Here is a 523,642-nt window from a genome sequence, read left to right as displayed (position 1 = left end):
ATACATACAGCAGCATACTCGTTATTGCACATCCCTCTACACATACAGGAGCAGCACACTTGTTATTGCACATCCCTCTAGACATACAAAAGCGTGCTCATTATTGCACATCCCTCCATTCATATAGCAGCACACGTTATTGCACATCCCTCGATACATACAACAGCACACGTTATTGCACATTCCGCCTTTCCCACACACACACACACACACACACACACACACACACACACACACACACACACACACACAGCTCATTTCCTGTTATTGAGTAACTTAATTGATGATGGAATAAATGAGAATTTATATCTATTGAGCTTACAGCTTGGCAACCTATACCTTCTGCCTGAAGGCATCAACTCATATTCCCTGTGCAGGATGTGATTTGGGTCTGAGATGATTTTTTGACCTTCCTTCATAAGGGTTTGTTCAAATATCTCCTGCAGGGATGATGGAGGCAGTATACCAATTATTTTCCCTGCATTTTTGATCAGATTTTGGAGTTGTACTTTACATTTAATGGTCAGGTCAGGAGGAAAGAAACAGGACAGAACCACAAGGAGCAAGAGAAAGACAAGACCAGATATGTGTGTGTGTATGCGTGGGGGGTGGGGTCGTATGGGATGTTTTAAATTGTACTTTTGATTGTTATTTTATCTCTGTATGTAAAGCACCATGAGTTGCACTTACACTGCATGAGTTGGTGCTATATAAATAAATAAAGTTTAAGTTTAAGTTTAAGATATACACAAGGGGGTAACGAGACACAGGTGTGAACAATCAGGGCAGATGGAAGACAGGTGGGGCAAAACAGAAACACAAACTGGGGGAAATGTCAACCACTGACAGTGACACACACACACACCATGTATATAATCTGAAGTTTGTGTTTTATGTTTAGTTAGTTGTTTGCCTATGTGCAGTTTAGGTATCAGAACTTTGTCCCAAGTGTTATTTCACTATCTTTTAACACTTGTGTAAATAAATTATAATTAATTTGAACGAAAGACGTTCTTTGTGTTTATTTTGCACATATTTGTTACATTTGCTGGTTGCAGAGGCCTGTGCACTCTTTCCTTCACTGTTATTCTGTAACGCCACCCCTGGCAACAGGCTGGCATGCATAGAATAACTACTTTAAGACTGATTGTGCTGTTTAGTTATTATTTCCTGATAATTCAGGTGCTGCCCCATTTGGATTTATTAATTTTGATGATTAATTTTGATACGTAATCTTCATTATTAATTATTAATAACTGTCATAAGCAGTGATGGGCAGAAACGCGTTAGAAGTAACGCATTACTGTAATCCGATTACTTTTTTCAAGTAACAAGTAAAGTAAGGGATTACAATTGCAAAAACAGTAATTAGATTACCTTTACTTTTCTGAAAGAAGGCTGTGTTACTGCGTTACTAAATGCAGTATTTGTTTTGTGAAAATATCTCATGACTTTGCGCCGCTCATACTGACGTATGGCGCAAAGTCAGTGGTAAACCAGAGACGACATGGAGTGCGAGAGAGAGCAGGAGCATGCAGCGTTTAACGCCTGGAATTACAGACATTATTTTGAGTTTGACTCGGTCAAAAGTGATAAAAACATTCTCGTCCGCTGTAAAGTCTGTGTGGGAGGAAAGGAAACCCCCGGATTCCTCCTCCCCCACTGGTGCTGCAGCGCCGGCTGCCTCATCAGACTCCAGCGGGAGAACTGCCGGTGGCCCCTCTGCTGCTAAACAGGTGAAACTAGATGTAAGACCAACAAGACTTAGTGCAGCTGAATTGAAGAAGCTTGTCGCAGGTTATATTGTAGTTCAAGTCAGAGAGAGCTGTATTTTGCCCGACGCAATGTGCATAAATTTAAGACTGAAAATAATAAAAACAAGTTTAAAAATAGACTGTTTCATTTACTTATTGTCATTTAATTTTATATGGTGGAATATGCACAAAGAATAGAATTAAACTGAAAGTTCTATTGTTTTATATTGTTCCAGTAAAGTGTATTCAGGTTGTGCATCATGTTTTTGAAAAGTAACTAAGTAAAGTAACTAGTAATGTAACCAATTACTTTTGAAAATAAGTAATCAGTAAAGTAACAGATTACTTTTTTGGTTCAGTAATCAGTAATCAGTAACTAATTACTTTTTCAAAGTAACTTGACCAACACTGGTCATAAGACAATTATTAACACTCCAATAACTGAACCAGCACTCCCTTTGTTGCACAACACTGATCAGCTGCCATCTTGGACCCTCACGTTATGTCAGCACCAACAGGGTTGATCGCTATCTTGTTCCACCCCCTTTTTAATGTATCTTCTACACACAAATACACACACATGGACCGACAGCTGATCTTCAGACTGGTTGTGCTGTTTTATTAATGAATATATGCCCTTTTCCCAAGATGAATGTGTATTGTGTGCTTACTGTCTCGAACGTGTTTCTCTTCATTTGTTATCTCATAACAATCCCTGGTTTAATGTCTTTGTGTGCATCTATTTCCTGACTTCTCATCACACAAACTGTTTGTGGCAGGGTGCGTGCCACGGGGGCCCGCCCGAAGGATGGAGAGACACGGAGTTCAGTGCAGACCCTCTTTTATTTATCAAACACCCAGACCACCCACACACAGTGCATAAGCACCTCCGACTGACAGCAGCTCCTCCGACCCTTTTCTGCTCTCCAGCTCTGCGTTATAAAGGCAGGCCGGGTGGAGGCGTGGCAGCCACTCAGGTGGATGGGACACAGGTGCGTGTCCCGTCAACCTCTCCACCCGGCCACACTGTTCTTCCTGAACCTGATTCTTTTTGAATTGTCTTTATTTTTACAAATCTGTTTTTGTAATTCTTCTGTTGTCTACCCATGCATGCATGGGGCTTAAATCAAAGTGAAGATTTGATGCAACCAGATGGCTTATTATGAGTTGGTCTTTCATGAGTGCGCTTTTTATGAAGAAATATGTAAGAAACTGTACTGAACTGAAGGAAATGCATTTTGTGAAACCACATCTGTCCCACGTGTGCATTTCACACATCATATTCTTAGTTTTTTGTACTCGATTGTGGGTTTGAGCTTAGCAAGATGCATGGCACGAGCCATTCAGGGTTGAAATTTTCCACTGTGTCCCAGTCACCCTGAAACCATGTTGCTGAGAGCTTTTTGTTCTTTTTAATGTTGTTCTCTGTCAAAATGTTCTTGTTTCAGGTGTGGAAGAAATCTTTCGCATCACAAACAACACAGTACTGTGTAAAAATGTGCAGGCACTTCCATTCTTGTTGTTTTATTGAAGTTTAAATTACCATCCAAGTTTAGATTTTTTTCAGCCACTTTAAAAAAAAGAAACAGTACATACAGGGAAATTATAAAAAAGGTACACTGATCAATAATTTTTAAAGGTGAAATTATGACAAATTGAGATTTTCAGCCACTTTTGCAAAGGAAAAGAAGAAAAGAAGATTGTGAGAAAACGTGCATTCTGGATGACATAATATGATATGTACACTAAAGAAAATGATGTTCAGCACAAAATGAATCCACAAGCAAAAATAAGTTTTTAATGGCACAGATTTAAGGCTTGACAGAAGAAAGATAAAAAATATCTGTAATTTCTTCTTTTTTACATGGAAACACATTACAAATCAACAAAGTCCGTCTCTGCTACTGCTTTTACGCTGGAGTACACGCAGTCATTCCTGGTGTCTTTCTGCTGTCTTGATCTGCTGACCTTCATCTTGCTTAAAGCAGCGTAATGGACATTGTCTGCATCCTGGGTACCCAAAATAAGGAATAAATATGAACATATAATGTTTCATTTCCATTTAAACCATGTTTCTCACAATCCTGCCCACTCTCCTAACACTTTCCAGTTACCTCTTCTCTGCTCGTATTTAGATTTCCTGTTGCTCTCTGTCCGCGCCGCTCCCTGCCAGGTAATTGCCCTGATCAGACGCTGACCCTGGCCTGCTGTTCCTGGATCTGTTTTCTGTTTCACACTAGCTGAACTAGAAACCTTCCTAGTCTCTGGACTGTTACCTCAACCCTGTGTCCTTTCATCAGCTTTCCTCGCCTGTTTAACTATTCATAGTTGTGCTAATATTTCATTTACTACCCCTTGCATCTGGTCAGATGTCATTTAGCCCATTCCATTCAAACCTTTAAAATGTTGCAATAGTGCATTTAAAAGTCATTTAAAACACTCACCGCTACATTTAGCTCCGAGGCACTCCTGGATCTCTCTGGAGGTTCTGTTGGTGTAAAACATGCATCATGACCTTTAGAATGACCAGTTCTGCAGGTGCAGTGGTTGTTTAAACCTAGCTTAATTATTTACATTTAAAGGAACAAACCAATTATCTTAATATTCAAATGTGATTAACACAGAGCTGAAGATGGTGCAGAAATGTTGGTGAACGAATGTTGACATCCAACACTGATTTGTGTGTAATTCACAAGTAAAGTAAGGAAGATTATCAACATATAATTGTATTCAGTGTTACTGATCATGCTTGAGAATAAAAAGTAAAAGTTCCATTTGCACATTATGTGTTTGGTAAGTACAAATGACCGCCCTGAACCTACATAGCATGACTGGCTGATGGTCACTCCTTTTGTTCTTCGCTGTCCTTCTGTGACGCAAGTTTAATATGAACTAGGGTATCCAAATAAAGATAATTAACACACCTTTGCAGCTATTAGCCTTGTGCAGTGTATAAACTTTGTAACTCAGGAAAACCACCAGGATGATACTGAATGCCAAAGATCCAATCAAGACATACAGCTGAACAGGAACATCCACCTTATCTGCAGAACCACACATTGTGAGAGATTACTGAGGTTGTGATATTTAAAACTATATTTTCATAACACATGGTGCACTATATATTAGAATATTCTTACCCCTAAAGTCCAGCTCTGTCCCATTTCCAAACAATATTTGTCCACATGAGGCAACAGCACAGTAGTAGGTCCCAGAATGAGATGCATTAACACTCTGCATTAGCAGGTTGTACACGCAGGTGTGTGATTGTGAGTTGGGTTTCCTCTCACACTGATCATTCCTGCCTCCGTGGATGGAAATAAGTCCTGCATGAGATTCTTCAGAGCCTTTGAACCAGTAGACGCTGTGTTCTTCATTACAGATTAAACTATGTACTGTACAGTTGAGGGTCACTGAGCGTCCAGGCTGGGCGCTCAAAGAAGACGACTGATCCACTGAGGCTTGGATGTCATAAGTCGAGTCTCTCACATGGAGACTAACGCCCTCCAAATACTTGTGTATGTATGAATTACCACTAATACAGTAGTATATAGCTGAGTCTGATACGTCAACATTTGAGATCTTCAGGTGGTTTTTGCTGCTGCTAGTTTCCAGTTCAAACCGTGCATCATTCTGAAATTCATTTGTAAAAGAGCCATTTCTCTTGAACTTAAAAAGTGTAGACATTAACTTTGGTTTCCGTCCAAAAGGTTGTTTATACCAGAAAAAGACAGCTGCATCACTCTCTTCATGGAAACATCTCAAAATTACATCCTGACCAATGTTTACTGATTCAAAATGTAAAGATGATGATGGATGTTGAGCTGTTGAATGAACTGAGGAGAAAACTGAAAAGAAAACATAGACAAATAACACCATGACTAGAACATCACTGAAACCAACATAATGTAACGTAAATATGTTAAAATTAGACAAAATATACAACTTACCAACTGTTCCCAAGAGTACATGTGTCACATAGCCTGCAAACTTTGCAAGACTCATTTTTTTGTTGTGGTTCACTGAGAGAATCTCTTAAGGGCTCCACTTTTCATAGTCGCCACTGGGTGTGACTGGCCAATCAGATGTGATTAAATGATCACATGTCTACTCCCTGCCTGAGTATTGAAAAAGTTTGGACGGGAACACACTAAAGTCACAGTGGAAGAGATTTTTTTTTATTATTCTGGTAAAAGAATTCAGAGGATTTAGTGAAGAAAGTGGACACAAAGTTGGGACGTTATTGGACGTGAAACTGAAAAACTCGAATGAGTTATTCTGGCACAAAGCTATTGATTAATTTATTGTATAAATAAAGGCTAAATGTCACACTCTGCCCTGCTGGCTCATGCTGTGGTGAGTGAGTTCACTCACCTCCCTGCCACACCTTATCTGCTTCATGAACCTCTGTACAACTGCGGATCACGTCTTCTTGTCTCTGCCCAAAGCGTCTACCTGTCCACGACAATCCTCTTGTCTGCTCCTTCTGGACTTTGTTTTTCCCCGCTGATGGTCTTGCCTGGTTTTGATACTGCTTCTGCCTTTGTCTTTTAACCCTTTTCTTTAAAAGGAACCCTGGCTATTAAGACATGTAGGTCTTAAAATATAAATGTTGGTATCAATTATAACAATGTGATATAAAAAACCTTGTTGATGTCTTCGTTTTTATAAAATTTGAAAATATAATTTAACATGTAGGTCGCCATTGTTGTTTACATTCTGGGTAGTGACGTCAGACGGTGGCTCCTGCTAACCCCCGTACACTGTTTTGACACCCAGAAACAGATGAAAACACAGCTAAACAGGTGACGGCGCACCAGAAACACAGATCAAAACACAGCTAAACATTAAGGTGACGGAGCACCTACAAATAAGTAAAAAAAAAAAAAAAAAAAAGTGCAGCACCATACAGCATGAACTATAAAAACACCATAAAACTCAGACAGACTAACCGACCACACGTTTCAACTAGCAGATAGCCGATGCTACAATAAAAACCCCAGCCAGATCTGGCGTCATTAAATAAAATAAAGATGTTCTTGCCTATTTGACGCGAAGTCTGCGCCTCCCGTTTCGTCAAAGTCCCGGGCCAGTCCCCTCAGCCTCTGGTCTGTCATCACCCAGCACCGAAGCCGGTTTTAGGGGGGGCAGGGGTGGGCTATGCCCACCCAAACGTGCATCTTGCCCACCGGCGTCTCCATCCCGGCCAGAGCGGAGAGCGGATGGCGGAGCGCTGCGGGCTCTAGAGCCACGGCTACGCAGGCTACGGCGTAGGCTACGCCGTAGCCTGCGTAGCCTACGGCGTCAACGGCGTAGCCTACGCCGTCTACGCCATAGCCTAATGCACTGGTAAGATGCGCACGACATTGATCATCTTTGCAGATCTCCCGTGCATCACAGAACTTTGATCCAGTTTGCCTGAACCGAGACGTCTTGTTGGTGCCATTTTCTGTTCAATAATTATGATCATATTTAGTTATTATTTTCGGATATATTTAGTATTTCTTTATTATAGAATATCTATGATTGCATTATAATTGCATTGTTATTTCCTTTTAGTTTTATCTGCATTCAGTTTACTGCTTGGAATTTGTTAAAATGAATAGCCAATAGGAACTGAGGCTGAGCAAGAAAAACGACTGTGTGTTTGTCTAATTGAGAGATCTTTATTAAAAGATGGGGCGAACACAATGTTTTCTACCGTCATTAAAACTTTAACACGTGTAGACTCGTTCATTCCGTCTGACTGAGTGGTTATTTGCATGGATCTCAGGGAAGAAATGGTAAAGAATCAAAATACGACATTTAGCCACTACATTAAGTAGAAAACAGTCGCCGAGGGCGAGAAAAAAGACCGAGAAAAAAGACAGAGAAGCCGCTGCGGGAGAAAGGAAAAAAGTCTGCTGCGCAACGGAGGAAAAAAGGCTCGGCGCACATGGTCGGACCTCCAGACGACTTCAAACGATGATGGATGAGTACAAAAATCTCATATTATGAATGAACAATTAAGCAATGCTTCGGACTTGCAAGTAATGAAGAAAATGGATGATTGTTCACTGTAATTGCCGACGTCAAGTAACGTGGCTGAGTTTTGGAAAAAAAAAAAAAAAAAGTTTCAAGCGTGCTGCGCAGCCACAATAAGAAGCCATACAAGACGGTTTATGAAACGTGCTATTTTTAGCAAGTCATATCAGCTCAGAAGAAACTCAAGTCTGCCTCTGGAAATAAAGCCTTGAATCTTACTTTGGAAAACTACATGTTTTAAGATTAAAGGACAGCTAAGTAGGATTTCTGAAGCGTGCTAGAGTTTGCTGAGACTTGTCTAATATAAATAGCCATTCAAAATGTCTAAGGATGGAAACAAGATGGAGGGCAACGTCGCGCTAGACACTAAAAGAAGGATCAAGTTAACTTCAAAGGCATTGGAAGAGAAGCTTGATAAGCAAATGACTGTAAGAAAACGTGTTTTAGCACGCCTTGTCTCCAAAGCAGAGGAAATTGAAAGGCTCATGACAAATGATTCCAATGCATTTGTAGTCGAAAAGGATTATCTTCGAGAATACTCAAAATTGTTGAATGAGTTTATTGAAGTGAACGAAACAGTAAGTGAACTGTTGTCAGAAGAGGAAAGAAAAGCTGACCAGCAGTACTGGAGTGAGCCTAATCTCACCAAGTATGAGAACTTTTTGACCACATTGGAGCAGTGGATAATAGATGCAAAGCAGCAATTCAAAGAAACTCATGAACAGGCTGCAACTGAATCTGAGGCTTCAGAGGATGGTGTAACAACACAGCAGAGTGAGCCTGCTGCCAAAGAGCCAGTTGCTGAAGAAGTGCATCCAGATGACAGTATGTCCATGGTGCAACAGAAGCATGCTTCAATCCCAGCGCGAAGTGTATGCAGTAGACGCTCAAGGGTATCCAATGTTTCATCTCATGCTTCAAGGGTATCCAATGTGTCATCTCATGCTTCATCTTTGCGAAAGAAAGAGGAAGCTCACCGAGCAGCTTTACTGGCGCGTGCAGCCGCACTTGACAAAAAAGAAGCACTGCAGTTGCAAGAGGCTCAAATGGAAGCACAGCTAGCTGCACAGCTGAAGTTTCAGAAAATTCAGATGAAGACTCAAATGGAGAAACTAGATTTCGAGACTGCTCTCGCAGAGTCCTCAGCAAAGCTACAGGTTCTGGAAGAATATGAGAACATGGAAGATGGGATGAATTCATACCTGAACAAAAACATGCATGTAGCTACAACCATCCCACGTCACGGTCCAGATGTTAGACCAAAATCGACTAGCTATCCACGAGCTATCCCAGATAACAGTGCATCTCATGTTCCAGCTAGGCAAACGCCTCATGTGCAAGTGAAGAAAGAAAATGACTATGTTGCAGGCACACGTCCTGGTGCTAGGCAAGTTGAACTCGATGAAGTGATATTGAAACAGAAGGATATCACTGAAATGTTAGTCACACAACAAAGACTAGCCAACTTACCTCAACGAAAAGTCCCTGAATTCGGTGGCGATCCTCTTGAGTTCCTGCCATTCCTGAGGGCTTTTGAGCACATCATTCACAGTCGGACAGACAACGATGCAGATCGTTTGTACTATTTAGAGCAATTCACCACAGGCGAGCCAAGAGAATTGGTGAGAAGTTGCCAATACATGAGTGCACAACAAGGTTACACGGAGGCAAGAAAGCTCTTGACTTATCACTATGGCAATGAACAGAGAATAGCTGTGGCTTACGTTGATAAGGCTGTCAAATGGCCTCAAATCAAAGCAGAAGATTCTAAGTCCCTTCACAGCTTCTCCATCTTTCTTACTGGGTGCAACAATGTTATAAATGACTTGGAGTACCTAGAGGAAATGAACAGCCCGAGCAACCTTAGAACCATTGTCAACAAGTTGCCCTTCAGGCTTCGTGAAAGATGGAGAGTCATAGCTTTCGACATCCAAGAGAAAGAAAGAAGAAGAGCAGGCTTCGCTGATCTTGTACGGTACATCAACAGACAAGCTAAGATAGCTTCTGACCCACTTTTCGGTGATGTCAAAGACCCTGCTGATGCCAAAGAAAGGAGTAAGTTCAGCGCTAAACCTGCAATGGGTCGACTGAAAAGAACCACCGGCCTGGCAACAAGTGTAACGCCAGCAAATGATTCCTCTGAATCAAGAAGGTTTATGCAGACTAGCAACGCATTTCAAGAGCCATGTCTGTACTGCAACAAGGGACACGCTCTGAGTGCATGCAACAAAATCAGAGGTCTGCCAAATAAAGAAAGAATCGAGTTCCTTAAAGGGAAAGGTCTTTGTTTCGGGTGTCTGACTCAAGGGCACATGGGAAAAGATTGCAAAAAGAAAGCAACATGTGAAATTTGCAGCAAGAAACACCCTACTCTGCTCCACATGAAGAGAGAGGAAGATGACTTTGGCAACCAAGCAACTGCCAAGTCTGAGAAGTCAAGCGGAGGCTCCACCGGTGAACGCTCAACTCCACGAGAGCAAGTGGCATCGAAGAGTGAACTCTCAGCAGTCACCGGGGCCGGAGGCAGCGACTGTATCTTGTCCATTGTGCCAGTGCGCATCAAATCCAAGAAGAGCAATAACACCATAGAAACGTATGCGTTCATGGACTCAGGAAGTTCAGCAACGTTTTGCTCCGAACGATTGATGAGACGACTTGGTGTTAATGGAAAGAGGACTCAAGTGCTACTACGCACCATGGGCCAAGAGAAGCCTGTGTCCTGCTTCGTCCTCTCTGACCTAGAGGTGTGCGGTCTGACAGAGCGCAAGTACATCAGCCTGCCAGATGTTTACACCCACACGGACATACCTGTAACAAAGGAGAATGTTCCGGTCGAGAAAGACCTGGAAAGATGGCCGTATCTGCGGAAAGAAGTGCGACTACCACAGATTGATGCAGATGTGGAGATGCTCATCGGTATGAATGCTTACTCTGCAATGGAGCCGTGGAAGATAATCCACAGTCAAAATGACGGGCCTTATGCCATAAAGACAACCCTTGGCTGGGTAGTAAATGGCCCTCTGAAGAAAGACAATGACCACAAGCCAAGTCACTTCAGTCCTGGTGCTTCAGTCAACAGAGTGTCGGTCAGCAGTGTGGACAGCATGCTGTTGTGGCAGTACAATCACGACTTTCCAGAGCAAGCTTGCGAAGAGAAGTCAGAAATGTCACGAGAAGACATCCAATTCATGCAGCGTGTGGCTGAAAAAACCAAGAAAATTGATGGACACTACTGCGTTGGATTACCTCTGAGAAACAAAGATGTTGTGATGCCGAACAACAAGTGTGTTGCTGAACAACGAGCATCAAGCCTGAAAAGGAAACTCGCTAAGAACTCCAGCTTCCATGACGACTACACAGCCTTCATGTCAGACCTGCTCAGCAAAGGCTATGCAGTGGAAGTCCCTGCTAACGAGAGCAACCATAACGATGGCCGAGTATGGTATATTCCCCATCATGGTGTGATCCATCCGCAGAAGATGAAGTTGCGGGTTGTTTTTGATTGCGCCTCTTCGTTCCAAGGGAAGTCGCTGAACGAGGAGTTGTTACAGGGGCCAGACCTCACAAATAGTCTGGTTGGAGTCCTGACAAGATTTCGCCATGACTACATTGCACTCATCTCAGACATTGAGGCGATGTACCACCAGGTGAGAGTTCCTGATGAAGATTCCGATTTTTTACGATTCCTCTGGTGGCCAGAGGGAGATCTGAACCAGCCTCTGCGTGAGTACAAGATGGTCGTGCACCTGTTCGGGGCCAAGTCCAGCCCTAGCTGTGCCAACTATGCATTGCGGCGGACTGCAGAGGATGGGAAAGATAGGTCTTCACCTGAGGCAGTAACCACAGTTCTTGAGCACTTCTATGTAGACGACTGTCTTGTCTCAGCGTCTGACGAGAAGAGGGCTACTTCCTTGACCAAAGACCTTATTGCACTCTGTGCGAGTGGAGGATTCCATTTGGCTAAATGGTCTAGCAATAGCCGTGAAGTACTGTCATCACTTCCCGAACATGAGCGTGCGAAGGAGATCAAGAATCTAGATCAGGACAGGGATGAGTTACCCATGGAGAGGGCACTCGGAGTGGACTGGTGCATAGAATCGGATTCCTTCAAGTTCCGCATCCGTGTGAAGAACATGCCTGTCACCAGAAGGGGTATCCTTTCAGTTGTAAGCTCAATTTACGACCCCCTTGGCTTCCTGTCGCCGTTCATTCTTCTCGCCAAGACCATTCTGCAAAATCTCTGTCAAATAAAACTTGCGTGGGACGATGAGATTCCTGAAGACATTGCAAACAGATGGTTTGCCTGGCTGTCTGACTTGAGCAGGTTTGCCAGCTTTTCTGTAAAAAGGTGCATCAAACCTGATGGATTTGGTCCAGTAGCGTCAGCACAGCTGCACCATTTCTCTGACGCCAGCGAGAAGGGCTACGGTGTTGTCAGCTACATACGGATCAAGAACAGCCACGGTCAAGTCCATTGCTCGTTTCTTCATGGAAAATCGAGAGTGACACCGCTCAAGCCAGTCACTGTGCCACGTCTCGAGTTGACAGCGGCTACCTTAGCAGTGAAAATGGACAAGCTCATGAAGCGAGAACTTCGGATGGACCTCAAAGACTCTGTGCTATGGACAGATAGCACCACTGTCCTCCGATACATCGACAATGACGGCGCTCGCTTTAAAACTTTTGTAGCAAATAGAGTGTCGACTATCAGAGAGAACACAAGGCCAGCACAGTGGAGATATGTCAGCACGTCTTTAAATCCAGCTGACCACGCATCACGAGGAATGAAGGCAGAGCACTTCATGAAGTGTCAGAGTTGGATTGAAGGGCCTGACTTCCTGGCCAAGGATGGGTCTCACTGGCCAGTTCTCTCAGAGTTCTCCAGAGAGATAAGTGATGAGGATGCTGAGGTGAAGCGCAAGATCACCGTGAACATCATCAATGCTGTAAACTCAAGCACAGATCCTCTATTGAAGCTGATACATCATTAATCCAACTGGCACAGTCTGAGGAAGGCCATTGCCTGGATGTTGAGGCTGAAGGAGCTGCTTAAAAATCTATGCGAAAGAAGGAAGATCTTTGAGTCTCAAACACAGTCTCTACACAGTCAAAATGTGAAACCCAAGATCGTTGAAGACCACATGCAGAAGTGGAAATCCGACATGAAAGGAACCGATCTTACAGTCAAGGATATCAGGAGAGCAGAAACTGCTATCATTCAGTTCGTCCAAAGGCAAACCTTCCATGAGGAGCTTTGTGCGCTGCAGAAGGGTGACAAGATCAGAAGAAGCAGTTTCATTGTGAGATTGGATCCTTTCCTCCAAGATAATGTCCTTCGGGTTGGTGGAAGACTGCACCAGGCAGCCTTGCCGGAACACACAAAGCATCCTGCTATTCTAGCCAAGAACCACCATGTCACAACTCTCATCATAAGGAATGCACATGAGGAGACCGGACATGGAGGGAGGAACCACACCCTCGCTCGCCTGAGACAAAGAGTCTGGATATGCAAAGGGAATGCAGCGGTGAGAAGTGTACTTTCAAAGTGTGTGAAATGCCGAAGGCGTCAAGCTGCTGTTGGTGAACAGAAGATGGCGAATCTACCACCAGATCGTCTTCAGCCAAACCACCCACCGTTCACCAATGTCGGCGTGGACTATTTCGGGCCTTTTGAAGCCAAGCGTGGACGAGCGCGAGTCAAGCGCTATGGAGTCTTGTTTACTTGCCTTACAGTCAGAGCCGTCCACATTGAAGTTGCACACTCACTGGACACAGACTCTTGTGTAAACGCATTGAGACGTTTCATCGCAAGACGAGGACAAGTGAAAGTTATGAGATCCGACAATGGTACGAACCTGGTAGCTGCAGAACACGAGCTCCGCAAGGCATTGAAGGAATGGAATCAGTCCCAGATCTCTGAAGCTCTGCTGCAAAGAGGAGTTACCTGGATCTTCAACCCGCCTGCTGGGTCGCACCATGGCGGGATCTGGGAGCGCCAAATAAGAACAGTGCACAAAGTACTTACCAGTGTTCTGAAGCTCCAGTCCCTCGACGACAAATGTCTACACACTGTGATGTGTGAAGTGGAAGCAGTGATCAACAGCAGACCCCTTACCAAGTCATCGGATGATGTTGACGACCTCGAGCCACTGACGCCAAATCATCTTCTTCTGCTCAAGGGGAAGCCAGCGCTGCCTCCGGGCGTGTTTCAGAAAGAAGATCTGTTCTGCAAACGAAGATGGAGGCAGGTGCAGTATATCTCCGACATCTTTTGGAAACGCTGGTCAAAAGAATACTTACCCCTCCTACAAGAACGGCAGAAGTGGCTGGAAAAGAAGAGGAACGTGAAAGAGGGGGACGTCGTACTCATCGTGGATGAAAGGGCTCCAAGAGGATCCTGGTTGATGGGAAAAGTGGAGAAGACCATTCCCGACGCCCAAGGATTTGTTCGTCGGGTCCTCGTGAAAACGAAGACCAACACCATTGAGAGACCCATTGACAAGTTGTGTCTCTTGCTGGAGATGGAAGAATCTCATGGACAATGAAAGACATTTTTATTCAGTTACTGAATACTCAGTTTGCTAACTAGTGTGATTTAAGTTAGTGTTATGTTAAGTAGACCTTAGTGCACTATGTAATGGGGATTTGAGTATAGAAAATGACTCTTCAGGTTATTTAGTTTAGTGTAATTGTCATCCCCATGATGAGCAATTAGGGGCCGGAAATGTTGGTGCCATTTTCTGTTCAATAATTATGATCATATTTAGTTATTATTTTCGGATATATTTAGTATTTCTTTATTATAGAATATCTATGATTGCATTATAATTGCATTGTTATTTCCTTTTAGTTTTATCTGCATTCAGTTTACTGCTTGGAATTTGTTAAAATGAATAGCCAATAGGAACTGAGGCTGAGCAAGAAAAACGACTGTGTGTTTGTCTAATTGAGAGATCTTTATTAAAAGATGGGGCGAACACACTGTTTTCTACCGTCGTTAAAACTTTAACACGTGTAGACTCGTTCATTCCGTCTGACTGAGTGGTTATTTGCATGGATCTCAGGGAAGAAATGGTAAAGAATCAAAATACGACATTTAGCCACTACACGTCTTATGGGCTCCCTCGTCAGCCTCCACGGCCGGGAGATGCTGCTCATCTATGTTTTAGATACCTGTCCCAGTTAAACTAACGCGGCTTATCTTCCCAGAGCCACCGCTGTACGTCATCGCCCCCAAAATGCATTGCGCAGGTAAAACATGGCGCCTCCCGCAGATCAAAATATGTGATAAACATTGTAGATTTTTAAAGCAATTAGATTATTTTATGTGTTTCTAACAACATATTTTAGTATAAGAGAACAATTGTGGCTAATTAGGGACTACAAGTCTTAATAAACAGGGTTCCTTTTAAAGCATCTGAAACATGTCCTTTTATGTCTTAGCTTTTAGCACTTAAGCACTTTCTGTGAAGCACTTTGGTTGCGGCTCAGTCGTTTGTATATGTGCTATATAAATAAAATTTGACTTGACTTGATCACAATTCCAGCTAGCCCGAAGTCGTTGCCAATTCCGAACTGTTCCAGAGCTAGCCTGGCAGCACTGTTTTCTGTTGGTTCCAAGGACTCTTACCTGCTTCTAGCTCAAAACTCTTGCTGTAGACATTGCAGCCAAAGACTTTTCTAATCTATCTGTTGTTATTTGTCTGGAAGGTTGTCGTAGGGCCCAGATGCAGGAGAGCAGGAGGCAGGAGTTCTCAAAAAACTGATTTATTTATTCAAAAACACAAAACCCTGCTGAGCAAACTAGAACTTGAACATGATCAAAAGTGCAAAAACCTGACGGGGAAAACATGGAGGGAGGAAACAGTACGGACCAGCAGGGAGCAGGGGAAAGACAAGACTAGATATACACAAAGGTTAACGAGACACAGGTGCAGACGATCTGGGCAGATGGGAAACAGGAAGGTCAAACCAGAACTCAAACACAAAGACATGGGCTTCAAAATAAAACGGGAAATGTCAAACCCTGACATTACCCCCCCCCCCCCCCCCCCCCCCAAGGGACAGATCCCAGATGTTGCAAAAAAAAAAAAAAAAACTAAACCAGGGTGGGCAGAGGGGTTCCGGAGGAGGGCCCAAGCCAACGCATAGTCAGAGCTCAGGGGGCTGTCCACGAGGTCGGGCAGACCGGCGAGACTGTTCGGGAGGCCACCCTCAGGACCTTGGCTCAGACTGTGGCTGGGACCTTGGCTTGGGCTGTGCATTTGCATTATCCATAAACATACTAGACAAAATCAGAACTATTATAGATGGACTCTGTTAAAGCTGTGTTGAACTTGCTTTCCCTGGTGTCTAGTCTTATGTATTTGATTTGTTGTTTGTTATAAAAGAGGCATATGCAAGGGACAGCCCAAAAGATCAGGCACATCCACCCACCAGTGTTGCCCCAATGCTCAAATATAAGTCGTAAGTAGTAATCACTACTAACCATGTCCCAGCAGTGTCCAGGAGACTGAGTACAGATAACTGGCTTTATGGCAGGTTGTGGCAATAATCACCTAATTTTCTACTCATAGTTCCTAGAGTAACCAAATGTAGGTTAAGGAGGCTGACACCACCTCCACCTTTAAAACCAAACTTAAAACCTTTCTGTTTAGTAAAGCCTCTAGTAAGTGTTTAGTAAACATCTAGTTAGTGTCAACGCTAGTGTGTTAGGGCCAGTAGTCATAGCTGCAAATACAGGACAAGACTAAAACAGTTCGTCTTAAACAGGGCTTCATCGTAGATATGCTGCTATAGACCTAGTCTGCAGGGGGACACCAACATGATCCACTAAAGGCTGGATTATGGTTCTGCGTTAAATCGTCGTCGAGCATGCGCCGCAGGTTGTGCCGCAATGAGCACCCCACGGCGCACGCCACACCGTGCCTGATGCGCACCTCTCAAAAATTGTAACTACGCGTCGAGGCGACGCAGACCCAACACAGATCGAGAGGGCTGTGATTGGTTTGCTTGGTAGCAACGCATTTCCGGTTCCGGTTCGTGAAGCAGTCGTGAACTTTCAGCGCTCTTTTATTCGTGTGTGTGATTTGGACCAGTTTTTTGTTTTGTTTTTTTGCACAATAGTTGTCCTTATCTCTTTGATTCACTGTGACCGGAAAAGTCGGATAAACCATTCAGGAAAAGAACGCACCCCCCTAGCGCTTGCAGGGGGTATTGCACCGCAGCGAAACAGAGTGACGGAGAAGTCCAAAGGGTTCACGACGGCGTCACGGCAGCGGCGTGTGCTCTGCGTTGGTGTTACGCAGAACCATAATCCAGGCTTAAGCGGTGCCTCTCCACCCTTTTGCTCTCCTCTCCTTCTCTTTATTCAGTTCAACCCTCAGGTATTAACCAGAAGTATCTCATTAGCATAATTAGCATAACATAGCTTCATTGTTCTTGTTCTTTGTTGCGCTGGTTTGCCCCCTCCTTTTCTATTGTATGCATGTTTGCAGGCCAGAGCTTCAGGAGCCGCAGGCTGCCCTGCAGTCCCCCCCTCTGACCACCTCAGTAACATGTTGCCATTACATTCCACTTGGTTCATTCCAGTCGTACCATATAGTTCATTAATCTATAGCAGGCAAAGAAAAGTGAAAAGGTAGGTGTGGCAGGGTGGAGGTGCAGCCACTCAGGAGATTGGGTACAGGTGTGTCCAATCAACCTCTCCACCCTGCCTGCCTTCATAAGGAGCAGCTGCACTCCAGAGAGGGGATGCTGCTGGGAGAAGGTTCTGCTGGTGCACGTGTGGGATTGAATAAAGAGTTCCTGCACTAAAACCCCGTGTCCTCTGTCCTGTCGGTCGTCCCCAGTGGCAACGAGCTTGCTACAGTAGGTGTATAAGGAGGAAATTGAGGTTTGATCATCACCACCAATATCTTGATATAGGTATAATCTGTGGGGAGTGATAGAGTCAGAGCCTAGATACGCCTAGACAAGCCCTGCAAGCCCGACGTGCAAGTATTCTCAACTCAACTTTATTTATAAAGCGCTTCAAAACAACCACAGCTGAAACCAAGTGCTGTACATAAAAGGACAAACAATCAACAGCAAAAGACAATAAAAAACAATCAAATAAACAAATAAAATTACATAAAACCACTAAAAACAGAGCGAGGTCTCATACTGGGTTAAAAGCCAATGAGTAAAAGTGGGTTTTGAGGTGGGTTTTAAAAACAGACAGTGAGGAGGCCTGTCTGATGTGCAGAGGTAAAACGTTCCACAACTTGGGGGCAGCAACAGAGAAGGCTCGGTCCCCTCTGAGCGTTCGTTTTGACCTCACTACAAAGCCTGTGATTTGTCTGCTGTACTGCATCATTCCCGGCACGTCGCTTTTCCACTTTGTCCCTTCGCCTGGACTTGGAACAAGTCCGGCCGTCCAGATTTTTAGTTTTCAGAAACTCAACCCCCCTCCAGCGTTTTGGTAGTGAATTGCTTTGCGACACTTTGGGATGCATACAACCTCAACGTAGAAATTTGAAAGTTCCACTAAATCTGTAAGTTCCAGCAGCCTGCCACAGCGGTGGGGGTCTGCTGCTTTTTGCACTTAAATCTTTGTACTTCATGCAGTCATTTCTTAGACTAACAGAAATGTTATTATTTATAAATTCCATAATATCATTTGGTTTTCCTATCCATAATGGGCCTCCATTTTAAATACTACTCTGAAAAAGGTCCTGGCACATAAACTGGCCATTTCTTTATGATGACTACATACAAGTCCTCTCAGCTTGGCCTGAAGGTAACTTAAACTGTTACAAATGACACAACAGAAGTGACTTAAGAAAAAAAAATGTTTAACTGAATCCTATGCTATTTAAAGGTATCCATCCTTTATTTTATCTTGCTGCCCATTGTATTCAAGTTAATTGTGTGTACTTCTTTCTATGTGCACGCACCAAGTCCTCTGGAACTGATTTTGCTCAGGTAAAAGTTGTTGTGGCCTGGAGACTTGAGAACCTCTTCCTGTCCTGCAGCTCTGCTACGACTTGTTTAATTTTCCACCAGTGGAAACTTCTGCTGTGTAGTTCACACCATCTTCACCACAACAGTGGAAGGTAAACAGTGAGAGACCACTACAGGATGAAAGGTGTAGCTTTCGCATATGAAGGTATTCATTATTCGTGGGGGATTTTGATGCTGCTTCTTTTCTCTATACCGCCACCTGCAAATGTTGGTATCCAACAAGGTATAGACTAGAAGCATTACACAAAACTTACGTGATCATGAGCATTGACCAAGACTGAGAGAGAATCTCAGTTTGTAGATATTGTAGATTCCAAGATCCAGGTGGTGTAGTGCGAGTGAGTTATTCTGTCAAATGCGTATAAACACTTTTCATGATCTGTTGAGAAAATTGATGTATAGATTCATTTGTCGACTGAATGACACACATAACTCTGTTTTAATGCTGTTGACCAATCCTGGACTGAGTGCTGTGAGATATCAATCAGCAATGTGGAAACACTGGCATGACTGTCTTTTTTTAAATTTGTATGTGTGTTTGTCTTTTTTAAATGGACCCTGAGTCTATTAATAAAGTATATCTATCTATCTTCTGCTGGTTTGGTGTGGATGATAGGAGTTATTAATCTGTTGCATCTACCTACAAATCGCTGATTGAACATTTGTCCTATTCTGTCTTCATTTTTTTTTATGCATTGATCGAACTGCATCAATAAAGGTCATGCAGTTAAGGCCAATTAAATCTGCATATTAGCTGTCATCAACTGTAACTGGACCTGGTTAGCACAAAAGGTTGATGCGCTCTGTTGCATAATAAGTCATAGCATTGATGTCTTTTCTGATGTGGCTCACAGATTGCATCTAAGTCTGTGTCAAGGCAAACCTTAGATGTTATTCAGCTTCCTGTGATGGTCTCTTCACACTCATTATGGTCAGAAGTTGCTGCTTAACTCTGAACTTGTATCTTTCTGTTTATGTGTGGGAGAAGAAAGTGCAGGATCTGTGGTTTCAGACTTGAAGTGGGTATGCTCTGTGTACATGCTAGGCTTGCGTTGTATCCTTTGGGGATACAATTAAAGCTCATTTAAAATATATGTGCAGTTTTTCATGCATCTCCTATCAGTCGTAACAATGGGTTTTATGAAACGAATACCTTTTCAAGGAGTGCCCTAACATTTCAGTCACCACTTCCTTTCAATCTTGAACGCCCCTCTGAAAAAGTCATCTTACCACACGACTCAAAATGGCTTTTGGACACGTGGTAAATGTGTCGAAGACATCTGTTACTTGTATTCTCTTTGCTTTACTTATTTTTACGTATAGATCTGAACCTTAAAAATCAAAATAAAGGGCATTTATGAAACGTATATTAGTCATAAGAATATATAAGCATAAAAAAGGTTAATTAGCTAATATAGAGTGAATTATTATTCGTATGAGAAGCAAGTATTTTTATTTAAATATTATTCAAAACTGTTATCTGCTATTTCTATTCATAAAATTCATAAAGGTTTTCTTCCACACTTTTCTATCCTCCTGATTGTAACTGAAGTCACCAATCGGCTCTGGAAATCGGTGAAATGAAGTGCAGATCTGTTCGTGTACGAGGTTTGAAACATAAATGCTCCAAATCTCCAAGATCTTTGCTGGCAGAGTTAAGGACAAAGTAACAGTCAGATGCATGCAAGCGGTTCAGGAAGTTACCTCTGCTTAGCTGCGAGCTTGACCACACCCGGGTTTTATATGTGCGAGACCAAAGCAAACCACAAAGTTTGGATTGAGAACACGTCTGAATATGTGAATCTAAATAGCTGCACAATTTTGATATTTGAACCTTTTTCATTGAATAAATGAAGAAAATACTGAATTTTGCTTTAAAATTATTGGCCCTATTATTGTGGGAAGTTAGACTGATTTTGTTAAATTTAGAAAATTAAGACACAAGTGAGAAAAGGATGCAAATATGTTCCTCTTAAAACATATGATGTCAATAAATACCTTCTGGGACTAATCATTTTTCACATCTACTTGCCATAAATAAATATGCCATAAATTTCATTTGTGTAACAGTTGCACTGTAGAGCCAAGTACAATCTAACAAGAAAACAGAATTCACCTAACTTCAAGTGGACCTTTTGTTAAATACTTTTTTTTAAATTACAAATTTGCAAATGTACTTAATAGCAAACTTCTCAAATGTACATTAATTCAATAGAACTGCTTTGCCTTCAGCCACATTGGTGATGCTTCTGTGTGAGAGCAAAACTGACTTGGTGAGCAGCTGTTTTTAGCTTTATACTAATTCAGTTAAATTCAGCTTTATTTATGTAGTGACCACGACAAATGCAGTTCAGCTTGTTCCAAAGTAGTCCAATTAATACTAAACCAATAAAATAATGATACTAATTATTGATTTGCTAAGGAAGTCTGCATCAAAACCTTTCTTCAATACAATGGGCCTGATAACTGAAGGGTCCACCTCCCATTCTACTTATAGAAACTCCAGGAACCACAAGTAAACCTGCTGTTTGAGAGCAGCTGGAGGATATTTAGTGAACTTTAAGAAAACCCAATAATAATTAATTACAATAGTCCAATCTTAAAGTAACAAATGCATGGATCTGTTTTTCTGTGTCATTCTAAGACAGAATGTTCCTAATTTTAGCAATGTCACGAAGGTGACAAAAGGCGGCCAGAGAAAACTGTTTGTTAAACGTCACATTGTTTAATGTAAATCTAAGCGTGGGAGGGACAAGTAAAAGGGCAGAGATGTTGTTGAAAATCAACGTGAACAAACATATTCAATCAGAAATACAACCACATAGACATCCTGTCAGGACGGAGGAGAGGCGGAGCTGACAAAACCACAGGGGCTTGAGTCGATGTGACATTGACCAGAGCGGGAACTCAGCACCTGAAACTTTGTTTGAGTCTTATCTCACAATTGGAGGTTAAAGGTTTAAAACACACTCTCGCTCTTAAACAAAAATAGTACCAAAGTTAAAGCAAACAGCTAAGCTTTATAGCTCCGTGCTTGGTTTTTATATTTCAATGAAGCACATCCTTAATTCAAAAGAAATGTTTATTTAATAAATACAACATATTTACAGGGCCGCTGGCTACGACAGAACAAATAGAGAGGCGTTTATGTGACTCACAAGACACTGGTGTCACGATGCCGCACGATGAGTTTCAGCAGACTTGAACCAAAGGGAGGGATTTTTTATGTTACACAAGAATGTATGAACATTTAACTGCGTGGCAGGATGGTTATGTCTGAAGAACAAACGGGAAACAACTCACTTACTCACTTCTGTATTTGAAATGTTTGGATACGCCTCTCCTCTCTGTGTTGAGTTCATGTTTGCACTTCAGATCCTGTCAAAACCACATCTAAATGTTTTCAGATCACTTCAGCATCCCCTTGATTTTAGGATTTTCGTCTAATTTTTAAAGTTTGGCGTTATGAACGTTTGTGACATGCACGCATACTGCTGCCCCCTGGTGGTCAAAGCACAACGGTGCCTGACAGCTAAACATTTCAAGCCAATATTAAAGGGGACCTATTATGGCATTTAATGTATATTTTAAACAGGCCTTGAATGTCTTAAAAACAATCTAAAGCTTGTTTTTTTTCTACATAAAACAGAAATTCAGCCTGTGGGCCATGTCTCTAGTTTTACCGCTTCTACCCTCCTTCTCTATGATGGATTCTGAGAGGCGGGGAGGCTATGATAATGAGGCTCTGCGCTGATTGGCTGCCTGAATGACATGTAGCAGGGGAGGGAACAAAGCCTCGCTCCGGGCAGAAGAGCAGCGGCTCCGTACACAAAGCGTGTCCCATGCAAGCAAGCTTCTGAGACAAAATCAATTCCATTGCTTTATTTTTGTTTGTATTGGACTGTCCTAACTGGCCGCGAGTTTAACGGTTTCAGTGTGGACAGAGAGCGTCCGATGTCACGCAGCTTGACGCGATAGTCGGACGCTCGCATGCAGTTATGACACGGTGTAAACAGATCTTAAAGCCTGATTTACGGTTCTGAGTTAAATCGACGCGTAACCTATGCTGTAGGCTCTGCGTTGGTGTAATGCGGAACCATAAATCAGCCTTTAGTTCCCTGAAGAGGGATCCGGGTCACCTCGTCTTCACGCAGGAAGATTTAATTGAATTCTAAACAGGGACACCACAATTCTTTACTCAGATTCCTCATCATTTCATTTCTTACGTTACAAGACAAATGAATCATGTTAACTGTAAAGAAATCACAACACTGAATTTTCAAAAATGACAACTTTATTGTTAAAAAAAATAAAAGAACATAAGTTGTATATGAATAACATGTATGCACTATTGCTGGCTCAAGACCGTGCATCTTCTGAAGGTGTCGTTGAACAGCTTCAGGTGCTTGGAAGATCTGAAACCATAAACAGAAGAAAAATGTATTACTAATAGAGCTCTGGTGTTACCTAACGGGTGAGTGGCTCCGTTAGGGAACACTGGAGCCGCCGGAGCAGCTCACCGGTCCGGTACGGTGAGTGGCCCCAGGGCTCCGGAGCTGAGCTAAATACTTAGCCCATGCAAAGATCATACTTGTAAACAAATATAAATAACATAAAAAAATGTACGTCACTTACCGTTGACTCGTGTGCAGTTGCCGGGTCCGTACTGTTGGTACTGATCCTTTTATGAGGGTAAGTGTTGATGCAAAACCTAATTTTTACTGTCCCATCGCTGTGGAAACAGCCACCGCTTCTAAACAATGGCGGACGCTCCAGCCGGCGGAGTTGGTTGTGGGCGTGGTTTCAGCAGCGGAGGCCGGCCTATGGAAATCTGCGCCTAATGGAAATCTGCGCCCAACGACAGGCGCAGATTCTGAACGGCTCGTAGAAGTCACATGACACTGGAAGGATCCTCCGGGCGGGGTGAACAGACCCTGCAGAATTCGGTTGCTTTTCATCTTCTTTGTGTTGGCAGGTTGAGGGGAGACCACTTTATATATGTTAAAACAAGAAAAAACGTGTTTTTCATAATAGGTCCTCTTTAAGTTAATACGTAGTATAATTACCCAAAATTGTCATATTTCAATCTCTCTCTATAATAATGACCTTTTAAAAAGGTAAACTTAATCAATAAAAACATTTACAGCTCGATGATCGATCAAACAATGAAACGATGATCAAATATTTATAAAGGGCGAAATGTTATGTTATTACAAATAGTGATGATAATTAAATTTTCTGGCTCCAGACGGACAGAAGTGTGGTCGTTGATCCGATTAAAAAGTTTGCAAGTGTGCAAGTGTGCAAGTGTGCGGTTCTAACTCCAGAGTAAATCATCTCTTCTTTAGTGGTGTTCTGTCTGCAGCTGGTGTCTGTTCTGCGCTTGAAGTCTAGAGCTGCATACTGTACAGAGGCGGACGCCTCATTCTGCAAGAACAGAAACGCATTATGGGTATTGTCTTCATACACACTTCATGTCGTGTTGAGAGGATGTGTGAACCGTCCTGACTGTCAGCGGTGTATTCCGGCTGGTTATGGGACCCTTTAAATAAAGTTTTTGTTGTCATTAAAACTGGTTATCTTAAAAGAAAACATTTTATCATCCCTTAACCAAAACTATCTAGAATTAAAATAAGCACAGAGACAAACATAAGTATGTGAACCCCATGAAATTAGCTCAGGGGTTTGTTGTTGTTGTTTTTTTTTTTTTGCATTCATTTGCTATAAAACATGATTCAAGGTAATCTAATGATATAATATCTCATGTCTTTACTGAACACACCCATTCAGCATTCAACGACACATTCAAGGTCGGTGGGAAAACAAAGGTTGGCCTAGAATAGTATTACCCTGGCCTCTAGTACAGAAAGGAACCTAGGTGTTATTTTTGACCAGAATCTGTTTTTTGATCCACATATTATACTGGTTTCTTGGACCGCCTCTTTCACCTTTGTAATATTAAAAGAAATAGGTCAGATTACTTCAAGATATAACTATTATAATTCTGTAGTATTGGGTTGTCCTCTTAAAATGTTCCAGCTCATCCAAAATGCTGCAGCCAGGGTTCTACCTAGAACTATAGTAAGGATAATATTTACCCAGTTGTAGCTTCTCTTCATTTGCTGATTATAAAATCCAGAATAGAATTTGAAATTATTTTCCTCATATATAAAGTTCTTATGTCCAAGCTCCATCATATCTGAAAGAGTTCATAGCTCCATATTTTCCAAGCAGAGCACTTGGTCCTCAGACAGCAAGTTTACTTGTGGTTCCTAGAGTTTCAAAAGTAGAACGGGAAGCAGAGACTTCAGTTATCAGGTTCCTCTCCTCTGGAACCGGCTGCCAATTTGTGTTCGGGAATGAGATACCCTCTCTACCTTCAAGATTAAACCTTCCTTTTGGATAAAGCTTATATTTAGTGATGGCTCATATGCCCTGAAACATCCCTCTATAAGCCTAGACTGGTGGGGGACCTCCCATGATGCACCTCTCCTCACGCTCTTTTCTTCTACTCCAACTTTTTCCCAGCAGGTGCTTTTGATCTGTTGTGCCTGTTATCTCCTCTTTCTTGATACAATCTGTTGGTTTCCTTAATAAAGTAGTAAACTGTTATTTTATGAGCTTTTTATTAATTTGACTAATGAGTTGAACTGTATTGTTGAAGTGCCTTGAGATGGCATTTGTCATGATTTGACACTATATAAATAAAGTTTAATTTAATTAATCATCAAGTGATTCTTGCCTCTCTGTGTATGAAGTGTGGATCTTTTTTAATTAATTAATTCATTTTTTACTTCAGTACCAGTCAGAACAAATTATATCTACAGCTACAGACGATAAGGTTAACTAGATTCTATGACAACTATGATGCAATCAGCTTCTCAGATGAGGAGGTGCAAGTTGCTGAACACTCACGAGCAAAACTCAAAAACCTCCAGGTTGTAACAATGTTTTATTATTTTCAGATACATGAAGTCACATACATGTAAAGGGTTGAGGATAAAATACAAACAATAATGACTTTATATGCAAAAAAAAATCTGATTTCATAATTAACACATTCAGTTGCAGTGGAAGTGAGCACAATGAAAAGAGAGAAAAATTAGGATTTGACCTTCTTCTGTGGGTCATGTCATATATTGTATTGTATATATTGTGTGTATATATATATATATATATATATATATATATATATATATATATATATATATATATATATATATATATATATATATATATATACAGGAAAAACAGTTAAAACTAAAATGTGGCTGATTTATTTATATCTAATTATACATTTAGCCTCTTAAGACGCTAGTTCTACGGTTTTACAGTGTAGTACACACATTCACTCCAGGTGGGATCCCTCTGTGTTCTTGATCTGTTGGTCAGGTTGGCACTCAAAGTAGGACAATAGATGTTTTCTGCACGTAGGTAACCCTGGAAACAAAGTGTTTAGTAGCAGTTTTAAGAGCGACATGAAGTGAATTGTTTGTTGTTACTATTACATATCTAGTGCAACTGATCACTTCAGTTATATTATTAATACTCACCTTTGCATCTGTGGTGAGATGTGGTAATCTTGTTTTAGACCCAACTTGTGAAAAAGAAAATGTTTCATATAAACACTTAATCCATTGAAAACATAGGGTGTGAGAATAATTATTATTTTATTTTATTTCTTTTTTTAAAAGCTACCTGAAGATTCATAGTTGCTTTTGTTGTTCATCAAACACACCGAGAAAGCAAGTAAAACACACAGGATGGAGGTAAACGCAAGAGCTCCACACCAGAAATAAGATACAAAATTGACCTCATCTGCAGGGAGAGAATCTCAATAAATATTTTATTTAGAGTGTAATTCTGTATTATTTTTGAAGCTCAGTTATAATGTTACTCACATGTCAAATCCAGCCTAGTTTTGTTTCCAAACAATATTTGTCCACATGAAGCAACAGCACAGTAGTAGGTCCCAGCATGAGACACATTCAGGTCCTTCATCAGCATGTTGTAGAAATATGTGTGTGATTCTGAGTCCGGATTCCTCTCACACTGATCATTCCTGGCTCCATGGGTGTAAATGAGTCCTGGATGAGATTCTTCTGACTCTTTGAACCAGTAAACGCGACGTTCTCCATTACGGCTCCAAGTCTGTACTGTACATTTCAGAGACACAGAGTCTCCTGGCTGGATGGTCTCAGATGACGACTGATGGATCAACGCCTGGATGTTTGAATCTGAATCCTTCACAGTGACTGTTTTACCCTCCGCAAAATCCCAAATGATTACATTTCGAGCTGCACAGTAGTATGTGGCTGAGTCTGAAAGGTTCAGATCTGAAATTGTTAAGTGGTGATTACGTTTTTTTATGTCCAGAGTGAAGCGTGAATTGTTCTTGGAAATTTCATTAAAAGTGACTGTCATGCCTTTTATGTAAAAAGTTGAGATGCACTTAGGTTTTTCTCCCAGAGGTTGCATGTACCAGTAAAGCCACGTTGGATTATTATTATAGTTACATTTCAAAGTCACATGGTCTCCAACATGAGCTGATATAAAACCAGTTTCTTGTTGAACCTTTGAAGATGATGTCAGATGGATCTTCTGAGCTGAAGGGAAATCAGTAAAATTAATGAAAAAAAAAACATACAGTCAATATGTTTTACCGAATCAGCATAACCATTATATAAAAGGAAAACATTACATTTGTATTAAAAAAAGTCAAAACTCACCCATCTTCCCTAGAAATAAATACGTCAAACAGAAGACAAAGTGTGCAGATGTCATCGTGCGAGATTCACACATTGTATGATAAGAAGGCTGAACCTGTCTTCACTCTTAAGCGACAAGACTGCGTTTGATTGGCTGACCAGAAGTGACACATTGGTGTTGTAGAGCTGCATGGCCCTGGGAACAAAAGAGTTCCTCAACCTGTTTGATGAGCATGCCAGTGACAGGAGTCTGTCACTGAATATGTTTCGCTGTTTATTCAGCTGTTTATTCAGTCAACCACTGTGCAGTGGCTGGTGTTCATTCTCCATGATATTCAGCAGCCTGCTCAGGTTCCTGCTGAGACACTAATGGCGCTTTTCCACTAGTACCTACTCAGCCTGACTCGACTCGCCTCGCCTCGGTTTTGCACTTTTCCACTAGGGGTCGTGGCGTGCCGAGTAGATACTTTTCTGTAACTACTCTGCTGAGGTTCTGAGTCGGGCTGTATCTGACGTCATCACACTACAGGCCACCGATTGGTCAGGGGGTTGGGAGTCAGACATCTGAGTCCGAATGTGACATCAGCGAAAGAGCAACTCGCGGCTTCTTGTTCATTTTATTCGAAAGGCAATAGCAGCGCAAAAGTCTGTTTGATGATCCAACTCTGAGGTGCAGATGTTCATAAACCTGGTGGCTGAGGAGAGAATTAAAAAGGGATCTAGGGCGATAAAGAACAACCACATCTACCAGGAGCTCTGTCACTTCATAGCTGCTCGCGGCTACCAACGGACAGCAGCGCCGAGACAAACTAAAAAAAATTAAAAAGCGTCACCGCTTGAAGCTTCTCTCACTCTCATTTTTTAACTTGATATCGAACATAAGCCACAGACCCAGCAGCACATATATCATCTCCTCCATGTTCTACATCTTTAGTGTTGTTGTCTTTTTCGTTTAAATCACACAATCAAATACGTTACAGCAGCTTCGCTCCAACTCGCCCACTTCTGATTTGGGTATTGAAAAGAAACGAGGCCAAGGCGAGTCAAGTCGAGTCGGGCTGAGTAGGTACTAGTGTAAAAGCGCCATATGTACGTTTATATGCACTAACAGAAAGTTGAATTATTGCGTAAATCAATAACTAATTTTTAACAAACTAAGGTGTATACACCTTGGGCTGTAGTTAGTGCTGGGCGGTATACCGGTTCATACCGAATACCGGTGTTTATTTTTCTTATGATAGGAATTTTTCATATACCGTAATACCGGTGAGTATGTACAGTAGCGTACACAACGTTGGGAACGCCGCGCAGCGCTACGTTCCGCGGTGCGGACACTGTTTGTGAGGGGACGGTTTAGCAGTAGTGATGCACCGATTGTTCGGTAACCGAAATTGTTCGGCCGAAAATGGCAAAAAAACACTTTCGGTGTTCGGTGGAATAAGTGGGAAAAAAACGAACAATTAATAACGGCGTTGTAATATAAGGAAATAGACTGGCCGCTCCCGTAACAGTTGCGCACCACAAACATAAATCGTTGGCCAACCAAAAAGTAACCACATAAGAATTTTACCTAACATTCACCAGGAGGTGGAACCAAAACAACATAATGCTGGAAATTAAAAAATATTCAGTTTTTTATGTTCAATAAATATTTTCTACCTTGTAATTTTGTAAAAGATCAGTCAGACAACACTTAAAGGGCACATATTATGGCATTTAATGTATATTTTAAAAAGGCCTTGAATGTCTTAAAAACAAGCTAAAGCTTGTTTTTTCTACATAAATCAGAAATTCAGCCTGTGGGCCATGTCTCTAGTTTTACCGCTTCTAAAGCCTTTTTCTGTGCTTCATTCTGAGGTGAGGGGGGGCTATGATAATGAGGCCCTGCGCTGATTGGCTGCTTGAATGACGTGTAGCAGGGGAGGAGACAAAGCGTCGCTCCGGGGAGAAGAGCAGCGGCTGCGTACACATAGCGTGTTCCACGGTTCTGCGTTAAATCGACGCGTACCCTACGCCGTAGGCTCTGCATTGGTGTAACGCGGAACCATAAATCAGCCTTTAGTCACCTCGTCTTCACACGGGAAGATTTAATGTAATTCTAAACAGTTACACCACAGTTATTTACTCCGATTCCTCATTTAATTTTTGTTACAAGACAAATGAATCATGTTAACTGTAAAGAAATCACAACATTATTGTTAAAAAAATAAAACAACATAAGTTGTATATAAATAACATTTATGCACTATTGCTGGCTCAAGGAAGGACCGCGCGTCTTCTGAAGGTGTCGTTGAACAGCTTCAGGTGCTTGAAAGATCTGAAACCACAGAAGAAAAATGTATTACGGTACTAATACTGCCGCCGGCGCCCGGAGCCCCTGGGTTCGGAGCTCCGGGTTCGGAGCTCCGAACCCGGGGCTCCTCGACGGTCCGGTCCGTGAGCAGCTCCGGCAGCTCCGTATGCGGCCCCGGTGCTCCGGAGCTAAGCTAAATACTTAGTCCATGCAAAGATCATACAAATATAAATAACGTAACTTACCGCTGACTTGTGTGCAGTTGCCGGGTCCGTACTGTGAGCACTGATCCTTTTATGAGGGTAAATGTCGATGCGAAACCTCATTTTAACTCTCCCTCGCTGTGGAAACCGGTGGAAAACAGTCACCGCTTCTAAACAATGGCTGAAGCTCCAGCCGGCGGAGAGAGCTGGTTGTGGGCGTGGTTTCAGCAGCGGAGGCTGACCTATGGAAATGAGCGCCTATGGTGACGTCACCATAGGCGCAGATTCAGAACGGGCCGTAGAGATGTCACATGACACTGGAAGATTCTGCAGGGCGGGGGTACAGACCTTGCAGATTTTGATGGGATTTTATCTTTCCTGTGTTGGCAGGGTGAGGGGAGACCACTTTATGTTAAAACAAGAAAAAACGTGTTTTTCATAATAGGTCCCCTTTAAAGTCTTTAAGTGTTGTCTGACTGATTTTCTCACTTCATTAGAATCATAAGTGCCGCCACCTCATTGTAAACGGCATCTTTTTGTGAGGCCATGCAAACCTGTATTTATACTAGTGTGGACATTAATGTTTTTCTACAATATTTCTTCCTCATGACAGTAAAATAGGCCATTCTAAGCCAATTTACTGCTGCAATTCCTTTCCAAATCATTAGAAAATGTGGTTAACACCCAGTTGTGCATGAAAAAAAAATACCGTGATATACCGTGAAACCGATATAATTTTGAAAAATACAGTGATATACATTTTTGGTCATATCGCCCAGCACTAGCTGTAGTCAAACCAAACTGAAGCTATTGAGATCGAGCTTTTAGTGCCAGATAATGGAATTCCTATTTGGAGTTATTTTGGCATTGTAACGAGGCGTATTTTGTTACTTGTATATTTTTCACATGTGGCAACTTTATTTATTTGCACAACAACGTAGGTGATAGTAATAATCTCACATTGTACTTGAGTCACAATAGCCCTTTATTTGCCATGATTTGCTCAATAGATTTATCAAATTGCTTAGTTGCACATTTTTTAACTTTATTTATTGAATGTGTGTGCAGGCTTTTGGGAAAGCTTGTGACCGCGGTTGATTGGGTGCCGTCGGGCAGGTGCGGGACTGCGCATTCGGCTTCTGCTGCAAGAGGAGAAGAAAGTTAAAGGAGCTTTATGCAAGAGCAATAATAAAACGAATCATAAAATGACCCCGATATGTCAACAGACATTTAAAAATCATGTTCATTTCAAATACTTATGTCACTGACAACAGCACTCAAGCCAGGATATTCCTGTTTAAAAAGAGGAGTTGCAGCCCTCAACTGATGTTGATGTTGTAATTTTTTGTTTTGGCGTGAAGCTCCACCCTCCACCTATCTCCCAATCACGAAGTCAGTAGTGTTTCGGCATCCGGGTTGCCAGCTCGGCTCTAATTATCGCAGCAGCCGCTACGAACGTGTTGGATGAAAAAATGTCTAGCTTTCCAAAACCTAAAAGACCTCGTTATGAATCCGAGTTACGTCGTGACAAGGTCCGAAATAAAACAAGGATTTGTATAGGAGATGCTTTTGATAGATGGAGACGGCTGAAAGCGGAGAAGAATTTGAAGACAGACGCCAACGTTGCGGATTTTCTCCTGGACAGGTAAGATTCATACCTAAATGTTTGGGGTGTCGTCAAAAAATTACCTATCTGACATTTCATACATAAATACCGTATTTTCGCGACCATACGGGCGCCGTGTGGAAAGGCGCACCCTCAGTTTTGTGTAATTTCTGTATTTAAAACACACACACGGCGCACCGAACCTAAAGGCGCCGTCTACACACACGCACGCGCCGCAGAACACACACACACAAGCACACAAGTGTGTGTATTTAAAAATAGAGCAGGAGCAAAACTTTGTTTGATTGTAGGCTACTTTATTTCAGTTTTTACATTAATCAAACCCATCGAAATCCTCATCCTCTGTTTCTGCATTAAAGAAATCAGCTGTGCCAGTCCCAATTTCCTCGCTGTCAGAGTCACTTTCCGTGCCGTGCGGCGCCTCGGACTTGCCGACTTTTGCAAAAGCTCGCAAAATAGTCCCAGCAGACACGTTAGCCCACGCATCAACAATACATCTGCAAACTGTGGCATAACTTGCCCGGCGCTGCTTTCCATTCTTGGTGAAACTGTGTTCTCCCTCAGACATCCAACTCTCCCACGCCGCTGCAGCCTTAAAGGGGACCTATTATGAAAAACTTGTTTTTTCTTGTTTTAACATATATAAAGTGGTCTCCCCTCACCCTGCCAGCAGAGGGGAGATGAAATCCCATGAAAATCTGCAAGGTCTGTTCCCCCCCGCCCGACTGAATCCCCCAGTGTCATGTGACTTTCTTGAGCCGTTTAGAATCTGCTCCCGTCGTGACTCACGACGGGAGCAGATTTCCATAGGTCGGCCTCCGCTGTTGAAACCACGCCCACAACCAGCTCTCTCCGCCGGCTGGAGCTTCAGCCATTGTTCAGCAGCGGTGACTGTTTTCCACCGGTTTCAACAGCGAGGGACAATTAAAATTAGGTTTTGCATCGACATTTACCCTCATAAAAGGATCAGTTCCAACAGCACGGACCCGGCAACTGCACACGAGTCAGCGTCAGGGCGTCTCGGTGAGTCTGTGTGAGGAGCTGTGGGATGAGACTGCAGGCCTATCGGGACATCAAGGGACAAAAGTGGAGAGAAATCTCCCAGAATTTGGACATACCTGTTGTGTTTAAAAGTGGTAGAAATGTGATATTCTTTTGCTCTTTTAACAATAAAATGTTCATTTAAAATAAAATATAGCATTTCCATGCCTCATATCAGGATCAATTGAATCATTTATCAATATGTGGTTATGGAACTTTTTTTCGGTCGCCAAGCAACTTGCAACAAATATGTTCAGGGGTCTCCAACCCTGGTCCTGGATCCACCTATCCAGCATGTTTTAGGTGTCTCCCTGCATGAACACACCTGATTCTAATCGAGGGTCGTCATTAACTTGTCATCAAGGTCTGGACAGTTCTGTTGCTGACACAGTTCCTTGTATCATGGTGTGCTGAAGCAGGGAAAGATCTAAAACATGCAGGACCAGAGTTGGAGACCCAGGCGCGCCCTGCTTTGCTCCGAGTCTGCGCCCACTCGCCGCCGACTCTGCTCCACCTGCGCGGACTCTGCGCCGAGTCTGCGCCACCCCGTTCTATGTGAAAAAGGCTTAATTCAGAGGGGGAACACTGAGTCTTTTTTTAGACATTTTGTTCACATTTTCACTGTCAACTGCGGATTCTGGTGTTTTCCTCTTTGCAGCAAGTTTAAACAAATCCTCCTCCATTACACTATCCTCCTCTCCATCCAACACAGACTCAGCCATCCCGGTGGCAGTCTGTCCAGTCAGACCCTGCAACAGAGCCTGACTTCCAGACTCTGCCATCTAGCTCTGTACACCGGTCGCTTCGCTCTGCACAAAAACCTGCGCCCCACTTTGCGCTTCGCCCGGCGCCCCGCCCAGCGCAGCAGAGCCGGCTGTCAGCTCTGACAGCCGGCTCTGCTGCCTGCCGTTCCCCCGCTCTGTCGGGGCATGAACGGATCAACTTGATATATTGAAAACATGTATGTGACCTCGTTGTGTGTTACTCGTAAAACGTTTTCAGTCAAAGTAAAATGTGCGCTTCCTTGCATTATTTACATCTAAGTGATTTTATTTCTCCACATGTTTTAGACAGATTATTAATAGGAAAGCAGTGAGAATGCACTTTTTTCCTTAAAATGCTCTCCTACAGGACTGATTTTGTGCCCACCCTAATAAGCCTCGTGCCCCCTCTGAATATTTTGCTCTGGCGCCGACCCTGGTTTCAGATCTTTCAAGCACCTGGAGTTGTTCAACGACACATTCAGAAGACGCGCGGTCCTTCCTTGAGCCAGCAATAGTGCATACATTTTATTTATATATTTTAACAATAAAGTTGCCATTTGTGAAAATTCAGTGTTGTGATTTTCTTTACAGTTAACATGATTAATTTGTCTTGTAACATAAGAAGTGAAATGATGAGGAATTGGAGTAAATAACCGTGGTGTACCTGTTTAGAATTAAATTCAATCTTCCTGTGTGAAGACGAGGTGACTAAAGGCTGATTTATGGTTCCGCGTTACACCAACGCAGAGCCTACGGCGTAGGGTACGCGTCGATTGAACCGTGGACACGCTTTGCTACGCAGCCGCTGCTCTTCTCCCCGGAGCGACGCTTTGTCTCCTCCCCTGCTACACGTCATTCAAGCAGCCAATCAGCGCAGAGCCTCATTATCATAGCCTCGCCTCCCCTCAGAATGAAGCACAGAAAAAGGCTTTAGAAGCAGTAAAACTAAAGACATGGCCCACAGGCTGAATTTCTGATTTATGTAGAAAAAACAAGCTTTAGATTGTTTGTAAGGCATTCAAGGCCTGTTTAAAATATACATTAAATGCCATAATATGTCCCCTTTAAGGCTGATTTATGGTTCCGCGTTACACCAACGCAGAGCCTACGCCGTAGGGTACGCGGCGACGCGCGTGTCTGGTTGCCTGGAAATGGCAACCACAGTCTGCAGTGCTGCAACGAGTGACCCGCGAACGCTTCGAGCCCCAGATGAGCCGAACGAAGGACCCTGGCATGCCCTGACGACCTGAACGCCTTTGGACCCACCTGGAGATGAAGGAGGCCCAGCTGCTGTGCCCATGCTGCATCCCCTCATCCACACGGAGATGAGGAGAGCAGGAAAAGAGCTGCTTTTAACCTGGATCACCTGTGGAGCGCAACCATCCAGCTGTTCACCAAGAAACACTGGTCTGTCATGGACAGAACCACCTTTTTCTTCACTTCCAAAGATGTACGTAAGAGGCTGTTTTGTGTCTGGGCAGAGAAACATAGTTAACACATTGAACAAGTTTAGTTCTACATTGTGAGCCAGACTGATGATCCCGTCACAACCAGTGTTGGGATGTTACAGTAACGCCGTTAGTTTTGCGGTAACTAATACTCTAACGCATTACTTTTTAAATTCAGTAACGCAGTTACCGTTACGTTATTTCTGGCTACAGTGAAGCTTTTTTTCCCCACACGCATAGACCGTAGGAAATGTAGTGTGTCTGTGTGTGCTTTCAAAAACATGACGGTCATGAGCCAAGAGAAGGCGAGTTTCGCAACGTGGAGATATTGTCATTACAGTAATCCCTTGTTTTTCGCAGGGATTACGTTCCAAAAGAACCCGTGATAAGTGAAATTCTTTTTACAATTATTATAGAAGGCTTCAAATTGCGGAGATCCGCACCGCCTCCCATGTATTCCACTGCTCTTCTGAGCCGCTGCATCCCGACTCGCGCTGTAGCGTCTTTTTCTCCTAAAGCCCAGCAGGTGTGTATTTTCGAGAGAAGAAAATAGTTATGGGTCGTTTTGTCTCTCTTTTTTCTTCTGGGCAAGAAGATTCTTATAAACCGACATGCCACCATTGGTTATATTTGAAAACTGTAATGAACGATTCATCAAAGAGTCCCGTTCCTGAGCTGCTGGCTGAAGCTCATTGGCCGTTCTCAGCATCGTTGCTAAGCGACCAACGTTATTGATACAGGAAGTGAAGGAGCGGGGAGACTGTCTAGCCAATCAGAATGCAGAACACAAGGCACAATGCAAATCCATACAGTACCTGCTGAAATGAAGGCTAGAGTGGCATTAATGGGAGCATTTGAAAAAATGTTTTTATTTAAAGTAACTAAATAGTTACTTTTCATAGTAACACATTACTTTTTGGTCTAAGTAACTGAGTTACTAACTGAGTTACTTTTTTAATGAAGTAACTAGTAACGGTAACTAGTTACTATTTTTCAGTAACTAGCACAACACTGGTCACAACTTGGTTTATTGGCTTAGTGTCTTTGTTTATTTTATCGTTTGTCTACTGCTGCTACCACGTTACTGGATCTTGTTGACGTGTTCTTTCACAACAGAAAACAAAGCCCTTCCTCATTTCCCAGTTGAATGACCAGAGAGCACAGGTGAAGTTAGTTTCACATTGGTGCGTCTCTGTGTGGGAAAAATCAGAAGAGCTGGATTTTCTGGTGGTGAGAAGTTATTCTCATGTCTTGGGTTTTACTTTTCTCCTCTCATCCTCTCCTACTAAACCCCGGACACACGCAGACTCTTATCTGGGCCATAAAGCCGATGAGTTCTTTTGTTCTCACTGAAGGAGATGAAATCTCGTCCACCATTTTGAATCAGGTGAAATTCAATCACCATGTGACTTGGTCAGCCATCTTTTCTTTAGCCACACCATGTGTATGAACAGCCATCGTGACTGTCGGCGGGGCAAAACAGAAACACAAACTGGGGGGAAATGTCAACCACTGACATAACCCCCCCCTCAAGGGACAGATCCCAGATGACGTTCTTTGTGTTTATTTTGCACATATTTGTTGCATTTGCTGGTTGCAGAGGCCTGTGCACTGACTCCTTCCTTCACTGTTATTCTGTAACGCCAACCCTAGCAACATGCTGGCATGCATAGAATAACAGCTACTTTAAGACTGATTGTGCTGTTTAGTTATTATTTCCTGATAATTCAGGTGGTGCCCCATTTTGATTTATTAATTTTGATGATTCATTTTGATACGTAATCTTCATTATTAATACTGTCATAAGACAATTATTAACACTCTAATAACTGAACCAGCACTCCCTTTGTTGCACAACACTGATCAGCTGCCATCTTGGACCCTCACGTTATGTCAGCACCAACAGGGTTGATCGCTATCTTGTTCCACCCCCTTTTTAATTTATCTTCTACACACAAATACACGCACATGGGCCGACAGCTGATCTTCGGACTGGTTGTGTTGTTTTATTAATTAATATATGCCTTTTTCCCAACATTATTGTGTATAATGTGCTTACTGTCTCGAACGTGTTGCTCTTCATTTGTTATCTCATAACAATCCCTGGTTTAATGTCTTTGTGTGCATCTATTTCCTGACTTCTCATCCTACAAACTGTTCTTCCTGAACCTGATTCTTTTTGAATTGTCTTAATTTTTACAAATCCGTTTTTGTAATTCTTCTGTTGTCTATGGAATCTTAAAAATCAAAATAAAGGGCATTTCTGAAACGTATTAGTCATAAGAATAAAAAAAGGTAAAAAAGGTTAATAAACTAATATAGAATGAAGTATTATTCCTATGAGAAGCAAGTATTAAGTTATTCCTTAAATAACACGTTTTTTCTTGTTTTAACATATATAAAGTGGTCTCCCCTCACCCTGCCAACACAGAGAAGGAAGAAAGCAACCAAATTCTGTACACCCCGCCCGGAGGATCCTTCCAGTGTCATATGGCTTCTACGAGCCGTTCAGAATCTGCGCCTGTCGACAGGCGCAGATTTCCATAGGTCTGCCTCCGCTGCTGAAACCACGCCCAGAACCATGAATAAATGATGAAAATACTGAATTTTGCTTTAATTGTTGGCTTTATTATTTTGGGAAGGTAGTCTGATTTTGTTAGATTTAGAAAATTGAGACAAAAGTGAGAAAAGGATGCAAATATATTCCTCTTAAAACGTGTGATGTCAATAAATACCTTCTGGGACTTTCATAATTTTCACATCTACTTGCCATAAATTTCATTTGTGTAACAGTTGCACTGTAGAGCCAAGTACAATCCAACAAGAAAACAGAATTCACCTAACTTCAAGTGGACCTTTTGTTTAATACTTTTTTTTAAATGACGAATTTGCAGATTTACTTATTAGCAAACTTCTCAAATGTACATTAATTCAATAGAACTGCTTTGCCTTCAGCCACATTGGTGATGCTTATGTGTGAGGGCAAAACTGACTTGGTGAGCAGCTGTTTTTAGCTTTATACTAATTCAGTTCAATTCAGCTTTGTTTATGTAGTGATCACGACAAATGCAGTTCAGCTTGTTCCAAAGTAGTCCAATTAATACTAAACCAATAAAATAATGATACTAATTATTGCTTTGCTAAGGAAGTCAGCATCAAAACCTTTCTTCAATACAATGGGCCTGATAACTGAAGGGTCAACCTCCCATTTCACTTATAGAAACTCCAGGAACCACAAGTAAACCTGCTGTCTGAGAGCAGCTGGAGGATATTTAATGAACTTTAGGAAAACCCAATAATAATTAAAGCTGCAAGCAGCGATGAACGGGCCCTCGCACTCACGGCCACCGCCCCCCATAAGCATATCAGAAAGGACACCACCCACGACTTCCTATGTCAAACCATTCAAAAGTTATAGCAGAAAAAAGGGACAACCAATCAGAAGAAGGGGCGGGGCTAATTCAGGCCAATGAAGGTCAAGGACTCCATAAAGAATCTGATGACACCACCCACGACTCCCTATGTCAAACCATGTGTCGCAGGATGTAGACGCACATTTTGATGTATAACACACCTGGGTGCACGTTACGGTTTGGGCTGAATTAACTGCCGAAGGAATGGCATAAATTGCGCCAAAGTGACACAATTTATTCAAAATGGCCGACATCCTGTTTGGTTTCGGCCATGGCTCCAAGAGACTTTTCTTTAAGTTGTGTACTTATACAGGTGTGTAGCGATTTTCGTGCATGTACGTCAAACCGTATTGTGGGGCTTGAGCCACAAAGTTTTCTAGGAGGCGCTGTTGAGCCATTTTGCCACGCCCATTAATGTAAACCATTAAATATCAAATTTTTCACCAGGCCTGACTTGCATGCAAAATTTGGTGACTTTTTGGGCACGTTTAGGGGGGCAAAAAGGCCCTCCTTTCGTCAGAAGAAAAAGAAAAAAAAAAATTCCTACAGATACAATAGGGCCTTCGCACTGAAGGTGCTAATTAATTACAATAGTCCAATCTTAAAGTAACAAATGCATGGATCTGTTTTTCTGTGTCAGTCTAAGACAGAATGTTCCTAATTTTAGCAATGTTACGAAGGTGACAAAAGGTGGCCAGAGAAAACTGTTTGTTAAACGTCACATCGGTTAATGTAAATCTAAGCGTGGGAGGGACAAGTAAAAGGGCAGAGATGTTGTTGAAAACCAACGTGAACAAACATATTCAATCATAAATACAACCACATAGACATCCTGTCAGGACGGAGGAGAGGCGGAGCTGACAAAACCACAGGGGCTTGAGTCGATGCAACATTGACCAGAGCGGGAACTCAGCACTGGAAACTTTGTTTGAGTCTTATCTCACAATTGGAGGTTTAAGGTTTAAAACACACTCTCGCTCTTGAACAAAAATAGTACCAAAGTTAAACCAAACAGCTAAGCTATAGCTCCGTGCTTGGTTTTTATATTTCAGTGAAGCACATCCATATTCAAAAGAAATGTTTATTTAAAAGGTACAACATATTTACAGGGCCGCTGGCTACGACAGAACAAATAGAGACGCATTTATGTGACGTCACAAGACACTGGTGTCACGATGCAGCACGATGAGTTTCAGCAGACTTGAACCAAAGGGAGGGATTTTTTATGCTACTCAAGCATGTATGAACACTTAACTGCGTGGCAGGATGGTTATGTCTGAAGAACAAACTGGAAACAACTCACTTACTCACTTCTGTATTTGAAATGTTTGGATAGGCCTCTCGTTATGAGAGTTTGTGACATGCACGCATACTGCTGCCCCCTGGTGGTCAAAGCACAACGGTGCCTGACAGCTAAACATTTCAAGCCAATAATTAATACGATGTATAAATACTCAAAAATGCTAATATTTCAATATCTCTCTATAATAATGACCTATTAAAAAGGTAAACTTAATCTTAAAAAACATTTACAGCTCGATGATTGATCAAACAATGAAATGATGATCAAATATTTTTAAAGGGGGAGATGTTATGTTATTACAAATAATGATGATAATTTAATTTTCCGGCTCCAGACAGACAGAAGTGTGGTCGTTGATCCGAATAAAAAGTCACTGCAAGTGTGCGGTTCTAACTCCAGAGTAAATCATCTCTTCTTTTGTGGTGTTCTGTCTGCAGCTGGTGTCTGTCCTGCGCTTGAAGTCTAGAGCTGCATACTGTACAGAGGCGGACGCCTCATTCTGCAAGAACAGAAACGCATTATGGGTTTAGTCTTCATACACACTTCTGAGTCGTGTTGAGAGGATGTGTGAACCGACCTGACTGTCAGCGGTGTATTCTGGCTGGTTATGGGACCCTTTAAATAAAGTTTTTGTTGTTATTAAAACTGGTTATCTTAAAAGAAAACATTTTGAGAGGCCTCAACAAAAACTATCTGGAATTAAAATAAGTACAGAGACAAGAACAAGTATGTGAACCCCTTGAAATTAGCTGAGGGGGTTGTTGTTGTTTGTTCTTTTGCATTAATTTGCTATAAAACATGAGTCAAAGTAATATAATGATATAATATCTCATCTCTTTACTGAACACACCCATTCAGCATTCAATATAACATTCAAGGTTGGTGGGAAAACGAAGTGGGCCTATAGACTACGGTAATAAAGAGATGGTTCTATGTTTTGACCCAGGGGGACACACGGCTTTAGTTAATTTAAGTTGTCAGAAGGCCATTGTTTACCTGCTACTTTCATCGTACAGTCTTGCTTCATAAGGTTATAGTACAGCTTTGGACTGCTTTGTAAAAATGTTGCTCTAAACATTAAGTTGGAAGAGATTTTCATGGTTTTTTTCTCTCATTTTCACCTCGTGAAAGATTCGTCTGTACTACAGTTAGCATGCTTGGTCAAAACATAGCAACTGCCTTGATACCTTTCATGAAGGTAGAAAAGATTAAAAGTTTCTGTCATTATTGTATGAAATTTGAAGGTCTGATCCGAGTTGAGCTGGGATAGGTTCCAGCAGACCCCTGTGATCCTGGACAGGATTAAAGGAATATAGAAATTGAATAGCTGGATGATCCAAGCTGGTGCAGGGGCCACATCCGGCCCTGGGCCTTATTTTGCCTGTATGTGGACTAATCACTTCAACAAATTCTAATCTGAGTTAGTATTTTGTGCACTTGGAGTCCAATTAGTGAAATGAGTTTGGAGATTCGGCTTAAAGCTGCATTGATAGATAAAAAACATTGGTACCAGCAGTTCCTTATGAACACACTCTGGAGGCACGTGATGAAGGTGAGATGATCTCCACAAGGCTGGGAAGGCATGCAATGTAAACCCAAAGTGTGTAGACAGTTTAGTACGGTGGCTGTTCTCATCTATGTTCGTGAGTCTACCAAACACAAGTCGTATGAGGCAGTGGGACAATAACCGCTGGGGAAAAAAGTAAAAATCCACAACAGAATACATCAAGAAAAAGATTTGTGAGACTGGCCAAGTTACGAATGAAAAGGCTGCACTCACTTTTTCCGCTGCAAATGTGAATATTTAATTATTGTATTCAACAAACTCAGTAAGTAGGTAGTTTGCATATTTTCATCTTAACGCTGTTATTGGGTCTTAGATGATGATCCGTTCATATTTAATGCAGAATTCCACAGAGTTCACATACTATTTCTTGTTTGCTCTCATCCTCATCAGGAACTTGTTTAAAAAAGGAAATAGAAAAAAATAAAAACTTTCTACCTTCGGAGTGGAGACCTTTTCTTCTGGATTTTTGGCAGGAGATGCAACACAAGATGATGTTGAAGATACCAGACACAAGCAGCGCTGCAGCTCCACAATACACCAACACAGAGGGAGCGTTGCTCTGCTGCCCTGTGAAGCCAAGCAACACTGTCTCAACCAACTACGAGAAAAAAACCAATGACACCTGTTACTCACCTCCAGCACGCAGTCCTTTCCCAGTCCCGAAGAGAATCTCTCCGCACAAAGCCACCTCACACTGATGCGTCCTAGTATCTGACTCTGTCTGTGTGGCGTCAGAGTCTGGATGCTGGAGGAGACGAGCCCTGCAACTTGAATCTGAACAACAGACATTTCATAAATAATTTGGAATCAGAGATCTGATGGAAAAATACAATCAGATTTTATATCAAAATATAAATCATTAGAACGCTACCTTTCAAGATCAAAAACGTTGCAGTCTCAAATTCAGTGACTGTAACAGTCATATGTCCACAGTAGTACATGGCTGAATCCCAGTCTTGGACGTTAGAAATGTTCAGATTGTAGAAACCTTTTCCTACATGAACCGAAAATCGTTCGTTGCTTTCAAACTCCAAAAAGAATTTGTTGGAGTTGGATGAGGATTCGTAGAAATAGGACACAATCTGGGGTTGCTGCCCTGCCACCTGCTTATACCAGCTCAGATGTTTGGAACTGGCCGTGTAGAAACAAGACAAGGTGACATTGTCTCCAGGGTGAGCATAGAGCACGTCTCCATCTGAAACACACATGAGATCACTTGATTTCCACTGAGCGCAAACATCGTGTTAAAAAGTTCTTTCTTTAGCTTTTAGAAATCACTTTCAGCATTAATAGGAAAAGTATGTGCAGGGACTTACAGGCACCACAGAGAGGAACCAAGAGCACGTAAAACCCAAGCATCCTTCACTCTCCGTTGTTTGTTCTTCCAGTGTGACGGCAGTTGGAGCAAAGGGGTCGAAGACCAGAAAAAACCCATTCAGCGGAAAATCTCTACACGTAGTGCCACAGATTTGTGGGTGTCACTGCCTCTACAACAGGAAGTGAAAGCTCCAATTATCTAAATACAGTATATAAAAGTGATCCAAATTTACCTTTTTGCAGAAGATTTGAGTTTCTGTTAGGTTAATATGTGCTTTTACGTAATATGTGTAAAGAACTTGTGTCTGCAAGCATGCAAATGTCTGTGCATGGCAGTGTCCTCGTATGTTTCTTCATGTGATAGTATGTGGTGAGATCATAGATGTGCCAATATTATATAGAACGTTTGAATGACTGATTCGCCCGCAGGCAGAACATCATTACTTACATGTCCATGAGGCCAAATCGTGTTTCCTGGGGAGAATCATTTGTGCTTTATTCCTCTACTGCAGCACACCTCATGCTACAGGGCCATGTCTGCTCAAACTTACTGCATTTTGTAAGCTATGCACTCTGATTTAGGGCTACAGGTTCTCCATGTATGTTGTATTGCACTGCATGACATGTTCTTCCATTCTTCCGTTGACCCTTTTCCTCCTCTTCCAAGGTAGGCGGTATCTGAAGAAGCTTTTGTTGCAGCTTTTCCAAAAGAATGCATTGTGGGAGAGATAGCGTTTCTATATACGCAGCTTAATGAGAAATATATGGAAATATTTAAACGCAGATCGGCATACATCTCCATGGTTGGGCTGATGATGCGCGGCTCTATTTGTCTATGAAGCCAGATGAAATTGAACCGTTAGCTAAACTTCAGGCATATCTTAGGGACATCAAGGACTGGATGTCCACTAATTATTAGCTTCAGATAAAACAGATTGGTGCCAAGCATCTTAGAAAGGGATTAAATGGTGTTGTCATGGCCTCCAGTACAACTGTGCAAAACTTCTGTGTTATTTTGATCAAGATTTGTCGTTTAATTTTAATCAGGCTTGTAAAACACTGTTTTTCCATCTCTGTGATCACAAAGATTAGGAACATCCTCTCCCAGAGTGATGCGGAAAAAATAATTGACGCAACATCTTCTAGACTAGACCGCTCCAGTGTTAGCCTCCCTCCATTGACTCCCCGTAAAACTCAATTGGCTCCAATTCAAAACCTTATTACTTGCGTATAAAGTCCAAAAAGACCTGATAGTACCATATGTTCCTAACAGAGCTCTCCGTTCTCAGAGGGCAGGTTTACTCGTAGTTCCTAGAGGATCCAAATGTAGATTTGGAGGACGGCCTTCTGCTATCAGGAACCATTAGAATGGAACCAACTTCCAACCTGGGTTCAGGAGGCTGACACCACCTCCACCTTTAAAACCAAACGTAAAACCTTTCTGTTTAGTAAAGCCTCTAGTTAGTGTAAACTCCAGTGTGTTAGGGCCAGTAGTCGTAGCTGCATCTGCAGGACCAGACTAGAGCAGCTGGTCTGAAACATCAAAACCGGTCACACCCCTTCCTGCAGCCTCCTCTCCTCTGACGCCAACCTCCTCTCCCCTCCAGTCAGAACCAAGCACCGGACCTGGGGGGACAGAGCCTTCTCCATCGCTGCTCCCACCCTCTGGATCTCCCTCCCCAAACATATCCGTGACTGTACAGACCTCCCAATATTCAAATCCCATCTCAAAACACACCTTCACAGAACTGCTTTTAATGTGTGATTAATGTGCCGTGTCATGTAGTGTCCTCATGTACTGTCCCGTGTCATGTAATTGTCCTATGTGTACTGCTTTTATGATTTTTATACTATTGTAAAGTGTCTTTAGTGTCTTTGAGTGTACTGCTTTTATGATTTTTTCTAATGTAAAGCGTCTTTTGAGTACCTAGAAAAGCGCTTTACAAATAAAATGTATTATTATTATTATTATTATTATTAACATAGCTTCATCCTAGATATGCTGCTATAGAGCTACGCTGCAGGGGGACTCCAACATGATCCACTGAGCGGTGCCCATCACCCCTCCTTCTCTTTCCTTTCGCAGTTATTAATTATAAGTATCTCATAACCATCATTATTCTCCATTGTTCTTGTAGTTTGTTGTGCTGATCTGCCCCCCCACCCCCCTTTTCTCTTGTGTGCATTTTTGCAGGCCAGAGCTTCAAGAGCTACATGCTGACCTGCAGCCTCTCGGGGGTTTTGTTCTGGGTCTCTGGAAAGCACCTAGAGACAACTTCTGTTGTAATACACCTATATTAATAAAATTGAATTCAACTGAATTGGACTGAATAAAACTGAATTGAAACCGCATGGAGAAAAGCACACAAGAAAAACAAAACAGCCAAAACACATACTGTACACCAGGACAGTCTCTATGAAACACATAGCACACCTCTCAAGCTTGTCAAGTATTTGGGTTCTTGCTGTGGGCAGTAAAGGTTTGGATTCATAATGAGGAAGCAGAATTTAAGCATTTCTAAGTTTTACAAACAGGCACACAAAAACGTGTTGCATAACCAGGTAGGATTGGTTTGTTTCTTTGTTTCTTTGTGGGCATTGGCCTGTTGGTTACCTGCCTGACCAAGGTGCTTAGTGCCGTCACATAGTATCATGGAAGTGTTTAGTTGGTTTCAGACTAATCTTGTATTCCAAACATTGAGGTTACATTACATTTACAGTCAAAAATGTTGCAGAAGGTATTTTCCTTCATGCACCCATCCCCTGGAGGTCAGTATCTCAACCTAACGCCATCAACTTTTCAGAGAGATTTGTGCTTCATGAGCTTTTAGATGCATGCCTTTTACGGTAGATGTAACGCCACTGAAGGAGGAAGATTGCAGCGGCGTGCAAAAGCAAGGGCCTTCATCAAGAGTCCAAAAGCACTTTCTCATTTCCATCTAACACACTTACTTTAGACATATAGTTATTGAAAATAGAAGATGAAAGGTTTCCTTGTGGCAGCTGATTAAAAGCTTGTTGATGGATAGATGTGCAGTAAACTAACTGTCATCAATTTCATCTGGTTCTATGCTTTAAACAGCGTTTTTCATGTATGCTTGGGAGTTGAGAAACCTTTACCAGCCTCTGACACACATTGTTGTTTCTGTGGCCTGATTGTGCAGGTTTAACATGGCAGTGGAAAGAAGTCTGTGGTTTTTGAATCATTACAAACGAAGCTTCACTGACCAACAGTCTTCACACCTAAAGCCATACTTCCTGAGTTGTGCAAAGAGACAATAAGTGTTTGCTGTTTCTCAGAATGAGTATAACCTGAAATGGAAAAGTCACACTGCTATTTTTGCTTTGGATGGTTGAGTTAGATCATGAAGCAGTGACGCCTGTAACAAGCATTTGTACTGTGAGAAAAAACAATCAAAAGAATTGTTTACTGCGGTTTTCTAATGTGGAATGCTTTGCTGCTTTACCTCTGTTCTGGAGTTCAAATCCACTGCTGATAAGGTTTGTCTGCAACACTTATACAATATTTTAAAGGCCATAAAAATATAAGGTTTTTATTTACAGTTTACAGTTCCGTTTTAGCTTTCAAAGTTTTCTCATCTGGCTTTAATTAAAATGTAAATAAAATGTATGTTTCTTAATCAATGCACAATTCTTCACAACATCAAATAAACACATGCTTGCTGCAATTAAATAAAATAATGCAGCTTTTAAATGATGAGCTGGGATCACAGGTCTCTCATGCAAAGCTTGTGGTGAGCAATAAACGCTTGTTTTTCTATCTGTCGGCCACAAGTAGCTGTACATGCCGTGTTCTTAGGTGGTGTGCTATAAATGCTGCAGAAATGTTAAGTGTTACATGGCACAACCGTGCCGGGAGGTCAGCCTCTCAACTAAATGCCCTGGCTTGTTAACCACACAAACCATCAATTGTGACATCTCGCTCAGACATATGTGTAAGTTCTTGTTTCTTTCCATTAGACGTCAGGCCTTGGTCGACTCCAGTAAGGTTTTGAGGGGCATTTCAAAGAGCACTGAAAGAGAAGAGCGTAGCAGTCATTTCCAGCTCATCACATAACCGACGATTGGCCGGGAGTGTACAGTGTACAGCGTGGTGTTTTACAGCCGCGTGTAAAGGCTGACGCAAACCACAGGAAATGTAACTCAATAATGTGTCCTTTTCAAACATAGCATATGGATAAGAAATTGAAGTGATATACAGACGTAAACACTTGATCCAAGTCTTGAGACTGTTTTTCACTTATTTTATTATTGGTTGAATGCTGAATCACCATTCAACTGTCACGGTTGAAGATGTCTTTTTTTCCCTCCTTCCCCAGTGTCATCTTTTCTCAGCTAATGATACGCCCACCATGGCTGCAGCCTCAGTTACCTGTCTACCCATGTCCTAAGTTGTCGTTTGTTTTGGGGGGGTTTTGTTCTCTTGGATGGGCTGTACTGCAATGAAATGTCATTGTGTCGGGACGCTGACTCAATGACAAATAAAAGGAATCTGAATCTGAACATGACTTGTTGATTGACGGTGAAATCAACAACTACTGTCGCGTTTAGCCGATGGATGAGGAAGTGATCATGGCCAGTCATTGGCTGAGCCAACTGTCAATCAATCATCTTAGAACTAAAGTTACTGCTTCATATAAACTCTCTCCTGACGTGGTACAAAAAAAAAGCTTAGTTAAGAACGTTTAAGAACGTTTTTTAGCACAGTATTTAAATTTCAAATTATAGCACAGTTTTTTTAAACACTTCATGGGTTTCAATAGAAAATGTGATGAAGACCAGGAGCAAACAGTGATGCAAATAACAACCCTGTTGCTGCAGTTTAACATCCAGTCGTCCTCTTAGCTTACGTCTGTCTCGTGCCTGGTCAGGCGACTTGATGGACTGATTTCTAGCTTGTTCATATAAATGTAAAGCGTTGCAAGAGAAGAAATAAAAAGGCAAGTGTACTATTGTGAAGTGGCTGGAACAGGAAAATTGCATTACAAATGCAACTACAAAGACATCCAGTCAGGTCAGACCAGATGTGACAAAACCCCAGAGGCCTAAGTCAGTGTGAGGAAGTGTCCACAGTGACAACAAAAGTGAAAATCATTTTTTTTTTGAGTATGCATGGTTGTTTGTCTGTATATGTGGCCCTGCAATAGACTGGCGACCTGTCCAGGGTGTAACCCCTGCCTCTCGCCTGTAATGAGCTGGGACAGACTCCAGCAGACCCCTGTGACCCTGCAAAGGATAAAGCAGGTATAGATAATGGATGGATGTTAAATGTTAAATGTGGTATTCTGGCCTCTCTTTGTGAGGCCAGAATACCACGGGCAATCAGTCTGGTTGACATTAACAAAACAGCACTAGTGGATCACACTCATTACAGAATACTGAGAGCTAAAAAGCTCAGATGTTTGGTTCAAATGTGCTATGTTGCCTCACAAAGAGAGGCAAGAATCTGAGGGTGGATGTCAGGTGAACAGGTCTCACCTCACAAGCCTCTATAACTGAAATATTTTTCTGCACCCCTTGTCCTTGTGTCCTTATTTACTATTCACGTCTAACTGGGGTGGGCTCACTTCAGCAAACATGTCGATTTTTCAGAAGACTTTCATCACTGTGCACCTGCGCACTTACGTGATTTGGCGGTCTGTGCTGCCCCCTGCTGACCCCAAACTTAACTGCACACAGCTCCTGAATACTTCATTAAAACTTAAAAACACATAAAAAAGTGATTTTTTTTTTAGTGTTTGCTATCTAAAGACCTCCATGAAAAATTCCTATTGTTTGAGTTTCCTGAGGCCAGTTTATATGTTCAGATTCATACAAATGCATGAAATACATTTCCTTTTTCTAGCTTTGGTGAAGGATGATGGCATCATTTTCCAAAACCATGATGATTATGGCAGCCTCCTGCTCATCTGCATATGGCCATCTCTTGATGGGGGCCTTAACAGAATACACCTTACTGTATAGTTATGTAAATAAGTGGAGGGTGCAAAGTAACAGATCACAGTATACACAAGCTCTTTAGATGTCCACAGAAACCAGATATGTACAGTATGGTATTATGAAATAACAGTCTCTCCTCCATTGCTAACCTAATCTCCTCTGTAAAGGCCCAGATATCAGAAGCCAGATGCAGATCAAATTGGGTTACGCCATTATTGATTAACATGGTCGATTAATGTTTCACATGTTTCATGTGAAATTATTGTTTGCCTTCCACTTCCTCCTCAATGCCCTTTAAGGCCTCATCTCGTTCCTCCTCCGTTTACGTTTATGAACATGTATTTATCCCTTGAGAACTCTCATAATCTCTGACATGACTGAAGTGCTCTAGCATGCCAATTTAGTTTTCAGACTGAACTCCAATATGAGCAGTCAAAGCTGTCTGCCCGGTCCTGATTTGTATACGCAGTTCATTTCTTCATAGTTTTCCCCACAGGCTATGTCTGTTTATCTTTTGTCTGGAAGCAGAAATATCATAGTGGCCCAAATATGTACTAAGTGCATATCAAAATGCAAACTTTGGAATTGCATAGCATTTTTCAGGTTGGAAGACATGGGGAACGAAAGATTCATTCAACAAACTGAAGGCACAAGACATGAGAATGAAGGCCTTCGAAGTTACAGCGGATCCCATGGTTGAAGACAAAGCGTTAAGTACAAAGTGAAGAAATAGCAATGACTAAGAAGGCCTACATGAAAGACATGCCAAGCATCCAATCATTCCAAATGAGACAAAGAAAAGCTGGCATTAGATGCTGAAAATCAGTAGAAGGAACATACAGCAAATGAGGCTTTCAGATTGGAAAAAAACAACATGGGAGAAAAAAGCGAGTCCTTCACCGAAGAACTGAAAGCACCACAGCACAAGAGTAAAGACTTTGAAGAAGACAATTATGAAATGACTGAAGACAGATAATCCCTCCCTATAGGAAGTCCTGAGACAACAACAATGAATGAAGCCTACATTCAAGAAAAAGGCAGGTGGATGAGGATGTATGAGGGTAGATGCTTGTTTTCTTATCGTTTCGGTTAAAGGTTTTTCTCCCGCTATGGGGGTTTTTTAACTTGCCATTAGGTGTGTTTACATGGGAAGTTTAATTCCTCTTTAATTCAGAATTAAAATTAAATCCGATTTAAAATGATTAAAAATTACCATGTAAACCCCTAATTCCGAATGAAAATGGACATTCCGAATTAAACATAATTCCGAAGTAAGTGGCTGGTTTATTCTGATTTTAAATCCGAATTGAATAATTCCGCGATCATGTATTCGCTCTTTTTTTTTTTTTTTATTGAAAAGTCTTGAATGTACAAACAAACAAGGCACATCAAAGCTGCCATGTAGCAAGCACATTAGAAAAGGCCTATACTGAGTGGACAAATTAATAAAAAAGGAAATAAAAATTAAGAAACTAAAAAAAACTTAAATTAAATTGAATAAATACATTTTCTATACATCATCATAAATATTATGACAAAATAATGACAAATAAAATAAATAAATGTAGCTTAAATTAAAATAAAATGAGAATAAAATAAGTTTTGCAGTTATAATTTCCTTAGGGTTATATATTTCAATCAGAATCTATTAATGTATAACACTGAATGTAATTCAGCAGTTTGTTCACAGATTTGAAGTTCATATACTTCATCAGGAATAATCTAACAACTGAGGCTGCAAAATTATACATCAACGCTATGATTCTCTCGCACATGAACTACTGTTTTACCAGCTGGTCGCAGACAGGTAGGACCGTGTTACAGTCAGTGGAAAAACTCTATAAGCAGGCTTTGAAAACATTGGACAAAAAGTCTAATTTATATCATCATTGTAATATTTTAACTAAATATGTTTTTTTAAACTGGGGAAATATGGTTAAGTTTGCAGACATTTTACTTGTTTATAAAATTCTTCATGGTCTGGCCCCCCCTCCACTCAATGAGTTTATTAAACAAATTCAAAACTCATCTACCAGAGCTGCCACCAGAGGAGATTGTAAAACTGCACATATAAGTGCCTTTGGGCAGTCAGCCTTTTCCTATCGAGCAGCTTGTACCTGGAACACGTACAACTAAGAAACATCACATCTCTTCATTTATTCTCTAAAAACATAAAACAGTGGTTACTAGACAATCAAACATGCTGTCATGCATGTCTGGTATAGGGCTCAGTTTATTGTTTTTATACCTGTTTGTGTTTATGTGCTTTTATGTGAGCTAATGTGTTTGTGTGCTATAATTCTTTTATGTTGTCTGTCATTATTCGGAGTGTCATGGTTTTACTAATTGTTTGTACTCTGTGTTTTAAGGTTTTAGTGTGTGTTTTTACATATGCCATCAACCTGCCAGGGACTGCAGATGTAAATTAGCCTGTATGGCTAAATCTGGCACATTTACATGATGAACTCATGTCAATCAATGTGCGTTGTCCCTTTTAAATAAATAAATAAATAAAATTAATAAATAGTGTTTATATTATGAAGCTCAAGAATCATATTTAGATAGAAACAACCTTTCATTAACTGTATTTGGCCTTCAATCAATTTTTGGCAGGTGGTAAAAAGACCCATTTTCACTTTTTGGCACGACACTGGTCTTTCTGCGCATGCTCGTTCCCTCGCCCGTCCGTCGCGATGACGTTTACATCCGGCGCTTGTTTCCCAAACACAGTTCCAAGATGGCAGCACGTGGTAGACGGTGGTCAAGAGAAGAGACGATTTGTTTAATAAAAAGCTTGGAGGACCAGGAAATAATTAAAAGAACAGATGGCAGGAAACATAACAATCGTGGGCTTTACAAAGCTGTAGCGGCTAAGCTGAAAGAAGGAGGTTTTGCAGATAGAGACGCCCCCCAGGCAAAGAATAAGTGGAAGCTCTTGAAGCAAGAGTACAACAAGGCGAAGGCGCACAACCAGAGGAGCGGGGCGGACTGCTCCAGTTTTCCATTCTACGAGGAGGTGGACAGGGTCCTCGGTGGGGGGTCGGTGGAGAATGATGAGGAATATGGAATCGAGGTGGAACTGAATGAATCCAGCGCATCGGAGATGAACGAGTCCAGCATTTCAGGTTAGATAACCCTTTTACCACCACTACTATTAATACTACTATAATACTAACACCACTACAAATACTAGTATTAATATCATTCAAGATTCAAGACAACTTTATTAATCACTTGAAGGGCAATTTGATTTGGCAGCTTGCGCCCAAACACACACATAATAAACACTGTAAACACATAACACATTCAATAGAAACACAGAGAGAAAGTTGGCAGCTGTGTGCAAAAATCTGCAATTTGTTGCATTAAAAAAAGTGCTGATACCAATAAATTAATTAAAAAGCAGTCTATACAAACACTGTATACACATTCTGTATACACACACTTCACACATTCTGTGTGAAGTGATTGTGCACTTTATGTGTCTGTTCTTTGTCGTCTATTCTCTATTATCTATTTTTTATTACTATTTTATTGATCATTTTAGTATGTTAGTGATTTTATTGTTTCTACACTGTGTACTGTGTTTTTCTTTTGGTATTGTTTTATTTTCTTGTATGCTGTACAGCACTTTGGTCGACCTCGGTCGTTTTTAAATGTGCTTTATAAATAACATTGACATTGACATTGACATTCCTAGAAGGTACACAGTACCTAAATACACATTCCAAACAAATTCATAAGGATACATTTAAATTTAATAGCCGAACAGCAGAGGGGATAAAAGACTTGGAAAAGCGATTGCCCTTACACACAGGTTGGGCATAACGACGTCCTGAAGGCAGCAGTGAAAATTATTTTCCCAGAAGTTCCCAGAATACTCTGAGTCTTCCTCAAAACCTGTTGTTCCCATAGGGAGCCCAGGTCTCTCTGCTTGAGTCCAATAATCTTGGAACAGATTTTCACCACACTGTTAAGACTGTTTCTGTCCCTGAGTGACAGGTTGTTGAACCAACAAATAAAAGAATACGTTAAAAGGCTTTCAATAAAGGACTGATAAAAACGACAGAGAATCACTGGACTCATAGAAAAAGAATTCAACATACGAAGGAGATGAATCCTCTGCTGTCCACGTTTGACCAGTGCTTCAGTGTTAAAATCTAATCAAATTTTAGCTGGTTGTCACAGATATTTGTAGGAGCTGACAATTTCAATCTTCTCTCCATCTATGACACTCTCAGTGAAGGCCTGCTTGTTGCGTCTAAAATCATCCCAGTGTTTTTAGTTGCTACAAGTACTGCTACTGCTACTGCTGCTTCTACTATTACTACAGCTACTGTGTGTGTAAGCATACAAGTGCGTGCCTTAACCAGTGTATCCAAGATGAATGTTGATCTTTAGATTTTTGAGAGAAGATGAGCGAGAGCCCTGGTATAAAAGTATCAATTATTCCTTGTGTTTCAGATGAAGATGATGATGATTCTACACTTGAGGAGCAACCTAGTGTGGCAAGTTGTTCATCCACTCCTCCCAATGGCCAGGTTGGTGGTGATAGACCTGTTTTTTGATACAAATCTTTTTATTTATGCATACATATTGTTGATGACACCCATGATAGACCTGTTTATTCCCTCGCCAGGCTGATGGTAATGCACCTGGTACATCCCTGGCTGGTGATGACGATGTTGGTGGTGGTGAGTGTCAGCTCACAGGAACGGAGGATACTGCCGGTGCTCAGCCCAGACGAAAAAAAAGTAAGTGTTATACTTATAGAATATATTACTACTACAACAGGTTGTGTGTGTGTGTTTTTGAGAGAGAGAATCACGGCTGCTTGGGGTGTACTGATAATTCTCTAAACAAATGTTTTGTATAGGAAGGAAGATGCCCACGGGTAACTCGGGGTGTGAGTGGGCTCTGCGATCCTGGTCAGAGGAGCAGGCGAAGATGCTCCAGGAAATGCAGGACAGAGAACATCGGTGGATTGAAGAGCAAGAGGAGCGCCGACAGCAGAGGGAAAGGATCCTCCAACAGCAAGAGGAGAACATGCTGAGCAGACTCATCGAGCAGAATTCAAGGTGTACTGAGAGACTTGTTGGTATTATGTTTGAGGGTCTCAGGTCGCTCCTACCTCAACTCCGTTTCCCCACACAGAATGAAAACCCAGAAGCTGAGTCTGAGTATAAGTTAATTACAATAGACTAGATACATAGGAAATAAGACACACACGACACACACGCACAACCTGTTGTATAAAACATACTTTTTATTCCTCTGAGCTGAACAAGTGCACCACCTTTTGGTTGTAAATGCCAAAGTGGGTACCTTGCTACCATCTCGTTGTTTATTTGTGATTTATTACTTTTATAGTGGTATGTTTAAGTATAACAAGTATTTTTTTGTTCCTCTGAGTATCTTATTGTTTGAAGTTGTTTATTTTTGTGATTTATGACCTCAATACTTGAAGGTCAGAGGTCAGAGATCTAGGGAGTGGCTACTTGGGCTCAAGCCTCGGATCTGAAAAAACAAAACAAAAACGTCTGGTCTAAATGTTCAATTCCTCGAGCTCGGCGGCGAGCAAGACGGCGCCTGCCGCGGCGTTGCGCCGTGCCTGCCTGCGCCCGAATTGAACATTTTTTAATTTCACCGTGCTGCGCTATGACGATATCTCGGCGCCTCCAATAGGAGAGAAGGTGGTGGAGGGTGAAAAAAAACCTTGCGATTGTAGATCAGAGACGATCAAGATGGAAGAAAAAATTATCTTGGCTGTGAGTCTGCGTGAGGAGCTGTGGGATACGAGACTGCAGGCCTATCGTGACCTCAACAAGAAAAAGTGGAGAGAAATCTCCCACAATTTGGACATACCAGGTGTGTTTAAAAGCGGTACAAAAAACTTTTGGTAGTGGTAGAGAGCTTTTGCAAAATGAGCTGTCGGCTACTGTACGTCCAAACGAGTGGGGAAAGGGCGGCAGACCGGGAAAAACTTTTTTACTTTTTCTGACGAAAGAAACCAGTTCAAGCAGCTGCTGACTATTGTAACATTTCTATAGTAAAAAGATCTGAATTTATAAGTTGTCCTGTTATTCAGTGCTTTTTGTTCACATTTTCACCACCTGAGCACCAGCGCCTGGTCCATACATAAGCCCCGCAAATGCAAAAAACGCAAAGAACAGATCTGTGTCCTTTCAAAGTTACGATGCCTCTGTGTCTGGTTGGTGTGGAAGATTGTTTCTTTGATATTAGCTTGGGGGATGCATGTTCTGGGTCTCTGAAAACCACGTACAGTTCCATTTGCATTGTAATGTAAATAAAATTAGCAGGATGTCCACATTTCTAGTCTATGGGAGCATAATTTAAAAACTGCCTTTTGTATTCACTCAGGTGATCTTTGTCTTATATTAAAATATGATCTGAAACAAATCAAGTAACATGGTAATAGTACTTTTACAACCCAAATTAAGGAGAAAAAAAAAGTTAACTATATCCATAAGAGACAGTAAACATCTAGCACTTCATGTTGCATTTCCTTCCTACAACAGATCAGCTCTCTGGCCAGAGAGCCTTGTAGGATTCAAGGACCTTGATTTGTAATGTTGAACTTGTTTTTCTTTTTTCAAGAACTAAAATACCGCATAAAAGGGAAACAGAGAAGCTAAATGGAGAAGTTTTAGAAAAGGCTTTTTGGGAAAAAGGATTTGAACACAATTGGGAAAAGAAAATGGAACTAGAATAAAGAATACTCTTTTGAAATATCTGAATTGGAAATTAATTTCTAAATTAATTTCTAATTCAGTTATTTTTTCAAAATGCTTTCCAAAAATATTTTAAAATGACGATTATATTTACTTTTTTAAAACACAAAATATTCAATAAGAAAACACTTTGTAAATTAAAATGTGTATTAGTTTGCAATCCAATTTATTTTTTATTTCCCAATGATGAAAACGCATTATCACCATGTGTGATAATGCTCTCCAAATTGTTTACGCATGTGAAATTATATTCTAGTAATTTAATTCTTCTATTTAATTCAGCTAATTATTTTTATGAAGTCATTGGAATATTTTTTGATGGTCTACCCGTTTCCCAGCAAGCACAGCATTCAGCCTCTAATTTCATGAAGTGAAATTCACTGAAGTTTGAACATTTAAGTCTGAAAATAATGGATGCCTTGAAAAAGGTCTATGACTGAAACGTTGGCCCAATAAACACGAGTACAGTGAGGTGGTGTGTGGGAGTTTTCTTTTTAAATAGTCTGAAAATAAACCATCATTCTTCTTGGTGGATGCACTCCGAGCATTTATTGAAACTTTTCCTATATTGCAATGCTGGTCATCCTTTTGAGAAACGTGTCTTCCGTGCATCATTGTTTCCTTCCCTTCAATTCAAGCTTGGAAACACATGGCAGTAAACTTTCAACAACTGCACCTGGGAAACAAGATCCTCATCAACTAATGTTAATAAATGAACACGAACTCCACTGTATTATTTCAAATATTTTATTCATGCATTCAGAATCCAAAATTGGCACCACAATGCAAAGTATGTGTAAATGTCTAACGTCCATTAAATAGGCATCAACTATTGAGCCATTTCACTGTACTATTAAAAAATGTCCTGTTTACAGGGTTTAATAAAATTGTATTTCATGTGTGAATTATTGTTTTCTCCAGGTCTGTTCAGTCAAAACAGCTTTACCAATACCAGCTTCACGGAATATTCTTTCATTTCCTTCAACCTTTCCAAAAGATTTCAACCTTGCTCTTCCTTGTTAGATTTGAGTGCTACTGATGGGACTTCATTGAAAGGCAATTCCTTATTTTTTCTTTTTCCAAATGGGGGGAAGCATTTCTGTGATAGACTGGTAAATACAGGTTTACAGCTGGACCTGTAAGTAATCCAACTACATTTCTACTTTCTCTATCCTGCTGAATGGCTGGTCATTCAAACATATAAAACAGAGCTGGTGTTTGACCTGCCCTCCACATCAATACTTAAGGCCCTTAACTTACCTTTTATTGTGAGGATCTTCATCAGTCTGAGGTCTTCCCTCCCCCCAGAACAAAGTGGTCTAGTCTCAACTATTTCATTTTCTCTTCAATGAGTTCTGATCTAATTTTTTATTTATTTTGTTTTTCAAAGAGGACAAGTGTCGGGGCTCGCTGATGAATGAAAAAAGCGGTAACGTCTTAAGACAATAGTGGGATGATTTTGACTAAGTTGTAAGTCACTATTTTACTTAAACCCAATGAAAGAAAGATCCAAGCACAATAATTGAGTCATTTCAAACGATTACAGAGCGCTGGTGAAGATCATGTATTTGTGAATATTTTCTTCAGAAATACGATTTATTAACAACTAAAGTTTGACAACACTGGAAACGCTTCTATTGACAATAGTAGCTCCAATTTTGACGACTTTGACGTTTGTATTTTGATATAAAACTTAGACATAATGGAGCCAACGTGCAGATTACTGTTCAAACAATTTTGCTCAACTGAATGAAAATAAGGTTCGCCTGGAAACTGCTGCTGAGACACCTTTCTACAGATCACACAGATCAGAATTATTCAAACGAAATAGTAAAAAAAAAAAGAAGAAACGCCTAACTCAGACGTCAACCAGTAAAAGTACTTCAGTTACTAAAACAACAAGGAGAAAAAAATGCGAGTAAAAACTGTTCCAAGTAATGAACACAAAGAGACATCGACGTCATCAATTAGGTTCCTCCTGTGAGCGTCGCAGGGAAACGTTAACGCGCTCAGCCGCAGACAGGAAGAGGACAGATTCACGAGCATCAGGAGCCGGCATGCGGCGACGCAGTCGGACAACGATCCTGAAAAAGAGCAAATGACACAGGTGAACTACCGGCGACCGTGATTACACAGCACGTTGTTCCAGTTTGATAATTTTCATAGCTGGCCTTAACTTTCGAGGTCTTCAACTCAAAACCTCGACCTGAGAGCTGCGCGGCAGAACAGTTCATTTTGGACAGACAACGCACCACATTTAAAACTGATACTAGTTAAAAGGTAAAAATAATGCAGCGACTTGTACTGACTTCACAACCAGGACGTTTTTTTTTTTTAACTGTTTTGAAAGCCAGTCATGCGAGGGAAAATTCCCCAGCTGCCTCTATCTTTAGAGGGACGAAGGACACTTTGAGAAAAATTATGAACACTAATTTATCGCAGACCTATTCTCACCTTCATATACCGAGGTCTTTCTAATAAGCGTAGCGTGTAGGCGGTGGCGGAGGCAGTCGCTGTGCGTAGGGGTCCCTTGCACCTGGAACTCCATATGCAGGGACCCGGGAAACTGGAGAGAGTCGAGAACGCTCGTAGGAGTAGCCATTATTGGCCGGCGGTAATGGTGCGGGAGGCGCCCTCCTGATGGGGCTGCGATCACGTGCGTAGTACGAGGATGGAGGCGGTGGCGGCAGGGGCCGACGCTCATACGGGTCAAGCGGTGAGCTCATAAGACGACCTCGGACGACGCCTGAGGGTGGTGGAGGGGGAGGGGGAGGAGGCGGAGCGCCAGGACGTTGATCCTGGTACGGTGGGATGCCATACGGACGGGCTCGGTACTTCTCATAGTAATCTACGACGCTGTATCTCTCCCTGTCAGTGTCGTAGGCACGGTCGGGATAAACAGCTCGTCTGGGAGGAGGGGGAGGCAGGGGAGGAGCGGGGTAACCTGGGGGCATCATGCGGCCCCTCATGTAGCTGGGTGGAGGAGGCTCATGGCCCTCTCCTGGATAGTGCGGAGGCCAGTAGCCCCCACCGTCTGGGGGAGGAGGCGGGTATTCCTCGCATTCATCATATCTGGGACGACTCTTGGAAACCTGGACATGGATGCGTTTGTCTGGGGAGGAAAAGGAGAATATATCATTGAGGAGAATTTGCAAGGATCTTTAGTTTTTCCACATAGTAGCCCTCTCTTACCTTGAAATTCACTGTTATCGAGTCCCGTGATGGCATCCATGGCTTCGTCATGGTTGGGCATGTGTATGAAAGCAAAATTCTTCACAACCGCGCATTCTGTGACACTGCCGTACTCTTCAAAGAGAGCGCGCAGCTCTTCGTCGCATCCTTTCTCCACGTTTGCCACATGGAGTTTGACGGGACCCTGGTTCTTCCCGTGACTGGCCTCCACGTTGATCGCCGTGCCGTGAAGCTTGTGGAGGTGCAGGGTCTTGATGGCTTTGGTGGCGGCTTTGCGGTCATCCATGTGGACGAAGGCAAAGTTCTTGATGATGGAGCACTCGGTGACGGTGCCATGCTCGGTGAAGAGAGCCTTGATCTCCTCCACCTCGGCCTCCCGGGGCAGATTCCCCACGAAAATCTTCACCATTCTCAAAGATCTGTAAAATAAAGGAGCACCATGTAATAGTAAGAGAAATGGTGTGTATTTACAGAGAAAATCTTTTATTTTGCACAGAGTAGGTTTAGATACGCCAGGGATCGATTACTTGGGTCTGGCGAGCACGGGTTTTCTCATAACTAAAAGCTCTGGTTTGAGGAAACGCCTTATCACTGGTATGATCATTTATCCTTATTTTCCAGGTATGTGTTAAATGAGTTTAACTGTGGAACGGTACTCAATAATTTCATATGTTTTAGCTTTGAGGAGAATATTTTTGTTTTAAGTTAAAAAGTACGTTTTCTTGGTATACAAGAGTAAGCAGATGCGTGTGCCGCCATCTTGTGGAATTACTCAATTCTGACATGCGTTGTGCATGAGTGAATGTATTTTATTATATTTTGTTAAGGCAAAGACCACATTTGTTCACGTTAAATGTTTAGTTAGTGTGTATGTATGTAGCAGCTTTTGTATTAAAAAGGTGAATTTTCCTGAGCTAAAGTTGATTTTCACAAGACTTATTGATGAGCTAATAAGAAATTGTGTTGCTTGTGGGCTATATTATTTTATGTTGCTTTATTAAGATTTTGGTTCAAATGTATTTTACCATTTATGTACTGCAGATTAAACTTAAAAGTAACTCAAGTGTGCAGTTTACAGATATGTTACAGTGAACTACGGTACGCGAGATGTAAATCTATACTGGTGTAGTTTGTCTATAAATTCTGTTTCCATGAATGCATTGTTGTAAAATGTGATTTAAACTTAAAAGTTTGCACTGAAGTGTTGATGTAAAATGTGATTTAAAAAGTTATAACTAAAAGCTCTGGTTTGAGGAAACACCGTATCACTGGCGTGATCATTTATCCTTATTTTCCAGTGCAACAACCACACCTGTAGTTTAATCAAAGTACGCATTTAATCCTTTTCCTCTGAAGGAATCAAAAGGTTTGATGGCAAAACAGTAGAGGTCAGTTTTACTTCCATTAAAATAATAATAAGCGTTAAATTCTGATAAAAAGGTTGATTGTTTTTGAAATTCTGATTCTTACTGGAGGTTTTCTGCGCTGAACAAACACATGTTAAACTCAGCTACGCCGTTAGCCACAGTTAGCTCGCCCGCGGAACACCACAGGCAGGTAAACATAGAGACCCCCCGCACCTGATAAAACATCAGTAATGCATATAATACCTTAACGGACTGGAAATATAAAGTTCTGTGCTCGAGTTTTACCTTCTTATCAGGGAGATCTACGAAGAAAAGCTGGTCCTTTTGGTGAGAACTTCTGCCGCCTTCCGCTTAGTGTTTTAGCACCGGAGCTAGAGGCTGGTTTCCGCTGCGCGGCGTGTTGGTGTTCCTCCGGAGACACAGCGCCGCCCCGCGGCCGGGGGCGGAACTACACCCAAACTCCCAAAACGTTAGGGCGCTGTATTACAGGACTCTCAGAAAATTAGAATATTGTGATAAAGTTCTTTATTTTCTGTAATGCAATTAAAAAAACAAAAATGTCATACATTCTGGATTCATTACACATCAACTGAAATATTGCAAGCCTTTTATTATTTTAATATTGCTGATTATGGTTTACAGTTTAAGATTAAGATTCCCAGAATATTATAATTTTTTGAGATAGGATATTTGAGTTTTCTTAAGCTGTAAGTCATGATCAGCAATATTAAAATAATAAAAGGCTTGCAATATTTCAGGTGATTTGTAATGAATCCAGAATGTATGACATTTTTGTTTTTGTAATTGCATTACAGAAAATCACAATATTCTAATTTTCTGAGACCGTCCTGTATATATGGAAATAAAACCAGAATGCAGTGATCAAACCCGGATTAACTCGGTGTGGTGCCCCAGGGTGAGCACACTTGAAGTGCCCACATATTACGGTAAAAAAAGGGACATTACTATGGTTATAAAGACCATCAATTTACATGAACGTATTGCTAAATGTAAGACAAGCAACCAACCAAGAGTAACACCACAGATAGACATGAGTCCACAAACGCTATCCTACACTGATGCTCCAATCAGAATGCAACTCACATGCCAATGTAACACCACATGTTAACTATTATCATTTCCATCATATATGGCCTGTCTGAGGACTACATGCAAAACTATTACAGCAGCTGATGTGAAGGTAGGGAACAGCACATTAATAAAATAGCAATGTGTAGGCTGTTAGATTTAAGGTTGTTAAGTTGTTAAGGCTCTCACTCAAACGCAATTCTTTTTATTTTATTATTATTATTTTCATGTATTTTTATTATATCATTGGTTACTGCTGTGCCTGTTTGCTCTTCCAGCAAATATATAGAGAAAATAACAAAATATGACATATATGGTCCAGTTAGTCATTGGATTTGGTGCCCCCTCATTGGCTTATTATGGATAATCCGGCCTAGGCAGTGATTCGTGTTATGTTTCCAATACAACATAAATAACACGTAAACTGTTGAAATTGAGACATTTTCCTGTTTCTTGAGCTAATTTTTTATTTAACTGCAGTAACACATCTCAGGAAAGTTGGGATAGAGCAATATTTATCCAGTCATGTTACTGGCATGTTGCTGTTTAATTTAATAACTTCTCATATGCTGCTCCAGTATTTGATTTCTACCAATTCGTTTTCCAGTCTTTTGTTGTCCCTGTTCCAAGTTTTTTGAGATGTGTTGTTCTGGTCAGATTTAAAATGAGCTATATCCATGAAATGTCAAAATATCTTAGTTTCAGCATCTGAAATTTTAGTGATTTTCTACTGTGAGCAAATGATTGGGTTTTGTGCAATTTGCAAATCATTGCATTCAATTTAGTTTTTTTAATGTTTTTTTAATCTTACATGATGTCCCAGCTTTTTTGGTACTAGGATTGTTTGATTTGTAAATTTGCTCCACCCTGACAACTCTAAAATTAATGCAAGGGCTTCATATTTTGCTTGGATTCCCCAAAATTCCCATGGAAAACGTGCTTTACGATTTAATTTTATACTTATCATTAAGAATTATGAAAATGCACTTTCCTGGTTTACTTAGTAAGAGTATTATTCTCTTACTAACAACACAAATCTTGGATGCAAAATTCTTCCCTCGTTGGAACGTTAAAGTTCAAACTTATTTAACTTATTAAAAATGATATGTCCAGACTGGCACTTGAAAGCAGCATGGTCACAACCGCATCTTGTCAGAGAATGACGACGCCACACTTCATCGGAGAAAACAGCCCACTGAGTCTTCCTGTTTTCCACTGCCTGTTGCAGCACCGTTAGAGCTCTTTCTCAGTGTGCTTTTTCTTTTTGATTTGCCAACGTTTGATTTTCTTCCTTGTTTGCTTAAAGAGAAAGTCTTTCCGTGTCGTTGTTTTAAGATTCAACATTCAGGTAAAACACGTGTAACTACTTCTGTTGATATATAAACAGTAAGCAGCTCCGCTCACTTTATCTGTAATAGTTTGTTTCCCTTCTGTCCACACAGCATTTATTTCTTCTCATGTGATTTTCTCAGGAAATTTCTTCACGATGAATGTGTCCCAGACAATGGAGACAGAGGAGGACCTCCTGACTTGTGTCCACATCAAGATTTACCACCCGCAGCAGAGTTTTAAAGGGCTTTATAACTGTCTCCCCCTGGGAACCAGGAGCAGACACTCTGCTGATGATCCTCTGAGGCTGGGCCGCGACGCCCAGGCCTGCAGCTACGGCCTGGTCGACCCCCGGGTTTCCCGTAAACAGCTGGCCCTCCACGCCTACCGCTCACCCCAGAGTCCAGACCTGCTGTTCTCCATCCAGAACCTGAGCCAGAGGGGGCGGCTGTCGGTGAACAGCTCGGAGCTGGGCTACCTGGAGAGGATGGACCTCCCACACAAGGCTCTGATCCGGTTCGGCGAGTATGAGATTCTGATCACCCGTGAGTCCGGAGAGGCCAAGGCCAGCTTTGAGGTGGATTTTGAGGTCCTCTCTGTACCTCCATCCAGAGAGACCTGCACATGTGAGCCTGGCGTGACAGCTGTGATGGACACGGGCTTGATGGACAGTTTCAACGCTCAGTTCAGAGCACTCGAGCCCCAGGAGATTGATGAAAGTCTCTCTTATAAATGATGAAATGTTTGAAAACTTTGTAATACTCTATACTCTGCACTTTTTGCATTAGATTCCCTTTCAAATGTGAAATCATATTATTCTCATTGCATTATGCAATGTGACAAACATATAATCCATCAAATACAGTTATGCCTTTAAGTCATTTGTTTCTAAAATTCCAATAAATGTTTCCCAGCAACATTGTTTTACGCTCATTTTAAAATATTGTTATTCACACAAGGAAGGAGGAAACCTTCAGGTTAAAGATTCATTTTAAAAAAAAGGTTACAAGACTGCAGTCTGCTAAGCTGAGTTGGTTACTCGAGGCTACCAAGTGGCCAAAGTATCCCCATAAAGCAGATATTGATTAGGAAAGCCTGTCAAAATGACGTCAAAAGACAACGCCATACCGCCATGTGACCAATGCCAGGAATGTGTTTGTGAATGTGCTGCAGAGCATTACGGAGGAGGTATCACACTCATACTTCTGGCCCCGAGACCATGCAAAGGCAATTATGTGAGTTGTGGATTTAAAAATTAAATGTCCCCAAAATAACAAAACAAAACTTATAAAGAGGAAAAATAATTTACAAAAATGAGTTTCCGCCAAATGGAAACAACCAGTGGCCTGAGGGCAGACTTGTCTGTCAAGTCTCAGCTACATCAATAGTAATGAATCTGTATCTATTATTAATAGCCAAAGGCAGAGATAGTTATGTAAAATTGTGTTTTTTTTAAAGTAGGAATATTGATTTGACCCACGTCACTGATGTGGCCTGTGATATTAAATGAGTCTGACACAGCTGAGCTCTGTCATATGGGGGGGTAACGCAGCTCATTTCAGGGTGTCATCTTGTCCTTTGCTTTGGACAGACGAAACAAAACTGGAAGACAAAGCCTGACAATAGTATGCACCGGCCGTAAGAAACTGGCCAAAGGCTTCGTTCCTCTTGGACTCAGCAGTTGGTTTCAGTTTCAGTTCCAGACCACGAGCCAGAGGATTTCCAAACTGACCCAACACTGCTTTTTGTTGAGCGCTACTTCAACATTCTGTCACTCAGAATCACATGTGGATTCATTATTTCAAAATGACGACGGTCCTGAATGGTTATGCATTTGTGACCCTTATGTGGACGGTACCGTCACATAGAACATAAACCGAGACCCCCAAAGGCCTTAAACACCCAAAACAAAGATGAGGCCCGTGGGAATAAGATAAGCTGTTTCCAGGGAGGATTTCTAAACATCGCCGTGGCAACAATGTCTGCAATGTAACTTTATCGTGATCCAACACAGCTGGGCCTCACAGGAATTCTTTGCTGAGAGAAAAGCACCGACACGCTTCTTTACAGTTCTGTAGCTGACCAGTTTAGTAACGTCAATGAAGCACATCTACTCATGTCTTTGTTTAGGAAGCACATCAAGTTTGAATACAAATAACTTGACCCAGAATTTTTTTTTTCTTCAGTTTTATTCACCTAAATCTGTTGCCGTCTGCAGATGTACTCAGATGGATGAGTCCTGGTCTTCATTATTTGGTCAAGTCTACATAAATATTCACAATGACTCAAAACACACAGAAGTTAATGTTAAGGAGGACCAGGAGGGGCCATGGAAATGGTGATAAGGCAGTTTCATAATCATGTATTAGTTGTGAAATAAAAATATATACTTCTAAATTGTATTGCAAATTAATAAAAACAATATATAGATAGCATCATCTCTTAAGTGTTTTCATATTCAATATTTGAATGAGATTTTCATAAAATTAATTATGTAATTAATAATAAATCGATTATTAAATCATAATAATTGTTATTGTTGAATATTAACTTTGAAAATGCATTTTCAAACAGTAAGATAAATAACTGAATTTGAAAATTCATTTAGGAATAACATTTGTATTCAAGCTCCATTTTCGAATCCAGCAGGGCTTGTGGGCAATGCTGAAGTTAGCGTGTGATTCATCACCTCATTTCAGAGTAAGAGCCTGTGGCTGAATCCCAATCTCCACCCTAAACCCTCCAGCCCACTTAGTAACTATAGGCCAATATCAAATCTGCCATTTTTGGGGAAAATCATTGAAAAGGTTGTTTTCAAGCAAATTCATGCTTTTATGACAAAACAATCTTAACACATTTCAGTCTGGATTTCAGCCACACCACAGCACTGAGACTGTACTCAAAGTCTTAAATGATATTCATCTGAATAATGATGCAGGCAAATCCTCTGTTCTGGTATTACTGGATCTCAGTGCTGCATTCGACACAGTTGATCATAACATTCTTCTCAGCAGACTGGAAAAGTGGGTGGGACTTACCGGCACTGTGCTTCAATGGTTCAAATCCTACTTGCAAGATAGGGCCTTTTTTGTGTCAATAGGAAACCATGAGTCTGAGAGAACCAAGATCATGTGGGGTTCCTCAAGGGTCCATTCTCAGACCGCTTCTATATGTTACCCCTAGCTCAGATTATGGAACATCACATTTCATACCATACTTATGCCGATGACACACATCTCTATATTTCAGTGTCACCACATGACTACAGTCCCACTCAAATCAATGAGTGGATGTGCCAGAATTTTCTCCAGCTAAATACAGAAAAGACAGAGGTGATAATTTTTGGTCCTAAAAATGAAAGGGAAAAGATCAGCGCGCACCTTGGCTCCATGTCATTGACAGCTGCAAATCAAGCCAGAAATCTGGGTGTAATTATTGACTCAGACCTGAACTTCAACAGCCATCTAAAGTTTATCACAAAATCTGCATATTACCACCTGAAAATCCACCTGTAATTCCAAAATTGTAAATGCCAAACTTCTGTGAAACCTTTAAAAGGTTAAAGTCTGCACATTGATCACATTCTGCTTGATTAGAAATCCACTGCGGTGGATTATGAGAGCGAAATCCTATCAACTCTGTGGAAGTGGATCTGTGGATACTGGGTGATGTCACCTCTAGAACCAGAGTAGGAGGTCTGGTATTATGACCACTGATTAACTGATTAGTTTTCCAGTTAAAACTCTTTCCAAGCTCAAGACATTTTTAAAAGAAAATTGGATTTAGCCTTCTTTTCTCAGGTCCTAGGGAACATTTGTATTTTTCGTTATAAACTGTATGAAATGTAATGTAGCTGAAAAGGATGTGGAAAACATGACTTCATTAACCAAATTATTTTTCTTAAACACAGTATAGTTTAAAATATTTTATTCATGCACACTGGAATTCAGATACATCAACACAAGTCATACTGAAAATTTCTGATGAACATCTGCAAATTCTAAAAATCTAACTATGCACAGAATTCATGTTTACAAACAATCTTTTTCAGTTAAATTTGATAATACTGTATTAATTCATAATAATAAGTTATACAGATTTGGACAAATGTGTTGGTACCTTCACTACTCATTCAGACGATGCTTCATTCCCCCAGGAAGGAGATACAAGTCAAACCTTTTGTGATAGACTAAAATAAAGAATTATCTTACAAGGATATCCTCAGTTATCCCGTCCAGATTTGTTAGTACATCTAAAAATGATCACAAGTTTATTCAGTAGGATTATCATTTAAAGAAAATGCTCTACAGTCTTCACTCTACACAGAACGTGAACACGAGTAAAGAAAGGACAGTTTTCCAAGGAGCTTATGAATAAAATCAATGATACGCACGGTAAAGGCTACAAGTTCATCTCCAAGCAACTTCAGTGTTCTCTGGTAACAGCTGCAAATATCATAGTCCACAGGACTGAAGCCAACATCCAAACGCAACCCCGAGAAGTATCAGTATCAGGTTGTAGAAAAGAGCCAAGACGAACATCCAGACGTTGGAGCTCCAGGGTCACGGTGCATCACTGTCTGATTAAATCATCCATCCCCTCAACAATGGGCTTCACTGAAGAAGACAGAGGACTTCACTACCAAAACAAAAGGATCAAGACTCAAATCCACTAAAAAACGCATGCTGTCCAACGTCCTTGGAATTGATGAGACAAAACTCAAGCACCTTGGGAACAACATATGAGCTCTGAAGCTGCCAAAGGATAAAATAAAAACACCTACCAGCTTTGAAACAAAGTTTGATTGTTTAGCACAGAGACCTTGAATCTCCAAGCAAAGCTTCCTAGAGCAAAGTACGGTCATGTGACCTCCAAACAGCACAAACCCAAAAACGGATATTTTATTCCTCATAGTGAACACACAAGGTACCAACACATTTTCCATGTCTGTAGTGTTGCAGTAAAAAGTCAGTCATGTCTTTCCAGTTCAAATACTCTGCAGCTCAACCAAACCCTGATGTCCTGCATCAAAGGCTTTCTCACATCACTTTCAACATTATTCTGATCAAAATAAACGAGGTGTGGAAGCTGCTGACCCCCCGTTTACTGGCTTAAAGACGTCACTTTACAGACGGGTGAACTGGGTGAAAATTTAGGATGGAATATCCAACAAAATCACATTCAAAAGGAAGGAGACTGATTGGAGCGTATCTGCTGGGGGAGAAAACATTCTTCTAAAAACATACTTCTGCATGTCGTTTTTGATGTGCTAATGGTATTAAGTGCTAAGACCATGTATTTGACTTTTAGGCGTATCCAAGCGGTGTCCGTGCCCATGCCGACGCTCACTAATCCACGCGGTTGCTATGGGAGCTGACACACACAGACAGTTCAAAATTGAAGGTGCGTCAGCTCTGCAGCTGTCACAATGGCATTATGAGGCCACGGGGCAATTATTTTGAGTTACCAGAAAGCCCCAGAGAGGAGCCTACTTGGTACCTGGTAACACTTTATTGCTACATTTACTTTGAGATCCTATTCTGGACATCCAGACCATTCAAACTGAAATCCACCAGTAAAACCACCTGTGTATGTGGCTAGATTAAATCTGAATATGTTGAAAATCTTATTTCAATTGCAAACACTTCTTAAAAGGGTTCAGATTCTGTAACGGCAAATATGATGCACTTCATTCTTAGCAAGCAAAATAACTTTTTTTTTTTCGATTAGATATGTTTTCCTCTCTCCATCAGACTACTGCTACCAGTGCTGAAGATTCAGGAAAAAAAATGTATGACTTAAAACTGATATGTAAGAAGTCCTTTGAAAATGAAGTCGACGGTGATCCTAACCGTCGTAGAGACTCATACTTCCTCCCCTCGTCATAAACCAAGTTCTCAAAAACATCAACCGCTTCCACGCCAAGACTAGTGCTCATTTACATCAGATGTTCATTCACCCGGCACATTCTTGGTTTGCACTCCCACATCCCATTAGATATCTGAACACAGCCTGATCCTGTCCACATCGTCAATCATCAGACGGATGGATCTCCTTCTCTTAACACATCTCGCATGGACAGTCTTAATGAACACGACTGGATACAACTTCCATTAAACCGGTGGTGCATATACCGGAATAAACAGCGCCAGGATTTGATCATGTCTACTAATTTATTCATTCTGTTCACCCATCTGTATAGAGTCACAGCCAGTACACACTGATAACAGGAACAGCAGCAACAGCCACATGATATGGTGTGATACCAAAATACAAAGACACACATTTCTATCTTTTCTAAACTAATACATAATACTTATTAAAAAGTAGCTGTCGAGACATAATGTTTTCTCCAATCCCTAAACTTACCTTTTCAGTTTGAAGGTCTCCATCAGTGTTTGTCATCCCACCCGAAGGTCAAAGTACACTAGTGTCAGTCTTAGTCAGGTGCGGATGGAAAGATTACTTTTTGTTTTCTATTCTAAGGAGCTTCGATACGAAAACATTCAAGGTTTTGAGGCGGTCCGCTGTTGAATAAAAAAAGCTGTGGATCTCACACAAGACCAGACAGGAGAGGTTCTTTAATCAACGTGTCGATTTTAACAACCTTGTTGTCCGTTTTCTTTACCATTAACAAATGAATTTAAAAAGTCCAAGCACAGTACTGGTATAATTTCCAACGATTACAGTGAAGAGATATTTTAGCGCTTATGTTAATCACATCTGTGTACACTTGCTACACAAAACGGTTTTATTAGAAAAAGAAAAGAGAAAAAATGACTACGTTTTGACAGTTAATATTCCAAACGCATTACCTGCTTACTTAACAAGTTATTTTACATTTTGACAGCAGCGCATTAGATGTTGGATTTTTGACGGAAAAATTTCGACATGATGGAACAAACGTGCAGATTAGATTGCATAACAAAACAAATTCCGCCTTTAAAAATCGCTGCTGAAAAGATTTTTAGCTTTCTAAGATCATACAGAACATAACTACTTCTACGAAATGTTGGAAAGAAAAAAAAAAAAGCTGCCCAATTCAGACGTCAACCAATAAAAAAAATAATTCTACAGCACAATTACACACTAAAACAGAGAGAAAATGTAAAAATATTTTCAAAATAATAATTAAAAAAAAAACAAGACGTCGGCAATTTGATTCCTTTCGTGAGTGTCGCCGAGGAACGCAACGCGCTCAGCCGCAGACGGGAAGAGGACAGAGTCACATACATCAGGAGGCGGCGGACGCCGACGCAGTTGGACGACAATCCTGAAAAAGAGCAAATAACATAAGTGAACTACCTGCAACTGTAAAGACACACGTTGTTCCATCGTACAGTCGCCCTGAGGTTTTTAGCGAGGTCTGCCCGCTGGTCACATTCCAGACTGAGCAGTTTATTTTTGTTGGTCCGTCCAAGTTAATGCATCGACGTTCATGACAAAGCGTTCACATATAAGAACTTGGACGCAGATCTGTTTTTTTAAACCTCATTTACCCCACAAGTACACTAAAGTACTACATGTTGGAAAATTCCAAGTTGCCTCTGCCTTTAGAGGGACGAAGGACACGTTTAGGAAAATTATCAACACCTATTTATTTTCAGGCCTATTTCTCACCTTTACATGCCGAAGTGTCGCCTAATACGGGTAGCGTGCAGGCGGTGGCGGAGGCAACCTGTCTGCGTAGGGGTCCCTTGCACGTGGAACTCCATAAACAGAACGATCATACGTGTAGCCATTATTGGCTGGCGGTACCGGTGCGGCAGGCGCCCTCCGGATGGGGCTGCGATCTCGGGCGTAGTACGAAGACGGAGGAGGTGGTGGCGGTGGCGGCAGGGGCCGACGCTCGTACGGGTCGAGCGACGAGTTCATAATGCGGTCTCGCACGACGGCTGAGGGTGGAGGAGGGGGAGGCGGAGCGCCAGCACGTTGGTCCTCGTACGGTGGGATGCCATACGGACGGGCTCGGTACTTCTCATAGTAATCTACGACGCTGTATCTCTCCCTGTCAGTGTCGTAGGGACGGTCGGGATAAACAGCTCGTCTGGGAGGAGGGGGAGGCAGGGGAGGAGCGGGGTAACCTGGGGGCATCATGCGGCCCCTCATGTAGCTGGGTGGAGGAGGCTCATGGCCCTCTCCTGGATAGTGCGGAGGCCAGTAGCCCCCACCGTCTGGGGGAGGAGGCGGGTATTCCTCGCATTCATCATATCTGGGACGACTCTTGGAAACCTGGACATGGATGCGTTTGTCTGGGGAGGAAAAGGAGAGTATATCGTAACCATTGATGCAATACTGATAAAAATAAATTAAAATCGGACAATAACATGTGCAAGATCTTTAGTTTTTCCACATAGTAGCCCTCTTACCTTGAAACTCGCTGTTATCCAGTCCCTTGATGGCATCCATGGCCTCGTCATAGTTGGGCATGTGTATGAAAGCAAAATTCTTCACAACCGCGCACTCTGTGACTGTGCCGTACTCTTCAAAGAGAGCGCGCAGCTCGTCGTCGCATCCCTTCTCCACGTTTGCCACATGGAGTTTGACGGGACCCTGGTTCTTCCCGTGACTGGCCTCCACGTTGATCGCCGTGCCATGAAGCTTGTGGAGGTGCAGGGTCTTGATGGCTTTGGTGGCAGCTTTGCGGTCATCCATGTGGACGAACGCGAAGTTCTTAATGATGGAGCACTCGGTGACGGTGCCATGCTCGGTGAAGAGAGCCTTGATCTCTTCCTCGTCTGCCTCTCGGGGCAGATTCCCCACGAAAATCTTCACCATTCTCAAAGATCTGTAAAATAAAAAGGAGCACAACACATGTAGTTAGTGATGCACAGATTGTTCGGTAATCGAAATTGTTCGGCTGAAAATGGCAAAAAAAACACTTTCGGTGTTCGGTGGAATAAGTGGGGGAAAAACGAACAATTAATAACGGTGTTGTAATATAAGGAAATAGACTGGCCGCTCCGTAACTGTTGCGCACCACAAAATATAAATCGTTGGTCAACCAAAAGGTAACCACATAAGAATTTTACATAACATTCACCAGGAGGTGGAACCAAAACAACATAAATCAATCTATTTTTATGTTCAATAAATATTTTCTACCTTGTAATTTTGTAAAAGATGTTTTTCTTTGAAAAGCATGCCTAAATAAAATGTATTTGATTCATGCAATGGTGTAAAAATTGGCAATATAAATGAAAAACTGCGAAAAACTGAGAAGAACCATGTTCGGTATTCGGCAAAGTGTTTATTATTATTTTCGGTTTCGGCCACAAATTTTAATTTCGGTGCATCACTACCTGTAGTTTAATCCAAATTTCCAAATCCAAATTTAATCCCTTTCCTCTGAAGGGATCAAAGGTTTGATTGCAAAACGGTAGGTCAGTTTTACTCTTCCATTCAAATAATAAACGTTAACTTCTGATAAAAAAAAAGGTCGATTGTTTCTGAAATTGTGATTATTATTGGGGATTTTCGCCTCGATATTTCTGGGCTGAACAAACAAATGTATTTTTAAACTTGTCGAAGATCAAAGATCTGCTTGAACGATAAAAACAAAAGGGAAAAAAATATAGGACATTAAAACACAATTATAAGGATGAATAAAGGCGCATCGTGGAATACTTTGTTCTGACCATGTAAACTAAACATAGGCGCAAAATGATTTTTTTTTTTGTTCATTTTAAAAATGCTGGCTGTCTAATAAATATATTTGCATTTGTTTCAATATTCTTTACAGGAACAGCCTAACTGTACTTCAAAATGTGTGAGCATGATCTCATTGTGAGCCCAGGCCTGGCCGGGCCGCGCTAACACAATACACTTAAATGCAAACAAGCTGAACAAACGCTCGATCGGGAGGACTACATTCAATCAAATGTAAAACATATATGTAAAAATAAATGAAATACTATTACATATTTTGGTTACCTACTTGCGCTCGTTCGGTTTTAAAAGACAAACAAGCCGGTTTTCCGGAGGTTTCCTTCAGCACGACGACAAGCCCGGAGCAGACGGTTCTTCTTCCCCCTTTTCTGGTGGAGTCATTAACCGGCGGCGGCCGTCTGGCTCAGCGCTGCTCTAGCGCCACCTGCCGGACTGGAGGCGTCAGAGCTCGGCCGTGATTGGCTCGGAGCTGCCACTGCTTGGATGGACGTGTAGAAAGTAAAGCAGTGGAGTGAGCGTACTTTGATTTTTTTTGTATGTTTTATTTAAATGTTATTATTATTTATGTATTTTTTTTATGTATTTATTTCGTTATTTATTTATTTATATCTGTATAAATAAATTAAAAAAATAATATATATATATATATATATATATATATATATATATATATATATATATATATATATATATATATATATATATATATATATATATATATATATATATATATATATATATATATATGTATATATATATAGGGATAACTTCTTTAACTTTTTTTTTTTTTTTATTGGCTTTGTCTCGAACACAACAAAACCCAATCAAATTAAAAGCATCAAAATATTTAAAAAAAGCAAAACAATTTAACAGTCTCATTCAAAAATAAAATGCACAGCAAAACAATGTGTTCGAGAGGGAACAGGAGGAAGCAGAATGCTTATTTAGTCCTGTCCCTTCCTCACAATATCATATCATATATAACCTATAAAAATTAAATAAAATTAAAAGAAAAGAAAAGAAAAGAAAAGAAAAGAAAAGAAAAGAAAAGAAAAGAAAAGAAAAGAAAAGAAAGGAAAAAGACAAAATAACAAAAAATAAATAAGTACAACACAAACAACCACTAAGCAATATCAGTAATTATAATTGAACCGGTCTCCTACAATATCCTAAATTCAAGAGTCCAATCTCCCAGTCACCTCTACAATGATCCACGAACAGCCTTGAATGCCGGCAGTTATATTTGTATCGAATATAATCCATCCACAATAAACAAAATAATAATCAAAGAAATACATACCGGTATGTAAAGTAAATTACTTTCTTTAGAGGTCCCCATTTTTATACTTGTCAAGAATTGCTTTCTTGTATGTGTTTTTAAACTGTATAGAGTTAGCGCTATGTTTGATTTCATCATCCAGACCATTCCACAAAGTTACCCCACAGACTGATATGCACATGGTTTTAAGAGTAGTACGAACTCCTCCTGAACTCAGTCACACACACACTCACACACTCACCTCTGCCACAACTGGACAAAATTTTTGTTTGCACTTTATATGCTATTTTTAAACCTTATATTTCATGTTGATTTTAATATTAATGTGTTTTTATTGTCTGAGTGGAAGTGTGGTTGTTTTTTATGTTTTGATGAGCTACTGGACAGTTGAATTTCCCTTCGGGGATGAATAAAGTTCTATCTATCAATCTATCTATCTATAATAATAATACATTTTATTTATAGAGCACTTTTAAAAGATCTCAAAGATGCAGAAACAAAGATAAAACATAAAGATCAAGAAAATTAAAATTAAAAACTACAGGATAAAAAAGATAAGAGATAAAAGATAAGATAAAGGATAAGAAACAAATCACGCAACAAGCAACGTCATTGCTTTATATACTTTCTTGGGGTTATATTTGCATAAAATGCTAAAAACCAAATTCTCAAAAATTAAAAACCTAAAAACACAGCAAATGGAAAAAATAAAAACGGATTGTGGGAAAAATTTAAACCGATTTCATACGGCCTCTGTTTGCTGCCCTGGATCTGTTTGATAATTCTGCCCCACACGATGTTTCTGAAAGCAGTTCTATCAGCATTCTGGGAGGTGATTGGTCCTTACAGCATCATTAGCTGCCAATATTTGCTGTTGAATCTCTGTATAATACTAGTATTAATATGTTGCATAACTACACAGTCATATAATTCATGCAACAGCTCAAAAAACTGGTTTAATAACACTAACCCAAATCAATATCAGATCAAATCGAATCAAATCTTGATAATCGATTCTGAATCTTAAGAATCGGAATCAAATCGATTCTTGACATTTGAATTGAAACCCAGCCCTCATTGTGTGTGACTCTGCGTGCTGTGTACAGAGCGTGTTTTAAAAGCTAGTGGAGCTAGCCTGAGGTGTAGTGGGCTCTCACTGTGTGGGGCGGGCGGGGCGGCGGGTGGATCAGGTCCAACCAGACACTGAAAGCTCAGGTTAACGTCAAAGTTGTGAAGTCGACCAGAGTTCCTATGTGCTACATGGAATCAAACATGGCATGATGCGACTTCAGGTCCACTCACATTCACGCGCTTGACGTTTGAAGAAAAGAAGGGATCAGCGCTCGCAGTTACAGAGCTCTAGAGGGATTCAGAAGGATATATATATACTTTATACTATGTTGTGTATTTGCTTTGTTGTTATATTTCTTTCATAAAAAAAGTTGTTTGTGTATTTGATTTTTATGGGCATAAATAAAAAGGTTCCAAAAAAGAACAAAAACCTTTGCGTCCCCTTATACGTTTTTTCTTTTCACAGTTCAATCACAATCACAATCACAAACAATCACAGCCCAAATAGAGTAAATGATGAGCATGATTTAACAAAAAGTGTATCTGCCTGTTTTCATTATTATTATAACTAAGTATATTATAAGACCATTAATATAGCCAGAGTCTGCCTGTTTCTCTCTCTTGCCAGCACAGAGGTGCTAATGCATGCTTTTATTTCTAGGTTAATGCCCTGCTTTCTGGTCTTCTGAAAAAGAGTATCTCAATGGCCATGGCCCTTCTTATCTCTCAGACCTGCTTTTATCATATCTGCCCTCGCGGATCCTGAGATCCTCCGGTACAGGTCTTTTATCTGTTCCCAAAGTTAGAACCAAAACCTTTGGTGAAGCTTCATTTCACTTTTCTGGCCCAGGCCTTTGGAACAGCCTGCCGGAGCCTCAGGGCTGCAGAGTCTGTCTAAGCTTTTAAAGGCCGGCTCAAGACTCCTTTTTTAATTAGCTTTTAACTGAGTCTCCTTTTACTTGTTTAGCACTACTTATTTATTGATTCTTTTATGTCCTTTTATTGTTTTCTTAATTTCCTCTTAAAACTTTCATTATTTATTTATTTATTTTCTTACTTATTTACTTTTTTTTAAATCTTGCTTTTACTGCCTTACTGTCCATATTTTATCTTTTATCTTTTATATTAACATTCATTTATGTTGTTTTTAGTATGTTTTACATACTTTCATTTTAGTTCTGTTCATATCTTGTTTATTGTCTCTTAGTTCTCAGCTCCCGTGTTCTCCTCATGGTGGCCCTCCACGCCGGGAGCTTGGTCTGCCTGCGGGGGGCTGTCCTGGATAGTTGGGGGTCCTGCTGTCTTGGCCTGGATAGTTGGGGGTCCTGCTCCAGGGCCTGGATAGTTGGGGGTCCTGCTCCAGGTCTGGATAGTTGGGGGTCCTGCTCCAGGGCTTTATAGCCGTGGTGTGGGCCCCTCTCTGTCTGGGTCGGCGGGGTTTCTGCGGCGGTGTCCCCTGTAGTCGTGGGCTTGGACGGCTCTGGGTGTGGATGCTTCCCATAGGATGGTGTTTCCTCACTTGGTCTATCAGTGCTCAGCCATACTCCATTTTTATCACAAGAGTGGGTGGGTGCCGGGTGGGTCTGCATCTGAATAGTATGCTGTGTGTATGTGTGTGTGTGTGTATGTGTGTGTGTGTGTGTGTGTGTGTTGTATGAATGAGGGTACGGGGAGTGGGGGGGTCAAGGGAGATTGTTTCTTTTCTCTTTTTAATGTAAAGCACTTTGTGTTGCATTTTATCTTCATGAAAGTTGCTATATAAATAAATAAAGTTTAAGTTTAATAGAATAGAAAAAGTTTTATTGGCCAAGTCTGAACATGCCAGACAGGGAATGTGATTTTGGGTTCTTGTTTTTTCGCTCACTGAACCCATATTTAAATAGTTACAAACAGTAATAGACAAATGGCTTTCAATTTAAAAGTGAAAGGTGCAGCAGTATGAGGTAGTCATTGTTATTATTAATGTTTATCTTCACCACAATGGCTCCTCCTTTACAGAACAACACCTTGTTTATTTTTCAGTCATTATTCAATCAGTAGCTCACGAGTGAACTGGGAACTCAAGGATGCAGTCTTTCAATGTCCCTGGTTAATATGTGGCACATTTTTGTGTTTTCTTTTAACCAGTTGTAGCTTGGCGTTGTGGTTATTGATACTGATACCATCGAAAGCGAAACCACGTGGTGACTCTCTCTCTCCCTGTCTGAAGTTGCATCACCGGGGAAATTTCTCTACTACGATGCTGAGTTCACGGGCTTATCTTAAAATCGGAGATTCGACTTTTATTAGCAGTTATTACCGTATTATTTTTATTTTTGAGAGAACAACCTAAACATGGGTGTTCACGCTCCACAATAACTGCTCATTTTTTAAAAAACGTTACAGATCTAGTCTGTCATTAGTTTTGTTTTTACAGAGAAGTCTTCTTAAATCCGCACTTCCAGCCTGCAGGGAAAGCAGCATGATTCCGACTAGGAATTCCCAGAGAATGACGACACCTCGCCGTCTGCAACAAAACAGCTTGGCTTGCAGTCAGGAGTGTCAGTTTGGTGTCGACACGACAGAGTCCACATCTGATTGTTTTCATGTAGTTACATCTTTGCTGAGTGAAAGCACCTTCATTTCAAAGAGTTCAACATTCAGGTAAGACACAAATATGTGTTGTTTTAGTCAACATAGGCATTTTTATGTGCATCTTATACTTTTATTGACTAGAAAACCAGCTTTTGCAGCTCTAACAGTGTGTTTCCCTTCTGTCATTACAGCATTTCATCAATTATTTCATTTCATTTATTTATTTATTCAAACAGGTTAAAACAAAAACAAAATAATCAGAATGCATAAAATGTATATACCGAAAAAAAACAAAAAAACAAAGAACAAAGAAAACCATAAGCAAAACAAAGCAAATTAAAGGGACAAATCTATATGTAAATAAATATTTCCTGTTTGAAAGGGTGTAGGATGAAGTTTCAAAAAACTTTTCTAGTCCTACCCCTTCTATTATTGACTGATTTTATCAGGATTTTTTCTTTTATATATATATATATATATATATATATATATATATATATATATATATATATATATATATATATATATATATATATTGCAAGCACTGTAAGAATTTACAGGATGCATGGTACATGTCAGAAAAATAAGATACAAATTCAGTTCATTGAACATACAAAACTTAAATATTCTACAGTACACTTCCTGATAGTTTGCATCATATCCAGTGCTATTTTCTCCACCTTACCACCCCCCACCCACAACCTCTCCCCACCCACACGAATACATGTACATCCATATACAAAAAACAGCACAGTAACAAAACGCATCAAGACAACAAATAACACAAACTTGTGCAGCTTTAACAGTGTGTTTCCCTTCTGTCATTACAGCATTTCATCACTTATTGACTGATTTGATCAGGATTTTTTCTTCATGATGAACGTGTCCCAGACAGTGGAGACAGAGGAGGACCTCCTGACTTGTGTCCACATGAAGATCTACCACCCGCAGCAGAGTTTTAAAGGGCTTTATAACTGTCTCCCCCTGGGAACCAGGAGCAGACACTCTGCTGATGATCCTCTGAGGCTGGGCCGCGACGCCCAGGCCTGCAGCTACAGCCTGGTCGACCCCCGGGTTTCCCGTAAACAGCTGGGCCTCCACGCCTACCGCTCACCCCAGAGTCCAGACCTGCTGTTCTCCATCCAGAACCTGAGCCAGAGGGGGCGGCTGTCGGTGAACAGCTCGGAGCTGGGCTACCTGGAGAGGATGGACCTCCCAGACAAGGCTCTGATCCGGTTCGGCGAGTATGAGATGCTGATCACCCGTGAGTCCGGAGAGGCCAAGGCCAGCTTCGAGGTGGAGTTTGAGGTCCTCTCTGTACCGCCGTCCAGAGAGACCTGCACATGTGAGCCTGGCGTGACAGCTGTGATGGACACGGGCTTGATGGACAGTTTCAACGCTCAGTTCAGAGCACTCGAGCCCCAGGAGATTGATGAACAATCAATACACAAACTTCAAAACTTGTCACTTTAGGCTGCACGTTTGGATAAGATCCCTCTATGGAAGCTGTGATTTTATTATTTTGAACCTTGTGTCAATTATGATGTACTATTTTTACTTTTAAAATGTAAATACTTGTGTTTAAACTTGATAAAATAAACTGTTTTTCTGCAACATTTTGTCCTTGTCACAACAATCACACAACCCACCAAATGAAAACATGACAATCTAGAGAAAAACTTTGTGGAATCTGCTTCAGATAAAATAGCAGTCAGTCTTGAGATCATATCAAGTCTCATGACAAGTGTATCAGTTACTCCAAGTAGCGGGAGTATTTACAAACACCCCAACTTACTCTACGTTAAGCAAACTCAACAGCAACGAGACTCAGTCCTCGCACCGCTCACATCCTCAGACAGGCATTTATGACGTCAGAACAAAGTCCAGCCTTATCAGAGATTCCTAATCTTACTAAAAACGATAGTGATCGTTGTGACTGCAGGTTTCAGGACAGATAATAAAAGCCACAGGTGCATATTTACTGGCACACTGAGACGCGAGAAGGGAGTGTCCTTAAGGAAATGTTTAAGTGATACATCTCCACACTTCCAAAAAAGGAACAGACATGGAACTTCTCAGTCTGTGGTGAAAATAAAGTACTCAATTCTCTATAAAGCCTGAATTTCTTATTCTCAAAGATTTAAACCTAACTTTTGTGCAGCTTAGTGTCCGATATGAACATATTAAAACATTACAGCCTTAAGTCCTCTTTTCTTAAACTCTTTTCTCAACTCATTACTGAACAGTGCAGCTAAAACTTGTATTTCTCAAGGGGACAGAGAACTTTAGACCCTTACTTGGATGGTTTGTCTCCACTCAGCATCGGAAGATTAAAGTCAGATACTCTTCTTATTTCTAAAACCACAAATTAATCCGAATATCAGCGTGGCTAGACAGCAAAGACGTGTTTTTATGTAGAAACACTTTGAATCTCAGAATAGTTTCCTGAAGGAGGAACAGTAAGAAGACAGGACATCTGATGTGAAGTTCAAATTCTTTATTTTCTAGTTCTTAAAAATGAAAGACGATTTCAAAAGTACATGAATACAAGTCCTAAAAAATATAATATAGCTATAAAGAATAACCACCGGAAAGGCCATGCAGTATATAATATACAGCAAACTGTTTGAGGTTTAAAATGTTAGATATGGAGATTTGATATAGATATTTTAGGGATATGAAACAGGTGAGAATTAGAGGTGAATTACAGCACCAACAGACCAGAGTAGGACCCCACATCCTGTAAAACATGGCACAGCCTTCATTAATCATTCACAAATACACTTGTTTTGTGGGGAAGATGCCAGCTCGCTGTTTACCTCCCTGCAGCCGTCTGATGACATTCTTCCCAGCCCGTATCTGAACTCCCCCCGTCGCCATCAGCAACGCTGCACACAAGTCACAAATCACATGGTTAAACATTAAATGAGTGAATTGTATCACTAAAGGCCTTTTTTACACGGCTGTTTTTTTACACAGCATCCCACCCCCTTTACCACAATTTGTCGCATCAAGACAACAAGCTGCAGATGCGGTTACTATTAACGTAACTGCCTTCTTACCAAAGTTTGATCAAATAAACTAACAAGACAATTAATCTTTTAAACACTGCTGAATTGTTTGCTGTGAAATTACAATAAATCATTGGATACGTTTTGCATAACTTTACCAGTAAGGATTACAGCAATATAAACAAGTTCCCAGCAATTCACTTTCATTTCATATTTGTGAAATTACAAGACATAGTTAGTTGTAAAAGCACAACTGTATATTTTAACTTTACAGCTTCCATGACAAAGTGATATTACAGTACATTACTGTGGAATCACAGGCTTTTGCTGTACAGCAATTTACAATGTATATAGTGTAAGTCATGTTAAAATTGACCATTCATTTACTGTGTAAGTTATGCAAATTAATCTTACATTTACTTTAAAATACAAAAAAAAGGTTTCCCAGTTTCTAGATTTCTAAAACAATATTTTGAAATAAATGTGTGGTTGGTGCAGACGCATCAAAGACTCTTTAATCAACCATTAATAATGCCAAAGCTTTATATAAACAGGTACCTCGCTCCTTGAGGATGCTGGACACAGGTCTGCTGCCGACGCCTTAGGATCCAGTATCTCCTGTATATAGTCTAACAACCTATAAAGAGCACAGATACTAAGAAAAACAAGCCAGAAATACATTTTTTGGGAACATTTACACATGATGACAGACAGTGATGGAAAATCAAGTGTGAACCAAATGAAATTAAGAACGCACTTTCAAAGTCCCAACAGCGCAGGTCCCGACTGGTGCACAGTTTCTCTCAAACATCACGCAAACGTACAGTGTTGCCGGCGGGTTCAGCTTCTGGATCCAAACACCAGCTGCACGGACGCGAGGAACTGCAACATCTGGATCTCACCAGGATGGTTTAGATACCTGCATGTATGACGTTTTACTCATTTTGGTTAATATTAATAATTTGTCAGACTCTCTGAGGACAGTAAATGTTGACACCATTACATTCCTGAATCAACTGCACAAAAAGAAAGATGCTGGACGTCACATGTCTTTTTAAAAATTAAATATTAGCTTTTATTTTTATTTTTGGGGGCTGAAGCCTCAGCAAAATGTTCAGCCACCTTTTAAATCAGCTAAATACACAGATATAAAATGAAACATTTGACCTCTGCAGAGAAACTGCTTCACCTCAACCTTTCTTTAATAATCTATGCTCACCTGCTCCTGCTGGTTAGACACTTTTCTCATGAAACAGGACCTAAAGGTTAAAATTCATTAAAGAAAATTATGTTTTTCACTACCAACTATATGCCAAAAGTCTAAAAGCATTTCTTTATCATTAAATGCCATCTGGGTGTATTTAGGCTAATTAACAATTAAGCATCCAACATGAGAAGCTGCTCAAAAACCTGATTTCTCAAGTGTCAAATAAGATTTATTAAAAGCGCAAATGGAGCTTTCACTGCCAGTGAATTTCTGTCTTCTATTTTAAAGCAGAGGTAAAAACCATCACCTACCACATTTAAACTTACGTAATATCTACGGTGTAAAGCAGGAAACTGGGGGCACGATAAAACCCCGACATAGTTTTTGTTGAAAGCGGCCGCCTGCTGCTGAACTAACGCCAAGTGCAGAGAGGAATGACGTCACAGTTAAAAGGTTTTTTTGATTTAATTTATTAAAATGCCTTCAAATAAGAACACATATATATACACACATATATATACATATATATATGTGTGTACACATTAAAAAAAATACAGGACGGGGGAGTATAGGTCCTAATTTCGCAAGAAAACAACGTAAAAAAAAAAGAAATAAAAAATAATAATAATCACACTGACTTTTAAAGCATGCTTACTTGCGTAGCAAATCTTAAAGATTGTATAACATCCCACACCAAGCATTAAGAGAAACAATTCGAAAGTAGTTTTTTCCTGAGATTATAATTTTTTTGTGATGATAAACTTCGCTTTAAGAGGAAAAAAAAAAAAAAAAAAAGGATCAGCTGACAGCGCCGACATGTTTTTATCTAAATACATTCCCTTGCTATGGAAATCTTATTTTTGGAGGCTAATTTAGAAAAATTGAACAGAGTCCTCTTGTTTTTCTGCCAGCAAGTTGAAACCTGTTCTTCACAACATCATAAAAATATGAACATCCAAACAAGTACGGGGTCAGAAAAGGCATGAACAGCTCCGAAGAAGCCTTTGATCGGGTGTTTTTGCGGTAAGTACGGGGCCGTCCGCGATATCTTCCAGTAGGCTACGCCAGGCGAACGCGACGCAATCCGCCGTGGGCGTGGCGCGGGGGCTGGGCATAGCGCCGCGTGCATCAGCAGACGACGACCGTGTCATATTCTAGAAGAGAGCACACCACACAGGTCAGGGAGCGCATCTGAACACGCGCAAGACTGTTTGATATCAGAGCAGCAACGTTGGAGCGGGTTTGTCCTGATCTGACGGCTGGAGCAGCTCTGCAGGAAATACAAGTTTACCTTCCTGTTAGGGATTCAGTTGCAGTTTATTTGGACACATTTTGTCTTGTTTTATAAACCTCATCTTTCTGTTTAGGATGTTTCCTTTCTTGATTCATGACATGTCAAAACTATTGTATAACAACGTTAACTCTAGTATGAATCTATGCATCTACATACAAACAGATAAATATATACACACATATTTTGAACATATAGAATCCCTTGGAAATTACTTTATATAAATAAATTAATCTATTTTAACTGAATGTACACAAAATAAATAAATCTATACCCAATGTTCACACACCTATCTGTATACATGCACAACAATACACACAAATCATGTTTGACATGTCTGGAAAGGGGTAGGAAGAAGTAAAAGTTATTTAATTTTACCCCTTATCCAATATTCCATAATTACACTGATATCCATCTGGTTTTCTGAGTCTTTTTTTTATTAAAAAAAAAAACAAAAAAAAAAACAAACAAACTTATTTTATGCATATAAAGTAATGCAGAAAGTAATCTGATATTAGCTTAATGCTAAATGTCAACGTTGTAAATTGACATTCACATCCAACGACACGCTGATACTCCAATAAACATTCACACCCACATGCACAACCCAACTCCGAACATCGCCACCAAGGGCCTGAACACCCGTGCAAGCCCCCCCAAAGTCCACAAGGACCCCCACAACCTTGTCCCACTGCCATGGGGCACCAAATGTGGAAATGTGGACCACTGCTGGAACCCAAACAACTATGGAACCAGACCACAACACAGAGGGACCAGGAGAAGCGAAGGATTTATCCACAAACACACCCAGAAATATACAGTCACACTCATATGTACAATCCTATTTAAAGCGTTAGAGACACCCAATCAACTTCCTCAGATCTTCCTCCCTGTACTTGTTGAAAAGCATCAGTCTGCAGTAGCCTAGTCTTGATTCAGTTTTAGAGACCTGAAATGGTTGCTGTTTGTATCTCTGCCTGTTCTCGTTTCTGTTCGTTTGTTTTCTCTCTTGCAGATTCTAAAGGCTTGTGCCCGTCGTGTGTTTTCCTGAGATTAAGAAGATTAAAATGCATATACAGGACTGTCTCAGAAAATTTTAATATTGTGATAAAGGTCTTTATTTTCTGTAATGCAAATTAAAAAAACAAAAATGTCATACATTCTGGATTCATTACAAATCAACTGAAATAGTGCAAGCCTTTTATTATTTTAATATTGCTGATTATGGCTTACAGTTTAAGATTAAGATTCCCAGAATATTCTAATTTTTTGAGATAGGATATTTGAGTTTTCTTAAGCTGTAAGCCATGATCAGCAATATTAAAATAATAAAAGGCTTGCAATATTTCAGTTGATTTGTAATGAATCCAGAATGTATGACATTTTTGCATTACAGAAAATAAAGGACTTTATCACAATATTCTAATTTTCTGAGACAGTCCTGTATATGCTTGAAGTTTTACCAAATTTGATATTAACCATTAATATATATGCAGAAAAAAACGCATCAGCCTGAGCCTTTTCTTAAACAAAAGATGTGATGTGATTCATAAAGGGGTAGAAATATTCAACTGTTCTCTCTCACCTGCTGTTACAGCCCTCTAATAGCCCGAGTAGCGGGGTGGTGGTGGTGGAGGGGGCGGCACTCGATCCGGATAGGAGTAACTGGAACGGGCCCCCGGGTACATGGGGGCCCTGGACATGGGTGGGAGCCGAGACCGCTCATAGGAATAGCCGTTGCCAGGTGTCGGCGCCGGGGGGAGGGGGATTCTTCTGATAGGGCTCCGGTCCCTGGGTGCGTACGGTGAAGGAGGCGGGAGCGGGTGGCGTTCATACGGGGAGGGGGCCCCAATCCCCAGACGCTCCCTTACCAGAGCCGAGGGGGGAGGCGGCGGAGGGATGGCACGCCTGTCATCGTAGCCCGCAGCACGTGCTCGATATTTCTCATAGATATCCACTGCCCCGTGGCGCCCATAGCTCCCGTAGCCCGCGTGGCTCCCGTGGCTCCCGTAGCCCCCTCGGCCGGCGTAGGCATACGCTGGCCGCTCAGGATACGATGCTCCTCTTGGGGGGGGAGGTGGTGGCGGGTAGGGAGACATGTGGCCCCCGTAGGGAGGCTCCGGCCTGTGCCCTGGGAAGCGTGGAGGGTAAGGGGCCGGGCCCCCCCTGGCCGGCGGAGGGGGGTAGTCCTCCTCCTCCTCGTTGTACCCTCTTGGTCTGCTCTTCGAGACCTGAACATGAATGCGCTTTCCTGGGAGAGAGAGAAAAACATTGTCCCTCAAATCTAAAAAGCTCAGGAGCTTTCAAACGCATACCTGTCAAGTCTCCCGTTTTGGCTGGGAAACTACCATATTTTAACTCTCTTTCCCGCCGTCGTCCCGTATTAGTATTTTTCTGTAAATTTCCAGTTTCATAATATAATAATTTTTAAACTGCAAACTGAATTGTCACTAGCCTCACGAGAACTGCCCCCTGCTGTAGCCTGGGTGGCAGTTCTCTCGAGGTTAGCGGCAACAACGGGAGCAAACTCGGAAAAACAAATCAGAGATGGATGGATGTAACGAGAGACATTTCTGCCAAAAAAGCTAAGAATTTGTGTAAATGTATCTAAAAATGCAAAACCAAATTTACTTTCCTGAAGAGGAGGTACAGAAACATGCGTCTGTATCAGTCAGTGAATGCCAGAGAGCCACATGAGTGAAAATGACAAATTAAAAGAAAATGTAAATGTTTCACTTGAAAACAATCAATATGTATATAAACTGAAAAAATTTTAAATAAATACGTGTGCTTTAATTCACTTTTGTGTTTTCATTGAGGCTCTATTATAGGAATTACACACATAGGAATGTCCACAGCATTTCAGTGTCAACAAGGGTAGTCCAAGCAGATTCTGAGCACATAATTGTAGTTTGTAAGTGGTTGACAGGTAGTTATTTAGAATTTCAGTATCTTAAAATGTAAGATACTGGACCTCGGTTGGGCTGGCGGGACAGCGGCGGATAATTTCCTGTATTTTTAAATCCAAAACTTGACAGCTATGCAAACGGCAACCGTACGACTTACCCTGAAACTCTATGTTGTCCAGGAACTGCATGGCGTCCATGGCCTCGTCACAGTTGGACATGTGCACGAAGGCAAAGTCCTTGACAATGGCACACTCAGTGACCGTGCCGTACTCCTCGAACAGCTCCTGCAGCTCCTTCTCAAAGCCCCTCTCCACGTTGGCTATGTGGAGCTTCAGGGGGCCCTTGTTCTTCCCCCTGCTGGGCTCCACGTTGATGGGCCGGCCGTCCAGTTTGTGCTGGTTGAGCTCCCGGATGGCCTTGGTGGCGCTCTTCCGGTCGTCCATGTGCACGAAGGCGAAGTTGGTGTACTTGGCACACTCGGTCACGGTGCCGTACGCGGCGAAGAGCTTCTCGATCGCATCTCTCTCGGTGTCCTGGGACAGGTTCCCGATGAAGATCTTCACCATTGTGGCTCCTGAGTAGGCCTGTGTTTGGGGGAAATTTAAAAAAAAAAAAAATCAATTTTCCAATTCTAAATCGATTTTCATATTAATTCCTAAAAATCGAAAAAAAAAAAATCATCATTACATTACAACTTTTTTTGTTTATGCCCAAAAAGGAATGTTTTGTTGGACACAATAATAACTGGTGCCATGTTTTTTGCCTTTAAATATTTTTAAAAGGTATGAAAACATTAAAGTTTTCAGTTATAATTGCATAAATTGTCTATATTTCATTACTTTATATACTGTCTTGGCGTTACATTTGCATAAAATGCTAAAAACCAAATTCTCAAAAATTAAAAACAGAAAAAGACTGAAAATGGACAAAATAAAAACGGAGGGTGGGTAAAAACCGATTTCATACGGCCTCTGTTTGCTGCCCTGAATCTGTTTGGTAATTCTGCCTCACGCGATGTTTCTGAAAGCAGTTCTATCAGCATTCTGGGAGGTGATTGGTCCTTACAGCATCATTAGTAGAGATGCACTGATCGATCGGCAACCGATCGGTATCGGCCTATAATGTTTTTGACCAATAATCGGTTTTGATCGGAGATCGGAAAATAATAGCTCAAAGCAGCTGATCAGATGACGTTTACAACAACAAACCGCCGCCAGCGCTGCGTTCCCACACCTCAGACCCAGGTGTCCCAAGTCGGTATGGGAGTTTTACAATGTCCGAATAAGACAACAAATTTGCAGTATGCAAGGCTGCCGCATCGTAAATATTTCACTAAAGAATGTCCGCCGGAGTTATACCAGACTATATACATCCAAAGCCTTATGCAGGACGACAGTCGTGTCAGTCGCTTCACAAGTGACATTTAGATGTTATAGTGTGAAGAGTTTTGCTTCACTCACAAGAGTTTCCTCACAAGCGGCGGATGCTATCCCTAAAGCTTTCACAAAGCTTAATAATTCATAATTAATTTTTTTTCAAAGATTTAATTCCTCTTTCCACAGGAATACTAAGGTTTATAGTTAACAACTTTTATCAACTCTAAGAGAGTTAAATATCTGCTGCTTTCTGTGTTGGTGCACATGTTGCACCAACACCCGATATCGAAAAAAATGACGATAAAAAAAATACCAATTCAACTCCACCTTTTTAAATATAAATCTATCACCACATTCAGTCTTTGGAGCCCCCAAAACACTGCCCTAAAAGAATACTAAATGCTACTAAACGTCATCAATGGGAATTTATCGTTTTTTCTATCTTTGTGGCTTATTTCTTTCTTTCTTTCTTTCAGGCTCATTTTTCTTTCTTTCTTTCTTTCTTTTTTCAGGCTCATATCTTTCTTTCTTTCAGGCTCCTTCCTTCCCGTACGTTGTGCGTCGATTTAACGCAGAACCATAAATCCGGCTTTGCATAAAAACGTCATCAACAGGAATTTATCGTTTTTACCGCGAGATGACAAATTTTTTGACGGTATATCGTAAACGGTAAAATATCGCCCATTCCTACTAATAATACAATGTCAGTGTCATGTACATGAGACAACAATATTGACGAATTTATGGATTTCATGCTGTGATCGGCAATATCGGGATCGGCAGATACTGATTTTGATGATCAGTTATCTGTGATCGGCCCTCAAAATCCTGATCGGTGCATCTCTAATCATTAGCTGCCAATACTCGCTGTTAGGAATGGGCGATATTTTACCGTTCACGATATACCGTCAAAAAAATTCCCCACGGTAAGAATTTGTCAACTAGCGGGAAAAACGATAAATTCCCGTTGATGATGTTTTTGTGTAAAGCTGATTTATGGAAGGAAATGAGCGAGCGAGAGAGAGAGAGAGAGAGAGAGAGAGAGAGAGAGAGAAAGAAAGATTCTCATTAATGACATTTGGTAGCATTTAGTATACTTTTAGAGCAGTGTTTCGGGGGCTCCAAAGACTGAAAGTGGTGATAGATTTATAGTTACAAAGGTGGAGTTGAATTGGTATTTTTTTTTTATCGTGATCGGAATAAATGCCAGAAATGATCGTGATACATTTTTTGGTCCATACCGCCCATCCCTACTTGCTGTTGAATCTCAATATAATACTAGTATTAATACGTTGTATAACTACACAGTCATATAATTCATGCAACAGCTCAAAAAACAGTTTTAATAACACTAACCCAAATCAATATCGGAATCGAATCAAATCTTGATAATCGATTCTGAATCTTAAGAATCAGAATCGAATTCTTGATTCAATTCTTGACATTTGAATCGACCCCAGCCCTGCATGGCGTGGAAGAGCAGCTGCAGCAGGCCTACTAGTATTCATATGTTGCATAACTACAGTCATATAATTCAGGCAACAGCTCAAAAAACATTTTTAATAACGCTAACCCACACCAATATCGGATCGAATCAAATCCTGATAATCGATTGATTCTGAATCTTAAGAATCGAATCGATTCTTGACATTTGAATCGATACCCAGCCTATAGTACTATATAATACTAATACTAATATATACTACTATAGGGGGGGGCAGGGTCAGAGGTGACGACCACAGCGCATCATCAGGAAATAGAAAGTTTGTAATCGATCCTGCTTAGTTTATTCAAAAAAAGGCTTACTTTCTGAAGAGTAAAGTCAAATAAGTTCCCGCGTTTGCGCTTCCTGGCCACCACAGTGCTAGCAGAGGTTGCTAAAAGCAAGAGGAAATCGATTGAAATAACCTAACATTTCGACCATTTTAACACTCCCACTGTTTTCAAAGTTACATTGAATTAACCGTGTATTTACGCCTGTAAATATCTATGAAGTACAAGTAAGTACAAGAGGTAAAGACGGTTTACTCACGTGTAGATCGCGGAGTCAAAAGAAACTGTGATCATGAGAGGAAACAGACGTTGGGTGACGTGTTCTCGGGTAAGGATTTGATTGGAGGACAGCCCTGTCAATCAAAATATATGGCCCCTGATTGGCTGGCCAACCACAGGAAACCCTTCACCAGGGGAAGGGGGTGCACTTCCGTTGCACAAGCGGCTTCAATAATATTACGTCACAAAAAGTTTAATTTCACAAGTCCAGTGTTAAAGCAACATGAAACACAAAGAAAAATTATTAATTGTAACACAAACAGTAATGTACATATGTTTTTTTTTCTTTATGTGGTGGAATGCCCACCTGTATTTGTTTCTCTTATCTTTTTTTCTTGTTTTTTTTATATACATGTTCGAAATAAATAAAAACGAAACGAAACGAATACATGAAAAGGTATCGATTACAGTTAAACCATTATTTTAGCCAATTGCCAATTAAACTTAAAAAAACTCATAATGTATGTTATTTATCCAACATAATATCCATGCATTGCTGAAGATTCATTTTCAAAATACTTTAATTTCCAAAGGAAAATGAATTATTGCAGTAGTCATTGAAGTCAATTGAGTGAGTGAGAGGTTTATTGCTGTAGGTAGGGAGCATCTCCTGTAGCAGTCTGTGTTGCAGGGATCTGGTGAAGCCTGTGACTGAAGACACTCTGTTGCTGAATAACTTTGTTGTGAAGAGGATGCTCAGTGTTGTCAGGGCTGTTCTTCATTTTATGAAGTATCCTCCTTTGCACAATCAGCTCCAGAGTCCCCAGAACAGAGCCAGCCTTGTTTGTTCAGTTTCCTTAAGTCACTGGTTCTCATGCTGCTCCCCAACAGATGACTGCAGATGTGATTGCACCCTCCACAACAGACTTATAGAGGATATTCAAGTTCAACATCTTGCTGCAAACGCTGAAGGACCTAAGTTTCCTTAAGAAGTAAAGTCTGCTGGTCAGTATTGTATTTCCAATCCAGTCTGTTGTCCAGGTGAACACTGATCTAGTTGTACTTCTCCACCACCTCCACTTCTATGATGGAAAAACTATTTGACCCAAAATACGATATATGACATGCATTATATGTGTCAATCTCAAAAGTTATATTTAATCAGAAAATAAAATTCAATAGACATGGAAGTGTATGTTTTATGTATGATCTGGGCTTTCTGTTCTTTAAAACACTTGATGGCATGTTGTCAAAAGAAATGAGCTGTTCAAGGATCCCCATTATTCATTCCCTTTGTAATGTTGGCTTCAGAGCAATGGTGAGGAAAATGACAGATATCTCCCTGAGCACACATAAAACAACTCAAACAACATTTCCCTCTTTTTTCCAGCCAGTTATTAGTCACATTTTACAGTTATCAGAGAAAATAGTTGCTAAAAACTATTTCTACAAATTGTTTTAAAAATTCTTTTCTGCTTGTTCCATTATCTGCTTTTGAGAAAAACAAGAGCAACTAAGCAGAGTTGTCATATAAATGTTGTTACATAGAAAAGGTGTCTTTTTGAAAGAGGTAGACAGTGAACGTAGCATGAAATATAAATATAAAAATATACATTCAGATTTTTACTTCAGTCCTCCGACTCCAGAACATTTGAAAACTACAACTGTTACATGCCTCTGCTCTTGCAAATGTCCGACAAGGTTTGGCTCAAGATCCTGCTGCAAACCTCCATAAATAAAAAAAAAAATGTTTCGTTTACATGTAAATACAGAATTAAAACAATAAAAAAGCCTCTTATCCACAAAATGAAAAAGGATGAGGATTACTCTTGGAGGCGTTCACTGAAACCAGGATTCACCAATTCATCCTGCATCATGTAACAACCCTGATGAATTAGCTTAGTAACATTTTATCAAAAATAAAATGTCAGCCAATAAAAAAAAAAAAAAGGTACAATTCCTATCACAACATATGACAAGCTGTTGAAAACTGATTGTTGAACATAAGCCTTCATAGAAATTTCACAATAATTGAATGAAGTTGAATTTTCGATGAGGTATTGTACTACTAGACGTCAAAGATCCACTTTGCTGCTGCTGCTCCACATTCAATATGATCGCTTCATTATGTATTCCCTTTTTTAACTCTGAAAGTCACTCAGTTGAGGTCCATGTGAAATTATTAAGCATCTCAGTTTTGTTCTGCACAAAGCTCAAACACACCGTGGTTAGTTTTATGCCAAATGTGGACTGTGACATTTGTTGCCACAACAAAACAAAAAAAAGGTATACCAAACAATGAAAAGTCCTTTATTGCCATCAGAACATGAGCGAGAAAACCAGAGACAAAGTCTGACAGTGAGGAGTCAACTATACAGCCACCATCCACCCACACACACACACACACAGTCACACACCCAGCACTCTCAACACGACATGAGGGATACAGATACATAAAGGGATACAGTAACTCACACAATGAGGTATATAGGCAAACAAGCATACCAGGTAGGGCTTCATTCTCCACTCATACACATGCAACTGAACCAAGGTACAAATACCCAAGTGCTTGTTCATTCTCTAAAAACACAACATACAGGTGAGCAGAAACGTACAACAGCAGCATCTGGGTCATCTCGACTGAACCGCACTCATTCATCTGTCTCTCAAAACCTTTGGTCATATGGACGCTTGCTTGTTATGCACAATGTTGCCCTTGGATTTTTAACACTTTGTGAGACTTCAAAAGGAATGAGCCGCTTCCTGACTCATATCTGCTGACAAAGTGGGACGTTCAGGTCAGATGAGCGAGGGGGTGGGGTGGGGGAGGTAAAAACAAAAATAAAAAGTTGATTCAGTCACAAATGAAGTTGTTTCTCTTACCAAGGCAAAGGTTCTGTGTTAGTTGGACATTCAGTGTGTACATTAGCAGCAATTCAAATGAATGAAACAATGGCTTTGTAAGTCAGATTAATAACACCCTTTCCTCATGCACGGGACAGGCACCATCTACCACTCGGTAACTAAATGTCATGCAAGTTAGAAAAATAGACTGCAAACCCACAAGACAGAGAAATCAATGTTCGTCTCCACAGAAGAGGTTGATTTCACTTCAATGTTTTATTTCATATTTTCTAAAGATGTGGAAATGGCAACAAAAAAAATATTGAGAGCGGTAACCAAGACAACAGTAACAACATGAGCAGAGAGCCACTGAGGTCTCCAGTCCGTCTCGTACTCCATTACACCAACCCCATCTGCCAGGTACAAGACAGACACCTCGTTTGTTTAGAGTTTTCTTTTTCGGGTCCTCTGCTTTGCGCTACGCGGGAGACCGTGTCAACGTGCGTTTGCCTTCTGGAGTGTACCTGTAAATGTGGGCCCTGTGTGTCCTATTGCTCTCATTTGATTTGAAGCTGTCCCAATCTCACAGTCTGCAGTCTCCGGGACCCCCACCCCCCCCTCCCTGCTAACAGCGCCCGCCGCGGACGGGGTCGTGGCCTCCGCGGGCGTGGTCTCCGCGGGCGTCCGGAGCTGCGCGCTGCAGTGGTTTCACCAAGACACGGGTTGTGGCTTGAACGCGAGCACCGCCACCCCCTCTGACGAAGAGAAAGAGGCACGGCATAGTCCTTTCGGTTGGATTTTTTTTATTTTATATTAAGTCTGTAGTTCCAATCTGCCTGGCCCGGGCCTGTCCCGGTTACAGGTACAGCCCGGGACCCTTGAAAGAACCAAGGTCAGACTAGAGGGGGAAGAAGCGCCCTCGAGGCCAGTTGTTAGACACCCCCGGGCCTCGTCGTGTGCTGTTAAGTCACCCCTCCTAGGTTAATTTTGTGGTTGCACAATGTGTCAAATGAACATATCCGCAAACCACACTGACCACTCAACATGGAATGAGGACAAGCGCCTTGAATTTTGTATTTGGCACCAGACTTCGCCTTCGTCACGTCGGCCGCCTAATCCTCCCGTTTCTGGATCCTCTATTCACTCATCAGTCCCTCACAGGTCTGTTCCCTCCATTCAAACTAAAGAAAAACAAAAACTAATAAGAGTACTTCTCCCTCTTTTTCTGTCTTCCACTAAAGAAAAAGAACCTTAATGGAGAAGAAGGAAAAAAAAAAAAAAAAAAACTCAAGTTTTTTTATTTTATTATTTTCAAATTCAAGGCACAATGTCTGTCAGTATTCCAATCTGTCCATATTCACTCTCAGGTTCAGTGTGTGAACATTGTTAAGCTATTGGACTATCTGCTCGCACGCCAATGGCTCACATCTCTCGACAGTATTTCAGACGCATCCGTTTTGTGTGAGAGAGCAACCGCCGAGTCCAAACCAGTGATAAACAATGAACAAAATTAAAAACAAAAAGAACAAAGACAACCATTTGGAAAAGAAAAGAAAAAAAAAATATAAACAACAAAAAAAGTCTTGTCCTGTTTTCGTATTTCAGTATTTTTAGAAATCAAGTCATATACACCAGCTCTTTTTTGGCAAGCTAGTTGTGTTTTTAAATAAGCACTAAGTACTGATAGATAGGATAGCATACACCGTTAACGTGTTTTTAAGTAGATGCGTTTGTCGTTTTTTTTTGTACTTTTTCACTCTCATAGTATGATTTCAGGTATTTTGTCAGGTACTTTTCACTCATCTGTTTAAGGTTTAAGTTAATGCAAGCAGGGACAGAGTTTGCCATGGAGTCTTGCTCTAGACTTGTGTTTGCTAGGGGGGGGGGTTCACGTCTTTATGAGACCCCGTTGACCAAAGTCAGGTTCTCGCTGGCTGAGGTCATGCCTTTGCTGGGGGAACGCTTGGAAGGCGTTCGGTCGTCCTTCTTGGCACTGGTGCCGTTCTCCTGCGGGTGGAAAAGAAGGAAGGGGGATACAGTATGAATCAGCGGCCAATAGTTTCATTCATGCCAGTCAAGCCGAGTTCGGCGCGTGCGTCTCGGTGTTTACCTTGGGCTCGTTAGCATCGTGGTTCTCCTTCTGGGGTAGATTCTGTCTGCTCTGTGACTCCGGACGGGATATGTAGTCGGCGACAGTCACTGGAACATTGAAATCTGTTAGCGAGAGCAAGCCTTGGGTTCGGCATTCACAGCCAGAGAAGAATAAACAAATCCAAGCTACTCAAGCACTGAGACGCACCATTTTCCCCTGGCTGTCTGTCGCGGCTGGCCGAACCTCCCTCTGGGCGACCGCCACGGTTACGGCGGCGGCGGCTTCGGTTGCGGCGCTGAGGTCGGGCCTCTTCATCTAATTGTTCAATTAGAGAAATCTGAATTACTGTCTGTGATTTTCAACCTTAAAACTCCACTTTTTTTGTGGTATTGTGTTCAGAGGAGTAGCTCAGGCTCTCACCTAACCCATTCTCACTGGGGGCCGCCTGGCTGTCCGACTCTGTGGCGGCATCCATCACGCTGGGCTCCTGGTCGTTGCGGCGGCGCCTGGATCGTCTGCGGCGCTCTCCCCCCGTGCCCTCGCTCACGTCCGTGTCTGCCAGCTCTCCCTCTCCCTCCAGCAGAGAGTATGGGTTACTGTCCGGGTCCCTCAGCACTGGAGACGTCACAAAGAAATATCACCACTGGACTTGCCTACTCTAATTTATTTGCCGTTTTAAAACACACGCAACGTTTTTATTAGTGTGTACTGGGCATATTTTTGCTGCTACAGGGTCGTAGCTCTCAGACAGAGCACTGACGCTGCTGTTAATGTACAGCTGATAATGAATTTGATGACACTGGTGCAACGCTTACTTGTGAAAGATCTCAAAGTGTGGGGGTGCATTAAGGATGGGAATCGAGAACCGGTTCTTGTTCGGAACCGGTTCGCAGTGTTTCAATTCCTTGGAATCGTTTGCAAATTTGTGTGAAGTGGGAGCGAATGATGTCATTACAGATGTTGCATAAGCAAATAGTAAACATGGCACCCAAGCAATACAAACGCTCAATAGTCTGGTTACATTTCAGTAAAAAAAAGAGGCAACAGGGCAACTTGAAATACTTGCTAAGTGAAGGAAAGGAAGGAAATACTACCAACATGCAAAAACATTTGTGTACACAGCAGCAATAACAATCAATGAATGTCGCGTTTTCGATCCGCTCTGGACTAATGTCAGTAATTCTCAGCCCAGCAGCAGCAACATTAGCTAGTCCTTAGCTAATAATATTGCTGGTAACTAATGAACTAAAGAACGCTGCCTATCATATTGACGCCATTTGCCTCATTGTTGTCCTTTTTTCCCCAAATGAGAATCGATAAAGAACTGAATCGTTAAGCAGAATCGAAAATGGAATTGGAATCGTAAAAATCGTATCAATTCCCATCCCTAGGGTGCGTGCTGTACCTGAACTGATGGAGTTGGAAGTCTTGGATCCAGGGCCCCCGCGGCCGCGCCCCGAGTTGGAGCCGCGGCCCCTGCCACCCCTTCGGGAGCCTCTTTCGTCACTGCCGATGCCGCGGGGCCTCTGGTCTCGCTCATTTACGTCCTCCGACTCGGAGGCGTTGGAAAGTTCAGAGTTTGTGCCTGCATCAGGGAGTTACAGATGTCACGAAGACTGCACAGCCCTGGGGAGGTGCGTTTCAACTTAACTGGCTTCTGTTGTGTTGTTAAAGTTTGAAAACACACTCTCACCATATCCAGAGTACTGGCTGTTGGAGGCTCTCCGCCCCCTGCCGCGGCCTCCGTAGGTACGCGAGGTGTGGAGCGAGTTGTTGCTCTCGTCAGTTAGGTATCCTTTTTCCCGCTCGCCACCAGGGCCCCCGGTTCGATTAGGGGGCGCGCGGTACCCGACACCGATTTGACGGAGCTGCTCGTCGATCTGGAGCCGCTCAAGGCGCAGCTGCTCCACCTCCTGTGTTCAGCAAAACAGATGAAGATGTCAGATTAAGGGTGCACTAAAAACTTTTGGGTGAAACCCAATTGGTCAAATCCTTTCCCATTTTAATCAGCTGATCATGAGCTATTTAATATTTTCAGTACTGATCAGAGATCTTCTGCACCATCTGACTTTAGAAAAGATCCAATATGTTACAAAAGGCTGTGCCCTCAACTTCTATTCTATATGGAAACCAGTTCTAGATCAGGTTGAAAAGATAGATGACTCAGACATTTCCAATGTACTGTATAGATGTAACCCCTCCTTCTTTCCTTTCCCTTTTTTTCTTCTTATTTTTGTTTGTTTTGTTAACTTAATTTGTGTTTTGTTTGTTTGTTTAAGAAAAAAAAAAAATCTAATATCACATTTACTGCTGAACCTGTGATGTAATGTCGACGTGTGGTGGTGAAATGGGGTGGGGTTGTCTGTGGGGTGGGATTGTGTTGAAATGTATGTCAAATTGTATATTCAATTTTAAAGATAATATACATTATAATATAATGAATATATAATAATTCCCTCTGCTTTTATCCCCACTAGTTAGTACACGTAGCTAGGCATGGGGCGATATACGATATTATCGTATATCGCGATAAAAAACGGCTGCGATAACGTTATCGTGGGGTACTGTAATTATCGCCAATTTTTTTTTTTTTTTTGGTCACACAAGGCTACCAGCCAGGTAGAAGCCAGTGTTATTTTTTCATGTATTTTATTAATATTATTTATTATTATTATTTATTTAATATTTTTTCAGAGAGTAGTACAATCCGTGTGCATTTGACTACTGTGGCACTTTATTTTCACTCAATCTTTGTGTTGGCCATGCAGCTTTTGTTTTGTATACTACAGAGCAGTGCCTTTATTTTATTATTTTTCCAGAGAGCCGTACTAAGTAGCAGGCAGCCAGCCACTGTTAAAGTTTCAGAGATTAATACAATCAGTGTGCATTTGGTTCTACTTTGTCACTTTATTTCTATTTGTCACTTATTTCTTTCGACTCTCAGGGAAGTATTTTCTTACAAAAAAAGAAAGTTCAAATAAGTACCGGTACTATAGTTTACACTTTGTAATGCATAACATTTACAGTACACTATTTGTTCTCTACCTCAAGTGTCACTGTGTTGAGAATGATTTGAGAATAAATGTTCTGAAGGAACCAGTGGATCCACGGTTAGTGTTTTTCCTTGCATTTTAAGAATTTTATAAGCGACACGCTAATATCGTGATAATATCGTGATATTTTTGTCCACTAATATCGTGATATTAAATTTTCATATCGTCCCATGCCTACACGTAGCATGTTTAGGAGATATATGTGCTAAAAGTAGTCAGATTATGGGTGAATTAATTTTTTTTGGGTGAAACTAAATTACATCATGTAATCTCATGATTTCACCCACACGTTCAGAAAAGGATTAAATGTGTCATTGTCTTTTTTTTTTTTAATTGGTCAAATCATTTCCCATATTTAATCAGCTGATCATGAGGCATTAAATATTTTCAGTACCGACACCCCCCCCCCCTTGAAGGATGAAGAAAAAAAAAGAAGAAAAGCTGCATTGGCCTAGCTGTAATACTGAATCTGTGTAATACTCTGGAGCTGGACTGGTTTGTGTTCAGGCCTGATGGCTGGCCACTAGGTGGCAGTGTTGCATCTCTGGCTGTGAACCACCAGCCTTTTAAACAGTTGGTGACCTGCTCACTGGGTTAAGTTCTGAAGCAGTCGAGCAGCTGCACCTGTCAACGCGGCCATTCCTACACTGCTGGCATAAGATATTTCACATTTCTGAAGTCGCTGCTGAATTTAAGGTGAAAACTGGACTGAGGAGTAACTTTGTGTGTAGCAGTGTTTAAATCTTACGGGACGAAACTACTACCGCTCCGAGTCGGTCTTTTAAGAACAGCTAAAGGAGCCACACAGTCCCGTTTACTGGCTCAGATGTCATCCCACCCCTTTGAGTCACAGATCTCAAAATGTTTTAGATAGGATTACCCATGTGCCCATGTGCTGAATCCATCATATTGCTGAGGATTACCTATGACTAATATAGTCTGTAATTGAACCAACTTGCTACAAGTAATAAATACATTACAATGTTTCAGTTTATCTAGCCTCTTATAACACAATATGCTTATTTGAAAAGATCACAATTCAAACGTGCCACCGTGATGGCTGAGACTAGCGAGCAACGGTGTTTTAATGGCAGCAGTGGCCTGACAGCAGCTTCTTGGAGGAGAGTGTGACAGCTGACTCCACCAATGACAGCTGAAGCTCAAAGGAGGTGTGAAGGAGGAGAGGCAGGGCAGGGGGCTTGGGGCTATTTTTGAGAGTTGAGGGTCCAGATAGCTGGTAATCTATACTCTGGTGTTCCCCCTCACCCCAGCCCACTGAGAGAGCCTATTTATAAAAGCACATGAGGTAAGGACAAAATGAGGTGCACTCAGCAGCTTGAGACATGTGGTACGAGATAGGTGGGAGACAGGTGACCAATATGTGACAACCCTACACTCACGTCCATCTAAAAGACCTGTGGTTCAGAGAAATGCATTTCCCATCCTGGTAAATATACACATTCACATATTTAAAAGAAGCAAAACCGGGACAGAAATGGTAAAGCCACACACATCTTTTAAGAGAAACAGACTCAGACTGACTGGTGTCGCCCTCTATTGGTGAAAACGGGAGCTCAACCAACCTGAAGATAGGACACATGGTACTCCAACAGAGCTTGGGCATTGCTGATGTTCTCCTTAGTTCCAACAAACACAAAGGGAACCATGCCCTAGCAGAGGAGAGAAGAAAAAGGAGTCAGGACTCCAGCGTCGCACCCTTTCAAGAAAGCCATATCCAGCATATTCAACAGAAACACAGCAACCATCAAGATAGTTGAGAGCTAAATGCTCACACGCTTAACATAACGGACATAATGTGCATGAGCGCGTGTGCTGAAAGCAACAAAAAGCATAAGTGACGGAGAAGACGGAACGGACAAAAGCAGCTACATGGAACTGCGTCAAAGCAGACGAGGCACGCGAGGCGTCTGCACCCGGCAGTGAGGGGGTGAGCTGGTGTGTCGGGGGACGGGGTCAGCGGTCGAACGGTCCATTCACCTCTTTGCTGCCGGCAGTGTCGTCTCTGCCAGCGCCCTGCCTGCCTACCTCCTCCCGGGGAAGTTTTTTGTCGTTGTCTCCTTCGATCCTGACGCGGACCACACCTGACTTGTCCACTATTTCCTGGATGACTTTGCCGTTCTTGCCAATAACTTTGCCTTTAGGAGGAAAAGTGAACAGGGACACGAGATAAAAAGAAAGGAAAAGTGTAAAAGAATGTCATAATAATGAAATATGCATGTGTAAGTAGAAGATATGTGAGGTTTCAAACAACTAAATGAACAACTGTGAAGACGCTCACTTACCTACAAGGTTCCTGGGTACCTGAAAGTAGTCTTCTTTAAACTCGAGATACTCTCTCGCCTGTTTCACTGCCTCGGGGGTCTGCAACACGGCGCAAACAAGAACGGAAACGTCAATCAAGGAACCGGAGCTAGCACAGGGGTGAGAGTGCATGCGGTCGAAAGGACTTGCCTCTCCGTAGATCCTGAATGTGCAGCTTTCCTCCTCCAGCTCGATGGCCGTGACGCCGGGAACCTTCCTCGCTTGTTGGATGTTGGCACCATGGGAACCAATGGCGAGGCCCATCAGGTCCTCTCTGACTCTGACCTCCTCTTGGTAAGCCGACGCTAACTGCTTACTTGTCTAAGAAAAGGTAACGCAGATATAGATATCACATGCTTGCTTCATTGTACTGATATTTAGCATGAAGAAAGCAGTTCTGACATCAGATTATTAAAGAGCCCCATGCGATGACCTAAAACAGTCAGTTTAGGGGAGACACGGGAACCCGATAGCCCGGTGGGTATTATGGTTTACTGCAGTAATTATGGATGTCTTAAAATGCATTTACCTCCAAATGTTTAGTGGCCTCTTCGTTGCGCGACATTAGAATAAGCTTGGTACGGATGCTGCGGAAATGCATGTCACTCAGAAGAGTTGCACGCTTCACCGTCGTCTCATTTGTAGACTGGTAAAAAAAGCAAAGAGAGGTGATGTTTTGATTAAAACCTACTTCAGAGCACAACCGTTGAGCTTTTGATGAGCACAGAAAGTAGAAAATAAAGACAAAACACTTTAAAAAATGACACCCATGGGGGGAAAAAAGCCCCAAAAAAGGTGGGAGAACACGTCGGAACAAGCCGTGATCTTCGGTTGCATTTAGAAATTTAAAAAAAGAAGTCCACACTGAACAAAATACAAAAATAAATTCCTCTGACATGAAGGCTCAGGTTTTTAATTAATGGAGCTATGAACTCGGTGCTGAGCTGACGTGTACTAACCAGCACGATGAGTTCATGTGTTTGGGCACTGAAGAAGATGCAGTTGGCTCCGATAGCTTTCCTGAAGTCTTTGTGGATGTTGTCATTTGCACAACTGTCAAAAAGAAAACGTCAACGTTAATCTCATTGTCAATTAGGACCAGGGTAACAATCTCACTGCTGACGTCACATCTAAAACGTCGAACTTTTAAGTTCATGCAAACTAAAATCGGCGTGCAATGTGATTAACAACATGCGACTTGACACCATCAGACTCACATCTCCCTCAGGTCTTCGGGGACGGCGATGGGGACCTTGTGGAAAGTGTTTCGAGAGGAAGGACTGTTGGGGTTGAGTGGCCTGATGCGCTCTGCTGTGACGATCTCATTGTATGTGGCGTCGCATGCCGCATATTCAATTACATAGAACTGAAAGCAACAGATGGGATAGATATATATATAACAACAACAGGACCAGAAATATAAGAGCTGCTTGTGTCTGAACTAGCTGTCAACAAAAAGAAAACTAACGAGGCCCGCAGTTCGCTTTCAGCTAGCAGAAATAGTCAAAATATGAGAATTAATGTAATCAAACCCAGAAGTATCAGCTAAAACAAAGCCAAGAAGGTGCAACCAGAATAAGATGCAGACAGAACATAAATAAAGAACCATGTCAATGTGCAGCAGTGAGATGAACGCTGCCCTCCACGCTCAAAGGACTGAATTAAAGCCATCAGTCAATGCTCGACATTCCTGTAGGCTCTTATCAGACTGCTCCAAATAACAGCACTACACCGGCAGCAGCTCCCCGGGCTCGGCCGCATCACAAATCAGAGCTTCCCACAGCCCACTCACAAGCCCGCAGCGTGTGCTGCTAGCCGAGACCGTGTATAGGGTCACATTTTAAATTTAAAAGAAAACAAACATAATACATCAACACAAGTTGGGGCTTAACACGAGTTGAAGACAAAAGCACGGGCGTGTGCAGTCAGACCCGGTGGGGTCAGGACGTCCCTCACTGCTCCACATAAACCCCCGTCTTATCCAGAGCTCAACAAACCGTTAGCAGCAACACAACAGGACTCGGCGTTGACGCGACGGCGTCGACCCATCGCCATGATACATACCGAGGTTTAGAGTAAACAAACGATCGTACAGCCTAACCTGACCTTTTCAGCTAAGTTTGTCCCTTTCAAGGAAGCAACTCCAGGAAATTTAAAAGTTAATTTTAGGAGCTAGTTATTCAATAATTTCTAATGCATGTAAAATACCCAAGCTATGGTCCAGTTTAGGCCAATTAGACCCAAACGGGAGAAAAAAACAACATCTAAATAGTCCGTTTATTAGTTATGGTAGTTTAAATTTCCTCATGCACATTAAAAAGATAAAGCAGGATAAATCTGCAGCAACGCAGTTCAGAGTTATCACAATTGCATCTGAATTAATCGAGACACGCAGACGTGAAATAATTATCTATAAAATCTAAAGTAAAGAGGATATTGTCAGCAATTTGTTTTTATGGTGACTCATTCTGTTAATTAGGCACTAAAAAAAGGGAGTTGTTTTTTTTCTTCCCTTTTTTAAACCTTAACCCCTTTATCTCCCTTCTCATAAGATTAGCTCTCATCAGCCACTTACCTCTCCCTTCATCATTCGGACCCGTGCCAGCCACCACCCGCATGGCTCCTGTTCATTGGCCCTGGAGTAGACCTGCAGGGAGAGACACCGGGAGTCAAACGCTGAACAAGCCATACAATCGTACCAGCGCTCCATCATTCAGGAAAGCAGACAAGAGGCATTCCAGGTAGCTATGTGCTGGTTAACAATATCCAGATGCATTTTTCACGATTTCATACTTAAAAATAACAAAAATCTATAGAAACGCTGACTTGTGATTAGAAAATTACTTTAAAATGTTACTGTATGCTCAACTTCCCCCAACGAAATGGTCAACGCACTTGACTTATCAGGGGAATCAAGACAAGATAATTAGTCAGTTAGGGATCAATGACGCCATGATCGAGTCCAGACTCTCAACTGCCGAACAGAAGCACGGCGGCGGGCCTCACCTCCACCTCATCGCCTTCACCGATGTCCTTGTTGTAGTCAGTTGGAGGAGGCAACCGCACGTCGCTGAAAGGTAACTGTCTCTCTGGCTGCCAACTATAGCAAGATGGACAAAATTAAACAATTATTTATCAGCATTAATCACAGCTCAAACTCAATACTTTTGCAGAAATCATGTTTAGCTCATTGGGAACAGATGCCCATGCATTTCTTCACTATATGCGGGAACATTAAAAAAAAAATTGGAAAAAGAAAAATAAATAAGCGAGGATGTTTAAAAAATTTAACTGATTGTGATCAATGTATAGTTCCTCTGTCATTGGATAACTTAAAAAAAGCTCGACACAGTATCATAAACATTAATACTACACTAGACTCCCAGCCAGATCTGTTTACTGGGGCCTTTTCTAGTCGTAGGACAACGAGTGGGTTATAACTCCTTCATTCATTTACAACCAGTTGGACCTACATGTGCCAAGAGAACGTAAAATTTGAAGAAGGGGGAGCGAACCGCTGCATACTACCATCCCTCCCACATCACATACCTTGAATGACTATTTTTAGCAGGGCCCCGATCTACACTCTGAGCCATGTAGATATAAAGAGACCAGAGGGATGGGTGGTAGTAAGGGACAAAATGTGGGTCTAAAAGTAAAGGAAGTCATGCCACAAGTCTGGCAGTGTCAGGGAGGAGCAGCAGAGGAGGATTAAAAAACTACAAATGAATAAAAACTGTTTAAGACACGTAAGGACAGCTGTGTCCCAAGCACAGGTTGCTGAAGAGGAGACTTTTAAACGCCTCAGGCACAATCCTGGGCCAGTCGTATTTCCTCCTACTCAAGGTTACTCTGAGTTATGTAAACACTATTGACCACAAGATGTTGAGAGGTAAACAGGAAGAGAAAACTTACTTGTTTTCAAATACAATTGTGAGTGAGTCTTCGTGGACATCTTTGATAAAACCCTGGGAAAAAAAAAAAAAGAAATAATTTAGTTCCCATGAATGAAGAGCAGCAACACAGAGACGAGAGGGGGGGGACTGGGGGTGTTTGACCTTACAGAAACAACACTGACGACTGGCTCGTGAGCCATGCTGTACCAAATACCGTGACCATTGCTATAGGAAAAAAAAACCGACAACAAAAGGAGCATCTAGGCCTTTTTTTTGGGAAGCCAAGGCATCACTTGTGTCTGTGACACAATTTTCTGGCTGTGAATCTTGTGCCAGATAAAGTGCCGAGGAACACTGACTCCTCGTGACAGCACAAGCAGCCTGGAAATCTCCCCGTCTCGAACACACATCAACACAATACCAGCAGGATTGAAACGATAAGCCAATTCCTTGTGTGTAAACGTGACGACAATTGTTTGGCACGAGGAATATTTATAAAGACGCATGGAAAAGGAAGACCAGCCCTCATTTTGCTCAGCCTATATGGAGAGATGCTAGGATCTCACACGGGCAGCTATTACGAGAGAGTTCATGTCATTTGATCATCGTGGCCATTCACAAATCTGTCACATCATTCCATGAAGTTAAGCAACACCCCCCCCAGTGCTGAGCAAAAACAGGACTGGCACTAACTGGTGGGCGTGACGCGATGCATAGACACGCTGCCATATATGGGACAGAGGGATTAGGTAGTAGCTGCAGTTGCAAGCGTGCTCTGGGTGCTGGAAATGCTGGTGTGGTTTCACCTGCTGGCTCCGTGCTACCTCCGTTTTAGCTAGGGATTGGGTCTAAATCAAGAATAATCATCATGTAGACATTTCTGGATTCTTCATACTAAGTGGTTGACAACAGTAATCACTACTGTCTTTTGTTCAACTCAAAGACCAAACAAACATTGGATGCCGTGGTGATACGTACACAAGCATCTGCAGTTTAAAAACTAGTTTTTATCCATAAACTCTCCTAAGAACATGTAGCTCATTAGTTGGTGCTTTAAAATTAAAAAAAAAATCCTTAACAAGTGCTTTTTTTTTGTTAAATATACAATATGTCAGATTATGGCCGTCAGAGGTCTTACCGAAATGGGCCGAGTTAAATACAAGTATAGCATCTCGGGAAAAACAGGCCCCACTTCAGAGTGTGAAAAAACAACATTAAAACATGACAGTCCTTTTAGTTTTATTCAGCTGTGAATGGCAATTATGATTATTATTGTTCTTACAAAATGATCAACTCAAATATTTGATTATACATTAATCTCTTGCTGTAAATCAAGGTTATAGCTGGTTAAGGTAATCCTGCCATCAACACGACCTCAAACAAACAAGCCCCTTTGGAAAGGGCTGTTCACGGTGGGACTGGTGCACATTTGTTGCAACAGGAGTGTCTATGTGCAAGGAGTTTGAAGTGGGGTGTCTCGTAGCTGTTGGGCCACTGATACTCTTCTGAGCCAGCAAATCAAGTAGTCACAAAGGGGAAGTCGTGTGCATGTGTGTTTAAGGAGGCATGGAATAGTTTGATCCCACATTTGAGTCTGTTTAGCCTTTACCATAATTGCAACAGTCAAATGAAAAACTGTTTTGTTTTTTTTTTGTTAAAGCTACACAGGAGTCTCTTCATGTTATATCGGCTATAATTTGAATTGCCGTAATATCTTTGTATTTTTGGAGTACTGTCCAGCTCTTGCGGTCTACCGCCCCTACAAACGCCAAAAATTACTCCCATCCCAGTGGTTTCTTGTGATGACTGTATTGCTCTGTGTTGCTATATCATACATGAATAGTAATGACATTGGATCACAAAGATACAATAGCCATTGTGGCAGAGGTGACAGAGCAGCTAAAAACTGCAAAAAATTACTTTAAAAGCACAGATGTGTCACCACTGTTCTGTGAAAACAGCAAGTGAGACCACAGACTTGCCAGGAATATACTGTATATAGCGGAGCTAATAAACCAAATTAATGAACCACAGGACGTGCTGCCGACTATTACCGAGAATACAGGTTTGAGACTTCTCAGTACTGGGTTTGTTTTTTCATTTTTTCATACAGTTTAATCTTTGTCAAGGATCTACCGTGTCAAAAGTCAAGCAAGTCCTCATTTTAGGACTTTCTATTACACAACTGATGGAAAGACGGTTGTTCAGGAGAAGCTTTATGATGAAATCACTTCGTCATCAAGATGAGGCCACGTGTAGGTCCACATGGTGACAAATACCATATGACCAGAGGTAGTGGCTCTGTAACGGCTCTCACACAAATAAATGAGATGGAGGAACACGTTTTCTAAATACGAAGCTGAAGTGTTGATGCTGCAGAGAACAACTCCAAACACGAGAGGCTAAACAGGACAAACTATTATTTTTCTTACAGACGCTGTATTTCACTAGGTTTTGTGAAGCTACATCATCACCATCATTCATAAGGAAAAAGCAGTCTATTCAAAGACTTGTGTGGATGGCTTACTAAGGATCCTAACTGACAATGATCCAGGAGTATCCGAGCGACAATCATAAGAGCTGGTCGAACTCTGTATTCTGCAGCAGTCGTCCTTACAAATTCTTCCTAGAATCTCTCTTCCACCTCAAAATGTTTTCCAACTGGGTCAAGAAATGGATACGCTATCGGGGGTATTTTTGTGCTTCAGTCACAACAGGGGGGGTAAAAATGTGGCAAAGCTTTTGTTCCCTCTCCTTACAAGTACAAAATATAACCTGGAAAATGACATTTAAAAATGTCAGAGACTGCCATGTGTCCGTGTCCTGGACAAAACGAGAGCTGTGAGATAACAGGCGTAACAGAGTTAAATGGAAAATGTTCATTCACGCCAGAGTCAAACTGTCACCCAGTAAAAATGAACAACAGGTGAAGCAGCATGGGAGTAAATATAGGATCACCACTAAACTGTGGCGTGGTTGAATGTCCAGCTGAAAGGTTGAAGACATAAAAGACATAGCACTAAGCAAATAAGTATGCTTAATCAAAAGTAATAAAAAGAAACCCCCGTGTCTGTCATACCCTACATTTCTTAAGGAGACCCGGGTGTGTGCTTAAAACGTGCATGGCCTTTACTCGTACTCTCTATAGATAAAAATGTTAGTGTCACCATTCATTTAAGCTGTTTAGTAATTTACATAGCTGTAACTAACGTTCATGGAAACTATGTGGTTAACTGATTACATTATTTTGTTGTTTTTCTCCTAGTTTCACTCTCTTCATCTCTCTTTATCATCCAAATGAGGATTCAGTACAATGTGAAGAGTGAAAATAAATCTACAAAAATAATTCCCGTTATTCTTAGAAAGTTTAGCTGACCGTATTAGTTGGAGTTAACACACCTCAGCGAGGACAGTACAGACATGCAACACTCATTATGGAGTCCCCCAAGTTTCACTTTCAGTGTTCACTCTCTTCCAAACAAAGAGCTGAAGTGAACATCAGAGCGTAGTTTCTCCTGACAATCAAGCTGAACTGAAACAGAAAGTGTTCACGTGCAGCTCTGCTATCAAATGTTGATTGGGGGCTTAATTGTGAGGTGTGTGTGATCTCTGATGGAGCAATCACATCAGCTGTGTGATCAGCAGTTCACTGGTTGCATGTGTTGTTGGACAGCCAGAGGTGTCAAGTAACGAAGTACAAATACTTTGTTACCTTACTTAAGTAGAAATTTTGGTTATCTATACTTCACTGGAGTCATTTTTCAGACGACTTTTTACTTTTACTCCTTACATTTCGTCTCGTTACTCATTTTGTTTCATTTTGGCCTTAAAAAAAACAACTATCCAGTTAAATTGCTCCATCCGGATAGAGTGAATTTGGTTTGTCCAGTTTTGTTCTTACATCCTTTGCCCTCAGATTCCTGCAACTAAACTTGGATGTACATTCCAATAAAGGTTAGGATAAATGATAACATGCCTCTGAAGTTTGACTTTTTGAACCATTACAATACTTATAGGCAACTAGTCATCATATCTTCTGCTCTCTGAAACACATGTTAATGCTCAATAGTACACATATATGGTTCTTTAATATATTTGAATTATACTAAGATGCATTCATTTTCAATGGCTTTTGTCCTTAATGGCTTTTTTCCCCCTTACATTACTTTTATACTTTAAGTAGTTTTGAAACCAGTACTTTTATACTTTTACTCGAGTAAAACACTTGAGATGATACTTCAAATTCTACAGGAGTATTTTTAAACTCTAGTATCTATACTTCTACCTGAGTGATGAATGTGAATACTTTTGACACCTCTGGTTGTTGGACAAGCAGTAAAACTGCTCGCCCTGGCTCGTCCGACACCACATGCAACCAGCGAGCCTGCGTTCAAAAACCATCACCATAATGGACCAATGCAGGCCAGACGTGGTGATGACAAGTGTGTGCAGCTTTCCCTGCTAGCCCCAGCTAGCCGTGGCCATCCTCCTGAAGCCCAGACCCATGTCTGCTCCAGCCCTGATCCAGCCCTGCTGCTCCTGCAGGCCCCGGTCTGGGTCTGGATCTGGGGGTGTGGGGGGTGTGGGGGGGCAGGAGCCGGGTATTTACCCAACTAATAACCCTCATAGTCCGGTTACCTTGTAGAAGGCCCCGTTGGAGCCGCGCACCTCCACGGCCAGCCCGTCCATCCCCGCCGCCGACTCCGCGGTCGCCGCCGGCATCGACACTGGCACCGGCGCGGGCATCGGCACGGCGGCGGCTCCTCCCTGCGGCTCCGGGGAGCCTGGAACCAGCCCCAGCTTGGCCGGCGCCTCGCCGCTGCCCGGCCGCTTGTGGATGTCCAGTGTTCCGGGTGGAGGGGAAGGGAAGGGGGCAGAGGTGATGGGGGGTTAAGGGGGGGTGGGGGGTGGGGGTTAAAACTCGGGTTTTAGGGGTTTAGACGTCGACGGGGGAGCTGGAGGAGGCGCTGCCCGGGGATGGAGGGGGTTTTCTCCGCCGCCGTGGTCCTCGCCTTGCTAGCGGGCTAAGTCTCTACTACACCGTGTGGCGCAGTCTCCGCGGTGAAATAACGGCCGAGCAAAGTCGTCGTTCGCCGGGCGTCGTCTCGTCAAGTCTGCGGCGGTAATTGTCGGTTCTTCTCCACCCCCGAAAAACTGCGTTTAAAAATGCCCTGCTCCTGCCCGGCGACTCCTCGCGGATGCAGCCAGCCGTCCCTCAAACACACGCCGACGGAGTGAATCACAGGGACTGAATGACCTCGGATACCCCACCCCTCCAAGGCTAAGACCCGCCCCCCTGGGGGAATCCGGGATTCTGATTGGATGAATGCCACGTCAATCAACTCACGCTGGCGTTGATTGGCTAGGCAAATAAGGGTTGGTCCACCGGTGCGGCCAGTGAGATACAGAACGTCGCACCTACACGTTATCTATTGGTTTTTTTCGGTGTCAATTATAATTGTACTCGAACTGACTGGCTGCCGAGGTAAATTTTGCCCACTCATTGATGAGCGAGGAGGACCACCAGCTATTGTGTAAACAGCACTACAGCTTAGTTACTATAAAATACTATACATCAAGCAAAAGTTACATCACTTAGCAGAAATGACAGGAGAGGGAAACACTGCTTTGGTTTTGGATATCTAATTTTATTAAGTGAATGAAACACCAGAGATTAAGGGACCCTGACCACCAACTAATAGTTTGCAACGACTTTATAATTTATAATATACCTATACCACTATTTATAGTAGTATAAATATACTATATATGATAATATTCCTATACATTATAATATACTTATACTACTATACTATATATACACTCATAGCCTACAGTAATTTAGAATATATTTACTATTACATTTATAATATACTTACAATTTGCAAAATAATCTGCAAAATAATGTGTAAATCCTCTGTCAGCGATCCAGATTAAAAAGTGAACTGTTCCTATGTTTCCCCATGCAGTCCTCGCATCTTTCCCCCTCTTTAAACAGCACTACAGCTTAGTTACTATAAAATACTATACATCAAGCAAAAGTTACATCACTTAGCAGAAATGACAGGAGAGGGAAACACTGCTTTGGTTTTGTATATATCTAATTTTATTAAGTGAATAAAACACCAGAGATCAAAGGGACCCTGACCACCAACTAGTCAGCGGACGGAGCCAGAGTACAGCAGTGTAAAACAGGGCTGGAAAAGTTGGGTTATGGTCACTAAACATTCATAAACAGAAAAAGAAACGCTGAACCAAGAAATGTAGATATGGACAAGGACAGCTGTGACAGGCAGAAATGAGGGGACGGGGGTCAAGGGGGCAAACCACAGTATATGAATAGTCATAATTATGGAGCCTACAATATGGAACGAACACAGGCAGCTAATTATTGTATTTAAAAACACTCATACAAGTCTTTACTAAGCAGTTAAAAACTCACAAAATGATATTTGGGTTATCCATGAATTGAAGCCATAGTTTGGAGAGTGATTGAGGCATGGCTGGTGCAGCGGTTGTGTGCGGCGTACCGCCTCTCAAATTGGTGATGTTTTGTGGGAAGTAAAGTTTCTAAATCTGTGATTATGAGATGAGATAGTTGTCTTTGGAAAGATGGAAATCATTTAGAAAATGATCTTTGTAATAAAAGCAAAACCAAATGCAGAAGCAACCACGGTAACATTCTTTAGGTTGACCTTTCAACCGTGTTTAAAATGAAGGCTTATGCAAAAATACAGATAAATAAAGTGAAAAAAACTATTCAAAATAATTTTTTCTTGAAAAATAATAGTAATAATAATAATTATTATTTTTATTTTTTTAAGTATTATTTCTACTTTTTGACAAATTGTTTGATTTCTATCAAATTATTGTTAAATCTTTTGACTTTTCTATTAAATATTCCCATCCTACCACCCCCAAAACAATAAAAACATTTAAAAATCAAATAAAAAAGATGCTGCCTGTGACATTATTACCACCGTTGTTGCCAGCTGACAAATGCAGTGCCTACTTCCCTACAGTTTCTCATCTCATGTTTATTTTAATGGACACTGTATTAATATAATTCCCATTTGGTGATAATTAAAATATTATTCAGTTCAAATCACTTCCATTTAATCGTATTAGGAAAGATGTATTTGTATTATTGTTTGTAAGGCAGGAGAAAGACAGCGTCCCCCTGATAACCATTGAGATGAATCTGCCTATGTTTACATAGGTTGTAATATGAGTTGTAATATGAGTGAGCTGAGTTCTAGCAAACCACAAGTAGGCTACTTACAGAGTGCAGGAACCCCACTATTAACATCAAGGCATTAACAACAACAAGCCAATGCATCCATAAAGTGTATACTACCACTGGGATTTTGTCTGGATAACCGATCAAAGTGAAAAGCTGAAAAACATCACAACTACACCATTCACAATTTAAATTCAATAGTTGGTTCATTGCAAACATTTTTCCCCAAACCAATTATGTAGATATAAAGTAATCAGAGGTGGGTAGTAACGAGTTACATTTACTTGAGTACGTTTTGGGAAATTTTGTACTTTTAGGAGTAGTTTTGAATCACTATACTTTTTACTTTTACTTGAGTAGATTTTTGAAGAAGAAACTGTTACTCTTACTCCGCTACATTAGGCTATGTTGAGCTGTTACTTTTCTTTTATCCCTTTTATCCGCGTACCATCAATCTCATGACATCACTGGGTGATTCTTTGGGAAAAATGTTTGTTTTTGCATGTTTTGTCACATTTACACAGACTCAAACACGCACACAGAGTTTATATGAGTTCAGTTCAAAAGAAAAGTACAAAGGCTTGAAATTTTGTGCTACTTGTGCTTAATTTATTTTTTTATTCTGTTATTATTTTATTTATTTTATTATTTATTAAAGTACTTGAATTTACTTTAAGATTATTTTAATGTAAGCTATTTTGTATTCATTTTAATTTATTTTATTGATTTAATTTGCCTGAAGATGATTATTTTGTACTTTTGTCTGTTTGAATGGTTGTGTCAAAAAAATAAATCAGACGTTACTCAACAGTTACTCAGTACTTGAGTAGTTTTTTCACCAAGTACTTTTTTACTTTTACTCAAGTAATTATTTGGATGACTACTTTTTACTTCTACTTTACTTCTACTTCTACTTGAGTCATATTATTCTGAAGTAACAGTACTTTTACTTAAGTACAATTTTTGGCTACTACCCACCTCTGAAAGTAATCAATCTGCGTAAGATTTCAGCATGTTTATTTAGATTACAGTTTGTAAGAGGAATAATGATGCTTGTACAAACCAGTTCAACTGAACAGAAGCGTTAATAAACGTTAAACATGTTCTTTATTGTAACGTTTCTTGGATCATGGAACTGTGGGCGTGCGCGCTCCCGCGACAGCGACGAAGCCCTTGCGCGCGCGCCCCATTCAAGAGTTCTCGTGGTCACGTGGGTAGCCTCGACCAATCAGACGGGCTCCTTCCAGGGCGCGCAGCTTGATTCAGGAAGTGTCCTGTCTGCTCCATGGTCTGCTCTCATATTGGTCTCGTAAAAGGAAATTTTCAGGGATTTAACATATCTGAAGCTGCAAAGCTGCTCATTAAAGCCCCAAAATGTCCGGTGGTCCCGAAACACACGTGTTGCTCGGAAAGAGTGACAGTATCCATCAACAGGGTAAGAAAGAAACACGTTTACGGACTTTGTTTACACTCTGCCGTTCATGATAGGAACGATCAACAGCACACTGCCTGACTAGGATTACTTAAAAGATAGAAACTATATTTAATTAAGATTTGGTGACACTTTAGGAGATGTAAATTAAAGTCGATAACATATTACAAAGAGCAGAGCTGGGTAGAGTAGCCAAAAATTGTACTCTAGTAAAAGTACTGTTACTTCAGAATAATGTGACTTAAGTAGAAGTAAAAAGTAGTCATCCAAATAATTACTTGAGTAAAAGTAAAAAAGTACTTGGTGAAAAAACTACTCAAGTAGTCAGTAACTGTTGAGTAACGTCTGAAGTACAAAATAATCATCTTCAGGCAAATTAAATCAATAAAATAAATAAAGAATAGCTAATTTAAATAAAGAATAGCTAAATTAAATTAAATTAAATTAATCTTAAAGTAAATTCAAGTACTTTAATAAATAATAAAATAATAACAGAATCAAAAAAATAAATTAAGCACCAGTAGCACAAAATTTCAAGCCTTTGTACTTTTCTTTTTTAACCAGAACTAGAACAAGCCCATGAACTCATAGAAACTCTGTGTGTGTTTGAGTCTGTGTAAATTTGAAACAAAACATGCAAAAACAAACATTTTTCCCAAAGAATCACTCAGTGATGTCATTAGATTGACGCGTAAGTGGATAAAAGGGATAAAAGAAAAGTAACAGCTCAACGTAGCCTAATGTAGCGGAGTAAGAGTAACAGTTTCTTCTTCACAAATCTACTCAAGTAAAAGTAAAAAGTATAGTGATTCAAAACTACTCCTAAAAGTACAACATTTCCCAAAACGTACTCAAGTAAATGTAACGGAGTACATGTAAGTCGTTACTACCCACCTCTGACAAAGTAAAGTAAAGTAATTGTTAAATGAGACGTAGTGTAGAAGGAGCTATGACATCAGTTACATGCACATTAACCTACTTGTGTAAATCTTCTGTCAGCGATCCAGATTAAAAAGTGAACTGTTCCTATGTTTCCCCATGCAGTCCTCGCATCTTTCCCCCTGTGCGACTTGACGGAGGGAGACCTGACCCAGAACCCTCAGTTTTGTAAACTCCTGGTTTCACTGACACAACACGTGGACAAAACTGGGCTGAGTGTCCAACTAAAAACAGAGCTGGACAAGGTATCTGCTGTTGCTTTCTTCCTTTTCCCATGTATTGCACACAACAATCAAATAAACTCTACTTGAACTAACAAGCTTGTATAATGGTTGGATTTACAGAAGTCTAGACCCAGACATTATAAGACCATTCCATGCAGCAAGGCTGTATTCCAGTCAGGTTTTCTAATTAGATCTAGATCCAATGTTAGTAGGTCTTATGAGTGTCTGAGTCTCAGTTTTAATGCCTCAAAATTGGAAAACACACTTCAAAATTCTTCACCATACCTGTGATCCTAGTCTGACATATGGCATAAAAATAAAGAGACGAGCAAAGTTTCTTCACAAGCCTCTTATCTGAACACTTTGACCTACCTTTGTATTTACACTCAAATTTAAAGAATCAATCTTGTTATTATTTTATGTCTAGTAATCAAGGACTATTTTTTAAGTGTCCTACATAATTTCAGTGCTTATAGCACTTGTTAATGTTGCATCTCTGAAGTAATCAGTCACAGCTGGGTGGCTTCTGGGTATAAATCACGGCTGTGTGCTTTAAGGGCCCTTACACACGAATCCAAAGACCCAGAAACAGCAAAGGACGCTCTTCTGCATCTCCTCATGTTGCCTGGGTCTGGGCAAATAAACACCACACTTTATGTCTGATTGCACCTGTCTCAAGGGGACACAACTTTGTAGTGCACGCAGATGCACCAGACTGCATGTTATATAATGACGTTCAAAATGCAAACAAAAAACAACAAAGCAAAGTCTGTATAGAGGCAGACCCGTATCAGTTCAGTTTGTAGTATCCACCTTTCTTTCTTTTGTTAGGAATTCTTCTTGTTTTGAAAATACAGTTGTCGTAAAATGAATCTATATAATCATGCAGGAAAAGTCAGTCCATCTTTACTGACAGGCTTTGTACTTCAGACTTTAAGGCTACTATGATTAATCTTCTAAAGCAAAACTGATAAATGCATCTGACATCTTTTTTTTTCTGGCTACAAATTCTCCAATAAAACTGTTGCAACTCAATCTTGTGACCATTTGGACAAAAATGGTCTATTTGATGAGTTTCAGTCAGTATTTAGATCAGACCGTAGTACAGAAATAGCACTGTTCAAAGTTACCAAATGTTTCTTCTTTGCCTTAGACAATGCGATGTTCTGTCTACTCGCCCTTGTAGATTTCTCAGCAGATTTTGATATGACTGGTTGCAAATTTTTATTACAAATCCTATGACAAAGTTTTGGGGCCAAAGGTAGAGCGCTGATGTGATGTTTACCTGATAGTGGTAATCGTTTTGTCCTGGTTTCTGTGCGCCTTTCAATTTCGTTTCAATAAGATAAAAGGCAGCACATCAGAAATCAAGCCTGCTGTGCAGAATACTTGTCCTCGAAGGCAAAATAAATTAGTCAGTTAATTAGATTACATGCATGTCCGAAGGAGATTAACAAGCCAAGATGATTGTTTAATACATTTAGACAAAACTTAGATTCTTGATTTTAGTGTCGCAGAAGCTTAAAAGAAACTTGAAGCTTGAAAAACGTATCCATGCATCTGTAACTTACAGACTGGACTATTGATATTAATTATTACAGCCCCAAACTTGTAGAAGCAGCCTTAAACTGATCCAGAATCCTGCTGGACAAATTCTGAAGAGACTTCCTTTTGTTGCCTTTGTTAAATCCAGATCAGTACTTAAAGTTCTCTTCTCTTGTTGACCAAACTTCATTATCGGTCCATATTTTCTCAGCAGAGTGCTTAGCTCTCGGACTACAGGCCTGCTTGTGTTTCCTAGAGTTTCCAAACGTAGAATGGGAGGCAGATCCTTCAGATGTCTGTCCTCTCTCAGGTCCTCTCCAGGAGGCAGACGTGGTCTCTACCTGTTAAGATTAGGCTCAAACCTTTTCATTTATTAATGTTTTTCCATTTGGCATTAGTTAGTGCTGGCTATGGTGAGACTAAGCCAATTCTTTTAGTTACACTGCGGAGCAAGTAAGTTGTGATGCACTACTGACCAGGCAGGTGTCCAGATTAAAATTTTATATAATTTTTTTAAAACTTTTTTTTGAGCGTGGCAAATTAACTTCAATTTGATTACAATTAGATTAATATTAGTTAATAGTAGTAGTACTGAATTCGATTTCAATTAAATGTCCTACTTTTTCTGAGGTGACCCCCCCCCCCACTTTTTTTTTTTTAAACAAAAACTGATCTGAATTAGTTTAGCGACCTCTACTGGTACGCGGAGAGAGCTGCAGAGACGTGAACTGGACTTGTCTCTGCTTGCAAAAGTCTGAGTTGATAAGATGCTTACATTTGTGGATACTTACATCTGCTTCTCTTGTAGGCTGAGCAGAAGCTGCAGAGCCAGAGACGTCAATGGCTTCGCTGCGAGAGCCTCAGCAGAGGACTCCAGGAGATGATCCAAGACCACTGTGTCAGGAAGCACCATGGCACCGTCCCCCCTGATCAGAACATGGTACCTTTCAAATCTGTTTGCACAGTTCACAAAAACACAAATGGGGTTCTATAAGTCATTGACATTGATTCTCAGTCATGCAGATCAGAGTAATCCTGAAAATCTTTCTTAGATCAAACTTACTGGTTCCAGGCTTGTAAGTTGTTGTTGGTCTGCTCATTCTTCCGAGTCAGTCAAGCCCCAAGTGAGATACTTTGTTCACATGAATGAAGAGACTTCCTCACACAGCCCTTTCGTTCCGCCTGTTTGGCACCTATTTTCTGCTCGAGGTGGCGTGACGTTTTGACCTGCGACTGTCCCGCCCTGGGAGGCAGTGACAGGGCGGTGATGGGATCGAAACGAGTGCTGCGTGAAATGACGATGAAGAAAGATAAAACTGGGCGAAGACTGAGGAAGGCAGCCAGTGATCAGAGACGTTAGGGACTTGATGTTGGTCGCAGAGTGGAGGAAAGGGACTCCCTGAGTAAAAGAGATCAAATTAAGTGGTTTCTGTAGCCTACAAACTTCTGCGACATCCTCTCATACTCTTATGTATTTCAAAAGGTGTTATTACCAAAATGAGAATTAAATAAGGCTGGTAGACTTGTATTAAAGCTTTTTTTAGTGTCTGCACAGGGAAGAAATGGCAGCTAAACTCTCAATTTTAAACCCACACCATCCAAATTGCTGTGTGTTATATTGGAGAATTGTTCATTGTTTTGTTTTGGCCTTTGATCATAATTTTATATATATATATATATATATATATATTAAAAGATGGTGTGCTTTACTTGTAGTTCTATGAAACGATGGAGAAGTGTCTGCTGGTGGCTCAGTGCGTCAGACAGCTGGATCCCAGTAACACGACCAACCAGGACCAGCCCTCGGTGTTGGGCCTGACACCCCAACACGTGATGGAGCTCATGCCGTCAGAGAAGGCAAGTTAGAGAAATGTCAATGTGTTAAACTATTGTTTTTCATGATTTATTGTTGTACAATCTAAATGATTCATAGAAGACAGACATTAATCCATGTATCGCCTACACCGGCGTTGTGCTTGCCTTTGTCAGAATGTGCAAAGAATGAAACAGGGTGTCCCGAGACAGCTGGAGACGCATCTGAGGGAAAAGTGTCTGAGTCTCCTGTCGTACTATCAGCCTGAATGGGGTACAGTAGCTGAAATCCCAGGAAACGTGGCTCTACTTGTGTCTTATATTCATTTGGACTTCTGTACCTTGTAGATCCGTTATATTTCTGCACTGAAAATATGTTGTCGTGTTTTCTCTTCTAGAGAATGAGAGCGAGGGTCTCAAGACCATCAAGTTTTCTCATTTGTCAGCGCTGCTGGGCGAGGAAAAGAAGAAAGCAGAAAGTTTGAAGGAGATCTGTCGGGAAAACGCCGTTCTCTTGCAAAGGCAGACCCAGCTCTACCTCCTGGTACGATACGGCTAGAGAGGACAGGAACAGTTAATGAAATAACATAAAACACATTAGCTCATTAGTCCATTATTACGCATCTGTGAGCAGCAGAAGTATCTGCACTTTTTGGGTCTCAACTGACTCCTTTTATACAACAATAACTAATGTGTTAATAATCAGTCTTCCGTAGCTCCGGCTTTGAAAATTACATGTAATGACACAATTTCCTGAGATTCTAAGAAAATCTCTGAGGTGCAGTTAAAAGAGAGAAGCGTGCGGGTGACCCCACATGACTCTACTCCAGCCTGTCTTCTGGAGGGAGTGTCTCTCTTGAAATCTGTGCCACAGCTTTGCTGGGACCGCTTCAGAGAAGTGAAGTTGGGTGGAGATAAAGATGGGGGGCGGGGGCTTTGTGATGATTAGCAAACCGCAGATAAACAGTTCATAGACTTCATGAAATGAACAGGGAACGGATGCCACTTGCTTATTTTGTGTTTGTTGCTTAACTGGGTTCTTGTTTAATTTAAACTTGTTTAATTCGAGGATTTCGTGTGAAATTCAGATTATTTTAGTTTGCAAAAATAACTGGCAAGCTTTCAAAGCCCATTCTGCTCGAAGGAAACCTTTACATGTGCTGTACTTGGGTTGTCATAACAATAGTTTCTGTGATTCCTCTTTTTTCCTTTCACTGGCCAGGAGCTGATTAAGTGCATTCAGCTTCTCCAGACGTTTATCTTGGACCACCGGCTGAAGATCCAGACGGACTTGGAGGGGAAGAAATTAGATTACTTTGAAGGCAAATGTGAACTAGTCTTACAGAAGATTAAGTAAGTATTTTTCAGTGCTTTACCTGCTTCTTTTTTTTATGGAGTGCAGGAATTAAATGATTGGAAACATGGACTGAAATGCTGTTTGATTGATACTGTTTTAATAAGAAAACATGTTATGTTGTGAACTTTTGACAGTTCCATCAAATATTGTGATTGTGTAAATCTGAAAGAAAACAACTATAAAATGTTTAAAGGACTACCGGGTCCAACTCACACAAGTTATTGTCATCCATTAGTATTTATTTTATGTTTAGCATATACATTTTTTTCTTATGACTCTCCTGAATAAATTAAATGGAAAAAAATTATGCAAATTTAACTACTTACACACTTTGTTGCACAACCTTTAGCAGCAGTTCCTTCCAATAAGTCATCTCTGTAGCTCTAAGTGAGACTTTTGCATCTGCAAACAGGTGCATCTGTACTAGTTTTCCTGAGCCAGATGCTTCACTTGTCTCAGGTTTGCATGGTACCGTCACCATGGTGCATTTTTGATCTTCCCATAGATATTCAATACAATTAAGATTTGGGCTCATATCTGGTCGAGAATAGTCTACAAGTATCAGGACAATGACTGAAAACTCACTGGTACAATCACCTAAGAGTGCTGCACTGTTAGGTGATTGTAGCAAGGAGTTTTGGGTGGAGTTTACAGGGACCAGCTGATATACTTCCCTCCATGATGCTTTGATGGTCAAGGTGATTGAGCAGTCATTTTCTCTGCATAGTTTCAGGGGTCTGTATGCCAGACACAGCAAAGAGCAGCAGCATCTATGGTTCACATGGTCCAAGGCATCATCTAAGAGCTCAGTGGAGCTCTTAGATGTTTTTCTTGCCTCTCTGCCATCTAAAATTTCCTTCTGATCACTTCATATCAAAAGAAAACTATATGAAAACTATATTAATTAAACCATAACGACATCCCTGCTCTTCTTTCAAAGGACTGAGATGGTGGAAGTTCAACTGGACACGTACACGTCTGATGCAATACGTGTTCACCGAAAAATAAGGCAAGAATATCATTGTCTTTTCTCTCCTTTCAAGAGAATGCACACTATATTTACACGATTGTAGTCATTTTATGGTCGTGGTTGTGATGCCTTTGTGCAAATCTCATTTCCCCCTGTCTCATATCTTTTGCAGGGACACGCTGGAGGCTGAACTGAAGGCCTCGAAAGAAGAGAAACAAGCTGTTGAGCTCAAATTGTCATCTTTTGAGCTCTTGGGCAAAGAGTTTGAAGCCCTGGCTGATATGTACTGCCGACTGCGGCAGGAGATAGAAACCAAAAACTGGGCTCTGAAGGAACTAACCCAGTACAACGAGAAGTAAAGATCCCGTCTGATGCTGAGCAACCAGCCAGCATCCCCCTTTTGATAATAGATAAAGTAACGAGTAGCTGAAGAAAATGACTGGTGGGCGTGACACGTGTTTTACAATTCATCACTAAAATACACAGTACTGACTGGGTTTATTGGAGACTTGCAGTGGAGCTCCCTACTTAAGATTGTTTAATAAATGTTTTCTTAAAGGATGTTGACTTCTTGACCCTCACTATCTGCATTACTGCTATCGGTGTGTCTGCTCAAATACAATTGTTCCACTTAGCCACTAATATATTAGATATTGCTATATCGTCATCCTTGGCTCAGTCACTGTCTTTATACAAACAATGCAAAGTAGCTGCTGTTTCTTGGGGTCTGAATTAAAAGGGATCCGTCTGAGGTGATCTAACTTTAATATAGAAGTGTGTGTTTTTAAAATTGGATTCCTTCAATGAACGTACAGCAAATTAAACATTAAAAGTCAAACGTACCTTCTGTCTTTCGATCGCTCTCCAGTTACTAAAGTTAGGGCTGCCTGGGAAGATGAACTGGATCTAAACTTGGATGACTGGTGGGACACTGCTCTTAAAAACATTTTACACAAGTTCATCCTGCGCTCGTCTTACACTTATACAGTTTAAAGTACTGTTTAGAGTCTACTTTTCTAAAGCCCAACTCTCACAAATCTATCCCATTATCACTGACAAATGTGACAAATGTCATGCCTCATCCTGCAATTTAACCCATATGTTCTACTCTTGCCCACTACTTTCTCGCTTTTGGTTGAATTATTTTGACACCATGTCAAAAATACTTTCAGTGAATATAAAAGTCTCCCCCCATGTTGCCATATTCGGGCTCCCAGAGGACCATAGCCGGTTTACTTCAACTCAACTACACATTTTAGCTTTCACTTCCTTACTGGCAAGACCTTCTTCTACATTGGAAATCGACTAAGGCTCCTCTAGTTCTCAGTGGCTCAACGATACCATGTCTTTTCTGAAACTGGAAAAGATCAGATATTCAGTGAAAGCTCTAACAAATGTTATAATAAGTGGCTTCCCTTTCTTACATTCTTCCACTCCCCCCCATCCCTCTCTTCTCTCTTTTCTCTCGTTCTTCCTTTTTATTTATTTGTTTACTTTTCTTTCTAATTTATAATGTGTAGCTTTAATACTTAATTCTTACTTAAAATAATTTTCAGTTGTTTATCATTATTTTCGTTGAATTGTGTAATGTTCTGTTCTTATCTCAAGACAATATCAAAAGTTTTTTATTTGTTAAAAAAGTTTGAAATATCCAATACATTTCGTTCCACTTCAAAATAAAAACATCCCAGGAGGTAGACTGTATATCTTTTTCTCATTTCATCGAGATGCACAGTATTTTTATGGTGTCAGGTATGCTATATATTGTAGATTGCCATACAGAAATAATATGATACTCAATGTAAATGTATAATTGATCCCAGTTCTACTGTGCCTTACCCCCTTTTATAAAAAAAAAAAAAATAAAGTCAAACTATGTCGCTGCTATGATTTAATATTAGAAAGCCCTAAATTAAGGGGGGTTAGGGGGTTATTGCCTCAAGCGTTCTGGTCTCTTCTCTGAGAGAGTCTGTATTTCAACAAATCTCTTTTAGTTATTGAGGAATCTCATCTGTCGTGTAACAATTAAGCTGGAGAAGGAAGTTCATATTAAGACAAGAAGCAATTTTTGCTCATTAAACGTGTTCAACAAAGTCTACAATTCATTGGATAAGACTTGGTGCACTTTTCCTGACGTTTGCTGCGTAATCCACAAGATGGGGCTGTGCCATCAAGTGTGACAGATTACTATATAACTACTTTGCACAAAAATATATAATTGATGTAATAAGGCAACACATTTGTAAACAGTCCTGACAGTAACCCGTCACTGAAGCTGTCAATGAGGGGGATTCCTGTCATTTGACTCATGAGATGATAAGGCTGTCCAGACCCGGATTAACCCTGTGTGGTTCCCCAGGGTGACCACACTTGAAGTGCCCTCCTCCTCCTGCATTTTACGGTAAAAAAGGCAAATTCACTATGGTTATAAAGACCACAGATTTACATCAACGTATTGCTGAAGTACATGCTCAACACTCATACTACAAATAAATGTAAGACAAGATACCAACTAACACAGATAGTTATAACACAGATGTCTATCTGTAACACCACAGATAGACAAGAGTCTACAAACGCCACCTTACACTGATGCTCCAATCAGAATGCAACTCACATGCCAATGTAACACCACATGTTAACTATCATCATTTCCATCATATATGGCCTGTCTGAGGATTACATGCAAAACTATTACAGCATATGACTAAACAATCAGACAGGCCTACTGAATGAGCTGATGTGAAGGAAGGGAACAGCACACTAATCACTCAAATGCAGTTATTTTTAATTTATAGAATAGAATAGAAAGCCTTTATTGTCATTATAATAATATAATGAGATTAATATATATATATATATATATATATATATATATATATATATATATATATATATATATATATATATATATATATATATATATATATATACTGTGAAAATGAATGAATGAAAGAATATTGCACAGCATGAGGTAGCTTATGAGTTCAGAAGAATATTGCACATTATTCTTTTTTTCATGTATTTTTATTATATCATTGGTTACTGCTGTACCTGTTTGCTCCTCTTCCATCAAATATATAGAGAAAATAACAAAATATGACATATATGGTCCTGTTAGTCATTTGATTTGGTGCCCGCTCATTGGCTAGGCCAGGGGTCTATGGGCTCAAATTAAAGTCATAAATATTTTGTATCTGTAAATAAACTTTGTACTTGTAGAAATATTTTGTGCGTGTGCAAAAAATATTTGTACTTGTAGAAATATTTTGTGTGTGTGCACAAAATATTTGTACTTGTAGAAATATTTTGTGCATGTCTAAAACATTTTTGTAGCTGTGGAATTAATTCGTCTGTGTGCAACATTGGATATACAAAGCTATACTTATTTTCATAAAGCGCCTTTCTACAAAGAAATTTACGTTTTACGTCTCATTTATTCATTCTCACACGCACTAATATACTTGGGAAACAGTTAAGCACCAAATATAATATATTTAACTTTCTCAGACGGCAAAAATAAGAACTTTATTGATCCCACATAGGAGTATGGTTGCGGACCCCTGGGCTAGGCTGTCTGGTAAACACTCTTCTCGTCAATTGACGATCTTTGATAACACTCTTCCCCACCGGAAGTGAGCGAGAGTGAAGCATCTCTCTTCAGAGACCCATCTCTGGTCCCGCCCTCATCACCATCGCCACCGTCATCACCATCACCATCAGCAGCAGTAACGGCGCTGCAGCCCCGCCCCCCTCCGTCCCTCCCTCCTCCTCCCTCCGTGCCCGCGCAGCGCGCTCCCACATCTGGCCGGCTGTCACCGCAGCGAGGGAGGCAGCAGCAGCGCCGCGGCATGTTTCTGTCCGCACACCGGCCTTTCACACTGTTTGGGAGGATTTTATCGAGGACGACGCGATGTCTGAGGTGCGGAAATTCACCAAGAGGTTGAGCAAGCCGGGCACGGCGGCGGAGGTGCGGCAGAGCGTGTCGGAGGCTGTGAGGAGCAGCGCAGACCCCGTGGTAAGAAACCTCAACCTGTCGTCCTGGTAACAAGAAATACCGCCTTTATTATTATATTATACCCTCATTCACCCTGACCTCTCTGTGTCTCAACCACGGCTGTTAAACCTGGTCCTTGTGGAGAAATTACTATCTCAGTGTTTCATTTACATATATATAAATATATATTTACATATAAATATATATTTTTTTCTATATTTCATTTCCAAAGTCTGTTCTTTTTCCCATTTAGTCCTGGTATAGCTGCAGCGGCCATGTGTGCTGCAACTACACTGTCCGCCGCCACATGCGCTTCCCCGTCTCCTTTTGTGCTGTGGCGGATGCGGCTCCTGCCTCCAGCTCTGCTGAAAACTGCCACATGGTTGGGGAAAAAAGGTCTGGGAAGAGCCGGGGGAGGGAGGGCTAGTGGCCGCTGCGGTGAGGGAAGGATGAGGCGCAGATTCAGCTGATGCAGCATTTGTCTGTGGCATGAGTTAGTTTTCCAATTTTTTTATTTGAGTGTGAGATTTGTCTTGAAACATTTGTCAGGGAGCACACGAATGCTCTTGTAGTGATTTGTTCTTTTGTGTCCTTACAAACACCAGGAAACTGGACCATATTACACCGGTCATGAAATCACTACACTGGCTTCCAGTGAGTCAAAGGATAGAGTTTAAAATCTTTACTGCTGGTCTACAAAGCACTGAATGGTCTTGGACCAAAACACACAAACCAAAATGCTCAGACCTGAACTTCAACAGCCATCTAAAGTTTATCACTAAATCTGCCTATTACCACCTGAAAAACATTGCTAGAATTAAGGAGTTTCTGTTTGAGTTTGAGTTTGAGTTTGAGTTTTGAGTTTATTCACAATACCAGAATAATAATTATAATAATACAATTGAATTAAACGGGTAGAGTGAATGGGTCCCCCAAGGAGGCTAGGAAAGCTTATAGGTGGGGGCCCATAGTTCATATAAGGGTGAGGGTACAGTCAATGGTGTAAGCAGTTACCATCCGTAAAGAGAAGGTGATGGATAACTGCATACAAAGTACACCAAAAAAACACTTAACATACATACTTAACATTACATACACATACAGTCACACACATACGTCCCAGCAGTCCATGAAGAAGCATTTTAAATTATATATAGGTTAGTAAAAGATTATTTTTTAGTTGTCTTTTAAACTTGGAAATAGAACGCAACACCTTGAGGCCATCATCAATCCTGTTCCAAATCTACGGCCCCTTGCAAACAACACTCATACTGGCGCGCACATGTCGGCGACATTTCCCTAATATGAGTGGTTTGATTCTTGTTTGGTACGTGTGCTGAGGACTGGAGGAGGACTGGTCTGTCTAAACAAGACATGGAAAAACTTATTCATGCATTCATTTTCAGTAGGTTGGATTATTGCAATGGCGTCTTTACAGGCCTTAACAAGAAATCAATCAGGCAGCTGCAGCTGATCCAGAACACTGCCCCCAGAGTCCTTACAAACACCAGGAAACTGGACCACATTACACCGGTCATGAAATCACTACACTGGCTTCCAGTGAGTCTAAGGATAGAGTTTAAACTCTTACTGCTGGTCTACAAAGACCTGAATGGTCTTGGACCAAAATCCATGCTGGATCTGTTAGTTCTCTATGAAGCTCCCAGACCCCTGAGGTTCATCTGGATCTGGTTTGTTGTGGTTCCCAAGAACCAGAACCAAGCAAGGTGAGGCAGCGTTCAGTTATTCTGCTCCTCACCGGTGGAGCAAACTTCCTGTAGACCTGAGGTCTGCTCCAACTGTCAGCTCCTTTAAATCAGGATAAAAACATTACTGTTTACTGAAGCGTACTCTTAAATTAAATACTTACCTGCTGTACTCTACTGCCCTTACCTTTTAATAACTTGTGCTTTTTATTGTTTTACCTCTTTTCTTATCATTTTATTTGTTATTTACTGTTTAATTGTGCCTTGCCGCTTTTAATGTTGATGTAAAGCACTTTGAATTACCTTGTGTTGAAAAATAAACTTGCCTTGTTGTTGTACCCAAAGCCATCTGCCAACTCCTCCACTTTTCCACCCCGTGACAGCTGTGACCAACTCCACGCAGCTCTCAGGCATATTAGGGTTGAGCTGGATAAGTTTGGCCCAGAGATAAACTCTTGTTATGCCGGGATTAGTCTTATGATGATCGTCTTGAGCAGTTTGAGGCAGTTTCCCAGCAGATTCATCTTGTGATAAGGCTCAGATTTTTTTTTTTCTCCAACAGAGGTGGGAGTGTTGGGTGTCTGTTTTGCAGCCGTTTGTTACGTGTGTGTGTTTTCTGCTCTAGAAAAAGTGGGGTTTGAACCCTCACTTTCCCGGCCATCAGAGAACAAATGCTGTTTTGTGGAGGCTGGAGGGCCACTGCTCCTCTCACATGGGGATTCCCTCAGGCATGCTGTGACCACACACTTCCTCTGTGACTTTGTTTTGGTGCATTCCTGACTTCTTCATTATTTTCCAAAGTCTGTTCTGTTGGAACCTGATTGCACTGAAAATCTGAGCAGACATTGATTCAGAGAGTTCACCTAGTCTCGTTGAAAGGAACAACAAGAAAGGAAAGGACTATTCATCTTATTCCCTTTTTATTGTGTTCATTTTCGAGGCATTCTTCAAAAGTGTCACGTACTGTAATATAATCTACTTTTTTGTGGCTTTTATTGGGAAAGTAGGTAGACAGGAAGCAGGTAGAGAGAGGGGGGAAGACATGCAGTAATGAGAGACAGGCCGGGACTCAACCCGCTGAGCTATCCAGCGCCCGGCGAGTCATGTGATAACAAGAAAAAAAAATTGCTGGAAGCAAGTCTGAGTAATATGATTACTTACTACCAGGTCGCTAGCACAATTGGACATATGGAGGACTTCGTCCAACCACAACTATCTGATATCAAAGGCGATTACAGCATCGGTTGTGCGTTTAATTGCCCACGATTTGCAACCCTACAGCCTGACTGCTCCTGTAACAGGTAACACATGTGGAGTCGTAGTTAAAGACACCAACCACACTTTTAACCCACAACCGGGATTTGAATGTCAAATTAAAGATGAAGCAACACAAGAATGTTACAGAACATGACTGAACTAAATACTTGTGATTTCCTGGTCTTATATATGATATATATATATATATATATATATATATATATATATATATTTCTGAACTGTCTTGTAGTATATAAGACACATTTGTATTTATATTTCCATCATAATATACAAACGAAGTTTATTCCATTTTATGAAATATCATGTGGCGCGACCATTAAAAAAACAAAAATTTTTGTATAATACTGAAAACTTGTAAAAAAAAAAGATGTCAAGATGTTAAGGAAATTAATTTATTTTTATAAGAATCATGGTTGCACCACATGACTTTTTTCAAGGCTAGTGCCAATTCATCTTGACAAAAAACTCTGAAATAACTTAATTTAAAATTTTTATATGAATTTATGTGTACACAACATTCTTAATGTTTGAACTACGGCAATAGATATTTTTTTATTATTTTAAAATTGACTTGTTGAAAATCCTTATTCGTCATTGACCCATATATATATATATATATATATATATATAAATATATATATATATAAAATCTATCCGTGAGAAGATGGTTAACCAATGCCACTTTTATTATTGCAAATTGCGTTGCACCAAAGTGAATTTCCCTGAATTATTTAATATAAAAATGTAACAGTTTTGCATCAGTTTCACAACTGACCTTGAACGACTTTGTACATATTTTACGTTCATTCAAAGCATCCCATCGCCCGCCTTTCAAAAACCAGCATCGGGACACTGATTTATTATGAATGCAACATAACCTGCCAGCTGAAGAAGCTTCCTTTTTCAGGGAATACCTTGCTTATTCCAGCAGGGCGATGCCAAACTACTTTCTGAAATGATTACGGCAGCCTGGCTGCGGTCAGAGTCCGGCTGCTGAACTGGCAGTATTAGGAAAGGATTAAAGGGAGGCCCCGAACTGCTGAGAGGCTGAAATCAGACATCGGGCATCCGGCCTCCTCCGATCCCAAACGCTTACAGAGAGTTCTTTAAAAGAGGAGTTGGTGCAGCAGCTCAGCGTCGCATCCAGAATGACAGATGTATTCCTCTTCAGGGTCACGGGGAAGCTGGAACCTGTCACAGCTGTCTTCAGGCGAGAGTCCATCGCTGGGCTTTTGTTTTTTTTAAAAAGCTGAACAGAAATGCAGACACAGCCTGTGAGAAACTAAGGAAACATTCCTAAGTTGATAGGTTGTACGACCACGTTTAGCAGCAACATCTAGGAGTAGCTGTTGTGTATGAGGTATGAGTCTCTCACATCACCGTGGAGGAGTCCTGACCTACTTCTCTTCACTGGTTCTCTTTATTCTCTGCGGCCTGTTGTTCAGATCCCACCACAGCTCGGAGAACAGGTTGAGGTCTGGACTTCGCCTGGGCCATCGCAGCATCTCCATTATTATTATTATTAGGTTCATTCTCAGCTGCCCAGTTGTAGATCTGCTGGTGTGAACGGGATCACCGTCCTGTTGTATGACCCGACGTCAGGACAGCTTCAGCTGTCGGAGAGATTGGCTCGCGTTTGCCTCTGAAAATGTAAAGTTATGAATTTCAGTGGAGGATATCATGCTCAAACTCATGGAGATCTTTTGGCTGGAAGTGTCTCACTAGATATTTCATTACACCTGCTCAGCATGGCCACCATACAGGATCTTCTAGCTGTTGGAGGTTGTGTAGTTCTCAGGAAGCAAATCACTATCATTTGTTCTGGGCTTGTCCAAAAATAAATATATTCTGGCGCAAGGTATATTCAGAACTAGTAATTGTATTTGGAACTGACATTACATTTAAATGGGACGAACTTCTTTTTGGGCTGGTTCACTCAGCTAATGCAAATGTGAAAAATAGATATATATTGGGAATACTGAGTCTAGCAGCAAGGAAAGCAATTACAAAGAAGTGGCTCAAGCCAGACGCCCCATCTATAGATGAATGGTATGATATTATCTATGATCTGTATGTAATGGAAATAATCACTTTTTCAATGAGGCTCCAGCAATCAAAATTCAACGACATCTGGAAGCAATGGAAAATGTACATCTCTCTGAAACGTCCTTATTTTGTTTAAGTTTCTTTTGTACTTGATTGGTTAATTACTTTGCTGTAAATTGTGACAGAAAACACCCCATGTTCATGTTGTTATTTTATAAAAATGCTTTGTAAAAGGAAAAACAATAAATATAAAAAAAAAAAAGAAAATGTAAAGTTCACGGTCGAAGATGTCCGAGTCATGGTACAGGATGTTGGAGCAGATATGCTGTTTGGTTTTAACCCAATCTAAGGCTGTGCATTATTTACCCTCCCCCACCCCAACAAAGTCTTGTGGTCTGTACAGATTCAACTTTGTAAAAACTTTTTTCTGAAATCTCTTACTGTTCATAAAGTGTCCTCCCCTTACCGTGTGATCAGTACATGGACTGTTATACTGAATGCACATTTATTACATTATATTGTTATTACTATGCAATGTTTTTGAAATATGGACCAAGCATTTACGAGTACCAAATGTTTCTAAAAACCGTGAGACTTGCAGCATCCACTGCGAGCAGTGCTGTGGAATAACAGTGAAATAGTTGACAGCAGCTGGTTTTTGGGGTTGGAGGGGAGTCAGCTGGCGTCCTCCGGCCCTAAAACTGGCTGCTAACTTCAGCGAGGATGCTCACTGTTTTTTTTTGCTTTAGTCTTTAAAGTCACCGTTAAAGCCAAGGCTCCCTGAACCTTTCATCTCTGTGTCTTTATGAAGCAGCTTTGGTGGACCTTTAGGCTCAGTCGTCTGTCACAAACTATGAGAGTACAAAATGTTTTAAAGGTGTTGAAAGGCTTTTTTTCTCTCCCTTTCACTTTTTGTTTCCGTTTTCCCCCCCCAGACCGTAGGTTTGGTGTTGTGCTGCAATTTCCACTGATCAGCAGCAGCTAAACTTGTTCAACTTTCTCAAACTCTGGGTAATGTCAGATGATGGGAGCCAAGATTCTTGTGGTGTTCCTGAAGTCCTTGACTTAGATTATTTTTGCAAACCTTTCATATACGATGAGTAATGTCTTCGTCCTTTCCCAGAATACCAGAGAATGCGTGCGATGCTCGTCCCCCGTGACAACGGCCCCATGGCGACTGACTGAAAGCTAGTTTCTGAACCGCCTCCAGTTGACTCTCGCAGCCCCTAACTCGCATCCCTCTGCTACCTGCTCAGCATAAACATCCTCGGTGCAGAAGCTGCCAAGTGACATGTGGAAAGTCCACTTTGCCACCTGGAAAGGTTTCGGGAAACATGCAGGGATTCATCGCTGACATCTGAAGTGTAGAGGCGCCCTTGGGAGGGATATAAGTATGAAAGAGGCTTGTTGGCCTCTTTTTTTTTGAACTTCAAATGAGCTTCATGTGTGTGGAAGTCATTTCCCCTGATTAGGGCTCTTAGTGGGGTCGGCTGTGGGTCAGTGGGGCTCCGTGTGACAAAGTGAAGTTGATCAAGTTCACTTTGTTGTGTTGGAGTTGGAAGTGTGTCACGTCTGCAGAGCCGTAATGGGATACAGACGGGATCGCCGTCCCCTGGAGGGGTACGGGTTTGTTCTCTGGTGTGTGAGCGCTCCCCATCCAGGTGACGGCTGAAAGAAGAGAGTTTGATGTATGACGGGAGCTGCCGACAAGATGGCAACATGGCCTCGATTGCTCTCGGCCTCTCGTCACACCCAAGTGTTGGGTCACGTTGTACAACTGTTACAGCATCTCTGGTCGTCTGTTTCACAATCCGTGAAGCAGCTTCACATCTCGATATTTCTATGAAAGCAGAACTTGCTCTCTGCTTTTCCTTCTCTCTTTGCTTGCTTCCTCTCTCTCAGTTTGTCTCTGTAGCGTTGCGCGGCGTGCTGCACAGTCACCTCCGACTTGCGGCTCGGCTCGTTGCACATGACAGGAAGCGGAGCCGCTGTGTTGGGTGCAGGGGCGGCAACATCTGGGTGGAATGGCTTTCACAGACTCGGAGGTGTTGCGTGTAGCCACTGGCTCACTGTGGCTCCGCGTTTAAACATAGCTGTGATTCTGCACTTTACAGAGAAACGGGAAAATACTCTCACTCACTTTTCCTAAGACTAAGAGATTCCTTTCTTATGTTGGTGGTTTCAGGTTTATGTAGAGGATAGAAAGAAGTCTGTCTGGTGGAAAAATCTGCTGAGAACATGTTCATGTAACCATCTGATTTCACAGGCCAAATTATGGGTTAGACAACTGTGGGATATTTTTTTTTTGTTGTTTTGTTTTTGTACCCGCTACTGGCTTGTGCGCAGATATCTGCACATTTAAGGAGATTGAACCCCATGGAAATAAGTGATCTCATCTTGTACGGCTAAAAATAGCTCATATTAACAAAGCTTAGTTTTAAATTCACCAAGAGAGGTTCAAAGGAGCTTTAACCAAGCGGTAATGGTGAATATTGAATAACTGAATAAAGATTTCCTCAGTTTTTTCCCCCTCCAGCATTGGAGGGATTACGGTATGAAGGCTTTTAGTATCTGCCCATACTAAATATTGATCTGAGCAGTTTCAGAGATATATTATCAGCTCCTGAGTTCAAGTACACAGTGAAATCCAATATTTACAACGTTCTTTGGGCATCTAGGATCTAGGTTTTCTCCGTCTGCGCTCTGGGTCTCTCATTTCTGAAAAACATGCTCCAGAATTTGCTGTTTGTTCCTCTTTCTTTCATAAACTCATGCTCTTTTACACCTGATGGCTCCTCCGCTTATTGTGGTAGCTAGGGATATTTTTAGCAACAGTCGTGTCACCTCTGCAAACGGCAACCTTGCAGGATGAGCCTGGCGTAGTTTTCCTGGTGAGATGTTTAGCCGGGCTTTATTGCAACGAGGAAACATTGGGATTCCTTTTATAATAATTAAATGGTATTGGATGGTTCTTGTGCACTTCAGATTCACTTAATAGTTACAGATTGTTCTTTTTGTGGGTTTCTTCCAGCCATTGCAACAATACCGTCATAGTATTGGTGGGAATACCCCCAACAACACCTCCAGCACTCTTACATTTTTTAATACAGCGGGGAGATGTGCTGCTATAATAGAGAAGAGTTTATTCAGTGTTTCCGCGGGGTTTTAAAAAGTATTAAAAAGTGATAAATGAAAATTGCCAAATTTAAGGCCATTAAAAGTGTTAAATTCACTGTCAGAGGTATTCTTTTTTTTTAAATTGGTATTATTTTTTACCTTTTATATTTTAAGCAGTCTATTTTATTGTCATTCACAAAGTGAAATAAATGTGAAACATCTGGTCAACATCAATGAGTCTATAAATCTGTTCTGTATAGTGTTCTATAGTTCAAAATCTGTTGTTAAAATGTTAAAAGGTCTGTGATTAACACTTAATGTTGTGACAGTTTTTAAAAAAAATCTGAAGGTAGTGAAAAAGGTATTAAATTGGTATTAAATTTAACATAAGGATTGCTGTATAAACCCTATTATTGCCATGCAACTAAATTAGTTCATTAGACATCAAGACCAAATACATTTTATCATCTTTGCAGTTGTCAACAGTGATATTGTGTTTTTTTTCTAGTATCGTGCAGCTCTAGTCTGAATTTTTTATACGTCGTGGAAAAAAACTGACAATATTCCACCATCTGTTTGTGATTGCTAATAAAACAGTTTTTTTTTCACTTTTAATGATTGTCAAAGCCCATAACTTTTATGGAAAATTAGTCAATATTTTCAGCCGAGGGCTGCAGAAATAAACATCCATGGTAGTAGTTTTCAGGAGGACGGGAATGTTATTAACCAAACTTCCCTCCCACTCCAGCCGTGCTGCCAGAACGAGGCCTGCCTCCCAGCGGCGTGCTGCCAGCCTCTCACCTGGAGTTATGACAGAAGTGGAACATTTCTGTCATCTTCTCTCCCAGCTGTGCAGCATGACGAGCTCTGTGTTGTGTTTGCAGGCAAGCACCTCGCCTGCCGCGCACGTATCGGACCGTGGCCTCGTTTTGGGGCAGAGAAACCGATCAAATCTGTAGTGGGATAACTTCTGCTCGGCTGAGGCTTATTGGTTAAGAGACTCGTCACCATTTCCTCCGCTGGGCTCGAGCTTAGAGTGACACTTTCTTGGAATTAACTTTGAATCTCTCCAAGTGGTTTAGGTTTGTACTTGTGATCAGATCTTGGCCCAGTTGAGCTCCAGCTGGATTTAAGGGTTGGCGGCCTCTTTAAGACCCAGCGCTCATTTCATATCATGCACTTCTCTATGAAACTGAAAACAGGAAGTGTTCATATTTAGCTGGGGCATGTGATAGGGCCCTTTGTTTACATGACTACAAATGCACACATTTTTCAAGTTTTCTCACTGTTTCTGACTTCTGCTTTCGTTTTCTCACTGTTCTTAACCTTTGGGTGTCATTCCCCTCCCTTCCCCTCATCTGTCTTTTCTGGTTTATTGACATTTCATTGGACAACTGTTCTCCTGTACGGTGACAGCTCTCTGGTCTCTCGTGGCTTTGCAGTAAAAAAGCTGCAGGCGGTGAACAGCTCTGTGGCTGAAAACCTGCAAGTTGTTTTCAAACAGCAGATGTTCACAGATCTCAGCCACGGTGATGGCAAAACTATCTGATGTAAGAGTGAAAGAAATCACTGGTGGAGTTGAGCTGGCATGTGTTGATGTGTTTTCCTGCTCTCTCTTTCTCTCAGGAGCAGCCAAAGATCATTGAGCCGCTGGACTACGAGGCCGTGGTGTTTCAGAGAAAGGCTCAGATCCACAGTGACCCCCACAGAGACCTGCTGCTCTGCCCCGTCGATGACCTCTCGGTGAGTTCCCGCTCCTCTTCCCGGGACAGGATTTAGATCAATTTGTCGACATCACATCACAGACGGACCGACGGAGTGTTTTAGCTGTTTTTAGCTGCTTAAGGCGTTTTTTTGTGTCATTTTATATGGCAGGGAAGCAAGTTTTTTTTGTTTCTACAGAGTATGGTGTGTAAATAAGAACGTAATAGGGTTGTCCCGATCAGGATTTTTCAGCTCCTGATCCGATCCCGATCACTTGAGTTTGAGTATGTGCCGATCCCGATTTTTCCCAATCCGATCACTTTTTTTGGCTCCTGATACAATTCCGATAATTTTTCCCGATCAGATACATTTTGGCAATGAATTAAGTAAAAAAAAAGAAAAGAAAAGTGGACTAAAACTCAAATTGTCCCAAGTTTCTTTTATTGTCCATTCTCTCCAACATGGACATAGCCTATATTATTTTTTTTCACTGACTGCATCATTGGATCAAAACAAAGTTTATCAGCACCGGTGCCACAAAATGGAGAAACATGAAATTGTAAACTATAACAAAAGTGAAGAATAGTGCAATAACAATAAATACATTTCACTTCAAAAGGAGGTAGTTTACCTACTAGGTTCAAAGTTGAATGACATCCAACCAAATTCACAATCAATAAGAAAATTAAAATACATTTTGGCTTAACCTTAATGCAGAATTCTCAACAGCATGAAATGAATAGCAGCAGATATTCATCGCGGCTGTTATAGTTTTGGCCCTGTCTGTCACGATGTTGTAATATTGTCACGCAGAGCGTAGGAACCGTGTGGTTGTTCAGAGACGGACCTTTTACTCCGTAATGCCGGTCCCGCAAAATAGCAGTCCGTTATCCCTGTATTGTGTTGTCATTGAGTCAATAAAGTGGACCAAAAGATGATTAACGAGTAACAGATAATCATTTACATAACACTACAGTCACCTTTCTCCGACAGCTTTTCTTTGTTTTTAAAACTTTCAGACCATTTATCTGAGCGTAGGCTGGCTTTTGTTAGCTTTCTGTTGGCCACGCTTCTTTCCCTCCAGCACAAACGTCTCTTCCAGCCGCCGGCGCCGCCCGAAAGCAATATCTTATAATAAACACACATCAACTGTCTGTATTGTTAAATACAATTATAAAACGATTTAATAATTAATATATATTAAAAACATTAATAACTAGGTATGTATTATGGATTTCTTTTCTGAATCTAAGCGCATGACACCAGACAGGGTTAAACTTTGGCCAAAAACACGGCGTAGTTTAATTTGTAAAAAACTAAAAACTTCCACAGGGAATCCACAGAGAGATGTACAAAAAACTCCTTAGCCTACTCACAGGGAACTCCAAAATCATAAGGCACAGAGCAACAAGCAAAAAAACAAGACAAACTGGCCTCGAGCTGCTGGAGCCGCACTGAGCTGCAGCTCAGATCGCGAGCTTCGCCCGGCTCTTCTGGCCGCTGCGGCGACTCTGCGCTTCCAGCGCTACCGAGGTCACGGAGTCGGAGATCAACTGGCCGAGCCATAACAGTATGTCCCGATACTTTTTTGGCCGATACCGATGTTTTGAAAATGACGTGATCGGGCCTGATCGATCGGGACAACACTACAACGTATACATTAATTTCTTGGTTCTTTTGAGTATAAATGATTTTATTAAGTCTTCTATCAATGCAAATACACCTGTTTTCAGGAGCAATGATGATAATACGTCAGCTTTGTGTTGGAACGGTCTCATCACTGCTTGAAGATGTTCATATTCCCGAAACTCTGGTGAAATCTCCAGAGTAAACACTATAAGTCAAACTGTGTCGTAGCTGTGATATATAAGCTTGTAAACAAGTGTTTCCCAACATTTCCCCAACACTCACAGCTCAGGTATTTACATGTCAGTCCAGGTCCCTGACTCGACAAGTCCAGTCCAGTCAGGAACTGTTTTCAGAACCAAATGTCTTTTAACAAACATCATTTTGTTTACTGGTACTTTAATCTCAGGTAAGTTTGACTATATTCCAACTTGAAAACTTTCCATGGGAGTTATTTGGAGTTATTTGTGTATGGGGGAACTAACTGGATTTTATTTGAATTCAGTTGACATTTGTGGTCATTTATCCTTTTCAAACATGAATAAAACTTGTGTGACGATTGTCGGACAGAGATGGAAAGTCAATTCATTGATTCATCGAGATGCAGCTTTTCTCGTGGAGGTAGAAATAGTGTGGGCTGTTGATTTCTGGTCCAGCGTGTGTCCCGCAGCAGGTAGTGTGGAGCAGAAGGAACAGCATCGCAGTGAAACCTCTTCATTTACCCTTTAGATCAGTTTACAGAACAGTTTGTTAGTTAAACTTTGATGCTCTAGATCAGGGGTCACCAATCCTGGTCCTCGAGGGCCGGTGTCCTGCATGTTTTACATGTTTCGCTGTCATTAAGAGAATTGTGCAGACCTCAATGACAAGCTGATGACGATGATTAATTAGAATCAGGTGTGTTAAAGCAGAGAAAACTCTAAAACATGCAGGACACTGGCCCTCGAGGACCAGGATTGGTGATCCCTGCTCTAGATCAACGTTATTGACCTGAGTGAAACCATCAGAACCAGCTTGACAAGAGGATTCAGACGTTTACTCTGCGTGCCGATGCTTGTAACGGTCTGTGGGTGGATGATGGAGGAGTTCACAAGAGGAAAATAGTCAAAATTTGCGCTAAATCTGATTGTTTTAACTAAGATTATGCTACAAGTTGTTGTTTTTTTTCCCCCCTGTTATAGGTTATCCTGGAAATGTTCACATTTCCAGTTTGTTCCCACGAGTCCTCATGTGTTCTTGTTATATCCCATGAACAGTTTCCAACTAAAGCTCCAGAACTGTGTAATAACTATGTTGTTAAATACTTGCAGGAGTCCCAGATCTCCCGGCAGAGGAGGACCGTCGTTCCTTCAGTTCCCCAGAATGCCGACCGGGAGGCCAGGAGTCTGTTTGCCAAAGAGGTACTGAAGCGTGACTGATCAGACCGGTTACATATGGTCGGCCATAAGATACAAAAAACATTTGACATTAGAAACGAAAGTAAACGATTGATATTTGATAGCGAAGCTGCTCAGCGCCCTGAATTTGACTTTGTTTTATTAATTATAATGAAGAACAGAAAACGGTTTCTTTATTCATCTCTCAACAAAGTGAAATATGATTTCTTAATCTTCCCGTTAGTCTCTTTTGAGGGTTTAAGATCACACAGAAAGACAGTTTCTCTCTGTAGTCGGTAACAAACACGCCGCAGTGATGAAACGCTACGTCGGTAACACAAACGAGACGCTTCTGGCACGATGCGGCCTCCCTCCGCCGCTCTGCCAGGGTCGACATCTGCGTTCACCCCAGAGCTTGAATGATTGTGATATAGCATGGAAACAACTGTTAAAGCAGAGCCACGCTTACTCAGCATTTATCCAACAAAGACCTATTCATTCAGCTTCACTCTGGATTCCCTGCAGTGGCACGTTAAATAAAAAGTCATGCCTACTGTGAAAATCATCTTGGGTGATGCCAGAGTGCATGAAGGGGTAAAATCTTCTGCTGCTGCTTCTCAGAGTGAGTCTGGGTTCATAAAGAAATGATGTAACGCTGGAGTCGTCTCCCCAAAAACAGTGCAGTCAGTGTCCATGAAAGGGGGAGGACCGTGTTTCCTGGCTTGCTTTGCTTCTGTTCCAGCGTATCTCCTGCTAATCCAGCTCTCCCTGTTGACCCCTTTCACAGTGCATCAAGATGTACAACACCGACTGGCACGTTATCAACTACAAATACGAGGCTTACTCGGCCGATTTCCGCATGTTGCCAAGGTAAAGGAAAACATGGATTATGTGTTTTAAGGTCTTGAATTTAACACATGTCTGGTGGTTCTTTACTGCCAAACATTTAATATGTGCAAGAGATTTGCTCCGGTCACGTGGATCTGATTTGCTTTGGCCCATAAGCAGTCACAGTATATTAACGCAGCTCTGAAGCTGCTGCTGGATGCTGCAAATATGGGTCTCAGATTAAAGTGATGGCAGACCTCCGTTACATTTTCCTGCACCAAACAGGAGCTGCCCGAATATTTAGCATTTTCACGTGGATAAAACATCTCATCCAGCCATTATTCACTATTTACACAATAATGATAATTATAAATAATCCACATTTAAAATCAATATTCAGATCTTCTCAGAAGCGTGGACTTGTGGGAGAAACACGACTATTTACTGGCCACGTTTCTCTGTTTTCTTCTTCCAGCAAAGGCCTGAAGACTGACAAGCTGCCAGCTCACACGTTTGAGATCGATGAAGATGCCAAAGACGAGGTGAGTGCAAGAGCCCCAGCGTCATTAGGTCACGGGTATTGATCGCTGCGCTGAGGATCAGTCGTCTGCCATTGACGAAGCCGTTTATGGACACAGATTGCTGTGTGCTTTTAGTGTTGTTCTGTAAATCTTGCTCAGAAATTAGATTTCCTTATTAGCTCATATTTGTAGAGGTCCAGCAGTGCTCAAGTTTGGTTCATTGGGTTCAGCAGACGAGATTGTTGCTTGCTCGCTCGCTGTCCGCCTGCACAAACGGCGACATGAAAGCTGTGCTGTGGTGATCCTGGGTGACTTATGGTCTGTCAGTCCTCTGGTGCACCTGGCCCTTTCCCCCCTCCGGAGGGAGCTTCTGAGCGCGGGCTGCGGGCAGTGCAACCAGAAGCCCTGCGTGCTATAAATAGCTCTCACGGACCCTCCTCCCCCTCAGGCTGAGTGGAGATAAACTTAATTGAAGGAAAATAAATGCTGCAAGGATGGGGAGGGCAGGAACAGGGCAGGAATAGTCCAAACTTGTCTTCAGTCATTTCTGCATCAGCAGTTGTTGATGCGTCATGTCTGGTCGCTCCTTCATGCTGCATAAACCACTTTCACATGTCCTGTATGGAAACATTTACAGGGCAGTACCAGTTAGGCCTGTGTTGAAAAAATCGATTTTCTGATTCCAAATCGATTTTAATATTAATTCTTAAAAAATCGATTTGTATGTCTAAAGATCTTCTTTTTTTTTCAGCATTACATTACACATTTTGGTATTATTTTGTTTATGCCCAAAAAAGGAATGTTTTGTTGGACACAAGAATAATTGGTGCCATGTTTTTGCCTTTAAATATGTTTAAAGGTATGAAAACATTAAAGTTTTCAGTTATAATTGCATAAATTGTCTGTATTTCATTACTTTATATACTGTCTTGGGGTTACATTTGCATAAAATGCTAAAAACCAAATTCTCAAAAATTAAAAACCGAAATAGACAAAAGAAATTGGAAAAAATTGAAAAAAAATTAAAACGGAATGTGGGAAAAAATAAAAACGATTTCATACGGCCTCTGTTTGCTGCCCTGGATCTGTTTGGTAATTCTGACCCACACAATGTTTCTGAAAGCAGTTCTATCAGCATTCTGGGAGCTGATTGGTCCTTACAGCATCATTAGCTGCAATACTTGCTGATGAATCTCAATATAATACTAGTATTAATATGTTGCATAACTACACAGTCATATCATTCATGCAACAGCTCAAAAAACAGTTTTAATAACACTAACCCAAATCAATATCGGAATCGAATCGAATCTTGATAATCGATTCTGAATCTCAGGAATCGGAATCGAATCGATTTTTGACAATTTAATCGATCCCCGGCCCTGGTACCAGTCAGTACTGCTGTGGTCAACTGTGAATGTTTAGTACAAAACAAACACAGTGTGTGTGGGTGTTTATTCCCCGTGGCTGAAGATGAGAGGGAGAGGGACGGATGTGAGAACCCGCCGGGGCGCCAGCAGGCAGCCAATCAGATTATAGGACAATGCAGACCTGCAGAGGACAAAACAGCATCTCATAGATGATGTAATAATTATTACTGTGACTGCATACAACAAACAAATCTGCACACCTCTACCTTTCTAGTGTTACGGTACGTGTTGCATTAACTTTACAGTCCTAGAAAAGGCTGGATTCCCCCCTGGATGTGTGAATGTCAGCATGTATCTGATCATGGGTAAGACTTTCTTGAGATAAGGTTGTTTTTTAAGGTTTTTGTGGCACTAGTGGTCTTTATTCAGAAAGTAGGTAGACAGGAAATGGGTAGAGAGAGGGTGGGGGGGGCATTGCAGTATAGAGACGGGCCGGGACTCGAACCTGCGCTGCCTGCACGAGGACCACCCGACCCACTGAGCTCTCCAGGACCCGGATGACATTTGTTTTTTAAGTGAGATGTATTGATGCTGCAATGACCGGACCTCCCTCATGGGAAACCACGCAAATAAGGGAAAGTGATTCGTCTGGATGGACGGTGTCGGTAGTGCAGTCAGAGTCGGGGGTCGTTTTAAGGTCACAGAATATTTAAGGAGACAAAACCTCTTAGAAGCAGACGAAAACACAAGAAAAGAGACGTCTGCAGTAAAGTACAGAGTCTGTGCACATTTAATGCTGTTAGATAAGCAGGAAGCGTTGGTTTGAATGAACCGGCATGATGACGGCTGTTCTGACTGATTGTGCTCATGTTTGTCAGGACACCGCGTCGCTGTGCTCTCAGAGGGGAGGCATCATGAAGCAGGGCTGGCTTCAGAAGGCCAACATCAACAGCAGCCTGTCTGTCTCCATGCGGGTGAGTCACCACCAGGCCTCCCGCCCGCCAGTCCGGCGCAACAGCGGTAGAGGAAAGGAAGGAATCACACGTCAGCCCTCTGCTGCGTTCAGCTTCATCTTACGGCACATTTACATCCAAGATGTTTCTGCAGCTCAAACATTTACACCATTTCTAATGTTGTGTTTTCCTGCAATTCAGCAAACGAAACAAAACTTAAGGTAGTAGTGAACACTGTGATGAAAGAGTGTTAGAAATAGATAAAAAGCTGTCTCTTTATTCAGGAATTTAAGGGGACTTCTTCCACACCAGCAGCCCCCTATACTGTTCTCCTTTTGCATCTTTTGCAACTTCGGTGCATGAAAACACACAATCACAGCTGGGATTACATTTTCAAAATGACTTTTCTCGGTCACAGCGATAAGTCCAAGCGGATATAAAGAATCAGCGGGGTGACAGCTAATCTCTGTAGCGTCACCATGTAATAAAACAAGCTCTGGTATATCTGACAACTCAGCATCTTCTTTGATATTCTGAGTGTATTTTTCGGAAACGCTGCGAGTTTACGAACTTCTGAAGGGATTTGGACCCTCAAATGAGCTAAGATGTGAAGCCCCCTGAATCATACACATACAATCTTACATAAGGGTTATTACAAAGTGATATATATGAATTTCACTGACTTTTACCATGAACTGCAGGTGTTCAAAAGGAGGTACTTCTACCTGTCTCAGCTCCCTGACGGCTCCTACATCCTCAACTCCTACAAAGATGAGAAGAACTGCAAGGACACCAAAGGCTCCATTTACCTGGACTCCTGTATCGATGTCGTTCAGGTACGCCTGCAGCCGACGGCTGGCAAATGCACGGATGAGAATTAAGCAGCAGCTTTTTGGCAGTCTCGTCCACTGCACCACTTTCAGTTTGTTTAATTAAACTCAGTGTGAGTTTTAGTTCTTGGCAGGAGTTGACACCCTCGTGAAATTCGCTGTGTTTCCCAGTCAGGGGCTTTTAGCTGCTTTTATAGGGTAGATTTACTGCATTCCTGCGATGGGGCAGAGAAGACTGGCTGTGGCAGCTTATGCGGGGGCTCCTGCGGTCGGCTCATGGTACGGGATGGTACTGCATTCAGGTCTGACCCGACTGACGAGGCTGCCAGGGGGCTTTCATTGTAATGAGAACCTGAGCAGATGAATGAAGGGGGGGTGCGCGGTCTGATTGATGTTGGAGGCTGTGTTTTAGATGCAAACAAGCTTTTATGCCTGTGAGCCCGGGATGAATCACGCTGGGCTGGTATCCAGTTTAACGCTCCCATTTGAATCTCAGAGTTTTTATCTCTATAAGATTTTCCAACATTTTTCTGACCTTTTTAAAAAAAAAAAAAAAAAAAATATGGTCTAATAATTTGATTTACTGTTGTGTGTTTTGCATTCTTGCTGACTTTCTTGTGTTGTAGTTTCTGTGCAGCTGTGAATCACATGTCGGTAGTAAAAGAAGCCACAGAAACTTACTGAAAAGATGGAAACGTTTGTTTTATTGATTTAATGAAGCACCAGTGGCCACAAAAACATCCTTTTGTTACTTCCTCAGAGCCCGAAAATGCGGCGCAATGGCTTCGAGCTAAAGATGCAGGATCGCTACAGCCACTTCCTGGCTGCAGACAGTGAAGCAGAGATGGAGGAGTGGGTTTCCACCATCAAACTGGCCCTGCAGAGCAGCAGCGAGGCCGGCCAGGATAAGAGGAACGGAGCAGAGTCTCTGGACTCCGCCACAGGTGAGCTGTAATCCATCATCTTTAAAGACTGTGGATACACACACACACACACACACACACACACGTCAGTTAACCAAATACTTAGATTCTGAGTGGAAACCCTCTACCATCACAGTCTATGAGTTAGTATGTTTGCAGGTAACCTTTTAGCTTGAGGTGAAAGTAATCCGCGTTACTACAGAAGAGTATTAGGGCCATGCAGGAGAAAAAATATTTGAGAGGGGAAGATTTTTTTTTTATTGTGCACTTCGAGAAAAAGTCTGAAATGTCGAGAAAAAAGTCGAAATGTCAAGATTAATATTGAAATACAATTTCGAGAAAAAAGTCGAAATGTCGAGAATAATATTGAAATACAATTTCGAGAAAAAAAGTCGAAATTTGGTGATTAATGTTTAAATACAATTTCAAGAATAAAGTCGAAATTTCTGGAATAAAGTCAAAATTTTGAGAATAAAGTCGAATTGTCTCCTCTGGCCCATCAAATCCAGTTAGGAGAGCGACTGACATGTGTAATATGTGTTTCAAATCGACTTTTTTCTCAAAATTGTACTTCAACATTAATCTTGACATTTTGACTTTTTTCTCCATATTTCGACTTTTTTCTCAACATTTTGACTTTTTTCTCGAAATTGTACTTCAACATTAATCTTGACATTTCGACTTTTTTCTCGAAGTGCATAATGAAAAAAAAATCTTCCTTCTCTAAAATATTATTTTTATTTTTCTCCTGCCTGGCCCTAATACTCTTCCGTAGGTTACAGTGATCCTTGGAAGTGAATATAAAGTGTCATAGTGACACATACAGAAACATATAGGGTCAAGGTTTCAAATGTTATTTTCCGCTTCTGAAGATATATCTGCTTTAAAACAACCAATTCTGCTGAACTGTTGATAAAGATTCTCTGCAGCATGTAGGGCCTGACTGGTCAGGCGTCTCCCAGCTGATGAGGGACTGGGATGCCCTACAGAGAGATGAGAGAGCAGTTATGTTCCCCGGCTGTCAGCTGGGAGGCAGCAGAATAGTGCAGCGTCCCGTGTTTGTATACGTTAGTGTCCATAAGAAGAGACACCACGGGCCTCTGGGGGAAACGCGGAGCGAGCAGAGCTTCCTGGGGGCGGACCTGCAACAGAGCCGTTATTTCTTTTTCTCGACAGCTTCGTGAACCTTCTTATTTCATTTGCTGATGTTTGATGTGTGTCCTGTCCAATCAGATGACGACACCGTCAGCCAAGGCAAAGCGGAGAGCCCGCAGGAGATCCAGGGGCGGAGCTTACACACCGAGCTCATGAAGGTATGACTGATGAAGCCCTCAGGTAAACGGCCTGAAGATCGATATAAAGGCTCATTTAAACTCATAACTGCTTATAACTGCTTCAGTTTCATCTCAAGAATTCGTCTGGGCTCTTTTGAGAACATGAGAAACATTTTTAATCTGACCTCAGAGGGCTCGTACAAGAGCAGCGCTGTTGTTTACGCTACTGTAGGAGCCGGTTTGGAAGAAGCACATTTTATGAGCCCATGCAGACACCGTGCTGCTTTAATAAGTCTACAAGCCCAGAGGTAAATGCTGTCGACCCAGCCGTCTGTGCTGTCTCCGTCTGTGCGCTCGGGGCCCTCTCCAGCACCGCTCTGCTGTTTCCACGCAAGCGACCGCTCGGGTCAGTCTGGATGCCGTCTGCGGCGATAAAGCAGAAGGATCAGGGCTCCCGTCATGACCTGAGGGTTGCACTTGTTTGTCTGCCTACGTGAGTCTGATGACTGCACGTCTGCCTGTGTCTGTCCTCTACCGGGACTGAAAATACTAACAATCAACTCAGTGGACAGGCTGCACATTAGAGTGAGCTGCTACTTTGAAATTAAGATAAGGTTTTATTTTCCTCTCACTTTAAAACAGTCAAACAGTCCAGATGAGACGACTGAGGAGTAAAAATGAAAAAGAAGCTGGAAGGCTGCGTTACTAGAGCTTACGGCATACAATAAAAAGAATAAGAAAATATCTTACATCTCCCTTTATTTATAAATGTAATATCTTTGTCTGCAGTATGCAAGGGAGACGGATCAGCTCAATAAGATCAACAGGAATGAAGGCAGACAAAAGCTTTTCTCCCTGGATCCTGAAACGCAGGTAAAGACATTCTCTTTTCAACACTTTCTTTTGTTCCAGTGGATTCGTTTCCCCGCTGATCCAGTCTCTTTGATCTAACCTCCTCCCTCCCGCTTCATCCACGGTTTCTCGCCCCTGGTTACTCTCCTACGCTCCGTTCCACCGGGGTTTATTTCCTCTCCTCTTCTCCCTCCTGTGTGATATCCAGAGGCTGGACTTCTCGGGCATCGAGCCAGACGTGAAGCCGTTTGAAGAGCGCTTCGGCCGCCGCATCATGGTCAGCTGCCACGACCTCACCTTCAGCCTGCAGGGCTGCGTTAACGAGAAGGCCGACGGCGTGCTCACCAATGTAAGCTGTTACCAAACTGCATGAGTCTGAATCCCCCCATCAGTGTCTGTACCTCCACCTTTCCTACTACAGTATATAAAGAGGAAAAAAAACAACCTTTTTTTTTTCAAATTCTGTTTATTGATTTTCTCTCAAATAACCAACTTACAAAACATCAGTGGTGGAGTAAATTTACTTGAGTACTGTACTTAAGTACATATCCAGAGGATTTGTACATTACTTGAGTATTAGATTTCTTTGGTACTTATTACTCTTACTTGAATACATTTCCAAGACAAATATTTTTACTTTTACTCGAGTACATTTCTAGGAAGGCTGAAAAGTACTCGTTACTTTCAGGTCTGCTCTTTTTTCTTCTTCCCTAAAATCCTATTGGACACAAGCTGTTTTTGTCAAAGGAGGAGACCTATCACAGTGCACGCTCTCCACTGGGATGTACGTAAAGCGGAAATACGTCAAGCCTCCTCGAAACGATACCGCCAAAGTTGCCTGCGTTTGTCAAGACAGAGCCGCAACAATTAATTTAGAAAAAATATAGTAATTTACTGATGTGGAAAATAAGAAATTTACTCTTACTCTTACGTTTACTTAAAGTAAATTTAAAAGCATTTACTTTTGCATACTTAAGTACCTTTAAAAGCAAGTACTTTTCTACTCTTACTCAAGTAATATTTTGACTGAGCTACTTTTACTTGTAACGGAGTAAATTTTGACCAGTAATATTTGTACTCTTACTCAAGTACTGGGGTCGAGTACTCTGTCCACCTCTGCAAAACATTCATAACAACAAGCCCAAAATCACCCCCCACAAAAGGTCCTCAGCAAAAGTACTTGACAGAAAATATGTGAATACATAAAATAAATAGTAATAATAATCAAAAGTAAAGAATAAAAGAAAATAAAAGAACTTAACTCAAGGGGGGAAAAAAGATGCAGGTATAAATATATATATACATACAATACAATACATTTGTCAATTGCAATTAGCTCATTCCCTGAATAATAACAGCAAAGTCACAAGAAAAGGGGCATCGAAAATAAACAGCAAGTAACTGTCATTTAATCTCTGTTCATTAGAATCATTGGGCAGATTGTCCATAAAATGTAAAAAGGGTGACCAAATGTCATTAAATTCTTCAACTTTACCTCTTAGAATGTACGTTAGTTTTTCTAATACTAGGTGTGAAGACATCTCTTTTGACCACTGAGTGGAATTAGGACTTTGAACATCCGGAAAAAAACAAACAACCTTTAGCATATTTTATTGATGGTTAATGCCACTCTTAAAAGTTTAACAGGATGCACAAACACATTGAAATCGACCAGCATTCTTTCATTCATTCTTTCTTTCTTTTATACCAGTCCATTAGAGCGTCATTGAGCTGTGTTGAACCACAGCACACAGCTTTTCTTTTCCCACCACCGATTCTCCTCCTCTGCCAGCCTCTAAAGTGCTGCCCCAGATAACAGACCTTCATAATTCATGTCTGTCTGGCTGGAGGAAATGAAAGTAACCAGGGCCGAGTCACAGGACTCCTTGTACTCCCCTAGTCGTCCACACTGCTAATGTCAAAGATGTGAGAAATGGTTTCCCCCAGCGCGTCTGTTCATAATCGTCTCTTATTCATTTCTTTAATTCATGTATTGCATAATTTCTCTGAATACATAATAACAGGCTTATATAAGAAGTCAGGATGTGCACTATGTAGATGTGTGATGAATGGAGACGCCTCTATAACATGAACCAGCAGTTTCCAGCGTGAGTGAGCGCCGCCTTTGGTTGTTTCTGTCGTCATAAAAGGCTGAGTTAGATGTCCTCCTCTTCCTCCTCCTCCTCCTCCTCCTCCTCCTCCTCCTCCTCCTCCTCCTCCTCCTCCTCCTCCTCCTCCTCCTCCTCCTCCTTCCTCCACATTAGAGGCTGGCAGAATAAATGATCAGGCTCATATTTGTGGTTTGGACGCCACACACACTATTCCTCTTTCCTCCCTTTTCTTTTCCATCCACGGGTTCGTTGGCTCACCTCGGCTGAAGGAACGGCTAATCAAGAATGAGTCAGCTCTATTTGTGGAGGAAATGTTTCCTATCAGTCTGCGTATCACGTACTTGATTTAAAACTTCAACTATACAAATATGTCATGTATATTCTAGTGAGTCATAAGTCAGCGTAAACTGCCATTGCGTGTTTGCAAATAAAACAGAGTGAAACCCTCCAATAAATGAATTCAGTTATATTTGATATATTTTCCTCTCTTTATACACATGTTAAAGGCCAAGTTCAAATGTTAGGCTAATGTTTGTGAATCTGCATGAATGTAGGTGTCTTTAAACACTGCAAATCGTTCCTATGCTCGTCCTGACAAAAACACGGAGCTGAAGACTCAATATGTTGCGCTAAATGTTAAAATAGAAACGTAAAAGAAGCAGCTCCAGGAAAATTTTTTATTTTTATGTTTTTATTTTTGTCAACAGTCCAGAATCAGATTTTCAGGCTTCTGCATGATTCTATCAATTTATTTGGTTAAATGAAAAAAGCAAATTTAAGTGTTTATCCTGTAATTCTGGTCTTTTTATTTTTCGTGAGTAATACAAATAGTTTGCAGTAGGGCTGGGCGATATGGACCAAAAGTCATATCTCGATATTTTCTAGCTAAATGGCGATACTCGATATATATCTCGATATTTTTTCTGTGCCTTAATTGGGGTTTCCCCCGAAGCATTATAGCATAGCATCTTTGTTAGCTTCATTTTTTTCTGAGGCAAACCCTTAAAAAAACAGTTTTAATACAAAGCCTCGTGCCAAATGTCACACAGGAACCTTTATTAACAAAGGTCTGCACAATATCAAAATGTATGAAACAAATGAAATAAAAATAAACTGCCTGCATATATAGAATAAAAATGCTTCTTGAATAAAATAAAACAAATATCCCTTTCCTGCATAACAATTAAATTCAAATACACTGTGCAATTAATACAATGTAGACAGTAACAGGCAGACTTTTCCACTGAGGTTGACAGTTGTGCAAATAACAAAACATTTGTGCAAATCTCAAATAAAACATTCAAGTCAATTTGTCACAAAATAAGCTATATCAAAATCATTTAAAAAAAATGTAAATTTTTTTTTTTTTTTTTTTTTTTTTTTAAATCGATATAAACGATATTGTCTCGTACCATATCGTGTTTGAAAATATATCGATATATATTAAAATCTCGATATATCGCCCAGCCCTAGTTTGGCCACCGTTTGGCTCATTAATTTATTCATCAGTTGAATCACTTGATGAGACTCTGAGATATTGTGTAAACATTTCTAAAATAAATATTTGGGGCATGATGTGTGTATATATGAGGTGTGATAATAATTAAGTTCAGGTTAATTATTAATTTCTGTCCATCGATGTTTTCCCTGAATCCCAGGTGGAGCCATTCTTCATCAGCCTCGCTCTCTTCGACGTTTCCAAGAACTGTAAGATATCGGCCGACTTCCACGTTGACCTGAACCCGCCGTGTGTCCGGGAGATGCTGAGCGACGCCTCGGGCCAAGCCTCCCCTTCGTCGGACTCTGAGGGGGGAGTCGGAGTCAGGGCGGGGGTCATGGTGAACGGAGACTCAGGGAAGGGGAACGGTCTGCCTGCCCTGCAGAGGGTGCCGGAGGCTCTGCTGCGCTTCCCCACGCAGGTACCAACTCCATCACATCTGCTCAGCTCACTGTTGGATCAGTCAGGAAAATGTGGGTGTGCCGTAGGGCTGGGCGATATGGACCAAAAGTCATATCTCGATATTTTCTAGCTAAATGGCGATACTTGATATATATCTCGATATTTTTTCTGTGCCTTAATTGGGGTTTCCGCCAAAGCATTATAGCATAGCATCTCTGTTAGCTTCATTTATTCTGAGGCAAACCCTTAAAAAAACAGTCAATTTTAATACAAAGCCTCGTGCCAAATGTCACACAGGTTCCTTTATTAACAGAGGTCTGCACAATATCAAAATGTATAAAACAATGAATAAAAATAAACTGCCTGCATATATAGAATAAAAATGCTTCTTGAATAAAATAAAACAAATATCCCTTTCCTGCATAACAATTAAATTAAAATACACTGTGCAATTAATACAATGTAGACAGTAACAGGCAGACTTTTCCACTGAGGTTGACAGCAAATAACAAAACATTTGTGCAAATCTCAAATAAAACATTCAAGTCAATTTGTCACAAAATAAGCTATATCAAAATCATTAAAAAAAAAAATGTAAAAAAAAAAAAAATATATAAATTTTTTTTTTTTTTTTTTTAAATCGATATAAACGATATTGTCTCGTACCATATCGTGTTTGAAAATATATCGATATATATTAAAATCTCGATATATCGTCCAGCCCTAGTGTGCCGTAACCAACGATACGTGTCGGGATGTGAATAAGTGGTGACCCAGATAATCTGTCCCATTAAAAGAGAGAGGTGTACAACAAAAAGGACTAAAAAGACTAAACAGCAGTTTCGCTGAAATAAATAAAACGGCTCAAATTGGAAATAACCTCCGTCACAGAATGCTCAAGTATCAGCTCTCCTCCTGCACAGGTAGGCAGCTGCAGGATTACATTCAGACTGAAAGCCTGATATTATACATATTATACTAAAAAACAATTGTTTTTTATTGTTGAGTCTTCAACCACGTTTTAGTTTCTGAAATGCCAAAACTCTATCGCTTAGTTTGGGCAGCATCAGCGGGAAAATTGATTGTCATTTAGTGCTTTTGGATCTGCAGGGTAACTCTGGATGGACACATCCATATTGCTCATCTTTAGCTCCAACCATGTTTACATCATGCAGCATCTTCTGATCTTCTATAGTTAATCACTCAAAGCTGTGACAGTACTTTAGAGTACTTTCTATTTTTGTATTACAGGGATTGCTTTGTTTAGATTTCTGATAACACAAGCTGAAGTCAGGCAGATTGGAGTGATCCAGTTGGCCTGTCATCCTGTTGGGCTAAAGAGTTGTTGAGATGACTTTAACTGAAGTGAAACAGGTTAAAAGGCTAATTGTTTTTTTCTTTATATTTTGATCCCTTGATTTTTTTTTTTCCCCATTTTTAACCCCAGTGCTCCTACCTAAGTCAATCACTGAGCTCAGGTCTCCTCCTTAACCTGAGGAGTGAGCAGCTTCTTTTCACCAGACAGAGTGGGGCTTCTCCAGCTGGACGTAGCGCGTGGAAGGATCACGTTATTCTGGCCGGATCCTCCCCACCCCATCTGGAGTCCCGGCTGGCCAGAGGGGGCATGTATAACCCAGGACTGCTGCATGTTTTTGTGAGGGTAGCTCACATTAGCTACCCAAGGGAACACGGGGAGAACATGCAAACTCCACACAGAAAGTTCCTTTCTCCAACCCCACGTGAAGAATGCACCTACGCTGAACAAGAGGTTTTTGTTTTAGGTTTAGAGGTCACAGGCTTGAGAGACTTCAGATGTCACAGACACACAACAGCCAGTAATAGTCCCAGTGAGCCCCAGCAGCTGCCACAGATAAATGCACGAGGGGAAACATTTCCTGTAACAGGACGGTGCACGTTAATGATAGCACTCATTTGATGACGGCTGATGACGAACCGGATTTTCATTGCTCTCTCCCTCCTTTCCGGATGATGCGTGCATTAGGAATGGGTGATATTTTACCGTTCACGATATACCGTCAAAAAAATTCCCCACGGTAAGAATTTGTCATCTTGCGGTAAAAACGATAAATTCCCGTTGATGATGTTTTTGTGTAAAGCTGATTAATGGTTCTGTTATAACATACGTGTGCGTGAAGGAAGGAAGGAAGGAAGGAAGGAAGGAAGGAAGGAAGGAAGGAAGGAAGGAAGGAAGGAAGGAAGGAAGGAAGGAAGGAAGGAAGGAAGGAAGGAAGGAAGGAAGGAAGGAAGGAAGGAAGGAAGGAAGGAAGGAAGGAAGGAAGGAAGGAAGGAAGGAAGGAAGGAAGGAAGGAAGGAAGGAAGGAAGGAAGGAAGGAAGGAGAGAGATGAAGAAAGAAAGAAGCCTGAAAGAAAGGAGTCTGAAAGAAAGAAAGGAGCCTGAAAGAAAGAAATGAGCCTGAAAGAAAGAAAGAAAGAAAGAAATGAGCCTGAAAGAAAGAAAGAAAGAAAGAAATGAGCCTGAAAGAAAGAAAGAAAGAAAGAAATGAGCCTGAATGAAAGAAAGAAAGAAAGAAAGAAATGAGCCTGAAAGAAAGAAATGAGCCTGAAGAAAGAAAGAAAGAAAGAAAGAAAGAAAGAAAGAAAGAAAGAAAGAAAGAAAGAAAGAAAGAAAGAAAGAAAGAAAGAAAGAAAGATTCCCATTGGTGTAGTTTAGTAGCATTTAGTATCTTTTAGAGCAGTGTTTTGGGGGCTCCAAAGACTGAATGTGGTGATAGATTTATAGTTACAAAACGTGGAGTTGAATTGGTATTTTTTTTATCGTCATTTTAATCATTATCGGGATAAATGCCAGAAATTATCGTGATAATTTTTTTAGTCCATACCGCCCATTCCTAGCGTGCATCTCCCAAAAGAATCCACAGATGTCTGTTCGGCTCATTCAGCTGATGTTTGCTCTGCCAGCTTCCTGGTGTTACCAGCATCCCCTGACGTTTCAGCTTTTTGTCTTTCCTCCTCTTTCTGCCCTGCGTTTGAGCCTGGAGTTTACATATGAGGGACTGAGGCCGGTGACGGTGTCACTCTTGGTCTGAGCCTTGTGCAGGTGCAGTGAGCTGGTCTGTGCTTCAGCTCTGCCTGCAAGACCATGTCGGGCAAGGAAGTCCCCCAGCAAGCGTTGCTTTAAATTAGCAGCTAGTAGGCCACGGAGCTTACTCACGTACCCACTTTCAGTTTCTATGAGCAGAGATGAGGTTGGAAAGCAAAAGGTGAGACTTGGATCTGTAATAGCATGAAAAAACCAGCAGGAGAACCTGGTGTGACGTTGTACACGGTTTAAAAGCTGCTGACACCAACTAAACAAGTTTACTTCATTGAGCAAACGCTAGCCAGCCAACATCTGTGAAAGCATAGCTAGGAGACGCACACACACGACTACATGGGACGCAGGTCGCGTCTCTGTGATTAGGGATCCGTTATAGCTCAGCGACCACAGCTTAAGTGCACTGGGTGCGGTCCAAGGACATCCTCCGCCTCCTCCATCTCTCCAGCACCAACTTATTACATCATTTACTAATCTTTGAGTGCAAGTGTTCAGGTGTTTTGGTCATTATTTTAGAAGGAAAGAAAAGGCTTCCCAGGCTTTTGTAGGAACTTTGATGGCAAAACGTTGCTTTTAGCTTTTCCTGCATAGCTTTAGTTATCTTCTTAAACCCCATCATGCAAATGTTTTACAGCTAGTTAAGGATGGATAGACTCACTTTGGAGAGTAAACATTGCTTGTATGTTTAAGATGTGCGTTATGAACATGCTGTTTATATGTTGATGGTGCAGTTGCTCCTGTGGTTGATGATAGCACAACCATCATCAGATTAAACTCCTATTATTTGCCGTGTGTACTCTTACTTTCTCCGTGTGGATTTCTGTTCCTGGAAATCACATCAGCACAAGCAGCTTGACCTTGCCCGAGGGTAATGTTTTTGCCCCCTTGAAGCTGTATCTTTGAACTGACACTTAAAGCTAAAAGCTGCATCACACGAGAACAAAAATAAACGTAGCCCCATGTGGTTTTCCTGTACAGCTTGAGCTTTACAGCCACATCCCCTGCACTGCTTCTCAGTGAAACAGGGCATGAATGTCAGACTAAAAGGTATGTCCATATTGAATTTCTGACGGCTTCCCGTTTGGTCTTCATGTGTACATAAAACGATTACGGTAACTCCTCTGCTGACACCCCCATAAAAAACTGCAAAAGGAAGCTTTGCAGTTTTCAATTCCAACAATAGTCACTGGGACTGAATAACTTCATTAAATGTCTCCCTTCTTTTTTCTTTTTTACTTTACAGGGTATCTTTTCAGTGACCAACCCCCATGCAGATATCTTCGTGGTGGCTCGTATAGAGAAGGTGTTGCAGAATGGCATCACCCACTGTGCTGAGCCGTACACCAAGACCTCCGACACCAACAAGGTCTTCTGTTTTTCACCTTTACAGCATTTACAGATACACAGATAATGAAGGCGACATGCTCCTGTGGTTGTCCTTTTTTTTTTTTCTTGTCGACTCACTTTTGCTCCCTACTCGTGTCTTTTCTCCTCAGATGGCTCAGAAAGTGCTCAAAGCTGCCAAACAGACATGCCAACGCTTGGGTCAATACAGGATGCCATTTGCTTGGGCTGCCAAGTAAGACGAAAATAATTCATGAGACAACATATAGCGCTGCAGTGAATCTGTGTGAAGTCACGTCTGCAGTGGTCGCATGCAAACGTGTAGATTGAAACCAGCATGACACCTTTTCAACTTCTTTTTTTCTAGTTCAGTTGTTTTAATATAAATATACGGTAAATACTGACTATAACAGAATAGATCAGCATCTAAAAAAGATCTTGTTGATTAGGGGTGGACAAAAGTATCGATATGGCAATATACAGTGGGGAGAACAAGTATTTGATACACTGCTGATTTTGCAGGTTTTCCCACTTGAAAAGCATGTAGAAGTCTGTAATTTTTATCATAGGTACTCTTCAACTGTGAGTGATGGAATCTAAAAAAAAAAAAATCCAGAAAATCACATTGTATGATTTTTAAGTAATTAATTTGCATTTTATTGCATGACATAAGTATTTGATACATCAGAAAAACAGAACTTAATATTTGGTACAGAAACCTTTGTTTGCAATTACAGAGATCAGACGTTTCCTGTAGTTCTTGACCAGGTTTGCACACACTGCAGCAGGGATTTTGGCCCACTCCTCCATACAGATCTTCTCCAGAATCTTCAGGTTTCTGGGCTGTCGCTGGGCAATACAGACTTTCAGCTCCCTCCAAAGATTTTCTATTGGGTTCAGGTCTGGAGACTGGCTAGGCCACTCCAGGACCTTGAAATGCTTCTTACGGAGCCACTCCTTAGTTGCCCTGGGTGTGTGTTTCGGGTCGTTGTCATGCTGGAAGACCCAGCCACGACCCATCTTCAATGCTCTTACTGAGGGAAGGAGGTTGTTGGCCAAGATCTTGCGATACATGGCCCCATCCATCCTCCCCTCAATACGGTGCAGTCGTCCTGTCCCCTTTGCAGAAAAGCATCCCCAAAGAATGATGTTTCCACCTCCATGCTTCACGGTTGGGATGGTGTTCTTGGGGTTGTACTCATCCTTCTTCTTCCTCCAAACACGGCGAATGGAGTTTAGACCAAAAAGCTCTATTTTAGTCTCATCAGACCACATGACCTTCTCCCATTCCTCCTCTGGATCATCCAGATGGTCATTGGCAAACTTCAGACAGGCCTTGACATGCACTGGCTTGAGCAGGGGGACCTTGCGTGCGCTGCAGTATTTTAATCCATGACGGCGTAGTGTGTTACTAATGGTTTTCTTTGAGACTGTGGTCCCAGCTCTCTTCAGGTCATTGACCAGGTCCTGCCGTGTAGTTCTTCTGGGCTGATCCCTCACCTTCCTCATGATCATTGATGCCCCACCAGGTGAGATTTTGCATGGAGCCCCAGACCGAGGGAGATTGACCGTCATCTTGAACTTCTTCCATTTTCTAATAATTGCGCCAACAGTTGTTGCCTTCTCACCAAGCTGCTTGCCTATTGTCCTGTAGCCCATCCCAGCCTTGTGCAGGTCTACAATTTTATCCCTGATGTCCTTACACAGCTCTCTGGTCTTGGCCATTGTGGAGAGGTTGGAGTTTGTTTGATTGAGTGTGTGGACAGGTGTCTTTTATACAGGTAACAAGTTCAAACAGGTGCAGTTAATACAGGTAATGAGTGGAGAACAGGAGGGCTTCTTAAAGAAGAACTAACAGGTCTGTGAGAGCCGGAAGTCTTACTGGTTGACAGGTGATCAAATACTTATGTCATGCAATAAAATGCAAATGAATTACTTAAAAATCATACAATGTGATTTTCTGGATTTTTTTTTTAGATTCCATCACTCACAGTTGAAGAGTACCTATGATAAAAATTACAGACTTCTACATGCTTTGCAAGTGGGAAAACCTGCAAAATCGGCAGTGTATCAAATACTTGTTCTCCCCACTGTATTGTGATACCAAATAATAAATCATGTTTCAAGTTGTAAATCCAGTACGACTTTAGTGTATACATGGGCTTAAATAGTATTGTTAATCTTAATTACATATGTAAATAGTATGAAAAACATATAAAAATATGCAGTAATAATAAAACGGCATGGATAATTGTTTTGCCTCAGTTTGTCCCATGAATTATTATTATTATAATCTGATATTTGTGCAACTCGGATTTTAAGATGCATAATGCCTTTCACAGTTTTCAGCGAATTATGTATAACATCGCAATATATTGCAAAATTGGGATATCGCAATATCGTATCGTGCCTCAAGTATCGTGATGTGTATTGTATCGTGAGGTCCTTGGCAATACCCCCCCTAATGTTAATATCTAAATGAAAACGCCAGCATTGCTGCAGGACTGAGACTGTATGATCTGATCCAGGCAGGTGTTCAAAGATGCTCAGGGCAGCCTGGACATGGATGGGAAGTTTTCTCCTCTCTATCGTCAGGACAGCAGCAGAGTCTCCACCGATGACCTCATCAAGCTGCTGGCGGACATCAGGAAGTGAGTCAGGTTTACAAATCACATTTTTAATCACGCATGTTTCCACTAGAAATAGTTAGACTCCTGTGATTTGGTGAGCTGCTGTTCTAATATATTTACGGTCATTTCTTTCCCTGTCAGACCTGAGAAGAGCAAGCTTCAGACCATCCCTGGTCAGCTGAATGTCACCATTGAGTGTGTTCCACCTGATTTTTCAAGTACGTTTGTTTTTATTACCATATATTTCCAGTATTTTACGATCCATTTCCTTCATTCTGTTCAGATGTGACACGTGATGACTGTTACTGTGATTACACTATGAATCACTGTGTGTTTCATTAGGAATAACGAGGTGGTCGTTCATTCTTCCTTTTTATTGCAGAAAAGACATTTGTTAATGATAAATTATATAAAGCAACACTGACTCATCCAAGAAAATATATCACTTTAAGACTCTTTTTTTTTTTTATTCTCTTTTTATTATGGTTTTTGTGCTTCACATGTGCCTCATCCTGACAATTCACAATTGTCATTCATTCATCTCAAAAAATACAGTTCTTATAATCTTAGATTATACAAATAATACCAAGATGAAAAAGCCCTTCCACCATATTATAAGAAATAAAAACTAAATAAGAACTAAACTCCTTAGAACAGGGATGCTGGGGTGCACCTTTATGCTACTACAAAACCTTTACAAGAGGTAAAAAGAGAAAGCAAAACAAAAGGAGAGAGAGGGATCGTAAAACCAAGCTTTAGCATTAGATAAAAGAATAAAAGACTCTTTTATTGTTTATATTTGATATGAGTATAATAAGTGGAACAGATTACTTTCACAAAGGTAAAAACAGATTTTGCAGAGATTTGGATAATCTTTTCTCTGTCTTACCATTTGCTAAGTATATAAAAGTCTTGCCAGGACATACATAAATAGCCTTGATCAGTTTAGCTGCATCATCTCAGCTCCTTCTCAGTCTGTAGTAAAGTATGTGAATTTGCAGAGAGGCTCTTTGAATGTTGACTGTTTGTGATGAGAGTTTGGAGATGAGATGAGATGCGGCATTAGAGGTTTGGATCTTTAATCTGACCTGTGTCCTCTGCCCCAGATACTGTGACCTCCTCTTACATTCCTGTCAAGCCCTTCGAGGATGGTTGTGAACGTGTCTCTGTGGAAATCGAGGAGTTCCTCCCAGTGGAAGCCAAGTACAACTATCCATTCACTACCTACAAGAACCAGCTCTACGTCTTCCCCCTGCAGCTCAAATACGATAACCAGAAGACCTTCACTAAGGCGAGTGACTCAGGATGAGGCCGAATAACCATGTGATTAGTGATAACAACAGCCTGTGAAAACCGTTCCCTGTGGACCGGATCTGTGCACTGACTCATGGTGTTTCCTCCACATCAGGCTCGAAACATCGCAGTCTGCATTCAGTTCAGGGATTCAGATGAAGAAGGCGCGGCCCCTTTAAAGGTGAGTCATTGCATGATAAATGATAGATGAAACTTTTACTACACCGATGAATTCATGCGTAACAGCAGTTGGAGATCAGACAGAGCTTTTGCAAGACGTTAAATTATCCATGAATGTCAAGCTTTTTCAGTTTTCTAGCAAAACTCAAACTTTTTCTTGTTTTAATGAAATTGTAATCTTCAAAAGGGAGTTTGGGGGAAGGTTCAGGGTTTGGAGCCGCCGGATGAGGCCTTGCAGATACTGCTGATGGTTACTTGAGCACATTTCTTCTTTATGCAAAGAAATGCAGCCTATTTTAACTGGAAATTGACATCTCCAGTTAAAGGTTTGTGTGGGTTTTGTTGAATCCTTTGCTAAAATAAAGTTGCAAGAAAATAAATAAAGAGAGAGAGAGAGAAAAGAGGTTGATGCTGCAAGTTTGCACTTTATTCCCAACCAAGTGGCCGAGTGCAAGTGCAGGGAAAAGTTGTGCGATGTCCTTAAAGACATGCAATCATTGACAGAGGCCTCAAACATTACAAACTTTATTTTTCCTATCAAAGTGAAAGTCAGAGTGCAGCCAAGATGCCAGAATAAGAGAATGTCGACTCTTACAGAAACTGCTTATTATGGCTGGCAAGACTGGATAATAAATGGTCACACTTTTTCTCCCTTTTTCTTGGGTCTGACCGCACATGTCAGATATTTGTGGTTGGAAATAGTCATGGAAGCACCACGGAGAGCATTTTTATTTTCACTTTTCCAGAAGGGAACGATCAACACGGAAATTCTTCGACGTACGCCGCCAAAACATTCATGCTTGATGCCCTCGATTAGCAGGATTCAGACACATCAGACAGCAGTCACGTGTCCCGTGTTGCAGCTACAGCGCAGACATGATCGGGCAGCACTTAAGGCCCCGCCAGGCGGGAGGTTGTGTAGCCAGCAGCACACCTCACAGGAGATTTAATCAGAGGCAGCGGAAGCTCCCGCCGGTGCTGAGTTTTATGAGGGACTGAGGGGAAACTCATGAGAAGCTGTTCAGATTCCTGCTCCAAATCTGTGAGATTCCTGCTGCAAAATGTGCCAGATGTTGTGAGCGAGAGCTACAGACGCTTAAATTCCTCCAGCGTTTTATCCTATTCATACATTTCTTGTTTGCCAATTAAAGCCACAATAAAGTTTGGCTGGAGAAGCACTTTTAATTGCTGAAAGATGACTTCCTGCATCAGTTTGCAGCAGTGGAAAATCTTTGCTTCTGTGTTCTGTGTGGAGCAGTACATGCATGAACTTCTGTGGGTGATAAGATCTGAGGCAGCTCCTCCGACCCTCATCCTGAGTCAGGTAATCGTGGTTCCCATCGGCCTCCTCGCTTCTGCATGCAGGGCCTCCCACCTGCAGCTCTGAACGTCGCGAGCAGCAAGAAAGGCCTTTTTTGACGTTTATGCATTCTTCTCCCTCCTGTTTCCCTTCACCTCTAGCTTGGTGGAGCTTGAACTCCCGCGGAGGCTCTTTCCCTCTCCAGTCTGTTCCTCCAGTCTCCCATCAGCCTCAGTAATGATCACTTGGCTCCACAGCTCTGCCCTTCCTCTGACCAGCACCGCTCATTACTGTTCATCACAGATGACTACAATTGTTAGCATCCTAATTACTGTGACGTACAAAGCCATCGGAGCAGGATGGAATTCCTCTTTGTCGCTCCTCATTAGAAACATCCTGACCGGTCCAACGTGATCCCGCTCTCAACGCCAGAATTTCCTTTTAATTGTGGCTTCTGGCCTGAAACAGAACAGATTTTTAAGAAGTTTGAGGCTAAGCTCAGTTACATCTGGCTCAAACCCCGTAGCAGGAAAACAGAGAAGGATTGAGCGGCTCCTTTTGGAGTTAAAAAGTTGCCATAAAAAAGGAGCACTCTGCTGCTTTGTTCACCTAGTTCAGGGGTCGGCAACCCGCGGCTCTAGAGCCGCATGCGGCTCTTTAGCGCCGCCCTGGTGGCTCCTGGAGCTTTTTCAAAAATGTTTGACCTTTTTTTCCCCTTTTTTCTTCTTTTTTTCCTCTTTTTTTTCCTTTTTTCTCTTTTTTTTCTTCTTTTTTTCCTTTTTTTCTCTTTTTTTCTTTTTTCTTCTTTTTTTCCCCTTTTTCTTTTTTTTTTTTTCCTCTTTTTTTCTCTTTTTTCTCTTTTTTTCTTCTTTTTTCTTTTTTTTCCCTTTTTTTTCTTTTTTTCTTCCTTTTTCCTTTACTTTTCAATCTCGACATTTCAACTTTTTTTTTTGCCATTTCGACTTTTTTCTCAACATTTCGACTTTTTTCTCGAGATTGTACTTCAAAATTAATCTCGACATTTCGACTTTTTTCTCGAAATTTCAACTTTTCTTGACATTTCGACTTTTTTCTTCGAAGTGCATAATGAAAATAAAAATCTTCCCTCAGTTATAACTAATACAGATACAGTACATGCAGCATGTGTTGTCTTCATTCTAAGGCTTATACAAGACTTAATTTTTTGCGGCTCCAGACATATTTGTTTTTTGTGTTTTTGGTCCAATATGGCTCTTTCAACATTTTGGGTTGCCAACCCCTGACCTAGTTGATCGTGCTTGGGAAACTAAGCGTTTGCTTCAGTGGCTTCCGTCCGGTAGAAACCTGGTTATGTTTTAGGCTTGTTGGGTGATGTTGGACCCAGACCCGTCTCCTGATCCTTCCACACCAGAGTTGCGTGATTAATGATGTATCGTCATTAACTTTTATTGTGAATGCATATGCCATGTTATGTGTGCTATATTGTTTTTCTTTTTTTGTGATTATTATTATTGTTGTTATGATTTTTGCTGATTACATCTGGCAGGGGGACTACCGATGTAAATCCGCCTATGGCTGCAATCTGGGTGTATCTACATTTTATTTTTTTATTAAAAGAAAATGTTGATTGATGTACACTGTCCCTACCAAAATAAATAAATTGAAATAAATTGAATGTGTTTGCGTACCTTTCAGTGCATCTACGGCAAGCCGGGAGACTCTCTCTTCACCAGCAGTGCCTACGCAGCCGTCTTGCACCACAACCAGAGCCCGGAGTTCTATGATGAGGTGAGACGACGTCTGGCTTCAGCAGTTTTACAGGAATGCAACAGTTAACTCCTGTAAATAAATGAGGTTAATTACACTGACAGATCTGGGTCGGCAACTGAGAAACCTTGATTGTTATTTTCACCTTTTTCTAAATTGGCGGCCTCTGTGGTCTTTACAGAAATGCCCTGAGAGGCACTGAGATAACTCCATAAATCTGTCTCAGGACAGAGCCGTGATCTCATGTCCATCCACACACGAGGTCGGGGGAAGCATGTTGACAATGTTGTAGATGTAGAGGGTCCATATGGCCCAGGCTCCGAACGGATTAGGATCTTAAGCACCCTCACATACGCCCTCATGCAGGCATGGACATACAGAGATGCACGTATCAGTTTTTATCTCAAACGGCCTCAGCTTGCAGTCACTGCACTGCTGAGACTTTTAGTCAGATTTTTTAATAAGATATAAGATTTATCTTATAAAACAGGGTCAGGACTTCTCTTCATGACATTCATAAAAACTTTGTCTGGTCCTAAATCTGCCTCCATTCTAACTTGCTGTTCAGTGAAGGGTTCGTCATTTCCCGAAAATCCATCTCCGAGCTCATGCTGCCCTCTAGTGCACGAACAAGCACCAAAAAGAGAGACAACTTCAAAAAGAGAGACAACTTCTGTTGTAATAGAAACTTTGCGCCCTGGGCGAACTGTCCATCAAACGCATCATCATACAAAATCTGTTGTGCTGTTATGATTGATGCTGATGATGGCAAGTCCAGAGAGACGCTCCTGTAACATAGTGGACCTAGAGTATGTTTTAATAAGCTTCAGCTTGGAAAAACTCCTTTCTGCTTCCGCTACTGTCACTGGAAGGGTCGGACCGATTCTGAGTGCAGTCCACAGATTGGGGTAGATTTTTTGCGAGCTCTTTCTCATGGAGGAAAGTAAGCAGCTCACGCAGAGTCATGGACTTTGATGGGAGGTCAGGGAAGTTCTTCTACATCCACTACAACGTAGTGGGTGCACTCTCCGTTTTTGTTTTTTGTTTTTTTTATTTGTGTAAATTTTTCAAATAACCCAATTCATTACATGTGGGTAGATATTATTATTTTTATGAATGAAATACAATTGATCTGGAAGCAGTTGTGTGTGGCCTTGGAATCATCCCTCGCCTCCCTCCCTTTGCTTTTCCTCTCTGACCTGCCGCCCCCCGCCTCTCTCTCGCCTGGAGGGGGGGGGGGTGTCAAGTGATAACGAGACCTTTGTCTTCAGTTAACTTGATTTTAATAAGCAACTCAACAGAGCATTACAGAGACGTGTGAGTTCACTTAGACCAAGTTCCGTATCGCGCAGCGTCAAAACCCCGGCCTCCTCACGCAGATTACGCATGAAGAGATGTCTCACTCTCACATACTTCCTTGACAGGGGGGGAGAGGAGAAGGGTGCTCTTATGACACACACACACACACACACACACACACACACACACACACACACACACACACACACACACACACACACACACGACTCTCAGCAGCAGCAGTGAATTGAATTGAATTGAATTGAAAAATCGTCTACTTGGATGTTTATTACGTTCGAATGTCCTTACCATCTAAAAATAAGTGGATAAATAGATGGTCTCAAAACTATTTAAAGGGCAGCATGTGAAATTTTTAAGAAATATAAACAAATTATGTGCGTGTTGTGTAATCTTTTAAAGGAGCATGAGGCAGGATTGAGGCAGGATTTATGAAAAAAAATCGTATACGTTTTAAGTTTTCTAGTAATAATGTCAGATGAAGCGTTCCAAACCAAAAAGAATGAGCCCTCTAGTGCAGGGGTGACCAATCCTGGTCCTCGAGAGCCCCTATCCAGCTTGTTTTAGATGTTTCCCTGCTTCCTCACACCTGATTCTAATTACTCGTCATCATTAGCTTGTCATAAAGGTCTGGACAGTTCTGTTGTTGAAACAGCTACTTTTATCACGGTGTGCTGAAGCAGGGAAACATCTAAAACATGCTGGATAGGGGCTCTCGAGGACCAGGATTGGGCACCCCTGCTCTAGTGTATCTCTCCGTTGCCTTGAACAGGCTGTGTGCTGCAAAATGTGCTGCAATTCGGGGGCCGAATTTCCTGCGCTGTCCTGCGGATGTGACGTCACATGCCGCTGCATGTGCGTTCTCCCCGTGTTGGCTGCAGTACCCCCGACGGCCGTCGTGGCGAAGGGTGGCGCTAGAGAGTCTCATTTCTTAAAAGGAGCCTCATAGTCCTTTGAGATAAGGATGCCAGAGGATGCCAGAAGTATCCTGGGATGTTGTGTCTGAGTGTTATTAGGTGGGGGCTCTGATTCAAAAAGCTTGATCTACATTGTCACAAACTGTGATCCGGGGATGGTTGGAAAGCACCATGGATTCCAGTGGTCCGGCCGAGAATAATGAATAATAAATAAACTTGAACCTGTTTCAATGCTCAGGTCAGGATCGAGCTGCCGGTCCACGTGCACGAGAAACACCACGTCCTCTTCACCTTTTACCACATTAGCTGTGAGTCCAGCAGCAAGGCCAGTAGCAAGAAGAGAGACGGGGTCGAGTCGCTGGGTGAGTTTTTTGTTTTTTTACAAGCCAAGATAATACAGTACAGTGTTAGTTTTATCTTTTTGAAGCTTTCAGGACTTTATTGGTTGTAGGACTGTAGTATGTTGCTTATTTAAATGCTCTATTTCCATGTTCTGCCCCACTCATGTCTCAGTTGGCTACTCGTGGATACCTATGCTAAAAGATGGGAGGATGCAATCGTCAGAGCTTCCGTTACCCGTAGCCGCTACGCTGCCTGCTGGATATCTTTGTCAGGACAGCAAAAAGGTAGATCCACCTACCAGAACACCGACACAGACACAGACACAGACACACACCGTGAAAGCAGCGGGTGCAGCTTTGAATGGGCCTCATGTCACGTCCACAGTGGGCCCATGCAGATCACACGGAAATGTGAATCCTGAGAAATCCAGTCACAAGTCACCTGGCATCAGAGTTAGAATACCTTAAGTTACTTTAACAATCAGTAAACTGGTTTTAGTTTTTACAAAGTTTTAGGTTACTTTGAGGTATCGACTTACAGATATTGATAAAACATGTAAGATGTAAGAATAGTTTCCACAATGCCATATAGTACAAGAATCCAACACTATTTATATTAGAAAAATGAAGAATCAAAAGTAAAAAAATAAAAATAATAGATGTCTGATAAAGTTAATTTAACCTGCAATTCTGTTTGGTTTCAGTTAGTTTTGGATTAAAAATTCAACTTTTGTTTTAGTTTTGATTTTTAATGTTAGTTAATGGGATTATTTTTTCACTGTTTGAGTTTTAGTCTTAGTTTTTGTTAACTATAATAACGCTACCTGGGATTGTGATGTGGATCTGACCTTCTGTCCTTATGTATAACAGCCATGAACATCATTTCTGCTCGCAAGACGAATATGATCCACCACGACCCCCCCACCCCCCACCCCCAAACTTTTTTTAAAGGAGCCGTCTGTAAGAAATGTCCAAAACTGGTACTGCAGTCACTTTCAAAATATTGTTGAGCGGCGTGTACCCTCCCCCTCCTCCCCCCGACCAGAGGTTGCCAGGTGGGCTGCAGAATGCAGCAGGAACGTAGGCTGCCATGGCTGCGATAATTAGAGCCGAGCTGGCAACCCGGATGCCGAAACAATACTGACTTCGTGATTGGGAGATAGGTGGAGGGTGGAGCTTCAGAAACAATACTGACTTGGTGATTGGGAGATAGGTGGAGGGTGGAGCTTCAGAAACAATACTGACTTGGTGATTGGGAGATAGGTGGAGGGTGGAGCTTCAGAAACAATACTGACTTGGTGATTGGGAGATAGGTGGAGGGTGGAGCTTCAGAAACAATACTGACTTGGTGATTGGGAGATAGGTGGAGGGTGGAGCTTCAGAAACAATACTGACTTGGTGATTGGGAGATAGGTGGAGGGTGGAGCTTCAGAAACAATACTGACTTGGTGATTGGGAGATAGGTGGAGGGTGGAGCTTCAGAAACAATACTGACTTGGTGATTGGGAGACAGGTGGAGGGTGGAGCTTCAGAAACAATACTGACTTGGTGATTGGGAGATAGGTGGAGGGTGGAGCTTCAGAAACAATACTGACTTGGTGATTGGGAGACAGGTGGAGGGTGGAGCTTCAGAAACAATACTGACTTGGTGATTGGGAGATAGGTGGAGGGTGGAGCTTCAGGCCAAAACAAAAAATGAAAACATAAACATCAGTTGAGGGCTGCAACTCCTCTTTTTAAACTGGAATATCCTGGCTTGAGTGCTGTTGTCAGTGACATAAGTATTTGAAATGAACATGATTTTTAAATGTCTGTTGACATATCGGGGTCATTTTATGATTCGTTTTATTATTGCTCTTACATACAGCTCCTTTAACAAAGCGTTTGTACAGTATAAATAAGGGGATACACGACGCCCGAAAAGTCGTTCACACAAAATCAAATTGGTCATTGCTTAAGTTAGTTAGTTTACTAGACCTTCGTTTATTAACTAGTCCCTGAATCCACACCAGGAGGCTTTTGTGTTCAGACTACACAGAGAATGTGCACACAAGGTGTCCCAAACCATCAAATACATTGAGTGTTCAGATTGGAATCTGTCTTGAAACGTGTTCAGAGTTTACGTTGATTTTGACCCCTTGTGAGTGGATTCCCTCACACATTTGAATGTAAAGAATCTACAGGTCAGAATTTTAGAATGTGAAAGAGTGTGCACATTCACATTCATTAGGACGTATTCTGGCCGTATCCATCATCGATCCGTGCCGCCATCAAAAGTCAGAATAGCTTTGGAATCGTTGTGCACAAGTGTGCAGCTACGTCACACATCAGCACCAACTAGACCCGCTCACACAGAGGTGACTGAGTAAATACTGAAGAGAAAACGAGCCAACAGAAGTCATCTTCAGTGTCATAGCTGCAACTTAACCACCAGACCTGTAGGGGGGCCCAAAGAGCTAAGAATTAGCAAATGTTTCTCTGTGCTGATTGAAGGATGTGGATCAAAGTCTTTTAAAGTCTTGTTTATGTTACGTAACTCGAGCTAAGATGCTCAATATAAAAGTGTGACAATGCTATTGTAACTTTCTTTTAATGTCTTCTTTGACCAGTCTCAACCGGACATCAAGTGGGTGGAAAATGGCAAGACGCTGTTCAAAATGAGAATCCATGTAGCATCAACTATATACCCTCAGGTAAACCTCAGTCCACCTGTCCTTCATGTGTTCACAATGCAGCGTGTTGTTGAAAACCAACGCTCTGGTTTTTAAATGTTTCTTTGAAACCTTTGAACCAGGACCTCCATCTACACAAGTTCTTCCAGCACTGCCAGCTGATGAGGACGACGCCAGAGGCCAACCCTGCAGAACTTATCAAGTACCTGAAGGTGAGCCGTCAGTCAGTTAGGGCAGGGTAGGAGGAGAGCAAAGAGACCCCCAAACAGAAAGAGAAAATTGCTATAAGACAACAAAGATGACCAGAAGGTTGATGGATATCCCCATACCAGTATAGGGTTTCCTTCTGAGACGCGATGTTCTTCCTCTTAACAATACAGTAATCCCTCGCTATAACGCGCTTCACCTTTCATGTCTCGCTGCTTCACGATTTTGCATTGTGCATCGTGTTCTGCATTCTGATTGGCTAAACAGTCTCCCCACTTCTTCACTTCCTGTGTGTCAATAACGTTACGGTTTAATATGTAATGTACATGTACATGTACGTAAAACAGGTTGCAAAATTTAAGTTTGCAAATATTCTCCAAAACCCACAATGTCGACAAAACGTTCTGCACCGATTCTCCCGTTCAAATCCCATTAATTGGGTCGCGTTGGGGCGGTGCTGATCTCTGCAATTTGAAGCCGTGTATAATACAGTAATCCCTCGTTTTTCGCGGGGGTTACGTTCCAAAAAGAACCCGTGATATTATACAAGGCTTCAAATTGCGGAGATCAGCCCCGCCCCACCGCGACCCGAGTAATTGGATTTGAACGGGAGAAAATAAAAAATGATTATGAAAAAAAAACCAATAAGTACAGTAGGACTAAATTGTGACTGGCACGTATTTCCCTGCTCTTCTGACTGCTGCTGCATCCTGACTCGCTCTGTAGCGTCTTTTTCTTCTAAAACCCGTGGTGCAGGTGTGTTTTTTCGAGAGAAGAACATAGTTATGGGTCGTTGTTGTCGCTCTTTTTTCTTCTGGGCAAAAAGATTGTTATGAACTGACATGCCACCATGGATTATATCTGAGAACTGTATTGAACAGGGTTCTGTTCCTGAGCTGCTGCTGAAGTTCATTGGCCGTTCTTAGCATCGTTGCTAAGTGACCATCGTTATTGACACAGGAAGTGAAGAAGCGGGGAGACTGTTTAGCCAATCAGAATGCAGAACACGATGCATAATGCAAATCCGTGAAGCAGCAAGACGTGAAAGGTGAACCGCGTTATAGCGAGGGATTACTGTAATTATAAACAAAATATAGGTTACTACTTCACGTATTTCACCTATCACGGGTCCTTTTTGGAACATAACTCCACGAAAAACGAGGGATTACTGTATTACAAAGACAAAAGATGAAGGAAGAAAATATTAACAGAGAAGTAAAAGTCATCCAGGTGTTTGTGTGTTAAGATGTGATGATACCCTAATCTCTGAGCTTAATGATGATGTTTACCATGATATGAGAAGAAACTGATGAAAAAATTATTTTGAATTCTTCCTGCTGACTTTTCCGTCCCGTGGCGTGTTCCCCTGCAGTGCCTGCATGCCGTGGAGACGCACGTCATCATCACCTTCTTGCCAACGGTGCTGATGCAGCTGTTCGAGGTGCTCGCAGCAGCCACCAAAGAAGCCCACGAGATCGCCGTCAACTCTCTACGGTCAGTCGCTCACTTCGCCTCTGTGATTCCGGACAAAATGCAGATCAGACTGTTTACGTGATGACATTTTCTACACTTTTCACTTTCAGTGTGATCATACATATAGTCTCCCGCTGTCAAGAGGAAGGACTGGAACAATACCTGCGCTCTTTCGTTAAGGTAACATCAGTGGAAACACAGTTCAGAACTATTCCTCACTCAGTTCAAGTTTGAAACACTTTTGTGTCATTTCTCCTTCAAGTACGTGTTTGTGACGAGCCCACGAGCGTCAGGGAGCTCGTCGACCACTCACGAGGTGCTAGCTACTGCTGTGACGGCCGTCCTCAAGCAAACTGCTGATTTCCACACCAGCAATAAACTGCTGAAGGTGTGTTTTCTCTCCCCTCTCAGTGCACACACGAGCTGCAATACCAGTGTTGAACTTTAGGAGGCATAGTTGTCGATGAAATGACCACATTGATCTGTCGAAACTCTCCAACGTGTAACTGCTTGCTCTATATGTCTCATAATTTCCTAATCTTAACTTTTTCTGCTGTTATTTCCTAGTGGAGTTTTCCTGGGAAAACTGCACGTAAGGAAACATCCAGAAAGGTCTATTTATATCTCTTCTCCTGTTTCAACAGTACTCCTGGTTCTTCTTTGAAAGTATGGCAAAATCCATGGCCCAGTATCTGCAGGAGGAGAACCGCATGAAGGTTAGTGTCAAGTTGCCCTTTGCACATTGATGATGGAGCAAGTTGGGGACCGTGGAGAGCATACCTGTCAAGTTTTGGATTTAAAAATGTCCCACCAGCCCAACCGAGGTCCAGTATCTTACATTTAAAGACAGATTTATGAGAAATTCAAAATAACCACCTGTCAACCACTTACAAACTAAAATTATGTGCTCAGAATCTGACAGGCCGACCTTTGTTGACACTGAAATACTGTGGACATTCCTATGTGACCTGTAATAGAGCCTAAATGAAAAATGGAATTAAAGCACACTTATTTATTTTAAATATTTTCAGTTTATATACACATTAATTTGTCATTTTCACTCACGTGGCCTTCTGGCATTCACTGACTGATGACACAGACGCATGTTTCTGTGTCTCTAGCTGAAATAACTTTCAGAAGGCGTAACTTTGCCCCAGTCTCCTATTTTTAGAGATATTTACACAAAGTCTTTGCTTTTTTTTGGCAGAAGTGTCTTCTCTCTTGTTACATCCATCCATCTCTGATTTGTTTTTCCGAGTTTGCTCCCGTTGTTGCCACTAACCTCGCGAGAACTGCCCCCCAGGCTGCAGCAGGGGGCAGTTCTAGCGAGGCTGGTGACAATTCAGTTTGATGTTTAAAAATTATTATAATTATAAAACAGGAAATTTACGAGAGAATACTAATATGGGAGGATGGCAGGAAAGAGGGGGGAAATACGGTAGTTTCCCAGCCAAAACGGGAGACTTGACAGGTATGGTGGAGAGCTCAGTGGACAGAGCAGGTTCTGTTCACAGATGTTGCAGCGCCGGTTCAAGTCCCAGCCTGTTGGTGTTTGCTGCCCCCCCTCCCCCCCCTACCTGCTTCCTGACTGCATACTCTCAATAAAATGCCCATAGTGCCACAAAATCTTAAAATAAAAAGAAGTGGGAGCAAGTTTTCATCCGAAGCAGCTTAACACTAAGGTCAGATGAGCGTATCTGGTGTGAGTCTTAAATTTTATACCGTGCAGAGTGCGATCTTTTAAGATATGTAAACACATTTAAACAAACCTCTCACACTATAAAGAATCAGTGACTCACTGGGTGATGGATCTGTGGATACTTTGCTTTCTCATGCGATGGGTCTGGATTTCATCTGGGTCCCAGCCGGCAGCGCAAGGACACTCAGCAGTAAGCCGAGCTACGTCTGCAGCTGCTGTTAGGATGAGGGTTACTTCTTATCTGCTGGAGGTTTATCGCCATATTGGTGATCCGTCTCCATAATGTCTTGGCTGCTTTCACATTTGAATGTTTGTTGTGATGTGCCATCCGTCTCTGTAGATGCCACGGGCCCAGCGCTTCCCTGACAGTTTCCACCAGGCGCTCCAATCCCTGGTGCTGTCCATCATGCCACACATCACCATCCGCCACATGGAGATCCCCGAGGAAGCCCGATGCATCAACCTGAGCCTGGCCAACTTCATCAAGGTCAGAGGCCAATTTACGTCTTTCTCTTTTGATTTGTGACACTCTTGTTTATACACCTCTTTCTGCTTTTATTGCCAACTTGTTTGTGTGTTGAAGCACGGTTTTGCTCGTTAAATCAGCGTGTCAAATCCATTATTCCTTCAGTTAAAACTGTTGAAATTTCTTGAATTAGCGGACCACAGAATTCTGCAAATTATTTGGAAAGCTCATAAGAAAATTTTGCCAATCAATATACAGAAAAAATTTGAAAAAAGAGAAAATAAGTATAACTTAAAAGGAACATAGATTTAAAAAAAAAAAAAAAAATTCAGGACAAAATTAATGGAACGTTGTGTTTCTGTAAAAGGTGATCAGTTTATGGAACAATCTGGATACAGAAGCCAAAGAATGCAAATCAAACATAACATTTAAAAGAATAATTAAAGCCAGTTTGATGAAGAAATATCATGATAATTGTTAAGTTAGGTGGTTTTTCTTTTTTCTCTCTCTCTTTTTAGCACCATTGTCATCTTTTTTTTTCTTTGAATCAAAAAAGAATACGACTCTCTGTTTGACGACAGCTATTTTGTGTTATTTTATAACTTTGTTGTAGTTTTGGTTTAATTTTTTTTTTTTTTTTTTAATTACGTTTATTGGAAAGTGTTTTTTTTTAATTGTGTAACTTGTTTTTGTTTTCTTTATTATTACATTAATTGAAATTTGATTTCTTAGGAAAAAGGGACAAATAAAATAAGCTTAGTCTTCTTTCTGTTCCCTTTCATTCAAGGAAAGAGATTGTGGTAATTATATTGAACTGTTTTTTTTTTTAATGAATGAAATAAAGAATAAAAATGAAAAAAAAAAAATGAAATGAAGTGCCTGCTAACTATGCTTCCTTTCCTCAGCGGTGCCTGACCTTCATGAACAGGGGATTTGCCTTCGGCCTGGTCAACCACTACATGTGTCATTTCAACCTCAAAGATCCAAGGGTAGGCGCCTGATGGAGAGAACCACCGGGAAGGTTCCCAACAGTTGATGAAGCAGATCCCCCGAAGCCGATAAGAGACTTCTGTTCCTAATTTGACTCAAATGGTTTACTCTTTATTCGTAAAGTTCCTTAAACAGATTAAGTTATTAGCATTTGACAGTTATCCAAATTGTTTTGATGGCTGCAGGTGTCACTCTGTTTGATAACAGTTTAGCCAGATTATGTGCTTTTATATCTTCGTGAAGAACAAATAACTTTATTTCCCGTTGGGGATTTTTTTCTTCCCTCTAAAAACCATCTTGTATTTAATTTGCTAGCAAACTCCGCTCTCTTTTACTGCCCACATCAGCAGCGTATTTGACTAACAAATGAAGAAGACCCGTGCACACACAGACCCCCTGGTTCTATCTACAGATTATTTTTTATTCAGTCAGACATTTGCATGCGTGCATGTGGCTCATGCGTACCTGTCCCCTTGTGTCTGTTTCAGGTGCTGAGTGAAATGAAGTTTGAATTCCTGATGACGGTGTGCAACCACGAGCACTTCATCCCTCTCAACCTGCCCATGGCTTTTGGGCGCACCAAGCTGCAGCGGGTCCAAGGTGATTTTTCCAGATATCATACCAGTCATGGTGATGCGTCTAACCAAACACAGTTCATGGCCCTGATCTTAACCTGCACTGAAGCTTTCTTTTAACCTGTCTGATTTATTTAGTAAGTGCATACAGAGCTGACAGCTGAAGTTTTTTTGTTTTTTTTTGCAAAACCATGACATAAAATCAAACCGTGTGCCAAGGAAATGCTGCATGGATTGTTTTCCCTTAAGTTCTTTATTTTTACTCCCCTTTTTGTGTCTGTGTGTGTGTGTGTGTGTGTATATGTATGTGTTTTGCTTTGTGATCAGATTTAATATCGTATGCGACGGAGCTTTTTGGCCCTGTAGGTAGGTGATGTTCACCACACCATTATATACACCACGTTTGCTGCTCATGACTGCTCCTGTTCTGACCGACGTTAACCACTCACCCGCTCGCCGCCGGCCCCCTATCCTCATGGGGCGCTCATTTCCTCCCACTCACCCTGAACGATGCTCGTGCTGGGCTACCGCTTCATGTGTCTGCAGGGGTCTGGGCCACTTTGTTGTAGAGGAGAGGAGCTTGGCTGTTAGAGGACTCAATTGACTGTCTTTCCTTAATGCGTAATTGACTTGATGCTGATAAACCGTAGAGAAATACATCTCTAATGAATCTGTGGTTTTTCTCTCTTGCTGTTGGTGTCTCTTCTTCCTGCTGCCTCTCACTCTCTCCTCTCTGCCTCTGTCATTAGAGAACATAATTGCCGATGGTTACTTAGTTACCAGGCTTCGCCTGTTTCAGCATTAACACGGTGTCATTTTGAAACTGAGTCTTTATGTTTCTGTCTGAACAGACAGCTTCTCTTTTCTAGTCTGTATCCCATATTTTAATAATTCATTGGTGTTTTCTGAACGTGTGGAAGAAACATTTCCCCGTGCAAGCTGTGTCTAATGAATTATTTGAATTCCTCTCATTTTTCATGTTTTGAAAGCAGTGTCTGAATAAATGTGGTTGATGGTTTTGTTGATTCTGTTGCATATTGGCTTGCAATGTTGCACTTGGAATGATTGATTTTGTCTCATTTGACCTCTCTGATTACGCTGTACCAGTTAGATTTGATTTAGTTTCCTAAGCTGACTTATGTTGTCAGCCGTTGGATGCTTTTAAGCACTTTTGATTTGAAAGGTACGCCTTAAATAAATCTTCACCTTGGAGCTTTATTTCCTGAATGATCCAATCAGTTATTAGTGATTTAGAAAAAACTTTTCTAAACAGTCTTTGTGATTTTATTCCTATCTGCCATCTCACAAGGCTAATGATCGCAACTCACTATTGAGAACTTTTTTTACCAAACTGTGTGTTTCTATTGGTACGAGCATCACTTTTAGAGGATACTAATGTTCCAGTGCTTCCTGTCTGGCCCGACCACAGAGCAGAGTCTGGAGTTCAGCCTGACAGAGGAATACTGCCGTAACCACTTCCTGGTGGGTCTGCTGCTGAGAGAGGTGGCCGAGGCCTTGCAGCAGGGGCCGGAAGTCAGACAAGTAGCGGTGAGCGTTCTCAAGAACCTGCTCATCAAACACGCCATGGACGACCGCTACGCTGCATACAAGGTGAGCAGGGAGGGGAGGATGACAGGCACAAGCAAACAGGCTGAAAGAATATATCTGGAGGATAATGAGTAGTAACAAGAATAAGATTAAGTTTTAAGATTTTTATGATTTGAAGTTTATTTTGAACATGTATGTTAAAAAAAAAAAAAAGAATCCAAAAAAGTAAGACTAAATAAATAAATAAATAAAGTACAAATCCATCCACCAACCAACATGTTCGAAACGGAGTAAGATTGAGGTAACCACTTATCGAGTCCTACCCCTGAATCTTACATACATTCTTACATATAACAAAGCAATCAAAGCAAACAAAATAAAACAAAACAAACGCCCAGCATTTAGTTGTGCTACTATGTATGTATGTAATAATAGAAGTAAATATAATGTATAGTATTATATTATATTATCATTACTTTACAATAATACTACAATATAATAGAGAACAATAGACAGCAATGATATAACAATATACTTAATTAACTATATAAGGGTAGATATGCTATTTATACTGGTTCATATATTTACTCCCAATTATACACATAAAAATAACTATAAATCTATATATCAACATATCTACATATAACTATAAATCAATATATATTAATAGAGACATAGATATACAAATACTGTACATATAATATAGCTCAATATATCTATATACATACCTACATATCTATATCAATAATATAAATCTATATCTACATATATTAATAAATGTACATATCTATATGTTTATTCGCATCTGTATTTTGAAAAAAAAGTTTCTTTGTATCTTTTTTTAAATTGTGATGTTTTGTATTTGTTTTAGCAAACTGAATAACTGAACATTATCATGAAAAAAAAATACATTTAAAGGAAAATATTACTAGTCCTATAACACTGCTAGCCTTTTTATAAACAGGCGCTTGTTTGTTAATGTTAATGTCAATGTTTGATATAGCAGGAGCCTGTAACTGTAGCCATTAACAATCTGCTCCCTCCTTCACTCAAGATATCAGTGTCTCTTATGTAAACAAGCCAGTGTTGAGGCTGCAGGCAGCACTGTTGGCAACTGACTGGCGTTTATGTGCATTTATTTCAAATGCCTGCAGAGGGGTCGTCCCCCCGGGGCAAGTGCAGTCATCCTGTCTGCCTCAGTAGCCTCGGCACCTTGGTGCTTGTTCATCCATCCATCTGTACCAGTTTAATCCCGGGCAGGGTCTCGGGGGTGGGGGGGGCAGGTGGACAGGTGGCCAGTCTATCGCAGGGCCACATATTCATATGTTCTTGTTTTGGGTAATAACCTGTACCCTGTACTCTCTCTCAGAACCAGCAGGCCAGGATCTGCTTGCTGTACCTGCCGCTGTTCGAGCTGCTGTACCAGAACCTGAAGCAGCTTTCTGCTCAGCCGCGCTCCTCCAGCCCCGGGCTCGGCTTCAACGTGAGTCCCCCATCATTCACACAATTTACACCGTGTTGTAGGAATGGGCGATATTTTACCGTTCACGATATACCGTCAAAAAAATTCCCCACGGTAAGAATTTGTCATCTCACGGTAAAAACGATAAATTCCCGTTGATGATGTTTTTGTGTAAAGCTGATTTATGGTTCTGTGTTAAATCCACGCACATACGTGTGGAGGAAGGAAGGAAGGAAGGAAGGAAGGAAGGAAGGAAGGAAGGAAGGAAGGAAGGAAGGAAGGAAGGAAGGAAGGAAGGAAGGAAGGAAGGAAGGAAGGAAGGAAGGAAGGAAGGAAGGAAGGAAGGAAGGAAGGAAGGAAGGAAGGAAGGAAGGGAGAAAACAAGGAAGGGAGGAAGGAAGGAAGAAAACAAGGAAGGGAGGAAGGAAGGGAGAAAACAAGGAAGGGAGGAAGGAAGGGAGAAAGGAAGGAAGGGAGGAAGGAAGGGAGAAAGGAAGGAAGGGAGGAAGGAAGGGAGAAAACAAGGAAGGGAGGAAGGAAGGGAGAAAACAAGGAAGGGAGGAAGGAAGGAAGGAAGGAAGGGAGGAAGGAAGGGAGAAAACAAGGAAGGGAGGAAGGAAGGGAGAAAACAAGGAAGGGAGGAAGGAAGGGAGAAAACAAGGAAGGGAGGAAGGAAGGGAGAAAACAAGGAAGGGAGGAAGGAAGGGAGAAAACAAGGGGAAGGGAAGAAGGAAGGGAGAAAACAAGGGGAAGGGAAGAAGGAAGGGAGAAAACAAGGGGAAGGGAAGAAGGAAGGAAATTAGCCAGAAAGAAAGAAAGAAAGAAAGAAAGAAAGAAAGAAAGAAAGAAAGAAAGAAAGAAAGAAAGAAAGAAAGAAAGAAAGAAAGAAAGAAAGAAAGAAAGAAAGAAAGAAAGGATAAATTCCCGTTGATGACGTTTTTGTGTAACAAACATGGCGGATCTGAGAGCGAGATAGATTTATAGTTACAAAGGTGGAGTTGAATTGGTATTTTTTTTATCGTCATTCTTATCGTTATCGGGATAAATGCCAGAAATTATTGTGATACATTTTTTAGTCCATACCGCCCATCCCTACCGTGTTGTTTCACAAAACTCCATTAATTTTAATAAAACCTTAACCTGCCTTGTTATCAGTAGGTTTGTGTGAAATGCCTTTAAGGAAAGTCTATTTTTTAAGTCCAGATGAGCCATTTATTTAGAGGGAACTTGATATCAGACTGTTCAGGTTGAACAGTGAGAATGTTTTTTTATTTTGTGAAATTTGAGCTCATCCACATAGTTTCTTTAATTAAAGTCAGCTAAAACTGGAAGTAGGCTTATCATGTATCAGTTCCCTCATAGACAGTCACACCGCTTCCACGGTTTTTGTCTTGTGATTGGCCAGGGCTCCAGAGATGACCTAATATCAACCACTTCCATAGACAGCAGGAGAGTCAGCACCACTATTGACAAAGACCACGGTGAGTTTACAACCACAGATATTGAGATACAGCATTTGCTATCTGACCTCTTCCTGTTTACAGATTCTGTACTGACATCAGGCCCTGAGCGCCACAGCTACGCACCAATATTTAGATAAGACAAAAGTTAATCCATTTGCAGCACTTTGTCAACAGCTGTGTTACAGACACATGTTAAATCATTAAATAGGAACTTTGATGCATTTCACGTTCGCTGCTGACATCATCTCTTTATGGACATCTGTGCAATGACACCAAAGTCTCTCCTCTTCTGTGTAATGGTGCTTATGTTTTCAGAGTACCGAGTGGTTTGTAAAGAATACATTTGGGTCATTGACTCCGCTTCTGTTTCCCTCAAATAGACTGCACTTGGCGTCTCATGCGAGTATTAATACTCGTAGGGTTGTTATTATTTGAGACAGTATCCAGTGTTTGAATTTGCTTGACAGTTATGTTTTGCTCCAGGTCTCCCAGCTCAGAACGGCCATGTTGTGAGGAGAGAGGACTCCAGAAGCTCTCTGTTTATGGACCCTGGAACTCCCGACAGCATCGAGGTGAGAACTCTACACATGAACTGGTGAAGTGGGTGCAGTCTGGGGACCAGTACTCACTCAAGAACAGCTGTGCAGTTGCAGGAACAGCTGTCGTTGTCTTTTTTCTGACAATGTTTTCTTTCCTACTGAGCCACAGGATTAACACTGGCTGTTGTTGACGACCGTAATGTCCCTTAACGTGGTCAAAAAAGCTTAAAAAAGAAAAAAAAAGTAGAGCCAAGGAAGGTGCTGAGAGTGCACGGCCATTTCTACATGCAAAGCATCATTTAAGAGAGACGAGATCAGATATTTACTATCCTTTATCCTTTACTAACCTGCAACGGGGAAAATTCACATTGTCACGTCAGCTGTAAATTACGACGGAGTATTAGGGCCAAACTAACACAAAAAAAAATTGGAAATTACGAGAATAAAGTCATAATATAATGAGAATAAAGTCGTAAAATTACGAGAATAAAGTCGTAATGCTGTGAGAATAAGGTCGTAATAGAATAAAGTCGTAATATTACGAGAATAAAGTCATAATATTATGAGAATAAAGTCGTAATATTACGAGAATAAACTCGTAAAATTCCGAGAATAAAGTTGTGACATTACGAGAATAAAGTCGTAATGAATAAAGTGGTAATTCATGAGAATAAAGTCATAATATTATGAAAATAAAGTGGTAATTTATGAGAACTCTAACAGGAAGAGCAGTCTTCTCCCTGTGTTAAAATGAAGAATATTGAGCATCTTGTGAAGTTATATTCATATATTTATAATATATTACAACTTTATTCTCGTAATATTACGACTTTATTCTCATAATTTTACGACTTTATTCTCATTACATTATGACTTTATTCTCGTAATTTCCTTTTTTTGTTTTTTTTTGTTTGGCCCTAATACTCCGTCGTAGTAAATGGTATGAAAAATACAAAATATTATTAAAATATGAGAAAAATTACACACTTAAATGTTTACAGTTCCAGGTACACACTACCTAAAACTACAATACCACCGAGGTGGGGAATGGTATTGTAGCCCAGAGACGTTTCACAGATGGGTATTAATGCACATAATATTTCCAGTTGGAAAGAGTAAATTGAACATATTGCAGAGTCCACTGCACATTGGAGTGGAGCGTGAGTGGAGCGTGAGTGTCTGGGGTGCAGCTGATGTCATACAGTCTGACAGCAACAGGACGGAAGGACCTGCGGTATCTCTGTCCCACCGCGGGTGCAGCAGCCGGCCAATGAAGCTGCTGCACAGCGGTGTCAGAGTCCTGCGTGAAGTGTCATGAGTTCTCCAGCATGGAGGGTATTCAATCACCACCTCCACTCACCTCCACTCAGGCCAAAGGTTGTCCCAGGACAGAGCCGGCCTGCATCACCACCTAGTCCAGTCTCTTAAATGTCTTTGTGTGATCGGACCAGTCCAGTTTATTGTTCAGGTCAATTGTACATCCATTCCCTGGCAGAAGTGATCTTTATTCTTCAAAAAAGAGCGGTAAGGATTATCACAAAATCAAATTATAGAGAACCATCAAATGAATTATTTATTAAATTAAGGGCATTTAAATTCATGGATTTAGTGGAATACAAAATAGCATTGATAATGGACAAAATGTTCAAAAGATTGTTACCTAGTAAAATTGTAAGCATGTTTAAAATAAGGGTAAGTAGATATGAGCTTCAAGGGAAACATATGATTGAAAAACCAAAGTCTAGGACTAAAATTAAAGATCAATGTATTACTGTAAGGGGTGTAAATATATGGAATGCACTTGATGAAAAATTGAAGATGTGCCAGTCGATTCATGCATTCAACCGTTTGTTTGAGTTTAATGTGTTTGAAAAATATGAGGGATCCAGTAGATGATACTATTACGGAATTATGTTCGGGATTGCGTAAACAATATGATTTTTTTATATGATGTTTTGTATGTTGCGATCTGAATAAGTTGATCATGTGAGAAGGGTAGGCATAAATAAGCAATAGCTTCAGCCTATTCCTTTTCGGTAAGGTCTCTTTATTATGTGAACTAATGCTTTCTATTGGTGTCCAAATTCTGAATGACCTGGCCGAATGAAATATATTTTCATTCATTCATTCAAGAGAACTGCCCTATAGAAGTCCCCCCAGCTCCTTACATGGTGAGCTAGAGGTGGTTACACTAACATCAGTCCACAAAGTCCCCAATCAGTTCTCTGCTCCCCGTCGTCTGTCTGGGATGAGTCCAATGACAGTCGAGTCATCTGAGAACTTGGCACCGGTACCATGGGGGTTGTTTTCCACAGCAGCAGTACCCAGTTTTGGGTCAGGAAACACCTAAGCACCTAAGCAACTGTGAGCTGATGCTGTCTGCACCCACCGCCTTCTGTATCGGGGTCCTCTTGAACTGGCCTCTTCCCTTGGAGTTGGTACAGAGCAGGATAGAAGAGTTAGGGGGTTAGTGGCTGGGAGGAGTATTGTCCAAGGGAAACAGAAAAGCTGAGAAGAGGAGCGGGATGGGTAGATGATAGAGCAGCGTGGAGGGGTTGGGCAGTGGCAGATGGCTGGCATTTGCCCACTGCTGGTCAGGTTCCCTCCCGAATGCTGGTGAAAGTGAAATGTTATTGCATTGTCAGTTTGCTAAAATATTGCAGAAAATGATGTATGTATGTGGGTCAATGACGAATAAGGATTTTCAACAGGTCAATTTTAAAATAATAAAAAAAAAAAAAAGAATATCTATTGCAGTAGTTCAAACATTAAGAATGGGTGTACACATAAATTCATATTAAACATTTAAATTAAGTGATTTCAGAGTTTTTTTGTCAAGATTAATTGGCACTAGCCTTAAAAAAGGTCATGTGGTGCAACCATGATTTATGTTAAAATTTATTAATTTCCTTAACATCTTTAGTTTACTAGTTTTCAGTATTATACAATTTTTTTTATTTTTTTTTAATGGTCGCGCCACATGATATTTCATAAAATGGACATCAGTCAAACTTTGTTTGTATTTTATGATGGAAATATAAATACAAATGTGTTGCAATCTTACACACTACAAGATAGTTCTGAAATCATGCCAGATAGGGCAGAAGATTGATTTAAAAACATTTAGAGTGATTACAAAATAAGAGTCCTGGTCGGACGGTCGCACCACATGACATTTAGGCGCTTAAAACAACAACAAAATCCCAAATAACTAGTATTTTTGTCAAATTCAACTGAGTCCATATGTGGGACAGGAAGGCCATATATATCTGGTATTTTTTGATCCATTTAAACCTTTTTTGAATTGAAAAAAAATCTGTTATTCAGAAAATATAGGCGTCACGTCATTGACCCATGTACATGTAAATATACATGTAATCATAAGTGTGTCCTCTTCATTTGGTAATGTTCCACCTAACTGATGCTGTTTGTGGCGTGAAGGCTCCACCACATTCATCTGACCCAACTATGGGATGTACCCCTAAGTCCATGTTGGATCTCAATAGGCTTCTGCAGAAGCCGGGTAACACATTCTGGGTTGTAAAGGTGCACACAAACAACTGTAGTGAAGGGAAGACTTCAAGTTGCAGCTGCACTTCTTTTAGAAACGGCATCGCTTGCAGAGAGTGATGCAAACAACTTAGAGAGAAGGGGCCAGGGGCCGGGTGAGAACGTGCTTGTGTCGCCTCGCTTTTCAGTTCTTCTATTCAGGCCAGTTGTCATGACAGCACTGACCGCTGTCATGTGGCCTGCAGTGCGGAGTATGGGCAGGAGCGAAAGCAACATTTGCGAACATGAACCAGTCTAACTGAAACCGTACACTAACGTATGGGAACCTGACTTTATGTTTACTTCAGGTATGTTGTTGCAGGGTTTTTTATCTGATAACATCTTTGTTTGGGATTTCAAACGTGTTGAATGTACACCTTCCCTAAAGTTTTGCATAACACCATTGCCTCATTGCAACAACCGTCAAATTGTGTTCAACGTAATTTAAACAGTCCTTTTTTTTATTTTTCTCCTGATAAATAATGGTGCAATCGGCAGCAAGCTGCAGGCACCTTGCTTTCTGGAAGGGATACGCTCATAAATGAATTTGCACCATGGGCCAAGCACAATTACCATTGGCTTTTTCTTCTAAATAGATATTTTATATTTTTGAGTTTGCATCAAGCACAAACTTGTAAATATATATGTAAATAGATGTAATATAGGAAAAGGAAAAGACAGGAAAAGATCGCGAATTAGCGGACCCCCCGCGACCGCTAATTCGCAATCTTTTCCTGAATGTTTTATCCGACTTTTTCCAGTCACAGTGAATCAAAGAGATAAGGACAACTATTGTGCAAAAAACCAAAACAAAAAAAATCACACACACACACACGAAGAAAAGAGCACTGAAAGTTCACGACTGCTTCAAACCGGAAACCGGAAATGCGTTGCTCCCAACGAACAAATCACAGCCCTCTCGGTCTGCGTGTGGTCTGCGTCGCCTCGACGCCTAGTTACAATTTTCGGGAGTTGCACGTCAGTGACGGCGTCAGTGACGGCGTCAGTGACGGCGTCAGTGACGGTGTCACTGACGCCGTCACTGACGGCGTGTGCTCTGCGTCGACGCGTAGCGCACGCCGTAGGCACGGCGTCGTTTTGACGCAGAACCATAACTCAAGCTTTAAGACTTGAGTTGGTGCTACCTTGGAACCGCTTTTTCTGGCCCGGAACCTGTTCTTTGTCACTGGGAACAGAAAGCTCGGTTCCAGGCTCAGCACTGGCTCAGAACCTGGAGCCTGGAACCAGTTTGGTGGAAAAGGGGTATATATGGAGTAGATGCTGCTCCAGAACCTCTGGGTACTGGCAATAAAGCAACCCCACACCATCGAGGAGGCAGGCTCTCCAACTAAGCGCTGACATCCAGCTGGATGGTCCCTCTGCTCTGTCGGCTGCAAGACACGGCCCCCATGCTTTCAAATTGTGATTAATCTGACCACAGAACCGTTTTCTATTTTGCCTAAGACTTGTTTAAATGAGCTCTGACCCAGAGAAGACAGATTCTTATTTGCATGATAGAGCATTTGTGTTCACCGCAGCGATTTCTGAGTTCCTGAGAAGTGATTCCCAGGAGAGAATCATGGCTGTTTGTAAAGCATTGCCACCTGAGGGCCTGAAAGTCACCAACATCAAGGTTTGGGCTTAGAATAGAATAGAATAGAATAGAAAAGAATAGAATAGAATAGAATAGAATAGAATAGAATAGAATAGAATAAACTAAACTTTATTAATCCCCCAGAGAAGATTTTCTTGTGCAGCAGCAAACATACACACTCTCAACAATTTTACAAAATACACACAAAGTATGAAAAGGTATGGAAAAAAGTATATCCTAAAAAAAAAACAATAAATAGCTAAATAATTAAAAGAAGAGCAATATAAAAAATGAGCAATGTACAAAAGAAATACTAAACCCAAAAAACGAATAATATATACATGTGCAAAAATACCAGTGAGGTATTTAGAGGGAGAAGGTTATTGCACTTTCAGAAAAACAGGTTATTGCACACTTGGGGCGTGTCCCGTTCACACAGAGCTTCCTCCTGATTCTCTGATATTAAAGACTGCAGGAGGTGGGCTCCTTAAATTCTGAAGTTTTTATTTTGTGGAACTTTTTCTGACATATTTTGTCTCGTTGGTGAATCTCTGCTTGCCTTTACATCCGAGAAGCTCTGCCTCTCTGAAACGCTCCAGTCATGTTGCTGATTAAGGTGATCAGTTGTCAAATGCTCCTCCAGTTGTTTTCATCATCCATACTGCTTTTCCAGTCTTTTGCTGGCCTTGTTCCATCTTTTTGGAGGTGTGTTACTGGCATACACCTCACATTCACACCTGTGCAGCCGTGCTACATAACAAACTGCTGATATCAGTTTTGTGGCTGCAAAGAATCAACACGGCTCTCACAGCGGTTTTATAAAAGCATCGCCGTAGTAAAACATCAACAACAAGTTGTAATGAGACATGCTGGATTGTAAAACCACACTAAAATCCCCCATGGAGTTAGTGAATGCCAGAGAAAACATTAGCATGATCCCATTATCCACTCCAGCACACATATGGTGTACTGAGTTTGTTTACAAAGATTAGTATTTGTTGGCTGTCGGCTAAAGGGACTCTTTCTCGTAGGCTTATGACCATGATGTCTGAGCTGCTGAATTGTGCATCAAAAACCGTTGTTTATTTTAAAATGAATTACAAGACTTCTTTTCACCTTGTAGAAAATAGCAATGGTCTGCAATGCTGTGTTGATGGAGCTGCACGCAATAAATTCCCTCCCCATGTATTGTCTCTGCATCCCAACAACCCCATCCCCTCTGACCACCTCAGTGTCTGCTGTCTACTAGGAATGGGTGATATTTTACCGTTCACGATAAACCGTCAAAAAAATTCCCCACGGTAAGAATTTGTCATCTCGCAGTAAAAATGATAAATTCCCGTTGATGACGTTTTTATGTAAAGCTGATTTATAGTTCTGCGTTAAATCCACGCACAACGTACGGGAAGGAAGGAAGGAAGGAAGGAAGGAAGGAAGGAAGGAAGGAAGGAAGGAAGGAAGGAAGGAAGGAAGGAAGGAAGGAAGGAAGGAAGGAAGGAAGGAAGGAAGGAAGGAAGGAAGGAAGGAAGGAAGGAAGGAAGGAAGGAAGGAAGGAAGGAAGGAAGGAAGGAAGGAAGGAAGGAAGGAAATGAGCAAGAAAGAAAGAAAGAAAGAAAGAAAGAAAGAAAGAAAGAAAGAAAGAAAGAAAGAAAGAAAGAAAGAAAGAAAGAAAGAAAGAAAGAAAGAAAGAAAGAAAGAAAGAAAGAAAGAAAGAAGACTCATTTAATTGGTTTTCATTAATTCAGTTTAATTGGTGTAGTTTAGTAGTATTTAGTATTCTTTTAGAGCAGTGATTTGGCTCCAAAGACTGAATGTGGTGATAGATTTATAGTTAAAAAGGTGGAGTTGAATTGGTATTTTTTTTTTATCGTAATTTTTATCGTTATCGGGATAAATGCCAGAAATTATCGTGATACATTTTTTAGTCCATACCGCCCATCCCTAGTCTGCTGTCTACATCTGTTTATATAGTCATCCCTGTAGTGAACCAGTTAGCCATTGTGTCTATGTCTCTCCTTTCTCTGTTCTTCATTCTCTCTGTTTGTTCTCTCTTTTCCTGCTCTGCCCAGCTGGTCTTCAACAGGAGGGCCCCCCCTTATGATCCAGGTCCTGAACAAGGTTTCTTCCCTCCTAAAGGGGAGTTTTTTCTTGCCACTGTTTGGTTAAAGGTTTTTCTTCCATTAGGGGAGTTTTTACCTGCCATTGTTTATGTTATGTTTATGTAATAATTGCCCGGGGGTCATTTTCTGGGTCTCTGGAAAGATCGTAGAGACAACTTCGGTTGTAATAGACGCTATATAAATAAAACATTTAATTGAATTGAATTGAAGATGGATGTCGTCCTTCTTCATGAGTCAGTCAGGGTGGTGGTTTGAATCCCAGCTTCTCCTGCTGCACATGTTGCAGTTATTCTCCATGACTTCCATCTTTCAGCATCAGCTCATACTTTTAGTATGAGACATGTCAGACGTACTGTATTCTTACCAATCCATGCTGTGAACATCTCAGGATTAAGTTAATTTGTTATTACACAAAACGATACTAGATGATTATTTTGTCACTTATATCACGAAAAAAAGGTTTTTTTGTCTCCTGAGTGATCAGAAAATACCACCAGGCTGCTTTGAAAAGTGACTGCGTATGACATCATACAGTTGTTTTGGTACTCTGTTTATTTGCATCTAGAGAAATAAAAAACAAATTCACTGGTGACATTTCCAGTCCGGGGGGGGGCAGAGGGTCATCAACAACTTACCCACAGATAACAAAACAGATAGTGCCTCATTTGTTTATCGGGTTGCCGTGGAGCCAAGTCTGCGCACATATGTGGACTCCAGTTTCCGATTTCCCGGTGATATGTCTCCCACGTTTGAAATGTCACAAAGTAAGCTTTTGTGTGTTTGTGCGTGGTTCCAGCTGCAGCGGCGCGCCTCCACCATGAGCAGCAGCCCCATGCCGCCCATCGGCAGACTGGGACGGTATGAAATCAAGGGCCTCCTGCTCTGCTTCCTGCACATTGTCAAGACCTTGTCAGAGGGTCAGTAATGATCTCATTAAATGACACAAATACCCATCCAGCTGTTTTGCTGCAGAATCTGAAAAGAATGTGGTTTGGATTTGACACTTTACATGATTGTTGTTTCGGTCTGCCCGTAGACACTCTGACGGCTTACTGGAATAAAATCAGCCCTCAAGACATCATGAACTTCCTCAGCTTACTGGAGTGAGTAGCATGTAACCACTAGACCTACATGTGTGGTAAACCAGACATATTGTGTCATGCATGTCTATACTGGCATATTTCCCGCTACCTACAGTTTAACAGTTATTGCTACTTGCAATAGATATTATGGTATAAGTGACTTTTTTTTTTGTCACATCTTACAGGGTCTGTCTTGTTCAGTTTCGTTACATTGGAAAGAGGAATATTGGCAGGTAAAGCTTGGAGACAACTGACATTTGTCCTACACAATTTCACAAGAATAGAAGTTCAGTTTAGTTCACTCTGTAGCAGTATGTGCTTATTATTGATGCAAGTAATTGTATATCTACATTTGTCCTTTGTCCTTTTTCCCCCCCGCATAAATACATTCTTCCCTTCCCTTCGTATATTATTCACATAGGAGCCAAGACGTGTGCGTGTCGAAACTCTTCTCCTCAGACAGGAAGTCTCAGACGATGCCGGCCATCCGCTGCAACCGAGCCAGCCTCCTGCAGACCAAGATACTGCAGTTCAGCACCATGGAAACCTCCCTCACCCTCAATATGGGTAGCTGCACCCACCGGTTCATATGCAAAACCTCAGGACACTTTATCTCAGGCCTTACTTCCCTAAGCATCTCTAACAAAATAGCTGAAATGTTAACTGTAATGTGAAATGCAGGCACATGTGCAAGTTGAACTATGGTGAAAAAAAACCTGAATATTTACTTAGTAAACCGTACACCATAGCAGTAAAGCTCAGACGACGGTTCCAACTGTCAACGTTTAAATTTATGTTTTGCTATTTTCTCTAAAAGCGGTACTTGGAGGTTAAAGTGTTGTTGAGAAATAACATACCACAGTACATTGTTGAGTCACCTGTTGTTTGCATTGGCTGGTGTTGAGAAACTACTATACTGGATGCTCTCCTCCATCACAGTCATGCAAGAATGTAGATTTTTTATATTTTGTCCCATAGAAAGTTTCTAGAAACCTTTTTATATATGTTTCACCCCCTATGCAGTCTAGATAACAGTACATTGCTCATATTTACGTTATCAAATCTAGTAAAGAATGATTTCCTCTATGTATTGTTATCACCTACAGGTATGCAGATCGTTAATCCGTTATTGGTTATTTTTTATCAACGTGACGTGGCAATAGTCCTGTTTCTGGGGTTGCATTCATCTTTCCTGCTCTCTCTGTGTGTGGAAGGGACGGGGCCGTCAGAGGCAGAAATCCACCATCAGGCTCTGCTAGAGGGAAACATCTGCACGGAGGTGTGCCTCAGTGTCTTGGACGTTCTTTCTCTTTTCACTCAGTATTTTAAGGTAAACACACACATACACACACAGAAGTTAGTACCCCATCTTTTCATCCTTATGTTTCAAGCCATAAAAAAAAAACAACTGATTGTAGTGACTACTATTATTAGGTCTCAACATATCATTCCCTTTGTCGTTTCATTATTTGTTTAACAAAAATGTAACCAAAAGTCAAGTTTCCACTGGAGTTGAGAAGGTACGCTGCAGCTCGACGCTGCTGATCAAGCCTGATCAGGATGAATTGAGTGCACATGTTGCTGGTGGAGAGTATTTAGGTGTGTATTATTATAAAAGCATAACCAGCTGCCCTAAAGAAGCGATTGCAACTGCAAATCAGCCTGGAAAGAGTTATTATGGAATAAAGGGAGCAACAGTGAGATTATTCAAAAGACCTGCAGCCTCATGAATGACTGATAATCAGCACCTGGCGGAAATAACCGTCTTACCTCCTACGGAAGCTGGAGGAGGGTCCTTTGTAACGCCCAAATGATTTTGGCTTTTCTTTTATTCATTTTTGTCAAATAGAATTTACTACATTAATTACTACTGTACAGTGTTTACTGAAGCGTACTTAAATTAAATACTTACCTGCTGTACTCTACTGCCCTTACCTTTTAGCAACTTGTGCTTTTTGTTATTTTACCTCTTTTTTTATCATTTTATTTCATTTTATTTGTTATTTACTGTTTGATTGTGTCTTGTCGCTTTTAATGTTGATGTAAAGCACTTTGAATTACCTTGTGTGCAATGGGCCTGATTTACTAAGATCCTAAATAAAGAGTACTAAATTGCGTGTGCACTGAAAAGGTTTGCACGTGCTGTTGTTGTGTGTTTTGCGGGTGATCAACTAAGAATGCTTGCGCAATTGATAACAGGTGCAAACCGCTGTATTTAAATGAGGTGTTGCGCGTCTTACAGTTTGCACCATGGAGAGTCTGGATGGAAAGCAGGATAGTCGCAAGCGCAAAATTAAATTTGACGAGTTGAGTTAGAGATATTAGTGGAAGAGGCAAATAAACACATTCATGAACTACAGCAAAGAAATTTAAACATTACCAAAAGAAACGCAATATGGGAGAAAATCTGCGATAGAATAAATGCAGTTGGTAACACAAAAAGAACGGCAGATGAGGTTAAAAGAAGGTGGCAAGATATAAGGCGAAGAACTAAAGAAAAAGTGGCCTTTAATAAAACTTGTGCAACCATTTTTAAAATAGCATGCAGCAGAATAAAGACTCTCTCTCTGCGTATTCTTTGATTTTGGATGTCGCCTCCTTGCCACAATAACAGCAGCAGCAGATTAGCACCTTCCTTTCGAACGTATTAAATACAGACGCAATCACAATCCCCGCAATAACTTTCAGGCTTGGTAAATCTCATTGCGTGTGGTAAATGAACCTATTTGCATTTTCCCCTCCCAGTATTTAGCGCTTTCTGGCGGTTACGCCCCATATTGATTATTCATCAGGGCAAAAGTACTAAATGAACAGCGTGTGCTATTTTGCTCATTTGAGAGGCGCAGTCCTCTTTGCACGCTGTTAGTAGATCAGCTGGCACATTGGTTTGCGGGTGATGTCAAGTTTGCACACGTTTTTACGCACGCAAACCTTTAGTAAATCAGGCCCTATGTGTACTATACAAATAAACTTGCCTTGCCTTTGTGAACAGTTAGATGATGTTGGTTACGCTTTACTCCAAAAACAATCAGCATATACTTTCAGAAGTGTATCTGATTATCAGCATGCTAGAACCGCTGACAGACGAGGCTGCTTGTGTTCCAGTGCCGTCATCAGCTGGAAGACGCTGGGTTTTGATGTCCATGTGACGAGTGATTACTCTTTCTGTTTGCCTTACGACTCAGACCCAGATGCTGGACAGCGAAGGTCACAATCCCCTGATGAAGAAGGTGTTTGACATTTACCTGACCTTCCTTAAAGTCAGCCAATCAGAGGCTGCATTCAGACACGTCTTTGCTGCGCTGCGGGCTTTCATCAACAAGGTTCGTGTGCACACTTAAGACGTGAGAATCAGAGTGCGTCAGATGGAGAGTGAAGAAGATAAGTTGCTGTGTTTTTGATGTTGATGTCTGATATGTTTTTATGGTTTGGACGGAGCCTCACACAATTTTCCACCACTGGAAAATAAACAGAAGTTATGTTTGTTCACTCTTTCCCCCAAGACACAGTGCAAAGGCCCGCTGCTCTGTTTAAACTAGCTGACCCATCAGATAAGCAGATTGAACTAAGTTTTATTTTTATTTATTGTGTTTGTTTGGGGGAGGCGCTGATGTCTGGCTCCACTATTCTTCCTCTGCTTATGTTCTCTTAACTTTGTGTCACTTTTTCGGTATCTTATTTACACGAGTCAATCAGAATAATCAGAGCAGAAAGGGACTCGGGGCAGTTCCCAGAAGACGGGTCCACCCACTTCCAAGGAGTATCCTGTGATAGTATCAGAGCAGCCTGAGTGATGAACCAGAAGAGACTCTGTTCTGGCATGTTTTCTTCTTACAGTCATGTTCTACACAGTGGCAGAAAGGATATTCCTCCCCATGTCTTTCAAACTAAACAACTAAAATAATATGAAGTTCCAGTTTTAATTCAAGTTCATCATGACTCTGAGCGATAAAGCAAAACGCGTATAGACTATGAAGGTTGAAAAGGCGAATGAAAGGGCTTTAAAAAGGGAACAGGTTGAAATGTAATCACGATGAGGAAGCAGGGTGGAAAAGCTGTACAATACTGAAACGGGGCGTCACTCCTGGGTGTCATGTTGTTGTTTTTTTTACAGTGCATCTCTTCAAATCAAACTGGTTTGCAGTACTTACACCAGGGGCCTGTACTACGAAGCAAGTTCAACATACCCAGGATATCTTTTCCTTATCCAGATTCACTAACCCGGACAATTGCAATCACGCTAAGCGGTCACACGACGGTGGTTATCAACTCGGTATATCAACCCAGGTTTCTCCAATCTGGATATGAGCGCGTGCACATAAAAGGGGCGGTGTTTTCAGTGCATGACCAATTGCAAGCATGGAGAAGTCCGCTGTCAGAGCCGCTTATTTCAGTAGCGAAGAGCAAACAATAATTTTACGGAAATATGATGAGTATAGGCATATAATACAGGCAAAAAGCAACACAGTTGCAGCTGCAAAATGCAGGAAAGACAGCTGGCAAAAGATCGCTGACTGTATAAATGCGTAAGTTCATAGGGATATAAACATCACTGCCCCATCATTAGGGCATAAGTAGATCTGACTATAATTACAGTTGTCTATTCTGTTAAATGCATGTGTTGCTTAGATGTATTCGTATGGCGTGTATGACAATTGTAGCCTCATTACTTCAGCTGCAACCCCAGCAGAGGGAAACGCACATGAGAGCAAATAAAAAATAAATATAAAAACATAATTCAAAGCGGTAAGTAGGCTCACTTTCATATCTTAGAAGTACAACAAGTACAAGGCTTTAGTGTTTCTATCACTCTCTGTTTTAGGATGATATCAGTATACAAAAGCACAATGAAATAGCATTGACATTACTTGCAGCAAACAGAAAAAAAAATGACAAGAAGAAGATCGGAGGGATCCTCTCACGATCCGCGCACCGAGCTCCACTGGATTCTCTTCGAAAGTGCATGCCATTTTCCAAGAGAGCTGATTGGTCAGTGGGCGGTGCTTTTATACCCGGCGATCTGTATCTCGAACATAACCTGCTCCGGAGCAGGTTAGCGGTTCAGCATAAGTTACCATGGCGATGTACCCCGGTAAGAAGTGAACCACCGTCGTAGTCCTGAAAACCCAGGGTTAAACCTGAAGTTACCTCGCTAACCCCAAATCCCGCTTCGTAGTACAGGCCCCAGGTTTCATGTTGCCACTATCAAGTCTGTGATCTCTTAAAGACTAGTGTCGGTAAAAGTGGCTTTCACTTGTTTGCAATATCAGGAAACCGGAAGTTTAACGATTGTAAACTCACGCAGGTTATACGATTCTGTCATTATTCCACCCCCTCCAGCTCACACGTTCCTGACATTGTCTTTAAATATATTTCTCCCCATATTTCCCGATGCTAACCCTTAACCAGAGTCTGCTTTTAACCCACTAACACGCTGTCCCGCCAGTTCCCGTCGGGGCTCTTTAAAGGACGCGTGACGCTGTGCGAGGCGCTCTGCTGCGAGGTGCTCAAGTGCTGCGTCTCCAAGCTGGGCTCTCTGAGGGCCGAGGCGTCGGCGCTGCTCTACATGCTCATGAGGAACAACTACGAGTACACCAAGAGGAAGACCTTCCTCCGCATGCACCTGCAGGTAACGTGAAGCGCGGGATGATCTAGTCTAGAAGGTCTAGCCTCTGTCCTCACCTCTCTGCTGCTCGATTTCAACGTGTAATGCGTGGAATTTTTCCCAAAGGATCTTCAATACTGACCTTTAAGCTGGGCATACACTGTGCAACATTTTAAATCGTTTAAATCGAGTTCAAAAGTTCACAGCCCACGATTTATGGTCTGTAACAACTCATAATGTAATAACGGCTCATAATGTAATAAGTTAAATGTAATAAAAGTTCATAATGTAATAATCGGCTCATAATGTAATAAAATCATGAGCGCATAATGTAATAACGGCTTTGCGCATAATGTAATAATGTAATAACTTATTACATTATGAGCCTTACTGGCATCGCTCATAATGTAATAACAGCTCATAATGTACTAACATATTGTGAGAAAACAGCTGCATTATCATAATTATTACCTCTTAAATGTGCAAATAAAGCAAACAGCGTGGGTTTCAGCGCATTAGTAAACTAAATAAGTGAAACCAAGTATTATTTAATAGTAATTTCATTCTCACATTTTATTATGTATAAAGTATAAAGTTGACCCATGTTAGTTATTTTGGGCCTTTGCGAATGCCATGCTAACTTCCACTGTCTGATTGTTGCAGGGAAGCAGTGCTATTTGTGAACTCCAAAGTTCGATTAATATCTTTGTTAAACCAAGCCATCCACCTTATGTTTTGTTCTTTGGAGAAAAAAAGAAAAGTAGCCCAGTCCCCAGTAAACCACACAAAAAATGAATGTTGATTTAATTCTTTATAGTGTTTTCCACTGAGCAAACACCTTATCATCAAGTTTCCTCTGCTCTATGTTTTTAATTGATCATTGGGGCTCTATCAACCAGCAACAGGTAGATTCATCAAGGACTTGTATCATACTGTATAGGTGCATAACACGCTAAAATATAAGCAGATATCCTATTTGTTGAAAATAAATCAATATTTACATTAATCTAGTGATTCTAAAAATTAAAAAAAGGAATCAATGAATTTTGTTTCATTCAAAGAAAAAGAACAAATGAGACTGGACATAACAATTTTGGTTCTGTTCACACTGGCCCTTTGGGTTAGTAACGTTCAAGGCCATGGAAATCGAATGATGGATGATGAGACATATGATGTTATTGTTAAAGCACTGAGAGGAGAATTTCACATTCCTGTAAAAGAAAGAACAAGGTCCAATAAGGTCCAATAGGTGCCGTTCGGGACGAATTGGTCAATCTGCCTGAATGTCAGTGATTGGACAATCCTCACTACTTCCTGCCTCCCATTTCTGAATTTGAAAGTACGGCTGGCTCCCGTGCCGGAGGGGGTGTGTCGGAGGTGGGAGCTTCATGAGAGCCAGAGCACAGGGGGGGGGGGGGGGGGGGCCTTTTAAAAAAAAAAAAAAAAAAAAAAAAAAAAAAAAAAAAAAAAAAAATAACCTGAATATCGTAGACCCTAGCTTTAAAGCTAGGGTCTTAGGCTTAAAAGGTTTAAGCTAAGGCTTTAAAGCTTTTAAGGCCTAAATTGGCGGTAACATTTTGCCTGGAAGGACCTCATCATGTTGTATGGAAGGAAATAGTGTTCACTTACTTATTTGAAAAGACCACATTTAAATGTGTTTTGATTGTAGAAGTTATTGTGTCCTGCATTTATTGTAGCAATAGTAAACAAAGAAAATGCTCTTTTAAACTACATGAACTACAGCCCCCCTCCTTCTTCCCTAATCCACCCTCTTGTCCTGCCAGCTTTTGAGTTGGTTACTGTAGCGCCACCTATGTACAAATCATAGTCAAACACAAACACAGACTTCTGCCCATTAGTCCATTCTTGTTGTCAGTGTGTGCTATATTGTGACCTTTATACCATGCACTTGACCTATAGGGGATGTTGCGTTAAACAATTAGGCTTCTCTTCCTGTTAATGTGGTCCGTATTAGGGGCGGAGTTATATGGCATCTAAGTTGACCAATGCGCCACCACGTGTCGCAGAAATTGTGTGAACCTGCTGACACAGACAGAGACACACAGAGGTGAAAGCATTTCCTTCCAGCCCTGCAGGAATGGCTGAGGTATAAATGATGATAATGCAAAATTTTTCTCAAAATATGAGCCATTATTACATTATGAGCTGTTGTTACATAATGAGCGGTGCCAGTAAGGCTCATAATGTAATAAGTTATTACATTATTACATTATGCACAAAGCCTTTATTACGTTATGCGCTCGTGATTTTATTACATTATGAGCCGATTATTACATTATTAACTTTTATTACATTTACAGGTAAGTTATTAAATTATGAGCTGTTATTACATTATGAGTTGCTACATGGTCTCACACTGTACGTCCCGATGCTCGGATGCGACCCGTCTGCTCACACTGAGAGTGAAAAAAACATTCGCCTCAATTTCTCTGATCATTTCTTTCATCACCATTTCAGAGGTTATTTGTATGAACTCGTTTTGGATGTCATGTCTTGTGAGAGACGCTGATTTCTGCTGCATCATGACGCATCTCGTTTTCCAAAAAATTCCCACGGTTACTTGAGCCTTCAGTCTCATCGTGTCCTCTAAAAGCAAGCCCTTGTTTTGCCAGAAACAGGACGATTTCAGCGATGGATGTTGCATATTCTCGGTTTTCTTTTACAGTTTTCGTGTGAGCTGTGCTCATTTGCGCAATGACAGAGCCGCTTTGTTTGGACTGCTGATAACTGTGCCCCTTTTCCACACTTTGCTCTTGTTGAGCTGATGCCGTGTGTTTAATCATTTTTTTCTTAATATTTCTTGATTTTTTTTTTTTTGTGTGTGTGTGTGTGACAAGTTTGGGGAAGCTAAGCTTCTCCTAGCCTATTAATAGCACCGCCTATGGTGGCGATAAATGAAAAAAGATTAGACAATGCCGTGATTGGACAAGGAATTGGCTGGGCAGACGTGGGAAATGCGGTCTTTTTTTCTGCTATTAAAACATGATTTGTAATGTGAATTTGCAACACTTTAAACTACAAATAATAGTTTTTGACATGACATCAGAGATTGCGCATGCTCTCTGCGAAAGGATGAGGCCAATCGGGTCGTAGCTGCTTCAACTGTGTGATTCCTTCACGAGGAGCGACCAGAATGTCAAACACGTTTGATTTTCTTGCGAGCACACGATTCGTGATCGGGAGCTCGTCGTGAGGAGTTAATCTCTCGTCGTTACCCCACGTATACTGCACGAGGCACGACCAACGATTGGGTCGAAATCCGGCCCGATCCAAAAAATAGTCACACAACTGGAAAATCGGCTCAAATCGAGCCGATAATCGCACAGTGTATGTCCGGCTTTAGCCTTTTGAGACGTATTCTTTTTTTTTTTTTGCAACTTTCTCTTTTTTGGTGATTTCAAGTTTTTTCCAACAACAAAGGAAGTAAAAAAAATAAAATAAAAATAAAATGAGAGAACAAACAGGTCGACTTAGGGCATACATTAATAAAAATAAAGAAAACCCCCGCAAAAAATTTATTTTACATTCACACAGTCAATGAGTTACATTCCACAGAATATAAAGTCCACCTTTCCCAGTATTTTATATACTGCTCAGCCTGTAATCTTAAGGAGAAGGTCAGTTTTTCCATGCGACCTATATCCTCAACTGTTGTGGTCCAGTCGTCCTTTGATGGCAGATTTTTCTGCAGCCATTTCCGTGTAACGGCCTTCTTGCTCGCAGCCAAGAGCACTTTATAGAGATAGTTGTCCTGGGGCATAAGTCCATCTGGGATTTTACCCAGATAAAATGCAATAAAGGAAATCTCAAGTTTTAGTCTGAAAATTGTCTGTAATTCTTCAGTAAATTCTTGCCAATATGGTTGAATAATAACCATGAAAGTGGTCTGCCGTTGCCTGTCCACTCTGCCTCCAGCATTTATCCTGACCCTGGAAAGTGCTCACGTAGCTTTTGAAGGGGATATGAAGAAAGCAGAGAGAGTTTAAAGCTACCACAGAACCAGAAAAGCCCTCCAGCTTTTTAACAACGTTCCCTGGTCTCTGGTAGTTCATGCACCATTTGAAAGACTTCTTTTGTCTTTTGTTTCCTCTCCCTCAGATCATCATCGCCGTCAGCCAGCTGATCTCCGACGTGGCGCTGACGGGCAGCTCACGCTTCCAAGAGTCCCTCTCCATCATCAACAACTTTGCAAACAGCGACAAGGCCATGAAGGTATGACAGAACAGTCCAATGTGAGTTAACTGAGAAAGCATAGTCTGTCCATCCATACGGATCTGCTGGAGTCTGTCCTTGTTTCTGGTCACCAGTTCATCACAGGGGGACAAATAAAAACCAAACTTGTGTTTCAAGTCACACGTTACTGAACGGGAGATTTGCTATCGAAGGTGAAGAAGATTCACCTTCAAAACTTTACATCTGTGTTCATTCCCCCTTTAGACAGGCTACCAAATCCAATCTCTGATACAATCAGATCCACAAGTGAGATCAACTTTAAATGACTGTAACTTGTGTGTTCTGTTGAGACAGGGTCCAGTCGACAGCTGATGCTCCTGGCAGCATTTAGACCTGCGGGGGTTTTTACAACCGTTTTGCATAGTGGTGTGAAACTTGATGTTTGCAGAGGCCTCACACATTTACGCCCATTGTTAACTGTGTTTGACTTCATTTACGGTTATATGCACTCGTTCAACATCGATACGTGTGCTGAACAACTGTGGATCAAGTTGTAACATGCAAACAAGCAGATAACAGCACAGAAACCTGTCAAATGAGATTTTCTTGCGTGTTCAGCCAGTTGTCCAAGGGTGCAGTGGGTTAAGCAAGCAGCTCATACAGGCCTGTCTCAGTAAATTAGAATATTGTGATAAAGTTCTTTTTTTTCTGTAATGCAATTAAAAAAAACTAAAATGTCATACATTCTGGATTCATTACAAATCAACTGAAATATTGCAAGCCTTTTATTATTTTAATATTGCTGATTATGGCTTACAGTTTAAGATTAAGATTCCCAGAATATTCTAATTTTTTGAGATAGGATATTTGAGTTTTCTTAAGCTGTAAATCATGAATCCAGAATGTATGACATTTTTGTTTTTGTAATTGCATTACAAAAAATCACAATATTCTAATTTTCTGAGACAGTCCTGTATACTGAGGCTACAGTCCTCCTGCAGTGGTCGCAGGTTCGAATCCTGGCCTGCGGCCCTTTGCTGCATATCATCCCCATTCTCTCTCTCCACCCTCTTCCTGTCTGCAACTTGAATAAAGGGCCACTAGATCCCAAAAAAAAAATTAAAAAAAGATTTGTCATCCATTAGAGCAAATCTAATAAGGGACACGGCACCCTGTATGTATCTATGGATGGATTGATCTGTTCTGATTATGAGCCTGTGTGTGTTTGTCTGCTCTCTCCAGTCCACAGCGTTTCCTTCGGAAGTGAAAGGCCTGACCAAGCGGATCCGGACCGTTCTGATGGCCACGGCCCAGATGAGGGAGCATGAGAGAGACCCGGAGATGCTGCTGGACCTCCAGTACAGCCTGGCACGCTCCTACGCCAGCACTCCTGAACTCAGGAGGACCTGGCTGGACAGCATGGCCAGAGCGCACCTCAAGAACGGGGATCTGTCTGAGGTATCTCCAGGAAGACTTTAAGGAATTGGTGTCATTTATCCCCCCTATGTCCTGTGTGTATGTGTGTGTATTGTCCTGTGGATATAAATGGGATGGGTGCTTCCTGGTATTTGAATTATTTATGCATGAAATCTTACGATGCCCCACTTTCTGGAGTGAGCTGAGTGATCAGTGAGAGCTGAGAGGGGTTTTATATTTTATACTGTGAGATCACCAAACTAAGAGCTCCTTATTTATTTATTTAGTATTTACTTGAAATTGATTTTCATCTTCTAATCTTTTCAACTTATCTTTCTATTTATTTTTATAAAGTTACTATTTTGTTAGTTATTAAATGTAGTGAATGTTTTTTTAGTAGTTTAACTTATTTTATGTTTGCAAAATTTTCTTAGTTTTTTGTCTTTATAGTATTTTTAATTTGTGTATAATTTCTACTGTGTCATTATTTTTCTGTTTAAAGGAGACATATTAAGAAAAAGGGTTTATTTATTTCCTTGAAAGCAGATATGTGGGTGTTTGAAGTGGCTAGGAAATGAAAACGGCATCTTTTCACTTTCTTTTTTTCAGCCTGAGTCTGAAAAAAAGAAAAGAAAATGGGTCATCGGTTCAGAGCTGCGGGATACGTGATATCACAGACCCACACCTGTCCAACTTCTCTTTTTCTCTCAAAATGAGTCAGTTTCCAAACATGCAAGTGTGCGGCGGTGAGGAGGGGGAGCTCAGTGGCGATATTATCTCTCCCTGGTATTTAGACCAGCATGCAGGATGCTGTCACAAAATACATTTTGTGATATGCTTTCATGTTTTGACTCATGGTCATAGTAAGGCTCCGTAATAGCGATGCTGCTTGATGTGAAGTGCAGTGAATGATGAGGAGCTTGAGGGAAAACTATCTTCTCTTATAATGCTGCCCTGATCTTGGTCTGTGATGTCACAGTACCCGGCGTGTCTGGACTGCTCACCGAACGGCACATTGTGAGAACGAGCCGCGTCTTGTACATCGTTTTGTAGTTAGTGATTGTTAGACACCCAAATATGTGCTGTCAAGCAAAGAATTGTTTTTATGTGGACCTATAATGGACCCATTCCATTATAGGTCCCATTCTCAAGTTAATATCTATTAATAATACATGAATCGTCAAAATTGTAAAACTATTAAATTGAAGGCAATTTTGTTGTAGCAAACTTAGAAGGATTCATGAAGCTACTCATAAATAATTGGTCAGCTTTTGGACTCAGTTCATCAAACAGAAAACCAGTGACGTTTCAGTGTAAAGTAAACACCTTCCTACGCCGCAGCGGAAGATGAGCCATGACCTTTCATGTCTAAAGGGCCTCCCATAAAAGCTAAATGCATCCATCATTATCACATTGTAATGCAATTAGTTGTGGAGGCATCACCACAGTTATGCCAACAATGATGAAAGCAGACAACTTTGACAGAGGGTGAATGATTAAAGCAATAAATAAAAGTAAAACCAGACGGATATGGAGGATTTTTTGTGCCAAAATTAAATAAATAAATCATTAATTAATTAAAATGGGAATTAAATATATCATTAATTAATTAAATGTGTCATTAATTAGTTAAAATTAGAATGAAATATGTCATTAATTAATTAAAATACAATTCATTTTAAGTAAAAATATATATTTATTATTTCAGCATTTAATTAATTAATGACACATTTAATTAAGGATTTCGTGTTGCGTGTGAATCATGAAATGTAAAACTGCATTTAATTAATTAATGACACATTTAATTAATGATTTTGTGTTACTGAGTTTGATGAGTGAAACTGACAGTTTTACATTTACATTTCATGATTCAGCAACACGAAATCATTAATTAAATGTGTCATTAATTAATTAAATGCAGTTTTACATTTCATGATTCACTCGCAACACGAAATCATGTCATTAATTAATTAAATGCTGAAATAATAAATATATATTTTTACTTAAAATGAATTGTATTTTAATTAATTAATGACATATTTAATTCTAATTTTAATTAATTAATGACACATTTAATTAATCAATGATATATTTCATTCCCATTTTAATTAATTAATGATGTATTTATTTATTTAATTTTGGCACAAAAAATCCTCCATAGACGGATAGCTCTGATGTTGCTCTCTATTTTCTGGTATATTTTTTTTTTATTGTTGTTTTGAAGTTTCACTCTGGCTAACTTTGCTGTCTGTTGCCGTGTCGACAGGCTGCCATGTGTTACGTTCACATAGCCGCGCTGGTGGCAGAATACCTGTACAGAAAAAGTAAGTTCCTCCTCCGAACACGCACATCCACTCAGTGTGTGTGGGATCAACCCCTCAGAAACATCCCTACGACCCATTTATTTGAAAAAGCAATTGTTTCCATATTCAGTATTACATTCACTCCTTGTATCTTTTCAACGTCTTTCTCCAAAGTTCAACCACCTGTTCCCAATGAAATCGGGAAAGGTGGATCAAAAAAAAAAAAAAACGAAAAAAACAAAAGTCCAAGTGTCTTTGATCATGATGCTTTTCCAAGATTTTAAATACGTTTGTGTAACATGAACAGCAGAACTGGAGGAGCTCTTTTCTCGTTATCGTCACAGTTTTGCAAGATGAAAAAGAAATCAAGTACAGTATTAGAGTGGTATCAGGTGCAGAGAGCAGGTCATCACAAAAATCACAGATTCAAATGAAGTCAGATCTTACAGGCTTCATGTACTCAGTCCATTTAGACCAAATCCGATAGAACTTTTCTTTTTGTATTCTGAGGGAAAATGACAACTTTGATGTACATTTCGCAGACAGTATCAATCCATTCTTCAATAGTGGGCGGTTCTACTTTTAACCATCTTCTTGTGACAGATTTCTAACTCGCTGCCAACAGTATACAGAGCAATTTTTTATCATCTGTATTCCAGTTATCAACCTGTATATCACCCAAATACATCGCTTCCTATTTGAAGGGAATATTTACTCGCCAGGATTTTAATCACACTTACACGATAAGGGAAAGACTTAAGACAACCACACGTCTCCATTTAACCTTCATCAGTGAGCATGAATGCTCTTTCCAGAGGTCTGTGTTCCTCCAGGAAAATCCACCGCAGGCTGCAACGCTGCAGCGCTGCAAAGCTCGCGTGCAAAGTTGGCATTTATCAAAGATAAAGTGTCATAGATGATTTAAATCTCATGCAAATAAACCCCCTAAACAAATGTGTGGAATGCTAACAGACAAAAATAATTTGCATGCATTCACAGTTAGTTGTCATCAGTGGCAGCGATCTTGTATCTCTAAAACAGCACGAGACGGAAGGCATATCTCGTACACAAAGTCTGCTTTCCGTATGTTGTTTACCAACAGCTAGCCACAACACCGATTTGCAGGGCTGGGGATCGATTCAAATGTCAAAAATCCATCCGATTCTGATTCTTAAGATTCAGAATCGATTATCAAGATTTGATTCGATTCCGATATTGATTTGGGTTAGTGTTATTAAAACTGTTTCTTGAGCTGTTGCATGAATTATATGACTGTGTAGTTATACAAGATATTAATATTAGCATTATATTGAGATTCAACAGCAAGTATTGGCAGCTAATGATGCTGTAAAGACCAATCGCCTTCCCAGTATACTGATATAACTGCTTTCAGAAACATTGTGTGGGTCAGAATTACCAAACAGACCGTATTAAATTGCTTTTAGTTTTTCTCACATTCCTTTTTTATTTGTTCCATTTTCTGTCTTTTTCAGTTTTTAATTTTTGAGAATTTGGTTTTTAGCATTTTAAGCAAATGTAACCCCAAGGCAGTATATAAAGTAATGAAATATAAACAATCTATGCAATTATAACTGAAAACATTAATGTTTTCATACCTTTAAACATATTTAAAGGCAAAAACATGGTACCAGTTATTTTCGTGTCCAACAAAACATTCCTTTTTTGGGCATAAACAAAAAAATGCCAAAAGTTGTAATGTAATGATGAAAAAAAATCGATCTCTAGACATATGAATCGACTTTTAGAAATTAATATGAGAATCGATTTAGAACTGGGAACACAGGCTTACCGATTTGTATGTATTATCGTAGTTGAAATCATCTGAGCATAATCATCTGGTGTCTTTTTAAACTCAAGTAGTGGATTTACTTTATTTTGGATGGCGTTTCCTAAACGTATTCTATGCTCATCATTTGCCAGAGTTGTTCCCGAGTGGTCTTGCAGCTTTTAAGAAGATCACCTTCAACATCGACGAAGAAGCCGCGATGAAAGAAGACACCGGAATGCAGGACGTCTACTACTCCGAGGTGGGACTGTCTGTACTTTTTTTCCTGCATTAAAAATAGTGATTGGGTTTGCAAACAACAAACAGACTCTGCCCCTTCTCAGGAAGTCCTGGTTGAACACCTGGAGGTCTGCATCGAGGCTTTGTGGAAAGCCGAACGCTATGAAGTCATCACACATATCGCTAAACTCATCGTCCCCATCTACGAGAAGCGCCACGAGTACGAGGTACCGGAGCTCTCACTCTCTCCCAGCGCTGCTCGCTTGCTCTGCTTCCCCTGTGAGTCAGTTGTTTTGATAGAGGAAACTTCATTCCTGTCCTGTCAACTGTTGCCTTTACTCGCTCGACCTGTTCTGAGTCATGAAAGGAAAATGTAGCTCTGAAATGAGTGTTGGGTGGAGGAGGAAAAGACATCTTTTAGAGCTTCAAGTGACCTCGAGAAAAGCGTTACTTAGTGAGATTTACATTAAAGATCTTCTGGTTTTGATTGTCTCTTTTACACCAGTCGCTGAGCAGACTGGTGCACGCTGGTGAGCACTGCCTGCTTTAAGTTTTAGATCCTCGCTGGGAGCTTTTTCTTTCTGTCTCTCACTGTCCAATAAGACCTTCTTTCAAGGCAATTTCTGGACTCCTAGTTAGACCTAGTATTGTTTTTTTCAGGCTGTTTCAATTTTAGCTTTAGTCTAGTCTTTGAGTCAAGCTATTATTTTAGTTTTTATTAGTTTTAGTCACGTTCATACTCCTTTTAGTTTTATTTTAGTCAGAATTGTCCAGGACCATTTTAGTCTAGTTTTAGTCAAAGATTGTATTTAGCTAAACCCATTTTACAATTCAAACAACGTTATCTTAATATTATATTTTTACCTTATAGACTCAAGAATACTTTCATTCCAAATACAGAAGACTCTAATTTGAGTTTATAACATATTTATTTTTCCACATTTCTCCCCATCTTTTTCTTTTTCAACGACACATTCAGTTTTCTTTTCCACGTCTATGTAGGAAAGTGTATCCAAAGATGGTTTCTTCTTCTTCTCCAGCCCCAGAGAAGATCCCAGCGTTTCTCTATGTAACTTTGTTTTTAATTGACGTTAACTAGAGCTCTGCGTTAACGGCATCAGCCTCTAACTCTGCAGCTGCATCTTCTGGATCTGATTCCCCGCTGCAGCGACTGGGATTGAGGACTAAAGTCACCCAGCAGAACTAAACCAGAGGAAACTACTGAAAACATGGAAATTAAGGATCTTTGTTAGAACATTTGGTCTCGTTTTGGTCAACGAAAATGAAGACACATTTGAGCGTAGTTTTTATTTTGTAATCTACATTTTAGTCCTGTTTTTATTCGTCAACGATATTGCATTATATATTTAATTATCATTAAATGTTTTTCTTTCCAGAGACTCAGCCGGCTGTACGACACGCTGCACAGAGCCTACAACAAGATAATGGAGGTGACACAATCGGGCCGCAGGCTCCTAGGAACCTACTTCAGGGTGGCTTTTTATGGACAGGTGAGAGCTCTCTTCTTCAAGGTGCACGTGTCGGTCACAAAAGAGGGGCATTTCAGATGCAACAGATAATGATCAGTCAAATATTGTCTTTAAAATGTTCCATTTGGAAAAATACTATCATGAAAGGTATAGTAGTATACTTAGAGACATATATTCTCTAAAGAAGAAAGAATAATGCAGACGTACGTTTCCTGCTCAGTAATAAAACGGCAAGAGGCCGGTTCTTATTTTTGAAGTAAATACTTACTGGTCCCAGAAAGTAAACACCCACTTCATTAGTTACACCCGTTTAACGTCTCGCTGATGCAAACAGCACATCAGCCAATCAGCTACAGCTACAACAGATAAAGGCAAGTTGGAACCAACTGTCAGATATGAGAGATAAACGTGATTCAAGTGATTTTGGTTGAGTAGTTTAGAAAAATATTCAGCAAGCAGCAGTTGCTGATGTCAGAGGTCAGTGTTAATGAATCGCTTACTGCAACAAAACAGAAGAGGATCTCTGAACACACAACAGTGGAAGGCCTTACCAACTTCTGTCAGCGGAAAATTGGAAATTGATGCTTCAGTTTGTCAAAATTGGACAATCGAAGGGTTCAAAAACTCTTCCTGGTCCAATGAGCTCTGATTTCTGCGGTGATGTTCAGCTGGAAGGCTAAACATTTGAATCAGGGCCTTAGTGGCCTCAGACACGGCATACTCTTAAGTCTTCAGTCTTTTCAGACCACTACCTTCCTGCCCACAGCAGTTAACCTCTCCAACCAATATGTGGAGAGACTTAAATCATAACTACTGCAATTATTATTATTGCATTCGGGAATTAATAAGGCATGTTTGAGTTAGATTTTGAATTGGTGACTACATTTGAAGCTTTTGATGGTGGTGTCAAGGTGCCAGGAATATTTTTTTATCAGGATTATCTGCAAAGGACTTTCTAAAAACATGTTATGCAGGTTTCCACTTGCATAAACATGTCATGTCAGGAAGCTCACATCTTCTCAGTGGCTTTCTCAACATAGCAGTAAGGCCATCGGGCTCAAATGGGCTCCACAGTAGGGCTGTTCGATTTTGCCCAAAAATAAAATCTCGATTTTTTTCTCTCAAAATCCGATTTTCGATTACGATTACGATTATTTTCTGAATTGACAAAAGGCAAAGAAATGATTTCAAATATGCTGTTTTTTTATTGAACATTTGCCCCATTGGGCTTTAAGTGCAAACTTTGCTCTTATTAAACCAAAAATGAATGAATAAAGTGCAAAACTCTGTAAAATAAGTTGAAAAAAAGTTTTAAAAAATATAATAAAATATAAAGTTTTATCTCTGGAAAAAAAATCAGCAAATCAGCACTTGCAAACATACAGTAAGTTATATTTCCAATTAAATAAAACAAGACATTTTCTAATTAAACTAAACTGGGTCTTTGCATGCTAAATAATAATGCAACCCATGAAGGAGGTAGAGGTGTGTAATGTCAGTCATTACATTTGCAAGTTTTTTGCAAGGAACACGAGCCGGTCTACCGCATCTGGCTTGAGGGATGCCCGGTGGCATGTTACAACGCCCCCTCCTACACTAAAGAGCCTCTCCGATGGGGCACTTGTCGCAGGTATTGAGAGGTATTTCCATCAATCATTAATATGGTATCAATCATTAATATGTGTGCAGACAAGGTAAAAAAATAAAAATTAAAAAAAAAAGTGAAAAATCGATTTTACGATTTTCACGTTTTAACATCGTTCTAATTACAATATCGCGATTACGGATTTAAAATCGATTAATCGAACAGCCCTACTCCACAGTCACCAATTTCTCCATGGATGACCGAGCTACAGATCCGCGGTAAACCGTGGGAGACCACCACGTCGGCATGGACCAAGATTTCTGAGGAATGATTCCATCATCCTTGTTGAATCTCTGGCGCAAAGAAAACGAAAGGGGATCCCACCCAGTTGTAGCATTGTGTACCTAATAAAGTGGCCGGTGAACACAAACAAGCTGCCTGAAGGGTTTATTATAAGGACTATTGAACAAACACAAAAGATTAGGCTAGGTCTCGGTATTTAAAGGTTTCCTGCAGCACACTAAGTATGAATCGTGTGGTTTGAACAGGGCTTCTTCGAGGAAGAGGATGGGAAGGAATATATTTACAAAGAGCCCAAACTCACCGGGCTGTCAGAAATCTCCCAGCGGCTGCTGACCCTCTACGGGGACAAGTTTGGTCAAGAAAGCGTCAAGATAATTCAGGACTCCAATAAGGTACAGTAAATAACCGGAGGAACGAGTTGAAAGACTTTTAGAGTAAAATAACATGTCGTTTCCAATAATAGATGGTCATTCATTAATTGAATGACTTATTTGGCCATGTTTGGCAGCTCTGTGTTTAAGTAAATAATGTTTGTATGAAACAGCGTGGGAAACGTCCAGTTTCTACCCCATGGAGTCAACATGGGGTCTTGGCCTGCAGATTGAGAAGTTATTTTCATGACTGTTCTCACTGAATTGTGCTCAGACGCTTTGATCCTCCAAAGTTTCATTTTTGGAGGATCAAAGAGGAGTGCCTAATACACAAGCCAAGTGTTTAAACTTACTGTTTCCCCCACGGAGATGGCCGCTGCTTCTCTCCAACTCCCTCTGCTTAAGGTTCATGTTCAGAAATGACCCCGAGGTTCTCACCGATCTCCCCGATATTCTGATTGCTGCTTTGCTCCCAGGTCAACCCCAAGGAGCTGGATCTCAAGTTCGCCCACATCCAGGTGACGTTCGTCAAACCGCACTTCGAGGAGAAGGAGGCGCCGGAGAAGAAGACGGATTTTGAGAAGTGCCACAACATCAACCGCTTCGTGTTCGAGACGCCATACACGCTGTCGGGGAAGAAACACGGCGGCGTGGAGGAGCAGTGCAAGAGGAGGATCGTCCTCACAAGTATGTGAAACACGCAGCGTCGGGCTGCCATGTTTGACGGCTGCAGATAACGGCCAGTTGTTTTTCTCCCACAGCCCGAGGCCACCGTTATGAGACATACTGTAAAAGTTGTTTTTGCATGTCCTTTATTGAACATCCGTCGGGCGTGCCGGACGTTAATGCAACACATGAATAATACATTTCTCTCTGTTGTTGTGACGCCAAATGTTTAAGTGGCATGAAAGCAAAAGCAGAAATGGTGATCTTATCCAGCGTGAGGTCCTACCTGCCAAGTTCAAAAACAAACAACCTGTCCTTGCAAAGCAGCTGCGCTTATTTTGGGTTCTTTTCTACACGTTGGCTGGAGACACAAGCATGTGTGCGTTGCACATGAACACAAACGTCGTTAATGGAGCAGCGGACTGGAGATCCCTCCGTCTGCAGTAGGAATGGGTGATATTTTACCGTTCACGATAAACCGTCAAAAAAATTCCCCACGATAAGAATTTCTCATCTCGCGGTAAAAACGATAAATTCACATTGATGACGTTTTTGTGTAAAGCTGATTAACGGCTCTGCGTTAAATCGACGCGGAAGGAAGGAAGGAAGGAAGGAAGGAAGGAAGGAAGGAAGGAAGGAAGGAAGGAAGGAAGGAAGGAAGGAAGGAAGGAAGGAAGGAAGGAAGGAAGGAAGGAAGGAAGGAAGGAAGGAGCCAAAAAGAAAGAAAGAAAGAAAGAAAGGAGCCAAAAAGAAAGAAATGAGCCAGAAATAAGGAAATGAGCAAGAAAGAAAGAAAGAGAAAGAAAGAAAGAAAGAGAAAGAAAGAAAGAAAGAAATTAGCCAAAAAGAAAGAAAGAAATGAACCAAAAAGAAAGAAAGACAGAAGAAATGAGCCAGAAAGAAAGAAAGAAAGAAAGAAATGAGCCAGAAATAAGGAAATGAGCAAGAAAGAAAGAAAGAAAGAAAGAAAGAAAGAAAGAAAGAAAGAAATGAACCAAAAAGAAAGAAAGAAATGAACCAAAAAGAAAGAAAGACAGAAGAAATGAGCCAGAAAGAAAGAAAGAAAGAAAGAAAGAAAGAAAGAAAGAAAGAAAGAAAGAAAGAAATAAGGAAATGAGCCAGAAAGAAAGAAAGAAATGAGCCAGAAAGAAAGAAAGAAATGAGCCAGAAAGAAAGAAAGAAATGAGCCAAAAAGAAAGAAAGAAATTAGCCAGAAAGAAAGAAATTAGCCAAAAAGAAAGAAAGAAAGAAGGATAAATTCCCATTGATGACATTTTTGTGTAACAAACATGGCGGATCTGAGAGCGAGATAGATTTATAGTTGAAAAGGTGGAGTTGAATTGGTATTTTTTTTTATCGTCATCTTTATCGTTATCGGGATAAATGCCAGAAATTATCGTGATACATTTTTTAGTCCATACCACCCATCCCTAGTCTGCAGCCTTCTCAAGTTGTCAGGTTATCTCATGTCACTGAGCATATTTTTGTCGGGAAATTAAAAGGAAACAAAAGTTGTTTTTTTTGTGGACAAGTTGACTCAACTTACTCCTTCAAGTTGGATGGTTTGCGGTTGTGAACAGCAATCTTTAAGTCTGACCACAGATGTTCTGTTGGATTGAGGTCTGGGCTTTGACGAGGTCGTTCCAACACATTTACATGTTTCCCCTGAAACCAGTCAAGTGTTGCTTCAGCAGTTTGTTTGGGGTCACTGTCCTGCTGGAAGGTGAACCTCCGTCCCCGCCTGTGTTTAGCACTTAAGTTGCTTTCGTCAATAAAAATTATGACGGGGCCTGCCGGGCCTTTGCATATTGCCAAAACGGCTTCAACCCCCCGGAGGAACACACTCCGTCGCCTCTCAGGATGGTGCAGATTGTTGACTTTTCCAAAGTGGCCTGTCAAGGTTTGAGAGCCAAATTTGATTTTAAAAAGATGTTGTTCATGTTAGACAAACAACTGATGTTTTATCTTGTGTTTTATTTAGGTCTAACTAAAGTTGCTTTCGTCAACGGAAATTATGACTAAATATCGTCGTCAACGAACCTTTATCACCTGAGGAAGACGAGACGCAACAAAAATGCTGGTCATGTGACGATAACGATAATTAAATATATAATGCGATATCATAGAGGAATAAAAACAAGACTAAAAAGACTTAATTTTCGTCGACCAAAACGAGACGAGATGTTCCAACAAAGATCCTTAATGTCCATGTTTTCAGTAGTTTCCTCTGGTTTAGTTCTGCTGGGTGACGTTAGTCCTCAATCCCAGTCGCTGCAGCGGGGAATCAGATCCAGAAGATGCAGCTGCAGAGTTAGAGGTTGATGCTGTTAACGCAGAGCTCTAGGTTCACGTCCATTAAAAACAAAGTTACATAGAGAAACGCTGGGATCTGCTCTGGGGCTGGAGAAGAAGAAGAAGATCCATCTTTGGATACACTTTCCTACATAGACGTGGAAAAGAAAACCCAATGTGTTGTTGAAAAAGAAAAAGATGGGGAGAAATGTGGAAAAATAAATATGTTGTAAACTCAAATTAGAGTCTTCTGTATCTGGAATGAATGTATTCTTGAATGTATAAGGTAACAATAATAATAATAATAATAATAATAATAATAATAATAATAATAATAATAATAATAATAATAATAAGATAATCTTGTTTGAGTTGTAAAATGGGTTTGGCTAAATACAATTTTTGACTAAAACTAGACTAAAATGTAATCAGTTTTCGTCACCTAAAACTAGACTAAAATGGTCCTGGTCAATTCTGAGTAAAATAAGACTAAAATGATCAGACTTTTAGTCGACTGAAACTTGACACAACTAAAAGGAGATATAGTGTTTTCCTTGATGGCTGAAAAGTTCAGTTTTAGTCCCATCAGACCAGAGCACCTTCCTCTAATAACCCAACCCTAACTTGTACCTGTGGAGCCTTTCACACATCATGGTCAAATAATATGTAAAAAGCAAAGGGGGGTGAATAAAGGATAAAGGATACTGTAAATACATGACTCATTGATGGGATGAACTCGTCCTTAAAACGCAACACCTCAGAAAACACTGCTGAAGTTAGCTTATCATTCAGTCTGCGATCGGTAAACTCATCCCCATAACTTCTCAAGTCCTCGTCACATTTAGGCTCGGTGATCCCAGGACTTCACCGTGACTCCAGGTGGAAATCTGGATTTTCAACTTCATATTCTAACAAAAGAAATGTTAAAAAAAAAGTTTTTTTTGGTCACTATTTGCCTTTATTCAAAGTAGGTGGACAGGAAACGGGTATATAGAGAGGGGGGTGGGGGGGCATGCAGAAAAGAGCAACAGGCCAGGATTCAAACCTGCGCTACCTGCACGGGAGTAAAAGCCTCTGTAACTGGCACCCGCTCAACCCACTGAGCTGCCCAGTAACTTACTTAACTCTAACAGGGTTCATTTAAACATCCCGGTGTATTTAGAGGGATTCTGTAAATGTATTTACCACCGCAAAGAGTAAAACTTTATCTCCGTTGCGATTAAACTTGATTGTTTTAAACAAGATGATGTAAAAAAAATGCATTGAAGTCCCCTGTTACGTGCAGTTTACAGATATTTAGTGTAGTTTCATATTATCCCTTTCATTCACAATGAAAATTCTCCACTTTTGTAACCCTCAAAGTTTTTCTTCAGTCCGTATGTCTGAGCTCCCAAGTTCCGTTTTCATCTGAGCGACTCAGGAGTTTAATGTTCCCACTCCCCAGCTTTTTTTCTTTCTCAAATACAGAAAAAACAAAGAATGTCTCCTTTCATTCAACCCATGAACACTTTCGTTTTGCTGCTCCCTTAAATCTTCATGTTATTAAACCTGTCACAGGTAAGGGCGTCAATTCAGTATGGCAAGGTACAGCAGCCGCCACACCTCGGCTTCAAGGGAAAATGTAAATGTTTGTTTTTTAAATACATTTATGGAATTACTCTGTGTCCATTTGTATTGATTATTCTATTACTTAATACATATAGAATAACTACAAATGCAAATCAGAACAACATGATCGATTTCACTAGTTATTATACACTGCAAAAACTCTAAATCTTACCAGGAATATTTGTCTTATTTCTAGTTAAAATGTCTAATTTTTAGTCAAAAAATCTCATTACACTTAAAACAAGATTCATCACCAGAAAAATAACTTATTTGACCATTTTCACCTGTTTCAAGTAAATTTTCACTTGAAATAAGTAGAAAAATCTGCCAGTGGAACAAGATTTATCTTCTCATTACAAGCAAAAAAATGTTGTTCCACTGGCAGATTTTTCTACTTATTTTAAGTGAAAATCTATTTGAAACAGGTGAAAATGGTTGTTTTTGAGTCTTGCAGTTTTTGCAGTGAGCGAGACTGCATTTGAAAAAATTCCAATTTTCTTGACCACACAGATAAGCTACATAGCAGACTTATGTGATTAATATTTGCTGGACGTGTTGATTGATACTCTAGTTAAGTTCTCTGACTCGTAACCTTGCCATACCTTAGCTTCGACTGAATTGACGCCACTGGTCACAGGCGACACAAAGTAAACTTAGATAAGACCTGAACTTGACCTGTCAAACAAGTGTGTATCACGTTAGATGACTTGCATTTTTGCTACATTTGGATGCATGATTGGACCCAAACAGTTGTCATGCTCTTTCTCTCTGTCTCTGCAGCTGCCAACACTTTCCCGTATGTGAAGAAGCGTGTGGAGGTGGTGGGGGAGAAACAGGTGGAGCTGAAGCCGGTCGACGTGGCCATCGACGAGATGAAGGCTCGGACGGCGGAGCTGATCAAACTCTGCTCCACCCAGGAGGTGGACATGATCCAGCTGCAGCTCAAACTGCAGGGTTGTGTCTCCGTGCAGGTAACAGTCTCACACACCCTCTGCCCTTTGACCGACTAGTATTTCCCCATCACGTGCCAACCATTAAGACAGTTGTGATGCTATCTCTGGGCTCTTATTTACCGGCCGTCTTCAGCCTTCAGTGCAGGAAAGTTTCTGGAACAAGGACAAATGGCATGCAAATAGTTTAGAGCTTGTTGAACGTGTTTCCTTCTGCTGCCTCCGAGAAGCTGTTTTTCCAATCTCCACAGTTTATGCATGTACTTGACCGCGTTGAATATCTCACGTTTGTATAAAAAAGCCTGAGGAATCACTGTTAATATGGAAAGATTGGGGCGTAGTCCTCAGCTGACTGATGCTCTCTGCCACCGGGGATCACTGTAGGGACGTTTGATCTGAGGCCCGTCTCTCTGCAGGTTAATGCAGGTCCCATGGCTTACGCAAGAGCATTCCTGGACGAGGGGAAATCAAACCAGGCTGCTAGCAAGAAAGTGAAAGAGCTCAAAGACATTTTCAGGTACATTTGTTTTTTTTTTTTTCATCAAACCACATCGTTGCTAATTGGCTCTGATCTAATCTGATCTGATAGCTGTAATTGTATTTTTTTAAACTGCTGCAGGCGCTTCGTCGAGGCTTGCAGCATGGCCCTGGACATAAACGAGCGTATCATCAAAGAGGACCAGTTTGAGTACCACGAAGGTCTGAAGTCCAACTTTAAAGAAATGGTAAAGGAGCTGTCAGACATCATCCACGAACAGGTAAAACAACTTTCCTGCGTCCTTCTCGGTTCATGACTTTGTCCAGATCTAATCTAAATTCTTTACTGTGGTAATGCAGTAGGTTTCCGTCTTTAAAGGAAAGTGTTGGCCGATTGGCATTTTCACACGAGAAGTTGTGTCGTTTGCACTCAAAGCTCTGGCCTCACGCTCAAGTCCCTGCTAGCCGACCCGTTCTTCTCCACTGCAGCGGACTCACCTGCGTGTTCACGTCCTCGTCTGAACTTTTCTTGTGGAAATGTCCAACTCTTTGAAACATCTTTACTTTGGCCTCAGATTGTGAAAAGAAGCCTCCTGCCAATGCTGCAGGTGTAACGTTAACAGGTAGAGGGTAATGGGTTCATTTGTTTGATTAAAAAGGAATAGACTTGAGCTAGAAGACCTGATTGTCCCTCTCCGTGTTAGCTAGTTGACATGTTCCACGTTGGCTTTACTGGACAGCTCGCGGTTGTGTAAACACATTTCATATTTGTTAAACTTTATAAAGTTTAGATCAAATATATCACAAATTCCTAATTGACTTGACTCAAACTGGGTTGATTTAAACCTCCTGGTGTATTGAGAAGGATTCTGTAAATGTAACTGCGTATGTGACGAAGAAACAACGCAAAGAGTAGAACTTTATCTCCATTGCAATTAAACAAGATGATGTTAAAAAAATGCTTGAAGTCCCCTGTTACAGGATGTGCAGTTTTATGAAAAGCATGAATTTAAAACCTAACAAATGCAATATATCAGATACTGAAAGCTCATGTCATGAAAATGATGCCAATAGTGCAATTTACCAGAAATGAATCTGAACAACAAGAGGAAAATTACAGTATGGAGACCTATTTAATTAAGTCTTAACGAAGGTATACTGAACAATAAAGAATTAGTTGAAGAATTAAAAGGGGAAGTAATTGGATACAGGAAGGAAAATGATAATGGGGAAGTAGATCCAACAATTTTATGGGATGCCCTTAAAGCTGTAATAAGGAAGCTGATTTCGTACACAACTTTCACTAAAAAAGCCAGATTAGAAATGTACCAGAAACATATTGAAGATTTGAAAGAATTGGAATACCAACATAAACAGACAAAAGATCCAGCAATACTTAACCTGGTTAAAGAAGTTAGGAAAAAAGTAGATGATATCCTGCTGGAGGAGGTGGAAAGGAAAGCTAGGTTTATAAAACAAACTTACTATGAGGGAGGATCTAAAGCCACTAAAAGTATTGACGTATAAAGAAACAGCAAGCATTAAATAATATACATAAAATAAAAGACCCTGCAACTAATAAAATCCTATATGAACCAGAAGAAATAGAAAAAAATATTTGGGGAATATTACGGTAAATTATATACACAACCTACCTCAGCGGGTGAAGAGGACTAAAGGGAATTTTTGGACAAATTAGATTTGCCAACAATAGGTACAATACAGAATGCTGTGATGACCTCAAACTGAAACTGAAAATGATGCCAATGACACGTCTAAAGAGATTGAACAAGGGCAAGAAAATATACAAGAAGTCGCCCAACGCTTAGAACAACACTATTGGACTATAAGGAAAGCAAAGACAGCCAGGTTATCTTCAGGTGATCGATTTGGCAAAAACTGACGAGATAACTGGAATTTGTATCACAACACCGGTTATCAGTTCAGTCAACCCTGGTGTTTTGGCTCTGGTGGTGTAAAAAAAAAAGGGTGGAATCGACTCCAAAGCACCAATCATAAGCACGGATCTGGATCTGGATCTGGAGCTGGAGCTGGAGCTGGAGCTTATAACAGAGATAAAATGATCATTATACATTTTTATGACTATGTTAATACGACTGAAGGCAAGGCACGTTTATTTATATAGCTCAATCCAACAACGGGGTGGTTCTCACTTTGCTGTGAATGCTGCAACCCAAACAGGAACTGAAGCTTGAGGTGAAAAAACAATACTCACATGAATGCATGAATTAAAAAAACAATCATTTGCAGACAGGCAGTAGAATGATAAATAAGTAATAAGTAGCTGTCTAGTAGGGCTGGGCGATATGGACCAAAAGTCATATCTCGATATTTTCTAGCTAAATGGCGATACTCGATATATATCTCGATATTTTTTCTGTGCCTTAATTGGGGTTTCCCCCAAAGCATTATAGCATAGCATCTCTGTTAGTTTCATTTTTTTCGGAGGCAAACCCTTAAAAAAACAGTCAGTTTTAATACAAAGCCTCGTGCCAAATGTCACACAGGTACATTTATTAACAGAGGTCTGCACAATATCAAAATGTATAAAACAAATGAAATAAAAATAAACTGCCTGCATATATAGAATAAAAATGCTTCTTGAATAAAATAAAACAAATATCCCTTTCCTGCATAACAATTAAATTAAAATACACTGTGCAATTAATACAATGTAGACAGTAACAGGCAGACTTTTCCACTGAGGTTGACAGTTGTGCAAATAACAAAAGATTTGTGCAAATCTCAAATAAAACATTCAAGTCAATTTGTCAGAAAATAAGCTATATCAAAATCATTAAAAAAAAAATGTAAAAAAAAAAAAGTTTTTTTTTTTTTTTTTTTTTTTAATCGATATAAACGATATTGTCTCGTACCATATCGTGTTTGAAAATATATCGATATATATTAAAATCTCGATATATCGCCCAGCCCTACTGTCTAGGCATATTGATGAGTTCAATATAGTATTAAAAAGATAGATCCGAGTTTAAATGGAAAGACAGAATTTGATGCAACATGGTGAGCATGACACGCTGCAGTGGAAGCCTGTTTATAGTTCAGCGGTTTAATTAAGACAAATATATATTTAGAGTCTGACTCTTAAGTGAGAAGGAAACGAGGAGATGCTCTTGATGGCTTTGAATGTTTTCCTTGTGGAGGGGAACTCGTTGTTCAGGAGGATTCACTCTGACATGTCTCGATCTCTTATCCCCTTAATGATGATGCATCTGACTGCACGGGATCGCTGTGGAAACGGTTGATCCTGCTTTTATCCCACACTGTGGGTTGTCCCTTACTGAGCCCTTAGTTGTGAATGCAGGTCCATAAAATAAGCCCAAATCAAATATGGATTGCTAGATTGTGTTGTGTAATCTGGCAAGGCGAAGACCCCACCTTCTAGTGTGGAGATGTTTGACCGCCCAAAGCCAGCTGAAGCATCCGACGTGTATCTGTGATCCGGGAGTTACTGAGACGAACGGCCGAGCCCTGAGGCCTCGGGAGGAATCGGTGAAAGCACCATTAGCGCTGAGTACATGCAGGTTGTAGCTTCTTTCAGGGAGGCTGCAGATCCCATCGCTACCACTAACGGCCTCGGTGCACATTAAGGCTGAACTAATCATGATTATAAAAGATTCTGGTGTGTTGTCTTTGTTTACCACTAACTACTACAATGTAGGGCTGTTCGATTTTGCCCAAAAATAAAATCTCGATTTTTTTCTCTCAAAATCCGATTTTCGATTCCGATTCCGATTATTTTGTGAATTGACAAAAGGCAAAGAAATGATTTCAAATATGCTGGTTTTTTTTTGAAAATTTGCCCCATTGGGCTTTAAGTGCAAACTTTGCTCTTATTAAACAAAAAAATTATGAATAAAGTGCAAAACTCTGTAAAATAAGTTGAAAAAAAAGTTTTAAAAAATATAATAAAATATAAAGTTTTATCTCTGAAAAAAAAAATCAGCAAATCAGCACTTGCAAACATACAGTAAGTTATATTTCCAATTAAATAAAACAAGACATTTTCTAATTAAACTAAACTGGGTCTTTGCATGCTAAATAATAATGCAACCCATGAAGGAGGTAGAGGTGTGTAATGTCAGTCATTACATTTGCTATTCACATTTGCAAGTTTTTTGCAAGGAACACGAGCCGGTCTACCCGGTGGCATGTTAGTATATCACCATGGTTACAATGCCCCCTCCTACACTAAAGAGCCTCTCCCATGGGGCACTTGTCGCAGGTATTGGGAGGTATTTCTTTCAATCATTAATATGGTATCAATCTTTAATATGTGTGCAGAAAAATTCGATTTTACGATTTTCACGTTTTAACATCGTTCTAATTACATAATCGCGATTACGATTTTAAATCGATTAATCGAACAGCCCTACTACAATGACTAATTCATTAGAATCAAATAAATACTAATTCTACAATTTCCCAGCTTGGGATAAATGAAGTATATCTATCTTATTATCTATACACACACATCCCATTACGCACGAGCAAGTTAATTAAGTACCATGTGTGCTGTTTTATTGCTTACTTTGAAAGCCATCAAATTATTTATATTGCTTCTTGAGCTATAAAAGTAGGAATAAAAAAATAAAAAGGTCTCCTGGCCTATTTTTACAAGACCCAGATGTGTCCTGCTCTTTGAGCCTCTTGACAGCACTAAGCAGCCTCCATCAAGTAGTTTGGCTTAATGTTTAACGCTGCTGTGAGTCATAATGCCTTGCAACGGGAAACGGTCTATTCATCGTTGAGGAATCATTAAAAACTGGATTTTCTCATTTCCTGGCCCAACGAATCCCTCCGTCACAGCAGATCGCTCCACACTTACCGTCTTTGGCTCGTGCGCAGCATGTGAACGAGGTTAAACACGCGCTCCCAGGGATGTGATGAAAGCAGGTTCGGGCTGACATGGCCAGATGTGGACTGTATCAAACGTGGTTGAGAAATTCATGTCATATACAGTATATGCTGCAATATCATTCTTTTGAAATCATTTCCCAAAACAGGGCGATGTGCACATCATTGATCGTCATCGAAGGTGGAATCTATCACATTTGTATTGCAGCACAGAAGTGTGTCCGTGTGTGTGTGTCCCTTAATTAATGTAAAGGTTGAACTTGAGTTGCATTGATTTTTGCCGCGCTAACCAGTCTTTTTTATTTTTTTTTTCTTCTCCAATATGCTGGCCTTTAGCTTTGAGGACAACCAGGTAATGGTGATACAAGTCAATCAGTGCATAAAAGCACAGGTTTGCACATTTAACCGTGGCATATTATGGTTAAATGCAAACCACACACAAGCAATGTGAATTTGAGAAGTGAGCATACCTTGTTTTTTTACTGAGGCGTGGAAAAGAAAGTGATGAAGGGGAATGCAGCTATTGAAATGGAGTTCTTTCATTTGGAAATAATTTTAGCCAAGCATTCAGCCTGTACTTTTTCCTGGATGTAGTGAAGAGAGACAAACCGGTCGGACTGCTCCTAGACACGGATGGGCTCGATCCTGGCTGACAGCGGCGCTACTCACCGCACTGATAACCATGTAAATGAGAGGTGTCCTTAACCAAATTATATTTGCATCCACCATTTCCTGGTTAAGGTTTGGACATTTTGCATACCCATATATTCAAATGAATCATCCTGTTGAGGAATCTGTCGGCTATCTTTGAGTTACTAGACAAACCAGGGTCATACCTGTCAAGTTTTGGATTTAAAAATAAGGAACATCTTCCTCCAGCAGCCCAACCGAGGTCCAGTATCTTACATTTTAAGACGGATTTGCGGGAAATCTAAAATAACTACCTGTCAGACTACAAATATTTGCTCAGAATCTGATAGTTCTGCCTTTGTTGACACAGAAACCCTGTGGACACTCCTATGTGTGTAATTCCTATAATAGAGTCTAAATGAAAACATAAAAGTGGATTAAAGCACATGTATTTTTTTTATATTTTCAGTTTATATACACATTAATTGTCTTCAAGTGAAACATTTACATTTTCTTTTAATTTGCCATTTTCACTCATGTGGCTCTCTGCCATTCATGACTGATGACAGAGACGCATGTTTCTGTATCTCCTCTTTAGGAAAGTAAATTTGGTTTCCCATTTTTAGAGATATTTACAATAAGTCTTCTCTTTTTGGGCAGAAATGCCTCCTCTCTTGTTACATCCATCCATCTATGATTTGTTGTTCTGAGTTTGCTCCCGTTGTCGCCACTAACCTCGCGAGAACTGCTACCCAGGCTTCAGTAGGTGGCAGTTCTCGCGAGGCTAGCGACAATTCAGTTATATTATAAAAAGGGAAATTTACGGGAAAATACTAATACGAGAGGAGGGCGGCAAAGAGGGGTGAAATACGGTAGTTTCCCGGCCAAAACGGGAGAGTTGACAGGTATGACCGGGGAACTCGTTCACACAGTTTTCCTCCACCAATCACCGCCCGGGGCCCAGGCGACGGGTTTGGAGCAGATAAACTCGTCCCCTCCAGATGTCAGAACATGTGATACTACATTAAGCCCAAGCACACAGTCTGGGCTTCAGCGGTCCGTCGTGTTTGAGCGCAGCGCGGTCTGGACAGACTGTGTGCAGCTGGTCAGCCCCTGGTCTGGACCAGGATCCTCCGCTGTCAATAATGCAGGATGAAGACAGAAATACAGAAATAGTAAATAAAGATGCTGCCAGCTGGTAGTGTTGCAGCTGGATCATGTTAGATTCACTTGACTCATGTAAATTATAACTCTAAACTCCTCTTTTCAGCATGCTCTCTGGTCCCTTGCACAGAATGTTTTTTTTTCTTTCTCATTTTTACTCGTAACTCAATGTTTGTAATGTGGACAGTGCATGAATGAATGTTTACTGGCTAAAAACGGAGGTCTTTATGTTGCTGCCATTTGTGTGTGACTTGCCGTACTCATCACATTCTTACGTGGGTGTTTCTTCACAAGTTTGCAGCAGAATGTCACTTACTTTCAAGACAGATTACGAGAAGGCCTGACACAAGGTTTATTGTGATGCTGGTGCTTTTCGGAGTCTGGTCTTAAACCAGGAGATCCTTGCTTCTTCTTAGTTGCTCCTTAAACCTGACGAGCCCCAGTTACAAACAGCTAATGAAGTGAGATCTGTCTTTGAAGGGACTTTAATGTTAGTGGAACACCTTGTTACCGTGTTCATGGCAACGTGCCTTGGCAATCGTGCAAACCTTTTGAGAAGCGGTTTTAAAGTATGTTTGCTCTACCCAGATCACATAATTTCCCCAGGGCATCCAGGGAATCGAAAGGGTTCTCATAGTTTCAGCGTAATCTGAAAACACCCCGTCTCTTCCTCTAAAAAAGTGTTTAAAACCATTTTCCACTTTCATGTGCGGCCAGTTTTCATTTAGTTTCCGCTGCTGCAGCAGCTATTTGCTTAGTATAAATACAACTGTTCGGCAGCCAGTGTAAACATGTTCAACCAGAAGAACATTGTTTTAGAGTCCTGCTTTACTTCTGATGTTGCTGAGTTGTTCCGCGAGTCAAATTAGAAATGAAAGCATAATCAGGCCGAGCGTACAGAGAACCTGCCCCATGGAAACACACGTCGCTTTTTTCTCATGCAGTTTGCATTGATTTTGCCTGCCTGTGTTCACCGACCTCCCATGTTGTGCCACAATCCATCCGCTCAGTGTGCATGAAAGCAGCGAACAGAGATGTGAGTGTGATATGAGCGGGTGTGTCTGTGCGTCCGCTGCCACTAATGCAGTTGTTTTTGGTTTGACCGCAGATCTACCAGGAGGGCATGATGCGCTCCCTCATACAGAACTCCCTCCATGTGTTTCGAGCCATCAGCGGGACGTCCAGTGACCTGGGCTGACCCGGGCTGACCCGGGCTGAGCCATCAATCTCCCCGAGCTCCCTCCTCGCCAAGCCTGCTGCCATTATGAATATCCTTCCACTTCCCCCTTGAGGACCTGAATCTGGTGATAAGAAGGCAGCCGCTTGGCTGTCTTCAGCATCTGTGCTTGAATGTGAAGTGGAAGGGTGGGGGTGAACAATGGCAGGACAGAGAGATCACCGTGACGCCACAGGAGCAGTATTTTTTTGAGAATGTTTTACGGCGACACCGACTCAATGTGTGCATGTCTGGTTTCGGTGTTCGGCTGAGTTATTCGAGGTTGAAATGCACTTTTTTCTTCTGTCTTGGCAACAAAATTGCAGGAGTGACTTTTCGTTCTGGACTAAACAATTCCCTGCCACTTCTCTGCCAACGTTGCCCCGAAAATCTATGCAGGAGACCATTTCAAGACATTAGCATCATCTGTTCTACCGCAGTGATGTCGACCTGCAGGCTGGGACAAATGTACCAACTATATATGCATCCAAATGAAAAAGAGTTGAGCTAATCTGTCATGTCAAGGGTCGTTATACGCCAGCCGTGCATTCCAGCAATTTTAAGAGATAAGTCGCCTCTAAAAGGAAGGAGCTGAATGTGAACGCGGCAACAGGGCAGTATCCTGTTTATGGCGGGCCTTTTCTGGCTGCACTTCAGCTGCAAATGCAGTTAAGAAGGAAAGGTTTGGGTTTGTTTTAAAAGAATTAAGAGTTCACATTGCTAATAATGTCTGAAAATCAGCAGCAATTGGAAAATTAAGACAGCTACTGACAGCTGGGTGATGATATTTATTTCAGACCAGGGAGAGTCAAGAGCTCCTCTTCAGCCTGATTTTTGATCCTGTGCCTTTGCGCTCTGCCTTCTGTAAAGACTTCCTCAATCTCAAGTAGTGGAAAAAAGGTCACATCCTGGTTATTATTAATAGTATTTCACAAGTGCTACACTGAAATGAGCAGATAGATGAATAATATTTAAGCAGATGTATATAATTTGTCATCAGGCTGTAAATTGAATTCTGTATCCATGTTGGTGTGTATGATGTTATGTAAGTATGTATGATATTTAGTAGTTTTTGGACTTTTATTCAGTCTGAAATCTGTTTTAGCAGTTGTTTTTTCTCCCCTCCATTTATATTTCCTTGTTTACCAAGGTGCAGCTGCTTGTCCAACTTGCTTTGTATAGCCTTTTTCAATAAAACATGGGGGGAAAAAAAGTTTGATTTACGTGTCATTCTTCAATTCAAAGACTCTTGACAGGATATCTCCACTGGCTCTGTCTGGTCGGGACTATAGAGCTTCAGAGAAACCTCCTGCGGATGTTTTCAAGTTGTTTCCAACATCACTCAACTATACACTCAACGTTTACAAGAACTCCTCAAAATGCCCAGAGCTCAGCTCTATTCCTGTAACAACTTGACCATCTGCAGATCAGCAACGTGTTTAGTCAAACGCTTTGCAACAGCTACAAAAAGGGACCTTGTGGTTGAGATGAGCACGTTTTTTAAATATCTCATATGCAGGCCAACCTTTGGACGTTACAAATCCAGCCTTTTGAAACCTGTTTACAGGGATGTGCGTGTTCCCATCTGGGCTCAACGGCACTTGTGAAACCACACGCCGTTGGCGAGTTTCATTTCACCTTGTTGGAGATGTCGGTTGGGGTTGAGGGAAGACTATGCCAGCTTATCTTTACTAAAGTGGGAACAAAACGCCTTTGTGGAAGAGGATTTGTGCATTTCTCAAAATATTCTTAAGCAATAAAGGCTGGAGGCTTAAAGTTGTTTCTCTTTTTTTCCTTTAAGAGCGTGCATCTTGACTTTGGGCTCTGATTGCCTGGGGAAGTCTCAGGGTTGTTACAAGGATTATTTGCCTTCTGAGTGTCAATACAACCTGCTATTTTAAGGTTGAAGGTTCTTGTACAAGTAAGTGATGCCGTTGAACAGTTTTAACAGACTATCTGATCTCATAATCTGGGTACATTGAGCAAAATAACTGTAGTCAAACAAGTCTGGCATGTTCAAACTTGACCAATAAAGCTGATTCTGATTATCCGTTATTATGCACCGATTCAACGCATAAAAAAGTAGAAAACAAATCAATTAAAACTGTCTTTTTCTTGCCTTTCATTGGTTTTGTACGGTCACACTCTGTATAGTTTGTTGTTTATGTTTGTTGTTCCATAAATCCATTACACTACACGTAATCAGTTTAATGATTCACAGACTCATTGCCGACTTCCTGGAGGGATGGATGGACACTTGCGGTTCATGATGTCGCACTTACGATCATGCGCATGCGCTAAAAACCACTGAAAACAGATCGAGTAACTTGAGAACCTGTTTTTTTGTTTTTGTTTCCTCGTGTTGCAACACGGCGCTCTGTGTAAGTCGGGTGCTTGGTTTTATCCATACCTGTCAAGTCTCAGTGGGTGGTGGAAAATGTCCCCTATTTTTAAATCCAAAACTTGACAGGTATGATTTTGTCACAGCAGAACTCTGCTGCCAGAATCACCAAAATGCACTGACCACATCACCCCCATCCTCATCCAGCTCCACTGGATACCTGTCCACCACCGCATCCAATATAAAGTTCTTCTCCTCACATTTAAAGCTCTCCATAACCTGGTCCCTCAATACCTGTCAGACCTTCTCCACCCCCACCTGTGCTCTACGCTCCTCCTCCAGACACAAGGACAGTTTCTTCCCCCAAGCTGTTGCTCTGATGAACTCTCACATCACCGTGCAATGACAATAACAATAATAACAGTAATTTAATGGCACTATCACGTGCTGTAACAATGCACCAACAATGATCATGTCTGCCTCATTTTGCGGCACCTGCTGCACCTTTCACTTTAAAAAAAATGTACATATGTTATTTAGAGCCTACCTCATACTGCTGCACCTTTCAGTTTTTTAATTGTTATATGTTAATAAGTGCCACATTTATTTTATTAGTGTTTGCTATTTTTTAAATCTGGGTACAGTGAGCGAAATTACCGGAGTCAAATTCCTTGGTGGGAATAACATCTTAAAATCCATCTGTTCAGACTTGCCTATCCAGTTTAATTTTCTGTATTTTATTTTATTTCCTGTTGTATTATTTGTATTTTATTTACTTTTTAATGTAGTATTATTCATATTTTCAGTTTTTTACTGTAAGGTGTCCTTGGATGCTCAGAAAGGCACTACAACTAATAAAATCTATTATTATTATTATTATTATTATTATTATTATTATTATTATTAGTACTAGTAGTACAGCGTTTGGGAATTTATTTAATTGGTGATTTGATTTGATGTTTTAAGGATGAAGGTAACATGTAGACTGCACCTTTATTTTTAATTTTTTTTTTTATTTCTTGAGGAATTTTTATTATCCCCATGGAGGCAATTTGTTTTACTGGCAGTCTTTTCTCTTATATCTTGCTTTTATTTCATTACTTTAATTAATCTTTTTGAGGGTAGGGAAATAATAAGCTTTGCTTCAGCCTACACCTGTCTCTTTATAAGTGCAATAACCAGTAAATACCTCAAATACCTAAAGTATTTTTGAAAATATTTGTAAATTTTTTGTAAATATTATCCATTTTTTTTGGTGTTTACTATTTTTTTCTCTCTTGTACATACTCTTTTTCTACTTTTTATATTGCTCTTTTTATTATTTTAACAACTTATTGGTTATTTCTATTTTACATTTTTTGTATAAAGTGTGTATGTGTTTTGGCTGCTGCACGACTGAATTTCTCCTCTGGGGGATAAATAAAGTCTTCTATTCTATTCTATTCTATTCTATTCTATTCTATTCTATTCTATTCTATTTCGGTCTAGATGTTATTTGTATATTGGAAACTTTTTTGTAATGTTTTTCTTTGAACAGTGTATTCGTTTTCTTGTTGTCATTTTTATTCTTTTTTTTTTTTTTGTGATGTCATGACCGAAATAAACTAAACAAAAAAAACCCCGCTGCAGCATTCCTGCATGCTAACTGTTGGCCCCGCCCAGGCACCATAACCACGCCCACATACCATAACCACGCCCACTCACCATAACCACGCCCCCCGCGGTTCCCGACACCTCAGCCACATCAGAGGTGACTCGGGCGGCTGCTCACTTCCACCATTCGCCTTTTCACTCTTCCTCTGTCCCAGTTTTGTTTTTATTTGGGTTTCTCCTCACCTGGCCGGACCTGTCACTCGTGCTTTTCACTTCTGCTAAGTGGCTGCGACATTTGTGATTTCTTTTTCCACCTGGACTTCAGGAGCCCCCGCGGAGACTGGCGCACGTCAGAAGACACTGACGCCTTAAAGGACGACATGACAATTATTCGGGACCTTTTCGCCCTTTTGGGGACCGCCATAATAATGGTGTGCCAATGTGGAGCAGGTAAAGACTTTTTTAATACCATACACAGTATTACTGTCCCGGTTTGTCATTTTTAATGTGAAAAGCTGAACTCGACAGGGCTCCTCCTCAATTAGTCTGTGGTTTTCCAATTAGGAATTTCCTCTATTGATCCTACGGTTTTATGTTCTTTTCTTATTCTCTTGAATATTATTACTATTATTTTATTTGTTTGGTTTTGTCTTCTTTGAGCGCACCTTGTCTGCCCCGCTGCCCTCCCACACTTGCTCCCTCAGGTTTCTTCCTTCCCTTCCTTTTCTTTTTCTTTTTTTTTTGTCCTCCTGTTTACGAGGAAATGTGTCATGCCTCATCTGAAGAAAAAAAAAACAACCCAAGTTGGAATTTGTCATGTCAGGTTGCCAAATCGTGGTCTTTTTTTCTCTTAAACTCATCCTCTGCAGACTAATCCAGGCTTCTCAGTTCATGTTTCTTGTGTTATTTCCAGTATTTTCGTTGACTTTATTGGCCAAACCTAACTTTTCTCAAATTCTTTCTGCTAAATTATGACATTCAAAGGGATAAGTTTATATAAATAATTATTAAAAACTTTTCTAAGAGCTGAGAGAGCCTGTAATTGTATAACCAACGCCCGTATGTGTAGCCTATGTATATATGTATATATGTATATATATATATATATATATATATATATATATATATATATATATATATATATATATATACATGTATGTATATGTATATGTATGTGTGTGTGTGTGTATGCCGGTTCAAAGCTCATTTGCTCACAGTTTCCTGTAATATCCAACTACTTCCTGGACTTTCGAGGTGACTCATGTTGAATTAGGACGCAGTAGATTCATAAATCTTCTATGGCCAAATATATTGGCGGCGGCGCGTCTCGGTCTTTCCGAGTATCAATGACTGTCATCGCGGAAAAGGCGCTCAACCCGCATCTCCTGGCCGTTAATCAGACTCGGATCTCTGCTTCCATCTGTCAAGTGGTTTTCTCGCTGGTTGTCGTGCTGCGTTTGTGTGTATTTAATGATCTTCGCATTTCATCCACATGCGTTCATAGTCTCAGTCAGTATAAACACCATGGATGGAAGCTGATCGGGGACCTGACGCGTTACCACGGCAACCAGCTGGACTCAAGTCATTAGTAAATCAGAAGTTATGTTCAGTGAGGGTCAAATGTCCTGTTTAATGAGCCCAAGTTCATATAATCTTTCCTCATTAGTGTCATTCTTATCTGTTGGTACTGAGCCATGGCTGTTTCACCAAACAAACAAGACTGCATTCCTCGGTTGGGGCAAACGTCACAGGAGTTGGCCAAAACACATATTTTTTTCATAACATCATAACAATCTTCATCGCTGAACAACTTCCTAGACATTTATATAAATATATATATATATATGTATAATCAGGGGTGCACACAAGCAGGTGTTGTGCCGTATTCAGCACCCCTGCCGTGAAAAGCCCCCCCTCGTCGTACACACAATGACAAAAATTATATTCTCATTCCACACACTCGCATGAACACATACTTAAGAGTTTATATTATATATATTTACAAATATTATGGAAGACAACACAGTAAGCAGGCTATTAATTAATGACATCAATAACCATTTACCCGATTTTTGTTATCTGTGACTGTGATTGTGGGAAAGTATGACTATTGTGGAATCCATGAGCGCATTTAAACATGAATCATTAACACAAAACTGGACGCTAAACAGTGTGTACGACGAGGGGGTGCTTTTCACGGCAGGGGTGCTGAATCCGGCACAACACCGGTACTCGAGAACCAGTCTACTGCACGTTTTAGATGTTTCCCTGCCTCAACACAACCCTGATAGACAAGGCTGTGTCACCAACAGGGTTGTGTAAAACTTTATGACATGTTGATGACGACCAGTGATTAGAATCAATGTGTGTTGAAGACAGGGAAACATCTAAAACATGCAGTAGACTAGCCCTCGAGTACCGGCTTGTGTGCACCCCTGCCCTGTGTATAATATATATTATATAAATATATATGTGAGAGGGTCATGGGAGAGGGTAAATACTGAGAGAGGGTAAATATATAGAAGGTCATGGGAGAGGGTCAAGGAGGGCGTTCCTCCGGCCAAATAATTACAACATAGTTAGGATACAATACTATTTAATTTAGCAGTTGTAATTTTATATTTTGGGACATTTTTAAAAGTAAATAATTAAATGACGCGCACTGCAATTCTCGTGATGTATTTCAGTCGGAGAGAGATTTTTCATGAGAGTTTGTGTTGTTTATTGTCCTGCCATTTTTTGCTGCTTTGCCAAAAAATGCTAATGGTTTTCTACCTTATTTTACTGTGTTTTACTCCCTAGTTCCTTTACCACTTCCTTTTCTCCCAAGTGGTCCTTGTCTCTTGCCAGGCCGTCGTTGTAAATAAGAATGTTCTTAATGACCTGCTTGGTTAAATAAAGGCCAATGACTGAATGAATATCAAATACAGCGATAGACTTGTTTTTTTTTCTCTTTATCGTATAATGTTCACAAAGTGTAATGCAATTCATGTCATGGGTAGTGTATTTTAAAGGATCAAATACTCAACATCCCATATTATCAATTTAGCGTGGCAATCAAACTTTGAAAATCGACTGTGTGCATGCGCAGAACCATAAAGGCTACGAGGGTTGCAGAAATTGGCAGAACACCGGCACAGGTGCACCGATGCTGCAACGTCATGTCATGTAACTCAAATATATCGGTATTTATACCTTATTGATTCCAAGCTGGAAAATGATGGGGTTTTTTTTCCTTTTTTGGGGGATTTTATGGAAACACTAGTTGACCTACTGGTGTCCTGTTTGATATTTAGCTGGCTGTGCAACATAGACCTGGTATATAAATAATTATTATCACCAGTGACCAGATCGTCCACGATGCATGATATCACCAGGTACGAGGAGCCTCCAAGTTAAACCTTGAATTAATCAAAAGTAGAATATGATGCTGTCATCGAGGCATAATGTGAAGTGCAGGAAGAGGTCAAAAGAATCAGAAAAGGGGAAGGAAGAACCAAACGGCTGAGAAGTCAGGAGAGGATGTGATCAAGTCCAGGTTCTTGGCCTGGAAGATATTGAAAAGCCGTTCTTGAGAAGCAATTAAAGGGAGATGTGAATGAGGGCAACGCTGTGAAAATTTGTCACATTATGCACAAAACGATGCAATAAATGTCGGGGGGATGTTTCCGTTAAGACCAATAGCTTTGGGGTGGGTTCATCAACAGACTGGACAGGTGGGATATTAACTCCCTGAGAGCTGAAATCAGACGGTATAAAAATGTTTTGAAAGCTGTTTAAGTTATTTGACTGGAGGTTTTCATGAATGAAACCTCAATCAAAAAACCATTGACCTTTATTTCGTGAAAAAAAACCCATAATTTTCCAGCTTGGAATTAATAATGTACACATACCGATATATTTACATGACACGACGTTGCAGCATCGGTGCATCTGTGCCGGCTCAGGTTACACCACCTGAGAGAGCAGTTGTACATAGTGATAATGACAATAAAGATCTATCTATCTATATATCTGAAACTTTTAAACTCTCCGCTGTTTTTATTCGGAGCAGGTAAGAAAAAAGTTTAAAACATAAACAACACAAACTCTCATGAAAAATCTCTCTCCGACTGAAATACATCACGAGAATTGCAGTGCGCGTCATTTAATTATTTACTTTTAAAAATGTCCCAAAATGTAAAATTACAGCTGCTAAATTAAATAGTATTTTATCCTAACTATGATTGTATTTATTTGGCCGGAGGAACCCCCTTCTTGACCCTCTCCCATGACCCTCTTCCTGTATATATTTATGCTCTCTCAGTATATATTTACCCTCTCTCAGTATATATTTATATAATATACATGTATATATATTTATATTTCTATAAATGTCTAGGAAGTTGTTGAGCGATGAAGATTGTTATGATGTTAAGAAAAAACTATGTGTTTTTGGCCAACTCCTGTGACGTTTGCCCCACCCGTCTTTATCAAACCGAGGAATGCAGTCTTGGTTGTTTGGTGAAACAGCCACGGCTCAGTACCAACAGATAGGAATCACACTAATGAGGAAAGATTATATGAACTTGGGCTCATTACATTTTTGCATAAATTAGGTATGACATAAGCTGCAGACTCATCTAATCACTCCTATCCCATAACCTTCAATGTATCCCACCTGTAGGGTGGACATGCTGTTGTGAGCAGTGACTTAAATGTTTGTAACTCTTGTTTGTGTTGTTTTCGTTCCACAGATCGTCCCCTCCCCGAGGTGACAGGCGTGTCGTACGAATGGATCGATCCGTTTGTTCTGAAGTTGCACTGGTCCTGGATGAGGCCTGAAGCTCTGCCCAAGAGCTGCCAGGTCCAGTTCAGCGTAAAGGGCGAGAATAAAGATAGAGCAACAACAGAGGTAAGACTTGCTGTATTGATTTAGTATATCAGCTGGAGATCATCCAGATGATCGATTACCGCTATAAAACCAGTTTGACACGTTTCCTCAGTTTCATTTTGAATCTGAAACCTGAACAAAGTGTAACCTTCTAATTGTGAGTTCTGACTTTGAGCGCTGATGGAGCGATTCAGATGATGCTGCTGCTCACGCATGCAGGCCTTTTTCTTTCAGCGCTTAGGGGATAAGAGAACACAAAAATAGAAATCAGGGCTGAGCACATGCAGAATAAAGGGGGACGCTGGCAAAAAGGTTTTCCCTCGTAAAGCGGCTACAAATAATTATATTTATTTTGAATTTCATTGTAAGAAAATGTCAATGATTTTCAGTTTTTTGTGTTTTTTTTGGAGATCCCTCGCTTACTGTATCTTTGTTCCTCAAACAGTCCTTCATTGACTCAAATCATCATCACATTCACCCGTTTGAAATAAATGTGCCTGTGCCAAAGAAACAAAAAGTCTCTCACATATATTTCTTCTGACTGCCTATAACTTTGATCTCAGTAAGAATTTGCTGTGGCATCATTCAGATGAGCTTCTGCAGGTTTTTTTGCAGTGATGATGAGAGAGTCGGACTGCAGCTTTTTCTCCAGCACATCTAACAGATTCTCATGTGGTCTGGACTCTGTGGTGGCCAGCCCATGTGTGAAAATGATGTCTTATGCTCCCGGAACCGCAGCCTGGTGCATCCTGGCGTTGTCACTAGGGATGGGCGATATTTTACCGTTCACGATATACCGTCAAAAAAATTCCCCACGGTAAGAATTTGTCATCTCGCGGTAAAAACGATAAATTCCCGTTGATGATTTTTTTGTATAAAGCTGATTTATGGTTCTGCGTTAAATCCACGCACAACGTACGTGAAGGAAGGAAGGAAGGAAGGAAGGAAGGAAGGAAGGAAGGAAGGAAGGAAGGAAGGAAGGAAGGAAGGAAGGAAGGAAGGAAGGAAGGAAGGAAGGGAGAAAAGAGGAAGGGAAGAAGGAAGGAGAGAGCAGAAGGAAGGAAGGAAGGAAGGGAGGAAGGAAGGAAGGAAGGAAGGAAGGAAGGAAGGAAGGAAGGAAGGAAGGAAGGAAGGAAGGAAGGAAGGAAGGAAGGAAGGAAGGAAGGAAGGAAGGAAGGAAGGAAGGAAGGAAGGAAAGAAGGGAGAAAAGAGGAAGGGAAGAAGGAAGGAGAGAGCAGGAGGACAGAAGGAAGGAAGGAAGGAAATGAGCCTGAAAGAAAGAAAGAAAGAAAGAAAGAAAGAAAGAAAGAAAGAAAGAAAGAAAGAAAGAAAGAAAGAAAGAAAGAAAGAAAGAAAGAAAGAAAGAAAGAAAGAAAGAAAGAAAGAAAGAAAGAAAGAAAGAAGGATAAATTCCCGTTGATGTTGATGACGTTTTTATGTAACAAACATGGCGGATCTGAGAGCGAGATAGATTTATAGTTGAAAAAGTGGAGTTGAATTGGTATTTTTTTTATCGTCATTTTTATCGTTATCGGGATAAATGCCTGAAATTATCGTGATACATTTTTTAGTCCATACCGCCCATCCCTAGTTGTCACCTTGGAATATGCCCGTGCCATCGGGGAAGAAACAAACCTGGTCTGAGTATATTCAGGTCAGCTGACCTCATTCTTTGGTGTCATTACATTTCTGGACCTGTCCCCGACCAACCGCAGCATCATTGCCTCCATAAGCTTCTGCAGCAGGCACTAGGCATGATGGGAGCTTCACGTCATCTGCCTCTCTTCTAAACCCTTATGAGCTCACTCCCTGGAACTCTGGGTAAATCTGGACCACATGACCTTCTTCCATTGGCCCAGAGTCCAATCTTTGTGCAGCCCAGCATATTGATGCTTTTCTTTCCCCCACGATGATCCTCACTGATGACTAAACTTAAGACTGCACAGCTGTTCGGTCCAGACCCCTTGACTTTTTCTCCGTTTGCGTATGTGGAAAAGCCCTTACTGTCACTATCAAAAATACAGCGAGTTCTACTGTTGTTTTGTTACGATTTGATTTCACCAAATGTTAAGCGATCGCCGTTTACCATCATTCAAGATTTTGGACTGGTACTATATATCGATATTTTTTTGCTTCATAGAACTGCTCAAGAAATAAAAGTCAACGTTTTTTTCTTGTTTTGTTCATCAAAACCTCCAGTCAAATAACTTAAATAGCTGGCATCTTCTGATGGATATTTTAACCCTTGAGCTCTCTGTTGCACGGTCTCATGGAGCAAAAGAAAAGACCTTAAAATGATGGTCAGAAGCCATCAGAGCTGTGAAGTCTTGCCTATAAAGGGGGGTAACGAGGAAGGGATGGTGCAGATCACTCACTGGGGTGGGAGGGTTTTTCTTTATGTTTTTGTTGATTAATTGCTAGTATTGGGATGTGTATGCGAGGGTGTGCATGTAGATGTGAATGTGTGTTTGTGTGAGAGCGTGTATGTGGCTCAAGGAGAAGACAGACAAGCATAAATATATATAGTATATGAAATGTTTTTGTTTTGTTCTAACTGTTGTAATACATTTTTGCCCCTGTATTTTGCATTCGATCTTTTCAAATGTATAGTGGACATGCTGCTACAACAAAATGTATAGAGCTGTGCCTGTGACTGTCTGCCCTTTCTTTAAAAGTTGGCATAAAATTAATAAAAAATTGTCAACAAAAAAAAAAAAACTTAAATAGCTGTGATGCTGAAGTAGAATCTAAACATTTTTATAACGTCTGACTTCAGCTCTCAGGGAGTTAATATCCCACCTCTCCAGTCTGTTGATGAACCCACCCAAAAGCTATTGGTCTTAACGGAAACATCCCCCCGACATTTAGGGATGGGGATTCATTAGCTAGAACTAATGCAGTCAACACTCAAGTGTTAATTATGTCAGACTTTGGTTTGGATAAATGTCATGTGACATTTGTTGTTGTCTTTTAGCGCCTGAACACACGAGAGGAACATGTCGACATGTGTTATCTCACAAAATCCCCGGCGACCACGCGTATTTACATTCACGTCTGTCCTGAAAACTGCAGTGGCTGGACGATAAGCCAAACTGTTAACAAAACCATTGAAGAACCGAACAACGGTAAGGGAGCTCTGCTGTGGATGAAACAATGACTGAACGAGTGGAGCACCAATCCATCATGATGCTCTCCAATCATATTTGCAGTTTGTTTAGGTCTTTGTTTTTGTGCCCTGCAGCTGAGCTGGTGAAGGACTTCAAATGTGTCATGAAATCGTATAACATGACCTGGAACTGCACCTGGACCCCAGCTCATCCATCCCTCAAGCTAGACGTCTCTTATCGGTGAGAATCAAATGGTTCAACAGAAAACCAAAATGTCTCTGTGCAGTCTTAATTCTGTCCAAGGAACTGTTTATTGTGTTTTCATCAGTGTGGTCATTTTCAAAAAAAGTGTGTAATATGTTCAACAGTTTCCCATTTTGTGTAATTATCCAGGACGCCATCTAGTGGCAATAGAAGTAATTGCAACCTCAATTCAGTGAGTTGGTGTATGCAGGAAAATAATTTTTATTTATTTATTTTTTTTATTTTGTTTCACACAAATACAAGGATGAAGAAAAAAAAACCCAACAAAAAACAGAAGAAAAAAATGTACATAAAGAAAATATAAAAAAAAAACTAAAAAAAACAACAACAAAAAGAAATATGTGTGAGGAGTGGCTAGAAGCCTACAGTATATAGACAATATACTAAAGTTAAAATATTAACAAATATAAAAATCACAATTACATATTAAATGCACAAACTGAACATTTCCTGTAAAGGAAAAAGTGAAGAAAAATAGGGGGTCCTATTATTCTAAATCAAATGGGATGTTTTATACAATGGAAGATGAAGTTTCTTAACCTGTTGGTTGAATAACTATGAACTTGAGCATTATTAACAAAATACGATCTAAAACCATGAGGTAAATCATCAGTCCTATGATTCACTTTAAAGACAAATGTACAGATTTGAAGAATGTTGATGTCATCGATAGTCAATAATTGCAATTCAGCAACTTTCGTTTCACACTTTTCTTCGGATTTTGTAATTTCAGGAAGTCTGGAAAAGCTGAGAAAGACCTAAATCGTCTAACAACCTGTCGTGAGTTTATCACCACTGGAGAGCAGCGGGGGTGCCACGTGCATACTGACCCTCAGGATATCTGGGTGCTCGCGAAGACCGACTCGCAGAGACACATCTTTAAGCCCAGGCTCGGTTGGTGCTTTCTCTGATAGTACTTACTGGTGTCAGTACGAGCTTTGGAGCTCATTTCAAGGCGTTTGCTGTGAGACTTAATGTGGGGTTTTGTTGTGGTTGCTGATCTTCAGTGGTGCCTCTGCCAAACGTGACCCTCAAAGAAGATGGACCTTTGCTCAGGGTGACATGGCACCCTCCTAAGGTTGGCAGGAGCTGTAAATGGATCTTAAATGTCTGGTACAAAGCATGCCACAACACAGAGGTATGTTGTCATCTTTAACCAAAAATGTACATTTAGATCCCTTGCAAATGTGGGAAAAAGTTTTTTTTATATTTCCACAAATTTATACGTTATAAGTCAATATTGAAATTCAAGTAACAACATGTTTGCTGTAATGTCACTGAAAAAACACTGTAACTTGTTCTTCTTCTCTTCCTATCTCAGACCTTAAAGGAACGTGACAACTTTACGATTCCTTACGATAGCTGCTGCGTCTACAAATTACGCTACAATGTCTCAACCGACAAGGATTGTCTAGAAGTGTCCAGCGACAACAGTCCCATTCTCACTTACGGTAAATATCCGGCCACCTTCACAAACTCTTGTCATCGTTGACTTGTGAAACAAACAGAAGTTTTGTATCAAGTTGTTTTAAAGTTTGATTTGTTTCAAACGAGTGGTAAATACCAGTGGCAGCTTGGTCAGTAGAGGGTGCTAGGACGCCGCCCCCATCAGATCAAGAGAAGAAGAATATAATAAAAATAAAATAAAAAACATGCTGTAAGATGCATATAATTATTAAAAGGGGATGTTTCAGTCTGTGGGTGACTGTCAATAATAATTAAATGTTGTTTAAATATTTATTTGGTTCCAAAATGTACGGAAGTAAGCGGCGCTGGTCAAATAAAAATCTCATAAACTCAATGTTTACTTAAAGTATAGTATTATAAAAGCAAGTCAGATGTTAAAGCTGAGCACAAACATCTTTTATGTCAATGTCTGAAAAATAGGCCTTAAACAGAAAGTAAAAAGTAACTGGTATTTAGTTATTTTAGATCTTTATAGTGGCATTATAGCAGAGCGTTGGTTTAACCATGTGTTGTCTCCAGTTTTATGTTGTGGTACTTGTGCGCCACCTTGTGGACAAAATGAGAATAGTCTCATCAACTTTTTCATTCTTTTGACTGCATTTTGATAAGGAATACCAACTCCTCCTCCTTCACGAATTTCACTCCATCAACCAATCAGGTGGTTTTTGTAATGAAAAGATAGAAGAAATTATGAGGTACAAAATTAGGGCACATGATCTTATTAGCATTTTATAATGTTTGTAGACTTCTGAGATTTATAATGAGGAGACAGAGCAAATGAAAGAACTGTAACTTGTAAAATCCTGAAACTATCGGACAAACTGTGAATATCAGACAAACAAAAAGAAGTTAAAATACTTTCAAAAATATATTTCACTTACTAATTAATTTAAACAAGTTCATGGGAATAATACATTGGCGAATAAATACATTTTTAACAAAGTAGGCCCTACATGTATTAAGAAGTGAAACTGCCAAAAAGAAAATTAATGGATAAATGAAAATAAGAATCAATACAAAGTTGGTTAAAAAGGATAAACCGTGAGTCTGTTTTTCAGAAACAGGTTATGGTCTGGTGTCTTGGTATAAACAGAAAAGCTTTCCAGAGAAAAATAACAATGAAAAGTTGATGACTCATTTCAGTCCATACATGGGGAGCTACAGTACCTTGCAAAAGTATTCACCCCCCTTTCGCTTTTTAACGTATTTTTTTTCATTACAGCCTTTAGTTCAATGTTTTTTTTAATCTGAATTTTATGTGATGAATCAGAACCCAATTGTCTAAGTTGGTGAAGTGAAATGAGAAAAATATATAAATAAAGCTATTTTTTAGAAATAAAAAACCAGAAAATTGGCATGTGCATATGTATTCACCCCCCCTAAAGTCAATACTTTGAAGATCCACCTTTTGCAGCTATCACAGCTGCAAGATGTTTGGATAAGTCTGTATGAGCTCGCCACATCTTACCACTGGGATTTCTGCCCATTCCTCCTGCAAAACTGCTCCAACTCCTTCCAGTTGGATGGTTTGCGCTTATGAACAGCCATCTGTAAGTCTGACCACAGATTTTCTATTGGATTGAGGTCTGGGCTTTGACGTTCCAACACATTTACACGTTTCCCCTGAAACCACTCAAGTGTTGCTTCAGCAGGGTGTTTGGGTTTACTGTCTTGCTGGACGATTAACCTCCGTCCTTGCCTGTGTTTAGCACCATCATCTTTCCCTCAGCTGACCAGTCTCCCAGTCCCAGCTGCTGAAAAACATCCCCTCAGCATGATGCTGCCACCACCATGTTTCACTGTGGGGAAGGTCTTCTGCGGGTGATGTGACGCTTTGGGTTTACGCCAAATGTTTTCCTTGATGGCCGAAAAGTTCAGTTTTAGTCCCATCAGACCAGAGCACCTTCCTCCAAACATCCTGGGAGTCTCCCACAGGCCTTTTTGTAAACTCCAAACGTGCCATTTAGTTTTTTGCTGACAGTAACAGCGTCTTCTGGCCACTTTGCCATAAAGCCCAACTCTATGGAGCTTACGGCTTATTTTCGTCCTATGAGCGGATACTCCAGTCTTTGGACCTCGGCAGCTCCTGCAAGGTTACCGTAGGTCTCTGTACTGCCTCTCTGGTTAATGCCCTCCCTGCCCGGTCCGTGAGCTTTGACGGTCAGCCGTCTCTTGGCACTTGCTGTTGTGCCATGTTCTTTCCACTTGGTTATGATCGATTTGGTGGAGCTCCTGGGGATCATCAAGGATTTGGATATTTTTAATAACCTAGCCCTGACTTGTACTTCTCAACAACTTTGTCCCTCACTTGCTCGGAGGGTTCCTAGCTCTTCATGGCAGAGTTTGGTTAAGGGTGGCTCTTGCTTGTTGCAGCCTGTGGAGCCTTTCACACAAGGTGTGAATATGTACTCATCATGTGACACTTAGATCATTTCACTAAATATGTGACTTCTGAAGTAAACTGATTGAACCAGAGGTTTTTATGGGCTCCATAACAACATATGTACATGCCAATTTTCAGTTTTTATTTCTAAAAAATAGCTTTATGTATATATTTTTCTCATTTCACTTCACCAACTTAGACAATTGTGTTCTGATCCGTCACATACAATACAGATTAAAAAGAACACTGAATTAAAGGCTGTAATGAAACAAAATATGTCAAATGAGAGAGGGGGGTGAATACTTTTGCAAGCTTTATCTTGGGCCACCAACGTGCTGCAACACGCTTGTTTTCCGTTGCACATTTCTGTGCGCTACCTCACTGGTATTTAGGGCACGCTGTCAAAACAGATATTTCTGTCAGTGCCAGGTTGAAGGTAGATATGGATTTAAGGGTGTTAGAAACTAACCACCCATGCACAGTTGAACCAAACAGTTTTCATTGACATTGATTGATTGATTGATTGATTGATATTCACATGGATACATGTTATTTGATAAGGGAAAGTGGTCTGCACTCAATTGAAGATTTCATCCAAATTGAAGTGGCTTCAGCAGTGTTTTTTTTTGTTTAAATATATTATACACCGTCTGCATAGATGAATTATATTGCCACGTATTCCAGTCTTCTCTACTCTGGCTGTTGACAGTCCTGCATATGTCATGTATTACTGCCAGATGTTGAAGTTTCTCGACTTTTTTCACATTAGTTGATTTTTTTTTTTTCTTTTTGAATGGTGAAGAGAGAAGGAAAAAAAAAAAAAATAAATAAATATAGGGTGGGCTATGTATGAGTAGGATCAGATCATACACATAAATAAATAAATAATAATAATAATGATAATAATTAATAATTGATTAATAACTAATAAATAAAGTAAAAGAAGGGTAATTAATTAATTAAATAAGTAAAATAAATGTAAAATATAATAATAAATATCTATCGTCATCAACATCACAGTCCTCTTTGAACATACAAAGCAGTAATAATGGCGCATTTAATTGATTTTGATTTGAGCAAACACTGACAGCAGAATCTAAAAATGTGGGCAGGGATGTTTTAAAGTTTTCTTTTATGACTTATATACAGTATCATTGAAGAGCTCATGAGATCATTTTAACCTTGTCATGACAGGTCAGCCCTGCTTCAGTGTAGCCATAGCGCTCACCGTCATCATCCCCATCATTGTGTTCATCTTCGTCCTGCTGTCCTGCTACTGCTTCAGGAGGTATGACCACATGACAAATGTACAAAGTGAATAGGCCTGTTTTCCTTCACCCTCCCAGGTTTGCAAAACCAAATATCAACACTCCTGTAATGGAAACTTCATTAATTTGAAAAAAAACTATTGAATAAACCTTTTTAGGCATTCAGGAGGTAATTTTCCAATTCGATTATCCACTGTTTTGGCAAAAAAAGAGTAATGGAAGTGATTTTTGTGAATTTCCACATATCTGGCATTGCTGGATGTGGCGTAGTCAATCTATAGTCATCAAAATCTAATTTCCTGCTGTTTTAGGCCTCACTAACATAATGCAGTTGTCCTGTAGCACTACTTAATCATTAAACATTACATACAGGCTTTGCTTGGTCACTTGTTCTGAAGGGACGTCTCGTAGGACAAAATACTCTGAGAGCTAGGAGAATTACGCTTATTCGAGGGAAACAAACGCAGACCCCCTGGAGCACTACCGTTATCAAACTTTCAGAGATACAATTTTCTTTTGTGCACAAGTGTAATGGAAAAGGGGACAATGACTTTGTGTCCACAGATACTAAATTAAAGGTTGCCGTGCATTAGAGACGTTGTTAACGTGAAATACACCACTCATGAGCAGCATTACGAGAACAGTGTCTTCTATCCTGCATGATTTGGATGTTTCTTTGCTCCAACCATCTTGATTTAAATGAACAAATCAGATCATAAGCTTGTGATCTCGTTCTACACAAGTCTGTTAATGATCTATGGATTAGAGGCCGGCGTGTTGGAGCAAAGAACCTGATGAGGTCAAGGGATGTAGTTCTAGTTGTGTTTGGGGTGGTTCTAGTTCTGGTGGTTCTGGTTGTATTGCATTCACCCCAATGCTCCCCCATAGGAAGGCATAGGTTCTGTGTTGCCATGGTAACAACCCCCATAGGCATGAATGAAGCCATTTGTCCTGCATTTTTTGCCTAATGAGACTTTAATATTATATAGTCCACCGCGGGGCGAGTTCTTGAACGTTTGAATGATGTCTCTACGACAACCTGTTGCCTAGCAACAAGCATCCAAAATCAAATTGACATTTTTTTTAAATTCAAAGTTCAATATCGCAAAAACCATAATACCTCGCACAAACAAGTTAACTACGTTTTAGTCCGAAGCGAAGTTAGTCTTTGAACGTTTGAGTCATGTCTTCATTTTTTCTGCTTTTTGGCATCTAATGTTGCCACGGTAACACTTTTGATGGAGAAAAGTAATGCGCATCGAGGCACAATGGAGACGCGGTTATTGATGTATGCATGCCTGGGTGCATATACAGTTCAGGCCACATTAACAGGCGAAAAAACGCTTGGATTAATAATAATAAGCGGAAAAAGAAGGAGGAGAGGAGGAAAAGCATTTTGCATTGTGAAATGGGTTTTTTCTGGCGTTTTTTTTTTTTTTTTTTTTCAATTTTTTTCAGGGCAATCTCTTGGAATATTTCTTTTTTTTTTTGCTTGTGTTTTGGCTACTGGCATGCCCATAATAATTATTTCAATTTCAATTATTCCAACATTAGATTGCATTTCATTTACAAACAGAAACAAGATCTGCAACAGATCAAAATGTTTTCCTTTTTCAGTGTTAAATTTGCAGATTGTGACAAAGTTTTAGAAACAAAATCAATTTGGACAGAGTTTATAACTTGCAGCACAGCACGTTAGGAAAAGCCACGTACTGTTTTCAGTGCTTGTAGGACTGAGTCCTCCTTAATAACACGGGAACAGACTGAACATTGTGCATCAAGTTATATAAACATTAAGAAAAGGAAAAGAACTCCAAAGTAACTAAAACTACCCAGCTTCATGTCTCATATCGTTTTTTCACCTTCTGTAATTCTGATCCTTTGATATGGATTTTATGGTGTTAAAAGTGTCATTGCTGTGCACAAGATTTTTTGAAAAATTATTTGTTTGCTTGAGGTTGGTTGTTTCAACATCACCCTAGTGGGAAGTGATACAGGACCACAAAAAGGTTTCCAAGGCAACGGTGACGTTGAAAAAGGTTGTGCCGTTTGGAAGTGGGCCAATGTGGCTGAATGTTTTTGGTTTTTGAATCACAACCCTGTGTGCAGTCATCACTCCAGCAAGCGGATGAATTATCGATGAGCCAAATCAATCTTTGGCAGGCAGTTCAATGAGAGCCAGCGCAGAGCCCTTGACTGCAAGTGTGACATGTCCTTGTTCCTGACAGCCCCGGCGGACACGCGACTGTAGCCTCCAACTCTCAGATGAATTATTTAGTAAACAGCCATCAGACATATATTCTAGCTTCATGTTTCTCAGAAAACCCATGGAAACTTGTTCAAACCTGATCTATTTTAATGGCTGCAATGCTTTGTCTTCATCTCTGCGCAGGTACAAAGACATTATCTGCCCCATTGTTCCGGAGCCGTTGGATCTTTTTAAGGGCTTGGTGACTGGAAACAGGGATATGATGGTATGTTGGCCTGTTTCTTCTGTTTGTTTTATTGTTTGTTTTGATCTCCATTAGCATTAGCAACATCATTAGCTATTCTTCCCGGGGTCCGACATAAACACACAACACACAAATTAACACTTAATACATAACAAACATACATTATACATGACAAACAAAACAATAATAGACACAACTCCCTTAGTGACAAACAACACAGAGGATAACTAAATCACCATCATTCTCAGACATAAATACATATAAATGAAATCAAATAAAACACCTTCACAAACAATACCTGCCTGAAATGACCTTATCTTAGAATTCTTGACCACCTTTCACCTTTATTGTGATGGGGTTTACACCACCTGTAATTCTGTTCAAACTTCATTCTGTTCCTTCCAAATGTCAAATCATAATTCATTAAATTTTAAACGATATTGCTTCAACTGAATCTTAAACCAATCTTTGCTACCTACATGAGAAATATGAACTGGTGTTGAGTTCCAGCCAACCATGGTTCTGTAAAAAGAAGTTGTCTGTATCAGTGCTGTCTCCTTGTCTGGTCATCCCACTCACTCGCACTGCTCTGCTTTTCAGGTCCCAGTCGTCCCTCTGTATCAACCGGTGGAATCCATCCAGTCCTGCAAGATCACCCTCATACCCGAAAACAAACCCTGTCAGGAAAATGAATGACGCGCACGCAGAAGAGCCTGCAGAGGAGTCTGCAGTGCAGCTGGACTTGGCATCCCAGTAAATTCATGAACATTATGAGATGCTGGCAGAAAGGAGGATTTTCTTGTTTCAACTTACCGCCTGATGAAGTGCAAGATGGACTGGAAATGCACAAAATCTTTGGAGTTGCCTGCAAAAAAGCCTCCCACCTATGAATGTCAGGAGAAGACCTCTGTTTATGTTCTCCAATGGAGCACTGAGGTAGTTTGATTGTTCCGGAGAGATCCTGTAGCTACTGGACTGGATGAGGGACTCGGACAGCAGGAACCCCGCACTTACATGCTTGCAGATAGAAGCAAGCGACAACCCGAGCGCTGGAAACGTTACAATGCTGCTTATCTATTTCCTTTGCCAGGTTACCTTCTTTATCATTGGCATTTCATGCAAACTGTCGTACTGTAGAGTGCTGGAATGGAATTGATTGTAAATGTGTTGAACTTTGCTGTATTTGCTTGGACTTGAATTTAATTTAACTACTTTTCTTTTCTTTTTTTTTAAAGTTCCCTTAAATGGGGTTCATTCTGAATTGGCGCCACACAAATAAGCTAGCTGAAACTGAAGGTTTTTATTGGTTGTGTGACTGTGCAGGGGCTGATATGTGCATTTCTGCTGAATCCCAACTGCTTCAGCCCACCTGTGTAGTGTGTGTTTGAGGTGGATGTCACAAACTGATAACAGGGGTGTGAGGCTCTGTCACTCATATGTGTAAATATATATATGTGTATATATATATATATGTGTGTGTATATATATATATATATATATATATATATATATATATATATATATATATATATATATATATATATATATACAGTACACACCAAAAGTTTGGACACACTTGTTTGAATGAGGTGTGTCCAAACTTTTGGTCTGTACTATATATATATATTTATACATATATAATGTATGTATATATATATATATATATATATATATATATATATATATATATATATATATATATATATATATATATATATATATATATATATATATATATATATATATATATATATATGTATATGTATGTATTTGTATATAAAGACTTGTACAATGCCATCTTGACCTGTGGGTTATGTGTTTATGTTCATTGTGATGTGTGCACTCAGCTCTTTGGAGGGAGAGGAGTCATAAGAATTATGTAAATAATTAAGAGTACATTAAACTGAGTTTAAATTTGTGTGCACTTCTGTAATCCTGTCGTTTCTCATTCACTTGACCTCACCCTCTTCCAGAAATGCTTCATCACTCTTCCTTCCTGTAAAAAAGAAGAAAAAATATATTTTTTCTTCTGCTTTTCGGTACTTTGAGACTCCGTCGATCTGGAGGCGCTTTTTTTTTTTATTCCTGGAACAGACAGACAGACAGATCCTCTTCAGGTGAATTGCTGTGGTCACATTTCAATATAAAGCGCGTGTCCGATACCACCGCAGTGGAACACGGCAGTGTTCAATATTGTTAGTCAAACACATCTGCACAGCAGTAACTCAAGATGAGTAAAACCCAAGTGACCAATCCTGGGAATTTGACCGAATTAGCGCAACCATGACACGTTTGCGCCTCTCGCTAAAAATAATACGGACTCATCTTGAAAGATGCGTCTCCAGCCACACATTAGTCAGAAGTTTTGAAGAACTTGTTTTGTTTGTTTATTTGTTTTTCCTTCCTTAGTAGCAGGAGAAGAGTGTGGACTCAACAACAGCTGTTACAGCGGCGTGAACGCGCCGCGGCGGCGTGAACGCGCCCGCAACAAAGTCAAGGCGATGCGTCTTCAAATCCAGACATGAGCAGAACAGGGGATTAAATATGGAAGCTAAAAGTAACATTAATGTGTAGAGAAAGAGAAACAAGGATACACTGGGAACCAGTCACGAATGATCGGAGGAACTTGATACTGTATCCTACTTGAATTGATTTTTTTTTTAAATTAACAGATAGACGATGATTATGCCATAACTTTTAAATGGTATCCAACAAATCAAATATGAGTACATGAAGAAAAACAAGCATTAGAGCGACCAAATTCATGTTTAGTTAGGATAAAGTCATTTGCAGGAGGATGATGAATCATTCATGAATGTTTCTCACCAATAAAGAGCGACATGCTTTATTGCCCTCCATGTCTGGACTTTATTGCTCGTATCATCATCGGCGTGGTTTCTCTAAGGAAATGCCATGGAAGTGTGTGTGTGGGTGTGTGTTTGTGTGTGTGTGTGTGTGTGTCTGTGTGTGTGTGGGCAGAGCAGCACTCCGCCCATTTCCAACTGATGAGCCTTTCCTTCAGTGGAACTTGGAAGTGAAAGAAACTTTTCTTTTCCTCTTTTACAGACAGATCACGGCAACAGACGACTTCAGACAGCCGTGGGGTAACTTCTGTTTTTCTCGTCTCTGTCTTTTCGCACCAGCGACCGAGAAAGGAGGGCAGGAAAGAAGAAGAACAAGAAAAAAAAGAGAAAACTTTAGGAAAAAAACTTGTCAAAAGGATGTTTCAACACTTGGGATTATTATTCCTGATCTGGATCCTGGTGACAGTTGAATGGACCGCAGGTAACACCGTCTTTGTGTTTACAGACATATGTGTTACGAGCCTCTTGTACGTGTGGGAAGTCTGGGAACTCTTCCTGGAAAGCCACAGCCCTTTTTCTTTTTTTCTTTTTTTAATTCAAACCTTTATTTTAAGATTTTAAACAATCAAAACATTGATCGTGAACAATACAAAGTCTGGCAGCAAGAAAATAAGCAGATACATAACAAAACATACATTGAAAGAAGTCCGTAGGATAACATAAATATGACAGTAAGTTAAATGAAATTAAATAAAACTAAGTAAGACATTACATTTCTTCAAATATTCATTCAATTATGTTAGCCGTTTGTATAGATGTTTTGTTCTGATTTTTTTTTTAATACATTCAAATAGTTCTTGAAATCGATTTGAAAAACAGGAAAGAAAGATCGACCTTTGGAGAATTTGGTTTTATGTATGTTGAATTTTGCAATTACAATTATCAAGTTAATTAAGTGTTGCATATCTTTATTATTATAGTATAACAATATATATTTGGCATTCAAATGTATCGGTGTGGTAGAATATGATGTGATGTAAGCTTCAATTTTTTTCCCAAAGAATCTGGGAAAATGTAACATTCAAAGAAAAGGTGCCTAATCGTTTCCACTTCAGTATTACAAAATACACAATTAACATCAATATTGACATATTTTGAGACGAATCTGTTAGGGAGAGCCACAGCCTTTTTTTTCTTCATATTTGATGTTTTATTGAAAATTTGCAATATGCAAACAATGTACAACAGTCATTTCAGGGAAAGCCACAGCCTTGCTTACCGTTATTCTAGTCGTGACGTCACGCCCGGCAATTAAAGCTGTACAGAGAGAGCAGTTGAAGTAAAAATACGAAGTCTTAGTGTGGTTGGTGAAGTTTAAAGGTTAAACTTCAAAGTATGAGACATACAGAGTGTTGTATATGCGTCATGCAGAATCCATCTGTGCTCCTGGTTTTTAGCTGGACAGAGAGGATCATAGCTGTAGTCCACATCATGTTTTAATTTCTCAGGACTGGCTCAAAATAACACAGCAGTTTTCTAGCAGTTTGAATTTTTTGTTGTTTGGGGGGAGTTCATAAATTTCCTACAACAGAACCGCTCCAGATCCCACTATTCTGTAAACAGGAACTTTCTTATCACTTCAAGGGAAAAATAAATAGAGAAGATAAAGAGGACGCACATGCAAATCCTTCATCGGATTGCTGTTTTTTTGTTTGTCCCTCCCTATTAAGGAGAAATCCTCCCCCCACAAAACCTGTCTGTGCGGTGGATCCACGACTTCGAGCCGGAGCTGTCCTGGACGCCTCCCCCGGACCTGTGGGACAACTGCACCTTCAAGGTCTGCATAGAAGACCAGGACCACAACTGTCAGCGTGGAGTGAGTCCCCACAAGTGATTTAACCTCATACATGCATCATGTTTATGACCAGATCTCCATAGCAACACAGCTGGATCAAACTGTAAGGCGTGTTTACTATTTCAGGTTTATCATGAGCCCCTATAAACTTCGAATGGACTAAATCTCACACTGCAAAACCTGATAAGTTAGTTGAACTCAAACTGTTTGAGGAAACCAATTGCCTAAAACCATTTAAGTTTATTAACTCAAACAATATTCCATTGAGCTTCAAGTAACTCAAATATTTATTGTTAAGGTAACTTGGTTAAATTAATTTGATAGTACCATTTCATTCAGTAAACTGAACTTAAAACTAATACGTATTATACACTCATATGTAGTATTTCCTTCAGACTTATTTAAAAAGTGTTGATTGTATTAATTTGCATCAAGCCATTAATTGAATCTTCTTTACATAAATGTTAGCACTTCAAGTTACTCAGTTTTATTCCTCTAAATTAAATTATCACATTCTCGTGGTCACAACTTCTAGCTCCTCAATTCATTTTAGGAAACCAATTGCCTTAAACCATTTTAGTTGTCATAACTTAAATAACTCAACTTTAAGTTGCTTTAACACAATACAAACACAGACATCTTATACCATCTTCAAACATTTATTTAATTCATTTTTGAGTTATCTTAACTGATGGCAATGAGTGACCTCAATGAGTGACCACTTTTTTCAAAGTTTAAGTTATTTCAACTTATTTCTGTTATTAAGATGTACTGTTAGGTTTTACAGTGCATGAATAGTTTAAAACCTTTCTGAATATTATGTTGATATGTTTCACACGGTGTTATATTTGGGAGTTTGGAGTTGATTGCTCATGTCCGCCCCATTCTTTCCTGTGATCTTCACCTCAGAACCTTTCTGAATATGCTGAATACATGATCATGGAGGGAGGATTCCTGCCGTGGTCCGTTACCACGCACTGCCCTGACCAGACCAGTGCAAAGGTGTACTACAATATCTCTTACCCAGGTAGCTCTTTAAATTCATTGATTTTTTTTTTTACCTTTTCCATCCATTCATTTTTTTTTGTTCTTAAACTGGACCTAATAAAGTGCGTTTTGTGTGCAGAGCTGGTGCAGGATTTGCAATGTTACATCTACGAAGCCGAGCGTGTGAACTGCTCCTGGTCTCCAGCCCGTGATGTCACAGATCTCCGTTTCTTCTACAGGTTTGCACAGTCATGCATTATTTCATCCATTTTCCTGTTACCATATCTATGTATCTGCTCTGCAGCTGTTTTGCGACACTTCCTGATGTCGACCAGGTCACTTTAGAGGCCTCGCAAAAGGCAGACCTGACTCAAGAGCAAGCGCTTTGTTTCCTGTTAATTGTTCAGCTTCTGTGAAAGTCCCGAGCAATGTTCTGAGATTGAAAGGGGAAGGGTTGCTTCATCGGGTACAGCCTTCAGGGATGAAACTTGTTTAAACTGGCGGTGAGGAGACGTGCCGGCACACTGAGGCCTGCTCTCAGTGCTAAATAAGGAAGATAAAGCCATCAGCTAAACCCACCAATTGCAGTTTTCCTCTTATTCATTAAAGACTAATGATATTTTCACTCAATCAAGACATTTATTTTACTGGGAGGGGTGAAAGTTAAATTGTAATATGTTTGTTGGAGGGGGGAGGAGAGAGACACTCCTACCCAGTCATTCCTCTGCAGCTGCAAGCCCTCTTTGAATTTTTCATCTGAAATCCCTTGCTCAAATTCGTCTCTGGCACAGCTTCTGTCGGGCTGCATCCATTTTTACAGGGTCTTGAGTTGCATTTTTTTGTTTCATTTTCTGATGCACGGCTTCTTTAATTTTGGTTTTCTTTCTTGAGAGATCATATATGCAAACTCTCTTCTGACAAGCAGTAATATCTGGCCGTGTCATGGCATACACTTTCAACGTTCGTTTATGTTTCGGACATCATGATTTTGCAGGTTTAGCTTGCTTCTTGATATTCAGTTGTTCCCATAACACAACGTCACTATAGTCGCTAAAGCCATGAACATGGGTCACTGCTCTTTTCTGGACTTTGTCCTTCCTTCAGTGTGAACAGATAACATGAGAGCGGTTGGCATGAATTTACATGTGGTGATGGATCTCACTTCCCTTTGAAACTTCTGTCATCTCCTGCTTGTGACATCACTAGCTCAGTAACACCAGAACACCAAACCTAAATGCCTTAAAGTCAGTTGAATAGTTCATACTCTTTAATTTCATACCCATTACTCCATTTGGAAGCACAACATCAGAAAAAAACACAACAAAAACACCTTTAGATAGCCGGATGGCCAGTGGGGTTGCTGATCTTTGTGACATCACTTAGAACAGCGGTCGGCAACCCAAAATGTTGAAAGAGCCATATTGGACCAAAAACAGAAAAAACAAATATGTCTGGAGCCGCAAAAAATGAAAAGTCTTGTATCAGCCTTAGAATGAAGGCGAAAGGCAAAATGTTGAGAAAAAAGTCGAAATGTCGAGAAAAGTCGAAATTTTGAGAAAAAAGTTGAAATATCGAGGAAATAGTCAAAATATCGAGAAAAAAGTCAAAATGTCGAGAAAAAAGTCAAAATTTCGAGAAAAAGGTCAAAATTTCGAGAAAAAAGTCGAAATGTTGGGGAAAAAAGTCAAAATGTCGAGAAAAAAAGTCGAAATATCGAGGAAATAGTCAAAATTTCGAGAAAAAAGTCAAAATTTCAAGAAAAAAGTTGAAATGTCGAGAAAAAAGTTGAAATGTTGAGATTAAAAAGGAAAGGGAAAAAGGAAGAAAAAAGAGAAAAAAACAGGAAAAAAAGAAAAAAAAGAGGAAAAAAAATAAGAAAAAAAAGGTCAAACATTTTTGAAAAAGCTCCAGGAGCCACCAGGGCGGCGCTAAAGAGCCGCATGTGGCTCTAGAGCCGTGGGTTGCCGACCCCTGACTTAGAAAGACATTTTGCTTTAAGGATAAAACAAACAGTATTTTACAAAAAGTATTTCAGGTGGGATTTTCACCTGTTCTTCCACAAAAGATCAAGAACATCATTCTAACTTCCTTTTATCACATTACTGCACCCAAATTGCATCTCTGGAAGGAGTTGGATGTTTGTAGTGTTAGCTCGTCCCCCATAGGCAAGCAGGTCCAGTCACCTTTCGACCACCGTCCACGATTGACTCCTGTTCAGTCTCCTAATCGGTCACTTTGTCATTTTTGTCTTCCCTCATTACTTTTCTTTAGGTTCCTAATCACCTCGGCCTTGATATCCACTGTAGTCTGGTTTATCGCTGTGGATACATGTGAAAGTTTTGTTAAGTAAGACCCAGTTATTGCTAAAGATGACCAAAACGGATGTTTAAAAGTTGATGCAAGAATCAGAGCGTTTATTCATTCATTTCTGTAACAGTGTCACTTTTTTTTTCCCATTTGCTGAGCGTCAAATGTTTATGAGTGAACTTTGGGTAAAGGTAGGGCAGTAATTAAGAAATAGGGAGTTCTGTGGCACCGTAGCTTGAAGCAGGACTCCTGGGTTTCAGTTTGAGCGCGTTGCTCTGCCATCGGTTCATCTGGATTGGTGGGACTTGGACTTTGCAACCGTGACAATTATTCGAAAATTACGTCACAGAAAGTACATTTACCAGAAAGGTAGCGTCTGAAAGTTGTTGGTGGACCACTTCTGCTTAGGAACTTCTTCATAAACGTTGCAGTTCCAGTGAATTATGCACATTTTAGCCTGTGTGGTTTGATTGCAATGTTGATTTTACAATTTCTTTTCAAATTATGACATTTTATTTAGTGACAATTTAATTTTGCGCAACCGATTGTAACACTCTCCGGTAGATTACACAAAATGACGTATTAAAACTTTTAAAAATCATTGATAAACCCTAAATGAAGCCTGTGGTTGAGCAGGCAGGCGAGGCTGGAAGTTGAGAGGGAAGCTGGAAAACACAGTCGCCTGATGTTTGGATTTATTGCCAGTGAGCACGTCTAAGATGAGAAGCTCAAATCTTTTGCTTCCTTTTTTTTAATCAAAACAATGTTTTTACATAAGAAAGGTGTCATTTCTAATGTTATTGTTGTTGAAGGTGGGGTTATATAGGTGGGGCTATAAACACGTGTCACAGAGTAGATGCAAAGAAAATCACAATCACCACTGTACTAATATGAATGCTTATTTAATCTCTCTCAGCAGAAGGTTTATTTTCACTGGCCTACAGGCGTAGGGGAGATCTGACAACATGAGCGGAAGTGCAGGACATGTGAAATGTTAAGTACGTAGGAGGGGTGGACTGCTCAGATAAACAGCTAAACTTTGAACCAAATCCTTAAAATAGGATATCCCTTTTGTTGTCCCTAAATGGGCAAATTCACATCCTCACAACAGCAGTACAAAATCTGGAAAAAAGAGAGAGATGGAAATAAAGATCAGGTAAAAAGAAAAGTGCAGCAGGATGGGTAGATGATGGAGGGGGCAGCATGGGGGTTTGGGCAGTGGCAGATGACCGGTCAAATCTGTGAGAGGATGAATCCGGATCACTCGTCTGCTGCCGGTCCTCCTCAGGTCGGCAGCTGGCTTCACCGTTACCTGAGATGGTTCTCCAGCTCCTCCAACACCCACCGGCTGTATCCTGCTTCAGCTGCTACTCACCCTTCCCCTTACACGCCTTCAGGCCGCCGCTAACCTGTGCAGTGGACCTCAGATGAATAATTCCTGTGCAAGCTGGAACAGTTAATTGGTGTGTTTTGCATGTCAGCAAGAGTTGATTAAAAAGATGACAAATCTGTCCTCCGACGCCAGGATAAACATGGAGGCCAGCGTGCGGCCTCAGTGTGAAAGGCGAAGATGTCTCCCCAGGCCTAGCGCTGCAGCAAACGAAGTCCAAACAATAGATCAAGTTGGGTGGAGTTCCCGTTTATTTATTTAAAAATTATCAATGATCCCTTTAGTCCATAAAAATCAGGCTGCTGTAACTTTGATCCTGTGCTGCGATATTAAAATAAAGCTGTGCCGTGCTGGCAGTACGGCTGTGGTAGGAACCGGATGCGTCCCACCGACTAGTGGACATAAAGTGTCACAGCTCAGACAGGACAGAGAACCCAAATGCACAACACCAGGCAGATCAGAGTCCAAGAGGCTTTAATCAGGTCAAAAGGCAGGCAGGGGTCAAAACCGGGCAGACAGGCAGATCAGGCAAACAAGTCCAAAAGGGGCAAGCAAAAATCCAAAACCAGGAGTCATGCAGGGTAACATGCAGGGTAACAGGCAGGCAGGCAGGCAGGCAGGCAGGCAGGCAGGCAGGCAGGCAGGCAGGCAGGCAGGCAGGCAGGCAGGCAGGCAGGCAGGCAGGCAGGCAGGCAGGCAGGCAGGCAGGCAGGCAGAAACAGAACAGAAATCAGGAAGGCTGGAAAGCGAGGCATAAACACTTGACAATCTGGCAAACGAAAGGGGGAAATGGGCCGGTATATATGGGGAACTGATAATGAGGGAAACCAGGTGTGGAGCTGGGCAGGGAAGCACAGGTGAAGGGAATTAGTGGATTTCTGGCTGATGAGGGTGGCAGGATCTGGAATGAGGAGAGTGAGTTAACAAGTAAAAAACCTATCTACACTGGGAAACCATGACATAAAGACTAGATAAATAAGACTAATAAACCTAAACTAAAGTGACTATAAATTGCTCCTACAATGACAAAGATTACTTCTGGTAGAAACAGCGATGGAGAAGAAGAGTAGCAGCGATATGATAGGCTGAAGGCTTCTGTGTCCGATGAGAAAGAAGCCACATGCAGTTCTGGGAGGTCAGTGGCCCAGAAGTAAAGTATAAATCAGAGGAAGAAGAAAGGAAATGAGATTGAAATAAAAAGATAATATAAGATAAGATAATCTTTATTGTCTCCCTTGAGAGAAATTTGTCTTGGACAAAAGACTCCAGAAATAAGAATAATTCCTCCCTCATCTAGTACTGAATCCACATGTGTTAGGTTAGGTTAGGTTAGGATTTTATGAGAGAGATTAATCATCTTATATTAACAATATACCAAAAGACTAATAAATGGGGCTTTGGTCTTTGGTCAGAGAGCTAAAATGTTTGAAAAACTTGTATTTCTTTTACACCCAATAACATCATTGCTGACTCCAGTCAAGCCCACTGGACTGTTCACCCCACCGACCTCTGGACAGATGTACCCGGGTTCAGGAGCAGAACAGCCAGCCTGGGCTGCAGCTTGTCTCCCCTGGGAGAAATCCGTCTTTCAGACTTCCAAAAAGAAAGTTATACAGGCGTATTCTGAGTCAAATACTTTTATATTGATTGATTGATTGATTGATTGAATGGTTTATTTCGAACACATAAGAAATTTTTTTTTAAACAAATTCAAAACATACAGAAAAAAAAGAACAACAATAAAAACGTAATACAAACAGGGAAAAAAAACAGTGTCCGAAAAGGAGCAGGTAGAAGTAAAACTTATTTAACCCTGCCCCTTTGTTACCTCTATCATAAATTAAACATAAATATTAAAAATAAATAGCTGCTAATTTACACTATTAGGCTACAGATTTTCCCATTGGTTGAGCCTTTGCACCCAACCAGCTAACAAACACAATCTTTCCTTAACATAACTCCTCAATCAAATAACTTCCCAGAACTTCCTCTTTGTACCGTTTTTTAAATTGATTTATTGTTATGTACATTGTTTCAACCCATCACCCAACCCATTCCATAGATCCACTCCAACAACTGAGATACACATGCTTTTCCTTTTAGAATGAAAACATTGTTTTTTGAAATTAAATTTTCCTCTTAAATTATAACCCCCCTCCCTGTCACAAAACATTTTCTGTAAATTGCCTGGAAGTGAATCAGTTCTCGCTTTGAATATGATTTGTAGAGTTTTTAGTTTGACAATGTCCCAGAATTTCAACACATGCGACTTTAAAAACAGTGTGTTTGTGTGATCCTTATAACCCACATTGTGGAGTATCCTGATTGCTTTTTTTTGCAGTCTGAATAGCGGTTGTAAATTGCTTATGCATGTGTTGCCCCAAACTTCCACACAATAAATATGATGTGAATTCACTTTTTAACTTGCCTTTATTACTATAGATGGCTGATTTTAGCATTAAAGTCGACATACACAGCGTAACTTTGTACATGGTGACATACGAAGGAGTATGATGCCAGATCATCTCTGGAATATTCTGGTCTGGAGAAGAGGGACCACAAAAGCAGCTTCAAAGCAACCGTCCCCTGCCGTGTTGGCCGTTAAGACCACACAACTCCAGTCCAGGACGTGATTACACAAGTCTGAGCTGCAGCTCTGTTGCTCCTGGCACAGGATGCCTCGAATCTGTGCACGCTGGAAGGAAATGTGCTCCTCAGTGTAAAAAGTCCTGATTCCAGTTTCAGGTCGTTGGTCCTCCAGCAGGATAACGCCCCAAAACACACAACCCAAGCAGCCAAGAATGACTAAGAACACAAGGCTTCTCTAAACCCTGCTGCACATCCGTGGGGAAAGTTGAAACACAGTCATAAGAAGAAGCCCTCGAACCTGAGACGGCTGGAGCGGATAGTCACGGGGAGGGGACAGAAATACCTGCGTATAGGTCTCAAGGACAGTTACGGAAATGTTTAATTGCAGCGGTTGTCTCAACAAACACAGATCAAAGGTTTCCTCATTTTTTTTTTTTCATTTTTTTCCTATTTTTTCTCCTTTTTTTCATCTTTTTTTCTCTTTTTTTCTTCCTTTTCCTTTCCTTTTTAATCTCGACATTCGACTTTTTTCTCAAAGTTTTGACTTTTTTCTCAACATTTGACTTTTTTCACAAAATTTTGACTTTTTCTCAACATTTCACCTTTTTTCTCGTCATTTCAACTTTTTTCTCGAAATTTTTGACTTTTTTCTCAACATTTGACTTTTTTCCCGAAATTTTGACTTTTTCTCAACATTTCAACTTTTTTCTCAAGATTGTATTTCAACATTAATCTTGACATTTCGACTTTTTTCTCGAAATTTTGACTTTTTTCTTGACATTTCCACTTTTTTCTCGACATTTCGATTTTTTTCTCGAAGTGCATAATGAAAAAAAAATCTTCCCCCAGTTATAACTAATATAGATACTGTACATGCAGCATGTGTTGCATTCATTCTAAGGCTGATACAAGACAAATTGTTTGCGGCTCCAGACATATTTGTTTTTTGTGTTTTTGGTCCAATATGGCTCTTTCAACATTTTGGGTTGCCGACCCTTGATCTAAGATGAACCAACTATTTTCACACATAAAAAAGACTTTTAATGTAATCAAACATTATTTTGATGTTGTTATAATCCAGATTTGTGTTGTAGAATCTGTGTCAAACTGGGTTTATGTAAATGTTTAGTCATTCTGTTTAAAAGCAAGTTTTTTAGGTACATGTTTTGAGATTTCTGTAATTGTGTGTTGAGCGTGAAAGTAAACTGTCCTCATCTTTCCAAGGCTCAGGACTCACTTCGGCGAGGACGACGACGCACCAGAACTCCAAGAGTGCTCCTTGTACACCGACGTTAGGAAGACTGGCTGCAATCTGAAGGCGAAGGCGAACCAGGAGATCGACATCTTGTTCAAAGCAACCCAGAACGACACGGTGGTCAGGAACACCTTCAAGAGAGAGCTGCTAGCCAACGGTACGCAGATCCACCATCCTTTTGGTCGTGTGTGTAGTTGTGTCACATATACAGTTTTTTTAATACATTTTTCACTTTTACAAGTAAAACAGAACAAAAAAACAAAAACAAAACAAAACACCAGCTCAGATCCATATAAATAATACCCTGGGTCACAGTAAAAATGTACAGTATGACCAGTCAAGAAAATCCCTGCAACATGATATTAGAGACATCAGGCTCTACATAGTTCAAGTATGGCTCCCAAACTTTATAGAATTGGTCTGTTTTTGAATGTAATATACATGTAAGGTGCTCTAATGGCACTAGATCAAACACCACTCTTTGCAAACCTTTAACAATTGGTACTTTTTCATTGGTCCACTGCAATAAAATATTCTCTCGCTGCATAAGTAAGAATACAATACAGCCTTCTATTATGATTTGATGTTAAGTGTTGTGTTGGGAGGCCCAATACAAGAGATACGGGGTCCATCTCCAGTTTTAAACCCAATATCTTTTCTATTTTAGATAACACATTAGACCAATACACTTATAACTGGAGGGAAGATTTTTTTTTTCATTATGCACTTCGAGAAAAAAGTCGAAATGTTGAGAAAAAAATCGAAATTTCAAGAAGAAAGTCGAAATTTCGAGGAAAAAAGTCAAAATGTTGAAGTACAATCTTGAGAAAAAAGTCGAAATGTTGAAGTACAATCTTGAGAAAAAAGTCGAAATGTTGAAGTACAATCTTGAGAAAAAAGTCGAAATGTTGAGAAAAAGTTGAAATGTCGAGATTAATGTTGAAGTACAATCTCGAGAAAAAAGTCGAAATGTCGAGAAAAAAGTCGAAATGTTGATAAAAAAGTTGATATGTCGAGATTAAAAATGAAAGAAAAAAGAAGAAAAAGGAAAAAAAGAGAAAGAAAAGGAAAAAAAGAGAAAGAAAAGGAAAAAAGAAAAGAGAAAGAAAAGGAAAAAAAGAAAAGGAAAAAAAGAAAAAAGAAAACAAAAAAAGGAAAAAAAAGTCAAACATTTTTGAAAAAGTTCCAGGGAGCCACTAGGGCGGCACTAAAGAGCCGCATGCAACTCTAGAGCCGCGGGTTGACGACCCCTGCATTAGACCAATACACTTGCAGTTTACAACATGATCAAAAACAATGAGTTAGGGTCCCTTTTTCACATTTTGATATTTAATGTATATAGCTTGTTAACTCCTAATCAACTCTAAACACAGTATCTATGTTTATATCTCACATTTCATTTTGAAAACATGAAGTCAGGGCAGCTTCAGCCCTTTTCTGTGTCCCTGTGTTTACTGTAAAGTCTGTAATACGTGCGCATTTGAAATGCTCGCTCAGAGCCGCCCTGGTAATGAGAGGTTTACCCAAAACGAATGTCTGTCGAATATCCACCGTAAAACTAACTTCACCGCGGTTCATAGCTGTAGTCCACATCATGTTTTAATTTCTCAGGACTGGCTCAAAATAGCACAGCAGTTTTCTAGCAGTTTGAATTTTTGGTTGTTTGGGGGGAGTTCATAAATTTCCTACAACAGAACCGCTCCAGATCCCCGTATTCTGTAAACAGGAACTTTCTTATCACTTCAAGGGAAAAATAAATAGCAAAGATAAAGAGGACGCACATGCAAATCCTTCATCGGATTGCTGTTTTTTGTTTGTCCCTCCCTATTAAGGGAAGATCCTCCCTCCACAAAAACCTTTTTCAATGGTCCACTGCAATAAAATATTCTTCCTCGCTGCATAAGTAAGAATACAATACAGCCTCCTATTATGACTGATGTTAAGTGTTGTGTTGGGAGGCCCAATACAAGAGATACGGGGTCCATCTCCAGTTTTAAACCCAATATCTTTTCTATTTCAGATAACACATTAGACCAGGGGTCGGCAACCCAAAATGTTGAAAGAGCCATATTGGACCAAAAACACAAAAAACAAATATGTCTGGAGCCGCAAAAAATGAAAAGCCTTGTACAAGCCTTAGAAGCCTTAGAAGCATGTGTTGCTTTGAAGGCAACACATGCTACATGTATCTATATTAGTTATAACTGGGGGGAAGATATTTTTTTTCATTATGCACTTCGAGAAAAAAGTCGAAATGTCGAGAAAAAAGTCGAAATTTCAAGAAGAAAGTCGAAATTTCGAGGAAAAAAGTCGAAATGTTGAAGTACAATCTTGAGAAAAAAGTCGAAATGTTGAAGTACAATCTTGAGAAAAAAGTCGAAATGTTGAAGTACAATCTTGAGAAAAAAGTCGAAATGTTGAGAAAAAGTCGAAATGTCGAGATTAATGTTGAAGTACAATCTCGAGAAAAAAGTCGAAATGTCGAGAAAAAAGTCGAAATGTTGATAAAAAAGTTGAAATGTCGAGATTAAAAATGAAAGGAAAAAAGAAGAAAAAGAAAAAAGGAAAAAAAAGGAAAAAAAGAAAAAAAAGAATAAAAAAGAAAAAAAAGAGAAAAAAAAGGAAAAAAAAGAGAAAGAAAAGTATAAAAAGAAAAAGAGAAAGAAAAGGAAAAAAAAGAAAAAAGTAAAAAAAGAAAAAAGAAAAGAAAAAAAGGAAAAAAAAGTCAGGAGCCACTAGGGCGGCGCTAAAGAGACCCTAACTCATTGTTTTGGATCATGTTGTAAACTGCAAGTGTATTGGTCTAATGCAGGGCTCGTCAACCCGCGGCTCTAGAGCTGTATGTTTTTTACAGCTCTAGAGCCGCGGGTTGACGAGCCCTGCATTAGACCAATACACTTGCAGTTTACAACATGATCCAAAACAATGAGTTAGGGTCCCAATTTCTATCTTGCATTTAAGGCACGTGGGTGAGAGAGTAGAAGTGATGTCTACGGTTGGGGTCACATTTACAGTTAATCATGGCGCCAGCTCTGCAGAGGATGCACACTGACACGCGGGGGAGATCTCCTACAGGCTCTTGGTGGCTTGGCAGTGACGTCCGTCTTTCTCTCCGCAGTGAAGCCCCCCCCCCTGAAGTGGAACGTCACCCAAAACGCTGACTCCTTCAATATCACCTGGGCTCCTCCTGAGATCTTGGGGCTCACGTCTTGGTCATTTGTAATAAATTACACTGTGTGTGATGAGAAGAAGGTGAGACACACTCAGCACTGCACACAGATGGACGTTCACTACACACGTGTGCTTTTATCACAGTTGCAAAGGAAGCTGCGACATATACATGTAGTTTTGGACATCAGGCCTGCAACATGTAAAGAATGCTGATAATGGGGCTTTTTAGAGCCAGTAAGGATGTCGAAGAAGGAGATAATGATGTCAGATGGTGATTGTAACGATGACTGAGTATAATGGGCAGAATATATAAATGTTTAAATGTTTCATGAAGGGATTTGCACATTGAATTTTCCTTTCTAGTGCTGAAAACTACCTTGCATGGGTTGTTGTGGTGGAACTGTAATGTGCATGAGCCCTTATAATAGATCTATTGCTGTGATATGCTGGATTCCTGTTGTCCTATTGGAGGTCAAGGCCCCGATGTTTCATCTGATACTAATGCTGGGCTCAATACTTGTTTTTTCTTTCCCTGATACTTAACACAGACCCTTACAGTAGAGGCGGTAACATCCCACGTCCTAGCCCGAGTCCCTCACTGCCGCTACTGCATAGTCATCGGAGCTGTGCGTGACGGCGGCAGCACGCCACCCAGCGATCAGAAGTGCCTTGGTACGTCGAGCTCACCTTTAACTCTTGTACTGCAGGAGAAACCCACCTGATCGTACTGAGATTCACTTTTAAAACAACCACATTGTCCCACACTGTCGGCACGTGAAGAATCAATCTGCAAAAGAATAAGATGAATTCATGAGGAACTGATGAAAGGAAAGGAAATGAAATTGAGAGAAATCTAAAGCAATGGGAAGAAAACAAAGACACACGGAATACCATCAATAAATTATTTTATCATCGCTTTTTTTCCCCTCATTATTTTTCCATATTTTGTGTTTTCGTTTAATTAAGATTCATGACTTCTTTACTTTTCCTCATTTATTGTCTTACTCTTCTGCAGATTTGTGATTTAAACACTGCTGTTATTCCATGGTTTTAAATCGTGCCATGAAGAATAAAACATTGTAGTTGAGCTGATGCTTCTTTTCTCCCCAGATGCTGATGAGAACAGGAATGTGCTGGTGTACGCCGCCGTATTCATCCCACTGCTGGTTTTCGGTCTGGCAGCCCTGGCTGCGTTTTGTTGCTGGGAGTAAGTGAAGTCTTTTTATACTTTATATCATCCGCCCGTCTTGTTTTCCTCTGATGTTAAACCTTCTCCGCAGAAATAAGGACAACATCATCTCCAAAGTGCCAAAGCCTATCGACCTCATCAGTGAGATCTGGGACAGCAAGGTGACTGTTTGTTCTTCTTCAGTGGATATAAACACATAGTCTCATTCAGCGTTTGCTCTCTTGAAGGAATTGTTCTTGATTAAGCATTTACTGAAAGAAAAGTTAGGGTTGCCAACCGTCCCTTGAAAAATGGAATCGTCCCGTATTTATAAACTAAAGTTCGCGTCCCGTATTGAGCTGAAAAGGGATGCACTTTGTCCCGTATTACTGTGAGAGTCAAAAAATAGTCATAAAATGCCAATGGAAAATGGCATTGAGCTGTTGAGTTAATAAGTTATTTTTTTCTGTTTTACTACAACTGTTACGGAACAGTATTAGGGCCATGCAAGAGAAAAAAAATTTGAGAGTGGAAGATTTTTTTTATTGTGCACTTCGAGAAAAAAGTCGTAATGTCGTGAATAAAGTCAAAATTTCGCCTTTTTTCCTCAGCATTTCAACTTGTATTTTTCTCCTGCCTGGCCCAATACTCTTCCGTAGTTCCTTCTTCGAAATAGACACAGTTGTTTGCACAATCGCTTTAAAGTCCTTATACTGATAATAATTCCATGCTGATTTGCCAAAAGGTGAAGTATTTCCTTATTTGTGAAACCGATACCAAAATATAACTTCACAAGATGCTCAATATTCCTCATTTTAACACAGGGAGAAGACTGCTCAGAGTTCTCATAAATTACGACTTTATTCTCGTAATTTTACGACTTAATTCTCGTAATTTTACGACTTTATTCTCGTAATATTACGACTTTATTCTCGTAATTTTACGACTTTATTCTCGTAATTTTACAGCTTCATTCTCGTAATATTACGACTTTATTCTCGTAATTTTACGACTTTATTCTCGTAATTTTACGACTTTATTCTCGTAATTTTACGACTTTATTCTCGTAATATTACGACTTTATTCTCGTAATTTTACAGCTTCATTCTCGTAATATTACGACTTTATTCTCGTAATATTACGACTTTATTCTCGTAATTTTACGACTTTATTCTCGTAATTTCCATTTTTTATTTTTCTTAGTTTGGCCCTAATACTCCGTCGTAAACTGTAGCCTACAGTCATGGTCTTTGAGGCACAAATATGTTTACAAGTTTTCTACAGACTTTCTGTTTGCACTTTTGTTATTGCACTAAAAATGTGCTCTATTACAGAATGGATGTTCTGCTTTCTTTCTATTGTTTTATATTAATTTATACAATTTTAAGTTAAGCAAGGACAGGTTTCTGTTTAAGAAAGATACTTATTTTATTCAGTTAATTTAGTTTTTTTGTATTAAAGTGAATTGCTGGATAATAATTTGTTTTCCATGTGTTCATGGTATTCAAAAATATGCATCTAAATCAATTCAGGTCGAGTCAAATAGTTAAAAAATCGTTTCACTCACAAAAAAAAGGGCTAAAAAAATTCACCACGCCAGGAAGAGGTGAAGGCAATCGGGTTGGCCGACCTTGCCGATGAGAGTATTTATTTTTCAGGGAGTTGGCAACCCTAGCTGTCAGGTCAACCTGAAACTGCTCTCAACTAGGTTTTAAAATGATAGCGCGGTTTGTGTCTCATCCTTTTGTTTTTGTTTTCATGTTTCCCATTTCTCAGAATGCTATTTGCAACCTGTCCACGATGGCAGTGGAGGAGGAGAGCTGCAAAGTCACTTTGGTTGTAGATAGCCCTCTTGAGAAACCAGGCTGCCGAAACAAACCCGATGCCAATTCCTCGCCCTCGTGAAGCTCATTTTTTCCTCCCTCCAAATCTCCTGTACTCCTGCTACGTTGCACACAAGCTGATTCAGCTGAAACTGAACGTCACCAAGTAGATACACTGTTATTTCGGGACGGGGGTGCAATCATACAGACTGAAAGTCTCATTCACATGAATGCTTGACTCACATCACAGCTCGGTTAGGTCAGGCAAATTCAGGCGTACACATTGCACGTCTTGAGACCGGGCTGACCAAAGTAGTTCTTTGTTGTCGTCATAGTCGGATCAACTGAACACCTGAGTCTGCTGGACGAGGAAATGTTGTTGGCAGCACTGCACTCCACTGTAACGTGTGCTGACGGGGAAAACACTCTTTTAAGGGTTTGAGAGCTCGTCACCATCAGGCTGTGACAAACTCTGCACATGTTTTTGAAATGTGAACGAGATGAGGCGGTTTAATGCAGCCGGTCCTTGGATGGATTAACACTGGGATGAGACTTACGGTTCACCTGCTGCAGGCGTAACGGGGATTAAAGGTTAGACTCTGATACGGTTTGATCAAACTGATATTATTCCCTTGTCCATGCGTGTTTCACCCTGTGAGCAGGTAAGAAAGACGGAGGGCGGGTTTGTGGGCTCTGCCTCACCCGCCGGGTTATGTCAACTAGCTGCTGTCTCGAACCTTGGACATAAACACAGGCAAAGCAGATTTCTGCAATGGAGGACTATATAAACGTTTTGTTTGTCTGCTTTTTACATCAGTTGAAAGACCTCATGCATTTCTTTGGTTTGAAAAAAGCACAAAGGGCTGCTCACGTTTGTTTTTAGGGTAATCATTTACTTTTGCAGTCTCAGCTTAATAGTTTAGTTTCTGTCTTTAGTCTAAAAATGACAAAATCAGTGATCATGTGAAGGGGGAAATTCCAAGAGGAATGAGGGGGAAAACCAGAAATGACAACCAGACAAGAGTAAAAATGAAACCCAAACAAGGCTACTATAGAGATGACGAAACGAGAAGGAGTGCGGAGAACACAGCTCTAACACAAGAGGCCCAAAAGACAAGGAATCCATTAGAAAAATAAATCTACAGCTACTGAATATGGTGAGATCAGGCTTAACAGATCCTGGAGTGGACGCTGTGATGGGGAATCAAACCTCCGCACATCAGCTCCTTCAGATTGGACTGATGTCTAAAGATCTTTGTGCCATTTTCCAAAGTTCCGATCTAACTGCAGATATAAATGCTGATGACGGAGCAACAAAGAAGGAAGTTGTGAAACTGGGCAGCTGAATTTCTGAAAAAGAAGAAGTGTATGGGGTTGAGGCATTTTTGCTATTTATGCTGCATAGCCAGACTTCTAACCACGTTTGTTTCCGGATTTTGTCGCCTAACAACTTTTAATCAAACTTTTAGATGTATTGGAAGTTGTGTTCCTTGATTGGGACGCCTTTCGCTTCCAGCATATAAACTTTTTTAATTGAGAAACAGATGTAACATAAGACGCAGGTAATTGAAACCTCAAGCATTTAGAAGCATCTAACTCAATATTTTGCAACAGCTGCACGTCTCCAAAACAGATGAATGGCAAGGGATTAGAAATATGTCCCTTTTTCAAGGGAAGAGGACAGAAGAGGTTTTCCTCAAGCATTCGCCTGTTTAGCATCATATTTAGCTCAGTACTACAGAATAATGAATAAGTAAAATAACACAAGATATAAACTTCACTAACAAAACAATAGCAGTTGACAGATTTGCAGGATAAAGCCCCATCGCTGAACCTTTGATTAGTTTTTTGTACGTAGGTCATGTCTACATGTTTCCTGAAGAACAGCTTTAAAGCTATATATATATATGGAAAAAAAGACAAAGAAAAGACTGCATTATCACCTAATTTTCATTTTTGGAGTGATAAAAGTGTCTAAAAACCTATGCATTAACTGTTGAGCAGATGACTTTCACTGGTGCTTTACATGAAATGCAAATCCTTATCATCACCGACTGGGGCGTGTTTCTTGTTCTTATCCCTCATTGCACCTGCACCCAACAGAACAAGTCATGTTGTGATGATTCACAAATAAGCTTTTTTGTTTTGTCTTCAAAAATCTTGAATGTTTTTCCTAACATCTCCTACCAAACATTTCCGTCTTGCTTTTCTGGATCGCTCTTTTCCAAACATGGACAGTTTCTGTCCATTTGATTAGCATTTTTCTTTTGCTCTGGGGTTCCTGTCCTCGAGGAACCTGTTTGGATGTTCTGTCCAGACTCTTTGGCTGAACGTTTTGTGGGTTTTTTTCTCACAACTGTCCTGTTTTGTTTGCATTTGCCTGGATTTGCACAAACGGCCGACTGGGAGCGCCAGCAGCTTCAGCTGCACCCTGTCACATTTAAAAGCCTTTCATTGTTTCAACTGAAAGCTCACTTGTTGTTTCAGGTGTTTTTTTAAATTTGTTTTTATCTGCTGATGAATGTTCATATTTAGGTTTGTACAAGTTTGTTTTGGAAATGTGTGAATCCTTTTTTTCTCCCTTGAGATTGAGTGCTTTTATACTTTTTACCTAATTGAACGAGCAAAAATGTTGTAAATTAAAACCATTGAATGTTTTTTTATGCTTTTACAAAGCTGGTATGTTCAGCTGTTACACTGTGTGTTATTATTTCTGTGATGTTTTTTTATACAGAATAAAAGAGCTGCATGAAAATCTCCCAAAGGTCCCTCTGGCCCCTCTGTGCTCCTCACTCACAACAGTTTTATGGAGTGTAAACTCTTTAAAGTGGTCTTGCAGATTGCAACTCCTTCGGGGTTGAAGTTGGGTGTAATGTTCAATCTTTTAACAACGTGAACTTCAGGACCCGTGGAAAACTTGCTGGGGATGTAACATGAAACGTAGAAGAATGGTGCAGAAGGTGAAACAATACCCAGTAATCGAGTTGAGGGGGGATGAGGGGGGATGGCATCCCCCCTGAAATAAAAACAGTCAAAATCATCCCCCCAGTAAAACTGCCACCCCCCCTTTCCATCCCTTATGTCATTTCATCAATGAATGTGGTTTTACTGCTATTTCAACATTTAGAGTCGTCACCATAAAAATAACACCAGAAAAATAACTTATTTGACAATTTTCACCTATTTCAAGTAAATTTTCACTTGAAATAAGTAGGAAAATCTGCCAGTGGGACAAGATTTATCTTCTCATTACAAGCAAAAAAATCTAGTTCCCCTGGCAGATTTTTCTACTTACGGTATTTTAAGTGAAAATCTACTTGAAACAGGTGAAAATTGTGTTTTTTTTCCAGTGATGAGTCTTGTTTTAAGTGTAATGAGATTTTTTTTACTAAAATGAGACATTTTAACTAGAAATAAGACAAATATTCTTGTTAAGATTTTGAATTTTGGCAGTGATCCATTTTACTTATCCTGTGAAGGACAGAGTCATATTGATAAGTTCAGAAAACTGTCTTTTATTGGTGTGTTTTGATGTATTTGATGTAAGCCCAGTGGATATTTAAAGCTTACAGAAGGCTGCATTTAACTGCTGCTATGTCATTCCTGCAGGTGTTTTGGTCAGTGCTATTATTTGTAATATATTATATTATTTGTAATCAGCACAAATTATCTGTCCCCATATGATAAAATCCACCATCCCCCCTGATTTTTTTTTTACAACTCGAGTACTGACAATACCACTCATTCATGACTCATGTGCGTAACCAGTTTTTGTAGTATTGCCGGGATAGTCCCAAGGATCGATGACAGCACCATCTTTTTGAACACACACACACACACACACACACACACACACACACACACACACACACACACACACACACACACACACACACACACAATAATAATAAACACGTGACATATACAATGACCTGCCAATGTTAAAAATGTAAAAAAAAGAAATAAAGGGAAGATTTTTCTGACATTGGCTCTAAATTATAATTTACCTGACAGCAGCAACAAGCCGAGATGTTTCCGCTCACTTTGCTGTGGTCACATTTTTCTATTTCAAATTCGACCTTGCTGTCTAACCAGCCTATAAAAGATTTTATTCAAACATGAAAACGGTTACTACGAATACAGGAACCATTGTGAGGAGGCTTTGAGAGAAACTGTAAAACTGGATTGAGTTGAATTAAACTAAATCCTTTTGTCGCACTTTCAAAATAAAAGCCTCTAGCGCAAAATACATCAGTAGACGTTACAAGCTGTTGAGGGGATTTTTATATTCAATATCTAAACATCTAACATCCTGTTTGTACGTGATCTCACTTGACACGAGTCTCGTCCATAGCCTGTAGCGATGGCTCCCTCTAGTGGCCGTTACCGGGAAAACCAACATGTCGGCTCAGTGTGGTCCTGATGCTGCGAGGATGCTGCGCGATGGGAGGATGCGCAGGAACTAAACCGTGCCAGGGCTGGGCTCGTTTGGCGCAGTCTCTGTGGCGCAATGGAATAGCGCGCTGGACTTCTAATCCAGAGGCTCCGGGTTCGAGTCCCGGCAGAGATGGGTCACTCTGCGGGCCACACGGCAGATCTGCATTTTTTTCGTTTTGTTTTCCCCCACACCTAAATCTCAGCTGCAAAATATCGTCCTGTGTGAGCGAGCCTTTCACAGGAAGAATGCTGGCTGTGGTTAAGTGCAGCAAGCATCGCCATTGCATCAGTCTATGATTGTGTTTTTTTATATTTTTGTGGGTTCAGTTCCTCAGTCAAAGGGAAAAGAAATATTTCTATTCTTGTTGAAATAGGCATGATTCTTTTTGATCAATCTTGGTTTATTTTGAAAACGTTGTAACATATATTTGGAGCCTGTTATGATGTCTGGCATTATTTGCAATTTCTTTTGTCTTTTTAGGGGGAAAGAGGGACCTGTGAAATTATAACATGACTATTTGTTTATCTAAAAGGATCCCCATTAGCTGACGTCAAAACGAAGGTTTTCCTGGGGTCCAGACAATAAAATACAAAATCAAACATACAATCTCAATTCATAAAATACATTAAAAAACAGATACAAATAAAATTACAAATAAGAAATAAAGAAAAACATAATTTGATGTATTGATCTCACTCAATCATATACGCTATATGATGTTACGTCAAAACCCTCACATCTCAACTTCCAATAAAAAATTAAGTCAGTCAAAGTCCATACACACCAAGACATATTTCATAGTGCTATAATCATGCCAAATATTCTAACCAAAAATTCTAATCATTGCACTAATTGAAAATACCAGATAGTACTACCATATCAATGACTCTGAAATAATAATTAAATAGTTAAATAGTCTTCCTACCATACTTCATGATGAAGGGCACTTGTAAAAAAAGTAGGAAACACTTCATGTCATTGTTTTCCTATCCTAAGTTGGGGCTGGTCCGTTAAAGAACCAAAATGATATCCAAACATATACCCTGAAAACAAAACGGAAACAAAACCAAAAACCTAACAAAACAAACAGACATAAACGGTGGGAAAACCCCACTTAAAACAAATAAGACAACAAAACAACACAAACCATTGCACTCAGATCTTATCATTGTTACTATGCCTTACACGCCTTACACTCAGTACTCGAGTTGTAAAAAAAAATCAGGGGGGATGGTGGATTTTATCATATGGGGACAGATAATTTGTGCTGATTACAAATAATATAATATATTACAAATAATAGCACTGACCAAAACACCTGCAGAAATACTGCAGGAATGACATAGCAGCAGTTAAATGCAGCCTTCTGTAAGCTTTAAATATCCACTGGGCTTACATCAAATACATCAAAACACAACAATAAAAAACAGTTTTCTGAACTTATCAATATGACTCTGTCCTTCACAGGATAAGTAAAATGGATCACTGCAAAAACTCAAAATCTTAACAAGAATATTTGTCTTATTTCTAGTTAAAATGTCTCATTTTAGTAAAAAAAAATCTCATTACACTTAAAACAAGACTCATCACTGGAAAAAAACAACAATTTTCACCTGTTTCAAGTAGATTTTCACTTGAAATAAGTAGAAAAATCTGCCAGTGGAACAAGATTTCTTTGCTTGTAATAAGAAGATAAATCTTGTCCCACTGGCAGATTTTCCTACTTATTTCAAGTGAAAATTTACTTGAAACAGGTGAAAATTGTCAAATAAGTTATTTTTCTGGTGATGACTCTAAATGTTGAAATAACAGTAAAACCACATTCATTGATGAAATGACATAAGGGATGGAAAGGGGGGATGGCAGTTTTACAGGGGGGATGATTTGGACCGTTTTTATTTCAGGGGGGGATGCCATCCCCCCTCATCCCCCCTCAACTCCAGTACTGCTTACACTGTTTATGTATTTAAAAACAAATGCACTAATTCATGAGGCGCATATTAGAAAAAGACTGATTCAGGCAACTTTTGTATCAATACTTGACTACGGTGACATCTTATACATGCATGCAAATCCTTCCTCCCTGAAAATGCTGGAATCATGCAGCATTAAGATTTGTAACAGATTTAGGTTTTCGTGCTCATCACTGTAGTCTTTATGAGAGTGTTGGCTGGTCTTCTTTGCACAATCGTAGATGAGAACACTGGTATTGTTTTCTTTATAAAGCCATCTTGTGTGACTTGCCCCCTTATTTGTGTTCTCTCTTGGTTCCTAAAGTCAACACCAATAGCTGTAGTCTCAGGCACGATAGATTCATAATGTATACTATTCCTCGTACGCGGACTGTTTTTGGGAAAAGTGCCTTCAAAGCATTTGCACCCTCGTCCTGGTATAAATTACAGTCATCTTCAATTGGATCATCTCCTAAATTTGGTAGATTTTAAAGCTAGGATCAAGGTCTATCTGACTACTGAATGCACATGTTCTTTTATCGAACATTGAGTGATTATACTGTAGTGATGTGATTGCCAAACTGTTTTAGCTGTTTTTTTATGTCTGTTTTGTTGATGTTGTTCAATGTTGTTCAATGTGTAACTGATGTGGATCTATTGTGCTGCCTTCTTGGCCAGGACCCCCTTGAAAAAGAGATTTTAATCTCAATGGGATTATTCCTGGTTAAATAAAGGTTAAATAAAATAAAAAAAAATATATAGGTATATTTTGCACGTTGTGTTCACAGCCTCTCTGAAAACCAAATATTCAGTAAAGAAAAAGAAGAGGCTCGCCTCTCCTCGGGATTACATCCAGTACTGGAGTTGAGGGGGGATGGCATCCCCCCTGAAATAAAAACGGTCAAAATCATCCCCCCTGTAAAACTGCCATCCCCCCTTTCCATCCCTTATGTCATTTCATCAATTAATGTGGTTTTACTGCTATTTCAACATTTAGAGTCATCACCAGAAATATAACACCAGAAAAATAACTTATTTGACAATTTTCACCTGTTTCAAGTAAATTTTCACTTGAAATAAGTAGGAAAATCTGCCAGTGGGACAAGATTTATCTTCTCATTACAAGCAATAAAATCTTGTTCCACTGGCAGATTTTTCTACTTATTTTAAGTGAAAATCTACTTGAAACAGGTGAAAATGTTTTTTTCCACTGATTAGTTGTTTTAAGTGTAATGAGATTTTTTTACTAAAATGAGACATTTTAACTAGAAATAAGACAAATATTCTTGTTAAGATTTTGAGTTTTTGCAGTGATCCATTTTACTTATCCTGTGAAGGACAGAATCATAAATTCAGAAAACTGTTTTTTATTTTTGTGTTTTGATGTATTTGATGTAAGCCCAGTGGATATTTAAAGCTTACAGAAGGCTGCATTTAACTGCTGCTATGTCATTCCTGCAGTATTTCTGCAGGTGTTTTGGTCACTGCTATTATTTGTAATATATTATATTATTTGTAATCAGCACAAATTATCTGTCCCCATATGATAAAATCCACCATCCCCCCTGATTTTCTTTTACAACTCGAGTACTGATTACATCAGACTGTCGCCTCCTAAAGCCCGCCACGGTCATGGTGTCTGCGCGCGTTTGCTCTCCCACCAGCCACCAGCAGCAGCGTCGTTGCCGCGGGCCGCCGCTAGATGGCGCCCCCGCGCCGGCCGCCGCTCCGGGACGGGAGGGACCGGCTCACTGAGGCGTGACAGCCGCGGCGTCGGGGGATCCATCACCAGAGCCTACATTACATGACAGGAATGAGGACAAGGTCTGTTTGTTTATTCATCATGCGCTCGGGCTGCTGCTTCATCAGAGTGACGTCACTTCATTAAGTATTAGGCACCAGCCTAATATTTCAGATGAGCACACCCCTCTCATCCTCCTGATATATTCCACTAATATTCCATTTACTCCTTTGTTGGTAGGCTATAGCATCCACTTTATTATCAGGTTAGATTCTTTTGGGTTTCACATTGTCAGTTTGTTCAAACAACCTTTGGTCACACAATCCTATATTCCCATATTTCCCATATTTACATTTGCGTTCTTAAAATTGTATTATGTTAAATATAGCTGTCATTTTCCTATTTACTGTACAGTGAGCGCAAATAACCGAGTCAAATTCCCTGTCTTGTTTGACCTGACTTGGTCAAATAAACATGATTCTGATTCTGATTCTGAAATAAACGCGTGTGTTTTGAGAGTTACTATTACTATCATCTATTTTGCTGATATTGGCCCGGGCAAGATCGAGAGGGAGAGAAAAGGGGGGCAAAACTGTGCTGCTGCTGACGTGAGAAAGAGAGAAAGAGAGAAAGAGAGAAACAGAAAGAGAAGGAGAGAGAGAGAGAGAGAGACAGAGAGAGAGAGAGAGAGAGAGAGAGAGAGAGAGAGAGAGAGAGAGAGAGAGAGAGAGAGGAATGTGCCGCTAATAAGAGTATGACGTCAAGTCAGACACAGACAGGACAACACCGGAAGTAGAACGAGTTCAACTTATTTCATTTTTTTTTACCACCGCATTTACCTTTTTCAAATTTATTCAACTGTTTTTATGAATCGGTGCACCATCAAAACTAATATATTTAATAGATTCACAAAAAAGTTACGATTGAGTTATTATCAGGCCAAAATCCTTTTTTGAAGTGAAATGCATTTAGTTAAGGCACCTTTTTTTGTTTCACTTAAAGAAACAGATATGACAACATTCCGTCTTTACATGCAGTATATAGTATATGCTTGCGCCTGTCTGTGTGTGCGTGTGTGTGCGTGTGTGTGTGGGGGGTGGGGCATTATTAAGTTGATCTTGTTTATTGGTTGTTTGTTTTGTATTTTTTGTCTTTTCTTTCTTTTCTTTTCTTTTCTTTTCTTTTAATTTTAAAATTTTTATATGGCATATATGATATGATATTGTGAGGAATGGACAGGACTAAATAAGCTTTGTGCTTCCTCCTGTTCCCTCTCGAACACATTGTTTTGCTGTGTGTTTTATTTTTGGATGAGACTGTTAAATTGTTTTGCTTTTTTTTACATGTTGATGCTTTTAGTTTGATGGGTTTTGTTGTGTTCGAGACAAAGCCAACAATAAACAATAAATAAAATAAAGCGCTTTGCGTTGCATTTTTTATTCTATATGAAAAAGCGCTAAACAAATACAGATGTATTTGATTTGATTTTTATTTATAAAACGTGAATTAATGAGCAAGGTACCTCTGATTTAGTTAACATCATGATTGATGCATACAAATCTAAGTTAAACCAGAAATTGATTTCCAGAATCTACTCCTGTTTACAGTCTCTCAATGATTATTCCACTCGTTATGTTAAATCCACCTGGGAAAAAGAGGCAAAAATAACCATTTCAGAAGATGATTGGCTAAACATTTGCAAAACTCAAATGAGCACTTCCAGTTCTGGTCATTGGAGGGAATTTTCCTGGAAGAACATGATTCGTTTTTTTATTACTCCCAAAATTAAAGAACGTCATAAAGGTCACCCAAGTTAAGGAAGGTGCTGGAGAGAATGTGGAAATGCCCAAGCGGACCATTTCCACGTCTTTTGGGACTGTCCGATTATACAACCTTACTGGCGGGATGTAGTGGAGAAAATTAAATCAGTTGTAGGCTTTGAGATTGAACACGATTTTTGTACAATTTATCTTGGTAATATCTCCCCCACAATCAATGTTACTGATAAATACTTGATTAAAATAATGTTGGTAGCCAGTAAAAAAGCTATTACGAGGAGATGGCTATCAAAAGAGCCCCCATCGAAAGAGGAGTGGATTACAATTGTGAAAGAAATATATGACATGGAAAGACTGACTTTTTCCTTGAACTTGTGCATGGATTCTCTACATACTGGAGGAAATGGACAGCTCATTTGGAATATGGTTCCTCACCATAGCAGGACACAGTTAGCATTTATTAATGTGATTAATTGTGTTTTGTTGTCTTGGCTTTGAGTACTTTATGCTCTATAATATGAATGATAGATTGTGGCAAGGGCGTAGGTTTGCATGGGGACGGTAGGGACATAACAATACAAACTTTTCAGGTGGCTCAAATTGTCCCCACCAACTTTTAAGCAACCTTATTTGCATTATATAATGAGTTCAGATATAAAGGTAATTTAGATTGTCTTCCCAAATGTTGTAAGGATAGAATTGACCCTACCATTATTAAGTGAATAATTTTCATTATGTTCAGACTTACATTTACCCCTTTTCACTTACTGAATTTGCCGGTCCATTTTTTTCCCTCAAACGCACGTTTGATTGGCTGATGACTTGACCATTTTTTCCATAATTGCTCAACCCACTGATGCATTTTAGAGATGAAAATAACGGAAAAGAAGGTGAAGAGACAACCAATTAAAGCAATGTATTACTTTTGTGGTGAAGGACAATGTAGGCCAACATGTAGTTCCATATATAGGTTAAGTAGTAGTTAAGAGATTATTAATAAGTTTGTATTTATTGTGTATGTTAATATAATTTAAGTTATGTTCAAATATTGCAATTTAAATTGCTAATAAAATCCTGGAATATTCTGGAAGTTTTCAAAATGTTTCTTTAGTAGTTTTTGAAAACAAAGGTTTGAATCGAACCGTGTATCAGGTGAACCAATACACATGAAAGTTAGTATAAGTCAATACAGATTTATTTTGCATTGATAATTTAGCCTAACAATGAATTAGGTTCATATTCGTGACAAATGTAGCTCTGACCCCCGTTCACCCAATCTGTTTGGTCTTATTAATGTCCCGTCCCCAGCAAAAAGTGTACATGCAGGTTATGCCGTTATATTGTCCCTACCAATGTTGAGACCAAACCTACGCCCTTGGATTGTGGACAAACAAAGATAAAAAGACTAATGTCTTTGAGACCTGGACCTAGCTCTATCTCTTAAAATGTACACATTATATTGATCCACTTTCCCCCTGTGCTTTTTATTTTCCCATCTGTGCCGTTTGTTAATGTCCTTTTATATTTTTTCCCCTTTTTTCCATATATATTATAAAATTTCTTAAAAATAAAGTTAAAAAAAAAGTGAATTAATGGAAGAAAAAAAAACCGCACTTGTGTTTTATTTTGAAGGCCGGGGCCGGAAGTGGATCGCCTCGTCACCGCTCGCTTGGCGACTCGGAGTGGAGTAGAAAACGGACTGTCGCCGGAGAGCAAAGGAGAGGAGAGGGGCTCAAAAAAAGAGGGAACGAGAAGCCGGAGCTCCGAGATGAGGTGGTGTGAGTGTGCGTGAGTGCAGCCCGGGCTGTGTGCGGCGGGTATCGGACCCGCAGGGAGGACTGGAGTGGGTGTCATCGCCGGAGGGTCGTGTGGATGCTGCCCCCCCGGAGGACTGCGCTGGTCGGCTGAACCATGCTGGACATGCTGCTGCTGCTGCTGCTGGCTGTGGCGGCGGCTCTGCCCCCGGGTAAGGCTGCGTTTACCCCTGTGCTCCTGATACCCCCCTGTCCTCCTGATACCCCCCACCCCAGGGTGCTTCTGATCCCCCCCACCCCAGGGTGCGCGGGGCGCCGCAGACATGGATCACCTCTGATCGGCGCCGCAGCGCGGCTCGGGACACTTGAACAGAAAAATACAACAAAAAAAATAAATCATTCACGGTGGATGTCGCGCGTGCACGGGTGAGTCTATGCAGGAGCTCGGTGTGCACACCGGCCAAAATGACCTTTTTCCTTATGACAAAGTGAGAGGAGGAGAGGAGAGGAGGAGAGGAGAGGTGAGGAAGAGGAGAGAGGAACAGAGGGGGCAGGAGAGGAGAGGACAGAAAAGGAGAGGTGAGGAAGACAGGAGGAGAGAAGGAGAGTAGAGGAGGATAGGAAAGGAGGAGAGGAAAATATGAGAGAAGAGGAGGATAGGAAAGGAGGAGAGGGAGAAGGAATGGGAGAGGAAGAGAGGAGAGGAGGATAGGAAAGGAGGAGAGGAGAGAAGGAAAGGAGATGAGGAGACGAGAGGAGGATAGGAAAGGAGGATAGGAAAAGAGGAGAGGGAGAAGGAAGAGGAGGAGAGGAAAGGAGGAGAGGAAGATAGGAAAGGAGGAGAGGAGGATAGGAAAGGAGGAGAGGAAAGGAGGATAGGAAAGGAGGAGAGGAAAGGGGGAGAGGAGGAGAGGAGGAGAGTAGAGGAGGATAGGAAAGGAGGAGAGGGAGAAGGAAAGGAGATGAGGAGACGAGAGGAGGATAGGAAAGGAGGATAGGAAAGGAGGAGAGGAAAGGAGGAGAGGGAGAAGGAAGAGGGGAGAGGAGGATAGGAAAGGAAGAGAGGAGAGGAGGAAAGGAGGAGAGGAGGATAGGAAAGGAGGAGAGGAAAGGAGGAAAGGAGAGGAGGATAGGAAAGGAGAGGAGGAGAGGAGATAAGGAAAGGAGAAGAGGGGAGAAGGAAGAGAGGAGAGAAGGAGAGGAGGAGACGAAAGGAGAGGAGGAGAGAAGGAAAGGAGGAGGAGAGGAGAGGAGACAAGGACAGGAGGAGAGGAGGAGAGTAAGAGAGGAGGAGAGGAGGAAGAAGAGCGGAATAGAGGAGAGGAAAGGAGAGAAGGAAAGGAGAGAAGGAGGAGAGTAAGAGAGGAGGAGAGGAGGACGTGATGGGAATGACAGTGATTGACCGGTGCTGCTCTACATGCCAGCAAGTCCTCCGTGCTGCCGTGGCATCTGAATGGTGTGTCAGTTAGAGCCCCCCCCCCCCCCCCCCCCCCCCCGGCCCCTATAGGGACCCTCCAGTGAAAGCTGCCCTCTCTCCCCCCATATCCCCCCCACGCTCCGTCCTCGGGTCCCACCTGTGTCCCTCCCCTCCATCTCTTTCAGCCCCTCAGTAGCACAAAGAGGTCGGTGCAGCAGCACCAACCCCCCCCCCCCGCACCTGTGGGGAGCCAGGTAGGCTATTGGCTTACCATAATCACAGCTGTAGCCTAGTTGCTAGGAGACGGGAGACTTTGGGAAGAGGAGGCGAGGATGGTTGTCATTTTTCCCAGCTACCTGTTTGATTGAGGCATATCTGCATGTTGCCGAGGTTGCACATCCACAGCAACCCCCACCCCCCACCCTCATCCCATTGTCTACCTTGCTTGCCTCCCTGAGAGCACGCACGCGCCATGGCTGCCCGCCAGGCTCTGGACCGCTCCATCATAGGTAGGGGGTGTGTTCGGGGAAGGGAAGGTATGGAAAGCGATGATGTCACCATGTCTGCCAGGCTTTGTGTCTCTCCGCTCGGCTCGCCGTGCTCGGCGCTCGTCGACGAGCGTTGCTACAGATTCGAGAAAACACAACCACCTACACATACTGTTCCTCAATGGAAATTTAAAAAAAAGGCACATTTATGGCATCACATGAAACAATTTGCCTGCCGTGGCAGCAGCCCCCCTTTGTTCCTTCTGACACCCCTTTGTTGCCGTCACACGTTCCTCTCCTCAACCAGCCGCACCGACAGGCTGCATTTACATGTTTGCATTGTTACAACTGTATTATCTGCTATTACTGCTGTGTTGCACTCTCCAACGCTGAGACGTTCGCCCTCAGAGGCTTTCCCCAGGACGAGATTAGCCAGTTGTAAACGGGGCCTCATTTTCTCCATGAGATTTCACATGATGCAATACATATAAAGTCTTGCATGTTCTGTTGTGATTCTTCTTTTTTCCATTGGAAAGCGTAAGAGGACCAGCTATAACCCGGGGAGAATGGAAATGATTAGCACCTCACTTTTGGCTCGGGAGCTTTTTTTTCTTCTTCAGTGCAACCAGATTTTGACGTCTTCATTAGACCAGAAACAGAGCACTTGCGGCCTGAAACGTACATAAATGCATTTGTTTTCCTGAGCTCAGGACTAGGTCAAGCATTGAATCAAAGCCTAGGTGGATGTAGAAGCCAAAAATCGGTTTCAGCTCTGGGCACCTAACAGTAGGGGATTGATTCAGTACCCCAGTCTGGTGTGTGACCAAGACCCGAGCAAGTGGCCCCAGTACCTGAGCTGTGAAATGTTGCTGCAGACTCACTTCTTTAACTTACAGAGGCCTGACTTTACAGCACTACATCTCTTGCAAGACCCTGGCCTGAAATGCTGACTTGGACAGAGTCTCCAAGCGAAGGTGTGAGGTTTTTCTCAGCCTTCTCGGTCCTCTTGTGCAGATCCAGGCCCTGAACCGCCGCCGCTGCCAGAACTGTAAGCTCAGGCTCTGAATCACACCGCCTGAGCTGTGAATCACAGACCTCAGACGGATTCCTGCCTTGTGCTCTGCAAAGACAATATTCAGATGTTGGAAGAGTCACACACATTGGAGGTGCTTTTAAACCCAGAGAAAGAGTTTCCTCGTGGGGGGGTGTTTGAACTCGGAGGTAGTGGTTCCACTACGATATGTTTACACGTGTAGCAGGAATTAACCCTTTGTTAAAACTGCTGATTTCATGCATTCTTACCATTTTCCCCCTAATTAAATTCCCATTTCACCCCCCCCGTGCGCTCCGTCCCTGGTTCATATGCGCTGACTGGAGATCCTGCAAGCGTATGAATGCTTTTCGATTTGCATGCGCATTTTGCACACACAGTGGTGTGTTTCATGTCCTCCCAGTAAATAAATAAAGTAAATAAATCCTCATTAAGCTCGGGCTGATGAGGAAAAAATTCCAGAAAAGAAGTTCATCACAATAAAGTGGAAGCGGAGTGGGTCATAATAAGTGCTAAAACTGCACCTGCAAGGAATTGTTCCTGCTCAGATATTGGCTCGGAGTGATTTAACAAGATCAGTAGTTGCTTCTGTGGCTGATGAAGGGGAAGAAAAAAAAAGTGTTGCCTACACTCTCGTCAAGACTCTAAATGGATCACCACTTATGGAACTGTTTACAGCAGCACAATGTTTTGCGAGAGCTCCGTGCCACGGTTTCAGGGCTAACGAACCATTCTGCGGCGCGATGCCGAACCCCTCTTCAGCTCCAGAGTGGAGATCTGGAGTGACATATGTAGCGAGGCAGAAGCCTGCTTTTAATTTGGATCCCAGCGAACGAGACGCAGCTCTCCAGATTCAGACCGTTAACACGTGAATTCGGGTCATGGTTTTTTACGGGATTTGAATGGAGCCTATTTACCGAGAAGCATCTCTAATTGACATTAGCCACTGAAAGCAATCACTGAACCAGCTGTAAAGCTCTGCATGGCCATGGAGTCTGTAATCATATAATGTACATCTTTGCCCGCTGTCCCGCGCTTCGGGCGCCGTTCAATCGAAAGATTCTTGGCACGGCTGTCCCGGCGGGTGTTTGTCAATGTGTGACATGTTGATTGCTCCTCTGAGTTGTTTGTTCAAGGGCATTCCTTCCAACGCAAGAGTCCCATAACGCTTTCTGAAGTCACACTTTTGAAAGGGGTGGGGTGGGTAAGAATGACACTGCATGCTTTCAGATGATCCCGTATAAACCTCCCAGAAGTTACTGAGGCAGATATTTCATTATCAAACTTGTGGTCAGAGACAAACCCGATAAGAAGCATGTTAATTTCCTTTGCGCATCCTCAGCAGCTAAGTGGATGTTTCACAAGTGAGGCCCCGGATTTAAAGGGCCCATAATCTGATTGTGTTCGAAAAGCCAAGGGCATACGAATTAAAAAAAAAAAAATGGGCCAAAACTTGTTTCTTCGCAACTCTTTTTATCACACCTGACTGAATCTATCAGCCCTGCTACCCTAAAAGGTTACAGCCCCCCACCGTCCCAGAGATAGGTGGGTTTACGGGGCAGGTGGGTGAAGCCCGGTCGAGAGTGGACAGTCTGTTTTTGTTTGTTTTAGGGGAAGGGGGTGAGGTGGGGGTGAAAAGAAGAAAAGAAGAGAGAAAAAGAGAAGGGGAGCAAGGGATGAGGAGGAGAGCGGAGGAGTGGTCGGGAGGCCAGCGGCGGAGAGAAAGGGATGATTACTCAGGCCTGACTGCCCCCTCAGTGGGGACGGTGGAGCCGCTCATTCAGACAGAACATGGCCGCGGCCGGTTCAAAGGCTACATTCGCTCTGGAATCACCATGATTGAACCCACATCAGAGCCCCCCCACCCCCCCACTGAGGTTAATTACTGTTAATCTGCGTCGCTGTAAACTTTCTTTTGTGCTTCTTTGACTCTCTCCCAACAAGATCTGCTTTCTGCTTACTAAAGTGCATTCTTTCCTCCTCTTTGTCCCCTCCTGGACTTCTTTCTTTTTTTTTTCTTAATTTTTTTTCTCTCTCCCCTCTCCCCCACCACCACCATCACTTCTTCTCTTTCCATCTACCCCTTCCTCTCTCTCTCTCTCTCTCTCTCTCTCTCTCTCTGGCTCTCTAATAAGTTCCAGATGTGGTTCTTGCATTCCTCTGGTCGGTGGAGAGAGAATGAGGAGAGAGGAGGAGGAGGGTGGGTGGGGGGTGGGGGGGAAAGTTGGGGGAGGCAGTGGGGGAGGGGACAATGGGAGAAGCACATGAATTAAAACAGGGAGCACATGATGAGGAAAAGGAGTCCGTGTACGGTGACGCGCGCGCGGTAACGTGCGTTGAAAAACATGCACGTGTTGAGGGAGGGGGGAGTGTACGTGTCCGTGTCTGTGCAGGGTATTAGTCTTGTAACCTCAAAAGTTTTGGGACGTTCTCCCCCTTCTCGTCCTCCTCCTTTCCCGTTTTCCCCCTCCTCCTCCTCCTGGTCCTCCTCCTCCTCGTCCTCGCCCCCTCCCTCTGCAGGAATGTGGCCGACGCTGATGATGTCACTTCGTTTCTCTGCTCTCCCTGTTTCTGCCCCTCAACAGGGACAGGGCTGCGACTCGGAGATCCGACTCACTCCATCCTTCTTCCTTCACGATAACAACATTAGAGGTGGCCGTGGCTCAAGAGGAAGAGCGGGCCGTCCGCCGATCCAACGGTCGGTGGCTCGGTCTCGGGCTTCCTCAGAGTATTCACGAAAACACGCGCTAGGAAAAAACCTCTGTGCCGGCTAAAATACAGACTGGACTAAGAAAAGGAGTGCGTCAGTGTGAATGACTGGATGGGGCTGGCAGTGTCAAGCGCTTCAAGTGGTCAACAAGACTGGAAAAGTGCTAAATAAATGGAGTCCAGTCCATTAGGGTCAGCTGTCTAACTACATTGTTTACCACAGTAGCATAATGCTTGCTGCCCCCTCGCCATGTAATACATCAGCCCTCGAGGCTTAATCGCTGCAGACCACGAATAATGAGTGAGTTACATTGTAAAAGTAATAATCATCATGAGCGTAGTCATTAAAGCAATGCTGCACAGATGCATAACTTTGTCAAAAGACTTAATGCCGTGACCTCCAGGCAAAGCAACCTTAATCCAGCGTTCCACTGTCGGTGGATGCGCTTTAGACTTTGCGTGATTTCTTCTGGAGCTGAGTCCTCTCAAGTTGGAAGGTACACTGCAATGCCACATTTGTGTAGACTATGGTCGTCTTTAGTCTTCAGGGAGATCTTTCTACAAAATGATGAATAAAACTGAAAGTGCAACTGGCGTCCTAATTAACCTCCAAAGTGTTGGTTGCATTTACTGTGTTTTTACTGCATACTTTACTGGCCTCGTTTTTTATGCCTAACCTTTTGACTTGATGACACAAGAAACAATTGTTTGGAAACGAAATAATTTAGTCTAAAATGCAGTGACGTTCATATATCATTCATCGTTCACATATCATTAAAAAGAAGTTGAGCCTTTAAGTTTAAACAATAAAAACATAAAACTAGGAAACGTCACATTCTCTTAATCATTTTCATATTTTCCACCACCATTTGCATCCCTAGTCTTATGCTTTATAAACTTTAATAGACAACCGTTTCCTAAAGTATGTTAAAAGATTGAGAACTGTGTCGTCGTGAATTGTGTATTTAAATTGTTAAAGAGGTTTTCTTCGAACATTTTATGGCAATTTTGGAAATCAGGGTTTTATGACGCTAAACCAACCCTACCCCGAACACTGTACTGTTATAAACAGACCTGCTAATAAATCTACCCTCAGACAAGCCATCTATGATGTCTGCGTATCTGATAATAAGTTTGCCCGCCGTTCTACCTTCATCGCACAAGGAGGCACAAGAGCTGGCGTGCTCAAGGCCGGTTAGATTGAGATCTGCAGACTGAGAACATGCACACAACACTCAGAAACGCAACCGAAAGGTTCAAACACTGTCAGACAGGCATCCGTAGTAAACAGTGCACCACTGTGTAATATATGAAAGTATTCACTAATAAAAAATGCAGGGGTCTTTTTGGAGGTATTTTTAGCTGCAGGACCATTATCACAAACAATAATGTCAGTAAGAAAGTAGATATTTATTCATCTCCTTTTACATCAGGTTTAATGTAATACTCTCTACAGTCCATTAGTCTATAATGCTCCACCCAGATTTAGCTACACCCCAATCATGCTTTCTAGTCTTTTAGGGTGTTTGCTACGAAAAGCAGAGCAAGGAAGCCTTGCAACATCAGTACGACTGATAATGATATTGCCAAGGGGCTCTATATGAATATTGCTGCACTCCGGGAGGTCAAGGCCCCAAGCTTTTATGGGATGGTTTTTGCAACAGATGACATTGCAAGAATCTATTGTACATACCAATAAAATGAGATTGCACTGGACCGAATTAAAGCAGACCTTGAAAAGGGTGATTTATTGATGGGACGCTGCTTGTAAAACAGTCCTGCTGGATTCCATCTCTGGGCTGTACTGTAACCTGATGTGGATCGAGGGAACGTCTGAAAGCCATAACAACTCCTGTGCCATGGCTGCATAGGTGGCTTTTTTAGAGGTGAAATGTCTATAGGAATGGGGTTTCCAGCCACAGTCGAGGGCGAACCACTACGTGGAATTATAGATTCATTGCGATATTGATTGTGCCAGTTGAATTCAGCGGCGATTCCTATGCTGCAAGGCAGTGCACTAGTGCGGAGAGGCAGCTCGCTATGTATTGTATCCCCTTGTTTGAGCTTATCCAGAGGACAGCTATTGTTAGTCCTGGTCACCCTTGGTTACAGCGGAGCGTTCTTTGTCCACCACTCGACACATTGGATGCACAAAGGCTTGTGGATTACCAACGACGGGCCGGTTTTCCAGAGATTGGGAATATTCATGTAGCTGGGATGTGTCTGATGCCTCATTTGCGAATTATCATATTACCCACCTACCGATCCTGAGGTTGCCATAGTCACTGTGTCTGTCATTGTGTCAGCGGTCCTCACTGACTGTAGCCATGGTAACAATGTCTGTAACAGAGGTTTGGTACAAATAAAGCTCTTCAGATGTGTAATGCATGTATGAGAGGAGCCCCAGAGAATGGAGGGGGTGGCACACTCACATTCATGGAAAATTGCTGTGCACACCTCCACATCCTCTTATGCACAGGGTGGTATCGGAATAGGTGAATCACAAAAATAATGTTCCCTTGCTCTGACCCTTTCCAAATAAATCTGTTTCCACAGCAACCACTTTGATGATAGAGGGGGACAGAGGAAAAGTGAAGGAGGGAAAGGGAGTTCTTGAAGGTACAAAGGTAGCCCAGCAAGGGAATGAGGTCGAAGGTGAAGGGGAGAGTGAGGGATAATTCTCAGTGAGATGCCTTCCAGACAAAAGGAGGTGAATTGTGAATCGTGAGTCGGGGACAAGGCCACAAAAGAGGGGAAGAAAGACGCAGGTCGCTAACTCCAAGTTAGGGGGAGGATGGCAAGGTAGGATGACAGAGGTAGGGAGAGAGCGGGCAGACAATGCCGCAAACAAAGGACGGAGTCTTGAGTCTTTCTCCTTCTGGCTTGTTCCCCTCCGTGTCCTAATCTTTCCTCTGCCCCGTCCCCACCTCTGGGAGACACCTTTGTGTTTGACTGACACTGTGTCAGCCAGCTCAGCGGGTCGCCTGCTTTCACTCCCCGCCACTCTATTTCTATGCCTCTCCCTTGTTCATATAGCACCGTCACCATGGTGACAGGTTATTATGGCCATCCTGCCTGGCAGCCATGTTGTTGAGAGAACGCAGGCACAGGTGGTGGAGTTCCCACAACCAGAGAAATAGATCAAAAGTCTGCAAACAGCCCTGTGCATGAACAAAGTTTAAAGTGTTAATTGGCTGCTGAGACAGTTAATTGATGGTCATGTTGATAAAATGGCTATTGTCATATTTCCTTTTTCAGTTTTATAATCTTTAAGATATTCAGTAATATAAATCAGTGATTGAAAATACTTGGGCTTTGTGCAGTGAACAAAAAAATATCTGAAAATTGCATCGGGGGCATTGATATTATTGTCTAAACTTATTATTCCTTAGTATTTTCTATGGCTGTTAATTAGCCTACATGGCTTATCTCAGACATTATTTATAAGACAAACGGAAATACTTGTGTTAATGAGTGTGCGCTGAGCCTTTTTTAAATAAACCAGATCATAATCTTGTGTCTACACCATGCATATTCATAAAAATGCATGTAGACTACATAAATGAATTGTTTAATAATACATTGTATTCATAGTACTGTGCTACACTATCTCCAAATGAGTTTCTCATTAACTAAAACCAGTTGTTTCGTGTCTGTTTGGAAGTTATTTAGATGAAATGCAAACTTAGAAAGCCTAAAGCGTTTCAAGCACACACGTGCACGCAGAGGTCTGTCAGCACTCCAACTGATGGACGGACGGACGGCTGCAGTGCATGTATGCATGTCATACAGCAAAGAGGGTGAGTCAGTGCCGCATGACTCTGATGGTTGCAACTTTGTCCTAAAACAATGATGTCATCCTACATCACACTTCACAGCTTGGTGTCTGAGGGACCTTGTCGTCTCTTTGTTCTCCGTATTCCTGCATTTCATTTTCAGGCGGCTCCCCTCCATGATGCCGACACATCGGCCACACACGGCGCCGATATGGAATTAGACAGATAACGAAATCAATTTGGAGCAGATTGAGTAATAGTGAGTACAGGAGCGAGGGCGGGAGGGAGAGATAGAAATAATGAGACACCAGTGTTGGCCGCCTGACTATTAATTGATTAGGTGGAGGGAGGATGAGGTCATTGGATTTTTTTTTATTTAAAAAAAAAATGGATGTACAGAGCACAAGGGAGAGTTTCATCAGACACATACATGCAAATCTTCGGGTGCGCTCGCAGATGCGCTTGGACAGAAAACTTTTTTGGGTGGGGGGGGGTGCTTATTCTACACGTCAGCTGTTGCCATGGTGACGCAAGTCTGTGATCCAGCCGAGGCGAGGGATTGGCTGGAGAGAAGTGAGGGAGAGTGTGGCAGGCGGACTTTGGTGGAGTGGTCCAGGAGAGTACGAGGAGCGGGCCAGACAAAAAGATAATTAGATGGACGCGTCACAGTCCATACAAATGGCATTTTATTTAATAGCATCTGAGTCAATGGGACCGAGTACCAGCAGTCAACTTTTTAAAAGACTGTCCTGCACGGCATCACTAGCCACATTTCCTGTCCCATTCAGCAAGGTGAGGCAAGGTCTCCCGTTCACAGGAAAAGAGGGAAGAAATACTATAAATATCCCAGACCTCTCTGCATGCACATACTCCTTCAGTCATTTTCAGTTACAAATTGATAGTTCATTACTGTGCTATTAAAACACCATCACACAGTGCAAGAAAAGCTTGGGGGCCAAGCTGCTGTGGCTGTTCACACAGTGGCGACGTGTGGCCATGCTTTCGGTGAGTCACTTGGTGAGGCAGTGTGTACTTGCCTTTGGCTTTGACGAGCAGAGGTTGGTGTCTCGGCGTCTGCCATGGCTGCCGTCCTAAGTCCCACATGGATCTTAATCTTATCCAAACTTTGACTAGGGTTGTACGACCTCATCGAGCAAAGTGATGTCAACCGTCCCAGTTGGGGATGGAGATGTTCCTCCGGCTTTTCACTCCAAGTTGTAGGAGCAAACCGCCTATGTGTATTGATTACATGTTTGGGGTTTAGAGCGGTTGTGTTTGCGTGTTTGTTGACAGGAAATGGTAAGCCCATGTGGCGAATGTTAAGTCATGCATGCTGTGTGTGTGTGTGTGTGTGTGTGCGTGTGTGTGTGTGTGTGTGTGTGTGTGTGTCTGCGTATGTACATGTGCCCATGTGCATGTGGTCATGGTCACAGCCCTTTGTGACCGTAGTCTTTGTGTGGACAGGGTGTGCAGAGTCTCCGGGTGGTGTCTTGGGTATCAGTGACTCACAGAAATCAGGACACACTCTAAATTTGTCACTGCAGCATAACCCACATAATGAAAGAATATAAGCTTCCTTCTCGGAGCACTTTGTGCATGTGGATTTTCTTCTTTAAACTCACAGGCACAAGCGCATACACCCATGTTGACAAGTGTTAACTGCGTAATACAGAAATCAGAAGGCGACAAACACATAATGAGTCAGTGTTTTCGTTTTTCAGCCCTTGCACGGGTGTTTTCTCTGCAGATTGTGTGGCCTCCACACAACAGCATTCAGTTTGGATTATGCTGTTACGGTTTATGGAGGCAGTTGAGGGAATACCTCCAGCTAGCATATCTGAGGTGGTGGAGGAAAGGATTTGCTTGCCCTCAGGCTGCTGTCGAAGTTGCAAGGTAGTTTAAACCCAGTTAAACTATCAATACACTATAGACGTTTGAGAAAAAGGATTTACAGCTTTTTATGTCACTAAAAACCCACGTTGTACATTCCAGCATCCACATTGAGGTCTCGCCAAATTGTGAAGCATAAAGGAAATTGAAGCACTGTCAGAAAGTCCATTTAAAATCATCATCCATTTTCATGAATAATGGCTTTAGTAGAACGTTTTACATTTATTTTACAAAAAAATACAGTTGGTTTTTCAGCATTATTTTTTAATCACCAAAGCCTTAGCCCTGAAATTGTTTAAATTCACTTTGGTCCAATTAAGTTTTATCTGTATTGAATCTATTCAGAAGAAAAAGTTATCTCATGACCCCCAATAGTGCAGTTTGAGCACGTATGCTATGAGCTTATCTCAATTGTATAGAAAAAGTAGAGCGTGTACATCCTCCCTGCATCCAAAACATGACGAACCATAAATAAGACTGTATCCCAAGATAAAAAAAGCTCAATTTAGAACAATGAGATGTTTGAGGAGATGTCTTGGTCATTAATGAACTTAACAGCGAGCCAATGTCGATGAGCTGAAATTGGGAAAACTATGGTCTCTTTTGCTAGTCCCTGCCAAAACTCTCAGTTCAGGGTTGGATCAGATGATAGACTGTTACTAAGACGTTATAATAGTCCAGTCCCTTGGGTAAGAAATGTAATACACAGTTGAACAAGCTGGTCCTGCAAACCAATTATGTTTTATGTGTATGTCAAAGTACATATCCATAGTGATTCTTCATAGTGGTACTAAAGACCAAAGTAATTTCATTCACTGTTGGGTGTTCGGGGCCAAAAACAATAACTAGCTATGTCTGAATTTAGAAAAATTTGAGCCATTCAGGCTTTTGTTTTATTGAAATAAATGTTAGCATTACTTACTTGTTGATGCTGGCTTCATTGACAAGTATAGTTTTCACTGGTATTTTATCATAAATGAATGCACTTTCTGCCAAATACCGTTGCCTAAAGGAATTATATTAGATGAAAAGCAATGGTCCAAGCTCAGAGCCCAGGTGAACTCCATGATCAACTTCACAGCCTAAAGAAGACATGTTTTTTTTTTTTTTTTTACATAAACAAATCTTATTTATCGGAGTAATATGATTTGATGTTTTTGCCATATGCGGTTCTTTAAATAACTTGTTCAACCACTGTGATAAAACGTCATCTGCTGTGAATTAAAATAGAGTAGTTGTGGTTAGGTTTTCCCTACCGTCATACTGTATGTTCATTACAAGCTCAAATCTACCAGCACATTAAAATTCTTGAAATATTTTTTCTTAAAAACACATTCTACCAAATAATTTTATTTGTCTGACATAAATGAAGCATTCCACACTAAATTAGACTCAGTCAATATGTCTATTATTACAGTAAGGGTGTGATGGATTGCTTAGAGTGGTAATCTAAGGACTTGTACCACTTGTACCTCAAGTGTCTCACAGACTTATAAAGCATGTTAGTTTTAGTTTTATGGTCTTCAGTTTGACCAAACGGGTTAATAGTACAACAGCCCTGGTTTTAAATGCTTTTTTTCTTTTAATTTGTACAGCATTAGCTGCCAGCAGCAGTTTGTTGCGTTCAGTCTAATATCCCTCCCCATAACCTCTTTCAGACATGGACCTCTTTCAGTTAATTGGACAGCAGTCACACGCTGAACGGAGCAACGTGTCTGTATACGTTTAACCACGGCACAAATCAAATCTGAGCTAACACACAGGCGTGTACAGCGGTGGTCTGATCAGTTGTCCTCGGGACTCCTCCAAGCCATGCCATCAAGCAAATAAATAAGAGTGCTGTCCAAAACATCTAACTCCTTGATTTTATCTGTGATGATTAGCTGGAGGGACCTTGACTTTTTCACTGCATTTAAGTCAAATACACAAGTAAAAACAGTTTAAAAGCATTTCTGATGTAATCAAAGCTTCTGCTCTCTATCTGATTGTATAAAATGCATCTAGAGCTACATCATTTAAAAAGAAAAACCAGAATGTAACACTTGGGATGCATCTTAAAAATGTAAAAGCACCATGACAGGTAATGAGGAAACTGAATGTGTTAATGTCTTGATAAATGTAAATGCATAAGATACTGATGGAGCTACTAATACCACATAGCTCATGTCAGAAAACGTAGAAACAAATCCCAGGAAGCTAGCAGTTAGCTGATAAACATTGGACTGCAACTTTCAGTTAAAACTGGACATCAAGAGCAGTCGGAGAACAATCTGACCGTCCTTTTGTTTTCTTCTCTTTGTCACTGCCCCTGAACTGGTGGCGGCAGGCAGCCCCCTTCCTCCAGTTCTGGTTTTCTTGTGGATTCTTGATGTTTATACGATTTTATTTTCGCCGACTGCCACCGGCTGCTTTCGTGGCAACTGTCAGATTTGTCTCGAAAAAAAATACGCTGCTGTGGTCGTACGTTGACGCAAATTTAATTTACATTTACAGAAATGTCTAGAGCCTTTTCGTGGAACTTTTGCTCTTCTGAAATAGAAAACTAATCATTTTTCCAGCATCTTCCCACCCGCTTTAAATAAGTCAGATCAACAGACCCAAAAAATATTACAATGGAAAATATTTCTCATGTGAAAAAAGGAAGGCTTGTTACCCAAGACTGGTTATGGGTAAACAAAACGGAACCAGGGCATGTAACGTTCAGAGGGGAAGTTTGATAATAGTAATGATATCATTTATTTTAAATCATGTCAAAGTACTAACTGGTGTGCGATCATTACTGAATTATACTAGGTACGCGTCCTGCAAAACTCCATCATTGTCTGAGTTCCTTTCCTCACACATTTCCAGTATCTTCAGAATATTAATGCGCTCCGCTGTCAGAAGCCATTGTTGTGACTGGTACGGAAACCCTTCTGCACGACTGCTTTCTTTTGTTATATCAGGCGTATTCTACCTCAACAAAACGCAGCAAACGTGATACCATGGAAGGAGCGCTCACGCCCGTGCATGTGGAAGAGAAGGGGCGAATGTGAGAGGCGCTGACCGAGGGTCATGACGGGGAAGTGGAACGTACGCCGCACGGACATATGGCAATAGTTAAAAAAAGACAGTGATGGCAACCTTCGGAGACGTGCTGGAAGACTTGCGAGGGCACGAGAGAGGCAGAGTGGTAGAGGAACAGAAGGGTAAAAAGAGGGATTGAAAAAAAAAAGTGGAGAGGACAAGTAAGAAATGTAAATGGTAGGAGGTGAAGAAAAAAGGAGTGGAGGGGTGAGAGTTGAGAGATGGGTAAATGAGGGAATGAGAAAGAGAGAGGGAGAAAGTGCTAGAGGGGTGATATTTAATGTGATAAATGAGTTATGACAGTCCGCCTCTAACCCCCTTCCAACCAGTGAGGAGGAGGAGGAACACAGAAATAGAAAGCATTATGGGTAAAATGCACATATACGCCATTATATATGCATATAGAAAGAAAGTGGCGCGTAGGAAAGGGGGAGTTGGAGGAAAAAAGCGGTGCAGGCGAGAGGACATTCATAGGCAGCATTATAGATGTACAAAGGGAAGGCGGCGAGCGGGGATGCATACATATAACCGGGAAGAGCGCGAGAGACGGGAAGTAATTTGGGTAAAGGACATACAATGTTGTGGAGAGGAACAGAAGGAGAGAGGTAGTGGCAGAGGAAGGGGGGGGCAATGCAGCAGTGGGTTAATGATCTACTGTATGAGATCCTTCGAAATAACAAGTGGAGTTCGGGGGGGGGGGGGTGAGAGCAATACTGGGAAGAATGAAAACTTCAAGTAAATCCTCCCCAGAGGTCGCCTCACGTCTATTCCACGCGTCATGCCTTCGAGGGACGGCTAATTACAACTTGTCATCACACAACGTGGAACAGTGGCAGAGTTTTTCTTCACATTTTAGATGGTTGGTGGGCAAGAACGACCATCTAGTACGAGGGGTCTGCCGTGGTGCGAGCCTATGGACTGGAGGCAGAGAGTCCTGCAGACAATGACGGCCACTGTAGTTTCGGTCGGGGAGTGGAGGCCTGGGAGATGACTCATAGCCAGGAATGAAAAAGGGAGAAACAGAGAGACGGGAGGGAGGGCCGCCGAGTTTTGAGGGGAATGAAAGTCAGGAGCGAGAGGAGACGGGGCTGTGAGCGAACCCTATGGCTGAGGCTCGGTGTTTGATCTCCCAGCTCGCCTCTCCTGAGTCAGCTCCGACGCTTCCTCCCTTTCTTCTTCTCTAATTCTGCTCCCATTTCCTCGCCTCTGACACCTCTGTCTCTCCACGTTGTTCGTAACGTGTCTGCGGTGCTCGGTGAATGGCCGCGAGCCACCGAGTGATCAAAGGTGGTAATTACGACGTTCCATTGCCGTGCTGTTGTGGGGGGGGGGGCGAGTTTTAATCAATAAATCATACACAAATAAACAAAAGCAGCGATGATCCTGGAAGGGCTCTAAAGGAGCTCGGTCTGTACACGAGTGAGAAAGTCCCTAACTTTGTCTGTTTCTTTCTTTCCCAATCCCCCCTCTCCCCACCGCCAGTGAGGACGGCGAGATTCTCTCAGGAGCCGGCAGATCAGTCGGTGGTGCGGGGCCAGAGGGTGATCCTGTCCTGCGTTGTCTTCAACTACTCCGGCATTGTTCAGTGGACTAAAGATGGCCTGGCTCTGGGCATCGGAGAAGACCTCCGGGGTGAGACATCACACTCTGTCCTCGGGCTCCCTTCACTCCGCCGAGCATGCGAGTGAGCCGGGTTCTTCTAAAGCTGATATCTTTGGATTGAAACTGCTGATGGGCAACTTTTCATGCAACTGACTTCAAAAATATCTTGGAGTTTTATTTTTTAGTTTGAGTGTTTTTTTTCTCTTTATTGCCCCCCCAAAACCCACGGGCCATTTTTTCTCGTGTCTCATACAAGTTTCTCGTTCAACACTTCAGGATCTAGTAGATATTTTATTCAATGGCGTCTTCTATATCAAGTGAGTCGAAGTTGCAGTCTTCTGGTGCCGAGCAGAAGATGGACCTGGAGGCTAGCTAGGACGCCAGAATCTTGTCAAATTAATGCCAGTGCCCAAGACAAATCAGACATGCACCGACACAGTAGCGCCCTGAGCTCCACGCTGATGTCACCAAGATATGTATCAGCAATAACAGCCGCAAAAGTGACAGTTAGAATCTTTAGCTACTCAGAAGTAGGGATGGGCGGTATGGACTAAAAAATGTATCATGATAATTTCTGGCATTTATCCCGATAACGATAAAAATGACGATAAAAAAAATTTAAAAATAAATCTATCTCACTCTCAGATCCGCCATGTTTGTTACACAAAAAAACGTCATTAACGGGAATTTATCCTTCTTTCTTTCTTTCTTTCTTTCTTTCTTTCTTTCTTTCTTTCTTTCTTTCTTTCTTTCTTTCTTTCTTTCTTTCTTTCTTTCTTTCTTTCTTTCTTTCTTTCTTTCAGTCTTTCAGGCTCATTTCTTTCTTTCTTTGTTTCTTTCTGGCTCATTTCCTTCCTTCCTTCCTTCCTTCCTTCCATCCATCCTTCCTTCCTTCCTTCCTTCCTTCCTTCCTTCCTTCCTTCCTTCCTTCCTTCCTTCCTTCCTTCCTTCCTTCCTTCCTTCCTTCCTTCCTTCCTTCGTTCTGCGTCGATTTAACGCAGAACTATAAATCAGCTTTACACAAAAACGTCATCAACGGGAATTTATCGTTTTTACCGCGAGATGAGAAATTCTTATCGTGGGGAATTTTTTTGACGGTTTATCGTGAACGGTAAAATATCGTCCATCCCTACTCAGAAGTTGCTTTTCACCTAACAGTCCAGCACAAAGAGGCTGATAAATAAAACCACACTTTCTGGAAATTGTGTAACAAAAAAAAAAACTGCCGGTCTAATGTAGTTCGTGCTTTTGTATAATTGATTGTGATAAATACTGTATATAACACTTAGTCCAGAGCCAAGTCAGCAGCCGCTGATGTAGATCACCATCCCTCTCTGGAGCCTCCTCTCGCTTAACCTCTCTGCCCTTTGTAGGTTTTGAATTTTAACTAATCCATTAGAGCCTCAACTAATAATTAATTTCATAAGTAATTAATCTGCTGATTAATTTCTTGATTAAATGATAAATTTCCATTTCCTGAATACATGCCAACGATACATTTTCAGAGTCCGTTGGCTTGCGTTCACATTTCTATCCTTTAACAACAATCAGCCCTTTGTTATCTGCTGTGTTTTCTTGATATTGAAGACACATGAAATGAGCACGTATGTGCTTGTGCACATGTTTTGCATTTGGAAAATACCCGTCTTAGTCTTTTTGGAGCCAGGAGTGATCACATTTGGAGCGAGACAGTGATGCATGAATCATGGACAAACTTTATGTATCTTTTAGGTTGACGTTCTGTTTAAGTCTACAATTATTATAATTCAAAAAAGAAAAACAAAGCACCATAGTACTGATTAAGATTAAATAAGGTTAATAAATCTTTTGAGAAAGTGCACTGATTTTGTTTATCATCGGATTCTACTGAAACTGGGGATGTTTTGGACGCCATGACCTTCAGTGTTGTCGGACTTTAAGGGTGCGTTCGCACCGGTCCTGTTTGGTCTCCTTCAAACAGACCAGAGTCTATTTGACTAGGGGGGTGGGAATGAACAACAGAAGCAGACTCTTCTTCTGCCTAAAAACGTCTCAGTCAAGCGCCAACCAACTCACCTCCTGACCGAGGCCGATGCAGAACTACGATTCGTTGCAGATCAAAAGTGAGGAAGTCTCCAATGACTCCCTTATTAAAATGTCCAACTTTAGACCAGGAATAAACATATTTACAGCTTGGTTCGAAAAACCATCATGGTCTCAGGCGTTGGGTTTCACGTCCGTGACATGAGAGGGGTGGACCACAACAAGTCTTACTTCTGCGTGGTTCAGCCCGGAGGTTAGAAGGCCGGAGCTTGATATGAACCAATAGATACGTGAGTTTTCTTTCATGTTGTTTGTCTGGTTGTTCCCTTCAGTAGTTCTCGCTGCTACTTCCAGAGGAGAGGAGGGAACACGTTATTCAAGGGGTTTGGTTCATTTCACAAAGGTTTGTGTGAAAGTAAATTCAGACCAGGTAAATGTTGCAATCACCCAAACATACTATTAGGTGTAAAAAAGATCAAATTCACTTTGGCAACAGCTCTTGAATCCACTTACAGGAAGTAAAACCAAGGACTCGGGATTTACAACCTCCTCCTCAGCCACCGTCGACATTGTGTTTCCATCACAGTATCGGACTCTGATAGGATCCACTGCCCTCTGGTAGTGACTAAAGTTGCTTTCGTCAACGAAAATTATGACGTCGTCGTCAACGAACCTTTATCACCTGAGGAAAATGGTCATGTGACGATAACGATAATTAAATATATAATGCAATATCGTAGATGAGTAAAAACGAGACTAAAATGTAGATTACAAAATAAAAACTCTGCTAAAATGTGTCTTCATTTTCGTTGACCGAAACAAGACGGACAAAATGTTCTAACAAAGATCCTTAATGTCCATGTTTTCAGTAGTTTCCTCTAGTTTAGTTCTGCTGCTGGGTGACGTTAGTTCCTCAATCCCAGTCGCTGCAGCGGGGAATCAGATCCAGAAGATGCAGCTGCAGAGTTAGAGGCTGATGCCGTTAACGCAGAGCTCTAGGTTCACGTCAATTTAAAACAAAGTTACATTGAGAAACGCGGGGATCTGCTCTGGGGCTGGAGAAGAAGAAGAGACCATCTTTGGATACACTTTCCTACATAGACGTGGAAAAGAAAACCCAATGTGTCGTCGAAAAAGAAAAAGATGGGGAAAAATAAATATGTTGTAAACTCAAATTAGAGTCTTCTGTATCTAGAATGAATGTATTCTTGAGTCTATAAGGTAACAATAATATAATAATAAGATAACCTTTGGGTATGGCTAAATACAATCTTTGACTAAAACTAGACTAAAATGGTCCTGGACAATTCTGACTAAAATAAGACTGAAATGCTCAGAATTTTAATCGACTGAAACTTGACACGACTAAAAGGAGTCTGAACGTGACTAAAACTTATAAAAACTAAAATGACAGCTTGACCCAAAGACTAAAACTAAAATTGAAACAGGCTGACAAAAACAACACTCGTAGTGACGAAATAGCAATTTGACCGATTTGATTGCGAAGTAACAGCTTTGACGTGACATCACCACGAACAACGTGTAGGCCCAAACTAGAAGGACCAGATTAACCCGGTAGAGCTGACGTGGTTGCTGCATGTCTGTCTGCCGCGTTTGCCGACATGGCGATGAATGAGAAGACGTGAACTTGAAGGAGAGGGCTGAATGTCATCTCCTGCCTACAGCGTACTCGTTCAGCATCAGTTGGGTATGCCGTAGGCAGGACATTACGCCCCGCTCAGCACATTTTTGGGCCTGCTCTGAAGTCCCTCCCCTAAGGCAGGGACTCGTCTTGGCCCCTTTAGAAGTTCCTGAATCCTCACTGGTGATGGAGACAAGCGCCAGCAGTCAAGGGCTTGTAAAACACGCCGAGACGTCTTCTAATGCAAACCAGGCTTTTCTCCTTCAGCAGGTCCCCTCCTGGCTACCGTGGTAACGTCATGAGGAGAGCATCCTGGATTGATTTTATATGGAGATTAAAAAAACCTTTTCCTTTATGAATGAAACTCAACTCCAATCAAAATACGATGGTGAACCTTATATAACCATAGAATCCATTTACTCAAACAAAGGAGGTTCTGATTGAATAATTGGCCCGTTAACTGTTGTTATTCTACCGCCAACGGTCTGTGGAATAACATTTTTGGAGCAGCTCCCCAGCGCGAGTACGACATTTCATGTTTGCAAATGTGGTATTTAATGTATGCTGACAAGTTGTTTTTTGCTGCTGAATCTGGCCGTTAAAGCCGGACTGCGTAAGCACACCACGAGATAACAAAGGTCACCGCCGTCTCCCCGTCATGTGACACCGTATCTGTCACGGCAGATGCTCCATCACGTCTCAACGGTGCAGAATGTGCAGATATTTTAAGTTCACGTTGAATCCGCCCACCTTCCAACGCGGACGTCTGACGGGGATCCGTCCCTCCGGCTCCCTCCAGCACATCACGCAGATTGACACCCATCAGTTCGGTTAGGGAGCGTCTCATCATCACCTCTGTCGGGGAAGTGGTGGCGCACACTGACCGGCTAAAATCAGATATTTATGGAGGGGCTGTGTGTATTCACCAGCTCGTGCATAATCTTCATCTACGGCGTTGAGCCCGCGCGATAGCGACGACGACGGACTCCTGTCTGGATGCCTGTCGCCGGGGATTTTTCCCACTTTGATTTTGCCGTACTTTGACAAAACTTGGGTCGAGTGATTCACTTCACTGCTGGTTTGAAACATTTGCAGAATTGCGCCGATTAGCCTCGAAGGGGGCGATGCAGGGCTTTCTGCAACTACTGGTCACAACACGTGGGGCATATTTTTAACCGATCGGCCCAGAGGGGGGGCTGCGTAATTCGTGACATGTGGTGGCTTTGCAACGGTTTATTGTTTATTTTTGGACTTTGGTTGTTTATCTGTTTTGTATAATTTACTCAACTTGTTTTTCCTTCCCCCCCACTTTTTGCTCTACTCATCCTTTCTCCACTGCGATGTACTTTATGCTCTGATCTGGGACTCGTTCCTCTCTTCTCCTCCATCTGTCATGCTATTCCTTTGTGACCTCCTCATCTAAGTTCCCTTGTTCCTCTCCGTCCCTCCTGCTCTCGTTCTTTCAGCTACTTTTGGTGCACTGAGCCCTCTTGCTCATATTCTTCATTTAACTTGTCTGTCCTGTCTCTCATCAGCGTCGTTGCTTGACCCACTCTCACTTCGTGCACTCCTCTTTATGTGCTGTCCTTGTCTGTCCCTTCTCCGGTTTTTTTCTCTAGTCGTTCCCTCAATTCCCTTTTACTTCGTTTAATCATATTATTACTGTAATGGTCCAGTGCTTCAAGCCAAAGCTTTGTAGAAACATGTGAATGAACACGTCCTCTCCGTGTATGTGTACACACACACACATATACACACACATACACGCCACCGCTCTGGGCTTTCCATACGCTTCCTCATCTCTTGACATTTCACATGCAAATGCACCTATATGAAAGCACACACATGCACAGATGCACAGGGAAGCCAAGGGCACGCGAGGTTGGGCAGCTCGGAGGCCGAACACGGAGACGGCAGCCGAGAGTTTCACATGCGATCTGCGTCTGGGCATCAAACATAAATTCTGCACCATGGGCTGGAGTTGATTTAAGTCCCCTAAAACGCTGCTGTCATAATGCATTCGTCCTTTCTCCGGCCACTAAAGGAGAGCGTGGGCGCCCCCTATTGGTGAGAATGCAGCGCCGTATCACAGCTGGAGTGTGCTGGATGGGGGAAGGGAAGGCCGGACCGGAGAGGATGAGTGTGTTATTGTGTGAATGTGCATCCGTGGTCAAGTGTTTACTTTACGCACATCAGTGTCCTCATGTGTCCGCGCATGTCTCCGGTGTCCTCCAGGCTCATGCTAAAAAAGACTTTTTCTTTCTTTTTTTTTTTTTACCCCGTCCATGACACACATTGATGTTTTCCTATCAGCGGGGACTATAACAAGCTGCGCGGTGTCACGGACCGCATGGGTATGCGGGAAGCCCTCAGGCATGTGACCTATGGGTACTTAGTATCTGAAGGTTTGAATAATAAAGGAGATAAAAAGACATGAAGTTAATCCTCAGCCAGCATCGACGCAGAGCAAAACACTGAGATCTGGGAAGAGACGTGAGGCGGGAACTCAGATGACAACACAAGCAGAGAGCGTGCAGCTTCACAAAAATGTCTCGTGTTTTTTTTTCTGCTTTTGGCCACTTTGTTGTTATCAGATACGAGAGATAGAAAGTTTAACCTCTGAGTTAGCCTCCTTCAAGTTAATCCTGCAGTTGAAGGGGAGACAGTATGAAAAATACTCCTCTTAGCTCAAGAAGGGGGGGGCTTTGTTTCCACAAATATGGACCCTAGGTTCTATGTATAGATGTATAGGTTCTATGTATAGATGTAAGCTTCTATGTATAGATGTAAAGGTTCTATGTATAGAACTTAGGGCTGGGGATCAAATCAAATGTCAATTGAAATGTCAAAAGATTTTGATTCTTAAGATTCAGAATCGATTATCGCGATTTGATTCAATTCACTTCGGTATTGATTTGGGTTAGTGTTTTTAAAAAGGTTTTTTGAACTGTTACCTGAATTACATGACTGTAGTTATGCAACATATTAATACTAGTATTAAACTTGACCATGTTCATTGTTTGATAGTTTCACACTACATGCATGAATTAAATGACGCGACTACTGGGATTAAAGTTCACCGGGCGAAAACATAATAATAATAATAAAAAAAAAAGATCTTAAGACATACAAATCGATTTTCAGGACTTAATATGAGAATCGATTTAGAATCAGAGAATTGATTTTTTTCAACACAGGCCTAATAGAACCTACATCGGTGTTGGTGTTTATGCTCGTCCGTCGTCACTCATGCTGCTTTTGTTCAGCCACGGTTGCAAATGCGGCAGATCGTAAGTGAGTTGGAGCTCATACTGTAGATGTTGGACGACAGTACTTTTACTTACTTTGCAGCAATCTATCTTTCTACCCAGCTGAAAATGATACCGAAGAAGTAGTTGCAGGAAATATATAGAAGAAGAACAATGTTGCAAAGCACACCAGTCACATTTCTTGCAGTCTCATCAGCCTCGTACACGTCCTTCGATTCCAATTTTCAAGATTCAGAATCGATTATCAAGATTTGATTTGATCCGATTCGATTCGATTCGATTCGATTCCGATATTGATTTGGGTTAGTGTTATTAAAACTGTTTTTTGAGCTGTTGTATGAATTATATGACTGTAGTTATGCAAAATATTACTACTAGTATTGAGATTCAACAGCAAGTATTGGCAGCTAATGATGCTGTAAGGACCAATCAGCTCCCAGAATGCTGATAGAACTGCTTTCAGAAACATCATGTGGGTCAGAATTATCAAACAGATCCAGGGCAGCAAACAGAGACGGATGAAATCAGTTTTATTTTTTCCCACATTCCGTTTTTATTTCATTCCATTTTCGGTCTATTTTGGTTTTTAATTTTTGAGCATTTGGTTTTTAGCATTTTTTGCAAATATAACCCCCAAGACAGTATATAAAGTAATGAAATAGACCATTTATGCAATTATAACCTAACACTTTAATGTTTTCATACCTTTAAACTTTTTTGGGGATAAACAAAAAAATAACCAAAAGTTGTAATGTAATGATGAAAAAAAATAAATAAATACGGTAAATAAATAAAAAACAAACAACCGCCCCCCCCAAAAAATAAATAAATAAATAAATAAAAAAAATCGATCTTTAGACATATGAATCGTTTTTTAGGAATTAATATGAGAATTGATTTAGAATTGGGAAATCGATTTTTTTCAACACAGGCCTAGTTGTGGGTAGGTCTTGATATTGCTCCTCCTCTGCAGAGTACTGTGACATCACAAACCCAGGAGTCCCCATCTTTATCAACATGCTGCCTTTTTTTGTTGCTACATCTGCTGTACCAGAGTAGGGCGGCACAAAGCTGTAGCACGGATGACCAAAAAGGCCCCACACCCTGCGGGATAGTTGGTGGAGGGCGGTTGAAAGGCTGACTCCGCCCACTACAACTGGCTGCTATGAACAGAGCTGTTAAGATATCGTTGAAATGGGAGTTTGTGTGTGTTAGGGCTGGGCGATATAGACCAAAAGTCATATCTCGATATTTTCTAGCTGAATGGCGATACTCGATATATATCGATATTTTTTCCGTGCCATAATTGGGGTTTCCCCCAAAGCATTATAGCATAGCATCTCTGTTAGCTTCATTTTTTTCTGAGGGAAACCCTTAAAAAAACAGTCAGTTTTAATACAAAGCCTCGTGCCAAATGTCACACAGGTCCTTTATTAACAGAGGTCTGCACAATATCAAAATGTATAAAACAAATGAAATAAAAATAAACTGCCTGCATATATAGAATAAAAATGCTTCATGAATAAAATAAAACAAATATCCCTTTCCTGCATAACAATTAAATTAAAATACACTGTGCAATTAATACAATGTAGACAGTAACAGGCAGACTTTTCCACTGAGGTTGACAGTTGTGCAAATAACAAAACATTTGTGCGAATCTCAAATAAAACATTCAAATCAATTTGTCACAAAATAAGCTATATCAAAATAAAAAAAATAAAAATACAAAATTTAAAATCGATATAAACGATATTGTCTCGTACCATATCGCGTTTGAAAATATATCGATATATATTAAAATCTTGTTATATCGCCCAGCCCTAGTGTGTGTTTTTATTGTGTATCTGTGATATTGTGAGGGTGCATGTTGTCACCATGCGTGTCCACATATCTGTGTGTCCCAGCCTGGCCCCGGTACCGTGTTCTACGCGTCCAGGAGCTGGGGCAGTACAACCTGGAGATCCTGTCGGCGGATCTATCCGATGACTCGCTGTACGAGTGCCAGGCCCCTGACGCCGCGCTGAGGTCCAGGAGGGCCAAGCTCACCGTGCTCAGTACGTTAGTGTTTCAGAGTTGCAGCGTCGCACGTCGATGGGGGGTTGCATCAGTCTGACTCTCTCTCTCTCTCTCTCTCTCTCTCCCTACTCCAGTCCCTCCGGACGACCCCATGATCGATGGCGGTCCTGAGGTCTTGCTGAACGCAGGGGAGTCCTACAACCTGACCTGTGTGTCCCGAGGTGCTAAACCGCCTTCCATGGTCGAGTGGCTTAAAGACGGTCTACCCATAGATGGCGCCGTCAGTACCAAAGTACGCTCAACCCCCACCCCTCCCCATCCACCACACACTCTCAGTCACATCTAGGGGTCATGAAGGACCTCACGATACGATACGCATCACGATACTTGAGCCACGATACGATACACATTGCGATATCCGGATTATGCGATATCCCGATTATTATATTCTACATAGTTCACCGAAAAATGTAAAAATGCATTACACATCTTAAAATCCAAGTTGTAAATATGTACATCAGATGATAGTGATGGATCTTAAAATCCGAGTTGCACGTTCATCAGATTATAGTGACAATTCATGGGACAAACGGAGTCAAAACAATATTTTATTATAACTATACAAGCTAAAGTTACAACATATTTGTATATGTTTTTCATATTATTTACATCATATGAAATTAACATTAAATTTAGTATGAGGTTGCTTTAATTATGTGGCAAATGATAATAAACACAAGAAAGATGGAACTAAAACCAAGGACAGGCACAGTGATCAGTCAGTATAGATATAAATCCATAAATAAATAAACCTCTGTCCATTATTTTTCATTTTTTAAGGACAGGCAATTGTGTTATATAAAAAATAAATTATAAAATGAAATAAAACGTGAAATAAAACCTGAGCTCAGTGCAGGGCCCTCCCAGGGTTGGTAGAGAGTGGCAATGCCCAGGACTGTCACTTAGGTAGGAGCACTGGGGGATATAATGGGGAAAAAATCGGGGATAAAAAATATATTAAAAAAAAATAAAAATAATCGATATTCAAATTTTGAATATCGATATTGAATCGGCTGGAAAAGTATTGCAACATATTGCCATGTCGATATTTTTGCCCACCCCTAGTCACATCCATACACCGGGAAGGGTCTTTGTGATCTCTGATCTGTCCTCTGCCGTCACTAGGAGGTGCTTCCAGACAGGAAGAGGGTGACCACGCGCAGCTACCTTCCCATCAACCCCATCGACACGGACACGGGGAGGAACTACAGCTGCGTGGCCACCAACCTGGCTGCCCCCTTGGGCAGAAGCACAACCGTCACCCTCAACGTGCACCGTGAGTCGTGTTGCTCCTACAGCCACCACACAAGAGAACACAATCAGCACATTTTCATTTATTTATGAAGTTTGTTGTTTGGATTTACAAAGGAAATTTACAGAAACGTTACATACGAAAGTTGAAATGGGGAACTTTGGTGGGAAACGCCATTTAGGAAACGTTCCAATGAGAACATACGGCGCCTGGTAGGAATTTATGGGAAATCTGTGGTTATTTATCGTATATAAACATTCAATTGAATTGTACTTTAATTTCCTGGTATAGCAATAACAAAGTCACCTCGAAGCACTTAAAGTACTCAAAGTTAACAAAGTTAAATCCATATTATATTCACTTTAATCCAGTTCACTGTGTTTTTTTACATAATGCAATTCATGGAGTCCAGAACTTACATTTCTTGTAGTGCAATTCATAAGCCTTAATCATTTTAACTTGCTTCTCTGTATGTTAGTAATAATAATAATGTAATAACAATAATTCATGTCGCTTCAGGAAGAAGAATGTTTTGTTGTCAGATAACGGTGAATTGCAGTCAGACCCGTGTTATACGAATCCCTCTCCCTTTCAGATCGACCGATGGTGACCTTGTCCATTGAGCCTCGTTCTGTCCTAGAAGGAGACAGAGTCACCTTCACCTGCCAGGCTCATGCCAACCCTCCTATAATGGGTTACAGGTGGGCTTTATCCTCCTTTCTTTACTCCTGTTATCGTTCTAACTAGGGATGGGCGGTATGGACTAAAAAATGTATCACGATCATTCCTGGCATTTATCCCAATAACGATAAAAATGACGATAAAAAAAATACCAATTCAACTCCAACTTTGTAACTATAAATCTATCTCCACATTCAGTCTTTGGAGCCCCCAAATCACTGCTCTAAAAGAATACTAAATGCTACTAAACTACACCAATTACATTGAATTAATTAAAACCAATTAAATGAGTCCACCTGTACTGAAAACTGTAATGACTCAGATCCGCCATGTTTGTTACACAAACACGTATCAACTGGAATTATCCTTCTTTCTTTCTTTCTTTCTTTCTTTCTTTCTTTCTTTCTTTCTTTCTTTCTTTCTTTCTTTCTTTCTTTCTTTCTTTCTTTCTTTCTTTCTTTCTTCCTTCCTTCTTTCCTCCTGCTCTCTCCTTCCTTCCTTCCTTTCTTCCTTCCTCCCTTCCTTCCTTCCTTCCTTCCTTCCTTCCTTCCTTCCTTCCTTCCTTCCTTCCTTCCTTCCTTCCTTCCTTCCTTCCTTCTTTCCTTCCTTCCTTCCTTCCTTCCTTCCTTCCTTCCTTCCTTCCTTCCTTCATTCCTTCCTTCCTTCCTTCCTTCCTTCCTTCCTTCTTTCCTTCTTCCCTCCTGCTCTCTCCTTCCTTCTTCCCTTCCTCTTTTCTCCCTTCCTTCCTTCCTTCCTTCCTTCCTTCCTTCCTTCTTCCCTTCCTCTTTTCTCCCTTCCTTCCTTCCTTCCTTCCTTCCTTCCTTCCTTCCTTCCTTCCTTCCTTCCTTCCTTCCTTCCTTCCTTCTTTCTTTCCTTCTTTCCTCCTGCTCTCTCCTTCCTTCTTCCCTTCCTCTCTTCTTCCTTTCTTCCTTCCTTCCTTCCTTCATTCCTTCCTTCCTTCCTTCCTTCCTTCATTCCTTCTTCCCTTCCTCTTTTCTCCCTTCCTTCCTTCCTTCCTTCTTACCTTCCTCTTTCCTTCCTTCCTTCCTTCCTTCCTTCCTTCCTTCCTTCCTTCCTTCCTTCCTTCCTTCCTTCCTTCCTTCCTTCCTTCCTTCCTTCCTTCTTCCCTTCCTCTTTTCTCCCTTCCTTCCTTCCTTCCTTCCTTCCTTCCTTCCTTCTTACCTTCCTCTTTCCTTCCTTCCTTCCTTCCTTCCTTCCTTCCTTCCTTCCTTCCTTCCTTCCTTCCTTCCTTCCTTCCTTCCTTCCTTCCTTCCTTCCTTCCTTCCTTCCTTCCTTCCTTCCTTCTTACCTTCCTCTTTCCTTCCTTCCTTCCTTCCTTCCTTCCTTCCTTCCTTCCTTCCTTCCTTCCTTCCTTCCTTCCTTCCTTCCTTCCTTCCTTCCTTCCTTCCTTCCTTCACGTACGTTGTGCGTGGATTTAACACAGAACTATAAATCAGTTTTACACAAAAACGTCATCAACGGGAATTTATCGTTTTTACCGCCAGATGACAAATTTTTTTGACGGTTTATCGTGAACGGTAAAATATCGCCCATCCCTAGTTCTAACACATCTGTGCTACTCTCCTGTATAAATGTCTGTTTCTGAGACTGATAGTGAAGCGTGTATGACTCGTAGGTGGGCTAAGGGAGGCGTGGTGCTGCAGGGCGCCAGGGAGAGCGTGTTCACCACCAAGGCGGACCACTCCTTCTTCACCGAGCCCGTCTCCTGTCTGGTCTTCAACGCCGTGGGGAAGACCAACGTCAGCATCCTGGTGGACGTTCAGTGTGAGTCACGCGGGGCTCATCCCGCTTCAGTCTGGAGTCAAAGGAATGAAACAAACAGTTTATGTCTCCCAGAGCGGCTGCTTCCACCACTCACCCTCTCCGTGTCTCTTGTCGTTTCTCCAGTCGGTCCCATCCTGCTGGTGGAGCCGCAGCCCAAGACGGTGGACGTCGACTCCGATGTCACCCTCAACTGTAAATGGGCCGGAAACCCTCCGCTCACGCTAACCTGGTTCAAAAAGGGTTCCAACATGGTGAGAAGGACACTAATCCCTCATACCTCGTCTCCTCCGAGACGTGAGAGGGGGCGCGACTCACACGCAGGATGAGTCACGTCACCTTTAAAGGCTGAAACCAGGCATGGTTTAGTCTCCGTGTCAGCAGATGTGATGTTGTCCGCGGTTATGTAAATGTTAAGTATCCGTTGTGACATCGAGTAACTGCTGGCTGCTTGTGCTGACGTCAAGACGGCTCAGCAGATCGGTGACACTACCAAGGGACTCGCTCGTAGCTCGTAGCTCGTCTCTGCCATCTTGTGAATTACCTCGGTGTGTGTGAGCAATATTCCGTCATGGTGACAGAAACATTATGTCGTGGAAGAGCATCAACTAAAATACATCCACATCTAACGGTTGGACAAAACCAGCATGTTCTTCTGAATTTTGAAGCAGGGCCTAGTAACGTGTTTCCCCTGGTGTCTAATTTCTATTACTGCTGTTATCAGAGCAGGAGACGAGATACTGAGACATTGAGAGTGAATTTTGATCCAAAGGTTAAAGTTCTTTTGATTGTTTAGTGAAATGGGCGTAAGAAGAATATTTCACATCCTGACTCACTTTCTTTTTTTGATCACGAGACCGTCAGGACTTTTTATACTCGGCCCACTATTTTGGGGATGGCTAAAACTCCGGAGATGAAGACAGTTGTAGGCCAATTATAAAGTCAAAGACTCGCTCCAATAAGAAGAGGCTTCAGAATAGGGATGTGCGGTATGGACTAAAAAATGTATCACGATCATTTCTGGCATTTATCCCGATAACGATAAAAATGATGATAAAAAAAATACCAATTAAACTCCACCTTTGTAACAATAAATCTATCTCGCTCTCAGATCCGCCTTCCGTCATGTTTGTTACACAAAAACGTATCAACAGGAATTTATCCTTTTTTCTTTCTTTCTTTCTTTCTTTCTTTCTTTCTTTCTTTCTTTCTTTCTTTCTTTCTTTCTTTCTTTCTTTCTTTCTTTCTTTCTTTCTTTCTTTCTTTCTTTCTTTCTTTCTTTCTTTCTTTCTTTCTTTTCTGGATCATTTCTTTCTTTCTTTCTTTTCTGGCTAATTTCTTTCTTTCTTTCTTTCTTTCTTTCTTTCTTTCTTTCTTTCTGGCTCATTTCTTTCTTTCTCTCTTTCTCTCTTTCTTTCTTTCTTTCTTTCTTTCTTTCTTTCTTTCTTTCTTTCTTTCTTTCTTTTTTTCTTTCTTTCTTTTTTGTTCAGGCTCATTTCTTTCTTTCTTTCTGGCTCATTTCCTTCCTTCCTTCCATCCTTCTGCGTCATCAACGGGAATTTATCGTTTTTACCGCGAGATCGCCCATTCCTACTTCAGAACCACCTGAGGAGAGTTCTCCTCATGCACGCGTGTGTGCATGAGGACGTGCATGCAGTCCACGTGCTGAAATATCTTCAAACGCTACGCTGAACCCCACGTTTACTTTCATCGGTGCGTGAGTGTGTGTGATGAGAGAAGAATCCATATTTGTGAAGGAAAACAACATCAATACATATGAAAAAGTGTGTGAACGGCACAAAGGCACGTTGAGTGGTCATCATGACCACTTATATCATTTGATGTTAAGATGTATTGAATTTGTCAGCCACAAATTAGGAAATAACAAATGCACGCTGACATGAACTATCGTTTCCTTGACTACAGACTATCACATTATGAAGTCTGGATTGGTAAATAAATAAATAAAAGAAAGTAAGAAAGAATTCTTATACGTGAGTTTGTGTTTCTCTGAAATAAATCCTGAAATATTTTCTTTTTTTTCCTTTCAAAATGACATTTTTAAAGGGACTTTTATTTTCTGCAGCTTCCCTTGCTTCCCAGCTACTTATGTTCCCGTCTCTTACGTATTTACATGTCTTCCGACAAGCGCCAGAGACGCACTAATCCAGCCTCCCGCTGTATCTGCTGCTGCTGCTGTGTTTGACTCAGATAACCGCGTCTCTTTATTTCTGTGCAGCCGCAGCAAATATAAAACACTTTTACCTCACCGGGCTAATTCAGGACACATTTCATAGCCTCATTTCAGAGGCACATTCGCTTTCTTGATTATTCGGTGCGGATTTAAATGGCTGAGCGTGTTCTGATTAACTTTGGTTGACCTGCAGCCCGTAATTGAGGACCAGAGCCGGGACTGACCAGCAGACAGCGACGGCTTTATTACGCATCACCTAAACGTGCCCCGGCCCGGCCAGCGTCCACGTTTGATTAATGAGGTGTTTCTTCCTCCGAGGGGGCTTCTCTCGATAACCATCGCTTTTTCTCGCAGCTAATTTTCTGATGAATGCAGTTGCTAGGCAACAGTGAAAAACCGCTGTGATGGTTTAAAAGCTGGTGTGCGAGTCAGGGTCAGACTAGTAAAATAAAATAATAAAATAAGGTATGCGGGGTACAGCTGTACGTCATCCCTTCTTTCTCTCAGTGGAATTTCACGTAATTCTGTCGTTTGGTCGGCTAATCTCGCGTTTCTTATCTTTTTTTTTCCGTTCCCTGCAGGTTCTGAGTAACAGCAACGAGTTGTATCTGAAGTCGGTGAGCCAGGCCGATGCTGGGCAGTATGTGTGCAAGGCCATCGTCCCGCGGATCGGTGTCGGAGAGACCGAGGTCACGCTCACGGTCAACGGTCAGAAACCTTCACATCTCCTGTTTTCAAGCATCAAAGTGACAGTAGCTATGACAGTGACAGATTATCTTGCACCAACAAACCCACTTTTCATTCATAACAATACACTTAAATTCCAAGACATAATTAATCTGAACACCACTGTTATAATATACAAGGCTTACAACAATTTACTTCCGGGCTGCATGCAGGAACTGTTCAAGCCAAGAGCGGGCAAACACGACCTCAGGGGAACTGCAATGTTTGACACAACAACAGTTAGAACAAACGCAAAGGGCAGATGTTTATCCGTTCTAGGAGTAAAACTGTGGAACTCATTAGAAAATGACCTTAAACTAGCAAATTCAATAAAAGCATACAAGATATTATTCAAAGCAAAGGTAATGGACACATATATAGAAACACAATAAGCAAACAAAGAAGAATGTACACATGCACGAGATAAAATGACAACTTAAATTTGTTTTGCCGGTTTCCTTAGCATCTTTTCACTTTCTGTTTTCAGAGCCATCATTATTATTATTATTATTATTATTATTATATTATTGCTATTATTATTATTATTGTTATTATTATTATTATTATTATTATTATTATTATTATTATTATTATTATTATTACTATTATTATTATCATCATCATCGTTATTATTATTATTATTATTATTATTATTATTATTTTGTGTAGACTTATGATACTTCATTTGTTTTTTTTTGTTTTTTTCTATACACTTTGTATATTTTGTATTCAGTTAAAAGGTGGGCAAGATAAGCTTTATGCTTCAAGCCCAGACCTTTTCGGTCAAATAATCACAATGTTGACCAGGGAAAAACCTGTGTTACCGGTATCTTGTTTGTGGATTTTTGTTTGTGATTGACCGAAATAAATATTTACTACTACTAGCTTAAAAAAAAAGAAAAGAAAGTGAAATATCAAAACCAATTCTCTCCAACAGGCCACGAATTCCTTTATTTGGAATAATTCCCTCTCTGATATGAGTTTAAAATGTCCCCCTTGACCCCCGCAGGCCCGCCCATCATTTCCAGTGACCCGGTCCAGTACGCTGTGAGGGGGGAGAGAGGGGAGGTGAAGTGCTACATCGCCAGCACTCCCCCTCCAGATAAGATCGTAAGTATTTCTGGCACCTCCAGTGACATTTAGGCAAAGCTTCATTTATTTAGACAAGAAGAAGAAAGCTTTGGCCACAAAGAGCACAGAGTTGTACCTTTTAGTCCAACAGCAGTCTGTATTATACTGTCAAAGCAGCCTCCTCCTCCTTAATGGCTCCCCTCCTGCAGGGAGGATGCTGTTAGGCAGTGTCCCCTTTTCTTTTAGAGTGGTGACTCGCCCTCGAACTCTCCCTGAACGCACCTCCATCCCATCCCTGGCATCAGCATGGCGATGCTAACAATGAGCCCGTCCGCTTTTAGCCGTGCATCAGAGAGCAGCGGCGGCGGGTTCTCGGCTCCCCTGCCTCCGTGACTGATCCGTCCTGACTCGCAGCACGCGCTGCTAATGCAGGCTGCCAAGGCAGGGACAGAAAGACCTTTATAAAATATAAAGGACTGCAGAGAAACAGTTGTCCCTGTAAACGCCGCAGCCAGGAGACTCTCCTTCTCTGCAATAAGTGGGCAAATTATAGGAACATGTGGGCTTATGCATAATTAACGGGCCCCTACTACGGTACTTCAATGATGAATAATATAGCTGCTTTTAGTGGCTTTAAAGATGGAGAATGAGCAATATTCTCAGTCACTCGCCGCGCTCCTCTGCTTCCAACTCTTGCAGCCGTGCGGTTTATAAACTTGCATGAGGTTGGTGTTTCAAATTATGCAGACGGCCGTGTTTGACATAGGCTGATGTGTTGGGCAGCAACCACGTCTCACTGGTTATCTGACTGGTTACCTCACTGGTTGCCCTGTCGCCTAATTTATTTTTTATTTTTATTTATTTATTTGCACAGTGATAACACAATAATTCTTTTTTTTATCATACAAGGACAAATACTTTTGCAGGAGAGGAAAAGAAGCCCGAAGGGGCTTATAAAAAATCCTCCCCTCAATACAAAATCACCAAAACAAAACAGTCAATAGCAAAAGAATAGAAAGGAAAAAGAAAAGGTAAAAGAAACAAAGAAAAATATAATAAGTACACAAACAAAAATATCCATGAAATGGCAATTTCATTTCAGTACGAATAGCCTGTTAATTTTGTCTAAATAAAAGATAGCCCACTAAGCTGGTCCTAAACATTTTTAAGGATGAGGCTAACTTAAGAGATCTATCTAAACAGTTCCAGAGTTGAGGGCCATGGAATTTGATAAAGGATTGGTGACTGCAGGTACGACAAAGAGGTAAATGAAAGTTCTTCCCACCTCTAACTGAATAAGAATGAATATCTGATGATAACAGAAAAAAATTATGAAAAGTGCCTGGAATGTCTTGTTTGAAATGAATTAACTTAAACATGAACAGGCATGTTTGAAACTTGTTAATAGAGAAAATTGATAATAATTTAAATTTGCTAAATAAGGGTACAGAAGGTGCTTGATGAGAAGAAAATGAAATCATTCTCAAGAATCTTTTCTGAATTAAAAATAATTGGTTAAGGTACGAATAATAAGAAGCGCCCCAATTTAAAGTATTTCATGTTAACGGAGTTATTCCCAGATCTGTGACAGAACAGTGATGCAGTTATTTTACACACCGGTCCACCTGTCGATGTCAACGTAAAGAACTTGAGCAGCTCCAAAACGTGCATTCAGATATCCACTTATGAGACACGTCATGCACTTTTTAACAAGTGAAAACTATTCTCTTAGACATGCAGTACTTGTATACCATGGTGTTGTTTTATTTTGTCCAATTGTGGCATTAGATTTATTCTCTTTAAGGACGTCCTGAACCTCTTTTTTCATCTCTCAGGCGTTGAATTCTCTTCCAGTTCATTTATTTCTGAACTTCAGTGCACTATTTCAGCAGCGAGAGTAATTCATGAGGGTTCGTGAGGCGCAGCGTATAGTTTTACATTATTTTAGAAAAACAATATTGTGAAAGACTCCAACATTACTGCCTCATACTTACCACTGAGAATACACATGTGTCTGACATCTGTAGAGTCTCACCACCACGTCCTGCCGGAGCGTGTTAATCCCTGATTAAGCGGCGTTCTGCCCGTGTGCGTCCTGCAGGTGTGGGCGTGGAAGGAGAACGTGTGGGAGAAGGAGAAAGGGACGCTGCTGGAGCGGTACACGGTGGAGCAGAGCAAGCCGTCCGCCGAGGGCGGCGGCGTCCTCTCCACGCTCACCATCAACAACGTGATGGAGTCCGACTTCCTGTCCACGTACAACTGCACGGCGTGGAACTCCTTCGGCCCGGGAACCATGATCATCTCGCTGGAGGAGACCGGTGTGTTGATTAACCTGAAGAAATAGTTCACTTGAGCACCGAAAACCACAAATACGTTGGGACAAAATGGAAACTGCAAAAAGAAAAAAAAATCAGTTATTACTTGATAAAATTTCATTTGCTAGTTCTTTTTTTCAGATGAATAATTTAGGTTTTTTTAATTACCTGACATGTTTCGGTGATTCTTTCGCCTTCATTTGAGTGTAACTAGATCAGGGGTCGGCAACTCAAAATGTTGAAAGAGCCATATTGGACCAAAAACACAAAAAATAAATATGTCTGGAGCCGCAAAAAATGAAAAGTCTTGTATCAGCCTTAGAATGAAGGCAACACATGCTGCATGTATTTATATTAGTTATAACTGGGGGAATATCTTTTTTTTCATTATGCACTTCGAGAAAGTCGAAAAAATTAGAAATGTCGAGAAAAAAGTCGAAATGTTGAGAAAAAAGTCGAAATGTCGAGAAAAAAGTAGAAATGTCGAGATTAATGTTGAAGTACAATCTCGACAAAAAAGTCAAAATGTTGAGAAAAAAGTCGAAATGTCGAGAAGTCGAAATGTTGAGAAAAAATTCAAAATTACGAGAAAAAGTTGAGATTAAAAAGGAAAGGAAAAAGGAAGAAAAAAGAGAAAAAGTAAAAAAAGAAGAAAAAAAGAAGCAAGAAAAAAGGAAGAAAAAAGAAAAGAAGAATAAAAGACGAAAAAAAGGTCAAACATTTTTGAAAACGCTCCAGGGAGCCACTAGGGCGGCGCTAAAGCATGCCCTAGCAAGCATGCTCTAGACCCGCGGGTTGCCGACCCCTGCACTAGATGGTGTGACCCGTACTTTATCAGCTGATGTTGAAAGGGAGGTGGGACTCACCTGTCTCACAATTATTTGTCCGACAAAAAGAACTAGCAAATTAAATTGTGATCCAGAGACAGAGTGAACTTTATTAAATCATTACTTGATGAGATGTTCACAGTGCTGTACGCAGAGGTGCTCTTTGTCCTCCCCAGTGTTTGCTTCTAGAGACGGATCTGCACAATTCTGCGTCTGCAGTGGTTAGTAACGTTAAACCGCTGAAGGAATCTGGCGGAATTTCAGTGTTGGACAGTGTCGATCCCTCGGCTGGAACCACTTCTGAACCAGGAATAACTTATCCAGCAGTACTGCTACTACTGTCATTTAGCAGACGCTTTTATCCAAAGCAACTTTCAGCTGAGGGAATTTCACCCGGGGAGCAATTAGGGGTAAGGGCCTTGCTCAGGGTGGTGGATCTTGGTTGCCATTCCGGGTCCTACAGAGCCAAGCTCACCTCTGTAGCCACTAGACTACCACTCCCCCGATATTTTCTTTTCATTATGTTTTTCTTTCTGAAATCACCAACCATAAGATACAAAATGACAGGACTACAAAAGTATTTCACCCTGACTGGATTATTGCATGGTGCAAAGGTTCCAAATGTATGAGTTGTGTTTGCGAGTGGAAATATGAAAACGTATAAATATGAAGAGATGAATATTAAGGCAAGGCAAGTTTATTTGTATAGCACAATTCAACTCAAGGTAATTCCAAATGCTTTACATCGACATTAAAAGCGGCAAGACACAATTAAACAGTAAATAACAAATAAAATGAAATAAAATGATAAGAAAAGAGGTCAAATAGTAAAAAGCACAAGTTGTTAAAAAGTAAGGGCAGTAGAGTACAGCAGGTACATCTCATTCTTAAAATGGCAAGAATTACGTTTTTATACGGTCAAAACGTACAAAGACCGGGTCAAATACAGTATTACAAAAGTAGTAACAATTTGTGCGGTGAATTAAACCAATTTGACAATTCTATGCCACAATGCCTGTTTCCAGGTCTTATATTTCACGCAACTGACGAGAATTACGTTTCTATACGCTCAAAACGTACAAAGACCGGGTCAATGGCAAGAATTATGTTTGACTGTTTAAGTTGATGAGAAAAGAATCACCGTTTATTTGTGTGGTTTATGTCTGTATTTGTGTTTGCAGTTTCCATATCGTCCCAACCTTCTCTGATTAGTCTTTACTTCTGTGTGAAGTTGGGTTCAGAAGCGAATCATCCTTGTGTCTCTAGACCAGGGGTCGGCAACCCAAAATGTTGAAAGAGCCGTATTGGACCAAAAACGCAAAAAACAAATGTATCTGGAGCCACAAAAAAATAAAAAGTCTTGTATCAGCCTAAGAATGAAGGCAACACATGCTGCATGTGTCTATATTAGTTATAACTGGGGGGAGATTTTTTTTTTCATTATGCACTTCGAGAAAAAAGTCGAAATGTCGAGAAAAAGTCGAAATGTCGAGAAAAAGTCGAAATGTTGAGAAAAAAGTCGAAATGTTGAGAAAAAAGTCAAAATTTTGAGGAAAAAAATCAAAATTTCGAGAAAAAAGTCGAAATGTTGAGAAAAAAGTTGAAATGTTGAGAAAAAAGTCAAAATTTCGAGAAAAAAGTTGAAATATCGCGATTAAAAAGGAAAGGGATAAAGGAAAAAAAAAGGAAAAAAGCAAAAAAGAAGGAAAAAAAGGTCAAACATTTTTGAAAAAGCTCTAGGAGCCACTAGGGTGGCTCTAAAGAGCCGCATGCGGCTCTAGAGCCGCGGGTTGCCGACCCCTGCTCTAGACCGAGGACGGGGCCACGTGATCTTATTTCATGAACTGATGGAGGTTTCATTCTTGCCTGTAAAGCGATAAACACACGCTCGCAAGCCCCAGCTCACTGTTTTCTCCGTGTGTTTGTGTTTCTCTCACTGGCTCATCACAGAGGAGGTTCCGGTGGGGATTATAGCCGGTGGGACGGTGGGCTCTACCATCCTCCTGTTCATCTTTCTCCTGGTCCTTGTTCTCATCTTCTACCGGCAGCGCAAAGGCAGTGAGTCACACTCCCTCAGCTTTCATGTGGGATTAAAAATAGGCTTCTTTCAGATGTGTTTGTTGCTTTTTTTCGTGGAAGTTCACGCTTTCAGTTCCCTACGTAAGCTGCCGCAGACCAAAAGGAAATCAAAACGCCCACAGCTCCCCCTCTCCTCTCCGCCACGTGCATGCGCGCTCCCCGGGCCCGGGAAGACCCGCTGACTGGCAGGCGTTGCGTCCCGCCGCATTCATCCTCCTGTGTTTCTGCTTCCAGGCCGACGCGGGGTCACGCTGGGTAAGCCAGACATCAAGGTGGAGACGATAAACAAGGAGACCCACAGCCTGGAGGAGGACTCCGGCAGCATGTCCACCACGTCCCGCGTGGTCCGGGCCGTGTACTCGGTGAGTAGCGGCGGGGTGTTTGTGTCTGGGTCGGACGCTCTGTTTTCACAGCCTGTAGTGGTAGAAGAGCCTCAGAATAACTCAATAACCTCTCTCTATGCATCGCTGTGTCTTCTGACAAAAGCACAATCAATAAAATTCCTCTAATTACCTCTCTAATCACTCATTTTTTTAACTCTTTTCATTCCATTTTCTCTTTTCCTCTCATACTCTGTTGCCTCCTTCCCTCTTGTGTTTTGTTACGGCTCCTTCCTCTCTCCTTTTTTGTTTGATGGTTTAGTTTCTCCCCTCTGTGTCCTTTTCTCCCTCCAATCAGCCTTTTAAAGATGACATAGAGCTCAAGTCTGACCTCCGCAGTGACACCCTGGAAACCCGCCAGGAGTATGACCTCAAGGTGAGATCACTCAGATGAGAGAATCCGTCCGTCCGTGACATCAGCTCAGAAAAAAAGCAGAATTTGCCTCTTTAAATCTGATGTTTTCTTTATTTTTTATAAATCCTGACACATCAAACGGGGCAGAAAAACCCTGAAAGAAGGTAAAAATAAAAAAAAACCAGCAGAACTCAGGCAAGCTCGGCACATTATTTTACCTCGCGCCATCAAACGCGCATGTGAACTCCGCGGGGCGGGGCTTAGGCGGCGGATGTATTTTTCGCTCGCAAAGCTGCCAAAAAATGTTCTTCTGAAAGTCCATGAATAATCTGTGAGGGCAAACAAACCCGCCCCTGTAGCTGGAGCGCTGCCTTGGATCACTTTGAGGAAACGCAGACAAGCATCCACCGCAGGAGGTGGTGAGATCCCTGTGACAACAGCCTCCGCCACACTTTCTTTTTTCTTTCCTTTTCTTTTCTTCCCTCCCCGACTGCCTGAAGCAGCGAAGCAGTGAAACGAGGCTGGATGTGAGAGAATGCTCTGAAAGACGACGAGACCACAGAAGATGAGCAATATTGGAGTATTTAGCAATAGGTAGTAGTTAGTGGGGATGATTTCATCAGTCAGGGTGAAAAAATAAAGACTTTTAGCATCTTTTTTAGGCTTTTACCTGCGATAGAACGGCAACTTGTCTGGCAAAAAGGAAAACAAAACAGGACAACGTAAAACATAGAACACATAAATAAAATAAAACGATCATGGTGAGTTAAATGCTAGTGAGTAAAAATGAGTTTTAAGATGAGATTTAAAAACAGCCATAGGCGTATGTTCAGCTCGGTCCAGAGCAAGGACCGGTACGGCAGAGACCCGGTCCCCCTGCTCTTTAGCCTGGAGTTGGTCAGCTGACCTGAGAGCTGAGAAGGTCTATGGAAATTTAAAAGACCTGAGATGTAACAAGGTGCAAGACCATGTAAAGATTTAAAAACAAATAGAAGAATTTTAAAGTTGATCCTATAACGGACGGGGAGCCAATGAAGAGCTGCCGGTCTGTTATATGGGATTGGATGGATGGATGGATGGATGGATGTTAGCATGCAGATGAAGTTATAAAAAATCAGCTTCACCTTAACTTTTTAATTTCAAAAGAAAAGATGGAATCTTCACAGATATCAGGTTTATGGATCCTTGTATCATCTTTTCTTTGAGTCCTACATACCTGCTGATGACAGCACTGATTGCTTTTTATTATTATGACTCTCATCATTATTATTATTGTCAGTGGTGTATTTTGTGTGAGTTTATATGAGGCTGTAGAAAAGCACAGCACTTTTAAATTAAACAGTTTTTCCTATTTTGTTGTTTATATTGTTGAACATTTTAGTTTAGTTTTACTGAGTTAACAAGTAGTTTTAGTTTGTGAAGTTTTGACATACAGAAATCGGCAAAAAAATTGACTCCGCCAAACAGTACAAATATCCTTTATTCTTTATTTTGAGTAATTACAATTATAATGAGAAAGAATTAATTAGAAAAATGAAGCTGCAGACATTAAAGGCATGAAATAAACATGAAAACAAAGTTTATTTCTATTTCATTTTAGTTCGTTTTTTATTGTTAGGGTTCATTTTAGTTGTTATTTAGTTTCAGTTTTATTTTTGTTTTCATTTTTATTGCCATTAACAGGATCATTGTTTCACTCTTAGTCTCACTCTTAAGGTGCGGGTATGCTTCTGCGTCACACACACGCAGAGCACACGGCGCACCCGTGACGCCGTCACGAATCGTTCAGAGTTCTCCGTCACTCCATTTGGTCGCGGTGCAGTACCCCCCGCGGCCACTAGTTAGCGATCTTTTTCTGAATGGTTTATCCGACTTTTTCCGGTCACAGTAAATCAAAGAAATAAGGACAACTATTGTGCAAAAAACAAAAACAAAAAAAATCGCATAAAAACGAAGAAAAAAGCCCTGGAAGTTCACTACTGATTCAAACCGGAAACCGGAAATGCTTCGCTTTCAAACGAACCAATCACAGCCCTCTCGGTCTGCGTGTGGACGGCGTCTCCTCGACGCGTAGTTACAATTTTCGGGAGGTGCACGTCACTGACGGCGCATGTGACGGCGTGTCCTCTGCGTGTACAAAAACCACACGCCGTAGACACGGCGTCGTTTTGACGCAGAAGCATAATTCAGCCTTTAGTCTCAGTTTTGGTCGGGGGCAGTAACTCTTCAGAACTCCTCGGCGGAATGACATCAGTCAGGAATCTGCCCACAAACAAAACCTTCGACTAGTTTAGCCAATGTGAGCTATACTGACGCGTGTGAGCAGCTTCTCTGCTGTGTTAACAGCGACGATCTTATCGTTTTCAAACTGAATATTTGAAATCAAAGTGCAATAATTGTAGAAAACTGAACGTCTACCTCTTTAACACTCTCCAGTTTAACACTCTGCACGCATGCCAGTTTTGTTTTTATTAATTGTCCATAAAATTGTATCTAATCTTATATAAATTATACTAATAGAGAAACATGATATCCTTAATAGTCTTTGAGCTATAATCATGTCTTGTTTTGTTGTGAAACACTCATTAAACATTCACGGGTCTGGAGGAAGACTGGGAGTTGGTAGCGGGTTGAAAACAGCACTCGGGAGGATCTTGAGGTCCGTTTGGTCGGACGTCCCAGAGCTCAGCAGGAGGCAGGCGGGTGTTTGCTCACTTTGGAGGCTAAAGCCTGAATTATGGTTCTGCGTTCTTTCCGGTCACAGTGAATCAAAGAGATAAGGAAAACTATTGTGCAAAAAACCAAAACAAAAAAAATCACACACACACGAAGAAAAGAGCGCTGAAAGTTCACGACTACTTCACGAACCGGAACCGGAAATGCGTTGCTACCAAGCGAACCAATCACAGCCCTCTGGGTCTGCGTTGGGTCTGCGTCGCCTCAACGCGTAGTTACAATTTTTAGGAGGTGCACGTTAGGCATGGGGCGATATACGATATTATCGTATATCGCGATAAAAAACGGCCGCGATAACGTTATCGTGGGGTACTGTAATTATCGCCAAATTTTTTTTTATTTTTATTTTTTATTTATTTATTTTTTATTTATTTATTTTTTTTTTTGGTCACACAAGGCTACCAGCCAGGTAGAAGCCAGTGTTATTTTTTTTCATGTATTTTATTAATATTATTTATTATTATTATTTATTTAATATTTTTTCAGAGAGTAGTACAATCCGTGTGCATTTGACTACTGTGGCACTTTATTTTCACTCAATCTTTGTGTTGGCCATGCAGCTTTTGTTTTGTATACTACAGAGCAGTGCCTTTATTTTATTATTTTTCCAGAGAGCCGTACTAAGTAGCAGGCAGCCAGCCCCTGTTAAAGTTTCAGAGAGTAATACAATCAGTGTGCATTTGGCTCTACTTTGTCACTTTATTTCTATTTGTCACTTATTTCTTTCGACTCTCAGGGAAGTATTTTCTTACAAAAAAAGAAAGTTCAAATAAGTACCGGTACCGGTACTATAGTTTACACTTTGTAATGCATAACATTTACAGTACACTATTTGTTCTCTACCTCAAGTGTCACTGTGTTGAGAATGATTTGAGAATAAATGTTCTGAAGGAACCAGTGGATCCACAGTTAGTCTTTTTCCTTGCATTTTAAGAATTTTATAAGCGACACGCTAATATCGTGATAATATCGTAATCGTGATATTTTTGTCCACTAATATCGTGATATGAAATTTTCATATCGTCCCATGCCTAGTGCACGTCAGGCTACGGCGTAGGCTACAGAGAGACTCCTGCGTAGCTGCCTACCCTACGGCATAGCTTTAACGCAGAACCATAATTCAGCCTTAAATCAGCGTAATGAGGTCCGAAACCCGTTGCAGCATTTAGGTCGTTGTTCATTGGAATATTTAAGTTGTGAGAATACATACCAAGGCATCTGGGCTTTCGCTGCGTGTCCATCGGACCTAACAAACTAGACCTGGTTTTACATCCAATCAGACCCGTAAAGAACCGCTTCAGCTCAGACATATTTGTAACATTGTTGGTGTTGAAGGTTCTCTCCACGTCATTCTGCAGAACCTCAGTAGAGTCAGAGGCAGGTTTCTCTGTCTGAAGCCCTTCTGCAGTGGGTTTGTTTTAACGCTTGGGGTCGTAGCGCCGCTAACACGCTTGAGCTGCCAGACTGCCATCATAGAAGTGTGGAAAACATTCGAGTAAACTTGGGAATTTATCCCAAGCGGTCTTGACCCCCGAGGCAGTGATGGAAGCCCAAATCCTGACCCTCTCTCATTTATTTATCTAGAACAGGGGTCGGCAACCCGCGGCTCTAGAGCCGCATGCGGCTCTTTAGCGCCGCCCTAGTGGCTCCTGGAGCTTTTTCAAAAATGTTTGACCTTTTTTTCCTCTTTCTTACTTTTTCTTTTTTTCTCTTTTTTTCTTCCTTTTTCCTTTCCTTTTTTAATCTCGACATTTCGACTTTTTTCTCGACATTTTGACTTTATTGTCGACATTTCGATTTTTTTCGAGATTGTACTTCAACATTAATCTCAAAATTTCGACTTTTTTCTCGACATTTCAACTTTTTTCTTGAAATTCTGACTATTTCCTCGACATTTTGCCTTTTTTCTCGACATTCCGACTTTTTTCTTGAAATTCTGACTATTTCCTCGACATTTTGCCTTTTTTCTCGACATTTCAACTTTTTTCTTGAAATTCTGACTATTTCCTCGACATTTTGCCTTTTTTCTCGACATTCCGACTTTTTTCTTGAAATTCTGACTATTTCCTCGACATTTTGACTTTTTTCTCGACATTTCGATTTTTTTTCTCAACATTTCGACTTTTTTCTCGACATTTCGCCTCCGCCATTTGCCTTCATTCTTATACTAGACTTTTCATTTTTTGCGGCTCCAGACATATTTGTTTTTTGTGTTTTTGGTCCAATATGGCTCTTTCAACATTTTGGGTTGCCGACCCCTGATCTAGAAAGAGCCATGAAGGTTTTCCACCGGTTCTCAGACGCGAACATCACGCCTGTTCAATAACTCGCCAGGTCCAGTAACGTTTACAAACCTTTAGCCGTGTTGCGTGGGGTTTTCTTTACAGAATCGTCTCAGCTGGGTGATTCTTCTTAGGAATCATAGCCGCGGTACTAAACCTCTCCATCCGTAGACTGTTTATCTAACTGTGGACTGATGGACTTCTAAAAACTCTCAGATGGCTTTGCATGTCTTTCCAGCCTCATGCAGATCAGCTACTCCTCGTGCCTTCAGAGGGCTCTTCAGATTACGCCTCTTCTGAACAGCGGACTGAAAGTGTTTGAGTGTGTTTTACACAAACCTATTTGACTGATTGAACTCTAGAAAAACACTGACTCCATGTAGCTTCCGTGGAAGTCTGAGGCTTCATTTGCTTTCTCCTCCAGCTCTGTGAATGTTTAATCTTTTGATTTTCTATTTGATGGGTTGTGACTCCTGATCCTTCTACCCATATGGGATTGTATTGATCCCATCTGTAAACTGTGACCTCTTTCTGCATTTGTGTGTGGAAGCTTTTCTTAAGGATTTCTGTCTTCACTTTCTAACACCCGCTCCACATGTCTGCTCCCGTCCTCTTCTCCCGCTCCTTTGTCTGCAGGACCCGACCAACGGCTACTACAACGTGCGAGCGTCCACCCACGACGAAGGCCACCCCGGCTCCCGCTCCGCCATGCACTACTCCGACTACCGCTCCCCCGGGGGAACGCCGGGAGGCGCGGCGTCCATCAGCAGCAGCACCGGCGGCTCGGGGGCCACGGCCAGCGGGGGAGCCCCGGGTCCCCTCACCTCCCCCGGGCGCCCGCAGGCCTGCTACGACCCGCGGCCGCCCTCCAGACTGTCCCACATCAGCTACGCCCAGTTCAACACCTTCACCCGCGGGGGCCAGAGCCAGCAGCCCCCGGCCAACCCCGCGCCCCCGCCCGCCGCCGACGGCTTCCCGGCGGACTGCAGCCTCCTGGACTCCACTTCCCAGCTGGCCTACGACAACTACGGCTACCCCTCGCACTACCAGACCTACCGCATGGGCTTCGCCCCGTCCAGCCTGGCCCCGCTGGAGGCCGGCCCGTCCTACGAGATGTACGGCGTGGGATCCGGGGTGGGCAGCCCCGCCGTGGTCCCCGGGGTCCCCGGGGTCCCCGGGGCCCCGGCTCCCTCGGGGTCCGAGACCGGACTGGGGAAATACGGCAGCTCCACCCGCTTCTCCTACACCTCGCAACACTCTGACTACTCCCACAGCCGGCACACACAGAGAATGCAGACTCACGTGTGAGGCCCCGGATGCAGAGCAACCTCCTCACGGCCCCGGCCGAGCACCAGGGGGCATCTCTTAAATAGAGTAGAAACACACACGCTCACCGATACACGTGCACACATTTCCTCACGGTAACACACACACACACACAAAAAAAAGAACCATCACATCACACACACCTGTGCACAAAGAAAAACCAAGCCCGGGAAACCAGGCGGGTTGTGGAAAACACAAAGGCACAGAGAGCAAAAATAACAAAATGAAGTATTAATAATCAAATAAATAATGGAGTTGTGGTGAGACAGGGAAGGGAAATCCCCCACCGGTACGATTTCCCTCACTCCCGATGTGTTTGTACATTTGAGCTCTGAAAGAGCAGACAGCGCAAGTCACAATCAAGACCCGGGAACGAGAGCAAGGGATCGCAGGACTGTAGAGCCCGCGACGTTCCGCTCGGGACTGACGTGAAACGGAGAGAGGGAACGTCTCGAGGCAAACTGTGGGATATGGTACACGCCGATCGGAAGAAACCTCAGCCAGTGGAAATCAGTTCTGGCCGTCATTCAACGTTCTTTTATCTGGTCGTCTTCGTCAGTGATCATACATGCACATATACAGCATATAGTCTCCCATCATGCCTGTGTGTGCAGTCGCCGTCGCGCCCGTTCTGCAGGATCGGGGCGAGAGTCAGGGCCGGGAGGGTCGACATCTTTTTTGCACTGCGCCTACAGTCTTCATGCTTTGATGTCCCTTATCTATATCTCTGTTTCGTCTCCTGTTCATTTGCACACCAGACTAGAGCTTTGTATTCTATTTTTTAACATTACAGAATTATTTTTGTCAGCGTCAAACGTGTAACGTGTTCGTATACAGACCAAAAGTTTGAGAAGAAGCATGTAGGTTGAGCGGTTTTTGGCCGAGTGAGTGAAATCCAATGAGATGAGAGCGAAGAGTCGTGCCAATCAAAGCCCCGAATCCAGGATGTGTTTCACATCGAAACGGTGCATCGTTGTATTAAAAAAAAAAAAAAAAAAGAAGTGAAAGAAACCTAGTGCCAAGTGTTCGTGTTGTTCTTCACCTTAGCCCATGTATATGCAGTACAAGCTCCTTCTAGTGGCGGATGTTGCTTTACAAACCAGGCTCGGAGTCATTGCCAGACAGCTCTGTTGGCTGGAGCATTTCTTTTTTCTTTTTTTCTTTCTTTCTCAAAGCTCCCAGCTACACGCCTGGTGCAGACCGAGAGAAAACCACAGACAATGGATTTAGAGTGGCCTTATAGGGGAACGTGTCATACATTTTTGAATCATTCCTCGTCGTCTATCCGTCATGGCCAGAGAAGAATGTGGAAGAATGTGTACGGGGAGGTTTAAAGGAGGTTCGTCCACAATATTGACATGTAGTAGAGTATGACTGTGAGTGTGTGTGGGTGTGTGAGTGAGAGAGAGAGAGAGAGAGAGAGATCAAGCGGGGGTGTGTTGGCATTGGCACGCACATCGATTTGTACAGTGCGTTTGTATATAAGTGTGACTGGCTGCGTGTGGATGGGAGCATACTGTAAACACACAGCGCCAAGCTACGTGACTAATGTCTACGTATACAGTATGTGTGTGTGTGTGTGTGTGTGTGTGTGCGTGTGCGTGTGCATGTCTGTGTCTTAAGTGTGCGGGTGTGTGTGTGTTTCAATATATGTCTATATCATTTCTCTCACAATCCTGTTACAGTACTTTTATACCTCTGGTAGGACTGTATCCTGTATTACTGTGTCTTTGAATTTAGAAGAATCCAATGTTTATCTTATTGTACTGTTCGTAGCAGAGAAAACTGTTCAAAAGATGTACAAGAAACGTTATCAAACTCTCATTTTTTAATTTCATTATCTTCAATATTTTTTAAAAATGGTATGTAATTATTTTTCCACAGTATTACATAAATAAAAGCACTGTTTTGTATAAAAAGTGGAGTCCGGGTGTGTGTGTTCACACTGAGGCCCCGACTGCAGCTGCATAAATGGAGACTCCCGACAGCAGGACCAGAGGTTGATAAAACAATAATAAGCTTAAATGTGCTTTCACTGTCACACATTCTCCTGTTTTTTACCAAACTATTCCTAACAAATTCACAGCGCATGCTGCGCTCGTTTTTAGCAGGACTGGTGGTGGGATAGTACGACTTTTTTTCTGTTTTCTTTTAAAGTTGACCATTTTTGGAGGCTTTAAGCCAACCCAACTTTATTTATAAAGCACTTTATGAACAATAACCACTGAAAATACATTTAGAACAGGGGTCGGCAACTCTTTAGCACCGCCCTAGTGGCTCCCTGGAGCTCTTTCAAAAAAATGTTTTTTCTCTTTTTTTTTTTTTTTCCTTTTTCCTTTCCTTTTTAATCTCGACATTTCGACTTTTTTCTCGAGATTGTTGTCGAAGTGCATAATGAAAAAAAAAAGTTTTCCTTTTTTTTCTCTTTTTCTTTTTTTCCTTTCTAATCTCGACATTGACTTTTTTCTCAACATTGACTTTTTTCACGAAATTTTGACCTTTTTCTCGGCATTTCGATTTTTTTCTCAACACTTCGACTTTTTTCTCGAAGTGCATAATGAAAAAAAAAATCTTCCCCCAGTTCTGACTAATATAGAAACATGCAGCATGTGTTGCCTTCATTCTAAGGCTTATACAAGACTTTTCATTTTCATTTTTTCTCCAGACATATTTGTTTTTTGTGTTTTTGGTCCAATAGGGCTCTTTCAACATTTTGGGTTGCCAACCCCTGATTTAGAATAACATAATGTAAAAGTGGAGACAAATAAAAGATTAATTAAAAACAACAAAAAGAAAAAACCTGAACAAATTAAAATCAACCAAAAGCCAACCAGAAGAGGTGGTTTTAAATTTGCTAATAGAGGAGTGTGCCTAAGATGTAACAGCAATGAAATCCATAACTTAGGAGCCGCAGAGCAGACGCCCCGTCCCCCCTGAGCCTCCGACGTGTCCTTGGTTTATCCAGGAGCAGCTGGTCAGCTGATCTGAGTGACCGGGAAGGAGAGTGCAACCGCAGCAGCTCAGAGAGGTCGGGCCAGGAACGACCGTTTAAAGATTTACAAACAAAAAGAACCTTAAAATGGACAGGCAGCCGGTGCAGTGAGGAAAAAATAGAAGTAATGTTTTTGTGCATCATTCTGGTCCAGTTGATGACGACAGGAAGGCCTGGCTAACACCAATATACACATAATTATAATAATCAACCAAACTTGTAACATATGCATGGATTACTGTTTTAAAGTTATCCTTTGCCAGAATATTTTTTTTTCATTTAAACTAATTTGTCTCAGTTGAAAAAAGCTAGATTTCACCACAGCATTGATTTCACTGTGCAGTCTAAAATCCTTATCGAGAACCCCAGTTTGTGACAGAGGGCTTTGGGAGCATATAACATATAACCACGGGAGAGGACTGATTTGTGACTTTCGGACTAAAAACTATCACTTGTGTCTTCTTTTCATTGATATTTAATGAAGTTTAGAGCCATCCAAGCTTTCAGGTCCTCAATACACATATTTAACGTTTGTGCAGAGTACACATTCTCCTACACATAGACCTGAGTATCATCTGCATAGCAATTTATGTTTCCTTAAAATGAAACCAAATGGGAAAATAGTCCTGATGTAGCAGAGGAGGATGTGAAATGATTTAGACCAACACAAAAGATCCCCAAGTCAGGTGTGATCTGAATCACTACGGGGTTGTGTCCCAAATACCAAGATGCTCTAAACGGGATAAAAAATATGATCCAGTGTGTTGGAAATGGCCATTAAGTCTCAGCAATGCAGACTCAGTGCTACAAAGAGACTTATCAGACTGAAAAACCTTAAAACTTATTTTCTATCTGGCAACTGACTGTGAGCAATATTCTCAAAACATTTTTGAGTGAAAAGGAAGCTTTGAAATATGTCTACAGTTAGATAATGTAATAGGCTCCACGCCATGTTTTTTGATCAGTGGCTGCACCATTGGGTGTTTAGAAATGTCAAAAATCACATCTGAGGGCAGGTTGCTATCAATAAGAGTCAGAAGCGATGGCTCCAAATAAGAAAATCTCTTCAAAGAATCAATGTGGGAAAGGATCAATTGGGGAACCCGAGAGCTTCGGATGACCAACAAGCTACAAATATACAAGATAAAGACACAGGTTCAAAGTGGTAAAAGGCATCAGAACATGGAACACAAAAGGAAAGATAATGTTGGGGAAAAACATATTGAATGCTCTTTGATGTTCCAGATTTTAGTCGATTTAACTAAGCAGTTGCCTGCAAAAGGGTCAGAACGTACATCAGAAGTCTCAATGCAGAATGAAAATTAAATCATTTTAAGGCATAAAGGATTATTCATTCTTACGATTTTAGTAGACAAAATAATTATTACGGTCAATCTGAATCTTTTTGGGGCATAAAGGATTATTCATTCTTACGATTTTAGTAGACAAAATAATTATTACGGTCAATCTGAATCTTTTTGGGGCAGAGTACCAGTCTGTACACCTCGTCGGGCCAAGGCTAAATTTTGCTGCTCTCAGCAGTTTTGGTTTAATCAAGTGGCCAAGGCTGAATTTTCCATCACAGGTATGACAGCAGAAGGTGATATACGATCCCTGGCATTGGTCAACTTCTCCACAAAAACATTCCCAAATCCTTCACAAGCCTCAGGGGAAGGCTCAATGCAGGCAGGCTGCTGAACATTCAGAACAGTATCAACAATTAGATAAAACACAATACTGGACAGTTTGACTGGATAATATTCGACAGATTTGAAGATCTTTCACAGTTGCTTGATCGTGCCACAGACAAAACTTTAATATTTGGAAATGCACCTGGAGCTTGTCCGTCTTCCACTTTCTTTCAGATTTTGGGCACTCATGTCTGACCGCACAGGTCCTGTCATTCAGCCAGGACTCAGGTTTAGCAGGGCAAGGAAATAATAAATAAAACAGGCTTATGATCTGAGCACACTACATACCAAACTGAGAAGATTAAGAGACAGACCTATGATAAATCAGGTCCAGTGTGTGTCCTCATTCTTGTATGGTTTCAGACACCCATTCCATGTAGTTAAAAGACTAAAGCGTTAAAATTAAAATGAGGTTAAAATTGGGCTTAAAAAGTCATTAACCATTGGTTAGTCAGGACAGCACACGTGCATCTCCAACAATAAGGCCGTGGCCTTATTTATGCATGATTTCAGTAGATAATTCAGAAAATGTATTTAAAAAGTCTTTATTGTTATTAGGTGGTATATAGATCACACCACTGGGTAAGAACTACCCAGCTCAAATAAGCTCAATTCAGTTCAGTTGAGCTTTATTTATATAGTGCCAAATCCTGACAAATGTCATCTCAAGACATTTCAACAATACAGATCAATTTATTCCAAATTATTCATATTCATACAAAGCCAAAAAAATAACTATGATAATTATTGTTTCGCTCAACTCAGAGCTTGAGGAAGAGGATGATTGAACGAGCTTCTCACATCTATATATACTCTGCGGGAACATTTAATCTTCTTCTCATCGACCTGAAGTCCAGGGAGAAAATACCCACATTCAGGAGGTTAGTGTTTCTGAAAAGGTCCTAGACGAACCAACGTTCGGCCATGTCTCCATAGACAGAGGAAATCCAATTCATCGGAGGGTAAAAAATCCTTATGGATAAACTTTTTTTCTGATATAAAATGTATGTGACATGACTTTGTCAAAATAATGAGAGAAAAACTTCCACCACACAATTTCCATCACATTTTTATTACTCTGTTTATAGTCGCTGATTTTTGGAGGCGGCGTCTCCTCTTCTACTCCATTGCTTTCCCCCCTCTTCCATAGGGCGATCATTTCATGAAACTGAGGTCTACAGCTTTGTGCAAGCCACTTCTCAGCCACAGTAAATTCAGCGTGATGTAGGACAGATATATATGATAAAGATTTAAAAGCTGGATTCTACTCTGATCTGTGGTTCTACCTGTAAGTACCCTGTATCGGCACTCAAGCAGAAGTTTTCAGACTTTGACTTCCCCAGATGATAGGATTGGGTTTTATTAGAAGTTTTCAGTTGGTTGAACCCTCAAACACTCAAACAACCTTGTCAGCACAGAGAACAAATGTGTTTTTCATAATATGCCCTCCTGAAATTATTTCTCAAGTGTATCAATGCAGCACCTTAGAAATAATGCTTGGAATCATCCTCACATAGAAACAGTAGAGATTCAAATAAGATGATAGTTTTCATGGTGCAATTATTTGCCATAATTTGCATAATTTGCCTTTTTAAATATGAAAAGGTATTATTCCCATAGTTAGGGTTGCCAACTCCCTGAAAAATAAATAAGGGACACCTCATCGGCAGGGCCTGCCAACCCGATTGTCTTCACCTTTCCTGGCGTGGTGAATCTTTTTAGGCCCTTTTTTTGTGAGTGAAACAATTTTTTAACTATTTGACTCGAACCTGAATTGAATTGGTAGATGCATATTTTTGAATACCATGAACACATGGAAAACAAATTATTATCCAACAATTCACTTTAATACAAAATAACAAAATGAGCTGAATAAAATAAATATCTTTCTTAAACAGAAACCTGTCCTGCTTAACTTAAAATTTTATAAATTATTATAAAACAATAGAAAGAAAGCAGAACATCCACTCTGTAATAGTGCATGTTTTTAGTGCATAACAAAAGTGCAAACAGAAAGTCTGTAGAAAACTTTAAGGCACAAAACATATTTGTGCCTTAAAGGCCATGACTGTAGGCTACAGTTGTAGTAAAACAGAAAAAGATAACTTGTGAACTCAGCAGCTCAATGCCATTTTCCATTGGCATTTTATGGCTATTTCTTGACGCGTACTTTGCTAAATCTGCCTATTACCACCTAAAAAACATTGCTAGAATTAAGGGGATTCTGTTTAAACAAGACATGGAAAAACGTATTCATGCATTCATTTTCAGTAGGTTGGATTATTGCAATGGCATCTTTACAGGCCTTAACAAGAAATCAATCAGGCAGCTGCAGCTGATCCAGAACGCTGCCGTCAGAGTCCTTACAAACACCAGGAAACTGGACCACATTACACCGGTCATGAAATCACTACACTGGCTTCCAGTGAGTCAAAGGATAGAGTTTAAAATCTTCCTGCTGGTCTACAAAGCACTGAATGGTCTTGGACCAAAATACATGGTTGATCTGTTAGTTCCTATGAAGCTCCCAGACCCCTGAGGTTCATCTGGATCTGGTTTGTTGTGGTTCCCAAGAACCAGAACCAAGCAAGGTGAGGCAGCGTTCAGTTATTCTGCTCCTCACCGGTGGAACAAACTTCCTGTAGACCTGAGGTCTGCTCCAACTGTCAGCTCCTTTAAATCAGGGCTAAAAACATGACTGTTTACTGAAGAGTACTCCTAAATTAAATACTTACCTGCTGTACTTTACTGCCCTTACTTTTTAACAACCTGTGCTTTTTATTATTTTACCTCTTTTCTTGTCATTTTATTTCATGTATTTGTTATTTAAGCGTACTCTTAAATGAAATACTTTCTGAAAACCACGAATAAGATGTGTACCAGGCTGCGGTACTCTACTGCCCTTAGTTTTCAGCAACTTGTGCTTTTTATTATTTTACCTTCTTTTCTCATAATTTTATTTCATTTTATTTGTTATTTACTGTCTAATTATGTCTTGCCGCTTTTAATGTCGATGTAAAGCACTTTGAATGACCTTGTGTTGAGTTGTGCTATATAAATAAACTTGCCTTGCCTTTAGTTTATAAACATGGGACGATTCCGTTTTTCAAGGGACGGTAGGCAACCCTATCCATAGTGTATGTTTCTACACACAACTGTTGCGTGGATATGGAAAAAACTGCACATAACTCTCTGACTGTAAAAAGATAGAATATATAATGTATAATGAATGGACACAATGGTGTACAAAGTCAAGGGTAAGACTTTCCAGACAGCAGTGTGCTTACTCCGCCGCCGGGCGGCAGCCGCGTCCTCGGAGGCTCCGAGCAGCAGCAGCAGCAGAAGAAGAAGAAGAAGAAGAAGACGAAGAAGAAGGCCGTGACGTCACCGGTTGTCTAACAGCCAAGATGGCGGCGACAATGCTGAGGTCGGTCTGCAGCCTCGGACGTCCTTCAGCGAGATTCATCCTACACAAAAACCTGCTCGCTCCTGGCTGCACGGTTCTGCAAAACAGGTAGGATTAGGAAGAGTTAAAAGGCGTCTCTCTGTGGGGCAGATCTGCACACTGTCGCAGTTGGAGGTCGTGATAAACTAGCATCTTTATTTACCTGTAAAACCACAAACACCAATCTTCTGATTTCTCTCTGAATGGAGACTCGTATAAGCTGTGAATGTAACAGTAGAGCGTGTGCTGGGATAGATAACCTCAGTCCTGAGCAACAGCCTGTGGGGTCATTGTTTACTCGGCTGTATTTATAATTATTTCCTCATCTACAGAAACTACATCATACAAATACCAGTAAATTAAATCATGTTACTGGATTACACTTTGAAGAAAACTGATACACATTATTGAGTTTATTTTGAACTGCTGTCCTGCATCTGTAACAGATGACACTCAATCATCAAGCAGTTCATGTCATTAAAGTTACACAAGGTGTGTAGCTGCTTAAATTACCTCCTCCAATTCATCACATGTGGGATTTCAGCCTGAATGTCAAGGATAGGGCTGGGGATCGATTCAAATGTCAAGATTCGATTCCGATTCTTAAGATTCAGAATCGATTATCACGATCCGATTCGATCCGATATTGATTTGGGTTACTGTTAATAAAACGTTTTTTTTAGCTGTTGCATGAATTATATGACTGTAGTTATGCAACATATTAATACTAGTATTATACTGAGATTCAACAGCAAGTATTGCAGCTAATGATGCTGTAAGGACCAATCACCTCCCAGAATGCTGATAGAACTGCTTTCAGAAACATTGTGTGGGTCAGAATTACCAAACAGATCCAGGGAGGAAACAGAGGACGAAAGAAATCGCTTTTATTTTTTCCCCATTTATGAGAATTTGGTTTTTAACATTTATGCAAATGTAACCCCAAGACAGTATATAAAGCAAAGAAATATAAACAATTTATGCAATTATAACTGAAAACTTTAATGTTTTCATACCTTTAAACATATTTAAAGGCAAAAACATGGCACCAGTTATTCTCGTGTCCAACAAAGTATTCATTTTCTGGGCATAAACAAAAAAGTACCAAAAGTTGTAATGTAGTGATGAAAAAAAAAAACAATAATATATATATATATATATATATTTATTTTTTTTAAATCGATCTTTAGACATATGAATCGATTTTTAGGAATTAGTATGAGAATCGATTTAAAATCGGATAATCGATCTTTTCAACACAGGCCTAAGGATTACAGCATCTTTGTGACTGACAGGTGTTCTTTAGTGTTATATAGTGTCGGGTGTCATCAGACTAAAGTAACTCTGAAGGTCTTCAGCAAAAAGTCTCCAGCCATGAGAGACAAGTGACTTGCATTGAAAAGGTTATAGTTCACTAAAGTGTAATGATAGTTAGAAGTAGTACTTATATCTAGTTAGCATGGATATAAGAAAGGCTCCTCCAACTCGTACTGGTTCTCAGTGAGCACATTTTCATCAGAGGTTAAAATACCACTTTTAGCTTACTTGAACCAGTATCTGGAGTTTGGTTATTGTTGTGTATATATACATATACAGGACTGTCTCAGAAAATTTGAATATTGGGATTTTCTGTAATGCAATTACAAAAACATAAATGTCATACATTCTGGATTCATTACAAATCAACTGAAATATTGCAAACCTTTTATTATTTTAATATTGCTGATCAGCTGGATCAGTTTAAGCTTACAGCTTAAGAAAACTCAAATATCCTATCTCAAAAAATTAGAATATTCTGGGAATCTTAATCTTAAACTGTAAGCCATAATCAGCGATTCGATATTAAAATTAAATGTTTTATTTTATTTATTATTTTTGTTTTTTTAATTGCATTACAGAAAATAAAAAACTCAAAATATTCAAATTTTCTGAGGCATGCGTGCGTGCGTACATACATTTGTGTGAAAAAGTGTTTGCCCCCTTCCTGATTTCTTATTTTTTTCATGTTTGTCGCTCTTAAATGTTTCAGATCATCAAACAAATTTAAATATTAGACAAAGATTACACAAGTAAACACAAAATGCAGTTTTTAAATGAAGGTTTTTATTATTAAGGGGGAAGAAAGATCCAAACCTACATGGTCCTGTGTGGAAAAAGTGATTGCCCCCTAAACCTAATAACTGTTGGGCCCTTAGCAGCAACAACTGCAATCAAGCGTTTGCAGTAACTGGCAATGAGTCTTTTACAGGCTGTGGAGGAATTTTGTCCTACTCATCTTTGCATAATTGTTGTAATTCAGCCACATTGGAGGGTTTTCGAGCATGAACCGCCTTTTTAAGGTCATGCCACAGCATCTCAATCGGATTCAGGTAGGGACTTTGACTAGGCCAAACATACAAAAAAATAAGAAATCAGGAAGGCAGAAAACACTTTTTCACACAACTGTATATATAAAATATACTATACTATAAATATTCTTTTGGGAATTTCATTAGATTCTGAAAAGCTCATCCAGACGTTGCTGCTGCGGTTTGTCCAGCTTTTCTGTTTACTTAATAAATTGTGTTTTTTTTTTTTTTTTTTTTTTTTTTTTTTTCCATCTGATGGCCCTTTACATTTTTAACAAGATCGGTCTTGTTATGTTTTGTGCCACCTCTGGAAACGGCAGCATTGCCTGATGACCATGACATAGTTTTCCAGCCTAAAATGATGCAACATAACACTAAAACTACATGAATAACTATTGTGTACTGCTACTTTTCCATCTCATGTCCCAAAACAGGAATTTGTGAGAGCATTGCACAACTCTTTGTGTTGGACGGTGCACAAACCTAAAGTCCTTCATCCGTCAGCTCTGACACTCGGCCATCAGGCTGGCATTAAGGGTGTAGCCCTGATTAACACTGTTCCCAAACTCCAGCCTTCACAAAATAAGATTAAAGCCTCTTAAGCAACATGCAAGTACCCAGAGAGGCTTCACCTGCAGTGCACTAGGATATCGTTCTGACATCTTGGCAGATATTTCTGATGGCTGGAAACTCCACAACAGCCAGGTTTACCTCATATTAAGAGAGAGCTCTGTTTCCTTGCAGGCAGAAACAATGGCAGCCCGATGTGGAGTGGATGGAGCACTACAGCGGGGCTGTGATGTATCCCACTGCCGAAAATGGGAAATGGACTCCACCACCATGGAACGGTACACGTTTGGTCACAACTTTTGAAGACTTTTAGCAAGAAGGGTCTTCGTTGTTGTTGTTGTCAACTAACCTAAATAAATGTTGCATCACTGATACTGAAACTTGAGTACGCCCTGGTATTGCAAACTTGATGAGGATTAGATCTGTGAAGCCTCTGACCTATTTTCATGTCTGAAGGAGATGCAACCAGGAATGCCCTACATGTGATTTTTTTTTTTTTTTATATATTTATCACTACATTTAACACTTGTTAACTTTCCCAACACATTAAACACTTGATTCTAGATTATAATTTCTTTGGAGAAAACAAACGCATTCGGGCTGAAACGATTCCTCGAATAATTTGAGTAATTCGATTACAAAAAATTATTGAGGAATTTTCTCTGCCTCGAGGAATCGTTTAATTTTGCAGATCAAAGCAGGTATTTCGCCCGGACTACATTTAAGTCTGCAATGGCCCAGACGGGAGACGCATGTAGCTTAGTGTTTAACTTTTATTTTGAATCCACTCTATATTCTTCTGGTCCGTTCTCCTATATGTTCCCCCTCTAAAGCCTGAATTATGGTTCCGCGTTAAATCGACGCAGAGCCTACGCCGTAGGTTACGGCGTAGGCTCTGCGTTGGTGTAACACGGAACCATAAATCAGCCTTCACCCAGTACATACATAGGTTCCTCTAAACCTCTGTTCCCGCTACAGTTTTAACCAAAAGAAAATGTGTTCCAATACAGCAGGTCTCATAATTTTATTTTGAACACTGCCAAAACTCAAAATCTTAAAGACTTTAACTTAAAACTTAACTAGAACTTAAAATTTGCTTGACACAAATGAAAGTTCAATTGAAACACGTGGGAAAAACACCTAACCTTTTAAGTGATGTGTGTTATCAGGTGTAATGGCATTTTTAGGTTAGAAATAAGAACACTTCTTGGTAAGATTCTTAGTTTTTTGAGTGAAGGCGATGAATTTGGTCAACTGGTGTAAGTTCAGGGTTTTTAAATGCACAGCCATGAACCTACTTATACTTATATAATTTAGTCTTTGTAATGTCAATTAACATCTAACATCTTATGTATATTTATAATTGCTCTTTAACTAAACAAAAATATGTTTTATCTGATTAATCGGTGGAATTTTCAGTAGAATACTCGATTACTAAAATATTCGATAGCTGCAGCCCTAAAACGCATAAATCCTTTGCCTGGTTTCAAACCAAGCTATAACCACAGATCTCTAGGATTTCAAGCCTTTTATCATTTTCTTTTAATTGGTTGTTTTTATTCTCCGTTCACGTGGTTTTTCCTCTACAGACAAAGATCCTCCTGCGGAGAAGGAAGTGTCCAACTTGACAATCAACTTCGGCCCCCAGCACCCCGCTGCTCACGGAGTGCTGCGCCTGGTGTTGGAGCTCAGCGGAGAGTCCGTTAAGAAATGTGACCCACACATCGGTCTGCTTCATCGCGGCACTGAAAAGCTGATCGAGTACAAGACGTACCTGCAGGTACTGAGCCGGTAGCTCCACTTCACACAAACGGAGGTTTCCGTTCTGCAGCTCACACATGTAAGGAGGTGGTTGTTAAGGTGGTGGAAGCCACTATAGCTATTTCCTCATGGTGGTCAGTTTTGATCAGCTGGAACAGCTATTTATAGTGCAGTTTATGCTTAAATAAGTTACTTTTACTGTTTAATTTAGAGTTTGGCTCACCTGGGAAAAACATTGATTTAGAAAAACAACAACAGTCCTCGTTACTGGGAAATGACAACACTGAATGTTAATGATCAACATTTTTTTTTCCTCATCGTATGTCATCTCTTGTGTAATTAATGTAAGTTCCTCTTTCTTTTCTTTTTTCCCCCCCGCTTGTCATTCAGGCCCTGCCCTACTTTGATCGTCTGGACTATGTTTCCATGATGTGTAACGAGGAGGCTTACTCTTTGGCTGTGGAAAAGCTGCTCAACATCCAAGCTCCTCCCCGCGCTCAGTGGATCAGAGGTAGAGACTGAACAGTGCGCTTCACGGTTAAACCCCAACACAATGTTTCTGAGATGCAATTCAGATGCTCCCTGTAGTCAGTCTCTAATTTATGACCGTACATGAAGAGAGAGACAAACCTGAGCTGTGTGTTCTGTGATGTTTGAGTCGTCAGTTACTGTTAACTTGAATTGCTTTAATGAAAAATCAGGAAAAAGGTCTAAATTTTGGGTTTTATGAATATAACTGAAATGCAGTTGACATATTAACATACAGGTCTGTCTCAGAAAATTTGAATATGGTTATAAAGTCCTTGATTTTCTGTAATGCAAAAATGTCATACATTCTGGATTCATTACAAATCAACTGAAATATTTCAAGCCTTTTATTATTTTAATATTGCTGATCATGGCTTACAGCTTAAGAAAACTCAAATATCTCAAAAAATTAGAATATTCTGGGAATCTTAATCTTAAACTGTATATGCCATAATCAGCAATATTAAAATAATAAAAGGCTTGCAATATTTCAGTTGATTTGTAATGAATCCAGAATGTGACATTTTTGTTTTTTTTAATTGCATTACAGAAAATAAAGAACTTTATCACAATATTCTAATTTTCTGAGACAGTCCTGTAGCTTCTTATGTTTAATTAATGATTCCAACCTAAATAACTTCACTTAGCGGCATTACAATGCTGTGTTTTGGGTTGTGTCCGCAGTGCTGTTCGGAGAGCTGACCCGAATCCTGAACCACATTATGGCCGTGACGACGCATGCTCTCGACATCGGCGCCATGACGCCCTTCTTCTGGATGTTTGAGGAGAGAGAGAAGGTCAGCAGGAGTCGGTCCTGATGAGGCCGATTTCAGAATCCCACTTGTTTCACTTTTATGCTGTAATGTGCAAAAAAATTAAATTTCTTCATTATTTTATTTTTATTTCGATAGTAAGGTTGGTGGTGATAAATTAAAAGAAATTCATGGTGAAAATGAATCTTGCCACACAGTAATGACCATTAGACGTTCAGCTCAGGAATGTGGGCAAACAATCCGGATATCAGTCTGGTAATTTGTGTCCTGCATTTACACGATCAAGGAAACATTTATCTGAACCATTCAGGCTCAAATTCAAAGTTCAATCAATCAATCAAATTTTATTTATATAGCACTTTTCATCCAGGTACATGAAATACATAGTGCTTTGACATTTTGACTGAAAAATAAGCATAATAAACAAAAAAAAATATAAACTGGGAGACCAATGCACACTGACATACAATATAGTTAATTAAAATGAAAAAATGATAAAAGTTCAAGGATTAAGGCTAAAAAATAATCAGTCCACAACAATAAAATATAATTATAAAAACATTACAAGAAATAGATAAATAAATAAAACAAATACTTTAAAAATGTTAAACAGAATAAAACTATAAAATTTGATGCTACATGAAAGCCAGACCAAAGAGATGCGTTTATAGTCTACGTTTAAAAGTTCTCAGCTTTGTTTTTTATGTTTGTTTGTTTCCTGTTTGCTGATTTCTTGTAGATGTTTGAGTTTTACGAGCGAGTGTCCGGAGCCCGAATGCACGCGGCGTACGTCAGGCCTGGCGGCGTCCACCAGGTAGGACTCGTCGCTGCTTAATAACGCTTCCCATTCAAGTTGAACATGTATGTTTCTAACCAGACCGGGACGGTTGCTGGTAATTAAGGTCTAAACCAAGTCATATCTTTAAGCTGTACTTTATTTTATGTAATAATGCAAACTCAAAGCTGCATGTCAGTCTCTGTATCAGTTATATTTGATCAAAATGAGTCAAATAAACCAATGTTTCTCCTCTTTGACGTATTCAGGATATGCCTCTCGGCCTAATGGACGACATCTATGTGTGGTGCCAGAATTTCTCACTGAGGATTGACGAGGTCGAGGAGGTAAACGACTCCGTCTGTCATTTTAAAATCTAAAGAGTGGAGTATGGTGAAGCATTATTTACGTTCAGCATTCTTGTGGGTTCCGTCCATACAGATGTTGACCAACAACCGTATCTGGAAGAACCGTACCGTGGACATTGGTATCGTTACTGCTGAGGATGCTCTCAACTGTGGCTTCAGGTAAGCCCTAAACCAAAGTGTGAAGTAGCAGTGGAAGAAGTGACATACTGAAATAGGGCGAGGCTCGTTGATTGATTGGTTATCAGCAGAGGTGGGTAGTAACGAGTTACATTTACTCCGTTACATTTACTTGAGTAAGTTTTGGGAAATTTTTTACTTTTAGGAGTAGTTTTGAATCACTATACTTTTTACTTTTACTTGAGTAGATTTGTGAAGAAGAAACTGTTACTCTTACTCCGCTACATTAGGCTACATTGAGCTGTTACTTTTCTTTTATCCCTTTTATCCGCGTACGCGTCAATCTCATGACATCACTGGGTGATTCTTTGGGAAAAATGTTTGTTTTTGCATGTTTTGTCACATTTACACAGACTCAAACACACACAGAGTTTCTATGATTTCATGGGCTTTTTATAGTTCTGCCTGGTTAAAAAAGAAAAGTACAAAGGCATGACATTTTGTGCTACTTGTGCTTAATTAATTTTTTTATTCTGTTATTATTTTATTTATTTTATTATGTATTAAAGTACTTGAATTTACTTTAAGATTATTTTAATTTAAGCTATTTTTTATTTTTTTTTATTAATTTTAATTTATTTTATTGATTTCATTTGCCTGAAGATGATTATTTTTTACTTTTGTCTGTTTGAATGGTTCATCAGACGTTACTCAACAGTTACTCAGTACTTGAGTACTTTTTTACTTTTACTCAAGTAATTATTTGGATGACTACTTTTTACTTCTACTTGAGTCACGTTATTCTGAAGTAACAGTACTTTTACTTGAGTACAATTTTTGGCTACTCTACCCAGCTCTGGTTATCAGAAGACATGTTTTCATCTGATTGGCTCTGACCAGATTCAGTCAGAATTTTTATTATTTATTATTATACGTGTGTGTGTGTGTGTGTGTGTTGGGATGCATCATGATGTGAACTTGAACTCAACTTGGAAGCAGAAACATCATGATGCATCAGTAAGTCAGCAGTCTGTGTTGTGCGGAGTAAAGAATCACAAATAAAGCCGTTTGTACTACTTTATAAGATAAAAAATACAGAGTGGAGGAGCATCTGCCAACCAACTTAGTCAGACACTTAAAACAGCATCACCCTGCCAAACATGTTCAGTTAACAAGTGAACAAAGTCTGGCTGAGAATATAGAGCGCACAGCCTGCCGCCTCTGCTGGCAGCCATTGTTGATCAAATGAATACAGTAAATGTGATTTTTGCACTTCAGATCTTTTTAAGAAGATACAATATCACATTTGGCAAAGAAGATTGCAGTCTGCACCTTTTGTTAAAATGTATCAGTTTAAATGAGTGTCTGTTTTCATCTCCTCCACCAGCGGAGTCATGCTGCGGGGGTCGGGCATCAAGTGGGACCTCAGGAAGTCCCAGCCGTATGACAAGTACGACGAAGTGGAGTTTGATGTCCCAATCGGAACAAATGGAGACTGCTACGACAGGTAAAGATCAGTAGATGTGTGTAGGTGTTTTGCTTTGAAATGTACAGCAGTTTTAAGTTTGGAGCCGCTTTCTTTTCTTTTTTATTTTGAGTTGGTAAGATCTGGTCGATTGGCTCCGTGATAAACTGTTCAGAAAGGGAGCAATGACAGCTGTTTTTAGCTCCAGAGGACGACAAAGACTGACTGAGCTAGATGTGAAAAGATCAGAGAGGAGGAGGAGGAGGTGGATTCTTCTAAATCACCAGAGTCATGCTGTCGTCTGCTGAATGTGCACAGCTAAACTTGAAATGCTCGTGCAGAACGAGCTAACCCCAGATGAGCTCCGATATGTGTTCTCGTCCATGTCGCACAAGCCTGTCAGATACTTATCAGCTGATCTACTGATGACACCATCTGAAAATGAGTTTACAATCAGAGATCTGAGTACACACGGGCCTGAAAAAGTCAGCCCTGAGTCATACCAGCAAAAGAAATGAGATACAGGTCCTTTGAACCAGATAGTTTGAACATAATCTCGGCAGCTCCAGATTGAGAGCCTGGCGCGCCGCGCAGCCCTGTGTGTTTGTTTTTACCCATCACGGTGTCTAGATTGTCTCTGTGTTCATGTGTTCAGGTACCTGTGCAGAGTGGAGGAGATGAGGCAGTCCCTGAGAATCATGCTTCAGGCTCTCAACAAAATGCCAGAGGGAGAGATAAAGGTGGACGACGCCAAAGTGGCCCCCCCCAAGAGGTCTGAGATGAAGGTGAGTAGAGTACCGTGTTTTCCTCCGCAGTACAAGTCGCACCAGCCATAAAATGAATAATAAAGAAGGAAAAAACATGTATAAGTCAAACTGGAGTATAAGTTGCATTTTTGGGGGAAATTTATTTGATAAAATCCAACACCAAGAACAGACATGTCATCTTGAAAGGCAATTTAAAATAAAAATAGAATGGAGGCAACAACAGGCTGAATAATTGTACGGTATGCTTACGTTACATGACACAACTGAGAATGTGCCTGGTATGTTAACATAACATATTAAGAGTTATTCAGACAACTATAGCATAAATAACATGCTAAGAAGTTTACCAAACCATCCGTGTCGCTCCAAATAACTAAAATCCAATGAAATCTTCATCCTCGGTGTCACTTTTAAACAACTCCACTAAAGCCTGAATTATGGTTCTGAGTCAACCCAATGCAGAGCACACGACATCAACGTGACGCCGTCGTGAATCCTTCGGGCTTCTCCGTCACTCCATTTCGCCACGGTGCAGTACCCCCCATGACCGCTAATTCGCAATCTTTTCCTGAATGGTTTATCCAACTTTTTCCAGTCACAGTGAATCTAAGAGATAAGGACAACTATTGTGCAAAAAAACAAAAGAAAAAAATCACACATACACGAAGAAAAGAGCACTGAAAGTTCACGACTGCTTCAAACCGGAAACCAGAAATGCGTTGCTACCACAGCCCTCTCGGTCTGCGTCGCCTCGACGCGTAGTTACAATTTTCGGGAGGTGCGTGTCAGTGAAGGCGTCAGTGACGGCGTGTTGTCTGTGTCGACGCGTAGCACACGCCATAGGCAAGACGTCATTTTGACTCAAGCTTAACTCCGGAGGTAGAAGATGCGCCGCTTCCTTTTCTACGTCGCTTACGTCAGATTCATCATCAGTTGCAGTTCACCCTCTTGCGGTTTAGTGTGAAAATAACATGTGAAATGATAAACCGGTAATAATGTGTTAATAATTTCACACATAAGTCGCTCGAGAGTATAAGTCGCACCCCCGGCCAAACTATGAAAAAAAACAAAAAAACGCGACTTATAGTCCGGAAAATACGGTAGGCGTGCCTCCATCTCTTTACCTCGTCTCAAAGTTGCCTATTTGTAGGATGTTTTTATTATTTTTATTAGTTCCTTTCTTCAGTGAAACTTGTTTCCACGATTCTCCCTGTGTGCTCTTGTGTGCAGATGTCGATGGAGTCTCTGATCCACCACTTTAAGCTGTACACAGAGGGCTACCAGGTCCCCCCAGGGGCCACCTACACGGCCGTGGAGGCTCCCAAGGTGAGGCCGCAGGCGACATCACGACGTGTCGTCGCAGGAAACCCCGTTACCGGTGTGAGGCTGAGCTTTTTCAGTTTACTGTGTGTAAGCTTGTTGTTCTCCGTGTGGCGTGCAGGGGGAGTTTGGAGTCTACCTCGTGTCAGACGGTTCCAGCAGACCCTATCGCTGCAAGATCAAAGCTCCTGGATTCGCACACTTGGTGGGTATTTAAAACTTCACAAGATCCTGTGAAATAATAAACACGGTTATCAATTATTGAACAGGTTTACGGGGGAATCCTTACGGCCACTTTTAGTTCATTAACCAGCTATTACAGCAGGCCTTTTCAAAGCACACACAAGCATCTCTTCCTCCTTCCTGCTCCGCTCCGAGCTCGTGCGTGAACTGCAGGCGAGCATTTGAATTTTGGTTTGTAGGCTAAAAATGTCTTTAACACTGGATAAACAAACTATTAGGGTAGTTAGTGGTTCGGCTGCAGGCGGTGATCTCATGAATATTAAAGATGAACTCCGTAACGAGCTCGTCTGCTGGGCATGTTTACTGCACGTGTCAACAGATGTTTGCTTCTCCTCAGGCCGGGCTGGATAAAATGTCCCAAGGACACATGCTGGCTGACGTGGTGGCCATCATTGGTGAGCATGTCGTCCTCTTTACTCTCCAGAAAACAAAGGGGGGGCAGAGTTGCACCATTCTCAGGGTTTGTTTGTCTTCACAGGCACGCAGGACATCGTGTTCGGCGAGGTCGACCGTTAATAAAGAAGCAGAATCATCGCGCGTCACAGACGTTAGAGCTGCTCTCTTCCTGCTCTCTTCATGACTCCGCTCATAGTCGCCCATGTACAAATCCAAATTCAGCTAATAAATATTTTATCTCTGAAAAAGTCAAGAAGTGTCTTGTTTTTTTTTTTTTTTCTGTCACACTTTGAGTTATTTTATTTTTAAACTCTTCCGTTTCCTAAACTGCACAAAGAGGAGCCTTTGACACGGCGGCAGGTACCGAAGGCGCAGCGGTTTATCTCCTCTGGTCTGATCTCACAAGGGGAGTGGTCTGACGAGATCTGAGACGAGTGGACTTACAGCTCCGACCACAACTTCCCCTCTTAACTGTGAGGTATGCAACACTCGAGGCTTCACCAGAACAGAGGAGAATAAAGTGACTGCTGAAGAACAACCGCTCGTCTGCGTCTGAGCCCGCGTTGCCATGGCTTTCTGGGGCAGGGACTCGCTGCTGCTGGCGGTTCCTCTGTGGATGAGTTTCGGCAGAGCCGGTGAGTCGGTCGCTACGGCCGTGACCTTTTAATGCAGGAATCCAGTGCAGTCTAACTGGAGCTCTGCCCAAGATGGTGAACTAATTTAAATTTGCGTTTATTAACCCTAAACCAGCCTGTATCTGTGTTTGAATCAGACGTTGGTAGAAGTACATGAAAGAGCGCAGAGGTTATCCGGCATCTTGCCTTGTTTAGAGCAAGCAACAGGTCTCACCACACAGTTCCTGTGAAGAGAAACTGACCCCGTTGGTGGAGTGTTGTGGCAAGGGAAGTACGCAAGCAGTACGGCCACTTTCAAGTGTTGGCATTCGAGTGTTTTTTATGCACCCTTCCTCAAACATGAAACGTACTCTAAATGTCTCTTAGAGTTGCATATAACACATTTAAACGCTGCAGAATAGAGAGCTGCGTATTAAATAATGTGCAGAAGTGTTAATGCAGAGATGAAACTGCTGTTTTCTCCAAACAGTTTGAGAATCAGGATGTGTGGCACTAAAGTTTAATATTGTAAAAAGTAAAGTCATTTTTAAACTTTCTGCCTGCGAAGTACTCAAACGGGTTATAACAAATATTACAGCAGTTATATCTTTTAATTTCAGACCATAGCAACGACCACTTCTAGTTTCTGGTTTCTAGTTTTTGGTCTGCACTGGGACGTCTTTGCAACTTAAATGGAAATATCTCGCTTTTGCATCACACTTCCCGTTTATTGACCGACTCTGACCACTTTTGGTGCCTCCTTATCACCTGGTGTATCACCAGCATACCGAGGCGCCGCTAGGGATTTTGGGCTGCATGAAAAGAATCTTTACACGGCCCCAAACATAGCGCCGATATTTTTTGATGCTTTTTTTTATATACAATTATGCATTTTAATGGTAAATACAGACATAAATAACATAAATTGCATGAAAAGAGAGAGGAGAAAAGGGGAGGGGTCCTGCAGGCGTTGATGTTTCCAAAACAAACAAAGTTATTAATAGGACATCGAAACTAGAACATTTGTTATTATATGTTAGTTAATAACTTTATTTTTTCTGTCTTATATTTTCATTATCATTGGGGGCCTCTGTTGACCCCCTCAATCATGGGCCCCTAGAATCCGTCTCCTTTACCCCCCTCTCTTTTGGGGGCCCCACCCAGGACATACAAGTGCCTTCGAAGTAAAGCGATGTGGAAACTTTCATGTGATCCAGCGTTTTAGAGAAGTGATTCACTTCCTTTGGATTTATAGAGAAACGAAGAGAGTGGAGACGACGGCCCAGAACAGAAACTGACATTTGTCTGACTTTCCTAAAAGTGAGGTTTCCAAAGGTTTCCAGCGATGACTGGGGCCTTGATGACGTCACGCCAAACAACATTGACACGAAACACTTAAAACCTCACGTACAAATAGTTCTGCCATTGATATCGTCTTAATTTTAACACGAAACATTTACGTTTTTTCAAGAAGACACATTAAAAAAGTGGGATTTCTGTGCTTAACTGAAAATGTCCCATAACACAGACCTCTGAATTATCTCCATCAAACTCCGACTTTAAGTTGTTGCGTTTGCTTATGTCACAGCTGCTATGCGATGATATGGAATCAGCCATTCAATTAATTTAATTAAAAAAAAAGGATTTGTTATTGCATTAAAACAAAGAAATGTAAAATTTTGCTGTAGAATTTAAATTTGTGAAAAATAAGGGATTAATGTCTTTTTTATATCTGAACCAGACATAGTTTCCAGTAATTTACCTGTTTTTGTTATTCACAACAGTATTAAGCATCTGATTGGCTTGTAGATGTTTCCAGTATGATGAAAACAACTTATAAATAACTGTCTGAAGGAAAAAGAAGGCCCTTAAAACCCAATACTATAACACCTAATATAAAGGAGTCAAAATGTTCTTTGTGGACAAAAAAAAACTAAACAAAAACATGAGCCAGGTAATTAACATATGGATAGAAATAAAAGTCACATTTTCTTTTTTTTCTCCAGTGAAGATCATTTGTTCGTGCAAATTTAATGAATCAGTCGGAATCGAAATGTTTAGTACAAATAAATATGGATGGATTATAAAAGTGAAGAATTAACTGCACAGAAAATTAACATTCGTATAAGTAATATGTTTCCCGGTCCAGTCCTTCATCAGTATGAATCTGCACTCATGACTGCATTCGAAAGGTGCCGACACAATCAATTACAAAAAAAACAAGTATTTGTATATCCCTCAGTTACAAGAACAATCATCTAAAGAGACTATTATTATACATTAAAGACATAGTGTCACTAAAACTGTGATGCATCTGCAGCTCATTTAAGCCAAGCAGCCTGATAATAAGTCACATCTGCATCGTCTGGGATGGAGCCATGTGGCTGTTACTGGTATGTTTATAAAGACCTCTCAAGGGAGAGTAATGCTGCCCCACTTCAGCATGTAGACCCAGATGGCGTGAACCTCCTTGGACCCAGCGTGCCTACATGTGGACGTCACGGCTCATCGTCCATGTCTTGCACCAGCTCTTAGGAGGTTCACACCAGTTTAATAACAAGTATAGAGAAAAGCCAAAATAGTGCAGATAGTCTGGTTTCTGTTCCCAGCAGCATGTGGAGTGACGTCTGCTCGCACCCCGTGTGTCCGGGTGAGCAGCAGAAATGGAAACAAGTTAATTTACTCTGGTTAAAGGTCTCTTAAATGCACTGTTGGACCGTCACTGTACAGATGAAAGTGAGCTGAAGGAGGGGGCGAGTGAGCATCCCCCCCTCATCATTTCTGCCACCTGTCCTTCCTGCTCTTCCTCATCACCTGTTGAGTCTCAGCTGACGGCTCCTTTGGTTCTGCTCCTGCCACTCAGTCCTGCCCTCACTTCTCACTTTCTGACACTTTTCTTTTATTACAACCGGCTTGCCGCCCCTGGCTCTTTGAGGGGGTTTTTAATAACCGGTCCTGCACGTTTGCCGGGCCCTTGTGGGCCCTCCCTCGTGGTGATGGCTCCTAAGAGTCATCACCGTTTCCTGACTCCCTGCCTGGTGATAAACTTGGGATGTCTGTGTTTGTTTTGTCGTTGCGTCGCCCATCACAGCGACATCATCTGAAGGGGATTCACAGGGGAAGTGACTTATTTCTTTAAAAGTCTACGTTCATGCTGCCACTTCCTGTATTTGCTGTTCCCTGTTTGCTGTTTCTTGACTTGTCATTGACTTATATAGCTATGTGTCATTTACTCAATAGTTAAAAAAAAAAAGTATTTCAAATTATATCTCCATTTAAAAAAATATTTTCATTTTTATTTTACCTACTTGATCTTATCTCTTATTAATCTTTTTGTTTTCTCTTCGATTGGATTTTTTAAATGTATTTATTTATTTATGCATTTTTTTTTTGTCTTTCTTTCCTATTTCACTATTATTTAGATAATTAATTTATTGTAGGTATTATGATTTTGGTTAATATTCTATCTGTGCATGTCTGATTGTTCAGGGTTTGTGATGGTATGAATGTGATAACTCATGGCTGGGGGGGTGATTGATATGGGTGGGATCAAGGGAATCTGAGGGAATGTTATAACAGAACTATTGTTGGATGTAATTGTTGTTCTCAGTGCTTGTGATTCTGTTTGGTTCTGTACAAAAACCAATAAAGAAAGTTAGGAGAAAAAAAAAATATTTCCATGAAGTTCTAGTCTTACGTGCACGAGGCTGCTGTGCATGATTGGACTTGTTTTACTCTCTTCTTGCTCATCTAATGGATGCTGTTGCTGGATGTTTCACAATCTGAAGGCGACGGGACCTTTCACCTAATAAGGCCGCGTTGGTTACGCAGTGATGTTCCCTCTGAGATGATGAACGTGTGAAGTTCAGGACCTGAAGTCCGTCCTGCGTGCTCGTGCCGGAGTATTCCTGACACCTTTCTCCTGTTTCCTCAGCTGCCCTCAGGGAACCGGAGATCTGTTATGTGTTGGATGGCATCCTGTTTTTGTACGGCATCATCCTGACCGCCCTGTACTGCAGAATCAAGGTTTGCACAGCACACACCTGCATGCACCGTGGACGCAGTTGCAGCTGCACACACGTACCAGCTGTTTATTAGGTGGTCCTGGTACGCAGAGTAAAGGGATTACACTTACATTTATTATCTACACCCACTTAATCCCACACAGGGTCAAGGGGTCTGCCGGAGCCCGTCCCAGCTAGTTACGGCCCAAATACAGGGTTAAACCCCGGACAGGTCACACTCACACGTACGGATAATTCAGACTCATCCGTCAACCTAACACGTGTTTTTGGACCGTTGGAGGAAGCCAGACTTTTTATTTTTTGTGGCTCCAGACACATTTGTTTTTTGTGTTTTTGGTCCAATACGGCTCTTTCAACATTTTGGGTTGCCGACCCCTGATCTACACGGTTCCCCGTCACAGTAAAGGCCTCGCTGTTTCAGACCAACGTCGCTCGGCGAGTTTAGTTACAGTTTTCAGTGTCTGAGTCCAAAATGGGGGACATCCTTTTCAGTTTTAAATCTCCTTTCCCGTGGGACCAGCTACCAGTCTGGATACGAGGCGCTGACCCTGTTGAGGCTTCGGAGCGCGAAGCTCAAATCCTGCTGTCTGAAAGAGTCTGTGGTCGAATTCATGGGTTTATTTTAAACTGTACTAGTTTGACTTAACTTACATTTATACTCCACTTTAACACATGTTCTTATTATATCATTGTTTCAAACGTATTCGTCATCTATTGTTGTTTTATATTTTGTTTCAGTTAGTAAAGCACTTTGAGTAGCACTTGTGTTTCAACGGTGCTTTATGCATAAAACTGAACTGAATTAATTTAGTTCCACTAAGATAGTTAACAAGTTAAGCGTGCTTGAATCAGTCCTAACTTCCTTCTGGAGGACGGCTGAGCGTAGGGTTGCCACCCGTCCCGTAAAATACGGAATTGTCCTTTATTTGAGAAAAAATTTTTGCGTCCCGTATTGAACTAATACGGGACGCGATTTGTACCGTATTTTCATTAACTTTTACACCATATTCTAGTTGAATTATTGAAATAAATTAACTTTTACACCATATTCTAGTTGAATTATTGAAATAAATTAACTTTTACACCATATTCTAGTTGAATTATTGAAATAAATTAACTTTTACACCATATTCTAGTTGAATTATTGAAATAAGTTAACTTTTACACCATATTCTAGTTGAATTATTGAAATAAGTTAACTTTTACACCATATTCTAGTTGAATTATTGAAATAAGTTAACTTTTACACCATATTCTAGTTGAATTATTGAAATAAGTTAACTTTTACACCATATTCTAGTTGAATTATTGAAATAAATTAACTTTTACACCATATTTTAGTTGAATTATTGAAATAAATTAACTTTTACACCATATTCTAGTTGAATTATTGAAATAAATTAACTTTTACACCATATTCTAGTTGAATTATTGAAATAAGTTAACTTTTACACCATATTCTAGTTGAATTATTGAAATAAGTTAACTTTTACACCATATTCTAGTTGAATTATTGAAATAAATTAACTTTTACACCATATTTTAGTTGAATTATTGAAATAAATTAACTTTTACACCATATTCTAGTTGAATTATTGAAATAAATTAACTTTTACACCATATTCTAGTTGAATTATTGAAATAAATTAACTTTTACACCATATTCTAGTTGAATTATTGAAATAAATTAACTTTTACACCATATTCTTCACCTGTAGGCTATATTACATCTTGGCTGATGTGGACATACAGAGCATAGGAGGCTATTTCAGTTGTTAGTATGGTTGTCTGTCTGTACAGTCATGCAAGTTCAGTGCTATTAAAGCACTTTAAACTTTAAATCAAAGCATTTTGTTTTTTCACATAAAATAAACACATTTTTATTCAGTTTAGAAGTTTTGGGGCTTTTTTTTTTGGCTCCTGCGCTGCTGAAATCGGGGCGTCCCTTATTTCTATTTCTGAAAGGTGGCAACCCTAGCTGAGCGCTACAGTAAGCATGCTAAAGTAAATATAATTGATTTAATGAAATAATATAGAAAGATGAAGGAGAGCGGTATCCTGGTCCTTGGGTTTTCTTTCATCGTTCTCTTGTTGTCCTCCTCAGCTCATGAATGCCAGAGAGGCAGACGGTGGGAAGATGAAGCCCAAAAAGGTGAGAATGAAAAGCACACGCGGGGCTCAAAGGCAGCACTCGTTGCTTCAGCTGCGTGAGAAAAGCAGAGGCCACCAAACGCACCGCAGCCCCGAGCTGAGCTGACTCTGACACTTTCACAGAGAAAGAAATAATCACCCTGGTTAGATGAAACCTCAGAGCACAAATACCCAGACTCGGCCACGGAGGATGAAATGAGGACACAACGTGTCCACACGTATCCACTCAGCCATTTTATTTATTTTTATCCGCCTGTTGTGGCCGATTACACAGCTTCTGCTTTGCAGAGTTTCGATTTCTTCACTGTGGCCACCAAAAGCTGCGCGGTCGCAAATGCTTCTTCGTCTCTTCAGTGCGTTCTGTCGTTTCCACAGTTGAAAACCTGTGAGAAACGTCTTTAATATTAGCTGTGTGATACCTTGTGGCCCTCTGTGATGCTTTGACTTGTTGTTCTTGTTGATATGAGCTATACTAACGACAGACACATGAATCCTCTGAGAGACGCTGTTGTTTTACAACTTGATGTGTTTCTCTTGTAGCTGATGTTCTTTCTTTAATATTTACTCTCTTGTTTATTCTTGTCTTCTCCTCTCAGAATCCGGAAGAGGGCATATACACGGTGAGTTTCTCTACCAGCGATGTTATAAGGTTCATAAAAGGCAGGAGGATGCTGAATATTTGATGCGTATCCTCTTGTTTATGTTTCCCCCCCTCAGGGTCTGACTCCTCATGCCCAGGACACATACGAAACTATCGGCATGAAGAAGTGATGCGGCCAAAGTCCACTTTTCTTTGATATATCTTATTTTTCTATGTTTGAATATCGCTTATTGTACCTTTTGTAGACCACAGTTTATTCTGCCTTTTGCTAATGTAAAATCTACTGCAGAGATAAAACAGGAAAGGGGAAGCAAGAGTCTCAAAAATGATGTTTCGTATCATGTTCTCTGGTCTAAACTGCTGACTGCCACCCTGCTGCAGAAGCTTCCTCTTTTAAAGCACTTGTTTTTGTCAGAATGTGTGAATATGAGATGCACCGTGTACCATTTAGTTCAACCTTTCAGATCCCACCTCGTCATTTTTATTGGATAAAAGTGTTTTAAATTCCTGTTTGAATCATATTTTTGGTCTTATAAAGCGTAAAATGCTGCACTTGCCCACTGGAGGTCGTAGCAGCAGACCCCTGTGTGGTCAGAGGGGGTAGATGCAGAGCAGTGCTGACTACTGACCACCAGAGGGCAGTCATGAGAGAATTACCTGTATATGCTCCAAATAAACCCAACATGAACACGAGCCACGTTTAAGTGCTTTATGTGCAGCGAGAGAAAACCAGAGGTGTCAAAAGTATTCACATTCATTACTCAGGTAAAAGTATAGATACTAGAGTTTAAAAATACTCCTGTTGAAGTTGAAGTATCAACTCAAGTTTTTTACTCAAGTAAAAGTATAAAAGTACTGGTTTCAAAACTACTTAAAGTATAAAAGTAAAAGTAATGTAAGGGGGAAAAAAGCCATTGAAAATGAATGCATCTTAGTATAATGCAAATATATTAAAGAACCATATATGTGTACTATTGAGCATTAACATGTTTCAGAGAGCAGAAGATATGATGACTAGTTGCCTATAAGTATTGTAATGGTGCAAAAAGTCAAACTTCAGAGGCATGTTATCATTTATCCTAACCTTTATTGGAATGTACATCCAAGTTTAGTTGCAGGAATCTGATGTAAGAACAAAACTGGACAAGAACATCTGTGCCACAACCAAATTCACTCTATCTGGATGGAGCAATTTAACTGGATAGTTTTTTTTAAAGGCCGAAATGAAATAGAGTAACGAGGCTGGTTTTAAAATGTAAGGAGTAAAAAGTACAGATAATTGCGTCAAAATGTAAAAAGTCGTCTGAAAAATAATTACTCCAGTGAAGTATAGATAACCAAAATTTCTACTTAAGTAAGGTAACAAAGTATTTGTACTTCGTTACTTGACAACTCTGGAGAAAAAAACCAACCATTTTAAACTGTAGGCTTGAATGAGGAAATGTTCTGTATATGTTTATCACACACGCTATAATAAAAACAGCTGTTTCCTGACTGAGACTTCACATCTGCAGCTGACACTTCACAAACATTCGTGGATTTCAGTTTGGCCTCCTGGAGAACGACAACGGATCAGAAAGTGGTATCCAGTTATGTCGAGGAGTAAAAAACTAGGATGTGTTTGTCCTTTTTTCTTTTCCCCTGAAGACAGCTGCAGTTTTTGGTGACATTCTTGTGTTTTTTTTTACGATCCAGTAACGTTGGGTTTCAGTCGAAACAGGTTCTTTGTGCCTGTTTTTTCACCTGCCTCTCCTCTGAGCGGAGCAAGTAAAGGCGAGAAAACTATAACTGTCGTTTTGCCTTAACCAAACCGGAAAGGTGACTTAAGGTGGAAACGTGTGGTTGTGTGTGTGTGTGCCAGACAGAGGGAGGGAGGGAGAGAGAGAGAAAGAGGGAGGTGCAGCTCAAACAGGTGTATCCCAAACAGGTAAAGCTGAGTCCTCTTTTTTTTTTCTTCCTAAGAGCAGACATGATGTCTTAACTACGTTTCAGGACAAAACTACTACAAAATCCACAGCTTTGACTTTCGTGATCGGCCTTTTGGATAGGATACAGCTCGTGAAACATCATCGCTCCCCTGAGGACATTCCTGCAGCGCGGGCCATGAGAGCACCTCGTGCGTTACAGCCTCCCTGTGCTTTGGGCTCACGTTTCCTGGACTGATGAGCCTTCCTCCAGCGCTGGGACTGTCCAAACGTGTGCACAGTTAGCAGTGACTGCCAAGGAGGATGACCTCTCTGCTGAAACCACTTTCACTGTGTCTCTGTCTCCTGCAGATCACTGGTAAGATGAGAGCTCCAAAACCTCACAGTCTGATCAATATGTGAACGAGTCAATGGACGCATTAATGGTGCTACGGTTGCTGAATACGGTTGACCTGGTCTAAATGTCTGGATGTGTTTTGGAGGGTCAATGTAAATGAATTAGGAGTGATATCCAGTCTGTGGCGATGGTAATATGCTTCTTCTGTCGTCCAATCAAAAGCACTGAGCTACGGAAGCGAGCTTTTCTCACGGATCAGCCTGAGCGCAGTTGCTGGAAAACAGTGGTGGTGCTCTGTGACATTTCTGGAAAAACAGGTTGCTGTTGATCAATCCTCCTCCTGATTCATAGGAACAGCTTGAACCCTACTGACACGGGCGTGTGTGTGTGTGTATGTGTGGGAGAGTTGTTTCAGCCTGAATGGGTTTGATAAATACAACCAGGCAAAAGGTGACTGTAGGTGTCACGCTGGAAGGTCGTGAAATGTCACATTTCATTACGACCTGCTATCAGGATGCTGTTTTTTTAAGGTGGTGAAGTTGCATTTGGCTGATGAGGAAAAAAGAGAGAGAGGCAGAGGAAAACGTTTGTGTTTCATCCTTAAAGGCAGGAAAGGTTGAGGGTTATTCCAGTAATGCAGCACAGGCAGATTCCACAGAAGGCACTGACCTCAAACACACACACACATATACCGTACACACACACACACACACACACAAGTTCATGAAACAAAAAAACACACCTGTCTCCACAGCACACTCACCAGGTCTGATGGTAAGTGCATGAATCATGGCCTACCCACAGCCCACAGACGCGTCTTTCATGTCAGCTGGGTGAACTCTGCTCAGGACCCCGAGCGATTACATCTCATCAGCTTAGGGAAATAAAAACAGACTTAGAGACTATTTCTCTCCAACCTCTGGGACAAGCACCTTTAAGACTTATAGCGTTGTTTTGAGGAGTTGCTAATGCCGGGAAGTCGGTTTGGATTAACAGGAACAGGGATTTAAGATCCTGTCCCAACATGAAAAGGTTCCTTGTTCCTAATCAAAGTGACCGTTTCAGCAGAATTTAATCTCCGTAACAGACAGCCCTCACGATTAGACCGTCAGGACGGTTTGATGTCATCTTGAGATGACAGAAAACAGATAAGAGAAAGATAAGATACGTTTTTAAACAAATAAAAAATAATGATAACAGCTTTATTACTTTTGATGGAGACTACTTTTTGGAATTTCACGCCGGCAAAAAAGTTTGCAACGGTGCCAAAGTCGGTCAGTGTTGGCAAACAGCCGGCGGCCAGTGTAGTGTAAGTAAGAACGATGGTATTTCAGACAGACGATGCCGACGGCCATGTTCCAGGAGGATCTGGTCTGGAACCAAATGTTACACACATATTTGAAACAAAAATGTCTGAAAACAATGTTGCTGAAGGAAAGATGCTGTAGAAGTGAATCTCCAAGGGCATCAGCCTAATCTTGAAACCTGATACTTTAAATCCTCCAAACTGTCATTCAGCATCTAAAAACAAACAAACAACAACATCAACAACAAAAATAACCATCCTGTTACACATCTCGGGACGTGCAGGAATGAGACAAAAATAACAGCTGACGTACTCGACATCAGGTCAGATTGCCTTTTAGATGTCGCGAGAACAAATAGCAACATTACAAACAAGAAACTGTACCGGATGTATTTAGAAGTTTGTTTTCAGGCTTTAAAAGCACAAATATGTGTACATGAACCAATGAAACAAAGTAATTTCACATGAACTGTTTTTTCGTATATAGGGGTGGGTATTGGGAAGGACCTCACGATACGATACGCATCACTATACTTGAGCCACGATACGATACACATTGCGATATCCCGATTATTATATTCTACATAGTTCACCGAAAAATTTAAAAATGCATTACACATCTTAAAATCCAAGTTGTATATATGTACATCAGATGATAGTGATGGATCTTAAAATCCGAGTTGCACGTTCATCAGATTATAGTGACAATTCATGGGACAAACTGAGTCAAAACAATGTTTTATTATAACTATACAAGCTAAAGTTACAACATATTTGTATATGTTTTTCATATTATTTACATCATATGAAATTAACATTAAATTTAGTATGAGGTTGCTTTAATTATGTGGCAAATGATAATAAACACAAGAAAGATGGGTACTAAAACCAAGGACAGGCACAGTGATCAGTCAGTATAGATATAAATCCATAAATAAATAAACCTCTGTCCATTATTTTTCATTTTTTAAGGACAGGCAATTGTGTTATATAAAAAATAAATTATAAAATGAAATAAAACGTGAAATAAAACCTGAGCTCAGTGCAGGGCCCTCCCAGGGTTGGTAGAGAGTGGCAATGTCCAGGACTGTGACTTAGGTAGGAGCACTGGGTGATATAATGGGAAAAAGATCGGGGATAAAAAATATATTAAAAAAAAAAAAAATCGATATTCAAATTTTTAATATCGATATTGAATCGGCTGGAAAAGTATCGCGATATATTGCCATATCGATATTTTTGCCCACCCCTATTCGTATATACTATATCTTACTATGTTTATAGTACATTTATTCAGTTTACAGTACACTTGTTCAGTTTCAGTTTTTTTTAATGTATTTTTTTTATTTTTATTTTTCATAATTATAATTTATCTTTATCGTTTATTTAGTCTGAGTTCATGTTGTCTGACTTTGAGCTGCTGTAGCACCCGAATTTCCCCTCTGGGGATCAATAAAGGACTATCTTATCTTATATGTTCCCAGGTTTTAGTGATTGGAGCTGTCGAGGTTTTTATTTGAACGTCCCAGCATTTACTATTTGGACCTGATGAATTAATATCAAATGTTTTTAGTTTTTCTGTTCCCTCCCCGCCCCCTCACCGTGTTTGCTTTTCCGTTTTGCTACGGAAACCCCAGGGGAGCAAAAGCCACCCTGGCTCTAAGTTGGGCCGTGCACAGTTGTCTAATGACCACAGTACCATTTAAGCTGCTTTTAATCTGGACTCGTAAAAAGAAATAACTCCAGGACGATTGGTTTGTTTGCAAACACGTGAGACTCTCGTACGGTTAAATATACTATTTGACAACTTGGTGATGCAAGTGTTTAATTCAAAGGGACTAAATTAATCAAATGTATCCTCAAAAATAATCTTCAATATAATACTTTCTGCTACCAAACAGTGATGTGAGGTGATGACACTACTTCTTTGTCCACGTCCTCATTTTAAGAGGCGGAAGTGAAAGTCAGGCATTAAAAGTTAGGCAAACTAACAAACAATAAGGTCATTTTCTTGATAACATCTTCAACATTGGCTGATGGACCAGGCAGCTATCTTTTATTTCAGCTAAGCAACAACCCACTGTTGCGTTCGACCAGCCTTTGAGAGTCACTCCAACCTCTGTAAACAAGTGAAATGCTCAGTCACGAGCAGCAAACATTTATTGGGCAAACGCTGCACCTGTTTGCGTTAGCAGAGCATCCACTAAGCCACGTTTGGTTTCGTTTCAGCGCAAAAGGAAACGTCCTCTTGCAGCTCTTTTTCTTTTCTTTTTTTTCTCCCTTGTCTGCATTTATATTAATGGTTAATAACAAGTTTGGTAAAACCTGAAGCATATATGCATTTTAATCTTCAAACAAAGGTTGTTTTTTTGTGTGTGTATGGGTGGTTTCCTTCACCAGCCCTGTTGGCAGCCTACTATGTTTTATTGTTTACTCAAGTAAAGGAGAAAAAAAAGTGAAAAAGAATAATATAAAAATAAAAAATACATTCTGCCAAAGAGGACTAAGATCACCGGAAATGGAACGTGACAAAGTAGGAAAGAAAAGAAAAGACAGTGATGGGTGCAGTTTGCTGAGTGTGTGATGTGTTGTAGTGTGTGAATAAATGTATAATGTGTTTGAAAATAGAGAGACAAAAGCCGGACAGGTAATAGGAAAAAAGATAAGCTGGAAAAAAAGAGGGGGGGGGGGGTATTCTGTTTATTATTGAATACATTTTGTGTGTGACGTGTGTCGTGCATGTGCAGTGTGTTGGGGATGCATGTAGGCCTGTGGGTATCATTAAGTGTTGGGAGGAGGAGGGCAGTATTAATATCCATATCTCATGTAGCTTACATGCAGGCTGCAGGGATCTATGTCTGTGTGTGTACGTGACGTGTATGTGATGGCAGTGCTGGCACAGAAAAACAGGAAGGTACCTAGAAAGTGGTGAAAAAAGGAGCATTTTCTGCCTGTGGTGAACATCATGGTGTTGCCTTGTGGCAGTGTGAGACCCAACATCCGGTGTGTGTGTCGCCTGGGCCTGACCTTTGAGTGTCTGTGCAGTCCAGACACTGAGGGAAACTTATGTCGAGCAACGAGTTAAGCCACATATCTACTTGCAGGTATCCTGCTTTCTCTCCTCCCTCCTCTGCGCCTGCGCCACGTGTTGGTTAGCTCCTCTGTGCTCATTCCAACTCCTTTTAATCGTACCTTTGTGTTTTTTAACTTAATTTCTCCGGCAAACATAAAAATGTCTCGTTCAAAGGTTCGTGTTGACATAAACGTGACAACTGAAACTAGCTCACAAACATATTTGGACATGAAACATGAATTCCAGCAGCTCAGTGGCTCAAGATGGCGGTGACAGCCTTGTCACGCGGGACGACGGCTACTAGTCCCCTATTTAAGTTTTTAAAATATATATATACATCTCCCAAAAATGTCAGACAACTAGTACAGTCACAGAATATATGGGAATTATAAACGCATGCATGCAATGCATTAAACTAAAAATATATTTTTCAAAAAGGCTGCTGTCGTTTGTTGGTGCCCAATTCCATCCCCATTTCACTCTGGCCAAATCCGAAGTAGAAAAATGCTTCTTAATAACTGATAAACCATGCATGATACTCACTGAGCAGACATTGTGGGAAAAAATGCATATTTCTCGCTAGAAATGTCATCAAACCACACTTTTAAATTGAAGTACTGCTCTGAGCGTCACATATAGCCGCAGACGGGATTACATTGGAGATGTCATACAATTTGGTGTATTCTATTTGCGTCTGAAAATTTCTCGCTAGAAATGTCATCAAACCACACTTTTAAATTGAAGTATATGCATTTTTTTAAAAAGAGGAATGAGGACGCGGTGATCAGCTAATCTGAGCGTCACATATAGCCGCAGACGGGATTACATTGGAGTCAATTGGAGCCTACTTGCGTCTGAAAGAGTTCATGTGGGTACCTTTTGCGTCAGTAGGCGTCGCCAATAGTTTGTGACCATGCTTTTCGACGCCTGCAGAGTGAGACTGTGTTACATAAACAAGTGCCTAACCGCTTTAACTTTGCAGTAAGGGAACGGTTTGACCTCATGTAGCCTGTGTGGGTGATCTTGGTCAGTCTATTGGTCTTAATGTGGCAATCGTCTGAGTTTCTGTCTAAACAAAACCACTCAGCACTTCTCAAGCCATCCTCTTAAGATTATCTTCCTTCTATCTGGTAGCAGCTTTAGCTTCCATCCGTATTGGTCTGTTTCTATTCATTTATTATCAAATGCAGACTTTGGATGCATAACAGCTGAGATCCAAGACAACACAGTCAGAACCGCTTGCCCTTCTGTCCCCACATGTCTGTGTGAACAAGGAATGAGGGAAGACATGCAACAACCAAGAAGAATAAGTCATATGAACAATCTGTGTCACCGTGTTTACAGAATCAGATAGTATACTACTAGTATGTACTATGTAGTATGTACTAAACATTTCTAGTATGCAACTGAAGCGTTTTCCTCCCATACTGGACGCAATAAGGGAATGAGTCCCTGTAGCGGATCGTCATCGCTCTTATGTGACCTGCTCCTGGTTAAGCGGGATTGTTTCCACGGCGGTTCACAGACTGGTGTACTACTGATGATGTGTACGTGCACTATGCAGTATACAGGGTTGAAAACAGGTGTTTTCAAGGGCTTTTTTGCTTTTTTGTTTTCTACGACAGTGGCCGGGGGAGACTTTGTAGATGTCCGGTCAAACAAACCCCTACTTTCCTTGGCGGATGAGGAGACCGTCCTGCCCTGTCGCTACCAGCCAGGCAAGGACAACAAGGTGGTGCAGGTCACCTGGTATAAGAAGACCGATGACGCAGACAAAGAGCAGATCATCACTGCAGACAACACCAACGCTCAGACGGGTAGGTGAACCGACTCCGGCCTGGCTCGTGCTCTTTTTCTCTTTGCAACTTCTGCTAAAAGCAAATTAAAAAAAAAATATCTAAAGATTGTATCTGTGACTTCCCCTTTTCACACAGCAAGATATCACAGTCCAGTTTGAGTAGACAAGTATGCAGAAGTGTTATGTTGTTGTCAGTCCAGCATTTTCAACAGGACTACGCACACCTCAGATCTTTGCATTGCTAATTTCTGCTTGTAACTATTTGGGAAATGAGCTTCCTGCAGGTGTGGGTGCAGACTGCGTGCACAATGCCCACAACCCTTGTGGGCATTTTGCGCGCAGTATGCACCCACACCGTTGTGGCACAACGTGATCTAATATTAGTCCCGTAGCAGAAACGCGCATGAAAGCCTGACTAAAGGGAGAAGAGAAACCCTGAAGTCTGCTTTCACCTCGCTGGACCTCGTTTTTTTCCGAGTTGCTTTTTTGACGTGTGTCTTTTCTTGTCTCCCTTGTTGGTTCTGTGCCTGTCCGCCTCCTCCTGCCTCTGCGCGCAGCCTTCGGGTCCTGGTCCCGACGCGTACGCTTCAGAGGCCCCGAGCCCACCGCGGACGCTTCCCTGGTCATAACCAACACGGAGATCTCGGATGAGGGGACGTACATCTGCCACATCAGCACCTTCCCACTGGGAAACTTCGACGCGGAGATCTCGCTCACCGTGCAGAGTGAGTCGCGACTCGGCTGCGGAGGAGAGCGCGCACAGGGATTTCTTCTTAAACACTGATGAACACAGTTACAACAAAAACATCACTGATAATGTGGAGATAATTAAAAACATTTGTTTTTTATACCTTACTTATTCATTCATGTTTCAGACTTGATGAAACGCACAAGAAAGGTTTTACATTTTTAATACATTTACTTACTTACTTACTTTACTTACTTTCTCCTCGGTAAAACTTTTGAAACCTTATCTATTTTGAATGTAGTTTATAGTATCAGCCTTGACAACACACTTGCTTATATTGCCTGGATCATTCTGCACCAGCATGTTGTCCAGTGCAGATTAAAGTGTACTTATAATAATGAATCATTTTGAAACAACATGTAATGACAAATATGTTTAATCACACCTGACTCAGCTGTTTATTTGAAGTAAATTAGAAGCTAGTAAAGCAGATAACAAAGGTGCCATTTGCCATTGATATTGATGTTTTCTTGCCCTTCCTGCTGGAAGGTGCATAAAGGTCTGAGAAAAGCATGTCATTGATTCTAAAGCTAGTGCACCTACAGATGGAGGAGGAATGGTCCTGGGTTTTTATGTAATTTCTAGGAGAGAAACAGGATTTAGGATTAGGTTTGTTTAGGTGACATGAAAACATGAACTTTAACTTCACACATAAGAATAGAATAGAATACTTTATTGTCACTATTCATGGGTACAGTGAGATTAAAAGCAGCATCACCTTTCCAGTGAAAGACAGTGCAAACAGATACAAGAAATATAAATAATATAAAAGGTTAAGGTGCATAAGGTGCATTTTTAAATAGTAAAATCAAGACGTGAGATCCTATCTACAGATAACTACACATATTTACACATGTGGTGGAATATTGCACAGATATAACAGTTTGATATGATACTCTAACCAGGCACCTTCTCCTTGTTAGGTGGTAGTGCAGTTTTAAAAAAAATGTATTTTATTTTCTTTTTATTCTTTCAATTCTTTCAAACACCTGTAGATCTAGAAAAGACAGGACCCACATGTCACAGGGGTGGTTCAAGTCCCCAATTAAATACTTTCGAGGGTGAGCAGCGCTTAGTAACCCACAACAAAAAGCAGGAGTGCAGCAACAGACATTTATTGCTCCAAGACGGTTATAAAATCAGGGGTGGGGGAGTCACTAAAAATAGAACTGTTTCTAAAATGGCCAATCCATAAAAGGTTAAAAAGGTTAAAGATGAACAGTCTCAGTCATTCTGGGCTCACTGTCCTCCAGTGCCCTCTCAGTGCCCCCTCCCTGTTGGCCCACGCCAACAGGGATCCCCGGTCCGAGTCCGCCGGGGGCTCCCCAACCACCTGGGCCCCCATGGGCCTCTGTACGTCAGTCCATCCACTCTTGTTCATCAACTCTCGTCCCACATGGGCCTCTGTCCGTCCGTTCAATCTCCCAGCTTGAATGTCTGCCTTGAATATATAAGGGGAAGGAAACCCTCCCCTCGTTCACCATTGGTCTAGGGGGGCCAGCCTGCAGTGGTTTATTGGCCACTGCAGCCGTCTGTCAGGATTCAGTTGATTGTGTTCAGCTGTGTCTAATCAACTCAAACAAAAGGTAATTGCATGTCAACTCAAAACACAGAAAAGGTTACATTTCAAACAGTAACTAACAAAACAAAAACATGCAAATAAAATGGTTAACACAATTCCAAAACAATAAACAAACAATTAGACACAGCCTGGCACTCAGCATGACACCCCCCCACAGTTTACCGTTGGCGGTCCCTGCCAACAATCCCCATGTCCATCACCAGCAGCCTCCAGCGGTTCCTTATCCCAGCAGCTGCAGCCAGCTCTCAGCAGCATCCAGCAGCCCCACCAGTAGCCTCCGGTGGTCTCGTGCCGCAGCCAGCTCTCAGCAGCATCCATCAGCCCCACCAGTAGCCTCTGGTGGTCTCGTGCTGCAGCCAGCTCTCCGCAGCGTCCAGCAGCCCCACCAGTAGCCTCCGGTGGTCTCGTGCTGCAGCTAGCCTTCAGCAGCATCCAAAAAGCCCCACCAGTAGCCTCTGGTGGTCTCGTGCTGCAGCTAGCTCTCAGCAGCATCCATCAGCCCCACCAGTAGCCTCCGGTGGTCTCGTGCCACAGCCAGCTCTCAGCAGCATCCAAAAGCCCCACCAGTAGCCTCCGGTGGTCTCTCTTGCTGCATATGGGCAAAGGTTGCATCACTGTTACGACGGGCAAACATCCTCAGGGCTTGGAGCAGAGGGCCTTCTTCAAGGCCCAACAAAAAACGGGCACCAGGATAAATTATCATTTTAAAACTTTGTGGGTACCCAGCACTGCTCACGAACTCGAATCCTGCCAACAACGCCAAATGTCACAGGGGTGGTTCAAGTCCCCAAATGAATACTTTCGAGGGTGAGCAGCGCTTAGTAACCCACAACAAAAAGCAGGAGTGCAGCAACAGACATTTATTGCTCCAAGACGGTTATAAAATCAGGGGTGGGGGAGTCACTAAAAATAGAACTGTTTCTAAAATGGCCAATCCATAAAAGGTTAAAAAGGTTAAAGATGAACAGTCTCAGTCATTCTGGGCTCACTGTCCTCCAGTGCCCTCTCAGTGCCCCCTCCCTGTTGGCCCACGCCAACAGGGATCCCCGGTCCGAGTCCGCCGGGGGCTCCCCAACCACCTGGGCCCCCATGGGCCTCTGTACGTCAGTCCATCCACTCTTGTTCATCAACTCTCGTCCCACATGGGCCTCTGTCCGTCCGTTCAATCTCCCAGCTTGAATGTCTGCCTTGAATATATAAGGGGAAGGAAACCCTCCCCTCGTTCACCATTGGTCTAGGGGGGCCAGCCTGCAGTGGTTTATTGGCCACTGCAGCCGTCTGTCAGGATTCAGTTGATTGTGTTCAGCTGTGTCTAATCAACTCAAACAAAAGGTAATTGCATGTCAACTCAAAACACAGAAAAGGTTACATTTCAAACAGTAACTAACAAAACAAAAACATGCAAATAAAATGGTTAACACAATTCCAAAACAATAAACAAACAATTAGACACAGCCTGGCACTCAGCATGACACACAACTTGAAAAAGAGGCTCCTATTATGTACCTGAGAGCGTGTAATTGGGTGTGTCGGCTAACGACCACCTGAGACAACGTTAGTTTGCAGCTGCCTGAGTCTGTGAGCTCTTCGTTGTTATGTCCACCCAACCTCATATCATGCTACATTTGCATCTGCAAGCTGCTTATTTGGTTAGTAAAACGGGCATTAATACATCAGTAAACTTTATGTCTCGTTACAGCAGACCAGCAGACTTTACTTTTTACTTTACTTTATTTATTTCTCAGGACAATGCACATTGATGAACATATATCCATATGTAAATGTGCCAGATTGTAGCACAAGGCTAGTTTCCATCTGTAGTCCAATATAGGCAAGTAAGGTGTTAAAAGCAGAAAAGGTAAAAATGCAATAAGAAAAAGAAAACAGAAACAAAGACAAGTACAATTAGTAAAGACAAGTACAATTAGTAAAATGTTAGTAGGTAGGAGCAGGCCCAAGCACACATTAGGTGTGTGTACACATTTGTTGACCTCTGAGCCACATTTTTATCTGGTTTTTAAAAGTTGTTAAAGAGGGGCATTCCCTTATGTGTACAGGTATAGAATTCCATAACGCACTACCCTTTATGGATGGTGTTTTTCTGAACGGAACCTCTACGACTCTGTTGCACACTGCTCGAGTGACCCGCGACTGTCGGTATTTAAAAAATTCCTGGACGCAAGGTGGTGCCAGGCCATGTAGGGTTTTATACATTAGACAAACTGTATGAGAATTTGCAGAAGTTGTCGAAGTTTAATAGATTGTATTTGTCCAAGATGTTGCAATGATGGTATGAGATAGGTTTTTTATCTAGAATTTTGAGTGCTTTTTTATATAAAACCTCCTCTGGCTTGAGTGTGGTAGGCCCCACCATGGTCCAGGCTGTGATGCAGTAGCTTAAATGTGAGAAAATCATAGCATGTAAAAATGTTAGGGCAGCAGTGTTTGACATGGCACATCTAATGTGCTTAAGACAAAAAACTAGTCTAAATTATATCAAATAAACCCACAAAACATTACAATTTGTAGAACTATGAATATCATCTCATGTCAATATGTGAGTGCTTTTGACTCTGTCAACTCATCCTCATCTTCCTCATCTCCGCCTCCAGCCAGCCCCATCTCCTCTCTGGACCCGGTGGTCGTGGTGGAGGGCCAGTCCCACCGGCCGGTGGCTTCCTGTCACTCCGTGGCCCGGCCGCCCCCCCGCCTCACCTGGGACACCGAGCTGAACGGCCAGAGCGTCAGCCGTTCCGCAGACAGCAGGACGGTCTCCATCAAATTCTCCCTCCACCCTCTGAGGAGCATGAATGGCAAGAAGCTGGACTGCCTGGTGTGGCACCCGGCCTTCCCGACTCCACGCAGGCTCAGAAATAACCTGGTGGTCCACTGTGAGTGGTCCCCGAACATGACACACATCTGCTCTGAGAAGGTGTTGCACTATAGCATGATCTATGTCCAGACTCACTTTTTAACTGTATTTTAGATATTAAGGCCTGGATGTCACAGAATTTTTTACAGCTAAACCACGACAAGAAGTGATGAAGTACTGATCGTCAGTTTGAAAGCCCAGAGAGAGAAACTGGCCTCTAAACTAAATATATATGGAGTAAACCCGAGCAAAGAGGCAAGAAATCTAGGAGTCGTATTTGACTGATTTTAATTTCAAATCACATGTACGCTGTGTCACAAAAACAGCTTTTTATCATTTAAAAAATATTTCTAAGGTGAGGCCGTTTCTCTCTCTAAGCAACACGGAGAGACTAATGCACTAATGCCTTCATAACCAGCAGGATAGACTATTGTAATGCTCTTCTTACTGGTCGACCCAAGAATACCATCAATCAGCTGCAACTGGTTCAAAACGCTGCAGCACGAGTTCTGACTCAGACCAGAAGGAGAGAAACACATTAGGCCCGTTTTAAAATCCCTACACTGGCTACCTGTTAGATTTCGTGTTGATTTTAAAGTTCTTTTATTAGTTTATAAAGCGATACATGGGCTTGCACCGGAGTATATTTCAGAGATGTTTTTATTCTATGAACCAGGAAGGAACTCAGATCCTCTGGCTCTTCCTTTCTAGCTGTTCCACAGAGTAGAACTAAAACATTTGGTGATGCTGCTTTTAGCCACGATGCTCCAAAACTGTGAAACAGCCTGCTGGAGGATCTGAGAGGAGCTGGAAATGTGGACATTTTTAAACATACACTCATCTCTTTGGTCTGGCTTTTATGTAGCATCAAATTTTATAGTTTTATTCTGTTTAACATTTTTTAAGGGTATCTGTTTTATTTATTTATCTATCTCTTGTAATGTTTTTATTATTATATTTTATTGTTGTGGACTGATTATTTTTTAGCCTTAATCCTTGAACTTTTATCCTTTTTTTCATTTTAATTAACTATATTGTATGTCAGTGTGCATTGGTCTCCCAGTTTTAATTTTTTTTGTTTATTACGCTTATTTTTCAGTCAAAATGTCAAAGCACTTTGTATTTCATGTACCTGGATGAAAGGTGCTATTAAATAAAATTTGATTGATTGATTTATCTCTCATCTGTCTCCCTTCTAGACCCTCCAGACGCAGAGGTGTCGGGGTACAATGGAGAATGGTTCGCTGGTTTGAATAACGCCGCCCTGACGTGCGTGAGCGGAGGAAATCCTAAACCACACAATTTCACCTGGATCAGGTACAGCAGGGCTCCCCTCCCTCTCTGGGTGTCTGGAGTTCACATGACTAACTGTCTGCTCCGTCTGGGTCCTGCTCTTGCTCTTAGACGCAGCAGACTGATGATGCAAAGGCTTCCTAGCGCTTAGGATTTTGAAATTCATGAGTTATTTGCAAAACATTTAGTGTTCTGATTCTCAGTAAAAACCATGGGTGATACAGAGTAAGGTGCTGCAAAGGTCTTGTGTGCTTCCTAGACTATCTTACCCCTGACGGTTCATGGAAACCGCTAATATAGTGCAACGGGGGTTTATTTGAAAGCATCCAGAATGTTCATGCCGGCGTAAGCCCACCTCGTACGATACATGTGCATCTCAAGTGTGTCGACCGAAGCAAAGCAGAAGATGTTGCATGCTTGTGACGGTCGGGTTACGTAAATAAATATATCGGCTGTTTCTCAATACCACGTCAAACGGGTTTGGACTCGCAGACTTGATAGCTCAGGCTTGACAAGTTTGACCCAGGAGATGGTCCTTCGAAGGACGAAAGGCTGCAGTTTGATATGACATGCATTGTGGGATACTTTACTGTTTCAAGTGTACACCCATCTCCAGCGGATCTGTTGTTGATCAGATAGGCAGAGTGAGAACGCATCCGGGGATTTCAGGTCATGCTATTGATTTGGAGCAACACCTCAGATGTGACTGATGGCATTTCACAAGCCCAGAAGAAGAGACAAGTACAGACAAGAAGACAGACTAAGAAGTGCCCATAGCCATTATGAAAACACGGAGCTGCCAACTGCTGCTATCAAAGGCAACATTTTTTCAGCAGATTAGTGGCACTTTACAGGGTTCAGTCAACTGCTGCTGTCGCTCCGCCGGCGGGGTTCGGACGTTTGTCTCTGCCTTCGCGGGAATCAGTCGCCATATTTGTTCTTTGCATTGATCTGTGCTTGTCAGTGGTCCGTGCTCTGAAGTGTCACCTTGGCACAAATGGGTCTGAATGGTGTCTGAATGGAAAGTAAAGGAATGTTTTAACGGTTACATTTTCCCTCCCTCCTGCACACAAAACAGGATTTGTGCCCAAGAGCATCAATAAACTCCAAGTTAGACGATGCATTAGATTAACTCCAAATAAAATTCTCACGCGTGAATGTGATAAAGTAGCTTTCAAGCAGGTACAATCATTTGCAATGGATTTTGGAAGAAATTAATGAAACAAATTACATTGTTCAATTTACAGTTAAAGGTTTAGTGTGAAGTGTTTGTACCTCAGTAGTGCAAAAAATATATATAAATAATAGAATAAGAATATTTTTATGGACAGATCCATAGTAATGGCCTATTGCCAGCTGTTAAAATTATTCCATAATTTAATAGCAGTAATTTAAAGGAGCTTGAGGCAAGAATAAGAAATGAGACTCATTAGCGCCACGACGGCCGTCGGGGTTACAAGAGACAACAGCGAAGCCGGCACGGGAGAACGCGCATGAAGCGTCATTTGACGTCACATCCGCAGGACAGCGCGGGAAATTTGGGCCCGTAATTGCAACACATTTTGCAGCACACAGCCTGTTCAAGGCAACGGAGAGATACACTAGAGGGCTCATTCCTTTTGGTTTGGAACGCTTCATCTGACATTATTACTAGAAAACTTAAAACGTATACGAATTTTTTTCTTAAATCCTGCCTCAAGCTCCTTTAAAGGAACGTTGTGATGTACCCATAAAAAGAGGTTGAGAAGGATGCTCGCAAAAAACAAAGATGTCATCAACGTCTTATGTGAAAGACTAAAAAATATGTGAAGCCTACTTCAGCTTAATCAGGGCTACTTAAGTGAAATATAATATAATATATAATAATCCTTAGTTATCAATATATATCTTATGAAACCCACTGAAATGAGTCCTCTGCTCTTAACGCACCACTAGTTACACCAGGAGCAGTGGGATGTCATTCCGGCGTCCAGGGAACTAATATCGTGCAATGAATTACTTTTTCAATTTCTCAAGTACTTCTCAATTCACACTTTTAGTTCATGATGATCACATGCACACTAGATGGAAATAGCTTTTGACAGTATAGGAGGAGGAAATTCCCACTTTTTCCAGTCAACTAGCCCTGACATTGTCACCTCCCAATCCCAATCCCGCTGTGGGACTGGGAGGCGACAGCTTCAAATGCTGCTCGTGTCTTATCAAATGCAACATGCTGCTAAGATCTAAACCCAGACGAGCGCTTGCCTCAGATGCGTGACTTCACATGGTGACAGTTTAAGCCATATCCTTTCGTGCATTCAATATTTGCAGGGTGTGGCAAGGCTAGAAAACATGTGTGCGACGGCTCCTGTCAAACTAGGACAAACGACATCTCAGCCTGCAACAGAGAAATACAGATATAATGGACGTACCTACTCCTAAAGCAGAATGAGAATGGGTTGTTTTTGCCAGATGATGATGTAGGTATTAGTTGTTATTAGTCAGAGAAACACACCCTGGGAAGAAGAGTTTGTGAGTAATACCAGACTCACACCGTCTACACATTCAATATGCGCTGCAGATCTCTTGTAACAATCAAATTCTTCTTACTCACAAAAACACACACACACACACATCAGTGAGGCAGCTACAGCGGAGGGTAAACCTGTTGTCAGTAAATGGCGGCAGGTGAAGTAATAGTTGGTGTGACAGTATCGTGTTGCGACTTGTGCCGAGAGCAGACAAATGAGACAGTTTCACATGACGGAGGGAGAAGGGGTGGGAGAGAAAGGGAAAGGGATGAGCAGGAAGAAGAGAGCTGGACTCGTGGGAGCAGGCGGGCAGGGGGAGGTACGGGTGGGTGGGTGTGTTGTGTTTGTGAGGGGGACGTGTGCATTTGTTTATCACGGAGATGTGTGAGATACATATGTTAAACCAGGCGGTTCCTCTTTGCTGTTGTGTTAAGCCGCGTTTATACTTGCAGTTCAGAACGCGTACGCGAGACGCAGGATACGCGTGACGTCACGTCTCGCGTATCCTGCGTATCCTGCGTACATTTGACGCGTCGACGTGCACGTTCTCAAAAAGACACTGAACGCGTACGCGACCTGCAGTTCTCGCTCTGGCCGCTAGTATCGCTGTTCCCGGTCTGATCCCAGCTGGCACGACTATGCTGCTCTCCCCTGGAGAAAGTTCCCCGTGCATATATTTATGCAATATTTAACTTCCCCCCAGGGTTTCCGTTGTCCGGTAAAATATGCCGAAGTCCGGTATTTTATAATCTCTCCGGTCAAAATACTCACTGGTGCTGCGGGACTAGAGTCCCCGGGAGTACCGCGGATGGCGAGCCCCGGCCGCCGAGCCCCGGACAACCCCCGGTGGCCGAGCCCCGGTGGCCGAGCCCCGGCCGCCGAGCCCCGGTGGCCGAGCCCCGGTGGCCGAGCCCCGGTGGCCGAGCCCCGGCCGCCTAGCCCCGGCCGCGGAGCCCCGGCCGCGGAGCCCCGGCGGCGGAGCCCCGGCGGAGGTACGCGCCGAGCCTCGGTGCCTCCCGGAGCCGGGAGGAAGCGGAGCCGGGAGCCGGGAGTCAATTGACGGGACTTATTTTATTTTAAATACTCTGTTTTTCAATAAAAATACTATTGAATGACTTGCAAATGAATGACTTGGAATCATATTAGGAACAATACATTTTTTTACCATGTTAATCTTTCTTATATTGACATCTACTTCTCCATATGAACCTAAAATTAACTGGATTTATTGTTTCGTCATTCTTGTTGAGATGGGTGAGGAGAATGCTGGATAAATTAGTCTGGAAAGACTATCCACTTTTGATAATAAGCAATAATAATAAGATAAGTCCTTTATTACTCCCTCAACGGGGAAACTCACGTAGCAGAAGTACACACACACACACACAGGGAAGGGGGTAAAACAGTAATATAAATAAGTAATACACATTAAAAAAAGAGTAATAATAATAATAATAATGTTATGGTTTTCTTTAGCTTCCTTCTAGGCACCCAGAGCTTTACAGAGATCATTATTCATTCACACACATTCTCCCCGGTGGTAGCTCCGTCTGTAGCCGCAGCTGCCCGACAGACTGACGGGAGCGTGGCTGCCATATCGCGCCAAACGGCCCCTCCGACCACCACAAACATTCATACACACTCATACACATTCACACGATGTTATAATCTCCTACATCATCCAATATTGTCCTGTAAAAGTGTTCGTTTTTCTAATCTGCTACCGCTGCTGCTGCTACTACTTCTGCTACTTAATATAAGTAGCTTTTCCAACTGTTGCTCTGCTTACTGCCCCCTATCGGTCACCATCGGTATGACAGGCTCTACTCGGGTGTTACGCGACGTACGCAGTGGAGCATGAACAGACACAAAGCAGGCTACGCAGGCTACGCAGGTTACGTGCGTAGAGTATATTTCCGGCTTTACAGGTTCTCTGAGAGGTGTGTTGACAGTACGAGACGCTCATATGTGAAAAGGAAGTTCAGCTTCCTGTCGAGCACAGACGAGCATGCGTGTTCTTGATGAAATCTTGGGTAGTTCACAGGCAGACTTTGAGTGAAAGGCTTTCCCACAACAAGATTTTTTTGTCTGATTGTTGTTTGATTGTAAAGTTGTGTGGTTTTAAGAAGTCCTACATTTACAGTATATCAATCTGACTGTGGCCTTTTAAAGAAACTTGGGCGGTGCCGCTCAACAGCTGCTGAAACGTTGAGTTAAGCAATGTTTCCTGCAACTATTAAAATACATGTTGAACAACAGAAAACAAACTGTACAATGGAAGACACTGTTCTCTAAAAATGAGGAAACAGTTCGTAGCGTAGTGCATTTGTATGTCCTGTATTTGCGGTTCATTGGTGTTCATATCTTTCCGGGGAAGACCAGAGTTACAGCTTATCTTCCTCAGTCACTCTGCAGCTCCCTTCTGCCTGTCTGCAGCCGTATCTGGTTGTCTTTTGTTATCGCCCCTGAACCCTCCCGTACCCGCATGCCTGTTTTACTGTGGTTTTGCTTTGTGCAACAGATTCATACATTTGACATTTTGTATAGGATTTTTATCTCTGTGCATCTGCATTGCAAGTTTCAATCATGGTCGTTTGATTCTAACGCACGGCTCTTCATCCAGAGTCAGTCTTTTGGCTATACTACAGTAACTCAAAATAACACCATTGATGTACAAGGGTTATAATAATCTGTTGCCACACTATATCCAGAAGCTGTTTCAGCAAAGACAGAGTGTATATGAACTGAGAGGAAGCTGTATGTTCACAAAAACAAAGTGTTTCAGTTTATGGGGTTAATCTGTGGAATGTTTTGGAAATGGAAATTGAAGAATGCAGTACATACCAAATATATAAAAAAATATTCAAGAACAAGATGCTCATTAAGTATGATCGTATTGTATGAGTGTTTATGTAAGTGTCAAAACTTAAATAGATAATAGGTTTATACAGTTTATTGAATGTATTTAATATACACAATGTAACGTTCTCACTCGGGTGTAGATGACCCAAAGCTAAACGTTCAGCTAAACCTTTGTCCAACCTCAATAAGAAATGATGACAGAGGCGTGGAGTGGCGTTTCATCAATTATATTGAAGCTTGAATGTGTAAATGTGTGGTAAAAACTGCAACAGAAACATACAGAATCAAATTAGAAGATGAACCAATGCTAATGTCTAGCTAACAGATCGTTGTTATGCTAATAAAGTTCCCATCAAAACAATACACAAAGAAACAATATTAGCAAGAAAATGGTCAGCAAGATACAAAAATAATTATCTAATATATCAAACTTAACTTACAGCATTGCTTGTACACAATTGAAATGGTGAGAAGAAGATAGAGCAGGATAATAACGGCTGGTCTGACCGGAAGTATATGAAATGTTTTTCTTTTAATTGATTTACTGCTTTGTATGGTATATGTAGGAGCTGACAGAAATTGATTATAAAAGGGAAGGCGTAATGAGCTAAGCTTCAGCCTACACCTTTTCAGTCTTGTTTTGTTTATATATTTTGGTCTAATGCAATGTTAGCATTAACTTCATGTTTATTTGGGTTTTTTTCTTTTCTTTCATTTCTTTTGTATTTGAATTATTAATTTGGAAATGACCGAAATAAATAAACAAACAAACAAACTCTTAAGATGCTAACAAACATTCAAGAAATACGAGTACCCTATGAGTTCCTTTAAACAGTTGAAAAGCGTTGGTCTTATAGTGTGTGTTTTGCCTGCAGAGTTGGTGGGGAGCTGCCAAACGGCACCGTCCTCCATCCTAATGGGACACTGGCTTTTGGGCACCCCCTACTCTCCTCAGATGAAGGCACCTACCGGTGCCTGGCAGAGAATGAAGTGGGCAAAGCCACGGCGGAGGTGAAGATTAGTTTGACAGGTACTGTAGATGACAGCGCTGTGCCCGCAACACGCTCACACCTCTGATTATTTTTTAAACTACTGACATACATGGATGTGTATTTATTCCCGACCTGTCTCCTTTTGCAGCGCCTCCTCGGCAGTCCAAAGAGTTTGAAAACACATTCCTGGTTGCAGGCGTGGCTGCTGGGGTGCTGATCTTGATGCTCGTCATTGTGATCGCCATTGTTTGCCGCCACAAACGGAAGAACAAGAAACTAAAGAGGGAGCTGAATGAGAAAAAGTATTATATTACATGATTTTAACTAAGATAAGATTTTAAATTTAAAAAAAACTCAGTAGGACAGATTGACTTTAAGTGTTAACTGTTTAGCAAATCAAGGCTATGAATTAAGGATACAATGATGCTCTAGAGCTTGTTATGTAACACACACACTATACCCCAATCCTGAAAAAGATGGACATTGTATAAAATATATACAGGACTTTCTCAGAAAATTAGAATATTGTGATTTTCTGTAATGCAATTACAAAAACAAAAATGTCATGCATTCTGGATTCATTACAAATCAACTGAAATATTGCAAGCCTTTTATTATTTTAATATTGTTGATCATGACGTACAGCTTAAGAAAACTCAAATATCCTATCTCAAAAATTAGAATATTCTGGGAATCTTAATCTTAAACTGTAAGCCATAATCAGCAATATTAAAATAATAAAAGGCTTGCAATATTTCAGTTGATTTGTAATGAATCCAGAATGTATGACATTTTTGTTTTTTTAATTACATTACAGAAAATAAAGAACTTTACTACAATATTCAAATTTTCTGAGACAGTCCTGTATATATATAAAAAGACACTGCAATGATTTGCTACTCTCATAAACTCCCATTTTAGTCGCAGAAGAGCATAGACGTAATTAAGGACACTCAAATGTTTAAGCTGAGGATATATACTATCCTAAGAAAAAGATTAGGTAGCTTTGAATTTGGTGTCAACAACACATCTCAAAATAACCAGCAAGGGTTTGCCCCTGAGTCGTATCCCACGTTGTTTAATACCGTACCGGAGAATTCACTTCAAGATGCTCCAGATGCTTTCAGTGGGTGAAAGGTCTGGACTGCAGGCCGGCCAGTTCAGCACCTGGACAGCTCTACTACGTTAACCGAGGTGTTGAATCTAGCATAGTCCTGCTGAAAGATGCTTCATTGAAAAAGCCAGTGTCTGAATGGGAGCATATGCTGATTTAAAAGCCTCTTAATATCTTTAAGCATTGATGTCATTCCATTGGTACTAATGGTTCCCAAAACTAATTTAAAATCTTCATTCATCTGACCAAACAATAGTTTTCCACTTTGCTGCAATTTATTTTGTGTGAGCTTTGGCCCAGAGAAGATGGGGGTATTTCAGATCCTCCTCATATATGGTTAAGTTTTGCTGAGCCCATTCAGTAACATGACAGAATTATGCAGAATTATAAAATCTTATTGATATTATTTATTGCACATGATGGATTTGAAGTCTTAATGAGTTTACACTGAGGGACTTTAGTCTGGAATAGTTTCACAGTTTGCTGAAGCACCTTTAGACTGATGAACCACTGCTCATTTTTATTTCTCAGAGACTCAGCCTCTCTAAGATGCTCTTTTTATAACCAGTTATATAACTGGCCTGTTTCCAGTTACCTTGATTAGTTGCAAGGTATTCCTCCAGGTATTTTTTTTCACTTTTCTAGCTTTTTTTTCTTTTGTCCCAGCTTTTTGAGATGAGTTACTGCCATCAAATTCAAAATGAGCTTGAAAACATAATTTCTCAGTTTCAGCCTCTAATGTGTTTCCCAAGTTCAGTTTTGAGTAAAATATGGGTTTATGAGATTTGCAAATACACAGCTAATTTTGCATTTCCAGTGCATACTCAGAAATATAACTGTATGTGGATTTATGACAGATTAATTTACAACTGAAAAATTCTGTTCAATTTTTGGCTAAGTTAACTTTGTAACTCTTCTCTTTCTCGTGTCACAGGGAGGAAATAAGTACTCTCTCCAGACAAGCTTCGTTCAGGAGAGTGAACTCTCTCAGCACTGATGCCAGATTAACGGTAAGAGTATTGAATTAGTCTTTTCATTCTCAGGACTTTGTGCTTCTGCAGCATCAGTTTATGCAGCATCAGTTTATGCAAACACAGTTGGTTCCTTTTATTTCAAACATATTTTCAATCATTCTGAGGCTCGAATGTTGGTTATAGTTTAACATCAATCACTTTTCCAGATACTTTATGTTTTAAAGTATGTACAAATTTGACTTTGTTTCAAAAGGTTTCTACCTTGTTTTTGATTGCAGATAGATGAAAGTATCCCTCTGAAGGTGGACGGAACCCTGCGGAACAGCTTCTCCTCCCTCGGGGTCAGTTCAAGCATCTATGTAAATCTGCATGCAAGGCCACGGCCTGCAACTGAGAAGTTCTGAGCTTCAACAGTTCATTTCAGTTGGAGGGCTTCTCAGTCATTTATAATATTAACACAATGTGCTGCTGAAGACCTTTCACATCCTTCTAAGCTCTTTTTTATTTCTTGGGACGTTTGGCTTCTTCGGCGGTTTAAGTTTATTGAGCATCTCATCTATCTCAATGGACATAAAAGGATTAGTAAATTGCTAGATAAGAAACTCCAATGATGACGTATGGTAAACTAGCCAGCTATAGATTAGCATTACTAAGGATATGTACAAAGTTAGGCTACTACCAAAACAACGTGATCTGCAATTCATTAGCACTGAAACTCAGCTGTAAATCATGGTTTTTGTTTGTTATTTGTTTTTTAATTGAAGGAGTCCAAAGATATCTAATTTTCCAGTAAAGAGAGGATAAAACACCAAGAGGGAACGTAACTAAAAAAAAGGGCTGTTTGCCGATATTTACAATCTTATTTGAGCAAAAAATAAAAAAATAGTGCTTAACAGAAACAATTTGTTCAGTTATCTTTTGGCATCACACTGGTGAATGCTGCAATAAGACAATATTTGAGGTTTTCTGAAATACTAGATCATTTTCAGATAATTAGCTACTTTTGTTCTCTTGATATTTTTCTTGTCAGTTTATTGATTCAATTAAACCTTTTTTTAAATTCTATTAATCGGATATTACTATTTTTTATTCCTGAAGTGACTTTTGTTACCTTTTAATTCAATTCAATTCAATTTTATTTATATAGTGTCTATTACAACAGAGGAAGTAAATTTTTCCAATGGTAAAAAAACTGAAATTTGATCAAAAAAATTTGAAAGTTGGAGGGGAATCATCTTTCCAAAGTAAAAGTATGCATTTCTTAGCGAAGTATGTGATCATAATTAATATCCTGCTTTTTTTCCGGTCTAACTGAAGATCCAGTGTGTCATTTAATAAATACAAATTGGAGCTTAACTCAAAATTAATTTCTAATACTGATTGTGTGAAGGAATGAATTGATTTCCAGAAACTTATTAAAAGATCACATTCCCAAAACATATGTACAAATGTTCCATTGATTCTTTTACATCTTGGACATTTAGAAGAGATATCCTTTCAAATTTTGTGCATTTTAATTGGAGTTAAATACAGTTTGTGAATACATTTAAAATTAGCCTCTTTAATTTTATTACTAGTAAAAGGAAAATGTATTTTTTCACATATATTTAACCAAGTATTTTCTTCAAAGCAAAGCTATGTTTGAAACAAACTATTATAGTCTATTGCTGTAGATGCAGCTATGACTACTGACTCTAACCCACTAGAGTTTACACTTTTTACTTCACCAGCGTAGCTGTGCCCTCTGTGCACAGCCCTTTTAAGTTCATAAAACTATATTAGTTGTAGCTTTAAACCTGTTCGCAATAATGTTTAGCAATCCTTCCTTCTTGTCAGCTAACTGGCACAGAGGCGTATTTCCTTAGACATCAGTTTCGTTCTGTTATGATTTAACAACTGACTGACAGATGGCCTGCTGTACCTATTGCATGCCCTAACAGGAAACCCTGTTAAAATCTAATTGTCGCACCTGTACATACTAAGAATATACTTTCCCATGTTTCCAGGAGCAGACTCGCTGCCGTGACAGCAGATCTACTATCTCAGGTGGGCGGGGAGGAGTGGGGGCGTTCGACTCTCTGGGCAGACCATCTCTGTACAACAACTCCCGCAGGGGGAGAGAAAGGATCCTGGACAGGGACGAGGACAACCGGCTCAGGGTTGAAGCCTATGTGAGAAATACCATCTCCTTGGTAAGTGTGTCACACTGGATTTGTGCATTTGAACACGTCCAAGCTTGATTTTCCCTAAATGCTCGATGCCTCTCACCCACTTTACGAACCACTGCATGCCGACCTGATGACAATACCATTAATACATCCTTTACCGTTCAGTAAACTGTTTCACTCTACAAACAAGGAAAATAAGTGTTACACAACTGTATCTCACCACTGCTCCATGTATCAATCATTAAACTGGTTTAATCAGCTCAAGAAGACAATACCACTGGCTCCAACTCACATTCAAATGTATCCACTTTAGTTAGCCATCTTACTTAAAACAATATTTGATTCCAATTTCAATTTCAATTTTAATTTTCAATTGATTTATTTAAAAGGGACAGTGCATATTAATTAACATTTACATGTAAATATGCCAGATTATAGCCATAGGCTAGTTTACATCTGTAGTCCCTTGGCAGATTGATGTTACATTTCAATTATAAACACATTAAAAATAGAATAAGAAAAAAACAAGACATTCACAATACAAATACACAGATCATTCAGTGGTAGGTGGTAAGAAGGAAAGTGCTTACTATAAAGTTCTGATGCATTGATAAAATATTTATTGCACAAATTTAAAGAATGCTAATCTAAATTGCACAATGTCCTTGTAAAATATAAAAAATATTAGATAAACTGCTGCTGTGTATCAATAACTTTTACAAAAGTACTAATGACGATTCCTTAAACATCCTCATATTCTCTCAGACACACTCAGCAATCCTTCCTTTTCGTTCCTTTGACATTTAAAGAAATTGGCAGACGTGCTTTTAAGTTCAAAGCCCCATGAGATTGGAACAACCTACCTATCAATATAAGAAAACTTAATTCATTACATCTCTTTAAAAATTCACTATTTTCCAATCTCAATAAACCATGTTGCCTCTAGTTGTGTTGCCTTCTCATTTGTGTCATTTTTTTAAATATATTGTATAATATTCATGATGACAATTACTATTATTAATATTGTTGTTCTTGTTGTTATTACTGTGTTATATGCAGTATTTACTTGTGCTCTTCGGGTGTGGTAGGTCTTGGGGACTGGTGTGTGTGGGCCGGTTTGTGTGTGAGAGCCTTATGTATCATGTATGTTGTATGTGACTGTTTTGTACTGTGTTGTATGTTTTATGTTGGACCCCCTCGAAAACGAGATGATTCATCTCCAGGGGCTATCCGTTAATAAATGTAATTAACAAACATTTCTTCTCTATTTCTTTGCAGCAGGAAAACTGTTTCCACCCCCCTCTCATGCCAACCACCTTCCCCATGGTACAAGCAACGGAGATCATGAGACAGCGGAACGGCAGCGCCATTATCCCCTCCGATGGGGGATCACGTCAAGGCAGCGTCGTCAAAAATAACCAGCATCCTCCTGTGAGCGGCCAGTACCCACAGGTCACCGATGACGAGGATGAGGTCGATGAGGGGTTGGGCGGTCCCGCCAGTCAGGAGCATCCTGATGACCAAGACAGTGAGACCAACAGCTTCCCTCTGTCTGAAGAGCACAGTGCAGTGCTCTCCCACATGAGGACCAGCCCCCCTATGCGCCTTCCCCATGCCTCCTTCATCCACAAGGCTCAGATTGTGTAACAGCTGTCAGGAAAGCAGCAGAACTGGACACCGGCGGTGGTTTTGGAGGTGACAAAGTCCAAAACACAGCAATATAGTCTATGGTCATTTTCAAAATATCCTTGCTGCACCTTCTATCTGATATACTTCATGGGAACAGGAAGCATTCGCTAAAAAGGAAAAGAAAAATCATCAACAGAGCATTTCAGCTTTCTGCATACGAGAAAAAGATCTCCCGAGATTCCTGGTGCAGCTGCTGCGGCATTGAATCCCAGAGATTTTTACAACGCAGGTGTGGTATGAATCGACTGTAACTGGCAGGTGAATGTGGCCGACACACCTTGTGAGGAGATATCGAAAGCGTAGGACACCCAGAACGGCAGGAGGCTGTGGGAACTTTCATTAGTCAGGAAGAGAGAGATTGCACCACCTCCACACGTGGGTGGAGCCCAGTGTGCAGGTAACTGTGTGTGGGATGCATTTCCTCACACTCCATGGAACTGATCCAGAGCTTTGGTTTCTGCGTCCCACCTGACACACGCATACCTCCGTACTGTCATACTGTCTGTGTGTCTCCACCGCAAGATGACGACACAAATCTGCCGTGCACTGATCTGTAAATCTGTACAAATGTTTATAGGAAATTCGCTTCCGTCATTGAAAGGCTCTCTAAGACTATCCAGTTGTTTCTACATGTGAGGTCACATGTGTTCCTTCTCAGTGACATCTGCATAACACAGCTACGTAGCTGTTTATCAGCCTTACACGTATCTAGGATGTCATGAAACACCTCCAGAAACATTCAGTTACACCTATGCTGAGAATTTTGTGTATTTATTTACAAAAGGACAATACAAAGTGGATTGAAGCTGTATACAAGTAGCTTCTCTCACCAGCACGGGCCGGTTTAATAACGGACAGGTCAGCAGTTTATCACAGGACTCCCTCTATTAAGGGCCCGTCTCCCTGCAGACTGTGGACCAGTCGGGGGAACTCTGACATCAATCTTCTTCTCCTTTGTTTTTTCTTTATTACGTTGCAAGAGTGTGTCTGAATTTATAAATGCATGTGAACTGTTACAGAAGCAAAAAGGAGAGTGGCACAAGCACGAATATGCTGCACCTCCACTTGCAGGAATGATAATGTGTGTCCTCTGCCAGCGGGAGGTTTTCAGCCTCCACAACGGCGTGTCAAGGTTGAATGTGACCTGGACAATTTTTCAATGATGCGACATTCCCAAGTGGGTATTTTTTATCTGCAGACTGCTGGTTTTTATCCTTTTTGTTTATATGTGATATGAGTATTGATGGGTTTTGTTACGTTGCTGATAGGTGAAACAACGTGTCACAGAGGATATGAAAATAGTTTTTACCTTCTGGCAAGAATGAAGTATTATTGCGTTCTCCATCGACACGTACACAGCTGTTGTGTTGTTTTATCCCACCACAAATAAACCTGTCATCAGGAAAAGATTCATATGGCTCCAGACAAGGTATACTTTGAGCAAGATGAATGATTGTTGTATCCGTAGCGAGCTGCGCCCCCTCGTGGTTACAGCTGAAAAGACAGGGAGCTCACTGAGTCAAACTCCCAAATACTCTGAGTTACAAATTTTACTGTGATCCTAAACATCTCTCTGGTCATCATGGGCCTGTATTTTCATTTATTTAGGGGAGGGGGGGGGGGGGCGCAAATAAGGACATCATGTTGGTAAAAGTAAAAGTGTATGTATTTCTAAAGTTATCCAGATCGTTAGACTTTTGTATTTTAGAGGATCATCTTTTCTTTCTCTTTACTAATCTGAATGCTTGCTGGTTTGATATTCTTATCACAATATCTTTTTTGTTTTTTCCTCATGCTGATGGTCTTAAAGCAGACTGTATTTCATCCTGGGTCACATAACTTTTATTGACATTACATAACTGCCTCAGCATTTCACTTTCAACCTCAGGGAAGGGAAGGTGGTCTTTAATTAATTTAAAGACCACCTTCCCTCTTCATGAGCGTTTTCTCTTCTTGAACCTTGTTTTTTCTCCAAACCTATCACTTCACCACTAAACTGTTGTAGGAAATGGTTTCATTTGAGTTACTGGCATCCAGTGGGTAGATGCCGTCACCAAATCTTGATGCATGTTGGGACATGTAGTTTTGGTCCACGTACATCTTTCAAACCCCATGGAGTTGTATTACAACTGTGTTTTCATGCTTTTGTGGGACTAATAAGATGAGGTCGTGTGCAGGATTTGCCCCGAGACCCTTGAGTTTTACACACACACCTTGAAGGAAGCTAGTGGTCTTAAAAAAGCTCTCAGATCTAGCAGTTCTAGTGGTTTATTGTGGTAATGAGACCACAGGTAATCTGACCTACGCTTGTCCTTCTGCGTTTTTTTCTTTGCATTCAGAAAAAAACCGAGGTAACATAAAAGCCTGCAGCCGGTTGGCAGACAAGTCAAAAAAGCACCTTTCCTACATCGCATACAGGCTCAATGAACTCGGGGCTTCAATGTACCTGTTTGGTTAAAAACTGCAAACCCTGGAAAATAAATAAAAACATGCACTCAGTCTTGGAGAATGTTTCCTCGGCTGCTTCACCTTGTGGGGGGACGTCATAGCTGTAAAAGAAAACCACACAATTTGTATATTTGTAATAAATTCATGTCTGAAAAAAAGAAAAAGAAAAGTTGTGCTTTACTGCAGGTCTTCTGGTTTTTATGAATTCTTCTGAGCGCAGACATCGTGAAAGAATAACCATAGGCTCCAGTTTTCTTAAATAGCTGTTAACATCTTTGAAGGAATCGTTATCGCCATTTTATTTAGTTTGTATCATTAAATGTTTATTGTATTGAGGTCCAGACTGTTTGCTGGTCACGTCAATGAGCTGATGTGTCTTTTGTCAAGAAAAACTTAATTGTTTTTTATTTTCTCTATTTCAAGATGCTGACAGGTACCTGTTACACTGAAAAATGACATAATCGTTAGCAAACATTCTTTTTATAAACGGAACAATAACATGTCCAAAATATTAATGTCAATCTGTGAATTGACTGTAGATTTAATAACCGTTTTGTTGTCATAGTAGCCTACACAAAGCAGTTCCCAGGGAGGCTGCTGTGAGTCAGCCGCAGTCCTCCGCGGACAGAGGAGGAACAACAGTAACAAAGGAATTAATAGGCGTAATTGCTTTTCAAAAAACAGTTTCAACTTGTTCAAACATGCTACGTGTCTAAATGTGGCAATTACAAGATAAGCTTGAACATTACCTCCTCCCTAACTACAGTTTACATTGGGGTTGTTCTATTTGAATTAAAATTACATATCCTCCAGTATGAGCCTCAAAAAATAATAAAAGCTAAACTATTAAAACCAGATTTGGAAGTTGAGCCCAAGACAGGAGATGAGTAATGCAGTAGATTCATCTCACTGATTTAGGTTGTATTGTGAGTTGAAGCAGAAGTTCATGTGTATTTACAGTTCGTGAGAAATTACATCACCATGAGCCAGTGACCTTAGTAACCTTAAGAAAAGTGTTTAATGGGCTAATCCTACTGTGTTTTGCCTGGCTTCCCTGGCATAATGGTTCACAATATTATGAAAGTCCAAAATATTGATTTTATTACTTTAACTTATATACTCATATAATACTTTCATATTACTGTTTTCTAACTTTTATTTTAAACATAACATAAACAATGGCAGGTAAAAACTCCCCTAGTGGGAGAAAAACCTTAATCCAAACAGTGGCAAGAATCCAAAAAGGGAAGAAACCTGGATCAGCTATTAAAGCTGATACTATCCTGTAGTTTTGTAATTAACATAATTAAGGTAAGGTAAGACTTAATTCATCCCCGAGGGGAAATTCATTTGTCACAGCAGCACCACACTGAACAGAAATAAACAGGACAGACGAATAATAAATAAATTACATAAAACAAATTGAAAGACTGTACCTTGCTTGCTGGATAAAAAAAACATTAAAAAAACGCTCAGTCAAAAAAAAAAAGTGGAGTGTTTTAAAGTGCTTTTAAAGTGCAGTAATGTCATGCGACTGTCACTAGATACTGACAGCAACAATAACGCCAGTAAAAACTACATGGAACTGTTAAAAAGTCTGACTGAGAATCATGTGCTTTTGCTGATTTTAATAAATAAATACATATATAAATAAATAAATGAATAAATAACTATATTTATCAATCAATAAATAGATGAATAAATAAATAAATGAAAGTGTGCTGGTGTTCTGCCAATCCTTGCTACCTGCCGAGAACTGCTACTTTGTGGTTCTGCGCACAGTGGATTTTCAAAGTTTGATTGCCACGCTCATCATTTCTTACACTTATTAGTTTACGCTATTATTATTATCTTACGCTCTTAGTATTTCATCCTTCAAAATACACTACCCATGACATGAATTGCATTACATTTTGTGAACATTATACGATAAAGAGAAAAAACCAACAATTCTATCGCTTTATTTGATATTCATTCAGTCATTGGCCTTTATTTAGCCAGGCAGATCATTAAGAACACATTCTTATTTACAATGACGACCTGGCAAGTGTCAAGGACCACTTGGGGGGAGAGGAAGAGGGCTAGGGAGTAAAACACAGTAAAATTATAGCTCTACAAAGGCCCTGTCCCAATACTCCCACTACCCCTCATTTTCATCCCTAGCCCTAAATTTTGCGCGTTCCCGTGAGGGTAGTGGTGTCCCAATTCCTCTTTCCACCTAGGGGTAGTGACGAAAAGTAGTGTAGTTGCTATGAATCTCTCCCTACGGACGTAGACAAAAAAATTTCCCAGAATGCTTTTCGTCGTCATTTGCGGACTGAATCCAAAAAAAAAAAACATGGGGGACATTTCTTATTTTTTTGTGAATAAAATCTATATTTTGAGTTAGTTTCTGCATAAAAATGCGTTTTGATTACATTTCTAGCGAGAAATATATATTTTACTTTCATAATATTCACTCTCAGTGTATGTACATAATCACTAGTTTGCCCGTTTGCCGAAGATCACACCAGAATAAAGGCTGATTTATGGTTATTAAATTATTAAATTAATTATTTTAAAGCAATGTATTACTCTTGTGGTGAAGGACAATGTAGGCTAACATGTAGTTCCATATATAGGTTAAGTAGTAGTTAAGAGATTATTAATAAGTTTGTATTTATTGTGTATGTTAATATAATTTAAGTTATGTTCAAATATTGCAATTTAAATTGCTAATAAAATCCTGGAATATTCTGGAAGTTTGAAAATGTTTCTTTAGTAATTTTTGAAAACAAAGGTTTGAATCGAACCGTGTATCAGGTGAACCAATACATATGAATCAATTAAATAGGTTCATATTCGTGACAAATGTAGCCCTGACCCCCGTTCACCCATCTGTTTGGTCTTATTAATGTCCCGTCCCCAGCAAAAAGTGTACATGCAGGTTATGCTGTTATATCGTCCCTACCAATGTTGAAACCAAACCTACGCCCTTGGATTGGGCCAAAGGTAGAAAACCATTAGGTAGCATTTTTTGGCAAAGCAGCAGAAATTGTCAGAACACCCGGCTGGGGGCGGAAGTGCGTCACGACTGACGTCACGCAGCAGGCGGAAGCAGCTCTCACAGCTAAGATGGCGGAGGAGCAGCAGGAGTCATCACAGGGAGAGATGGAGGGTGAGGAACCCGCGGCGCCACGAGCCTATCTAGCATGCAACCACGCCATTTGTGCAGGGAATGAGTGTACAGTTCTACCAGCTCTCCGCAGAGCGCTTCAGGCGCGGGTTTCTCCGCGTTTAAGGCGGCTGACAAGCAGCGATTCGGACGGGTCGGAGGCCAGCGCTGCTCGGCTAACGCCAGCTAGCCGCCAGCGCTACACAAAGAGAAAAACAAACACAAAAAACAATCCAACAACGACTTTTTAGGTGTCAGCGGGGGGACGGTGCGCGGCAGAGGTGCGGATTTAGATGAACTACGCGTAGTGCTGGTTTGACTTGCAGGGACAGCGGGACGTCCTGTGGTGTCGGTGCGCGTCCCCGCTCCTGCAGGTCCACCCGCGGGGGCGCGCTTTACTGTTTCCATGGAAACAACGACCCAGACCCGAGCAGGGTCAGGGGTCGCTGCTGGTAGGGCTGGGTGGACCAGAACTCATATCTCCATATTTTCTAGCTGAATGGCGATACTCGATATATATCGATATTTTTTCCGTGACATAATTGGGGTTTTCCCCCAAAGCACAACAACAACAATTTCGGTTACCGGACAATCGGTGCATCACTAATATACACAGTGCTAAATAATATAAATGTCTTACCTGTAAAGGGGGTGTGAAACAGACACACAGACACGATGCTCGTTAATCAGCGTCCAGTTCTGTATTGGCTGAATAACGGACACCGCGTCTCCCCTCTAACGGTAAGTGCAGGCACAACCAATCAGAACCCAAAACAACGTAAGCAAAACAACGGTTAGACATTCCTTAACAAACGATCAACAAAACGACGGTTAAACATTATTTACAAAGTGATGGATTGTGATATTAGTTCGTTTTTTTCCTGCTACAACAGCATGAATCCAAGGGCCTTTGCCAATCACAACTAATAGGCATTTTATCACCATTACAAAGCCACGTGCCAAATGTCACACAAATGTACCTTTATTAACAGAGGTCTGCACAATATCAAAATTTATAAAACAAATGAAACAAAAATAAACTGCCTGCATATATAGAATAAAAATGCTTCTTGAATAAAATAAAACAAATATCCCTTTTCTGCATAACAATTAAATAAAAATACACTGCAATTAATACAATGTAGACAGTAACAGGCAGACTTTTCCACTGAGGTTGACAGTTGTGCAAATAACAAAACATTTGTGCAAATCTCAAGTAAAACATGTAAACAGATATTGCATCTCTTTGAGCAAATCTCAAATAATTACAACAAGTCAACACATTTTACAGATTTTGTGCCAGGAAAACTAACCTGTCAACACTGTCAGGTTTCAGCACACAAAGGTACTCTTTTGCCAGCGAGAGGGGTCAGCGTTGATGTACAGTCAATTTGTCGCAAAATAAGCTATAACGATATAAACGATATTGTCTCGTACCATATCTCGTTTGAAAATATATCGATATATATTAAAATCTCGATGTATCGCCCAGCCCTGGTCTGTAGCATCCCGTCGTGTTGTGTACATGTTACAGCGGCTCATTTAACCAGAGTAACATCAATCAATTTATTACCATCTTCTTTGTTTTGTTTTGTTGTTGTTTTCTTAAACTTCTCATGAAGTGTTGTTTCTTTTTTTTTTTACATGTACAAAAATAGAATAAATCAAATCAAATCAATCCTGGGGGCTTTAAACATTAGGACTGAGACGAGCACGAAAACAGACACCGAGACTGTTTCTAATGCAAACAGAAATATTTGAAATATTATTTTTGAGACCTTGGTGATTGTCTCTTAGAGAAAACTGTTTTTTTTTTTATACTGTAAAACACTAAAATAACTGTAATTAATTTGACTTTGATCCGCAGATTATTTTGAAATATAACATAAATAATTGAGGACCCCTCACACCCTGCTAACTATCTGTTTAAGCGGTAAAAGGAACAAGAGATATATAACGATTCTTTCTTTCCCTCGGCCGTACGACTACTAAATGCTTCCTAGTCCTATTTCAGTGGTCCTGTCTGATATGTGCTGTTGTGTGCCTTGTCCAGTTCTGTCTGCAGTGTTATGTCTCTGTCTTTTTCCTCTGGAAAATGTTCTGTCTTTTGTATTGCTGTGGTGTATTGTTGCAGCTACTACCTGCACGGTAGAAACTGAAACTAATTCCACCGGCCTAGCCGTGTGGCAATAAAAGGTTGAAGTTGGAGTTGACTTAGTGGTATTAACTTCCTTGTTAGTTTGTTTTTATTTCTACTTCTGTCTGATCAATTGTTACATGATACTTAAGGCAAGGCAAGTTTATTTGTATAGAACAATTCAACACAAGGTAATCCAAAGGGCTTTACATCAACATTAAAAGCAGCAAGACACAGTTAAACAGTAAATAACAAATACAATGAAATAAAATAAGAAAAGAGGTAAAATAATAAAAAGCTCAAGTTGTTAAAAAGTAAGGGCAGTAGAGTACAGCAGGTAAGTATTTAATTTAAGAGTACGCTTGAGTAAACAGTAATGTTTTTAACCCTGATTTAAAGGAGCTGACAGTTGGAGCAGACCTCAGGTCTACAGGAAGTTTGTTCCACCGGTGAGGAACAGAATAACTGAATGCTGCCTCACCTTGCTTGGTTCTTGTTCTTGGGACACCCTTAAGGGTCCGTGAATGTGAATAAACTTATGTGTGTTTGTTGTCTTCTATTTTGATTTGATTTATTTTATCTTGAGAGACAACTCTGCCGAATCAAGTTTTGATCCTACGTTGTTATACCCGTAAAACCCCTGCCAACCTAAAACACTCACATTTCTATTTCTAGATTGTCCGCAGATCACTTTAAAAGGTAACATATTCATGTTCAAGTTTTGCCGTTATTATGGTCTGTCCTTCTGCCACTTAAGTACCTGTTCAACTATCAATTACGTTATTTACAGGAGTGAACTGCCTCGCGTACGACGAGGCTATTATTGCTCAGCAGGACAGGATTCAGCAGGAGGTAAGAAGTTCAACTGTTTACACATCTTTAGGATCATGTTGTGCATTTTAAAAGGGTGAAGGGACAGAAACACAAAGGAACGCCGTACAAGGAGGAATTTATTTTGATGATTTTAAACAACACTCAAATTGTACAGCTCTACTGTCCTCGCTGCAATGAGCTCATTATTTCATTTGAGCTATTTACACAACTACGTGTGGGAAACAGAGATGCCTCCCACACTCCTCCATCTCCAAATTGATTCAATAAATGTGCTTCTACTTTTCAAATATTTACGGTTAAGGGAAAATATATCGCATGAGAAGAATCTGTTGAGGATAATGTCTCTTTCCTCTGGGAGAATCACCTCTGCCTCTATGTCGTGCATTTCCTCCCAACTCATGACCACGTCTTTGCATGTATCAGGCTTTTTGTTGTTCCTTATCCATTTTAGCAACATGCTAAAGTGTTATACGTACTGTATTTATAGCAAGGGGCATGTGGCATGCAATCAAAACAAGAATCACTGCGCACAAAACAAAAGCTCACAGTCCAAAGTTAATGCAATAACTTTTTATGCTGTCTGATATAAAGTACAAGAGGTGGAGTGAGAAGAAGACGGTTAATATACACAGAACATTTGTGAGCAAACGTTGACAATCAAAAGTCTGGAAATGGACAGAAATTTGATCTAATTGGGATCAAAGTCTGAGTATAAGGGCCAATGCAGCCAGTAAAGCCAGTCTGGGTTAAATTAGTTTGCTATTAACGTTAGAGATGCACTGATTGACCCGCTTGACTGCCCTGACTGGTGACCAGCAGATTGCGTTCCAGATGCACATTAAACAGAACATTAAACTGGAAAGCGTTGTGTAGACGCATAGCAGGAGCAACATGGAAACTTGATAATTTTGATGACTTAAATATTGTTGGACAGGTGATTGGCAATGTCCCAGCAGGTTTTCTGAAGAGCAGGTGTCACATCTCTCTTTACTTTTAATGCAGGATGTTATGTTTTAGTTGGGCAAACATTCTTTCTGAAAACGTGCAATCAGTGTTATTTCTGATGCAAAGTTGCACATTTTATTACATATTACAATAGAAGTGAATTTACATAAAGCAAAAAAAAAATGTATAACTTCACCTGATGTGATATAAAATGATAATATACAGTAGTCAACATTTGAAGTGGGTTAAAAACAGTTATTAAAGAATTTTGAACAATATATCCATTCTTTTCTTTGGAGAACTTTGATTAGATGTTTTGATCCAATTCAGATGTTGATTGTAAATCACTAAAACCACACCGCTGCAACAGATAAGGTTCATGAACACTGAAGAGGAGCCACCGTTCACTCATATAGTCACATAGTCTACAGAAGAGAACAACCAGAGACGTGGGCGAGAACAGCTGGGGAATGATAAAACAAGGAAAAAGAATATCTGATTCTGTTCAATCCGCCGCCAGTTTCCTGTCTTTGTCTCAAGAAAGACCAAAGTCTGAGGAGCGGAGTGTCGCCAGCAGTTCGTTTTCAAAAATATGCAAATCTTTAAGTACAAAAAATTGGATTATTAAATTTCTTCCAAACAATCAGAATCAGCAACATCAGTATCTGCAGGTCACTTTCACTGAAAATCTATAATTGGAATCGGCGCATTTCTGATTAGTGTTTATGGAGAGGGAGGCAGACTTATGCCCAGAAGTCAAAACTCTTCCCTCCACTTATCTTAGGAGTTGAAAGACCGTTGTGTAAAGGCTGGTGGTTATTGTCCAGTATTGACAGCCAGTCGACTACAGAATGTCATATTTACCTCCGTCACTAGCTGCAAAATGAGGACTAGTTCAGGGCCAGAGCTTCCCTGAGTCCACTGCACTGATCCAGTTTTGTGGAAGCGCCCAACTCCTGCTCACATTGCATCTGTTGACAGTAGTGAAGCCAACTTTTAGGATTCGATTGGTATGGAGTTAAGATGCCAGCGACCTGAAACAGATCTTCACTGAGAACAAAACAGAGGTTGATTCCATTGCATGTATTAATTATAATTTCCCCTGTCCGGGTCTGCAGATCGCCAACACCAACCCATTAGTGTCGGACAGACAGGAGCTGACTGTCTTGCAGAGAGAATATGCCGACGATGACCAAGTTTATCAACTCAAGATCAAGGTCAGTGGACGCCAGCACCTACGTCACTGCATCCATACTGGTCCATGTCCGTCCATCTGTTCTGTTTCCTTGTTTTTATCCAAAAACAAGACTATTGCTTCTGTTCTCCAGCGTTTGATTTTGCAGCCTGGTTTTACAGTATGATCTGTTCTTTTGGTCTGTTTTGTTACAGGACCTACACAAAAAATACTCGTATATTCGTAAGACACGACCAGATGGGAACTGTTTCTACAGAGCCTTCGGTTTCGCACATCTCGAGTCTCTGCTGGATGACAGCAAAGAGCTTCAAAAGTGAGTGTTACGGGGTTGCTACGTCGTCGGGGGAGTCAAACTGCAATATATTATGCATATAATATGCATATATTTTAATTTCACACATCTGGCATCTACATATGAATAGTGATTAAAATAATATTTTTTTTTCTTGTACTGGTCAGTCTGTCCTGTCTCACTGCAGGTTTTGCCGTTTTTACGATGCAAATAAAATGTGTGCTCTGTTATTAAATACACGTTTTCTTTGTGTTTAGGTTTAAAGCAGTCGCATCGAAAAGTAAACTGGACCTGGTTAACGAAGGCTTCACTGAATTTACCATCGAAGACTTCCACAACACTGTGAGCGTCATGCCAGTCTGTAACCCAGACATTTGTCTTTAATTTGACTTTTCTGAGCATTATTGTGTACGTGGTAAACCTGTATCAGCCTACTGCATTGGATCTTGAAGTAGCTTTAATTGATGAATTATTCTGGGTGACACCTGTTCCTCAGGACTCTGATTGTATCCAGTTAGATTAATTCTGTTTTATTGTTTGGATTAATAGTCATTTACTGCTTGTTGGCTATAAAGGGTCTGCTGATGTACGTGATGCATTTGTCCAGCTGGGATAGACGTGTTGGCAAGCTGCACTCCATATTTCAGTCTTAATTATCTAAAAAGAATGTCCTTCTCCCCAGTTCATGGACCTGATCGAACTATGTGAAAAACAGCCAAGCCTGCAGGAGCTGCTGAGCTCCTTCAACGACCAGAATGTCTCGGACTACGTGGTCGTGTACCTGCGGCTCCTCACCTCCGGCTACTTGCAGCGAGAACACGGCTTCTTCCAGCATTTCATCGAAGGAGGACGCTCTGTCAAGGAGTTTTGTCAGCAGGTAGGTCGCGGGGAAAACCATATCTGGCGCTTTTCCACTAGTACCTGCTCGGCTCTACTCATCTCAGCTCGACTCAACATGGCCTGGTTTCTTTTCCATAACAATTCAGCAGCTGGAGCAGAAGTAGGCGGGTTGGAGCGAAGCTGCTGTGATGTATTTGATTGTGTGATCTAAACGAAGAAGACGACAACACTAAAGATGTAGAACCTGGAGGAGATGATATATGTGCTGCTGGGAATGTGGCTTGTGTTGGATATCAAGTTAAAAAATTAAGAGTGAGAGAAGCTTCAAGCGGCAGCGCTTTTTAATGTTTTTTAGTTTGTCACAGCGCTGCTGAAAAGTCAGCTGGAGCCGTAAGCAGCTATGAAGTGACAGAGCTCCTGGTAGATCTGGTCGTTCCTTATCGCCCGTCTAGATCCCTTTTTAAATCTCTCCTCATCCACCAGGTTTATGAACATCTGCACCTCAGAGTTGGATCACCAAACAGACTTTTGCGCTGCCATTGCTGGTCCAATAAAATGAACAAGAAGCCGTCAGAGTCGCTCTTTTGCCGATTTCCGTCTCCTGACTCAGACGTCTGACTCCAACCCCCGACCAATCGGTGGCCTGTAGTGTGATGACGTCAGATGCAGCCCGACTTGCCGCTTAGAACCTCGGCAGAGTAGTTACAGAAAAAGTGTCTACTTGGCACGTTAGACCCCTAGTGGAAAAGCGCAAAACCGCGGCGCGTCGAGCTGAGTAGGTACTAGTGGAAAAGCGCCAATCTGGGCCCGGCATGTTGCATTTAACCACGTTTGCATTTTATGTGGACTACAAACTCACGCTGGAAATGCTTTTCTTTTTCTCCTCCAAGGAGGTGGAGCCGATGTCTAAAGAAAGTGACCACATTCACATCATCGCCTTGGCTCAGGCCCTGAACGTGTCCATTCTGGTGGAGTACATGGACAGAGGGGAAGGAGGAACTGTCAATAACCACGTCTTCCCCGAAGGCGGCGATCCACGCATCTTTCTGCTCTATAGACCAGGCCACTATGACATCTTGTACAAATAACACTCCTGGCCGCAGCCCTCGTCCTCCACCTCCCGCTCTGCCGCGCAGCAGGGCGATCTAAAAAAAATAAAACTTCAACAGCCACGTTGATGACGCATACATCTGTGTATGAGATTATACCCATGTATTTGGAAATAAAAATTGACGAAAATCACATAACATACCTCCTTTACCCTTCTTCTTCCCAACCCCCCACGTTTCCCCTCGGCCATCATTAAAAAGTTTAACTAAAAAAAAAAAATTAAAAAAAAATGTCCTGGAAAAATAGTCATTTAGAGTTGTACAGGTCTTTTCTGTTGTGGTTGTAAATGTTATCTACTTGCTTTGTTTGAATCTTTTCCTTTGTTACACTGCGTTTCATTAAGTTTTATTAAAGCGATTTACATCTAATGTGCTGTCAGGCCTTTTTTTTTTCTTTCTTTTTTATCCTGAAAAGGGAAGTAGATTATATTGATATGGACTTTGACCAAAACCTCAAAATAAGTTGTCAAATTGCGTTGATTGCAAGAAAGAACGAAAAGGTCGAGTATGAGAAATAACAAACCTCTGAACATTAAATGGAATAAAATAATTATATTTGATGTTTATATTACTGTAAATGGTATTTACATCAGCAGATGTACTACACTATACAGATGAGTCAACAGTCAGCAGTTTGTTGTTCACTGTGTTGATTCATGCTTCTTGTATGTTTGTTTTTTAATGAGCAACTGATATTTTTAGGAATATATCTGTTCTGCTCTTCAAAGGTTCTTAACATGTGATAGCTTGGAACTGATCAGAGAGGTCATGTGATTGTTATTGTAGCTTACGTGGTTCGTAAATACAAATATGTTGCTGCTCCGACGTGCAGAGAGGATATTTTACATCTGCGCACCACAAATGGCAGATTTTTAAAATATAAAGATGGATAAAAAAGAGCCAGACTTGTAACTTTGTAATTGCAATGTTCCGACAAACATAAATGCAGCAAACAAAAAGTAGACTTATTGGGAATATTTGATGAAAAACGACAAACCACAGCTTGATTGCATAAGTCTGAACAACACCCCTCCCAGCTAATACGTTGTGGAAGTATCTTTTCCCTTTATTACAGCATCAACCTCTTTTCTTCCCAGGTAACTCCAGAGGTTACGGTCTGGGCTCTGACTAACCTCCAACACTCTTTTTCTTTTCCTGAGTGTCTCTCGGAGTGTGCTTCTGTTCATTGTTGTCTCGAATGTGAAAGTCCTCTTTGTGACAGACTACAGAAGGTTTTGTGCTAAAATACCTGCATTTTCTTAATTCCCCCTGCTCCAGCTGGAGAGTAGCAGCCCCCGAAAACATGATCCCCCATCATGCTGCTAGAGGTAACAAAGGCAGGTACCATACCAAACTAGAATTAAAGCTGCAAGCAGCAATGAACGGGCCCTCACACACTTGTGCACGTTCAGGCTGCAGTGGAAGCTTGTATGACTTGCATGTAGATTCTTCAGACCTGGGGCCTCATTTAAAATGGACTGCATAGGAGTCATACTAAAAGTGCACGTACACCCAAAAGCCGAAAATGCCGGGCGCAAAAAAAAATCTGGATCAATAAAACCGTGTGCAATGTTCGCTTTATAAATCACAGTCCAGCTGGAAGGTTGCGCAGCTGAATTCGCCTCATATCCCGCCCTCTACACGCCCACTTTTTAGCATAAATGCATATGGATGAGCCTGCTGAGCATGCGCAGTGGCTTCCTGCAGCCTGTTTGGCGTCAGGATGAATGAGACGTGTCCAGCCACCGTGACACTGACTTTCACGGAGACTTAGATCTAGATGTTGTAGATGATGTGGAGGACAGGAAAACCACATTATTTGATGGTCACAGTAAAAGTTAAAATAAGTATATAAATGGTATACAATAAAATAAAGCGAGTGAGTGGCAGCATGCCGTTGCTGCCCGTTAGTGCCACGACGCAATTACCACTGGGGACAGGGGGGACATGTCCCCCCCCACTTTTCAAAATCATGTATTTGTCCCCCCCACTTTACAGTTTAAAAACTAACGGTAGGCTCAGCCTGTGATTGCAAATCCTCAAGACTGCGAAAGCGATGCGAAGACGGGAGCGGAGCCCCGCTCCCCCCCCTCCCCTCAGAGCTGCTCAGGGCTGATTTATGGTTCCGCGTCACACCAACGCAGAGCCTACGGCGTAGGGTATGCGTTGGTGTAACGCAGAACCATAATTCAGGCTTAAAAGTAAACACAACATGCGCGCACTTTCTGAATACTTTCTGATTAAAATCCGAGAGTCGAGAGTCGTCAGCACCTGCAGGTGCACCGGGATGGCACGATTCCGGCGGGTCGGTCTCTCTAAAGCTGGTCCCAATTCAGCACATAGATCCAAGAGCACTGCTCTTGGGAATCTAAATCGGCTTATTAGCCAGTCATCATCATGGGCCAGGAAATCTGCATGATCTCTGAATTGTCTCTCCATCCTGATCCAACCATTTCCGTGGTCCTCGAGTAGTGCCAGCGCATCCATGGTGCAGCATTACGCACGGCTGTCACCGTGCATTTTATATTCTTACACAGCAATTAGACTGATTGTCACACACCTTGTCACGATTGATCATTAGATGATTAGACCGCTGCTATTAACCACTCATTTGAGGATGGGAGTATGATATATGTACGTCCTGCAAATGCCTGCGTAATGGCTTACTCGTGGAACACATGGATCTATGATGGTGCCGGCTTGGGTGTAAATGGATCTGTAAGTCTGATATGTGATGACATTGACTATGTTTACATGCAGTCCACATTCGTGTTATTGCCAATCTTCGCGTTTTAAAGTGGTTGTTGAGTGCATGTGGACGCAGTCACTGGGAGTATGACATGTATCTGGCTGCATTTCACCACCTCACCGCATGCGTCGCCAGTTCCCCATGTCTTAAGTAGATTCTTACGGGAGGGTGAGGGTACCATATATGTGTACTATTGAGCATTAACATGTGTTTCAGAGAGCAGGAGATATGATGACTAGTTGCCTATAAGTATTGTAATGGTGCAAAAAGTCAAACTTCAGAGGCATGTTATCATTTATCCTAACCTTTATTGGAATGTACATCCAAGTTTAGTTGCAGGAATCTGAGGAATCTCATGTAAGAACAAAACTGGACAAGAACATCTGAAACAACCACAACCAAATTCACTCTATCCGGATGGAGCAATTTAACTGGATAGTTTTTTTTAAAGGCCGAAATGAAATAGAGTAACGAGGCTGTTTTTAAAATGTAAGGAGTTAAAAGTACAGATAATTGCAGTGAAAATGTAAGGAGTAAAAGTAAAAAGTCGTCTGAAAAATAATTACTCCAGTGAAGTATAGATAACCAAAATTTCTACTTAAGTAAGGTAACGAAGTATTTGTACTTCGTTACTTGACACTTCTGGTGATGACCATTGATTAGAATCAGGTGTGTTGATGCAAGATAACACCTAAACCATGCTGGACCCTTCTGGTCCCTCTACCCCTCCTGCCCTCTCATCCTACCTGATCCCTCGAGGACCGGACTTGAAGAGCCCTGTGATAGACTATTTTGAAACGTACTCTTCAGTAGCTCAACTGGATGCAAAGAGGCTTTCCATTGCAGAGCTTGTGTTCAAACCTTATCCCGGGACCACTTTTAAAGTGATTTCCTTCTACTGAGGACTAAAAACTCACTAGGAAGCCTTAGCGGCATGTGACTCTATGGCACAAGATGTTATGGAGGTGCATGGTCTAAAGAAGACTTAAGGTTCAATTCCTTCTAGAGTTCTTCATCCTGTTGTCTTTAAAAAGCACCAAACCTGTCAATTTTAAAGTTCAACATTCAAAATGAAAAGTTAAATGCGCTATGAGACATGACTGAAGAGGTTATTTGGTGGTTTGGAGGGATTGCAATTGTCAGTGCAGCTGAACTTGTGTCCTGGTGTAGCTCATCTTGGAACAAAGAGGGTTCTATTTCGTCCCTACTGACCGCCAGGCGGTGCTGTAAGCACTGGATATCTCCCCCTCGCGCATGCGCATGTCGAGTACAATACCAACAATGTCACGTCACCCGTGACCCCTGCATGACCCCCGGAAGGGTATATCTTCCGGCGTCAGCATGGGATCGGCTCCTTTTTTCTTCTCGCATCGCGCGTCTGAAGTACAGGACGGAAATAGGAGCTTTGTGAAGCTCCTTTTTTTCCTCCCTAAGAAACCCGCCGGCCTCTGTGCAGCTTCGTGCCGTAAGGTAGGAGTAACGATTTTTTTTCGTCCTCCGAGGAGCTGTGGCCGACGCGGTATTGATGGTGTCGGGTGGCGGCGGCGTCTCCCCGCCCCGCCCCCCTGCCCAGCTGACAGAAGGTAAGCTGTCAAGCTGCGCCTGACACCTGATCACAATCTGCGCAGGGAGACAGCGTTTCGCTTGCTCTCCCCACTTATTAATGTGACGACATTATTTTTTCCTTGGAGATTATTTTTTTCTTTTGAAAAAAAAAAAAAAAAAAAGACGGAAAAGGATTATTTTTTTCTTTTGAAAAAACAATACAAACACCTTTTTTGGTCTTTCTTACAGCCGTGGTGAAGGCCACGCCCCTCTCCCACCGGCTCATTTGTGGTGACGGCAGCGTTTCGCTCCCTCTCCCACTTTATTAATGTGACATTATTTTTTCCTTGTAGATAATTTTTTTCTTTTGAAAAAAAAAAAGAGAAGACGGAAAAGGATTATTTTTTTCTTTTGAAAAAACAATACAAACACCTTTTTTGGTCTTGCTTACAGCCGTGGTGAAGGCCACGCCCCTCTCCCACCGGCTCATTTGTGGTGACGGCAGCGTTTCGCTCCCTCTCCCACTTTATTAATGTGGCAACATTATTTTTTCCTTGCAGATTATTTTTTTCTTTTGAAAAAAAAAAAGAAAAAGGAAAGAAACGAGAGAGGATTGTTCTCTTCTTTTTGAGTAAAGACGCCTATTTTTGCCTTTTCTCATAGCCGTGGTGACGGCAGCGTGGCCCTCCCCTCTCCCGCCTGCATATTGGCGGTGACGGCAGCGTGCTCGCTGTGGTGACGGCAGCGTTTCCGCTCCCCTCTCCCACTGACACACCTGTGTTGACGGTAGCGTGGCCCTCCCCTCTCCCGCCTTCATATTGGTGGTGACGGCAGCGTGCTCGCTGTGGTGACGGCAGCGTTTCCGCTCCCCTCTCCCACTGACACCTACGTGGTGATGGCGGCTCGTCCGCTCCCTCTCCCACCGGCACATCCGTGGTGACGGCAGCGTGACCGCTCCCCTCTCCCACCGACACATTCGTGTGGACGGCAGCGTGACCGCTCCCACCGACACATTCGTGTGGACGGCAGCGTGTCCGCTCGTCTCTCCTACCAGCACATCCGTGGTGACGGCAGCGTGTCCGCTCCCTCTCCCACTGACACATCCGTGCTGACGGTAGCGTGGCCGCTCCCCTCTCCCACCGGCATATTGGTGGTGACGGCAGCGTGCTCGCTGTGGTGACGGCAGCGTTTCCGCTCCCCTCTCCCACTTACACATCCGTCTTGGCGGTAGCGTGGCCCTCCCCTCTCCCGCCGGCACATTGGCGGTGATGGCAGCGTGCTCGCTGTGGTGACGGCAGCGTTTCTGCTCCCCTCTCCCACTGACACATCCGTGCTGACGGTAGCGTGACCGCTCCCCTCTCCCGCCAGCATATTGGTGGTGACGGCAGCGTGCTCGCTGTGGTGACGGCAGCGTTTCCGCTCCCCTCTCCCACCGACACCTACGCGGTGACTGCAGCGCGTCCGCTCCCCTCTCCCACCGGCACATCCGTGGTGACGGCAGCGTGACCGCTCCCACCGACACATTCGTGTGAACGGCAGCGTGTCCGCTCCTCTTTCCTGCCAGCACATCCGTGGCGACGGCAGCGTGTCCGCTCCCTCTCCCACCGGTCGCTGTGATGGAGCGTTCATGCCCAGGGTGCATGGCCGCCCTGGACCCTGCGGATGACCAGGACCTCTGCGTGTCGTGCCTCGGCCCTGAGCAGCGGGGCCGTTGGCCAGCCTCCCCTCATCTCAGCCGGGGTCTTCTCTGAAGCGATCGGCAAAGAGAGTGGTGGGGGTCCCCAAACGACGGCGGATGACGAGCCAGCTCTCCTCGAAGGTAGATCGCTTGGCTGCCGACATGGAGCAGATGAGGGCGCCCCTCCTCAATCTGCAACCTGGTACTGGCCAGGTGGAACCTGCCATGCCAGAGTTTGCTCTGGGGTCGCCACCGCCGCTGCCGGAGGACGCCATATCCATTGCAGCCTCGGCGAGCCACTTCAACGTGTCATCAGGGGACCCGGCCTCACAGCGCTCGGGGTTCTCCTCGCACCGGCCCCCGGGCCTCGCCCCCGGCCGCCTGCCCACGGCGGCCGGCGCGGCTTTCGGCGGTCTGTGAGTCAGCCTGCTGGTGACTTTCGCCCCCCTGTGCGCGGACCGTCCCACCAGCGTCGGGGCGTTGATCCCGACCGTCGCCCCCCCGGGACGTCTGGAGCCCGGGGGAGACGGCGCTAAGGCCACGGAGCCGGTCGTCAGCTACTTTTCCGGCAGCAGCTCGGTTACTGGGCTGCCTGCTCATTGGGGCCCGGGTGGTTTCCACCCTAGCCCGGGGGTACGTTTTGCAGTTCCGACACCGGCCTCCTATCTCCGGCCGGGTTGAGATGACCATCGTCAGAGACCCGGCAAACATTCCGGCTCGGGCTCAGGTGTTGCCCGCCCTACTGGCCAAGAGCGCCATCATGCCGGTGGACCTCCCGCCGCGGCCTGGGGGTTCTACTTGAGCTACTTTCTCGTCAGCAAGAGAGACGACGGACGTCGTCCCATCTTGGACTTGAGGGACCTCGACGGATACATGAAGGTCCTGCCCTTCCGGAGGCTTGACCACAGCAGATGCTCTGCGTTGGTCAGGAGGAAGTGGTTTGCAACTGTGGACCTACAGGGCGCTTGTTTCACGTGCCGGTCGCGGCACGTCACCGGTGGTTCCGGGGGCTCGCCTACCGGGGCCACCGTTGTCGGTTCAGGGTGCTCCTGTGCGGGCTCTCCCTGTCACCGAGGATTTTTTTCACCAGGTGCGTGATGGCAACCCTTGCCCCTCTTATACCTTTGGGCCTGCTGTCGCTACGCCCCCTGCAATGTGGCTGGACAGCCTCGCCTGGATGCCAAGAGGCACGGGCGCAGGCTGGTCAGGGTTTCGCGGGTGTGTGTCTATACCCTTGCACCCTGGAAAGGCGGGACATTCCGGCTGAGGGGTGTGCCCTTAGGCGCTGTCCCCTCCCTGCCGGGAGGCTGTCATCAGTAGTCCTCCCGGGTCCGCACGCGCCACATCAACGTGCTGGAGCTCTGGGCTCTGCACTTCACACTAACATTTTTTGCAACTCCTGTGGGGGAGGCACGTGCCGGGTCGGTCGGACAGTGTGTCCACTGTTCCTTGATCGGCCACCAGAGGGGGCCCCGACTCTGCACAGCTGCTGCAGGTGTCCCGGGGCCTCCTAGCGTGGACAGCTCCTCGCCTGCCCGGCCTTCGGGCGATGTTCCTGCCTGGAGACAGGAACCGGGTGACGGACTTCCTCTCCCGGCGCAAGCCGCCTTTGCAGAGGGTCCTCCAGAGGGCTCACGGGCTCCTCTTGGTGGCCCCCTTCCGACCGGGGAAACATAGTTTCCACTGCTGCGGGGGCTCTGCTGCGACACAACATGACGCCCCCCAGAGGGACCGTCTTTTCCAGCCGGGGATTCAGGTTTTGCACCCCGACCCCGTCGCTTTTGGCTCTGAGTCTGGCCGCTGCGGCGCCCGACCGTTGTCAAGCTGTCCTGAACCCGTCAGGGCTGGCATCTCGAATGCCCATGTGCCTCCCACCCGCCTCTGGTATGAGTGCGAGTGGGGGAGATTCTCTGCCTGGTGTGCAGACGGGGCAGAGGACCCTGTTCTTTGCCCCGTGGCCACGATCCTGGGGTCCCTTCGGTCCCTCCTGGATGGTGGCCGTGCTCAGTCCACTTTAAGGGTGTATGTGGCGGTCATTTCATCGCAACATGCCCTGGTTGAGAATGCCACCGTGGGGTGCCACCGGCTGGTTTCTCTTTCTCAGGGGGGCTCTGAGGCTGCCCCCCCCGAGGAGCCCAAAGGCCCCAGTTTTCGATTCCATTCGATTTTTATATAGCGTCTAATACAACAGATGTTGTCTCTAGACGCTTTCCAGAGAACCTGAACATAAACATGAATATAAACCCCCGAGCAGTGTGGGACCTGCCCATGGTGCTAGGTGCCCTCTCTTCTCCACCCTTTTGGGCCCTTGGCCCGGGTGGGCCTGAAGTGGCTCTCTACGGAGATAGCTTTTCTCCTCGCCATGACATCGGCGAGTCGATGAGTTACATGCCCTGTCAGTCAGCTCAGGGGCTATGTTGTGGCCGAACGTGGCGTTCCTGCCCTAGGTCCTGCAGAGAGTGGGCCGAGCCCTTTGTGCCCCGTACGGGCCCTTGCTGCTTATGCTACCGCGCCTGTGCGACGGTCGGAGCAGCTTGTTCTCTGCCATGGTGGCCCCAACAGGGGGCGTGCTGTTTCTGGACAGCGCCGTCCCACTGGGTGGTGGACACCGTCGAGCGCGCCCACAGGGCCAGTGGCCGCCCCTTACCAGTGGGGGTGAGGTGCCACTCGGCCAGAAGCGTCGCAGCTTCTTGGCTGCCCTGCAGGGGGTGCCTCTGGAGGACATCTGCACCGCGACTTCGTGGACGTCGCCAGACACGTTCTCCAGGTTTTACCGGATCAATGTCGCCACTCCCCAACCATTGGGCGTGGTTCTACTCCCGGGTCCTTCTGCCCCTGATCAGTGAGGTATGTGACCGGGATTCTATGTGACATTGTTGGTATTCGTCATCCAGTGCTTACAGCACCGCCTGGCGGTCAGTAGGGACGAAATAGAACGAAAGTTACGCCTGTAACTACGGTTCTATGAGTCCCGGATGACCGCCAGGCCTGCCGGTCACTCCGAATCCTCGTGCTCTCGCGAGAAGATTCTAGGAGCCGATCCCATGCTGACGCCGGAAGATATACCCTTCCGGGGGTCATGCAGGGGTCACGGGTGACGTGACATTGTTGGTATTGTACTCGACATGCGCATGCGCGAGGGGGAGATATCCAGTGCTTACAGCACCGCCTGGCGGTCATCCGGGACTCATAGAACCGTAGTTACAGGCGTAACTTTCGTTTCAAATGCAGAGGTTATTGGAGCAAACCCTATACCTGAGCCACTTTTAAAATAATGTCCTACTGAGGATTGAAAACTGGCCAGGAAGCCTGGGAAAGAGGTGAGTACTGTATGTGGCGCATCATGGTAAAGAGCTGCACATTGTTAAAGACACTGTGAGTTCAATTCCCGCCAGAGGTTTTCAGCCCGTTGACTTTAAGTAGCACATAATCTAATGCATGTTATCATTTATCCTAATGTTTATTGGAACGTACATCCAAGTTTAGTTGCAGGAATCTGAGGGCAACGGGTGTAAGAACAAAACTGGACAAGAACATCTGAAACAACCACAACCAAATTCACTCTATCCGGATGGAGCAATTTAACTGGATAGTTTTTATTTAAAGGCCCAAATGAAATAGGCTGTTTTTAAAATGTAAGGAGTAAAAAGTACAGATGATTGCGTGAAAATGTAAGGAGTAAAAGTAAAAAGTCGTCCGAAAAATAATTACTCCAGAGAAGTATAGATAACCAAAATTTCTACTTAAGTAAGGTAACGAAGTATTTGTACTTCGTTACTTGACACCTCTGGTTGTGCACCATGGAAGAGTGCCACACATTGTTAAACAGACTGTGAGTTCAATTCCCACCAGAGTTCTTCATCCAGTTGTCTTTAAGTAGATCAAAATCCACTTTTAGCGTTCAACACTCAAAATGAAAAGATAAATGCACTATGAGAGATGTCTTCCCCTCAAGGATACTGGTGGTGTGGAGGGATTGCTCAGGGCTATAAGGTGCCAATGAAAGGGTGGTCCATGCTGGTTCAAACCCGCAGTATCTGTAGAGGTAGAGGCATCAGACCTTATACCTGGACCACTTTTAAAATGACGTCCTTCTACTGACGATTGAAAACTGGCCAGGAATCCTGGGAAATAGGCAAGAATGTGGGGCCTCATGGTTAAAAGATGCACATTGTTAAAGAGACTGAGAGTTCAATTCCTGGTAGGAGGAGGAGAGGGCATGAGGGCTAGGGGCTATGAGGAGGGTTAGGGAGTAAGAGGACAGCTGCAGGGCCAGGGGTATGAGGTAGGAAGAGGAGGGCTTGGTGGTGTCAGGAAGGTTGAGAAGAGCTTGGGGGGCCAGGTAGGATGAGGAGGTTAGGGGGGTCAGGTAGGATGAGGAGGGCTTGGGGGGTCAGGTAGGATGAGGAGGTTAGGGGGGGCCAGGAAGGATGAGGTGTAAGAGGGGGCATGAGGCAAGAAGGGAGGCAGGCTAGGTGGGAGTGCTCAGAGGATCAGGTAAGAGGAAATGGTGGGAGGGCTAGGTGGATCAGGTGATAGGGCCTTTTACAAATCAAAGCTTGAAAAGGGTAATTACTTTCTTACCTCCTACCTGTCTTTCCTCATGTCCCTAGCCCACCTCTTACACCCTGATCCCCCTTGCCTTTCTCCTCTAGTCCTCCTGCCCTCCTACCTGACCCCTCCTCGTCCTACCTGACCCCCTCCTCGTCCTAACTGACCCCCTCCTCATCCTCATCCTACCTGACCCCCTAGCACTCTTCTTCCTACCTGACCCCCTAGCACTCCTCGTCCTACCTGACCCCTCCTCGTCCTACCTGACCCCCTCCTCATCCTACCTGACCCCCCTAGCACTCCTCTTCCTACCTGACCCCCTAGCACTCCTCGTCCTACCTGACCCCTCCTCGTCCTACCTGACCCCCTCCTAATCCTACCTGACCCCCTCCTCGTCCTACCTGACCCCCTCCTCATCCTACCTGACCCCCTAGCACTCCTCATCCTACTTGACCCCCTAGCACTCCTCTTCCTACCTGACCCCCTAGCACTCCTCATCCTACCTGACCCCCTAGCCCTCCTCATCCTCCCTGATCCCTGTACCCCTTCAGATACTGAGGATGGGGAGGGTTTGAACCAGCATGCACCACCCTTTCATTGGCACCTTAAAGCCATGAGCAAACCCTCCACACCACCAGTATCCTTGGGGGGAAGACATCTCTCTTAGTGCATTTATCTTTTCATTTTTAGCGTTGAACTCTAAAAGTGGATTTGTGCTACTTAAAGTCAAAGGGCTGAAGAACTCTGGTGGGAATTGAACTCACAGTCTGTTTAACAATGTGTGGCACTCTTCCATGGTGCACAACCAGAGGTGTCAAGTAAGGAAGTACAAATACTTCGTTACCTTACTTAAGTAGAAATTTTGGTTATCTATACTTCTCTGGAGTAATTATTTTTCGGACGACTTTTTACTTTTACTCCTTACATTTTCACGCAATCATCTGTACTTTTTACTCCTTACATTTTAAAAACAGCCTATTTCATTTGGGCCTTTAAATAAAAACTATCCAGTTAAATTGCTCCAGGGCAGGAATTGAACTCACAGTCTGTTTAACAACGTGTGGCACTCTTCCATGGTGCACAACATACTTGCCTCCTTTACAGGCTTCCTGGCCAGTTTTCAGTCCTCAGTTGAAGGACGTCATTTAAAAAGTGGTCCAATTATAAGGTCTGATGCCTCCAGATACTGAGGATGGTTTGAACCAGCATGCACCACCTTTTCTTTGGCGCCTTAAAGGCGTGAGCAAACACTCATCACCACCAACTACACTCAGACAGAAGACATCTCTCATATAGCGCATTTATCTTTTCATTTTTAGCGTTGAACTCTAAAAGTGGATTTGTACTACTTAAAGTCAAAGGGCTGAAGACCTCTAGCAGGAATTGAACTCTCAGTCTCTTTAACAATGTGCAACTCTTTACCATGAGGCCCCGCATTATTGCCTCTTTCCCAGGCTTCCTGAACAGTTTTCAATCGTCAGTAGAAGGACGTCATTTTAAAAGTGGTCCAGTTATAAGGTCTGATGCCTCTACCTCTCCAGATACTGCGGGTTTGAACCAGCATGCACCACCCTTTCATTGGCACCTTATAGCCCTGGGCAAACCCTCCACACCACCAGTACCCTTGGGGGAAGACATCTCTCTTAGTGCATTTATCTTTTCATTTTGCGTGTTGAACGCTAAAAGTGGATTTGTGCTACTTAAAGTCAACGGGCTGAAGACCTCTGGCGGGAATTGAACTCTCAGTCTCTTTAACAATGTACAGCTCTTTACCACGAGGCCCCACAATATTGCCTCTTTCCCAGGCTTCCTGGCCAGTTTTCAATCGTCAGTAGAAGAACGTCATTTTAAAAGTGGTTCAGGTGTAAGGTTTGGTCCAATAACCTCTGCATTAAAAGCCTCTTTGTTCCAAGATGAGCTACACCAGGACACAAGTTTAACTGCACTGAAAACTTTTTATCTTTTGTCCTTTGTTTCAAGCTTTCAAAATGTTCAACATGTTAAATAACATATTGAAGAGGGCACTGAACCTCAACACAAGCAGATACTCCTATTTAAATAAAAAAAACTGACTAGTTCTCACATTTAATATTTGACAGAGCATTCCTTGGCGTAATTTTCTGATAGTTTTGCATAGAATTGAACTCAGTCCTGCAACATCTCAAACCAACCCAGTCTCACATAAAAACGTACCCTGCCTACGTTGGTCCAAAGTGCAAAAACGTAGAGGGGCTACAATATTAGCCCTTGAAATGTATAACTGTTACATTTTGAAATGTATAACTGTTACATTTTTCTGCCTATTCATTTTGCGTCCAAGTCACGTGACTTTTAAGATTCTGGCCGTGACAGCAACAAACATGGTGGACATTTTTCATTTTTGAGTGAAAGAAATCAATATTTTGAGTTAGTTTCTGCATAGCAATATATATATTTTACTTTCATAATATTCACTCAGTGAATTTACATAATCACTTGCTTGCTCGTGGTTGCAACGTTTTTTTCAGATCTCGTCAGAATAATGTAAAACGGTAACGTTTTAAAAATGTGAAAAAGTAACATTTTGGTTGTGGTGCTGTGAAAAAAATCAATATTTTGATGCTTCCTCGTTGTTGGGAATTATTTTCAGATCTCGCCAGAATAATAATTTGAAATTGCAACATTTTGGTGCTGGGATACGTGGCCGTGATATATACACGGCCACGTACAGTAAATCGGCGGGGATGGAGGTGGGGATCCCCCCCCAAACCAGATTTTGATAACGGAGCCAGTCAGCCCACAGAAAGCAGTTTTATTTTGAAAACCACTTGAGGAATGGGACAGCCCTAAACCCTTACGCAAGGTGCGGGAGCGCGCACGTAAATCTACGAGTCTGCGAGGGTGGAGATTGGGATTGGGCCTGAAACTCACAAACTGGGGGGGAAGTGTCAAACCCTGACAGGGATTTCACAATTTGACAGACTGTCATATTAATCACCTCAGGTGAGTTTTGAATACATGTAAATGTTTCAAATATGAACTTGTGCATCGTAACAGTTTGATCCAGTCAATCAACCAGTGGTCCCATTAGTTGGAGCTGAAACTCAACCATCCACAATTCTTTTGATAACTTTATAATCAAAGCTGTCACTTCAATTTCCTTTTTTTGTGATCAAATGTTTTTATTCATTTTTTTTTATTATAAACGGTGGCATCCACAATGATGTCAAACAAACATTATACATACAGTATATTTTCACCCCCTTCCAAACCCACCCCTCAGACCTAAGCATTCGATGAAAAAAAATAATAATTAATAAGGAAAACAAAAAAAAAGATAATTCAACAATACAATAAAAAAAAAAGGACAAAATAAAACAAAGGCAAAACATAATATCTAAAACTGGACAGGGATAGCTGCAACAAGGTAGTCTATATCAATTTTAAATACATCTTTCAAGTTTGCCTTTAATTTGATTTGCTGCCGTATAGTTTTTATTTTATTGTCCTCTATTGGCCAATAGGCTTCACAATGGTTTTTAGTTTTTTCTTCTTCCAAACACCATAAGCTGTGAGCCCATTTACTTCTTTGAACATCAGTCATTTACTAAAGTTGACCTCTTGAATTTCGTTGGCTTCTAAGCAGATTTTTTTAATTTTTTTAATCAGTCTACTTACATTTTATATAAAACTTAAAACGCCTTCATAATTCAATTCAATTCAATTCAATTCAATTCAATTCAATTCATTTAATGACAGTGACTGTACATGTTAATGAACACGAGTGTAATAGTTATAGCCATAAGCTTATTTCCATCATTCGTCCCTGTGGCAAATCAATGCCAAACATAAAACATACAATCAGACACCAGCAAACAAGGAAGACAAGATATAGCGACGAAAGACAACATTTAAAAACAGGACTAAGCTAGATAAAATCCATAAGAAATAAAAACATGTTACAATCAATACCAGTGAGTGACCGTCACGTTTAAAGTGCTAAGTGCTTAAGTGCAAGTCCACACAGCTTCTCCACAATTTTTAGACAAGCGGGTTTAATTAGCTGCTCTCCGATGTTGTGCGGCTTTTTAGCTTTGGCGATAAATAGCGAGCACTCAAATGATGCCTCCGTGGCTCTGTGCGAATCACTGCCTGCTCTTTCAAATGCTTTTCTAATGTCCGTGGATCTTTTTGATAGTGCCAACTGCTTCTTCCTCTCAAAAAATTCCCAACTTTCACCAACAGTCTCCCGGTGTTTTGTCTCCTGGTGTCGTTTCATTTTACTTGGCTTCATGCGGTCATTTGCTAGTTTCTTGCCACAAATGACACATTCTGGCCGATTACGGTCCTGTCCTTCAGTAAAACCAAAGTCCAAGTAACTTTCCAGATAATGACTCACTTTTTTTTTAATACTGATGAGTCTTCGGCACTTTTACGTTTCTCAGACATGGTTTCACTAATAAAGAGGTGCACTGAAAGCAGGAAAAAGCTAGCTGTTAACTGACCTGACGAACGTGACTGACACACTGCGCTGGTCACAGAGGTTCAGAAGTTACAGAGTGGCCTGCTAAATAACTTAGTATTTTAAAATGACCAAAATATATTGTGCATTGTGTTCTGCATTCTGATTGGCTAAACAGTCTCCCCGCTTCTTCATTTCCTGTGTCAATAATGTTGGTCACTTAGCAACAATGCTGAGAACGGCCAATGAGCTTCAGCAGCAGCTCAGGATGCAGCGGCATCAGAAGAGCAGTGAAATACGCGCCAGTCACAATTTGTCCTACAGTGTACTTATTGTATTTCTTTCATAATCATTTTTCATTTTCTCCCATTCAAATCCAATTAATCGGGTCGCGGTGGGGCGGGGCTGATCTCCGCAATTTGAAGCCTTGTATAATAATTGTAAAAAAAAAAAAAGAAAAAAAAAAGGTTGCTACTTGTGAAATTTCACTTATTACATGTTCTTTTTGGAACGTAACCCCCGCGAAAACAAGGGATTACTGTATTCCATTAGGTGTGTTATTATGATTTTTGATTTATTTAACATGCATAAATGTAATTTTTACAACTGCATATCCTCAAAGCAGACAAAGTTTCGCGCACCCCCAGAGATCTCTGGCCTTTATATATATCTATACAATCAACAACAACTTGCAGAGAAGACTTACTCATAGATATTTATCATAGTTTATTAAGAATACACAGATGTGGCATAGATGTACCGTTCTGTTGGGTACCAGCACATGAGGGAGTAATAGGGAATGAGGGTGCTGATAAATTAGCAAAAATGGCTCTACATAAGGAAATAACATTACCAGTTCTACTAGGAAAAGGAGAAGGTAAAGCAGTAATAAAGAAAAAGGAATGGAAATATGGCAGATAAGGTAGGAGAGAGATATGAAAGGACAGGGATATCACAAAATACAAAAGTCTATCATAACAAAGAATGATACAGAAAGGAACAGAAGGGAGGAAATAGTCATAACAAGACTCAGACTTGACCACACAGGATTAAATGGCACTTTGTATGTTATGGGAAAAAGGGACAGTGATAAGTGTGAGAACTGTGGAGTTAAAGAAAACAGTGAACATATTCTAATGTATTGTAACAGATATGAAATAGAAAGAGAAAGGCTACAGGAAAAAGTCAGAGAGGCGTGAGTGGAATTTGAGGGGGATAATGGGAACAGAGGGAGAGGGGGTTGAAATCACCAGAAAGGCACTGATTAATTTCTTAAATGACACTAGGCTGATAAATAGAATTTAAAAAACAGGCTAAATGAAATGATGTTACACACTCTTGTACAGTAGGTGGCAGTATGCACCTTAAAGTTGGTTGCGATCCGCCAATAAAACAGAAAACAAAAAGAAGAAGAAACATCAGAACTTTGATGTGATGTCCTTCGAGTTCCGGAAGTCGAACCGAACCACGTGGTCCGGATAGGAGAGGCGGCTGCTAGGTTGCAGACACGTTGGTCGGACTTGATACACTTGAGTACCAGAGTTTTCGGAATTATTAGAACACGATATTTAATTTAGCTTTGCAACCGCGGGCTAGCCGAGGGGGTAGGTGGGAGCGACCGGCCGACGGCCTGTATAGGTCCGGTATACGGTTCGCTTTCGTATACTCTCTTTGCTGGCTATGGCGGGGGCTCAGGGGGAAAGTAGTTGGAGTATGGAGGAGTTTGAGGAAGAGGAGGAAGGGAGTGGTAGTTGGGAGGTAAGGACAGTGAACAGGGGAACTAAGAGGCTTAGAGGAGTAGAGGCAGAGCAGGCGATGGAGGAAAAATGGAAAGTTGTGGTGAGGTTTGATGGGGAGGGGGTGAAGAATATAGATCCAATAAAGCTAACGAAGATTATTAAAAATCAGGTAGGGGATGTGAAGTTTGCTAGAGTCTTTAGTGATGGTAATTTATTAATAGGATGTGTGTCGGAAGAACAGGTTGCAAGGGCTCAAAAGCTGCAAAGTATGGGAAAAGTGGTGGTGACGAAGGTGGTGAGAGTGGGGGAGCAGGGAAGTAGGGGAGTCATCTATGGGATTCCCTTGTCTGTTGATATGAAGGAGCTGGTGAAAAACTTAAAGGAGAAGTGTGATGAAGTTCAGAGTGCAAAGCGGTTGACTAAGGGAGTGGAGAAAAAGGAATCTGAGTCTGTTTTGGTACAATTTAGTGTTAAGGACCCGCCTAGTGAGCTGTATTTTGGATTCATGAGATATAGGGTAAGAGAGTTTGTGCCAAAACCTATGAGATGTTTCAAATGCCAGAAATTTGGCCATGTGGCAAAGTTCTGTAGAGGGGACAAACGGTGTGCAAAATGTGGAGGAAACCATGATTATGGGGAGTGTGGAGAGGGAGTAAGGCCAAGATGCTGTAATTGTGGGGGAGCCCATAGTGCAGCGTATTGGGGCTGTGAAGTAATGAGGAAGGAGGCTGAGGTGCAGAATATTAAAGTGAAGGAGAAAGTCTCACATGCAGAAGCAGTTAAAAGGATGGAAGTAACAGTGATGGATAAAGGAGGAAATGGCCGTGGGGAAGTAGTGTCTGGAAATGTGTGGAATCAGAGACAAAAAACATTCAGAGAGAAGGAGGAGAAGGCATGGAGAAAGAAGAGGGATCTCGTAATCTTTATTGCAGGGGTAATCAATGCTACAACAGAGGTTAAGTCTAAGACGGAAAGGATCCAAATTATTGCAAAAGCAGCAATCCAGCACTTGGATATGGTGGGATTAAAGTGGGAGATGATACGGGATGGGTTAAGTGCAGGGGCACTACCCAGCCAGGAAGGATGTAGTGCAGGATGTTCCTCCTGATCATGCTGTTACTACAGTGGAATGCAAGAAGCCTGTTAGTGAATGGCCAAGATTTTAAACAGTTTATTGATAGCAGAAGGGTGAAACCTGATGTAATTTGTATCCAGGAAACATGGCTAAAACCTCATTTGGATTTTGTTTTGTTAAACTACATTTGTGTTAGACGAGATAGAGATCAGGGGAATGGAGGGGGGTGTGCTACTTTTGTAAAGAGGGGAGTGCCATATAGAGTGGTGGGTACAGGGGAGGGACAAGAGTATATAGTAGTGGAAATATGGGCAGACAGAAAGAAGGTGGTGGTAATAAATTATTATAATCCGTGTAAAGAGCTGAGATTAGATGACCTGGAGAAAGTAGAAGGCCAAGATGCAGACAATGTTATATGGTGCGGGGATTTTAATGCACACAGCACATTATGGGGAGGAGAGAAGACAGATAATAATGGGCAGGTAATGGAAGAGATGCTGAATGATAGGAATTTAGTGTGTGTGAATGATGGGAGAAAGACGAGGATAGATGTAAGAACTGGAAAAGAGTCGGTGTTAGATCTTACATTGGTGTCCAGTAGATTGGCGCCAAGGTGTGAATGGGAGGTATATGGAAGAGGGACTATAGGGAGTGATCACTATCCTGTTATGTGTAAAATGGGTATTGAGGTGGTTTTGCAAATGGAGAATGGTTGTGGAGGATGGATTTTTAAGAAAGCAAATTGGGAAATATTTAGGAGACTGAGTGATGAGCATCTCAGGGAAATCCAAGAAGGAAATGATATTGATGAATATGAAGTGAAAGTACGACAGAGTATATGCATGGCTGCAGAGGTTGCAATACCTAAAAGTTCAGGAAAAAATAAGAGGAAGGCGGTTCCATGGTGGAATGACAAATGTAAAAAGGCAGTCAAAAACAGAAATAGAGCCTTTAGGATACTAAAGAGGACCCATAACTTTCAACAATTGGTTGAGTACAAGAAGCTGCAAGCAGTAGCTAGAAGAACTATAAGGCAAGCAAAAAGAACATACTGGAGGGACTACTGCAGCTCCATAGGGAATACAACCACTATAACTGAAGTATGGGGAATGATAAGGAAAATGGAAGGAAATAGAAGAGAATGGAGTTACCCAATCCTGTCAGATGGGGAACAGGTGGCCATATCAAATGAGGAGAAGGCAGAAATGATGGTGAACACGCTGAGTAGAATACACAGTTTCGATAATTTATCAGAAGAGGAGAAAAGAAGTAGAGAAGAAACCAAAAGGGCACATGCAGAAGCAATCCAGAAGAAAGGAAGGATAAATGATAAATATAATGTATCATTTACAATGAGGGAGCTAAAGAGTGCACTGGCTAATTGTAGGAATTCAGCCCCAGGGAAAGACAGTGTCTGCTATGTTATGTTGAGACACTTAAGTGACGAAGGATTGGAGAAACTTTTGAGGCTGTATAATAAAGTCTGGGAAGAAGGAGTAATTCCCTTAGGGTGGAAGGAGGCAGTTATTATTCCCATTAGGAAACCGGGGAAGGATGCAAGCAAGCCAGGAAACTACAGACCAATAGCTCTAACATCGCATATGGGAAAACTAATGGAAAGGTTGGTTAATGGAAGGGTGATGCATTTTATAGAAGAGAGAGGACTGATGGTTAATTGTCAGAGTGGTTTTAGGAAAGGGAGAAGTACGACGGACTCAATAATATGCTTAGAGGATGAAATAAGGAAAGCTCAAATGGGAAAGGAAACGGTGGTGGCAGTTTTTCTGGATGTGGAAAAAGCGTATGATATGTTATGGGTGGAGGGTCTCTTAATTAAACTACACATGCTAGGAGTGGGAGGAAGTATGTTTAACTGGATAATGAACTTTCTGAACAATAGAAGTATCCAAGTTAAAATAGGCCGGGACATATCTAGAAGATGTGTGGTGGAGAATGGGACCCCCCAGGGGAGCGTGATAAGCCCGCTGCTATTTAACATAATGATAAATGACGTTTTTCTGAATGTCCAGCCGGGGATTGGCAGGTCGTTATTTGCCGACGATGGGAGTTTATGGAAGAGGGGAAAGAATGTGACATTTATAGTGAGGAAAATGCAGGAAGCTGTGGCACAAGTGGAGGAGTGGGGAAGGAAGTGGGGCTTCAGATTCTCTGTGGAGAAAACAAAAGCTATGTTCTTCACTAGAAAGAAAATTGATGAGAATGTGAAGCTGTTGCTGTATGGTAATAGCTTGGAGAGGGTTAAGAGCTTTAAATTTCTGGGTGTGTTTTTTTGACACGAGGCTCACATGGAGGGACCATACACGCAAAGTCATAGACAAGTGCAAAAAAGTGCTGAATATGATGAGGTGCTTAGCTGGATTAGAGTGGGGAGCAGATAAAGCATCACTAAGACAGATCTATGTGTACCTGATAAGATCAAGGATGGAGTATGGAAGCTTGGTGTATGGGTCTGCCTCCAAGTCTGTGCTGGCTGGGCTGGATGTAATCCAAGCTAAAGCGCTGAGGATATGCACAGGAGCAATAAAATCATCTCCGGTGTGCTCCTTGCAAGTTGAGATGGGGGAAATGCCTTTGTACCTGCGGAGAAAACAACTTCAGGCTAATTACTGGGTGAACCTGATGGGTCAAAGGGAAGATCATCCGGTCAGAGTGGCTATGCAGGCAACATGGGAGAGAGGAATGAGGGGGGGGTCTAGTTTTGGATGGACGGGGGAGAGGGTGGCTCGGGAAGTTTTAATTCATGATAAAGAGTTCTGTCCTGTGGTGTTGTGGCCTGTGGTACCTGTATGGGAGCTTCAGGTCCCAATGACTGACCTGAGACTACTGGAAATGAGAGAACAGAATAAGGGAGCAGAATTGGTCAGTGAGTTTCACTGTCATGTAGCCGAGAGGTACAATAGTCATGTATTGGTTTTCACAGATGGGTCTAAAAACCAAGAGACAGGTACTACGGGTGCAGCCTTTACCGTGCTCAGGCAGAATGTTGACTCTTATGTGAGAACTTCTGATTTTTTAAATGTACATACTGTTGAGTTGTATGCAATTTTAATGGCAGTGAGATGGGCAGAACAGCTGATGAACTGTGGAGTGCTGATTTGTTGTGACTCCGTGTCTGCGGTGGAGAGTGTTGGGATGGGGATGTCCAAGGGGCGGAACGACCTGGTATATGAGATACTGATGGCAAACCAGATGGTGAGAAGGAGGGGTGTTGAAGTGGTGCTGATGTGGGTTCCAGCACACTCAGGCATTCGGGGCAATGAAGAAGCAGACGTGTTGGCTAAGAGAGCAGTGGAAAAGGAGAGGGTGGATGCCAACTTAAGCCTGTCTAAGGGTGAAGGGAAGAGCATAGTGTGGAAACAAATCATCGTGGAGTGGCAGAAGGAGTGGGAGGAAGGAAATAAAGGAAGGCATTTGTTTTCAGTAATGGGGAAAGTGACAGATTCAGTGAACACCGGAGGAAGAGGGAGGAGAAAGGAAGAGGTCATTTTCTCCAGGTTAAGGATTGGGCATACTGCTCTTAATAGCACGCTGCACGTCATGGGAAAACATCAAAATGGACTATGCTCCGAGTGTCAAGCACCTGAGACAGTACAACATGTGCTTATTTGCTGCAGGAGATACCACAGGGAAAGAGCTGAGCTAGTGGCAGAGCTGCAAGAAGTGGGTGTGAAAGAAGTTACAGTTAGAAGTATTTTGGAAGGGGGATCAAGTGGAAGAGGGAGGCGGAGTTTGTTTAAATTTTTAAATAATACTGGTCTGATGAGGAGAATATGAGTTCCTGAAAGATCCAGAAGATGGCAGCAATGCAACTAACTGGATGCAAGCTGCCGTTAAACCCCAAAGAAGAAGAAGAAGAAGAAGAAGAAACATCAGGAAACAAGCCAAGATGTCGCTGCTGTCAAAGTCGTTGTTTCTGTCACGTAAAACATTAGTCTCGCTTGTGCGGCGGCACTCGTCTCTGACAGGTGAGTCCAGTGGGGAATTATCTACAGTCTGACCTGTTTTACTGTCTGATCTTTGTGCAGCAGCAGCTGCTGCAACAACCAGGTATCTGAGCTCACTGGCAGCAGCAGGTCAGACTGAACTAGGGTTGCCATGACAACCGTCCCTGGAAAAAAGGAATCGTCCCGTATTTATCAACTAAAGTTCGCGTCCCGTATTGAGCTGAAAAAGGACGCACTTTGTCCCGTATTACTGTGAGAGTCAAAAAATAGTCATAAAATGCCAATGGAAAATGGCATTGAGCTGTTGAGTTCATAAGTTATCTTTTTCTGTTTTACTACAACTGTAGCCTACAGTCATGGCCTTTGAGACACAACTATGTTTAGTTTTCTAAAGACTTTCTGTTTGCGCTTTTGTTATTGCACTAAAAATGTGCACTTTTACAGAATGGATGTTCTGCTATCTTTCTAGTGTTCTATATTAATTTATACAATTTTAAGTTAAGCAGGACAGGTTTCTGTTTAAGAAAGATACTTATTTTATTCAGTTCATTTTGTTATTTTGTATTAAAGTGAATTGCTGAATAATAATTTGTTTTCCATGTGTTCATGGTATTCAAAAATATGCATCTAATTCAAATAGTCAAAAAATCGTTTCACTCACAAAAAAAGGGGCTAAAAAAAATTCACAACTCCAGGAAAGGTGAAGGCAATCGGGTGGGCCGGCCCTGCCCATGAGGTGTCCCTTATTTATCTTTCAGGGAGTTGACAACCCTATACTAAAGTGTTGTTTCAGTTTAGGTTTTTTGTTGCTAATACTTCACGCATCACAGTTAAAGCTGAGGTAATATCTTCAAGTGCTTTTCCGTGGTACAGGGCCGTTCAAGTCTGGTCTTAATGGGCCGCATGTTTTAGAGTTTTACCTGTATCAAGCAGTGGATTCAAACTAATGGTCATCTGATGACCATTAGTTTGAATGGTGATGACCGTCATCATGCAGCCTGTTGATGACAGTCGTTTGGATCAGGATGTGTTCAAGGTCACCAGGTGTTGAAGCAGGAAACCATCTAAAACATCCCTGCTGTGGTCTGCATTAGGCAAGGCAAGTTTATTTGTATAGCACAATTCAACACGAGGTAATTCAAAGTGCTTTACATCAACATTAAAAGCAGCAAGACACAATTAAACAGTAAATAACAAATAAAATGATAAGAAAAGAGGTAAAATAATAAAAAGCACAAGTTATTAAAAGGTAAGGGCAGTAGAGTACCGCAGGTAAGTATTTGCTTCAGTAAACCGTAATGTTTTTAACCCTGATTTAAAGGAGCTGACAGTTGGAGCAGACCTCAGGTCTACAGGAAGTTTGTTCCACCGGTGAGGAGCAGAATAACTGAACGCTGCCTCATCTTGCTTGGTTCTGGTTCTTGGGAACCACAACAAACCAGATCCAGATGAACCTCAGGGGTCTGGGAGCTTCATAGGAACTAACAGATCAACCATGTATTTTGGTCCAAGACCATTCAGTGCTTTGTAGACCAGCAGTAAGATTTTAAACTCTATCCTTTGACTCACTGGAAGCCAGAGTAGTGATTTCATGACCGGTGTAATGTGGTCCAGTTTCGTGGTGTTTGTAAGGACTCTGGCGTTCTGGATCAGCTGCAGCTGCCTGATAGATTTCTTGTTAAGGCCTGTAAAGATGCCATTGCAATAATCCAACCTACTGAAAATGAATGCATGAATAAGTGTTTCCATGTCTTGTTTAGACAGAAACTCCTTAATTCTAGCAATGTTTTTCAGGTGGTAATAGGCAGATTTAGTGATAAACTTGGCTGTTGAAGTTCGGGTCTGAGTCAATAATTACACCAAGATTTCTGGCTTGATTTGTAGCTGTCAATGACATGGAGCCAAGGTGAGCGCTGATCATTCTTAGGGCCAAAAATAATCAACTCTGTCTTTTCTGCATTTAGTTGGAGAAAATTCTGGCACTCATTGATTTGATGAATACATTTATTCAATGAGAGTAGGGGACGGTAGTCATGTGATGACACTAAAATATAGAGTTCTGTGTCATGCATCAGTGTTTAGGAGGGTTTTAGGTGCCAAACATGAGTATGACAGAGGTGTGGGGACAGCAACACAGGACTTATGTCTTCTACCGTCTTCTCTAAATCTCTTTGTTTTGTCTAGCTGAGCTGATTAACAACATGGACAAGAAAGCAACCTGGGACCGCTTCTATGCCGAGAGCCCCAGGACACCCAGCTTCAAGAACTTTGAGTGGTTTTTCGGTTTTGACTCTGTGCGAGGCTTCATCATGCCCCTCCTGCAGACAGCGTCCCACCCAGATTCCCAGCTCCAAGTCCTGGATATAGGCTGCGGCACATCCGCTTTAGGCCCCTCCATTTACAGACACTCGGATCTCCCGGTCTGTGTCACTTGTGCCGACATTTCCCCCATCGCTGTGCAACTAATGCAAGAACACGTACAGGTCAAAGCCCTTCCTCCTCAAAATCCATCGTCTCGGCTCCAGTTTATCGAGATGGACTGCACGCAGCTCGACAAGCACTATTTACCTCACAGTCTGGACCTTATAGTTGACAAAGGCACGACGGATGCCTTGTTGAGGTCCAAGGAGGGGCAGGAGAAGGCTGCCTTGATGCTGAAGCAGTGTTTGGGAGTTTTGCGGCGTTCAGGATCCCTGCTCCAGTTTTCAGACGAGGATCCTGATTCCAGGCTTCTGTGGCTGGAGACTCTGGCACGACATCAGGGGGTGATGCTGGCAGATGTTGGAGTCCAGGAGATTGGGGAGCTAAGAGGAGTGTGTTATTACTGCTACCAGGTTGCTCCTCACCCTGATGTGTAGCAGCAACTTTCTACCTCTACGCTTATGTAAATAAATTGTTTAACAGAATTGTATTGGTTCCTTTTATTTATTTCTGATATGCATATATACAATGTACTTTAAGGGATTGTATGATTAATGAAGTAAATGTGCTAGGAAGGGGATGTTTACAGGACTGTCTCAGAAAATTAGAATATTGTGATAAAGTTCTTTATTTTCTGTAATGCAATTTAAAAAAAAACAAAAATGTCATACATTCTGGATTTATTACAAATCAACTGAAATATTGCAAGCCTTTTATTATTTTAATATTGCTGATTAAGGCTTACAGTTTAAGATTAAGATTTCCAGAATATTCTAATTATAATACAAAATAATCTCTTTTGAGATAGGATATTTGAATTTTCTTAAGCTGTAAGCCATGATAAGCAATATTAAAATAATAAAAGGCTTGCAATATTTCAGTTGATTTGTAATGAATCCAGAATGTATGACATTTTTGTTTTTGTAATTGCATTACAGAAAATCACAATATTCTAATGTTCTAAGACAGTCCTGTAGGCATTGCAGTCACTCCAGACGTCATTAGTTGGTATAGACTGACCTCTAGTGGTCGATAGACGGTACTTCACTCTAGAAGGTCACAGCTAACGTCCTCAGAGTGAAATGTTCTGCACATGAGAAAAAAGGTTTGGATGTCTGAAGGAGCGTAGAGTACTTTCATGACTGAAAGTACTGTGTCAGTCATGTTGCGGAGGCTCTGCTGGAGCTTGTCCCACCTGTCACCAGGCAAGAGGTGGGGTGCACCCCAGACCGGGCCAGTATATCGAAGGGCCTTCTCCAAATATGTCCTTCAAAAGCGGTTAAAATGTGCAGCGTGATATGACATCACAAATCAGAGTGATGTTTTCACCAAGCTTCACATCATGCTGCATTTTCTGTACCTTAGAAGTGAGCGGCACAACGCCGCATCGCTGACCAATGAGAGGCTGACTCAAGCCGCTACAAGCAGCTTCTCTGAACAGAGCTGAAAAGAAATGTTTTCACTTCTGTTTCTGTGGTATTTTGACCAACAACTGTGTCAGACATTTCATTAGGATCTCTGAATGTCCCCTTCTCTTGTGCAAAAGTTCTTAAAGCGTGCACACTAAGTATTCCCTTTGATTCCTCGCATGTTACATTTGGGAAAAATGTGGAAAATGGGTTCAGTATAAATTTTGGAGGAGGAGGAGACACAGATTAGGTTTATTTATAAGTCTGCTATATATGAATAACAATGCAGCACCTTTATTCAGCCATTTATACACAGATAAGACTGGTTTTAGAATACTTAATAGATTTATGGACCACCTCAAATATCTTAAGATTTTTTTTCATGGCTTTAGCTTAGATCATCTCTCCATCCAGACAACTCAGGCTGACTTTGGTAAAATATCCATTACTACTGGCATTTAGCTTTTAGTGTTATAGGAGTCTGTCCTGATTTACTTTAGCAACCTAAATGTATCTTTTTAGATAAAACTATATTGACACATGTTTGAGTTCACCTGCTTTATTAATCTGCATTTTCTGATTGTTAATACTCCAGTGGGAGTAAATTTACATGGTACACATCCGTTCTCGGCTACCTTTAACTTGTAATAAACAATTAGATTAGAATACATTTGAATATCTGTTGTCATTGCAAGAGTCAGAAGTACAAAGTAGCAAAATGCATCAGTCAGCGGCAACAAGGATCCTTCTCCAGGAGGAAAAATCAGGATTCAGTGCAAAGATTAGTGCAGTGCAGACACTGGAGCACATTTCTGGAAGATAAACTGTTTTAAAACAAGCTGAAGAAGGTTTCTGGATCCTCTCCATCCTCATCCTCCAGCCGTGCATCCTGACAAAACGGTGGCGGGTAGAGCATTTGAGGGTCCGTGAGGCCAATGACGTTGTTGTAGAAGCTGAAAAAAGCAGACAAGAAAGGTTTTGCGAGCTGAACTGTGGAGTCACTGTCAGGAAATGGTGGAGTAGGAAGACCCAGGAGTTCCAAAAATAGTGATTTATTGTACTTAAATCAAAGAAAAGCACTGCTTAGCAGGATTTCAAAACAAGAGCTTAACATGAATCAAGACTACAAAAACCTGACATGAAAAACACGGAGGGAGGAAACAGTACGGACCAGCAGGGAGCAAGAGAAAGACAAGACCAGATATACACTGAGGGGTTAACGAGACACAGGTGTAGATAGGGTTGCCACCTTTCAGAAATAGAAATAAGGGACGCCCTGATTTCAGCAGCGCAGGAGCCAAAAACAAAGCCCCAAAACTTCTAAACTGAATAAAAATTAGTTTATTTTATATGAAAAAACTAAATGCTTTGATTTAAAGTTTAAAGTGCTTTAATAGCATTGAACTTGCATGACTGTACAGACAGACAACCATACTAGCAACTGAAATATCCTCCTATGCTATGTATGTCCACATCAGCCCAGATGTATAATATAGCCTACAGGTGAAGAATATGGTGTAAAAGTTAATTTATTTCAATAATTCAACTAGAATATGGTGTAAAAGTTCATTTATTTCAATAATTGAACTAGAATATGGTGTAAAAGTTAACTTATTTCAATAATTCAACTAGAATATGGTGTAAAAGTTAACTTATTTCAATAATTCAACTAGAATATGGTGTAAAAGTTAATTTATTTCAATAATTCAACTAGAATATGGTGTAAAGGTTCATTTATTTCAATAATTCAACTAAAATATGGTGTAAAAGTTAATGAAAATACGGTACAAATCGTGTCCCGTATTAGTTCAATACAGGACGCAACATTTTTTTCTCAAATAAAGGACAATTCCGTATTTTACGGGACGGGTGGCAACCCTAGGTGCAGATGATCAGGGCAGATGGGAATAAGGGAAGTCAAGACAAAACTGAAACACAAAGACATGGGTTTCAAAATAAAACAGGAACTGACAAAACCGTGACAGTCACAGGGATTTCAAAACATTAAAACTGTGTCTTGGTTGGTGTTTTCACATGTAAACAAAATATATTTTGTATAAAACTTACTGTTAAATATATTTTCATTTATGTGTTTCTTTTTTCCCAAATGAGTTAAAATCCAAACAATCGGCCTGTAGTTATTTCTTTATCGTGAACAGCAGAAGCAGCAGCACTGATTTGTGTGTGTTGACCTGTCTTGGTCATGTATGCGTCCTGACCTGGTCACCACCCATCCGCTCTGGTCCGTGTGATACAGAACGCTGACGGGGACACATCCAAACTCGGTGACCTGGCTCAGGTACTTGGCTGTGGGGACGGAGGAGCGGCACACGGTTCAGAATTCAGAATTAAAACAATGTCCAAACATTAACCAGTTTAAAAACAAATATAAAAACATGATTTTCACAAGGTACAAAGAGGAAAGGGGTTTAGCGGCTTTTAGGGGCCTGCAGATAACACCAGGGGTGAATGGGTAGATTTGTTTAGCTAATTATATGTGTATGTATGCATGTGTATATGTATGTGTATATATACAGTATGTATGTATGGCTGTATGTGTATGTATATGTGTGTATGTGTGTGAATGTAGATTTATATAGATATAGAGCAGATGGAGTTAATATAGAGATAGTATGGTGTAAATAAGTATATTTATATAAATATTTATATGGGTATGTGTGTACAAATATATAGAAATATTCAACTATGTGTATGTATGTATAGGTAAGTGTAAGTATGTGAGTATAATTATAGTATAGTTAGTTATGATAGTTAATGATTAGTGAATGGGGGTAGGATTAAATAAATTTACACTTCTTCCTACTCCTTTTTGTACATGTAATCAAGATATTAGGTGTTAAAGGAGCATGAGGCTCCTTTTAAGAAATGAGACTCTTTAGCGCCACCCTTCGCCGCGACGGCCGTTGGGGGTACTGCAGCCAACAGCGAAGCCGGCACGGGAGAACGGGGAGAACGCGCATGCAGCGTCATGTAACGTCATGTAACGTCACATCCGCAGCCCAGCGCGGGAAATTCGGGACTGAATTGCAGCACATTTTGCAGCACACAGCCTGTTCAAGGCAACAGAGAGATACACTAGAGCAGTGGTTCCCAAACTTTCTGTGCCTAAGGCACACCAAAGGACAAATAAAAATTTCAAGGCACACCTATTGTGCAAAATAGCCTTATAACACGTGTTATCACTAATATCATCTGTTTATCTGTTAAGTTTATTATTTACTAATGCCAAATAAGATATGACAAAGACAACTATTCTACTCATGAAATATTTATTAACAAAATACTTCACAAAAATATTTAAACTTTATCAAATTGGGCTTCATCAAACACACCCATTTCAGGAGGATTTTTTAAAATAGTTTTTGGATAAAGAGTTTGCCTCTGTATTATGGAATGAGTGCATTCAAAGTAGTATATAGTAAATTAAAATAATTATTTTTGTCTAGTTGTATACTATATTGCAGTAGGCTATGGTTGTCACAAAATCCCACGGCACACTTGGACTTGCCTCAAGGCACACCAGTGTGCCGCGGCACACAGTTTGAGAACCACTGCACTAGAGGGCTCATTCTTTTTGGTTTGGAACGCTTCATCTGACATTATTACTAGAAAACTTAAAACGTATACAAATTTTTTTCATAAATCCTGCCTCAATCCGGCCTTTAAAGGATTTTTGTTTGTTTTCTTATCTTCTCTTTTAATTGTTGTCTTTTACATGTACAAAATGAAAATCAAATCAAATCAAAATACAGGTCCCGCTGCCGGACCACGTGGACCTACCCGTTCCTTTCTTCATCTGAAGATCCCCGTACCAGTTGTTGACCAGGAGCCCCTGCCCCGGCCCCGAGGAGCTGCCCAGCACAGACTGACCCAGCAGGGAGGCGTTCTCCGGGATCTCCAGGGGGTGGAATTTGGTGCACAGGCGCTTCTTGCAGCACGTGCTGTTCTTGTGGTTTATCTTGTAAACAACACCCTACAAGACAGGCCGGTGTGAAACGGAGCACCCTGAACCTCACACAGGTCTTCTTCCCCAACATGAACGTGAGCGACGGCCCTTACCTGTCTGTAGAGGAGAAGCACGTCGAGCTCGAAGGTTTTGTTGTTGTAAGATCCAACCTCTCGGAGACGGATCCTCTTTCCCAGCGCGTCGTACATGTACTTGGCGAAGGCCGTCAGCTTCTCACTCTGGGTGGACTTAGGACACACACGTACATACATGTTCATAAGAACCCTGATTACATTCATTAATTACATTAATTAATTTGATTACATTAATCTGAATGTCTTTTTTTAATCAAACACTGTTTGGTTTAAGGTTTTTATCCCACTAGGGGAGTTTCGACCTGCCATTGTTTTTGTTATGTTTATGTAATAATTCCTATGGGTTCAGGTTCTGGGTCTCTGGAAAGATCCTAGAGACAACTTCTGTTGTAATAGACCAGGGGTCGGCAACCCAAAATGTTGAAAGAGCCATATTGGACCAAAAACACAAAAAACGAATATGTCTGGAGCCGTAAAAAATGAAAGGTCTTGTATAAGCCTTAGAATGAAGACAAATGGTGAAAGGAGAAATGTCGAAAAAAAGTCAAAATGTGGAGAAAAAAGTCAAAATTTTGAGAAAAAAAGTCAAAATGTTGAGATTAATGTTGAAGTACAATCTCGAGAAAAAAGTTCAAATGTTGAGAAAAAAGTGGAAATGTCGAGAAAAAAGTCGAAATGTTGAGAAAAAAGTCTAAATGTCGAGATTAAAAAGGAAAGGAAAAAGGAAGAAAAAAAAGTGGAAAAAAGGAAAGAAAGAAGAAAAAAGAAAAAAAAACAAGAAAAGAAAGGAAAAAAAGAGAAAATAAAGACGAAGAAAGAGAAAAAAAGGAAGAAAAAAAGAAGAAAAAAGGGAAAAAAAAGGAAAAAAAGAAGAAAAAAGCAAAAAAAAACAAGAAAAGAAAGAAAAAAAGGACAAAAAGAGAAAAGAAAGAGAAAGAAAGAGAAAAAAGTAAGAAAAAAAGAAGCAAAAAAGAAGAAAAAGGGGAAAAAAAAGGAAAAAAAGGTGAAACATTTTTTAAAAAGCTCCAGGAGCCACTAGGGCGGCGCTAAGGAGCCGCATGCGGCTCTAGAGCTCTAGAGTAGAGCGGGTTGCCGACCCCTGTAATAGACGCTTTATAAATAATATTGAACTGAATTGAATTGAATTGAACAACAGCAGTCTAGTAAAGGAATGAAAACGGAGCAAACGCGAGTTGTCTTACCACATAGAGGTCACCGGTCATCAGTGCCGGGGATGCTGGGAAGAAAGAATTGCGATGAATCCAGACTGCATTTTAGATTGAAGGCATATTTAGGAGGAAAACGATCAACACGACTGCACTTACTGCATGGTTGCGGTCTCTGGGCCAGACAGCTCACCGACAGGCAAGCAAGCAGGACGAGAGCTCTCATGTTGTCTGGGATACAGCTGACTTCCCTCTGAGGACGACAGCGAGACCTCACTTCCTTATAAACAACAGCTAACGTCCCCAGTCGGCACCCTCAGCCGACACACACACACACACACACACACACACACACACACACACACACACACACACACACACACACACACACACACACACACACACACACACACACACACACACACACACTATTTGTGTGTCCTGGTGACTCAGCAGGAATTCAAATCTGGCCTGATCTCTAAAACCGGTTTTTCATGTCTCCGTCGGTCCCTGATCACTTTTTCTCATCTGTGAAATACATTTTACATTTTACATGGACATAAACCTGCATTTACTGGCTAAAGTGAAGCGCCTCCGTCTTCGTCCTTCCCCTCCTCCTCCTCAGTATCAGGTTGCACTTTTGACAGCTGACATAAACAAAGTCGCAGCAGCTCGTCATTATTCTGCAGCCGACCAGTCGTTTCTTAAGCGGTTCAGGTAAAACCACAGACTAGACACAACTGTCTGTCCAGGGTTTCATTTTCAGAGGAGGTTGATCAGCTACCTGGCTGGGGGAATGAGAGTATGTAAGGAAATGCTGAAATGCTGAGGTTTAAAAAGTCATTATAGTCTGTCTTTAATTACTTAGCAAACTAACTTCACCCCTGTCGCACACCTGCATCCACGGGGGGAAAGAGAGAAGACCCAAACTGCAAAAAGAAGGGATTCTGACACACACTGGATACAGGTGGCACCATGACAAGGGGATCCTGACTCCTGCGGACAGACTGGAGCCAGAGAAGTGCAAGAAAAAGGATTCCAGGTCAAAGAGGGCAGTCCCCTGGATCAAACATCCAGGTGTCAAAGATGGAGCGCGGCCATTTCCAACCCCGACATCAAAGTCCAGCCTTCTACCGTCGGCCAGGTCTTAGGAGATGAGCACTGACCTGGGGAGATGACGCACACAACTCCCTGCCATCGTCAAACATTGTCCTGCGGTCCGACGAGGACAGTAAAATCATCCTGGTCCAGTTAACGGTGGCCTGGGAGGGGGTCAGTATTGGGCTTGGATGGAAAGATTAAAAGGAAAGCAACTTGTATGTGAATAAGGAGACCCCACTTATGGGATGTGACTACATCCCTTTTATACAAGTCTCTAAGTGATAATATTCCTGTGCGAGAGCCATATGCAGGAGGAAAGTTGATGGGCAAATTGAATAGATCAGGGGTCGGCAACCCACGGCTCTAGAGCCACATGCGGCTCTTTAGCGCTGCCCTAGTGGCTCCTGGAGCTTTTAAAAAAATGTTTGACCTTTTTTCCCTTTTTCTTCCTTTCTTTCTTCTTTTTTTTTCTCTATTTTCCATTTTTTTCTTATTTTTTCTAATGTTTTCTTCTTTTTTTCCCTTTTTTTCTCTTTTTTCTTGCTTTTTCCTTTCCTTTTTAATCTCGATATTTTGACTTTTTTCTCAAAATTTCGACTTTTTTCTCAACATTTGGACTTTTTTCTCGACATTTCGACTTTTGTCTCAAGATTGTACTTCAACATTAATCTTGACATTTCGACTTTTTTCTCGACATTTTGACTTTTTTCTCGAAATGCATAATGAAAAAAAAATCTTCCCCCAGTTATAACTAATATAGAAACATGCAGCATGCGTTGCCTTCATTCTAAGGCTTATAGCCTACAAGACTTTTCATGTTTGTTTTTTGTGTTTTTGGTCCAATACGGCTCTTTCAACATTTTGGGTTGCCGACCCCTGGAATAGATGATAATATGGATGATATGAATAGTATGATATGAATAGTAACCAAAGAGCCACTGACAAAGAGGGGCGAGGCGAACTCTCCAGGTCCAGGTACATCAGCATCCTTCATCAGTGTTTGAGCCAAAGTGAGAAGGACTACACGGCTGAAAGTCACTCATGCGGATGAAAGGCCAAAAGCCAAAAGTCAGACTGTAATTTGTCAAAATGCATGGTGACGGACACAAAGTTCCAGGCGAGACAAAACAGGCTTTTTGGCAGCTCTACATTCACAGACACAGAAATGAAGAAAAGAAAACCCATGTGAAACATGCCGATGTGGCACAGGCTGTCTCCAATCTGCAGGATACAAGGAAATGCCAGGATTGGCGGGGGCGGTCATTGTCCTGTGCCCCCAGTTTTGGCAAAAGCTTCCAGGCAGTTTGACTGAATGACTGCAACAATCCTGGGTCCTGTGGTGGCAAAATATTCCCTCCTGCACATAAAAATACTTTTTTTTTCTTCTTTTTCTGACAGCTCTTCCAAACAAGCCCCACTCGAGCTACGTTATTCTAGTTCTACGGTCACGAACTTTAACATTTAGCTTGGTAACAGAGGCAGTAGGTGTAGCTGTGTTTTTATTTCCCCTTTCTTTCTTTGTCTCTGATTGATATTCCTCAATCAGAGGCAGTTGGTTCTTTAAGGTCATTGCTGATGTTTTTTCACGGTGGCATTGTGTTAACACTCACACCAGAAAGGAGGGAACTGCTAGCACTTCTTCTTTTATATCCATCTGCACTCTTGCTGACAATCAGTTAATTAAGTACCTTTGATTAACTTTATTGATCTTTTTTGACATAGGAAAGAATTTCATTTCATTTTCATATATTGATTGATTCCAGAGATGTCAAAACCATGGTTTAGAGTTTAACCCACCTCCACCCGCCAGCCCCCAGACCTCTCCACCCCTGGCACCCCTGGGGTGGGTTTAGCTGAGTTTTTACACACCGATTTGACATTTTGTCTCATTTTGTTCAGGTAATAATGACTCAAACAGTTTTTATTGAACTATTTTCTTAATTATAAGACCTTGCAGGGACCAAGTGCAGGACCAACAGACTGAGGAACTCTTTCGTCCCCTGTGCCATCACACTGTTCAACTCCTCACTGAGGGGGAGGAGGGCCAAGAACAGAAGAACTGAGGGACTGTGGGGGTCAGTCAGTGTGCAATAACTGTGCAATGACCAGGGCAGTGCAATAACTTGTGCAATATTACACAACACTTTTTCTATCCATATAATTCTTTGTATGGCACTGCACTTTTTATTTTTACCTTTTTTTCTATTTTTAATCTTTATTTTTCATTTTTTATCTTTTTATCTTTATATAGGTGTTTGGCTTTTGGGATGTTTGATTTGTAAATGACAGTGCTGTGTGTGTGAGATGGAGATGTCAATTTCCCTGAGGGAACCTCCCAAAGGGATTAATAAAGTCATCTGAATCTGAATCTGAATTATCTTTCATAATCTTCACACATATTATAACTTACAATAAAAAAAAACAACGAAAAACATACTTTCTTTGGACACAACTTTATATGGATAAGAAAAACACAATATCATTATAAAAAATACAAAATTTTCCCCCACATTATCTGCAAAATACAGTTTTGACTTTAAAACCAGCTGAAGGATCCACTGCCCCGATGACGTTGTTGAAGAAGCTGGAAGACAGAAGCAAACAAACTCAATTAAAAGTCAGATCTGATCATCCAACCTGCCGAACACTGCGTGCCAGACACCCACCTGACCGCCGCGTGGACAGGAACGCATCCAAACTCAGTGACGCTGCTCACATACTTTGCTGCAGAAAAACAGAAGTAGATCACGCGCAGGTTGAAGCGGGACAACCACCCAAACATGAAATGCAGGTTCAGGTAAAGTCATGTGCTCATTTAAAGCACATGATGTTGTTATTTCCGTCCCCTCTACTGTATGTTAGTGTTTTATGAAATTGTTTAAAGGTTTGAAGGGTTTTTCTATAAGATTCTGCACTGGTGGTTTTTCTCTATCTGCAGGGTCTTAGCAATAGTTCAGCTATTTTCTCTATTTAGAATAGAAAGAATAGAATAGAAAGCCTTTATTGTCATTATAATGATATAATGAAATTAGGCAGCAGCTCCATAAAAGTACACACATGTAAAGACTATGTAAAAAAAAAACAAAATAAGAAACAGGAAATATAAATATATACTAGGGATGGGCGGTATGGACTAAAAAATTCATCACGATAATTTCTGGCATTTATCCTGATAACGATAAAAATGATGATAAAAAAAAATACCAATTCAACTCCACCTTTGTAACTATAAATCTATCACCACATTCAGTCTTTGGAGCCCCCAAAACACTGCTCTAAAAGATACTAAATGCTACTAAACTACACCAATTACATTCAATTGATAAAAACCAATTAAATTAGTACAGCTGTACTGCAAAACTGTAATGACTATTCTTTCTTTCTTTCTTTCTTTCTTTCTTTCTTTCTTTCTTTCTTTCTTTCTTTCTTTCTTTCTTTCTTTCTTTCTTTCTTTCTTTCTTTCTTTCTTTCTTTCTTTCTTTCTTTCTTTCTTTCTTTCTTTCTTTCTTTCTTTCTTTCTTTCTTTCTTTCTTTCTTTCTTTCTTTCTTTCTTTCTTTCTTTCTTTCTTTCTTTCTTTCTTTCTTTCTTTCTTCTTTCTTTCTTTCTTTCTTTCTTTCTTCCTTCCTTCCTTCCTTCCTTCCTTCCTTCCTTCCTTCCTTCCTTCCTTCCTTCCTTCCTTCCTTCCTTCCTTCCTTCCTGCACACGTACGTTGTAAATCCGGCTTTACACAAAGACGTCATCAATGGGAATTTATCGTGAGATACAAATTCTTATCGTGGGGAATTTTTTGGACGGTTTATCGTGAATGGTAAAATATCACCCATTCCTAATATATAATACACACTATGAAAGTGAATGAGAGAATATTGCACATAGATGAGTGAAGGAATATTGCACATGGATGGATGAAAGAATATTGTACAGTATGAGGTACTTTATGAGTTCATTTGCAAGGTCAACTCCTGTTTTATGACTAGGCTGTTAAAATAGTTCAGATATTAACTCTTCCTTAGGTGAAGACAATGAAGAGAAACAGATGTTTTAACACTGATGGGTCGCTTCCGTTATCTGGGTTGACATCTCAAGTAGGAAGCAATAAACAAGGATATACAGATAAAGGTCTGATATGTTTGGCAGCTGTCTCCACCGATGGTGTTCACGTACAAAGAACACCTCCCTTTTTAGTATAAATACGACTGGATCGATGACCTGTGTGCATTTCTCTCCTACCTATGTAGAGAGGTGTCCCTCCGGCTGGAAAACATTGTGCAAGATATGATAAAAGCTTGTATTAACATTTGATTCTGTTCACTAGTTTTCTTATCGTGCACCAGACAAACGAACACAAGGATCTTTCATCTACCTGTTCCCTTCTTCATGAGTAGCTCCCCGGCCCACATGTCGACTGGTACTCCCTCCCCTGGAATAGAGGAGCTCCCCACCACAGGTTGGCCCACCAGGGACGCGTCCTTGGGGACCTCCAGTGCCAGGAAACCTACGTCAGGCGCTTCTTGACGCACCCTTGTGGTTTATCTTGAACATTACACTCTAGATGCCAGGGACAGCGTTACTTGTAGCCTTTTTATTTATATAAATGTTGCTCTCTTTGACATGCATGTGAGTTGTTCTCACTTGTTTGTAAAGCAGAATCACATCAAGGTGGAAACTTTCGTTCCCATAGGCTCCAATATCTCGGAAGCGGATTCGCTGCCCCAGCGCGTCGTAGCTGTACCCGGTAAATGCTGTCCCCGTGTCACTCTGGGTCGACTGGCGGGTAGAAAAGACTGAAAATGACTTCTGCAATTTAGATTTAAACTCTAAACATCCTCTCAAATTCAAAATAACTGCGGAACAAATACAACATCTGGATCTTTTTTCTGGAAAAGGGAGTTTTTCCTTGCCACTGTTTGGCTTAAGGTTTTTCTCCCACTAGGGGAGTTTTTTTTTACCTGCCATTGTTTATCTTATGTTTATGTAATAATTGCTCGGAGGTCATGTTCTGGGTCTCTGGAAAGCGCCTAGAGACAACTTCTGTTGTAATAGACGCTATATAAATAAAATTGAATTGAACTGAATTGAATCTTGAAGAGGGTTGGGTTTACGCATTGAACCTACTACAGAAAGGCCTCCAGACATCAGCGGCGGGGAGGCTGCCAACACAAGAGCGTGATTTTAGTATTAACAGATCTGTTGTTAAAGAACATTAACATCACTAATGTGTAGAATTAACTTAGTCATTATAGTTTTCACATAAATGCAAAAACTGGAAACCACAGTCATTCTGCTGAAGGTGAGCAGCACTAACGTCTCCAACATCTGGCTACTTACAGCATGGGAGTGGCGTCTGAGCCGAGCAGCCTGCCGACAGGCACACGAGCAGGACGATGGCTCTCATTCTGACGACACGTTCCCTTTCCTCCGGCAGCTCCATCCCTTAAATACCAGCCGGGGAGGTTTCCCACCCGCATCCAGCAGCGTTAACAGAGCAGCTGTTTGTGATGGCGTGAAATGTGCCGTGGCCTGGTGACTAAACTTGGGGGTATTCTAGTCTCAGACCTCACTGATTGTGAACTTTCTTCATTTGGATTCATGTCGTGACTTCGCCTCTACTTACTCACATCACTGCTCCAAAGATTATTTCATGCATTCATCTTCTACTGCCGACAGATTCGGAGAGCTTTTATCGTTAAATATCAGTTCAGAATTCATAAATGATGGGAGCTATGTGCTCCTGTCATGCACTGAATATTCCATACTGTGACAATGCCATAGATGATGTATGATATCATGAATAATTCACCACAGGGAGAGGCGCACACTGTTCAATACGTTTAATATTCTCACAATTATGATCGACAGTTGCAACACGTCAGAAAAAAACATGTTGAAGCATTCAGAGTATGCGAGCAAGAATATAGCGTCAGAGACGCTCTTCTTAGTTGGAAACAGACACGTTGATGGTGAGACTTTATTAACAGGAGGTCCTCACTTCCTGTTTTGGAACAGGCTCAGGAAATCTGCTGGCTCCTCTTTGCTGTGCTGCATCTTTGCATCCTTGCAGAAGTCTGGAGGGTTGAGCAGACTGGGGTCTGCGATCCCGATCACGTTGTTGAAGAAGCTGAGGGAGAGAAAGCAAGACAGAATGAAGCAGTGGGCCGAGGTATCATCGCTTGGCTGCGTGATCTTCCCAGTCGAGGGAAAAAACCTACTTCGTCACCGTCCATCCGTAGGTCTTCAACTGGTAGGCGGTGCTGACCATAATGCAGCCGAACTCAGTCGTCGTGCTCAAGTACTTCCCTGGCAGGACCGATAAAAACCAAATGGGTAAGTAGGTCAATACAGATTACTTACAGATTACAGATTACTTTTACAGATTACTTTTGTAATGCTGTATTTGACCCGGTCTTTGTACGTTTTGACCGTATAGAAACGTAATTTTTGCCATTGTAAGAATGAGATGTGTACCTGCTGTACTCTACTGCCCTTACCTTTTAACAACTTGTGCTTTTTATTATTTTACCTATTTTCTTATCATTTTACTTCATTAGGGCCCGAGCACCTTCAGTGCGAAGGCCCTATTGTATCTGTAGGAATTTTTTTTTTCTTTTTTCTTTATTTCTTCTGACGAAAGGAGGGCCTTTTTGCCCCCCTAAACGTGCCCAAAAAGTCACCAAATTTTGCATGCAAGTCAGGCCTGGCGAAAAATTTGATATTTAATGGTTTACATTAATGGGCGTGGCAAAATGGCTCAACAGCACCCCCCGGAAAACTTTGTGCCTCAAGCCCCACAATACGGTTTGACGTACATGCACGAAAATCGCTACACACCTGTAACAGTACACAACCTAAAGAAAAGTCTCTTGGCGACATGGCCGAAACCGAACAGGAAGTCAGCCATTTTGAATTAATCGTGTCACTTTGGCACAATTTATGCCATTCCTTCTGCAGTTAATACGGCCCGAACCGTAACGTGCCCCCAAGTGTGTTATACATTAAAATGTGCGTCTCCATCCTGCGACAACACGTATTACTTTTCTCTTTCAAAAGCGTTACCGTGGCGACGCTAGGCGCCAAAAAGCGCGCCCACCCTTCATCTGGTTGGTTCAGACAGAAAAAACTTTGCGCCTCAAGCCCCATAATACGGTTTGACGTACATGAAGGAAAATCTGTACACACCTGCATCATGTCGCAACTTAAAGGAAAGTCTCTTGGCGCCATGGCCGAAATCGAACAGGAAGTCGGCCATTTTGAACATTTTGAATTAATCGCGTAATTTTGGAGCAATATGAGCCATTCCTTCGAGAATTAATACGGCCCGAACCGTAACGTGCACCCAGGTGTGTTATACATCAAAATGTGCGTCTCTATCCTGCGACTACACGCATTACTTTTCTCTTTCAAAAGTGTTACCGTGCCGACGCTAGACGCCAACAAGCGCACCCCCCCCTTCATCTGATTGGTCCATATTTGATAGTTCTCCAAAAGTCACCAAATTTTGCATGCAAGCCAGACTTGGTGATAAATTTGATATTTCATGGTTTGCATTAATGGGCGTGGCTAACGGTTCAACAGCGCCCCCTAGAATACTTTTCTCTGCCATAACTTTTGAATGGTTTGACATAGAGAGTTGTGGGTGGTGTCATAGGACTCTGTAATGAGTTCTTAAGCTTCGTTGGCCTTAATTAGCCCCGCCCCTTCTTCTGATTGGTTGTCCCGATTTTCTGCTATAACTTTGGAATGGTTTGACATAGAGAGTCGTGGGTGGTGTCATCAGATTCTTTATGGAGTCCTTGACCTTCATTGGCCTGAATTAGCCCCGCCCCTTCTTCTGATTGGTTGTCCCTTTTTTCTGCTATAACTTTTGAATGGTTTGACATAGAGAGTTGTGGGTGGTGTCATCAGATTCTGTATGGAGTCCTTGACCTTCATTGGCCTGAATTAGCCCCGCCCCTTCTTCTGATTGGTTGTCCCGATTTTCTGCTATAACTTTTGAATGGTTTGACATAGAGAGTCGTGGGTGGTATCATAAGACTTGGTATTGAGTCCTTGACCTTCTTTGGCCTGAATTAGCCCTGCCCCTTCTTCTGATTGGTTGTCCCTTTTTTCTGCTATAACTTTTGAATGGTTCGACATAGGAAGTCGTGGGTGGTGTCATTTCTGATATGCTCATGGGGGGCGGTGGCCGTGAGTGCGAGGGCCCGTTCATCGCTGCTTGCAGCTTTAATTTTATTTGTTATTTACTGTTTCATTATGTCTTGCCGCTTTTAATCTTGATGTAAAGCACTTTGAATAACCTTGTGTTGTATTGTGCTATACAAATAAACTTGCCTTTCCTTGGCTAAGTGGATGAACAGTGAAAAGAGGGCTACCTGTCGGCGCTCACTCACCGGTTTTGTCGGGCAGGTCTCCCCACCAGGTGTTGATCAGGAGTCCTTGGCCCGGTCCGGAGGAGCTGCCCAGGATAGCCTGACTCAGCAGCGTGGCATCCTTAGGGACTCCCATGGGCTGGAAGTCCGTCTTGAAAGGCTTCTTGTTGCATGTGCGGTTGTGGTAGTTAATCTCTAACATGGCAGCCTGGTGGAGGAATTGTGGGACAAGGACGGCAGCTGGTTATTCCAGAGCTTTGCTGTCGTTTCCTCCGACACATTAGACTGTGTGTGTGGACTATAAGTTAAACAATCCCCTAAACAGCTTCTGCTACCGTTACATTTGAGGAGACGAAGGTTGGGACTCACCAGCTCATTCATTTCAGATAATGTTTCTGAATATGCACGATCACATGCACTTGCCCTTGTCATCTTCTTATCTCAGGCCAGAGAGATAAACGTGGTCTGTCTTCCATAAAACTTTATATCTTTCCTGACGTGCATCTGACAGTGTTCATATTTAATTAACATAAAAGTCAAGCCCCGGGTTTGGCCAATCTCTGCCGATGGCGTTTTTGAAACTCACTTTGATTGGTTTAAGGGCATCTCTCAGATCCTACATTAGCATTTGAAACACCTTGATTTGTTTCCTCTTCAGTCATTTTGTCCTAGATCTGCTGGTGCGTGACCCAGTCTTCTGTTGGACATTTGACTCTGAATTACTTTGATATGAAGAGGACTTCATGGCTGATTTAGAGTTCACAGTAATCCAACATCATGGCTTGGTTTGTGTTAAATCAATAATCACATATTTCTTCTTATATACAACTGAGAGTGTCTTATCAGATGACTGCGCCAAATACTGACTTTCAACTTTAAGTAAAGGCTACACCTGCTGGATTAACTCATAAATGACCCCAAAAATTGGACTAAATATCTGACATGTTCATGTATGTGTGTGCGTCACCTCTCTGAAGAGAAGCAGCACGTCGTAGTTGAAGGACTTGTTCTCAAAGTTCCCAAACTCCAGGAGTCGAATCCGCTCTCCCAGTCCGTCGTACTCAAACTGGCTGTATATATACAGCTTCTCGTTCTGCGTGGACTGGAGAACCACAGTGTCAGACTGGAGAACCACACACACACACACACACACACACACACACACACACACACACACACACACACACACACACACACACACACACACACACACACACACACACACACACACACACACACACACACACACACACACACACACACACACACTTACCACAGTGAAGGCTCCGGTCAGAAGTGGGGGGCTTTCTGTGGATTCATGAGTGGATTATTTACAGTGATACACACGTGACGCAGATGTGAGCGCAGTAACTAAACAATGATGGTTGCACACATGAGAAAACCACAATCAGAGTATTATAATTCCCCACTAACTTCACTTACTACATGGGTGAGGCCTTTGTGCCTGGCAGCCTGCCAGGACACATGTCAACACGATCAGCAGTCTCATAGCGCTGGATTCCCCGGCTCCTGAATGCCTGCAGGCTGGAAACTCTGTGTTGCTGAAGGTGAGACCTGGTTCCTTATAAACACCCACACCGGAGCTCCGGTGGGGGGCGGGGGGGGCAGACCTTCCTCCGGGTTTTAGCTCCAACCAGGACCATAAAACCTCTTATCAGGCTCAGTTTGCAATGAAACGCCATGAAACCTTCTACACGGCTGCTTGTCAGCAACCTGCTGCAGGATGTTTCACTGATACGATTAAACTCTATACAGTTTAAAAACACATACAAGAAAACTATTCTTGACAAATAAAAATAAAGACCTCTAAAGAACTCAATTTACCTTCTGTATGTATATCTTTTATTATTATTCTGTTCCTTATGTGATGCATCCTATATGACACAAACGTAGGATATTGTAGGAGGCTAGTTTAATTATGCCTTGATCTTTGTTTATAGATTTTTTGTGTTGTATTTATTTATTTTTTGTTATTATTTTGTCTTTTCTTTCTTTAATTTTATTTAAATTTTATTTAAATTTAAAATTTGTATATTTTCTATGGTATATGATATGATATTGTGAGGAAGGGGCAGGACTAGGGTTGCCACCCGTCCGGTAAAATACGGAATTGTCCTTTATTTGAGAAAAAAATGTTGCGTCCCGTATTGAACTAATACGGGACGCGATTTGTCCTGTATTTTCATTAACGCCCCATACACACATCTGTCACACACATAAACACTACATTTACCAATACTGAACAAAATAAAAACACAGGAAACATTAAGGCCAGCAAAATCTTTGTGGCAGGACAACAGGACCTGCTGCGCTCTGTATATTATAGTTGAATTATTGAAATAAATTAACTTTTACACAGTATTCTAGTTGAATTATTGAAATAAATTAACTTTTACACTATTTGCTAGTTGAATTATTGAAATAAATTAACTTTTACACCATATTCTTCACCTGTAGGCTATATTATACATCTGGGTTGATGTGGACATACATATCATAGGAGGATATTTCAGTTACTAGTATGGTTGGTTGTCTGTACAGTCATGCAAGTTCAATGCTATTAAAGCACTTTAAACTTTAAATCAAAGCATTTTGTTTTTTCATATAAAATAAACACTTTTTTATGCAATTTAGAAGTTTTGGGGCTTTCTTTTGGCTCCTGCGCTGCTGAAATCGGGTGTCCCTTATTTCTATTTCTGAAAGGTGGCAACCCTAGGCAGGACTAAATAAGCGTTCTGCTTCCTCATGTTCCCTCTCCAACACATTATTTTGCTGTTGTTCTTTATTTCTGGATGAGACTGTTAAATTGTTTTGCTTTTTTTTTACGCTTTTAATTTGATGGTGATTTGTTGTTGTTCGGGATAAAGCCAACAATAAACAATAAACAATACACTGATAACTTCCAGGATTCCTGCTTTCTGGTCTGAATATGTTCATTACACAGTAGTCAGAGGACGGAGTGGCGGGGAGGACGCTGCTCACTGGCTCAGGGGGGAAAGAATGTTGTTTGTGTTCACCGAAGGAGGGCCAGAAACTCAGAACTGGATTTCAGCTGAACCTGAGAAGGGTTACAGGAGCTGTGTCATCGTCATGTGACACCGGAGGTGCGTGACTGCAGTCACCTGACCCGAGCACCTGAACAGGAAACAAATCCTTTGTTGGATCATTTTTTATGATCGCCTCAACAATCAGAGCTGCGCAAACATCTCCAGCACCCTCGGGCTTGTTGCCGCACCACAACCACCAGTTGTGCATTTATAGAATGAAGAAATAACTGTCAACATTAGCATCAGTGGTTCAGATCTGGGTATTTGTCCTTTTCGGAGAAAGCGAAGCACATTTGTGTTATATGAAACTCGCTTTAGTTATCCTCATTTTCAATCACATATTTTTCTGGGAGTAAATGTTTGTCAAAGGTCATCTGCTCTAAAGACACGGAGTCACCGCCAGACTCCCGGGACTTCAGTAAAATAAAGAATGAAACAAATACATCTGCTGGAGCCCATTGAAGCTCTCGTTGGGTGAAAGGCCAATATTTAACAGTGGGGGTGGGGGGTTGCTGAAGGGGATAAATATAAGATAAACCTTCGACCAATTGAAATAAGAGTTTTAACTAACATTATTTCCATTAATGATTATAATTACATCATATAATATTATGCAATAATTAGATTAATTAAAGCTGCAAGCAGCGATGAACGGGCCCTCGCACTCACGGCCACCTCCCTCCATAAGCATATCAGAAATGACACCACCCACGACTTCCTATGTCAAACCATTCAAAAGTTATAGCAGAAAAAAGGGACAACCAATCAGAAGAAGGGGCGGGGCAAATTAAGGCCAACGAAGCTTAAGGACTCATTACAGAGTCCCATGACACCACCCACAACTTCCTATGTCAAACAATTAAAAAGTTATAGCAGAAAAAAGGGACAACCAATCAGAAGAAGGGGCGGGGCTAATTCAGGCCAACGAAGCTTAAGGACTCATTACAGAGTCCCATGACACCACCCACAACTTCCTATGTCAAACTATTCAAAAGTTATGGGAGATAAAAGTCATCTAGAGGGCGCTGTTGAGCCGTTAGGCCACGCCCATTAATGCAAACCATGAAATATCAAATTTATCGCCAAGTCTGGCTTGCATGCAAAATTTGGTGACTTTTGGAGAACTATCAAATATGGACCAATCACATGAAGGGGGGGCGCGCCTTTTGGCGTCTAGCGTCGCCACGGTAACACTTTTGAAAGAGAAAAGTAATGCGTGGTGTCGCAGGATGTACACGCACATTTTGATGTATAACACACCTGGGTGCACGTTGCGGTTCGGGCTGAATTAACTGCCGAATGAATGGCATAAATTTCGCCAAAATGACACAATTTATTCAAAATGGCCGACATCCTGTTCGGTTTCGGCCATGGCTTCAAGAGACTTTTCTTTAAGTTGCGACATGATACAGGTGTGTAGTCATTTTCGTGCATGTACGTCAAACCGTATTGTGGGGCTTGAGGCACAAAGTTTTCCGGGTGGCGCTGTTGAGCCATTTTGCCACGCCCATTAATGCAAACCATGAAATATCAAATTTATCGCCAGGCCTGGCTTGCATGCCAAATTTGGTGCCTTTTGGGGAACTATCAAATATGGACCAATCAGATGAAGGGGGGGTGCGCTTGTTGGCGTCTAGCGTCGCCACGGTAACACTTTTGAAAGAGAAAAGTAATGCGTGTAGTCGCAGGATGGAGACGCACATTTTGATGTATAACACATCTGGGTTCACGATACGGTTCGGGCTGAATTAACTCTCGAAGGAATGGAATATATTGCTCCAAAATTACGCGATTAATTCAGAATGTTCAAAATGGCCGACTTCCTGTTCGGTTTCGGCCATGGCGCCAAGAGACTTTTCTTTTAGTTGCGACATGATACAGGTGTGTACCGATTTTCGTTCATGTACGTCAAACCGTATTATGGGGCTTGAGGCTCAAAGTTTTTTCTGTCTGAACCAATCAGATGAAGGGTGGCCGCGCTTTTTTGCGTCTAGCGTCTCCACGGTAACGCTTTTGAAAGAGAAAAGTAATGCGTGGTGTCGCACGATGGAGACGCACATTTTTATGTATAACACACCTGGGTGCACGTTACGGTTCGGGCTGAATTAACTGCCAAAGGAATGGCATACATTTCGCCAAAATGACACGTTTAATTCAAAATGGCCGACATCCTGTTCGGTTTCGGGCATGACCCCAAGAGACTTTTGTTTAAGTTGTGCCATGATACAGGTGTGTACCGATTTTCGTGCATGTACGACAAACCATATTGTGGGGCTTGAGGCACAAAGTTTTCAAGGGGGCGCTGTTGAGCCATTTTGCCACGCCCATTAATGCAAACCATTAAATATCAAATTTTTCGCCAGGCCTGACTTGCATGCAAAATTTGGTGACTTTTTGGGGACGTTTAGGGGGGCAAAAAGGCCCTCCTTTCGTCAGAAGAAAAAGAAAGAAAGAAAGAAAGAAAAATTCCTACAGATACAATAGGGCCTTCGCACTGCAAGTGCTCGGGCCCTAATTAAAAGCAGATTTGCTCTGGAAACTATTAAGGCCAACGTAAAGTGATTTCTCCACTCCCGTTCTGGTGAGACGGGGGGTGGGGGATGGGGAAGGATAACACAATCTCTGGTTTCATTTTTAAGGACAAAGTTTATTGACATAACTCAGTCATGTGCTGCTGTGATTCATCTTCCCCGTGCCACAAACATGACAACTTTACAGAATGTTTCAGAGAGTCTGGATAACAATATTTGTTACGTAAGAGGAGAAAGCCTTGGATGTAGTCTAACATAAGTAGGATTTTGTAGCTTTAAATGGCATTGATTTAAAGGTACAGTCTGTAATCGTATTCAAAAACATTTTGTGTTATACTGGGTGAAATGGTCCTTCCATCCTGAGAAAACCAGTGAATAATATGTTCAGAAAAAGGAAAGAATAAAATCCGACCTCTCTGACAGCTTTAATCCTGTAAAAACTCTGACCAATCTGTTTTTTGCGCACCGAATGGCACGGATTGGTCAGAGGACCAGAGGATTGGCAGGGGGGAAAGAACCAATCAGATGCCTTCATTTTAAGTCCCGCCCACGCCCCCCTCTGTCCCATGCGCTTACTCGTCACGTTGAAAATCTTGCCGGAAAACTTCACACACTCAGTCACGTTTGCTGAAGAATGGTGCAGAAAACGAGAAAACGCAGCCATAAATACCACCTCCCCAGTATGGGGGTCCGTGGGGATGGAGGCGTCTCCATCCCGGCAGGGCGGAGAGCGCCGGTGCGGGTGGCAGTGCGCTGCGGTGCTGTGCAGGCTCTGTTGCCACGGCTACGCCATAGGGTACGCTGTAGGGTACGCTGTAGGGTACACCGTACCCTATGGCGTAGGGTACGCAGCGACGCGCACCATTCTGCATTGGTGTAACGCGGAACCATAAATCAGCCTTCAGTGTGTGCTCTGTGTGCTGTTCTGAACACTTCTCTGTTGTGCTCATTTTGCTGGGACGTCGGGTCCCTCCGCCGAGACACAACTTTTGCGGTATGCGTTCATTGTTGTGTCTAAAAATGATGCGCAGTGCCCACCCAATCAGAAACGGTACAGATATTCTGTGATATTTTTTTATATTTATAAAAAAATTAAATTATAAAAAAATAAAGGATCCCCATAACTTTGATTGGGTGGGCAGGACGCACGTTTGGGTGGGCACAGCCCACCCCTGCCCCCCCTAAAACCGGCCTCGCTTACAGGTGAATGAGACATGGGGTAGTTTTGTCCAAAATGTCCTGGAAAACTCCTGCAAATGCGCGTTCCCCAAAGTTTGTGGGGGCGTGGCTTTGGACGGAGTGCCGACGGGAGGGGGAGGAGGGGGCGGGGCTTAGAGGAGGCGCCACTTTCAAATCTTGCTAGCTCTCCAACATTACAGACTATACCTTTAAAGCTATGATTGTGGTGATAAATATAGTACATTTGTGATTTAATCTAAATGATGTTGCCAGGTACAGAAATGTCAAGGAAGTGTACAAATATTTTGGTCTGTGGGATTTGTTTAATGGAAGTTTTAGAGCACTGATTTAAGATGCCTTAAGATATCTGACGACCGATATGCTGCCGTGCGGCCAGTGGTGGTAGTTTCAGCAACTCGCAAACCTCATTGCACTCTGGTCCATGTTGCTCCTCCAGAAAGTACCTGAGGCCCCGGTCAGCGAAGTTGGAGGGGCCTCTGGGGGCCCTGGTGGAGTGAATCTGGGGGTCAGTGAGATAGGTCAGGCCTTTGCCGTTGGCGGTGACCCATCCTGCGGAACAGACACAAACACATATGAGGCTAAACCTGCAAAACACAGCTTCACACAGCTCAGTGCACGATCACTCCAGCACTCATAGTCTTACCTTGCAAGTCTACAACAACCTCTTGGCCTCCAGAGAGCAGGTAGGTGAAATGCCCGAAGGCGAGGCCGTACTTCGTAGCCTGGAACTTGTCCTCCTTCTTTCCGGTGTTGTTGGTCAGTTTGACGAAGTCCCCGAGCATGTAGGGCTCCACGGTTACACAACCCGCAACCTCGTCTCCATTCAGAATCTACCCAGCGAGATAAACCCAAACGAGGAAGACGTGAAACATTGAAACGCGGCTCATGAGAAGAATTCTGCGTAATTATGTTATTTTCCTTTTTTTATTTAATTTCTAACAGTCTTAGACTTAAATGAACTGACAAAACACTGATCCTTTACTGTCTAAAATTATGTTTTAAAAGGAACCCTGGCTATTAAGACATGTAGGTCTTAAAAGATAAATGTTGGTATCAATTATAACAATGTGATATAAAAAACCTTTTTGATGTCTTCGTTTTTATAAAATTTGAAAATATAATTTAACTCATAGGTCACCATTGTTGTTTACATTCTGGGTAGTGACGTCAGACGGTGGCTCCTGCTAACCCCCGTACACTGTTTTGACACCCAGAAACAGATGAAAACACAGCTAAACAGGTGACGGCGCATCAGAAACACAGATCAAAACACAGCTAAACATTAAGGTGACGGCGCACCTACAAAAAAGTAAAAAAAAAAAAAAAAAAAGTGCCGCACCATAAAGCATGAACTATAAAAACACCATAAAACTCAGATAGACTAACAGACCACATGTTTCAACTAGCAGATAGCCGGTGCTACAATAAAAACCCCAGCCAGATCTGGCGTCATTAAATTAAATAAAGATGTTCTTGCCTATTTGACGCGAAGTCTGTGCCTCCCGTTTCGTCAAAGTCCCGGGCCAGTCCCCTCAGCCTCTGGTCTGTCATCACCCAGCACCGAAGCCGGTTTTAGGGGGGGCAGGGGTGGGCTATGCCCACCCAAACGTGCATCTTGCCCACCGGTGTCTCCATCCCGGCCAGACCGGAGAGCGCAGAGCGGAGAGAGGATGGCGGTGCGCTGCAGGCTGTAGAGCCACGGCTACGCCGTCTACGGCGTAGGCTACGGCGTAGGCTACGCCGTTGACGCCGTAGCCTAATGCACTGGTAAGATGCGCACGACTTTGATAATTTTTGCAGATCTCCCGTGCATCACAGAACTTTGATCCAGTTTGCCTGAACCGAGACGTCTTATGGGCTCCCTCGTCAGCCTCCACGGCCGGGAGATGCTGCTCATCTATGTTTTGGATACCTGTCCCAGTTAAACCGCGGCTTATCTTCCCAGAGCCACCGCTCTACGTCATCGCCCCCAGAATGCATTGCGCAGGTAAAACATGGCGCCTCCCGCAGGTCAAAATATGTGATAAACATTGTAGATTTTTAAAGCAATTAGATTATTTTATGTGTTTCTAACAACATATTTTAGTATAAGAGAACAATTGTGGCTAATTAGGGACTACAAGTCTTAATAACCAGGGTTCCTTTTAAGAGAAAACTGTCAATCAGTTGGTGTGCTGAGGTATTCTTCTAAAGAAGTATGAATTTCATTAATTTAATTCTAAAGCAACATCTGCTATCATCGTGATCTACATCTGTTTCAAGCTTGGTGCATTTTCCTCGACCAGCAGCGCCTCACCAGGAGCGCCTCTGACGGGATGAAGAAGATCTGAGCCATGGCCTCTTTATCATAGAGGCTCTTGTTGAATTCTGTCACGTAGTACTGGGCCGTCATCTGTCGCTCCACATCCTTCAGGTGAAACTGGATCTCCTTGGGTTTTAAGTAATCTTTCCCGACGTAGCTGCAAAATAGATTTGAGATTTATTTTATTTGTCCCGTAGGGAGATTCGTCTTCACTTTCAGTACATTTCATCAACACCAACAATAAATAAGTGACATACATAACAACAGAGACAACTTAAATGACAGCACAAAAGTGGACTGACAGATGAGCGGGGCTGCTGTTCAGGGCAGCTATGGATGCAGGGATCAGACTTTTCCCAAGTCGAGCCTCCTAAACTTAAAGGAGCATGAGGCAGGATTGAGGCAGGATTTATGACAAAAATTTGTATACGTTTTAAGTTTTCTAGTAATAATGTCAGATGAAGCGTTCCAAACCAAAAAGAATGTTTCCTCTAGCGTATCTCTCCGTTGCCTTGAACAGGCTGTGTGCTGCAAAATGTGCTGCAATTCCGGGCCCGAATTTCCCGCGCTGTCCTGCGGATGTGAAGTCACATGACGCTGCATGTGCGTTCTCCCCGTTCTCCCGTGCCGGCTTCACTGTTGGCTGCAGTACCCCCAACGGCCGTCATGGCAAAGGGTGGCGCTATCAAGTCTCATTTCTTAAAGGTATTGTGACATGAAAAACACATTTTTCTTGATTTTTTGTGTTTTGTTGGGTGTCTTGACATCAATTACACCCAAAAAACAACAAACTTTTAACATTCAGTGTATTGTGTGCTTTCTGGGATTTTCCGCATAACTGTGCAAAAACGGCGCACCTGGTTTGGTGGCGGGCCGTGACGTCAGGGCCCGCTAAATCACCGCCCCCTCCACCCAGTTCCCTGCCTCCTCTCCTCTCCAGCGCACCATAAAGGCTGATTTATGGTTCCGCGTTACACCGACGCAGAGCATACGGCGTAGGGTTACGCGGCGACGCGCACCGTACGCTGAACCCTACGGCGTAGGATCTGCTTCGATTTTAACGCGGAACCATAAATCAGGCTTAACACGGAGCAGTTTAGAGCCTCTTCTGTTCTAATCACCGGAGGAGAACTGCTAAGAAGACCCGCGGCCACTGACTGGACTTAAGATAAGGAGACACTGCTGCTTGCATGCCTTTATTTTTATGATTGTTTGCTGTGGACTGTCTGCTTCGCCGTGCTGCTTTTCCGTGCATGCTTCGCCTGTCGCTCCCGGCTTAATGCCGCGTTCCATTTACCTCGGAAATCGGAACTGGGAACTGGGAACTCGGGGGTGGTGAAGATTCTCCCACTTTACCAGTAGGAGATCCCACTTCGAGGGGCGTTCCAGTTGAAAATTCCGACTGGGAACTGGGAAATTCCGACTTCCGAGGACAAATGGAACGCGGCATAACTCTCCGACGCCGCTGTGAGCGTATTGCTCGCGGGGAGCTGCGGTCCCGGTCCTCTGGTCCCGGTTGGACTTCATCCCCGGGCTGTAGTCGCCCTGTCTGGGCTGTGTGTCGGTGTTTGTGGTCGGTGTGCGCGCGTGTGTGTGAAGACGGCAGAAGTGTGTAGCGGTTGGTTGGAGGAGGTTTGGAGGAGGAGCGGAGCAATGATTGACAGGAAAGGGGAAAAAGGACCCGTTTTTCACGGCGCAAAAAAACACTGTAATAAAAAGCCAGGAATGGAGTACTAGAGTGAAGTTTTTCTTGTTACACTCTTTTAGACACATTTGAGGGATGTTGGCCAAGACTTTTAATAGTGTTAAAAGCATGTTAAAAATGATGTCACAATACCTTTAAATGGAGCCTCATGCTCCTTTAAGAGTTCTGTACCTGTGCCTGACTAGTGTTGTTTTTGGAAGCCTGTTTCAATTTTAATTTCTGCACAGTAATTCCTTTGTTTTATTGGCATTGATTTGGAGATGATTGTCTGAGCACCACTTGGTGAAATGACTCTCTGAACTATGTGGTGGGAGAGTATATGAGATGTAGTGTTCCCAGATTTAGGGCGTAGTGCGGCTGCCTTGCAGCGTACCTGCTTAACCTCTCCTCCTGGTGTAAAAATTGAACCCATATGGCCATCCTCTGCTTGCCCTTCATTCCCATCTCATCTCCGATGTAAACGCATGTCTCCCTGGCTGTCCACAGTCCCGTGGCCTTGGAGAACTTTAAGTGGAGAGCACCTAGCGGGTACAATGGGCAGCAGTCAGCGCTTGCAATTTTTATGTCATTCTGTAAAAGATGGGAGAGTTTCTATGGGAAGAAATAAAAAACATCCATCCATCCATCCATCCATCTCCGTACTTACTGCAGGCAGTTCTGAGCTTGTCGAGTTTGAATTGCATCTCATCGCTCTGCAACCTCCTCAACAGACATTCATGGCAAACTCCAGCCAGCAGAGCTTGGTAATCCTGCTCGCGCAACAAAAACTGCCTGCCGGGGGCAACAGCAGTCAGTTTGCAGTGGTTTATGCAGCTGTAGCACAAAGGGTTCCCCCCCGGTGGTGCACCTCCTTCTTCTGTACAGGTCATTTCATTGTGTTGGGTTCCATTTTGCTTCACCTCCAGCACCTCAAATGAACTTCCTGTGGAGGTTTCTGTGGCCGCCGGTGAAAGGTGGCGTGGGGCTGCTGGGGGGTTGGGGTTTGCAAGTTTTACGGGTGCTGGGTCAACTTCAGTCTCCACATCGGTGTGAACAAGACTCTCCAGAGGAAGTGGCCGGTGAGACGGTCTCGCTTTCCATCTAGATGCGCGGTTTTCGTAGGCGACGTCAACAGCTGAACCGCTGCTTTCAGAGTAGAAGCTCCCATCTGAACCTGGAGACCCCATGCTTTGGCAGGGTTCTGCTTTCGCTAGATTATTTGGACGTGGTTTTGTGTGAACGGGGGAGCTGGGGTCAGCGGATATTTTCTCCCATGACGACTGGGAACCGAAACTGTCACCGAGGGAGCTGGAGGACGATCTGAGGGCGAGCTGAGACAGAGAGTCCACTCCTGCTTCAGCTTCAGATTGTTTCCTCGCTGAAGCACCATCCACCCAGCTCCCCTCAGTGTCTAATGTCTCTATCCCAGCTTGTGGAGCGTCTGAACCACTACCTGCTTTGAGAGAAGGCCTGTTGGATGTTGGAGATGTCGGAGCTGCATGGGAACCGAAACCAGAGTTATGATCCCGTGGGTTTTGGTTCTTGTTTTCATCAGCAGATTGTGACATGCTGTCTGACCTGTTGTCATCCCCCTCAGTGCTAATGCAGCTTTGACTGGTCACATCTGCTTGATGTCCAACTGCACAGCTTCCTGCGTAGCCGCTGCCTCTCGGCGGAGGAGAGCCTGAACTGATTGGCAGCTCCTGCCAGGAAGAGCCGAGGTTATCGGTGCTTCCCATAGTTGTACACATGTCAGACGTTTGACGCAGATGCTTTAGTGGCTCACCTCCTTCATCGCCGCATTCTGTGTTGAGGGTCCCAAAGGTTGTACCCAGAGCTGTTAAACACAGCTTCCCCCCATCTGTGTCCTCTTTATGGCCCTTACAATGTTTGGTGGTGGTTTCACACAGGGACGCGTGGTACTTCTGAAATCTCTGCATTATCTTTGAGAAACCCTGGAGGGTGAAACGTACAGAGGGATCTTTGACGCTTCGATAGCTGTCAGGGATAAAAGACCCCTTCTCTGAATTAGGGAAGGGGTCCACACCCCAGAGGAGCTTGACTCGGGCAACCAGACGCATGATTTCCGCACACAGGCCGTCTTTGTCTTGAGCTCCGGCGCGGCAGTAATCGTAGAAGTTGGCTAAAGCTTCTTGACAGTCTTGACCCGCTTTCTTCACGACCTGCCGAGGGTCGCCGAGCCACTTGTGAGCCACGGTGATGGAATAAGCAGCCTTGAGGAAGGTGTGGAGTTCCTGCTGGCTGGTGACCAGGTCCCCTTCTGATTTGGTGAGAAGGCCAGTTGCAAACGCCTCTCGCGCCCGCTGGAGGTAGAACTTCCTCTGAGAGGCGGGACACTCGAGCGAGAAGCTGTACGACAGCAGGCAGGTACCTTGAGTTGTCTGAAAAAAGAGTAAAGAAGTAATAAGAAAGCTAAGTTAAGTTTAGTTTAGTTTAGTTTAGTTTATTTTGTTTTGGTCATTTACATTTTAAGATGTTTGCATATACACACTGTATATGTACAGTATACACACAGGTATAAATATATATATTATATATATGTACACATTTCCTTTTTTTTTTTTTTTTGACCAAAAAGGTAAAGGCTGAAGCCTCATGGCTTATTTTGCCTATCCTTTTCAACAAAAGGCAGACTTCAGAAACAAAAGATACTAATAAGAAGAAAACGAAACGAACGAACAAAACAAAGAAAATAAACAAAGAAGAGAAGAAAATAAATGTGGTCACTGACGATTTGAGGATAGCTGCAGGAGGAAAGTTGCATAATTTAGACAGTTTAATATGAAGATAATTTATATTAGTGTTCTATATTTATCCATTATTTTAGATTTATAATTTTTTTTAAATTTATAAATTGAGCTACTTTTTTTTAGTTCCTCATCCAGGCGGTTCCACAGTTTCACCCCTTCGACACTGATACACCTTGACATTTTTTTTGTTCTTGGCCATTTCTGCTCAAAAATGCCATATCCCCTTAGGTTGTGCCTGCTTTCCCTCACCTGGAACAACTCCAGGATACAATGTGGGAGCATCTGGTTGTGTGCCTTGTACATTGTTATTGCTGTCTTGAATTTGATTAAATCGTATAATTTTATGGTGTTTGCCCGGATGAAAAGTGGATTTGTTGGTGCGTAGTATTTAGCATGGTTGACAATAAGCTTTTAAGCTATACTGCAGTTAACTTTGCTTTGAAAGCATTTTTGAATTTTCCCAGTTGAGATTGTGTGGTTGTGTTAGGTCAGTTAGAGGAACCAAAACTTTGCACCCGGAAGCAAAGCCTGCAAGTGGGACAGCATCATCAGCTGAGGGCTGTATAGCCTGACATGTGGTGCAGCTCCATCAGAGGCGCTTAGGTCAGTTAATGTGGTTTTTATGGTTGATCTGATGACATGACACCTTTCCTCGTCTCAATTTCCCTCAGTGTCTTCAACCATTCGACTGTTAAAATATGTAATCATCCAAGGCCTCTTAACAGTCCCATGACAGGTCACAAGACACCTTTTTGAACTCATGAAAGTTTCCTAGTTATACATTAACTGACCTGAGCAAATTTTACAACTTGTCTCTTGCATCTGTTAAAAAACTACAATCTTTGAAGACGGATTTTAGTAAAGCGTGCCGGGGTACTTCACTGGAATAACTTACCACATTCGTCAACACATACAGGGAAGTGTACTGACTGTATACGACAGCCATCTTTGCCGCCTGAGCAGCTGAGAGAAGACGATTCCTCACCCCCCCGAATAAAGATGCCTACAAGAAAAAAAAAAAACAAAGCCCAGATGTAAAACCCAAGCAGAACTACAGAACAACAGCAGTTATACAAATACAACAGTAGAAAGAGACAAGATATGTCTTTTGGACATACAAAATCAATATCTGGATTAGTCCTGAAAGCGTGGAAGTCTTCGTCATTCATAGACACCAGTATGTTGGCCAGAATGCCCAGAGAGGTCCCGATGCCCTACAAGTACACACACAAGTGCAAAAGTGTGTGTAACAGGGCAACCGAGTTCACGACTTCATGTCACCTGTCACAACCGCTTGCACTTTTTTGTACTTTTTTGTCTGGTTGAGGAAGTGAGTAGTACCCGACCAGCGAAGCCCAGATCAGCTCTGCGGACTCGCGCCACAGGCCTGAAACCAAACACAAGCACAAAGACGGTGAACAAAGTGTAAAAAGTAGGGGTGTGCAAACAAGGGTACCTCATGATTTGATTCAATTTCGATTATTGGAGCTTCGATTCTTCGATTATAACGATTGTCGATTCGATTATTGGTCCCACGATTCTTCGATTATTGTGATTTTTAAAGGAGACCTATTATGGCATTTAATGTATATTTTAAACAGGCCTTGAATGTCTTAAAAACAATCTAAAGCTTGTTTTTTCTACATAAATCATAAATCCAGCCTGTGGGCCCTGTCACTAGTTTTACCGCTTCTAACCTCTTTTTCTGCGCCTCATTTTTAGGGAAGGGGGGGGTATGATAATGAGGCTCTGTGCTGATTGGCTCCCTGAATGACGTGTAGCAGGGGAGGAGAATAAACCTGCTCCGCCAGAGCAGCCCGAGCCTGTAAATAAATACAACACTGAATTTTCACAAATGGCAACTTTATTGTTAAAAAAATAAAATATGAGTTGTATATAAATAACATTTATGCACTATTTAAGCCGGATCTGCCCGGCGGAGTCTGAACGCTGGCCGCGGAGCCAAGCCAGGCGCCCGGGAGCAGCGCTGCTGGATCAGCGCTGCTGGATCAGCGCGCATCACCGCGGCTTTAACCGGGAAATATGACCGGTTCCCACCGGCCGGGACCGCAGGAACCCGCCTGGACTGGTAGCAGGGACTCCCGGGGACCGACCAGCGGAATTTCAGCCGGATCTGCCCGGCGGATGCTGCGCGACGGGCGCCGCAACTCCACGGCGGGCGCACAGATCCGCTCCGGAGCGCATCCGCGGCGCATCGCCCGTTATCGGGGATCAAACCGACAGATTTCGCTGAAAATCTCGAAGGGTGAAGCTGGTCCAGCCTGGGACAGACCCCCGAGGACCCAGCTCCCAAATCACCCGGGAACCTGCATGATTTAACCTGGATCCGCGGCGCTGCGGCGCCGCGTCCGACTGGCTGAAGGATGGACCGCTCCAGCCAGAGAGCTGGTTGTGGGCGTGGTTTCAGCAGCGGAGGCTGAACCTATGGAAATGAGCGCCTATGGTGACGTCACCCTAGGCGCAGATTCAGAATAGCTCAAAAAAAGGCCACGTGACACTGGGGACTCAGTCCGGCGGGGGTCAGAGAGCTTGCAGAAATTCATGGTATTTTGTCTCCCCTGTGCTGGCAGGGTGAGGGGAGACCACTTTATATATGTTAAAACAAGAAAAAACGTGTTTTTCATAATAGGTCACCTTTAATGCTTTTTTCCATACAAGATTGATTTTGTCTTCATCTGGGGCTACATTTGTAAATAAATAGCCAATCAATTAACTCAGTTCCTCTAACAACACTCATTAAGTAAATAACAAGGTTTTTTGAACATTTGACATGTTTTTTTCAAAGACACAAAATAATGTATTTTATGACTATGTAAACATTTGCTCTTTGACTTACTTAACTTTGACCAGGGAAAGCTGCACTTGCATGAGAGCGCCCTCTATTGGCGGAAAACACTGAAAACGGTCAAGCCCTGGATTTAATGAGTTCATTAATTCAAGTAAACAAGATATGTACTTCCATCAAATTTATTTAGCGTAAACATATCTGCCATATTTCAAGTGAACAATTAGACATGTGCATTCTTGAAAATGAAATGATTCAGCAGCTTATTCAGTCTGGAATCTGGATAGGATAACTTTTTTTTTTTTTTTTTAATTAATCGATTCCAAATCGTCACGTGACGCATAGCGATGCATCAACACATCGAAGAATTGCACCCACCTCTAGTAAAAAGCACCACAACTCTTTCACCCGGTAAAAATAATCTTACCAAGCTTTTGCAAGATCATCCCACGCACTTGAACGCTCACAGCCTGCACCAGAGCCCTGTCGCCGTCCGACTGGTAAATCCAGCAACCTGGAGGGTCCATTTGTCAGGCCTGATGATCACTTTTTAAAACTTTATCAGGGCCGTTTAATGTGACAAATTACGTAAACTACCTGTTGCACCACAGTTGTTAATCAGACTGCTCAGGATGTACTCTGCCTTCTGCAGTTTTCCTGCGGGAGATTAGGAATATTTCGTGTGTTCCAGCTCCATGTGACCATTAACATTACAGTAATAAACTGCACGTGAAAACAAATATTCATGTTTGCGTACCAGAGTTAAGATATACCCTGGCTTGCCGTATGACCAACTGGGGGGCCAGTGGGCTGTCGGGGTAGCGTCGGTGGAGCAGCTTGGTCATCTTTAGCAGCCGGCTGGACTCATCAGTCCAGTACAGGAAACGGTCCACCAAGAAGACCACCGCCAGTGCCGAGCTCGCCTCCTGAGCCATGATGGATGCCTTCAGGAAAGCCTGGAAACCCAGAACAACTCAACAACTCCATCCAAGGGAAAGAGGCCTGCTCGCTTCCTTAAATATTCAACAACATACAGGAGAATTGTTACCAGTAGCTGGGGTAGATGCTTGCTGATGAGGTCACTGAGGTTGGTTTTGTCATTGGGAGTGACCGACTGTTTATACTGCCACCTCTCAGGCACAAAGGGCCACTTCATCTGCATGGCGTCCTGCAGCAGAGACGCCAGCTCTGCACACAGCGAGTCTGTAAGGGATTAAACGTTTATCTGGTCCAGTTTTAGTATTGAAGGCTTGTACTGACATAATTTAAGGATCTGATATTGAAATGATGACAATGATATATATATATATATATATATATATATATATATATATATATATATATATATATATATATATATATATATATATATACTGTATATATATATACAAATATATATTTTAAAATATATATATATATATATATATATATACAAATATATATTTTAATATATATATATATATATATATATATATATATATATATATATATATATATATATATATATATAAATAACCAAAAAAACAAAAAAAATATTTTATTCTAATTGAAGGCACTAAGTTGTTATTGCTGTAATATCCTTTATCCATTAGTCAAATCAAGTATTATTGTTTTTATTATCATTGGGTTGTATTTGCGGACGAATATATATATATATATATATATATATATATATATATATATATATATATATATATATATATATATATATATATATAAACAAAAGGTGACCAAAAAAATATTTGATTCAAATTGATGGCAAATTGATTTATTATCATTGCAGTTTTTATTATCATTGTTGGATAAGTACATATGAATTTGGTGCTTTGATGCATCATTATTTACAAGAGGAAACCACTGAGAGAAAATGTACTACAGTTAGCAGATTAGCCTTTTAATATATCTACCAGTTATTTGGTGCTTGAACCTTCAGTATTTAGCAGTGTAGTGAGAACATGGCTCAAGTCAGAGTGTTTTTATAAATTGTTTTGTCATTGTACGATTAATATAATACATTGTATCAAAAATCAAGCATATTTTTGAAGTTCCTGTCTTTGTTTAATAGACTTAAAAAAAAAAAAAAAAAGGAAGTTTGGGTCAAATTCAACGCAAATCAGATGGAGATCAGGTGCAACAGTACACCTGACGCCCCCTCCAGGTCTGATTCTCGTCAAACTCGACCCAACAGCGCCCCCTCGTGTCTGACCTCTGCAGCTGCAGTACTTGGCTCCCAGCTCGTCGGCGGTGCTGCTGGACTGATGAGTCTCTGCGGCCGCGAGACAGTCCTCCAGTAACCCCCCCACGTCCATAGTGGGAAACACACGCAGCAGTCGTTGCCAGGAAACAAACACTTTCCTTCTCCTTTTTTTTTTTTTTTGACTCCTTCAAACACAGTTCCTGCATTCAAGAGACGAAATAGAGGAATTTCAAGAGGACTTAACAGCTGTTGAAAAAGGATTTCACCATCAACTAGTGGGCCTTAAAATAAATGGAAAAAAGTGTGATAACATTTATCAAAGGTGCAGAGAACAATTATTATTTCTTAATTATGACGAAACAATGACTCAGAATTAAAATAAATACTGGTGCATAAATAGTGTCAACAATATTTAAGAATTAATGAATTTGATTAATTTGGATTAAAACGGGTATGGGAAATGGATGGATGGGAAATAATCTTCAGCTTTATCTGAGTCAGGCTACTTTTATATTCTTGTAGCCTGAGCGATACAGCCATAGACATATATACATATGTCATATATCATATATGTATGTCTATGGATACAACCACATGCAGAAAAACAAGACTGTGGATTATCTTGTCGCCCAGGAATGCCAAGTTGCCAGACTTAGATCATAAACAGTAAAACTACAGTAGTCCACGGACCGACGTGACAACAAGCGCGTCGTAGGAGCCGTTATGCTTAACGAGAAGATGTTTATGATCAACCAGAATCGATTAACCCACTTTTTCCAAATGTACAGTTTATTAATGAGTATTTTTCAGAGTAAAACGCACCTCCCGAGGGTCTGCAGACTCGCGTCTTCCTGGTAGGGCAATGCTCCGTTCAAGGCCACCTCTGTGGAGTCGGAAATAACCACGTCTCGTCAGTGGAACGAAAGATAGGCCTCAGCCGTCAGTGTAACCCGCATAAACGCTCATTTAACTACTGATTATGGATTTAAAATGCTAAGCTATTTTTCAAGACAATGTCTTTGCTCTTACAAATTCATAGAAATTATTGTATTAAACGTTGTATTTTTTATTTTATTTTTCATTCCAATGTATATACTGTTTATATTTTGTAATTATATATATTTTTTTTACTTTTTTTACCCTTTCCCTGCATGTGTGTGCATGTGTACTGCTGCTGCACAAAGCGAATTTCCCCATTCAGGGAGAAATAAAGGACAATCTAATCTAATCTATTTGTATATTAGTACCTTTTTGTGTGGCGTCAAGCAAGAAATTTGCCATGTAGTAGTGCTGCCGTGCATGAAAGTAACAAATAAATAATGATTATTAAAAAAATCTAGCCAATATTACATGTATGGAGATTTCCTGGAGCAACAACTCCATAATGTTAACTAATATTACGAACAAAGGCACCACTTTAAAGGACCTATTATGGCATCTACAAACCGGATTCGGTTGAAGTTGGGAAATTGCAAAATACAACGATTTGAAAATCCTTCTCAACCTATATTCAATTGAATACAATACAAAGACAACATTTAATGTTCAAACTGATAAACTTAATTGTTTTTTGCCAAATAATAATTAAATTAGAATTTCATGGCTGCAACACGTCCAGTAGAAGTTGGGAAAGGTGGCAAAAAATACTGAGAAAGCTGAGAAAAGCTCATCAAACACCTATTTGGAACATCCCACATGTGATCAGGCTTATTGGGAACAGGTGGGTACCATGATTGGGTACAAAAAGAGCCTCCCCAAACATTCTCAGTCATTCACAAGCAAGGATGGGGTGAGGGTCACCACTTTGTCCACTACTGCGTGAGAAAATAGTTGAAAAGTTTAAGAACAACATTTCTCAAAGCAAAATTGCATGGAATTTAGGGATTTCAACATCTACGGTCCATAATATCATCAAAAGGTTCAGAGAATCTGGTGAAATCACTGGACGTAAACGCCACAGCCGGAAACCAAGACTGAATGACCGTGACCTTCGATCCCTCAGACGGCACTGCCTTAAAAACCGACATGAGTGTGTAAAGGATATCACCAAATGGGCTCAGCTCAACCACTGTCAGTAAATACAGTTCATCACTACATCAGTAAGTGCGGGTTAAAACTCTACCATGCAAAGCAAAAGCCGTTTTTGAACAACATCCAGAAATGCCGCCAGGTTATCTGGGCCCGAGCTCATGTAAAATGGACTGATGCACAATGGAAAAGTGTTTTGTGGTCTGATGAGTTCACTTTTCAAATTGTTTTTGGAAACACTGGACGTTGTGTCCTCCGGACCAAAGAGGAATCGGACCATCCGGACTGTTATCAACCCAAAGTTCAAAAGCAGCATCTGTGACGGTATGGGGGTGCATTAGTTCCCATGGAATGGGTGACTTACATTTCTGTGAAGGCAACATAAATGCTGAAAAGTACATACAGATTTTGGAGCAACATATGCTGCCATCCAAGCGACGTCTTTTTCATGGACGCCGCTGCTTATTTAGCAAGACAATGCCAAGCCACATTCTGCACATGTTACAACAGCGTGGCTTTGAAGTAAAAGAGTCCAGGTTCTCCCCTGGCCCGCTTGCAGTCCAGACCTGTCTCCCATTGAAAATGTGTGGCGCATTATGAAGCGTAAAATACGACAGAGAAGACCCCGGACTGTTGAACAACTGAAGCGGCTCATCAAGCAAGAATGGGAAAGAATTCCACATGAGAAGCTAAGAGAATTAGTCTCCTCTCTTCCAAAACGTTTATTGAGTGTTATTAAAAGGAAAGGTGATGTAACGAAGCGGTAAACATGCCCTTTCCCAACTTCTACTGCACAAGTTAATTATTATTTGAAAAATAAAATAGGTTATGAGTTTGAGCATTAAATATGTTGTATTTGTATTGTATTCAATTGAATATAGTTTGAAAAGGATTGTCAAATCATTGTATTTTGTTTTTATTTACATTTTACACAATTTCTCAACTTCAACCGAATCCTGTTTGTAATACCTATTTTAAACAGGCCTTGAATGTCTTAAAAACAAGCTTTTGATTGTTTTTGCTAAATAAATGAGAAATTCAGCCTCCGAGCCATGTCTTTATCTTCCCATTCTCTAACGTCATTCTCTATGTGGGATTCTGAGTGGGCGGGGCTATGATAATGAGACTTTGTGCTGATTGGCTGCCTGAATGACGCGATACACCGCTAAGAAAAAATGGCGGAAGCTGGTTTCACGCATCGGAGGCATGGATGTATTATATTAACCTGGATACCGGACAGGAAAATTCATTTCAATGGAAGTTGCTCGCCTGGCACATACGCCGAAAAAGTTCCTGACTTCCGGGTTTACTTCCGCGTTATGCGGCCCATAGAGCATGCGCAGTTGAGTTACCTCCCATGATGCTCTGGGGCCTCCCATCATGCCCTGAGGCAATGAGAACGAGTATTAATACAATATGTATTAATATATTAATTAATGTATATTATTACATGTATATTATTACATATATTATTAATGTATTAATATAATATAATTATATAATATGTATTAATATAATACATCCATGGAGTGCACGGACACAGCTGTGACGTCACGCCCAGAAAGAGACTTTTCTTTGACTTTTCTGACCGTTAGAAAACATTTTTGATGGATATAAAGTCCATGACTTAAAAATATAGAATACAAAGATTAGTAATTGCCGGTGATTACAGCTGGAGGTGTCCTGTGAACAGTTTTAGAGGCTTCTCTTTTACTATTGCGGTCTATGGGAAAAAAAGCTTTTTGGGCCCCATGGGATTTTTGGTTGCAGTACCGCGGCTGGCCACTGGGAAAAATCGGCGCGCCTTCTGAGTGCGAGACCCGAGGGCCTGATCGGAGGCCAACCTGTAATGTAAATCACATTTTGGTTACATAACGACGGGAGCAGAATCTGAACGACTCGTAGAAGCCAGATCACACTGGATGGCTCATCCGGGCGGCTGTACAGACACTGCAGAATTTGGTTGCTTTCCTCCTTCTCTGAGTTGGCAGGCTGAGGGGAGTCCACTTTATATACAGGACTGTCTCAGAAAATTGTATTATGATAAAGTCCTTTATTTTCTGTAATGCAAAAATGTCATACATTCTGGATTCATTACAAATCAACTGAAATATTGCAAACCTTTTATTATTTTAATATTACCATCATGGCTTACAGCTTAAGAAAACTCAAATATCCTATCTCAAAAAATTAGAATATTCTGGGAATCTTAATCTTAAATTGTAAGCCATAATCAGCAATATTAAAATAATAAAAGGCTTGCAATATTTCAGTTGATTTGTAATGAATACAGAATGTATGACATTTTTGTTTTTTTAATTGCATTACAGAAAATAAAGGACTTTATCACAATATTCCAATTTTTCTGAGACAGTCCTGTATGTTAAAAAGAAAAAAACGTAATTCATAATAGGTCCCCTTTAAAAGGCAATAGATTAATTTCCTAGTAAAAAAAAAAACAAGATGAAAATGCATATACGCATTACGTTTTACCAAATTAGGCATTAACCATTAATATATATGAAGACAAGTGGAAATGAATAAATAAATAAATAAGATTCATTTCCTAATGGGGGGGGCGCATCAATGGGGTTCGGCTCCTGTGCATTCCCACCACCTGTGGGTGAACCGTACCGCGTAAAAGGTGCCTGTGAAGGCAGCACGGAGCCACGAGGGCGCGTTTACCGCAGAGCCAGCGGAGGACGGAGTGCGCGCGGCCCGCGGCTCCCACACAACAACACCAGCAGCGGGGACGCGCTGGCGCCGGCGCGCCGCCGCCGGTAGGCGGGACTGCAGCTCCGCTGGATCTGCAGCTCCGCTGGATCTGCACCCGCACAGCTGGAAACGTGCGAGGACGCGCTGGCAAGCGCTCCAGCTGCGACCAGATGACTGATTCCAGCTGCGCAGCGGCACATCAGCACATCAGCACGCAACCGCAACTTGCTCTCGGAGCGCCTCCTACTTGAGCGCTCTTTTTTTCCTTTTTTTTTTTTTTAAATACTAGAAATCTTTCGTATGGCCCCAGTCAGAGAAGCTGCATCAACTTCGAGGAAAGATCAGAGTGAACCCCCTCCCCTGGTGATGATGTGTCGTGGATTCTGATCGTCTGATCAAGAACAGACGCCGAGTTGCTGCCGATGATGTAAGACTTTTCATTTCTGCACAACTGTTGTAACTGCAGCCTCCCCGAACATGGGACTCTTCAAACTCTAAAGGTAAGCACTGTCCAAACAGGCGTGTTTGCATGACACTAACACCAGTGCAGCTTAGGTAAACATTTCAACGTGTGGATAATCTCCTTCATAGCACTTATGTATTTATTTGTTTTTGTCTAAAATATGCCACACTGACACATGTTGTGTGCCTTTTTGCTTTGCATGTGAAGCCTCTAGCTATTGAACAAGGGATTCAAATCACTGTAACCACTGCATTGCAACAGCAGGCTCATGCCAGGAATTTTCCAATTGTTATCAGCCACAATTTCAGCCTCGGGGATGGATTCATCAGGTTGTTGTGAATGTGCTCGTCACATATGATGCAGAAATGCACACAGAGCTGCTGTGCCCAGACCTGCCAGTGTCACAGGTTACATCCCACAGCGGTCTGATGAATGTACTTGTTGCTGAGTGTTCGAGACTGTACAATCAATAGAGCTCACTTTCCATCTCCGTAACCATCTCAGACTGGCGTCTGTGTGGAGGAACGATTGCAATGAATACATTAACCTTATAGATACTATTAGGCTCCATGCAACAATAACTTGAAGCTCAGGTGTTGCGGCTGCAGCGAGGGGACATTAATACCGGACTCATGGTGATTTGAATCCATAAACAGAATTAATGGATCTCTGCACAAATATTTTGCAGGAGGGCAGTGCATCAGACAGTCGGTAAGAGGAGGATCTGTTCCTAAAATTAGACTCTGAGGGAGCGGTGGCATCTTTATTCTGTGCAACAGTGAGGGCTAACAAAGTTGCATGCAAAGTTAGAGCATTAAGAGCAAAATCTCAGTTTAAACTTGCACCCTCCAATCTTCCAATCACCAATTTATGCCTGCATCCACCATCAAGATGCTCATGCAGGGAAACCCTCGAGGCATGCCAGGTCACGATGCTCTTTCTCAATCGACTTTCCTTCCACCAGCCTCCGGTTTCTCATGCAGACTGCAGCTGTACATGACTTAAGATGATTTTCTCCAACCACCCTCAGAGCAGCAGGGATTAGGAGCCATGTATAAATGCCAGCTTCATCCCTGCGTCATCCACCCGTCTTCTTGTGGAGGAGCGGTGGGGACTTGATGCGGAGGATGTAACTGACTGCTTGTGTTGCTGGCCATATGAAAGTTTGAGACTGATTGTTCCACCTCTCTCTTCCTTCAGGAAGGCAGAAAAGTCACTTTGGCATTTTTAGTGCAGCTGCCCGCTCCTGTTTTGAATATGGGAACAAGGCTGCTTTTGTGCACTTGTTCATCCAGGCCAGTGGCAGAGTCAAATGCAAATGAGGCAGCCATCAGCATCCAGCATCATGTGTGCAGTTTAAGGCCGAACTGTCATGAAAGTCACTTTCACTACATACCGACTTATTTGATCATCAGCTACCTAAAAAAGCACGTCTGCACCTCTGATCTTATGCACATATTGATAACTGGAGAGGTGCTTGACTTGAAAGACGTAGTGGTTCAAAAAACACAATTTAAGGATTCAAAGGGACGTGCAGAATGTGGGAAAAATAAACTACAGAGGATTAACAAAGGCATCGCCTGCATCTCTGTTCTTCCTTTCTTGTCTCTCCTGCCACCAGCGCGGTTACGTCTGTCTTCTGGAGCAGCCACCCTTGATGTTTAGCATCATTTTCAGCCCCCCCTCGCCTTTATCCGCAGTAGCGCTCATCGGGAAAGCCAACTGGATCTGTTTCCCTTTCAAAAGTAGGTTACTTTATGCCAAAAGACTGCTAAAAGCCACATTTGGGAGGATGCTGATGATTAAACTAATTAAAAGAGAATATAGAACCTTGGAAATAAAGGGAACAGCATCTGTTTGCTGCAGAGATGGAAGATTGAGAAGAGTCTGGAGTTTGGTCTGGAGCCCCGAAGAGACAGAGAAAGTGTTAAAAAACAGATTTTTTTTAACCTAAATACTTTAGCAGGTTATGTATCGGTTTGTGTTTCACAGCATGTGCTTGTTTCTGGCCTGGACCCCCCCCTTTCAGAGTTTCAGGGGTTCCAGCAGAGCCCCTGGTGAACGGAAAAGGAACAGCAGCTCACACGCAGACCTCGATTAGCTGTGGCTCATCATGTGGATGAACGCTCCAGCGCACTCTGATCACACTGATTGATTGCATCTATTTGTGTGCCTGCACGGTCCTGGCACCGCCGCCTGAAGCGCCCGCCATCACGTTTTAAGCCTCTTCCAGTGGCTCCTTTTGGAGTTCCTTTCAACAGATTTCAAGAGCAGAAAAAGAGAGTTTACAGTCCCGCAGCGTAGGCGGAGCTGGAGTCAGATTTAGTTTTGACTCCCACTTACTTGGCTGTAAAGCAAGCAATTCTCAAATTCTAACATGAAAGGATCATTTTGTCACATTCCCTTACGTGAACTGGGTCACTCCTAATCTTTTCAAGTGTATTCACAAACAACCATCTCTAATCTTCCTCCGTCTCTGAGTGAAGGCCACAGGAATCTCTGTCTGCATCTATCTGTGTGTCTTTGCTATCCTCGCCTTCTGAGTGGAAGATATTCAGTTGGAGCGGAAGATAACTGGAGCAGGAGTTACACCTGAAGAGATCTAAATCAGGCTATGGGTTCAAATCAATCAGAGGGAACCAGAACTGTAAGTGAAACGGGTGGGAGGACAGATTGAAACTGCAGCCTTATGGCGCAGTCATCTCTGAAGTCAGTGGCACCTGCAAGATCACGGATAGTGGAAGCTTTAGCATCATTCTGTGCTGCAGGTGGAAGGCGTTCACGTTCAGCAAATAAAAAAAAAACCCATGAGAACCTGGACCTGCAATCAAAACATTACTTGAGTTTTCATGCACGGCCTTGCAGCAGTCAGGAATCGATCACGCTGTTTAAGAATATGAATCGGCATTATCAATAGTGTCATGGGGTCAGGAAGCAGAGGGGTTTGTGGTCTGATCGGGGACTCGAGCCGTTTTAGGGAGGAATGCATAAACAGGAAGCAGCTAGGGCTGTTAAAAAAGCTTGTGGGGGCAATAAAGAGGTTGGCTGGGTGAATACGAAACTCGAAGCATTTACAAAAAGAGCAAGTTCAGAGGGACTGTTGTACGAAACCACCGCTCAGCTCAGCGAGCCTGACTCTGACAGGCAGGAGGAAATGAAGTGAAACAGACAACAGACACTTGTCAAGGATCAAATTAGTCTTCGGATGCTCATCGTCTCCGTTATCCACCGCAGGCGCGTGGAAATGACAGGACGGTGTCTTTATCTACAGGCTGCTTTGCTTGGACTTATACAGGAGTGCATGTATGTTTCTGGACGAACAGAACTGGCTGATTATTAGCTCAAACGACTGGGCTGTCTTTATGTTTAATACCCTTTTTGACTCTGGCCTGCAACAAGTGTCATGTGACGCTGGATCCTCATGTAAAAATGTGAACCTGCAGCCATTTCTTTTCATCTCCAAATCCAAAGTAACAGTCACAATGTTTAAAAAAAAAAAAAAAAAGCATCTTCCTTTTTTTTAAATTAGAAATTTCGACGACGCAAGAGGAACGTTTTTGTCACAACAGGATGTGAGACGTTCAGCATCAGCGCTGCAGAGCCCCAGAATGAACCCTGAGTGAGTTAATTAACGGCTCGGCAGGAATCGCAGGGCGTTCGCAGGGACCAACCCTAACGTGCTGTTGCACAAGTGCATGTTTCACATTCGCTCTGTTACAAAACCTGGCCTGCGTGTGGCCTGAACCCTCCGCCAGTACGAGGTGCTTGCTGTGCGAGGCTGAAGCGGAACGCAGATGAAGCTGATGTGATACAATTCAAACTGTTGACGTTTTTTTTTCTTGTGGAAGAGTTTGTCGACGTGTACGTACACCCGCTCCATTTCAAACAGCCACACGCCCTTCCGGTATTTGTTGTGAAGCGAAACTCTCACATCTTCTGAAAGGAAAGACGTTTGAGCAGGAAGCCCCAAAAACAAAGAGGCAACAACAGCGCGACACAATGACACCGTTGTGCTTCAGAGGCCGGGCAACGAACTGCAGGGTCAACGCTTCTCATGCAGGGTCAGAAAGTGAAGAGGGCGGGAGGAGTTTGATCAAACATGACGCTCCTGCAGCTCAGACCGATACTGTGAATGCATTGCCTCCCTCCTTTTATACAGAACTGACCAAATTTGATCAGCGGTTCATCATTTTATGCAATTTCCCATCAATTATAAGCCTTTTTCTGTTTCTCTTTTTTCGCCCAACAATGATTTTGTGTGTCTGCCCTCCTCGCATTCCTCCTCCCGTCGAACCCCTTCCCTCCCCGGGGAGCCACTGCAGCCGCTAATCTCTCTTTGCAGCCGTTCCCCCACCGATGTGGCATTCTGCGTGTCCAGGGAAAAGGAAATGTTTCTCTTCCTGCTCTCAGTGCCCTGTATCTGTAAATAGAGGCTGTCACCAGCCGCGCTGACAGCCCCCCTGGAGGACTATATCTGTCCCATCACCCGTACTACAACTTCCTGAGCCAGCTCAAGGATGTTGGACTAGCGATAAGTAATGTGTGCATGATATGAAAAAGTGGTATTTGTATGTGTTTTTATAGCCACTGAAGAACAGAAGGGTGAAATAATACACCCCCCACCACCCATCATCCCATCATCCCATCATCGTAGCTCATACTTTTCCTCATTGTGGTCGTGTAACCATCTAACAAGACTGTCAGCTGCGCCAGGCTGGCATTGTGCTTTAATCACGTGAAAGGAAATGCTTTTAGACTTTCTAAATGTGGCGTTTGTTGAAAGGAAAACCATTATACTTACTAGACAAGTGCTTGAATTGATACAGGAATCCTGTTCAGCTGCTTTGTTTCTTCCTTTTCTGCTTTTGTTAAATGTAGATTCTAACGACTTAGCAGTCGTCCATTCAGCCACGGCTCATTTAAAATATTGAGCTTTTAACGACACTAGCGCTCTGTAAACTGTATAATAACAAGTTACCAGCAGGCACCATGCTGATGTTAGTTTGTAACTGTAACTGTACTCCAGCTGCTGCCGTCCTCGCCGCTTATCACTTCCCTGTCAGAGGAAAGTGCTACGCTACTCAGCAGTAAATTATCAGGGGAGCAAAATGTGTATCACACTTTGTGATGGTTATTCTGATATTTGTTTAGGAAAGAGCGAAGTGATAGAAGAGAGCCGGGCATCCCAACAGTACTGCCAGCCCTCGCGAGAATATCTGCACCGAGCCGGGCGCGAGTGTACTTTTAGTTCTTCTTATCCCAGTGATTATTCACAGAAGCATCAGTCGAACTTGTTTTATTCTGATGCCAGTGATGGAGGATCAAACTGAATCAATGCCTGTTCAGTAGAGACCTTAGCATTTGCATTATCAATAACCACAACACTCTTTCCTTTGCTAAAATTGTGCACATTGCAACTGTCAGTTGGCAGCAGTAGACAATATATAAAGTGCAATGATTCACGTGAAAATAAATGTAAATTCACCGAAATGCCTTGACAGAAAACTGTTTTACATATGCTAGTTTATGCAAACGAGCCAAAATAACTCAGTTTAGCATCTAAAAAATGTTTTTATATCAGATTTGTATTATCATTCACAGATTAAGTTTAATAAGGACGAATATTTCTGGGGCAGCTTTTGAAAACACAAACAAACCTCTGTATTTTTGATGTGGGACTGAATGGAATGAATCTGAATGAAATCCAGAAATATACTGAATTCCAAGGCCTTGCATTTGATTTACTACTCATTGATTGTTCCCTATTTATCTTACTGTGTGGAATTGTGGGGATCCACCTTTAAAACCACCTTAAATTCAATAATAAAACTTCAAAAACGAGCCATACGTACCATCAATAAGGCTGATTACTACGCTCACACAGATCCACTTTTTCTAAATTCTCATGTTATTAAATGTTATGATTTGTTTTATTTTAAAATCATGCAAATTATGTTTAAAGCAAAATCAAAAATGCTCCCTGACCCAATACAGAGGTTCTTTTCAATTCAGGAGACTCGTTACAATCTTAGAGGTGTCTGTAATTTCACAGTACAAATGGCTAAAAAAGGTATGAAAAGGAGATGTGTCTCCATCGTTGGAGTTAAATTCTGGAATGATGCCAACATAAATATAAAAACATGTCATTCTTTTGTTGTATTTAAGAAAATGGTTTGTAAAGCTATTTTTTTTTTTTTTTTTTTTATACATTTTTTTATTGAGATCAATAGCCAAAGTAACAATGGTACATACATCTTCATAACTATTTCGAAGAGAGAAAAAAAAAGACAATAGAAAGATCACTACCTTCAGTGACCGTAATGTACCAAGTATCACTGAAAGAAAATCACAAGTCAAAGATTTTTTTTTTTTTAACCCCATAAAATAAAATAAAAAAAAATAAAAAAAATAAAAAAAAGAAAACAAAGAAAACAGCTCACTAAACTATTACTCTAAACACCATAATGCAAATACATACCCACACATAAATAAAATTGCAAAAAGGAAAGAAAAAGTATATGAAAACACCTGAATGAGTGCCAAGCACTATACAGGCCCCTCTAAGTGGGTAACACTTTTAAGTTTGAGACATGGGATATGAAATGTTGCCATCTTTGATAGAACTTTTCAGTACTACCACGACTGGAGTACCTGATTTTTTCAAGTTTCAGAAAAGACATCATATCCTTAAGCCACATAGAAATTGAGGGACTTACAGCAGATTTCCAATGTAACAATAATGTACGCCTCGCTATCAAAGACGTAAAGGCAACAACATCTCTCTGGGCTGAGTTTAAATTCAGTGAGGAATCCGGAATCCCAAATATGGCGATGAGAGGAGAGGGCTTCAGATTAATTTTAAAGACCATAGAGATAGTCTTAAAATAATTCAACCAAAAATCATATAAGCAAGGACAATGATAAAACATGTGGCCAAGGTGACAAGGAGAGCACTTACATTTATCACAGATATCGGGAACTCCAGGGTAAATACTAGCAAGCCGAGCTTTAGAGTAATGAGCCCTGAAAACTACTTTAAACTGAATCAAGCTGAGGCGGGAACAGGAAGATGATGTCCTAACCCGGCTCAGAGCTTTGTCCCAGGTCTCCTGATCAACTTGTATTCCCAACTCTCTCTCCCACGAATTTCTAATCTTGTCACTGGAATCGTTGTTTAGTGTTAATATAAAATTATAGATATTAGATATAAGCCCCTTTTTGTGCGGACTGTATGAAATAACCCTCTCCCAGGTCTGAACTGAAGGTACAGTGGGGAAATCAGGAAATGATTTAGAAACAAAATTCCGAATTTGAAAATAACGAAATAAATGGGACCTTGGTAACTCATAATTTGAGGATAGATTGGTAAAGCTGTCAAACTGTCCGGAAGTGTATAGATCTCTAATTTGATTGATGCCCTTGTCTTGCCAAATTGAAAACCCAGAATCTAAAATAGAGGGTGGAAACAGATGATTCTTGGCCACAGGGCCTGAAGCAGAGGCAATCAAAAAATTGTGACAACGTCTAAATTGAAACCAGACTTTAACCGTGTTGAGGACCACTTGATTATCTGTATATAGTGCAGGTTTTGCAGGCAACGAGGAAAAAATAAGAGCAGGAATAGAAGACCCCCTGCAAGATAGCAATTCCATTCTGCACCAGGCGGAGCTAAATGATTTTAACCAGTAGCAGATTTTTTGTATATTAGCTGCCCAATAATATAACTGAAAATTGGGCAGAGCAAGTCCCCCGCTGAGTCTGCATCTCTGCAGCAAAGACTTACGAAGTCTAGGTGGTTTCCCATCCCAGATAAAACCGCTAATAATTTTGTTCAATGAATCAAAGAAAGATTTTGGCAGAAAAAGAGGAATGGACTGAAATAAGTAAAGGAATTTGGGTACAATATTCATCTTAACGGCATTAATCCTACCCAGGAGGGAAAGAGGAAGATTACGCCATTGCTGCAAATCAGAAGTAACTTTTGCAATGAGGGGGGAGAAATTAGCGGATGCTAGGCCAGATAATGAGCGTGTTACGTTTATACCAAGATACTTAAATCCATTTAACTTAAGTGTAAAAGGTAAATCAGACTGTTGGAGATCACATGCAGCTGAATTTATGGGAAAGCACTCACTTTTATCCAAATTCAGTTTATAACCAGAAAAAGAGCTGAAATTATTTAAAATATTCTGGACATTAGGGACCGAACTCAATGGATCCGACACATAAAGCAGCAAATCATCTGCATATAGGGATAATTTATGTACAGTTCCATTTCGGATGATCCCAGTGAATGAAGGGGAAGAGCGCAAAGCGATAGACAGGGGCTCAATTGCAATTGCAAAGAGCAACGGCGATAATGGACACCCTTGCCTGGTACCACGGCCAAGGGGAAAATAGTCAGAGAAGATATCATTTGTGTGGACACTGGCTTTTGGGGATGAGTATAGGAGGCGGATCCAGGAAATAAACGTATCATTAAATCCAAACTTTTTCAAAACAGCAAACAAGTACCCCCACTCCACCCTATCGAATGCTTTTTCGGCATCCAGGGATACTACGATTTCGGGAACATGAGAGCATTGCTTTGAATAAATTATATTGAAAAGAGTGCGTGTATTGAAAAATAATTGACGTCCCTTAATAAAGCCATTTTGCTCTTCAGATACGACCAGTGGTAGAACCCTCTCCAAACGAGTAGCAATTACCTTGGCTAACACTTTTACATCAGCATTCAACAAAGACAACGGTCTGTATGAACCACATAATGTCGGATCTTTATCCTTTTTATGAAGCAAAACTATAGTAGCCTGTGTCAGAGTCAGTGGTAAAGTACCTCGTTCTAATGATTCATTAAACATTGCCAAAAGTAAAGGAGCTAATTTTTCAATAAATTTTCTGTAAAACTCGATGGGAAACCCATCAGGCCCCGGAGCTTTATTTGATTGCATTGCTTTGATAGAATTTGTTACTTCAGTGAGGCTAAGTGGAGAGTCCAAGCCACTGGCCACCTCCGAACCAATAACAGGGCCATTAAGATCATGAAGAAATTCATTCATGTTTTTTGAGTCAGTAGGAAATTCTGATGTATATAGAGAGGAATAAAATGATTTAAATATAGAATTGATTTCTTTGGGGTCTGTTGCAATGACACTTTGGGTCTTTTGTATCCCATTTATGGACCGAGAACTTGCCTGACGTTTTAGTTGATGTGCCAATAGGCGGCTAGCTTTGTCACCGTATTCATAATATGAAGCCCGACTATGTAATAACAACCTTTCCGCTTCTTTGGTTGAAATTAAATCAAATTCTAATTGTAAATCAATCCGCTGTTTATACAGCTCAGGAGTAGGGTTTAAAGCATATCTTTGATCTAAATTACCAATGGCAGTAGACAGTTCGGCCAACCTCGCATTGCGTCTCTTATTCGAAAATGAGGAGTAATATATGATCTGACCTCTTAGGTAGGATTTAAGTGTTTCCCATAGTAAAGAATATGAGGTAGATTCATTTTTATTAAACAATAAAAATTCATCGATCGAGTGGGAGATAAAATCACAGAATTCCTTTTCCGCCAATAGAAGAGAATTGAACCTCCATAGAGGTGGACTGCATTTGTGAGAACCTATCTGAACATCTAACAGTAGTGGTGCATGATCCGATATAATTATACTCAAGTAGTCAGAGGAAACTACACGGGAATTTAAAGACTGATCTATAAAAAAATGATCGATCCTAGAGTAAGAATGGTGTACCTTAGAGAAAAAAGAAAATTTTTGTACAGATGGATTGCGGGATCTCCAGGGGTCAACCAAGCCATTACGATTCATAAAATCAGAGAATGCCTGAGACATGGAAGATATATTCAGACTACGAGGATTGGAACGGTCTAACGCTGGATCGAAGACACAATTCAAGTCACCTCCAAAAATTAACAAATGTGAATTCAAAAAAGGTATTTTACTCAGCAGGCTATTGGCAAAACCAGCATCATCAAAGTTTGGGGCATATACGTTGACTAATAAGACTTTTTTATGCATTAACAACCCTGCAACTATGACATACCTGCCATTCTTATCAGCTATGACATTGGTGGGTGAAAACTGAACTTTCTTACTGATTAGAATAGCGACTCCTCTGGATTTGGAGTTGAACTCTGAGTGAAAAACTTGACTCACCCATGGGCGCTGCAACCTATGATGGTCTTTAGTCTGAAGGTGAGTCTCTTGTAAGAAAACTATAGAGGGCTTTAATTTTTTCAAGTGTGTAAATACCTTCGACCTTTTTACTGGATGTCCCATGCCCTTGATGTTCCAACTAATGAAACGAAAAGATGTGCCTGGCCCAGCAATATCAGAACTTATGGTGTTATTACTCATTTAAGAACATAAAAAAAAAAAAAATATATATATATAATAGAGTAAAAAAAAAAAAAAAAAAAGAAAAAAAAAGACAAAAATAAAATAAATAATAAAAGTGAGCTGAGTTAAAACACCCTCCCCCCCCAAAACCCTGAACAAGTACACCCATAGTCCCCATAAAGAACAAGAACAGTGGAGACAGCAGTGTCATTCTGAAAAACGGTTGTTCACAGCAAAATAGGAACAACTCAGAAACAGAGTAACCAATGGCAGAAGAACAAAGCGAGAAGTGACTCCCACCAATTTCAAAAAAGAAATAAAATATGTGCAATATTGATAAACATATATAAAAAAAAAAAAAAAACAACCTACATTGGGAGTTCAGCAGAAAAAAAAAAAAAAAAAAAGAGGAGGAAAAAAAAAAAGTGCGGCTCACCCTGGGATCAAAGTCTTCACATAAAGCATCGCCTCCTCCGGAGAGGTAAAGTACTTCTCTGCACCCCCATGAGTAATACGTAGCTTCGCCGGGTGCAAAAGTCCATACCTGACTCCTTCAATGTCCCGGAGAACACGCCTGACACCGTTGAAGGCAGCGCGAGCACGGGCCACCTTCGCAGTATAATCCGGGAAGATCGATATCACTTTGCCCCCAAATTTGATAGCCTGAGGCTCTTTTGCACGACGTAAAATGTCGACACAATCATTGTAGTAGTGGAGCCTGCACACTATGGCTCTTGGTCGCTCACCCGGTTTAGGTTTGGGTTGAGTGGTCCGATGAGACCGATCAACCAGGGGTAACTTCTCCATCCCGAGCGCCTCCTTGAGCATCGCGGCCACGGCTGTGGGGGAACAAGAATCGGGGCCCTCTGCGACACCGAGAATCCTGATATTGTTGCGGCGTGATCTTGACTCTAAGTCCTCACATTTTTCCTCCAGCATAACAACTTTGGCGGTGAGGCGGTCAATCGATGCTTTCATCCCGACTACGTCATCAGTGCATCCCGAGAGCGCCTCTTCCACGTCTCCCATTACTCCCGTTAGCTTAGCCAACTTAGCATCGGTACTAGCCTTGTCATTAACTAGTTGAGACTTCACCGATTGCAGTTCAGACTTGATAGGTGACAAGGCATCACCTAGAACTTCTTGCAGCTGCTTTCTTATGATTCCAGCAATATCCTCTTTCAGAGAAGCCATTAAGTCCAGTTTTAGGGCATCAGTGTCCATACCGGGCGGTGACGGGGCTGATTCGGATGCGACGGCCTGTGAGCACGGCTTCAGGTGCGTCTGAATGGTGCGGGATTTACCCTTTCCCGTCATTGCAAAATGGCCAAAAAAAAACTATCAACGGGCACAATGTGCAACCAACAAAATAAAATGATAGGTTGAGTTACAAAAAAGCACAGTTGGATAACACTTATAATAGAAATTGGCAGGAGCCACCGAAAACACGTCCTACTCCATCAAGCGCTCGGCCACTCCCCTGTAAAGCTAAACTAAACTTATAAGTGCAATTGACCATCTGTTAATGTTTCTTTGCTTTTCTATTGTTTCTTTGCCTTTTGTTGTTTCTTTGCTTTTCTATTCTCTTTTTGGTTTTCTGGAGGTCGGTAGCCAAAAATAGAAAGTTGGTACTATAGGATAGGCTTTTATAAGCAGTTTGCTTCTGCCTATGCCTTTTCAGTTATTGATCAACACATTTTTTTGGTTTTGTATGAAAAGTTAATGCTGTGTACAATGTTTTTTTGGTGTTGTTTTGTGTTGCAATGACTGAATAAACTTAATTCATTCATTCATTCAATGGCGTTACTAGAATATGACAACAAATGTCTGTTTGAAGACGCTGATTCCTACCTGATGAGAGCACAATAAGCGCCAGATGTTTGCAGGCTGTACCTGAGGTTTCTGCAGAGGCAGTAGCGTGAAGGTGTCTGTGTCCATCGAGAAAAATGGGACATTTTTATTACCGAGTAAACCGGGGGCAGAATCAGCTCGGTCAACGTCCCTTTATCCTCCCTTGTGCCCCATCCCACACTTTAATCCGCCTGATCAATGACCCTGGGTGTCATCACCAGGCAACCAGGACAACTCCACAGCTCTGGCAGCGCGTGCAACGTCCACTCAGTCCACTTCTTCCCAGCTATAGAAACACAATCAGAGAAAGGGCTATGCATGTGGGGGTTACAAGTCAGAATGAGAGAGACCTCGTTATAAATCAGTTTGAATTTTCCTGAACGCTTGCAGAGAATTGATTCCTGGGTTGCGACAAAGCGCTTGTGTCAGCGGGATGATGAATGGTGCATTCGCATGAAATGGCACGATGGTGTCATCATCAGGACAGGCTCCGCCGACACCGCAGTGCCAGACCAGACTAGATAAAAGGAGCCTCGGCCTCTGCAGAGGTGGGAACCCTGTGTTTTCTGTTCATTGTGTCAAAGAGGGATGTGCGAAACAGACACCTGTGTGGACGGTGGTTTTATTTCCCCCTTTGGCTTTCGAGAGCAGGCTGTTCTGAACTGAAGTCAATTGCAGAAGTGAAACAGATGCTAATTACATCACCAAAAAACATTGAAAAAGGACTAATTCCCCTTTTCATATCAAGATTACCCCAATCATGAATATCGACTTTCATTCTGTGGCCATGGAGAGCTTCAGATCTATTGTCCTTTCTAGTATATTCAGCAGCAATCATGGACAGGTTTGTCTGGGAACAATCAATACAGGCTGGAAAGGAGATATATGCACCTTTCTCTAAGCTGTGGTCAAAGGCATTCTCTGGTTTTGTTTTCCACTGAGATTTCACTATGAGGTGCAGTACTACTCTATAACCTGGACTCGCTTTCTGCAGCACTATTTATAGCAGCAGAGGAGCATTGTTTTTTGGCTCCTGTTCGCCATTTCTTCACACTTCATCTCATCATCCTCGGACAATTCTCTACCTCAACTTCAGCTTTTTTCCCACCATTGCTCTTACTTTCAGCCCCTTCCCTTGTGCAATTCTAATATTCAGGCTTGGAGAGTGTACTTCTCTCTCATTTCTCTGTATTTTCTCTTCCCTCAGTCCTTACACAAATGAGCGTGGCTGCGACAGCTTGTGAAGCCTGTAATTGAGTGTGTCCACCCACCGTGTTGCAACAGAGACAGTGCGGTGAAATCCTTCATTGTGTCAGCCACAATAGATATATACACATACTCTTCACGCACTCTCACAGTCACCGAACGGAAAACACTCAGAATTAGCTCCAGCGTGCAGCAACAAGGTGTGATTGTTGTGGATGTCGTTGCTCAACTTTGTCACTCAAGTGTAACTATCCTGCTTAAAAGGCACTCAGCAAAATCACTTGTTATCGTCTCACGCTTCACCAGCAGACCTAAAAGTATGCGGATCCAGACGTGACTAAAACATATGGGATTACAGGAAAACCAAACAAAAAAACATTCCTCATTGACGGATTTTAATTAAAGCCGCTGAGCATGTTAGTAACTGTGGTCGCCATGGTTCCCTTTTAAGCATATTTCTTCAATAGAGTCATAACTGACTGCAAACATCATAGAACCATGTCCAGAAAGATGCTTTTTGTTTTCAAAATGTCTGTACTTGTGGTTCCTTTTCAGTGTGGACGTGCAACATGCACGGCGTGGCCTTTACCACATGAGGCTTCAAAGTTCACAGTCATAAAGCATGATATAATAATATCTCTTGAATCCAAACATCCAGGCGCATGACTTTTGTTTTATCGCTTTTTCTGTTTTTGTTTTTGTTTTTTTATGACCAGGAAGAACGGCTTGTTAATTGTTTTTAAAACGTGTTGTTGCAGTTTGCAGCGGCAGAATCGTTGTGGGGTGAAATGGCGAATGACTGGTGGATCTAGGGTTGCCACCCGTCCCGTAAAATATGGAATTGTCCTTTATTTGAGAAAAAAATGTTGCGTCCCGTATTGAACTAATACGGGACACGATTTGTACCGTATTTTCATTAACTTTTACACCATATTCTAGTTGAATTATTGAAATAAATTAACTTTTACACCATATTCTAGTTGAATTATTGAAATAAGTTAACCTTTACACCATATTCTAGTTGAATTATTGAAATAAATTAACTTTTACACCATATTCTAGTTGAATTATTGAAATAAATTAACTTTTACACCATATTCTAGTTGAATTATTGAAATAAGTTAACTTTTACACCATATTCTAGTTGAATTATTGAAATAAATTAACTTTTACACCATATTCTTCACCTGTAGGCTATATTATACATCTGGGCTGATGTGGACGTACACAGCATAGGAGGATATTTCAGTTGCTAGTATGGTTGGCTTTCTCTACAGTCATGCAAGTTCAATGCTATTAAAGCACTTTAAACTTTAAATCAAAGCATTTAGTTTTTTCATATAAAATAAACACATTTTTATTCAGTTTAGAAGTTTTGGGGCTTTTTTTTGGCTCCTGCACTGCTGAAATCAGGGCGTCCCTTATTTTCTATTTCTGAAAGGTGGCAACCCTAGGTGGATCACAACAATTTACAACCAGGCATAACTTTCTTGTGTGTAACACCTTAAGATACAGTCATCGGGGCGTAGATACATTGCATAATTCTTTGCTGACTCTAACTTCCTGTACTTTCTTAGAAGGATGTTGGTCCCTAGATAACGTAGCATCAGACCAAGAATAGCTTTATAAGCGAGAGTTCACCAAAGTTTGACTCCATGAGAAGATGAAATGGGTCACAACTTGAGCGTGAAAACAGATGTAATTTGAATCCTTGCAGAACAACAAAAACTGAGGATGACTGGCTCCTGGAAACAGCCAGTTTTGGCTCGAGCAAATAAGTTGAATTCCTGGAGGCTCGCCAGTGGACAGAGCTAACAGCTCATAAATACACACAGCTCCTGTTGCTGCTCAGACACAGCCATTTTTAAACATGTCAGCATGTTATCAACATGTCTGTGAGCTGATGTATTACCCGGGACTGAATATTTCTGCACGATACCATTTTTGTAAGATTTTGTCACCATGTCAGACAACACATGTTCTTTGACGGGCCCTAGCAGATGTTTTTGCTATCGTATTGGCACCACTAATCAAAAATGTCAAACATTCACCAGTCCTTTTATTCACCAATCAGACATCACCACAAATGCAGTCATAGATGTGGCATATGGATCTAATAACTGTCCTATTCAAGATGCAAAATAAGTGTCCATTCAGCTATTCAGTTCTGTCTGTTTTTCCTGAATTTCCGTTTTACTCACTCCTCAATCCATGTATTTCATCTTCTGTCCCTATTCAGTGAGTGTCGTAGGAGTCGAACTGCATATAGTGAAACGAAGGACGAACGAAGACGAAAGGAAGGATGGAATCCATATTATCCGAGCAGTCGGCCACGGTGGACGAGCTGGTGGAAGCATGCATCCATGCCTTCGGTTTGTCATTTCCTTGTAATAGAAAAATGTCATTACATTTTAAACTAGTTGCGCACTGCGAGATTATTGTGCCACATCTGGTCCCAATTCTGCTCTTCTGACGATCCTAAGTAAAGTCCCAACTGTCCCGGTCCACAATTTATCCTGTCAGATTTTCCTGCAGTGTGAGGTGTGTGTGGGGTGAATGTGATGCTTTCAATCTCAAAATTGTAAATAATATCCATCATATTGAATAGTTATGATGTTGTGTGTGCTATTTTATGATTGTTTTGTGGATGCTTCATAAGAATCAGTCATGAATCCTCAAAAACCAAGAATTATCTATAAAAATCTGTTTAAAGTTAATTTAATCATGTGGTGTCATATACACAGTACTCGAGTTGAGGGGGGAGGAGGGGGGATGGCATCCCCCCTGAAATAAAAACAGTCAAAATCATCCCCCCTTTCCATCCCTTATGTCATTTCTTCAATGAATGTGGTTTTACTGCCATTTCAACATTTAGAGTCATCACCAGAAAAATAACACCAGAAAAATAACTTTTTTGACAATTTTCACCTGTTTCAAGTACATTTTCACTTGAAATAAGTAGAAAAATCTGCCAGTGGGACAAGATTTATCTTCTCATTAGCAAAAAAATCTTGTTCCACAGGCAGATTTTTCTACTTATTTTAAGTGAAAATCTACTTGAAACAGGTGAAAATTGTTGTTTTTTTCCAGTGATGAGTCTTGTTTTAAGTGTAATGAGATTTTTTTTTACTAAAATGAGACATTTTAACTAGAAATAAGACAAATATTCTTGTTAAGATTTTGAGTTTTTGCAGTGATCCATTTTACTTATCCTGTGAAGGACAGAGTCATATTGATAAGTTCAGAAAACTGTTTTTTATTGTTGTGTTTTGATGTATTTGATGTAAGCCCAGTGGATATTTAAAGCTTACAGAAGGCTGCATTTAACTGCTGCTATGTCATTCCTGCAGTATTTCTGCAGGTGTTTTGGTCACTGCTATTATTTGTGATATATTATATTATTTGTAATCAGCACAAATTAGCTGTCCCCATATGATAAAATCCACCATCCCCCTTGATTTTTTTTTACAACTCGAGTACTGCATATACAGCCTCCCTCTTTCTTGATAAGAGACTTGAGAAATACAAAAAATCTTGTGATGTTTGTTCAACTCTCTGCACTTTGATACAATGTATATTTCAATTTAGAGTTTAGAAAATAGTACTCTGTTAAAATGCTTTTTTTTTGTACAATTTACTGGCACTCAAATAAACTACTGATCACAGAGCAACTGAAAACTATGTTAATCAGATTTGTCTGATTTTTTTTCTTTTTAAAGAAGATAAAGGCACCTTAAAGGATGTTTCCTTGGTTCGAATGGTCCTCATGATGCACCCTTGGTATATCCCTTCAAGTGACATGGCTAAAAAGCTTGTGCTGAAGTATCCTTTAAAATTAAAGCCAAATATCTTGAAGTTTCCATCCTGTTAGAAGAAGCTGCACATTTGATGAAGTCACACCTTGACTTGGCAATCAGATCTCAAGAGGACAGCTGTACTCCAGAGTGCCGAACAAGAATATGCCACCTCATCAAGTAATGAACAAGTGTTTCTCCTTTCTGTTCTTTGCTCTTGCTCTGGTTCTTAATTGGTATTTAATTGCATTTGATTTACCGTATTTTCTGGACTATAAGCCGCACCTGTATATAAGCCGCATCCGCTCTATTTAAAAAAAAAAAGATATGCAAGCCGCAGATATTTATGTTGTTAGATTAGATATTTACTACATGTACAGAAGGATTTTGAACTGTAAATGATGTACATGTTTGTACCTAAATAGATCAATTCCTAACAGTGTCTTTTAACACGGCAGCAACTTTGCTGATTGAAACGGGACAGAACCAAGAGAAAATAACCAGTATTTATTTATCTATTTATCTGTTTGAAATCTGCTTCTACCTACTTCTATCTGCTAAAGAAGAAGTAGCGTATTCTTCTTTGCATTTATTTTGTCTTAGTTTTGATTCTAATTCCGGTTAGAGCGCCCCGAGCGATGGAAGAAAAATCCACAGAATAGCCGCACCTTTGTATAAGCCGCATGGTTCAAAACCTATGAAAAAAGTAGCGGCTTATAGTCCAGAAAATACGGTATTTGTTTTGCTTCCCATGGATGCTAAAATTAACTTCATACCATATAGAAACTAGTTTGTGTTGTGAAAAGTTACATTTTATCACCATGTAACAAGCGAGACTGATGAAAAGTGTCAAACGTAAAGGTCACAGTGTCGGAAGCTGTCACATTCTAGTCAGGTCTGTTTTCCTCTTTTCCTCTTTTTCCCCTCAGTTTATGGCGTCATCTGTCTGTCTTTCCCCCTTTGGCCTTTCTTCCAGGTACTGGATTTCGGAGTTTCCCGCAGAGTTCAATCTCAACCCGGAGCTGGCAGACCAGATCAAAGACTATAAAGACCTGCTGACCACCAAAGGCAATGAGAGCCAGAGTCAGCTCATTGATCTGGACAGTGTGTGAGTGAAGTGGCTGCTAAATGCTGCATGTGTTGTTGACAGTGTAACTGTGTACCTGTGCCTTCAGGCATTAGTGTGCTGTTTATTGCCTGTTCAGAATTACAGAGCTGTACAGTGAAAGGTGACTTGTTATTTGTTCATACAAAACATTTCTGTGTGACCTCGGCTTCCAGACCAGATAAAAACGTTTATGGCTGTTAAACAACCCTTCCTAAAATAAATTCTTCCCAAGAAGTTTTATGCTGTAGTTTGCTGAGGTTTTAATTGGCTTTAGATACTTCTCAAATTCAATACATCAGGGGTATTCAACTAGATTCGGCCGGGGGCCACATCTGCAAAAGGACTGTATGGAGACGGCCGCACAATTTGAAAATGTGGGGGTTTTCAAAATGTATTTTGCACTCAAAGACGAAGACTTATGTAAATATAATACGTTTGTATTATACATTTAAATATATCTAGTTTACATATGAATTATGTATTAATTGTCTCCAGATTTAGTAATTGTGAATGTTAAATATAATATTCAGATAAAGAAATATTATTTTGAATGCAAGTTTATGTTGAAACCATGCATTGTGCAAACTTAATGAAATTGATATTGACCTACTTTTAATAAAACACGCCATAATGACAAAGCACCACTTTCCACCAAGATTTCCTTATTTGAATATTATATTAAGCATTGAGCACAACCATTTTAGTCCATAGTAGCCAGTTATAAAAATATTATAAAAAAAAACAAAAAAAAAAAAAAAAAAAAAATTCAACAAACACCCCATTTTTTGAAATATGACCAGGGGCCACATAAAAGCTCCTGGCGGGCCGCATGTGGCCCGCGGGCCGCCAATTGAATATCCCTGCAATACATAGTCCATAATGCAAGTTAAGCGTTAACTTGGAGTGATTATAAAGTTATAAAATGCATCTTTATAACTTTTAAGGTGTTGTTTGAAAATACCTACAAATACAAAACTGCTGTTTTGCACCTTTCAGGCCATCATATAAATGGAAACGACAGGTCACTCAGCGTGTCCCATCTGTGTCCAAAAAGAGGAAAATGTCCCTGCTGTTTGACCACCTCGATTCCTGTGAACTGGCTGAACACCTGACATACTTGGAGTACAAATCCTTCTGCAAGATCCTGGTCAGTTTGAGCGCAACCTGCAACGAGAAAAGTGCATCTGTATGATGTTTACAGCTCTTGGAGTCTTTGAATTCTTGAGCAATTTAATGTTTACATGACACAGGCCCACTGGAATTGCTAAGCAAAAAAAGGTTTAGACTAAACATTGACTGGGACTGGAGGAGCTGAAGGAAGAAGCTGGGGTGAGGGAGGCCCTTTCCTCCTTGCCTAGGCTGCTGCCCCCATCACCCCAACCCAGACAAGTGGAGATTGATGGATGAATGGACGGATGGATGACATAAATAAATTAATAAAATAGAAATTATATCCTACAAATTTTTATGAGTTCCCTCCGGGTACTCCGGCTTCCTCCCACAGTCCAAAAACATGTGTATTAGGTTAATTGATGATTCTAAATTGCCCGTAGGTGTGAGTTATAGTATGTCTGGTGTGTACATATGTGGCCCTGTGATGGACTGGTGACCTGTCCAGGGTGTAACCCCTGCCTCTCACCTGATAATTAGCCGGGATAGACTCCAGCAGACCCCCATGACCCTGCAAAGCATAAAGCGGGTATAGATAATGGATGGATGGATGGACATTTTTATGTGGTAGTAAAATGTCTCCAAGCAATCTGGTATAAATCCAGTATAAAATATTTTTGTGAGAAGCTTACAGGATCAGATTTTGTGCTATTATCGCCATAGACTTTAAGTCAGGTCAGCCATCTTTGGAACAAGACCAAAATACACCAATTAGCTTTTGCAATTAGCATGTGCTAACTTCTTTTAGCTTGCATTAGCTTCTCATTTCATAATTTCTACTAATTACATGTGAAGCCCCACCCTGCAGCATGCCAAGATTGGTTTGTCCACTCTTTTATGTGGTTTTTACAGGGCACTGTCATTGCCTTTCTCTGTAGGTAGTGCTCTGGTATTTGTCTCTGGTTTTGACCAATAATTACAACTTTGTGTTGTAGCTGAGTATAATTCTTCAAATCAAAGCTTTATGCCATGCTGTCTGATAATAGTACCTGATGGAAGTGTATATAGAGAAAAGTACTCCTTTTTTCCATGAACAAACTGGAATCTATCACTTAAATGTGACTTAAACCAAGCTAATGTGCTTTCTTTTAACACAACATGTTCAAACCTAGCAGCTCAAGCATTGACACACGATGATCCTTGGTATCTTTCACCTGTTCTCTTTGTGTGTTTCTGTAGCAACATATCTAAATTCAGAGTGAAACACTTCAAACAAATAATTTATATGCAGATGATGCTTTCATTTGAAACATTTCATTCAAGATATTTAGAAATAAAAATGAAATTGGTCTATAATTAGCTATAATCAATAGATCAAAACTAGTTTTTTAGTAGATGTTTGAGTACTGTGACCTAAAAAGTCTGAGGGACTCAGCCTGTTGATAATTATAGATACTTTTCAGCCAATATACATTTTAATTAAGGGAAAACCTTGTTGATTAGTCTGGTTAGAATAGAGTCTAAGAGATGAAGCTATTGTTAGTTCCAGCTCAGAGAGTCAACATGACAGAAACAGTCCAGACACCAACAGTCCTGTCCAAAACGGATATATTATATCATCTATCCATCCATCTTCTTCCGCTTATCCGGGGTCGCGTCGCGGGGGCAGTAGCCTAAGCAGGGAAGCCCAGACTTCATCTAGCGCATCTGGGGGGAGTTCCCGGACGACCCTTCCATACCAGGGAGGCATCCAGGAAGCATCCTCACCAGTTCACCAAGCCACCTCATCTGGCTCCTCTTGATGCGGAGGAGCAGTGGCTTTACTCAGAGCTCCTCCCAGATGACCGAGCTTCTCACCCTATCTCTAAGGGACAGCCCGGACACCCTGTGGAGGAAGCTAATTTCCGCTGGTTGTATCCGCGATGTTGTCCTTAGGTCACTAGCCACCGCTACCCACGGGTGAGGGTAGGAACTAGGGTTGCCACCCGTCCCGTAAAATACGGAATTGTCCTTTATTTGAGAAAAAAATGTTGCATCCCGTATTGAACTAATACGGGACACGATTTGTACCGTATTTTCCTTAACTTTTACACCATATTCTAGTTGAATTATTGAAATAAATTAACTTTTACACCATATTCTAGTTGAACTATTGAAATAAATTAACATTTACAACATATTCTAGTTGAATTATTGAAATAGATTTACTTTAACACCATATTCTGGTTGAATTATTGAAATAAATTAACCTTTTACACCATATTCTAGTTGAATTATTGAAATAAATGAACCTTTACACCATATTCTAGTTGAATTATTGAAATAAGTTAACTTTTACACCATATTCTAGTTGAATTATTGAAATAAATGAACCTTTACACCATATTCTAGTTGAATTATTGAAATAAATTAACCTTTACACCATATTCTAGTTGAATTATTGAAATAAATTAACCTTTACACCATATTATAGTTGAATTATTGAAATAAATTAACCTTTACACCATATTATAGTTGAATTATTGAAATAAATTAACCTTTACACCATATTCTAGTTGAATTATTGAAATAAGTTAACTTTTACACCATATTCTAGTTGAATTATTGAAATAAATTAACTTTTACACCATATTCTAGTTGAATTATTGAAATAAATTAACCTTTACACCATATTCTAGTTGAATTATTGAAATAAATTAACTTTTACACCATATTCTTCACCTGTAGGCTATATTACATCTGGGCTGATGTGGACATACGTAGCATAGGAGGCTATTTCAGCTGCTATTATGGTTGTCTGTCTGTACAGTCATGCAAGTTCAATGCTATTAAAGCACTTGATGCTTTTTTTCATATAAAATAAACACATTTTTATTCAGTTTAGAAGTTTTGGGGCTTTTTTTTTGGCTCCTGCGCTGCTGAAATCAGGGCGTCCCTTATTTCTATTTCTGAAAGGTGGCAACCCTAGTAGGAACGTAAACCAATTGGTAAATGGAGCGCCTTTTGGGTCGCTCCTTCTTCACCACAACTCTGGCGGTTGTTTAGGCTCTGGATGTTGTGAGCCTGTCTCGGTTTACATCCGGGACAGAGTCTCTGGATTGGCAGACCGGGGTGGTGGTCCCCCTCTTTACGAAGGGGGGCAGAAGAGTATGCTTTAATTATAGAGCCTCAGCCTCCCTGGTAAGGTCTTCTCAGGGGTACTGGAGAGGAAGATCCGCCAGATCAATCTCGGATTGAAGAGGACCAGTGTGGTTTTGGTCCTGGCTGTGGATCAGGGGACCCGTTCTACAAAAATCAGTTGGTTCCAGAAGGGCACATTCGAGTTTGCCCAACCACATCTGTTTGTGGACTTGGAGAAGACATTCGATTGTGTCCCCCTGGGACTCTTGTGGGGTGTTGACCGGGAGCATAGGGTGCCGAAATCCTTTATATAGGCTGTCTGGTCCCTTTACGTCCGGTGTTAGAACTTCATCCGCATTGTCGGCTGTAAGTCGGACTCGTTTCCTGTGGGGGCTGGACTCCGCCAAAGCTGCCCTTTTTCACCGATTTTGTTCATCATTATTTTCACGGACAGAATTTCTAGGTGCAGCCGAGGAGCAGAGGGGGTCTGGTTTGGTGGCCTCCACCCAGTGAAGTGGCTGGAATGAGAATCAGCTACTCTAAATCAGTCGGAAAAGGGTGGAGCGCAATCTCCGGGTTGGCGATCAGATCCTGCCCCAAGTGGAGGAGTTTAAGTATATCAGGGTCTTGTTCACGAGTGAGGGAAGAATGAAGCGGGAGATCAATCGGTGTGGCTTCTGAGGTGACTCAGACTCTGCAACAATCTGTCATCATATCATATCATATCATATCATATCATATCATATCATATCATATCATATCATATCATATCTCTAGAATAGAGCAGCTCTTGGTGGCAGTTTGATGCAGTAGCTTTTCAATTGTTACTAGCTTTTTAAGTAGTCTCTTCATCAATATCATTGGTTTTAAATCATTTTTCATCCTGGTTTGGCTGGTCTGCTGCTTGAGGGATGTCCTTCATTACTTTTTCATTTTTACGACCTGTTATGTTGAGTAATCATGGCAACGTATGAGTGGTTTACAAGAGGGAGCAGCTGATCGAGATATCAAGAAGCCGAACTGACCGAGACCCCAAATCCCCCACGAGTTGAATAGGAGACGTGGATGTAGAGCAGGACTAAAGGAATTAGAGAAATAGAGGACGGTTAAACCAACGTTTCCAAATGTGATAATCGGTAACATCAGGTTTCTTTGAAATAAGATCACCAAGCTTGAAGCGCTGACAAGGACAAATCATCAGCTGGTACAGACGCTGCGTTACATCATCAGCTCCGCTGTTGCTAAGCTACAGACAACAACCCAGTGTGTTTGTAGCCGTCACTGGTTATTTCAACCACGTGTCTCTCTCTGCCAAATTTGCAACATTTCAACATTTGTGTTCCACCAGAGAAAACAATGTTGTACAAAATGATTGTATTTGCTTTACGCAAATGTCAGAGATGCATGCAGCTCCTCTGCACGACCTGAACCCTGCAAGGTGGATCATAATCTGGTCTTCCTCTCCTCCACCTACAACCCCTTTATCCAAAGAAAACCTGTGACCGAAAGGACTGAGGATGTAGTCACAGGAAGCTTAAGAACCTCACGAGGGGTGTTTTAAAGCCACAGACTGAAATGCACTCTGTGAGATGCCATTAATGCCATGACTGAATGTGTGACTGATTATGTCAACTTCTGTGTGGACAAAATCCTGAGAAGTGCCCCCAATAATAAATCCTGGATCACCAGTGACCTGAAAGAGCTCCTCAACAAGGAAAAAAAGAGTCTTCAAGGAGGAGGACAGGATTATTGAGGATTGTCCAAAAACAACTGAAAGTCACGATTAGAGACAACAAGGATGTGTACAAGAGGAAGCTGAAGAAAAAGCTCCAGCAGGACAATGTAAGAGATGTGTGGTCAGGAATAAACATCACAGGCTTCAAGCGGGACGAGGATTAGGTATGGATGTCTGGACAGAATCAATGAACTTAACACATCCTTCAACAGGTTCAGTTCAGAAACAATCCCAACATCCTCCTCTCCCGCCTCCTGCCAAGCAGACCTCTCATCCTCCCTTGACCCACATCTTCCCTGCCAGACCTAAGCTGTCTCATCTTCCATCCCAGTCATGGATCTTGCTGCTGTTCCATCGTCAGAGTCTTGAAAACCTGTTCAGACCAGCTTGGTGGATTCTTCAGCATCTCTTCAACCTCAGCCTGAGCCAGGACAAAGTTCTAGTGCTGTAGATGACATTCTGCCCCTTTCCAGTACCAAAAATCCATCCATCCATCCATCCATCCATTGTCCACCGCATTATCAGAGTCCGGGTCGCGGGGGCAGCAGTCGGAGCAGGGATCCCCAGACTTCCCTTTCCCCGGACACTTCCTCCAGCTCTTCCGGGGGGACCCCAAGGCGTTCCCAGGCCAGCCGGGTGACGTAGTCACTCCAGCGTGTCCTGGGTCTTCCCCGGGGCCTCCTCCCGGTGGGACATGCCCGGAACACCTCACGAGGGAGGCGTCCAGGAGGCATCCTATACAGGTGCCCGAGCCACCTCAGCTGGCTCCTCTCGATGTGGAGGAGCAGCGGCTCTACTCCGAGCTCCTCCCGGGTGACAGAGCTCCTCACCCTATCTCTAAGGGAGCGCCCCGCCACCCTGCGGAGGAAACTCATTTCGGCCGCTTGTATCCGGGATCCCGTTCTTTCGGTCATGACCCAGAGTTCATGACCATAGGTGAGGGTGGGAACGTAGATCGACCGGTAAATCGAGAGCTTTGCCTTTCGGCTCAGCTCCTTCTTCACCACGACGGACCGATACAATGACCGCATTACTGCGGCCGCCGCACCGATCCGCCTGTCGATCTCGCGCTCCGTTCTCCCCTCACTCGTGAACAAGACCCCAAGATACTTAAACTCCTCCACCTGAGGCAGGAACTCTCCCCCGACCTGGAGGGTGCAAGCCACCTTTTTCCGGTCGAGAACCATGGCCTCGGACTTAGAGGTGCTGATTCTCATCCCAGCTGCTTCACACTCGGCTGCAAACCGCCCCAGTGCATGCTGAAGGTCCTGGCTCGAGGGAGCCAACAAGACCACATCATCTGCAAAAAGCAGAGATGAAATCAAGTGGCTCCCGAACCGTACCCCCTCCGGCACTTGGCTGCGCCTAGAAATTCTGTCCATAAAAATAATGAACAGGACCGGTGACAAAGGGCAGCCCTGCCGGAGTCCAACACGCACCGGGAACAGGTCTGACTTACTGCCGGCAATGCGAACCAAGCTCCTGCTCCGGTCATACAGGGACCGTACAGCCCTCAGCAGAGGGCCTCCGACCCCATACTCTCGGAGCACCCCCCACAGGATGCCACGTGGGACACGGTCGAAAGCCTTCTCCAAGTCCACAAAACACATGTGGACTGGTTGGGCAAACTCCCATGCGCCCTCGAGCACCCTGCGGAGGGTGTAGAGCTGGTCCAGCGTTCCACGGCCAGGGCGAAAACCGCATTGTTCCTCTTGAATCCGAGGTTCGACTATCGGCCGAATTCTCCTCTCCAGCACCCTGGAATAGACTTTCCCCGGGAGGCTGAGGAGTGTGATTCCCCGGTAGTTGGAACACACCCTCCGGTCCCCCTTTTTGAAGAGAGGGACCACCACCCCGGTCTGCCAGTCCAGAGGCACTGTCCCCGACTGCCACGCGATGCTGCAGAGGCGTGTCAGCCACGACAGCCCCGCAACATCCAGAGACTTGAGGTACTCAGGGCGGATCTCATCCACCCCCGGTGCCTTGCCACTGAGGAGCTTTCGAACTACCTCAGTTACTTCAGCTTGGGTGATGAATGAATCAACCTCTGAATCCTCAGCCTCTGCTTCCTCGACGGAAGGCGTGTCAGCGGGATTGAGGAGATCCTCGAAGTATTCCTTCCACCGCCCGACGATGTCCCCAGTCGAGGTCAACAGCTCCCCTCCTCCACTGTAAACAGTGTTGGCGGAGCACTGCTTCCCCCTCCTGAGGCGCCGGATGGTTTGCCAGAATTTCCTTGAGGCCGACCGGTAGTCCTCCTCCATGGCCTCCCCGAACTTTTCCCAGACCCGAGTTTTGGGAAAACTCCAAAAATACCAAAAATATCAAAAATAATCCCTCTTCTCCTAATGAATATAGACCTGTAGCCCTGACATCTCACATCATGAAAGTCCTGGATAGACTTTTATTAACCCACCTGAATAAGCAAACAAGCACGTTCCAGGACCCACTGCAGTCTGCTTATTGTCGTGGGGTTGGAGTTCAAGACGCCATCGTACATCCGCTTCAACAAACCCACAGTCATCTGGACAAAGCTGGCAGCACTGTAAGGATCATGTTCTTTTCTCCAGTGTAGTTAACATGACCAGGAGCACCACAGAGGACTGTACTCTCACCATTCCTTCATCAGCTGTACACCTCAGACGTCCTTTACAAGCTGGAGCGCTGTCTCCTGCAGAAATACTCAGATGACCCTGCAGTTGTAGGTGTATCAGTGATGTATTATTGATCAGTGATCCCGTTTATTCCATCATGGGAGAAGAAGTGGAGGTGGTGGAGGAGTATAAATATCTCTGTTTTCACGTTGAAAACAGACTAGATTGGAGACATAACACTGAGGCTATTTACAAGAAAGGACAGAACAGATTTTACTTCTGAAGAAAGTTTAAGTCCTTCAGCGTTTTGCAGCAAGATGTCATTTATCATCAGTCTTCTATGTCTAGTCTGTTGTTGGGAGTGCAATCACATTTGGAGTCATCTGTTGACTTATGGTGACTTAAATAAACCAAAACTGAAAAAGAAGGCTGTTTTTGTTTTGGAGCCTCTGTCCGAATGTCACATCACATCGCATCACATCACATCACATCACATCATATCATATCATAACTATAACGAAATACAATACTACTACTACTACTACTACTACTACTACTACTACTACTACTACTACTTCAATACTACTACTGCTACTACTACTACTAATAATAATAATGATAATAATAATAATTAAATGTGGCTATAGTAATTTTAAATGTATAAAAATATGGGGGTGGTGATATGTTGTGTAATTTCATTTTGCAATACTCCACTTCTTCTTTTAGTTTCAGGACTATCACAGCTTTGTGATGCATGGCTGCACAGTGGATAACCCCATCCTGGAGCGTTTCATCACGCTCTTTAACAGCGTTTCCCAGTGGATCCAGCTTATGGTGCTCAGCAAGCCTACCGCCCCGCAGAGAGCCGCTGTCATATCCCATTTCATCAGAGTGGCACAGGTCTGTCTTTTTGGCCTATTAGGCTCTGCTTTGGGAATGTTGTTTAGTTCTGGATGCATGGGAGAGCAGACTAATGGTGTGGAGACAAGGGAAAAGTCACTTCCGAGCTTATGACTCATGCACACACTAATAAGCCCATGTTTTCCAAAAGGCGGCAGCAGTTGTGAGAAAACACATAGAATCACTTCTCGCCAAAACTCATTTGTAGCTTGTGGGTTAGACATTTCTGGAACATCATATGAACTGTTGGGTCAACACAAAATGTATTTAAAAGTTTTATTGAAATTGTAAAATGTTATTCCTACCAAAGGGGAGAATTAACACTTTGACACAAAGATCCCATGCCATTAGTTTTTTTTGTTTTTTTTTTTTCCGGTGGAGTTTGCCTGATAATTACGTAGGACATATTTCAGTGCTGCACCTGATTCCTACAACAGAGGAAATGGTTGGGGGTTTTGTTGTTTTGGTGTTCTCTCTAAAATGCATGCTTTGAGTTTGCAGAGAAGAAAATATCTGGGGATGAGATGAACATGTCAACTTCACATAGGGTGCTTTCAGACCTGTGGCCCGTTTGTTTTGTTTTCCGATTCAGAGGCTAAATCGATACAGTTGTTTCATTTTTCATTTGTGGCGTTTGTGTTCACAAGGCAACCGTCTGTAGCGGTTCAAAGCTGTTAATAAATGCCATGCGCGAACCAACTGTTCTCTCACTGGTCAGAAATGAACGCGGAAGGAGTTTCCTCTTCCGTACCCCGGGAAAAACCAAGACAACATAACAGTTATGAGTGAGTTGTGTCGGTTGCTGTGTGGATTCTGTTCTCACTGCAAACGAACCGCTCCAGGTCTGGAATGGAAGCGAGCCCATACCACCTCTCCTAGGAGATCTCGGCTCGCTTGTTTTGTCCCGCATCCGAGCGTGATTGCTGTGTTCACATATACCAAACGAACCGATCTTTAGGGGAAAACGCTCCCTGTTTCGGAACAACTGCTCCAAACGGGACAGGTGTGAAAGCACCCATAAAAAGGATCCAATGGAGATTCAAACATGAAACCTTTTTCAGAATTAATTTCCCTGGCAACAAAGGGAGCTGGTGATGAGGTGAGGCTTGAGCTGTGCCAGTAGGCCTACAGTTTAAGTTTAGGAATTAGTTGTTTAGCTTTCATCTTTTTTCTTTAACAGCAATGGACTGACCTGTCCGGGCCAGAGTCCTCTCCTTGATGAGAAGTGGTACGTCGTCACGCCTGGCCACATCCCTGAATGGGATTAAACTGGTGTAAAAAAGTGACCGATATCAGAATGAATATTCTTTTATTCCCACAGTTTTTGACATTTTAAAGGATGAGTGGTAGTAGGGCTGGGCGATATGGACCAAAAGTCATATCTCGATATTTTCTAGCTGAATGGCGATACTCGATATATATCGATATTTTTTCTGTGCCATAATTGGGGTTTCCCCCAAAGCATTATAGCATAGCATCTCTGTTAGCATCTCTGTTAGCATCTCTGTTAGCTTCATTTTTTTCTGAGGCAAACCCTTAAAAAAACAGTCAGTTTTAATACAAAGCCTCGTGCCAAATGTCACACAGGTACCTTTATTAACAGAGGTCTGCACAATATCAAAATGTATAAAACAAATGAAATAAAAATAAACTGCCTGCATATATAGAATAAAAATGCTTCTTGAATAAAATAAAACAAATATCCCTTTCCTGCATAACAATTAAATTAAAATACACTGTACAATTAATACAATGTAGACAGTAACAGGCAGACTTTTCCACTGAGGTTGACAGTTGTGCAAATAACAAAACATTTGTGCAAATCTCAAATAAAACATTCAAGTCAATTTGTCACAAAATAAGCTATATCAAAATTAAAAAAAAAAAAAAAAAAAAAAAAGAAATTTTAAATCGATATAAACGATATTGTCTCGTACCATATCGCGTTTGAAAATATATCGATATATATTAAAATCTCGATATATCGCCCAGCCCTAGGTGGTAGTCATGGCTAAGGCTAAGCATGCATCTCTGGAGCAGTTGGTGGATTAATACAGCATGCTGTCTTCCTTCACAGACCAGTTCCATTCACGTAAAGCACTTTCCTTGTTGCAAACATTTCCTCACTTCAATCTAATTAAGCACTTTGCGTAATGCAACCTAAAGCAAGTCTAAAAAAAGAAGTTTGATTGTCATTTAATGGTATCAATACAGTTTTCTGCTGTTGGATGCGAGGCCAAGGCAGAAGTGGCTAAAAGTACCTCTGATGATGGCTGGGCGCTGGCTCCGACCGACTGATTTAAAACACATCAGCTAAATACTGAGACAGTCAGTTTCCCCCACAAATTATTATGGCATCATTAGTTAGATTCACTTTTTATGATACTGTAACTGTGGTGTTTGTCCTTTGGGAAATAATTTTATAATTAAAAAAGCCATCAAAGAAATATACCTATTGGCAGATTTTTATTTTCACTCTTAAGCTCTAGTGCATATGTCCAAATATGGGCCAACAACACCGGGACCAAATGTCAAACTAAAGCCCTCAGCGTGACAGTTTCATCCATGTTTTATTTACTGTTTATAGTTTCCACACTTAATGCAGTCTAATATCTATGACAAGAGGTCTACCAATTATTTTTTTCTCTCACAATGGGATACCTCCCTTTGTGTATTCTTCTAAAGCATTTATCTCAATAGACCAAGCATGTTTTGACTGGTAATTGCTACAGTAAGTCCATGCCACTGCCCTTGCTTGTATTAGGACCCTGCATAGTTCAGGGTAGTTTTGTCTCCAGCAACATTGTTTGCCCAGTGAGACATATGCTACTTCAAGGATCAGGTTACACAAGTTACTTTAACTGTGTCATAGCACTTGTTTTGACGTCGTACTAGGATGTCCCCATATTGTTATACAAGCTTATCTCAAGCGAGCCCCAGTTCTTGAGGACTTTTACTCTGTTCCAGTGAGAGCCCAAAGCTCAGGGTTGCACAAATGTTTTGGATGGAAACAACCTTGGGCCGGGGCCAAGGCACAGCCAGATTATGAGTGGCAGCTTTGTACGACGGAGTAATAGGGCCAAACTAAGAAAAAAAAAGAAGGAAATTACGAAAATAAAGTCATAATAATATGAGAATAAAGTCGTAAAATTACGAGAATAAAGTCATAATGTTGCGAGAATAAAGTCGTAATATTTTGAGAATAAAGTCGTAATATTACGAGAATAAAGTCGTAATATTACGAGAATAATGTCGTAATATTAAATATATTATAAATATATAAGATAACTTCACAAGATGCTCAATATTCAACATTTTAACACACTCTTCCTGTTAGAGTTCTCATAAATTACCACTTTATTCTTGTAATATTACGACTTTATTCTCATAAATTACCACTTTATTCTTGTAATATTACGAGTTTATTCTCATAAATTACTACTTTATTCTCGTAATGTTACGACTTTATTCTCGTAATATTACGACTTTATTCTCATAAATTACGACTTTATTCTCGTAATGTTACGACTTTATTCTCGTAATATTACGACTTTATTCTCGTAATATTACGACTTTATTCTCGTTATATTACGACTTTATTCTCATTATATTACGACTTTATTCTCGCAACATTATGACTTTATTCTCGTAATTTTACGACTTTATTCTCATAATATTACGACTTTATTCTCTTACGACTTTATTCTCATTATATTATGACTTTATTCCCGTAATTTCCTTTTTTTTTGTCTTAGTTTGGCCCTAATACTTTGGAATATTTGTATATTTATATAGTTTGTACAGCACTTGTTGTCCTTAATGTAAAAAGAGCAAAACCCTGAAAACCTCAGGGGAAATGCAAGTGCATGAGTAATGAGTGTGTGGATGTCACAAACCTAGTTTGAGAGCGCGGTGCTCCGAGGTGAAGCTGTGACTGCAGGCTAGCATCGGCATCCACATACGTGCGTTGCCTCCCACCACGGTCAGGCAGCAACCCCTCCGTGAGCAAGTGCGGCTGAGTTCCCGGCGAGCCAGCCTGAACGTGCTAGTCATCCTCTGAAACTCTTGTGAAACTGACACAACGCCTGAAGGAAGCAGGCGGTTTAATCACTAACTTTTAGCTCAGCTCTAACTCACGGCCGTTCAGGCAGAGCTGGTGTGAGTTCTTACTCAAGAGTTTAATTTCGCAAATACAGTCTCTGTCACCTCTGGTGTGAAGGAGAGAAGTCTCCATTTTCATTAGCTGGCGTAACAAATTAAAAGAAGTGTTTTAGCTGTAGAGCTAAACATGAGAAAGGGGTGTTAGCTGGCCTGCTGAAATGAGGAAACTTCACTGCAAATCACTTCCAGTTACAGAGCAGCACCCTAGTCTGGAGAAAAGCATGTAGCTGAGGTAGTTAGCATCTGGTGACGTGGCAACAGCCTAGGGCTGGGCGATATGGACCAAAAGTCATATCTCGATATTTTCTAGCTGAATGGCGATACTCGATATATATCCATATTTTTTCTGTGCCATAATTGGGGTTTCCCCCAAAGCATTATAGCATAGCATCTCTGTTAGCATCTCTGTTAGCATCTCTGTTAGCTTCATTTTTTTCTGAGGCAAACCCTTAAAAAAACAGTCAGTTTTAATACAAAGCCTCGTGCCAAATGTCACACAGGTTCCTTTATTAACAGAGGTCTGCACAATATCAAAATGTATAAAACAAATGAAATAAAAATAAACTGCCTGCATATATAGAATAAAAATGCTTCTTGAACAAAATAAAACAAATATCCCTTTCCTGCATAACAATTAATTTAAAATATACTGTGCAATTAATACAATGTAGACAGTAACAGGCAGACTTTTCCACTGAGGTTGACAGTTGTGCAAATAACAAAACATTTGTGCAAATCTCAAATAAAACATTCAAGTCAATTTGTCACAAAATAAGCTATATCAAAATCAAATTATAATTTTTTTTTTTTAATCGATATAACCGATATTGTCTCGTACCATATCCCGTTTGAAAATATATCGATATATATTAAAATCTCAATATATCGCCCAGCCCTACAACAGCCTATTAGTAGATGTGTTTGAATGATCATCAGTAAGTTAAGAGAGCCAGATTGGAAGGAATATTTCTGAGGAAGTCGTATGACTGTTATCCAAGAAAAACAAGTGCAATGAATGAGAATGTTGTTGTCTCATATACTGTCTGTCGTTCTCTGGCACATAGCTGAACACTGACAAACTTTCACAGAAGAAGCAGCTGGTCTTCATTACAACCGATTGCACTTGGTGTTATCATCACTTCGGTCTGCCGGATGGGCGAGCTGAGTTCTTTCCTCTGATACAAGTGACTCATCTCCACTGTAAAGATGGAGCTTTAGTCAACTACAGAAAGTAAAGGAGTATTTTATCCTAATAGGCCGTGGTGCTTCTGGGAATGCTTCCTCAACAGCTCCTGTATGTCTGCTCAAGGATTATTTTTATAATTACCAGCAGTCTCAGCAGCACGGGGGCTGGATGAAGCACTGCTGCCTCGAGCAAGAAGTTTCCTGATTTAAATTCTGGCCCGGGCCTTTGTATGGGCAGAAATATGTGCCACTAGAAACTGAATTTGAATAATTTATATTTGAATTTGAATTGCTCAACTTGAATTATTGCATTAAAAAACTGAATCTGAATCACATCATTTGAATTTGTATTGTTTAATTTGAATCATTGCATTGAAAAACTGAATCTACATTCAGTTCTCACAATTCAAATTCAGTTCTTGCAATTCAATTTCAATTTACTGGAGTTACTGTGCCAGACATCCAGGTCTTCCGGAGGAAGAGCAATCGAGTGCAGATACAAAGAACTCATTTCACGTAGCCTACTATAACCTCTATTTTCTTTCAACGATATAAGCGACCAATGGGAGCTAGATATTTAGAAACCTTTGTGTTTTCTCCATTCTGTGTAAAAAGTGTCGATTTTTATCTTGCCCTGTTACAACCAAAAACGTAATAACGGCCAATAATGTAATAACTGCCAATAATGTAATAATTTTGGCCATTTCAAATGTAATAAAGCCAATAGTGTAATAATGTGCCAATAATGTAATAAAACTTTTGAGTCAATAATGTAATAACTTTTTGCCGATAATGTAATAATTTTGTAATCATTTTTTAATACTAGGCCAATAACGTAATAACCAGCCAATAATGTAATGCCTTATTACATTATCGGCAAAAAGTTATTACGTTATTGGCTCAAAAGTTTTATTACAATATTGGCACATTATTACACTATTGGCCTTATTACATTTGAAATGGCCAAAATTATTACGTTATTGACAGTTATTACGTTATTGGCCATTATTACGTTTTTGGTTGTAACATGCCCTTTTGTAGAAAAATTTCTGCTGAGGAGTGTGTGAAGATTTGCAGCAACAGGTGACACGTGACAAGTGCGCGCAGGGAGGAGAGGGGGACAGAGGGGGGAGGCGGGTGCTGACGCATCCAGGTTTAATGCAATTATTCAAGTTGAGCAATTCAAATTCAAATATAAATGATTCAAATTCAGTTTCTAGTGGCACATATTTCTGCCCATACCTTTGTTTCAAGCGCGTGGGTTTCCAACTACCTCGAACTGTCCAAAAATGTGTATGTCAAGTTAATTGGCGATTCTAAATGAACCATGGGAGCGGGGGTGGTTGCTTTGACTATGTGACCCCGATGTAGGGTGTGGCCTCGCATTTTGCGTGAATATCCAACAGGTAAAGACAATGAATGTATGGATAAGAAGTCCGTATTTGCCTCCACTTTTGTATTTGAATCTGTTTGTAGAGCAGATATCAGTCATTCGTGGTTTCTTCTGCCGGGTCCTCGCTGCTCCCTTATCTGAATACAAACGTCCTCCAATCCTCAGGAGACTCCTGTCAAGAGAGGCTGGAAGAGAGCTCTCCTAAGTGATTTCCACTCTTTGATAATGAACACTTTGACTTGTTACAGAGCTTCATGGCGCTCTGAAACGGTGGGGTTCAGGACCGTTTGTGATAATGAACAGCATTGTTCAGTGAGATGAAGCACAGTTCAGTTCTGCTGAACCAAGTGGAGTGAGCTCTTGCTGTTCACCCCCGCGACACAATTCCTCCCTTTATCCTTCAGAGGAAGAAAAGAATCAGAGACAAATCCAGTGCTCACAGAGATCAATGCCACTCAACGAGTTTATCCGAAACCTTTTTTTTTTTTTTTTTACAAAAATCCCCGTGCAGAGCAGGAGTTGTAATCTGTTCATGAGCCGTTTGCTCTGGTAACAGTCAGATTTCCCAGACTTTCCTCAGGATAAGATGTCATAACTTTGATGATCTGTCTTTTCATTCAGTGTTATGATACAATGGTACGCTGACACGTCACATTAAGATTTTAAATCTGTTTAAACATTCATCACCTACACCTGTGAAATACCACAATATTATAATCATCATGCTGACGTTATAGACAATTTTTAATGCTAATTAAAGCTGCGAGCAGCGATGAACGGGCCCTCGCACTCATAGCCACCGCCCCCCATAAGCATATCAGAAATAAACACCACCCACGACTCTCTATGTCAAACCATTCAAAAGTTATAGCAGAAAATAGGGACAACCAATCAGAAGAAGGGGCGGGGCTAATTTTCACCAATTATGGTCAAGGACTCAATACCGAGTCCGATGACACCACCCACGACTCTTTGTCAAACCATTCAAAAGTTATGGCAGAGAAAAGTATTCTAGGGGGCGCTGTTGAGCCGTTAGGCCACGCCCATTAATGCAAACCATGAAATATCAAATTTATCACCAGGCCTGGCTTGGTGCAAAATTTGGTGACTTTTGGTGACTATCAAATATGGACCAATCAGATGAAGGGGGGGCGCGCCTTATGGCGTCTAGCGTCGCCACGGTAACACTTTTGAAAGAGAAAAGTAATGCGCGTAGTCGCATGATGGAGACGCACATTTTGATGTATAACACACTTGGGTGCACGTTACGTTTCGGGCCGTATTAATTCTCGAATGAATGGCATAAATTTCGCCAAAATGACACAATTTATTCAAAATGGCCGACTTCCTGTTCGGTTTCGGCCATGGCTCCAAGAGACTTTTCTTTAAGTTGCGACATGATACAGGTGTGTAGCGATTTTCGTGCATGTACGTCAAACCGTATTGTGGGGCTTGAGGCACAAAGTTTTCCGGGGGGCGCTGTTGAGCCATTTTGCCACGCCCATTAATGCAAACCAATAAATATAACATTTTTCGCCAGGCCGGTCTTGCGTGCAAAATTTGGTGGCTTTTTGGACACGTTTAGGGGGGCAAAAAGGCCCTCATTTTGTCAGAAGAAAGAAAGAAAGAAAGAAAGAAAGAAAGAAAGAAAGAAAGAAAGAAAGAAAGAAAGAAAGAAAGAAAGAAAGAAAGAAAGAAAGAAAGAAAGAAAGAAAGAAAGAAAGAAAGAAAGAAAGAAAGAAAGAAAGAAAGAAAGAAAGAAAGAAAGAAAGAAAGAAAGAAAAAAAATTCCTACAGATACAATAGGGTCTTCGCACTGAAGGTGCTCGGGCCCTAATTAGGTCACGAAGAAAAAAAACATCACTCTAACATGGCGTAACCTCTGTGAAGAAGTGCATTTAGGCTCAATCCATTAACTTTTGCTGACTCTAACCAAATATTTTAAGTGATACTGAACATCTAAGAAGACTTCTTAATTAGGAATTAAACTCAGGTATCCTGATTGTGAGTCCTGGAAAGCATTTCACCACCAGGCCTCATGATCATTTACCTTAAAGCGCTGCTGTAGCTGCAGACACTCCCTCAGGGACACGGGCATAGATAGCATCACAATCTTGTTTACTCCTTCACTTGAAGACTGCATGTTTTTTTTCTAAACCCGGTCTGAGCTTTTGCTTCTGCTCACTGAGATTATACATGTACGTTGATGTCTGAAAGAGCGTGCTCACAGAAGATTTGCGCCCTAATCATTTCCAAGTTCTAAATGCTGCAGTCTGTGTTTTACTGAAAAGTAGCTTGGTCTGTGCGCATGCAGGACAAAAATAGCGTTGGAGCTGCTTTCACGTGCATTCAGAGGCAGCACAGAAGGTAGTCTTAAAGCACTTGACATTTCTAAATCTGCCCTCAGGGTGCACTGGTTGTGCCCCATTACAGCTTCCTGTGGGGTGCACTTTACAAATGCCTCGTGTTCATTTTCACGACTGCCATCCCAGATTGTGATTCTTTTACAGCGAAAAAGCTCGTTTCCACTTGATTTCTCTTTCTGTTTGCTGTAAATGTGCCTTCTGCTTTTGGCAAACAGACCAGATGAGCAGTCCCCCAGCCCCTATTGTAGTGTATATTGTTGCATTTTGTTCCATTTCCACCTGACAACAAAGCCTTTCCCGGGCCTTACTGATGTGCACGTGTGATGCAACCCAAAGCCGTACTCTCCCAATAATGGGCTGCCTTCCACGATGCTTTACAAATTGATTCCAAAGGGTGTTTGAGCCGGATCAAATGATCCCCCGTGGCAGCCCTCCCACACAGCTGTGACCCCATCGATTTTCAGTGAGGTGCCAGCAGGCTGAAGGGCAGCATGGAGCCCTGCAGAGTGCCATTCAGTATAAGTAAGCCAAACTTTACCACAGAAAAATGAAAAAAAACAACAGGATTTCCAGCTATGAATCAATGGGTCAATGTGAATCTGAGCTCTGCAGGGATGTTACAAACCTAATCACTGGGTTTGCCCTCATAAGCAAGAACTTGTTCATTGGTGTATCTTAGGGCTGGGCGATATGGACCAAAAGTCATATCTCGATATTTTCTAGCTAAATGGCGATACTCGATATATATCTCGATATTTTTTCTGTGCCTTAATTGGGGTTTCCCCCAAAGCATTATAGCATAGCATCTCTGTTAGCATCTCTGTTAGCTTCATTTTTTTCTGAGGCAAACCCTTAAAAAAACAGTCAGTTTTAATACAAAGCCTCGTGCCAAATGTCACACAGGTACCTTTGTTAACAGAGGTCTGCACAATATCAAGATGTATAAAACAAATGAAATAAAAATAAACTGCCTGCATATATAGAATAAAAATGCTTCTTGAATAAAATAAAACAAATATCCCTTTCCTGCATAGCAATTACATTAAAATACACTGTGAAATTAATACAATGTAGACAGTAACAGGCAGACTTTTCCACTGAGGTTGACAGTTGTGCAAATAACAAAACATTTGTGCAATTCTCAAATAAAACATTCAAGCCAATTTGTCACAAAATAAGCTATATCAAAATCATTAAAAACATTTTTTTTTTTTTTTTTTTTAAATCGATATAAACGATATTGTCTCGTACCATATCGTGTTTGAAAATATATCGATATATATTAAAATCTCGATATATCGCCCAGCCTTAGTGTATCTCTTGTACTGCTCCCTATCATCCCTGTTTCTCCCTCCCAAAACCCTTTGGAAGCTAACTTTTGGCAATGATTCACACATTCATATCTCTTCTGTCGACAGAAGCTGCTGCAGTTGCAGAACTTCAACACCCTGATGGCGGTGGTGGGCGGCCTCAGCAACAGCTCCATCTCTCGCCTCAAAGACACGCAGGCTCACGTCAGCGCGGAGACCAACAAGGTGTGGTTACCTGCTGCCCCTCGGCCGCCTCTGCTGCCTCCCGGGCGTCCATAGTCAGGGACGACCAGAGCCATCCGATGTTGGCACATGTCGATGCGCTCGGCTGGCATGTGTGATGGAAACGTGACTCAGCAGTCCACATCTCCTCTGTGAGAGCTGCCAAGCCGCTTATTCGAGCCCATTACTCCTACACAGTATCTTTTTAGAAACATAGATTTGAGCCGCATGACTGGAAAGTAGAGTACGACAGTTGGAGGGAGTTGAAGTGTTTCTTCGTTTGGGTAACTCCATCTGGAGTGAAGTTTCAAACTAAATGTCGGATTCTTTTAAACAATGCACACGTTTTCTATTGTTTTTTTTTTCAATATCTTTTTTTTTCACAAAAGAAAGGCAATCAGAAACATCCTTAATGACAGGCGGTCTTACAATTTTCTTTTGTGCACACTTTCCAAATATCACCTACAACCCCCCCCCCCCCCAAAAAAAAAACAAAAAACAAAAAAAAAAACAAAAAAACATAAACACGAAATAACTAAATAAATAAAAATAAATAAACTGGGAGAAAAAAAATGAAAATAACATCAGTAAGTAACAGTAGGGGCATCAAAACTCAAATAGCTACAGATACATAAAGTAAATGACAGCAATAAAATAGCAATCAGGGAACAATGAAGTTCTCTAAAGCAGAAAATAATGGGAACCAAAATTCTTGAAAAAGATGGCCACGGTTATATTTTTCCAATTTTAACTTTTCTAATGGTAGAAATGCTGTGATTTGGTCTATGAAAGTCTCATAAGATGGAGGGGAATCGTTCTTCCAAAATAAAAGTATACATTTTTTTGCAAAATAAGTGATCAAAATTAATATCCTGCATTTTTTGTTATGTAGTTGTAAATTATATGTGTCATTTAATAAATATAAACTACTGCTTAAATCAAATGTTTTGTCCAGGATTAATTGTGTAAGGGAATGAATTGAGTTCCAATAATTTTGTAAGCGGTCGCATTCCTAGAACATATGCATAAATGTCTCCTCTATCTTTTTACACGTTTTTTTATTTGATAACACTCATATAGCATACATCTCCTAAAATCAATGTAATTCCCCTGGATTTGCTCAACTGCAGGTTTTTAACAACCTAATTGAACTGGTGACATCGTGCGGGAACTACAGCCAGTACCGCAAGCGCTTCTCCGAGTGCTCGGGCTTCAGATTCCCCATCCTCGGCGTGCATCTCAAAGACCTGATAGCTGTGCACGTGGCACTGCTGGACTGGGCGGACAAGGAGAAGACTCGGGTCAACCTGGCGAAAACCCAGCAGCTGTACGCCATCCTTCAGGAGCTGGCCCTCATCCAGAACACGCCGCCCCAAATAGATGCCAACACGGACCTGCTCAACCTGCTCACGGTGAGTACAAAAACACTGGAAGTGGAAACTCGGATGCGAAGCACGTCGTTGGCAGAAATGGGGTTATCATCGACCAAAAGTTAACATGGAAACAACACATTGAATATATTAAAGGGAAAATTTCAAAATCACTCGCAATCCTGTATAAATCCAGAAATATACTGAATTCCAAGGCCTTGCATTTGATTTACTACTCATTGATTGTTCCCTATTTATCTTACTGTGTGGAATTGTGGGGATCCACATTTAAAACCACCTTAAATTCAATAATAAAACTTCAAAAATGAGCCATACGTATCATCAATAAGGCTGATTACTACGCTCACACAGAGCCACTTTTTATAAATTCTCATGTTATTAAATTTTATGATTTGTTTTATTTTAAAATCATGCAAATTATGTCTAAAGCAAAATCAAAAATGCTCCCTGACCCAATACAGAGGTTCTTTTCAATTCAGGAGACAATCTTAGAGGTGTCCGTAATTTCACAGTACAAATGGCTAAAAAAGGTATGAAAAGGAGATGTGTCTCCATCGTTGGAGTTAAATTCTGAAATGATGCCAAGATAAATTTAAAAACATGTAATTCTTTTGTTGTATTTAAGAAAATGGTTTGTAAAGCTATTTTTGAAGCTTATAAGTGCAATTGTCCATCTGTAAATGTTTCTTTGCTTTTCTATTGTTTCTTTGCCTTTTGTTGTTTCTTTGCTTTTCTATTCTCTTTTTGGTTTTCTGGAGGTCGGTAGCCAAAAATAGAAAGTTGTTAATATAGGATAGGCTTTTATAAGCATTTTGCTTCAGCCTATGCCTTTTCAGTTATTGTTCAACACATTTTTTTGGTTTTGTATGAAAAGTTAATGCTGTGTACAATGTTTTTTTGGTGTTGTTTTGTGTTGCAATGACTGAATAAACTTCATTCATTCATTCAAATGTGAGGAAGAACGAGCCAAAATAAAAGGCAGCCTTTTTTGAGACGGGCATTTTCTGCTGTGATTGGACTGTTGCAGCCAGATGGTAAAAATCTGTGTGCAGAGATTATACGGATCCAGAAGTGCTGGTGCAATTACAGAGCATTTGTGGTTTGCCTTTGCATGTCGCCACAATGGACTGGAAATTAAACAAACAGGATGTGATGAAAGTGGAGACTAACAGCTTTAATTTAAGAGGTTTCACAGGAATTACAGCTGTTCAAAGCGAAGCACCTACAAGTACCGTCAATTCAATTAATTTCAATTCAGCTTTATTTTTAAACGGCAACAAATCATGGCAAATACCGGCTCAAAGCACTTCAAAAATACAGTTCAACTCATTTCAAATTAGTCAAATTAATACAAAGCCAATGATTTAACAATAATAGTTATTGCTTCGCAAAGGAAACCAACAGATTGCGTCAAAACCTTCCCTTGATTCCCCGTCCTGAACAAGCACCAGGCGACTGTGGAAAGGAAAAAAAAAAACCCGCCTCTAATAGGAAGAAACCTCTGGTAGAACCAGAGTCAGGAAGGGCGGCCATCGGCCTGGACCGGTTGGGGGTTGAGAGGACAGGAAGGAGAAGAGAACAGCAACAACAGATCAGGAACTCCCGCTGGGAAGAAGGGCAACAACAATGATGCCATTAATAGAGTTGGAGTAGAAGACAACATAGTGAGGAAAGGTGCATCGTGGGAGGTCTCACAGCAGCCTAGGCCTATAGCGGCAACCACGCCCGCCGATAGGGGGGGACAAACGGGTCTGTTGTCCCGGGCCCAGAGTAGGGGGGGGCCCAGAACTGGAAAAAAAAAAAAAAGTTTTCATTAAATTATGGAATCATTTTTCAAAATGTTTAAAAATATGCCTATTTGTGGAAAAGATATGTAGTATTTGAGTTACATAAAAGCTTGTTATTTGTTTTCTTCCTAATTGTCCTTGTGGTCAAGAACCACCAACACAAAAATGGTTTGGCCGCTGATCAAAATTTGATGTTATCATTTAATTCAACCATTAGAATGGTCAAAATGTCCGGTCAGCACAAGTCCGGTGCTCAGAAAAGAAGAGAAGAAGAAAATAGAGGCCTCAGAGATTCTCTACACAAATATTTTAAAAAGGGTGGTGACGGTGAAGCTGGAATTAATAAAGTCAGCGTAGAGCAAGGTAAGAAACAGCGCAGCCAACGTTTACCAACCTTGTAACTTAACCTAACTGGCTAGCTTTAATGTTAACGTCCATTAGCTTGTATAAAAACCTGAAGAGCAGAGGGAGAGGAAGAGGGAGAAGAGATCCGGGTGTAGGGGGGCCCATCTTAGATTATTTTGTCCGGGGCCCCGGCAGGACTGTCAGCTGGCCTGGCGGCAACTAAGGGGTGCTTCAGGGCAGCGGAGCCATCACTAACGGCAAGCTGAATCAGAAAGGGAGGTTTTAAGCTTAATGTTAAAGGTAGAGAGGGTGTCTGCTTCCCAAACACAAACTGGCAGCTGGTTCCAGAGGAGAGGAACCTGATAACTGAAGTCTCTGCCTCCCAATGTACGTTTAGAAACTGTAGGGACTTAAGTACATCCGCTGTCCCAGAGCGAAGTGCTCTGCTTGTGATGAAGCTTGGTCATTAAGAAGAATACACTAAAGAATATTTAATTTCCTTGCCTTAAAACAGTCTGGAGTTGCTGGTGCAGCAGGTTTATCCCTCCTCATCTGCAATGTGAAGCAAGACCCTATCAGTGTTGTTGCATTTGTCTGAATGGCAGTAGAATATAGATCTGTACATGAGCTGTTGCTTTCCTCGTCTAAACTCTCCCCGCCATTCTGAGATAACCTTATCCTGGTTTAATCTGTCCTAAGAAGCTGATTCAAAAACACGGGAAGCTTCTTAGATTTGATTTTGCTTGCAAAAGGTTTCGCTTGGAGTTTTATTGAGTTCTGTTGATCCACTTATCTGCGTTACTGGTCTTGAAGCTAAGAGGGAATGGACGGCACTGGGGTCTTTTCAGTTTCTTGTCAAAATGATGGAGCTGATACGGTGCTGCAAATTCTGAAAGGAAAATACCTTATTTTTGTGATACCGCTTAAAATAAAGCTGAAAGTTTCCACTTTTATCATTCCTCAATTGTTTTATTCAAAAATCATTTTGGTGGTGTGTAAAGGTAAAATTATAACAAAAAATTATAAAAAGAAATTATATGACCACCCCCCCAAAAAGAATGGTGAGAGTCACAATACAGAAAAGGGGCAGGCAATAATATTTGTTGCTTTTGAAAATAATTTGACTGTATTATTGAGAAATGAACAGATATTAGTATATTAAATATAGTAATAATGCACATATATATGCCTTAGGTTTTTTACCAGCATGGTATCAATCAAATAATATGTGTGCAGACAAGGTAAAAAAAAAAAAGAAAAAAAAAGGGAAATTAACAGAAGATTTGACAACTGCAAAATCAGGACCTAAAGGGCTACAATTCAACTTCCTGATTTTACAAGTCATCAAGAGCCGCAGTCCTGCATTTTTTAGATGTTTCCCTGCTTTAACACACCCTATTCATTCATTGAGTCATCGTCAGCTTCACGATCAAAACATTCATTCGACTCCGGTGCGTCAGAGCAGAGAAACATCTACAACATGCAAGACAGCGGTCCGTGATGACTGGAACTGGACTTCCGTGCCTGAGGATATGTGATGCTTGGTATCCCTGAAAGGAGAGATCTGAAGCGTGTCTGTTGTATGTACAGATGCACTGATTCTTACATGTTGAAGTGTCCTTGGGCAAGACACTGAACCCAGGGAAACGTTTTCTTCTAGTCGGGGAACGCTTTCCTGCTGGCTGGTTTGGGCTTGTTTGCTAGTCGTGAAAGGTAGTGATGTGGGCCAAGTGTTGGGAAACAGAACAGGCTGCTGATTCATAGAGAAGAATAAGAAATGTCATGTCTTAGAAGAATAGGAACAGCAATACCCATAACAGCAGGAACAACAAGCCTCTAAGAAGAAATTATTCTTAGTGTGATAACGTAGCCAAATCAAAGGGTAGCGTTATTTGTGTCATCATATAAACCTGGAAAAATGGTTTCCCGGTTAATGTATGACTCTTTATCTATAGCGTGCTTTGTGTGAGGTTTACATTTCTTTAGACGGAGAAAAGGAGACTAGTATGTACTGACCACACTTGTCCATACTCGAAGAGCCAAAGTTTCATCCAAGCCACGTGAAGTTGTGCACTGATTTATTTTAACTGAAAAAGATGAGTTTGTTGGGTTTTTAATAAAATCCAGGTGAAGGACTTTATCTGAAAAGAAATCTGCACTACAATGTCTCATCTCTTCCTTTTACTCGGCTTACAAACGAAGGAGCTGCCTTTCAAGGTGCTCTGGCTTTAAGGGAGATCTAAGTACAGCAGCTCATTGAATGTTTTCCTTTACTTCCGTACTTCCGTTTTCTTATTAGTTTTATTTGTGAAGCACTTATTTATCAACTTGCAATAGGAAAAAAAAAACATTAAAATCCTAAGATATAAAAGTATATTTTAAAAGTATTCTGAATATTGCGCTGCGTTTGTTTTGTCTATCTCTCGCAGCAACGGTACAGAAATGAGATCATCTGCCACCGAACTTGTTATTAATTCAAACATCAAGGATTTTAATTAGGATGTAAGGGCAAGTAATTTGTCTTGAAATAAAAAATAATCACCGATTCGTGGGATTAAGCAGTGACGAATCATAGATGTGTTAGTTAGATGTGTTTTAAGGAACAGGTGGAGAGGATATTTTACTTCAGCTACAGCTCCTTAAATGTGTCGAGTCAGTAGCAGAGTCACAAGGATGTTATACATCTTCCGCTGATTCGGTTTGGGCATAAATCTTTCGCGTTGTCACGATCTGCAAAGCAGCTGGGAAGCTGAGGTGCTTTTTGAACCCAAGCCCTTCAGCAGTGCTGTGTTAATGTTTGTGCACCAGTTTTTTTGGCAGATGTTTCCTGAATTTGAGAGAGGGGGAGCTTAAACAATCCCGAGAGATCAGTTGCTCCGCCTGCTGCTGCTGTTAGATCGCTGCTGGCCTTCCCCTCTTCTTACTTCCTTAAAAATCTTTCCTTTTTCTTTTTTTGTCTTTTAATGTTTGCGTTAACTCCAAGATTTGTATCACTTTCAGTTGTTGTCCAATATAACTATTGACCTGTAGTATAACAGCCCAGCACAGCTCTTTCCCCTGACATAGCGTTAGCCGTTTGTCCTTCCTCCTGAATCACTTCACCTCAATAAAATGCAGGAAACATAATTACAATAGGAGAGAGGGAAACAATGGGAGTCCAGCAGTGAGTGGAGTGGGTGATGTTTCATGACAGCTGGCTGAACCTGTTAACCGACACATAAAATGAAAAAAATAAAAACGTAGAAACCAAACTGTTGTTTTAGTACCATCGTGGAACGAGGTGGAGCACGAGCGTGTTGGTGTTAAAAAGGGCTCAACTTAACAGTCTCACTCCCATAAAACCCACATGTACAAACAAGAACGCATTTAACATAAACCACAAGAGTTTACGATCAGTATTAGCGCTAGGCTTGCCACCCGTCCCTTAAAATACGGAATTGTTCCGTAATTGGGAATTAAAAGTTGCATTCCGTATTGAACCAATACGGACACATATTATGCTCTTATTTATTTATGTTATAATCTACAGGTGAAGGTTGGAAAATGTGAATATATTGCAAAACTTCTTCATTCTTAGTAAATTCATCTAAAGGTGAAACAAATATATTATTTCCCACTACATTCAAAGTGAGATATTTCAAGCCTTTATTTGTTATAATTTTGGTGATTATGGCTCACAGTTTATGAAAACCCCAAATGAAAAAATCTCTATATTATGAAATCAATAAACAATTCAATCATCAAAATAATAACAAATAAAGGTTTAACATATCTTGCTTTGCATGTAATGACACTATGTAATATATTAGTTTCACCTTTTAAGTTGAATTATTGAAATAAATTAACTTTTACACCATTTTCTAGTTGAATTATTGAAATAAATTAACTTTTACACCATATTCTAGTTGAATTATTGAAATAAATTGACTTTTACACCATATTCTAGTTGAATTATTGAAATAAGTTAACTTTTACACCATATTCTAGTTGAATTATTGAAATAAATTAACTTTTACACCATATTCTAGTTGAATTATTGAAATAAATTAACTTTTACACCATATTCTAGTTGAATTATTGAAATAAGTTAACTTTTACACCATATTCTAGTTGAATTTTTGAAATAAATTAACTTTTACACCATATTCTAGTTGAATTATTGAAATAAATTAACTTTTACACCATATTCTAGTTGAATTATTGAAATAAATTGACTTTTACACCATATTCTAGTTGAATTATTGAAATAAATTAACTTTTACACCATATTCTAGTTGAATTATTGAAATAAGTTAACTTTTACACCATATTCTAGTTGAATTATTGAAATAAATTAACTTTTACACCATATTCTAGTTGAATTATTGAAATAAATTAACTTTTACACCATATTCTAGTTGAATTATTGAAATAAATTGACTTTTACACCATATTCTAGTTGAATTATTGAAATAAATTAACTTTTACACCATATTCTAGTTGAATTATTGAAATAAGTTAACTTTTACACCATATTCTAGTTGAATTATTGAAATAAATTAACTTTTACACCATATTCTAGTTGAATTATTGAAATAAGTTAACCTTTACACCATATTCTAGTTGAATTATTGAAATAAATTAACTTTTACACCATATTCTAGTTGAATTATTGAAATAAATTAACTTTTACACCATATTCTAGTTGAATTATTGAAATAAATTAACTTTTACACCATATTCTAATGTTCCGACCTTCACCTGTAGGTTATATTCTACATCTGGGCTGATGGACGTACACATCATAGGAGGATATTTCAGTTACTAGTATGGTTGGATGTCTGTACAGTCATGCAGGTTAAATGCTATTAAAGCACTTTAAACTTTAAATCAAAGAATTTAGTTTTTTCATATAAAATAAATAAATTTCTATGCAGTTTAGAGGTTTTGGGGATGTCCCTTTTTTTGGGGTCTGCACTGCTGAAATCGGAGCGTCCCTTATTTCTATTTCTGAAAGGTGGCAACCCTAATTAGCGCAGCTTTTCAAACTAGAATAACTTCTCTTAACCAAGATTGTGTGTGTGAGCAAACTTATCCAAGACAAATATGGCTCAATAAAGTCAACAAGAGCCTTTTTTAGTCTTTAAAGAGCAACAAGTTGGATTGAAGTTTCAAAGCAACGCTAAATACTGAAATTTAAGCAGGAAATCACTTATTGGAGGTTTGAAAATAATACTGAAGAACCAAAGAGAAATATCCATTTCCAGCCTCCCTCCACCTCCTTGAAACTCCTCAACTAGTATATTTGTTGTTTACAAATTCATCAAAGCCCTGAAAGGGCCTCGTCGCTTGACTTCCTGAGCTTTCATCTGCACAACAGTCATCACGAAACCGGTTCAAGCGACATCTTGCAGCCTACGTGTGAAAGTCCAGTGATGAATGAGAGATGGCAACCGCTAGCTCCTTCCAAGGACTCAGGATTACTTTACACAACGCAAGAAAGTGTTGCAGCCATTAAATTACCCAATGTGTTGGCAGCAGGAGCCCCACAACAAAGGCCTCACACTTTCAGCGGTGCATTTCGCAGAAAAGCAAAAGAACTTCTGATGGTGACATCAGATTGTATGTAAAATGAAACACAAGTTGCATAACAACATTTTCCTTAAAAAAGAATGAACCGTTTTTCAAGCTTCATGGATATAACTGACGAGATCGACCGCCCCAAACCACCACTGATGGTTTGCTGCAACATGAAGTATATGACGTGTTTTATGAAGCTTTTCACACACACAGCTTCTCTGTGCAGGTCTCTCTGGATCAGTACCACACAGAGGAGGAGATCTACCAGATGTCCCTTCAGAGGGAGCCCCGCAAGCCAGCGGTAAAGCACATACCCATACACCGCATAGTTGCCGCATAATAGCTTTTTATATGTGTATTTCACATTGGCCAGTGGCCTAATTTCACTCCACTCAGTCTCATTTTTAGCTGATAAACGGTGCTGGTTTTTGCTGCAGAGGCATCCTCCTGCGCTTTGAGGTTTCTAGCCCTCACCTGATTGTATTTCTGGAAGATTGTGTGCTGCAGAAAGCTACAATGAAAGTTAAAGATAGCTCAGTTTATGGTATTTAAAGATATATCATTAACAATTCTTAGAGATTAAATGTAGTAGCAAAATGTGACATGACCTTCATACCCAGAGCCGACTGGAAGATTTGCGAGGCCCTGTGCGAAATGGCCGGGGGGGGCCCTCGCGCGCTCGCTACGCTCACGCACGCAAAATTTTGGGGTTTTTCGGGTCGGATTGGGTGTCTATATGCGCAATTTAAACTCTCCAATTAGCAAAATACTGGATACCTTCCCCTGCCTCATCATCATCTCTTGCCTCGACGCGGGGCCCCGCGGCTGCTTGAGACCCGGTCGGATCGGTGATTTTTGTAACAAATTTATCTAACGAGGCTTTCAGAGAAGCATTAAACTCTTCCATTTTCTTTAGTTTTTTTCTTTTTTCATCCCCTGATGGAAATTTCCTGAATTTATATCGTTCTCTTGACATTGTGTGACAGTTTGTTCCAACTTCACCCGTCTGGATCAGAGCAGCTTGTGTCTGCGCTTGGTCTGATCGGTTGTATTGAACAACAGACACGCGCATCATTGCACATATATTTATTGATATGCACAGACTAGTACACATTTAGGTCTGTAATGGAACGTGACTGTTGATATTTATAAGGGAAAAAACGAAAAAAAAATGAAAAAAAAAAAAATTGAAAAAAAAAAAAAAAACGGCCCATAGCGCGAGGCCCCTTGGGGCGCGAGGCCCCGTGCGGTCGCACGGTTCGCACACCCCTTGCGGCGGCCCTGTTCATACCAGCCACAACAAAAGACAAACACAGTGCACTTAAGTGGCTTTTAGACAGACGCACGAGGTCTAGTGGAGCTGTAGTTTTGAGTTACTTTGACCATTTCAGTTTGCTGTTCATGTGAAGCATCTGCTGACGTAAACTGGGATTTGCATAAAAGAGATCTCACAAGGCCGAAAAGGGATATGAGGTAACAGATTTTCCTTGAGAGAGACCCACCCCAGACGTCTCCGACGGCAGAACCTTCAGTGAGGTCAAGGGGGCTGCAGGCCAGTTAAAGGTCACTGGAACTGGAGTGAGCGCCTTCATCTGGGCTCGCTTCACTGCTCCCAGACCACGACCGCCTCCAATCACTGAGGAGGAAATGAAGTTCACCATAACACACTACAGGACGATGACCCTGAACACTGACGTAAATCCACCAGAGATGCCGTCAGAAATCCCCCTGAACGCTGATGGTTATCAACTCCAGCAGCTCCCCTACCGTTTCCACCAGCACTTTTCATATTTCATGGCTGTGTTTAAAAAAAAGCCACACAAGCTGTGTGTATCAGAATTAGGGTTGCAAAATTTTCAAAGTTGGAAACTTTCCATGGGAATTAACGGGAATATATGGGAATTAACGGGAATATATGGGAATTAACGGGAATTAACGGGAATAAATAAGAAATTTACAGAATTGAAGGTTGGCCCTTAACAGGGAACTTAAATATAGTTGGGGGAAATATATTGTAGCATAGTCTTGGCTAAAACAACCAGATTTAATGCAAGTACACTCCTCAATCACATGCACACAGCACATTGCTTACTGCAGGGCTATTGAGGCCACGCCCCCTACAGGCACTGTGCATTCCTCCATCACATGCACAGGTGATTTCTTGAAGCCTGGAGGCCACACATTTGAGCTCAAAGCACAAGACTATTGAAGCCACACATTTGAGCCCACAGACTATATAAAGTCAAGTAAGTTTTGATAATATTATGGGGTAAATATATTTGATCTATAATGGTATTAATGTTTAAATTGCAAATATTAAATAAAAATTAACACAGTAGCTAGCTAGCTGGTAAGTTAGGTGCTAATGTTTGGATATGATACAGTTTGTTTAAATTACCCCCAATTTCCAGTTAATTCCCATAAATTCCCATAAATTCCCAATAATTCCCATAATTCCCATGGAAAGTTTCCAATTTGGAATATTTCCAAAATTCCCCAGCTTAACTTCCCATGGAAAGTTTCCGGAAAGTTTCCGGAAATTTAACGGAAATTTTCCACCCCTTTGCAACCCTAATCAGAATGTATTTGTCAATATCTTTGGTTGAAGATCAGCGTACCTCATATGGAAAATTGATGATGAAAAAGGTTAAAATATGACGTACTACTTTTTCTTGCCTCTACATATTTATACGCCATGGTTGCCACCTGCCATTCTACTTGGTCTTTGTTTTCTTCCTGTGTAGCAGAACTCCACTCCCGTCCCTGCACCCGAACCCAAGCCCAACATGATTGATGAGTGGTCTGTATCGGTGAAGCCCAACGCCGACCCGACCATCATCAAGAACCACATAGAGAAGATGGTGGAGGTGAGTGTCTCCCAGCCTCTATCGGGGCTCGCTGCCACCTGCAGGGCAACCGTCAGTGTTAAGCTGGTACTGGAACAGTCATGCACGTGGCCCTCCCTTTTTCATAACATTTAAGATGCACAAATCAGTGGGAAGTTAATATTTACTCGTACTATTTCGGTCATGATTCATAAGGCTCGCGAGACCTAATTTGTTGCTGATTTTGGCATTATTAAATGCTGACTAAATACATGCTTCATCCCACTTTGTAATTAAAAGGGCTGTAACAGTTGCTTATGGGTTGAAAGCGCTGCGGAGGGAGCAGAGTGAGCCCAGGGGGGAACTATTTGGATGATAAGTATTTGGAATTCCAGATGAAAATGATATTTGTAAATATGCTGGAGGAGAGCTGCGTCTCCGGCCCCGTGAGACCCCCGTGGCCTTGAGTGGGTTTTGAAGCCGGTGTGAGTAACAGATCAGTGAATAAACATCTAAGACGATTTGTAACCCGCAGCTGTAGGGAATTATGCAATTTTCTGTTTCACCAAAACTCTCTGCAGTTCTTCCTGTTGGAAGGACGACAAGTATTTCTGTTCACCTTTAAACCTATAATCAGTACTGGAGTTGAGGGGGGATGAGGGGGGATGGCATCCCCTCTGAAATAAAAACGGTCAAAATTATCCCCCCTGTAAAACTGATATCCCCCCTTTCCATCCCTTATGTCATTTCATCACTTAATGTGGTATTACTGCTCTTTCAACATTTAGAGTTGTCACCAGAAAAATGTGACAATTTTCACCTGTTTCAGGTAAATTTTCACTTGAAATAAGTAGGAAAATCTGCCAGTGGGACAAGATTTATCTTCTTATTACAAGCAAAAAAATCTTGTTCCACTGGCAGATTTTTCTACTTATTTCAAGTGAAAATCTACTTGAAACAGGTGAAAATTGTTGTTTTTTCCAGTGATGAGTCTTGTTTTAAGTGTAATGAGATTTTTTTTACAAAAATGAGACATTTTAACTAGAAATAAGACAAATATTCTTGTTAAGATTTTGAGTTTTTGCAGTGATCCATTTTACTTAGGCATATTGATAAGTTCAGAAAAGTGTTTTTTATTGTTGTGTTTTGATGTATTAGATGTAAGCCCAGTGGATATTTAAAGCTTACAGAAGGCTGCATTTAACTACTGCTATGTCATTCCTGCAGTATTTCTGCAGCTGTTTTGGTCAGTGCTATTATTTGTAATATATTATATTATTTGTAATCAGCACAAATTATCTGTCCCCATATGATAAAATCTACCATCCCCCCTGATTTTTTTTTACAACTCGAGTACTGGAAATAACCCATTACTTTTGTGAGATTACAGCCTATGTTGTTACCTCGTGGGCTATTTTGGCACAATTAGTTAATTTTCACATCTAGGGCATCAGATACTGCTCTTACATTACAAATGAGCTCTAAAGTCCGGGCTTTTACTGCCGAAGCATGATTGCTTTGTTTTAAATAGAGGCTTATATTGGCTTATGGTTGCAAACTGTGGAGGAAGACACCATAGAGGTGCGTGTGCGCTACGAGGGGAAAGAAAGCAGCGCTAATCCCAGTTTAACTGGCAGAGCCACGCTTCTAAAGAGAGATTACTGGCAGCGACGGATGTATTTCCTCTCCTGGTTAAAGACCAGCACATTTCTAATCAGTGGGAGTCTCCTTTGGCGTCGAGGGGAAGGTGTTGCATCAACAGGCCTGGTAGAGGATCAGCAGGGGGTGAATGGCCTGTGCGCTTCTTCCTGCAAAAGAAAAAAAAAATGAAAAAAGACCATGATTATATCTGTTGTTGCTGCACATCTAAAGATTTATATGCATTATATGTATAATCACTAGGGGTGGGTATTGGGAAGGACCTCACGATACGATACGCATCACGATACTTGAGCCACGATACGATACACATTGCGATATCCCGATTATGCGATATCCTGATTATTATATTCTACATAGTTCACCGAAAAATTTAAAAATGCATTACACATCTTAAAATCCAAGTTGTATAAATGTACATCAGATGATAGTGATGGATCTTAAAATCCGAGTTGCACGTTCATCAGATTATAGTGACAATTCATGGGACAAACTGAGTCAAAACAATGTTTTATTATAACTATACAAGCTAAAGTTACAACATATTTGTATATGTTTTTCATATTATTTACATCATATGAAATTAACATTAAATTTAGTATGAGGTTGCTTTAATTATGTGGCAAATGATAATAAACACAAGAAAGATGGGTACTAAAACCAAGGACAGGCACAGTGATCAGTCAGTATAGATATAAATCCATAAATAAATAAACCTCTGTCCATTATTTTTCATTTATTAAGGACAGGCAATTGTGTTATATAAAAAATAAATTATAAAATGAAATAAAACGTGAAATAAAACCTGAGCTCAGTGCAGGGCCCTCCCAGGGTTGGTAGAGAGTGGCAATGCCCAGGACTGTCACTTAGGTAGGAGCACTGGGTGATATAATGGGAAAAAGATCGGGGATAAAAATAAAAAAATAAATAAAAAATAAATAAATAAAAAAAAAAAAAAATCGATATTCAAATTTTGAATATCGATATTGAATCGGCTGGAAAAGTATCGCGATATATTGCCATATCGATATTTTTGCCCACCCCTAATAATCACTGGGACTTTCAATGACTAAAAACCCTGGCGATGCAGTTGTCCAGTTATGAATGTTGACTGTTGTCAGATTGTGGTTATCTTGTCACATCTCATTAGTGTAGTTTAACAGCTTAATCAGGGCCTGTCAGCGTCCACGAGTGGTCTCGCTCACACTTACCGGTGGGTCTGGTGTCTGAAGTGTGGCTCGTTATAAAATAGCTTTGTGGCGAGTAGTTTTAATCACCGAGCCTCTGAAACCAAGCTGCTGGTATTGTGAAAGAGCAGAAAACCTTGTGAGTTCAGTAGACTCAGCTCCCGAGCTTTTTTTCTGCTGTCACATTGATCCACGTCTCATTCAGGAACCTCACTTGTTTAGAGTTGTATTGATCGTTACCACCGGGCCTTTAGAGTAGTGAAGGGAACACCACATTACACATTTATTTGGGGCAAATTAAAGATCTATCTCAAAGAATAATTGTCAATTATTACAATGTGAATAAAAAACACTTTGAAGTGGGTTGAGATCTAAAAAACTAACTTCACCCACAAATGACTGATAGACACATTTTATCTTTTTTTCACAGTCAGTCTTTAAGAATTTCGACACAGACGGTGACGGAAACATCTCCAGGGATGAATTCGAGGCGATCAGGAACAACTTCCCTTACCTCAGCAAGTTCGGAGAACTGGACAAGAACCAGTGAGCACCTGTGGACTTGTCCACGCCGCCCGTGTAAGCCCCCCATCAACGCCGCCGGCACGCAGCGTGGCGCTCACCTCGCTTTGTCCCTTCTCACAGAGACGGGAAGATCAGCAGAGAGGAGATGGTCGACTACTTCATGAAGGCCAGCTCTTTGTTAAACTGCAAGATGGGCTTCATCCACACTTTCACCGAGGCCACCTACGTCAAGCCCACATTCTGCGAGCACTGTGCTGGCTTTGTGAGTAAACTCACACCATTCACTACAACGACACTTTTAGCCTGTGTGGTCATAAACTGTAAACATCTATTACCCATTTTCCACCAAACTGGTTCCAGGCTGGTTCTGGGCCAGTTTCTGTTTCTGGGCTTTCTGTTTCCACCGACAAAGAACTGGCTCCGGGCCAGAAAAACGGTTCCAAGGTAGCACCAACTCTTTCCTGGGCTCGAGGAAAAAACCTCTTATGTAAAGGGAGGGGGCGGAGTTAAAACCAACGGCAATAGCAAGACGGCGACATTTTAAAATAAGCGACAAATTAATCTGGATGCAGCAAAGCAGCAGTGGTCTGAGGAGGAGTCTTTTAGTGATATGATCCATGGAGGTGCTACACGGACTAAATCCGTATTAGAGCAAATACATTGTTGTTGCTTCAACTTTTGCACGAATGCAAACGCAGCGACGTAACTGATGTTTGCAGCGACGTAATGACGTGGCTCCCCTTAGCACCAGAGGTATGAAAAATCAAACCAGTTCTCAGCTGGTTAAGTTGAACGAGTTGCAAACCAGCACCAACACTGGTCCAGAACCAGCCCTGGAACTGGTTTGGTGGAAAAGGGGTTTATGAGCTCTCTAAATGCTTAAATGACATAATAAATCCCTCACTGTACCTTTTTAGAGTTGGTTTATAGTTGTCAGGTTTCTTGAGGTCTTTAAGTCAAAAGAGAAGGAGTTTAGGAGTTAACTTTTCTCTACAGCCCTCTACTGAGGAGGGTTCCTCTTTTGAGAACCATGGCAGCATGAAGCTCCCAGAGGTGCAGCAAATCCTGCAGGAACAAATCTATTTGACCTGGGGCTGTGATGTCACAGCACACTGCAGTTTAAAAGTCACTCATTCAAAAATCACATATTTTCCGACTTATATGGCCCCTGCCGAACTGATGGAGTTGTTTTATGTCACACTTCATCCCATAGATTGATTCATTTCGTGGAGGACTTGAAAACATGTTGATCTTTGCTTTGCTGGCTTTTATAGTTCCAAAAGGGTTGATTTCTGAAATCGTTTCAAAAGGTCAAAGGTCAGCTGTGATCGTCATAGCATTCCTCAACCCGGGTCCAGGCTGTGCGGACTATTTGCACCTCATTTGTCTCAACAGTCGTGAGAGAGCATCTCTCAGAGGTGCCTCAGAGAAATGCCAATTACCGCGAGCTGCGGCCACATTCAGCTAAAGTTGCATTCTGGGAAATATTGGAGGGAGGTAATTGGGCGAGATGATAACTTTCGTCTGTGGCAGCGTTTCCTTAGTGTGTATGCGGGTGGGTGTGTGTCCTTTTGACCTTAGTTTTCCTCCGAGGAGCTGCCTGTTATTTATCACAAAGCTGTAATAAGAGCAAGAATGCGGCTTTCGGGCCGAAGCAGAGACTTCACATTCGATTCCTTGTATAGCATTTAAGCTACAGAGCGCTCACCAGAGAGGTGTGGCGCAAGACGGCTGCCCGGACTCACGTATGCTACGCATGCTCTTTGGAGGAGCTGGTGTTTTCACATCATCTGGAGGGGAAATTCCAAATAGAGAGCAGGGAGAGATAAGAGCGAGCGTGCCTTTCCTTCGAATATATATCTGCATGTGTGGCAGAGGTCGATACACCAGCCACTTCCTCAACTCGCTGCCTTGCACTTTCCTCTTGGCGCCTTTGCAGAAACAATATTTTCCTCCGGCCCATTTTTCAGCACTTGCTTCAAATCTGCTGTCTAAGCCGAGCCGGGCCTCCCGTAAACACGCCACAGCCCGCCGCCGCCGTCCATGAATCCTCATAACCTGCTGCTGCCTGGCCTGCAGCCTCCTGCAGCCTTCCGTCTCAGTTAATGACTCACGGACCAGCTAAGTGGATTCACGGGGCAAAGAAGAAATACTGTTGAGTACGAGTTTTTTGCATTTGCGGATGAAACGGCGTGTTTGGCTCAAGGCTCTCAGCGAAAACAGACTCCACGGAGTGATTTGTGACTCCCGTCGGGCTTTTGACGGTTCAGGGAATCAAAATGAGGCACATACCTGCACTGCCAGCATTCATTCGGCCTGACAAACACCGATAAAAAAATTAAAATAATACAAACCAATTCCTGCAGATTTTCCACCAATCCCATCATCCAGCAATAAACCCATCAGGCACATTTCTACCTTTTTGAAGTGATCTCACTATACTACGATGGAGTATTAGGGCCAAACTAACAAAACTAAAAAAACTAAAAAAATGGAAATTACGAGAATAAAGTCATAAAATTACGAGAATAAAGTCGTAATATTACGAGAATAAAGTCAAAACCTAATGTTACGAAAATAAAGTTGTAATATTACAGGAATAAAGTCATAATATTATGAGAATAAAGTCATAAAATTACGAGAATAAAGTCGTAATATTACAGGAATAAAGTCATAATATTACGAGAATAAAGTTGTAATATTACGAGAATAAAGTCAAAACCTAATGTTACGAGAATAAAGTCAAACCTAATATTACGAGAATAAAGTCGTAACATTACAGGAATAAAGTCATAATATTACGAGAATAAAGTCGTAATATTACGAGAATAAAGTCATATTGTTGCGAGAATAAAGTCGTAATATTACGACTTTATTCTCGTAATTTCCTTTTTTTTTTGTCTTAGTTTGGCCCTAATACTCCGTCGTACTATACGGCTCTTATCCAGCCTGTAGAAAGTTTGTTCAGTGTCTCTGGTGCATTCGGGTTCATGCTGCAGACTAGCACCGGTATGTACAACTAGGACTAATATTATCCCTTCTTTAGACGCCGGTTACACACACATCCTCAACATTTACCACCGACTTGATCGACACTCATGTTTCTCTGTGTGGAAGCATACAGTCGTCAGATTGCAGTGCAGAGAACCTGACGATGAAGGTATCAGGAGACACTCATGGCTTTTCAGTAAATTAAACGTGCTTGACACTCTCTTTGTTTCCAAACAATGCAGCAGGAAACTAAGCTGCATGTAATTGTTCTAAATGAAAAGCTATAAAGGCCCTTGAAACACCTTTGGTTGCTAGAAGAGGTAGAAAACATGATTTTACTTGCTAAGGAAAGACTGCTGTGTCAAAGTGATTGCAGCTACTTTAATAATGAGCGTGGGAGCTTCTCTCTCACGTTTGTGATTAATGTTAGGATTGGATAGACAGTAGCTGATGGTATCTACCACTGAAACATCGTGCCTCTTCAATGTTGAATGTACAACTTTAAAAGCTTCTTTTTTTAGCTGCCTATAGTAAGAACATTAAATGAATCCAACCGGTGTGTCTCCGGCTTGGTCTGTAGTAGTGTTGTTCTTGTCAGCCTGTTTCAATTTTAGTTTGAGTCTAGTCTTTGGGTCCAGTTATCATTTTAGTTTTTATTAGTTTTAGTCACGTTCATTCTCCTTTTAGTCGTGTCAAGTTTCAGTCGACTAAAAGTCTGAGCATTTCAGTCTTATTTTAGTCAGAATTGTCCAGGACCATTTTAGTCTAGTTTTAGTCAAAGATTGTATTTAGCCAAACCCATTTTACAATTCAAACAAGGTTATCTTATTATTAGGGCCCGAGAATTGACAGTGCGAAGGCCCTATTGTATCTGTAGGAATTTTTCTCGTTTTTTTTTCTCGTTTTTATTTTTCCGACGAAATGCCTTTTTGCCCCCCTAAACGTGCCCCAAAAGTCACCAAATTTTGCACGCAAGCCAGGCCTGGTGATAAATTTGATATTTCATGGTTTGCATTAATGGGCGTGGCCTAATGGCTCAACAGCGCCCCCTAGAAAACTTTGTGCCTCAAGCCCCACAATACAGTTTGATGTACATGCACGAAAATCGGTACACACCTGTATCATGTCGCAACTTAAAGAAAAGTCTCTTGGCGCCATGGCCGAAACCGAACAGGAAGTCGGCCATTTTGAATTAATCGTGTGATATTGGCGGAATTTATGCCATTTCTTCGGCCGTTAATGCGGCCCAAACCGTAACGTGCACCCAGGTGTGTTATACATCAAAATATGTGCGTCTCGATCCTGCGACGGTAGGCATTACTTTTCTCAGTCAAAAGCGTTACTGAAAGTCAAAAGTGTGCCCCCCCTTTATCTGATTGGTCCATATTTGATAGTTCCTACTTTCTGCCATAACTTTTGAATGGTTTGACATAAAGACATGTGGGTGGTGTCATCGGACTCAGTATTGAGTCCTTGACTTTTATTGGTGAAAATTGCATGCGCGAGGGCCCGTTCATCGCTGCCTGCAGCTTTAATTATATTATTGCTACCTTATAGACTCAAGAATACATTCATTCCAGAGACAGAAGACTCTAATTTGAATTTACAACATATTTATTTTTCTCCATTTCTCCCCATCTTTTTCTTTTTTGACGACACATTGGGTTTTCTTTTCCACGTCTATGTAGGAAAGTGTATCCAAAGATGGTTTCTTCTTCTTCTTCTCCAGCCCCAGAGCAGATCCCCGCATTTCTCTATGTAACTTTGTTTTTAATTAACATGAACCTAGAGCTCTGCGTTAACGGCATCAGCCTCTAACTCTGCAGCTGCATCTTCTGGATCTGATTCCCCGCTGCAGTGACTGGGATTGAGGACGTGACGTCACCCAGTAGCAGAACTAAACCAGAGAAACTACTGAAAACATGGACATTAAGGATCTTTGGTAGAACATTTCGTCTCGTTTTGGTCAACGAAAATGAAGACACATTTCAGCAGAGTTTTTATTTTGTAATCTACATTTTAGTCTCTATTTAGTCTTTATTCGTCTACGATATTGCACTATATATTTAATTAATGTTATCGTCACATGACCAGCAATTTCGTCCCGTCTCATCTCATTTTCCTCAGGTGATAAAGGTTCGTTGACGACGATATTTAGTCATAATTTTCCTTGACGAAAGCAACTTCAGTGTGTAGTTCCTTGTGTTTTAGCGTCTACAGAAGTGGTAAAGGTCAGCGGGTGTAGGCAGAGCTGTGACGATAGCGGTGTTTAGATGCTCCGGCTGTAACCGACTTCTCTTTGTTGCAAAGCCTCCGGCGCGTGTGCGAGAGGTTTTCAGGTTTGTGTGCGCGTGGATGCGCGGGTGGCGGGGTGTGTGCGGGCCGGCGTGCGCTGCAGGTCTGTGTGCGTGAAGAGGTCAGGGTATTTTGTGCCGCTCAGATGTGCCAGTCCAGTGTGTGATCTCCAGCTCGGCTCTTTCATGTCATTGTCCCCCCCCCTCCACCCCACTGGCCGTACGCTCCCAGCGCCTCGCTTGATCTTTTCCCCCTTCCACCCCCTCTCCGTCCCGCCGACCTCCTCTGTTCTCGGCCTCTGCCTCTGTTCCTGCCTCTTCCATTCAACCTCGGCGTCGGCGGTGGACGTGAAGACAGCGGTTACGTCCAAGAAATAATCAGGCACTTCTTGTTTTTGGGTTTCCGTTCCAGTTAACAGTTTAACGCAGGTTAAAAAAGAAAAGGGGAAAACTAAAACAGAAGATGCAACAAGACGCTCCTTTGAGCAGGTTAATAGCTGAGGGAGAATAGATGTAATTAAACCACCGGAGTCAATAAAACGGGGGAGATGTAGTGCGATAGTGAATTTTTACTAACCTCGACCGCCGTACTGAGTGTGAGAGCTGATTGTCAAGCTGACGATGGTGGTTTTAAATGACACGGATGAGGATTTACAACAACTGAACGATGACTGCAGATGAGTGAGTGCAGCCTATAAAAGGGGAACGGGAGGCGAGGCCTCCCCTGTCGAAACAGATTGTAGCTGCAATCATTGATAAAATGACATGGAGAGAACGGTACTGTTTAGGGCTGTTCGATTAATCGATTTTAAATCGTAATCGCGATTATGTAATTAGAACGATGTTAAAACGTGAAAATCTTAAAATCGATTTTTCACTTTTTTTTTTTTTTTTATTTTATTTTATTTTTATTTTTTTACCTTGTCTGCACACATATTAATGATTGATACCATATTAATGATTGATGGAAATACCTCTCAATACCTGCGACAAGTGCCCCATCGGAGAGGCTCTTTAGTGTAGGAGGGGGCGTTGTAACATGCCACCGGGTAGACCGGCTCGTGTTCCTTGCAAAAAACTTGCAAATGTGAATAGCAAATGTAATGACTGACATTACACACCTCTACCTCCTTCATGGGTTGCATTATTATTTAGCATGCAAAGACCCAGTTTAGTTTAATTAGAAAATGTCTTGTTTTATTTAATTGGAAATATAACTTACTGTATGTTTGCAAGTGCTTATTTGCTGATTTTTTTTTTTCCAGAGATAAAACTTTATATTTTATTATATTTTTTAAAACTTTTTTTCAACTTATTTTACAGAGTTTTGCACTTTATTCATTCATTTTTGGTTTAATAAGAGCAAAGTTTGCACTTAAAGCCCAATGGGGCAAATGTTCAATAAAAAAACAGCATATTTCAAATCATTTCTTTGCCTTTTGTCAATTCACAAAATAATCGTAATCGTAATCGAAAATCGGATTTTGAGAGAAAAAAATCGAGATTTTATTTTTGGGCAAAATCGAACAGCCCTAGTACTGTTTCAGTGGTGAGCTGGACTTTTCCCTGGGTGCAGCTTTTCAGCGGCTCAATGATGCGGTCATGACACATGTCAATCAGAGGGCTGCACCTCGGTGTATTCAGGCGTAGTTAGACCCCCTGCATGAGAACGGAGAAGAAAGGAGGTTCAAGTGATGGTTGTTGGTGGTAAACTGTTGAGCTGCTGGGATTTCCACACACATCTTTAGGGCTAACGGCGGAAACGGAGAACATATTCAGATAGCAGCAGGTAAAAAGGCACCACTGATGATGGAATGACCAGACTGCTTTCAGCTGATGGAAGAGCAATGGTAGCTTAATGAACCATCATCATAACCAAGGCCCCTATAAGTAGGGTAACCACCCGTCCCGTAAAATACGGAATTGTCCTTTATTTGAGAAAAAAATGTTGCGTCCTGTATTGAACTAATACGGGACACGATTTGTACCGTATTTTCATTAACTTTTACACCATATTCTAGTTGAATTATTGAAATAAATTAACTTTTACACCATATTCTAGTTGAATTATTGAAATAAGTTAACTTTTACACCATATTCTAGTTGAATTATTGAAATAAATTAACTTTTACACCATATTCTAGTTGAATTATTGAAATAAGTTAACTTTTACACCATATTCTAGTTGAATTATTGAAATAAATTAACTTTTACACCATATTCTAGTTGAATTATTGAAATAAATTAACTTTTACACCATATTCTAGTTGAATTATTGAAATAAATTAACTTTTACACCATATTCTAGTTGAATTATTGAAATAGATTAACTTTTACACCATATTCTAGTTGAATTATTGAAATAAATTAACTTTTACACCATATTCTAGTTGAATTATTGAAATAAATTAACTTTTACACCATATTCTAGTTGAATTATTGAAATAAATTAACTTTTACACCATATTCTAGTTGAATTATTGAAATAAGTTAACTTTTACACCATATTCTAGTTGAATTATTGAAATAAATTAACTTTTACACCATATTCTAGTTGAATTATTGAAATAAATTAACTTTTACACCATATTCTAGTTGAATTATTGAAATAAGTTAACTTTTACACCATATTCTAGTTGAATTATTGAAATAAGTTAACTTTTACACCATATTCTAGTTGAATTATTGAAATAAATTAACTTTTACACCATATTCTAGTTGAATTATTGAAATAAGTTAACTTTTACACCATATTCTAGTTGAATTATTGAAATAAATTAACTTTTACAACATATTCTAGTTGAATTATTGAAATAAGTTAACTTTTACACCATATTCTAGTTGAATTATTGAAATAAATTAACTTTTACACCATATTCTAGTTGAATTATTGAAATAAATTAACTTTTACACCATATTCTAGTTGAATTATTGAAATAAATTAACTTTTACACCATATTCTAGTTGAATTATTGAAATAAGTTAACTTTTACACCATATTCTAGTTGAATTATTGAAATAAATTAACTTTTACACCATATTCTTCACCTGTAGGCTATATTACATCTGGGCTGATGTGGACATACAGAGCATAGGAGGCTATTTCAGTTACTAGTATGGTTGTCTGTCTGTACAGTCATGCAAGTTCAATGCTATTAAAGCACTTTAAACTTTAAATCAAAGCATTTTGTTTTTTCATATAAAATAAACACATTTTTTATTTTTATTCAGTTTAGAAGTTTTGGGGCTTTTTTTTTGGTCTCCTGCGCTGCTAAAATCGCGGCGTCCCTTATTTCTATTTCTGAAAGGTGGCAACCCTACCTATAAGACATCTGTGAATGCGCGACATGTCAAACATCAATGCAGTTATGTCATAGCAGCAGAGGACGGCACGGGGTGCTGTCCCGGTTAGCCAAGAATGGAAACTGAGCCACATGCGCTCACCTGTGTGAAAGTGGTGAGTCCAGATTCCTGTCCTGGTACGACTGGTCAGTCTTCCTCATAGATAACATGAAGGCATAGATCCATGCTGCCTTCTGTCCACAGTTCAGGCTGATGGCGGCGGTGTAATTGACTGCGTTTCCATGCAGTCAATAACCCTTTTAAAACCCGAATATTGGCAATAACCCGAATTTGCACGGCCATGTAAACACCAATAACCCCTTTGAATAACCCGAATTTGCTCATATTCCGGTTTTTAAAAACCCGAATATGACCCCTGGGTTACTCCTTTTAAAACCCGAATATTGGGTCATGTAAACGCCAAACGGAATATCCCCATCAAACGGAACATGAATTTGTTTTCTGCGCATGCTCTGTTTGCAAGGAATCTTGGTCTTTTGAGTCCAGGAAGTTCTTATTAACACGGAGAAACACAAGACCAGGAGGAGACTAATCATTTCATAAATGTAATGAAGGATATGAACATTTTGGCATTTGTAGACGGTAGAAAGTACCGGGATAGCGAGATTTACAAGAAGGTGAGCGAAAAGTTGCGCGAAGCAGCATTTGTTTTGAATTTGGATACAGGAAGAACAAGTGGAAATGACGCAAATTGCGTCATCACGTTCTCCGCCCGTCGCTGGTTTGATCGGGATATCCCAAATGATTAATTACCATGTATACAGGGATAACCCTGTTTGCTCACGCTTGTAAACGGAATATTCCCAATGTTTCAGTAACCGGAATATTAGCAATAACCCGAATTTTGACTGCATGTAAACGTAGTCATTGATCTTCTCACTACCATCTGAGCTGGACCCCCGGTCTCAGTGTGTCCATCTTCTGATGGCTGCTGCTTTGGAACGTGACAATGAGGTCTTAGTGCTCATCAAACACCCCACAGTCACCAGGTTTCCATCTAAGTGACGAACTCTGGGATGTGAGTAAAATCCACCCGACAGATGCGAGACACAGTCGTGTTGATGTGGACAAAAATGTCTGAGTAAGGTTTCCAGTCCTTCGTCGGATCAATGCCACAAAGAAGGGGTCAAACTCTTTTCTATCCCTGACTGACTGGAGGATTGCTGAATATATAAAAAAAACTACAACAAACAACACAACTAAGTTCCAGCTTCCTCCTGAACTCCAAACCAGAGCTGTGGGGTAAATTGCCAGCGAGTGTATCTGGCCCCGTGATGACCCCTCCCTTACGTGCAGAGAGACCTGGGATACGCTCCAGCAGATTCTGTTATAAACAGAATGAATAGATAATGGACAGCTGAAAATGTGACGTAATCCTTCAAAAAACCCTTTGTAAGAGCCAGCATTGGTATTGAGATGGCAGCGGTAGCCTAGCAGAGGTGGGCTCAGGTCGGGAGGACGCAGGTTCAAGTCCCAGGGATGCTCACCGAGGTGAAACACTGTGGGCCCCTGATCGGGGCTAATTGCTCCGCGGGCGCCAGAATAATGGCAGCTAGTCTCATTAGTGATGGAATAAAACAGTGTCTCCCAACCTGGGGTCCGGCCCCCCCCTGGGGGGGGCGCCAGAGATCTCTGGGGGGGCGCGAAACTTTCTCTGCTTTGAAATGATGCAGTTGTAAAAATTATATTTGCGAATGAGTCATTCATAAGACATTGTTAGGAATAATTTATGAATGTCTTGAATATTTTTTGTGTTTTTTATACACTGGTGACAAACACAGGAAATGATTTAATTCCTAATTATTATATCATTACGCAACATTTAATCTACTCCGACAGGTTGTTAAAGGAAAAAGGTTAAAAAATGTTGGTCTTATATTAAAAGAGACATTTTTCAGAAATATTTTTATGTCCTTTTATGTCCTTTTGTGCGTATTTTATACATTGGTGACATTGGAGAAAAACAAAGTCATATGTATACAGAGTAAACCAAAGAGAAATGTATCAAAAAAACATAATTAATTTTCATTTTTTCAATTAAATACTATTTTGGTGCTAGTACGTATGGGTCGGGGGGCCTGGCTGGTCTTAGACACAAGTAGGGGGGGCCCCAAGGAAAAAAGGTTGGGAACCACTGGATTAAAAGGCAGGGGCCTGTTTAATAAGATACTGACAAATAAAGATTATTTACATTTACAAGATCTTGAACATCACCCTCATCTGTCACAAAGTGGGTGGATAGGACCCAGATGCAGGAGAGCAGGAGGCAGGAGTTCCAAAAAACATGTTTTATTAACTTAAACGAAACCCAAAGCGATGCTGAGCAGGATTGCAAGAAATCCAAATTGCACAAAACCAGACCGGAAACATGGAAAACATGGAACAGGGAAAGACAAGACCAGATATAGGCTACACAGAAAGCGTCTGGAAAGCGCCTAGAGACAACTTCTGTTCTAATGCCGCGTTCCATTTGTCCTCGGAAGTGGGGATTTCCCAGTTGGATTTTTCAACTGGAACGCCCCTCGAAGTGGGATTTCCCACTGGGAAAGTGGGAGAGTCTTCACCACCCCCGAGTTCACATTCCAAGATGGCTGCCCCGGTTGTAAACAGTAGAAGAGAGCTCTGTAAAAATTCGTAGCATTTCATTCTAGTTTTGGTCACACTAAATCAGTCGTATACAAGTATTGTTCGGCATATATATGCTGCTATAGTGTAATTTACATTTTTCATGTGGTATATGCGAACTACAAACTTGTTTACCTACTTTGTAACTGGAACGCTGATAACTCGGCTGTGACGTCATTCCCAGTTCCGACTTCCGACTTCCCAGATAAATGGAACGCAGCATAATAGACGCTATACAAATAAAATTGAATTGAATTGAACAGAAGGGTTGAGGAGACACAGGTGCAGACAAATCAGGGCAGACGGGAACCAGGGAAGTCAAGACGGAACTAAAACACAAAGACACAGGTTTCAAAATAAAACAGAAACTAAATAACCAAACTGTGACATCATCTTTCTTGATTGAAATGAAAAACCAGCCTAATTCTTTTCCTTCTGTCTCTCTTGTAGATTTGGGGCTTCTACAAGCAGGGCTACAAGTGTAAAGGTAAGAGGATCCTTCTCTGGCACTCAGCTTCTGCTGCACAGATGTTCTCGTGTTATGCCAAGGTCCCCGGCCTCCAGAGCATCGCCCGCTCTTTTTGTTGCCGTCACTTCCCAGCCAACACATGCACACGTGCAGACGTGCAGATGTGCAGACGTGCAGACGTGCAGAGCAGAGTTATTAACTTTCACGAAAACGAACGAAATAACCAAAACTAAAATTGATAAAACTATTTAGTTAACTGAACTAAATAAAAACGAAAATTAAAAGACAAAAACGATAACTAACTGAAACTATAATGCGTGTTTAGAAAACTGACTAAAACGAACTGAAATAATAGATATCATTTCCTCCGTTTTCGTCCCTGTCAATATAAGCCTCTTGGTATGATCAATTTATTCCGCTCTGGCCGTTTATCTCCAACTGGCAGCTACGGCACCTTAACACCTCACGGTCCGTGACATCAAAACTAAAACTAAAACTAATAAAAACTAAACTAAAACTAAGCATTATTGAAAATATAAAAACTAGCAAACCCACACTAAAAACGAATTAAAACTAACTGAATTGAAGGAAAAAAAGTCAAAACGTAATAAAACTAAACTAAAATGAAAAATTCAAAACTATTATAACCCTGGTTATAATAGCTCACCATATCCACATGCAAAATCAGCTGACACCTCACCGGATATTTGCCCTTTTTGTTTGACGTTGGCACACTCACGTGCATGCAGCATGCGTTACACCCCATGCTGCCGCTCATTAGCTGCACGTGCCGTCAGCGGGTTCTGCTCGTGCTACGAGGTACGTGGCATGTCCCAGCCGACGGTCATGTAAAAGCTTTGGAGGTTATACCAGATCCTGCAAAGTCGTGCGAGCTTCCTTCTCCAGGAATTACAGGAAGTCGCTGATAACAGACGAATGCATATTGTTTTCTATTAACAGTCTTAAACAAATTCGCTGTCATTGCGGCTCAGGCATTTACGTGACACGTTTAACTCGCCGTCCCCCCCGCACCCGTCACTTCATCTCTCTCTTGTACAAGCACCGCCGCAGGAGACGGGACGGACAAAATGATCTCCCTGAAAAAGAAAGAATTTTTATCACCAACATCTTCCCCCTCATTCATTGGAGCTGTCAGGTTGGCTAAGCAATACTTATTAAACCTCGCGCTGCCAGCTCATTATCAAGCATTTGAGTTGCATAGCAGTAATTAATGTGCCTTGGGGTGTGTGAGGTCTGTTACAAGACCGGGTCTCATGTTTAGGAGAAAGGAGTGAGGCCTCTATCTAATCACAGACTAATTTGTTAATTAGCACAGACACACTCGGCTTCAGCAACAGAACCCACGTCTTAGGTAAAGTAAAAGGAAATAATGTCTAATCCCAGCCTTTTTAAAAATAGATTTGGGAATAACTTAGTAAAACACAGATATGACTAGGCATGGGACGATATGAAAATTTCATATCACGGTATTAGTGGACAAAAATATCACTATTACGATATTATCACGATATTAGCGTGTCGCTTATAAATCATGTATATGTAATATGTAATCATTTTTAAAACAAACGTCAACAATGGCCATGAATTAATGTTCTTTTTACCTGGAGTTCTGTGAACACGTCCAGGTGTTTCTCCCGAAGATGCACCCGTAAGTTTGACGTATTTGCCTGAGGCGCCGGTACTTTTTTCCAGCAGCGTCTGCAGACAGGAGTCTCGTCTTTTTGTTCATGTTGCCGTGTAAACCCAAAGTACTCCCATACGTTGGACTTGACCCTTTTGCTGGGAGGATAGAGAATCCGTTCGGCGGCGTCGCCGTCTGGAAGTTTTCCAGTATCTTGGAGTTCTGATTCAGAGTCAGACTGCATGTTTGATGCCATCTCGGCGCTAGCTGCTAGTGCTAATGCTCTGCCTGCTCATCAACAATAACACACGTCGGGGGATTCTTCACTTCCGCCCGGCGCTCCGCCTTTACAGCTGGATCCGTATCCGGTCTGGGCCGGATATGCAACCGGGCGAGTGAATTGACACTTTCTTCCAAAAAAAAAAAGAAAAAAAAAAAAAACAACTTTTTTTGGCGATAATTACAGTACCCCACGATAACGTTATCGCAGCCGTTTTTTATCGCGATATACGATAATATCATATATCACCCCATGCCTAGATATGACCACATCATTTTTGCTTTTGACATAAAAAGGAGGGCTAATGCGAGATCAAAGTCAAGTAGACGCATACAGAAAGCGCTCTCTCTCTCTCTCTCTCTCTCTCTCTCTCACACACACACACTCATACACACACACACACACACACACTGGCGTCCCTGGACCTCTCTACAGGACTGCAGTGTGACTCGCAGTGTTCTGGCTTGTTCCAGTAATGAGAGCAGAGGAAGTCAATGAGAGGCAGCCGCAGCCATTCATCCCCATTACCATTGTTGGGCTGCTCTCGGGGAGGCAGACTGAGTGCCAGGCACATAATTGAAATGAATCACCCACAGCAGTGCAGTGCAGGAGTGTGGGAACTGTGAATGCGAGTGGGCTGTCGGTTCTGCGCTCGCAGGTATCACACGTCCCATATTTAAGTGTATTTAGAGCTCTTCGTGCCGATGTTCTCCCCTCACATCAACCAAGGGGTTTCAGACACTCCTGATTAGTCTGACCTTTTGGAGAGAAAGAAAAACCTTTCTTTCTTTTCTTTTCTGTTGAGTTTGACTCCCCTTAAAAATGGAGCCTCTTCTAACAGCCGCTTGGAGCTTTATTGAGCCAAAACATGGATTAAATGAGCAGTAGGGATGGGCGGTATGGACTAAAAAATGTATCACGATCATTTCTGGCATTTATCCCGATAACGATAAAAATGACGATAAAAAAAATACCAATTCGACTCCACCTTTTCAACTATAAATCTATCTCGCTCTCAGATCCGCCATGTTTGTTACACAAAAACATCATCAACGGGAATTTATCCTTTTTTTCTTTCTTTCTTTCTTTCTTTCTTTCTTTCTTTCTTTCTTTCTTTCTTTCTTTCTTTCTTTCTTTCTTTCTTTCTTTCTTTCTTTCTTTCTTTCTTTCTTTCTTTCTTTCTTTCTTTCTTTCTTTCTTTCTTTCTTTCTTTCTTTCTTTCTTTCTTTCTTTCTTTCAGGCTCATTTCCTTCCTTCCTTCCTTCTTCCCTTCCTTTTTTCTCCCTTCTTTCTTTACTTTCCTTCCTTCCTTCCTTCTTCCCTTCCTTTTTTCTCCCTTCTTTCTTTACTTTCCTTCCTTCCTTCCTTCTTCCCTTCCTTTTTTCTCCCTTCTTTCTTTACTTTCCTTCCTTCCTTCCTTCTTCCCTTCCTTTTTTCTCCCTTCTTTCTTTACTTTCCTTCCTTCCTTCCTTCCTTCCTTCCTTCCTTCCTTCCTTCCTTCCTTCCTTCTTTCCTCCTGCTCTCTCCTTCCTTCCTTCCTTCCTTCCTTCCTTCCTTCCTTCCTTCCTTCCTTCCTTCCTTCCTTCCTTCCTTCCTTCCTTCCTTCCTTCCTTCCTTCCTTCCTTCCTTCCTTCCTTCCTTCCTTCCTTCCTGTACGTTGTGTGTGGATTTAACGCAGAACTATAAATCAGCTTTACACAAAAAAATCATCAACAGGAATTTATCGTTTTTACCGCGAGATGACAAATTCTTACCGTGGGGAATTTTTTTGACGGTATATCGTGAACGGTAAAATATCGCCCATTCCTAATGAGCAGTTTCGGTTGCCGATCCCTCGGTTATAGGGCGAAGCAGTCAACCACTGGGGGCAAGAGAGTATCTGTCTCTGTAGTTTTACCTGACTATTCTACTACGAACAGGTGGGAATGAGAGGGATTTCCGATTTGCAGAAATGAGCTCTGTGGAAAATGAACATTATTGAAGTGAAGACTGTGCTGTTGTGATAGTGTTTATTCACACTGTCACCGTCTCTGCCCTGCGGGATTACCCATCACCTCGGCCCTCTTAGACTCCCCCCCGCTGGCAGAGTTGTTGGAGGGAATGCTCGGCCTGACTCTGTGCATGCGCCAGTGCTCGTGTGCCTGCACTTCGTGTCAAAGCCCTTCTCCGTCGCCGCTAGCTCTCCCGTTGGCCCCCGTGTTTCTGTGTGCACTCCCCCCGTCTGACCGTCTCTTTCCCCATCACTCAACCTCCTCCCATCGCACGTTTCCCGGTCCCTTCCCGTCCCGGCGGTCCTCCCTCCCTCTGCTGGGAACCCGGCGCCCTCTCCCGCTGTCCCGACACCTCTCCCTGCCGGCGTCCTTCTCCCGCCGCGTGCACGCCGCAGCCTGCGGGGTCAACTGCCACAAGGCCTGCCGGAGCCGCCTGGCCGTCGAGTGCAGGAAGAGGACGAAGAGCATCAGCCACGAGCCGCCGCCGGCCCTGCAGGCCCGGTCCTACAGCTTCCCCCCGCCAGCCAACACTCCTCCCAGCCTTCAGGACACAGGTGAGAAAACACAGCAGACATCATTCTCGTCTCGTTGAATACTGTATTTTCCGACTATAAGTCGCTCCGGAGTACAAGTCGCACCAGCCATAAAATGCATAAGAAAGAAGGAAAAAACATTTACAAGTCGCACTGGAGTATAAGTCGCATTTTGGGGGGAAATTTATTTTATAAAATCCAACACCAAGAACAGACATGTCACCTTGAAAGGCAATTTAAAATAAAAATAGTATAAAGGCAACAACAGGCTGAATAATTGTACGCTAAGCTTACGTTACATGAACGCGCCTGGTATGTTAACATAACATATTAAGAGTTATTCAGATAACTATAGCATAAATAACATGCTAGGAAGTTTACCAAACCATCCGTGTCTCTCCAAATAACTAAAATCCAATGAAATCTTCATCCTCGGTGTCACTTTTAAACAACTCTCCTAACTCCGGAGGTAAAAGATGCGGCGCCTCCTCTTCTATGTCAGACACATCGTCAGTTGCAGTTCACCTTCTTGCGGTTTAGTGAGAAAATAACATGTGAAATGATAAACCGGTAATAATGTGGTAATAATTTCACACATAAGTCGCTCCAGAGTAAGTTGCCCGCCCTAGCCAAACTATGAAAAAAAAACATGACTTATAGTCCGGAAAATACGTGAAAAACATGAAAGGATAGAAATCAGAAACAGTAGCAGAGATGTGTGCAAAGTTAGAAGAAACGTTCCAGGAAACGATACAGTAACGTTGTCTACGGATAATGTCACATCTCTTGGGGGCGGGGGGCAACTTTCTGCTGTAGTTTCACATAGTTATATTCAGTACTCGAGTTGTAAAATAAAATCAGGGGGGATGGTGGATTTTATCATATGGGGACAGATAATTTGTGCTGATTACAAATAATATAATATATTACAAATAATAGGACTGACTAAAACACCTGCAGAAATACTGCAGGAATGACATAGCAGCAGTTAAATGCAGCCTTCTGTAAGCTTTAAATATCCACTGGGCTTACATCAAATACATCAAAACACAACAATAAAAAACAGTTTTCTGAACTTATCAATATGACTCTGTCCTTCACAGGATAAGTAAAATGGATCAATGCAAAAACTCAAAATCTTAACAAGAATATTTGTCTTATTTCTAGTTAAAATGTCTCATTTTAGTAAAAAAAATCTCATTACACTTAAAACAAGACTCATCACTTGAAAAAAAAAATGCACCAGTTTCAAGTAGATTTTCACTTGAAATAAGTAGAAAAATCTGCCAGTGGAACAAGATGTTTTTGCTTGTAATGAGAAGATAAATCTTGTCCCACTGGCAGATTTTCCTACTTATTTCAAGTGAAAATTTACTTGAAATAGGTGAAAATTGTCATATAAGTTATTTTTCTGGTGTTGTTTTTCTGGTGATGACTCTAAACGTTGAAATAGCAGTAAAACCACATTCATTGATGAAATGACATAAGGGATGGAAAGGAGGGATGGCAGTTTTACAGGGGGGGATGATTTGGACCGTTTTTATTTCAGGGGGGATGCCATCCCCCCTCAACTCCAGTACTGGTTATATTATGTACACACGCACACACGCACACGCACACGCACACGCACACGCACACGCACACACACACCAATCATCATGTGACTCAACTTTCTTTAAACAACTGCAGACGTTATTTTTAGAGCGTAGTTTGCCGCAGAAATGTGGAGCAACCATGCAAGCTCGGTGGCTGCTGCTCATCAGACCTCAGCAAAAGTGCAGCTCTCTCCGTCTCGCATCACGTGGGCCGTCCGTCTCATGAGCTACAACACTGCCAGGCCAATGGTCAGGTTTTTGCATTTCCATTCGATTAACCAATCTGCTCCTCATCTCTGCACCCTCCACTTCTCTGTGTCCACCAGTGATTGCTGAAGAGGACCTAGAGACGGTGGAGGAAGGGGTGTTTGATGTGCATCTATAACCAGGTGAGAGACCTGCTGGATTACACTGCATTCAAACGTTGGCTGTCGTGATGACAGGTTTTTGTATTCTTTATTGATTTTTCATATCACAGAGTGAGGTTTCCCTTAGTTAATCACTTCCTCTTCCTCAGAGGAATCACTGATGTCAGGGTAATATCTGCTGTAGGAATAAGACCCGGGCTCAGGCTTCGTGCAGCAAAGATCCTCCAGAGGCTTTGGCACCTCAGTCGCAGCAGTCCAAGTCTGTTGGGCCGTTGTAAAGTTGCTTTCGTCGACGAAAATTATGACTAAATATCGTCGTCAACAAACCTTTATCAGCTAAGAAAACAAGACTAGACGCAACAAAAATGCTGGTCATGTGACGATAACGATAATTAAATATATAATGCAATATCGTAGATGAATAAAAACGAGCCTAAAATATAGATTACAAAATAAAAACTACGCTAAAATGTGTCTTCATTTTTGTCGACCAAAACGCGACGAAATGTTCTACCAAAGATCCTTAATGTCCATGTTTAAGTAGTTTCCTCTGGTTTAGTTCTGGGTGACGTTAGTCCTCAATCCCAGTCGCTGCAGCGGGGAATCAGATCCAGAAGAAGCAGCTGCAGAGTTAGAGGCTGATGCCGTTAACGCAGAGCTCTAGGTTCACGACAATTAAAAACAAAGTTACATAGAGAAATGCGGGGATCTTCTCTGGGGCTGGAGAAGAAGAAGAACCATCTTTGGATACACTTTCCTACATAGATGTGGAAAAGAAAACCCAATGTGTCATCGAAAAAGAAAAAGATGGGGAGAAATGCGGAAAAATAAATATGTTGTAAACTCAAATTAGAGTCTTCTGTATGTGGAATGAATGTATTCTTGAGTCTATAAGGTAACACTAATATAATAATAAGATAACCTTGTTTGAATTGTAAAATGGGTTTGGCTAAATACAAACTTTGACTAAAATAAGACTGAAATGCTCAGACTTTTAGTTGACTGAAACTTAACACTACTAAAAGGAGAATGAACGTGACTAAAACTAATAAAAACTAAAATGATAGCTTGACCCAAAGACTAGACTCAAACTAAAATTGAAACAGGCTGACAAAAACAACCCTAGGCCGCTCTGCGTATTTGATGTAATCTTCTACCGGAGTCCTGGAAATGTATCCAGGCTCGCCGTAATGAATGCCGAAAAAGAACACAGCAGTTTCCCAGTTTACACAGTTATATTTTATTTGTGGAATCCAGTTGTCTAAAGGGCTTTTTATTTTTTAGTGCTGCTCTGCTGAGTGCAGACGGACATAAGGAAAGCCCTTTTCACCACATTATGCAAAGCAGCCACGGCAACACGAGCGATGCATAATTCTGCAGTAAAAACAAATAACTGTCTCAACAACATATCTCTGTAATACTGGGACAAGCAAGGCCTGGAACTGTCGCCGCTGGCCATTTTGCTTCTCTTTATGTCCCTTTCCCCATTTCTTTTATTAAAAAGGAGTCTGGTTTTAAACCAACACTGCAAAGTTCTTGCACATGAACGCAATCAAGCTCAAAAAGTGGCGTTTTGTTTATTATCTATAACAAGGGACTACTCAGTGGATTTTTCCATCGTATTTTTTTTGTTTCCCTTTCCGTGGGATGGCGGGAATAAACAACACTAGTTGTTGTGAGACTGCACAGGAAATGCCTTTTAAGGACCTTTCTAGTTTACGGCCCTTTGAGAAACATCCACGTCTGCCGGCAGCCGGAAATTCCTGCTTGAAGACGAATGTGAGCCGTGAGAACGCATTTCTTTTATGTCATTTTGTCATTTAAGCAGTTCTTGCAGGCCCCAACAAATGACGCCAGTCAGTGAATTAGAAGAAGAAAAGCGACGGAAGACAGCTGGAGACAAAACCTCCTTCTGTAACATCTTATGATGATTATTTTACCACTTGTTTGGGAACCACTTTTGAAAATAGCTGATTCAACAACTAGAAAGCAGAAGGACGTGGCCGAATCTGCTCCGTAGAGGCACGTTCTGGAAAATTAGGGCTATAGTTTTTATTCACCACATAGGTTTGGGATCCCAGGAGCTGTTTCTTACTCTCCTCAGATGGCGATCTACCCGTGTGAGGAGGGACTGCTTTTAATACTGATGTGTTTGCACGCTGATGTTATCCAACAGCTGTCTGTGTTCAGGGGCGAAAATCCCGTTTCATAGTTGGGGGGGACAATAAACAGTAACATTTTAGAGAATAAATCCAGGGGGGGACAAGGAATAAAAGTTTTAGCCTTCCTTTAATACAGCATTTTGACATTTTCAACTCTATCTCGCAAACAGGCAGAAGACCTTTCTTGGAGTAATACAAAACAATGGTATTAGGTGGAAGGTGGCAATAATACAGCACATCTGACATAATACACTGCAAAAACCCCAAATCTTAACAAGAATATTTGTCTTATTTCTAGTTAAAATGTCTCATTTTTAGTTAAAAAAAAATCTCATTACACTTAAAACAAGACTCATCACTGGAAAAAAACAACAATTTTCACCTGTTTCAAGTAGATTTTCACTTAAAATAAGTAGAACATTTTTTTTGCTTGTAATGAGAAGATAAATCTTGTCCCACTGGCAGATTTTTCTACTTATTTCAAGTGAAAATTTACTTGAAACAAGTGAAAATTGTCAAATAAGTTATTTTTCTGGTGATGACTCTTGTTTTAAGTGTAATGAGATTTTACTGTTTATTATTATTTTCGATTTCGGTTTCGGCCACATATTTTCATTTTGGTGCATCACTACTAAATACTACTGCATTGTTCCAAAATTATTAATTCTGTCTCAAATTATTCTAGGGGGGGGACAGCTTTACTAATGGGGGGGACTTGTCCCCCCTGTCCCCCCCGGGATTTTCGCCCCTGTCTGTGTTACATCTAAACACTGAATGTCAGTGTCTCCTCACCCTTGCAGGAGCCTTCAACCGGAGGGAGCTTTTGATGACCGGGCCAATGACAGTCCTCAGACCTCTATTTTAGACCCCCCCCCCTCCTCCTACCCTGCAAGCAACAGACAGAGAATGTGCCACTATATGTAAGTTGTTCTGCTCATCCCAGGAGGAGGAACTGAGCACCGGGCCAGGACACGTAAACACTGCCCCCCAGTGGAGCCCCCCTGCAACTGCAGGCCCGTCCGTCCCCCGCGTCACGGTTCAGCGTCAGCCAAGCGCATGTCTGCAAAATCTCCTTGTTTGATGAAGAAAATGAATAAATAAATCCAGAAAAATTGTATTTCCACGCTGGATTTGTCACAGTCAGTATAGTTTTCTTGCAGACCGCAATGGCTGTCTGCTTTACTTCAAAACTTTAAAAAAGAGGTGCTGTTATTATTATTGCCAAGAATGTCAAGCCTAAGACTAAGCTGTCCTCTCCTCTATCTGACATGTGCGGGTGTTTTCTTTTTGTTTCTCAAATGCATTTCAGTGGACCGTTAATAACGAGCATTTTTGATGTCAAATGAAAGTGTTGATTCGTGGTGACAACAGCAATTATCTAGCAGACAGATGCAACAGCTCTAGTAACCGTGTAGGCCTATAATTAGACGGAGCGCTGTTATATTGTTGTCATGTTTACCTTGGTATCAGTAGCATGTCCTATAGTGTTGTTTTGGCTCTCCGACGCCGATCTGCTGCTGTCACATGAACAACCATCCTCCCTAATGAATATGTGGACAGGCAGACAGTAGAGGACCGCTTTACTCCTCTTTTTCCTTTTAAACGAGCTCATACTTTTGTTTGAGTGAGGTAATCGAGAGAAGGAAGGTAAACCCAGAGGAGCATAATGAGGTTTTTCATTTGACAACAGCTTATAAGACCATTTTTTCCTGAGAATCTGTTTTTAAATGCAAGTTGTGTTTTTATGTCGTTTTTTTTAACTGTGTCTCTCTTGCATGCATCCTCCAGACGTCTGTGTTGGCAGAGGTTTGATATTTTGTAATGTCGCATGCCAGAGTTGTCATTTATATCGGAACCATTACAGTGGACATCTCTGTGCGTCTTGGCATGATGGAGACTCAGACATGTCCGTAATTGCTGGTGCGCGTTGACTGAGGTGTATATTTCTGCTGTATTGATGGCTGAAGAGGTGCCAGTCCTCCCCTGTGTTTCCTTGCCTGGTGAAATGTGTTTCTCGTTTTTCACATGGATGCCATGCTGTTTGTTGTGGTTTCTAAAGGATTCCTCAGTATTAAATGCAGCAGGAAACTTTCAAATATGTGTTGCTGTGAAGAAAATCTCCAATTAAAAAGGAAAAAAAAAACATGAGTTTGTGTTTTTTCTTTTTGAGGTGGAAATTCAGGTAATGGTCTTAAGAGCCCAGGAGATTTTTGTTTTCCTGTTTTATTTTATTTTTTTGACATATATTCTAATTAACTATATCAAGAAAAATAATAAATATACTGAAATGACAGAGCACATGCATTTTAAATTAATTTATTCAAGAAGAAACTACAATATAGCCGTTGGTCTCCTGTTTTTATTCTTTGTACTGAGTTTCGTGTTGTGTTGTGGTATTATGTGTTTCTGTCTTTGTTTTTTCTTATTCCTTGTACTGATTTTCGTGTTGTGTTGTGGTATTATGTGTTTCTGTCTTTGTTTTTTCTGATTCGTTTATGTTCATGTTACCATCAACCTGCCAGGGGACTACAGATGGAATTTAGCCTGAGGCTATAATCTGGCATATTTACATGTAAATGTTCATTAATATGCACTGTCCCATTTTAAATAAATAAATAGCCAATAATTTTATAGTACAGGCTTATTTACATGGTTTTCATGCGAAACAAAATCTAAACAATGTAATGTAACATTTTAAATGAGCCTTTGTTAAGTGCAGCTGAATGTTGTAAACACTCAGTGAGCAATGCACAGTCACTAACTGTCTTTAAGTAGCACACCAATCAATAAATACATCTGTTCGTTCAGTTCAACTCACTTTCACACACAAAAAGGAAAAGCTGGAAATGAATTTCCAGTTTTAGATTCACTAGTTGAAGTTAGGTGAATTAAACATTGATGTGTAATATGATATGATACCCTCAACCAGCTGGTTTTTTTAGATGCACATGTAGTGATTGCATTTCCATGGTAACTGTTTAGGCTGTCGTAATTGGAATGCATCATCCTTAGCATCAAATTTTATGATTATAATAGGCTACATGTCCGTCTAATAAACTGCTGAATCAGAGTACTAACCACCACGGATCATACTTTAACGTTTAACTGTTTAATGTTTTAAGGGATGGTTCGGATGTCATGCTGCTAAAAAGGATTTCTGTAGGTAATTATGGCCCATCTAGACATCTGGTATGATGGGTAAACATGCCAACAGAGTCAAGATCGTGCCCAAATACAGAAAGTTAAAGAAGAGAGCAGGAGAAAGCGAGCAGGAGTAAAACAGGTGAGGAAGTTTAAATCATTTATTCTCTGAGTGAGGGGCGATGGATGATCACTGTGTATGAAACACAATAACTTGGAGAGCCTTCAAAGACAAATGGGGGCTGTTCGGAATCAAATGCTATTTGTTTCACCAAGATTTTGGCTGCTGGACTGTCTTCTGGACCCCAGCACCTCTCTCCCCAGCTCCCAGACTTCACACACACCTGCGAGACGAAAGGAAGACATACCTGCAGAACTTGTTAACAGCGGGTGCTTTAATCCGACTCCTTCACGTGTTACTGTGAAGGAGACTCTCTGGAAGCAGACATCAAACTTGTGGCTCCGCTTCCATGCATACTTCCTTCTGAGAGAGTTCACCTGTGTTCACTGCCAGCACGGCGTGTGATGTCATCGGCTCAGTTGTTGCCAGGCAACAACGGAATCACATCATCCTAATTTAAGGACCTCTCTGCATATTTCTACAATATCACTTCACTACAACAGCCTGTCAATCAACTTAGGTGTTTTATATTTCTTCTAGGTCAATTCTCTCTCATTTGTCTGTAAGACAATTTTTCAGATTTGTCTTTTTGTCTATCAATCCATCCACAAGCTACTTCCAACCTGTTTTCATTCTTTATTTCAATTCAATTCCCAAATTCATCACTTTAATACTAGGTCTGCAAACAATCTCCATCCCACCTTTTTCAGGACTACTTTTTCTCAATTTTCAGTTAGGTTCAGAGGTTCCTCTTTATTGGAACACCTTACCACTCAATATTAGAGAATGCTCGAGCACAAATAATTTCAAAAAACAAATCACAACTTTTTTGCTAACCCAGCTTAGCAAAGCTTAACTACTAATTTCCAGTACTTCTCTGCACATCCTCATCAGATTCCTGTTTTTCTAGTAATTTAGCTTATTCTCCTTAGTTGTCCTATGTTTTACATATTTCTGTAGATATTGTTTGTTTCATTATAGAAGGACCACTCGACAAGCCCTTATGGGCTTTTTTGGTTCGTCCTGCACATTTTTTCTGTTACATTGTATTTCTTTTTTTTGTTTCCTTTTTTTCTACATACTGTTCGTCTGAATTTTTGGCGGTTGTATATTTTCTTTATGTGCAAATAAAATAAACTAAAAACTAAATAAACTAAGAATCAAAGTGTATTCACACACAAATATCAGCATTTGCAGGTTAGTATTATTAGTTAGTATTATTGAATCATTGAATGCCGGATTTATTTTATTTGACACATTTCGACCACCCCCATAAAAAAAGTTCTAATCTAAAAATAAAATGACCAAAATTACCCAATTTTTCTCTCTCTCTCTCTCTCTCTCTCTCTCTCTCTCTCTCTCTCTCTCTCTCTCTCTCTCTCTCTCTCTCTCTCTCTCTCTCTCTCTCTCTCTCTCTCTCTCTCTCTCTCTCTCTCTCTCTCTCTCTCTCTCTCTATATATATATACATGTATATATATTTACATATATATATGTTCAAGGATATCTATCTATCTATCTATCTATCTATCTATCTATCTATCTATCTATCTATCTATCTATCTATCTATCTATCATTACAGGTTAAGCTTTAAATAGTGACTGTTACAAAAATATAAAAATGACTGCCTAGGATTTGGAAACTTCTGCGGGAACAACTTTAAAACCCTCGTCCTGAATTGTCTTTTCTTGCAGCGTTGGCCAGTCCCATCATTTGTTCTTCTGCTTTAACCACTTAAAAGAGTGGCTGAGCTGAATAAAACGTTACAAAGCAGTCCAGTAGACTGGAGACGGCGGAGATGATTCATCTGAAATACTGATAAAAAGTGGAGAAAAAAATCCCCACATTTAATACTCGCCTATTCCAGTTCCACTTTTATAGTCTGCAGAATATTTAAATATTCATTATTTCAGAACTGTGCTTTTTGCCCTCAGAAGATTTTGTTTTTCGATTTTCTTCTTTTGTTTCAGAACCCAGGAAATAGAAGAATCCACGTTTTACAGGCGTGGCACGCGTCTGCGACCCCTTTACGTGACCGTGATCCACTGCCTTATGGCTGTCGATTAGAAACATTAATAACCGCTCCTGAAAGAGCCTTGGAGTCAATGTCACATCGAATTACCCTCAGAACTGAAGCCAGTCTTGGTGTGTGATTACCTTGCCTCCACTTTGTGTGTTTTGTTCAATAGGAGGGACATTGATCTGACCATGCTCAGCCTCCGAGTCGTCTCGTCTCTCATCCAGAGCTCTGATACCGCTAAACGCTCTCATGTGGAACTGCGTTGGCCAACAATGAGCTCGTGGGCTACAGAGGTGATTTGCGTTCATAACTTGGCCTATCGACTCCGGTCACACACATCGTCGATCCTTTCAAGCACCAACTACATGATTATTGCAACTCTGATACATTCAAGAGGGCCATCGCTGATGAGTATTCCTAATAATTAAATGTTTTTTAATGACATCAGAAGTGTTGTTTGCATGCTGAAGTGTGAAGAATTAATCCTCAAATGAAAGGCGACACAACAAAACAGTACGCGGTCTGTGCTGAAGCAAACAAAGGACCTTGATGATAATTGAACCACGGAGTAAACCTGGCACCCTAATGCATTATCCACATTTCACAAACTGCTGTTCCCTCAAAGGCTGCACAATCGCTCCTCCAAGAACATGTGATCGTTTCCCTCCACGGCACTGAGTGTCTCCTTTAGCACAGTGAATGATACCTCCCTTGAAGCTATAGAAAAGCCCCTCTAGCTGCACAGCCATTTAACCACCAGCCTGAGTGATATTGATCTGCGAAGACTGAAATGAGGGAAACTGAATAGCAGTGCAGCTAATTGTATAGCAGTGAAGGCAGGAGGGAAATAGCCTCACACTTTGTTGGCAGTCTCACACTGCTGTGACCTTGATTTCAAGGAAAATAAGGATTTGGGGCTTGTTAGATGAAATGCATTTGAGCTGAGATGCCATTCGCAAAACTCAAATTACAGCGCTCTGGAGTTGTGTTCAATTTGAAAGCAATTGAATGAATGACACCCTGATAGGCCATAAAAAAGCCCATTTGTTCCTCCGTAATTGTGAGGTACTCCTTCTAACAGCTCAAGTAGATTCACATAAAACACTTTTGTGGATTAAGAAAGGGATCTGGCACAATGAATAACTACATGAGGTATTGATTTTTTTTCAGGAGCGCTTCACTCTTAGATTTGCTCATGTAAGACTAATGAACAGATTATTGATTTGATGTCTGCTCATCAAAAACTGGGAGCGAGGCCAAGCTCTGTGATAATTTGACATCTCGTAGTCTTTTTGAACCCGCCGTGACCTCTACATCTGCAATGCTGTCCCCTCGTGGCGCACTGACTGCAAGCATCTGGAGCTGTTAACCTCCTGCTAATGTGGGCGCGGGGCTGCTGCTCACCACTGGGGGGCAGTAGTGAGCCATCAGACCTGTGCCGGGGACAGACTCCCACCAGGGAGGCGGGAATGCTTCCAATGATGTGGCATGAACAGACTCAATGCAGATAGCAGTGCAGCATTCACTCTTACCTTAGTCAAACCTATGCATAAAGTACAAGAAGATACAGATGATATATGTTGATCGACATAATGTTGCACCATATGTCTCTCTTTTGTCCAAACACTAACACAAAAGCAGGAACAGACCCTCCATCGTCATCTGCCAGACAGATACTTGGTTGTATTTCCATGGAGTAAACACATTTAGACTTTGTGGAGAAAAGGAAGCTGAGTACACGTGTTTCTCTATCAAAGAAGATTCAATTGCATTCAATCAAATGGCTAAAAAAGGTATGAAAAGGAGATGTGTCTCCATCGTTGGAGTTAAATTCTGGAATGATGCCAACATAAATTAAAAAAACATGTCATTCTTTTGTTGTATTTAAGAAAATGGTTTGTAAAGCTATTTTTGAAACTTATAAGTGCAATTGACCATCTGTTA

General features: G+C 41.3%; 23 protein-coding genes and 1 non-coding gene across 42 annotated transcripts; 15 read left to right on the top strand and 9 right to left on the bottom strand.

Annotated features, from left to right (window-relative positions):
- Window positions 1–3,623: 3,623 nt before the first annotated feature.
- LOC133420800 (uncharacterized) lies at window positions 3,624–5,765 on the bottom strand. Its single transcript, XM_061710635.1, has 4 exons — window positions 5,705–5,765; window positions 4,895–5,602; window positions 4,679–4,798; window positions 3,624–4,242 (listed from the first exon to the last, which is right to left on the bottom strand). Exons 1-4 carry the CDS (start codon window positions 5,757–5,759, stop codon window positions 4,175–4,177), a joined length of 951 nt encoding a protein of 316 aa, XP_061566619.1. The 5' UTR covers window positions 5,760–5,765; the 3' UTR covers window positions 3,624–4,174.
- Window positions 5,766–24,204: 18,439 nt separating this feature from the next.
- LOC133420450 (uncharacterized) lies at window positions 24,205–42,533 on the bottom strand. The gene is made up of 6 exons (XM_061710142.1): window positions 42,466–42,533; window positions 42,021–42,344; window positions 41,783–41,923; window positions 41,585–41,716; window positions 24,292–24,324; window positions 24,205–24,209 (listed from the first exon to the last, which is right to left on the bottom strand). Exons 1-6 carry the CDS (start codon window positions 42,506–42,508, stop codon window positions 24,205–24,207), a joined length of 678 nt encoding a protein of 225 aa, XP_061566126.1. The 5' UTR covers window positions 42,509–42,533.
- Window positions 42,534–51,154: 8,621 nt separating this feature from the next.
- On the top strand, window positions 51,155–53,644 carry LOC133420050 (uncharacterized). The gene is made up of 4 exons (XM_061709609.1): window positions 51,155–51,552; window positions 52,892–52,968; window positions 53,067–53,181; window positions 53,304–53,644. The coding sequence occupies exons 1-4, from the start codon at window positions 51,165–51,167 to the stop codon at window positions 53,630–53,632; spliced, it is 909 nt and encodes a 302-aa protein (XP_061565593.1). The 5' UTR covers window positions 51,155–51,164; the 3' UTR covers window positions 53,633–53,644.
- A 3,178-nt stretch (window positions 53,645–56,822) lies between these two features.
- rbm4.3 (RNA binding motif protein 4.3) lies at window positions 56,823–60,127 on the bottom strand. The gene is made up of 4 exons (XM_061709608.1): window positions 60,024–60,127; window positions 58,372–58,790; window positions 57,634–58,291; window positions 56,823–57,263 (listed from the first exon to the last, which is right to left on the bottom strand). The coding sequence occupies exons 2-3, from the start codon at window positions 58,778–58,780 to the stop codon at window positions 57,654–57,656; spliced, it is 1,047 nt and encodes a 348-aa protein (XP_061565592.1). The 5' UTR covers window positions 58,781–58,790; window positions 60,024–60,127; the 3' UTR covers window positions 56,823–57,263; window positions 57,634–57,653.
- A 1,929-nt stretch (window positions 60,128–62,056) lies between these two features.
- tifa (TRAF interacting protein with forkhead associated domain) lies at window positions 62,057–63,022 on the top strand. Its single transcript, XM_061710338.1, has 2 exons — window positions 62,057–62,175; window positions 62,300–63,022. Exon 2 carries the CDS (start codon window positions 62,314–62,316, stop codon window positions 62,890–62,892), a length of 579 nt encoding a protein of 192 aa, XP_061566322.1. The 5' UTR covers window positions 62,057–62,175; window positions 62,300–62,313; the 3' UTR covers window positions 62,893–63,022.
- Window positions 63,023–68,722: 5,700 nt separating this feature from the next.
- On the bottom strand, window positions 68,723–70,967 carry LOC133420030 (RNA-binding protein 4B-like). Its single transcript, XM_061709581.1, has 3 exons — window positions 70,526–70,967; window positions 69,777–70,408; window positions 68,723–69,429 (listed from the first exon to the last, which is right to left on the bottom strand). The coding sequence occupies exons 1-2, from the start codon at window positions 70,932–70,934 to the stop codon at window positions 69,798–69,800; spliced, it is 1,020 nt and encodes a 339-aa protein (XP_061565565.1). The 5' UTR covers window positions 70,935–70,967; the 3' UTR covers window positions 68,723–69,429; window positions 69,777–69,797.
- A 5,766-nt stretch (window positions 70,968–76,733) lies between these two features.
- LOC133420801 (TRAF-interacting protein with FHA domain-containing protein A-like) lies at window positions 76,734–78,267 on the top strand. Its single transcript, XM_061710636.1, has 2 exons — window positions 76,734–76,818; window positions 77,580–78,267. The coding sequence occupies exon 2, from the start codon at window positions 77,623–77,625 to the stop codon at window positions 78,220–78,222; it is 600 nt and encodes a 199-aa protein (XP_061566620.1). The 5' UTR covers window positions 76,734–76,818; window positions 77,580–77,622; the 3' UTR covers window positions 78,223–78,267.
- A 990-nt stretch (window positions 78,268–79,257) lies between these two features.
- Window positions 79,258–88,631, bottom strand: LOC133420799 (RNA-binding protein 4.1-like). 4 transcript variants are annotated; one of them, XM_061710632.1, is made up of 7 exons: window positions 88,576–88,631; window positions 85,325–85,751; window positions 83,844–84,509; window positions 80,518–82,121; window positions 80,319–80,397; window positions 79,569–79,637; window positions 79,258–79,489 (listed from the first exon to the last, which is right to left on the bottom strand). In XM_061710632.1, exons 2-3 carry the CDS (start codon window positions 85,731–85,733, stop codon window positions 83,860–83,862), a joined length of 1,059 nt encoding a protein of 352 aa, XP_061566616.1. In that variant the 5' UTR covers window positions 85,734–85,751; window positions 88,576–88,631; the 3' UTR covers window positions 79,258–79,489; window positions 79,569–79,637; window positions 80,319–80,397; window positions 80,518–82,121; window positions 83,844–83,859. The 4 variants fall into 4 exon arrangements, with proteins under 4 accessions (XP_061566616.1, XP_061566615.1, XP_061566617.1 ...); XM_061710631.1 differs by having other exon boundaries at window positions 79,258–79,637; XM_061710633.1 differs by having other exon boundaries at window positions 79,258–79,637; window positions 80,518–80,679.
- Window positions 88,632–91,636: 3,005 nt separating this feature from the next.
- On the bottom strand, window positions 91,637–107,976 carry fxr2 (FMR1 autosomal homolog 2). 4 transcript variants are annotated; one of them, XM_061710721.1, is made up of 17 exons: window positions 107,381–107,976; window positions 102,762–102,814; window positions 101,853–101,946; window positions 101,422–101,493; window positions 100,064–100,212; window positions 99,806–99,899; window positions 99,376–99,492; window positions 98,997–99,167; window positions 98,828–98,906; window positions 98,523–98,680; window positions 98,108–98,194; window positions 95,165–95,384; window positions 94,877–95,056; window positions 93,892–94,086; window positions 93,679–93,786; window positions 93,490–93,593; window positions 91,637–93,386 (listed from the first exon to the last, which is right to left on the bottom strand). In XM_061710721.1, exons 1-17 carry the CDS (start codon window positions 107,486–107,488, stop codon window positions 93,276–93,278), a joined length of 2,100 nt encoding a protein of 699 aa, XP_061566705.1. In that variant the 5' UTR covers window positions 107,489–107,976; the 3' UTR covers window positions 91,637–93,275. The 4 variants fall into 4 exon arrangements, with proteins under 4 accessions (XP_061566705.1, XP_061566706.1, XP_061566707.1 ...); XM_061710722.1 differs by having other exon boundaries at window positions 93,490–93,578; XM_061710723.1 differs by having other exon boundaries at window positions 98,571–98,680.
- A 3,300-nt stretch (window positions 107,977–111,276) lies between these two features.
- Window positions 111,277–119,640, top strand: haus4 (HAUS augmin-like complex, subunit 4). The gene is made up of 9 exons (XM_061710008.1): window positions 111,277–111,417; window positions 112,459–112,598; window positions 114,931–115,062; window positions 115,839–115,979; window positions 116,112–116,208; window positions 116,333–116,478; window positions 117,157–117,287; window positions 118,232–118,300; window positions 118,434–119,640. The coding sequence occupies exons 1-9, from the start codon at window positions 111,357–111,359 to the stop codon at window positions 118,618–118,620; spliced, it is 1,104 nt and encodes a 367-aa protein (XP_061565992.1). The 5' UTR covers window positions 111,277–111,356; the 3' UTR covers window positions 118,621–119,640.
- Window positions 119,641–122,077: 2,437 nt separating this feature from the next.
- Window positions 122,078–216,106, top strand: dock11 (dedicator of cytokinesis 11). The gene is made up of 53 exons (XM_061710546.1): window positions 122,078–122,279; window positions 132,032–132,148; window positions 135,046–135,135; window positions 135,899–135,981; window positions 136,415–136,481; window positions 138,709–138,804; window positions 139,485–139,619; window positions 140,374–140,557; window positions 141,770–141,849; window positions 142,600–142,683; window positions 142,871–143,011; window positions 146,432–146,692; window positions 150,993–151,115; window positions 151,246–151,328; window positions 153,622–153,744; window positions 153,865–153,941; window positions 154,830–155,014; window positions 155,132–155,197; window positions 158,171–158,263; window positions 160,715–160,838; window positions 160,990–161,102; window positions 163,427–163,510; window positions 163,612–163,701; window positions 165,069–165,190; window positions 165,280–165,349; window positions 165,432–165,557; window positions 165,814–165,885; window positions 167,209–167,355; window positions 168,240–168,323; window positions 168,813–168,924; window positions 170,329–170,510; window positions 171,817–171,930; window positions 173,315–173,390; window positions 173,856–173,944; window positions 181,971–182,091; window positions 182,211–182,277; window positions 182,442–182,489; window positions 182,678–182,823; window positions 183,471–183,586; window positions 185,442–185,579; window positions 187,703–187,885; window positions 191,981–192,094; window positions 193,298–193,513; window positions 195,738–195,795; window positions 197,716–197,822; window positions 197,905–198,027; window positions 199,198–199,311; window positions 201,424–201,570; window positions 202,026–202,236; window positions 206,896–207,086; window positions 207,482–207,582; window positions 207,685–207,823; window positions 215,341–216,106. The coding sequence occupies exons 1-53, from the start codon at window positions 122,175–122,177 to the stop codon at window positions 215,428–215,430; spliced, it is 6,228 nt and encodes a 2,075-aa protein (XP_061566530.1). The 5' UTR covers window positions 122,078–122,174; the 3' UTR covers window positions 215,431–216,106.
- Window positions 216,107–219,532: 3,426 nt separating this feature from the next.
- LOC133420283 (interleukin-13 receptor subunit alpha-1-like) lies at window positions 219,533–236,633 on the top strand. 2 transcript variants are annotated; one of them, XM_061709941.1, is made up of 10 exons: window positions 219,533–219,832; window positions 224,119–224,276; window positions 227,230–227,380; window positions 227,497–227,602; window positions 228,360–228,520; window positions 228,634–228,764; window positions 228,948–229,077; window positions 232,671–232,764; window positions 235,137–235,218; window positions 235,798–236,633. In XM_061709941.1, the coding sequence occupies exons 1-10, from the start codon at window positions 219,763–219,765 to the stop codon at window positions 235,891–235,893; spliced, it is 1,179 nt and encodes a 392-aa protein (XP_061565925.1). In that variant the 5' UTR covers window positions 219,533–219,762; the 3' UTR covers window positions 235,894–236,633. The 2 variants fall into 2 exon arrangements, with proteins under 2 accessions (XP_061565925.1, XP_061565926.1); XM_061709942.1 differs by lacking the exon at window positions 232,671–232,764.
- A 1,584-nt stretch (window positions 236,634–238,217) lies between these two features.
- il13ra1 (interleukin 13 receptor, alpha 1) lies at window positions 238,218–256,347 on the top strand. The gene is made up of 10 exons (XM_061709765.1): window positions 238,218–238,482; window positions 239,732–239,877; window positions 240,766–240,883; window positions 240,983–241,082; window positions 248,354–248,541; window positions 251,503–251,636; window positions 252,104–252,227; window positions 252,666–252,762; window positions 252,836–252,905; window positions 254,500–256,347. Exons 1-10 carry the CDS (start codon window positions 238,419–238,421, stop codon window positions 254,626–254,628), a joined length of 1,170 nt encoding a protein of 389 aa, XP_061565749.1. The 5' UTR covers window positions 238,218–238,418; the 3' UTR covers window positions 254,629–256,347.
- A 2,695-nt stretch (window positions 256,348–259,042) lies between these two features.
- On the top strand, window positions 259,043–259,116 carry trnar-ucu (transfer RNA arginine (anticodon UCU)). Its single transcript has one exon. It is a non-coding gene; the product is annotated as a tRNA-Arg (tRNA).
- A 7,021-nt stretch (window positions 259,117–266,137) lies between these two features.
- Window positions 266,138–313,126, top strand: kirrel1a (kirre like nephrin family adhesion molecule 1a). Of its 3 annotated transcripts, none has more exons than XM_061709875.1 (15): window positions 266,138–266,421; window positions 282,089–282,238; window positions 291,049–291,198; window positions 291,295–291,452; window positions 292,346–292,496; window positions 293,068–293,173; window positions 294,790–294,938; window positions 295,062–295,189; window positions 297,711–297,837; window positions 298,865–298,965; window positions 301,028–301,244; window positions 304,019–304,126; window positions 304,382–304,509; window positions 304,826–304,903; window positions 310,537–313,126. In XM_061709875.1, exons 1-15 carry the CDS (start codon window positions 266,367–266,369, stop codon window positions 311,206–311,208), a joined length of 2,478 nt encoding a protein of 825 aa, XP_061565859.1. In that variant the 5' UTR covers window positions 266,138–266,366; the 3' UTR covers window positions 311,209–313,126. The 3 variants fall into 3 exon arrangements, with proteins under 3 accessions (XP_061565859.1, XP_061565858.1, XP_061565860.1); XM_061709874.1 differs by having other exon boundaries at window positions 304,790–304,903; XM_061709876.1 differs by lacking the exon at window positions 304,826–304,903.
- A 6,140-nt stretch (window positions 313,127–319,266) lies between these two features.
- Window positions 319,267–331,041, top strand: ndufs2 (NADH:ubiquinone oxidoreductase core subunit S2). The gene is made up of 14 exons (XM_061709594.1): window positions 319,267–319,423; window positions 322,447–322,550; window positions 323,862–324,052; window positions 324,424–324,544; window positions 325,246–325,358; window positions 326,074–326,148; window positions 326,379–326,456; window positions 326,551–326,636; window positions 327,982–328,101; window positions 328,715–328,844; window positions 330,057–330,152; window positions 330,268–330,351; window positions 330,727–330,784; window positions 330,868–331,041. The coding sequence occupies exons 1-14, from the start codon at window positions 319,317–319,319 to the stop codon at window positions 330,903–330,905; spliced, it is 1,401 nt and encodes a 466-aa protein (XP_061565578.1). The 5' UTR covers window positions 319,267–319,316; the 3' UTR covers window positions 330,906–331,041.
- Window positions 331,042–331,245: 204 nt separating this feature from the next.
- On the top strand, window positions 331,246–338,606 carry fcer1g (Fc epsilon receptor IgFc epsilon receptor Ig). Its single transcript, XM_061709907.1, has 5 exons — window positions 331,246–331,420; window positions 335,334–335,425; window positions 337,529–337,576; window positions 338,172–338,195; window positions 338,293–338,606. Exons 1-5 carry the CDS (start codon window positions 331,354–331,356, stop codon window positions 338,344–338,346), a joined length of 285 nt encoding a protein of 94 aa, XP_061565891.1. The 5' UTR covers window positions 331,246–331,353; the 3' UTR covers window positions 338,347–338,606.
- A 1,508-nt stretch (window positions 338,607–340,114) lies between these two features.
- On the top strand, window positions 340,115–367,690 carry nectin4a (nectin cell adhesion molecule 4a). Its single transcript, XM_061709906.1, has 11 exons — window positions 340,115–340,459; window positions 346,443–346,634; window positions 347,173–347,340; window positions 351,558–351,836; window positions 353,017–353,134; window positions 359,361–359,515; window positions 359,626–359,779; window positions 361,526–361,601; window positions 361,844–361,906; window positions 363,572–363,757; window positions 365,012–367,690. Exons 1-11 carry the CDS (start codon window positions 340,405–340,407, stop codon window positions 365,378–365,380), a joined length of 1,815 nt encoding a protein of 604 aa, XP_061565890.1. The 5' UTR covers window positions 340,115–340,404; the 3' UTR covers window positions 365,381–367,690.
- A 3,246-nt stretch (window positions 367,691–370,936) lies between these two features.
- Window positions 370,937–378,745, top strand: otub1b (OTU deubiquitinase, ubiquitin aldehyde binding 1b). Of its 2 annotated transcripts, XM_061710088.1 has the most exons (8): window positions 370,970–371,027; window positions 373,837–373,860; window positions 373,952–374,013; window positions 376,059–376,157; window positions 376,330–376,448; window positions 376,685–376,769; window positions 377,110–377,304; window positions 378,158–378,745. In XM_061710088.1, the coding sequence occupies exons 1-8, from the start codon at window positions 370,985–370,987 to the stop codon at window positions 378,353–378,355; spliced, it is 825 nt and encodes a 274-aa protein (XP_061566072.1). In that variant the 5' UTR covers window positions 370,970–370,984; the 3' UTR covers window positions 378,356–378,745. The 2 variants fall into 2 exon arrangements, with proteins under 2 accessions (XP_061566073.1, XP_061566072.1); XM_061710089.1 differs by lacking the exon at window positions 373,837–373,860 and having other exon boundaries at window positions 370,937–371,027.
- A 16,036-nt stretch (window positions 378,746–394,781) lies between these two features.
- Window positions 394,782–403,025, top strand: cskmt (citrate synthase lysine methyltransferase). 3 transcript variants are annotated; one of them, XR_009770585.1, is made up of 2 exons: window positions 394,782–400,140; window positions 402,304–402,440. XR_009770585.1 is itself a non-coding variant. In XM_061709800.1 (2 exons), exons 1-2 carry the CDS (start codon window positions 399,993–399,995, stop codon window positions 402,975–402,977), a joined length of 822 nt encoding a protein of 273 aa, XP_061565784.1. In that variant the 5' UTR covers window positions 394,799–399,992; the 3' UTR covers window positions 402,978–403,025. The 3 variants fall into 3 exon arrangements, 1 of the variants encoding a protein (XP_061565784.1); XR_009770584.1 differs by having other exon boundaries at window positions 394,788–400,140; XM_061709800.1 differs by having other exon boundaries at window positions 394,799–400,140; window positions 402,304–403,025.
- Window positions 403,026–404,492: 1,467 nt separating this feature from the next.
- On the bottom strand, window positions 404,493–409,487 carry LOC133420648 (ependymin-like). Its single transcript, XM_061710401.1, has 6 exons — window positions 409,337–409,487; window positions 409,214–409,248; window positions 408,030–408,164; window positions 407,751–407,943; window positions 406,169–406,256; window positions 404,493–404,902 (listed from the first exon to the last, which is right to left on the bottom strand). Exons 1-6 carry the CDS (start codon window positions 409,401–409,403, stop codon window positions 404,779–404,781), a joined length of 642 nt encoding a protein of 213 aa, XP_061566385.1. The 5' UTR covers window positions 409,404–409,487; the 3' UTR covers window positions 404,493–404,778.
- Window positions 409,488–416,095: 6,608 nt separating this feature from the next.
- LOC133420665 (ependymin-like) lies at window positions 416,096–420,244 on the bottom strand. Its single transcript, XM_061710427.1, has 6 exons — window positions 420,089–420,244; window positions 419,919–419,953; window positions 419,613–419,747; window positions 418,667–418,853; window positions 416,489–416,576; window positions 416,096–416,397 (listed from the first exon to the last, which is right to left on the bottom strand). The coding sequence occupies exons 1-6, from the start codon at window positions 420,153–420,155 to the stop codon at window positions 416,265–416,267; spliced, it is 645 nt and encodes a 214-aa protein (XP_061566411.1). The 5' UTR covers window positions 420,156–420,244; the 3' UTR covers window positions 416,096–416,264.
- Window positions 420,245–424,339: 4,095 nt separating this feature from the next.
- On the bottom strand, window positions 424,340–438,068 carry alpk1 (alpha-kinase 1). Of its 3 annotated transcripts, XM_061710300.1 has the most exons (14): window positions 438,027–438,068; window positions 437,214–437,404; window positions 436,056–436,210; window positions 435,765–435,963; window positions 435,605–435,664; window positions 435,435–435,521; window positions 433,512–433,588; window positions 433,320–433,415; window positions 433,097–433,204; window positions 430,098–431,832; window positions 429,825–429,972; window positions 427,741–427,903; window positions 426,088–426,274; window positions 424,340–425,993 (listed from the first exon to the last, which is right to left on the bottom strand). In XM_061710300.1, exons 2-14 carry the CDS (start codon window positions 437,314–437,316, stop codon window positions 425,782–425,784), a joined length of 3,330 nt encoding a protein of 1,109 aa, XP_061566284.1. In that variant the 5' UTR covers window positions 437,317–437,404; window positions 438,027–438,068; the 3' UTR covers window positions 424,340–425,781. The 3 variants fall into 3 exon arrangements, with proteins under 3 accessions (XP_061566284.1, XP_061566285.1, XP_061566287.1); XM_061710301.1 differs by lacking the exons at window positions 437,214–437,404; window positions 438,027–438,068 and having other exon boundaries at window positions 436,042–436,161; XM_061710303.1 differs by lacking the exons at window positions 435,435–435,521; window positions 435,605–435,664; window positions 435,765–435,963; ... (1 more) ...; window positions 437,214–437,404; window positions 438,027–438,068 and having other exon boundaries at window positions 433,543–434,147.
- Window positions 438,069–442,045: 3,977 nt separating this feature from the next.
- On the top strand, window positions 442,046–518,659 carry LOC133419935 (RAS guanyl-releasing protein 2-like). 5 transcript variants are annotated; one of them, XM_061709411.1, is made up of 17 exons: window positions 442,046–442,374; window positions 458,068–458,200; window positions 459,548–459,650; window positions 459,746–459,802; window positions 460,599–460,730; window positions 461,727–461,877; window positions 470,016–470,189; window positions 480,713–480,829; window positions 481,957–482,238; window positions 490,135–490,209; window positions 492,653–492,775; window positions 496,010–496,125; window positions 496,225–496,366; window positions 507,828–507,864; window positions 512,155–512,313; window positions 514,214–514,276; window positions 517,218–518,659. In XM_061709411.1, exons 2-16 carry the CDS (start codon window positions 458,131–458,133, stop codon window positions 514,270–514,272), a joined length of 1,797 nt encoding a protein of 598 aa, XP_061565395.1. In that variant the 5' UTR covers window positions 442,046–442,374; window positions 458,068–458,130; the 3' UTR covers window positions 514,273–514,276; window positions 517,218–518,659. The 5 variants fall into 5 exon arrangements, with proteins under 5 accessions (XP_061565395.1, XP_061565397.1, XP_061565396.1 ...); XM_061709413.1 differs by having other exon boundaries at window positions 442,046–442,447; window positions 459,551–459,650; XM_061709412.1 differs by having other exon boundaries at window positions 442,046–442,447; window positions 492,656–492,775.
- Window positions 518,660–523,642: the final 4,983 nt, after the last annotated feature.

This window comes from Cololabis saira, chromosome 20, assembly GCF_033807715.1.
Source record: "Cololabis saira isolate AMF1-May2022 chromosome 20, fColSai1.1, whole genome shotgun sequence".
Lineage (NCBI taxonomy): Eukaryota > Metazoa > Chordata > Actinopteri > Beloniformes > Belonidae > Cololabis > Cololabis saira.
Note: the sequence above shows the minus strand (reverse complement) of the source record. Positions and strands in the feature narration are given on the sequence as shown.

Coding starts and splice junctions, on each gene's coding strand:
- LOC133420800 (XM_061710635.1), bottom strand. CDS start 5,759: ATGAGTCTTGCAAAGTTTGCAGGCTATGTGACACATGTACTCTTGGGA. Junction 4,799..4,894: donor GACAGAGCTGGACTTTAGGG/GTAAGAATATTC, acceptor GTGGTTCTGCAG/ATAAGGTGGATGTTCCTGTT. Junction 4,243..4,678: donor CAAGGCTAATAGCTGCAAAG/GTGTGTTAATTA, acceptor TTACACCAACAG/AACCTCCAGAGAGATCCAGG.
- fcer1g (XM_061709907.1), top strand. CDS start 331,354: ATGGCTTTCTGGGGCAGGGACTCGCTGCTGCTGGCGGTTCCTCTGTGG. Junction 331,421..335,333: donor GATGAGTTTCGGCAGAGCCG/GTGAGTCGGTCG, acceptor CTGTTTCCTCAG/CTGCCCTCAGGGAACCGGAG. Junction 335,426..337,528: donor CCCTGTACTGCAGAATCAAG/GTTTGCACAGCA, acceptor TGTCCTCCTCAG/CTCATGAATGCCAGAGAGGC.
- LOC133420801 (XM_061710636.1), top strand. CDS start 77,623: ATGATGAACGTGTCCCAGACAGTGGAGACAGAGGAGGACCTCCTGACT.
- LOC133420648 (XM_061710401.1), bottom strand. CDS start 409,403: ATGAGAGCTCTCGTCCTGCTTGCTTGCCTGTCGGTGAGCTGTCTGGCC. Junction 408,165..409,213: donor TGACCGGTGACCTCTATGTG/GTAAGACAACTC, acceptor GTGTGTCCTAAG/TCCACCCAGAGTGAGAAGCT. Junction 404,903..406,168: donor AGCGGATGGGTGGTGACCAG/GTCAGGACGCAT, acceptor TGCTTTTTTCAG/CTTCTACAACAACGTCATTG.
- ndufs2 (XM_061709594.1), top strand. CDS start 319,317: ATGGCGGCGACAATGCTGAGGTCGGTCTGCAGCCTCGGACGTCCTTCA. Junction 322,551..323,861: donor GACTCCACCACCATGGAACG/GTACACGTTTGG, acceptor TTTCCTCTACAG/ACAAAGATCCTCCTGCGGAG. Junction 330,352..330,726: donor CTCCTGGATTCGCACACTTG/GTGGGTATTTAA, acceptor GCTTCTCCTCAG/GCCGGGCTGGATAAAATGTC.
- nectin4a (XM_061709906.1), top strand. CDS start 340,405: ATGACCTCTCTGCTGAAACCACTTTCACTGTGTCTCTGTCTCCTGCAG. Junction 347,341..351,557: donor GATCTCGCTCACCGTGCAGA/GTGAGTCGCGAC, acceptor CTCCGCCTCCAG/CCAGCCCCATCTCCTCTCTG. Junction 363,758..365,011: donor TGAGAAATACCATCTCCTTG/GTAAGTGTGTCA, acceptor ATTTCTTTGCAG/CAGGAAAACTGTTTCCACCC.
- tifa (XM_061710338.1), top strand. CDS start 62,314: ATGAATGTGTCCCAGACAATGGAGACAGAGGAGGACCTCCTGACTTGT.
- LOC133420799 (XM_061710631.1), bottom strand. CDS start 85,733: ATGGTGAAGATCTTCATCGGGAACCTGTCCCAGGACACCGAGAGAGAT. Junction 84,510..85,324: donor GGACAACATAGAGTTTCAGG/GTAAGTCGTACG, acceptor TCTCTCTCCCAG/GAAAGCGCATTCATGTTCAG.
- LOC133420283 (XM_061709941.1), top strand. CDS start 219,763: ATGACAATTATTCGGGACCTTTTCGCCCTTTTGGGGACCGCCATAATA. Junction 224,277..227,229: donor AAGATAGAGCAACAACAGAG/GTAAGACTTGCT, acceptor GTTGTCTTTTAG/CGCCTGAACACACGAGAGGA. Junction 227,603..228,359: donor AAGCTAGACGTCTCTTATCG/GTGAGAATCAAA, acceptor TTGTAATTTCAG/GAAGTCTGGAAAAGCTGAGA.
- il13ra1 (XM_061709765.1), top strand. CDS start 238,419: ATGTTTCAACACTTGGGATTATTATTCCTGATCTGGATCCTGGTGACA. Junction 239,878..240,765: donor ACCACAACTGTCAGCGTGGA/GTGAGTCCCCAC, acceptor TCTTCACCTCAG/AACCTTTCTGAATATGCTGA. Junction 251,637..252,103: donor CTGTGTGTGATGAGAAGAAG/GTGAGACACACT, acceptor TACTTAACACAG/ACCCTTACAGTAGAGGCGGT.
- cskmt (XM_061709800.1), top strand. CDS start 399,993: ATGCAAGCTGCCGTTAAACCCCAAAGAAGAAGAAGAAGAAGAAGAAGA. Junction 400,141..402,303: donor GCGGCACTCGTCTCTGACAG/GTGAGTCCAGTG, acceptor TGTTTTGTCTAG/CTGAGCTGATTAACAACATG.
- LOC133420665 (XM_061710427.1), bottom strand. CDS start 420,155: ATGAGACTGCTGATCGTGTTGACATGTGTCCTGGCAGGCTGCCAGGCA. Junction 419,748..419,918: donor TGACCGGAGCCTTCACTGTG/GTAAGTGTGTGT, acceptor GTGGTTCTCCAG/TCCACGCAGAACGAGAAGCT. Junction 418,854..419,612: donor TGCTGCTTCTCTTCAGAGAG/GTGACGCACACA, acceptor TTCCTCCACCAG/GCTGCCATGTTAGAGATTAA.
- LOC133420450 (XM_061710142.1), bottom strand. CDS start 42,508: ATGCTTGGGTTTTACGTGCTCTTGGTTCCTCTCTGTGGTGCCT. Junction 41,717..41,782: donor GAAAGGACTGCGTGCTGGAG/GTGAGTAACAGG, acceptor TTGGCTTCACAG/GGCAGCAGAGCAACGCTCCC. Junction 24,325..41,584: donor AAAAGGTCTCCACTCCGAAG/GTAGAAAGTTTT, acceptor CTTTATTTAAAG/GGTCCCATAACCAGCCGGAA.
- fxr2 (XM_061710721.1), bottom strand. CDS start 107,488: ATGCCCGCGCCGGTGCCAGTGTCGATGCCGGCGGCGACCGCGGAGTCG. Junction 101,947..102,761: donor ACAATTGTATTTGAAAACAA/GTAAGTTTTCTC, acceptor ATCTTGCTATAG/TTGGCAGCCAGAGAGACAGT. Junction 99,900..100,063: donor CCCGAAGACCTGAGGGAGAT/GTGAGTCTGATG, acceptor TCTTTTTGACAG/TTGTGCAAATGACAACATCC.
- haus4 (XM_061710008.1), top strand. CDS start 111,357: ATGTCCGGTGGTCCCGAAACACACGTGTTGCTCGGAAAGAGTGACAGT. Junction 115,980..116,111: donor AGCTCATGCCGTCAGAGAAG/GCAAGTTAGAGA, acceptor TGCCTTTGTCAG/AATGTGCAAAGAATGAAACA. Junction 116,479..117,156: donor AGACCCAGCTCTACCTCCTG/GTACGATACGGC, acceptor TTCACTGGCCAG/GAGCTGATTAAGTGCATTCA.
- LOC133420050 (XM_061709609.1), top strand. CDS start 51,165: ATGGCAGCACGTGGTAGACGGTGGTCAAGAGAAGAGACGATTTGTTTA. Junction 51,553..52,891: donor GAACGAGTCCAGCATTTCAG/GTTAGATAACCC, acceptor CTTGTGTTTCAG/ATGAAGATGATGATGATTCT. Junction 53,182..53,303: donor TCAGCCCAGACGAAAAAAAA/GTAAGTGTTATA, acceptor TGTTTTGTATAG/GAAGGAAGATGCCCACGGGT.
- rbm4.3 (XM_061709608.1), bottom strand. CDS start 58,780: ATGGTGAAGATTTTCGTGGGGAATCTGCCCCGGGAGGCCGAGGTGGAG. Junction 58,292..58,371: donor CGATAACAGTGAATTTCAAG/GTAAGAGAGGGC, acceptor TTTCCTCCCCAG/ACAAACGCATCCATGTCCAG.
- otub1b (XM_061710088.1), top strand. CDS start 370,985: ATGGCGGAGGAGCAGCAGGAGTCATCACAGGGAGAGATGGAGG. Junction 374,014..376,058: donor AGGACAGGATTCAGCAGGAG/GTAAGAAGTTCA, acceptor CCGGGTCTGCAG/ATCGCCAACACCAACCCATT. Junction 376,449..376,684: donor GACAGCAAAGAGCTTCAAAA/GTGAGTGTTACG, acceptor CTTTGTGTTTAG/GTTTAAAGCAGTCGCATCGA.
- LOC133419935 (XM_061709411.1), top strand. CDS start 458,131: ATGGAATCCATATTATCCGAGCAGTCGGCCACGGTGGACGAGCTGGTG. Junction 459,651..459,745: donor GCTAAAAAGCTTGTGCTGAA/GTATCCTTTAAA, acceptor CTTGGCAATCAG/ATCTCAAGAGGACAGCTGTA. Junction 482,239..490,134: donor ACCTGCTCAACCTGCTCACG/GTGAGTACAAAA, acceptor TTCTCTGTGCAG/GTCTCTCTGGATCAGTACCA.
- LOC133420030 (XM_061709581.1), bottom strand. CDS start 70,934: ATGGTGAAGATTTTCGTGGGGAATCTGCCCCGAGAGGCAGACGAGGAA. Junction 70,409..70,525: donor GGATAACAGCGAGTTTCAAG/GTAAGAGGGCTA, acceptor TTTCCTCCCCAG/ACAAACGCATCCATGTCCAG.
- alpk1 (XM_061710300.1), bottom strand. CDS start 437,316: ATGGACGTGGGGGGGTTACTGGAGGACTGTCTCGCGGCCGCAGAGACT. Junction 435,964..436,055: donor AGCATCTACCCCAGCTACTG/GTAACAATTCTC, acceptor CTGGGTTTCCAG/GCTTTCCTGAAGGCATCCAT. Junction 426,275..427,740: donor TCCCGTCAGAGGCGCTCCTG/GTGAGGCGCTGC, acceptor CTCGCTGGGTAG/ATTCTGAATGGAGACGAGGT.
- dock11 (XM_061710546.1), top strand. CDS start 122,175: ATGTCTGAGGTGCGGAAATTCACCAAGAGGTTGAGCAAGCCGGGCACG. Junction 135,982..136,414: donor GATTTCCGCATGTTGCCAAG/GTAAAGGAAAAC, acceptor TTCTTCTTCCAG/CAAAGGCCTGAAGACTGACA. Junction 197,823..197,904: donor AGGACGTCTACTACTCCGAG/GTGGGACTGTCT, acceptor GCCCCTTCTCAG/GAAGTCCTGGTTGAACACCT.
- kirrel1a (XM_061709874.1), top strand. CDS start 266,367: ATGCTGGACATGCTGCTGCTGCTGCTGCTGGCTGTGGCGGCGGCTCTG. Junction 292,497..293,067: donor CGTCACCCTCAACGTGCACC/GTGAGTCGTGTT, acceptor TCTCCCTTTCAG/ATCGACCGATGGTGACCTTG. Junction 301,245..304,018: donor CATCTCGCTGGAGGAGACCG/GTGTGTTGATTA, acceptor GGCTCATCACAG/AGGAGGTTCCGGTGGGGATT.